Raw genomic sequence first — 406,817 nt, 5'->3', positions numbered from 1 at the left:
GAAGCATCAATAAAAAAAGAGATTTTGTAAATCAGGCAGTTTTCTTCATCCCCGCGCCTCACTACTTCTATAACTTTACTCTATCTTTTCCCCTACATTTCTTTTTTTTAACAATTATTTCTACAGTTATCAAAAAATACCCTTTGGTCGAAATAGGTAGCCATTTTCTCCTTTATTTAATTTTCTAGAAATTGAATTAGGGCCCCGTACGACACCCATTTTCATTCGATTCAAGGTACCTCACTGAGCACCGTTTTCGATACGCTTGCGTGAAAAAGTCAGACCAGGCCCGTCTGGTAACAGCGTACACGTTGTAGTGCCGCACAATTAAGATCTTTGTATTTAATAAATATAAATATTATGTCTAGTTTTGTACAATTCATTCAGGAAAACTTACTTATTGGAATTTTGTCAGTAATATGGCTACTTTTCTCGTGGAAATTTTATTTGTGCCTTCGTCAAGTAAGTTGATCGTAATCTTGAAATTTTCCTACACGTACATCGTTGGATTTGTTAAATCTTTTGCATTATGTTTTCAGCGGGCTTTGATGATGCGTTTGGTCGATTTACCATCCTCTGTGAAAGTTATAATGACAAAGGATATTTATGATAAAGCACGCAACTATGATTTAGATAGATTGAACTTCAACAATTTTAAGGACATTTATTCTAAAGTTTTCACTATGGTATGGAATTTGAATTTGTTTTAGCAATTTAAATAATAAAATTGCAATATCATAGCACAGTGATTTTGTTATGGTGTAGTCATAATTTTAAATATTTATAGGTTATTCTACTAACTTCATGTTTTCATCGTTTCTGGTATTGGAGCATTGATTTAACAAAGTACTTTAATCTCAACCCTGAGAACGAAATTCTTGTGGGTGCTATTTGTATATTCATTATAAATGCTATTTATGATATAACCGATCTACCACTGAAGATCTATGATACATTTGTTGTGGAACAAAAACATGGATTCAATAAAGAGGTAAGGAAGCTAAAATTTTATTTTCAAAATTGTAGTAAAACTTCTTAGTTTCCTACAATTTTTGTAAACATTATATTGAACATTTTTGTATTATTATCAATTGTGTCTGTTACATCAAAACCCACATATTAATTTCAGACACCATTGTTTTTTGTCAAAGACCAACTTCTTAAATTTGTTGTTGCACAAGTGACTACAGTACCTCTTCTTTGTGCTATGATATGGATTATAAAGAATGGAGGAGATTACTTCTTCCTTTATCTTTGGATTTTTGTAATCTTTGTTACTATTATCATGATGATCTTGTATCCAGAATTCATTGCACCTCTGTTTGATAAATATACACCACTCCCAGACGGGGAATTGAAAACAAAAATTGAGGCACTAGCAGCATCTTTCAATTTTCCACTTTATAAACTATTTATTGTTGAAGGATCAAAACGGTCTTCACACAGTAATGCATACTTATACGGGTTTCATAAATATAAGAGAATTGTCCTTTTTGACACTCTGGTGAAAGAGTACTATAAACCAGCAGAAGGTGAAACAGAATTGAAAGGATGTGAAACGGATGAAGTATTGGCAGTATTGACACATGAATTAGGACATTGGAAATATTATCATACACTGAAAGGATTTGTACTTGTTCAGGTATTTACTTTGTTTTTAATTTTTTCCACGATACATAAGCTTTGAAATTGTAATGCCACGTTAATATATTCGAAATTAGAACTTCTTACATTTACATATCGAGAAATATCGCAAAAACTACGCGTTTGGGTGATAGCCAAGTTTCAAGATTAAACGTGATAGTCAAGCGTCGCTACTGAGCCGTCGGTTGTGACGCTCGATTTATACTGTTAGATTTCGTTGTTTTATTTTTTTTCAAAATCCCTAATCTTATATTTTCACAGGTCAGCTTTCTGATAAATATCCTTTTATTTGCAAAGCTTCTTGATTGTAAGCCTATATATGAAGCCTTTGGCTTTTATGACTCACAACCTACATTAATAGGACTCATTATTATTACCACGTATATTTTAATACCTGTAAATACGGTAAGTTCAGGTCATTGACACGTGCGACGTGCGACGGACCACATCTTTTCCATGTACAAAACTTTAAACTACCTTTAACGTTTCTTTTTTAGATAATAAAGTTTATATCGGTATTACAAGGAAGAAAATTTGAATTTGAAGCAGATAAATTTGCTAGAATTCAGGGACACGGAAAATCATTAAAAACAGCATTGATTAAATTACAAAAAGATAATCTTTGTTACCCTCTTTATGACAAACTATATTCTGGTTGGCATCACACCCACCCTCCACTACTTGAAAGACTCGAAGCTATCGATAAAGATGATTAATTATATAATATTTTTTAAATTATACTTGTTTATTTTGTCATACGAATAATTACTAACGATCAATGGGGAAAAAATCATAATATTCAGTCGAATTTTAATTCAAGGTATATCAATTCACTTTCCAAATATTTTTTAAATTTATGAATAAAATTAAAATATTAAAGCAGCTGTTATTGAAAAATGGTAAGTTAAGTTAATTTTGAGAAATCAATTTTTTTTATTTTAAGTGTAATTATGCAATTTAGATATTTTGTAAGATGACTAATCTAAATAGCTCATTGAAAATGAAAGTTCTACGAAATAATTTTTTAAACATACATAATCATTCTGCCACATGCTTAATTAAAATAGTAAATAATTGATAAAAAAAATTTTAATTGTTTAATTGAACCATTAACATAATCTTATAGAATTGTTAATTTAACATTCATCGATTTCATCACAAAGTAATTGTCACAATTATAAATAATGCATGTTTATGATAGTTTGTGAAAACTACCAGTATTTTTTTAAAATACTAATAATGAAAAAATGATGTACAATATTTAGAACATAATAGTTAAAAATAAGTTATGAATTTATTTCATGATCTGTTGTAAACAAAGATGTTTTTCTATAACCTAGTACTTTTATACTTTTTAATATTCTTTATCCTTAATGATAAGAAGTTGGCATTACATAAACTGAGCATTGTATCTTAAAACCAATTGCATACATTCAATGTCACTTATGTAAAGGGTATATAATTATTTATATTACTGTCTAGTGTTAATTGTAACATGTATAGTCTTGTATTAAATACATTGTCTACAAATAAATAATCATTTGGTAAAGTACTTGATGAATAGAATTTTTATCAAACTATTATTTTCTGCTGGTTTATTTAAATCCTAAAGCATGTGTAAAATACTGAATACTTAATCCTCTATAGAAAATATAGTTTCTGTAATATTAACCCAATATGAAATTTTATAGACTTGGTAAAGTTTTATTAAACTCCCATTCGGTAATTCAATAATTATTCATTTGAAGATATGAATTGAATTACATTGTTTTCCCTCGTGCGGCACGAATCTATGTCACATGTTGTTTATTAAAATACATTCGAATAACGTACTTGAAATTCAAAATTTAAAGAACAAAAAAATGTTTAGTTCTATTAGTATAGTATTAGTGACTTTATTTTAAGATTTTTATTAAATATCGTATATCTACAATCAAAGTAACTGTAAATGATGATAGTAGGATTAGTTGCATTGCGTTTTCCCTCCTTTTCAACGATATAAAAATTTGAAGTGGATATTAAAGAAAATAAGCGATTCTGATCTGTGACGTTTGGTTTGTATATTGTTCTACGTATATTAAAATTTCTCAATATTTTTACACGTGTTCGATTTTATTTTAAAATTTATTCCAGTGTTATTTTCTAACCTGTATACTATTTTTAACACGCTCGAAATCGTTGGTGGAAGTTTATGAGAATTTTACTTTTGTAAAAATTAAAAGGATATTATTTTTATACAAACTATTTTTTATTGTTTTGTGCAGTAGTATTCAAACAAACGGTGAGGATGTTTGAAGCACATAGCATTAACGCCGAGCACAAGGATTTGATTCACGACATCGCATACGATTTTTATGGACAGCGAATGGCAACATGTTCCAGTGATCAATTTGTAAAAGTAACTAATTTGTAGTCAATGCTTGTGCAGCTGTATTATCAAAATTTATTGTCATGGTCATATGTGAAGCTTACCAAATTTATGTAGGTCTGGGATGAAGATGAGCATGGAAATTGGCATTTAACTGCATCTTGGAAAGCCCATAGCGGTTCTGTATGGAAAGTTACTTGGGCCCATCCTGAATTTGGTCAGGTTCTTGCAACATGTTCTTTTGATAGGACTGCGGCTGTGTGGGAAGAGATAGGTAAGATTAGAATCGGTTATTACATTTTTTTCCTACACTGTGATTAGTTATTTGATAGCTATGCATGGTATTAACAGTTGGGGAAGGATCGGGTCCTGGAGAACGTGGTATGAGACATTGGCTTAGGAGGACAAATTTGGTAGATTCCCGAAAGTCTGTTACAGATGTAAAATTTGCACCTAAAACACTAGGCCTTTTGTTAGCCACATGTAGCGAAGATGGGGTGATAAGAATATACGAAGCTCCTGATGTTATGAATTTGAGTCAATGGACTCTGCAACATGATATTAGTTGTAAGCTACAATGTAGTTGTCTCTCATGGAATCCTTCTCTTTCAAGGTAAAGAAATAACAATGTCCCATTAAAACATATTTCATTTATGTTTTAAAATTATTCAGTGTTTCATTATTTATCATGTACAATAGGCTACATCCACCAATGCTAGCTGTTGCAAGTGATGATTCAAACCCATCTACCGGAGGAAAAGTTTTTATTTACGAATATTCAGAAAGTAGTAGAAGATGGGCAAAAACAGAAGCATTGCAAATTCAAGACCCTGTCCATGATATTGCATTCTCTCCAAATTTAGGTAGAAGTTTTCATACATTGGCTATTGCAACAAAAGATGTACGAATAATTACGTTGAAACCTATATTGTTGTAAGTATGAGTCATAATTTCGTAAACTTGTACGAATGTTGAACAAGTAACTAAATACAAGACATTGTTACCATTCGTATAGGGACAGTGTACAAAGTGGTTCGGCACGTTTTGAAATTACTGTAGCAGCACAATTTTCTGATCACGACTTTACGGTATGGCGCGTATGTTGGAATATTATGGGAACTATTTTAGCAAGTTCGGGAGATGACGGTTGTGTTCGATTATGGAAAGATAATTATATTAATAATTGGAAGTGTGTTGCTGTTTTGAAAGGAGATGGCACTTCTGCTCAAAGTGCCGAAACTCCTACAGCAGCAACACCACCCAACCATTCTACAGGAACACAACAAACACCCTCCACAACAAGGTACTACAAATTGGGTTCCATTAGCCATCCAAATCAAGTGCCTTGGCATTAGAAAAAGTGGTTTAAGTTTTTACCACAATTAATGGCTTTGTACTCTTTGTTATTTCATACAACTGTGTACTGTTTGTATGAAAACTATTGAATTTATATTTATACAATAAAGGCATTGATTACTCTTATTTTCTAATAAAATTCTGTTTTTAGTTTTTGCTAGCACTAAACCGATTTACAACAATTATAAGTTTGTAGTAACGCACTCTACTATTATTTTAGTAATTTGTATTTTTTGTAAAATAAGATAGGTACAACATGTATGTTTTCTTAGAATTTTTTTATAATAAATCTTGTGTTAATCGATAGTTGTTTAACGATTTAGGCAAAACGATAAATTTACTGTTTCCTAAAAGAGTACTGGTCATTTTAGAATGTAAATTTAAAAAGGGAGACTGCTGGAAAAATTATTAATCGAAAATATTTTATACTTTGTAATATGTGAAATTTATTAAATTGCGAATTGCAGGTATACTAATTGACTAGGTAGTTTTTTTTTTGAGCGTTAAAATAATTGTAAATATTGAATTATCATATACGCACACTTGGATATATTGTCTGATACATACTTTAGAAACTATTTTACAGAAAACATTTCTCAGTCAATTTGTACTACGTTTTCTAATTAATAAATGCTGTATTTATATTATAATACACCTCTTTATTCTTTTCCTACCTCAAAATGCTAAGTAAGTTATCTCACAATTAGGATGCCCATATAATTTATTTCTTTGATCGTCTAAATAGTTTTCATTTTATTTTCAGAAGTGCAACTATAGCAACAGTAACTGCAGAGAAGCCTACGGTTGCAGTTATGTGTATCAATAAATGGCAAGCACCCGTTACAAAGGGTCGTTTCAGTAAATCTGTGTGGTTGGGAAATCCTAGCGAAGCAACTCCACCACCACCCCCCATTTTAGAGTGTTCCAAGACAAAAAAATAACTACAATTAACATAATTATTATTATGTTTTTAAAAGGTTTTTATTGCATTTAGTAATTACGAGTGATAAAAAAACAAGAACTTAAGCAGATTTATGTCAGGTACTATTTTTATGCCATTTAACAGTATTATTTTTATTATACATTATTGAATTTCATAGAAAAAATCTATGAAGAATAAAATTTCCCTGATATGTACTTACTATTGTTAAATGATTGCAATGTATAACAATAGTTAATGAAATCATTGTAATTATAATTTTACGCAGTTATTTTAAGCGCAATATCAGTATTTTGTACATAATTATGTGTAAACCTAATTCAGACGCTTATCATTTTAAATTTCCCTTTGTAATTGTACGTATATTTATTTTTATTGTTGTAGATACCTTTGTATCCAATTTGAATAAATGATTTATGTTCGAAAGTACATTTATAACATTTACTTACGCAATGGCGATCCAAAGTAGAAAAGAACGCTTCCTTTTGAACGCAAACCGAAATCTTAACAAGGAACATCTTGTACTACGCAAGTCAAATTCAAAATTAAAAGATTTTTAATTAAAACTTTAAAATTTTTATTTCAGACTTAATAATTTGAATTATAACCGTATAGTGTGTACTCGAACTCTATCGAGAGATCTATTATTTAATAATAATAATGTAATTTTCTAACAAAATTATTTTAGATTGGATTAGTCGCTAAATCGTAGTTGCACGACTAACGTAGTAACTGTCTCAACCATTGCGCACTTCCGTTACTTGATTCCCACAGGCTTGATCGTTGTGTCCGTTAAATCTGTAATATTGAGGGAATTTTATCGATTGAAACAGTTCTTATTTGTGTCAGTCTTTCAAAATATTCGTAAAGTAAGTGGTAGCTAACTGTTCTTTCTGTAAAAAGTTATATATTATGAAACGTGTGTTTGAACCTGTCAGGAAGAGTATGCTGGACGTGGTGAGAAAAAATCTTCGTGTAGCCGGAAGGGTGAGAACAATTTTATTACATTAATGTTCGCTACTTTATGTTTGATGCTCGATTATATTTATAATTGCATATCGTGGCCTTTCCATTTGTATGAAAAAAGTATTTTTACGTTGTCTTTACTTAAACGTGAAATGCGTATTATGGCGCCACCTACGTTCACCGAGAATACTTTTTGAAATAGTTCGTTCAAATATTTTATTTTAAGACTCGATACAAGGAAATTATTTTTCCTAATGTATATAATGCACGTATGTATTATTTCATAGGTTACGTATATAACACGTATCGTATACATCGGAGAGTATGTTGGTTCACATTCTGACTTAGAAAAGGTATAAATCATAAATGCAAATAATAGATGTATTAACAGTTTGGCAAAATTGGAATTAGTTTAACCTTCAAATTGATGTACCATTTGTAGATTAGTTGTTAACGAATATAATTTACAGGTAATGGAATATGTTATTAACGATTTAAAAGCAGATTGCGTCAATGTTCTTATAAGTGGATTGTTGCTTGTGTATCCGCAATGCTACATTCACGTATTAGAGGTGAATAAAATTGCAATTAAAGCATTTAACTTACATTTAAACAAATCATGATAATCGAAGCTGTTAATGATGCAGTGATTTTACGATTTGATTAATCTGTCCTAATAACATAGGCGTCGGAAGATATTATTTATAAACATTTGAAAGCTCTGGATGATAACCATCGTGATAGTTTCAAACTCGAGAATGCAATATTTCTTCCATCTTATCATCATGTTCATCAAGTAAGTACTACAGTAAAAATAAGAAAGAACTATAAAGATAATATGTACCGATTAGCATATTTTCTGTTTCCTTAAACGTTGATAACTATTAGAGATTCTTTTCGGAATGGTCCTACGTATACACAATTCCACCCACTTTGATAGACAAATTGGAATCGTACGAACTAAGTGAAATTCGGACGCAGGTGTCCAATTGTTTGAGAAAAGTATACACGTTATGCGATAATATCGCGAAGACGGTCCGCGATTTCGTAAGTGTTCTCGTTATATTTGGAACAGAAAATGTTGGTTGCTCAAGGTCATTCCTTGTGTGCTGCTAACTTCTATTTTTATTATATTTGGAGGAGGGAAAAACTGTAGTGAGATAGTTGCAGGGCCCTCTTGTAATATGTAGAAATCGCGAATCGGTTCTGCTTTTCTGTTCCGCGCAAGCGTAGAAGAATTTCCCCCCCTCTATACCTACTATGTAGAGCTGAGACGAGAGACGAGGATTTCTGGGCATTAGTGAGGAACCTGATAGCGAGAGAATCGGTTGAGTGGTAGAGGGGGATTCTTGTGGCGGAGAAGAACTTCGTCCCTCCTGGTTTACGAAGCTGTATAATAGACGAGGCAAATGAGCAACAGGTGAGGGGGCGGAGTGATCAGTGGTATGGTGGGGGGTAGCTACTCAGTGACCTCGAGTGGCCAATGTTTTGTTCCATAACCTAGACGAGCTAAAGTCGATATCGGTGGACAATTAATCACGAAAATATTTCTCGAACAGGCAGTACCAATGAAGGATGTTGTACGTAACATCAGCGACGAGGTTTCACGACTTTTCCCCGAGAGCACAGTGTTACAGTACTTGTTAAATGCGCACAGTCCCGTTCTTTTGACTGCGAAGGAATTTCTCAAAATACATTCCACGGTTCCGTTTGTAAATTTGTACCAAGGTAACTATTTTTCCAAACTCCTGTTGATTATATTTTCTTGAAATATCGTTTGTTAGAAAATTTTCGCAGAGTTCGTTGAACGTCAGAACTTTTTTGACAAATTTTAATCGTTAGCGAAATTATTCGTTATAGAATTTATTTAATTCCTCCTCAACACGAAAATTCCCTTATAAAATAATAAATGTTGAAATAGAGAAATTGATAGATAGTAGGGAGAATGTTGAATAAAAACGATTATTTATTTCAGAGTATTTACAATATCAAAAAAACGTCTCCTTGTATTGGGTACATGAAATTTGTGTCAGATATCGCTAAACTAATTACATATACAAATTTTATTCAAACGGTTCGTTTCCTTTTCGCGAAAGCAGCTGGTCAGACTCGTTCGTTAAGATGTACAGGCGGTATACGGCTGAAACGGTGCTTTCATGTACATACTCTTAATCTAAAAGAGATTTCTTTGGCTCTTAACCCTGGCTACTCTAAGATACGTTAGTAACGAAGCGAATGGTGTGCAAATGCTGGTCGGTCGAGCCGGAATTGCGGTCGTTGCGCGTACTCGTATGAAAATATAAAAGTCATTCACGTAAACGATACAAATTTGTTGTTAGCCGCTTTCAAGAAACAAAATCGGGGGCGTCAATTCACTTAAAAACGGAGTAGCGATTTTAATTACGAATCGAGGCTAACGAATAGCGGGGAAACAGTGAACGATTGCTTTTAAATGTTTGTTCGATGCAATACACAAATTGTAAGGCCGTGGCCACATAGAGAGAAACCTATAGATTTATATGAAATAGGCCATACAGCGTGTGAGCGATGACAGCAATTTTGTTTGTTATTTTAGCGGTTATCTTGGCACACAGATACAGTACTGAAAAATATTAGTCACGTATTTTTATTTATTGCGATCACCGTTTGTGGAAAATGAAATCGTTTATATTTTCCGTATTATGATTTAGAAAAAGTTTGTATTTAGACTATGTTTCCTCGTATTCGATAAATAGGATAGTTTTCACCCTCCGGTAAAAAACTAATACTTTTCGATGCTCCATCCGTGTCCCAAGTTGCATTAGAAAGAAGTGATAAATCGAAAGAAACATTTGGTGATTACTTAGTAGCGGAGTGTCGCGTTTATTTTCGAAATTGCGGATCTATGTCGAGAGCACGGCCAGTTTCAGCGCGCAAAGACCGCAAAGACCGTTTCTCGGACCGACCAAAATGTTCTGCACTACGAGAGTAGCTTCGCGCAAGATCGAGGAACACCTTTGCAGTCACAGTGGAAAGGTTTTCGTAACGGATGGCGATTAACTTGCAGACAGCATTTGGCCGCCGCCCCACGAATTCATGTTCTGCGACGCGTTCGAGAGGGAGAATCGTCGAAGCGTCGGTGGTGATACGAAAAAACGCGTGTCCCGCAGCGGGCAACGCTAGAAACAGCGATCGTTTCTCGAAAAGTTCGACGAAAATCAATTTCATTGGGCACTGGTAACGCGTCCGTGTCGTTTCGCAACGTTGTCGAGCGCGCCAGAGAAGATTGTACGAATAAACTATCAAAAAGATGTTTCGGCAGTTTGTGTTCGAGATTTATTGTGCTGCTGGGCATGAATGGATCGTAGAAACCGTTTTCTCTTTCCTTCGCATTTTCATTTTCTTGCCGCGACTATCCAACCACGGGATAGTCCTCTCAATTGGCGCGAACGCTAATACAAGAAGAAATATAGGCGTTTCCGTTAACGATTATTAAAGTTCCTCTTAGTACACTGGCTATGCACCGACATCAATTCCATCAATGGCAATAATAAATAACGATTCACGCATTTTATTTTTTCTCTTTACGCATCTTTTAAACATTATACAGTCAGACGTATCGTCGCCGTGGATAAAACTTAACGACTAGCGATCGAAAGAACACATTCATCTAGAGGACTCGAAAGAACGACTAAACTTCTTCGATATATTACACGACCAACCCGCCAGAGCGAGCCACTGTTCGCCCGGTTTACTGCAAACGTGTCGCGCGTCCAGTTATCATTCGACCCCTTAAATAAGATCCCTGAGGTGATCAGACACCTCTTTTCTTATTTGCTACTAGCAACATAATCTTTTTGTCACAGAGATTTAGATTTTCAACGATCACGCTCTATATTTCTTTATCCTCGTCACGAGATATAGTTACAGTACAGTCGATTCGATTTGTTGGCAACTTACGAGCTGTGCACAGTAGAGGAAATCTCATAGCTCAGGCCTCTCACTCAGGGATCTTCTTAAAGTTATCGGATGATATCTGCCAAATAAGTATCCGGGTCTTTCCTCGTGTCTTCCGTTTCTTCATTCCTTTCTTCTTTAAACACACAGACGTCTTTATCGCGCACGGAAAGGTAGAGACATTTACAGAGCGAAGCGAAATACAAATACGTTCGTCGATAGAACCGGCGATCCTGCTTCAAGAAAGTTTAATTAGGAAAGCTGTACACGCTCTTCCACGAGATTTCAACGACGATGGGTAGACCATGCTCACGCGATCCATCTTTCTATTATTCATTCGGATACGGTAGCGCAGCCTAGAGCCGGAAAGTTCTGCGACGAATAAAAGGTGTTTTAGATGGAATTCGGTGCAAACTGTATATTATAAACGCGAACGAATCCTGGAATATTAACTATCGTTCTTAGAATAACTACGGTGGTAGCTCGATAAGTACAACTTTGATAATTGAAAACTCTTGTTCGTTGTATCGTGTTGGTAAATGGAAGAGATAGTTGCTCAGCAATTACAGTAAGTTGCTTTCACGCGACAAAATTAGGACCATCCAATTTTGGTCTCTAATTATTGGTCGCTGAAGAAACACAAGCAATGGCGATTTTCTTACATGAATCCGGGGTAGAAGTTGTGACTTGAAAGCGGGGATTACTGTTGCGAAGTTGGATGTGGAAATAACTGATAATTAATAGTAACTATACAGGAAGTATATTTTGTCAGTGGGGCTTCTTATCGGATCGATTACCTCTATACTAGCAAGTATTTTCCACCATTGTTTTTCTGGGATTATCGAGGTTCTACCGTAGCTTTAAATAAAAAGAGTCTTATTTCATGCAAATATAAATTATAGAAAATTTATAGAAGAGTTTATTCCATAAGGGCTGTTTTCAGGTATAAATTACTTCTATTTTGTCTCTCGAAACATTAATATTATAGGAATTCTAAAAAAAAAAACGTTCTGTTTTAATCTTCAAGTTCAGCTACCCCTGCAATTCATTCATTATGTATGCACTTTGGTCTGGGTTAGTACCATTGAAGCCTGGAGACTTTATTGCGGTTATAAACATGCTAGTCCCTTTCAAAGCTGCTTGAAAGATCTCCGAAGGCAGGAAATATCGAGTGGCTAAGGTATTTGTAGAAGGAATCGATTTACATCGGTATTAACTTTGATGCTTTTGTCTGGAACTTTCCGGGCGTAGGTTGCGCAACAGGCGAACGTCGAACGATCTCCGAATGAAATCTCGACTCGAGGCTTTCGTTAAGCATCGAAACAGCAATAGAAGAGCTGTCGCGATTACGTAACCGCGAGCGGGAAACTTTAATCGGTCGTCCCTAAGCGCAAAGACGAGGGTTTCTCTCGTTCGTCTTCGTTAAAACAACGCGCGTTCGTCGATTACTTCGAAGGAAATCTTTTAAATCTTTATACATTATACAGATACTTAATTTTACAATAAAATCCAGAATACTGCATACTGACGAAAGTAATGGGGGATCTCTTTTGTGTTCGTGTGTTCATACTTATTTTTTTTTGTTTTTCTTTTTCTTAATTTCATCTAAATACTTTTACTCCGTTGTGTTCGTTCGTATTGTTTTTCGTTTTTTTTTCTTTTACTCTTTTGTTAATTTCGATTTTCGATGATGGCAAGCTGTACGATATGTCTCTGTGTCCTCGTTTCCCCTCGTTCCCTCCACCCCGATGCACGTCAACATACACACACACACACACACAGACGAAATTCTTGTTCCCATTGACTATATTTTTCTTTTTTGTCTTTTTTTTTTTTTTTTTTTTGTTACTCCGCATCACGATCTCGTTCGTAAATGGCCTTCTCTTCTTCAGTGTACGTTATTCTGGGCTGCTCGACCGACTTTCGCATATACAATGCTCATTTATTTATACTTACATCGACTAGACGAATTGTACAGTGTACCATAGTAAAAGTGGGAATAAACCTTTTTTTCTATCGCTCTCTCTCTCTCTCTCTTTCTCTCTCTCTTTCTCTCTGTTTAATACTAGCGATTTTGTATAAAATATCATCCGTATTCAAGGTATATGTACAGCACGCGCGAACACCCGTGCACATGTATGTATAAGTGTTGCATCAATAATAATTTATTTCCCGTACACACGCAGGTTCACAACGCACGGCTTCTACAGGTTCTTCGTTTTTATCTTTAATTTCTCTCTTTTTTTGTTCTTACATTCACAAACATGGTAGAATCGTCCGTTCAATGTATAAAGGGCACTTTGATCGAACAGAGAAACGTAAACGCGAACGCCGCCGCGGGGTTGGAAAATAAAGGAAGTGAATTCGTTTCGAAACAAAACGGGCTCTCGATTCGCGTTGATTGGATACGCACGCGAGTCAAACTTTTCGAACACGAGCTACGTTCGAGGAATATACGTATAGGCTGTCCAACGATGCAACCGTGGCGCGAACGAGATAACGATTCTTTGTCCAAAAAACGAGCAAAAAGCGTGCAATTCATTTTTTTTTTCGATCGGTCGCACTGCCATCGAGAAAAATTACTTTCGATCGGGGAGTGCTCGACGATCCGTATCCGAATATTCGACTGCTTGAACGCTATTAAAATACTTAACTATTCGAATAATTGAGTGTTCGAATGTTATTAAATATTTCCTGTATATTCGTAGTATTCGAGTAGACGTGAACCGTAAATCAACTTCTTCAACAAATCTCTTTCAAACTCTACCTCCATTTGTGATATTTTATCAACGATACTCTGTTCACATTTGGTCACAAAAGGTAACTTATTCTAATTTTGTCTGTTGGTTTCGATAATACTTGAACAAAGATATTTCTACTCAAATATTCGAGTTACCATTGTTTCACTCGTACTCGTAATTCATAGTGTTCGAACAGTCTTGTGTAAATGAACCAAGACAGAGACACGCTATACTGAAACTACATCGTAATCGACTGTCTAAACAAAGAATAGAATGTTCGAAGTTTACAAGGAACTTAACTACAATTTACACGCTTCCGATGAAGAATTTCCACGATAAGAAATGCATTGCACGCTCTCCACTAATTTTCTCCCCTGCGCCACGATCTACTGCGCACGAATACTCCACGATACTCAACGTTCCAACCGGAACCAACGAAAAGGGTAACAAGAATTTCTTGGAATCCCACGATTCACTCGCATTCGCACAACATAAAGTGAAACGTCTTCGAAACGATCGATCGTTTTATTGGGTGGTACTTCGGTGAGGAGTACCAAAGCACCGATCACGCGACAAATTACGCGAACAAGTGCGTCGAACGATACTTTTATACAGCGCTCGTCTGCGTGCGACAAAAGTGTCACACGGAGCTCTCCCTCTTGGCCATCACGATCGGTGTGGTCATCTTCCCGTCCTTTTGCGACTGGATGCAGCACTGGCCGGGGATCCTCGCCTCCACGTCCTTCGTCAGCAAGCTACCGCTGGGACAGGGTCTGCTGACGACTCCCAAACCGCTGTACAGCATCGGTGGACTCATCGTCATCGACATAGATTGCATACTTTGGCTCGGCCAGTGTTGCCTCGGCAGAGTGCAGACACCAGTCTCGTAGACGTCGCCCACTATCGGCTGAAACTGAAGATCACGTACGGGGAAATGTCCGGTAACTGACTCCGGAAGTCATGCTTCGACTGGTTCGCGTCACAAGAAACAACAGATCCTCCGAATATACGAAAATCAAATGATATGCAAGAAGTGATCGAAAATGAATATTTCCATCGACTAACGACGACTCCATTTTGCAATCTTAGTCCAGCAATATTCGAAAATCAGTAGACAGCGTTTGGGTTATGGGAACAGGATTTAAATCGATTGAACTTACGCTTTTATGTTTCGTTGTCAAATTCGAGAACTCGTGCAGCGGCATGCCGTTGCGGATGGTGCAATAACCGACGCAACTGCCGTGTCCGCTGACGGAGGTGACCGTCGAGTGCTCCAGCAAGCTCCTCGACGGCGATGTCTCGATCGTCGAGACGAGGCGTCGCTTCCTCAAGTACTCGGACGGTTCGTCGCCTGCTTGAAACGGTCGAGAAACAAACAGAAAAAATAAAAAACGGAGAAAACGTTCGACTCGTTCGAAACGTTCGCGATCGAGAAAGCGCGTCACGTTCGAAGAATTAGGGATTACACGAACCAGTGATCTGCTGAGGTATGATGTCCGGGTTCTTCTCGTCGTTTTCGCTTATGTCACCGCTGCTCTCGAGCTTTCTGAACGGGCTGGCGGGATGCTTTTCATCCGAGAGTAGACTGCTACCTTCGCGGAACCTCAGCTCCCGCTGTATGGGAATCGGTTTCATTTGTTTGCCGTGGTCCTCCATCTGCGACTTGCTCTGCTCGTCCACCTGCGTGTGCTGAATTCTTAGCACGACCATCACTATCACCGCGACGATGATCAGGGCGGTCACCACGCCGATCATCACGCTCAACATCGGCATCAATCTGATGTTCGATCGCGGCCTCTCTGAAATAAACGTTCGAAAATTAAATAAGAAACTTGGCAAGTCCTGGCGAACATTATCCTCGTCCAATTAAGTCAATTAATATCAATATGACAAAACCAAGCTTCTTATTGATTTAAGATTCCAAGCTATTTTTCCTATAATTGGTAACCGTGACGAGAGATTCTCCAGCGTTTATTCTGCAACCAGAATAATAGGGAAATTCGTACAATGGTTTCCAAGGTATTCGATTTTCATGTTATTTTCCAGCAGATATCGGAAGTAATTTTATAACGAAGAGTTAAACGGTCGCGTGAAGATAATTGGGATATATATGTTTCAGGAAAGAACGAGGGAACGGTACTCGCGTAATTATGAACAGATAATATTTATTGCCACTTGCACAGGTGTGTCACGCGATCGGAACTATACTTGCTTCTTGTTTCGTTGATGGTAGATTATAAATATAATAATAAGGGAAAGATCTCTACCCTTCGGAGTTACGAGAGTTATTAAGACAATAGGTATCTGTACAATATTTATAACGTTTCAGAAAGACTGAAATTGTTGTTGCATTCTTTAGAATGATTTCAGAACAGAGCGATCGTAAACCACGGAGTTTTAATTTACCGTGTTTTCAACAAAGAATTCCGCAGCTTCCGTGTTTGTACTTTATTTATTCCGATTTCCCGCATTTTAATCTACATCGCGGTTTTTACTGTACTCGCTCATTACCGTTTCATTGTCTTCGGTTTACGCGGTGGTTATATTCTGGGTTATCGTCAACGCAATAAATTTATGCAGCACAATAAGGCCGTTACACCGAACGCACGATGAAAATTCTCGCACAATATTCCGTTTAATTTTATAAATGGACCACCGCGATCGATGTTGGACGAATGGAAGAAAATATCCGTCACGGATGCGAGGTAGCTTGTAATTGAACGAAACGAAGCGAAAGATAGTTATTTCAGAAACCTTAGAATATACTTGTTGGGTTGTAAATAAAATAATGACGAAAGATACTGTTTTCTGTAACCCTGGAGAACAGTGACGTTTAAAGAAAGATTCTAACGTACGGAATAGAAATACACTGGTTGGAAGAAGGTAGAAAAGGATAACTCTTTCATTAGACAGTTTGAATACGCGATGATTACAGAGGGAATAAGTAGAGCGAGGGTCGACACAGAGTAGACAATGGGAACAGGACTGACACTTGTAGCCCAAGTAGAACAAGACTGTCGCCGTACAGACAGGGCTAGTAAAATGTACAACTCTCCAAACATACTAGGGGAGTACCGGATAGTCTCTAGTTGGACAAGTGAAATATAGATCGTCGTTGGCCATACAAGGAGAACAGCGATCTACCTGGTCGCACGGGTAGAATAAGGCAAGCGTCGTGCAGACAAGTACAGTACATTTCTCTAAACAGACACAGCATGGATCTCGAGCTAGAACGAGAGAAATACAGATAGCTGTTAGTCGGATAAGGAGAATAACTTTACTTCTGGTAGTTGTGGATACAATAGTAAAATGTATCCTCTAAAATCAGTGTTTTCTTATCGGGGTTTAAAAACTGTAAAAGTATATGTTTTTGATATTATTTTCACCTCTTCAGGTTTCAATCGCAACGTTGTTATATTATTGGAAAAATGTATGGATATTTTTTGAATTCGCTTCTCTCGCGCAATAAATACGTTTATTTGTCAGTTTTAATAAAACGATACAAATGTGTTGCTCGCGTTCGTTTTATTTTCTATTATTTATCGCGTATTGTAAGCGCTTAATTTGGCCAGAAGCTCCATTTAACGGATCGTTTGCACTCGATGCGAATGAAATATAGGTCGTCACCTATTAGGCAGAGAGAATAGGACAGTTGGTGGCCTCGCAAGTAGAATAAGACTGTCACCGCCAGACAACGTAGGAGTATCTACGACCTTTTAAACAGACGAGAGGGGTACCGGATAGCCCCCGGTTAGCCGGAGTAAAATATAGTCGCAAGATCAGGCAAGGAAATTAGGTTCATACTAGTTATTCTAGAGAAAATTGGAAAATGCGTTTACAATATCGCATTGTTAGACAAATGAAACGTAGATCGGCCAGTAGGATTGTTCCTGGTTCTATAGAATAATACCCTTTACGTAGGTACAGAGAAAATAGGAAACGTATTCTAAACGGATGAGGCCACCAGGAAGTCCTACAGTTAGCCAAGTGAAATATGGGCTCTGGTCAGACTAGGAGAATAGGACTAGGTTAGACTCGTCGTGCAAGTAGAATGCACCTGTAATTGGTCGGACGAGCACATAAATCTCTTCTTTTATTTCAATGGACAATGTTTGTGCAAACCTCTGGTATAGTCTGCAATGTTTCTAAATTTTACGTAAGAATATTATTGTAACAAGGTCAGAGAAGAAAAATAATTTAGACTCGCGATGCAAGTAGAATACATCTAGAATTGGTCACACGAGAACAGAAATCTCTGGTTCCCTTTCAATGGACGAAGTTTGCCCAAACCTCTCGTACAGTCCGTAATTTCAGTAGCTTTTAGGGGCGCGTAGATTATCGATTTGCTCTCACCTGATTCGGACGTTAGTTGTTTCTCGGGCAGCCTGTGCGTACCAGCCTGTACGACCATCGCCTCGCTGCGCCCTTTGTCGTTGTAGGCGTAGACGGAGGCCTGGTAGAGTGCACCAGCCTCCAGGTGAGTGACGCTGAACCTTGGCACCAGAGACGTGACGTTGGCCCTCAGTTCCTGGCTGTTACTCTCTCTCACTTCCAGCAGGAACGACTGCGGCAGCCCGCCGTTGAAACCCTCCGAGCACCGCACGGAGAACGAGTTCGTCGACGTGTTCGAGGTGGTGCAGTTGTGAACCATGTCCGGTCGACCTGGCGGTGCATCGGTGAACGCCACCGCTTAAAATGCATCTCGTGTAACGTCCGTTATCGCCGGGGTTCGTTCGTATGCGAGCCGCGTCGCGACGACAATACGCGGGAACGATCGCGACGGCGCTGCCCGACTTATCTTCGATTTCGACTTTCGTTTCGTTAGTCGTCGGGGCTGGCCGATTTACTCGCGACAATGGTTCCACGGGAAATCTTTGGGGTGTCGGTCATGAATAATACACGATCGTTCGACGTATTCCGACAATTATTAGGGAACAGTTCAGCGATAGGAACCGGGGAGCTGCAATCTTTCTTTTGTCGAACTTTTATACAAAATCTTGGTAAACAGTGAAATAACACTTTTCTAATTTATTTTGTTTCAGGTATCTTGCCCAACCACAATGGTACAACGTCCCCGAAACGAAGGAGGATCACGATCGCGGAATTTTATTCGGCCAGAGAACGCACGGTGGAAGTTTGAGATTTCTTCGATAGTCCGGGTTCCGGCGGTAAGTCGAGAATAGTTTTCATAACGCTGGGAATGTTTCACTTCCGACAGGGCGTCCGAGTAGTTTGAACTTTAATGGGACGCACGTCCATATCGCTTTAAAGATGTCGAAACGCGAAAAGTCGAGGGCAATTCATGACACATCCCGTGCAATTTATGGCCGTTGGAAGGCTATCGATAAGGCAGTGGCAAATTCAACAAAACTTGGACGCGCACGGGCAGCGGGTATCGATCTGCGTTTCCGTTGCTCCTGTCGCTTATAATTTACTCCGAAATTCGCTAAATATTTGCCGTCGTATTTATTCGTCCGACCTGTTTCACGGCGATAAAGATAGAACTGCGAAAACAATAGACAGGACGTTTAAAAGTTAATAACGGCGGGAAGATAAAAGGCGTACGGTTCGGTTTAGTTGCTTTAATACGATGAAACTGCTGGTACGTTAAAAATGCTTAATATCGGTAAGTGGAGCGTAGCAACGGTACAGTGGAGTCTTTTTTAACGGAGAGTAATTGAAAATAAAAGAGACCGGTTCGTTTATCGGCTGCACGATAAAGAGTAATTTCATTTGAATTATTAGTTTACCAAAGACTGTAGCAATTTAAGTTTTGTTCGCTTGAATTGCAATTAGAGGGGGCCTTTCCGTTTTATCGAGGCGCAAATAAGAAGCAGACACTGCTTCTTTTTTAAACTTATTTACCCATAGTGTCTACTATCCTTCTTCGTTTTCAGCGTGTTTTAAAATTCACGAGTAATAGTATCGTTCGCGATAACGAAATCACCGGGAAGTGCGTTCAATTTTTACCGTAGCCGCCTGTGCAGTTGACGTCGTTACTTTCCGGCTAGTTCCAGATTCTCGACCGAACGTTGTTCTGTCGTTGGCGAGGAGCAATTAATAAAAGCGGAAAGAAACGGAATTGCTAATTTCACCGTCGAAGTAGTTGCTCGAAATCAAAACAACCTGAATGGACATTTGCTGCAATGCGTGTTGAGCTTTTCGATACCTCGAAATCCTGAAAGGCTTTTCCTTTGGTCGAGCTCTCTTTCTCTCGCGAAATAGTTAAGTTTCCCTTTGATTTTCGTAAGCATAAAACACGCGAAACTTTTGGAGGGATTATTTAGAATTCCACGTAAATTGCGTGGTGCTCGCGGACCGTCCAACTCGATTATTAAATAATCAAGAATGGCTAACGAAAATTCAGCGTTCTCGAATGTTGGTGGTCGGTTCCGTAGCGATACTTTTTGCGGCTGCAACAATTGGATCGCCTCGATAGATCACCGGGAATGCGCGTCCCAAAAAAGAGCACGGTTACACACACCCGCGTAACGAACTTCCGTTTTAATCCCCGGGCTCCGCTATTGCGCACGGCGGGACCGTCGCTTTTGAAAAGTCAGCATAGCGCGAACAACTCCGGATTAACGTGCTGCCGGAATTTTTTTGCAATTACGCCCGACCGTGAAACGTTTCGTACGTCCGATCGCGGCTGTCGGTATCTCTCGAGGAGACGCCTCGCCGTCCGCGTGGAAATTTAAAAACTTTATCATTCCGTTTCGATCCCGACGATTCGAGCGAAGCCTGTGAAATAAGTCGTTCGTACGAAAAATGGGGCAGTATCGAACCGCAAGAGCGTTTCTGGCCACCGCCAGGTAAATAGAATGCTACACAGGCAGTCGATTGGAACAGAAATCGTCACCGTGCGGACAAGTACGAAGCAGGACCGTTTCCGGGAAGACAAGGGGAATATAGGTCGTCTTTGATCAGACCAGCAATACAGAATCGCGGCTCTGGCCAAACAAACGAAATAGATCTTCCCTCTTTAGCAAAGCAGGTCTTTGTGCAGACTATTTGGATAGGTGGAACACCCAAGATCAAATGAGTAGTATACGGATCTACTGTTCCATTACTGTAAAGTATATATGATTGCAGTGTTGAGGATCCCTGCTTAAAACAGTTGAGGTACGGGTTGATCCCCAGGCTAGACCGGTAAAGTATGGCTCGTCGATGATCAGATTAAGGGATCGTGAGTGTCCTTTCTCCGGGAAGTAGAACAGAAGTGCAACTGGTCGGACGAAAGTAGAGAAAGATAACTCTTTCAGCGGACCGGTAGAAAACGGGTCTCTCTGCGGTCAGATAAGTAGAATGTGGGTCGCCGCTGGTCGGACCAGTAGATAAAACTGACAATTGTCGGGGCAAGTAGAATAGAACTGTTCAGCGAGTCTTCTCCTGTTTGAAATTACTTAATCAAATCATAGATTCTAACGTAAAGTAATTATAATAACCCCCTGGACGTATGATTTAATTTCAAATAATTTTTCAAACGTATACTACTTAATTTCGTTTTTACGAATACCTCGTGAATGTAAAAATTACTCGATGACGTGCGAATAGACACAGCCAACAATTGGGTTACGAGCAAATTTCGTTAATTTTTTTTTTAATGGTAAAGTGGGCGAATTGGGTGTTGGTCGCGCGGGGTAATGTTGTAGGCCGTCGATTACGGATCGAATCAATGAAATATCGTTTGCACCGTCTGAACGGTACGTTTCACGGTTGACGGTGATTTCCATGATCGAATCATCACATAAAGATACCTCACCGGCCGCTATGATGTGATAGACGCAGGGCACTTGTTGATGTCCAATTCGATTGCTCGCCCAGCAGAGCAACGTGCCGTAATCCAATTCGGTCATGGGCGTGTATGAGACGATAGAGGACGTGCCGGCCCGGGCGATATGACTGCCCGCCACGTCGATACTCTCGGCGGAATTGTTGAAGGTCCAGCGGAACTGCACCTCCGGCGGGTTCGCGTCCACTTGGCAGGATATGTTTGCCTTCTCTTGTTTCGCCACCCCGTGGACCTTCGTCTGATTCGGCTTGCAGGTGGGCGCGACTGGAATCACGATCGAAATCGTTCGACTTTATTTCGCGCGATCGTGCCGCGAATAACGTTCAGCCTTTGCGACAGACCGCGCTTACCGCATAGACGCGACGCCATTTTCGCGTTTTATGCGCCCGCTCGCTTCTCATTTTGGTAACTTTAATATAATAATCAGAGAAAACGAACAAATATATCCGTGTAATGATAACGCAGAAAAAAAAGAGTGTATTTCCGGTAAACAATATGAAAAATGATTTTTTCCTTTAAACGTGCTTTGAAATCTTCAATAGTAAATATCAAGTGAACACCCGTGTCTACGCAGGAACGTAGAAAACAAATTTCGTAGATCTTTCCATCAATTTTTCGAGCGGCGACGGCAAACGAACGTCGAGCGCAACAATTTTAGCACGCTGACAATTTCATATTAAATTTCCATTTTATTAAATTTCGTCCCCCTTTTGTTTTGAACCGAACGATTTCGCGTGTTTTGCAACGGGCGAACTTTTCACGCGGAAATTAATAAATTTCGACGAAAATTATTTACGAATGATGTAAAACGCGATAAAACGACGACGCAGGCGGTTATTACAGGCGGGAACGTTTTATTTATAACGTTGAACGCGAAAGATGGACGGCGAACGGTTTTCGACGGGACGATTTATTTTTCGAATTACCGAAATTTTGCGACCGTTCAGCGCGATAGGATTACGCGACGCGTTCCTAATAAAAACAGAACGGTTAATTGTCCCCATTTGAACGTGTCCTGGGAAGAATCTGCGCCCGTACGCAGGAAATTGCTCGCTCGGAAAGCGCCCGAGACTGTTGAGCAAAGAGGCTGATTATTTATTCAGAGCAGCGACACGTACACATTACGTTCAAGTAAAACGGCGAACTCTCGCCGTCTCCTTCCGCGTTGTATCCGACGCAAGTGTAATTGCCTGCGCTTTTACGGTCGACGCCTTGCAGCACCAGGCTCTGATTGCTGATTATGATACCCTGTGTGATGTTGTGATGAAGCGCTTTGCCCTGAAACAAAGGCCGATTTACGGGCGGCTTTAGTACGTTGAATTAGAAGTTATACGCAAACTTTACCAAGCTGGTAAAACTTGTACGAAACGGTAAAATGTTTTTCGTCTTCGTTTCGCGCGAGTCTCGTTTATAATTTATACTAAAGTTTCCTCCTCTCGTCAATTTTCCCACCTGAAACCGTTTCCATAGCGGAACAACGGGTAATGATTTACTTCGGAGGATTTTCTCTTTAAGTATATTCTAATCTTTCACACTTCACAGTCCACGTAATCGCTATCGGTTCGAATCGAGAGATCCTTATTTCCTCGAAACAGGTTCTTCCTCTCGTTCGATCGCAATTTCGTTTATACAGCGGAAAACGTTGCCGCCGCATTCCGCGGCCCATGGGAAATATGCACGCGTGTGCACGCCGTTCCGGTCTGTTCGATGTTGCAGCAAGATAAAGAGACCTCACCTACGCGATCGAACTTATTACGAAACTTTGAATACCTTGTTCGCCCGAAGTTTGTTTCCCTTTTTATACTAATAGACTGGCGGGTTACGCGCGCAAACACGACGCGCGGCCTTGCAACCGGCGAACTTCTTTGGGATCCTGGTACACCTTGGAAACGGGCCATTTTCGAAACTTTTTGATCCTTGGGAAACAGGCTTTCTTTAAATTGGCCTTGGGATGAAAGGACATACTTCTCCGCGCTATCACGGCGGTCCAACGCGAATGAGAAAAATTTTTGTTGAGTTTCCTTTGTTAACGTTTACGGTCCTGATGGAACAAGCTTTGAAATTTCGTCCACGAACCGTTGCATTTTATATTATATATTTCAACTGGCAAGTCAATTGAACGCAAGGCAGACAAAAGAAACTAATGCATTCGAATGCAGAGTAGGTTGAGAGGTCACGAATTTCGAGGAATAGGTGCAATAATGAGAAGGTACCTAGTCAAACGAGGTCCGGAATTAAGAAGTATGGCGAAGAGGAGTAGAAATAAATCACCGTGAACGGGTGGGATGAGAATTAGAGGAACGGCGCGGAGGATTGGCAAAGGAGGTAGAAGAAACCAGTGTTAAAGGTCTTGTAGATGAGGCAGCAAAGATGGAAGATTAATCTCAGTTTCATGCTGAGCCAGCCAAACTTTTCAGAGGGGAGATACAATCAAATTTACGACCATTTGTATGCATATAAACCGGAGACGTAGAATTTGAACGCGTTCTACATAACGAAAACAAAGGAAGAAACACGAGGATTCTGCAACGCTGTTTCGAAAATCGACTCTGAAAGTCATTCGCAATTTTTTGCAATTAGAATGAAACACCACAGATTTTAACCCGACAGGTCTTCTTCCTCGAGCCTCACAGGTGTTTCATTTTTGTCATCTTGGAAGAAAATAATTTTCCATCGAAATCCAGCGATTCGTACATTCGATGTTGATATTAAAATTCTCGAATAAATAGGAAACAGGTGGGATTTTCGATCCCCGAAGAACGCAGGAAGGAATCGATCCACCGTATTGGATTTCAATTCCGAGTTCGTCCGTCGATCTATAAATTTAGTTATCCGATTCGTCGGCAGGGATTTTCCCCGCGCGTGTAGTATAAAATTACGATATATTTACCAAGTGTCGCCATTCCACCTTGTATACAGGCGGCTCGGCGTGGATCAGACAGTCGAAGTAAACGTCGGTGCCTTCGCGTATCGCGTTAGGATTCAGGGACGTACCCAGCTGTATCCTGGTTTCCGGCGTGTCTGTAAATTGAAAACGTCAATAAGTCGTAGCCTGGCGTGATAATCGTAACGGATCGACCAACGCGGGTAACGTTCTCCCAGCCGTGTCTTTAATACGCTTACAGTGTATCTCGAGCGTCCAGCCGTCCTTTATCGGCTCGGTATCCATGATTGGATTTACAGCCCGACACGACAAGTGTCTACCAGCATCTGCCTTAGTCGCCACGAAAGACAAGGTACTGGTGGTCGTGTTCCCATCGCTGGAAGTCTGTAACAACATTATGATAACTTCGCCTTCCGTTCTCCGTGTTTCTTTTCCTTTTATTTTCCACGTCGCGCGTCTGGTACCGTGATATCGAACCTCCGTAATATTCGTCCCAAATTGCCAGGCGATACCGGGGGTTGTTTTCGCGAGCACATGAACACGCTGCGTCAAGAAATACCCGACAATCGGTATTTTCTAATATACTCTTTTTACTCGCGAAACGAACGAACTCCTCTTTGTCGTACGACTCAATCTATAACGACTCTTTCAGAAATCCTTTATGGGCCATGCGAGATTAAGGACAACCAAGGATAAGAAAACTTATTCGTATGGGATCGCCTCGAGATCCTCCAAAGACGCTCGCCGATAAGTTGTATCGCTCCAGTTTAATCCGGTGGTGAGTAATTCGAAATAAAGCGAACCGAACGCCAGATTCCCGGAAGTGGACAAATTGCATCGCTTTCCGTGTAAATTAAATTTAGCCGAAAGCCTTTCCCCGTTTAATTTTGCAACGGAAGGAACGATATCGCGAAAAATGTATTATTTTAATTGCAATCAGCCATTCCTTTCACGGTGTCTTTGCGTTTCTTGTTTATCTCTTTACACTAATTACTTCCGGGGTCGAGGTTCTTGACGTTAATAATAGAATATTCTTGCGAACGCACAAACGGGTTATTTGCCGTCGAGTAAAAACACAGCTTTCGAGGATCGCGCTTTTTGTATTACTAACGAGCTTTTGAGAAGTTTCTGCTCACCGGAGCCGCGATTTGTTCTACATTGTTTCGCGATAGTTATTACAGTCGAGCGACAATAGTTACCCGGTAAAATGGGTTTCTTTTCCCCCGCGTTTCTTTAAAATGATAAGCAGCGGGGCAAAAACAACGTCTTTGACGAACGCTGCCGCGCATTCAATTATTTCTACGCTATTGTCCGCGAAACGATCCACCGGAGACGAAGACGTAGACGAGGAAGAGTATCTCGCGATTTATCGTCGAGCGAAACTGCGAAACTTTCTCGCCGTACTCCGCCATTATCATTCCCGACGATAATACAGCAATATGTTATCGTTAGCCGCGGTTATATCGAAGGTCGAGTTTCAACGGGCGTCCCCGGCGAAATTGCCGTGTTTTTATTAAGACCAGACGACGTTCCACTTTTTATTTACCCCTCGTTTGATGTTTGAATTACGCGGCGTTTCCATCCACTCTCGCGGCGTAAACAAAATGTTAAATTCATCGTTCGCCGTTTACCGTTCGCGTGGGAGGCCGGCGAATTAAAAATTATAATTCTTTCCGGTGAAATTTTCTTTCGCTTCCGCGTATTGTTTAATCGAGGTATAAATATTTGCGACGCGGGGATCGTCGAGAGGCAAAAAAGCAACGCGAAGGGGCGGGAGGGGGGAAGAAGATTGCCGGGCGAGGAAACAGAGAAAATATTGTTCCAAAGTCGATACTTCTCCTTCCGTGAGACTTTGCCCCGCCGCTTATATAAGAAAGTTAAACAAAAGAGGATGAAGGCGCAAGAAGAAATACGGCCGGGAACTATAATCTATAGAACGTCGGAGGAAACAGGATCGTGCTTCTTCTTGTTCTTCTTCTTCTTCCTGTAATCTTGCAGTTTCGAAAGTTCCGTTCCTTCCGGGGGCCGTCTTTGCGCCAACACGCTTAGAACGCGTGTCGTGCTCGACGAGTACTCCCTGTTTTCATTGACAAACATTTCCAATCTTTTAAAACAATATTACTCGTATCAGAGTTTCGAATATCCATTGCTCTATCGTGTATTGCATGCAAATCGACGCATCTCGTGTTCCCGGATGACGAAGTTTACTGTTTTCGGTACTGAAACACGATCTTCTTTTAATTCTCTTAATTAAGTTAGCAAACTTGTATTGAAATAACGTGTAGCTCGAATGAAGTAGTATGGATCGAAATTTAACTAGCAAGTAGTACAGAACTATCGATGGTCGGACACAAAGAGAAAGTGCAACTATCGTCGAGTAAGTAGAATAAGTCAGCGCATAGTCAGACATTCATTTAGTCCAGTGTCTCACTTATTTGAATCATTATTTGTTCAGAACTAATTGGAAAGTACAACAATTTTATTCATCCCCCACTTCGAATACTGTCGAAACTACAAGAAATGACAACTTATTTATTAATTCTCGTTCAATTAATCCAACCAATTCGGTACGTTTCACGATAGACCGACTCCAGGTCTGTGGAAGTTAAAATTTCGAACGAAGACGACGCAGCTCGGACGCTGGTCTAACTGGCGTTTAAATCCCCGGCGAATCCCGTCGATTCGGGCGTCGTTTTTCCGCCGGAAGGACATTCGTCGCCTACTGATTAATCGCTATCGTCGTGTGGCTACGCAGCAATTTGCCTTAATTACGCTCGAGTAACGAGAGCATACACTCGGTAGGAGCAGAGCGTTATCACGTCACTGGCTTACTTTGATTTAAATTATTCGCCGTCTAATGGCGCTTTCAGCGTGGCTTAAGCCGCGAGCCACGGGTCGCGATAACGATATCCTCGCATGCTATCGCGCGGAATACACCACGCGTCGCTCTTTGGTCGCGGTTACGCACCCAATCATCTATTTTACGGTACCTTCGAGGCTGTGTTACAAATTATGCACCGTTATGCGACCACCGAACGGAGTAAACGGAAAAGAATAAATCTTCCAAGCTTCCAACTGTCCATCTCTAACGAGCGTCTCTGGGAAAAGCCACGATAATTCACTGATTTAAGGGAACACCTTTAGATTTACGTTTCGTTTGGGAATAGTCGGACGGATTCTCGCGCTTTACTGTTTCTGGGTGTACTTACGGTCTGCTTGGACTCCTCCAAACGTTGCTCGTTCCTCCACCAGGTCACCGTGGCCGTCGGCCTGGAACCGGATGTCGTGCACTCCAGCTCGTACCTCTTGCCCGCCGACAGCGGCTTGTTCGCCCCGATTATCTTGACGTCCAGCGGGCTGACTGCAAGATTGTTCGTACGCGCGGTATCAGTGTCGTGTTCAAGGAGAAAAATGGACGATAGGGAGTCGCTCGACGCTGAATGATTAACAGTAACGCTGATAAAGGAGCTCCGTTGCAACAGATTGGACTGCGGGTTTTGATGAATGACTGCGTGAAATTAGGAACGTTAGGGAAGGTGCGTGGACGGACAAGGGGAATAGGGCAGTATCTAATCGGACACCTGGGGAGGGATGATTTGTCAGGTTGGCAGACTGGAACATTAGGCGCGGAGTCAAGTAGAATGGAATAGCACGCAAACACGGTCCGTTTTAATAGAATGAATTAGCCAGACCCGTTGAATGAAAATTTTAGTAGCTAACTAGGAGAAGACCATATAAGTTTTTAGAATCACGAGCTACCGAAATTTGAACCCATATATCGATCCCACATATCGCTATATTTATAGTCGCATCTCGTGTTGTTGTTGTTTTCTGCGGTGGATATATTCGCGTTATTAAGCCTCGAACATCGATTTTTCTTTCCCCTCGTTATTCTCCGGTATTTTCATGCCCTACATGTCTCGAGGAGCGTTGATCCGAATAGAGTACGATAATGCAATAACTCAATCAAAACCTCGTCGATCCATATGTCCGCTTCTATACGCATTTTTTGAAAAATTATCCGAGAAAGGAATATTCTCACAATTTAAATAAATAATTCTCCGCCATCGAACGACAATGCCCTGCACATTGCCCTCTAATTATTTTATGCTCCGTTAGGAATGAGATTTCATGCATCGCGAGCAAAGAATGCAATAGTACAACGTTCGAAACAGACGACGGAATTTCGTAATTAATCCTCCATAATCGCTCCATTATGTCTCCATATAATTGAACGATAACGTCACGCCGGTGATAATTAAACGTCTTTGCGTCGTTTTGTTGTTCGTTGCCCAGTTTTCTTCTATTCTTTCCGCTCTCCGGAGCTCCCGCCACGTTTGCAGCGTGGGCGGGGGTCGTGTAGCTACCAGCGCGACAAATTGACATTGATAAATTCTCTTTGTTATAAAGCGATACATCATCGGTGCCAGGTCGCAGACTTCGTCCGTACGGCGAATCGAGTTATTCAGAAAATCGTTCGTCCCGCCATCCCGACAACCTCTCCTCCCTCCGTTGACTCTTCTTTGCGACGTCGAGTCCCGTTTACGCGCGATCTCAAAATTCTCCGTTCACCGTATCGACAATTTCGCCAGTATATGCGACGGCTCGATGAACGGGGGGAAACCGTCTGGTCGCATTTATTCGAGACAATGTGCACGCGCACGCCAGTTTCGCGATTTATACACGCAAAGAGCGACGGTTCTTTGATCCTGCGCCCGCCTATGATCGAACACCGCGAGGAAATGGAATTTTTCGAGCAGAGAGACGCAAAAGCGTCTGGGATCCCCTTGGCAAATGGCGGAAGAATCCACGGGATCGGACACTGGACGATGAACGGCGAACAAAATGCGATGCATTCGAGTTTTATGCAGTTTCGAAACGATGGTCGACGTTCGATAAATAGCTTGGAAAATTCGGAGAATTCTGTCCCGATGTCTGAATTATTTTCAAGCTTCGTCGAAATTGGCACCGAGTGTCTCCGTAGATCTCTGACACACGCCAGGATATATCAGTTTTATTAAGTCGTGACGTTTCGCGTAATACACGAAACGAAATATATTTTTCATACCGCGAGGTACGTTTTAAGGACGTATTTTAGACAGTTGTATGCACGAGCGACGGGATAAAGAATCTTAAACCGTTCCGCTTGTATCCACCGCAGGAGGAGTGCCAAGCGACGTTAATAATTTCAGTATTTATTCGACGTGCCAACTGCTTTCGGTCTAAGAGTCTCGTCGTTTTGCACGATACGGTGACCCAGTTTCTGATAACTTTTTCACTCTGTCGGCCGTGTCGACGGTAGATTATAGACTCGGCGCGATCGCGAGTATATTAATTTCTCATTTGGTCGCCAAACACGTGGACCCCTTAAGCCACCGTTCTTCGACGAGAACGATAAATGTTAGCCTCGGTGAAATATTTGCTCTCGAGTGTCTTTGAACCGTGGTCACGAGTCGCGCAAAAAAAGCACTCTATTTGTTCAACGGGAAAGCTTCAAAGCGGTCCTTTGAAATTATTATCGTATTACTTATTACGTCACTTGAGCGATCAAAGAACGTCCGCGTTAAAAAAAAGAGTGTTGTTCTAACGACGCGAGAGATCCGACCTGCGTTTGGCCGGACGAGTAGAACGCGAGCAGTCGCACAAAGGGAATAGCATTTACCACTGTCTATAGGTGCGGAATAAGCCACTGGTCGGACAAGCTGATTATACGTCATTGTCAGGGCAAATGTAACTCAACTTGACACTTGTCGGACAAGCTAGATTAATAAGCAGGATAAGATTCTAAATAAAACTCGTGGAATTCCACTAAATTTTGAGATTCCATCGTTCACGCTGTTGCAGTTCATTAGCGTTAGAAAGAGGAATTACACGCTTCGCAGCTTACTTCGTTTTCGATCAATCCGGTAGAATATTCATCGTGACTGGACAAGTGAAATATAGACCGTCCAGTGTCAGACTATAACAACAATTTATCGCACGATGAAACTAGCGAAACGTTTAATCCGTGCTAAAATATTTCGTGCAATTTCGACCGTGTACCACGTTTTCTTCCACGTTTCTTCATCTAGATCGGTAACGATATCGATTCAGGTGTTCTGCCATCGTCTAACTAGTAGAACGTTCGACAACAGGAATCTCCGTGTGATTTCTTGCCGCCGTCAGTCTCGCTTCGATCGTCCGCGCGGGCCGTAATCTTGTTCAAACTTCCGACGACGCGGTCGGGGCAATTTCTTGCGACGCGTCGCAAGAAACACCGGAATCGTCAGGAAAAGTTAGCGGCTAGCGAAGTTGGCCGCGAACGGATGCTGGAACGGAACGGTTTTCTGCGTGCACGCGTGTGTCGCGACGCCGCGAAAAGTTCCGTGGCGTCTGGCGTCGTCACAAAAGCTAAAGTTGCGCGCGAAACGTCGCGATGGAGGCCGCGATTGCTCGTAGGAAATTTCCCCCGACTTGGACGACGCCCCTTCGCGGTGGCCGGCAGCAGGGGATCCTCGTTCTTCTGGAACAATAGAACTTTGCGTCCCGATTTCGCCGGACGACGTTATCGTAGGCAGATAGCCCATCTTCGCGGAGAACGTTCTTCGTTCGCTGGTCCCGTATTTTCGAACGTTCAGAGGAAATGTACTTGATATTTCGGTGTTGGAACCTCTTTTCGGACCCTCGTGGTATTCGTTGCTGTGGAATGTTGCATGGAAATCGAGAAATTGTACTGTTTTCGTGACCTCCTTTCGTTAGATCTTTCTCTTTTAATCAAGTTAGTAAAATTACATTGAGACAATGTGTAGATGGAACGAAGTAGTATGCATCGAAATTTAAATAGCTAGTGGTATACGACTATCGATGGTCGGACACAAAGAGAAAGCACATCTATCGTCGAGTAAGTAGAACAAGTCAGCGTGTGGCCAGACAAGTACAATTTGGTTGTCTTTGATGGACGTTTCATTTACTTCAGTGCCTCGCTTACTTATTTGGGTTACTATTTGTTTAGAACTAATTGAAAAGTACAACAATTTTGTTCAATACTTTGCATAGTACGATTGGATAAAAACAAACAGTGTTTTTATCGTCGAGTATTTGATAATTCGCTGTTGGAGACCCCTTCTTGGACCCTCGATCGCGGTATTTCTTAACAAATTGTTCAGATTGAACTTAGTTGTGAGCGTCGAAATCTACCCCCTATGTTATTGTTCATGTTAATCGAAACGCACCAGTCTTGCGTACAGGCAATACTTATCGTTACTTTGTTCTTTTTATTCTTCCTCGTTAATCTTGCCCAATCTAATATTAACGACGAAAATTACCGCCCGTTAGGAGGTTCAATTTGCAGAACGGAAGAGGGAGACAACGACGAAGCGACGGTCTCGCGGCTTTAAAAGAGCCATAAGGTGTCTTCCAAAGCGGCCGGCCGTCGTCGCGGCTTTGTCAATATTGGGTTATCTCGTGATTACGTAATAAAGTAAACGTCGTTTCGGCCCCTTTAGCCGGCGCTATCGACCGCGGCTCGAATTAGCCCCGATGCAAGTCATGTAAATTAGTGTCCCGGCCGCAACTCAGAAGGGACGCGGGCCTAGTCGTCGGCCTGCCGTTGGCAACCGAATGGAATATGCGAAATTATTAGCCTGCTCGATCAGACTGTCCGTTCAGGGGGCTGCTCGGTTAATTAATCCCCTTTTTATCCCCCTCCCTCCCCACCTGGTATCCGTTTTTCCCGGGTTAATGGCCACTCGTCGCAACAAACGCGCTTCTTCGTCCCGCAACGCTCGAAACACGCGCTCCCGGTGCTGTCGCGCGATGTACCAACGCCGCGAAATTTAATCAGTTTTTTTTTTCATCCTGTCGGTCCGGCGATACCGCAGACAGCGTTACGACGACTCCCGGTGTACACTCGCCTGCGGTTTCCGACGAGTTGCGGGACCAAAGTAAATTTAACACCGCAATTTCGGGCACGACTCTCGTCGCGTTAACGCCACCGCGTTTGTTGAAATATAGACGGCGTTTTGCAACAGGAGACAATGTACACTACGCGACGACACTATAAGACGCTATACAGAACCATGGAAATCTTTACTGTTCACGTCCTGGGAGATTTTCGCGCAACTTCCGAATTTTTAAAAGTAACATTGTTCAAGGTACACCGTAGGTAAATGAAATTCTTTCGTGAGCCAGAGATTTGTACGGTTTAAGAGGGATCAACGTAATAGGCATTACAAGATCCAATCACGGTCTATATAGTTATTGGCGCGTTCCATTGCCTCGTAGGATTTCTGTGCCCGTCGAGAAGAGAAAGAGGAATCCGCGGGTCTGTGCGCGAGAACGTACACTCAAGAACTCCGGGACTCGTCGGATACGCCATTACCCTTAATAGCCTTTCGAGCCGCGGCGAGATCGATATATCCCGAGCGGAAAATGACTGAGACACTCGCCGGTCATGGGAGAAGAGAAGAATTTCTGAGGTCGAACGTCGAAGTATAATTTAATTTCCCAATCGAACCTCGCTGGGCGGAGAGAGAGGGGAGGGGGAGTGGAAACGTTGCTGACGCGGTTTGAAAAGCGATACGACGAAAGAAAAATCAGCCACGAGGGTCCGAGGGGTCCCAAGATGGCGGAGACGTCGATCTCGAGGCCTACAATGGGTCCCGCGGGTGTCGGGCGTCGTGCGAGCGAGCACTTCGATTTAAGTGGCGGACGCGAGTCGTGTCGTGGACGGAGCTCTCTTTCGAGACAAGGGGAAATTGGATGAAAGCCGTCGCGGCCAACGATGGCTGGCGGAGTGGCCGAGCCGCGGAGAAAAGTGGAGGAATGAAAACGACGTTTTTCCAAGGACGTATTCTTCCACGGCCGGGCGCGCGTTACGCGAGATTGCGCTGTAACGCGACCACTTATTCCGTCCTTTCGAGGAAATCGAGCTCGGAAGGAGTGTTGGGCGTGCAACGAAGATCGCGATGCATCTCAGGGACGCGCGAGTGTCCATCGAACAAAACGTTCGATCTGAGAAAAAATCGCTCGGCAATTTTTCCTTTATTTATTTCAATCGTGAACGGAACCTATCGATACGCATTGTTCTCGAAATTTTGCACGGAACCTCTTTCTCGTATAGGCGGTACAAAAGATACCAAATAGAACACGTAGGATCACCATTATAGAAAATTTGTTCCACTGAGAATGTTCATTTGACTTTAGGAGGGAGACTCACATAAAATAGAAAAAAAAAATTTCATATCGTTCTGGAAAAAATATTTTCGATTGCGGGGGTTCATTACAATCATTTTTGGTCAATAGACATACCCTCAAAATCCTACGCATTTTCAAGAAAAAAATTGATTACTGAAAATATAATGTCTGACCATACGTACACCTATTCCCCTTAAATTTTTCGGCGAAAAAAAAAATTTTCGAATCGTTCTGAAAAAATTATTTTTGGTTGCAGGGGTCCATTCCAATCATTTTTGGTGAATAGACATACCCTCGAAATCCTACGCACTTTCGAGAAAAAAATTCGAGAAGAAAAGTTTTACACGAGTCTCCACCCTTAAACTCTTGTTGCAATCAGTTCGTGATAATCTTTAGGAGCAATCGACAATCCGTAGTTCATGGAGAGGCTATTTGTAGTCTTGAGGAGCCCTGATTCGGACAATGGCCATCCACAGTAAATATTCAGTGTATTCTGCTTCGCTGGTATCGCCATTCCCCATGCACCTCACGTCGGCTATTTGGGGATTGGTTTAAAAATAAGCCGCGAACCATCGACGCGAATGGAAATTTCGGACCAAAGGATACATCTGTCGAACCGAGATTTATCATCGCGATGCTTAATCACGGATAGCCCTTTGTCCAAGACAGCGTTCTCGTCGATCTCGCCCGGCACATTTTCATTTCCACTTCCGTTAATGCGCTCGCGTTAATAATTTTGGATTTGCAGTGTTTCATCGTCGACGGAATGGTCGACGATAAACAAGCACCAGGATTCCATCGTGCAGCCGGATCGTTCGTTAATCCGCGATCCTGCAACCGGGATTTATCACGTACATTATGCAAACATTAGCACAGGATCCGTGGAAAAAATGCTGCAGGCTTCTGTTGGGGATCTGTTGGTACGCGTAACTGGATTTACTTCATCACGGGCGAAGATACCATCCAACGCGTCACTGGGGGATCAGTCGATGCTCCACGTTTTCTTACGGAAATTCTGACGGGAAAATCCTTCTACGGAGACCCTCTCGATAACGCGTGTACGTATTCTTATTACGAACGTTATATTTCTACACATCAGGTCTCGTTTTACCATCTTTCCCTCGTTGTTTCGTCTAGTTTTTTGAACCTCGAATGCGTAACAAATTACAGCAGTCCTCCGTTTATTCGATCCAATAACGACGAGGGTTGATTCTTTTCATCTTAGAGCAACAGGTAGCTTATAAATTGTGCATAGTTCTTACACGATTCCCAGGACGTGAAACATAGATTACGTAATTAGGATGATTTCCAGATCACGTATTTACATTTTTCTATATAATGAGCCCTTTCTATTATTCACGGGTACAATCTACTGAATTATTTTAGAAACTTCGGATAATTGAGAGTCCACTTATCGCTAAAAATTCTAGCACATCGAAATCAATTTATTGCTTTAGAAGGGGTTAGAAATTCTCGACCAGAACGTTGTTCAAACTTGTCGAAACGAAGTTCATCGACCGCGATGGGTAGCGCAAGAAATAAACAGATTATCTTCCTTTCTTCCACCAGTTTCCTCTCCATTTCCACTCCCATAGAACGCAGAAGCTAGATATACAAATAGTTTCGCTTCAGGTAATGATTTCTTTCACCGAGGCTCGGTTCCCCGTTTCTCTCCAAACACGAAGACTACTTTTCAGGGAGACTCCCAATGGGTGAAAAGGGCCGTCGATAGGTGTGCTGTTGCCCGAGGGTTGCGAGTGTATTTTCGTCCTCGTTCTCGCATCCCCTGCACGCGTGTGTACACTCTCGTCCATGAGTCAGAAGACTCTCGCTATACGCGGAACAAAAACGAATCGACATCGTCTTAATAATTTGCGTTTCGATAACGAAGTCTTAGATTGCAACGTGGAAAAGAAATTTCTACTTTATATTATACGAGGAGTGTTCTTTCAGCTAGGTAGATCTTTTTATTCGACATCATTTGGAAATCACGGTGTTATAGATCGTTGAAATTCGTATCGATATTAAACGTAACACCCTGCAAAATAGAACGTGGCGTTTTCCAACGAGAAGAAGGAAGTGTCCAGTAACTTATGGAAGCTCAGTGCACGTAAGAATATCCGTACAGAGATCAGTTACCCGGAGACGACGGTGCACCGATCTCCAGACCTTCTGTCGCCCGCGGGCAAACGTTCTTTCGCCTCCGTGCGTCTCCGTCGTGGCGTTTACGTCGTGCAAAATTTAGGCCAACGTCGCGGCGACGCGTCTATTCAGCGATTCGTGTATTTCGCCATCGACTTAGTCAGACCTTTGCGCTTTAAAGGACCCCGTGAATCCTCGATGTCTAATAATAAAAGGAAGCGTTCTCTCGCGTGGCGTAAACAGGAATCGATTCCAGCGCGCGACAGAATACAAATAAATTGGACGAAATAGAATCGATTCCACCCTTTGCAACTCCAATATTTACACGCTTCTATTAACTGCAAACCAAACGCAAACCTCTGGACCTTACGACGAAGAAAATGTTTTAGAAGGAAGAAATTCATTGTTAATAATTTACCAAAAACATCAATCTCAAATGCACCATGGCATGTCACGGACGAAATAGTGCAGTGATCCTGGTACACGAACAGTGAAAGAAGAAATAGCTTGGCAGACTGAAGGTACATCCAAACACTCAAGCAAATAGCCTGCTGGACAACGTCTACAAGCAAGGAGGCTTAAAAGACGTCGCATATTGGATCTTCCACATCGTTCTGCCAAACAACATTCCTCCTCTTTTGTATTTCTCTCTGCTCCGCGTATTTTGACAACGAATAGACGACTTCTCCATTTACGATAACTATTTCGCGCAGAGTTGGAATTCTGTGTTTTCATGCCCAGACACAGTAGAGCTTTTCTACGGAATTTGCGCCCGAAGGAATACCTAATGCGACCATGGTGGATGTTCAGGCGCGTTTAGACGCGCGAGCGTCGCCCCATGAAAGCGTTTTGAGGGGGGTTGAAACGACTTCAAATAACGCAGCGTGGATCCGAAAGGATATTTACGCCGAGATGGATGCTCGTAGAGAGAAAAATCGAGGATTCGGAAGCTAGACAGTTTCCAAAAAGTCCCGTCATGGTCTGCTCATTATTTTTGCATCACGGACGAATGTGCTTCCGCGAATTCCTTGGGAAAATTCTGTTCAGGTTAAAGGTAAGCTGCGTGAGTCAATATCGTCTGAGAGAAGCTGTCTCATTGAAGAAGCACTCTAACGTCTTCTCGTCATCAAAGATGCAGAAACCGGTTGTGTTTCGAATGGATTACGCGAACGAGACAGACGTTTTCTTGTACGGAGCCCCTCATCTATGTAGACGTTCCACGATGTACCATCGAACATTAATATCGAGCTCTGAACGAGTCCCCCGATCGCTTATGACATCGTTTCCCCTCGAGTAATCTTTTCATGGAAACGCGAACGTCGTCGTGTATTTGGAACATTGCCTCGAACAAAATTAAATCGCTCGAAACAGATATTCCCGGGAACAGTTTCCAGCTCTGTATGGAATTAGTAAATTCGGCGTTGTTGAGATTGGGATAAGCAACGGATGAGCAGAAATTTTATCGCCCCGCTTTCGGTTTAAGACGCCCATTCACCGAATCGCGAAGCAATTGTCTCGTCGTTGCTTGGAAATTGTGGTTACCGTCGGAGGACACAGAATCCCGCGCAATTAGCATACTCGGGTTCGTTATACCGGGCGTATGACGGCTCGACGGAGCCCCGGAATCATTAATTCGACGCCTCGAGGCGCGAGGATAACCCGAACGGTGTCGCGATCCCGTGCACCAGGCGGTTCTCCGTCGTCGTGGAACGACAACGATCGAGGACGCCGTGAGGGTCGTCGCGACAGACGAGAATATCCCGCGAGATTCGAGGGATTGAATTGCAAAGCGAATGAAAACGAAACGCCACGGATAAGGAGTCGCTGATAGTTGGGAATCGTCGCTACGCGCGATGCTGCGTTCTCGCTATTCCGCCAGTCGTTTCCCTATGCTCGACACTTTTATTTACCAACCCGCGAGGAAGCATCGAAACAAAGTTCCATAGAATCTTTTAACGCGGAGAATCGATTCAGACAAACGTAGATTAATCTTAACGACTTCAGGAGCATTTAGGTATTCTAGAAATAATATTATCGCGACAAAAAAAAATGGGCTTTCGTAGCCCCTGTTAGAGCAATTCCCATTGTTACGAGCAGTTTACACGCGCTTGTTTATCAGTGACACGAGTCGACGCATAAATACGTCTGATAGCTGTTGATGTATCAACAGGAAGGTTTTAATTTTCCATTTACGTGGGGTTGCTCGGAACTTGTCACGCGACAAGCGAGGAATTAATGGCCGTTGGTCAAGCTGCGATGTGTACAGGCGTCCAAGGATCCCAGTTTATTACGTTAACCTATCCTGGAGCGTGATAAAGTGATGCTAAGACGTCGAGATCATACTGTTCTGTTATATTTCATTCGCGTAACGAAATATACCTCGACAGCTCGGATAAGATTCCAAAGGGTCGGCCTGCATAGGCGGATCTTGCTGGGATATTTACTAATTTCTTTTCATTTTTGTCCCATACATATATCATCGATGCTTCGTAGAATTACAATATTGATCTTTGCTAAAATCTCTTTCAATTTTAACAATGGTGGATTAAGTGGATTCTCGATCTCAAATGATTCTTATCAAATTGGTAAATGGAACTCAACTTTCCTTTAAAGCATTTAGAAAATAGTGAATAAATTTTCAAATAATTACGTTAAACTCATTGAATTTAAATTAGAAACGAGATCCCTATAATATTGTCTCAGAAGCCTGATCGATACAGTCGAGTTTCCCGCGTCCACGGTCGCCAGCATGTAAGTAAATTCTTAACTCTCGATCCGAGTGGCTCTAGAAATTTTTTTGCACTCGAGAAGTTCTCGTTTCCAACTCGTTCCGGGTCTCGAAACGCTCTCAGCGTTGCTTTTGTGCACCGAGATCCAACGAGAAACCGGATGCCCGGGCGCAAGATTTTCGACGAACGGGAACGCTAATCGGCCGTGAGAACCATTCCGATTCGGAGTGCTTCGAGGTTCGTTCGTTCGCGAGAACGTTCTCGGATCTCCTCAGCCGGGTAATTGATCGGTGGGATTCAATTTCGCGAGCATAATGATATTCAGCCGAGAAAACGGGACGATTCTCCGTCGTATGATCGCTCTTATCCCATTTTGGTGCGTCTCTTGGAGACACCCCCGTTCCGCGGATCCACGAGAGATGCTCCCTTTGACGAAACGCCACCGGAAATAACTAGACGCATCCGGTAGCTTTTTGGGTCGGTGATTCTGATGACTTCGAGTCATCGTTGAAGGAACAAAGCGTCTTACCCTTATTTCTTGCTTAAAGGAGTTTAGTCGAACGCAATTACTGCTCTCACAAAAATATTGGCCCATTAAAATAATTGTTTCACCCGATCGAAAGGTTTCGAGGCTTCGACGTTTCGTTTATAAACTTGTTCGCCTATAGTTTTTGCTGAGAGAAACGGAGGAGTAAATTCCAGTTGGCTTTGGCGTGGTCCACGATGACCGTTCGAAACGAATGGCAGGCGTATAGGTACGCGTACTCCTGTAAACCGCGATAAATGGGTGTACTTATGTATAGTTTAAGCGTGAATCTATTACGAGTAACCGGACCGGTATAACTGAAAACAAAGAGTCGCATAATTTCTCGGCTGTTGGATATTCAGCCACGACCGGCCGGTACAGTCCATTTACCGTATTACAGGTGGACGAAGGGGGTAGAAGGGGGTGAAAACGACGTGGATTAAATACACTTTTAGTATTTCGCGAGCGTCATTGTCTTCGAATAACGTATGCGCCCGCAGAAAGGCTTTGTCTGCCATTGTATTAGACGCGAGCCGTATCAGATAAATATTTTCAGACGCTGTTCCCTTTGGAATTGCTATCTTTAACGGCGTTCGCGTTAATTAATGGCTCGGTTTACGGACGCCGTTTCTTCCTCCAAATCGGTTTATACGGATGTTACAATTTCGACCATGCAGTTTCGTGCACGAAGTATGTATTAACGTACTGTTAATGTATTAATAACTGTACATTACTACAACATCACTGTTAATATACCAGTGCATTAGTATAACATCGCAGTTAATGTACCAATAACTGTGCATTAGTATAACATCACGGTTAATGTACTTACAACCGCGCATTAGTGTAACGTCGTGTAGCAAGAGGATGATGGAAGACGGTCGAAACGTCAAATTCGAACATACGTTGTTTAGCAGAGAATCGTCGTTAACTTAATGAAGTTGAATAAATGTTATGCTATTAATGAGGCATTCGTAATGTTTATATTCATTTGTTGAGTTCAAATGCGAGGTCTTGGTGTTATGGATCGTCGAATAATTTTAAATATTGTGGCAATCATAGTGTAGCAGTCGTCTACAATACTATGAAGTCGAAAATACCTACCATTTAAAAATATAACAATAACATTAATTTTTTTTATCGAAAATCTGATTAAGTACTGATTAACTTCGATAGGAAACGTTTTTTTTGTCAGACTAAGGGACTGAAAAATCGTGAGGACTCCTGCCTCACCCTGTATATAATTTTTTGTTTAGAGGAACCGATTCCAATAATTTGTCTCTGTTTGAATGCACGAAACGTTGCTCGAGTAAGCAGTGTGACGCGCGGTAAAGAATTATTCGCACGGTGGGATGAAATTAATTCAACGAACGCCTTTGGAGACGGCAACAGAAGGTACACGAGTAGCGTTGGAAACGTTGAAAGAGAAACGTTTCACAGGGTAACGCGAAAAAGAACTCGGACGTCTGTATCATCGAGTCGTGCACGCGTGGCTCGTTACGCCATAAAGAGGGAGAACAAAATAAGCCATCGCGCCTCTTTATGCGCGTTTCTATGCGCGTGCACACAATGGCTCCCCCCGGCCGTGGAAGCGCGTTTCGCGAGCCGTATTCAGGGCAACCTTGGCACCCGCCGAGTTAATAATACGCTTCCGGTGTTCCGCGCGAGGAGCGTATCGCGCCGCGACGCCCGAAACGGCACGCTAAAAGGGATCGTCGCTCTCAGCGGCGCCCAAGAGCATTCTTATTCGCGCTGCGATACGCAAACGCACCCGTTGACACGGATTTCCTGGTGATACGTCTTCCTTTCACGATGTCCACGCCTTTTTCCCCACCGAAGCTCGTTCGATTCCCAGCCACTTTTCAACCAGAGTTCGCGGAACCCGAACAAGCTCGATATTTCAAAATTTCCATCTTTCTTTCGACGTGTTTTTCCTTCTACAAATTCATCGCGCAACAGTGGTCTCGACGAAAATTAATTCCCTCGATATTCCGTGTACGGCGAACCGCGTGTGTCTCGCGTGACACCTGCTATTTCACCGGGAGCGAATCAAGCACCAACGCGCACGAAATCATGAATTAAACGCGAAAAGTCAAACATAAATAACCGTGCCTTAAACAGGCCGTTCTGTTTTCAATATAAAAGTTAATTACGAAGTTATTGTCCCACGAGGTCGGGGAACGCACCGCAAATCAACCAGTTCGTTGTTTCATTGCAGAATAACGTGTACGAAAGTAATCAATTTCTTTACATTTTTAATTATCGAACCCACTTGTAATTTCTCATTTTTTGGGGTTTAGACTCGAGTTGGACGGGCGGTTGTTGTTCCTCAAACAATTTGCTGAACATTGTATGCATACTCGCACGGTGCAAATGCACGTTTCCAAAACAATGCATACGTTTACGAATTAATTATGCGCACAATTACAAGGATACTGTTTTACACCGAAATGTAACTTGAAAGTACAAACCAGAACCGCAGTTTCAGATTAGCGCGGCAGAATAGTTGTTGAATTTAGAACGTATTTACGGATCAACATCGCATGTTTAACCGTGCTGCTAGTAAGTTTCTGTGCTTTGCAATTAGAGGAATAGGTTGCTGGCTGGTCGAATGAGCAATTCAATTCCAGGCACATAGATGCATATTTAGACCGAAAGTTTCAAACAATCTCTGACCCTTTTCAAGGCTAGCACTATAATAGTAATAACGAGTACAGAGAACGATGTAACGTCCATTTATTTGTCTCTGAAGGAAGACGGTACAAAGGCTCATAAAGTACAAAGAGTTCTCAGAGATCAAATGCTTATACAATTCTGTTATCCTTGGTGTTCGAAGAGAGATATTTTCCATACGTTCGGTTCAATGGATGAGAAGATTCAGCCTTTTACCGTAAGCCAACTTTATATTGACTCCCTTATCCTTTCTGCTCGATATTCTTGGGTGGCCAGATGTTTGGATAGGAGCAAAAGTATCAGTCGTACCTTAAGGCGACATCTGAGGATTCCGTTCAGCCAGAAATCCGAAAAAATACTCTACACTACACTTATTCTATTGCAAAAGAATAATATTCGATGTTCTTGCTCCAAATTAATAACTATAAAATAATGCATTCACTCTTATACAATTTAGATTTCTTATAATTTTAATAAATTTATCCAGAGATTGTGAAGTAATATTTTCCAACTGTACCAGGGTCTAAAAACGAAACAGAAACAGAATAGTTGGCAATGTTTTTAATAATGGCGTTGTTTCTTTCGATCGTAGCGTAAACTGCGGCTCGTATTTTTAAGGGAGGCTTTAACAGTTCCGTTCCTGACGACTATTTACGGACGTACGGTACGTCGAGGGACGGACTCGTTTCGAAAACGACCGCACGAAAATTGTTCGAGCCCTTCGCGAGCACGATAACTGTTAAGGACAGTTCTCGTGAACACCGGGGTCTACAGTTTCAGATAGCTCGTTCGAGGATCAGGACCGTAAAGTTACTCCTTTTGGTGGTCCCAGACTTGTAGCATTACGGAATTTTATGTGTCTTATCTTGGTGAAATTTAGAGTGTCTTTGCGGTAGAATGTAACCTTAATTACTCTCGAATCGTTTCGAAGAGCCCGCCACGAAAGAATTCTACGAACGCGGACGGTTTATAGCTTAATAATTCCTTAATTTTTCCGAATCGTAAACCCTTCGCGGTTCAATTTGTTATTTATGCTTCGTGGTAAGTCGCCCGTGGACGTAATTTTAGGAGCGAATCCAGCAAACAAAGGTAATGAGAACAGTTTATGCGAACGTTTATTCTATCTGACCTCGTTCTCCAGTTACAGTCTCTTTTACGTTCCTACAATGTTCCTTGTCTTAGTATTCAAGACACTAGCTGCACTTTGGTATCAATGGGCGGGAATTATTTCTCACCATTAAATAGAGCCCTTCGTCTTTTTCATCTATCGCCGCGAATTTGTTATAAAAAATTTAATTCTTTGGATATTTGTAACGATCAACGAACCCGTAGGAATGTTAAATATTCCCAGCGAACTCGACAGAAAGATCCCGTTAAAAATCATTTCTTTTACATTTACAACGTTACTATTTTAATTTTTATTAAAGTTTCTCGACGAGAACCACGCGTCCCGATGTTCGAGTGAACCCAACAATGTAGCATCGCGTGTACTTTGCGTTTCATCTCGCGTACTTGCACGAGCGATGGAATAAAATCTGAATTTTAATCGCGTAACGATAAAACAGAAATTAAAATGGTAACGGGCAAGGGCGATAATGGTAACTTCCGGCAGTGTTCGCGTTCCTAAAAGGAAAACACAGAAATTATCCGGGAATGTAAATGAAGTTCTCGAGCAACGCGTTCGACGGTGCCTTCTTCGCTTCGTTCCGATCGGAATCGGCGTAATTGAGAACGACCCGAGCGTATTCGGGATCCAATTCGCGCATAGAAACGGTATCCGTGGGTGGCCTTTTTTCCACGATACGCATAATTACTCGATAATTCAGCGTTATCGGGAATAATTACCTATTAACTTGCGTCGCGTGTTACGACGGAATTTACTCTGTAATTTCGAGGTCGCTGGTTCGCGGTTTCGAGCAGATACGTATGAAATATAGAAATCGGTGACCATGTTCGTGCAAGACTCCTTACCACACAATCTTCACAATTAAAATATCATCGTGAATATTCAACGTTCTTTTTTTTTTTATTAAAAAACAAAGCAGCGTTTCGTTTCGAATATAATTTCAAACAGGTACGCTTCTCTGTTTTCCCCGATAAATTTTGGTAATAAATTCTGGAATTCAATAAAAATTCGAATGATCGTCAAAAGCATGCTGCAACGGCGTTCAATTAAAACGTGCTCGCGATCGCGATGCGTCGCGGTGGCAAACTAATAATGCGCTTTATCAGCGCCGTTATGATAATTTAACGACGTGAGCTGGCGCGTTCGAGTCTGCCAGAACTTCCCTCCGGGGACGTTTTAGCTCGTCTTATCTGGCCGGGTCTCCAAAAATCTGATATTTTTCTCTCTTTTTTTTTCTTTCTTTCTTCATTTTTTTTTCTTTTTTTCGTCGCCGGATAAATTTTCAGCTTATCGCGACCGCGCGACCGATCTAACGAGATCGTTTCCGGGAGGCACAGACAAGATTAAAGCCCGGCGGAAGTTTTTATGACTGAATGCGATAAAATACTTGCAAAGACGCTTAAAACGGGATCGTTTAAAGTGAACGGTCAGCTTTTTTCGAACGAATTTAAGTACGTCCCCGGCCGTTATCCGCGCCATAAGATAATCCAGAGACAGATAGTCTTTTCGGTAATAAAAGAAACGAATGCACGTCAGTGTTAGCGATATCAACTCCAATGGACCACTCTATTCTGAACTTTCGTTGGTCCACGCTCTCGAGGACGAACGATCTACGTGCGCAAACGTATGGACAGCGATACGATTCCTTTTTGTCAGCAAGAAAGACCCAGGAGAAAACATTCTTGTAATCGTTACGTAGAGAAATAAATAGTCTCATTCAATTTTGTTTGCTTAATTATAGTTTGTATAATCCAGTTGCCACTCGTTACGTTGATGGTTCGTGGAGTTTACGTTTACGTCCTCTGCATATCTTACAAAATCCAAACGAAGCGATTCAACCAAGGATTACACGCATTAACATGTTAATTAATACCCATTATATCAGCGTGGGTGCATCCTCTGCTACCCGGGGAAGTTGGGAGACACGTAGAGCCGAAAGTCTAAAGACTAAAAACATCGTGTGGAACTTTGTTCCATGGATACTGCGCGGCTCGTCGAATTTTCGATGGGTTCACCGACTTCCGAGTAAATGGCTTTCGCGAAGTCTTCCGACGAGAACTACGACCGATCAAGTTTCCTCGTAAACTCCCTCGCGCCCAGGAGAACCTCTTTGTTGTTCTACGCCCGTAACAGGATATCGCTTTTTTCCTCGTTAGTAACTCCTGAAAATATTGTTTTCAAATTTCACTCGGAAATCGCATTTATCGAGCACAGACCTATCCAACGCGGTAGAAAAATCGTGTTCCAAATGAGTGCTTAAATTTTTACCAGTCACAATAATTTGGTAGAAAGTGAATTCCTCGAATAAAAATCACAATTTTTCAATATCTAAAAGCTCAGTTCAAATTGTTAACTTCGATTCAACTCTGAATTTTTTATTCCATGCATTGGACAAATTGTATTTCGAGCAAGTAAATTTCCACTTTAGTAGTTGCAATGGTTCGATAGAAAATCATAAATATCGCAATTTTCGATTTAACCGCTTCGAGCATCGGAAGCTCCACGAGGACGTAAAAAACGAAACAATTAAAAGCTCGGTTTAAAAACGTGGTAGTGTAATTGTCAAAGGGTCGATTCGTGTTTCGAGGCAATTGCGGCTCGATTCGGTGTTTTTTATTTCGCGCAAATCGGTGTCGCGACGGTGGACAATTGGTAAAAGCAACCGGACGGATGTTTTACGGTTCATTATGACGGGCATAAATCTCGTTGGCGTAAATGCCAGCTCGCAGCCGTCCCCGGAAGTGAACGTGACCGCTGGGATGCGGGGGCCGTGACTCGAAAGATGTCAAGCACTCTCCGGCGCAACGTCCACTCGTGACACCTGTCCCCACTCGACGCACTGAACCTGGTCAGCGCGATCCTCTCGAGTGGCTTCTTGACTGAACTTTAAATAATTTACCCGCGTGTAATTCCCAGAAGTGGCGGTGGAGCGAGAGGGTCGCTCGTATTGTCGCGGATCCGGCTTCGCGGGGACCGGATGTCTCTGTCCCCGCGGGATATCGTTCGCGACATTCGCTACGGCTCGGTCTTCCGTTGGCTGGTTAAAAAACCAGCTCGTAAAAACGAGCTTCCTGTTCGTTCCTTTCCGTCCTCTCCGGGGAGAATATGCCGCCGGTGAGGGTAATAACCTCACTCAGACACGGTGTTTTGTCCCCGGCCCTGTTATTAGGCGGATAGACAACCTTTGTGACACTCTCCACACGATAGACGGTGTTTCTTTATCGATCCTCGTGACTAGAGACAATATCTTCCCACCCTCTTCGCGAAAGAATTCATTCAAATACCAGTTTTCAACGATCAATATTCGTCGATAAGCTAACAAAAACATTTATCATTACATATACATACGTACGATCAGTGTTGTTTCTTTATCGATATTCAAGACTTAGGGGCATTCTAAGTCTTCGTTGATGGTATCACCAGACCTTCAGCCACTTTACAAAGTTCAGAGATGTATCATTTTTGTCATCTTCATTTTACTGATTTTTTAAATTTCAAGTACCCAACAAAATTCAAACACAATTTTTGAAAGATTAATATTATTAACGTATCCTCAGAATTGTTATCAATTACGTAAAAACGAAGGGTCATTTAACAGTCGACCGAATAATAATCAGTCTCAGTGAATACGGAGAAGATTATGGATTTTATTTCGTACGATTGGAAACTGTAAAGATGGCAACGACACGTTCTCCAGCCATAGAAATTCTTATCATCGATTCAGGACCAGCAGTACGGGCACAATCGAGCAGAATGTGTACCGTTTCAGGACGAGACACTTGAGAAAACGACGTCGTAGTACCCATCTGTAAGGGCAGAACTTTGTTTAAGAAATACATGACGCGAAACGAGGCTATCAGACGGAACTTTACTGTTCTACTAAATTGCACGACAATCTTGCGCAACTTCGCGAAAACAAAGACAACCGAGTATCTCTGTAGAATGTGCGACTATCGACGAAGCTACGGAACTGCATCGATTAAGTTACCGGTACTACGATTACGAACAATAATTACTACCACTGTCATTACCATTGGGTGCGTACAAAAGGGATTGCGCTATTGGACGCCAGTCGAGCAGAAGTTTGTTAAACTTCGTGACAGATTTAGCGATCGATTCATCCTTGGCTTGCGAGACACGTAGATAACCAATTGATACGTTTCGAAATTGCTCGTTCGTCGCAGAATTTTCTGAAAAACATCTTTCGTTTCAAACAGACAGTGTAAAAAATGTACCAATACCTATGGTAATTTCATTAATACTATAATTATTCTTATCAGAATAAAAAAAGGTCTCTTTTCAATATTCAACAACTACCTAATGAATTTAATTAGTAGAGTACGCAATAAAGCTCGTCCCCAAATATTTTAGGAGCCGTATATTATAAATTTCAGTTAATATCGATATATTTTCCAGTATTTCACTCTGCTGGATTCATTTTAACGTTAGAATTTGATATATTGCCAGCTATTGATCGAGTTAAATTTTTCAATAACTAGTTCCCATATAGATGACAAATTAAACTTAAATGGCACGTTTCGAATAATTAATTTTAACATTCGAATATAATTTACTAATACCAGATATCATGAATATTTCGGCGGAATTTAATTTCTGATAGATGAGAGTTTAAGTCGCGATCGGGGCTGGGGAGTCGAAACGTCGATAATAACCAGAATTATTAAATTACGTTTGTGCGTGAAAATTAATCGTATGGAACGACCCAATCCAGTCTGACTCGACACCTACGCTAAAAATCATTTCACTGATTTTCTAAGTTTGTTTGAGAATCTTTCCAAACAATGTTACCCAAAAGATTAATAGGAAACAATTTACAAAGCAGAATCCTTTTAATAACAGTTAACTCGGTTTTCCTTTCCCAGGAGATAACCATAATTTTTCTTACTTATTACAAACTTTTTCAAAGTACCTCTGGTTGTCCCCGATTTGTTTGAAAAATACGAGAGAATATTCCCCACGATCTCGTCATCGGCCATCATCCTTTTTAACCGACCCACGAATAGCCTTCGGTGATATAGAGTTATTAAACGGTACATAAGTTCTCGCTTTGTTTCCAAGCGGATGAAATCGAGTCCTCGAATCCACGAGGGACGGCCATTTTCAGATCCGCGAATGTTATCGGGAATATTTTAAATCTCTGTATAGATAATCGAAATCCTTTCTATGGGATAGCACCCCATCAGCGACCCCGTGGACGTTATTCACCCTTTAATGGCCGCATCCGTGTCCGTTCCTCCTCCATTTCTTTCACGCATCGCGGCTGGAAAATGGCTTTCCGTCCTTGCAGGAATATAAGGGAATCCCTCGAGGAAATCCTCGGGCTTTTCGTTGCGTACCTACTCTCAGGAAGATCTTATCGTCCATCTTGATTCCGCTTTGACGTGTATACTTATTATTTGAAGGGCCCGCGGGACGAAAAAGGGACGCCAATTTTAACGAATTTTCAGCTTAACGTTCCTTTCCTCTGTTTTTATCACTGGCTACATCAGCCATTGATTCAATCAAAATACATTGTTAATAATACTGTTTAAAGGCAAATTTCAGAAATTTAAAACCTCGAATACGTACAATGTATTTTAAATAATTTTAAAGTGAAAATAACGCTTGTACAATTTACGTAATATGAATTTAAGGCAGATTGTAGATATACTAGGAGTTATTAAAAACTGTGTTTGTTTTTAAAACGACGCAGCGTTGGAAGCTACATTTAAAAAATGAAACCGTATTGTCGAGAGCTCTCGAACATTTTCGACGCGCATACTCTGTGAAGTGGTACGACGACACAAAATCGAACTAATAGTTCTCGAAATGTTCGAATTATTATTCATCGAAAGGCTTCAACTATAGAGCGATTCAATTTCGAAATAACGGAACTCGAAATTTTGGACGACGTAGTTTAATTACGACCCGGTAGTTTGAAATCATTATTTATGGAAGTTTCGAAAATCGATTGGGATTTCTGTATCGTTCCGGGCAAGATTGAATCAAAGTCGATCGAAAACTTCGTTGTTCAGCGGCTGGAAACTTCATCTCTGCGCCCATCGACAAGGTAGTTTGTTCCAATCCCGCATCATGGCCCGCGAACGGGGCTAGAAAAATGGCTATTGGCTTTTCTATTATCCCGATAAACATCTCGCGGTGATGGCTGGTCAATAACGAAATACTACCGCGAAGACGCAGAAACTTTGTAAAAACTTCCTGAAATATCTGAAAAATGCTAGTAACGTAGAAGAAAATTGTCAACTTTGCGTCATCGAGTAGAAGGAAAGGAAAAGGACAAATTCAAGGAGTAGAAACAGTTTGCGACTCTTTCATCCGTGTAGTTACAAGCTGGAATACAATTTACAGTGTAGTGACAGCCTCTCAGTCGCATATTCAACGTCTCTTCTCACATGTAAATTGGTGTATATTATTTCTAAATTTCTAAATAAAAAAGTACTCTATTTTCCAAAAGAATTCCAGAGCATTTCTACGCAATAATAATTACTTTCTTTTTATTTAAAAAAGGACACACTTTCGTTTAAACCTTTTCTGAAGAAGTTTCGAACGAGTCAGCGGTTATTTTCCTAATTAGATGCATGAAAGGCTGTCACGGGTGTAGAGTTTTATTCAACAAGGTGCATTTTGAATCCGTATTACTTACAATTCATGTTCACGTGAACGGAGGACGATAGCGGTATGGACCTATTGCTATTCGTCGCGTTGCAGGTGAGCGTCGAGCGGACGTCGTCTCGTCCTAAATTTTTCATAACGAGCTCGCTGCGGGTCACGCCGTTCCGCACGGTCAAGGTTTTGTTGCTGACGAGCTTGTCGTTACAGTGCCAGGAGACCGTCGGGACCGGCTTGCCTGCGAAAACGCATCGATTCCGTATTCCGATTCAACCGTTTCAAGGAAAAGAAAGCGCGCGGAACGAATCGAGCTCTCCCAGCGAGCTTTGCGTGCGCGACGGTGCTCGAGCACACATGGATTTTTAACGAAATCCAGGCTCGAGCCGCGCGACAGAGGACCTTTTCGGTCGCGTACTCATTAAATTCTCTGTTCCCGGGCGCACCCAGGCCGCGGAATATTAATTCTTCCGGTTCGATCGCGATCGATTCACGGTGGCCCGATTTTTTCCCTCCCCCCGTATTTGATGAAGGCTTCAGCTCCCAACGAACGAATGTCGCGCGATTGTACGGAACGTATAGGGGAGAGTTGCCTTAATTAGACGCCTACGTTCGACCAGTGTTGGAATTTCAAATTTAAACTGTACGACGACTCGACTCTCAGCAGCGGCGAAAGTAGAACGTTTTAAATTAAAACCGAAACGAGGAACAGTTATAGAATGATAATTAATAGCAATATAACAGGTACGTATCGAATACACGGTCCAATAAGTTTTGCAGCCCGTTCGGTCTTCTTACACTTTTATTAAACATAATTAAAATATTCTCCGACGACCAGAAAGAATTCGATCGTTCGATCGATTAAACGTCAGGAATAAATTACCGGAGGTTCCCGCGGGCAACGATAACGTAAATAAAACGAAACTCTTCGGACTTTTATTTCTTGCGCTTCGAGGAATAAAAATTTTATAAATACCAAAGAGCTGAAATATCACTTGTTTTGCTATCAAGATACAGTCGGTTGTTATCTCGAATAGCTCGTGAAAATTGCAGTTGGCGGGTTCCCAAGAAAAACCGAACGCCGAAAGTTGCGTTTGATATCGTACCTGAATTTTTACGTCGCGTTTGTTCAGAAAATTTGACTCGCTTTTAATCGCGTTATTGGAGGTCAACGAGCTTATCTCTTTCTTCGCGATTCTTTAACAACGTTCAACTATCCACTCACGACCGCGAACGTTACGAAGTCGACCGAATTCGGCGACTCTCCCCCAAGTATTTCCGGAACCGAGGAAACCAGGAACGCCCGAGTTGGACAGTCCAACGCGCGTTTACAATGAAGGCTGCATTGCAGAGAATCGTACAATAGCGAGATGGGAATTAAATGCGAGCGACATAAATGAATTAAAATACACAAGGCGAGGCGTTCCGAAATAGGTCACCGGGGCAATTCCCTTATTTTCAAAGATAGAAAAGAACGCTCGAGGCAGAGATTCTGTCGTTTCCGCTGACACGACGGCCCCGTAAAGCTTGGTAAACGTTCGAAATAATTGCAAAGAAAATACAACGACCGTAGAGAGCCGTACGTTTCCGTGAAAAACGTAACCCTAACGCTTTGCTTCCACGGTAGTTTTAATAACCATGACTTTCCCCGAACACGCGTACCGTAATTTCGTGCAATTTGGTGAAAAACTAGGGACCGTCACAAATAGTTAAAACGACGGAAGCGTCGCACATAGCCAGCATTCTCTGCCAGGCTGCGGAACGCAGCGCGTAAACTCCATTGTAAACGAGCCTTCGACGATCCACGAAAGCTCTGTTCATTTTTGGAATTGCTCGGGACAGCGGGTGCTGCGGCCGTCCTCTGGAACGGACCACGGGGACGTAATATTACGTCGTACTCACCGCCGTACACGTCGCAGTAGAGCCGCAGAGTGTCGCCCTCCATATACGGGCCCACCATCGAATTCCGTGCGATCCCCGAGTCATCGACGATCACGATTTTATGTGGCGGAACTGAAACACGAAAGAAATTCCGCGTTTACTCGTCGACCAGCCTTAGAAAGCCTTCATTTTCTACGCAAGCTGCCTTTAACACTAAATAACCGCGATCGGTCAAACGACCGTTTCTAAAATTTCGTTTAAAATTTTACAATATTCGCTTCCATTCTTATTGTTTGTTTTCTGAGAAAAATAAAAGAATCTTCAGTTTCCGAGAACAGTTTAGTATAGTATAGTTTCTCTTCATTGATGTAACTGATTGTTTTTTCGAATTCCACACTACCAGTAATACACGAAGTGTTTGCATGCTTGTCTCATCTAAACCTGCGGTCCAATTTCGCTGACCTTTATGTACTCCGACTCTGCAAAGTGCCAGACGTGTCAATGGCGTTTTCGGTGGTGCCATCAAAGGACGAGGGTCTCGAACCGTGAGTGTCAAACGAAGAATCTCGATAGTTTGTTCTCCCATCGTTTTTCGACGAGCCATCGAGAACCTCCTGTTTGAGACACACGGTTCGAAATCCTGGTGGATCCTGACCTTTATGGACTCGTGGCACAGTTCATAAAAAGATTCTTATTCTTTTTGGAGTTTCACAGTTCAGGGAGGAAAAATCCTGTCAGAGTTTTCTCAATTACATTTAATGCAAATGTAGTTTAAATATCTCAACTTTTCACTTTTGTGAATTTCCGCTAAAGGGCTGAGAAAATAAATCTAGATAGGTCTGGAATTTTAACAAGGCTGTAAAAATAAGTTCTATGACAATTGAGAATTGAGTGGAGAATTTGAGGGGTTTGGTCAGACAATGAACGCGTTAAAAAATGGTCGTTCTAAAGTAGGAAAAGAGTTTCAGATTAACGTGTCTTCTTTTCTACGTTTCACCGAGAATTAAACTTATTATTTAGTTTGAGTGTTATTTAATTTATGAACGTGTAATCAGGACATATTTTTCTCCTGAAAATTTAATACATGCCTTTGTTGAATCCTAACAGTGGATTCGCTGCATAGCGGTTAAGAATCACTGCCCTACTCTGTGCAGGACTCGTTAACGATATTCAAAGGCACAACTGTAAACGCTCGTCGACATGGTCGTCTCTTAATCACTCAAAGATGCTTTCCAGTCAGCTCGAAGTCCTTTAAGCCTTAAGTAGGTGCACCGAGGTTTCGTAAACCTCCATTGAAATACATTATATGCTCTTGCTCGGCACACATTTACTACTTCTTAATTAAGGTTAAACTATTTACGGAACGACAAGGAAACTGCGGCACTTATTCGTAATTAGAAAAGGAACAGATCGTAAGTTTGGGGAACTTATGTTGTAAATGTGAGTATGGTTAACTCCCGTGTGAATATTATACTCATATTTAACACATTTCTGAGTACCATATTTGGGAATAGGTATGAGAAAACGTGAATTTTATTTTCTCTTAAAATATTATTTTATGAGTGCTCGGGTCTGAAATATATTTGCAATCAAAATTATTTCGTCAGTGTTGTTAATTTGAACTCGAAACCTTTGTAATCCTCGGATATAGATAGTCCAGGTAGCAAGCGACCCTAAATAACTCAGCCAATTCTGGTGAGAAAAAAAAAAGTAAATACCTGCAGGAATGTGCGTCTACGCGTAATAAACAAAGCGGTCGCGGATTGTTTTCCCGGAACGGCAGGTCTGTTGCCAGCGTCGCGAGTCGGAGGTCGGTCGGATCGCGTCGCGTCAGTCGTACCGAGCGTCTCGAGCGTCGTCGTGTCCCTGGCAAGACGGAAGCCGTCGGTAGTCGGCCCGAGGCCGATAACGCGAAATTGGTATTGGAAGATCGTGGCTCGGATACCGCGACGGCATTAAATTGGAATCTGAAATCGATACGGCGCATCGGCGCCGCGCGTCGTCCACCGTCGCTGCATAGAAAAGAGCTAAGGACGAAGAGGACCGAGGAGGGGAAGAAGGGACGGGGGGCTGGATCGACGGTGTCTGCGGGGACGTAATTGAAAAATTACCGTCGCGGGCACGACGTTATGCCTTCTCTCGTAGCCGGGACCGGGTCGTTGGCTTCCCGCGACGCGGAGGACCCCGGTGATCCTGACAAATGGCACGGCCAGAGCCACCATTTATCGGTATTAGCTTTTGTAGTATTTTCCGTATCGTTGCTACGTCGTGTAATGCATCGCGTATCTCCGGTCACGTGGCCGGGAACGGCGGATGTTCTTGGAGGAAATATGACGCAGCGGCGTCGATAACGGGTCCCCGAATCCTGCTGGCGAACGTAACGTATGCGCGACGCCGATAGCGACGACTGGGGACGACTTTTATCGGGACGGTTTTGCTACGACGACGCCGCGAGGATCCCGAACCGACCGCGATTCCATTAATTTTTTCCGATCGGTAACCGCGGTTTTGGTATTTATTCGCGGGCGGAGTCGCTGTTCGGGCACGGTAGTCGGTCGTTGCGAACAAAAGGATTTGCAGCGTCGGTGGAGCGGTAAAATTTCCAAACTGTGAACTTTGTTTTCGCGGAGGAGGCGGAAAATAGCGTGAAATTGTGTTATCGGTTTTCAACTTCGACTTACAATCTTCCGACGTTACCTGTTTTCTGATTGTAATAACGAAATTACAATTTACATGCAAAGTAAACGTATGTTCGTACGTTTATTGCTTCTTTTTCCGTTGCACTGTGTAATATTAAATTTTTTGAACTTTTTATCACCACTTCCAGAGCACGCTACAACTGCTGGATCCCGCGTCCAGGGCGGCGAAATGAAAAATCTGGACGCAGCACGAACATTTTCCACGATTATCAACTAACCGTGTTTCGCAGTGGGAAGTTGCTACGTATCCAGGTAAAACGAACCACGATTAGAACCTAATACGAGAAAATACAAATTAAAATTTTTTGCACGAAGTTAGACCTTCTTCCTAAACTTATTAAGTAGATTGAAATTTTCAAATTGTCCAACCGTTTCAAAATGAGATACTAGTAACGAATAGCACGCAACCTCATTTGGGTTGAAAAGTTTTGCTAGTGTTTTGGGAATAAAATTTCCTAACAAACACGAGACCATATTATTATACTTTCCTAGCGTGTTTCAAAGGCCTGAATTTGAAGAAATTGTAGACGAAAATAGATTTTCTCAATTTCTAGACCCAAAAGACTAGGAGACGGTTGGATAATGTTAGTTTGCTTCACAGCCATACGTCCCTTAATCGACGTAACGTTCACCCCCGCACACTGAAAAGGGGCTCTGATTTAAGGACGGTTTTCCCGAACAAGAGGGCTCTTTATGAAGCGTCCTCAGAGCTCTAGATCACGTGAGAAGGTGTTTCTTAATGAAGAAACCGTCCTTGGAAATCATGATTGGTTTTTCCATTTGCTTCTGCCTTTTCGTTCAGCCCTTCGAGATTGGCTTTGAGAGAGATCTCAGCCACGGATGCTATAGCTTTAGATTTAAGAATCGGCGCAGCCTTCGAACTACTGGAAACATTTAAACCTTTAAAAGAGAAATCACCCTAGCCTTTGAACCCCACGAATCTCAGAAACGGACTCTGAATGATTAATTCACTTCGAACTATCCTATAATCCACACTTTTACCATTCCTTTATTACTTTGCTTTATTATTTCATCGACGATCGTTGCATTATTTTTTACGGTTTATAAATGTAGGAATTCTATTATATCCTCTTAATTAATTATCAGAACGACTAATTTTTCCGTTTAAAGAGCAGCTGTAAAAGCTCTGCGAAGGTCCGACGAAACGAACGCTAGTTTTGTTTCGTTAACGACAGTTCCGAGGAGACTTTAATTTTCTAACGAGCAATCCTGCTACTTTGCGAGGTAACATTAGAGAAATCGATTCCATCTTGTACCTTACACTATTTGAACTGTATCAGCGGTGTTCCATCGACGATCGTCCGACCAGCGAACCAATATTTGGCTGTTTGAGTTTGGTCGAAGAGTATGTTAGATGGCATCGATATTCTCCATGTGAGTACGCGGCGCGAGGTTCTCACGATTTGCATAATTCGCGAGGATAATCTTGTCTCTCGTTGTCCAGGCCCAGCCGTGAAACCGATGCTTTTCTCCCACCCTGACAATCCAACAAATTATCGATCATCGCCTGTAGTTGAAACAATATTTACCAAACAGGAAGAAAATATTTTTTCGAAGGGAAAGGTTCAAAATACCGTGCTTTGTGTCGTATTTGAAAATCATCGAAATCGAACAAGGTGGCCATCGATCGACGCAGGAATATTTCTGGTCCGAGATTGTTTCTTTTTTTGGCGAGTCATTCGTTTGACAAAAAGACGTTAAAATTCAGCTCTCGGTTAATCCGCGAGCTTCTTAGGCCCGTGGCGTCGAACTGCGACGAATCGATATTCGCTCGCGGTCGAGAGTTTGTGCAGGGATTTTCAAAGAACCGCTCGTTGCGGGATTTTTGCCGATGCCGCATCGACGAACGGCCGCGATCCAATTCGTTCCTGGCCCGGGTGTTTGGATCAGAGCCGCGTCCCACATTCCCCGCGCCTTTGCCGTCTATTTTTCGTCGCTTTCTTGCGCGCTCGATGGTTTATTCGGTCCGAACGAAAACGCGCCCGTTAATTTCGCCGTAAAAAGATCTATCTCCGCGACAGATGCACTTCGTAACAACGCGTTGTCGTCGACCGTGTTTTACACCCATCGCGATATTGTGATTCGAGCCAGCCGCGACGCCCGCACGTTGCCCGTTCGTTCTTCCCCCGCGGCAACTCGGAATATTTTTCTTCCCTCGATGAAATCCAGTTAATTTTTGGCGCTGAATTTTTCGTCGAAAGTCCGTGGTCGAGGGGACCCGGGAATTTGATCAAATTCGCCGCGGCATTTCATTTGTCGAAACAATGGGCATTGTGTTTAAATTTTCGAGCTTCGAACGCGGCTTACCGGAACGGTTCGATTTTTTTCACGGCTCTTTGGCCCCTTTGTTCCGTCGCAGGAATAGTTAAAACGCGTTATCCGTTCGAACGTGCGCTCGAAGGAACGGCGAAAGCAATAATGGAACGCACGAAGAAATAAATTATTAAAGTTCGACGAAGTGCGCGGTTTCGAATTTTTGAATTAACAGAGTTACCGTTTCTATCTTCTGTTATGAGCGAAAATATATATGACAACGCGTAACTAGGAAAGGTACGTCGTATGTCCTATTATTTCGTCCCATATAGCAATGTTTTACGTTCCCTTGTACAGAATTTCTCAGAAACGAGCACCACATATAATCTTTGTCAGTAGGTACGCAGAATGTAGCTGATTTTGCAAAAGTGTATATTTTATTACAAATAATTAATATAGCGAACGTTTCCATTCCGTTTTTCTCGTATTATAAGCGAAGGAGGTGGACAAATTTTTCAGCAAAATTAAAGAATTTCAAATCATTCTGGAAAAATTATTTTTAGTTGCAGGGGGCAATTAGAATCATTTTTGGTCATTACACTTACCCTCGAAATCCTACGCAGTTTCGAGAAAAAAATTCCTTACCGAAAATGTACCGTCTGACCATACATTGATATGTTTCCCTGAAATTTTTCGGCGAAATTAAAAAATTTCAAATCGTTCTGAAAAAATTATTTTTACTTGCGGGGGTCGATTACAATCATTTTTGGTGAACAGACATACCCCTGAAATCCTAACCATTTTCGAGAAAAAAAATTGAGTAAGTGGAAATTTTTCGACGAAATTAAAAAATTTCAAATCGTCATAAAAAAATTATGTTTGGCTACAGGGGTCAATTACAATCATTTCTGGTGAATAGACATACTCCCGAATTCCTACCCATTTTCGAGAAAAAAATTCTTAGTTTTCCTAGTTTTCCTGTAAGTGAATTTGCAGAGGACCCACGAAAATTATTAATATTCAAACGTTCGCCCAGTCTCTGTCATTCTGTCCCTGGCAACACACGCAGATATAAAAAGAAGAGAAACGTCTGAAGTTGCAGGACACGCGTAACAAAGCCAATAGCAAACGTAGAAGAAAAGATTCCAGGACGCTTTGGATAATGGCGCTTATTAGTAGTCGCGGTCTCGATCCGAGGAGGCAAACCGCGGCGAACGAATTGCCAGGATCTTCTGTCCCGTCCGCGAGAAGACTTCCCGAAGACGGAAGCTGACTCAGGCCGGGGGACTGTCTCGTTCCCCGACATCCTCTCGCCATCCGACCCGTCGTTTTACCTCGAAGATCTCATTACAATAATTGCTTCGGCAGCTTCCTGCTGTCTCGCCGCGAAACCCGTCCGCTGTATCGTCTTTTCCCGCAATCCCGGCCGCGCCGAACTCTCCTTCCCTGTTCGCAAGAGGGAAAAATTGCGCGGCGCGAATGCCTCGACGGAACGGCGCGGCGCGGTAATATTTGCCCGTGTACAGTGTACATACGGCCGGTACACACGGGGATTTGGTTCGGTACGTGCCCAAGCCGCGATGCATGTACATAGCGTGGATACACATCCGGTATAATCCGAACGGTTACCGGGGAGCAAAACAACCCCCGTCGGTCGAAACGCGTTTCGCCCTTTTCTTTCTTCATCTCCGGTCGACCGTGACCGTATCTTCCGCCCTGCATCTCGAATTAACCTCTAATATTTCTGGTGTATCGTATAAACGAGAAGCCCGGTTATTGTTCTCGCGAAAGAAGAATAGCAGTGAGTTTCTACGGGCATCGTACGTTGAAACGAAAGCCGACTCTTTTTATATTCTATTTGCTAATTCTGTGCAAATCGTATCGTTCAGCGGGAGTTGTCTTAAGCCCCGCAGATTCCACAAAGGTCCTTTGAAGAATCCCCGATCCTCTCGCAGTCTCCCAAAAACGGTTCCATTTCCATTTAAATTTTCCGCTCCTATCCTTCGCGTTACGGGTTCTCGTTTCTTCGTGTTTCTTTCCCCCCGCTGATACGAATGCACGTCCATTCAAACATTATCCAACGCCTCTGTAATCTCTACCGTTTCGATGGACCGTGACAGAGGGTTCCACGGAAGATCCGGGCACGCGATTCTCCTCCTAACGTTGCTCGTTCTCCGTTCGGTTGGCTGCGCTTTAAAAATAGGAGGGACTACGGTCTCGATACCGGGGAACGAGAGATCCTCGTCGAGAGACGATTCGCGTTGGCTCAGACGTCGGACGGGACTCGTGGATTCTTCCATCGTGAAAGGGAAATAGGGTGTGAAGGAATTCACGGCGAAATGGGGCACCTCGGCGAGAAACCTCGCGGCTCTTTGGAGGTTCGAATCGAGGAGAAGTTAATTCGACGCGACGGTGTAAATTCCGTGGAAACCCTTCCTACCCTTTAAACGTCGGGGCTAAAGTCTACTCGGAGGGAAGGAAATTATTCCTGCGGCTCGAATTTTCGGATACGTTAACCGCCGTTCCCTCGCTCGATCGATCAAGACCGGTTTTAAGGGGTTTGCAACGGGTTCGAGGAAGTTTCTTACCCGTTTGACGATTAAACGGAGCAAAGAACGAGATCGAAAGAACACTCGAACGTTTTGTAGCCGAATCTCTTTTTACCTCCAAGTAGGATTTCGATTATTGTCACTGAATCGAAGAATATTCCCATTGTTCCGGAATTCTATCGTTCTGGAATTTTAGTTTCTCTGGTTATTATTCTAATGTTTTTAATCATAAAAGATTCAAATTCAGTCCTTTTCTCGAATTCGATGGAAAATGTTGCATGTTCTAAAAATTAATTTCATCCGTCCAGGAAGCTCTGCAATGTTATAATGCTAATCGACCCGAAGCTGTAGTAAATCAAACCCCGGAAATAATGCGGTATAATTACTACGGCTCCGCGACAATTAGCTGATTACTCGCCCGGTAATAGCCGAATATTCGAAATGGATTAATCTATGAAGAACATTAACGTTTCCCCCGTTTTCGATAGACGTTATATTTTTAATTCGCGGGCAAAAGATTGATTTATTCGCAGTGTTTACGCGTGTATAATACGATGTAAGCCCCGCAAAGTTATTTCATTTAATCAATAGTTTATCGTTCGCCCGCAGAGAGGCACGGCGTCGAATTAATTTATTCGTAAAACGCGACGAACGTCGGTGTCGGTGTTGGTCTCGCGCCACGTTTTTGCTCGTGAATTTCAAACACGCTAAATACGCCACGTAGAATCGCGCCAAAAATTGAGTATTAACAAAAGAGGACATACATCAAATTGATAACAATTGATTCCATGTTGTCTATGTCTTCTTTGTTTATTTTTAAATTCCTATTGACTATTGACAAAACTGTATTATAAATTGTTTGCTCAATTGAAAATGAATTTGTATACAAACGTTTAATGTTAAATTACCCCAAAGATCGCAGAAGGTTCTTAGAAAGAAATTAATTAGGTAATAGTTGTACGCGAATGAGTGATAGTTTGGTTTCGGATCTATTTTTCCGGAGACGTGAAATCGGTGGAGTAGGTCTGTGTGGGTTACGTCAGAGGGTGTTTTTCGTGAATTCGCTTTGACAGCAGAAAATATACTCGTCGTCGCGATGATCTTTTTATGGATTGGACAACTCCCGCGTTCAGAGGCCACGTAGATGTCTTCGTTCTTTCTTCGCGGCCCTGTCGTCGCGATAAGATTGTCCTAGCGTGTCGAGAGACCCACTTTTCGATTCTGTTGGCTCAGATAGAGGACGGGGCTGGATTCCCATCCGTGAAAGGAATACGGGCCGGATTCACGTGTAATAGAATTCTCGGGGAAAAGGGAAGCGGTCGCCTTTGCTCGGCGTGGAAATGCTGGCCGCCCCCTTTTCAAAGGCTATGTTCGACGTACTTTATTGAGATTAAATGGAGAAACGTTATGCACTCGGGACGCTGTGTATCGCGGACGAATTAGCTTCCCGTTTGGCCATTTGTACCGCAGAATTAGGTTAAATTGGCCCAACGTGTCAGACTTTACCATCGATCGAATATTGACCGCAGAATGCCATCGCTCACTCGATATTGACACTGTACAAATTTCTAATCTTTTGCACCAGAAATATGAAAAATATATTTCAACATTTGTCACTATTCAATGATCACATTTTAACGAAAACAAAATTCTAGTACGATTCAGAGTCGTAAATTCTAAGAATAGAAACCCTCTTTCCTTCTCTTCGATAAGAATTATTTAACACCCGAACGACCTATTTATTTTCCATCGCCTTAAGAAAATATTTTCCACGTTTGTTGCGTCGAAGAGAATTTTTCCCTCGAAGAGGATGAAACGCAAGCGAAACGTCAAGTTCGATACGATAAAAAAAAGTTCCTTCTTGTTAGCACCCGCGCCAACTATTCTAATTCTCCCACTCGGCGGGTATTCGTGGAAAGTTAAATACAGATGGTGAAAATGATCGTGAAAAAAGTGCAGTCGTCTCTTTTTTTACTGTCTCGAAACGAACCACCGTTCTCAACGATCGTGTATTCGACTCCGTCGTGGAGTCGCGTTAACGTTCGGCCGTTTTAGGTTTGCATCGCGGGAAAATGACATCGACCGCGAACGTTTCCCGGAGAATTTTCTCCCGCGACAGCGACCAAGATGGTCTCGATTCCTCCGAGGCGGAACGTTAATGCTCGTTATGGATGCTTGTTTATTATCGTCAACGTTACCTTCCCCGATTATTTCCAAAGGAAATTACAAAAACCGTCGTTCGTGTCCCTTTTTATCTACTGCAATCTCCACCGCTTCAATGTCTGCCGAAGAGAAAAATAAAGAACGCAGATACGGTAAATTTGTTTCTTCGTCTTATTGCCCAGGGTCTGATTGCGTACTTTGCACAACAATAATAGTAACAACTTTGTGCATTTATCTGTCTAAACTCTATAAATTTATTTGTCAGTGGTTTTCAATGCTTTTCAGCGTCGAGAAACATTCGAAATATCCCATTTAACGACGACAGAAGCTAGCAAAGCAAGTCAGCTTAATATTTGACGTGGAACACGGCCGCGTGTACGGTCGCTATAGTGCTCGCGAATATGCAAATCGCGGGGCGTGTTACGTAACAGAACGCAGAGTTGAGCGATAAGTCTCATAACCAATCAGCCGGATTAGATTAATCCCTCCTTCGGTATCGTTTAAGTAAATCCAGCCGTTGGTGAATTGGATTTCTCCGTGGGACTGGATGCGTCCTTTGGGATGATACGACCGAGTCGAATCGCGCGAAATTCGTTCACTGTGTTTGCGTAATTCGCTCGAGGAGACGGCGGAAAATAAATCCCGGTCGGTTCGTCGATGCGACACAATTCTATAAAACGGGAGTCCCTTTTTCGGAGCTCCACGGTAATTCGACAGCTTTTCATTTTACTCCTCGACGATTCGAAATTGATACGAATTGTTCGATCACGCGGAGATCTTACTCACATAATTGTATCATCGACTGCTTGCTCGAGGTTCGATAACTACAATTGAATTAAAAAAATAACTTTTAACAAATTGTCGAGTATATTGGAAAACGAAACGGTGTGTTTAAATCAACGCGCGCGCGACCGGCGACAAAGTTACAGGCTGGCCAGAAATTAGGTCGATGAAGGAATCTTATTTGTCGGCGGTTCTTTAAAAATTGTTTGCTCGGAGTTAGAGAAGTTTCGAGTAGTTTCCATGCGCGGCGAGTCCCGGCCAGGCATTGAGACGACTCCGCGCCGACGAAAACGCTTCGAACTTTAAGCAAAATTGCTTTTTCTTCGACCAAAGGGTCCCGGGCTCGCGGAGATTGACTAAAAGTTGTTTACAGTTTATCGCCGGTCGAGTAAGATTTTCCCCGTTGCGCGGTGGAACCCGGATGGAAATTTTCCAACGGATCGAAACAGGAGGCGCAACTTGCGTAATATAACGAGCCACGGTCGGCAGCGCAGTCTCTTTATCAAAGTAATCGAACAAAAGAAACGCTTTGAGAATTTAATTCTGTCGCCTGGAAGTTTGTAATTAACATGAAATTCAAATTGCTCGCTAACGAGGCGAATTTTATTTACAGAACGAGTGAAAAGTTAACGTTGCGAGGTGAACTTCCTCGAGTATTCCAATCTCGAAGGATCTGAATGCTGTTTCGGTGGCGCGGGAAACACTGGCCAGACTTTGTCGCTCGTTTGATACGTTTACTTTTTCGGTAGCTCGACGAATTAAAATTCGCGATATTTTCCGTGGTATTCCAACAATTCGGAGAGGCACGGTAATTGAAACTGTTGACGATGATACAGTTCTCGCGACATTCCGGGGCCTCGAAAGTTTATATAAGGCGAGCCGCTAAAAAGAAAGTTCTTTGACAAAGGAAGCACGATAGGATTGCGGGTTAAAGGTATCTTTGCGCGAGAACTACAAAGGCATTTATGTATTTTCTTGGCGTGTACCGTTGCTCTAATACCGACGGAAGAGTATTGTGTCTACGTACGAAGCTCCCTGGAAACATCTTTTATACATCAGCATCGAGAAAAATATTTTCTATTTCAGGTTTACCCTTCGGTGTCCCGTCGGACGATTCCTTTAACGACGAAGCAATCGATGCGGAATACGGAGCGAAAATGCAAAAGCCACGGTACGCTTTCCGTATTTTTTCTTCCTCCTCTGTTTTCCGTTTTTTTGTCCCGTTCGGAGGGATTTTTTTCGAACAAGTTACAGAAATGAAAAGCTACGGTCCCGTCTGATTAATAGAAGTGGACAATGCCGTGGGAAGTAAAAGTTACGATAAAAACGGTTCTTTGTTTTACTGTACGTTTCGAGCTCGCAATAACCGCGTATTGTAAATTTCGAAGCGGCAACGTTTCCCGCCCTCGGTCGAATATCGTCGTAAAAAGTTATCTGTTTACTATGATATTGCGGTGGTTTATTCTTTCTAGCGCGCGATGTCAAATCGAACCTCCCCGTACGCAATCTGGGCGTCGCGGCGATAAACAAGAATCTCCGTATTTATGATTTCTCATTTTCAACCGTGATCGATACGGCGGGGGAGTTATTTTCGCGTACGATATACTGGAAAAATTCCACCTGTGCGTATCAAATCGTCAAAGATAAACGCGCACTAGGGAAGGAACATTTCGTCCGAGACGCTTCCCCTGAAATTATTTAAAGCTCGTGCATTATGAACGAAGATTCCTTTTCATCGAGAAACTGCTTTTCGAATTTTATAAAACAAATTTATAAGCACAGTAAAGATCAGTGAAACGTTCATTTTGATTTAAATTATTTTCTGAATTGTGATTTTGTTCTTGCAAGCTATCGAGTCTCCTGTGAACAAATAGTACCGAGGTAAATTTGAAAAGGTGTAGTTTAATGAATAGTATCGAACAATATTGGCGGCACGGTTTAAAAAAAGGAATACAAATATTGTGCACACGATGGCGTGTAGGGAGGCGAGGAGAACAGATCGATATGTGGTTAGGCAAGGGAAGTAGGTCATGCTTTGGTCAGACAAGGGTGTATAATCCCGGTATATGGTCAGACAAGTGGAATAACTTGCTGTATGGTCAGATAAGTGGAATAACCCCGGGTACGCGGTCAAAATAAGTAACATGAGCCTGGTATATAGTCGGACGTGTAATACGATTGCGATACAGGGCCAGGAAAACTCGTAGGACTCTGAAATACGTACCGGGTAGCGGAATAACTCCCGCGTATGGTCAGACACAATACCCTCTGTTCAGCGACACGAACCCTGTGCATCGCCAGGGAAGCAGTGTAGCTCGATATGCGTAGTCAGACGATCCGTATACTCGAATACGTTCACAAACACGTAGAAGGAATGTTTAAACAGATTGCGAGAAACAGGTAATTAAAATCACAACAAAAAATACCGTACACTTCTGACGACGTTATAATTAAAGTTTTTTATTCAGCCCGCGAAGGAGGTACGGTTGTTTCCGCTGTGTTTCTCATTCAAAATTTCACTCGACTCTGATTACAGAGATAAATAAAGCCCGAAAGGGGGAAAGAAGGTCGAGGAAAAATTGCTGTAAATAAGGTTTTTTCTTTGCTGTACAATGGGCGCCCGCGAACTCGGGTTCGACCTGACATCCTGCCCACGGTGTCGCCAACAATAAACCAACTTCCAAGAGTCCCCCCGGTGGTCCTCGCTTATTTTCGCGTCGCGACAAAGAGCCTCGTGTGGCTGCGGAGCGAGCGTCACGCCCCAATTTGCGGCCACCGAGGCTTCCCTTTGCGGTCGCTCGCGGACAGACGTCCCGACGCTTGCATCTTTGTCCGCGTCGGACCCGCCAATAGGATCCCGGTCTAGATTCCACGGAACGTCTCGATAGCTTCGTGACCAGGGAAACTCATCAGTCGGTGCAAGTTTCGCGCAAGTTTTGATTGACTCCGCGGCGCAACCGAGTCAAGCGCAACGAATTAATTTTCATCGCCGCCAAAAATTTCCATATTTCTTATTTCCCACGTAACGCAAACTCATTAGACATACATATTCATCCTCCTTATTATTAGATTATTATTAGAAGGTCCTCTGGTTTTCAGAAACGATCAATTAGAATATTAACCCTTGGCGCTCGTGTACATTTTACTATTCTACACATATTTGGTATCTCATTCTAGGGACCCTTGTTACAATGTTTCCTGTTAGTTTCTGCTTAAACGTGAGTGTATATACAAAATGAAATAAACTAGTAAAAGATGAAGGATCTTTCCTCTTTTGGCTTGGCTAATTGGTTTTGTCTTCAAGGTTATTTGTTTATAAAAAAAATCATCAAAGAAGAATACAAAATTGCAGTACAAGATTGTAGTTTCGAGAGGAATATTGAAACTATAATTCACACATAAAGGCTGGTAATAAAAAATATATTGAAGCCTCATATTTTATGTAGTACAGCATTATGTTATGTCCTACGTGTTCCTTCTAATTTAGAAGTCAGTTTTATTTATTTTTTAAATATTTCACTGTTCAAGGGAGTGAGATGACAAGTTAATATGTTCCCATAAAAATCTTTTAGAATACGAGTGCAAAGGGTTAGTTATTAAGAATTTAATGCTGACTTTTGCAATTAGTATTGAGATTCCTAAACCTTCTCGAGACTGAGTAGCGCTGTTTAGAGGGATTGCATCGATCGATACCAAGTTTATTACTTAATTTTAGTGTGGATGAAGAGCGATTTTGCGTGGAGTTTAAATGCTCGGAAACGCATTGGCGGGGACAGGTTTGGGAGGGAGGAAGTCGCGAGCGGTTAGAAACTGAAGCGAACTCGCATCGCGGCGGAAATATTCGCGGGCTACGGGCGACTAGCTGTAATTCGCGAAAGCTGACGCGTTCGGGACGCTTCAAGATTTCTCTTTTGTTAGTCTAACGACGCGGCGGCGTTAACGTTGCCGTTGAACGCCCGGGAACTCGTCAGGCTGGCGAAACTTTCGCGCAAGTTTTGATGGGCCTGTGTTTGCGTAGCTCTTGCACCGTGAATTTGTTTTCCGCGTCGTTCGTCGCTGGAAGGTGTTGTCTACGGTTACGATCACCGTCCCGGGTTTTGATATTTATGCTCCCGGGGCGGCGAGTTCGTCCTGGGTCCTCCATCGAGGGATTAAGCCTGGTATCCGGCTTTGTTTCGAAAAATTCACTCTCTCGCGCTCTTACTTACCCATGTTCTTTAAATTTCTGTTTCTTGAGATTTTGTCTGTTTCCAAAATGTAAGAAAAGTTTCAGTAAATTATAGAAACTAATGAAAATAATTTTTTAGTATTCCATACTTTGACTTTGTTCGACGTCTCGATCGCGTGTACGCGACTCCCTTTAGCGAATACACAATTGAGGTTTAAATATCCATACCGTTTCAGATTATCAGCTTTGCCGTATAAACCGTCCAAATTAACATCAATAATTAATGTTTGTTCAGTGCCGTTCCGTTCACCGCGTGTTTGCTTTCGACCATCGATGACTTTCTCGATTATTGGACAGTTTTGATAAAATTGATAGAATTCAAAATTTAGTTAAACTATAAATTATACAAAAGAATATTATTCGCATCGATATCTTTGCTCTTCTCTATACTGTTAAAAAATGCAGTGTTTTCGATGAGGACGATCGAACGAGTCAGTTTCTAACCATCGAATACTTGGCGATGTTGGAGGAAATCCGTAAGATCGAAGGAAACCTCGTCGCGACAGAATCTGAACGAAGTTCCTAACTGTAACGAAACTTCGGTATCGAAGGCGTAGTTCCCAGAAATCTTCTCCCGTAAAATTATCATCCTCGCCTCGCTCCTCGATGCAGCTTGGTGTCCGCGTTCTTCGATCGCGTCTCCGTCGTCCCCATTACGCGATATTACCGGAAGCTGCTCTAAAAAACACAGAAGACGGAGGATGCGCACAAAGGGTAGCAATTCGAGGCAACAATAATCCGTAATTACGCTAACTGCGTTCCCATCGTGGACTCGGTAACTCATTAACGAGCGCGATTCGGCATTCAGCGCGATAACAGCGTTAAGTCCTTATTTCGTTAATTGCGCGAGCCGTTCCAGCCGGTCCAATAATGCGATTCCTCGAGTTTCGCGTTCTCCTTTCGCGATGCCTTCGTTTCTTTTTAAAATTAACATCGGCCGCGATGGCTGGCGTCCGTTTGATGTCGACTTCGGTTTAATCTTCCTGATAGAGACGGAGGGGGCGAAGTTTAGCGCGTACCGATGAATCCCAGTCGATTCCAATACTCCAGTTTCACTTCACGGGGTTTCGAATTCGAGCCAGAACCGTCGGACCGTTTTATAGGAAAGGCAAACGTGCCAGCCGTCCACGCAATTCTCGACGATCGTTCGTTCTAATTCTTTGTAGTTTGTTTCGACTCAATTTAGTTATTTCCGCTCGTGCCTTTCCATCGATGGTAACTCGATTTATTAATGCATATTAAGCTTATAGCCGCAGTAGTAAAGAAACATATTTTTCATGCACCAGTGAAATTAATTGCATTGAATACCAAGCTTCCATTTAGCGAGGAAGGTTTCATATTTTGTCAATTAACCAACCATGCAGTTGACTGTATAAAAATGAACAAATTTTAATCAACATTAGCGAAAGCATCGGTTCGCTTTGTGAATATTTAGCCAGCTAATCACGTCGAACGTGTAGATACCATTTAGCGTACCAGATATGCGAAGATTATCATTTCCATACGAATTCAACGAGGGTAGAATGAGTCACAAAGCAAGGTACAAAGTCCGATTCAAAATACCTAAAAGCGAGGTAATAAACAAAGTACCAGGACCATATAAACGTTATTATTAAATATTTCATTCTTCAAGTAGCATTAAAAAGCTTTTATATTACGAAAAATATAAAGTCGTTCTGTTGCTATCATTTTACTGTGAAGTAGTATTTATGGGTCCTATTCAGACTTTAATTTAAGTGGATCATTTCGTTATTTATTTATTTGTTTATTATACGGGTAAAAACTATAATAGAAGGTGGAACAATTTTTCGGCAAAATTAAAATATTTCAAATCATTCTGGAAAAATTATTTTTGGTTGCAAGGGTCAATTACAATCATTTTTAGTGAATAGACATACCCCCGAATTCCTACGCGTTTTCAAGAAAAAAATTCATTTCTGAGAATAGAATGTCTGATCAAACGTACACCTATTCTCCTTAAATTTTTCAGCGAAATTAAAATATTTCAAATCGTTCTGGAAAAATTATTTTCGTTTGTGGGGGTCAATTGCAATCATTTTTGGTCATTACATATACCCCGGAAATCCTACGCACTTTCGAGAAAAAAATTCCTCACCGAAAATATAATATCTGATCAGTACTGTAAGGATTCCCTTTGAAACATCGTAACTTCTGAACAGATTGGAGGATTCCAATGTTTCAAAATGCAAACAACGCGTATTTACAGCGTCCAACAAATTTATTAAAATTAAAAAATGTTTCAAATTCGGAGCGTGCTCGGGAGACGCTCGATCCCATCGCTGCGGGGATGTGTCGTTTGGTAGTCGCGCGAAACTCCGTCCAGTAAGTTTCCTGGAATAATCGAGACGACGGTGGAGGAGGAAGCGAGGAACGAGCAGTCGAAACCAATTATTTCCTCCCGTTCGGAACAATTCGACGGGGCCATCGTCACGTTTTCGGGGGGCGTTTCACGGCGATTCGCCACCGGAATCGGCCCGGTCTCCGCAACCGGAAGTCGAAGAGCGAACGGATTAACTCTATCGACGTGGCCAGATACGTGTCTTCGGTCAATGTTTAGAGTGGAACCTGCAATCCCTTTTACGGTACCATCGATTGTTGCCTTTTCCCCGTCCCCCTTCTCAGCCGTCCCATTACTGTTGATTTCACGGCGTTATTGGTTTGGCACGAACTCGTGTGCCGTGCGCCGTGACCGTACCCTGGAAAACCTTATTTGATGGGGGAATCGATCGTGTCCCCGATACCGATCACTGCGTAGACGAACACTCGTAATTTCTGCGTTGTTATTTTTATCCGAGTACCGCGGAAACGAAACGCTTCATCGAGCTTGCTTCTAACGTTTCCATCACTTTTGATAAAGAGTCGTCTATTTCCATCTAAAAATTTCTTTCCCTGTAATCATGGTGTTAGAGTCCAAGGGGAGTAGTGATCTCAGCGTTCCTCACACCATAACTTCCAGGTTTATTTCCAGAAAATCACAGAATATAAGCGTTTTCTTAAGATTCGAAGAGTTCTTTTTCGCGACTGTTTTTTACATCGAAGCCTCCATTCTCCTGGCCACTCTTTGGACGTTTCCGACGATTCTCCGTCAAACGACCGTTGAATAGTAAATTGTTATCGTCTCTGTAACGCTAACCGTTTCCTCCCCTAACGAACCACAGACATCGCATTATTTCGCGAGTTTCTTTTATCGTTTCAATGCACGGGCTCGGGACGGAGCGTCGAACAAACAACCGTCGCTGAATAAACAGCTTCTTCCCGGGGCGTCGTTTTCTTCCGACGGGTTTTCACGCGTCCACAATGCGGACAAAAAGCGTCTTGTAATTGCGGCGGACGTTCCGCGGTACACGCAAGAAGAGCCCGCCGCGATCAAAATTCCAGCCGTCTCCGCGGGGCAAGTCAGCCGGAAACGTTTCAGTTATTGCATTCCATTCCGCGAAATAAATTGTCGCCGGCTAAAACCGAGGGTAATTAACTGTACTTTGTCCTCCTCCCGGTCCGCGTCCTACATTTTCGCGAGTCCGCAGCGCACAAGAACTTGATTACGTTCGGCGATTCTCGTATTATTGTTATTACTATTATCGTCGCCGCCGTGGATTCTCTTTATCGCGCGTATAGATACGGAGCGCATACATTGTCGTATAAAGAATAACTCGAACAATGGCGGGGCGAAGCCAGAGGCTGCTTTTAAACCTAACCTAAATTCGCTCGGGACTCGTACGAAACCAATATGCTTTACTGTACTGAAGTTTGAATACACTGTCGCGAGTGATACTCCGACGATATTTCCTTTTACCGTTCTTCATATCTCCAACGGAGAAATTGAAAGAAGGAGCACAGAGACTCGCGAGCCGGGGTCCCGTTTCATTTTTAACGATGAGATGTGCTACATACGGACTGGGAGATTAGAAAGCCGACGAAAATACTAGAAATTGGCAGATTAGGCTCGGGGAAACGATCAACGATTGAGATGTTTAAATATCCATCTGTGTCTTTTCGTTTGGTTGAAATATCCCACGCAGATGTGGTCTCGAATCGATATCTTTTAGGTAAACACAACGTAAGTGACTAAAATTCACTGTTTCCGTGGAAGACAACCACTCCGAAAGTGAATTTCTTTCGAGTTTATCGAGGCAGTCGCTTCGAAAATGGATTTCTCTCGCTGATCAGGCCGGAAACAGACGGTGGTGTTTGTGCACGTGCACTGCACTCGTGATCGAAGTTCCATGGGTTTTCTCCGCTGGCAATTCCTCGACGGAACGCGAATGTCTCGTCAAAATTTCGTGACAACTTGTTCGAACGTATTGAAAAATAGTAAGACTACCGAAGTGCGCGTCGATTGCTTTGACCACTCAAACAAAATATTTGCCATCCAATTTTGAAACGTACACACGATTTTACTTCAAAGTTTCCAATTTCTGTTAGCTCTGCCACGTATTAAATTGCTCGCATTAACCAAAAACCACCCACCGCAATTATACAATGTTTCCTCGGATTCTCTCCAAATATTTTGCCTGGTTTAAGATCATCGGATAAGTGAACATTTGGCGCACACCCAGTTCCTCGGGAGGAATCGGCGGAAACGTTTAAACAGTTCGCTAGCGGGTAAGAAAAATTCACCGTTACCGTGGAAGACGATCCCCGGGGGAAGTGAATTCCTTTCGAATTTACCGAGGCAGTCGGTTCGAAAATGAATTTCACTCGCTGATCAGGCTGGAAACAGACGGTGGGTGTTTGTGCACGTGCACGGCACTCGTGATCGAAGTTCCATGGGTTCTCCCTGCTGGCAGTTCCTCTCCGGAACGCGGCAATCTCGTCAACTTTCGTACGGGGTCAGCTTTCCTTCGACGACGGGCAGGGAGGAAGGAGTCGTTCGAAATCCGGGATTCGATCAGCTGAATTTCGCGCCAGGGTTGGCTGGGTCGGTGATAGCGAAGGGAAGTGTATTCCCCGAGTAAAATACTATTAAAAGTTCGTGGAAAAAGGCGCGAGAGGGAAAATCCAGATCAATTACCTTTCGAGAGAACAATTCGGTTTTAAGGGTGGGCGGCGAGAAGTTCGACGGTAGCAGAGGGGGGGACTGGATTTCACCCGGGGAAACTTTCGATCGAGCAAATGGAACCTATTCGCTGGCTGCTAGTAGATATTTTATCTTCCGGATTATAATACGTATAAAGCGACGTCGATCGATTCGCTACGGGACTGTTAATCAAACGAACGGTGGCGGCGATTTCGAGAATATAGTATGCTCGACACTTTTCCCGACGAGAACATAGAGGCTTTCCTCTCCAAATTAACCTCTTTGCGAATCGAGCTTTTCCACCGAATTCTGGTAAAAATAAAATCTGGAATTATTACCGGGGAAAAAGTTGGGAACCAGGTCGAAATAAAGGAGGTGCCTGGCGATTGTTATATCGAATGAAATAAATTTTATACAGCTTTACTGTTGTTAACAATTTTAATTTATCGAGACTTTGTTTGCATTCATTATGATTACGAGAACGAGGACGTGGCGAGAAACACTTTGAGCGTCTATTGTTTTCTCGCGAAAAACAGGCTCCCAACGGTGATCCTAATCTCGCTTAATCCCAGAAGCCTCTTCGAACGCGGTAAACTCAAAGGTTGATTGTTTTAGACGAGTGTCGTGCTCGAGGCGATAAAAGACGGAACCGACACCCTTTTTTCTTGCAAAATTATTCTCACGGTAAAATAATCGTGCCTTCGATACAGCGGAACGTTCATTAATAATATTTCACTTAGAAATGTTCTATTAGCGGCAAGAAAAGACGGAAGAACTGTTACAAGACGAGTAGCCATTTTTATGCGAAATTCTGTTCGGTAAAAGTTTCATCAAAGTTTCGCCATTATCTTTCACGTTAACTCGGCGAGTATAAACACAGTGAACTTTGCAAAAAATACAGCGAAACTTCGGTAATGTACGATTTTGATGAAACTTCGTGGGAATCGTGATCAAAAATATTCGATATAGCTTTTTTATTGGCTTGTTTGCACGTTACAAACCGGGTGGACATATATTTGACGTAACGTTTCAGATGCTGTAAATTGAACGATCCCGCATTTTTCTGAAAAATAACACCTGGCTATTTTCACTTTTTGAGCAAAATATCAATTGTTTCGCGGAGGCAAACCGATAAAAAATACGCGCCAAATATTTCTGGCTACTCCACGATCCTGCAAGGTTTCGTCAAAATCGGTTATTATCACTTGGGATATTTCTTTCATCCAAAACTACTTAACACTTTAAGCAATCCTAAAATATTCTAAAAAAACGTGTTTGTATCGTGTAGAGACTGAATTTTCTCTTCGAGGAGAGTAGAATTGGGTGCTATAGCGATCCACCAGCATAGAGCAATTGGCGAGTTAATTCGTCCTCTTCAGTTAACAAGTGAATTTGTTCTGTTCTTAGGGCCTGGCGTCATCTCTCTCGACACTTTTCAAAGGCAGAAAAAACACAGTGTCTTCTTCCGGGACGTTGATTGAACAGCGTCGCCCGGGCGCGGTGATCAAGCACACCCTCGAACGGACACGTTCGATCGTCTCTCTCTTCCGGTCAATTGTAGGGGTTTACCCAGAGCGTCCAATAAAGCGACGGTCCTTCGAGGAGAGATTCGTGGTTGATCTTCTGTTGGATTTACACAGTCGCGAGCGGACCAGAGTCCTCTTGTTGTTCTAACCCCGAAACTCTTTCCCCCGACACCGGCCACGAAGAAGAATCACGCTCTGTCATGTCAATATTGCACGTCGACCGACGCCGTATTTCCAGTCGTTTCGAACTTTAAACACACCTGAGAGCTGGCGACACGGACACCAGACGCTATCTATCCGAGATGGTTCCCCATTCGAAACAATTCGTACGGTCTCGTGGTGGTTTTCACTTGGAAAATTACCACCCTTATTAATCCTGACAAATTTTACAAAGTATATCTTTACATTAAAAAAGAAGAAATTTTACGCATACTTTAAACCAGAGTATTAACTTTATCATTTTATTTACAAAGTTTTTCTGTCGCAGGGTCCAAAGAAAACAGTTGCCAAACTTGCAACGAGAAACGTCGAAGCAATGCTAACATTGTCCATCGTGCTCGTGCCTCTATCAGTTCGAACAACAATTTTCTTTTATTTTCCACGACGGACCACCCTTTCGAAACAAAACAACTACCGTCCCGACACATTCTCTTCAATTCCCCGGAAACGGAAGAATTATTCAGGTGGTGCGTTCCAAGTCCTTTGTACGCGAAAGCGTCGTTCTATTCTTTTCTCTAAAAAACAAAAACACAAAAAAAGTAGAAAAAAAACAGCCCGCCTTTGCGATTGTTTGATTAAATCCTCCGGTCGAACGCATCGCGTGTGTACGACAATTCGCTCGACGGGGCTTTCGTCTGAAAATTTCCCCCAATCTCGTCGGATTCGTCCGGTCACGTTTCATTCTACCGAAAAACTCGTACCTCCCAAGCCTGTTTTCGTTCCTCTCTACCGGGTGGAACCGTTCGAAAAGACAAACGTTGTCTCGAAGCGTCTCCGCGAATTTCTTCGCTGTCTCGAGAAGCGCCGAGCAGCTTCCTCCTCGGGACGTATTTAGCTCGCTTTTCACCTTTTATCGAATTCAAGGCGAATGCCTTCAAAGGCGAGGCTTCCTCGTCTTCGTTATCTCGTGGCTCCTCTACTTTCTCTCTCGATGCTGCCATTAAGGAGATAGCGTGGTCCGGAGAACGAAAGTTCAAACGTCTTTCGCGTATTTCTGGAAAACTAATACCTAATATAAGACTAATTTAATATTTAAGGGTATAGAAGACCCGTGACAGGTCGATGAGAAACGATAGAAAATATTTAAAGATTCACAAGTATTATTCACGGTGATATTAATTCCATCCAGGCAATTGAATTGCTCATAAGGGATAATATCAGTACAGTCGTGGTCGAAATTACGAGGGACTGGGTGTAGAAATTTAAAACACAGTCAATAAGAGGGTTTGTTATCTGCGTTCATGAATTTTAAAAAATGCAATAACGAATAGGGATTTTTTCGAAGATCTAGAGCAGAGTATCCCCTTGACCGCGACATGCACGGTTTTGTACGGGTTCAAAGACCTAGGAAGCGATATCGAATTCCGCTTCAGTTCTGAAGGGAAAGAAACACTCGAAGGCCGCACCCCCCCCGCGTGTTGGCGCCATGGCGAAATTTCTGAATAGAAGGACCTTGCACGGCTTGGCTGTTGTCGAAAAAGCCAGAATAAAATGGTTGCTAGAGGCGATCGTTTAGTGGTGAAACGATAGTGGGGTAACTACGACTAATAATAAATACAATTGCAGATATACTAACAGATCGAATTCACATGTCTCTACTCGAGAGGGTTGTTTTCATTAGCCCAAAATGTAGCTTTTCCATTATACATTTTCCAATAAAATTATTCTCTGGACCAAGCAAGGATAAAAAAAAAACTGCATAGAATAAAAGTTCAAGACCAATAAGGTTTCGATATTCTTTATAAAATGGATTTTGTTCGAACAGCGTTTATTGGAGGGTGGTTCGATCGTGCATTATTGTGAAATATTCCATAGTATCGGGCGTTACGGAGTCCTCGTCGAGCCCTAACACCACAGAAGCACGAACTTCCGCGTAAAATCCTCGACTAGTTCCAGATAACGCGCAGTTTCCCGTAGCTACGCTCCTTCCTTTTTCCTCCGTACGTCCGAAAGTTGGAATAAATTGCGCCATCACGGCGATACTTTGGGGCGAAACGTCGAATCGGGGACCCAGAGGAGATTGTTGGAAACGCTTCCGCGAAGAGCTAAGGAAATTTGCCAAAGCGTCCGTTCCGATCTTTGGCTCTCTAGTTTACTTCTTCCCTTTCGCTAGATCGTTGACTGAGAGTCGACTCGACGCTCGGAGAAGCGACTTTACACTCTTTACGAGGTATATTTGCCCAACGATGGGTAATGAAACCTCTGTTGACGCTGGTAGAGGATTCTGTAATTGCGTTCTACTTTCAACCGTGAATCTTTTTAGTCTACCGTAGACATTGGAGGTTACTATCGATAGAAATACATGAGAAGTAAGATTTCTTTTGGAACTTTTCTCTCGATTTCTACTCTATAAATACGTCGTTTCTATAAGTCACGTTTGTTCCGTGACTCTTGGGACTATGAATTAAATAACAACTCGCAGTTTAAAAAAATATTGAAACTTTCTAATTACCAAGTGTCCCTTAGAAGTATTATAATAAAGACTAGAGAGTAGTTTTTCGAAGTTTCCAGCGACCGATAGCGTCCAGCCATACCATAAACGACCGCGGCCATTTTATCTCTCCCCTAGCCACTATATTCTTTCTCGCGACGACACCGGTCGAACGAAAGTGACAACTCGAAGCGACAAATGGCGCCTTGTAGCGAACTTCCTGGCTACCGTGGCCGCGGGGGCGTGGGTCGGCTTTATAGAATCCCAACTTCCTGTCTCCCTTCGTTTGTGCTCGAGCGAGCGACGCAGAAATTCCGAAGAAATAACTTTAATTCACTCCTCGGGACCGGGAAATCTATTAAAGCGAAATCTGATCGTCTTCCAGGAACATTTGTTCTCGCACCGACAATTCCTTCCGTTTTTTACGTCTCCTCGCTCCTTTGTGTGTCCCGTCGGTTTTACGTTTCTTAGCGACTGCCAGTTTTACGTCCAACGTTCCGAGAAAATAGATTTCGTCCACTTTCGAACGAACGTTGTCGGGGAACGATCATTTTTAGCGATCAGGGGGGAGTACAAAATTTTTATACGATACGGTTTCGCACGTTCGACGGCATCGAGGTAAAATTTTAAAAAATAACTATTATACTGATTCTAGAGGCCAAAATAAGACGAAAATCAAGGATACCAATTTGTTGATTGAGGCTTCGTTAAAAGGTTATTAACGTTCAAAGTTCCAAAATTTTTCGGCGAAATTAAAAAATTTCGAATCATTCTGGAAAAATTATTTTTGGTTGCAAGGGTCTATTTTAATCATTTTCGGTGAATAGACATACCCCCGAATTCCTACGCACTTTCGAGAAAAAAATTCCTTACCGAAAATGTCTGACCATACCGCTGATATGTATCACTGAAATTTCATGCGTATGTTTAAAACATCATAACTTCTGAACGGATTGGACGATTTCAATGTTTAAAAATGCAAACAACGCGTATTTTGGTCAAGAATATGTAGGAGTTAAGAATAATTTTTAACAATAATTTTATTAATAACTTTTTAACGAATCAACAAACTGCTATCTCGATTTTCGTCTTATTTTGGCCTCTAGAATCTCTCATCGAGAATGATACCGAAGAATAAGATGTCCACCATTTGGAAAAAGTTTCCAGCGTCGTTCAGAATTATTTCTTAAAAATCTCGCGAAACTGCGAGTTCGTTACATCGATATCGAAATGAGCGTGGGATTGATCTCTCGCGGCGGCGGTATTCCCAACAGAAATCACGGCTCGAACGGTCTGCGATATTCAGACCGCGTGCACTATGAAAAATTCGTGAAACGTATTCGTATTTCTGTTACGTGTATCCCTCTTCTCGCTCCTTCGCGGCGAAGTAATCTGTATTCGAAAATGAGTCTCGAGACAACATTTCCTTTTACGGCGGAATTTTTTCCTATAAATCTTGATTGCGGAACTGTCGGGTAAAATCAGGGAATTCAGTTCTGATATTTTACGGCGCGAGAACGTGTCCTGATTCGCTTATATTCCACGCGCTATCACACCTCGGGATAACTGAATCATCTTCCACGCTTTCGAAAGACGATCTTCAGAAGCTCACCATGTAATCCTTTAATCTTCAGTCGCTGGTTGCGGCGCGATTTAAAAGACTTGTAAACACATTTCTCCCCATTTTTCTTTATTTACTGGAACCAACGAATCGAAATTTTTCACTCTTTTTTAATTATCGTGCTTAACAGACAAGCAAATTCGAGTTCACATACAGTAGCTCACGAAATTATACTCTACGAAATCTGCATGAGCCACACAGTGTCTCGGAATGGATTGAAGTGTAATGCTTACATTCCATTCATTAGAAATACGCCTCTTGTATGCGTTGTGTGTTTACACTGAATGCCCCGTAAATTCTGTATGCATTAGTGCATTATTGTGTGCATTCTATTTGTTAACGATGTAGATTGGAATCGTTCGTGAGCTAGTGTATAAATTAAAATTCTATTCTTTTTTCCAACGGATGATAGTATAAAAAATTGTATAGCTCCCAGTGTTTTGGTGTCCTCAGGGGTGGCGGTAGGCGAACCGCGAAAAGTTAAGGTTTAATCAAAATTCGTGTCACGATTCCCGGAGAGCGCCTCGCGTTTCCGCGCAAAAATGGTGGCGTTCATCAAAAACCTCTTTGTCGTTCCTTTGGTCGGCTTCTCGTTTGACACGCGCCGGTGTATCGAGCCAGAACGCGTTCCCCGTCCGCATTCCTTCTCGTCCCTATCCGGGCTTCTTTGTTCCCCGGTGGAAACGATCGCCAAAGTCGGCGCGGACAACACAGAGGGACGCGTCGGGGCTAAAGGACTCCTCGATTTGAATTTCTCGCGTTCGTCGTCGAACGTCGCCACCCCGCCCGTCGGTTCTTGCTCGTCCGAGGAGCAGACCGCGCTGTGTGCACGTCCGGGAAGCGTTTGAACTTGGACAAACGGAGGATCACAAAGGGCGAGCGTGCTACAGAGGCAGCCGCACCAGAAGGAGAGTTTGAGAAGTGTTCGCGCAACTTGGATCCCGGCCGGTGTACAAAGGAAGCCTTCGGCTTAAGCACGACGACAAAGGTCAGAAACAACGATAGGAATCTTGGAGGAAATTAATTTAGCATCATCGCGTAATTAGTTTACCGGTTACCCCGGCGAGCGTACCCCCGCGACGCGATAATGGCTCAACTTGAACAACTATTATTAGTTCCCTGGTTTCCGTTTACTTTGGAATTTTTTACCCGTTTTTGCAGACCTCCGTCATCCCCCAAGCTCGCTCGTAAGACTTATTTTTGTTCTTGACGTCTCGAATTATTAGAGTCGCTCGAAACTACCCCATCTGCACTATAATTTTGTGCAGGGAGTTTTAATATTTAGTAAATTAGAATAGGTTCAAGGTGATCAAGTTTTATTCGGAAGAAAACATTTTTAAGTGTCGATGATGAAGCTCGTTATTAATTTCGTGGTTTACTTTGGAATTTTTTACCAGTTTTTGCATACCTCGATCATCCCCCAAGCTCACTCGCTGGTCTCACGAAATATTGTACGAGTGCCCCATCTGCACTATAATTTTGTCTACAGAGTTTTAGAAGAGTAAGTTCCAGCGTTGGGATATTTAATAAATAAAAAATGGCTGATCAAATTTTATTCAAGGGAAAGATTTTTGTACGGAGGTATTTTTTAGCGCCCGACGAAGCTCGTTAAAACGTAGATAAAATCTAGAATCACGTTCGCAAAGACTCTGTGCGAACCTACTTCACACAGTCTACGGTCTCGCGGTGTATAATTCTTTTTCGTTCGCCTCAAATTTCAATTTGCCGGCTCTTCTGGGGCTCGCACGTCCCGCGACGGGGCAGAACCGACCCCGGGATCTAATTATTACCACTCACGTCCGCGTTTTCAGCTAACGCGTCCGACGGAAATTGCCGTGGCCACGCCTCATTGGCCGTCGTTCGAAAAATCCCTGTGGTCGAGCGTCCGGAAACGCCGGTATTGCGGCGTCCGGTCCGAGCGTACGTGAGCTGCAAACGACGCGTCGCGGAGGATGTAACCCACCCTTCGTACGTCCTTCGGGAAAATAACGGGAAAGTGTCTGAGGGTCGCACAACAGTCGGTCCGCGACCCCCGAGGAGCGAGGGAGGCGAGCACGTTAATTGGCGTTCATCTGGAAAAGATTTACCAGCGTTGGTATGCCTGGAACGAACGCGCGAAACACCCAGCCGTGTGTAGGAAATTACTGTCTCTTCTAGGGACCCCTTCGAGGCTGCCACGTTTCTTTAAAAATTCAAACAACATACCAAATCGTTTCTATTAATTTAAATCAAACAATTATCGAGATTTCTCGAGAGAAACCATTCGCTAATAATTACAAAAGTATGAGTGTTTACGCAGCTGTCTTTAAAAAATGGTAAAAACGTCACCGGCGACCTGTTACCGCGAGCGATTAAAATAATGGCCCGAAGTAACTTCCGGAAGAATCGTATCCCGGGTAGTCTCATCAAAAATTTCGGTTCGCCAATCTCCACTCTCTGGACGAGCAACGAAGTAGGGATGGGGGTTGGTTAATTGGCGTTCATCTGGAAAAGGTTTACCAACGCGGGGAGGGATGATCGCGCGAAACGGCCAAGGGGACCGAGGAGGGGGGTTAGCTAATTATCCCGCGGGAAAAATTCCTCGAGAGCGAAGAGAACGACGACCTGCAGGTACCGGCGTCGGCAGGCAGCATCTCCATAACTCCTGAACGGGATTGTTAATTGGATTTTTTTACCCTCCGGACTCGCGTCGTTTCATTATAACGGTACCCTTCCTCCCTGTCCCCCGTACCGTCGCCCACGATCTTTCTCTCTCCTCTCTTTTCGCCCTTTACACGCTTAACCTTTCGCCCTCGGTCTCCTTGGGAATTGTTTTGCCCTATTTGTTCAGCCGTTCTCTCGCCCCGGTGTCTTCTCTCGCTCATTTTTCATTGGTCCGTTTCCTCCCCCCGGTTCTCTTGACCCATTTGTACGCGTCCTTCTTCCTTTTTCCCCTTTTCTTTCTTTTTTTTGTTCTCTTTTAAAGTCCCGGTTCCACTTGATGGTGGTTTTCCCCGACTATTTCCTTTTAACAGCTGCTCCTTTTCGCTCGTTTTATTTATCCTCCGGCCGCCGTTCGACGTCCCTGCTTTCTCCTCGAGCTTCCTGCGCTTTTATTTCCCGGTGTCTCGGGCGTACCGCGGCTTCCCGGGGCGTCGTTATTCCCTCTTCTCGTTCGGCGGTGTCGCGCGGAACCGTTAAGCGGGACGCGATGGCGACGCTCCTACCGGAAACTCCTCTCGGAGGAACCCCGAAGGATATCGACCACGCGCCCGTGAAACTTTTACTGCCGTTTCTCACCTGCCTAGACGCGTTCCATTCCGTTTCGATCGCAGTCAAACCTCGCACGCGCCTCGTAAATAATTTCATTTAATAGATGAAACATTTTCGACTTTTTCGTGCGTACAAGTTTTAACCCTTTGTCGAGTCCTGCTCGATATTTTTTCAAGTTCAAACCAATAGAATTCAATTTCATTTTCGTACATTCCGAAAGAAAGCATAAGGTTTGTGCAGTTTGCTCAAACAGAGAAATACCTGAAGGAAGAAAGGAAATGAATCTTTTTTTGCGAAACAAGTTTCAAGAGATATCCTACATTTGAAAATTACAAAATACAACATCAGTGTAAATTAAGCAGATGTTTAATTGAATTTGTTTGTTCCTCTATTTGTTTAAATTGCTTTATTTTTTAGTTAATGTAAATTTAAAATAAAATACTTAAAAGCGTTTGAAGCTGCTGGTAACAAAATTGAAATATAATTTGGAGTGCAAAGGGCTAACAAAAGCAGAACTTTTGTGCATCCAACAGTACATCGAAATTAAATAAAGTATTTTACAAAGAAGAAATGAAATGGCAAAGATCGTAAAATACGTTTCGTATCAACGAATCGTATCTAGGAAAATGAATATATCTTTGCTTATTGATTAAAAATTTTCGCCGATGCAGATTTAGAAGCGAGCCGCAAAACCACCCTTTATAATTAATTCTTCACGCGGTAGATTGAATCGTTGCTCACGTTTATTTATCTCGCGGATCGGGGAAGTCGTCGAAACACGCGTTAACGAGTCGCGAATTATTTAACTAATAATTCGAGGGGTGATTTAAAGCATCGAGGGAAATGTTACAACGCTTGTAACGACGTTTCGGTCGCTTATCGCGAATGAAATCTCCCGTCGTTCGTGACGATCGCGAGATTTTAATATCCAAACGAACCGGTTTTATAATTCCATTCGCGGTGTCCATAAATAACGCGTCCATTTTAATGGTCATCTAAAAAATAACACGTCGACGACGATCGTCATTTGAAATTTTATTCCCGCCGCTCGGCGTTCCGGTCAAAAATAATCGACGAACAATGTCGTTTGTTGCAGAAACGGTCAGCTGCTTTGTTTACGATTTTCAACGGACGCGAAATCACGGGACGATAAGTAAATATGATTGTTGTTCTCTGTTTGCAATTGCTATCGGAAAAATTGAACGACTCGCACGGCTGCTCGTGAACACTGCTTTTATCGAAACACGATGCGTGTGCATATCGAAAAAAAAATGGAGGAAAATAAAATGATCCACCCTATTTCGACGCAAATTCGGTGATCCACGGATTTAAAAAAAAATCAAGCGCGATTATCGATTTTGTTTTATTTCGAGAGGCTTTTCGATGGAGAAAATATATGAACGATTGTTAGGTAAATTATTTATTAATTCTGATAGAATCGATATAGAATTAATGCAATTAATATTGTCACTGGAGAATCGTAGATATCGGAGAAATATTTCGGGAAAAATACCGACGTTGATTAAATTAAGTTAATCTTGAGTCGAGAATGAATTTCGATACGAAAAAATTATGTTTCTCCTTGAACTATTTTTTAACGAATAATTGAGGAAAGAAACACCAAATTTGAAATACTAACGAGTTAAGGAGAATATCTTAAAGCTTTACGAATATAGTCTGACCAGATATTGATGCCGTCTACTGAATTTTTGAATCACCATAACCACGTACGAATTTAATTTTTCTACTATGTGTCATTGCATTCTGAAACATCGTTAATCATAGAAAAGCAGTCAAGCAACAATAATTAAAAAACTCAATTTGTATTCGTTGAGCATTAACGCGAAAAATCAGTAGTACGTGAACATATATGGTCAGACATCTAGCGTAGAACCTTTGGATGTTTGAATATTACAGTCGTTGAACGAGTGCATTTTAGTCGAGAAAATAATCGTCATTTCTTATTGCCCATACCTTATAGTTTGTTATACCGTGTCTCGTGTTACAAACCATCGGATAAAAAATATTAATAAGTGTACAGAGGATCGTGGACTTTTGAAGCGACAACATTCTTCCCATCCGTAAACATATTTCCATAAATCGGTCTCACAATGCCCCACCGATCCCATTCAATTTTTGTTCAATGCACAACAGTCAATAGAAGCAGAAAACTTTCCGTGCAAAACATGGGTATCCATTAACAGACACTATTAATAGTTTGCTATTCGCGCGCGACGCGGTTCGCGTTCCTCGCTAGAATATCCCGTTTCTCGTTTGCGAATAGAATTCTGTGAAATAAATTTGAACCGAGCACAGAATATAATTGGTCGTACGGAGCGATGCAATATTCAAACGAAACTTTATTTCTTAACGTGCCATTGAATTTGCTTCTTTCGGAGAGAAAATTCTCAAATAGGAAAGAAAGTAATTGTTAAAGGCATTATATTGCTCTTATGTTCGATTTTACTGGCAATTAAAAAATTCACTGAAACCGAAAGCCTGAAAAGAGAAGTTCCTTAAACTATATTTGCATTGTAAAAATTTGTTTCTCATCAACGATCGTCTATTTTATCGAAGCATTAGGTCCACGTAGAACGCGATGGTATGCTAGCGATTCGTACGAGATTTGTACGTAATTTGGTCGCAGCGAGTGTTGAAAAATGGCATCGTACGCAATCGTAGTCGCGACCTTTTGTGAATTCCTTTCGGGTAAATTGTACCAGCGAAGAGAAGCCGTTAAAAACTTCAACCGCAGAGATGCACCGACCAGATAAAACACACGCGGCCCCGCGGGAACCGCTCGGTACGTGCGCGGCATTGTCCGTCGCTTTCCTGCTGGCATAGTTTTCATCTTGATACATTTTCTCATTCTGTGTCATTGCGTGCCGGCCGCAAGAACGCTTAGAAACCGCCACTATACGCTATCCGTGGCCTTGGAGGGCCCGATAGCGGTCAACATTTTTACCAACCATTTCGAAATCCCAGATTGCATCCGAATGGACCAGGTTTGCGTAAATAGCGGGGTTCAGCTTAAATTTTATACGAACGGCGGAAGATATGTTTACGAAATTAACGGGGCACCAATTCCTTGATTCTTCAAATAACAAAATACATGAAAGTTTTGGAGAAAAAATATTACGTCTGTTTAAAGAAGTAGCAGACACTTTCACAGGAGTTTTTGTAAGAGAAGTGTTATTTATTGAGGCGTCATCGTGGGAAACGCGGGTGTTTTACGAATCTGGTCTGGTAAATTCCGGTAACGCTGGATGGAATAGTCTTGCATGGAAACTCTCGGTTAACTCACCTATCACCGTTAAATTGACTTTGGAGTTGCGCGTCTGGCCGATCTGAAAATCGACGCGACACCTGTAGATGCCGGCGTCCTCCTCCTTTATGTGCTCGACGACGAGCTCGGCTGGCTGCTTGTCCGACACGAAGTACGCCCGGTTCGAAAACACCGAGTCGTCCGACCATCGTTCTGCGATACCGAAGTCTCGACCCCTCACATCCACGCTGGAAATAGACACGCGCGACGCAATTAGCACCGCCAACTTAACACGATGAAACTTAAAATGCAACAAAAATACAGTAAAAAATAATTCCTCGCAGATTTTCACGAGAAATTATTTCTTTGTTGGGACCTTACGTTTTGGAGATATCGTAATTTAAATGAAGGTGTAATTTTTTAAATTAACAGATATCGAGAGCAACAAAACTTTCTTCATAATGTAATCACTCTCAGAAGTAGCAAAGCTTCCCCTTTGACATGATTTTTTATTTATTTCAATCTGACTTTTCATTTCTGAGATATCGTCGTGTAAAGGAAAGTGTACCTTTGTAAATTTCACTATCTCCCACGTGCATCGTGCTGACCTAATTAAAAATCGTCACTGAGTAACATAGTATTTCCAAGAATCCACTATTTTACTATTTACATCCGAGCACGTGCGCGGTCAATGACCTCGCGATGTAAACAACGAAAAGTAAACAAACACTTCGAACCCTTATATCTCCGGAACTAATCACGCTATCAACTCGAACGAACACTCATTTTGAAGACTATTACAATCAACGCTGTCTTCTATGTTCATTTTGAAATAAACTTTGTTGTTAATAACTTTTTGTCCGTCTTTTCCGATCGCTCAAGATTCGTTCCAAGACCACGTTTCGTACTTCTCGCGCGAGGGTTCCTGTTTTTCAATTCTCTGGCGCGACGGACTGGTTTAAAAAGCGGTGCCGAATTTTATCATAATTATTTTAATTAACGCCACCGACGTCGTTCCCGCGAGCGACCAGAAGCGTTTCCCCGAGTGCAGCGGTGAATAAATTAAAGTCCCGGGGGAATACGAATGAATCAGGGGGAGGATGGGGCGGTTTAAATGCGAACGTCGGCCAGTTCGCTTGAAGATTCTCGCTAGTTTCGTTGGCAGCACGAACGAGCCTCTCGGCGTGAAAGAAGCCTGTATATGAAAAGCGTTTAAAATGCCAGGCGGGGCTGTGAGCGCCGGAATAAAAATGAATCCGCGAACACTGCTCGCGTCAAAAATACGAGCTCCTTCAACAGAAGAACCGGAATTATGTTTTTTTCCATCTATCTCAGACGTTTTCAGACACGGCTTAACACCTAATCGCGTTTCATCATCCAAAGGAAATCAAATAACAGTCCGACCGTGGAATCGTTTCGGTGAATGTTTATTACGGGGAGCGCGTTTTATCGAAATTACCTTCGCCTCGGAGGCGAGCGAGATCCTTTATCTGAATACGTATTTCCTCGCAACGAGCAAAGGATAAACAATTCTTTGCTCGTCGAATAAAATTTAAAATTTCAATCGTCGAATTAAATATTCAAGACCAGAAATGCTATTTTGCGATCATTAATCCGATATGTCTTCCACGAAAGAACGACAGGGAAAAATAGAGGGATCCCTTCAGGACAAATTTTATCAGCGAAGCGTCTCTTTATCGTGTCTTATCGTTCAACATCGATTTTCCTCCAAAACGAAGTCCCGTACGAGAAAATTCTATTCCGTGTTTCGATTTATTGTACACGTAGGTACACTTCCTTTTTGGTTCTACCTGTCGTGTCATCTGTATGCCAAAACGACACGGGGTTATAACGGGTCAACAGAAAATTTATTACACTATATGTTCACGGTAAGTTCGTTCGTATTTTCTCGATTCAATTACTCGACTGTGACTTAATTAGCTTCATTCAAAATTGACATGTAACAAGTATTAATTGAGACAAAACACGTGTTCGCAGGAGTTACGATAAAATTTCATTTACAAATAATTTATTTCGCCGCAAACGCGAAATCATATTTATTCTCAAGCGAATCATGTATTGTATATATTTCCAATTGTTTCCGCCCCAGTTTCTTAATATTCGCAAGTTTGATACAACAAAGCCGCATTATTATCGTTGTTTATCGAAGGAGACAAGGAACTGCGGTCGAAAACGCAATTATTTTAACCGCGAACACCGGCGCGAAGTAAAATCCGCGGCTGCATCGAAATTATCGCAGTCGTCGTTAATTTTCCGGGGTTCAAAATAGGTCACTAATCTCGTATCGCGTCGACAGTCTGTTTGCCAGGGCTGTCGTTGACCGATAGAGAAACGATCGTCGACAGTTCGCGCGTGCACAGAGACGGGGACGTGCGCCCGCGCACAAATTGATTTGCATCTCACCTGTAAACTGATGTACCGAGATCCTCGCGATACCAGAGCACAAGATGCACCGAGTCCCCTTCGTGGGTGGTTGATATGTCGCAGGGAAGATACGTGGCTTCTCCGACCAGCGCCACGATGTGCGATATAGGTACTGGAACACAGTAACACATGGCCGCGTGAGATTAGGTGCCCCCAAGTACCGTATGGCGTTATCCTGTAACGCTAGTTAATGTTTCATTGGTAACAGGCTGAACGCTAACCAAACTCTTACAATGATAATTGCACACGTAAATAGGCAACCATTTCGATACTCTAGCATTTTTTAATTAATATCTCCTTTATTAAAGGAAAATTAGTAGACGTCGATTATCACGTATTTAACACTTTCACTGGTATATGTGGCTGATAAAATTTACCATTATGATACTAGAAAAATGAATTCTCAAGTTAAGGCGTTGAGGGAAATGATTTTGTATGTTAACAAGGCAAAATCGTTGTAGTCCTCGTTTTATTATTGCGAGGGTTTAAAGATTCGGTAAAATCCGCCTGAAACGCTGCAACACGCGCTGCACCGGTGCATTGGGAGAAAGCCAAGCGAAGGGTGCAGCAACGTTGGCCAAATCCACTGTCGCCAGGGGTCAACCACCTCGGAGGAACTACAACGAAATTCGCGACACTCGTCGAGATTTATTTAATGGACGTTTTAATTGATCCTACGGCGCGGTTAGCGATAAACGATGCACGTTTATTGTGCACATCAACGGTAGTAGAAACGATTGTACGAGTATCGAATTTTCAGATTGGGTCACTGATGATCCAAAGCAAGAAGTCTCGTTTGCCAGTTTTAAGGGACCAGTCAATAAAAATGATTAAAAAATTAATTTTGTATTCCCAAAGGATAGTCAAGTAAACCAAAAAAATAAATTACAGCGTTAGATGTAACGTTTTCTTAAAAAAAAATTAAGATTACACGAGACTGACTCTTCGAGGAAACGAAAATTCTCGATTGCAGGTTTCTTAGACCTATTGATATTTTAGAATTAATAATTAAATCATCGATTGCTGATGGTGTTTGGTTGCAAATTCGTTGGAGGTTCAATGAGAACGGGAAGAGGAATATTTAACTGATCTCGCGAGCACGGTGGGTTTTGTTTCGCTCCCCCTCGAGACTGTAAAACGGTCCTCTCGAGTCGTCCTCGAGCGACCCAGATGCGACCGTACCGAGGTTAAAGACGAACGAACGGAAAAGGGAATCGCTGGCAGTCGAAGGGACAATGCCGGGCGCGTCCGTGACGCCGAAAACATCTTTCTTCCGCGCGCCGTTATCTGGCGAATAAATGGATATTGTGCGCTCGAGCGACGCGAGTACAAGCCGGAGAACAAAGGCTCATTGTCGGCCATCGCTAGGCCCCGAATAGACGTTTGCAGGCTGTTTGTTACTCAAATGGTTTTAAACGCGTCGCGATGCTCCGGGGCCAATTTTCTGATTAACTGGGACGTTGCACCCCCTCCCCCTGGGGGACCACCGCGTCTCCGGGCTCCCAGGTTTAGTTATGGTCGTTATTTCGAGACTACGCTATCGGCTTTGCGAGAAGATTTCATCGATTTACGTTTTAAGTTCTCTCCACGGGAGTTCGTCGACCGTTCGACGTCCGTTTTAAAACCGGACAGTACAGAATTGTGGGTATAATAACGACAAGATGGAGACAAATCCATAATCTTGGCTTCGGGATTTGGAAAATGTCCGGACCTGTTTGCATATAATTCCATGATTTCTATGGACTTTCGAAGTTAAAATTTATTTTATTTTGCAAGGAGGATACTACGGCCCCGTGTTCACTTTAAGTGGATCTAATGTCGCGATTAAGTAGATCGGTATACAATTAACGGGTACATTCGTGTTCATAATAGGACCATTATATAGCGTAAGTCGATAATTAGCGACACGATACGCTATAATGTCGAGATTAAGTAGTACAGATTCGTATCTGTGTAACGAGTCCTTGCATTATCCAGTTAAGTGACATAAGACAGTAATTACTGTCACGACACGTTCGTATCCCCGGTAATTGGATGAAGTAGAATAGATCAATATTTAGCCCGGCCATTAAATTCCAAGGGTTCGGTCGCGTATCGTTTCGCGGCTCCGAGATTCCGGGGGGCCACGATATTAAATATTTGTAGTTAATCTTTAATATTAATCTCGTTTCGCGACACAGTGGTACGAGGCAATATTAAGTCAGACGACAGACGTCTGCGCGGGCGACTAATTGCAAGTAGCGCGGGTCAATAATTCAGCTTCCACGTATACACCCGACTGGCAATTTCGAAATTAGGTATTACGAATCAATATTTATTCTATGCGTTATTCACGGTTGTCAGAGTCGAGGGCAAACTTTGCGCAGTGTACGTGGCGGTTCACCCCCCCAAAACGGATCGAATAATTTTCTTTGCCTCCACTATACAACAACGAAATTGAGCTACAACGTTCGTTTCTTTGTTCTACGAAATCAGAAAATCGCAAATAGCATCAGTTTAGCTTCTAGTTTAATATTTTCTGTTGATTTTTAACTTTGGACACTGAAGGGTAACAAAAGTATATTTTATTTTGTTCCATTCTCTTTCGATTCAGTTTCACCTGGAACTATCAAGGGTTAATAGTAACAACAATAATCCCAGCTAGCCCATTCATCATCCAAATATCCATTAACACTACTTCCACCTATAAAACAAATATTCCCCCAAAGTCCAAAAATTGAATCGAGGCAAATTAACATATTGACTACCACATATGATTTGATGTTAAAGAAAATAAACCTACTCTTCAACTTTAACAAGTCTATAAAACCAAAGTCCAACAACAAATTATCGTTACTCTGGTTTCCAAGTTGTTCGAAAGCAAAGTTTCGTTTTCGTGTACGATTCGAGGGGTTTGGTCGGGCAGCGAACGCGTTAACGACGATGCTTCGTGACGATGAGTGATCTTTAAAAGAAAAAAACCCCGTAGGAAACGGCGCGGCGTAGCCAATAAACTTCTCGAATGGCTGGATCCCTCGTCGGGAATCTCTTCTCGCGAAATTAGATGATCCGACCCCCGTGTCTTACGTGCTTCCCGCGAGTACAGGTGTTCGGGCGCAATTCCAGCCCGGGTAAAAGGAAATTCGAAACATTCGCCGCGGAAATTGGCGCCCGTTCCCTTCCCCCCCGGGCGTCCTCGCGATGCCGTCGACCTTATTTCTCGTCGATTTCTCAGACGACGACGACGACGACGACGGTGCACCGCTGCTCCTTTTCCTATCCATGGCATTCAACCACCCCCGGGGATTCGTCCGGGGGACGCGTCATATCGGGAATATCGGGAAAGAGACGGCATTATCGGACCGACGTCTATCATCTCCGCGATTTTTGTCGGATTTCAGCGCGTAGGAAAATGAATGGGGACTCGCGCGGAGGAGAGGAACGAGAGCGGACTCTCCATTCGAATTCGTTCTTCCCGTCACCGAGTGAAATACGATCGCGGGTACGTCGTTGCTTTATTGATATTCGAACTTGTTCCGAGGTATTTTCATCGTCGCGTGCTTGCCACGTTTTTTAATCCACGCGATAGAACGAACACGGAATTATTAAGTTCTTTCAAAATTTTCTTTTGTCTATTTTTAAATCTCGTTTTGCCTATTGCGCGAGTGCATACAGTTGGGGTTCGTTAGACCCTACGAGAGTGTTTTAGGGTTAATTTCGGAAGCACCTCAAACATTCTTCCGTCCAACTGGGTTAGACCGAGGCCTTTTGATCCTAGTCCGGCGAATTCTCCTCCAAACCAGAGCTCCAAGCAAGCGTTGAAGTCACTCAATTATTATTCGCTCACTTTCATCAAACTTCAATACTCGAATGTAGTTAGAAAATATATTGCAACTTATATTTTCTTTCGTGTCTGATATTCAAGTTTAAGGGATGGATACAATTAATAGTATCCATTTTTTTTTATATTTAGTAATTTTTTTTATCGAATACGGCATTTAATAGTAATTTTACGGTACTTTATCGTACACTAATATTCCAATTAATTTTCGTTGGGCAATTGAAAACTAATCGAAATAAGAATTTCGTATCTGATTTTTTTTTATTATTTAGTAATTTTTTTTTATCGAATACAGCATTTAATAGTAATTTGACTGTACTCGACGTTAAACTAATATTCCAATTAATTTTCGTTGGTATTCTACATAATTATATAACAAAGAATTAATTATTAATATTGTAAATCAAATTCATCGTACGATCTATAATTTTACCTCAATCTTTCCAATTTATATACAATTTCTTTATTTGTCATTAATGTATCGAATACACTTTCAACATGTGAAAATAATTTTCAGAATTTAAAACCGTCGAATTGAAAGCATATCCCCGTACGTGGGATTAGAATTTGAAAAAAGCATAGCCTCTTCGCTGTTACCATGGAACGAACGGCCAACAGATCCGCGAACTGTAGAACTCTGCAGACCAAAATGCAAACTTTAGACGCAACCGTGCAAACATGTAGCACTCGACGAAAAAAACGGGAGACGCTTCATAAAAATCAGCCGCGTAATAATCGCGGGGCTGGCCCGTGAAAAGGCAGACGCATTTACAAAATTACGTGCTTTAATTAATTTTAAGTGCAGCTTCCACGACACTGTTTCACGTTTCAGGTTAAACGTCGCGTCCTGCTTCGTCAATAGCGGTTTTTCTTTTTATAATCTGCTTGCCGGTGGCTTCAATTCAGAGGAAACGGCGACTCGTTTCGATGAATTATAATTACAAGCCGAGACGACGGTTAAACGAATCGCTTCTGTAAACGTTTAAATCGCTGTTGAAATTCCGCCTTGAAACTTTGATGCGTCTCTTTTTTTCCATAAAAGTTGGTACTTCGTTTTAAAATAAATCAAAAACGCGGAATAAAAATTTTTCATACGAGGCTCCCTTTCGGGAAAAAGTTCCTTTCATATTTAACAATATTTTATTTTTTATTACTTTAATGCGAACAATTTTGAAAAATTCCAAACGTGGCTATTTTTATCAAAGAGCAATTAATTCCAGATTCAAGCGAACTTTTACCGATCGTTTTTAGAATATTTTGCGAACCGCGATTTCGTAGAATTGGTAAAATAATTCGACAATGGCAACGACGTAATTATTAGCATTCCCGTTGAATTGCAGATTTGCGGCGCAATGTTCTTGGCGCAAAATAATCTCATTAAAATATCCCACGGTGTATCAGACCTTTTTGAAATCGTCAAATGATTCTCTGGCGTATGAATCGCAACTGCGCAACCGGAGGCACGGGGGAACTCTCCATGCAAAATAATTCCATCGCGACAGCCGCGCACAAACGATCAGCTTCCACCGGTAATACAATCCTCTCAGCGCCCTGAAACTCGCGTTTGCGTATTGCCGTGTGTTTCTCTTTCCGGTACGCGCGCAAACAATCCGAATTAATCTTTTTAGAAGTTACGCGTGGAAAGGAACGAATTTCGATACTGGCACTTTCACGTCGCGACAAAGGTTCGAACCTTGCGTAAACGTTTCCCCGAGAAAACGCGGTGAAGTTGGAACAAAGAGAAAAAACATTAATGTATCGTGCACTCGCGCGAAATGGAACAGAATTTTTTGTCAGACATGGGTTATTCATTCTGGCTAACACTGTGATTCATGTAGTTATTAATATTGATACTATTACGTACTATTAAAGTCTGTTTTAACATTTTGTTAAGAATGGAAAGTTTCAATAGAAAAGATCTCACCTTTAAGAATTCCTTAATTAATTTCTCTGGAATTTTGTGCAACGATTACGTTTCATAGGAGGTGTGCTTTGTTCCAATTCCAAGAATAATTATACTCTATTTTCGACGATGGCCCGTTACAGCAGGTATCCTGACGATTACAGTAGTTCTCGAGAAAGAGTGCACGTAATAAAAAAAAGTCAGTGGAACTCGTAGTCGTAAACCGTCTAGACCCTTGGAGGAATTTATAACCGTGTTAAATTTCTCCGTCCCTTTATCACCGCGCGACCCTTGTTACCTTTAGGTCTGAAATCGAGTTATCGATCACGATTGGCCATTTCCAATTCTGCCCACTCGTTCGACCATGAAACATGGACTCGAACGTGACATGTTTATGACATGTAGTAAACTGCAGACAATATTACGGGGCCATTTTTCTGCAATGTTTAGCAGCGCAAATGCGCGACAAGTCGAATCAAGATTCTATTCGGCAAACTCCAGTGGAGAGTCGATGCTCGAAAATATTTCCAGCGCTTGTTGTACGCAATTTTTGCTCTTTCGTTGCTCGAACAAGATATTTTTGCCACGCATTTTTTTTTGGAAATGATTGGCATATAAAATCAAATAAAAATTAAATAAGTGCCTCGATAAGACCTTCAGATCAGATTCTAATATTGGTAGAAATTGAGTCACTGGTAAAACTCAAACAAGGGTGTGTAATGTTGCTCGTTTCTTTATGATTTAATTTTGCAATATTTCTAGAAGATGGTCATGCTACTTAGATAGATATTTATGTACATTATTTCCCAATCAATAATAATATTTACGGCCACGTAGGGGTAGACTAAGCATTTTATGCACTCGGATCTAGAAATCTCCAAAAAGTAAGAACAATGTCAGTTGTGATAATTTTATTTCAAGCCTGTGGTCATAATAGTTTATTTCAAAAACGGATAGTTTTTCAAATAAAAATATCCTCACTTTTAAACCAAACTCTGTCGAGAAATCAGAGTCCAAATCCATCGCCCGACAATTTCTACCCCATAATCCAAACAACTTCCACCTAAAGCAGCGCAGCAACCCTCTTCGAGGAATAGCCGAGAAACACGTCGAATTGGGAATAATTCGCTCTCGAGGGTTTGAAATTTTCCCTCGTCCAGGGTCGACGAGAGAGGTCAAAATCAGCCGTGATCGTTCGAACTCCGGCCAGGTAGCGGTACGTCGCGGCCGAGATCCTCTTTTCCCGCCAATTCAGCATGTCTGAAATACCACGTCCGGAGAGGTGGCGGAAAATTCGAGCGCTCGGTCGAGAGCCAGACCGTCCTGGGATCTATTTTCCTCCAGGGAGCCACAGTTTTCCGCATGGAGGGGTGTCACGGCGTAATTCTCCGTGGCGTTTCAACCCCTTCCGCGCGGCGACGGTTCCCGACGCGAAAGCCTCGGTGACGTTTCACGGCGTATCAACTCCGCGCGTGCATTATATCGCGGGCACGGTGCACGCGTCGCACGGCGTCATGCTGTTTGTCATATCACGGGAAACGTGTACGTAAACGGCTGTCGCGCGGCAGCCAGGAGCACACCGCGCCGTTTCGAATCGATAACATCGCCGGGAAGAGGGACGAAGAACAAAGACAGGAGGCCCCCCTCCCGGAACCGGGCGTACCGATTTTATCGGGACGAATCGGATGCTGGAACGCGTAATTAACGCGACTCGCCTACGGCCGCACCCCCCAAAACGCGATCTTGACCCCGCGTGAAACATACACTACCACTCGCGAGCATTTGTCCATCGGCGACAGAGGCGTTTGTCATTTCAACGAGCCACGAACCCTGCTGGACAAACAACCCCTCGTGGAAAGATGAAACAGTCGTGTTGGTTTAAATTTTTATTTTCATCCACCGTAGAATCTCGTTCGTTTTTGGTGTGTATCAAATTAACTTTTCGGGAGCTTCGGTGACCTCCATTTTGTAAATACAGTTATTAAATGGTTGAATCCATTGAATGCCATTGAATGGCACAGGTCAAAATAAAACGAAAATCAAGAATATTAATTTCTAGATTGAGGCTTCGTTAAAAAGTTATTAAAAAATTTCAAATCGTTCTGAAAAAATTATTTTCAGTTGCGGGGGTCGATTGCAATCATTTCTGGTGAATAGACACACCCCCGAATTCCTACCCATTTTCTAGAAAAAAATTCGAGTGTGTGAAATTTTTCGACAGAATTAAAAAATTTCAAATCGTTCTGAAAAAAATATTTTTAGGCGTGGGGGTCGATTACAATCATTTCTGGTGAATAGACACACCCCCGAATTCCTACCCATTTTCTAGAAAAAAATTCGAGAAGGTGTGAAATTTTCCGACAAAATTAAAAAATTTCAAATCGTTCTGAAAAAATTATTTTCGGTTGCGGGGGTCAATTACAATAATTTTTCGTGAATAGACACACCCTCGATATCTTGCGCATTTTCGAGAAAAAAATTATTTTAAGAAAATAATCCATGGAATAAAATATTTATTTTTTACGAGTACACCGAAGTCTCATTTTTAGTTTTGATGTGTAATGAATTGACTTTCTGGAGCATCGATGCCCTCCATTTTTTAAATACAGTTATTAAATGGTAAAAATCACAATTTTTCCTACGGTACGAGTTCGAACAAATTCAATCTAAAATTCCCCCATTTCATCTAGAAAAATTGTTGCTCGCGTGTCGTAGTACGTATCACAAACATCGCGAGGTTTTTACAGTTTAGCAACCCCCTATTACCGCTCTGGACATATGTTTAACCCCGTTCAGGGCACCGACTTGGAAATCGATCGAGTCAACAAGTAGAAGCCCGAAAGTTCCCTATCGCGATTTTAGGCTGAAGTTTTAGCAAAGTTGTGGAATTTTTCCCGGTACTGTTTTCGGACGCAGAATGATTACACGGTGAAAATGTCAGAAATTAATGTGACAGAGGTCTTGGAAAGTTGGTGTGCTTCGACGCGCGGATAATAGAGTAGAGTTCTTGGCGATATTATTCGCTACGGCCTTCGCAAAATTCTGCCGGGCATTATATTTTCATAAAGATCGATTACTAGTCTCCTCCATCATCGGTGCTCGAAGTTTCGTTCGCGCCTCGCGCGTTTAAGCGCCGATGGACATTTATGAAACGTCACCCGCGGGAATTTTCACGTGCGTTTCGTCGCGCGAGATTTCAAGAATTCCCGTCGCGTTGTATCAATAGAGCAATCTGTCAGCGATACGTCGACAGACCAAGATGAATTTTTGGAAGCTTTCACGGCCCGTATTCTGTTTAGATTTTATTAAAATCCAGCAGCTTTGTGGACCGGTCGAAGCGACAAGCTCGTTGTTCCACAGCTTACGCGTTTCTGTGCAATATCAAACAGAATAAAACTTTTAACAAGTAAACCGTACAAACGATGTTAAATAGTAAAAAGATCCTTAGGTATCAAACACTAATAAATAATTAAAATTCTTTTTAAGTAACACGAAATGATATAAAGAAGCAATCGAAATAATCTGAGTGAAGGACTTCCAGGAATAGTTTTTAGAATGTATCCTGAAATTCTTTTTTCTTTTCAGGTGGACGCCTGTCGAAAGAGGAAAAGTTTGGAGGCCACCGATCGAACGATTCTTCGACTCTCTTCGATTTCGCGAAGTTCACAGTGGTCGTTGAGTGAGCAGAGTTGGTTGTTTCGGTAAGCACTCGTCGCAACTATGAAATTTATTAAACGACAGCAACCAGACAGTACAGCTGGCCGTTGGGGAAGTTCTCGAACCCAGGAAAGCTCAAAATCCAACAAACTTCCGGTAACTTCGATGAGATCAACAAGTTTTTAAGGTACTAATCTTGGCAAATGGGGAGTAGCCACATTGTAGAATCTGATTCTGGCTCTTCGAAGCAAACAAAGCAGATGTTAGATAACGTTCTTTGGCAATTTTCTGAATTCTGCTCCAGTAAATTTTTTATTTTCGGCGATAAAATCGAGCATAGAAGCAATGGCGTTAAACGAAGATAGAGCAATTAATTTACGTTTTATAGGAATTCGAATTATGAAATTGTTAAAGTGGTATTGCATGTCGAAAGAAAAAAATCGTGGTTTATGGTGATAGCGTTACAAATGATAACCACTGGCACAATTTCAGCGAACTTAAATGCTAAATTCAGAATTATTGGTACAAAATGTTCGGCTGGGAATACTGGCGGTGTAATTTACAAATGGTAGACCGCTCATTGGTGGTTGTAGGTTATGATTGTACGTATTCGTTTTGATATCGTTATCGCGTGCTCAGAACGTGTACGTAATACCGAGAGTGACGGCGGAATATTTAAAAGAAACGTTTCACGATAGTATGAAATTATGGTTAAGGTTAAATTGTAGGGTAGCCTGGGGTCGAAGGTAACAACTAACAAACCATCGCTTTTATCTCATATTATTGAAATCGTAATATTTTAGCTTCCTAACAAATAAAATTACAATAATCAAGTTGGTTGTATTATAATTAAAAGAATAAAAATAACAAATTCTATTAGCCAAAAGAAACTGAAATATTTGTGGCGGTAAATTAAGAAAGTTTCAAAGTATTTCAAACCATCGATAAATTATAAATTTATCTAGCTGTGATTGTGGCTTATAAATTATTTTGGTCGGTGCATCTTTTATACGATCACTTTATTTTACACTACGTGTCACTTTACCAAATGTAAATTATTTATTCGTTATCGTATGACCAACTGGATCTATGATGTGTTTCCAAATATTTGACTTGTTGCTTTTGACCTCATATAATTCAAAGATTTATGGAGTCCACAAACTACAAGATCGTATATTTAAAAAAAACTGACACAGTATCTACACCCACGTTTTACACACACGCTGAATTTTCGTAATCTCTGGCCAAACGACAGTTCGCTAACGATAGTCAAACAGCGACCGGCTAAATAAGCAAAACGCGAGATATTAACGACAAAAATGATAAACGATAATTAATCCGAAAGTGTCACGGTGGATCGGGCCGCTTAATTAAATTGCTAGCTACCGGGGATTCCGAATTCGGCCAGGCTATACGACGTAATTATTAAATATTCATTACATAATGAATATAATAATAGGAACACGCCGTGGTGCATTGCACGGACAATGCGAACGATCGTGTTCGACAACGTATACGTACACCGTCAACGAGAGTATCGATACACGTTTCGAGGCGTAATTTAATAATAATATTAACGCTTTGAAACAAGATATCCAACGCTGCATCCGCCACTGAATAATCGAATCCGCAGTACTTTGAATGCCCCCCGGCATTAATTTTATCTTGCCGAATTAATCGCTGGAAATTTGGATATTCTATTTTTCCTTACATCGTTCCATTCGCGATTTCAATGTGAAACGAAATTAGACAAATTTCGTCTGGGAGCCACGCAAAGATAGACGATCTTTCCGAGAATATTGGCAAAACAGTTTCCAAAAATACCTTGTCTCGAAATACAGGTCGACGCGAATCCCCGGAAGTCCGAATTGGAATCGTCGGACCGAAACAGTCTCGTTCGTCGCGTAAGGAGTTAATTTTTGTCGAACGTTCCCCGTTCACTTTTCCACTGCACGACACGAAGCCAGTAAAATGGTAAACTTACCGTGGTTCACGGGGAACGGTTCATGGAAGCTTATCATCCGGGCTTATCTAGAGCTGAGCCTCGTGTGTCCGCACGGTAGGAATAAAAAAAAAAAGGAGAAAAAACTGAAATAAAGGAAGAATAAGCCGGCGTGTATCGGACACTGGCTCTTCGTACGACGTTGGATCTGATCCTCTTCGAATGATATTTGCGCTTCCGGGCATTTCCTGCTCTGACATGGCCCGCGATACGGCGCAATCGGATTTAAAATGATAGTAAAGCTTCCCGGCTCATGGAAATACGCGGTTATTGCTCATATCCGCGCTAAACCGCCGGGCCGGTTTTCTGCGGCGGTTCGCGTGTCGTGCCTGGCCAGTCGATCCTTGTCAGCAATTTACTTGTCCGTTTCGCGACGAATGGGACAGGTCCTTTGACGCGCGGCAGCTTGAAACAACGAAAGGGATTCTTTCGCGAAACAATAAATAGACGATTAACTTTCGAGACGTTCGCACGATCAGCGTTTTACTCGCCTTTGTCCAACATCGATCCCACAACTCGCTGTTTCTCACGATCTATACAAAAATTGGACGTTATTATTACATTATTGGAAACGAAACAGAGGACTTCGTCCGTTGGTCGGTCGAATACTGAATTAGAATCGATGGTTTTTTTTTTAAGTTAGTTTCCCCAAACCTAACTCGATTATAAAGGTACACTTTCGTCGAGGTTCGGGACGAAGGTTTTACCTCTTTTTCGAGAGAGAGAGACGAAACAATTTCAGGTAGCTTAATCTATTTTTAATTTCTTACCGAAACAAAACTCTCGTCGATATTTCGTCGCCGTGATATATTTGTATGTAATATTTCGTCGCGTGACAGTTTTGCATGCGATATTTTGTCGCGCGATACTTCTTGCGATATTTTCGCCCACGATATTAATGCCCGGTGATATTTTGTCGTACAACCATTAATTCAGTCAATGGCGGGGCAGGTGTCAAGCGCACACTTTATTAAAAATCAATAAGAAACGACGTTTCGACAGGTTTTCGGTGCTCCTCGAACGATCCAGGGTCGAAAGAACAGGGACAATATTAATAAAAGTGTCGATAAAATAGCACGGCGACGGGTTACGTTTTCTTCGTTTACCGGTGCAATTCCAATGGGTTTCCCCGGAAAAATTCGACGGCCCTTCTGGCCCCGTTGAGCGACGCGTAAAAGGCCATCGGAACTTGGAGGGTCTTCAGAGTTCGCGCGAAGCATCGCTATCACGCCGAACGAGTCGGTTGTCTGGCTTCATTTCATTTGACGTATTGTCGGCCCTCTAATTAGGCCGATAATTGAAATGTCGAATATAATACCGGCGTGGAACTGGCCGTTGATTATTTCGGAAATTGCACGGGCTGAAGTTTTAATTGGTCGAACGCGATCCCATCGACCGACGCTTGTCCAGGGAATCGGACTTGCTCTCCTATCGATCCCCATTTTCGCGTTCTTTTTCGATACCTCCGGAGGATGGCGATCATTTTTCTCCAACGAAACTAATTCCGCGGGATGCCTGCGTCTTCGATGCCGAACGATTCCTCCCTCGCCATTTTTCACAACGATCTTGTCTCTGTTCTCTTCATCCTTTCGAACTTACCAGAAAACAGTAATAAATTGAAATAGTAACACTGGAATATTAAAGCAATTATCGTAATATTGCTATTGGCGATGAATGCAATCGTTTGTAAAAGAATATTCAAGAAAATATCTGAGTTTTTGCGAGGTGATCTTTGACCTAATATTGTACACAATGAGTTAATCAGCTTTGCGTTAGCTCGATTATTTCTTCAAATATAAATATATCATTCTAATATGGAAAATGAGTACCTCAGTAAAAATTGTTATTATATTTTAAATTCGACTGTTACCAGTGGAAAGAGTACTTTTTTAATAAAAGTTATGCAAACAAGTGAAGCACATGTTAAAGAAGAGTACATATTCCATATCAGGGCAACTGACTCTTCCAAATACACAGTCTGATTTTGCAAATAAAATTTCGACGCCAGAGTGGAGCAATCTCGAGTCCCTCGTAGCATCTTCCTCCCCGAATCGTTTATATTTTTTATCGGAACACGTTCTCAGCCATTCTTAGACGCAATCCACGGTAAACACAAAGCTCGCTGCGTCGAAACGATATTTCAGCGAAACGTGTCCTACGAGCTCCACTTCCCAATTTTTGATATTTCTCTCTCCCCCTCCGCCGTCGTAACCCGGATTTACTTCTTGCAATATCGACGCGCATTTTTTACGTTATCAGCGCGTTTCGATAACATCGCGGGGGAACGTCTGTTCGCGATATTTTAGACGGATCTCGTCTGGCACTAGTTCTCGGTATCGCGGAATTCACGGAAAGCATTTCGGAATGCTACGTTTCAGGAGTTTGACGTTCCTCTAGTTTTAATCGTATCTGTTTTCCAAGCGGGAACCGCTGAAAGCCGTGCACGCGACACCGGATATTACAATTCATTCGCCCGGTTTCGAAATTATCGCGACCGGCGGGGAGAATTTCAATCTGACTCTGTTTGAATTACTCTGCTCCTCTGTCAACTCCGATAAGACTCGAGATAGTAACCCGTCGATCGCTTCTTTATAGTCTCGAGAAATTATCGTCGACGAGAGCACCGGACGCGGATGGAACGTCGGGCTTTATTAAGGATTTATCGTAGCAAAACAAATTTTTATCGAGGAAAATAACGTCTGTTCTGATACAGTTCTACCATTTTTTAGAGCATTTAAAATAGACTCGAAGATAAAGATTATTTAGGATTTTAAATAATTTGATAACTATATCGATCACTCAAAACTCAGGTGTCCCTTTCATCTGTTCTTCCACATCGACGTCTTAAGCTGTTCTTTTTAACTACTTTATTTATCCAGTTCAGAATAATCAGTATAATCAGAATAATCAGAGTAATCAGCCCCTCCTGAAAGGTGTTCGGAATATTCGCTGGCAAGATCGATCGTAAAACGAAACGATTCGCAATAGGTTACGATCCCCGGGCGTAAGAGAACGCTACGACCGCGCGTCGTCCAATCATCGTCGACTCGATTTGCCCTGATCCACGTTTCGAGACACGGATAAATCCCTTGGACCCGTTCGAAACCCTTGGTCCCGATAGCTCCTTAACCCTTCGAGTAGCTACTTAATACGGGATTGCCAGGGGAATGGCGGTGGCCCGTTTCCCATCGGGACAAAACAGAGCGAGGCGTAAATTAGATTTTACATCCACTTTCGGCGAATGCGGAGTCCCGTGTACTCGCGTTCATAACCTGTCCGCTCCTAAACGAGATCGAGGGCAAAAACGGGAACGCTTGATGCGAGGAGGCAATGATCCACGAGGGACGACCCCGGATATTAGCAAAAACGGAGGATAAATTGCTGGAACTTTGGAACACATCGAGGGAATTTGTGTACGAACGTGCTCGCGATAATTGTCTGTCGCCTTGCCCGGCTTTTTACTCGTTGATAAGGCGGCGAGGGGAGGCGATTATATACGAAATTCGAAACCTTTCTATTTGAAATTCCCCTTCGATCTTTTCTTTCGTTGCGAAGAAAAATATTGGCTGATTTCTGGAAATATTGAATTTGTTATTTCGATCCATGATTCGATTTTGTGCGAATAAATCACAGCACTATTAACCCTTTACACTCCTATGTGACTCGACATTTCTTCAAGTCCGAACCAAAAAGATATACAGTTGAAAATTACAAAATACAACAATATTGTAAATAAAACAGATATTTGATTCAATTTGTTTAGTTGACGTGAATTTCGAATAAAATACCCAGAAGCTTTGCTGGATCCTCTGGTAACAAAATCGAGATATAATTGGGAGCGCAAGAGGTTAAATTATGTACATAAAATTGAGAGTGGTGCAAATGTATGTGGAATCAATCTAGCTGCGAAACCATTGTCGCGAAAAAATACTGTTACATATTTATTTTATATTGATGTGTTCCTGCGTTCGAGGTGCGAAAGGGAATTTCGAAAACGGTGTCGTTGCTCGCGGAGGTCGTAAATCCAGTGGAACCTTAACGGGGAGATTTAAGAATAAGCTCGGGCAGGAAGCGGTGGGGGTCGAAACAACGGGGTCGAATTCGGAAAATTAATGGGAGCCGATGGGAGCATCGAAACCACGGGACGTCGGCGCGTGAAATATAAATTCCATATCAACGGGAAGCCAGGGCCGCCCGGGATGAATCGGAGCGTCTTCACGGCGGAATTATTCCGGGCACAATGAATCGGCCGGGCGAATTGCGAGAATCCCCCTTTTGAACTTCGTTGCATCGCGCGAGCGCCAGAACAAAGGGACATTTCTGCACAAAGGAGCCCGGAGAGAGCAGCCCCGGGAGCACACCGGGCTCTCTCCTCTCCTCCAAGACGGTGTCCTGGGGGGGAAAAACATTTACCCTCGAGCCACTGAACCGACGGAAACATCCGGTCGGTCGGAAGCCGATTAACGCGTTCCCCGCCGATTTTCTCCACGGTAAATCGAGATTCTTTCGGGGACTCGCTCCTGACCGTGACGCGATCGTTACTTCCGTCCATGGCGAGAAATTATGGTCCATGGGAAATCCAGGGTCTGCTCAAAGTCGTTTACGCGATTATTCATCTCCACACGCGTGACTTATATTTCTTTGTTTGGATTCATTGCGGGAGACGATGTATTTTTCATTTTAATTGTGACCTGACGTCGATTTGAAATCAATCTGGGTGAAATTGAATCTTGAAAAGAGAATTTCTCTCTATAAGAGTGTATCTTTATTAATAAAAATTAGTTTGATTATTTTGGGTTAGTTCGACGCTGTTCCCTCGATAGTAATGTAAAAATGTGTCCCCCATATAATTTGACTCGATCACCGTGTGATAGGACCAAGTTAATTATACTTCGTCTGACCAAGCGTAGTTGTTTCTACTTGAATTTCTATTTCTAAACATTACCAGTGATTGTACCTCTTTCAACTTGATATGTCTGTTTATAACACAATAAAGTTGACCTAGAATAACTAATATTATACCTAATATTATATTATGAAGGTACGTAGTCATGGACGCAAGTAGAAATATCTGATAATAGTCAGACGCAGGGAATTTCACACGACCGACAATCTTCCACTTTGGTGGAAATTTGGACACAGATACAGGTCTGACAAATATTTCTGAGCTTCACCCTTATTCAGTGCACATATTTAAGGGGTGAAAACTACCCTTAAAATTGCGAATGAAATACGTATTTAAACAATTTTCTTCTTTTAAGCTACTATCTCTAGTCTCTATGAGAATCTATTTTTAGTTATCGAAGATTAGTTTGTACCACGTATAATTTGGTTTACTCTTTATGTTTATCAATATCCTATCCTATCGTATTATAAAAACACTACTTTTAAATTTATTAAATTAATAAATTGCAAGCCATTGACAACGATGTCGAATAATTATTTAAAATCTTCAACTAACGATCCGAATGATATTCCCCAAATTTTGCTGTGAAATTATACTAACGAAATTCCTGATCAAAGGTTAGCAGAGATCCGTGGGCTCAAGCATCGTCGTTCCAATCTCCCAGTGTTCGAACAAAAGTTGTCGCGCGTCCCGTCAGATTTTCATCCATTAGACAAGACGAGAGACGCGTCCATGCGAGCGGTGAATGTCCGTTACTAATTAGCCGCAGACTTTTTGCTTTGTCAGGCTTCGGGACACGGTTTGACCGCGTATACCCAAGCCAATTCGCATTCGCCCGTGACAAAGCATACGGCTAGGTATGAAAATGCAGCTGGAGAAAAGCCGATCCTAAGCCAATACCGGGTCCCGGTGTCCATGGAAACGCCAGCTTCCTGTTTCGTTCCAGTACGCGTTAAGCCCCATTCGCACGGGACAGTCCATGGGCTACCGTCGCATTAACGAGCGCCGAGTGTAAACACGCGGCATCCGCGACTGGCTCGATGTCGTGTCATCTGTTCTATTCCGGCGACCCGTTATCGCGATCCTCTCGAATGTTATTCAGTGTTATCAGCCGGGCGCAGAGGACAAGAAACGGATGGAAATGGCCGCGCGAGCGACGCGGTATCTTCGTTACGAGTGCAACTCCATTGTTCCAACGACGTTTCTTTCGTCATCTTGACCGAACGCGCGGAATACCTCGATTTAAAATTTAGCACCGAATAGAATTTATGAGAGATTGTACCCGGGCGACGACTATAATAATTAAACTTGCATTCTTTATCAGTTTCATATGTTTAACACTTTGGCTGCCACATCCATATATGGGTGACTGGAAATAGTTAAGTCTCAGGTTGAAATGCTTAAGGAAATAAATTTTAATAGGAAGCATGAATTTTAGCCAGGTTACGACAATAAGTGCTAAGACTAATTTTAATTTATGCGGTTTACAATTGTCTGAAATGAAAATTTTGGTCTGGTGGACTTATAAAAAAAAAATATTGTATGAAGTTACAAGTAAATCGATTTCGATGATAAATAGAAGACAGCTTGAAGGTTTCAAATCCAGTGTTAACTCAAATTCGATGAATACATAATATGAAAAAATATTTTTTTTTGTTAGAAGCTAGTGAGATTAATTGTGGAATTTGCTGGTTGAGGATCCCAAGCCCGTGGAACGAAACATTTCTTTTTGGATCCGAATACTTTTTAGCGCCGTATTGTCCGCAGTCGATGTAACGTATCGAGATTTGCATAATCGACGCAAGTCGCGTTCGCGAAACTATACCCGTGTCATTAGTATTCATTTCAGCCCCCGCGGCGAACAGGGGGGAGGGGAACAGAGAAAAAGGAAGGAACGAGGCTCGCTAGGTCAGCGAAATAACCATTTAATCCGCGAAGAACGAGCCACGCGGGCTCCGGCGCCGCGCTTTGAATATCGCGAGCAAAACACGCACATTCAACCCGTTCGAATGCGGAACGCAGAAAAACCCCGAGACCCGGGGCTCGCTTTAATTATGAAAATTACTTGGGCGAATAAAATAACGAAAGGGGGAAAAAAAGAAAAACACCGAAACGGGAAGGAAAATTCTGCCGGGCTTTTCGCGGTTTCGCGCAGCGGACTCTCGCGCGTCCACATACGTTCGGTTGATTTTATCAAATGGAACACGTTTAATTGTTTGCGCGGCGGTTTATAAGCGTACGCGCGCGCCCCGGGGATAGTTATTCATACCCACGGAGAATTTTAATTTTCTCCTGCGCCCTTCTAGTTTTTTCGCTCGACGGGAACTTTCTGCCTAACATCGTTTCGATCTTCGTCACAAATTTTAGGCCGCTTCCTGGTTAGAGAGTAAACAAAATATGTGGAGTAAAATTTTCCACCGCGGGGCTCCGTTTCCGCGGAAATTAATTTTTTTAATTCTCGTGTCCGATCAATGTCGGGGTTTTCTACTTGAATTTGTATTTCTGGACTTTGACCGATTGTACCTCTTCTAACTTGACTTATTTGTTTGTAATATAGTATAATTGTCCAGGAAGCAGATAATATTATGTGAGAACACAAGTAGAAACAGATAATAATAGTCAGACACGAGGGATTTCGTAGATTCTTTCACTTTGGTGTAAATTTACTGATGTAGCATCGAAGAATATTCCTAAGCTTCTCCCTTGTTCGATTTACATATTCGAGGGGTGAAAACTACCCTCTAAAGAATTTTCTTTTTTTACCTAAGCTACTGATACTTAGTTCCTTGTCATGTTTTTCTCCAACATACTTATATTTCCAAACGAACCACGAATTTCTGGCGTCCTGCGCGAACTCGCGTGACCAGCTACGCTCGGAGGGAAGGGTCGAGGAAAACAGGGGAGGAAATAGTGGTTCGGTTCGATCGTAAAATCCAGGAAAGTCGGTTCGTTCGTCGCAACTGTGCCTGACCACGGCAACGTAGACCGTGTTAAAGTCGTCCAACGCTATAGAAATTCCATGTTTCTCGGGCGCATCCGGCCAATCGCTTCGCCCGCCGAAAGCTAATGACCACTCGCCGCGGTCGCGATTCCGCGAAAAGATGAACGATTCCGTTATTGATTGCGCGTAATAGGCACTTTATGCTATCCCGGCGACGTATTTACGGGTTCCGTTCGGCCATAAAACCGGCTACGCGGACCGTGTCACCGCGGAAACGGCCCCGGCTCTGTAAATTTTATCAGCAAGCCACGAATGCAGCTCGTCGTTTTCGGCAATAACGCGAAACGAAAGTAGCCATACGGAATAAACTTCGTCCACGATGTTTCGCGAACACTCCAGCGCTTCCAAAACGATCTTGCGCACGCGAAACCCGCGAAATTTCAAAGTTTTCCTCCAAATCTCTTCAATTAAAGATCATTCGAGATCGACAACAACCACGATTCGTCAACGTTTTCTCCGGCAACGAGTCGAGAGATCCTTCCGAACGGAACGATTCGTCGTTCATTGTCGGCGATGTTTGCGATTGCACCGACGTTCGGTCGAACGCGAGTCAATATACCCGGTGCACTCGTGAAACACGCGATCCCGCCGATCGTAGACGTTTCGAGGACGTTATTATCGTCGCCCGGGTGACGGTCGTCGAGCAGAAAAATGTCTCGGCAAACTATCGGTCGGCTCGTCGATTCAATATTGACGTTGGCCGTGTAATTCCCTTCGACTTGGCTGTGCACCCCGGAGAGGAACCGGAAGACAAAGGCAGATAAAGACCCGGAGCAAGGTGCAGCGATTCCATCCCCGTGGAATGTGATGACTCGTTCTTAGCTTGGATTCGCTGTTCTTCGCGACGCGACAACTTTGGTAACGCTTTCCTCCGCCATTGCAATTCCTCGCGTAAAGATTACACTGGTGGACAATATTATAAGACACCCCATTTGTTATTTATAAGCCTCGTGTACGTAGCAAGAACGATGAGGGTTTCTTGAACTCTACCGCGATGTAAACAAAGACAAAGCATTGAAGCATTTTATCTTGTTTTGATTCTATGGTAGGACAAAATTATAAGACACTAATGTTGGTCGACTACAGACCAAGTATATGAATTTTATAACAGATATTATAGAAAATGAGTGGGATCAACTATGTAGAAGAGTATTCGAACAATATAATAATCTCAATAATTTGAAGGTAGCAATTCTGAAAGGGTGAACAGACTTGAATCAGAATTTATGAAGATGTTATTAAAAAATAAAGAATATTGATTTGATGAAATGTATTTTCATGTAACTATAATATTAACTACCTAAAATAATAATTTTCAAAGTGTCTAATAATTTCGTGCACATCGAATAATTTTTAATCGTGGATTTGTTTAGGGAGTAAACTTTGGGAACGAAATTTTTTTCCTAAATATGATTTAGGGAGTTGTTTCCTTTGTCCAAAGCTTTCAAAGTGACCTGTAGGTTTTTATAAAGAAATTTTTTCCCCAATCTGAGATTTCAATCTTGGGCAATTCTGCGGTTCAAAGACTACTTTTCGACGTAGAAAGAATCGAGTGTGCGGAGGAATTTTTTTGCTGTTCCGGAAGTAAGAAAGTCGTGTGCAGGGTGCGCCGTGAACTTTTACGGAGTGTATTAAAATAGGTTGGACCAAGGTTTTCCCAGGGTCATCATTCATGCTCGGGACAGGAGCTCAGCTGTGCAGCATCCAGCATACCCTATTCCTCATACTGTAAGTAATATATACGGGCACCGGTGTCACGTAGCCATGCATTCCAAGGTGGATGTCGCGCCGGGGAAGAGGTTGGGTAACACTGCCCTAAACGTCGATGGTTCGCGACGATGCGGCAGACATGCCTTTAGAGACGCTTTCAATATCCGACTGCGTCACCGTGATTCCCAACGCGTGATTGATGAACTTTTTACGAATACCGCAGGTGAGAATCGTCGGATTCAAACCTTCATCGCCAAATACGACTTCCTATAAGATCGTCAAACAGAAAATATCCTCCTTCCGTTCGTAAATTATTAAAACATTACGTGAGACAAGTAGAAAACGATGGTGTCTATAAAAATAGTAAAACTCTGCCAAAACGTTAATTAATTTGAGTCTTTCTCTTACATTTTTTATACATTTATTACATAAATTACTTTAGGAATACTGTCATAGTATTTTTAGAAAAATTATATTTATAAAGATTGCATTCTCCATTTAAATAATTAAGAAAATCTTCCACGATTTTAGTTCCAACCTGTCTGACCATCACTCGTTATTTCTACTTGTGATTTTTTTATTCCTGACGTCTAATTCTGTAACTAGTTACTGTTATAGTATTTTTAGAAAAATCAAATTTATAAAGATTGCAATCTCCATTTAAATAATTAAGAAAATCTTCCACGATTTTAGTTCCAACCTGTCTGACCATCACTCGTTATTTCTACTTGTGATTTTTATGCACGTATCAATGATGGAATTGTTCCTGTCGTGTAATTCTCTAACTAGTTACGATAAAATCATCGAGAATGTCGAAGGACCCCAACGCGAGTAGAAATAACGAGCGATGGTCAGACACGTACTATATCGTACCAAATGGCTCGCGTGCTCTATGAATTTTTAAAATCAATTTTCCCCGGGTCAAAGTGTCGCGCGAAAAAAATCTCTCGAACGGGAATTCAGCACGAAAACAAATTCGTGTTTCTGACAAACCGCACACACCTTGCGTAGAATTTTTCGGAATTTTCCGCCATCGAAGGATCGACACAATCGCGTCCCGGATCGGTTCGATCGATTCCCCCCGTCAAAATTACGAAGTAGATTCTACTTTTTAACGAGTAGATCGAGAAACGTGGTCGGTTAGGAGAACCTGTTGCTGCTTAGGCGCTCGGAATCCCCCAGTCAGTTTTTTGTTCCGCACGGTGATCACTTCATCCCGTCACGCTAATATATGTACCCGTTCACCCGTCCCTGTTACCCTAATTTTTCAAATGATCTCGATTCCGTTGTAAGCCCGCCGGAATCCGGGCCAGAAACGCGGAAACCGCCTCACGGTTCCGGAATACGAACGCAGGATTTGTGGACGTAGAGAAAATCTTCGGAATTCGGACTTCATATCTTCGTCGAAGAACGCCCCATATTCATTGGTATACGCGGAGGTCCATTCTAGTTCCTGCTTCCTATTGAGTGCTCCCGGCCTTACAATATGGCTGGATCCGTGAAAGGAGGAAATCCACTAAGAAAAAGCTTGCACAGCTGCTCCGGGATTCCGAGCCAGCCTCTCTTGATTTACAAACAAGCCAAACGATCAATTTTTTACTTTCGCGTACGCCCCGGGCACCGATCATCAATCTTTTACGCGGGGAAAAAATTATAACGTTAGAAACCTTAATATTGTAACTCTGAACCTCAATTTTTGGGTTTTAATAATTGATGAAAACATAAAATTTGAATTCAAATTAACTTTAGAATTAAGTTTAAAAAGAAATAAGAGGAGAATTTGAACGTCTTCTAGATTCAATCTAAAATCAGAAACGTTAATATTGTAACTCTCGAGCCCAATTTTTGGGCCTTAGTAATTAGTGAAATACATACAATTTGAATTTAGATTAATTTTACCACAGTTCAACTGTGCCACGATTCGGTCAAAAATAAAATTCCAAAAGAAATAAGAGGAGAATTTTATCGTTTTCTAGATTCAATCTAATATCAGAAACGTTAATATTGTAACTGTCGACCCCAATTTTAAGGTCTCAGTAATTGATGAAAACGTACAATTAGAATTCAAATTAATTTTGTACGATTCAACTGTGCCACGGTTTCGGTCGAGAATAAAATTCCAAAAGAAAAAAAAAACAGAATTTCAACTGTGGACCTCAATTTTTAGGTTTCAATGATTGGCGAAAGCATAGAATTTTGTACGATTAAATTGTGCCAAAAAAGAAATTTCCTGAGGCTGAAGCGGTGTAAAAAAATTGTAGAATCTTGAGATCGAAGAGGATGGAGGAACACGGGGAAGATTTCCAGGGGAAAATCGTTCTCGAGTGGTCCGACGGCGGTTTTAATGCGGACGATCAGCGGATCCGTAACGGATTTGCGATCGTTCGCCGAGGCTAAGAACAGAAAGCGATCGGTTGTAACGGGCGAAAAACTTTGGACGGGCATCGGCGTAAGTTCGGATTATCTGGATGGATCCAATTTCAATACAATGGGGTCTTGGCCATTCTTAATGCTCCTTTTCGGGGGTGGGCGAAGTTTCGGCCTCTCCACCGACCGGGAACCGAAACGGAAACTCCGGAGATTATTACCGGCATCTTTTTCCGCTCGAAAATACGAAAGCGATTACCGGATAATCCGTGCTTCCATTTATCGCGGAAAAGCGGTCGAGTTCGACGCTGGAAAGGCGTTCGGGGTCGTTACGAAAATTTTAATGAACGGAATGGCCGTTGAATTAACATTACCACTTGGTAAATATTAATGGGGGTATCCCCGTATCTCCATTATCTAGGCCACACTCGGTAATTTCTTAACGAACGTGCGTACATTTTCGTAGGTTTGTCTTGATCGTTATTTGCCAAGAAATTACTCCTATACGGCGATCGGGGGTCGCCCTCAGCCTCATTATGTCCGTTAATAACTTATTGACCCACTTAGGTTAATACTCGCCATGTTATACTCTCTTTAAAACCCTGATCCTGTTGAATTATTGCACGTTTCTGCGTTTTCTTTAATCGATCGTAATCAAGTAATTCGGTAGATGTGCATGGTTTTAAAATGAACACTGTTCCCTCTTGAAAGATATTATTTTTAATTTTATTTGATAGAAATAAGTCTTGAAAAGAATCTTCTCGAGTCACAGGTTTTTGGGAGTGAATATTCTATGCATAAATCGAGGTTAAATGAATTTGAACGTATCTTTGGAAACGATAATTCATGCATGGCTGAATCTACAGTAGAGGACTTAATCAATGGAAAATAGTGATCACCAGCTGCGTGATGGGGACTGTACAGGTGCTTTGTAGATATGTAACGATCTCTCCTCCATTTGCCAAGATTCACCAGCTGCGACGAAGATGATCTAGTTCCATTCACGCGAAGATTTATTCGATCGATATCATTGTCCGAGATTAATACGGAAAATTATCGAGCAATCCAACCTCCCACTTAGAACTGTTCACGAGTGCTTCGTTTGTAAATTACCAATTAACCATGGTCAAAGGCTAGTCAAAATTTTCATTTGTTTTAAAAATTTCGACTGTAGTTACTCGTAATTAAGAGTTGGATCAAGCTTTTCTCAGTACACTGTATACATGGTCACGAAAACTGACTACTAATTATAATTACACACACACACGAATTAGCAGGATACAGTATAAAATATTCACATTTCTAATTACAGTTACCAGAATAGAATTTTGACCAGTTTCTCCAATTTCGTATTCTGCAGAGATTATAGCACACAATTATAATTAGTGGCGTATAGTCACAACGCGTCTATGCGGATTAAAAATTCGATTATCCGGAAATATCACATCTTTTCCGCGCAATTAAAACATCGCTCCGTTCGTTCTCGATATTAATATTGCAGCTTAATACTGTCGATTTAGCAACACATAAACGTTACCATGCAAATAAAGTACATCATTACTTCATCGCGTTTTACGTTTTTAATTAATTCACGCAAAAATCTCGTAACATTTACATGGAAATTAAAGCGTTCGGTTTAAACGGAGATAAAATTAAATCGAACATAAATTAAATACGTAATCACGATGTCGGTTGAAATGTCAAAATTCTCTTAAATAACGAACTATCGATCTCACCATCGTAACAAATTCAAACCAAAGCAACGATACAAATGTTCGGAATAAAAATACGCAATTTCGAGGATTCATAGTTACCGTGTTTCTTAATTCTTTCGAGTCGATAATTTTCATATTGTACGAACACTTTGAAACGCTCGTGTTCGTGTTCGTGTTCGTGTTAGGAGGGTCTGGAATCGCAAACGGAACAGTTTCGCTTGGCAGTTCGCGAGTGGTTCCGCGCGATGGTAGACAACGCGATGGACGCGAACATATTGCACGCACACGGTCGTCCCTCTCACACGGAGGAATTTCGAGAGCGTTGTAGGCTCTCGTGGCCACCTGCACGTCGTCGTGCTGATCGATCGGGACGAAAGCCCCGGATGTGCTGGTCGGCTGGCCACCCCGTTTCGTTTCGTCGGTGGACGAGCCAGCTGCTGTGGCCGACCACCGGCGTTTAATTTATTTCCGTACCTCCTTTTCTCTACCGCGAACCTCCCCCAGCGTATTTCGAGATCGATGCTCACGCGTTCGTTCCCTCCACACGCGGCGATCTTCGACTTTGGGCCGCCACGCGCGAGAATCGGGGTCTACGCGAGCGAGAATCGGGCCCAAGGCGCGTGGGTTCAAGAATTAGATCGAAGGAACGAACGATCATAGGTTTAGGAATCCGAGAATGGGTGCGAGACTCGCGCTGAAAATATTCGCGTGCAAGAATCGAAACGAGATGCAACGATCGAGGCGAATATGGAAGTAAGAATCGAAGCAGAAAAATAACATTGCAATTCCTAAGGTGACGAATATACCTGCTGACTCTCAAAGCAAAAAAATAAATCGTCATCCTGACCAGCCAGGCCTGACAAACGCGATTAATTCCAGGCAGCGATCCTTTTTTTTTTGGTTAGCGTAAACAGCGTTCGTTCTCCAGAAGTGCCAAGGCCAGTCACGCTCGACAGTCCCCACCAATCGTCATCGAGATCGCGGATACGATCGTCGTGAACAATTTCCAAACACAGTCGGTTCGCAATCGCTCGCGCCAGAGGACGATTTTGTTTTCGTTTCGCGAGAAATATTTCATTCTCTGATCGAAACTAACCGGTTCCAAATTCGTATCGCTCGTTTGGGTGAATTTTAGTGATTCTCTATCGACAATTTTTCATAAAATTGCGAAGTCTAGAATCTCGTAGAGTGCATTTTCGATGGTCCACGATCGCGATCGAAGATAGAGGTAGGTGCACTCGGAGAATCGGCGGGATACTCGTGCAGGAAACGAGGTGAAGTATCGTGCGTGCAAGAATCGAGGCGAAGGAGTATATTCGGGAGAATCGACGCGAAGAAGTATGCATGGAGAAATCGAACCGGAGGAATATGCAAGCGAGAATTGAGGTGAAGTGATACTTGTGCATGAATAGAAGTGATGGGACATGCATATAAGGATTAAAGTAAAGGGGTAGAATCGTAGTCAGTATTGTCGCGTATTTCCGGCGCAAGATTCCGCGAATAATCGAAGTGGGACAAAGTTTGGAGGATTTCTCATTTGCAACTTGGATCACAAGTGAGTAAATATAACGAAACAAGAATTTGGGGCAACGTTAAATTGTCAAACGTCCTGGTCGAAACTTTTATCGATCTATATTGCAATATGAGAAGTGTTCTCGTTTAATAAATGGAAAGAGGAACTTCAAAAAATTTTCGTTGCGTAGAACCTATCCAGAAGTATTTTAAATTCGCATTGTATTTTTAATATGTATATTTCGTTGGCATTTGCATGACGTTGTTTGTTACAAATATTTTTCAACAAAGCAGCGAAGCTTCAGTCTTTCTGAGAGTACATTTTCCTTTCAGCATTAGCCACGCAAAGTATTGAAATTCTCTTCTCGAGCTTCTACAATTTTCCAGTAGTTGTATTATTGCAGCAATCTTGCGAAAGCTGGCAGAGATGATCTTTTGACGTTGGAGCTTTGATATAAGAAAAATTAAGGTACACTCGCGGTCGTAAAGGAATCTGCTTGGCCATAATGAAACTACCTGTTGTTTGTGGCGATAACATCCGGCCACGGTCAGTAAAATATTCCACCAAAGGTATCGGAGTCGCGATAATCGAACGGTACCACGTTTTGCAATAGATACGAATTCTAGCTGTCCGTGTTACTTTAATAACGTGGATTTGAAAAATTGTGCCGATGCAGAGTCCATTAAAACGTGAAAATATTTTAATATACCCGCGCTGCTAATGCACTGCGCTTTCCATCAATTTTTATTTAAGTCTATCGCGATAAATGCACAACATTTTAGCCAATATTTCGCGTTTCGTTCATAAAAGACATTTCCAATACAACGTTATTAATGAGAAATATAAAACAGCGTTATTAAACGGGGTAAAGTTATTTCGATATAATTACAAATATTTGCTCGCCTGAAAATTGCAGAATAAAAATAAACGTGAGTGTATTATGATTAAATTTGGTACGTACGTTTTTTCTTGCTTTATTGTAATATCGTACGGCTTAGTTGCTGATTACAGAATGGATGGGGGTGATAAAACTGAGTATCGTAGTTGTGGACGTAAGGATGGTAGTTTTTGAGTAATGGGGGTAAATAAAAATCTTGAATCGATCGAATCACGGGGACAGTGGTCCACCGATATCAGTTTCATCAATTTCCTGACGAGCAAACGGGCCACTTTTTCGTTCGGTTCTGTTCGCAATTGGCCCGTTATCTGCGCGCAACAACCGAACCCGCTGGCGATTAGACAAACGAGCGTAATATAGCCGGAAACAGCGACAAATCGCTGCCTTTCCGAGCTACCGATTTGTACCGTTCGGAGGGCCATTTCTGCGCGCCATTGCCCGTTCGCGCGGCCAATGCCTTCGAAACACCCTATCTAATAGATCTTCGTACCGAAATATCATCGTTGTGGTTCCATCGGGAATTCCTCGTCAATTCGGAAACAACGTTTTCGGCTTTGGAAACAGAAAAAAGGCCAACCCCCGAAAATGGTCACTTTTTTAACAAATCGCCCATTCGAGTATTCCACGGTAGCAGTTTCCATTTTCCAATCGTTCAAACGATTCATCACATTTTAATTTCAGTCTTCACTCAATTTCAGTTCAAATCAGGAAACCAAATTTATTTTATTTTTATTCTACCGATAAAATATTCTGTTCCCTCATGTTACGTAGCTCTTTATATTTTATTTCGTAGGTTGATCGCTCGAAACGTTCGTGAATTGAATTAAATTTCACAAACGTGGGTCCTGTTTCAAGTGGTTGTTCTCGCCATTCGGTAATTTTATCCTCATACCAAAAAGTAGAATGTAATTTTGTATTAAAATACTAGAATCAATATTGGCAATTGTATCTAGAATGTTTTTCATCGAAAGTGTACGAAACATATCGAAAACGGCCATTTTCGAGCATTGTCTTTCTCCTCGTACAATCCAGCCTCGTTTAGACGTTGTTTTCCGCGGCGACTTTCGTCGAAACTTTTCCCCAGAATATTTCCTCGGGTTTCTTTCATCATCGTCGGCCACAACTTTCCTCGTTTGCGCGACGATCTAAATTTAGAGAAAGAAACCCGTGTTTCGAGTCCGCGGCGACGCCGGAAAAAGGGTTTCTCGTTGAATATGCGCACTTTTTAAAATCATCTAACGAGTTCGCGGTCGGTGTGAATTCTTTTCAACTTTCTAATTAAAATCCACTTTAACCGAGGTATTCGCAGCGTTGCGAGTTCTTCGTTTCTAACTCGCGGGCGCAGTTTTCAAAATGTTGGACTTTTGGAAGAAACAATAATTGCAAGAATATTTACGATACTCAGCGAACAGCGAAATAAAGTTGAAACTACTTAAAAAAATTTTAAACGTAATTGGCCGTTCGCAAATTGGACTAATCGTGATTTCTTTTTATTAACAAATTTAACTTCGATTTCTGTGAATTAAAATGGCAATTTGCCTTCGATCAAATGTCTAAAATCGCGATCGAAAATGGTTGCTTTGTGCTCCCAAGTGTTTCGTTCCGTAGAACCGAATTTCCCGCTATGGAGATGCAGAAGGAAGTTTGTTTAAGATAACGAAACGTCGAGTAAATAACGTTAGTCGTGCGATGGTTTCGAGGGAAAGTACGAAATTAGGACTGGATCGAATCAGCGACCAATATTGCAGCAGAGAATGTCCCAGACACGTCTGTCCTGCTATTAGTAGAGCAGGACCTAATTGTTTCCGTGTGCCTATTACGAGTAACCCAATTAAGAAACGCCCCTACAAACGCTCGATGCACCACGAACACCTAATAATGGCGGTGTGTTTGTACCCAATAAGGATCCAAGCGCAACGCAATCGCATTAAACGCGCGCACGCTGCTAAAGAATTTAAACCGAGAAAACAAAGACTCGCTCGAACGTTATTAAGAGATCATTCCTCTGTGGAAGTTTGCGAAATTTTTTCGAGCCACCTCTACTTCCAACCTTCCAAATCCTTTTTGCAACTTATTCAACTATGGTTTAGCTATACATCTATATTTTTTTATACAGTTTTATGTGTGTAAAACCTTGTCTTTTTTCTAGTTTTTCTTGTTTCTAGCAGAAATATTAATTCATATTCCACTACTTTCATCGATAAATAAATTGTTGCACTCGACGCAGGAATAATACTTATGCTGCTTTAGAGTCGAGAAACTAAATACTTCACGATTTCTATTAAAAGAAAGGTAGACGAGTGCATCAGAAGTTGTCGAAGTAAATAAAGAGGTAACAATGGGAAGGATTTTTCCCCAACTGTCGATGGTTTACGAAATCGCGTCGTTCTCGCGAGTTTCTGCGATTTTCGCCGTCGAGAAATTTTCATATCGCGACGCGGAGGCGGATGTTCGGCGGTGAAATGGCGTCGGGCCGATGGGTGGGCGTTAATTTACGTAAAACGCCGGGAGAAGCCGCGCTGCCTAAACCGAACGGGATTAGCAAATGAGCGTAAAGCCTGGAAACGACGGCTCGTGGCTTTTGAGAGGCATCCGCTTCCGCGATGTCTTCGATTCCACGTTTATCGTATATACACAGCCGTCAGCCGGGTTCGAAGGTTTCATGCAGCCGATATCCAATTGACCCTCTCGATAAATCCGTACTTCTTGTCGTGTTTGTTCAGGAGGAAACGCTGTGCTCCCAGCAACTGGCTGCATCTTTCCCTTTTGGCCCACCGTAAAACCCTTTACCTACACAGTTGCACCTTTCAATACATAATTGGCAAAAAATTATATTCAAACTAATTTCATTAATACCATTTTCAAATCTGAATTTTTAGAAGAAAGTGGAAAATTATTTCATTTGCCCAGATCTTTTCTATATTATTATTTTGAATATTTTTCACCTTTTTAAATGTTTATTCATTTCACGAAGATGAGAATTTTTGAAAACGATGTTCACTACGTTTTCTATTTGACTTCCCTTCGAATATCAATTCATTTGTTTTCTGTGGAAAGAATAAGGTCGAAAGCATTAATATTGAGTTCCGGAAGCTCGTTAAATACTCACAGCAACGCGATTAAAGTTCGAAGATTGTAAGTGTTAAGTCTGTTAGGGAAGTTGAACGCGAGTGGGAAAAGCGTCGAAAAATGAGGGACGCGTGAACGTATTCCGACGTTTAAATACTAATTTAATAGGGAACGAGGCCACGCGGGGAAATTGCGCAACTTGTTTGAGTTTCACTTCTGAACCGGAGGGTTTATTCGTAGCCGAGTTTGAACCGGGGATACACGGACTTAGGTATTATTTAAAGTTACGCGGAGGCAGCTTGAATTCGAACGTCGATCGACAAATTCCACTTTGTTACGCGACGTGGCGTGAACATCAGGTTTGCTCTTACGGTTCTACCGGAGGACTTTGATTCAACCGCCGATCACGGTCCCCAACTTTGCAACAAATCTGCTTCGAAACAGTTGAATCTGCTATTTAGCATCTGTCGGAACCTTTCGATCCTCCAATTATTTACTATTCGTCGTTCAAATTTATTTGTTTCGATTCGAAAGCATACTCAGTATTTTTCAATTAATTTTTGGCTATTTTTTTTTTATTCAAGTTTTCAGTTAGTAATGGTAAATTGATTTTATCAGGTCGAAATAGTTAATTCTGTTATAAAGATAAAATACTCTGTATATTACTGTCAGAATTGTTAATTGATTCGAGTGAATTAAAAGGTTGATATTCAAAGCTTCACGTATTATATATTTTAATACAAATTGAAATGTTTGTTACATATTTATAATCTTCATATTTTGATGGAGTAATTTAGTCTCGTGGTGTTTGTCACAATAGGTCCTGATCAGGATAATTTGTTTCAAAAAACAGCAGTATATTTATTGCTCGATTTAACTGTAAAGTTTAGAAATAAAAATGCAGTTTAAATTTCACTTAATACGCGAGTATAAAAATTGCACGTATGCATTTGAGCAATCCACGCATACATACGATTATAATAGTCTTATAAACGTTGCTCTTCGGTAATGAATGGGTTTGTGGAGACTCATTAAACCGAGAGAGTATATCATTAATTTTAATCATCTTCTCAGCGTTTCTGCCTTAGTTTGCGACCTCAGGAGTAACTATAATATATACCAAACGTACCACGAAATCTCATATAAGAATACTATTGATGCTACGCTATTATAAGGTATACAAAAAAATATAGATATCAATTTTAAAAAACGATATTTCAATAACACTATCGAAAATTTAAAAAACTTTGTCTTTTCAATCATTTCAAAGCCCAGAAATTAATAGAATAAACACCATGGATTCCAAGTTACTCCATTGAAAAGGCTCTGAAACGAAGCCTGAAAAATTGAAAAGATTATTAATCCAAAGTACACATTTTCCAATCGGAGTCTCTGCAAACCACCCCCCTCGTAGGACTGTATCGTTGCAATTAACCCCAGTTTGCTTTACACGGGGTGGTTATCGCGTACACGTGGTTTATTTTCGACCCGTTAATTGCTCGATGAAACAAGATGGCGGGTTCCCTGCGGGCGTTGGAAAAGCCTCGTTGGTCCACGGGAACAGTGTCGATCGGGCATCGCGTGACTTACAGCCGCGTCTAACGCACACTTGGACCCATCGGAGCGTCGACGTTTGGACGTCATCGTCAGCGCGACGTAACGTTAAACGCGCATTGACCGTGCCCGGGCACTGTAACGCGGTGGCAACGCGTAATTCAACCGGACGTTAACCTCTGGACGTTACGTTCGAACAACAGCAACCAAAATGGCAGCGATGCAAAATGATTCCCTCGTTAGGACGACGGGCCGAGAGGGAGCCAAGGATATTAGTAATATTTGAACGGGTCGGTCGGTGATCTCGTTACCGCGGGATTACTGCCGATATTACGAATGTCCATATTACCGTAACGCTGCTCTCGAATGTCGCCGTGGCTAATTGTTACCCGTTACGCGCTCCTACGCGCGATATTGACCATGCTACATCGGTGTAGAACTCTCAGACATTACAACGTTCCACGACGTCATTTTCACCCTCTGCGGCCTCAAAACAGTTTTCAGAATATAAAACCATTCGATAATAATTCGACTATACCGACAAATTGAATATTCGAATTGATCCAATCCTACGCGTTGAGAAAATCTACTTTTAACCCATTGACTTTCAAATAATTTTTTGAACGTATACTATTTAATTTTGTCTAAATTTGTTCGCACAATGGCCTCGAAAAAGGATAGATTTGTTTCACGAATACCTCGTGAATGTAATAAAAATGTATCGATTTTAATATGAGAGACTTGATGATGAGTGAGTAGCATCATGATCGTGAAACTTGACGTCAAGAATTTGTAGCGAATCAGACTCGTTGTTGCGTGGCAAGGGTTAAATTAATTTTCCAATAGAAAATAGAATATTCTTCAAGCATGTCTAGACTACAGTTTGTACAATTTGAAATTGACTTTTTCGGTATCTTCGAGATGACCCTTTGTACAGGTTTTTCTCGCGAGAACCAGGCGGTAGAGGGGCACCGTGGAAGAATTACGGTAGCCACAGGTAGTCGATCGACGCGATTCCCGGGCTCTGTTTGCAGAGTTCGGCCACCGTAGTCTGCGAACGAACCAGAAACGAGCTTCCCACCGCGATCGGGGCGAAACGAAACGATTGAATTTCCTCGCGAACGAGCGAGTTTCGGGGATATCGGTCTGCGGAGACCCCCACGGAACAGACGCCCGCGCGGGACCGACCGAAAGACGCCCTGGGAAGCCGCGATTCCCCGCAATCGTTCTGCGGATTCCGACCCAACGATCGTCTAATCCACGAGCTTACGAACTGCGGGTAAGTCGAAGCCTCCGGGAACCGCGGCGGGCGCGAAAAGTGAAATATTGAACAGGACGCGTTCCGGAGTAGTTAATCGAGGTTGGAGTTGTAGCGCGAACGGCTGTAAAAGATCCCTGGCGCGAGAGAACCTTGGCCCCGCCCCTTATTGCACCAGACTTACTATTCGCTCTATAGCACTCTCGAGACGAACGTGAAATTTGTATCATCGATATCGCTATTATCATTTTCGCATTCTCTTCTTTTCTCGAGGAGGTTCTTTCATCTACGGTTCACTGGCTAGAATTCCCACCGCTCTCGACTAAAATTATCGACCAAATAGTAATTACGCGAGACAATGAGACCTTTTAACGCATCCATTAATCGTAATCGTCCTCCGGGACCTCTAACGCTTCCATCATCCAGTAATCCCAACTTCTCGTCATTTCCTCGCGTCTCGAATAAGCCAGTTAACGGGTAGATTGGTTTTCGCATACCTGTTCACCGTAAAGTTCGCCAAACAATTTAACCGAGCACACGCTCCGAATAATACCACGATTTGCATCGCTGATAGTGCCTTATTTCATTATTCAAAGTATCCGCTGACGTTCGATTCCCTCCAGCGTATCCGTACACGTGTTCTACAGATGTTTCGCCCGCCGAGAATCCCGAATGACAGACGCAGAGCTATTGACGCACGGCCCTGAACCATCCGCGCCCCCGACCCACGGAAAGTTAGGTTCGATTCAATCCCAGAACCAGTCGATCTCCGGAGCCCCATGATTAATTTCCCTCCGGCTACAGCACCAAAATACTTTTTGGAAGTCATCGCCCAAGAAACAGTCGAGGCTTTTCGAGAAAAAGAGCGGCAGGATTAAGATTTAGTACCGAAGGGAGAGACTCTTCAGTTCCCACTGTCTTGGAACAGTCTAACAACGCGTATTAAAAATGGTAAAATTTTAGACGCGTGCAGTTCTGAAACTACTGGAGCTTTATCCATTTTTGAGCGATCGTTGGAAGCGGTGAACCTTCCCCTTCAAAATGGTTTTTGGTTTTTGACGATCGGACTTTCCGTTTTCGAGATATCGTAATTTATGTAAAGGGGTAATTTTTCTTAATTCGACTATCGCTGTCTTCGTCTGACGCGTCGCGCCGAACCTCTCTCTCTCGCACGTGACTCGCGACCGAGTGGCCCAGTGACCTAGTTTCTCCGAGCACGTGCCGGTCAACGACCTTGACAAGGCCGTAGTAAAAAAGTAAACAAACGCTTCGGACCCTCGTATCTCCGAAACTAGCCACCGCATCGACTTGAAACTAAAATCCTCATATCTCCGGAACTAATAAAGCTATCGACTCGTACAAGCGCTCATTTTAAAGGGCATTTCATCCTCTATCCACTGACTATATCATCTACTATAATTTATGCTCCCTTCTATGTTTATTATGTCATTTTCTTCGACGCTACATACTCAAAGACGTTTCAGCAATTCCTACTGAAAATTTATATAAATTTATATATAATAAGAATAGAAATTAGCAATGACTAGATAAAATAGAATATTTATTGAAGCTGTTCGTTGCAATTTTATTCAGAATCAACAAAGAATGAAATATTTAAGGAATTGCAGTTTTCATAGAGTCGCGTGGTGCATTCTATCATCGAACCCTGGGTCTATTCTATACATCGTCTGTGGCCGGGGTCAACCGCCGTGACGCGACGCTAGGCGTCGTCAATACGACCAACAGGTGCCGCGACAACAGAGTTTTTTCTTCCCGAAATATCAAAACCCTCCGTTCCCAATTTATCGTAAAAATATTTGTCCATATTAGGTAAAGAATCGATTTACGGAAATGATTTAACATTTGTATTTTACGATGCAAGTCCTTTTCCTTATCTTTCACTACAGAAAGTTCCTAAATATATATGTTATGTCCATTCACACAATCAAAAAATGGAGATAGTATTGTATAAAATAAACATGTATTACTTCCATGATAAAACAGCAAAATACAACTTTTAAATATACAATATAAGTACATCAAAGTTGCAGTATTCTTCGGGATAAAACGCAAAGCTAATATCCAAATCCCGTGACGCGAATTATTGTCTGCGACTGGTAAACCGTTAATTAAAAGCATTCGTAACGAGATAGAATCTGCACGCGCCATAATTCGTGGATTGACGAGACGGGAACGAAATATGTAAACTCGGGGCAAAATAATCCTTAGAGTTTGGGTAAAATCTGCACTCGTTTTAAACGAAAAATATTGTTGAAAATACATCGCGAGCACGTGCCGCGTGTCGTGAAATGTTACGCGATATTTTGTATTTTAAACGGATGCGGATTTCGCTGAAACTCGAAGGGTTATTTTGTACGAGTTTGTTGATTCCGGTCGGCGATTCTAACTAAAATTCACATTACGCGAACGAGATATCAGCGCGTGCCTGGAAAGAGTCACGCGACAATATTTCGTTCGATGATTTTAAATACATAACGATACTGATATTTCGATGTGGCTTCGTTCACGTGTTTTTAATGTTTCGCGACGAATGAAATCTGCCAACGGTTCTTCGTCGTTTCGAATTTCTTTCGTACCGTTTCCGGTCCCGTTACGCGAATTACGCGAAGGAAGAAAAAGGAAATTTTTCTATCGATTAATTAATTCCTTGATATTCCTGTCGCGATACTCCTGGATATTCTGTCAAGCATCTCGAGCGAGAATTTAATTGAAACGGATTTTATTTCACTCCTCCCTATCAACGATTATATTTACTGACAATTATTGGCAATCTCGTGCCGCGCGGGAAAGTTTTTATTGTATTTTATTTTGACGTTAATTCGGTTAATTTGAAAACGATCGTGCACGAAGAATTCTTCTATTTATTCCCGAAGACTTTTCCACGGTAGAAGCAAGTTTTTCACCAAATATAAAATATTGATTGCACGACTATTTCTATCGTATATCTTGTATTGTTTTGTTTCCCGTAATTTCTCTACGTAGCAATTATTGGATTCCATTCTCGCGTTATAAAAATATGTGCTATTTCCCGGTTAGCAATTATTAGATAGTGGGAATTTAATTGAAACAATTTCTATTTCAGCTTGCCACCGGTTGTATTTGTAGCTAATCATTGGTAATTGTACACAGCGTGAGAAACTTTTTACCACGTTCTATTTCGACGAACGCTTCTCTCGTCCATCTCTAAAGGTTTTTCTTTAAAAAAATTCGATTCTTTCACAATTACTGAATTCTACTCGCGTGTTATGAAATCACTACTTTCCAAGCAATTACTAGAATTCGTTCGCGTGTTATTAAATCAATATTCAGCTGCCTCGAGCCCCTCGATGAGATCTAAGAGTGCTGGAAGCCAGAATTTTATAGCATACATAGCGAATTACATTTTAAAAGAGATACTTGGTTACGAATTTATTCAAGAAAAATATAATGAATATATCGCGTGTATGATTTTGAAATCGGAGAAAACGTGAACTCAAGTCCTCCCGATCACGACATTTACCCCGTTCGAACCAAACGTTTTCCTATGAAATTTCTTTCCGTCGTCGAGAGCGACGCATGGATTTCCAGGTGCTTCAGTTAAGCGGGTCGCTCAGTTTAATGGTTGTGAATAAATCTCTACACTCGGTTCCCGTTCGTCGTTTATTATTCGAATAGAAATACTGGTCGTCTTGTCTGTCTGTGAACATTCGGTTCGCCTCGCAGCGGGCGCCTTTTGTTCAGCTGTGCCATACTCGTGGAAAACGGTCGCGCATTCGCCGGGATTACGTACCGCGAAACTGCCGGTTATACTACAGACGAGGAGGGGCGTAGGCGACGGGGGATCGGGGAACGTAACAGGAGCTCCTTAGCAATGGCGGAACTGTTCGGTAATCTGGTTACAAAACCGTAGCTCGATCATCGCGGATAAATGGATTTGCGGAGAAATTAAGTAGCGCGCTTTCCCGGCTCTGAGCCGTTCCACATTCTCGCGAAACGAATTTCTTGGTCGACGGTGCTCGAGGATGAGGCCGTAGGTAATAATAATCGCGAAAAAAAAAGAGCTCGACGTTCTGTCTTCCGTCGAAGTGGTACTTCGTTTGCTGGTAAACTCGAAACTATTAAAGAACTTCAGATTGGAGTTATTATATAGACATAGAGCTCAGTTATGGAGCGCGATGTCGTATAGAGTTACAATATAGAGCTACGCTGTAGAGTTACAGTAGAGAGCTACAGTGTAGAGTTATTATATAGACATGCACTAGAGACATACAGTATAGAGCTACGCTATAGAGTTACAGTATAGAGTTACAGTATAGAGTTACAGTATAGAGTTACAGTATAGAGTTACAGTATAGAGCTACAGTATAGAGTTACGCTATAGAGTTACAGTATATAGCTACAGTGTAGAGTTACAATATAGACATGCACTAAAGACATACAGTATAGAGTTATAATATATAGCTACAGTGTAGAGTTGTAATATATGGCTACAGTGTAGAGTTGTAATATATAGCTACAGTGTAGAGTTATAATATAGAGATGCACTAGAGACATATAGTATAAAGTTACAATATAGAGCTACAGTATAAAGCTACAATATAGAGTTATAATATAGAGATGCACTAGAAGGATACAGCTTAGAGTTACAATATAGAATTATAATATAGAGATACAGTAGAGCCATACTGTATAGAGTTATAATATAGAGATGCACTAGAAAGATACAATATAGAGTTCCAATATAGAATTATAGTATATAGATGTACTAGAAGGATACAGTATGGAGTTACAATATAGAATTATAATATACAGGTACAGTAGAGCCATACTGTATAGAGTTATAATATAGAGATGCACTAGAGGGATACAATATATAGTTCCAATATAGAATTATAGTATATAGATGTACTAGAGGGATACAGTATGGAGTTCCAATATAAAATTTATAATACAGAGATGCAGTAGAGGGATACAGTATAGAGTATAGACTCACGATATGACGTAATAAAATTCCAGCGTATACCTAATCGCGATATTAAATTATAATATCGGATATCAGTTTGTAGTTAGAGCACGAAGGTGTGTTTGGATCCACCTACGTCTTCGTTCGGCGAATCGAGCGATCGATCGACACACGCAACAGTATCCGTTATACTTTTACTTGTTGGGAACAAATATTTTTGTTGATGATCCATGCCGGTTTTGATGCTCCGCGGTAATTCGAGTACACAGCGTGCTTCGTATAATAACACCAACTTCTACCGTTACAATAATATGGAAGGTGTATTAAATACTGGAAGTTGAAGTGGTTTGCGGGATCTCCAATTTAATGTAAATGTCAGAACCTAGTGGGTACTAGAGTTTACAGATTTGCATTTATAGTAGCCGGTAGAATATAACGAATAACGTACGTGAAAGCACTTATTAATAGCTATTAAATATTCGACGCTGAGAGCATACTTTCCGCCATCTGAAATTGTCTTTGGTATTAATTTATAATCAAAGTTGTGTCTCTGATTTGTACAGGTTCATTCGTTGATCTTTTATAGCTTGAAAAAAGAATGCTCGACAATCCTATCGAATAAATCGAATATTATTTGCAGAGACCACCGAACGTTTGGATCAAGTTTCGAGCAATCTGTTAATCGTTGAATTATCGTCGACAATTAGAATCCGCGCCAAGTTTAAAAATTTGGAGCACCTTCGACGGCCCCCACGGCTTTATATTAACGATCGAAGTTTTTATCACGGTGGAAATGTTGGCCTTCCACCAGCGGGCACACGCCTATTCCGAGCAATCGATACTCGGAGCTGGCCAATTTTCGCCGTAATCGGTTCCTCCAACATTCGGATAGACAACGTTCCCCGTGCATTTCGCGTCGAACGACCGTGGAATTTATTAACAGCTCCCGCTAAATTACAACTCTATCAGTTCTCTCCGGCATCAATCATTCCGCTTCGCTGCTTTCCAATATACCGCCATCTTATCTGGACCCGAAGCAACGTTTCTCCGCGATGAAATTTCTCCGAGACTCCACGGGTTCCCTTTGAGCGTCGATGATATCGAGACAACGATTCTAACGAAGCCACGGTTAACGTCTGTTTTCCAATTAACCGTTTCCCCCTTGGTTCGCGTCGATTACGACACAGACGAGGCAAGATTCTGCGCAAAATCGAAATAAATCTCTTTCAACGTGTTAGATATTTATATCGTCGTCAGAAATCATCGGAATTAATATCTATGTATCTGTCAAGGTAAAAAGTAATTTTCCAATTGTGGAAATGTTATAAAATAGAAATTTGTGTTATCCGATGGTCCATTTTGCTCGCAATTTTTTAATCTCCGCACGGGGCACGAGATATGGGAAAAGAAGCGTCGTTTTAAAAAAGGAATTTCCCGGGATCGCGAGCTCCATTTTTCCCAGCGAAAGAGCCGAGGAAACACGAACGATTTGCATGTCCACTTCCTGCTACCATGACGTTCTCCCTGTATCCTCGATACGCGTGCACGATTTCGCGGGGGATCGGATATCGATTCTTTCGATCGTCGCGCAATTTGGATCGGCACACGGAAATCTCGCATAATTGCCGTATCCGACACGCGAGCCTCTTCCACGCGGCATTATATTTCCATTAATGACGCTTCTTCCGTGCGTTCCTTTTTTCCATCGTTGATGGATCGTTTTTGCGTCACCGGTGCAATCGATGCAACTTGTCGTCGCGGTGAAACGTAAATTCGAATTCGTGTTCTGGAAAAATCCGATTTTTCCCGATTATTAATCGTCGAAATACGAAGCAGGCACGGACGAGCTATAAATATTCAACGCGGGACGACTCGTTGCGGGAAAATGGATAAAAAATGTAGGATGGAACTTTTCGATAGAAGCCTTCGTTCTCGAGATAATTTAAAATAATCACTTGTCCGACCATTCTTAGTAATTTCTACTTGCATTTACTACTTTCGAGCATTAATGGTGATGTTGCTTGTTTCCACTCGATTCATTCGCTCGAAATATAGTAAAATGTACAGATAAGTAGATAATGTATGATCATAAATATCAGATCAAGTAGAAATATCGTGATACAGTCGGACGTGTCGCGAATTTTAAAAATCGATTTTGACGAAGTTATACCACCGTATCGAAACATTTTATCGGCCAGTATCGATTCATTTTTACACAAAGAATCAGCCTGTATCCAATCGTCGCAGCCCATCCTGTGCGTTGGCATTCTATTGTTGTATCTAAACCAGTTCATTTCAATATTGACATTCTATCTCCTATCTGTAACAATTCATTTCTATACTCGTATTCAATCACTGGATCGTTATTGGGTCGTTGCGTATCAGTATTATATTCCGTCGCATTAAACGCGGAAAAACGTAACGTTTCGTCGTGTTTCTTTTCATTCGCAATTACGTGTCGCACCGTCCGCGGAAAAGTACACCGAACGAGTGGACGATCGCGGGTTCGAAATATGCGACGATTAAATCTTACGAGATAACAATCCATTACGTTAACCGCTTAACATTTCAAGCCCTCGAATTGAATCCAGGACGCTCGCAATCGTCGACCCGTTCGAATCGATGTTCCAACCGCAATATCGCCCAAAATTTCGTTCCCTCGCGAGGGTCGAAAGCGCGTATGTAGGCAGAGGCGCGTTTTCTCCTCGTTGACGGAATCTCTCGAATTGTCTCGTCGCGGGACAGCATACCAGCGATACCAGCCAGCATGAATACCAAGGTACGAAGGTTGTAAAATATCAGGCCTCGATCGATACCCCAACACCCACCAGAAAAAACTATATCCACGCGTTTCATTATTTTTAATCGTATTTATTACTTTTGCATCCCCCAAGAGTTGCTTAATTTGAGAAAATATTACGAAGCGGACTAGGTATTCTAAATGTGCAATATGCTGTTTTAATAAAGAAACAACAATTGATGCGAGTAGAAATAGTGAATAATAGAAGAAATTTTATTTTTAACAGTTTCGACTAAAAATTATCCTCATTTTCGTTCGTATCACGATTGCTCCTGCATCCTTTATATTTATTACTTTTCTATCTCCTACGAGTTGCTTAATTTGATAAGGCTAGGGATTCGAAATGTGTGAAATGCTGTTTTAATAAAGAAACAACAATAGAAGCAATTAGAAATAGTGAATAATAGAAGAAATTTTATTTCACAGTTTGCACAGTTTTACTCGAAAAAATCACCCTTATTTTCGATTGCTGCTACATCCTTCATATTTATTACTTTCACATCCCCCAAGAGGACCAAAGTTGTCATAATGAAGCGTGAAATTACAAAAATTCCTATAATTTGTAAGAACGTTCGTCGAGAAAATAAGAATTTTGTTGGTTAGACAGGGGTGGTCGGAAGCATAGATCGGAACGGACGTATAAAATCGAACCCGTGCGTTGAAAAACATCGGGGCTCTCGAGATATTACCGGCGGTGGTGTTTCACCGATCCCCGGCGCAGCTAAAGTGCCTACGAAGAGGGTGTGCATCCCCTTCTTTCCATTCGCCGGGGCCGTGCATGCACAAAAAGCCGGTCGATCGCCGCGGCGGTGTTTGTGTGCCACGAGTGCACGGTATTGAGAGGAAGCCACGAAGAGGAACACGCGGGTAATGCTGCTGACTAGCGAATGCATAGTCTCCCACGGATCTACGGGTCAAGATGGTATCCTCGACACGATCTGCCATGCTTCACCCGCGAACACCCAACCCCCCAAACCCACGAGCCTCGAGCATCTCGTAACCGGTGCTCTTTTGATTAGTGGAGACACCCCGAGAGGCCTCCTATCTTTCGATCCCCTTCCATTTTCATCCCTTTGGAAACTTTTCGGATTAAACTATGGATCAAACTCCGAATTTGGAACAAGAGAATAGAGAACACCCCCCCATTTGATTAAAACCTTCAAAAATTCCTCCCCTTTAATATTTTCAGAAGTAAATATCCAATATCGTACATTCCCAATGTTCACTTCACAGAGTGAGAGAAATGATTGAACGCGAGCTATCCAAATATTAATTTACAATTTAATTTAAATTTTTTAACAGTGAAACTGTGTACAAGGAACGTTTTATATACGCTGTGAAAGTTTAGATAAGACCAACAATGCACGAGCGGTGAATGAGAGGAAATTTTTTTTTTCGCCCCCCCTTGTAAATACGTTCGTTTCTCGTTTCGACGAACAAATTTATTTATCCTGTTTCGTTTGGACGAATTTATTCGCCGTGACCGTGGGAAAAAAGTCGATGCTTAATTGTCGGATTGGATCAATTTCCTTGCCCAGCATCGAGTACTTTTGTGGCCGGTGTCACCGAGCGGCTTTTCGGGCGGGAGGGTTTACCGCGGAACTGCCCCATTTCGGGGCGCCGTTCGTCGGGACACTTTTCGGTAAAAACTATTTGACCGACAGCGCAGGTGCTTCCGACATTTTGGAAAGATATATGAAACTTTGGCGAAACTTTATTTTCACCAGAAACGATTTTATTATCGTATCTACCCTGTCCGGGGACTTTACTGCTTTTTCGGGCGCTAGAGTTTCGCTTCCACCTGTTTTTTAGAATCACGGGTTTATCCACTTTATCGCGACGAGACCCCTGATTCAACAGCGTGCAAATTTTCTGTATAATTTAACCATTCGATAGACTTTTTTATATTAACCTGTATTTATCAGAGATTTGAATTTAATATGGCGAGTTCTATACACGCTAACGTCGATGTTATTAAAGCGAACTAATCAGACCAGAGGGTGGGAGGATGAATTCGCATATTTTATGCCCGCGTATATAGATTGTTGCACCTTTGCTATGTGTATCAAAATTAGTTCATCAGTGGATCATTTGATGTGCTGATTTCTACACGCAGGAAGCCATTAAATGTTTGCAAAATTTATGGAACGAAATTATTATCCAAATAACGATTTTCTTTTCATCGACATGAGATTATTTCTCACCTTTTCGTAAAAGTTTCGACCATTCGATGCGTTTGGAATTAAAGTTGGAAATATTCTTGATAATTTTTCTTCGCCGATTTTGTGTTTTCATTCGCACCAATGGCTTGACAATTTAACGAGGAAACTCTCTGGACACCCTGTAGAGTTGACCGCGTCCGCGAGCCGCGCTTTGCTAATCGCGTCGCCGCGGTCGCAGTTAATACGTCCGAAGGATGTCCGAACGTGTATCTACGATAAAATCCTTGTTTGCGTTCTAAAGCGGATTAAATATTCCTGCAGAACGGCGCGCCTCTGCATTATGCACCGACACCGTACAGAAATATGTTCCGGCTGCTCCGTTCAGACATTTCGTGCGCAATGTATCACGTAGAAAGCTCGTGCAACGGATTAGTCATATCCCGTTCTCTGTACGGTTTCCCATTATATTCGAACAAACTAATCGTCGTCGAGCCATTTGCTCGAAACAATCCGTTATTAATTTCACGTCGTTCCTATCTAGGAATAATTCAACATCGAACAAGAGCAAATTTTTAAAACGAGAAATTCAGATTCTTACATTCGACGTTTTCACCACAAATTTTGGAGTCGTTTAGGAGAAAGAAAATCGAGTAAAATTTCTCTGAATTTACCCCAGGGGTAGAGTCTATGTTTCTCGAAAGTTTTCCGCCATGATTTTCCGAAGGAAGACACGGGAACAGAGTGTCCTCGCAAACAATTCGACGATGCTCGATAAATTCGATTAACGGGGATGGTCGTCGTCTCGTTCCCCGGAAGATGCTGCGATTTTATTAAGAGACCACGTAACTTCGTAGCGCGGGGCGAAACAATCCGTGTCCCTGCCCCCCTGCCGTTCCGAAACTTGCAACTTTCGCGTGGCTCGAGCGACCGCTGTGACAAAAAACCGGGTCCGGGGTGGAGGGCCAGGAAAAAAGAAAACACGGGACCAAAGGAACGAAGTTGGAGCAACTTTCGACGGCCATCCAGGAACTTTCCAATGCAATCGCTCGAGGTGGGGGGGCGAACGAAAACCAGCCAACCACTCGCGACAACTCGATAACGTTTTTCTTTAAAGACGTTCCCGATAATCTTTTTGCAGATACGACGCCTCGATATGTGCGGACTCCTCGTACGATGTTTCGCGATAGCCACGTTACGGTTCAAAGTTCGACAAATCAACGGTGGAGGAAAGAAAAGAGCTTCTTCTTTCTGTTGTCGCTGGTAAAAGCCAAGTGGAATTTGGTATTTGTGACTTGGAAACAGGATCAGATGTTTCTCTTTTCATATAACAGTACATGAAACGTAAAAAATTATCGATAATTTGCTAGAAACAGGTAGTGATGAGGAGACGAAAACTACCCCTTCTCATTAAGATTCCCACTAAAGAATTTTAAGATTATCATTTTCAAGAGCACAGTTTCTTAAGGTCAAGTCGAGTAGTTTCGAGTTTACAATTTACAATAGATTTCTAAACTTTAATGTCAGAGGACAGGATTCAAGACGAAGGGGTGGAAATTTTTGAGAAGTTCGATTCCGTTTCAGTTTCTTTGAAGGGTGAAAGCGAGAAGCGTCAACGAACATCTTTCGCAGGGCAGAAAGTGGCTCCTGAGAGGGTGTACATTAGGGTGGGAGGGTTTAATCGCATAATTGCGTGGCCGTGATTGCGCGGCCGTAATCCAGCCGTCCGCTTAGCAATTCGCCGCGAAAATATAGTGGAACGGCAACGGTGCCAGTGATCTAGATCGCGTCATTAGCAGCTACAAATGACTCGTTTGTCCTGCTTTAAGGATGGCCGTGATTTAACGCCGTTGTTCCCCCGAGCAATTGCCCGGAAGGTTCTCCCGTCCGAAGTATCTTGGAAAAGGACCCGCCGTATCGCAAACGAATATCTCGCGAACCCACTTTGTCTTCAACGTCTCGACGTGGCATCCGGGATCCGGATAGTCCAATCTATCGACAATCGTGACTCTTGCACTCCTTTTTTCTTCTTCTTCCAGTCAAGACGCGTCAGATCCTTCATGTTGCTCCGAATCTCGAATCAAACCGAATATAGGACATTCACTGATTAAAACTGTACCTTAACACTTTGACTGCCACGTCACCCATATATAGGTGACAGGATTTATCATTATGATACTAGAAAAATTTGTGGAGGGAAATAAATTTGGTTACAATTTCTGAATTTTAACAAGATTACGAAGATAAGTGACAACACAAATTGTTGGTTATGTAGCTTACAATGATCTAAAATCAAAATCTTACTTTTGCAGAATATTATACTGTTTTGATCTGGCAGTGAACGTGTTAAAGTGCATCAGAAGCGGGCAGAGATTTATTTGATTTATTTGACGTAAATTGATGGAGAACTTTATTTGCAGAAGCTTCGTCGATATTTATGTAGCTTATGAAATTGTAACGTGTAGGTACATTTTAGAATATTTCTAATGCTCGTGATTTCTCGAATTCAATGCTAGTGTGATCCAGATACCATCGTTTCTTTCACAGTACACCAAAACTGGGCAGAGTCTCGTTCGAACGCCTCCACAGCGATTTATTTGACGTAAATTGATGGAAAAATATTTTATTTTAAGAAGCTTACTATTTCTGTAGCTTAAGAAATTGTAACGTGTAGATTCATTTAGAATCCAATGCTAGTGTGATCCAGAAACCATCGTTTCTTTCAATAAAGCACACTTCCGTGGCAACGAGGCGCGCATAGAAACTGTGACGCATAAAACGTGAATTATGCGTTCGTAAAAGTTATAGGGGAGTTTGGGTAAAGCGTAAAATCTATTGTCCTCCAAACTGTGTTATTTATACGCGGCGTATCTCCGCTTTGGTCATTAAAAAATGTTCGTGCTGTATCCGAAAGGATGCAGGCGATGCAGTAGCCATGAAACTTTATATTCGTTCGCAAGGACGCGTACAAAGGCCGTAATTAAGTTCGCGAGGAGTGTACAGAGCGTCGAACAGAAGGATTCGAGACCGTATTTTAACACTTTGTTGGTAAATTCTGAAACCGTCGGTTCATACAGTTTCGAAAGGATACAGGCGATGGCCGGGCTCGGGTATCGACTGTTTATCGAACAAGGAACAATATAGAAGTATCGACTATCTCGAACAACGCCACCAGATACAAGAACACCAGATTACACGGTCGAACGTGTTGCACCGGAGTTTGGTTGCAACGGCTGGCGACAAAAGTTATAGGGAAAGTTTCCTATCGACCCACGGATTTATACCGGATCGTAAATTTCGAAATATTTCCGCGGCAATATGGAGTAGGTACCCAGAGTCGAGTGTCGTCGTCTTGAGAACGAGTTGCACGACTTCATTCCGTGACTCTGATTGGTCCAGCAACCACCTTGTAATCAAAATACAGTAATTGCTGTCTTTGAGACACGAAATCCGAAACATTGGGGTTCCAGGACAAACGAGCTGTTTTGATAGGATTTTTATCTCACAATTTGTCTATTTCTCGAGACTATACCTGTCTAGGATTTCTTCTATCATAGACAATTGAACGTTCCAGCCGTGTCCAAATGTTATTAAAATTTGTTTAGACACTGTTTACGTTTTCGATTTATTTTAATCGCGACGTCCTGTGTTTTTCCTACCTCACCTGGAGTAACGTATTAAAACAGTTCCCCTACGCCATCGTCCTATTAAATATCCGCTGGTACGCCAAAATCGTGGCCAGGGGGGGCGTATTCACAGCCCCGACGGTGAAATGCGAGGTTTCCAGGGGAATCGCGTCGCGAAAATTCGCGATAAACTCTCCGGTGCATTGGGGTCGCATAATTCCATAGAATTGTCGACAGCGGTTCAAAAATTCTCGCCGCCCCGCGATATCCTTTGAAAGCATTTTCAATTCGTGGCCGAGCATTCGATCGAACCGTTCGACCGGGGGTTACATAAACATCGCTACTTACGCGTTCTCGATCGAAAAAAACTCACCTTTTCAAGCAGAGTGCTCCAAACTCAGTCAAAATGCACTGACTTAATTTTAGCTTGATTTATGGTAACGCAAACATTAAATAAATTTAAAAAATCCCAAAAGTTGAGGTTGCGTTAAAGAGTAGATATTCTGAAACTATAAAGTATTAAGAGAAGCAATATTCAGACAAATATTACAATTTTTAATCTCCTGGTTGAACCATCGAGTTCACAAATATATTCTAAAACATTTGTCACATTTTGTGAATCGTTTCAAAAATTTTTAAGATACTCCAGTTAGTCGAATATCTGAATAAATTCACCTGTCTGGATCGATTTCGCGTCCGGGTGTTATCAATTTTCACCGTCGAACGGCTGTTGGAAACTTTTCGAAACTCTTATCTCGCGAAGCGGCTTCCCTCTCCTGGGGTGTACAGCCATACAATATTCATGTTTCAGTTTGCACGCGAATCAATTAACGCGCGTATGAGACACGGGGAGCTGCCAACCAGAAACTTCTTAGCGCCTTTAATCAACCGAGAGAGGAACGGGCGAGAACCGGGGGGTGGATGTTGGGAAACTTGGATTCCGGGAGCCGCGTTTCGGGCAGCCTTACGCGCGCATTTTCAATCGCGTAACTTTGTACAACGAGTAGAATCCCGAGGTATTACTTTCCAAGTTGAATCAGGCCACTCGGTTCCACCTCGAGTTCCTCCTTGCATAATCTGCGCCCCTTTGAATCGGTACCCGCGTCAATCTTCGCGATTCGAGCTTCCCCTTTGCGGTTTCTCCCTTTCAATTCTACACTCCAACGCGGGAACGACAATAACGACTCTCGAGGGACACTTTTAATCCATCGTCCTAGTGTTTTTATCGAGACATCGAATCTAAAAATAAGTCGATACGATTCGTGATTAGATATAAAAAGGTTTCGAGAAAAGGGAGAAGCTTTTCAGAAAATTAAATTTAAGATAGTTAAAAGAACAGACGTCATTGAAAATTTTTAAACGAGATCCAGACACTTCGAAGTGCTTAAAATCGCCAGTAACGCGTTCGTGCGTCCATTTTGACTCCCCCAAGCGTTTGGAGGCATCGTCCTCGTCGACAGGAATTGTTTTACCATCGAGTTAACTTTATTCGGCCCTCCGCGTCGAGAGTCTCCATCGTTACAAGAGCAATCTTGCTCGTAGCACGCTTTGTCTTTCTCGAGTTATTTAATCCTTGGTCCTTATTGTTTCATTGTTCGGCGCAACTTATCGCCCGGGGAAGCGATGAGTTAATGGAGTATCGCGAAGAGCGGCTTACTCGAAAGTCCTTCGAAAAAAGGAGCGCCTCGAACTCCGCGGATAATCGGCGAAGTGGATCTTTGATCGTCGATAGACTTTCATAAATTTTAACGAGCCACCGTAACGCGAGTCACGATAATGTAAGTGGATTTATGTATTAATATTATTAGTCAACATTGTCGAGCACTCGACTCGAATCGCCTTTGTAATTACATAAAGAATGCACTCTACGAACCATTGGAATTTTACACTATCATTCAAGTTCATTTTTTTATTAAATTAAAGGTATAAAGATACTATTAATGAACAAAAAGTAGAAATGGTAGATGTACCATGAGCCCCCCGTGATTTTCAGTTTTCCGGGCACGAACCTCTCCAAATATCCGGGGAAGAAAAACACACGGTCCCCCATGACGTTTCGCGCTCCCGTGCATATACAACCGATTATTTTCCACGTCGCCACCTTTCCATTAATCTTACCGAACAAAGACGCGACGCGTAATGCCACCGTCTAATGCGCCGCCATTAAAATCTCGCGCCATTTCTGCTTCATATAAATGGGCCTCGAAATGGAACGCAGCGCGCTATTTATTTGAGAGGAATCGCAGGCAATTCCACGCATCCGGCGGAATCGCGACGCGAACCTGCGTGCAGCGCGCGATAAACGGACGAAAGGCGCCGACCATTATAGCTTTCGCGAACCCTAAACGTTGTTCGTTTCGTACCGATGCACGCGACTACGTTCAGAGTTCGGGTGATTTTAGGTATTACGTAATGGAAGCGGAATATTTTGTGCATAAGTGAAAGCTTCTGGCCCCGACCGGTTGTAGTAAAATCTCCTTTGATGGGTTTACGGAAAGTAGATTACACTATAAATGGTCAGACACGGTAACTTTTCATCTCCTCGCAGTATGTAATCGGTGCAGAGAATATTTAATTATATTTCTACTTTGACAAAACTTGGGTAATATGTTTGACAGGTTATAGAATACTACTTTGTTCAATTTATGATACGTGAATGATCAGACATGGCAATTTTTCATCTATTCGCGGTATGCAATCGGTGCAGAGAATATTTTATTACATTTATACTTTGGAAAGTCTTGGGTAATATGTTTGACAAGTCGTTGGATAATTCACTTCCACCTCGACGAGTTTGTAGGAAGGAGATTACCCTATAATTGGTCAGACCTGACAGGTTTTCATCTCTGCACGGTATATAATCGTTGCAGGGAATATTTCATTATATTTCTACGTTGTAAAGAGATGGATAACAGGTTTGACTAGTTGTAGGATAATCCACTTTCATCTTGTTGAGTTTATACGAAGGAGATTATACTGTAACTAGTCAGGCATGATGGCCAATTTTGTCATCCCTGCACAGTCTCTTGATATTCACCTGTTTCAACAGTGTGATTCGACAGAGTATGAATACTTATTTGAATAATAATATTCTATTATAATAGTAATACTTCATTAATTGTATTCATTATCGAGTTCAAGGTCCGTACACGCGTTTGGAATTAAAATTGTTTTAAATCGTGTACTATAATCACTATAATTATCGACAAATATTCTTGCCAAAGAATTTTTCCCTTTGTAAATTTTAAAGCATTACCTAAAATCAGAGTTGAACAAATTCAGAAACTATGTAATTTTAATTAGTATTTATTTTGAATTCTCCTCTTCTCCAACTTGAATGGATGTCATTTTAATTAGTTTCTTTTCCGTTGAGTGTACTTTTACGGTCTCGGTTCTCACGAGCAGTTTCACGTTGGTATATTTCCGCGGATGATCTAAACATAGGCGCTCTAATGAATTCTATACGGCGGGGCGTTGATATCCGCGCTAATGCACAGCCTAATAACTGGAACAAAGTCGCGACCCGATCGATTTCCCAGCAGCAACCGGGCGCAAAGGCGGGTTCTCGGGCTGGTGCTCGTAGCTGGACGAAACTTGGATGTACCCAAGAATCATTTTTGTTTGTTCGATGAATCTCGGCTTACTCGAACGAAGCGAAAAGCCCGCCGGTCCCGCTGCCAGCGAGTCGAGTAGTTCGACGAGCTCTCAGTGGATTAAAGAACGTTCCACGAAAAGCGTTAAGGAGCGTTTCTTTCTCTTCTTTTTTTTTTACTCTTTTACATGCCCCGGAGTTATTCTTGAAAAAAAATTGGGCCTCCAGGTAACAGTTTATCGTCTTTCCTTTAACGAGCCTTTTAATATTTTCCTTTGTTCTTCGGGAACAATCCACAGTGATAACATTTGCACGAAACGTAGCTGGAAACTGGGGTAAATTGAACAATTTCTTTCCGAAGTGAGCTTCGTAAAGGGAATGCTTAATGTCTCGATGATGGCGCGGAGTAGATTAATTTTCTTTAGAAATTTATGCCTATTTAGAATGACGAATAAATCAGAAAGCAGTGACTAGAAATTCATTACTTAATAAATGATACCCATTTGGTTGAAGGAAGGGTTTGCCAAGGAACTGTTACAATAATGTTTTCAGCATTTATAAAGGTCCATTTACGTTTGAGTACTCAGTCACTGTAACCGAGACGCCGTCCGCGAAAACCTCGCAGAGCCATAATTTGCGAGTTTATAGGCAACATCAAAGGTCGACGCGCAAAATTTATTCAGCCACCGTTTTGTAAAACATCCCCTGCAATTATTTCGCCCTGTCGACCTCGAGTTGCTCGCAAATTGCTCGTTCCACGTGTTCGAAAATGAAATTTTACGAATCTTAAAATATGAATTTAATTCGTCGTGTAAAACGAAGAGGCTAATTCTTCGCAGCTTTTTCCATTCAATCGCTTCACAGCCGCGTAAACTGTCGAGAAATACAGGTTAAAAAGGAATAACGAAGCGGAGAACGGCGTACGCGATGAACGCGAAACAATGGGACTTAACGTAACTGTTATTTATGCATCGTTGTAGCTACGCAATCGCGATATATCCGTGTTAGCCTTTCTCCTGATCTATCACGGCGCAGCAACGTGGCAGCCACTAATGCACTCTCGTAACTTAAACATTATTTCCCCTGTTTTTACGCCCGCCAGATTCCTGGCCTTTTACCCGCCCCCGGATTAAAGAACTCCGCCAGGGAATGTTTTTGCTCTCCCGCCGGAGAGGATCGGACCGGTCCAAATGGTTTCTCGTTTCACCGGTCTCAAAATACCCGGAGACGTTCGTCGATTTTACCAATTCTCGAGGACTTTAGGTTCGGGAGATTCGAGTGGAAATTGTTTCCGAGGGAGAAGCATTTTTCCGGTACCTGGAATCTGGAGGAAACGCGAACGGGGAAATCCAGACGAGGCGAATATCATATAAATAACGATAATGGGTCTTCGTTCCACCTGGAGCGTAATTGTATAAAATGTAAATTAAATTAAAGTGGAGATGAATTTGCATTACTGTTTTTAATTTCGTCTTGGGAAACCGTAGAACGAGAATAGAAGAAACGACCTGGCTAGATTATTTACGAAAAAATGCTGCAATTAAATAAAAAATTCATATTCATAATTAAATTTATACTCATAATTAAATTTATAATATAAATTTCTAAATTTGTAGTATAAGTTTATATTAATATAAAAATATTAATTAGTAAAACTTCTTTGGGTGCATAGTGTCAATTTCAAAATAAACATAGAAGACAGCACAAATAATAGTAGTTGATACAGTCATCGAATAGGGGATGAAACACCCTTTAAAACGAGCGTTCGTTCAAGTCGATAGCATAATTAGTTCCGGAGATATAAGGATTTGAAGTGTTTGTTTACTTTTCATTGCTTACGTCGCGAGGTCATTGACCTCACTGAGTCACGTGCCAGAGACAAAAATTACCCCTTCATTAAAATTACGATATCTCCAAAACGGAAAGACAAATCGACAGAAATAAAAAACCACTTTAAAGGGGAGGCCCTGATGCTTCTATCAGATGTTCAATTATAGATAAATCACTAGTAGTTTTGAAACTACACGCATCTAAAGTTGGACTATTTTTAACACGTGTTGTTAAACTGTTTCGAGACAGTGGATTCTCAGAACAATTTATTTACTCGTTTCTGTAATAATTTCTACGATTACGAACAATTTATCTACACCTTTAATCTCTAAAAATCGTAAAAATTATAAAGGTCGAGAGGATTCTTAAATTTCAAAAGCTCCATAAGCCTCGTATCGAACAAATCCCCCGAAAGCACCGTCACGGCGCGTCATATTGAAGCACGTGGGGCGGGGGAGTTTCCATTTTGAAGGACTGAGGGACATTGACGATAAATCGATGCCTACGGGACCTGTGACGTGTTTGAAATCGCGCGATCCGCGGCGGAAGAGCTCATTTCGCCGCGTCGGTTTATTACGAAAATGAAATTCGACCGGTCGGTGCGAATGGACAGTCCCGGAGAAACAAACCGGGCTTTTGCCTATTGTCTAGCGCAGTAACGCACACACGGTGCACAACAGCGCGCTGTAATAGCCGCGGGGGGACCGAAACGCGACGCCCGTAGGCTGAACACAGGATCAGGTAGGAAATTATGGGACACCTGAGTGCCGCTTGGTTACCTACCCCGAGGATCCGCGAGTTAAGACCTTGGAAACTATAGAATGGGAAATGAAAGTCGTAAAATCCGGATAACTGGACTCTTCTTCGTTAACAACTGCATAGGTGGAATCGTTCAATCGGGCTGGGGGCTTTTTATTCGCTAGTTTGCACCATCGTGGGTCGAAAGTGACCCTCGTGATACATTTAACACTTCTATCACTCTCAACCAGTGTTAAAATCGACGAGAAGAAAGTTCATTACATTATAAAAATAGAGAGTCGGTTATATTTTTAAGATTCGCTTATTTATACTTAGAAAACAAATTGATCGTTCCATCGTGAAACACTCCTGTATTATTTATTCGAGCAAACGAGAGATAAAGTAAATGTCACTTTACGTATTTATGAAACATTAAAATTGGTTAACGTGTTGCTCGATATCGTCGAAAGAGACGCGAATATAATTGCGAAGCCCCGCGAATCTATCGGTTTCCGGTATCTGTTTCGCGGATTAAACTCGTCGGGAGTCGGTTTCAAAGAGGTTTCTTCGGAACACTGTCCGTATAATTGAGAAAAGAAGAACTTTGGGGAAATTTGATTCCGCGCGACTGGAAAATACGCGGATGTAATTAGATTAGTCTATCGGCGTGTTCGTGCAGAAAAAGTCACCCCTCAGGGCAACGCTCGTTTCCAACCGTCAGTTAATTGATTTTTCTTTTTTTCTTTTTTTTTTTTTTTTTATTCCGAGGCGAGTTTTCCGCCGGCGAACGCCGTTCGTTTTTTTTTTTTCATCCCGTTAAAGGATTCTCCCCCTTTTACTGTGTTTTCGCTTGTAAGCGAGTCGCGTACCGGGGTCTTCCTCGTTCGCGGTGGCCTTCGCGAACGACTCGTTAACCCCCTAATTTTCTGATCCCTCGAAACGGTTCGAAAGAAATTGAAAATCGTCGGATTTGATTCCGTTCGATCCAATTTCGCAGGCGGGGGAGGGCGGTGCTTAACGTTAAAATTTCGCGCACAGATTCGACGTTCGATAAAAATCAAACCCCGCGACGCGCGCGATGGGGAAACAAATACAACCTTAATTTGTTGAAAATCGAAGGGAAAGTTTCGCGAGAAAAGATCCGCCGGGGTAACGAACGGCGGTGAAACAAATATAAACTTGAATCGCGGAAAGTGAAGGGAAAATTTCGTGAAAAAAAGAACCTGCTCGAACCAATGAACGGGATCGTTGGTGGAGAAATCGAAGGAAAAATTTAGTGAAAAGAACTCGGCAAAGCGCTTTAGCTGAAAAGCCCTGGGCGAAAGGAAATTGACTCAGGATTGGAAATTCGAAATTGGCACGCTCCCGCTCGAGGACGAAATTAGGAAAACTTGCGTGTGAAAACTCCGACTGCACCGTAACTGTGCAATACTTCTTGATAGTTTGATGCACTTACTAAAATACGACGTTACGTACACTTTGTATAAGATACTTACAAGATAGTATGTCATGCTAACAGTAGATTTATTTATTTATCCTTCAGTCCTATTTCATCAACCCTTAAGTGGACTCTCCAATTTCAACTGAATTATTTTACTTAACGTTGATTTTTAGCAAATTGGTAAATGGAGATCAATTTCCCTTCAAAGCAGAAATATATTGAGCAATTATTATAACAGTAATCCACTCAAGGGTTAATTCTAAAGATCCACAGTTTATTAATAATCGTTACTCCTGCAAAATGATTCCAAAAGACGGAACAGAATGATCATAGAATATCAAAGTGGCGTTTTCTTAATTTTCGTAATGCAGAGAGGACGGCGAACAGAACGCAACAATGAACGATGCACCCTCGGTGTCGTTGAGGCGTGCGAGCCGTAGTCGGCGCCTAATTAAAGCTATGCAGCCGTGAAGAGGAACGGGCCACCGACGCGGCGTAGGGCGAAAGTGCAAGCCACGCGTCAGCGAAGTCTCGCGAGGGTGCAGGAGGGGCGCGTAAAACGAGAGGGCAAAGAGGGTCGCTGCCGGTGTTTGAGGGTGCACCTTAAACGGGACAAGGTACCATCGGCGAGAAACAACCGTGATGTTTCGGGGGCGAAAAGTTTTCGGGGCCGCGGGCGTCGCGTCCGTGGTTCTCTGCGGCCATGCGCCCCACCTATCGATCCGCCACCCCCGTCGGTCACCCTTGGCCTCTGCAGCCAGCGGTGGCCGTACGAACAAGAGCTATTTTGTTTCGCGAAACGCTCGTTGAAACGAGCATGGCCTGCTCGAAACGTCCACAGAGCAAAAAGGGCTGTGTGTGAAGGGGGGAGGGGGGGGGGTGTAGGTGGAGAACGAAAAATCGCTCGTGCAGCGAACGGGAGCGAGGGAAGGCACTCGGAATTGCGAGCGTCGCGGACCTCCGATGATTGAACGTTCGTTTCCTTCCCCCCTCCCGCCCCTCGTCTCTGATCACGTGCGCGTTCCTCCGGTCCCTTTTCCGACCCCCTTGGCCCTTTTTCGGGATGATGGAGACCCGGTACGAATGGGTTGCTCGTTTCATGCTGGACACGAAACCGTCGACCGTGTAATGGCAGCCGCGCGAGGGGAGGAACGGTGCGTGCGAGTGGACCAAGGAACCCCTGGAGTTGGGGCTGTGTAAGTGGAAGTGGGAGGCCAAGCGTGACAGGGGCGAGTGAAATTGCGTGGACGTGGTGTGAGAGATCGGGGCGCGGGAATATAGGGGCTCGTTGGATGTCCAGGTATCGAGATTTCTTTGTCAGGAACGATGATTCTTAAAATGAACATAGCTTCGTGCCTAATGCGTTCATATTTCGTACAGTGGAAGCGAATTTCCATACTCAGATGTTCGTTGTCTTATCCTCGAAGTTCCCTCGACTTTATAAAGAAGTGTTCAATTCACGAATCATGCACGAAGTTCACTTTAAGAACCACCTCTGTAATAAAATTTTGGATGACTAAACAGAGGAGCAAATGAATCAAGGTAGTCGTTGAACAGAAAATAAATCAATATAAGTAAACAAATTACTCCGGGGTTGGCATGTTCAATTTACGAATCATGTATGGGGCTCACTTTAAGAACCTCTGTAATAAACTTTTGGATAATTACAGAGGAGCAAATGAATCAAGGTAGTCCTTTAACAAAAAATAAAAAAAAAATAGGTTATCAAATTACTCCAGGCTTGTTCATTTTACGTACAGTGGAGGCGAAATTCGACATTCAGATGTTATTATAGACACCACAGTGATATCATTCAGCCTCAGAATTCCCTCAACTTGTGATAGATAGAATTGTTCAATTTACAAATCATGTAGTAAGCTTTTGAATAATTAAACAGAGTAGCAAACGAGGATAGTTGTCGAGGGCAAAGAAAAATAGACGAGCGAACGAATTACTCGAGAAACTTATTCCGCCCTCGTCGCAGTTTTTATAAAACTTTGCTCGCGATAAAAAAATAAAAAATTCGTGTTTATTTTTTAGTCGACGTAGATGAGGTTTCAGAGGCGAAACTACCCTCCGAAGTTTCAGCTTTCTGATCTTATCTTCGGAGCTATCGAACGCGCGGTGAAGTTTTTTAATCAAATTCTGCGATGTTTTTAGCCGCGTAACGCGGCGAACGCGTCCAACAAAATAATAAATTAATGGACGACATTTCGAAGTAATAACCAAGCGATCGGAATATAAATAATGAATAAAATATTCGAGAGGTAAAGAATCAAGTGAATAAATTAGTAAATAAGAAGCTTTTTAATCACGTGAGCACGAGATCGAGTTATCGAGTGGCTAACAAAGTTAAAGAGGCAAATACACGCTGATCGAGTCCGGAGATGCGCGATCTTTGAAGGCGCAATATTACCTGGATTCATCATCATCTCCCCCTCCACCCTCCTCCTCTAGTTAGATGTATTGCAACGAACGAACGTTGCTTCTGATTGCCGGACGAAACGTGTATCTCCGTCGTAGTCGCGAGTTTCTATCTTTCGGGCGTTAATAGAGTGCTGGATCACGGTGGTACCGATGGAAAATACGATCCATAGAGATCTCGAAGCGCAAATCTCTCGATAGCAATTATTTTTCGTGGAATCCCGCCAGTGTGTTTCCTAATTTTCGAGAACGCCATTACTTCTCTGCTCGTTCGCGGAACTCTCTTTGATTCCCTGACGAATACGCGTTAGCTGGCTTATTTACCTACTTCTGGCGAGCTTTTCCCCGAGCACGGGATCCAGCATTTTCGTTCCACGTTCGGAAAAAACGCGTATTAATTTTCGGAGATCCCCCAGAACTAAATCAAAGATCACAAGTGTGAACAACGCGGAGTGCTTTTAATTAACAACGTTGCAAAATGAAACGAAATTAGCCCAAAGTTCGGGCAAGATCTATTTATCAAACATTGTAAAGAAGAACGTTCGAACTTTGAAACTGCAGCCAACTAAAAACCCATGAAACAGGCTCAATTTAGAACTAATTAAGACGTAAGAAAACTTGTTCGAGATTCTTGGGAATCAACGAAGCGTCGAGGGGATCGTTGATTCGCGTTTTACCAGAAATTATAATCTAAATTAATCGGTGGGAGAGTAATTGTCGATCTCGGGGACGAAATCGTCGTTTCTGATCGTTTAATTTCACCGGGGCGCGTTACTCGTTCTCCTGTCAAGGCTCCTCGGTCAGAATTCCAGCGCTAGCAACGTCCAATTAAATTTCTATCCAATGGCAGACGTTTGTCCGGAGATGAAAAGATGGTCCGCGGGAGTTTAACCGTATTTCTTTTCCCCGAGGATTAATGAGTATTTTATCCGCGACAGTGTATTCTCGACGGAATCGAGCGAAACACCTGGCCACTTTTATTCAAGATAACGTACGACCGGTTTGCAAAAAACCGAACCCGTTTTTGCCCTCCCCGCGAAAGAAAGCTCCGTTTCATCGTTAATTAAGACGCATTTTTGCTGGTCGTGTCTCGCGAAAAGTACGCGGGAACGATAACATCTTGTTATTATCGGAGTTTCTTTCGTTCCCATCGATTCGAATACTTCGTGGAAACCGTGGAAATAATTTTATTCGTTGCTCTGTTTCTCGCGCGTTCGAACCAAGTCGGAAATCGCGAATGGAGTCGATTATCCGGGGGTGGGAGGCGGCTCGTAGATTTAAGCTGCTTGGTAAATTTTAAGCGCTGCCGCGCAGATACTTTGGAAACTATCCGAGTTTCGGGAAAGTTTAAATAGGTTGTCAGCCACTATTTTCGGGGCATATTAACCAGTGGTAAACTCGAGCGTTGGAACTGTCGCGGTTGCAGTCCCGAAAGAACGTTTCCTCCGTCGTGTACCGGTTCTCTAAGTAGTACGAATCAATAGCTGAGGGAACGTAGACTATTGCTGATTCTTTAGATTATTAGCGATCGAAACACGATGTTAAAAAGAGAAGAAAAAATATAGGAGCCTCCAAAAATTATGGAATCGGATTACACTTTCATAAATTTCAGTAAGAATCTATGTTTTTACTGGAAAATTGCTAGAACTCAGAAAACTCGTTTAAAAAAAAATTCTAAATTTCTAGAATTTTTCTGTTCTAATTGTTCGTTCAAAAGTGAATTATTAATATCGTGGATCGGGCACAAATATTGTCCGGTCTCAAGAATCGAGATTAAAATTTGGATATCCGTTACCGCGAAGCTCCCATAACTCCCGAAGTATTTCTTACAGCGTGAAATATCCCTCTTCGGTACATCGAAGAATCTGACCGACGATAAATCACCGGGTTCTTTGGTTATTGGAACGTCCCCCGAAACCCTTTATAGATCTTCCCCTCGCGGAATGCCGGAACAACCTGCCTCCTTAATGTCGCGAGTACCACGATGTTCGCATGACCTACGATCGAAGAACTGCCTCACGGGGATGTTATTAAACGATAAATTGAAATTTCACTCCTGGCGAACGGAGAACGGGTGTAGGACATGCTACAAATTGAACGTAAAAACGTGGCTGGAGGGATCCATTACAGTCGACCGATTTCAGATCCACGGAAAGGGTAGACACCTTTCAACAATAATAAAAGATATATTCTGCAATTATATTCACAATTATTATTTATTATAAAGTGTACCAGAGAGAGAAATCTTGCTGTTTCTTATAAAAATTATCATAGATAATATTCCAACAGCTAAACAATCTCCACAGAAAGTTTAAGTAAAATTAAATGCATTGGAGAGTTTTCAAAGTTCCTAACAAAGCATACTAATTTTTCAATCCAAGCTCAATTCGTGTTATCACCCTAAAAAAAAACTATTTTTTGTACTTCAAAAGCGTGCTGAATAAGTTCTGTAAAGATGCTCGTTTCTCGATCGAAGGAGGCCATTTTGTCCAGCCAGGAAGAGTCGTATCTTCGACAGAATGGCGGCCTCGTTTCTTAGGCGTGCACGCGACGCGTCGTTTTAATGAATGACGCGACGAAGATCGGCGCCGACGCTTGTAAAAATTACCCGATCGGGCGGACAAAAGGCCGAATTAAAGAGGCAGAACAGCGCGGTTAACCGAACGAATCTGTCGAGGATTATCGGGGCAGCGTTCCGAACGAGCGAGTCTTTCCCGCGCGTCGCGATTCTTCCCGGACCGATGAGCTTCATCCGGCTTGGTTCTTCTTTTTTCTTCTCTTCGCCGTTCGCGACGTCCTCGCGATGGCCTGATGTTTCGCGCGAAGGGAAAACGAAACAGAACTGGTTCCTTTTGCAACATTAAATTAGACCCAGAGATATTTGCAAAGTTCTTTTTAAAACATGCACGAGTTCTTGAAGAACATTTATATATGGGAATTTTTGTTAAATATTGACTTGGAAGCAGACGACCTTGACTTTGATATGGAGTGTCAAGGACATTATGAGAAACCTCCAATAGAATTTTGATCATCACCGTTAGTGTTCTCTAAGCATTCGTTACTGTTCTTTATTAAAAATGAAGTGCTAAAGGAAACTGCATTCTGTACCGAAATTAGTATAGATTGTTGTACCTGGTCAATATTTAATGAGAAATTTGTTTACAAATTACAATCGAATATTAATCGCCACTGTTATCGAATTCTATCGACGTAAATAAATTAGTATCGAGGCAAACGGGGTCGGAATCGGCCATTGTTTCAAGCACTGAAATCTCGATGTAAATCGAAAAGTAAATTATACAAGATGTAATTCGTAATTAACCTTTTACTCACGATGAACAGCTTCGCGATAAATGATACTGTTATTGCCAAGTATAAAAAGAATTCTTAACGTTTAATTCTGTGTACCGTATCCAGCGAATTCTTTACAAACGAATGAAAGAATTCGAGCCACGCAGTTAATTAGAAAGAAGACGAGTTTTGATCGTTTCGAGGAGACAGAGAACCGCAAGATTTCGTTGAATTTTCCGATTAATAACAGTGCAGATTGGAGATCGAGGAGCCATCGGCGAGGCTTCCGCTTTTATTTCAATTTGCAATTAATTAAAAAGATGCAAATTGCGAAAGCTTCGCCTCGAGAGAGCTTTACAATTAGAAGACGTTGATCTTCTGGGAATAATGATAACTGTAACTGTTATTGTGGCACGTTGTTGGACAACAGGGAAACCGGAAACACGCGTCTCCATTTTTCTTGGCCTTTGTTTCCATATACAGAACAAATTTAATCACAGTTCGAAACGAAGTTAAACTTTTCTACAGTAGAGAGCAAATTTCCACGATTTAAATATCACACGTGTGTTTATTTTTTATGCATCCGGATATTGCATTTCAGATGGGTCCATTTTCCTTGTTATCGCTAATTCGAGGATACATTTATACGAAAAATAAACACGAAATGTTTCGTATATAAAATTCACGCCACATTAAGAATAATCAAAACTGCGTACAGTGCCATTCTTCACGTTTATTCATTTTCCGAATATTTTCGTGTTATGATGAACAAGATGGATCTGAAGTATAAAATGTCGTGATGAATATTAATTTAATTTAATATGAAAGATTGAGACTTTATTAAATAAATTTTGGTAGGCTCAAATAATTACTCAAAAATCTTTCCTTTCGACGATGGAGAAACATATCAGAGGAAAATATTATTTCCTTGGAAGAGCAAACATTACTATAAATAAATAACTTTTTAAATGATTGCAGGCACCAACGAGCGTTCCATGGCCTAAAATATAGTAACTTTGCGCTATAGTTGTACGCAACGGATATTTTCCAAGCGTTAAAGTTAGCACGGTCCAGTCCGTGTACGAAATACCTGTACGTTCGAGCGGCTCTTTTTCTTGAAAATGCAGTTCGTCGGAGTTCCAGGGAACTCGTTTCGTCTCCTCTCCTTTACTTACCCCGGGACTGCGATTGATTGGGCTTCTTTGTTTTGTTGTTTTCCGCTCGCTCGCGTTCCTTTCTCCGTCGACGTTTCGTTCGAATGCCCTCGAGTACCGATTCGATTCGATTCGAAATTCGACTTCGCCGAGGCGACGGCTGATTTCCGGTATGTTGCTCGATGGACTGTGATTTACTTCCTCCGAGACTGACGTCTGCTCCGATCGATGGGGATTGTTTAAATTATTTTCGCATCTTCCACGGTCTCTCGACCAAACTACCCCCGCAATCGCGTTTTCTCGCGTCCGTATAAAAATTCACACTTTTTTCCAATACCCATTAAACTCCGAGGGAACATCGTTTGTGCAGGTTGTTCCAAATTTTAGCAGCCATTTTGTGTCACTGGCATAAATTTGAAATACGTTTTCTCCGACATATTTTACTGTTCGAAATCGTAACATTTCTCCGTTTCTGAAATGCAATTAAATAATAATTTACCATTAATTCTGTAGACGTTGCGAGAGGCAGAGACGTGGAATATTTTACAAGATGAATAAAAGAGTATCGATCAAGAACCAACCGGTAGGATTTTAAATATTTAAAATTCCACGATTTATTCTCCGACGCGAGATCGGTCGATTATCGATGGCAGGTAACAAGATTCACCGCGAGAAAATTCCATTGAACGGGAAATCGAACAATATTTCGGGCATCAATCTCCCCCAATAATTGCGACAAGAGTTTTCGCGTTCCACAAGAATTCTGTCGCTTATCGGGAAATGGATTTGCGCAAAATCTTTCGCCGTTCTTCTCGAATTATTTTCAGCAATACGACCGACATCGAGTTTCAGAATGTTCGAGGGATATTCCGCCCGTTTTTATTAACCGGATAACAGTAAACCCTTTTTCGTGTCACGGTTAGATCGATCTTCGTTCGACGTTCCGTTTATTTCCTCGCGAGGAAACGGAGTCGTTTCGTTTTTGAATAAATCCAAGTTTCTCGCGTTCCGCGGGCTCCGCGTAAAAATTGCTCGACGATGCAACGGGATCCGCGATCCTCGATCTACGCTCTCGGAGAATTTTTTTTTTATTTTTGTTTGTTTGTTTGTTTTTTTTTCCACCGAAACGGTCTGCTGATTTATAAGAACGCCGAGTAATTTTTATACGGCGGCGCGAGCGTCAAAGCTATCAGTTACGGTCGAAACAGAACGTGAAAAATCATCGGTTATCAAATACCAAAATGTGTGCGTTATCCCGTTGCATTGTTATTTTTTTACCTTCGTGGGATTAGTTGGCGGTAGTTTTTTAAATAAAAATTCGTTCCAGAACGCGGCTGGACGTGGAACGTCGCGTTAAAGTTACATGTGTCCATGTATCACGATTTTTTAACTTGTAAAGTTCAAATTTTATTTTTTTATTACGAGGATGTGATTTTATATTTGAAGTTTCGAGTTTTCGACTCGCATAAACTTCGACAATTTACGATCAATACTTAACCTAAATACGCGTCGTTTGCATTCTGAAACATTGAAATCCTCCAATCCGTTCAGAAGTTACGATGTTTTAAAATTTCAGGGAAACATATCAATGGTATGGTCAAACATTAGATTTTCGGTAAGGAATTTTTTTCTCGAAAGTACGTAGGATTTCGGGGGTATGTTTATTGACAAAAAGTGATTGTAACTGACCCCTGCAACTAAAAATAATTTTTTCAGAACGATTTAAAATTCTTTTTTTGCCAACAAATTTCAGCACCTGCTCGAATTTTTTTCTCGAAAGTGCGTAGGATTTCGGGGGTATGTCTAATGACAAAAAATTATTGTAATTGACCCTTGCAACTAATCATAATTTTTTCAGGACGATTTAAAATTCTTTTTTTTGCCAAAAAATTTCAGCACCTGCTCGAATTTTTTTCTCGAAAGTGCGTAGGATTTCGACGGTATGTTTAATGACACAAAATGATTGTAATTGACCCTTGCAACTAAAAATAATTTTTTTAGAACTATTTGAAAATTTTTTTTTCATCGGAAACTTTTATAAGGTGTGTGGTCTACTCTTCTATCTTTTTTGTGGTTACACGTTTAATAACGATCGAATTTGTGTTTTCGGGTCAAGTTTTACCAAGTCTTTTTGCATTCAGGTACCATCTCCACCTCGTTAGTAATTTCCATGAATTTCCATATTTCGTAATAGTAGAAAATAGAATCTCTTCGTTACCATTCGATTGAATAATTCAGCAAAAAGTATTCCCTTTCTTATTCTCGAATGTAACGATCCAATTTCCACAAAGACTTCTTTGATCTTCGACTCCAAATAGAGCATTGGGAACGTTATTCCGCGGCATTAAATTCCAACGAAATCGTGTTTGCTATAAAATTTGCGTTGAAACTCTAATAATGCTTTATAGTTGTTTCAATCGTTCTCTATTTGTCATTGTGCTTAAAACAATTCTATATATTCAGAAACTGATTTTCTTTTTTTTCCTGTGAATTTCTACAATTGTTTCCTACTTCATATACCAAATACAAACGACTTCTACGGTATAGAGAACATAGTGTATACCATAATATTCAAATATTAAATTGTCAAATACTTATAATTTTGTGTCAGCGTACGGGATAAATCCAAATTCGTAACTCCAATATTTAACGTTTCGGTTCGTGTTTGAAGCTCTCTACGGAATGTCCATTAATTTAATAGACTGCAAGAAATACACGAAGGGTCTGGTGCGTGTAATTTTCTCTGGCAATTTAGTGGCCGAAGTTTACGAATAATTACACTGACTAGACTCGTCATGTATTTGTTGCCTATGAAGTTTCTGAAGGGGGCTCGAAAACAGAACCGAAACGTTATGTACTGGGAGCTATCCCTATAATTTCCTCCTATTCCGCGACCAAACGTTAGTGGACTTTAATGTATTATATTAATTCGTCTTCACAGTCGAAATCATATTTACACAACGTCAAAGCTTTCCTTTGATTTTTTAAAAATTGTCAAAGTTTCATACTATCTCAAACACACAATAGAATTAGCCTGATCGTAGTCCAAAGTGTTCAAACACTCAAATGATACAATTCAAAATTATATTAGATCTATCTGAAAATTTCAGCCATCTTTTAAATACATTTCTCCAGTGTATCTGAATATTTAATTTAAAATGCAGTTTCTATCCAACATATTTCCACTTTGATCGCAAGGTGGGCATTTTTAGTTTCTGATGGACCAAATATTTATTCCCAAATATCAAATATTCGAGAATTCGTGCAGACTCGCGAAGCAGACAATTTTTCGTCATCGACGGTTCGATCCTGGACTTTCGGGGCTCGTTTGATCGGGGATTCTTTTTCTTCTGGCTGATATATCGCGCGACAGGAGCGTATACAGCCGTGAAAAACGCGCACGGCCCCCGGGGGCCGAGGTTCCCTCGACTTTGGCGACCATCCAAGGAGGCCGAAGGCGCGAAACGCTCTTTCTTAAATCATCGTGTACGACGATCGACCTGCGTTTTTCCTCACCAAGTCCCTTCGATTACAAATTTCGAAAATAAATTTAGAAACCAATCTGTCGAGTCTAAAAATTTTCTAGCACCTATCTTTAAAATCAGAAGTAATATTCAATATTTCCTTCACCGAATAAATACAAATTTCCAAACCCTTTAGAGAATATAAACATCGTGTTGTATTTTGCTCCGGTGGCTTTCGAAAATAGTTCATTTCCAATGACTTGCCATGCTCACATGGAATGAAAGATCTCACATCCCATTTTCTTCGTTATTCACCTTTCTCGGACTCTATCGCTCGGCCCATAGTTACGTACGAGTTCCGTAAATGGGAATTTCGCGATGAAAATGGTCAGAGGAGGGAATGCGTTTCTTCCGTTGCCAGGTTGCTTCCTGGCGGTTTCTAAAGGATCCACCGCGCGGGCAGCGTCGTCTTGGAGGTTCCGAGGCCCGCGCGAAGAGGGATGGATATACGTGACCGCCATCCCTCTTCTTGCCATCCGACGCTTCAATTTCAGGGCAATTCTCGTCGGCCGAGTGGCAATTCGCAGCCCAGTGCATCGACCACCGACACGAAACGAGATTTCTATCCGTCGGAATGAGCTAATGCACTGGCAAGTTCGCCCTGGCGATCTCCTGTCCTCGTTTATATCGGCCGAAGACGAATGGCCTTGTTTGGAGCAGCTTGCGGGAATTTGTCCCCGTTACGGGCGGTTTGCGTGATTTTTACGTCTTTCGGTGACAAATGGACGCGGATAAAGAACAGCCACGTTCGTACAGCGTTGAACAACGTCTCGAAGCTACGGAGAAATTTTAATTATCATTGTTATTTCATAGAGAAATTTTTGGAAAATAAAACCCCTGCAATGTCCGCATTTCGACGCGAACAGATTGAAAAAAACGTCGTATGTTTCGACCCTCCGTCGTTTTGGATCCTCTTACCCAAACATGCTAAGAACAAACATCAATCTAGAGGACAGAGACACGGAATTACCATAGAGAAACGTTTTACTTCTTTTCGTGCAATCCCATTCGAGAATTCGCCTTTTCTTTTTCCCAGAAATATCTTTTGGACTTTTTCCCCTTTTTATTCCTCAGATTGATATCTGTCCTCTGTCTTTCTCCGCGTGTCAAGGAGGTCCCGAAATAGAAGGATACGAAACGCGTTGACGTCGAAATTAATGTTGGTTTCGGTTCAATTTATACCGGGAATATGTTAAATTTCGAAGTCGCGATAGAAAAGTTTGGATCGTTTCTCGGTTGGATTCCTCGTTTCCCGCAGACTTTTAATTCGAATCGCATAAGCTGCGAAATGTAAATAGGAAGGAAGTTTGCCAAGTGTTTCGGGAGTTCGTCTAAACAGCGAGGAAAGGGGAAACAGGTAAATAGACGACACGGTCGTGTCAGGTGCTGAAACAAATGTCTCCGAGTTGAATTTTCCGCTACCTCCGCGCAGCAGACGTTTTTCATTCGTCGACGACAGCCGTGCGGAGCGAATTTTACTGCTATCGTCGCCACGGTGTTGCTAATTGATCGACGGCGTGCTCGTCTGATTAAATAATACACCCGTTTCCTTTCCTCTCGTCCAATTAGAACGATTTGCCCGTGAATTTTGTCCCGTAAATGAAGCGTTCGATTCGATTCGAAAGTGTTGACTGAGAAAATATTTAAAAATAATACGGATCTCGCGGACTGTTAACGTTTCATCCTGAAATTGAGACACGTTCCCTGGTCCTGTCCAAGGTTCCGTTTCGATTGAGATAGAGCGTCGCGAGCTAACAGCGCGGATTCCCGCGCAAATCCTCTTGGGGTTGTAAAGCCCGAGATTAATCACCGTGGCACGCCTTAACTCGAACAATCATCCGACAAACTAATATTGGCTGATAAATTTCGAAGCTACAGCAAGTAATGCCGCGCGAAATGTCGGTTACTATAATCCCCGCGCTCGTGGCCGAATTTTTACCCCGGGTTCGAGCACTGGAATTTTCCAATTATCCCCCGACACTTCAAAACTCATTCACCGCTGGCAATTTATCGATCCAACAGATGTGACGATCCTTATTTTCTCCTGGATACTTGTAAACAATTGGACAAAATTGCTACCCTGAATACAAATTGAAAAACTAAAGATTCTCACTTTCGATGGAATAATGAACTCTAACGAACTAAAATGTAGTTGGAAATATTCTCGACCACGTGTTAATTTAACCTGAAATCGTTTTCGTCTCTTTCTAAAAATATTTTTTCCATAATTTTCCTATCAACGTGGAAGTTTGTGACGATCGAAGTTCCAGGGAGTTCGTGACTTTGTTTCGACGAGTCAATTTCCTTTGTAGTCGAGACCCACTGGGAGATTGAATCTCATTTATCATTCACTGGTCCCCGTTGTCGGTGATCACACGTCATCGTCGTTTTCTTTCAGTTTGCTCCAAGTTGCGCCCAACGCAACGCGGAACGCACACAATGAATACGCGACCCAGTTTTCCTCGATGTTCGCCCACTCGACGTGAAATATTATTGCACTTGAAAAATCTCCGACTCGATATATTTATGTGCGCGTTGAGAACGTGCTTCAACAGTCGCGGGTCCGTTTTATACGTACGACATGCAGACCGTAGCAAAATTCGATGATCAAACTTTACCAATATCTTTCAGATTCTGAACGATCAAGTCAGATTTATTGAATCGCGATAGTTTAGTACAATCTTATTAATAAATTTGAAGATTCAGTGTTTATGTACCCTAAATATTTTGGGTTTAAAAAGCTCAATTTGCTCGTATATTATTACTAGACTGCGGATTTTCATGCAAATTCATATATTTATTAATAAAATTAATAAAATAAGAGCTTCAATTCTTAAATTAGAGGGTTCTTTCAACCCCTAAATACAATAATTCTTATCTTACTTGAGTTTTTGTTATATTTTTGCATATTAAATGCATTCTATAGTTTCTTGACAATCTAAATTTCCCATAAATGCATAAATATCCGCAGTCTAATTATTACTGTTCAGAACAAGTTACATCAACTCTACATCAGCTATAGTCGAAATTATATTTTAGAAACAAACACCAATAATGGGGGATGAGAAATTGAGAGATAAATTTCGAGAAACACAAATTTTCAGCCTTGCTATTTTAGAGTGAGGTCTTGTAAAATAATTCTTCATGAGCCCCATACCATTATCGATTAAATTGAAAATAAGTATTCACAAGCATTCAGGTCGAAAATACTTCGATTCGAGAATAATTTCCATGGAATATCTCCATTGTTTTCGTCGCGAATAAAAGAACTCTGAATTCCCGCAGTCGCTTCGACCGTGGCGCTTCCGGTAGTTCCAAGGGAGAGTTGTTTCTGGCCGACGATTAACAAGTTTCGGTTTCGTGCGTGCCTAAGAAAGCCGCGGAACTTTCGCGCGGGCAAGAACGATTATCATCGCGGGGAAGTTGGAGTTTCCGCGAACCGTACGAGAACTTCACGTTCCACCCTCTCCCTTTGGCCTCTCTGTTCTCTTTTTTTTTTTTACACCCTCCGACTCGCGACCGTTGCCCCTTTAATTTTATCGCGCTTTACTTTCGCCTGTTATTTCGCCCCCGGAACCGCGCGCATCGGAGTCCGCCATTGTTATTCCGAGCCGTCGTGTTTGCGATAATTACTCCGCTCCGGGGAATAATTCGTTTCGTTGTTTGGTATTAATTTTCCGTTCCGGGGTCAGGTTTCTTCGACTATTCGAAATGCTTAAATGGCTGGAGTTAGTTTTAAATTAAAATATAGGGTCAGTTACCCTTCTTTTTATACACATGTTTCACTTGCTTGTGGAACTTTTATAAAAAATTTTAATATTTTATGCTCTCTTAACTGGTAACAGTCAGATTCAAAATATAATTACTTTTTTACTGAAGTCTTCATTTTAATAGAACTTAGTTAATAGAATTTAGTAGAACTGTATCATTTTTGGAAGGTTTAACGTGTTCTACGAAATGTTTAAACCAATTAGTAAAGGTATGAATCTGAGGCCAACCAGAAGGGTGTGTTTCGAATATGGTTCCATGAGGACCATTTTCGATTCATGTTTCCCCCCCCCTTAACGTTCATGCCCGAGTCTGACTGCTTTGAAAAACGATATTTGTTTAATCTAATGGTTTAAGGGATGATAATATTTGTTTTCCTTCAAATTATACGTTGGATACAACATTGTAATTAACAGAAACCGCATTTTTAGAAACAAATCCGATAAAGAAAACTGATCGTTCTTGGTTAACCCGAAAAATATAAGCGTTAAGGGGTTAATATTGCTGTGTTCCAAATCAGGAACGTATTCCATATTACTGCAACTGACTCTACTGAAAATTATTATCGCGTCTTTTCTCCTAATTTTGACAATAAAATAAAAAAAAAACACAGAAACGACGCGAACGTCGTCAGAAATTGTCGATACTGTAAAAGGAAGTTGAATGCCAAGAGATTACCCGTTTAAATTTTTATTCGAGGAGTCTCGACCCGTAAATCTCCGTGTTCCTCGATTCCTCGGCGTTCCACCAACATCCCGACGCCATCCTCTCTTTTTCCGTTCGCGATAACGGTCGACGTACGTCGTCGAGAGGCAGAGGATTCGAACGTCAGTTCCTAATTTCGTCCCCGATGCGTCGGGACACGGCGGGGGAGTGCAGGCTAGGCGTAAATCTCGGTTTATATTTATGGGAGCGCCAAGGTGGCCACACTGCGACCCCCATTCATCGTATCAGACGTTACAAGAGAGACGACTTACGATCCGAGTTCCAGTTCGAATCCGAGTTCGTGTTCGAGTTCGAAGGACGAAGGACGATGGTATCGAATTTTTGAAAGAAAGGTCTCTCTGGAACGTCGATGTTTTAAATCCTCCGGCGACGTTTCAATCGTCCCGCGGTCGGAATTCCTTGTAAACATCCGGTTATCGAATCCGTCGGATATCTTTTAGACTCGCCCGTGTTCCGTTTCACTCGATAAAGTGCGCCGTCGTTCGACGGTATTACTTCTCGGGTTTTCTATACCCGGCGAGTTGTTTCCTTTTCGGGTTACGAACGCGACGAACAAGTTCCGCGTAAAACCACGACGATTATTTCGACCGTTCGACGCTGGACGATTCTATGAAATTCCTTCCTTTTCGTGGACGTTGCAGACCAGAGATATGAAGTTCAAAATTAATTGTTTCCAAGGGTGAAACCACTTTCTTGGGTCGTATGACAACGTACGATGTTAAAACGATCGATTTCTATGAGAGTAAATAGTCTATTGGCACTTGTACTTTCAAAATTGATAAAAAGTAGTTTTTACATTTTTATTTCGAATTGATACGTTGCTTGACACTGTTTCGAATCGTTTATTAACTCACATTTATTATTTTGTTAAGTGTAATTTGGAAAATTAATTCACTGTTCATTAAAATGTATAAATAAATGTTACTTATCGAGGTTATCGAAAAAAACCAATATCACCACGTTGGTGTCACCGGACATAAAAGTGTTAAAATCGAGTTACCACGAATAAAAGTATCGGTATTTCTCCCTTATTGTTGTCTGAAATCCACAGGTGATTAAATAAAAATTGTGAGAGGAACATTTCGAGTAAAGTCGTACCCAATTCAGCGGTGTACTACTTGTCTGACTAGGCGCGAGGTTCTTTCCCTCGGTCTGATCAACAAGAATAACATTCTACTTGTTTGCTCAGGCGTAGCGATATTCTCCATGTTTGTTCGGCGGAAGTTACATTATCCAAGGAAAGGGAAGACTGTACGTAGATCCTTTTCCCTCGTTCAAACAGAAAGGAATATACGATTCTTTCTATCCGAGAACAGTTTTATTCTACGATATTTTGACCCACCAAGAACGATCCCATTGCCCTGTCTTGCATTTCTTGCCGCAGTGGACTATAAGCGGATCACATACATTTCGTCCGGTCATAGGTGCATCTTATAACGCTCGCGTGACTATAGTTTACCTTCGTGCAGAGTGCTTTTATGGGGAAAATTTATCGATACTGGCGCGGTTGAAAATAGAAAAATATATACGTTGATTCGCATTAAAGATACAAGAGAATAAATTGTGCAAGGTAAGGCGAAGGTTTTATCACTCCGTTACTATTCCGTTGAGAAATCTTTGCATATATTTTCTGCAAGAAATTGATCTCATTTCATCTACCTGATTACAATTATAGAATTTAATATTTCTGGTCTGACTGTATATGGAATTTCGTTCACTTGATTGGGTATAGATAGTTAAGATCAATTTCTATTAATAAATACGTAAGTTATTTCACTTGTCTGACTATATATCGAATCTATTCTACTTGATGTCTTAAAAAAAGACTCAAATCCAACACCAAGACTCAAAACGGACTCAAATCTTAAAGACTTAATTATAAACATCCATTAATCAAGATACAAGTTATTTTTCTCGTCTGACCATATATCGATTATTCCACTTGCCCAATTACAAATTCAAACTTACTTCAATTTTCTCCCTACAAATGAAACTTATTCCCCTCACATCATAACAAATACTACCTCATCCCCTGTCTGAGCATACTATATTCCCATTGTACGCATAAAAGCAGGCAATTTAATCTTTCAGAGCCTTCGATAAAATTTTGACGAATCGTTCGCGATTTGACGCCGCAATTAAATAAACGCTCATCGTATTTCGTTCGTTCGTCTATCTCGCGCAAATTTGTCGCCTCGCCTGTCGTTCTCCGCTGTCCAAGCGCCATATACTCAAATCGGTAACCCGAGAATGCTACTCGAGCTTCGACGAGTTTCGCCGCAGCGTTTCCAGCGTTCGTGAAAACAAACACCGAAAGTTGGGCGAAACAAGTGTGATTCGCGCGCGTTTTCTCGCGGGCCTGTGATCAGCCAACCCCACCCAGGTTCCCGTTTCCGAAAGGCGGTGTTTCGCGTTTTCGATTTCCGGGGTTCGCATCGGCGGAAGACCGTACGCAAGACGCGCCCGGTAAACGAGGGCGTAACAATGTCTTCCGAAACAATGGACGTTGTAAAGCGACCCTCTGCTAAATGGCGGACCGCGTTTCGAACAGCGGTTTGTTTATGGGCCGCAGGGTAACGCGTTTCCGCGATACTGGCCGAATTTACGGCCGAACGTTGGCTCGGTTCTTCTGATTCGAACAGGTTAATTGCCAGGGAATTGGACCAGCGACGAGGATTCGCGTTCCAGGGGATGATTAGTATCTCCGTGTTACGCCGAAGGGAGGATTCGGTTCACGAGGAACGATCCACGGTTTTTATTACGCTTTTGTCGGGAAATATTGTACCGATATCTCCTATTTCATTGGCTACAACATTTAGGTTTACATATGGAGTCCAACTGAAGACAGAATAGTACAAATTTATTTCGCTATCCCCTTCGATTTGCTTTTTTATAGGTACTTGAAACTTGAGAAATGAATTCGAAAATTACTTTTTTAAATAATTGACTAAATTCTGGGTTGTCTGAGTTAGAAGAAAATGGTACTAAATAGAGATTTTGATGTTCAATTTGACTGGAGTGTATAGATCATTAATTTCCTAATTGACCAAGTCATTCTAAGCGCTCTGATTGGTGGCCAGCGACCTTTATGGCTTCCATCACACGAACACTAATATTAGTGTGCCGTTTGACCCCCGAATAAGCTTGTTGCAACACTTTCCTAACAGGACAGGGTTTACGCTCGAAGCCTCAATCAATATCAACTGTCAGGATCTTAATATAGATTCTGTTTGATTAGGATGGTCCCGTGACTCAATATAAGATCCCCCTCAGGATTAATTCCATTAAATTAACTGGCCAAAGTGCTACAAAATGTCCTCTATACATATTCTCCAAGTTTCCAAAGTAATTTCAAAATGTGGCATCTAAAAAGCTATCTCAAAAGCTTTACTTAGTTTTCCAGTGTTTTTAAAATAAAATAAATATTCCAGAATAACGCGACCATAAATTTTGAAAAATCCAAGAATCTCCCTTTTCCTTTTCCTTTCCGCCGTTCCGAAAGAATTTGTCGCGAGCGCGGGGCGATTTAATCGAAAAAAAGAATAAAGAATAACATCTCACGCTTTATTCGCGCCAGACGTTACGTCTTCGAGCTGCTTTTGCATGAACAATCACCCACTTTCAGGTTGCGCGGCTATCGCGCCGGTGCTCCCTGTGTACCGGTTCGTCGCTGAATTTTTAACGATCCTCTGTATAATTCAGAGGTATTTCAGATGTCCCGAGAAGAAGGAAGACGGAGACTCCCGTGGACCGGTTGCAGATTCGAATCTCGACTCGTTTAACCGCGGCGCGGGATTGTTACCGCTTCCGCGGAAACTTTCGCTCGCTGTTCCTTCCCTGGATCGCGTACCAGGGGTATATTACTCGCGATTCACCGGTTATCCGCGCGAGAACCGTTCCCGATCCCGCGATACGAGCGCAGAATCCGCGAAAGGCGAGGAGAAAATTCGCGGCATCCTCTGGGACTCAAATCTGGTTCCGTTTCATCACTGGTCGGGAACACTGTCCGTTCCACGGGAGCCCCGTTCCCCTATTCTTTCTCCGCCACCCCTATATTTCACTTCCGTTGGTCCATTACCTGCACAGAATGAACTTCCGGGTTGCACGGTTGCGCTCGCGTACGGCAAACAAGAAGGAAAGAAAACTTCAGAAAATTCGAGACTCGACCCGTGCACGGGCAAACTCGTGCGTTGCTTCTCGCGATTTTCCTCTCTCTTTCTCTCTCAGATGCGCGGCGACGGGCCTGAGACGGTGGTTTCCTAACATAAATCCGTTTTTAGAGCCGGGCTGTTCCCGTACAGTCGAGCACTTCGACCGTTACGCCACGCTGTTGGATGACATTCTTAATTGCGGAACGCTTTTAATCGCTCAGACGCACGCTGTTACTTGTATTCGTAATGCTGATTCACTGTAAATGAAAACATACTTTTCGAGGACTTGGAACTGATTATTATTAAAGAATTTAATACTTCTCGTCTGTGTATAGGAATTCTTCCAGTTGCCTGAGGATAGATAGTTTAGATCGACTTCCATTAATGGAGATGTAAGTTATTTCACTTCTTCGACTATATATTGAGTCTATTCTACTTGATGGCTTGTTTGACTATATATGGAGCTTAATTTACTTGTCTGAATATAGTTTTGAAACCTTAATGGACTTCCATTAACCAAGACGTAAGTCATTTCACATGTATGACTATATATCGAGTCTATTCCACTTGATGGCTTGTTTGACTATATATGGAGCTTAATTTACTTGTCTGAATATAGTTTTGAAACCCTAATGGACTTCCATTAACCAAGACGTAAGTTATTTCACATGTCTGACTATATATCGAGTCTATTCTACTTGATGGCCTGTCTGACTACATATGGAGCTTAATTCACTTGTCTGAATATAGTCTTCAAACCTTAATGGACTTCCATTAATTGAGATGTAAATTATTTCACATGTCTGACTATATATCGAGTCTATTCTACTTGATGGCTTGCCTGACTATATATGGAGCTTAATCCACTTGTCTGAATATAGTCTTCAAACCTTAACACTAGAACTATCAAAGCAGTCAAAATGACCTATTCGTAATTTCTAATAAAACTGATCAAAAATTTCCTCGGCTGAATTTTTGAAAATTTACCATAGTTTTCTGTAAGAGTGTGAATGGTACTTATTCCCATTTCATTATACATTTCTTCACGTATCTATTGTATTAATTTCTTTGGTATAAATAAGTATGCTATAACTGTCGGTACTTCTAGTGTTAATGGACTTCCATTAATCAAGACGTAAGTTATTTCACATGTATGACTATATATCGAGTCTATTCTACTTGATGGCTTGTCTGACTATATATGGAGCTTAATTTACTTGTCTGAATATAGTTTTGAAACCTTAATGGACTTCCATTAACCAAGACGTAAGTTATTTCACATGTCTGACTATATATCGAGTCTATTCTACTTGATGTCTTGTCTGACTATATATCGAACATCTTTCACTTGCTTGAATATAGTCTGAATACCTTAATTATAACTTCTATCAATCAAGATACAAGTTATTTCTCTCGTCTGACCATATATCGGTTATTCCACTTGCCCAATTACAAGTTCGAACTTATTTCAATTTTTTTTACTGAAAATGAAACTTATTCCCCTCGTATGATAACAAATACTATCTTGTTCCCTTGTCTGACCATACTCTGTCCCTATTGTACTTTCTCAAAACTTGAAACTGGTACAAGTTCATTTTTACATCGAAATATTTAAGGGTTTAAATTGTAAATAAAACTTCACAATGATCAGTGGGAAAAAAAACATATTCATATTATCTATATATACCTAGCTCATATTATCTAGCTATTATTAAAGCTCTCTATTGGGTTTGTAATCAGACGTGTTACTAGTTCTTTAATATTTAAAATCAAAACTACTTTGCAAATGGAAAATAATGGAAACAAAAAACAATTAGTAAAAATAAACGGAATTAAGTTTCTTCTCCCCTATAATGAATCACAAATACAGTGCACGAATATGAAAAAATTAAATTGAAGAGACTGTAGGCTACAATTTAATTTAAGCAGCCCAAAATTAGCGATCCTTAATTCTGCTTGGAGAATGGTAGAACGACGTTGATCGCGCGGGGATTAATAAATCTATGGTAGATTTGGATTATTCTGGCGACAATTTATCACCGGTAGCTGGGCGTTCTTGGGAACGAGTGATTTTATCGTTCAACAAACCGGAACTCTGGTTTAATGCGTCGCGGCGACGGTGGCTTTAATACGGATATTTCAAGAATCCCCCGGGAGTCGGCAGACACTTCTGAAATACTTGTGCAACTATGCGAACGGCGAAGTTCCGTAACTCGGAGTCGGCGTTAACTTTTTAAGTACGGCATAAAATAGCGTGTAATACACGCGGCGCGTAACCGGGATCTGTTCGGGGTCCGTTGCCGCGAAAAGTTCATTACGTTCTGTGACGAGACCCGATCCGCCCGACATACTCATGAATATCGGATTAGGTTTTATAACAAAATTGCCGCGCCTCGTCGTTTACCCCGTCCGCCGCTCAAACTTTATAGGGAACCATCGATCTTTAAACCGAATATAAGTTATCGTCTACGCGCGAACGTTTTATCGTTTTCAAGGAAATGTTATTAATAAACATCGAAAGTTTACGGGGTCGTTCGATTCATTTATTCGATAGAATAACCACGAAAAATTGAAATCGAACCGCTGCAGAGGATTCGATCCAACGTCTTGGCGCCGAAAAATTCCCAAACACTCCCGGAGCCTAACGCCGCTGGAAAAGTTGAAGGAATTAATTAGTTCGTATTAACGAGCAATTCGTTACAGCTGGCACGAAGCGGTTAAGTTCGCAGCGGTGCATTCAACCCGGCCCCGGCTATGGTAGATTTACGAACTAACCTCGAAAACTTACTCCCGCCCGGAAACGCAAATTTGAATAATATGGTCAGTCTGGTCGCGGCGTTATGATTCTCGGGCGAATTTTAGCAGAATTTCGGCCAAGTTTCAGAAATTCCGCGAACACCATTTGTCGCTACGTTGCATTTACGCAGGAAATCATAGTTACCGTACACATGTGTCTAACAAATTAGATTCCACCCCTTTAAATCCCAAGTGATTTCTCAATTTTTCAAAAGATATTTCAAGATTTTAAAATTCGATTGGTATAATTTTCAGGTGAAAGCATCGAGTAGATCCTATTTGAGGTATTTTATTCTCTTGACTACTTTTAGTGTCTACTTTCGTCCGCTTCTAAACGATTAATAATTTTATTTCGCGTTGCAAAAGGGGCACCACTTCGTAATAATAACACGTTTCCATCGCAACATTGTTGACCTCGTCGAGCCGGTTCCGTTTCAGCCCCACGAACGATCCAATTTCTCCAAAGTCTTTGATCTTCGATATTCGACGTGGAAGTGCGCATCGAAGGGATTCCGCCCTCATAAATTCATCTTCGACTTTCGAGTTCGCCCCGGGGGCGTTTTCTCGCCGGTTTTCGGAAGCCCACGGAATCGAATTTCTCCGTGGAATAGTCGAAAGTGTCCGGTAATCTCGTACTCGCAGTCGTCCTCGTCCGATTCGCGCTATAAATTAGTTTCGAGGTTCCTTGGCCATCGCGTTTCGAGGCTTTCGTCGTCGAGTCTCGATCGTTTCCTCTTTTTTTTCTTTCTTCTCCCATCGTGGACCCTTCAGCGTCGTTTTTTTTTTTTCGCGACCCGTGCCGACTCCGCTCATTTTTCATCCCCGGTTGCTTTCTTCGTTCTGCGGGCTCTCTCGCAGGCCGGGGAAACGAATTCCTGGCTGACGGGAAACCGCGCGCAGATGAGATTTCGCCCCGGAGTCTCGGAGCCCGGAGCGCTAAGGAGCAAGTAATGCGAACCGTTTTATTGCCCGGCTTGGCTTTCGAACTTTCGCGCCGCCTTGGCGAGATTACCGTCCTGGAACGCTCGGAACTCCGACGCTTAGAAGGCTTTGATTCGACCTGCACTCGTCGAACGGTCGGAGATTGCCCTAAGATTGGCAGTCGATTGTGTTTAGACACGAGATTCATGAGCTCGAGATTTCTCTCTAAAATGGAAGTTATACTTTTTCCCGAGCACGAACGAAACGTCGACGAATTGCGTTACAGACGAACGAAGTTTGGGTGAATTTTTTTGTTGGAACGCACTGAATTGGTTTACGCGTCACCCTCCATAATATAATTATTTTCACTCTAAAAAAAATATGAAAAATATTCTGGAAACAGGTTTGCGAACAAACTTAAAAGTCGTATTAAATTTATAAAATATTAATTTAACGATATTGATAGTTTTAATGTCTGAATCGACTTCCATTGATCGAGACGTAAGTTACTTCACTGGGCTGACCATATATCGAATCTGTTCTACTTGATTTTATGTCTGGCTTTACAGGATGCTCAGCCACCCCTGGGAAAAATTTTAATAGGAGATTCCAGAGGCCAAAATAAGACGAAAATCATGAATATCAATTTGTTGATTGAGGCTTCGTTAAAAAGTTATTAAAAAATTAAATTAAAAAATTTCAAATCATTCTGAAAAAATTATTTTTGATTGGGGGGTCCCATTACAATCATTTTTGGTCAATAGACATACCTTCGAAATCCTATCCACTTTCGAGAAAAAAATTCCTTACCGAAATGTCTGACCAGGCGTACATCTCTTCCCCTTAAATTTTTCGGCGAAAAAAAAAGATGTCGAATCATTCTGAAAAAATTATTTTCGGTTGCGGGGGTCGATTACAATCATTTTTGGTGAATAGACAAACCCTCGAAATCCTACGCAATTTCGAGAAAAAAATTCGAGAAGGTTTGAAATTTTTCGAGGGGAAAAAAAATTTCATATCGTTCTGAAAAAATTATTTTTAGTTGCGGGACTCAATTACAATCATTTTTGGTGAATACACATACCCCCGAAATCCTACGCAATTTCGAGAAAAAAATTCGAGAATGTTTGAAATTTTTCGAGGGGAAAAAAAAATTTCATATCGTTCTGAAAAAATTATTTTTATTTGCGGGACTCAATTACAATCATTTTTGGTGAATACACATACCCCCGAAATTCTACGCAATTTCGAGAAAAAAATTCGAGAAGGTTCGCAATTTTTCGACGGGAAAAAAAAATTTCAAAATTTTCAAACAGTTAATAGTAAAGGATTAAACGAGGTTTGTGAACAAATTTAAAAGCAGTATTAAATTTGCAAACGGTACATAAATCATATAAATTGAAATCGTGGTATCCAGGTTCGAAGTCCTTAACATAATTTCTAACTGAGGAATACCTGTGAAAAATACTGTTAATGGTAATCTTGTTTGAGAATTCTCTCTATTTTGAAGTAGAATTTATTAGAAATTTATTACAAGAGAGAACAACTCAAAATGCAATTTTAAATAACATACTGTAGTAATCGGAAGGCATAGACAGTATTACAAAAATAATTAATTGCATCGGTGTACTACAGTATTTCACGTTCTCTCGTGTACCACTTTCCGTCGATGAGAAAAAAATCCCCGGTGTTTTCTACAAATAGTTTTCAATTAATGTTAAAAACCTGCTGAAACATCGCGGTTAACGTCGCGATGTTCACGTTGTACATCCGGCGCGGAGGATCGGGAACGCCTGACCCAGCCCCGAGCCACGAATAAAACCACGGTATCCCTCGAGTGCATCGGTTTTTCACGGCAAAGCTATAGTCGACGAGGGACGATATCGAAGGCAGCCCGTAAAAATCACTGGTCGTGGGAGCCAACAACTGGTATACGGTGAACGCCGTCGTGGAAGAAGCTCGTTAGGAAGGTTGCAGCCTCGTTTCTCTGAATTCTTCCCTTATTAGTATGTCTTAAGGTCAAGCGTCGCCTTCCTCTTTGTTACCATTTAAGAGCTGCCTCAGAAACATTTTTCGAGGAATTACCATCTCTCTCTTTCTTTCTCGTGGAGCTACAGACGCTTTCGCGTTTATTCTCGTTAGAGTCGAAAGAGTTACCCCCAGCGTGAATATTAAATTTTAAACAAATCCTTTCTCGGTAGTTTCTCACGGGTCACCGTGGAATCCGTGTAATCCCTTTCTCGGTGCTCGATCATCGGTCGAGTTCGACACGAGATTGGGGACGATAGAGCAGCGTTGATAACAGGAAGTGCGGGCAAGTCGTGTCCTTTGGTCGTGGGTACCGATGCTCGACAGCGATTATGCGCTCCAGGGTACCTTTCAATCTGCCACGAGGTATGATTCGAGGCGGATGAATTTTGTGAATCGCGATCACGAATCGTATGATGGGGCCACGATTGCCGTCGAGGATGCGTGGGACTGAAATACTGGTCCGTAGATAGTTGACATTCCCCGACTGCCTCGGTCAATGATTCAACTTGCAAGGATCACTGGGAGCCGAGCGTTTGACAGACGCACTGGGAGTTGGATTGCTTGCTTCCGCGATGGAATCTCTGTGTGGCTCGCCAAATTTACTCACTCGTACAAACACGCATAAATATATTTTCATTTACTGAAAGAAAGATTGCAATTTAAGGCAAAGATACGTTTAAAATTTCATCTCGTTCAAACTTTGAATATTTTCGGGTCGATCGAGCACTAGTGAGAAAGCTGCAGGCTTAGCGTAGCCATCTGCTGGCGCTCGAACAAAATTTTTACCTTTCTCTCTACAAACGACATTTCTTTCTCCGAAACAAAGTTGTAAAACCACCCCCAAGGTATTAGAAATGCTCAATACCACCCAGTATATTCTCTAACGAGGCTTGAAACCGGCATCGATCGTCGACCACGCAAAATCGTCGGGTGAATCCGCGTTTCGCAAGAGGAATTTGGCCCCTTTGTCGGGCAAGGTCCTTTCTCCGGCGAGTGGAGGGATAAAGCGCGATCGTTATCCGGGCAATAATTGGGCAGCTTACGATACACGGTAGGACGGGGGGTCGGACGGGGTTCGATCTCTGCTGGAAAAGTTTAATTGGCCGATAACTTTCTCCGCGGAAGTTCGATTATAAATCTCGGACCAGCTGATAAATCATCGTGGCGCATTAGACTTCGCTGGCTCGCCAGGGGTGGCGAAATTGCGGAGATCCGGGCGACGGGGGAGGCGGGGGGGAAGCGGAAGTTCGCTCGTCCGGAGCGAGTTGGATTGTTTCTGGATTGGGTCCGGGTGCTTGAGGCAGGTTATGGTGACGCGGGATTCGATTTCACGACGGATCACGGGCTGCTTGATCCTTGGCTCGTAAAGTTCGACGCCGAGGATTGTTTCATTACGGTCTTTCCAGCCGAAGAGCTTGTCGGACGAAAGGATCGCGGTGATTGTGGTTGGGAGAGGATTTAGGATAATGATGGTAGGACGCGACGGCGGATGGACATTTATAGACACGGGATAATGGTAGAATATGTCCCTTGAGTCTCTTATATTGCTCTCAAAGGACGATAAAATAGTCGAGTGTCCGAATTCTATTTATTATCGTTGGTACTTTCTCGAGGAAGTTAATACTTAATCACGAGTGATCATTCTTTATTGGATTTATTTCTGGACTACCTAACAATGTGATCTAGAATTAAAAAAAAAAAAACAATTTAACGCTGTACTTGTAGATTCATAGTATTTCTAATCGCAGTAGGATTGTTTAAACATTAAAATCCAGCCTGTGTCTCTCAAATTCAAGATTCGTGAACGTTTATTACCCAAATATCGAATTATCGAATGATCTACGCAGCTGTTCTGCGCAGTTGTGTTTCAAAGTTCCTCCGCCAGAGGCGCTACTAGTAGGACCTACTTTTAAGTCCACCATGCTACCTCCAGAAAGCATTTCCCCGACAAACGAGTGAACAAAATCGCTAAAAAATATCGTCGATGAAACATTATCGGTGATTCGGCGGCATCCGTTCACGGTTCGTTAGCTTTTAATCGATCCTAAACAGGTAAAATGTCGCGAGCGGTTCCGGTCACCGGAGTCCCGATCGGAATATTTTTCAAGCTCCGTCGATGCGTAATTGTTCGACGGACAATCGCGGAATGTTTTCCGCGCGACGCGATATTTAAAATGGCGCGACGTTCCGCGTGAATGGTCCCCCCCGGTCGCCGCACGGTGGGACTACATTGTTCATTTCCACCGATTGTCCCAGGACTTGAAAGGTTAACCGTACGCGTCGGTGTTTGTACAGCAATCTGTTCGTTTGCGAAGCGTGTCGCGCGGCGAGTTACGCGATCATATTTCACCCCGATACGAACACGATAATCCGCGTTCGACAAGTATTCATTAACCGAATCAAACGCGCCATTGTCGCCCGGGCCGCATTACTCGTTGTTTTCGCCGCAGAAATATCCAGGCGTCCATCGTCCGCCTGTTACTCCTCCGCTGTTTCGGAGCCCGTAGTTTCCATATTGCTCGCGATATTGTAACAATAACGCGCGACGTTTAATTAATACACCGCCGCGTCTGGAATTCGTCACATTTTACAAAAGATTCTGGACCATTGCAAGTCAGGTAATTCAAAGTTTGTTGTTTTTTGGCATATTTGGAACGTCGAGGCGTTTAAAAATTATTGTAGCAATGCTATCTGGTTGGTAGTTCAAAGAAATAAGGTCGAGTGACTTGTGAATGACGTTTAATTAATCCACCACCATGTCTAGAATTCTAAACATTTTACAAATGCTTCTGGAAGTCAGATAATTGAAAATTTGTGGTGGTTTGGCATATTTGGAACTTCGAAGCGTTTAAAAACTATTATAGTAACGCTATCTGATTTTGGTGACTCCAAACAAATAGAGAGACTTGTCAACGTCATTTGGACATTTTCTTAATTTGCAAAAACTTTTTAAGCCATTCGATCACGGTTAAAATATGTCCGAAATTCGTACCACGATATTTAATAATAATTTTACTACATAAATTATTTATCGTGCTTCTGAAGATAGCAATCGTTCATGCAAATGATCGCAATGTGTATAGTGTCAACAGTTTCAGACGACGTATAATTACGCATGTTTCTCGCGAGCGGTCCGACGGTATCGTCGCCAGAAAGGTGGCACGCGCGACGCCGTTTCTAACTTCCGGTTCCAGAGAGGGTGAAAAAAATTCGCGTCGATCTAATCTCGATAATAATCAATTAGAACGCGCGTACGTAATCTTCCGTTAAGGCTACCTGGTAATTTACCGCTAATGAATGGTAATTTATGGAACGTCGACGACGCGCGATATTTCAGTCCCCCCTCGGGTCGACGCAGGAGGGGGGGACGCGCGTAAAATACTGGGCGTCGCGACCTTAATCATTGGATGAAATTTCTTGCGGTCACGGGACTCCAGGCGAGAACTTCTAACCGATAACGATTTACAAGCGGCCATTCGACGACGGAGAACCGGGGGAACGAGCGATACTTGCCTCGAGTTTCCCCTGAAACATGCACAGGCCACGGCAATCTTCGGCCCCCATTTGTACGGGGGCCGTAACTTCCTCAATTTTAGCGTGGATATTAAACCTGAATGGTCGAAAGACTTCCCAGAAACGATCAATTTTCATCAAATTTATATTCAACCCACTTTCCACAGAAATTTCGTCGTGTGCTTGCAACCGAAGCAATATGGCTCTTCGATAACTTCTTCCTCTATCGGTGTGCCCAAAGCGTGTAATAAATATTCTGTGTAGAATGCTTCGTTTTGGAGATAGTGGAAATAGTCTCACGCGATTTCAAAGTGATTTTTCTTCAAATGGTTTTCCATTTAAAATCAGTCCTTCCTTCTTTGTACTGTGATTAGCGAGACAATGTATTTCAACCCCTCGTGTTACGAGGCCACTCACTTGTCATCAAGTCGTATACATTCACGAGGCATTCGTAAACAAAATTCTCTTTCGTGGTCATTTCTTGTACAAACAAATTTAAACAGAATTAAATAGTCAATTTTTGTTGGAAATACTCGTAAGTGAAGGGGTTAATATAAAACTTTCTTATCGTGCTGATATTTATTAGAAACCTATAGTTGGAATATGTAGTGGGTTCATTTAAATTTGGGATCCCGTTGATCGCGCATCGAAGTTCCCGTCGTCGCGGGACAGAACGTATCTCGAAGCGGTTGGCGCTCACGCTCCAATAACGAGCGCCGCCCTAATCACCCGGAACCGTCTACAATTTTTCACTTGGCTCGGAACTACCGTCACAGTTCCCATCGTGCACGCGATACCGGGCGCTGTAAGCTCGTTAACTTTCCACGCGTCGCCGTAAGAAGCGTTCCATTTGCTCTCGACCGCATTAAAGGATCGTCGGTTTCCGGCGAAACCCTTGACAGCCAACGAAATCCCTCTACACCCCTAACACGTTCATGTTTCGAACCCGTTAACGGGATTTGCCCAGCTGTCTCCGTGCTTTTTCCGCCGACGCGTGTACCGGAAAATGGCGCACCCTCGAATTCCCCTATTTCTCGTCCAAAAGGTCAGTCACGTACTTGTATATTCCCAAATATACGTTCCATGAGAGCTTTATATAATAATGTTTAGATTTAGACATAGAACACCATCGAATACTTTATGATTTCCATAACCCTTATAATCTATTATTGTATAATTATTATATCATACTGGTTGATCATTGATGGTATCATGATTTGATCGATGTTTTTAACCATTCAATTCCATCATTTAAATGTTCTTTACTTGGCATTTCCTTGTAATTATTCACAGTCGATCTCATACTTTTGTATCGTTTAATTTTGAATTTCTGTTTATCTTTGTTATGTAACATATTTAATCCCGTGAATAAATAAATAAATAACTATAGGGAACATATGATACTATTTTTTGTTTTTTGAATAATATTGTTACGAGATATTAAGACGAACTTGAATTTCTTCATGGAATATAAACTCTTTGTATTAGAATTCGAGAAAGCACCGAATTTTGTATAAACTTGCCAATCTAGACTTAACAATAATTTATTTTGAATCACCAACCATAGTAGAAGACGCGAAGAAACTGTATTCTTTTCGTAGACTTTGCAAAAATTCTTTATTTGAAATATAGAAATAAATTGAAATCAAAATAGAAATTGTAATTTTACATATAGTGTTCGAAACTAACAATATATTCGTGCTGCTGAATTATACGGGAGCGTATAAAATGTGTTTTCCGATAACTAGAACCAGCCCCCACGGTTCATAAAATATCAACGCTAAGTGATCGAGGATTAGTATTCGATGTCACGTACATCAATAAAATTCTTAATGGTCAGATTGTTTGTTCCCCCTGTCGTATGGCAGCTGCGCTTAAGTGCACTCCGGAGATCGACATGCAAATTTCCGTTATTTAAACTTGAGCGGCGCACCGCGAGATACAAAAACAGTGAAACATTTGCAATAGTTTGCAACGTTGCTAACAATCACAACAGAATCATCAATGATACGTTAGCTATAATTACGAACAGTCACAGTTTGAAAAATTACAATACGTTAACATTTTATATTGGTATCGATAGTTGGATTAAATTTTCGAACGAACATCCCATGGTCGAGCTCGCGACTATTTATTCCCGCGTGCACAGCATCCCCTGTAGCCTCTTGGAACTCGAGAAACCATCCCGCGAATCGATTCTATCAGCCCTTAGAAATTTGTCGTCGCGTCGACGAAACCTCTGCGCGACCCAGAATTTCGAGCATTGCTCAAACTTTCTCAATAGGATTCCGTGAATTGTATCTTTCGCTATCCCGGACGTGGGAAGGGCGGATTAATATTGAACAGGGCCGTGAACAATAATATTTCCTAGGCTCCCTTGCACGCGAATTTAAAAATAATTATTATTTTCTCCTTCATAGTCGAGTGTAATATATTTGCAACCCCATTTTGTGAATTTAAAAATAGTTACTTTTCCTATTGACCGTACAGTCGAATATAAAATATTTACTACCCCCTTTTTTCCAATCTGGTGAACATAAAACTTGCTACTTCTCCACGTAACGTTGAATGTAATATACCTGTAGGGTTATTAGGATACTTGGAACCATAAATTGGGATCTATACGACACATGAAACTCGATGAGTTACAATAAGGGACACGTGACGTGACCATTAATAATTTTGTTTCAAACTGCCAGATCATCTATAACTTCACGATCTCGCTAGTGTAATCCTATCATTAATGGTTCGCAGTTTCTATATTCTCTACCGATTTTCAATATAACCCCCGACATCGTCGATTAATTTCATTACTCTGCCTCTCAAGAAGTCGTTTTCTTTCAGATTTTAATGAGCATTAAACGGGGGAAAATGGAGATGGTCCCCGCTGAGAAATTTCTAGGTCAGAAACGCAAACTTTCCTCCGCTGAAAGTTTCGAGAGTTCGGTATAGAAACGTTTACGGTGTAAATTGAGACTGTTTAAAGGAAGGCTTTAGATAGGAAAGGTAGATTTCCCCGGATGGAAAATGCTCGAAGCAAAGACTTCTCGAGGATCCTGGCTGGAAGATCGCGCGTGTAACGGGATCGAATTTCCTTTGACCCTCTCGTTTCAACTCGTGCCCCCTTCTTTTTTTTCATCCCCTTTCGCGCGTGTCCGCACGCGTAACTAACCCCCTCCGTGAATAAAAAAGTTCAACGGGGGGCCTCCCCGACGCTCGACGTCGATTTACTAGGCCAGTCGGGTCGATGCATGGCGTCGCTGCTCCATTTTTCGTCCGCGCAACCAGCAGAGATTAAATGGACTCCCATGTTTGCTGGCCGCGAGTAATCCGTGTCTTGTTTCTGGTCTTCGACACCGACTACCGACCCACTTTTTCATGCTAATTGCTTTCAAATATCAGTCTTGTCCTTTTGGCGGGAAACGGATCAAGTTGCGATCCGCTGATGGTCAATTCGAACGTTTCCAGGGACTTTTCGAGGGCAATAGGTTAGGTAGAAAGATGGGGAACCCCCACGTGGAAAGTTTTTAATTCAGAAATTATTGCAAGATAACGGTTGAGTTAGAAATGGCCCTTGAATTTGAGATTTTTGCGAGGAAATTTCTGAATTAAAATGGGAATTTATTGAACAGAGATCTTCAGGTGAAAGGTTTCTGGAGAGAAATAGAGCTCGAAAGCTGGAAATTTTAGGCTAGAAATACAATACATTTTAGAGGAATTATTATTTTAATAACAGACATTTCCTTGCGAATTTTTTAACTAGAAATTCAGGAATTTTAAGAAGCTTTCCATTTCTATGCTATGAAAATTTGAGATTGATTAAATTTATTATTAGATAGAAAATGGAGACTCTTTAAAATTTCTAATTATAAACATAAACCTTTGAAGGAAAAATTCGACTTTAGGCTTCCAATTTTCATCCGAACAGGGTAAATGCTTTGAGAAATTTGATACGAAAAATGAGTCTAGAAAAACAGAAAACTTCGTTTCTGGCCAGTGAAGTGTCGCTCGAAACAAAAGCGCAAAGGACGGCACGGGAAACTGGTTTTTTTACCGAATATTTGTTTAACATGCAAGCCAGCTTTGATTTTATGCGTTACAGGCTCGAATCCCGTTAGGAAACGAAATTCACGGGGGGACGGGACCTCCCGACGTTTTATTATTTCACCGGGAGCGTATATTCATTACGCGATTTCGAAATTTGTAGGACAAACACGCGGCCTCCACTCATTCCGTCGTGTTTATCGCGACTGCGAGCCGATTCATAATTGCGCGAACAAACGAAAAACTCTGGAAAACAAACGCCTGACGCCCACAGTCTTTCTCCCGCCTTGTCTTTGAACCAGCGACGAATTAGTTGTGCAAACAGTCGCGAACTAAATATCGACAAATACAGCCAAGTTATCCTCGAACAGTTGGAAACTTCAGAAAATACATAATAACAGCCTCATTGTTTTATGTTCTTCGCGCGAATCGCTGAATCCTTATTTAAATATCTAAAACAATCGCTGGAGTTTCATAAATCCCAATGTTAGTTACAATTCTGAATATAATCTTTACTTAAATATGTAAAATTGTTATTAGCTCATTTAAATTTCAATATGGAACGCACCTCCCGTGACAATTAATTCGTGTATCTAGTTGCCCTAGTTGAATTCGTCTAAACTTGCAACTGCTGATTTTAATTTCTATTTATAAATCGTGTTCCAAATCAGAGTGATTTTATAGTAGATATATTTCAATTAATTATCGATGAAATAGCGTTCCATTGTTGGAGCATTTTTAGAAAATTGCTTTCCTCCCGTTTCGAGCGATTGGCCCGGCCGCGCGTGGATTCGACGGGGAAAAAGATTTCGTGGGAACGTGGACAGACACGAGCGCGTTTCATGTTAATCAAATTAACAGCGAGCACGGGGTCCACGCGAACCTATGAAATCGAAATCAGCCGATCGGGCGAGTAAAATATTCATCGAGCGTAGCGCGATAACTGCTAACTCGCGAGGTCCCAAAGTAAACGTCGATCCCTCCATTATACGCGTCACGATCGTTCCACGAGAACGTCTTCGCAACACGATGATAAACGTCCACGGAACGAGACTGTCCCCCGTTGCGTTATCAGGCAACGGGTAATTCGATAAAAGAAAATCGAAAGTTCGTGACGAGAAGGCTAACGAAAGATGGGAACTTTGCTGCGACAAGTGTTTAACTACCTTAACAATTTCTCCTTTCCCCCCTCCCAGGCACTTTGTCGATTCCGTTCGAACTGCGAAACGTGACGGAGACTTCATCGAAACACAGAGAAACTCGTAAAAATTGTGTGCTTCGTTGTAGTCGAGAATAGAAATGGATTTTTCAAAGCTTGTTTATTGCAATCGACGTGTATCGAGCAAAGAAAATTAATGGGGGGGTTTTCTTGAGAAAATATATCTTTGTTTTGGAACGTTTCAACATCGATGATGATAAGTTTCAAGTGTAATGGCACTCAAATGGAAGGTTGAAGTGACTTACATGTTGATAATTCTGACTTTAATCACTCGTTAGTCGAGATTGTCAGCGTCAGGGATCTCCAAGTGATAAGTTTGAACTATAATGAGTCCAAAATCGACGATAGAAATGACTCACGAGTCGATAATTTCAACACCAATCACTCCCAAGTCAAGGCTATCGACATTGGGTGCTTTCAAGCTAAGAATTCGAACTTTAACGATACTCAATTCGAACCTTTCAACATCAGTGATGTCCAAGTGATAGGATTCAACTGTAACATTTCTCAAATAGAAGGCAGAAATTACTCACGAGTCGATAGTTTCAATTTCAATCACTCCCAAGTCAAGACTACCAACACTAGGTGCTTCCTAGCTAAAAATTCGAACCTTTCAACATCAGTGATGTCCAAGTGATAAGTTTCAACTCTAATGCCACCGAAATGGAAAGTTGAAATGACTTACATGATGATAATTTTAAATCCAATGACTCTCCAGTCAAGACTGTCAATACCAGCTGCCTGGAAGTTAAGAATTCGAACTTTACCGATTCTCAGTTCCAATATTTCAACATCAATGATGACTCAGTGACAAGTTTCAACTGTAATGTCTCCCAAATAGAAGGTAGAAATGTCTCACGAGTCGATAGTTTCAATTCCAATCACTTCCAAGTCAAGACTACCAACACTAGGTGCTTCCTAGCTAAAAATTCGAACCTTTCAACATCAGTGATGTCCAAGTGATAAGACTCAACTGTAATGGCACCAAAAATGGAAAGTTGAAATGACTTATAAGTTGATAATTCCAACTCCAATCACTCTCAAGTCAAGACTATCAACACTAGGTGCTTCCTAGTTAAAAATTCGAACCTTTCAACATCAGTGATGTCCAAGTGACGTTTCGTTGTAGTCGAGAATATAAATGGACTTTTCAAAGCTTGTTTATTGCAATCTATATGTATCAAGCAAAGAAATTTAATGGGGTTTTTTTTTGAGAAAATATAACTTTGTTTTGGAACGTTTCAACATCAATGATGATAAGTCTCAACTCTAATGCCACCAAAATGGAAAGTTAAAATGACTTACAAGTTCATAATTCCAACTCCAATCACTCCCAAGTCAACACTATCAACATCAACCACACTAAATTCGAATGTTTCAACATCAACTGATAAATTTCAACTGCAACGTCTCCCAAATGAAAGGTGGAAATGTACTCTCACAAAATAATACTCGAAACGGAGTCTGAAAACGTAGCCACGTTTTATTTTTCATCTCGTGGCGCGCGAACATTGCCCGGGCCGATTTTGTCAAATTACCGCGGCCATGTTTTACATTAGGAAGGAGTCCGAAATGAATTGCAGCCATCTTTCAGGGCCCCGTCCGTCGTCCCGGCTGACGAAATCGTTTCCCACGCTCGTAAAGCTCCACGCCGTTGAAATTTCCACGGAGAAGCCGGAATGCGTAGCGGGACGTTCCGCTTCCGCGGCGCTTTCATTGAATCGATCCGGCGTAATAAAAGATACTCAGCCGACGATTTATTATCCCCTCGTCGCGGCGAACACTCATAATACTCGTCGTACCCGCGCTATTAGGTTTTTTTTAGAACGTTTAAAGCGCCCCGTCTTCCCTCGAAATTTTGGTTTATCGCCGACCTGCCACGGGCATTCTTTACGCGACTATAATTGCGTCGTAAGCGCGATTAGGCTCGATGTTACAAGCTTTTTACGCGCACCTGCTTGCCAGATTCTCTGCCCATCCTTCTCCCTTAAATTGCTTCCATCGTCCAGGAATCTCACCCTAAATTAGTCGAACAAATCTAATCGAAGATTAAGGAACTACGTTAGCAATTTAATTTTATTTTCTGTAAAATAGTTTCAACGAATATTTTTGACCAATGAATCCAAAGAATCTGTATTATAATCCCTATCGTGCAAATACATTTAATATTCGGCGACGCTTTGCTCGCGAACAGCGACGTATTTAATTATATTTATCGGCCATTTTAATTCGCGTTTAATCCCTCAAAGCGAATCGCGATGTTGGTTTCTATTCGATTCCGCGCCGTACGAGTCGGAAGAGCAAAACCAGCGAGGGCAGAGGAATTGTATCGCTGCATTTTCGAGGAAACAAACCGCAAACAATCTGCGGGTCGTGTGCTTTTTTTCCGCTCGTTGGGGAAATTAAAGCTCTGTTCCATAACGAACTCTACGGGAAAAAAATAACAGAATTTCACCCCCACCCCCCCTCCCTGCTCTCTTTCTGAAAAAAAAAATATTCTGACTATCCTCCTGTCGATTCGTTTCGAATTCCGAGTTCGCATTAGAACCCGTGCGACAGCGTCGAAGTTAAACGAATTTCCGTGTGAAAAATTAAGCCTTTTGAATCCGCACGGGGGAGTAATTGTCGAGCGTGGATTGTTCTAGAGTTACGCAACGGATATCCTCGAAATCTGGGCCGATTTTTAAATATTTATGACCATCACACGCGAGCCGCACGTCGAGCTGAACAGCTTGCGAGGAAGCGCTGCCGTGAACAATGATGATTTATACACGTACGTTGCCGCGGTCATAAATTGTGCATTACAACATGCACCGACCGTAAGTTATGTGCCCACGGTTATGCGTATAAGACTAGGAAAAATTCGTTGACGCAAGCTGCCGCTGCTTTATTCGGTGATGATATTTACTGGCACACCAGGTTCGAGTTTAAAAGTACTTTAGAGACTGTCACGGTGACGTTGGCGTGACGACTTGCGTATACCGATGCTGTGACTTTTATAACTATGTATTTGTCCTGCGAAACCGCAGTGAAGTAACGTGAAACACTTCGAGGTCGTAATGGTGATTCCAGATTGCGAGAATTTTGTGAGCATCTGAATGCGAGAGTTGATTTCTGAATTGGAAAGATTGGATTCAACGTCAATGATGTCCTGGTGATGAGTTTCAACTGTAATGGTATTCAATTGGAAGGTTGAAATGACTCACAAGTTGATATTTGCAACTCCAATCACTCTCAAGTCAAGACTATCAACACTAGGTGCTTACAAGCTAAGAATTCGAACTTTAATGATACTCAACTCGAAGGTTTCAACATCAGTGATGCCCAAGTGATAAATTTCAACTGTAATGGTATTCAATTGGAAGGTTGAAATGACTCACAAGTTGATTTTTCAACTCCAATCACTCTCAAGTCAAGACTGTTAACACCAGCTGCTTACAAGCTAAGAATTCGAACTTTAACGATACTTAATTCGAACATTTCAACATCAGGGATGACCAAGTGATAAGTTTCAAGTGTAATGACACCAAAATGGAAAGTAGAAATGACTCACGAGTCAACAATTTCAACTCCAATCACTCCCAAGTCAACACCATCAACACCAGCTGCTTCCTAGCTAAGAATTCGAGCTTTAACGATATTCAACTCGAAGGTTTCAACATCGACGATGTCTAAGTGATATGTTTCAAGCATAATGTCTCCAAAATGGAAGGTAGAAATGACTCACGAGTCAACAATTTCAACTCCAATCACTCCCAAGTCAAAACTATGAACACTAAATGCTTGGAAGCTAAATATTCAAACTTTAACAATACTAAACTCGAACGTTTCAACATCGACGATGTCCAAGTAATAAGTTTCAAGCGTAATGTCTCCAAAATGGAAGGTAGAAATGGCTTACAAGTTGATAATTCCAACTCGTTTGGGATATTATTGAATACGCTAACGATGTACAAGACGCCCAAAATTCTACAGACTGCACCGTGAACCGAGTAATTAGTTTTGATTGAATCGCAGCGGATAGGCATGCACTACCCGTGGCGAACTCAATTTTAGCTATGCATTTACGATGCGTCCCGTAACGGTGTGACAAATTGCCATTTATGCGGAACTGTAAAATTCGATTAACTAGTCTGTTTGTTAAGTCGCGTTAAATTGGGGTTTAACGCTCGCTACGATATTGGCCCCTTGTGATGGCGACGGTCTAAAGAAACCTCGACCCAATTCCCAAATTATGAAACATAAATTAAAAGTTGAAAATAAATCTCAGACTTTTCATTCCAAATATTTGTCAGGATACTAATTAAACTTCTACAGGCACATTAGAGTGGTAGAGTTTGTCGAATCGAAGATATTTTTTACAATACAAATACAAATTTTTTTAAGCTTTTTGTCAGAAAGAAGATGACACTTTGTATATCATAAATTGATACCAAAATTCAGAATAAGGTAATTCAAGCACACTTTGCGCACGTCATTTATAATTTTGATACATCGGGGACGTATAAAGCGTCGCGTTTAGTGTTATTAATTTCTAGAATATTTCGGATCCGCCGTGCGTCATAAATTCCAGTTACGTTAATCCGTATTTATTGTAACAAGAAAGTAGAATCTCCGAAAAAAATAAAAACGAGTGTCTTCTTCCGCAGCTGTCAGAATGTTCTTATTGCAAAAAAGGGGGCGAATTTATGGTTACTTTCCATTACTCACCGGCTTTGTTCCAGGACCAATGAGGGCGGGGAAGGGGTCGTTTAATTCCCGAAAAAATTCCAGGAAACTTGTACCGAGATATAACCCCGATCCCAGAGGGATTCTGCGACAGAGTTTATGCGGTCCCATAAACTTCTTTTCGCCCGTGTCTTCTTCGGTGATCGCGCGGGAATCGTCGCATTTCGTTCGTCGAGACGCGTTGATTAGACCACAGACGGGGAACGAAATAAACATTACACGATGCTTTTTCACGCTTTCAAACGAAAAGAAATCTTTTCTAGTATTTTTATACATGTAACGGTAGAATTATTATTTTTTTATGTGCTTCAGAACCATTTTATCAAATATCGATAATTCTAGAAGATACATTTTCATATATATATCGTCACGTTTCGTGCACATATAGTTTGTAGAAATTCCATAGTACTATCATCGCTTTTGACCGAGTAATTACGAAACGTTTTTAATTCACGCGATCGGGAAAATCCCCGGGTCCATCGTAATAACTCGACCCCGGTCGACCCTCGAAAAACAGAACGCGTCGAAGTATCAGTGAAAAATAAACATCGGGACGTCATCGCGAAACGATTGGAAAACCCAACACGCAACCGTTGCACCACAATTAACACCGATTGTTCGGCGCATCATTCGGTCGAAAAAACGCAATTTGTCGACAACAAACTGCCTTCATCATCATCGACGATACGCACGCGTCGATGGGATTTGCATACCGAAATTCGATGTTCATTTTTCCCCTAATTTCCCACCGCCCGTTGCTCTCTTCCGTTACAGGCCGCGATTTCTGTCGCGACCGGTCCGGGCAAAAAATGAACGTCGTACTTCGTTTAATCAGCGAACGAAATCAGCTGAATGTAAACGAAGTAATCAGCGACGATTGAAGTGGCGCGGGCTCGGCCCGTTTACGCGAAATCCAATAACCGCCGTGTATCCGGCGTCATAAATTTCCATTAGACTGTTTGCTGGGTTATTTTCTCCGGGCGGGCATTACGTTTCCGTCGCCCGACGCGGCCGAAATCATTTATGCCAACCGGTTTTCCGCGGCGAAGGAAAATCGGCGGCGCCTGCTTCGACCGCGCCGCCGATCATTTTTTAACGAACCGCATTATTAACGACTTTCAACGCGAACAACGCTCGTCCGTATTATTCCCGAAACGCGAACAACGTCGGTATTCGTTGGAAATTGAATATTACTTCGGTGGTAAATAAATTTCATTTCATTTCGATTGGAGCAACGTCGGGTTATCCTACGGTAACACGATCGTTCGTAATTATTTTAAATGAAGTGAAAATTGTTGAAGATGGGGCATCGATTGAAGCGAGAGATATTTTGTTTGAAAGTGAAATTTAATTCTGTATTATTATTTTGGAATAAATGTATCTGCAATTATTATAGGAGGTTTTTAAATTCGTACTTTAATTCGAGACTTATTACTTTCTCTTTGATAAGTTTGGAGGTATCGATGCATGTGATATTTGAGATATTAAAATCGATGGAAACACATACGTTCGTTGAGTGTTGGATTTAACGAGGTCTGTCGTTAGATATGGAGCGGAAGAAAAAATTGAAAGATCGGGAACCGTTCTGGAAACGTATATTCGCCACTAGTAAAAGGGGAACGAGACGTTTTGACGTTTCGGTGACTGGTTTCGAGCTGTCGTTATACGTCTACGGGTTTTCAATTTTTCCGGTTCGATGTCAGCCGTGGAGACGTAGAATGCATATTTTATGCGCGTTCTCGTAAAGGAGACCGTGCTACGCGGCGACGACTTTTAACCCGGAATTCATAAATATTCGTTTATGAGGCGTGCCTTCCGGTCGCGATCGAGTTACAGTTTGTACATTGACAGAGCCAGGAACGGGTTCCCAGCAAGTATTTGCACGAATGTTCATTGGGGATGAAATTGGTCAATGGAAAACTCGATCATAAGCATATAGAACGATCGAACGTCTATACAAATATATAAACCATCGATTTAGCAAAGAAGAACAAATTGTTTCGATTCTAAAGTCTTTCGTCTGCTTCAAAAAATTGCGAACCTATAAATAAAATTTGAACTGGAAAAATAATACGAAATTTAGGAGTCGATTCATCAAATTTTATATTTGTTAAGTAGTCGAGACAAAGTTCGAAACAACAATGTCCAATTAATTGCGTAGAATGGTTTCTAACAGTCTAACAACACGTATTAAAAATAGTTAAAGTTTACACGCATGCAGTTCCGAAACTACTAGCGCTTTATCCATTTTTGAGCGATCGTTGGAAGCGGTGAACCTTCCTCTTTAAAATGGTTTTTGGTTTTTGACGATCGGACTTTCCGTTTTCGAGATATCGTAATTTATGTAAAGGGGTAATTTTTCCTAATTCGACTATCGCTGTCTCCGTCTGACGCGTCGCGCCGGACCTCTCTCTCTCGCACGTGTCTCGTGACTCGCGTGGCCCAGTGACCTAGTTTCTCCGAGCACGTGCCGGTCAACGACCTTGACAAGGCCGTAGTAAGAATGTAAACAAACACTTCGGACCCTCGTATCTCCGGAACTAGCCACCGCATCGACTTGAAACTAAAGTCCTCATATCTCCGGAACTAATAAAGCTATCGACTCGTACAAACGCTCATTTTAAAGGGCATTTCATCCCCTATCCAATGACTATACCAGCTACTATAATTTTTGCTCTCTTCTATGTTTATTTTGCAATTATCTTTGACTCTATGCACCCAAAAAAGTTTCAGCAATTCCTATCGATTATACGACCGGTCTACGGTAAAACTGAATCATAAATTGTTTCCTTAATTGAGAATGTAAACGAGAAAAAGAGAAACTGCTCGTTTTATCCGCTAGGAATGGACATGCTTGAAACGTCGGCAGGTTTGGTGTTAATAGACGAGTGATATATAGAGACACCGTCTGCTTTGGACAAGTCTAGAGTAGAACAAGGTTATGCTCGAGCAATTAAGTAGAACAGAACATCTTCTGGTCGGACAATGAGCAGAAAATTGCGTATAATCTTGTGAGTAGAACGAGACCGGGTCTCGACTAGCGCTGGAATCCAATTATTATTCAACTTCCTCGTCTCGTTTCTAGTCGCCGTTGTTTTGCGACGAAGCGGGGAACCATAATCTGTGAAATATTTAAATTATTTTTCAAGAAATCTCGGCAAGACGGTAATAACGCGTCCTGCTTGAATTTCCGGAGCTACTTGGCTTGATAAGTAGACGGGGCCCGAGCAGAGCAGGATGTTGTTTAAATAAATACGATATAACGCTGTCTAGTTAATTAAATAGAACCATGTTTTGTCGCTTAAACGATGCGAGACGGCGCGTCTGGTCGGGTAAATATTGAAACACGCGGTTTGGTAGAATAGATTAATATTTAGACGATTAAACAGAACGCAGCGAATGTTTAGATAATGTAGAGCAAACCGAGTCCAATCTTGTAAGTAGAACGAGATCGTGTCTAATCATACATCTGGTCAAATCTTAGCAGAGTTAAGTTTTTGCTTGTTTCTTAACAAATTTTGATATCTTTCTGATATTTTTTCCATTTCTGTAAATTCCAGAAACACGGTACCCAACACGTTTGCCTCGAAATACGGGCGGAAAGCATGCGAACCTGGTGAAATTTATAGGGCGAGTAATTTACACATCAAAGTCATAAACTACCCCATTGCATTCGTTTGGTATTCGGCTGAAGGTCAGCCCCGTTATTCAATAAACGCATCGCTTGCATACGTTCTGTTGTTTCGTGGCAACAATCCCGTGCATTCGACGGTATACACAGTCTCCAGAAACGTTGCCACCGAGCTTGGAAAATTCTAACAGCTCAAGGGTGGCTTAGACAGAAATAATATATTTAATATATTTTACTAGAGTTTGCAGTGCTAGTTTCAATTCTTATCAAGTCCACCTAGAATCCATCGTCTCACACACGAATATTATGGAACGATGGTCGACAGTTAAGGGTTGAATGCTGTAGGAAAGGTGTTCGAACAGTCCCAGAATAGAGGAATTGGAAACACGGTTGCATCCCCGAGCGAAACGAGTCGGGAGACTCGTTATTACCCAGCCAAAATCGGCTCCCACCCTCGGGAAAATAGTAATCGGGAATTATTGGCGCGGTTACAAACGGCGGGGCGTAAAATTTTAATGCCCGATTCCATCTCGACACGGTTGGCCAACGGTTTCGGCCACTTCGGAAGCGATCCGGGAGCGACGTTTCATTAGACGAGTGGAATCCAGATAACCGGGGGGTAGGGTAGATGCGACGAGCGATCAAACCGGCTGGTAACTCCGTCTCCGGGGGTTAATTGTGAACAAAACCCCCGGCGAATGTAAACGAAGTGGCGAGTAAGCGGGGATTGAAATTACCAGGCCGGCCAATTACGCGATATAACGGGATACGGGCGAACGAACGCGGGGATTTACAGGGATCCGTTAATCTTTATCGCGGGGGGCAACGATCGGGCGCTTTCCAACGCGACTAATGAGTTTCTTTTAATTGAAAACCTATCGTGGGCTTCTCCAACCATGAATCTTCGTCTGACTTTTAACCCATTCCCAAACGTAAACATCACGATCCAGGCTCGCGGAGAGCAAATCACAATCGTCATTGTGTGTTAGTTCTTATCAGAACGCCAGAAGAGTTGATCACGATTCTTATAATCTCTGTTGCAAAGCAGTGTTAGCATCAGTTTGGTCTGTTCACCCCACGATGACGCCTATCGTTTCAGTCCGGATAGGTAAGGGGTTAATTCAGTTCTATTTAATTCGAAAGTATAGAATTTTTAACATAAATAATTAAAGATAAATTCAGTACTGAACACTCTATTCTAAGAAGATCAGAAAATTTTTTGTATGCTTATTTCCACAGTTGATCAATTTTTAATTTGTCTGTAATTTCTCGTATCGAATATTTTACATTTTTATATTGCTATTTTCTTCATTTATGTTAGGTTGAAAATGAGTGAAAGTCGAAAGTTCACTTTAAATTTTAAACTTTCTCAAAATTAGATCTCAGTGTTTTGAAATAGAAACTACGGTCGCTTGTATATCAGTGGTGGATTTCAATGAATACGAAACACGGTTTCTCGATTATTGAGTGATCTTCGGTGGTGCAGATGCATGAAAGAGATCGTTGGACGGAAGTTTTGGTTGCCTGGTCTCGGAATAATTGTTACGATGGCGTAACAAATGAACGACAGTTACCTACATCGTTTGTGTTCCTCTGTTCGTTGCCCTCTATTGATTAGCTAATCGCGAATTTCACTTAGAAAATTGCCCGAGGACCGAACAACGCCGTCGATATTTGCGTTACAGCGCGACTGCGCCCGCATTGTTTGTTAACATCGCTCGGGGAAACGTTCGTCGACTCATAAATTAACCTTTGAAATTGCTACCCTGCTTTGATGCACCGTTGTATCGGCAAACAGAACGAATCCAGGTAACCGCAGGACGATCTAAACGTTCCTCGATATCGCTGCGTCGATCACGAAAATTACACAATTGTTCCTACACATTCTCCACCCTCATCGTTTTCAATTTATCTTACTTCTTTCGTTGAAAAGATTCTCTGTTCGCGTACACTTGCAATGTTTACAATATTTTTAGAAAATTTTCTTTGCCTTTATGGGTGTTAAAAAGTTTAAGAACAGTTGCCCCGTTGCAACCTTCGAAAAAATGGCCATTTTTGCGATATTCCACGTCGAGAGAGGAGCGTAAGCTGACAAATAGGGGTAAGCGGAAAGTTTATAATCGTATAAACCGAGCATGTGCCTACAACGCGTACGCGATAAGAACAGAGGCAAGTGGCGATATCGTAAAAGTGGAAACGACATCAAACGTGATCTCCAGTTTCACCGTCAACTTCATATCCCGTTTTACAAACAGGGAAAGCAGGTCTGTTCGCTCGCGTAACAGCAATATGAACAAATGGCGGGACGAAAGGCCCCGCGTTGGTAAAAAAATTACAACGCAATTTCCATCCCATTACCGCTGTTTAAGTTCCTGGATAGCCAGAAATATATTTTAGTACCGCGTAGGATGAAACACACAACCCAACTCTGCAAACACATCTGGTCAAATCGTTAGAAATAAAAGTAAAGAAATCTTCGAACTTTTTGGTCAATCTTTTGGGTAGCCAACCTAATTAATCGTTTGGTTAATTTATTGTCTGTTTGCTTGAACGAACTAACGACAGATTCATAAAAATTACAACTTTCTATCCCATTATCACTGTTCAAGTTCCTAACAAACAACACCAAACGGAACTCCAACAAACACGCTCAAATTGTTGAAAATAAAAGAAAATGGAGTTCAAAACAGTGGCTTCAAGCTTCATAAAATCGTTCGGTTTGGATTAGGTTTCTCGTCGTCGTTCGCGATGCACCGGATCTCTAATTGCAACGGAATAACTTCGCGAGCCCGGTGCCAGTTTCTAACGACTATTTCGCGTCGGGGGAGTTTGTGTTATACAAATAAACGGATCGACGCGAGGAGGCGTGAAAAAAAAACGCGACAGCAATCTCGAAAACCCGGAAATGCCCGGAGTACAATCAACGGGGACCGACAGATCGACGGTGGTCGATTTAATCAATATACTGGCCGACAAGCGAAGGAACATAACCGCGAATAGGCGAAAGGGGTGGAGGGGTGGTACGTTTTCACCCTGGCGCGAATGAAAATAGAAAGACGGGCTCGTAAATTCCGCTCACCTGGCGGGATAAGGTGTATTTAATGAATTAATAAAATTCCACGTCGACACTACCCTCCGCTCCCCTCTCTGGCTGAATTGCCGCGTCCTCCTACGCTATATTACCGCTATTATTTCGAATTTTATTGAGCGACGACGCGCACCGGGGCTGCACTTGAAATTCAAATTAAATTAAACTGGAAGAAGGGGCTCGAGCGTTCATTGCCCGTTCGTTCCGGCGTGAATAAAAATTACCTAAATGTCAAATTCCCTGGCGCGTTTCTCTCTCCCCCCCCCCCCGGGCGGTAAAATCGTGATTATGGCACGGGGGAGATCGATGATCCATCGATTGCATGAACGTGTGGTCTAATTGCTGTCGATGGGGCGTGCAAACCATCTCGATAGATCGATCTTGTTTGATTAGATGTGATCTCATTGTTCTCCTTGTCACCAGGATTAGACGAGTTAATTCATTTGATTCATAACATCGACGAGACGATCTCGATTTTATAACAAAATTTATATTAAAATATCTCCTAAACTGACGACTTTTTTAGGTAAATAGATTAATAGTTTTGTGTAGAGGATATCAAAGAGCATCTGGTGCAATCGAAATATTAAAATCGTGGACTTCTGTTTATGAAACTATCATGTTTGATTCTCATTGTCACCAGGATTCATTTAATTCCTAATATCGACGAGGGTTACGATTTCTTTATATAAATAGATTCATACTTTTCTGTAAACAGTCTCACTTTACAAGACAATCATGTTCGAGTCTGAAACGGTTAAAGATGCAAACAAATATAATGAAACAGAAGCACAAACAGCATCGAACAATATGCAACTCGAATGCAATTTTATTCCCTCTTATGCATCGAGATGCGCTCCATAACTACACCCCCTTTTAAATACAATTAAAGTAAAAATATTTAACTTTGTACCTATCGAACACACTCAAATATCTAAACGATGACCGGGGAAGATTGAAATTAGCGCGGAGCTCTCTCAAATAAACAATGCATGTGTCCCTAGGGGGGAAAACACGACTGGCGAGGGAATCTTTGACGCGTCTGTCTCCCTCTGAAAGTTTGATCTTGGAAGCAGGCGTTACGCAATCCCGGGACGGGCAAAGTTCCCGGGTCGCGGTTAATGCAGCGCGTCATCGTGTGCATGCACCGACGCGGACGGATCCCGCGGGTGCATCGCGGTTCGTACGGTCTACGACGGTTGAAACTTGGATTCGAATCGACGCCGCGCCAGCCATTTCGCCGTTTGTTCGGCCAGCCAGGGAAACGAGCTTGAAACCAGGACCTTCCTGGCGTCCCTTTGACCCCGCGACGTCGAGGGCGTTCGTAGGGCTTATCCCGGAGCAACGTCGAACGTCGTTTGAAAGATTCCCCGACGAGCTCCGCGGGGCTCGAAACGACTGCAACTTTGATGAAGTTCGCCACTTTTGATCGGCCGGCCCCGGGTGACCCGCGGGACCTTTTCCTGCGAGGGGGACGAAGAACCCAGCCCCACTTCGACCGACGCTATTAAATCTCTCTGGCCGAGAGTTATTCGCTCGTCGACGCCCGACCGTGTTCGGTGGTCCAACGAAATATCTTTTTTTTACGACAGTATCCTCGGAATGTTGAAGCCCGAGCATGCAAATTTATGTATCAACGAGGGATTTATTAGAGAATTATACGGCGTGATTGTTATTCAATTTTAAAATATCATTGATGCATTTTAAGTAGGGACTTTAGGATCACTCGATTCTCGAATCTCAATAATGGTGGGATTAGGGTTGGAAGAATATGAAAATCTGGCCTATATAACTACAATGGATGGTTGAGGTCTCTAGATACCTTTTTTATTTAAATTTATAGCGAGGAGCAAAACTGTACCCCATGACCACAAGTTCTGTATAAATCATTATTTATTGCTATATAAAAGCTATATAAAATATAAGAGAATTCATTTTGTGACGCTGCTTCGCTGCTGTGAGAATCGTAGAAGGGCAGAAAAGGAAAGGAGGGTCTGCTAGTGAATTCATCAATATGGCTTTCTAACAGGCCCTGCCTTAGTCGGTCGAGTGCTTGTGAGAGCGCGACCCCTCTGGTGGCGAGCATGGGAGGCAACGCCACAATTTCTATTACAGTTAAAACATAAGAAATGTTATTAGCTTATTATAATTTTATCGTGTAAATTCCCAATAACCAGTACGGTTCATCAATCTTTCCACTTGCAAATTGCAAGAAGCATCCAATTTTTAGTTCTTTCCGTGCTCTGTTTACATTCGAAATAATCTTTTTCGCCCGGAATAACGACGCGTACCGTTTCTGGAAGAAAGTATAATAACAGTGTCTAGCGAATATAAAAGTTTCCTTCCACGCCTTCTGGCTTCCTTCCATTTTGGAATGCTTCTCGTTTTCCGATCTTGCTCCGTGGCAGTTCCCAGTTAATGGAACTTACTTTTCCGGCTCGTTCCGTAGATCGACTTTTTCCCTCCGAGGTTCCTTTCGTTTCTAAAAATTTTCCGCGCCCAGTTTTCGCGCATCGACGGAACCGTGGCTGGATTATTCGTCGTGTTCGTTTTAAATATCGTGTGCAACGAACGAACGACCCCCCGAAGTGATCGACAGCGGATAAAATCTACCGAGCCACGAGGATTCGACGGCGAATTGAAACCCCGGAAACCGGATTAACAACGGAAACGGAATAATTGAGACATTTATTGGTCGAAATATGAACTCGTTAATTAATTATCTGCCCGTTGCGTTGCCGGGGATCCCGTGGCTTGTAATTCCCGGGGTTACTTTTGCCCGATACGCGCCGAGTGTTATTTACAGTAACGATTAATGGAACGGAAATAAAACAATAACGGTGTACGTAAAAGGTTTCCAAATGAAAATGCGTTACGACGAACGGGGGGATAAAACGGTACGATGATACGCGCTCGATAGATTTCTATTTCGGTCTTCCTATTTTTTATTCATACATTTCGACGAAATTAAATTACCGGTTTAATGAAATCTACCCGACACGCGGCAACATTTTTTCATTTGGGAAACGAAGGGATTAAAATATATATTTAACCGCGCTATCGAATAAAATCAATACGGTTTTTATGAAATAATCTGTTCCGTTATCAATTTTATTGCCAACATATCGCTGTCTTTTTATCAAATTTATCGAAGAGTATTCGTAATGCTTTGAACGGAATTTGAACGGTTCTCAGTTCCGCGTGGAAATACTTTACGAATCGTTTCTTCGATTTCGTCCCCCGTCGACCCTAAAGTCCCTTCGAAATTTTCTCTGGGAAAAAAAACACCGTGCAGCACGACAAGCTTTCCCGGTCGACTTCCATTTGCACACTGCGCGGCGATTCTTGGATCGAATAGCTTCCTAAACCGGTTCTCGTAAACATCGTCGCTGCAGCTGCGATTGCGATTTCCGCCAGCCCTTTTTCTGCTCACCGTCGACCCTTTTCCACCGCGCGTTATAAAACGTTCACCTTGTTCCTCATTGTACGCTTCACGATCCGCGAGGAATGAAAAAAATGAAGCTCGAGGCTCTGGGCGTTGAATTTTTCAAAAATAAACTGTCCAGAGCAAATCTATAGAATCATATACGATAAATCGTGGCACTCACAAAGTTGCAACGCTCTGAACAAGCGTGGAAAATGGAGGGAAATTCATTGAAGCGTTACAATAATATCTAATTTAATTATATTGTATATAATCAAAATTTCACAGTTCAACTTATTAATTAAATATTCGATTTGACGAAAGAATACAAAATTATAATAACACGTAAATTGTATAATTTACAAGAATAGTAAACTTTGAGATCTAACTAAAAAATCATTTATGTTTAAAGTCAATAATTTATTTTAGCGAAGACGTAAGAACTTTTTGCAAGATGTATGGATAGCGTGAGATTCTTTCGAGTTCCGGATCCGTCTATCCCGGAATCGAGTCGGACGTCCAGGGAGGCGAGGCAAGAAACTGCATTTTTTATGTAAACTCGTCGTCCCCGGCGTCTCGTCGAGCGTCGAGGCGTGAAGATTTCACGAGAGGTCTCCGGTTCGTTCGAAAGATTTCGCTAGGTTTTTGGAGGCCGGCGAACGTGCTCGGGGTGGAATTAACTTGGCTGCTGGTGGACGCGTCCCGGGTCGTTGGAATCTAATGAATGTTTCTTCGCCGGAAGCTCGCGGAATGCTAATGGCCCTTCGAGTTGTTCGTAAACGTCCGTGGAAACCGTAGAAAACTGTCGGGGATCGCGTTACACGGGGGTTGCAAACAGTAACGGTCACCCTGCAACACGGTTTTCGCATAACCCTTCCCGACAAACTTGCACCACCCTCGAAAATTTTTCATACTGAAATGTATTTTTTAGCGTTGCTAAAATGTCACATTTTTTTGTTTATTTTCAAGCTACGTTAAAAAATTTTCTTTTTCTAGGTGATTTTTTCTCGTGACTTGGGGAAATGCATTTTTTCCATTCCTAAGATTCAAGAAGGTTGATTCTAACAACCCTTTGTACTCGTATTTATATTTGAGAAGGGGACTTCAAAATGAATGCATGAAATATAGTTCCAATATTCTCCATCTTGTATTACGATTTTGTATTCTTCTTTGATAATTTTTTTATAAACAAATTTCCTCAGAAACAAAACCAATACAAAAGAGTTTTATTTATTTATTTTAACTAATAAATAGAAACAGGAACTAACAGAAAACATTGTAACAAGGGTCCCCAGAATGAAACACTAAATACGAGTGCAAAGAGTTAACATTCCCATCTCCCAAACATTAAATTCTGTATTTTCGCTAAATTTTCCAGTCTTTCCATCGCCGAGATTCGCGTGGAAACGAGAATGATCCGCCAAAAAGGACCAAAGCTGCCAGAAATATTCTTGGTCGCGTCAGCACGTTCGTCCCCGATGGGCGGCGAGGGTGTAGCTGGCTCCGCGAGAGGGGGTAAAGAGGGGCGGAGCTAAAAAACGTACGACAGGTTCGCTGCTCGCGAAACAGAAGGGTTTCTCCATTCGGAGCCGCGCGACGCACGAAACGAGTTGGCGTCCGGAGATTAATTACCGAGTTTCAAGGGGGATGGATCCCCCGGAACGTCCTGCGAGCGCTGTAACACCTCGTTAGGGCTCGTCGCGGCTTTGCGTCCCGGGTGCTACTCGTCCAGGAGTGGCTTCAAAGTGCGCCCGTAGGAACGAACGAATCAGGCAACTCGCCGGATTAGGCGGTCTGAACGTGTCGCGGCACTCGACGGGCACTCGGGGATCCCCCGTTCTGGAAAGAGGCTCTCCTTGCATTCTGTCGCCGCTATGTTTGCCCCGAAATATCAACAATTTCATTATCCACCATCTACCAGTGGATTAGTAATCCACGACGAGGGACCAGAGACAGAGACCAGAAGAGCCCACAAGGTGGGAGAGTCTCTGTTGTTCTAGCACGAAACGTCACGATTTTAGAGCATTCTGAGAGATTCGTTGATGAGGGATGCAATTAGGGTGGGAACAGGGGGAAAAGAAATGTCTATTCGTGTCGTTATATATTATTTTTATTTTTCTTGTTATATATTTATTCTCGAATGTCCCAAACCCTCAGAAGACTTTGTTCCAAATGTTGTTCATCTCCTCAGAAATTATATTTTACAAAATGTACCCCAAAGTCTCGTTTGGTCCTCGAAATGTTGGGAGTTCGAAGGAGCTTTCTTCCTCTCGTAGTAAATGGAGGAAATATTTAGACGTTCGAACGCCGCGGTCTGCGTAAACTCCATCGCGATAAACGAAAATTCTTCACCGTAAAAGGGATTCCCGTCCGTCGCCGCGATCCCCCGAAACGTTCAATTTCCCCTTGAAAATCTCGCAGACATCTTCGCGTGGGATTCAAGGAATTCGAGAGCGCCCGTAGATTTGAATATTTCCTTTAAACCCGGGGACACCGATCCTCGTAATTCACGGACCGACACCTCGCGAACGACTTCTGCAGCGCCGGCGTTACCGGCGTTCCCGTTGCGCTCGCACGTGAGAGCGCGCCGGGCGTTCCGGGGCGAACGAAAAAACAGGACCCGCGGGGGATGGGAAAGGGCGCAAAAAAAAAAAAAAAAATTCGTCACGCAGCGAACGTCCCGGGATTTATGCCCGCGTATCTACGAAAAACTTGCACGTTCGTCGGTTGGATTTATACGTTTCCTACGGTTTCGGGTTTTCGGACGCTCGCCACGATCCGGCGATCCGCGCGGATGTTCCGTCGAAAGTTTCAACGATCCGTCCATCTGGACGCACGGGATCGAAATGGAAAATTATTTTGTCCCGCGTCGCTTCCGGAAATAAAAGTAACCCTTTGCGCTCAAAGACGTTTCTTCGATCACTGATTCAAGCACACTTACGATATCTTTATGTATTTTGCCTTGTGTAATCACTTTGAAACAATAGCACATCGAAAGCGACTCATGACCAGTACTATCTTGTACTTGAAAGTGCTCTGCGCAGAATAAAATAGTTCGCGAAAAGATAGCGTTTCGAAGCAGTAATGAAACGACAGAAGCATCCTTTGCTCCGCTGGCCTGGCGGAGTGAGTCCAGGAAGATTAAGTGGCCGCTCAAGGCCGCGGAGGCGCTCTCCCCACCACGCGACTCCCCGTAGCCCCGCCCCCAAGTCTCTCCGCTCCGCCCACGGTCGAGAGTAGGGGCTCGAGCGACTCGCGAAGTCAATTAACCCTATACAAACTCGTCGTTCGAGCAATTTAACCTATTTTCGCAGTCGGTACGTACATCCCTCAGACTCTGTCCACCGAGTGCCGGACACGACGAGGCGAAATACCCTCCCAGAGTCCCGTTTCCCGTCCATTGCGAGTCCGCGGCCGAAAAACATTCAACGGCGGCTCGTTGGAAAAAGCAAAACGACTCGTGCTAGGCGGAGGGGGAGGGGGAAGGAAGGAAGGAGGTCGGCGACAGAGAGGGTCGCAGGATGCGCGAGAGAAATCACCGGTGCAATTTCGGTCGTCGAGCTGCGTCGGGACCGGGAATCTCTCCGACGCTTCACCGGAAAGCTATTCCCCCGAGCTAGCAGGGGGCTCTACGCGGCGGAACAGAAGCCTACCGCGCGGGGGTGGCGGGGCGGGGGGCTGGAAACTTTTGTTTTCGCGGCAGCAGCACAGTCGAGGTCGCGCACAATGCACGGGACATGCTACGTTCCTTTTTCCCTCCGACCTTCTTCGTTTTTCTTTTTTTTTTCTCTCTATTTTTCTACCCTTTGCGCACGCCATTTTTTTCGCCGCGTTCCACGGTGTTCGAAAACGGCGATTCAGACGCGAAAAAGTCAAATTTTTCACCATCTACGACCATTTTACTTTAGCTTGTCGTTAACTTTGTAAATCCTTGAGGATCTTTATTAGAAACATTATTTGTCACGAGAAATTGTTCGAGTAGGTTAATTTTTACTCCATAGCTCGACGTTTCTATTCTTCCTGGAAACTTGCTTTTACAGTTCATAATTCTTCTTCGATATTACAATGATTTCGTACTGTATGAATCTTGAAGGTAGACTCTTTATTTTAGTCGAAGAGAACCAATTTTAGTATGCAGTTATCATAAGTTTTTGGAATAGTTTCTCTGAAAATCAACTACTATTTTCCCCCACATTCTTAACTAAAAATTCTTTATTCTCATTATTCCTATTTTCTATTATTTACATACATTACATAATTAAAAATTTTATGCAGCAGTGAAACTTTTACGATAAATACATTTCTTTTTTTTTTCTTTAATTAAATAATTCAATTTTCACTGAACATCAAATAACGTAAAGATTAATTTTCACAGTTTTAATGATCGTCCATAAGGTTTCAAAGTGTTCTACAATTTTCCGCGTCTAAATCGCCTTTTTCTGCGATCGAATTCGCGATCGAGGATCGTTTCTTTTGTCGCTAGATCGTCTGTTTCAACCCGTGCACGCAACGGGGGGTGATTCGCGCCCGGGAATTGCGGGGGCAGGTAGTTCGAAAGTTGGGCTTTAATGGGTCAGAGAGCTTTCCGGAAGTTCAGACGCGGGTCAGGTTTTTGTCCAGAAATTCCCGTGCAATCGCTGCGCGAGTTCATCCGCTTCAGGTTCCATTTTCCCTTGGCAAGTGCTATTTTAACGACACCGGAGACTCTTTAAATAGTAATAATAATACGCCTTTGTTTTCGATTGCGTGGTATAAGGAGGGAGAATGAAAGGATTCGTCTGAATAATTCTTTGGCTTACGGTTTTGCGCAACGCTTTGAGATCCAGTTATATTCAGCATCGCTGAACAAAGACGTCGACGTAAATTTTAATAAATCATTCGATCGCCAGCCAGTTGGATCGCCGTTTCCATGAATTTTTATATTTTTCCTGTCGGTTCTATCTCTCTGCTTTTGGATTTTATTTCTTATTGTATTGTTCTTTTTATTAAATCTCGCCCCGTGGAACCTTTTGCACCGATTCTTTCGTTCCATTTTTCCTACGGGAGGGGGTCGCGTATCCCGAATTTTTATATTTTACTGCTTATTGCATCGCTCTTTTTATTAACGCAATATTATACTCGCGTAAATATACGATGTTAATTTCGCCGGTGAACTTCGTATTTTAAAGACAAACCCGACAGGAAAAAAATTCGAACGAAAATACGAGTCCGAGGGGCTAAATTTAACAATATATCACGGGGGCTCGTTTCCCGTGCTAAAATAAAATTGTCATCGTTCCCTCTATTATTTCCTTCCTCTTTCCCATTTTATTCGCGACTGGCGTGTGTCTGTGCGCAATAAAAACTTATTACTATCGTAATCATTATTTCTATCATCATTATTTTTAAACGTGGTCGTTAATTTTCACGCATGATTCTGTATCGTTCCATAAATCCAACGAAGGTTTAATATTTCAAAAGTTTCGCGAGAAATAAATATTGAAAACTATGGTACCGACGACGTTCTTTGGAATTGTGTTCTGTAATATGATAAATTTCGATTCGTTTTAGAGTCACGAAGAAGTCTTTAGCAAATATAGATCAGCAATCGTGAATATTTAATCCCGTTGCGCGGGGGTTGGCAAACTGCTGAATATACCGGGCTAAAATACCGTTTCAGTATTCATGGAACAGTATTAACCCTAATTCTACCAGGATGTGATTTTAGGCCACAAACCAGGTTTATGCAACCGTTGGGCCTATAAGCGAATTTATGTACTAATGACGTTTCGCGTATTATTAAGTTGTAAAACGAGTAAAACGGAATTACTCTGTACATTTACTTACAGATACAGCAGTTACTTATACTTGGTGCGCGACCTGAAGTCACATCCCAGGGGGATTAGGGTTAATGCAATGCAGCCATGCTCGTTCGTTTGGCTACTTTCGCGGATACACTTCGCGAACTGTACATATAACACTGCGCCGTGTAACAAACGAGACACTTCTAGTGACAAAATACGAGAAATTTTGTTTGAAAAATAGATCCATCCGACGTGGACTTTGAACATTCACTAAATCCAGTGAGAAATTACGTTTTCTTAACTTGAACGTATGCAATGCAAGTTTCAGGAATAGAATAAACGAAACAGAGTTTTAATCAGTGTAGGGTCAATTGCCCTAATTTGGAATATTATATTTGACACTTTTGACTCTTTTGACTCCTTTGATAGCAGTCAAATTCAAAATATAATAATGGTTTAGGAAATGTTTCTTTATTGAGGTCCTCATTTTCCATATTAGGCTCATAGTGCTCCTAATATGGAATACTATATTTATATTTGAAGAAATAATCGAGCTAACACAAAGCTGATGCTCTTACCTTAATGTTAGATCAAAGATCACCTTGCAAAATCTCAGACTGCGATATTTTCTTCAATCTTCTGTTGCTTTGGGATTCGAGTACATACACGCTAGTTGCAACAAATGCAAATGTTGCTTTAACATTGCAATGTTCCAAATTAGGAACGTGTTCCATATCAAGACAACTGACCTTATAGGTTTGCAACTTAATAAAAAGAAATATTTATAAATTTTTCCAAGAGCTCGTATTTTTGAAATTGTTAGAAGATACAATGTTTATATCGAGTTTCTCTTGATAAGACGAGGGTTAGAAATTAATTTCAGATTGCGAGACCCGTGTTTTCCACAATAATTTCGCCATCCACGGGGTTTATAATGCTGCTGTAGCATAATAGAAGTGGTATGCAAGTTCTGGCGATGGCGAGGCGTCCGCGTCCCGGTTTCGAAGCTTATTTCCCGACGCTCGCGATCCATCTTCCACCGGCGTGAGCGCGTTTCTCGTATTTTCAGATGTCGGGCAGGACACACGGCCGGCGAGCGTCACGTCGGAACTTTATATCGACGTTTTATTTTCCTTTAAACGTTCGTCGGCCGCGGCGACCGGTCGGGGTCCTGGAAACCGATCCGCCGGAAACCGATACGCTATTTTGCAACCCCCGTCGATGGTTTCGAACGCGCTCGACGCTTCCACGAAATTTCCAAAGCGATTCCCGCCGCGAGAGAAGCGACATAACACGTCGAAAATTTTCCCGCGCGAACGCAACCACCCCCTCCTGCTAAACTTATTTACGCGTTTCGATCGTGGAGCGTCTGGTTTTGCAAACCGAGAATTTTAATCTTCGACGCTGGGTACGGTCACAGAACCCTGGAAATATTATTTATACCCATTATTACGTATATTCTGATCAAAGCGTCCAATAACACGTTGAACGAAGCGTAAGTGAGTTTATCGATAATAGAGAAATGATAGCAGAGGCTATTCTAGGATCTAGAACGAAACGCTATAATTGTCGTCGCTATAAATTGTCCGCCCCCGATGTAAACGACCAGAAAATTAAAATAAAGCTAATTTCCAATCTCGTCTGACTGATCAAACCATTGTTCTAACAGAAATTATCTTCATTCATCATGATTTGATCTCGAATGAAACTCCCAAACTTGGGAATCGTTTTCGTTGCAGGTTTCTCAAAGCCTTAAAAATAATTTAATCAAAAAGAAAGAGAAGGGTTGTACGAGTTAAAAATTGAAAAATTGTGTTCATCGATGATCAGGTTGCACTAATTAATGACCACCCTTTCGACGAATGGTGTGTACTAATAATCATCGAGAAGGTAACGGTGGCCAATCGTTAACAGGGACTAAATAACCGGCCCAACCAGATCCCCGATATCTTCGGTCGACACACCCGGGCCATTTGCATGTATTCCCGTTAGCAGAGCGCCTTAGAACAGCCCCGGTAATTTGGATCGCCTCATAGACCCACTGATGAGACAATAAAAATACGTTTCATTAAGGGGAATCGCTTAGTGCTCGACCATTCCCCCGCTAAACGTATCAGTTTCAACTGATTTTCGACTATTTACGACATCATCAGACCGGGATTAGTCGAGTGCTTTAGGGTGGAAAACGATTTCCAGCATCCCCTCTTTTCAACGGAGAAGAGACTATCTTAGATAGACTGGAAACTAGATTTTTTAGAATCGTTCGATTAAAATTTAAATAATTATACTTCCAAAACGTTACAATACCATTTTAGAGTGTTATTGTGCTATCAGAATTCTATAATATAATTCTAGAGGCATCACTGTGACTTTAGAGCTTCATAATAATATTCCAGAGGGTTAAGTCTTCTTGCAAAGCGTTATAATACAATTCTAGAGGTATTATTGTGCTATCAGAATTATAAAATATAATTTTAGAGACACCACTGTGACTTTAGAGGCTTATAATAAAATTGTAAGGGGCTAATTATACATCTGGAGCATTATAATACAATTCTAGAGGTATTATTGTGCTATCAGAATTGTATAATATAATTCTAGAGACGCCACTGTGACTGTAGAGCTTCATAATACAATTGTAGCGGGTTAATTGTACTTCCAAAGCGTTATAATACAATTCTAGTGGCATGATTATGATATCAGAATTCTGTAATATAATATTAGAGTCATCACTGTGACTTCAGAGGCTTATAATAAAATTGTAGGGGACTAGTTATACTTCTGGAGCATTATAATAAAATTCTGGAGGCACGATTACGGTATCAGAATTCTGTAATATAATATTAGAGACATCAGAGATTCATACTAAAATTCTGGTGTTATCTTTTAAAAAATATTCTGAAATTCGAGTATGAATAAATGTATCGTGGATCATCGAACCAGTACAGTAGAGTATTTTCTCCTCGAGTCGAAGATGTTTCTTCCACCAATGCAGTTTGTAGCTTGCCTAGTGCTTGTTCTTGACATTGTTATTACGGTAGAATGTATCGGGATTAAATTGAGATACGTGGTGCAATTTTTCCGGTTCTACTCGCAGTCGATATTCCGTACCCGCGTCTACGTCAATGTCGACCGCTATGGATTCATTTTACTCCGTCCAGTGTGTTTCGTTTTCAGTCGTTCGTCACGCGATAGAATCGTGGTTGCGATCGACTGAACCAATAATGACAACGCGCGAGAGTAGAAGCGTCGTTATTATGCTACAGCCAATCAGTCTGCCTAGACAACAAGTCATCTCTGCACAGTACACTGTCAGCTGCGTTCCAATCACGCGTTTTACATAACCTAACGTTATCGGTTCCATCTCGCTGTTCCGATTTGGGAAAATGATATCGCGACGCGTGTAAAACCAATATGACTGACTGTAATTAAATATATTAATTTTCAATAAATAACGAAAGACTGCTAACAAGACTATTCTTATATTTGATGTAAAATTTAAAGTAACTGATAGAGGGTCTGGGTTCTGAGTAATAAAACACTATTAAAAATCCAATATTATTTACTTCGGTTTAGCAGAACGTCCATTGCAAATGTTTGCAAGTTTCACGTTTGTGGAGTAAACTGCAAACTTACGAACATCGTCGGTTCTCGAACGAAAGGGTAAAGTACAATCAAGACACAATTAATTGAGAAGATTTCATTTTCGCGTAAAACGTCGGCCTCGCAAAGGACCGCTAAGTGACGCTGGAAGCGTAACGCTGGAAAACTGTTGGAAAATTGGTCGACGTAAGATACATGAGAGCCGGCAGCCTTTGAGCCGGGCTCTTCTCGTTTTGCATTGAGGAATCCGGGCACTTTGTAATTCCAGTTTCCAAGCTACCGCGTAATATTCATTATATTGAGTGACAGTGTCTACAAACTCAAAACGATCACGTCCCCTTTCGTTATCTAGAATTTTATAGGGCATTTAAACGATTTTCTCAACGTTTATGGCGTTTAAAAAGTCTATCTGAAGGATATCTATTTCATTTATCCAAAGTCAGCATTATTACACACGTATGATATAGTGGTCCCACTGTGGAATAACTAATTTATTTTTAAGTATCGTTCCAAACTCTTTATATATTCACCAAAAAGAAATTCCATCATCGAAACAAAGTGCTCAATTTTTGGTGTTATAGTTTCTTTTGTGAAGTGAGAATCAAGTGGCTGCTCAAGGTCGCTGGTGGCCTGCCCCCACCACACAGTTCGAACGCCACGCCCCCTCCACCACTTTCCCTTTCGCTCCGCCAATTGTCTCGCGAGTAGACCAAATTTGCAACTATTGTTTCTCTATAATATTATAGGATAACACGACAAAATTACCAATTGTTTTTTGTGGGTCTGTTGGTAAAAGAACGAGAGAAAGGTACACGAAAAACGAGACACTTCCAATTCGCCACAGATTTCATATATCCTGAACTTCTGCTCCAGACTTTTCGCCCCTATCACGAACAGACGCGACGATACGTTGACCCTACCCAGTTACGTAACAAGTACTTCGCCACACGAGTTATGGGTTAATACAGGATTATGGTTATGGCATGAAAACGGCACATCGGCCGCCTACGCGGGACGTCTTCGTTAAAAGAGATTTCAGCGTAACGCGGCAACTCCATTCGCCGCGGGGCAACAATCCAAATAACGAAAATTAAAAGCAATGGTTTATAAGAGCATTATCGTCGGCGGAGAGATTATGCATCCAGAGCACTATCGCTGAATTTATATCAACCCTCCAAAAGTGGACGAATTACACGCTATATGGGGAGTCATGATCGTAACCGTAGAATTTCGTAATAGAATTCTGCGAGAAGCGTTCCTTCAGTACCTTGTAATAGAATTCTAGAGACATGATTGTGCTATCAGAATTCTATAATATAATTTTAGAGGCATCACTGCGACTTCAGAGGCTTATAATAAAATTGTAGAGGGCTAGTTATACTTCTGGAGCATTATAATAGAATTCTAGAGGCACAATTACGCTATTAGAATTCTATAATATAATTCTAGAGGCATGATTGTGTTTTTAGAGGCTTATAATAAAATTGTAGGGGGCTATTTATACTTCTGGAGCATTATAATAGAATTCTAGAGGCACGATTGTGCTATCAGAATTCTATAATTTAATTTTAGAGGCATGATTGTGTTTGTAGAGGCTTATAATAAAATTTTGATGGGCTAATTGTACTTCGAGAGCGTTATAATAATATTCTAGAGGCATGACTGTGCTATCATAATTCTATAATATAATTTTAGAGTCATGACTGTGTTTTTAGAGATTCGTAATCAAATTCTAGTCGCTTGATTGTACTTCCAAGGCGTTATAATAGAATTCTAGAGGCAAGGATGCCCTCCACAATTTTATATTAAAATTCTAGAGGCATGATTGCTATCAGAGATTTATAGTAGAACTCCAGAAGTATAATTGTGCTACAAATAGGGGTGGTATTAGCTGGAATTGTTCCGATATTATTGTAAGGAACGATCGTATAGATGGAATTTTTGGCTAATCCAAATAGACCCATTCTATTGGAAGAAACATCGTCCAGCCCCAAGCATATTTACCCTCGCGTAAAGCGCTGTTGCGTGTAGATTACCGGCCGTATTAACCAATGTCAGCATTGCGGTGATAATTAATTCATCGATCGCTGGGATCGCCGCGACGCGCTTATTTGTACGTTCAATTGACACCGACGCGAATAATTTAAATATGCCCCGACGAGAGAAACGACCGATTAATTAAGTTAGAATAATAGAGGCCCGGCCCGCGATCGCCCGGCTAATTATCCGTCCCGCGATCGCTGGATCGTCCAACGCGTCACCGATTTCGTTATACCTCGTTTCCAACCTATTCTTTCGATCCGTGACGCTTGTTCCGCGAATTTCGCGTCAATTAGAAGAATTTTCCAACCCCTGAATTATTAGCAAACCCAATAATCCACGCGTTCCTTCCCAGGGGAATGATTGCAACAACCGAGTCAATAGATCTCTTACGAGCAAAGATATTTTTTATTTTTAATTCGTATTCTCTGTACAGATTCAGTTTCCTCGAGATCTCGCGTCGAGAATAAATCACAAGGCGTTCTCGTTTCAGATTTCGTTACGTCGGGACGCGTGCCGTCTAAAAACCGTAACCTGAATGGCCATTTCCGGAACGGCCAATCAATCCTCCGGCGACTAGGTGAACGCACGCGTTACAGCCCGACAAAAATGGAGCAAACGTCCAGGAGGAAAAACGGCGGGCGCAACAAACGAGGGAGAAATAAATACCGATCGAACGTATTCAATTTTTGATTCGGTGGAAGACTCGTTTTATTTTTTATTTTTCTCCCGTTTCATCGTTCGTCGACGGCCGAATGAATCGCGTTACACGGCCATCGCGCCGCTAATTCAATCTGGCAACGATATTAACTCCCGCCGCACTTTTGGAAAACCGTTTGCAACGGCGCGTGATGTTTTCCACGGTTCGAAATTTTTATCGGGGTATTCATCGACTCGACGTCTTTTTATTTGGAATCCACGGGGGCCGTTTTGTTCATTGCACTGACTTTCAAGCTTGGAAATAAAAATCGACCATTTTCAAGCACCTCCATGCTTTGGTGATAACAAATTTTGTTGATGGAGTGATCAATTTCTTCCTTAAAGGGCTGGTAGTTATTAAAATCGCATGATCTAGGCCAATATTGATTACCAAAACGAGTAATTACACGACCAGGGAATGCCTCATTATTTTGCCTCCATTTTTAATAACCCTGAACTGTCATCACGCTTTTTTTTCATTGCCTCATAAATGGCGGAAAATTCAAATCTCGCGTGAATCTTGGACCCGCACACGTTGAATAAAAAGAAGCTACTGGAATTAAAGGAATTCATAGCAGATCGCAGACGTTTTGACGCCTCGAGGATTTAACGAGACGAGCAAACGACGAAAGAACGAAAGTTTCGCGAGTCTGAAGGCTTTTTCGAGGGCCATCTGTTCGCGGGAATACCTCATCAAGATTCCCGGAGCCACAGTCGCGCCCGATTCTCCCCCGAAACGGCGAGGAATTGTTCCCGGGCGCGGATCCTCCGCTCGAATTACGTCTCATCAGCGCGAGTAACGCGCAATATTCAAATTATACCGCCGCCTAATGAGACTGTATGCAAATAACACGCGCAACCGGGGACCCGAAGACGCCTGACAGAACCTACGCCAATTATTTACCTTAGCTAATTATTGTTTGGTGGGCTGCGACACCGCCCGGATGTCGAGTAACGAGCGCCGCGACCCTTTCAGCGAGGAGTATCGAGATTTTCGGGTGTATCGGGTCGAACCGTCGAGCATGATTCCGTTTAAGGGCTTTGAAGAAGCCGTGGTCCGGGCGGGGAAGTTGGATTTTCAGTTTGTAACTCGCGCAAGTTCGCGATCGATGGTCCGGAGTCAAAGATTGAAAAGTTTAACGGGTGGATGAAGGGGATTTCGTGATCTGTATAGAGTTCTGATCTCACGGAACACGGTGGAAATGATTAGCAATCCGACTAGGTGCCTGGAGAATTTGGAATTTTTTCGTAATAGTAAATGCAGTGATTTTGTATCGATAAAATTCAACCACATGTATGCGAAATTTCGACGAAAGAGCAATGGAGGCCATTTACATACTGTTCCATACATTAACCTATAGTGTACACCTCGTGAATCAATATTAAATTTACAATTTTTAATTAAAAACCTGAATTTTCTATCAAAATTACTTCCTGCGTGAATTTTGGGTCATTGATAATAATAGATACATTTTTACTCAGGCAAGAGATTGTTCTATCAGCAAAGAAACTTCCCCATAACTCAGAAGATTATTTCTAATAGCACAGATACGCATTTTTCTGAAGGTTGGTCGTTTGTCCTCGCCTAAAATTACAATTACGTGTGAGCCCATCTTCCAGACCCCAGATTGCACACCCCTGTCGAGGTTCGAGTTTTGTTTTCAAGTGAAAAATGCGTGTTTCGGGCGGACGACCGCGTAGCTGACTCTTGGACGAACAATTTCGCGGGTACAAGCGGGCCCGTACATGCGGAACATAATCGAGGAAATAGCCGATCGGTCGAATTTTTCGAGCTCCACGGATCGTTGACCAAACCGTGGACCAGTTTCAGCCGCGTTGTTCGAATGAATTGCGGTTATTCGGACATCCTAACTATCGCGCGCAGTGGGAGCTGACGAGTCCGAGAGTAAACCGCGATGCTGCGGCGATATCTCGGTTACTGCGTCAGCGATTCGGTGTTCATATCGTCGGCGCCCCCGGCAAAATCGTGAAACACATACGTAATAATATACGCTTATTAATGCTCGTCGCTTCATTTGTTTCTCGACTGCGGAAACTGTTGTTTCGGAAGCGATAACCCGGTACACCGGTGCCGGGCAAACGAATATGTTAGCGAATCACGATCCAAGTCCCTATACAAGATCCCTATAGCTTTTCCCACGTCCTTGTAAGCGTGTCAAAAAATTGGACCACTTTCATGAGGGTTTTTCTCATTTTATGGTGCTGGGGAACAACTTCTCGAATATTCTTAGAATTTTCACATATTCTTCGCCAAAATACGCGTCGTTTGCTTCTAGAAACATTAGAATCCTTCAATCCGTTCAGGAGTTATGATTTTTTATACATTCGCATCAAATTTCAGGGAAATGAATCAACGTCTGGTCAGACATTACATTTTCGGTAATGAATTTTTTTCTCGAAAATGTGTAGGAATTCGTGGGTATGTGTGTTGACCAAAAATGGTTGTAATTGGCCCCTGCTACTAGAAATAATTTTTTTAGAACGATTTGGAAAAATTTACTTTCGCCGAAAAATTTCAGGGAAACAAACCAACGTTTGGTCAGACCTCATCGGTTAGGAATTTTTTTCTCGAAAATGGTTAGGATTTCAAGGGTATGTCTATTCACCAAAAATGATTTTAATGGACCCCTGCAACCAAAAATAATTTTTTTAGAAAAATTTGAAAATCTTTTTTTCATCGAAAAATTTCTCCACCTTCCTGAATTTTGTTCTCGAAAATAAGTAGGATTTCGCAGGTATGCATATTCACCAAAAATGATTGTAATTGACCCCTGCAGCAGAAAATAATTTTTCCAGAACGATTTGAAAATCTTTTTTTCATCGAAAAATTTCTCCACCTTCCTGAATTTTTTTCTCGAAAATAAGTAGGATTTCGGAGGTATGTGTATTCACCAAAAATTATTGTAATTGACCCCCGCAGCCGTAAATAATTTTTCCAGAACGATTTAGAATTTTTTTTTTTCGTCGAAAAATTGAAGCGCCTCGTGTCGATTTTTCTTAGAAATTCGTTTCGTATTTTATCCATGAGCTCTACTTCCAAGCTAAATATGGAAGGGAAAGTCCCCTATTCTCTGTCGGGAGACCCCTCGTCCAATATGCTGTCGATAATTCCTCAGCAAACATGTCAGCGGATTACCTAAACATGCTGCTCCGTTTAATACAGTGAAACTTTCCCCGACCCAAAGAGATACAAATGTGACGTTCGAACTGTTACCCTAAGCGTTCCCCAAATTGAACTTCGCCAGTTGGTAGCATCGTTCGTAACCGTTGCCAATCGAATAAGAAGGGAGCCACGAAAAGTACTGGCAATATGTCGAAGAAAGTTTTGGACCGGTTTCCGTCGAAAGGCCGATCCCATCGAATATCCCCGCGGATTTTAATCGCGTAGCCGATTAAAATTTTATGGACGCTGCTGCGTCCGGTTAAATATTTAAGCTTCGACCGACGCTGGGAAACGCGATCGCTCTGATAACGAAACGGCGCGAATCAACAGGGGATAATTCATAAAACTGTCCCATCGTCATCGGCGGGGAACAACGCTATCATTAAAATGGATTTCCAGACAACGAGCAGCCAATATTTTAACTGTACCTTTCGAAACTACGCGAATTTTAGGTTATTTTTGCTGAGGTAATACTGTCGAGTAAAATTAAAATTAAGAAGAGATAATAAAATGAAACGAATCCCAATGCAATTCGAGAGGGTTTCAAAAGGTATTTTAAAATTAAATTCGAAATACGGAATTTACGTGATAACAAAACTGGGTCATCGTGGTGCTGTAAGGATTTAAATTTATTCCAAATATTCCAGAATCGTAGAACCTTCATGAAAGATATCCCCCGAATAAAGCAACTTATTTATCCATGAAAACCTACTAAACTTCCAAGCTATTTTAAGAACATTCAATCGAGAGAATCTCCTGTCGAAGAGGTTAAAACGCTTCGATTGACAACGCGAGAGTCCAGCCACCGTTACACCGTATCTTTCTCCTATTCCCTGCAGATAGCCACTCGTCCAGCTCGAACAACAAACGAATAACACGGCAAAGCCTCCAGGACTATCGAGGGGGAGGAGGTTAACGAGCAATCGACAGGGGTCTGGGTGGTGCGCGCGACAAAAGCATCGAAAACAAAAGTGAACGCCATCAAAGCGGAACGGAATGGCCACAAAACCGAAGAAGGGTGCCAAGAGGGTCGCTAGGTGGCTCGAACTAACTCGTAAATGGAACTGCCAGGGGGACGGGGGGGGGGGTTGGCGAGATTGAATTTTACGTCGAGTGGAACTGTCAATTTTCTGCTCGCGAATACGAGTACGAGTACGAGAGCACCGTCGAAGAGGGTGGTGTCTGCTCGAGAGGGGGTGGGTTGCGTCGAACGACCTTGAGACACGTGACGATATCCAAAAGCTGGGGACCTTTTGACGCGCGGCGAGACGTTTAATTTTCCACTCGAAATTCTGCCACGAATTGAATTGAATTTGCCTGGTGCAAACTTCCGTCCTCCTGGTTCCCCGATCGGAGTATATAAACTGGCGCGGGGGGTCGCGTGCACTTTCGTTCGAAAAACAGACCCGCGATTTTAATCGATGCCTTTGCCTCGTCGAGAGGATTCATCGTTGGGATCTCTCAAATCAAAATTCTTTTTGAGACTACAGCGTTAAATACAGCGAGTATTTTGTAACACTTCTAACGGTAATTGGTTCGTTTAAAATTTTATGTTACAGTAATTGGTCCTTATTATTATTTTGTCGAGAGTAGCTGTAACGATTCGACTTGAGTTTCGCGAGCGTTGCCCTGCGCGGGAGGTAAAAATAATGCAAAAGGAAGAACGATGGAAAGCAGAGGCCAGGTTGAGAAATAAATTGCGACACCGGGAACACAGAGGGACGGTAAAAAGAAGTGAAATATAGAAGCCCCGAGTAGCGGCGGCGGGAGGCAAGGAAGCACGTGAAATATCGAGGAAATTGAAGTGTAAATTTGGAGAAGAAGACCCGGGGACGACGGAGGAACTGAAAAAACCAAGAGAACTGTAAAACAGGGTCTGGAATTAAGGTCACATGGGGGATGAAAGAAAAATAATGGAAAGGATACGGGAGAGCAGAGGGAAGTTGCCGCATTTCGGGAGTAGGAAAGACGAAAATGGACGGTGACTCGGCTAAGCGAGAGCGTAAGATAGCTTGCGGAAACAATAGGAAAGGTAGTAGACTGGACGCGATACAAAGGAAAGAGCCGAAAGCAAGGGGCGAAAGGGTAGCTAGCGCGGCGAAGGACGAAGAATGGCCGCCCAAGAAAAATGGAAGGAGCAAGGGGTGAACGAGAGAGGAGGGAACGAAACAATAGGAACGCCGGAAACGTATGACGTAGAGGGCCAGCGAAGACGCAGGAAAATATGAGAGGGTAATGGAAAAAGAAAACCGCCCACGCGATGGAATGGAACATCCGGGAGAACAGGAATGAAAATATCAAACAAAGTCTAGTCCTACGACTCCTTAACTCTATCTTCTAAGTTATATTAACTTATAAGTCGGCGAAACGAACTAGAAAACATTTTATGATTATATTATCATTCTGTGGAATACCACCCATTTTTCAACATAAATTGCAGCACGAATATCGAAAACACGAAGGCAAGTAGAAACGTCGATATCTGGTCAGGCGCCATTCAATGGCTAATTGATCTTGGAATTAGTTTATTAATGTAGTCATTCTATTTTGCATCGAATACATTTTGCATGATCGAGTTCTCTCTAAGTCCACAAAAATTGCAGTAGAATTATCGAAAGCACGAGTGCAAGTAGAAACGTCGATATATGGACAGACGCCATTCAATGGCCAGTTAATTTCGAAACTAGTTTTTCAATCTACTCATTCTATCTTGCATAGGATACATTTTTCATGGCCAAGTCGTCCAGAAGTTCCCAAAAATTGCAGCACAATTATCGAAAACTCGAACGCAAGTAAAAACATCAATATATGGTCAGACGCCATTCAATGGCCAGTAAATTTCGAAGCTAGTTTTTCAGTCTACCCATTCTATCTTGCATAGGATACATTTTTCATGGTCAAGTCGTCCAGAAGTCGACAGAAATTGCAGTACAATTACCAAAAACTCGAGTGCAAGTAGAAACGTCGATATATGGTCAGACAGGACTAGATGGCCAGTAAATCTCGAAAATCTACTCATGCTATCTTGCATAGGATACATTCTTCATGGCCAAGTCGTCCAGAAGTTCCCAAAAATTGCAGCACAATTATCGAAAACTCGAACGCAAGTAAAAACATCAATATATGGTCAGACACGACTTGATGGCCAGTAAATCTCGAAACTAGTTTTACTACCGAAAGGAAGCGTCGTACGAAAAACGAGTCCCCCTTACTTTCGACTTATTTTTCGTCTTGGAATCACTGGCAATTACACGGCTTCCAGTATTTCTCCGATTAAGCGCGCGAGGAGAGGCAGTAGCGAAAAGTACAAGGCGCGAACGTTGAATCTTCGCAGTTGAGATTCACGCCGTAGAGCGTGGAGAAAGGGCGTCGGGAACGGTTTCGAGCGACGATAGCCCTCGGAGACGACGACCTTCGTTGGAGGCGGGAGAGCTGTCGTTATCCTCGAGGACGAGCCACGGAATTGTAACTACGTGACCGAGCGAAATTAGAGGGTAGCTCGGAACGAAGCAAAAGGACGCGCGCCCGGTTAATAGCGGGGCGGAGATGCCGCCTTCCTAAAAGCTGCGAGTTAATAGCCGTGGAAAAGCTGTCGCGTGAAAATTTATAATGACAGGAGCGCCCTTTATCGTTCGCGAGGCCCTTTTTTTTTTTTTCTTTACGCCCGAGTTTGAGGGACTCGAACGTTGAAACGAGCCGGTTAATCGACGCGGCAAATTCTTGGACGGATGACAGAAATGATTCAGGGGCTTTCAAACTTCTATTTGATTTTGTAAACAAAGAAAATAATTTAGTTAAAGGGTACATTGCTGCGCCTTGAAATAAGAATTGTAATTGCACTACTACTTTCACTTTCACGCGAGCTCCAATTATCTACGGTCAGATTTTTTAATACGTGTTCGTTGAGAGCGAGATAGCAGTGAGAAACAGTTACTTAAAATTAGGATGTAGTTAAGTAAGCTACGAGAAAGAATTGTAACGTTTCTCATGTCTCGCAACTTGCACAAAGGAGCCCCTTACTTAAGGGGTGCAGTGACGAATCGCAGGGTGATCAGTTAGGGGTTGGTAAGTCGAGGAAACGGTAAAGGGGTGCTCGAAAATTGAAAGAGCGAGGTCAGATGCGCGCGACAGCTGTTGAAAACGGTCGCGGCCGTGGTAGTCACGTGTAAGTGACAGCGGCCGTCAACGCGTTAAGGTGTCGTGTAAAATTGATCCGGTCTCCGAGACACCGTGTACGGTTCGCGTGGGGGAGAACAGAGTCGCGTCGAGCGAGCATTTTATTCACGAAGCCACGAATGCCTCGCAATCGGCGCGTAGAATTGATTAACGAGCGGCTTGCCAATGGATTTCCCGGCCCGGCGAACACTCGATCCCCAGAGAGAAATTGCGTAACAGATCGTGTAATTGTTAAGCTCCACCTCCATCGAAATTTTCCGCTCTCGAGGACCCGCACCGCGTGGCAGCCCACCGCGGAACGATACGTGTTTGCAAAACGGAACGACTGTAATTATTGCGCCGCCATCCGATTCCGTTGCCTACGAATATACCTCCGACTTCCATTACCCGCCGTTGGGAACCCTTTTCTTCCGCCGCGGTGGCTCCGGACGGAGCGCAAACAGAAAAAAAAAGAAAAACGGACAGGTAAATACTAACGGGAGGATCCCACCGGCTACGCCCCTGGGAGATCGCGACGATAATTGGAGACACGGACAAAGGGATCAAACGGTGCTTCCTCTGCCATTTTTCTTTCAAGAATTTTACCTGCGCGTATTAACGCGAGAAAAGTTGTATTTGATTAGTTGGACGCAGAAATTGACAGAGTAACATAAAATGGAGGAGATTTAGATGACAAACCAACCGAAAGCAACTTTTTATTTCGTTGAAAAGAGCAGTGACTTCCAACACGACTCTGGAGATGATGATAGTAGCAGCGCTCGCCAGCAGAGGGCCACGCTCAACCTGTCTCTCTCGCAAGTACTCGATCGACCACCTGTTTCTATAGAGTGTGGCTTCGAGTAACGTGTACAAGCGGTCGGGAGGTGATTCCTTATGAAAGAATAAGAATAACAACAAGTATAACATTTTTTATTTGAAAATTCACTCTTCGACTTTTTCTTACATCAACAATCATGCAACAATTACGCTGTTCCCAGCCTTTCGAAGAGTGGCCAATCATTGAAAATGACAGCTCCAAGAAATATTTCAACCCCCTTCTGTCGAATAACCGTCCATCCACGGGCGGGAATTGACATTTTTCTATAGCCAGTTCAGTGCCCTGTGCCCGCGTTAGCAACAATGGCCCCGGTCAATCCACTCTCGAGCGCTATTTTCCAATTGAAAACCCACGGCCGCAGAACCGATCCCGCGGAACAAAAATGCAGCAAGTTCCGCGCGTATTGACAGCAAACATCGCGAGCTTTTTTCCAACGGGTCCGCGCCGCGTCGTTTATTCGTTCGTTTCGTTCCGCGGGTGCGAATGTTTCCACGACGAGACACGCGCCGGGGGTAAAAAACGCGACCCACCGATGTTTTCGCGAAAATACGTTAAACGCTTGTTATCCGTCCTTCGGTCGACGATCGCGTGACACCGGATTTCACCCGCAGCCAACGGTCCCCCGTCGTACCCGGGAACCATCGGCGCGGTTTTGCTTCGCGCTGCTAGCGTCCGGGACACTGTGTCACAGCCGAGCATAATTTTTTTTTTACGCTCGGATTTCCCGCAGTTCGATCGAATTTTCTGTCAACGGGGCCGGTTCCAGGCGGACGCGGATGCTGGAACGGGGTCGCTGCATTTCCAGCGTCACGAATCAATATTCTGTTGTCTGGGGGGGAAAATAAGTTTGGTTTGGGGAAACCCCGAGACTCCTGTCGCGTTGTGTCACTCGCTGGTGGCGGCCATTTTGGTGCACGGCTGGCGATAAGTCGGAACGTTGCACGGTGGTCCATTTTGTTGAAAAACTGATTAAAATATGGAGGTGTCTTTTTGCATTCTAGCCAATTCTCGTACTTGAAATGAGCCACAGATGAGCAATGATACACTGAACAATGTGGATGTGCATTTTAAGAATCGTTGCTGTAGATTAAAGAATATGTGTCTGTGCGATTTAAATGGATTCCATTGAAACGTTTCAAGCGAAAACAGAGTGTCTGTTCGTTGTTCCTGTCGATAGACGGACAGGTTTTCCGTATTTACGCGACGCCTAAATGGAAAGCGAAACAAAACTAGCTGCGCGTTTAACGCGTTAAAAGCCATCGTGTGAGTGTATACTTTGGATCAAAGCAGAATGGGGAGATTCTTTCGTGCTTGGATCCTATTTTCCGTAGGCGGATGTTGCTGCAGAACGTCGCGAATCAATATTCTGTTATTGGTGAAAATAAGTTCGAAGTCCAAATAGTGACAAGGATCGATCGAGTACTGCAAGGTACGAAGTCGAAGAACTTCGTGTTTGGACATTTGAGGCTCGAGTGCATTTATATCGAGAGTTCTTTGGAGAGGTTCAGAGACTTTCGTGCTATCGTACGGTGATAGATGAAGGATATTTCTCGCGACGATTTCACTGCAATCGCCAGTTTCGACATTTAAGAAAATCACAAATAAAATTTAATTTTTCAGAGCTTAAGAACTCGAAGCTTGTTTCAGTTTAAGATTCTGATTCCAGCGAGAAGCAAACGTTAACGTTCGTTTCCAGTAAAGATATAAAGTCGAGGATTATTTTTTATTATTTCGTATAGTATTCTTCGAGGAAATGTTTGGAATATCAATATCAGTCGTTCCGGCCACCATCGACGTAACAGAATGTAATTTTATTTAATAGAATTCCTGAAATTGATTGATAGAAAGGGATAAGGAACAAATAGGAATAGATAAATCCTCGCTGGCTGATGGAACAGGATACAAATTGAAAGAAGCGCGTCCTTCGTGGACGTATATCCAAGTAACCGATCGCCCCAGGGACGTTCAGTTTTTCGTGGTTGTACGTCAGTTCTTTTTTATAGATCGTAAACTGTTTCGGGGAAGTTTTATAGCCGCGTCGGGGGAGTATTGACCAGCAGCCCTCCGTCTTTAACCTGCATGAGACATCCGAGAACGAAATGGTCATACCACGCAAACCTACGTTGACCCCACGTTTGCTTCTTTCCCTCGCAAAATACGATCTTTAAATATCGAGCAACGACTTCTTCCCCTTTCGCGAAAGCTTGTCCAACAAATTAGGTCGAAGCAAGCCCTGGATCTTCTCAACGACAGACGTCAGTTAATATTTATTTCTGGTTTCGAACAGACTCTCAAACTCTTCTGTTGGACTCCAAACTAGGTCCAACCGCTGTCTTTAACTTGTATCAATTTATAAAATAAAAAGGGCACAAAGAATTTTTAGAACCTGCACAAGCCAGTGGAAACTAAATTTATATCTGCTCTTATTCAATTTAGCCAAATTGAGTGACGCATCTTTCAACGGGTGACACTTCGATTCTTCTTTGTTATATTTCTGTGCAGCAACGTGTACAAATTGTAGAAAATTATTAGAAACATTCAAGTTCCGTTCGAGCTTGTTTTCGAGGAGACATCAACTGGCTCCCCAGTTAGACTTTTTTAGGGGTTTTTAAAAAGTAAATTTTATGTCTATAAATCACAAACGATTAACGAGCTAGAAAGCAATATTATAGTCGATTATTAATGAAATAGAACCCCAATTATGTAATAATGTAATAGAAAATTGAATGACATTGTGTTCCACGATTAATGTCACGAAGTGGACTTTCTATTAAAATAAAAAAATTTGTGTTCTATCTCAATTTAAAGGCGTGACACTCAACTTGGTTAACCCTGTATAATTTAATTTAAAATACTAAAAGACCACGAAAGGATAGTTGAGTGTTACCGAGCAAAAAATGAAATCGTTTTTGTTGTTTCTTAATATACGCGAGACGTAGGCGTCGATAGGGTAGCGGGGCTTTTAGGTGGAGAGTTTCGGCGAACCCCTGACACGCCACAACTCGTCCATGATCGACATTTCGGTGAACCATCAAAAGGCATCGCACGTACGTGTTACGGGGTGTGTAGAGGGTTCGAGCGAGGGCTGCGTGTATGTAGAGTGGCTCGAGGCAAATAATGGGGAGGCTCGGAGTAGATTGAATGCAAAACAGTGGAAGCCCGAAGTGATCGTCCCCCGTCCACAATTGGTCGAATTCGAGGGTTCGTTCGACGGTCGATTCGACGAACAGTTCGACGACTCCTCGCGGAAGCGTGAACTATATTCCCTCGACCCTATCGGCTTCGTCAACATTACCCGCGACATTTCTTTATCGATCCCCCACACCAGCATTCAGACCCTGATGGAAGAAAAATCGTTTCCGGAAGAATTTATACGGCGCTCGATTCTTGGCACAGCTTCTTCCGTCTTCGAACTGGTCAACGCCTAATGCACGAATCGTGTACTACATATATACACCGCGAAATTCAATCTTCCCGCGTAACCTCCGCCTTGTCGATCTTCCGGTTCGATGGTCGATCAGGAGGCTGGTCGAAAAAATCGACGAGCTCGCTGAGACAGTTCCAGGTTAAGTGCAAGTATCATCCCATCTGCACCTACTACTCTGTCGATTTTTAATAAATTTATTTGACGCTGTACGGAAACGTTGTTTAATACATTTTTGTAGGTATTCATGAGCTCTATTTCACTATTAAATTTCATTGAAATATATTCACTATTATAGAAGTTATGGTCCTTTGAAGATTGGACCACTTTCATGGGGTTTTTCTCATTTTATGGTGTCAAGGAACAACATTTTGAATATTCTTAGAATTTCTACATATTCTCCACTAAAATACGCGTTGTTTGCCTGTCGAAACATTAAAATCCTCCAATCCGTTCAGAAGTTATGATTTTTTAAAGATATGCATCAAATTTCAGGGGAACATATCAACGGTATGGTCAGACATCATATTTTCGGTAAAGAATTTTTTTCTCGAAAGTGTGTAGGATATCGAGGGTATGTCTATTCACCAAAAATAATTGCAATTGACCATTACAACTAAAAATAATTTTTCCAGAACGATTTGAAATTTTTTTTTCTCCTAAAATTATTGCACCTACTGAATTTTTTTCTCGAAAGTGTGCAGGATTTCGGGGGTATGTCTATTCACCAAAAATGATTGTAATTGACGCCTGCGACTGCGTATAATTTTTTCAAGACGATTTGAAAAATTTAGTCACCTACTCTATCACACATGTAAGTGTGTTTGTTCATATGGACTGTGCTCGACACATTAAACATGCTACAAGCCTCAGAGCGTGAAGACGTATAATATTTTATAAGCTTTTAACATATCAGTATATTTAAAAATTTTATACGGCATCGATGCATTCATATCTATACAATAAATATGTCATACACGCAAGGAGCTTGATTTGCACTTCAAAAATTGCATTTTGGCCAACGTATCCAAAGTTTATTTTTAAAAAAAATTGTAAAAAGTCTCCCAAGATTATAAAGATCAACATGAACAAACAAAAACTTTGGTCTCCTGGAAATACCAGCGAAAGACGTCCGTAATTCCAAAAATTCCAACATATATCGCGCGTACGTCTACGCGGGAGTCCCCAAAGTGGCTCGAGGCGCGCCATATTCCTAATTGTGTTGGAGGTAAACGGGCACGAGCATCGAAATCTCGTGGCAATCGTTCAAAGTGTGGTCTTCGGTATTAAAATCAGCGTAGGTCTCGAGTTACAAAGCCCCCCCCCCCGGAGGACCCTGTGATGTGCACGCCAGACAACAGATTATGGCGTTGCGTCGGATAACTCCGTATCCCTCTCCCCGTTGCTGTTGCATCCCACAAACGTTCCTTTGTTTCGACAGGGCGCTTAAACGCTACACGCGCCCTAACCCGCCCTTGGCACGCCTTGTGAATTCGTTAGCTCACGCACAGTGGTTGCGGCGAGCCAGGGTCCGCCGGATCGAGACCGTTCCAGCGATGAAAAATGCTTCCTGCCGCGCGGAGGAGGCACGGGTAGCAAAAACACGGGCAATTAAATGCGTTACATTCCGCTCTGATCCGCGCCGGACCACGTTCTTTCCGCCGCGACGCCACTTTCGCGTTCTTCATTAAATTAGCAGTTAAAGCGTGTAACGTACGCACTCGAATCTCGCCGCCGCTGAATCTCGTTAACGAACTCGGGCACAAATTTACTCAACTCTTTGGCCAGAGTTTGCTCTAACCTTCTCCCCCCCCCCTGCGTCCTCCCTTTGTTTCGGTTCTCTGACTTTTGCGCCCCAGAAGTTCTGGACCCGCGCGATTAAACGCGCGAACGTTCCGCCACTCGGGTTTCCCCGGGTCCCGAGGATCCGTTTCACGTTTGGAAAAATGTTTTCTCGCGTCCAATTAGACCCCTTTTGCAACTGTACCAGTTCCTCCGTGGGTGAATATGTCGCGTAAAGTTTCCTGTTAAATAATTTGCAGAATTGTATTTCAGCCTCGAGCAACTTCAATGACCAAATTTCGAGCTATCGAGACGAAAATGTAGGGCGTTTCTGTATTCCGTGTTTAACCAGCCTCAGAAGGCGCGTCGAAAACAGAACGAGCACCGAACCGATTTCACGCTTTCATTATTCATAACGTTGCGTTCGTCGTCGAGGACCTGACAGCTTTTCGATTTTATTCGAAATTAATGGAACGTTTCGCCCTACGGCCCCCGCTGTCCCCCGTAACACGCTCGTTATTTCGTCGGAATGTTAATTAGTATTTCGCGAGCGTCCAAATAAATTCTAATTTCCTTACAGCAGAAAAGAGCGACTGCGTATTATCGGGAAAACACGCCTGCAATCGTTACCACCCCTCCCCCTCCCCCCCGGACGAAATTAGTTTCTAGTTTTAATTTTATCCCTTTATTACGGGCCGAGTACCGCGAAAATTGCGGCAGTCAATTTTTGTCAATTAACTTCCAGCTTCGATTCCACCCCGTTCGCAATCACTGTCAGCTAATATCCCCATCGGAGTTCAATAAAACTGCCCTTCATAGCTAAATGAGACCCCATTTAACTGTCTCGTTGCATCGAATCGGAATTTTTTTTTTTTCTTCTTATTGCTTTCGTTCGAATGACGTCGATGGCCTCGGTGCGTTCGAATAATAGAAAAATATATTATTGATCTAAATTGGATCGATGGGGAACGTCGCTGTAAAATGGATAAAATCCTTCCGGAATCTTATGTTTCTAATAGGGTATTAAACGCTTACTTGTTCCCGTACCTTCGTAACGGAAGCTCGAATAAAACGTTTCCTTTGCGGAATCAGAGAACCATTATTTGACGCTCAGTCCCTTTGCCGCCTCTGCTCTGCAATTGTTAACGCCGCTATTCGACGCAAACACTCTGAAATCTTATCGCGCGACCGGGACCGGGGCGAGCTTCAATTAACACGTTAATACGGTTTATAAACCTGCCTGTATCGGCCAGATAAACTTCCGCGTTACGCTTAAGGGCGAAACTTCCTCGAATAAGAAGCTTTGTGTTAATTACTTCCGCAAACCTTCGTTACCGGCGCTTTTTCATCGTTTCGAAATAAAACGAGAGTTACCAACGCGTTACGCGGGATCGAAGTAAGCCGCGGCCTCCATTTCTCACTACTTTCACCCTCCACCCTTGCATCCACAAACCCCTTGGAAGATAACGCCCATGGTCGATGCAGGAGCGTATTTTATTTATATTTGACACGTTTACAGCCTTTATTATTCCAGCACACTTATAAAATTGTCGATATTAATTATCGAGTATAATTGGACAGACGAGTAAGAGGAACGGGGATGTACATATAATTATGAAAGGGTGACAAAAATTAAGATATGGGACCAAATTGATGATATTTTATATTCGAAATTATGTTACCAGTTTAATAATATTTCGATCAAATAGAATTCTGTTTCTATAATAAATCGTATATGTTTGCGTATCAGTTGTTGGTTATTCATACGTGGCTTGCTATTTTACGCGAGGCATGATCGTATTAACGATCCCAAAACATGATCGCGGTTGATATTTAATTACCGAACAACGGGGCTCCCTCCCCCTCCCCCCCTCCATCGTTGCACTTCGCTGTAGGATTTTTATCGCCGCGGTGCGAGTTAATTTAATAAATGAAGTCCCCGTTCGGGCGGGAATTAATAACGCGGGAAATGCGAAATGTAACCTTGGGATTACATTAATTAGCTGCAATTAAAATACGGGCCAGCTGGACGTAGGCGTTTTTACCCGCGACACCCACGCGCCAGCTTGAATCGGAGTTTTTAACGTTTTACGTAGATCTCAAAATTGTCCATGCAACTTCAAGCACGACGAATAAAAAATGTTTTTCTTTCGAGAAGAACAATATTTCACGTCGCTCGAAACGTATGAAATTCGATTGCCGTCGCAGGCGCTTGGAAAACAAGTTGTACGATCAAATTAAAAGTCCCTTCTCTGTCAGGTATAAAATATAATCCCTGTTTTTAAAGTTCCTCTTGAAAGAAAAAAACGTGAAACATTGTAAATGCAAGAAATAACTTTCTACTGGTACAAATTAGACACAAGGGTTGTTTTTTACAATTCGACCATGAATGAACTTTTACTTTCCTGGCGGACTAATATTCGTAATTTATTACGAGGTTATATTATTGTAGGATTTAAAAAAGAGAATTGTATTTGGAACAAATGTACAAATAATATAATTAAATGAACGAATTTGAAATACACCAAGCACACAATCTTATTACACAAATCAAAATCACATTAATTGACCACACAAATTCAAATCACTTCTGTCTTTTCCAATCACTCGTTACTCTCTGCCCGTTGTCTCGCTGCCCCTAGTAACCCCTTCCTTTTTTTAACAAAACACTTTCAACCCTTTCGCACATAAGTTAACATTGAACCAAACTACAGCGTGACACAAATATTCAACACAAATCTCCTACATTATAGTATTCATAGATCCACGTTTCCGTTTGACCTTTCCTCCTTCCCAGAGTACCTTCGTTTGTCAAATATTGAGATCCATGGGAGTAGCTGCAACAGTGTCAACTTCGCGTTTGCTTGTATCTGCTTACGGTTGCTATTAATTCAACGAAAATATTCCTCTCGGTTAATTAATCGGTGTAATGGAAGCTGTTGATTTAGTACATGGCGATGGGATGTACTATCAATACCGATCCATATCAAATCTCGAGCATCATATTGCAGTATCGAATAGCCCTTAGATTACATTATCGTTGGTGCAACGAGTTGTAATAAGTAAAAGTTGGATCGCAGACCATTCCAGGGTTCGTTTCAATGATCAGTCGCATCGATCATTGTCGAGGAAGAATCGATTGGCCGTTCAAGGTCACTTTATTTTTCCAAATTTTTTTTAACCCACAACCAGGTATTTTATTTCAATAATGGACAATCAACAAGACTCGTGTATAACAATTTATTTCGTAACAATTATTTATAAATACAGATCAATTTTATTTGTTCCTTATGATGCATTGGATTTCACAATCGACGTTGGTACTTTTATTTAACGAGTCACCGATGAACAAAATCCAATTCGAAGTCCGTCCTGTCGGATTCGATTTTCCAAATGTTCCGAGTCCCTTTTTCCACGGAGTCCACCATTTTCAACGAAGTTATTCCAGAAACCGGGAGTCATCTTCGGTCTATTAACTCCCGGGAATCCGTCAAACCTCGCGATTGTTTCCGCGCGAGGGAATACCAAAGACTGGATATCGCATCGGCCATATCCTTTTTCCCCCAGACTCAGATCCACTGGAAATATACGACTTTATGCCCGCTGGGACGAACGTCGATGTAACTGCTATTTTTATGAGCCGACAGATGAAATCGCCACTTCCGTTCCCGCAAACACGAATGGCCTCGCAGCAGGGTTACCAAAGTGATTTCGGTAAAGATACCGGCGGAATGGCCGCTCAGAGACCAACAAATCCTACGAAATCGTAACGTCGGATAATTTAAAAAATATCTGGATACAGAACATTTCGATACGGGATAATCCTGTTTCCTTTCCCTTCGTTTTATCGATAGCTTTCGCAGCCCCGAATTCTCTTTATTTTTTCGCTGTTCTGTTTCTCAACTCCCTCGAACTGGTTTCGCCATTTTGAACTCGCCCAGGGATGCCGCGGTCGAATCGAATTCGATCGACGTTCATTCGATTACAGATACATATTAGCGGGAGCATTAATGGAATTTGTTCGTTCCCGTGAGAATACATTTTGTCGGACGGGGTCTCTCTGCTTTCAATCCTTTTCGACCCTCGGTTTCAATCGTCCCGTTGGCAAAGCTTCGCATTACTCGCCACCATTTTCCTTTCCCCTTTCGAAACGCAAGGAATATTTCCATTCGAATCGCAGGAGCAGTGTGAACCAGTTTTGAGCTTCGAAATATTTATTATAGTATCGATTAAAGAATCTTGGAAGTATCTTGAGTCGATGGAACGTTCCTAATTTCGTGATTCGCAACGCTGACCGCAGGACTCGAGGCGCACAATCACGCTGGGGCCTTCGAACTCGATTTCGCGAAACTCGGCGGTAGCATAAACCAAATAATGGGTACGTCAACTCGCAGCGTGCATGCATTTCTACAGCACTGAATAATATTTGACCTAACCCGCGATTGCCAGTGTAAATCGAGCCCCGCGCGTAAACGATCGAGCTTCCGATTACCGGTGCAGCCTCGAAACGCAAACAGTGCCAAGTTCATATCCCGCGAGCTCCCGAGTTCATATTTAAATCAAACGTTCGTCGTTCTAATTGGTTGCATCTAGCGACTCGTACTGCGAGAATAACTCCTCGGTGGCCTTGAGCGGCCAATACATATTCCCTCGACTTCACAGATATGCCATATCGAATTACTCGCGAACTATTGGTGTAATAGAAAAATGTTTCGAACAAAAGTGACTCGATTCAATGAACCACGGTACATTGATCGGTTTTTCGATATTCTGCCCATCTCTCCGGTTGTGTGGGTCGTATTGGGTTCGTTAAACGGGGAAACATTTCGCTCTGGAGTTCGAAAGAGCACCGGACGCTCGGTAAAAGGTGTTTGGAGCTCGTAGAGCGACAAACGAATAGTTGTCGAGGTATATTTGAAATGATTACCGAGCGGTCCACGGAATGTTGGCCCGTTGGAGTCGAAATTCCTTCGCGATTTATTCGCGGAATAACGCGTCGACTGTTCCTGAATCCATCAGATTGTTATAACGTGCCGACGGGCACAGCTTCGTCCACTGTGCAACTGAACATTTGCGGTTACACTGTTCCCGCCCGTACGGCAAAGCGATGATGGTTTCACACGGACACGTTCGCATCGACTGCGAAACGAGATGGCGGAGAGGTTAACGTCATGCTGCATGCATATTCATACGTCATCGAGATAATCATTGGTTCATATTATTCGCGCGCTTGTGTGCGTTTTATATCGGCCGGGCGACGTATAGGTGGCTTGACCGCCATGTCGATAATTTACTTACATTCTGTCCGCCGATCCGTCTCTGTTATTCGAAATCACTGCTTTTCGTTATTTCCTTCGTCATTATTCGATGAACGACTGGCCAGAATTTTTCATCAATATTTCGTGGACCGTGTAACCTACATACACGAAATTTGTATAACTCGAATAATGTGTAATTTCAATTGTCTTTAATGTTTGGTTCCTTCAAAATAATAATTCTTTTACATTACGATATAACGAGTTGTTAAATACTCTTTGGATGAAATAATTGATTACTTCTTGCTACTGCTTGCCTCTGCATGCCTTTGCTGGCCTCTCCTGACCACTTATGATACTTCTGACAACGTACAACTATTCCTACTTGCTACTGCTTGCCTCTGATGACCACTGCTTATATTTCTGACAACGTATAACGATTACTACTGGCCTCTGCTGGCCTCTGCTGGTCTCTGCTTCGCCTCTGCTGGCCTCTGCTGGCCTCTGCTGACCACTACTGACCACCCCTGATGCTTCCGACAACGTATAATGATTACTACTTGTTACTGCTTGCCCCTGCTGGTCTCTGCATCCCCCTGCTGGCCTCTGCTGGCCTCTGCTGACCACTACTGACCACCCCTTATGCTTCCGACAACATATAATGATTACTACTTGTTACTGCTTGCCCCTGCTGGTCTCTGCAACCCTCTCCTGGCCTCTGCTGGCCTCTGCTGGCACCTGCTGACCACTGCTGACCACTGCTGACCACTACTGATCCTTGTTAACAACTTCTGATATGATGTATATGTATTAAAGCCTTGTATAATGTAAATCTATAGCAATAAATGTTATAATTTCAAAGAATTCGATGTGTTCTCGTCATTTTTACCTTTCTTTACCTCTCCAAAGCATTCCCATAGTTATAAGATACGCGCCACCTCTTCCCATATCATGTCCTCTTCATAACAAAGTCTAAAATGAACCTAAAATCGCCACCGCCATATCTACCGTCGATAAACGATACTTATTCATTTAACTTCTTGGAATTTTGGAACCCCTTTGGAAATCCCGAGCCAGCTGGAAAGTCCTGAAACAGCTGGAAAGTCCTGAAACAGCTGGAAAGCCCTGAAACGGCTGGAAAGTCCTGAAACAACGAAAAAGCCCTGAAACACCTTGGAATTTTGGAACGGCTGGAAAGCCCTGAAACAACGAAAAAGCCCCGAAACCACGAGAAAGCCCTGGAACAACGAGAAACCCCTGAAACAGCTGGAAAGTCCTGAAACGACTGGAAAGCCCTGAAACAACGAAAAAGCCCTGAAACACCTTGGAATTTTGGAACGGCTGGAAAGTCCTGAAACAACGAAAAAGCCCTGAACAACGAGAAAGCCCTGGAACAACGAGAACCCCCTGAAACAGCTGGAAAGCCCTGAAACAGCTGGAAAGTCCTGAAACAACTGGAAAGCCCTGAAACAACTGGAAAGTCCTGGAATTTCTTGGAAACGACGAAAATTCTTGGAAACCCTGAATTTTTAGCAAAGTTCCGAGTTTCAGGACTTCCGAGGTGTTTCAGGACTTCCTAGTGGGTTCAGGGAAACCAAGGAGTTTCAGGGAGTCTTATAACTAAGGTAATGATTTGGAGAGGAAAAGAAAGGTAAAAAATGATGAGAACACATAGAATTCTTTGAAATTATATCATTTATTGCAGTAGATTTATATTACACAAAGGTTAATACATATATGTCATGCGAGAAGTTGTCAGGAGTGGTCAGCAGTGGTCAGCAGTGGTCAGCAGCGGTCAGCAGAAGCCAGTGGAGGCCAGCAAAGGGCAGCAGACGTGAGGAGATGCTGGCAGAGGTCAGCGGAGGCCAGCAGTGGCAAGCAGTGGTGTGCAGAGACCAGCAGGGGCAAGCAGTAGCAAGTAGTAAACGTTATACGTTGTCAGAAACATCAGGGGTGGTCAGCAGTGGTCAGCAGAGACCAGCAGAAGTCAGCAGAGGTCAGTGGAGGCCAGCAGTGGCAAGCAGTGGTGTGCAGAGACCAGCAGGGGCAAGCAGTAGCAAGTAGTAAACGTTATACGTTGTCAGAAACATCAGGGGTGGTCAGCAGTGGTCAGCAGAGACCAGCAGAAGTCAGCAGAGGTCAGTGGAGGCCAGCAGTGGCAAGCAGTGGCATGCAGAGACCAGCAGGGGCAAGCAGTAGCATGTAGTAAACGTTATACGTTGTCAGAAACATCAGGGGTGGTCAGCGGAGGCCAGTAGAGGCCAGTAGAGGCATGCAGAGACAAACGGAGACCAGCAGGGGCAAGCAGAGACCAGGAGAGGCAAGCAGAGGGCAGCAAAGAGCAGCAGACGTCAGGAGATGCTGGCAGAGGTCAGCAGAGGCCAGCAGTGGCAAGCAGTGGCATGCAGAGACCAGCAGAGACCAGAGAAATTCGTCGATCCTCGGTCCTTGCATCGACGTCGATCGAAGTTGAAAAGCTTATAGTTAGAAAGAACTACCACCACACACCCGTTTGGTTGTCCAGGCGGCGGGGGAGGTGAACCCCTACGTGGCGCGTCCCCAGGTGACAGATAGGGACAGCCGCTGGGATGGGATGCGGAGATACGCGGACCAAACGCTGGTATTAATGTATATGTGAATGAGTTGGGGCATGGGATATTTGCCGCGAGTTGGCCAGTTGTCCGTGGATGAATCCTATGGCCTACGTGGCCCCAAGGCCGATGGCTTAGTCCCATGTCACGAGGCCGCAAGCGTTGGTGACCAGGCGCCTGCGGTTCACTGGAAATGCGCTGGGAGGAGTGCCTCCCATTGAGAGGGGCCTCTGTGATGGCTCACTAGAGTTCACGGTCCCCCGCCAGGCGACTGTGGATGGTCACCGTGGGGTTTTAGCCGGTAAGAGTCCGGCACTACCCGCCGGCGGGTGTCCATGAGGATTTCCCCACGTAAAAAAAAAAAAAATAGAAATAAAGACCAGTCGAGATTCCAAATCGTATGGCGTTGGCGTGAGGTCGGATTTCAGTTATTCGAGAGCGAGAAGGCAAATGCGAGCCTTCCATTCTCGACTCGAAATTACTTTGGGCAGCTTTGGAGAATCGAACAAGAGGGTATGTGTCAGTTTACCTTTGTCAACTCTCCAAAACTCTACGAGCTGACGGACTCGAACTGATTTGGCTAAATTAAAATTAACTTCACCATCTTTCATGAGAATTTCATTTAATTCGAGACACTTAACGATTAACGCGCTGCTGGAACCGAAATGGATCTTGGCCACTCTCGTTCTCCGTTGTTTCGTGACGTAACGAAGAGAAATGAATAATTTCTACGCGACGTAGATGGCACGGGGGTTCAATTAAGCTTGCACCGAGTCACGGACGATTTATTCGTGTTCCGGGCACGGGTAGAAAAATGAAGGAACGAGGGCCGGGGCGACCACGGTCGGCTACGTGCGCGTTTTCACGAGGAGGGAGAGCACGGGGGTGGAAAAGTGTCGGAAAGGCGCGGAAAAGGCTTTTGTGCCGCGGGTTTCCCGACGCCGTTTAACGAGCTGGAAGTGTCGCGGCACTCGAACTGTGCGTTAATGCTTCCCGCTGCCCTGTAAAAAGTGTCCCCGAAAGAAACGAGCACCGGACGAACCCTACAGTAATTAAACTTTAATTGGAAACAACACCTATACGCATTCCCGGGACCCCAGAAACCTACTTCGATTCGATCCCCATACTTTCTCACTTTATTTAGCCCTCGATATTCCACTCTTCCACATTTATTTAATAATATTTCAATGTAGTTATTTGAAAATGTATGCAATCCCCTGTTAGTTTATTATTTTTTAAATACTTTCAAGGAAAGTCGATTTCCATTTACCAATTTGGTAGAAATCAATATTAAGTAAAATAATTCAGTTGAGATTGAGAGTCCACTTAAGGGTTAAGGGAATTAAATATTTTTTTAAATGAATTTAGATTTGTTATATCAACACGTCGATGGTGGTCACTGGTGACCGTCGTTTCAAGTTTGCAATTTTAGAATAAATGAACCCGAAAACGTCGAGGACGATTCTAAACGAGGACCCCAGAAACTTGGTCCAGACGTCATACGATTAATATGGAACGATAATTATCATTCAGTTGCAGTCTGTGTTTCGTAAAAAAATCGGTACTGGTAATTAGAGCGAGGAGGATGCGGCGCACGTTCCGCCCCGTGGCCGATCGACGCCGCACGAGCTGAATTTATCGGCGTTTTATGAGTGGTAGCGTCGCGCGGTCCGCGTCCCACGGCGTCGCGGCGTCTGTTTACGACGTCACGTTCGAAAACCATTTACGCCGGTGTTGCACACGTCGCCGATCCTCTTAATGGAAAACGTCGCGACCACGGAAGGCCTCGTTTTTCACGACGCCGGGAGACGTTACGGGGTCGAGCGGGCCAATCTAACCCCCGGCCACGGGGTTAAGGGGGATTGCGACTGCATTTTCGTGGCGTCTGGCACCTGGACGGGGATGCACTTGCACGGGAATCGGACGGAAACGAGCCGTGTGCGTGTCTTTCCCGCGGCAAGGGAGTTCACGTCCTTCCGGACAGTCCCGGGGGAAGTTTCGTCCCCGGAATTGGAATTGGTAGACAATAATCTTGGAAATAGTTTCCCGGTCGCTATTTATATCGAAATTAACCTTTTCTCAAACGCTAAACATATCCCTGATTCGAGTACAACGGGAGATAATTTGAGTTGCGTCTATTAATACTCGAAGTGCTTTAATTTTCATCGGATAGAAAGGTTGAACGTCTTTGAGAACGAATTTTGTTTCATAGTTAGTGATGTAGTTAGTTCCGGAGAAAATTATTTATGAAGAAATGCTGGCTAGTAATTGTGCAACTAATTTAAACTAATTTTCAATTAAATGAACAATTTTTAATTCAGTTTTATCAATTGGAATTGCTGAAAGTTCTTTGGGTATGTAGGGTCAAAGTAAATGTTAAAATAAACATAGAAGACAGCATAAATATTAATAGTTGATATACTCATTGGATAGGGGATGAAATGCCCTTTAAAACGAGCGTTCGAACAAGTCGATAGCTTTATTAATTCCGGAGATATGAGGATTTTAGTTTCAAGTCGAATTTGTTTACTTTTTATTGATGACGTCACGGGGTCATTGACCGTAGTAAAGAGTTAACGTGAAAATTGCCTTTTACATAAATTACGATATCTCAAAAACGGGAAGTCGGATCGCAAAAAACCCAAAAGCCATTTTAAAGAGGAAGCTTTGCCACCACTAACGATGGCTCAATAATGAACAAAACACTAGTACTTTCAGAACTGCACGCATGTAAAGTTTAACAATTTTTCTGGACACTGAAACGTCGAGAGTTTGCACGGGTTCGAATGGATCCTCCTTCGAGGTAGACTCACCGATCAGAGGTTCCCGTTCCAAGTCTAACATTGTTAACATCGTGAATGATATTGTTTCCTATGATACCGATTTAAAATACGCAATATGTCGTGATGGATTCGTCTTTCATAAACGCCGGTTTGCGCCAGTCTGGCAGATAGACTCGACAGGCTGCAATATCGGTGCGTTATCGTCGAGCAGCGCGCCAGTCAACGAGCTCTCGCGTAATAATTACGTAATACTGGCAGCCGGTTGATTGATTTCTTCGGGCGAGCGGAAACTGGGCCGCGGCAATTACTCGACCCGCCAGCGGGAAGCTCGACTCGTTTCCTCTCTCTGAATCTGACCGTGTCGCGCTTGCTTTTCCCACCCCGTCGCTCCTTTTCCCGTTACGCCGTCTTCATCTGTTTTCCCCGCTCGTCTCATTTTTCATCCCCGGTGTCGTCCGTTCACTCCCCCCGCGCTTGGGACCGCCGACTAATTCGTATTCATGCGAACGAATGAGAAACAGCGACGCGATCGACTTTGAAATCGTACTTTGGATGTAAAATAATTCGAGGCACAGATATAATTTAATTTTATTTTCAGGGCGTCAGGAAACGGATTTGAAGTGTTTCTCGAAGAATCGAACGTGACTTGGATTATGGACGGCTAACAGAACTCGAGTACAGTGCTTTGTAGCTCGAATACACCGTAATCGGACCATCTTCTCCACGTCTGCGATTAAGTTATAAACGCGACCACATAATTATCAACGTTACGCGAGTTACGAAACTTACTCGTACCGACTAACCGAATTTCCCAATCTTCCCTCGTTGGCCCCTGCTAAATAAACTTACACCCCACGAATATTCCGTCGACAGAAATGGCTCTCGACTCGAATACAGTTTGATACAATCTCGATGAGTAATACGGATAATAGAGATTCTTAGAGACTTATACCCGCTCCTTTCGTTTCCAGAACGATCGAACAAATTGCTCGCTGGCATAATGGCACCTTTGGTCCCCGAATGTAACCGTGATCATAGAAACGACGTATCTCGCGCCAAATACTAATTTCCCCGGGTCGTTGTAAGCAACCGCGACTATAAGTAACTATTACACAATGTTGCTAATGGACACAAACGGCGACTGTAAAGAACGAACGCCGAGGAAACGGCACGAAGACGTTTTCCAGTTGCTACCTGACGTCCCCCCTGCCACGTCTCTAATCTCGTTTCACGTTCCACTGTTTCGCGAACGACCTCATTAACTTTAGAGGTTCATTAACGTAAATCATAGAATAAACAGTCGTTACGGGAGGCTTTCGCGGACCAATTGTGCCCGCGTCGTTCGTCGTCACTAGCCCCCCCTCGCGACGTTTGCATTAATTTTACGACCCTCGACCACTTTCGTTGCGTCGTTTTCGTCCCTTACGAAACCTCCTTGCCCTCCATTTTACGCGTCTTCGATTGCCTCGAGGATACACTGCTCTTGGAACACGGAAACCTCGATTAAAAGTTCAAAAGTCGGTCAGTTTTTGAGGGGGGTTAAGATGTTTCACGTTCTGAAACGATTCATATCATCCAATAGATGAGGATTAGATATTAAAATTAATAGGATAGATACTCAAAGAACGCAGTGTAAATAGATTTGAGAAAATTCAGTGGACTCTTTTTAGTGGGAATTATGAACGAGCTCGATGGCTTCGGCGGAGTTAATTGCATCGAGAATAAGGGAAACACGAATGGTGCAATATGGCGGCGAGGTGGTTCGTCGTTTCGCCAGGGGCCAGGGAACGGATGAAAAGGTGAAGTTTTGTAATATTCGTTGAAAGCCTGACGAGCTGCTAGATGGATGATTCGAGAGGAATGGCCCGGGATAACCGACGCTGAGAAAACCGGGAGACACGTACCGCGAAAGATAGATAGACTCTGGATAGAAGAGGAACGAGGAACCGCGTCGTTTTGTGTCTATTCATTCATCCGCTCCCCCGTTCGGCCGCCATTTGTGCCATTTTTGCCGCACGACGTTGTCTGCATCGTCTCTGCGCGATATTGGCCGGCTGTAATTGTGAAACTGGCGACCGACGATCAAAATTCGGGGCAACTTCCCTCGAAACGTAGTTCAGTCTTCTGTTCGAGCATTGAAACGAGATTCAACGTGGAGCAATATTAATTTACATGTAACAGTATCAGGAACAGTACAAAATTGTTTATAAGGTATATAATATAGGTATATATATTATAAGGTATATATATATAATATATATATTATAAGGTATAGATTTTGAATTTATACAAATTCCCCTAATGAAAAAATTTATAAAATAAATTTTAAATAAATTTTAAATAAATATTTAAACCACCTCTGTTTTTCTCTATAATTAAAAGATGCAATCACTCTATAAATATCATTTAAAACATGTAGAACATAACAAAACTATCATAGCGAATATTGGAACGAGATTCAATGTGGAACAATTTCAATTTATATGTAACAGTATCAGGAACAGTACGAAATTGTTTATGAGGTCTACAAATTTCAAATTTATACAAATTCACTTAATGAAAATAAATTTTAAATAAATATATCAACCACTTCTGTTTCTCTCTATAATTAAGAGATTCACCCTATAAATATCATTTAAAAGATCTAGACCATAACAGAACTATATTAATAACTAAATTAATAAAATTAGTATCAAACAGATGTTTTTCTCGTTTCTTCGTCGATTTCCTAAGCGACGCATCGAGGCGCGTTAATTTTTAGTCGCGGGGGTGTTGGTAAATTCGTGGACGCGGATTAATGCAAATGCCGGGGCGCTTCCTAGGCAGCGCCTGTTCGATTAAGATCTTCAGACACCGTCGGCATAGAGATGCGAACACGGAATCCGGGAAACTTGGAACCGCGTGCAGCTTGTATGATTGATCATTCGAGTTAAATCTAGAGCACCCTCGCGCGCTAATTACCGCCGAGCGTGTCCCGAACGGAATTATTCGATCGTTTAAGTGTTCGACGCCGATTAGCCCTCGCCGTCGTGAATTCGAGATACCGCGGAGTTGGTATATTCGCTAGATTAACGGGAGCCAATCGCCAGCCAGCGAATTCGGCACTGCGAACTTGCGTTCCCGCGGAACGAGACGCGGCCAGACTGTTTCGAAACTGTTGATTTATCGGGTAGATAAACATTGGCTAACAAAATCCACCACGACGAACGAAAATCGCGTCGAACAGCCGGGAGGGGGCGTTTAGTTGTTCTATTTCGATGCTTTCCATGTATGTATTCGTCGCTCGATTGGAAAATCTGCGTCAAAGTAATTGGTACATTTATTAAATATCGATCAATTTTTTTATTCTGGGTCACGGAACTTCTTGGCTTGGAATGTTGATTTATTTATTGAAATAAATGTTAAACTGTGATTTAAAGATGAAATGAATGGATTTTAGAAAAGATATTCTTGCTCAAATTTGTGCTTGTTTGCTTAACACTTTGATCACGTCATCCATATATGGAGTGACAAGACTCTTTATATTGAAACTACAACAATGAAATCTCAAGCTGAGATGTTAAATTTGAATAGTATTCATGAATTTAAATGTGGTTACGAGAATAAATTTTAATTCGTATAGTGTACAATTGTCTAAAATCACAGATTTGATCTCACAAAAAATTGTACAATTTAGGTCTGGCAGTCGACTGTTAAAAGGACAAACGGAGGTAGTAATCCACAAAGGGAAGTGAAATTTTGTTCCAAATCGTTGTCTGCGCGCATCATCCCCAAGAAAATATTTTCCCTCCAAGATTCCAATTTTTCCTGAGAATCGAGGCTCGCGAAGCTTCCCAGCTCTAAACAAGATCGAATCAATTTTGTCAAAACTTTGCTATCGGGCAGGGACACGATCGTTGCCGATAATTCGCGAGTAATTACGTATAATACGTTCCTCGAGGCTAGGGGCTGAAATTGAGCCAGACAGAGGCCAACGGAGCGTTTTTCCCTCCCCATGGGGCGGGGGGAGTCCTTAATCCCGTCGCTGTTTATCTCTGTCGGCGGCGTTTCTGTCTAATTAGGAGCGGCGAATATCCGCGGAGAACGGGACAACCTTCCGCAACGTTGCACCTTTTCTCCGCAATAAAGCAAGTCGAAAGACTACCGGGCTGCTTGGAGATCGCTGGTTCAAGGGCGTACCTTCGACCGTGTTCGTAGCAATTCCGCGAAAATGGTCAAACTACCCCCTCCCAGATTCACCATTAAAATTTCCTCGTTACGGAAAAATCCACGAATATTATTTTATTTACGAACTTGAGTCGCTCGTCGGTTGCCTTAATATGGAATACCTTTCTTCATACACGTATTTCACTTGCAGAACTTTTATGGAAACTTAAATATTTTATGCTCTTTTGACTGGCAACAGTCACATTTAGGAAACGTTTACTTTTTTTACTGAGATCTTCATTTTCCATATTAGGATCACAGTCCTCGTAATATGGAATACTGTATTTATATTTGAAGAAATGATCGAGCTAACACAAAGCTGATGCACTTGAGTTATTATGTGTAATATTAGATCGAAGATCACCTTGCAAAATCTCAGATATTCTATTTACTTTGCTCTGACAAATGACAGTCGTTTTGTATTCATCGTCGATATCAATATTGCGATAATTATCAGGGCAACTGACCCTATCGGGGGAAATTAATTCGCGTCGATGGAAAGGAATAACGTATAATTCGATGGCCAGAATCCGATACGGAGGCGCGATCGAATTCTCGTGTTACGTCTCGATAATTCATCTGGATCGGGATCGACGCGAGGCAAACGGTTCCCATCGTGTTATCGGAGACGTCCAAAGTCCCTGGTAATCCCCGATGCCCGTCGAAATCTCAGATCGAGATCGGGGAATTTCATAGTTTTCCGATAGCTCTCGCGCGACACCGATGGACGAGGAAATATCAAAGCTAGAAGAGTGGGGGGGTGGTTTTTAAAATACGACGCCAAGGGGTCGTTAGTTCGCCGCGGAATTTTACAGGGGCGCATACTTTGCATACGTATCGCGTATTTACGGACGCCAGCCGCCAAGTAGAAGATTTCTCGCGAGGTTATTTCAATTCGATACCCTCGGTGCATCGAGAATTTCGAGTATCGAATGCTGCCCGATAACATATTCCTTGCTCTTCTACTCCATGCCTCAGACCTATCGTCTTTATGCGCGCGATGGGCATGATGTACGAGCTCGACTCCACTTTTCTTCTCGCGGTGTAGATAACCCGTGAACGTGTGTACCTTTACACGGGATTTTCCACCATCGAAACACCCCACGAGTACCTGGAGCATGGATGCGCTCGGATAGTACCCGCCGCTCGCCGAGTCTATCGCCCCGGTCTCCCTGTACTGGATTCCCCGTGAAATATGGGAATAATTTCCAACGCTAAAATGGCAAAGTCAAGTTATTTGTGGTATTTAAACTACCGGGGAAATTTACAGGGTCGGTGACGGCAGTTTCGTTCAACCATCGAGTCCATTTGGACCGTACTTTGTTTCAGAGGTGTTCTGATTTTTGATAAAGTATAAAAATGGTAGTCTACTAGATTATTAGAGTCGAATTATAGAAGCCTACCCTTGTTGGATCGAACTGATTGATCTTTTCATTCGAATATAATAGTAAAAATAGGGGAAGATGTTATATAAAACCAATGATTATATCTATTCTTTGGTTGCAACGAGTGTAATTACGATAAATACCTGTGGTGGGAAATTTCGTTGTAAACTAGTCGTAACATGATTCTCGTGACTTACCTGAAACAGAAAAGAAAAAATCGAGTTAGTAACACGGAATAATAATCTCAAGTGGCATCAAGATTTATTGGAAAATCAATCACAGTCTTCGTATACAATTAACTTTTGTGAAAATTGTGCAGAGATTTTCTTTAGAAACCAATCATCCCGTACAAAAAAGGAAAAATCTTTTATTTATTTATTTTCTATATACACACACATTCGAGCAGAAACTAAAAGAAAACATTGCAACAAGGGTCTCTAAAATAAAATACTAAATATGTGTATAATAGGATGAGTTCTATACGAGTGCAAAGGACTAATAGTGAATCTAATTTTTGCAAAAACCCTCGAAACATTCTAAAAAAAAGGTCCAACTTTTCGCTGAAATATTCTTTCCAATTTGAGGGACCAAACAATTGATCGCCTGTTTAAAATGCCCCGCCCTGTACGGGCGAGGGTAACTTCGTTTGCAACCGAAGGGGTAGTTTCGCCCGACCGCGAGTGTTCTCGATTACGTCGAACGGGGTGGAGGGGTGTGAAACCCTTCTCCGGGTGGCGATTAGTTCCATCGAAGGCTGGATCTCCGATGGTTTCCCTGACCCTTCCCACCGAAAAACAGCGTCCCTTCGGCGAGGAATGCACGTCACGATTTACCGCGGTGCAGCAACACGTGCCTGGCGATCACGCTCGTCTCCTAGTTAACCTGGAAGGTCGTCTTTGTCCACGTTCCGCGATGCTCAGCTCCATCCGCGACCGACGGGAACGTGACGGGATTGCAGAGGCCCCTTGCTCGCGGGTTCGCGCCACGGAAAACCTGCATCTACAGGTTGTTGGTTTCCCGCGAGGCTTCGCCCAGCCACCCCCCCAGACCTAACCCCACCAATCATGCAAAATTAATTTGTTACTTCGCGTTCGGATGGGCGGATCGGTAAACCGACTGGAAGTAATCGCGACCCGTTTCCGAGGGTGGTTTCCGACGAAGTTGTTCAGCGATCTGTCGAATATGACCGAGTTGGATCGAACAATGGGCACACTGTATCGTCAAAGGGGGTTCCATCTCTGTGTTTTATCCGGATACCCTTGGTTAGCTTTTTAAAATCGTCTCTTCCGGGATTCCCACGCCCGTTTCCGACCCATTGACCGCGACGCTTGGCTCGCTACGTCGGAATATAGCGATTCCCGCCGTGAAGCGAAGAAATTGAAGCTGTCGAGTCGCTTGAAAGCGGGGTAGGTGAGGATTCTTCGTAACTGAGATCAACGAGGACCAGAAGAGTGGTTTAATTCGACACTGACTACTTTTCTGTCTCAATACAGTGATTCTAGCTTCGAAGCATCAATATTGAAGCGATTCACTTGAAAGCGGGCTAACTGGAATTACCTTTACTGTGACAGAAAACTAGCCAATGCCAAATTAAACTCTCGTGGTCCTCATTAATCTCAGTTTCGAAGAATCACCACCTACCCCGCTTTCAAGCGAATCGACAGTTTCAATCTTGATGCTTGAAAGCGGGGTAGGTGGCGATTCTTCGAAACTAAGGTCCACGAGGACCACGCGACTGTCTACTTTTCTGTCTCGATACAATAATTCCAGTAAACAAAATTGAAACGACCGATTCACTTGAAAACGACATACCTGGGCGATTTTTATCCGTAACTAAGCTCGTACGTATAATTTAGTTTTGAAAATGGGATAATGCTATGTTTAACGCCAACAAGGAATTTCGTAAGTACAAACAGCGAATATGTAATTCGTTCTCTTGATTCCCGTATAAATATAATCAAATGTAATCAGGTACTGCTATACAGCGAGCAGAGATATTCCAAGTGATGAGACTCCGGGATACTCCGCGCCGATTCTACCTTCTTGAATTATACGTAATGGGTACGAGTGTAGTTGAACAAGTTGAAGAGGGATGATAAGACGAACTCGGAGAATTGCATTAGTCTACCGGTGGAGTTTTCAGGTTGTTCTTGCGTGTTAAGTTGGACGCCAAGTGGATGCAGCTTCATTGAGGTAAGCATTTTGAGTGGGACTGATTGGTTAGATACAACCGGAATTCAGAGAACGCAACACCAACGGCGTTCTTCCTTTGCAATTAGAACAAATCTTGTTGTCGGCGGATTTATTCGCGCGGGATTATTTTGCTCGAGATTTTACTCGGAATCGGAACTCGATGGAACAAACACGGATAACACAGCCCGGAAAGGGGATCAATGGACAAAATATACGAAGTATACTTCAATCGAGAACGTTATGAACAAGAAACTTAACACTGACGTCAAAACGTACGCTATCCAGGGTTTTTTGTCCCGAAGTTCGGTCCCGGTGAATCAACATGTACCCGTGAAAGACACACGTAGTGAAAAGCCCCGACTTTTGAAAGTGGATGAAAGCCAGGTTCTTTGGATCGCGAAACATGTGCCCGGGCCGTGATAGATCGCGATCTATTTATAACGCCAGACGGTTCAGGCCTCCCTGATCGATCGATCTGACCCGATACCGTGTTGGTAAAAAGCACGACAGTAATCAGGCGGTTTCAATCATCGAGCCGACCCGGGGCTCGATGCACTTTCGCGTCCTTCGGTCGATAGTTCTCGACACACCGTATATCTCCAACCATCGGAGATTTAATCAAAAGCTCGTATACATCCTCCGCGTTCAAATGGATATCCGCGATGCACTTCGAGACGTGGAACTCAATAAGGAGCCGACCGTAGAAGCGACATCGCTTTCTGGAGTACGCGCGTGTTTCGTACAGAATCAGATACAATTTCTTATTATCGTATTTTGGACATTCAGAACGTCTGACAAGACACCGCCTAACATCATTTGTAATGGTATAAGTAATTTGTAAAAAGATCTACAACCCTTGGGTGGGTGATAGAAGAACCTGCGGAAGACTTGGAAAGAAAAATTTTCAAATTTTTCTAAAAAAATTATTTTTTATTGCGGGGGTTCATTACAATCATTTTTGGTGAATAGACATACCCTTGAATTCCTAACCATTTTCGAGAAAAAAATTACTAACCAGGAATGTCTGACCAAGCGTTGGTTTGTTTCCCTGAAATTTTTCGGCGAATGAAAATTTTTCCAAATCGTTCTGGAAAAATTATTTTTAGTTCCGAGGGTCTATTATAATGATTTTTGGTGGATAGACATACCCTTGAAATCCTACTTATTTTCGAGAAAAAAATTCAGGAAGGTGGAGAAATTTTTCGATGAAAAAAAGATTTTCAAATCGTTCTGGAAAAATTATTTTCTGCTGCAGGAGTCAATTACAATCATTTTTGGTGAATATGCATACCTGCGAAATCCTACTTATTTTCGAGAAAAAAATTCTTTACCGAAAATATAATGTCTGATGAGTAGTGTAATTCCCTGAAATTTCATGTGTATGTTTAAAACATCATAACTTCTGATACGGCGTTAACGTCAGGTTGAAAAAAGCACCCTCGATAAATATAAAACGTCTCGCGAAGATATTCCTGGCCGCAACCGGCGGGTTACTTTCCATTCCCCGATACAAACAAACACCAGCATTTACACCGATTGAATTTGTTAAGAGCCCGTTGGGGGTAACTGCAGCTCCCTTAATAGGAAGATTACTCGAGTTTTTCTCAAGACGCCCGCCCCTCCTCCATCCCCCTCGGATCCTCCGTCCACAATGGAAGTGGACTTCCGCGTCCATTCCCATTTAATGCGGTTCCACGGCTACTTTGTGTAATTAGCCTTCGATGCGGCGTCCCTTGTTGCACTTCCGTTTCATAAATCGTCGTAATTGAACCCGCGGAATGGAAACCGAAACCGTAAATAAAAACCGACCGCGCTGTCTGGGTGCATTAAATGTTAATTGGATCGGGGATACTTTCGACTAATCAACGCGGCGGCTGAGTGCGCTCGGAAATTAATTACGAGAAGAATTAAAATCGAAGGACCCTATAGATTCCTTGGAATAAAAATTACTCGAACGGTCCCTTTGTTGTGGTTCTTCGTGGGCTGATTGTTAATTAGCAGACTCTTTCTACGGTTAATTGATCGTTAGCGACTGTCACGTGGACTCAACTCTGACGTATGTTACGGTTTGGTAGGAACGTAAATAACAGAAATTACGGAAGATCGAACAAATCGAAGTCCAACTATTCATCGAGGTCTGCGATCGACAGACGTGACCGATCTTCGGGCCGAATAATCTGTATTTAAATAAGGGGAACGTTCTGATACTCGGACAGAGACTGTCAGGCGACGATACTTCATCGAGCAGTGGCCTGGAGAGAAAAATGAGGTCGAACCCTTCTACCCACGCGATGGAACCCAAAGATCGGTGGATTTATAGAATCGTGTGATTAGAAAGTTATGTTATAATACTAGTCAACGCCTGGGTGGACTATTCCGTCACCGGGCGATGTTTAACATCCCGAGTCGTGATTTAACCGGACCGACTACAAACGTAGAGGAGCTAAGAGCGATTAGACTGGAATTAACTGGTCACCTGGACACACCTGTTGACTCCTATTTAGTTAAACAACGATTCAAAGTCTCTGGAAGATCTCCTCCAGGTACCTGAGGTGTATCAGTGTCAGAGGACACTGCAATCTTGTGCTACGGAGTATTGTACACAATCTTATAGATACTCGAACAGGCAAAATATATTGGCTCGCGCTCGGCGAAGCGCGAGGACCCGATAGCGAAGAAAGTAGCATAACTCAAAGAAGTTATACTTACACGGTGTTTCGATAACTGAAAATAAGTGTACTGGAAACGACTAGATACGTATCGATGTGGACTACGTGGACCTGTTGAGTTCTTCAACGTTTCACGAGTGACTTACCTAGCTTTATCAGATGTCTTGTTGATCTCCAACTTTGATTAGAAAAACCTCAACTATATTAATCTAAAGTGGTATGCAATTTTACAAATAATTTTCAACTCTAACAATTACCAATTTCGATGGACTCTCTTGCAAGAACTTTTTCGCACGGAGAAATTCAAATACGTGGTTAAATATTTTTAAAAAAGGGATCTCCAGTCGATACCTCGATACCTCGTTTATTCTTCATGAATTTTAACCATCCGTCTTGACCCCTATCGCGAATATTTAGGGGGGGGAACTGTTACCCTTCGACTTCCTATTTTTAGAACCGTTCGAGAGTGGTCTCGTTGCATTCGATAGCAATTTATATATATCGACGATTCCGCAGAATCGTGAGGAAGCGTTTGCTTAAATAATTCATGGAACCCTGGACAATTCGAACGATCCGCGGACCCCGCGTAATGGCCGGAATGCGTAATTAAAATGGCGCTCGTGCACCGTTTCTTTCGAACAGAGTGACCCGATAATTGTGGAAACTTTCTTCTCGATGCAAATTTTTAACACGAAACCCCCCTCAAATATTCATTATATTTCATTCCGCAAATACGCTTTATTTATTTGCCAAACCATTTTCTCGGTTCCCAGTGTAGAATAAATACACTATTACTGCTGACAAACTTGCCACGATGCATGAATTTGCTCGCGTATTCACCCTCGCGCATTAATGTTTCATAATTCCGAATCTATACTGCTGTTTCTTCCATAAATCATACCGCTGGAGGACCTAAACGTCAGGAACGTTTATGTTAATAGGCCCGTCACTGTCGCGTTCATTTATTTACTTTTCAGACAGGCGATAGGTATCATGCTGGCGAGCGAATTTTTGTTTTTTTATCTATTTTCCCAATATGACGAGCGATACGTATCACGCGTTGGAAATATAGATCGAGGGATGTAACCGTGAAACGGGGGAGGTGGAGACTCGGTAACACGCGACACAAAGATATTCAGAGGGGTGGAAAATACAAGGATGACAACGCCGGAAAGGGACGAAGAAGAGCCCTCGAGGAAGATGGATCGCCTTCTACAAAATAATATTCGCGTAACCGCTCGCTCAGGAATAAGAAAACGTACGGACGCGAAACAATAAATCGTTGCGAAAAAAATCTACCATAACCTATCGACGATCGAAATTTCATTTCCGGCCGTGCATGTTATCGCCTGGGAACCGGACGAGCATAGAAATGGGGATCAATTTCACGGAACAACGGCGAAAATTTTATTCCGGCGCGTCGAGCCGCCCCAACGTCGATTTTTATAAACAATTTCATGCTTAAAAAATTGTTATCGCTTCGAAGATGACGATGAATGCGAATTTTTCTCAACGAAGAGTCACCAGAATTCTTTTATTCTCTTTTCTTTGTTTAATTTATACATTACCAAAATGTGAATTCGAGGCCACTGCTTAAGTATGAATATCAAATCACAACGAACGTATAAAGCGAATAAACTGTATTAATTTTGACACGAGGGCTGTCCAATTAGGGCAACCGTTACCTGTGCCTGTCACTCGAGGCCCCCGTTTCTCGCGTTCAATCGAAACACCCTTCCGCGTGGTTTCTTAATAAATTTTCATGCGAACGGGGGTTTGAAGAGTAACCCGAGCGTTCGTCGCTCGTCGTATCCGTTAATTCGTTTCGCGATGAATATTCAGAATAATTGAGGGCCTCCCCTGTTTTCTCTCGCGTCGTTTCTTTCATCCCCCGATGCCACGGGACAAAGAAAATTCGTGCACGAGCTCCGCGGAGGCATCGTTCTCGGGGGTGTGCTTCAATTAAACAACGAACGGGCGAAACGCGGTATACGGGGTCTTTGGTAATCCGTGCGATGCTCGAACCGAAATGTTTATTGCAGAAGTGCTTTACGAACAAAAAATGTAACTGGAACGCTTTTGCGCGTGGGCGTGGGCGGAGTTTCCGCTTAAACGAGCGCTCCAAAGGTCGGATATAGTCGAGCAGAAGTGATCGTACGCCCAAAAATAAATCGAGAAATCGAGAAATCCGAATACAAATTTCTGGTACACGGTCACGAAACTGTTCTGTGGCAAATGACACTCTATTTGATAGACTCTTCAGCGTACGTGTTCGCGTGGAGTGTTTAGAAACGATGACTACGTTCCTAGATTTCTGTAAAAAGATTTTGTTCCACTTCTGCTTCCATCGAACCGAATAAATATCGAATGTGAAATTATTCGAACGGGGCCCTAACGCTGTTGAAAACAGACGATTAAATTTCATTTTTAGCGAACGCGTGCAAACTTGAGCGCAAACGAGTGCACAAAGGAACCCAAAAACTCGTGACCTCGATTATCGGGTGCGCCGCGACTCTGATAAGTCGGTGCTTCCGAAGCTTTGATCGTCGATACCTCGAAATTTTAATACACCGACATCGCCGAAGCTTCCATTATTGATATCGACGTCTGAATTTTTGACAGATCGACACGGTAAAGCTTTTATTATCGATACCCAAAGATTTCGATTCAAACGACGGTGCTTGCGGATTTAATTATACGTTCACACCGAGGAAAAACTTTATCGAAACTGTTTCCACGCGAGTCAAGTATTAATAAAAAAATATGTAAAGGTGCTCGAGAACATTTGCAGAAATCACGTTCCCCGAGAATTATATTGGATACTTGGGATTATTTATACACATCGATTAATATTGCTTACGCGATTCAAGCGGAACAAATAAAAAATTTTATTCCGTCGTTGAAATCGACGCAGCCTTTAGGATAATTAGACGCCAACAATTATGAAAATTGATCGTGCACCCCGCAAGCTGAATATTTATTACACCTGTATTCGAATCGAAAATTCTCCGTTTAATACCTTACCCAATTACGTCTATAAATCATTATATTATTTATCGCAGGGGACCGAAATTACGGCCAAAAATGTTTGTAATAAATATTAATCTCGGCCGGGACTGCGACGAATTTTCATAATGCTGAATTTAATTATTGTATTTATTATTTAACACGTACGCCGAATACGTCACAGATGCACGCGTGTCAGCGTTAATATTCCATTTTATGTCCGTATAAATGAATGAAGTAAGAACTGTGTTACATCGCATCGGACAAATTATTACGAACAGTAGCATGATAAATTCGATTTTTATTTTTAAAACTCAGAGACAAAATGATGGACCCTCTAATTGAAGTATTACGATTCCTACGAAATATATTCATACCTTGGATGTTAATAAACTGTAAACTATAATTATTTTACGATTTATTTATTTCCAGAGGTGTTCACGGTTTTAGGGATTTTATTTCTTTTTAAATGGCGGTGCTTGTAGCTCTTGTAACGTGGTCCAAGCACGACGAGCGGTCGCAATAAACGCAAGAGTCAAATTTCGAGGGAACCTCGTCGCTACAGTCTGGTAACACCGCGCTGTACAACGTGGTAATCATTTCTGAAGTGAGAAACGCAGCGAGCAATTAAAACTTTACCCGGTGTCAAACTTACTGGCAACAATAGATTGCATCTTTCGGTAGCGTGCTCGCCGGAGCGATGCGCGGCTTCGATGGAGTTCCGATGAAAACGCCCTAGAAACGACAGGTTTCCTTCGGTCGGTATTAAAGCTGCTGGAACTGCGACAGGAATTGCAAATGTCCCGGCTTTAAAGCGGAAACAATATTTAATAAAAGGTATCCGAGCCTAAATTTTCGTTGGAATTTTATTGCGAACGGAAACTACGTTTAAAATTATGAATATAATAGAGAAATCGGTGTCTGTAGCAAAATTTTTAATTATTTCCTAAGAAGTCGTAGAGTTATCCCAACTTTTATTGAGAATCCAGTGATAAAATTTGATGTGACTGAGAACTTGTCACTCCTCGGTCCCGAGTCTGCGACAATTTGACAGGGTGCACTAAGATGAACAATTTTATGCATTTTCGATCGTTAAGAGTCTTCTTAACCGTGACAGAAGATATATAATATTTCGTTTACCTGTCCCTCAAGTTGTCCTCGGAACCGCCATGAATTTCGTGCAGGGTGTTAGGTTCCGAAGAACGCGTCAGTTCGCCTTTCAAAGGCTGCTGAGCAACTCGAACCACATTTTCGACTGCTTTTGAAAATTGACCCTTTTTAGGTGCTTCGAAGATTGCTCTCGACTCAAGGGAACACTTTATCATTCGTACAAAAAATCGATCCTCTTATCTTCACGCTCCCTCGTGGTTTATGGTCTCAAAAATGTCCCGGTAAAATTTTAATTTGTCAGAGTTCCCCGGGAAGTCTGGAGAAGGCGATCCGTCGCGGTAAATAGCTGGCGCCGAAAAGTTTGAGCCCGTTTCTCTAGTAATCACACTTTTCATATTCGCTGGCGCGATATCTAAATAATTAATGGGAACTTTGGACATAAAATTTTAACATCCTATAAAAAACATAGTCGTTCATCCGCGAGAATAGACTTTCAACCTCTCGTATTAACGAAAGAGGAAATTTCTATTTTCTTGGCCAGTGACTTTGACACCTTTAATAATTATTTTCTAAGAAACTGTGAATTCAATCGATATATAAAAATTCACACGTATTCCCGAGTAGTTGGTGAAGGTGCACACAAAATTTTAACAACCTATAAAAAACATAGTCGTTCATCCGCGAGAATAGTCTTTCAACGTCCCGTATTAACGAAAGAGGAAATTTCTATTTTCTTGGCCACTGACTCGACACCTTTAATAATTATTTTTTAATAAACTGTGAAATCAATCGATGTACAAAAATTTACACATATTCTCGAGTAGTCGGTGAAGATGTACGCAAAATCTAAAAGCAATCGGACGTCGCGAAAGATGCCTATAATTCAAGGAATATCGTTGGTTCGAAACTCGCGCAACGATTCGGATATTCAAATCGCGGTCATCGTGGATCGATTGTCGTTCCAGCGGCCCCGTCGGTTGCACAGGAAATAACGAGTCTGTCTCTCGATTGTTAACGCCACTTACGGGTCGAGATGGCCGCGTAATTGCTCGAGATGTTCGACCATGCGAACCGGTCCCGGTCGGACGGACCGTTGGGGGAGATAGCAGGGACAACGCGTGCTGGCGGCACGCTTTTGTTCGATCAAACTGCAGCCCGTGGAAAACTGCCATCGACATCGAGGAAGGGTTTACCCGCCGATAGAGCCCTTTCGGCTGGCGGAATATCGTGTTTGCGCGTGAATGCCTGTAACGTTCGACTGTATGAAAAACGGGCCTCGTGGCGTCCATCGAAACCCTAACTGGCGTGAGAAACTTCACAGCGACGGGACCGAAGGTACAGGAAAAGATCCATCGATCGAAAACGAATCGAAACTGGGAAACACCTTCTTTCTCTGCGAGGCACAGTTTGCTAGGAACTTCGAGATCTTCTTTGGGGGAGGTATGCGCCACATGTTTTGGCAGCTCAAGATCGATTTCATAGAATGGAGGGCAATATTATAGTCATAACCATTGAAGATTGTAGATTATTTGTTTTATAATAGAACCAAAACGCGTTAGATTTTTCTTAAGGTTCAAGTCTATTATATTCATCGTTCCAATCTTAACATTAATATGTGTATCGTTATGATTTTCAAAGTCGAGAGCAACAGGTGGTAGCTGAATAGAGCAGTGGGATTTACCAACCCAGTCACCATGAGCGACCTAAATATTTCGCGCAAACCTTCGCTTAACACGTTATAATAAGACACTGTCCGACAAAATGGAATCGAACAACGCGTTTACTTTCAACTTTCCGCGAACAATCCTGTCCCTTACAATAGCTATTCAAATGTGTCATCGCGCAAACGTTTTCGTTTAATTAAATGAACCATCCAATTATTTGTGCGATTAGTTTCCACGCAAATATCAGCCGCCCGTTGAACGGGACGCGATTCGTCCGAGGCTAGACGAACGAGAAGCGTGTAAAATAAAATTAAATCGCCCCCAGATTTAGAACGACGCGCCCCCTCCCCCCTCCCTATTTTATGGCCTTTTATAAAATGATTACACGTCGCTTACGGTGATGCAATTAAATTATAAGGGTTAAAATGGGTCACTTTGAAAATAGCCGTAATACCCGCGCGTCGTTTTATTCTATAACTCGCAGCGACAACGTTGTTTATTTATTGCCGGCGATTATTTAGCCTTGCTCTGCTTTTTTTTTTTTTTTCTTCTCTCTGCCACGTTGCGTTACAATTCCCCCCCCCCTCCACCCCCCAGGAAATCCTCCAATTAAATTTCCTTCTGCCCGGGCATGTTTCGCGGCCGGACATTTTAAGGGCGCGTTTTTCACGATGTCCCCGGCGCGTCGTCGCAATTATTAATAAAATATCGTACGGAAAACCTTTGGCGAATCGTAGCTCGTGAAATTGTTTAGCGCGACTTTCAGCCAGAGGTGTCGACGACGTACAACGAAGCTCTTTGCATCCAGTCCTTTGTCCGGTTAATTACGTCCGTTGGAGCCACTTACACGTTCGCGTTTCGCGTTTTATGTGTTTCGTGATTTTTCTACGGTTTACGCGGCAATCTCGTGCTCCGTCTCCCGCAAAAATTTAAACGGTTCCGTTGTAAAATTGCACGGCGTATTACAGCACTGTTGCGTCTCGAAGTTGGGGGAAATCTGATATTAACGAAACTTGATATCGACGACGTATTCGTGAAACCTGATACGGACGACCCAGATTTTGTGAAACCTAATATCAACGACCCATGAAACCCGACACCGTCGAGTCTGAACATATGAAACCTTACACCGAACGTCTCGGGAGTGATGAAACCTGATATCGATGACTTTGGACTCGCGAAATCAGAGATCAGTGCCTTTGGAGGACTCTTGGTACCCGGTATGGTTGATTTCAGCCTCGAAAACTGTGATGCATTCGGTTAGGGTGTCACGAATCGTGATTTTAACTCACAGAATTAACTGTAAACGATTCTATGGACACAGGTATCCTAATACTGGGAGAGTTAAACACGTAAAACTCGGTATCGACGATCTGCGGATATCTCTAAGCATCTAGGGGGATATAGAGGATGTTAGCAGCCCTGGGAATCTCAGGAATCTCGGTAATTGAGAAAGATTCCAGGGATCAAGGATATCTCCCTGATCTTACGAATCTCCTGCAGAACTGCTAGATCTCTGGTATCTTTCTGAGTTACCAAAACTTCGTGTGGGACTTCTCCCATAATTTCAACAACTTATACGTTGATTCATTGGTCCAGGAAGATCGATGTCAGATTTCTCAAGTCTTGAGTGTTGGATAGAGTCGTTTGAAGCGAATTTCAAGGATCAGTGTCGTGTTTCTCGATGGTGGAAAGCGTTCAAAATTCGTTCGTAACGCAAGTTACTCGCGGCTGGACGAGTACAGTGTTCCCCCAAAAAAGAGTTAATTTACTAACGCTTCCGCAAACTTTTCCCTCGAAATTCCATTGTTCTAACTTGTCAAATCCAGCGGCATCGACATCCCCGTGCCTTCGATCGACCGTGCACCCGGTCGTGAAACTGACGCGTGTGTTTTGCTAATTCACTTTCATAGTTTGAAAGCCCGTTTAAACGAAAACTCCAGAACCGAACGTGGCAAAGCTGATGCAAAGTTGCTGGTAACGTCGCGCCGGCAGTGTAATCCGACTGAATGGTACCTTGGAGAAGCCACGCCGAGAATTTCGATGAAAACTTCTATATCCGAAGTTTCTGTTTAATTAAGTTCGTTAAAATCGTGTTTAGAGCTCGCCGGTAGCCCGGCCTCGTGTTTTCCATAATTCATCGTATAGAGACCGCGTGTACGTGTCTCCTTTAATTTGCTCGCTCGCCAGAGAACAATAAGAACTTCCGACTTAGCGGAATTGCAAGGAACCTTTTCCAAGGCGACACCGAGACGACAAAAATTAATTGCACGCTCGCCCCTCTGGATTTATGCAACGCTCATTCAATTTACTTCGCCCACTCCGTCCTGTTTCTCGTTTAAGCATTTCCACGTTGCTTTAATAAACCTTGAAATTTCTATCTGGCTCGCGACTCGATCAAACAAGCCATTATTCGGGATTTCTTTTAGGCGAACTAACAAACAAAACTAGTTTTCTTAATGTTCAACGACGTTTAAACGACGTGGGAGACTTTGAAAGATACGAATTTGATTTCGAACGACGGGGGGAACCTTTATTTTACGCGTGGATCAAGTTTGGATCGATCGCCTAGAGAAATGCAATTTTTAAGAGAAACAAGCACAGTGTAAACGTGCTTATGCATTACGAATGAAAGTGAATTTTAAATTACCGTGGGCTAGAAGTTTTCGTCGAGCACGTCAGAGGGTTGTAGCGGCTAACAAGAATCTTTAGCGTCGCGAAACGTAGTTACGTTCTCATTTACAGTTGGAAACTCTGCCCGTTCAATTGCTCGACGATCTCCGCTTTAAAACGTCATCCGACGCTTCCCTCAGACTCGTCATTCTGACAACTTCCGCGTGCAAAAACTTCTCAAAGCTTACGAAGTGCAAAAATAAAAGAATTTGTCTGCTATAAATTTCAATTTAATAAATATTGAACATTGAAGATACAAACTAGAAGACTGACTTTGCGCCAAGAAGAAATCTGTTGGATGGATATTTATGAATATTTCGCTGCAATAATTCACCTGCGTAAGCTGCACCGTCCCATAACTCGCAATTATGCTATTATGACTCAGCTGTTGCTAGCCTCCTCCTCTATCTTCTCGTTTAACCAAACATTCTTCCTCAAGGTTTATTTTCAGATACCGATTTCAGCGAAATTCTAATTATGAAAATTAAATTTCAGAAAAGAGCGACGTATCAGTTAACCGAGACAATATGGAAACTAATATCCTGTGTCCTGCAATTATATTATTATGGCTTAGCTGTTGCTAGCCTCCTCCTCTATCTTCTCGTTTAACCAAACATTCTTCCTCAAGGTTTATTTTCAGATACCGATTTCAGCGAAATTCTAATTATGAAAATTAAATTTCAGAAAAGAGCGACGTATCAGTTCACCGAGACAATATGGAAACTGATATCCTGTGTCCTGCAATTATATTATTATGGCTTAGCTGTTGCTAGCCTCTTCCTCTATCTTCTCGTTTAACCAAACGTTCTTCCTCAAGGTTTATTTTCAGATACCGATTTCAAAGAAATTCTAATTATGAAAATGAAATTCCAGAAAAGAACAACGTGTCAGTTAACCGAGAAATTAATATTATATGGAAACTAATATCCTGTGTCCTGCAATTATACTATTATGACTGTTGCTACCCTCTTTCTCTATCTTCTCGTTTAACCAAACATTCTTCATCAAGGTTTATTTTCAGATACCGACATCAGAGAAATTCTAATTGTCAAAATTAAATTTCAGAAAAGAGCAACGTGTCAGTTAACCGGGACAATATGGAAACTAATATCCTGTGTCCAGCGTTAATTGAAATCGCCATTAACAGAGAAGTCATTGTGCTCCAGTTTCTGTAATAAACCACTGCGTGTGCCAATATCATCGCAGGTTAACAATACCATGCGACTGGGCTGATACTAGAACGTCGGGGCGCGTTATTGAACCACGTCGCTGTTATTAAACCTAACTCGGAACAGTACCTAAATTCTGTCTAAATGTCACCCTACTCTCTGGCAGTTGCGCGCGACTGGTCAGTTTTCGGAATCCCTGACCTTCCCGGGGCTCTGTATTATGCTAGGCATCATCGCGATAATCTAACCGTGGTGCGTGGCCACGGTGCATACGTCCAGCATAATGCAATCGATTAGGCTCGGTTCCGTCGCGGGAACCTCCGGCCTGCAATTTTCAAACGCGAAAATCCCCTTTTTACGTATTATACCGGACACTCAGGATGAAAATTGAGCAATCGACTGAGCAACAGTTGCAAATGTTTGTGGTTTGCACATGTTTGAATACGATATATTACTACACCTTCCCTTTTCTACTGATATGCTAACATTCGAGAGTATTTCTGTGTGCCTTGCACCGACCATTACACATTCCTCGATGTTTGATAATGTTTGTGTACACTTCTGCGTGCTTCCAAATGGTCAAACGCGCTTTACATCGATCGTATATACTTATATTTTGTATACCACGTCGCTATTACAAAGGAATCTACACGTTTGAATATGTTTGCCCTCGTTTGCTCATGTTTGTAGACCCTCTCACCCAATAGTACGTACTCGTACCATTCTTCTACTGTTCCCAGGACTTTGTACACTATGATCCAGGCTTGTTTCTCTCGGAAAACGCGAACAAACGCGCGCGAAATTAATTAACGATTACGGAAGGCGACGTCGAGGATCAGGTTCGGTCAGTTCTCCGTTTCGACCTCGATTTCTCGTCGAAATGAAAATGCTGCGGGAAGAGGAGCGTGTAGCGATGGTTCCTCGTTTGCCCCTTTCAATTTTTTTTATTTCCCTCCCCCCACTCCCACCCATCTCCGACGTCCTCGTCGTAATGAAAAGCGTGGCGTCGAAAATCCCACGGCTTTGCGGATTTTCGGTTCAATATTTCGAAACGAGTGGCATCGATCGCCGAACCCCGGGTTCGTTTACGACCTAAATTTTTTATCTTCCCGCTTTTATTCGCGTCCCGCGGACCCGCGGCGCGTATAAATTCCGTTTTGTTTATAATTCGAGGAAAGTAAACCGCGCGGCCCCGTCATGGTTTTTTAATCGGGGACGCGTTACGCGCGATCGTACGCACGGGAGGATAAAAATCGTCGTTGCATTCGTTAATGCACCGCCCGTACTTCTCGTGCGCCGCATCGGGGCGCGTTCTCGTAAACTCGACTTGCAATTTGCAGATTAAAAGCAACGACGTACAGCCCCGTCGCGGTCGGATCCTCCAAATATCGTCGACGATGCCTTCGGGGGCGTTGCGCGGCGTCGTAAAATCCACGCGTTTTATAAGGGTGGACCAGATGAGACTGTTTATCACCGTTCTTGCCACGGCTTTTACACCCTTTTGCTATCGACTCGTCGATATTCACTTCGAACCGAACGCCGCTCGTTCCCGTTGGACAAAGTGGAAACGCAAACAATGAAACGTTACAGGCTCTCGGGCAAACTTACATTTTGATCGACGAACCACCGAAACGTGTCTGAATTCGTATTCGAGCTCGAAGTACGTCGGTTCGCTTAACATACGCACGATATTATATGCCATTTTATAAATTCGAACGCAAATTCTTTTCGCGCGTACCGTGTGTCACGATTTAAAACTCCGACATCTTGGATATTGATATTTATCTACGTACTCAAAATTCATAATTAAATAATAAATAAACCCTAATAATAATAAGTAAAAACATAATTAATTGGATCGAGTGGAGTATTCCAGTGGAGTTTTCGTTTTCAGGTCGACAGGACGCCACAGTGGACCTAAGGCTAATTGAAATCATGTTTCAAAAAATAAATGAACTCTATTGTGAATTACTGCAATGTACTATAATATATAAACAGGAAAGTAACAACTAATAATTCTATACACATGTAAATATGTTACTATTTCTTTGGTCTGTGTCACTTATAAACCTGTCAATCAATTTCCTCCCTTAAAACAATCGACGACCATTGACTCGTTTTACCATCTAACAATATGTCTATGAATTGCATTATTGCAAGTTGATTTTTTCGCGGCGAAGGAAGTCTGTAAAAAAAAATTGATAACTGAGGCGTACGCGTTCTATCCGGTCGATCTGACGGCGTGCATCGAGCCTCCTCGCGACGATTAAACGAGGTTTCGGCGCCGGAAGGAGTGCCACCCTAGCCCCGATCCATGCGTTCGTGATTGTTTCGAACGAGTGCCACTCGCCAGTAACCGTCGAACGTGACTTTTACTTAACCAGCCGCAGCCCCCTTTTGTTCGAGCAAGGAGTAACCAACGGGCCGAGCGCGCGTCCAAGTGTCGCAGACACCATCTTCCAGCCCACTTACCCCCTCGCGCGACTCCTCGTTTGCCTTGTAACCCACCAGCCCGGGATAGAACGTGATCGCCTCGTAACGAATGAATTCTGAAGATGTAGCTCTTTTCGCGACACTCGAGACTTTCAAACGTTCGCTGCCCGCCATTATTAACCCCTCAACCATCGCGTTTCCCCACCCCCTCAACCCTCTGAAAATCACTTTTCTTTGCTGGTGATTTCTTCCCGGGCAATTTTTTATTAATCGAAGAATATATTCCGTTCTCCCCTAGAACGTTCTGGTTCGCGAGTTAATTAATATATTTGGAGTAGAAAGTTCGTAACGGATCGTTTTATTAGATAAAGATTACTTCCGGGGGCCTGGCTCTGGCTGCCTACAACGGTATTACTCGGGAATCGAATCGATAGTTGGCGAATTTAGGTTAGTTATTCGACGCAATTACGGGGCGATTCGATTTAATGTTACTGGAGCGTGTAACAAAAGAGATTACTGCAATTTATTCAACGTTTATCGCGTTCGTCTGTTAGCTTCGACTCGAAATCTTGAATGTTGCTTGGCAAACTTGGATATTTCACTTTTGTTTTCGATATGTTCGAATTGAATGATCTTATCGTTGACACTGATGGTCTCTTGACACTGACTTGACAGTGATGTTGCTTAGCACACATGAATATTTCACTTTTGTTTTCGACATGTTCGAATCGAACGATCTTGTCGCTGACACTGGACAGAGGATAATTGAAGATCGCTTTTCCCCAGCAGTAAAAAGCGCGTTGAGATTTCTTGCTTTTCCCCGGTGAGTTTCTTCCAATTTCCTTATCTCGCATTTACCAGGCAATTAACGTAATTTGTCGAACTCGGCGCGGAGCAATTAGTTTCCGAGGATTTTTCGAAGTCTTTGAAACTCCTCCCGTAATCCGAGGGGAGGACGGTCCCGATCGTCTCGGATTACGGAGGTTCCGTTGTAAATCGTCGGGAGAGAACAGCGAAACACTGAAAATACGGGATAGAAAAAAACAATGCCCCCCCGGAACGGAGGGAAATTAACTGCCGCTTCGATCCGTTCGCGAAACATCCTGGCAAAATACTAAATTTATCGCCGAGCTGGTACTTTTTATCTTGGAAAGTAACTGGAGACTGCAAGTACCGTTGAAAACTTCGGCGCTGGATTCCCTGATAAACTTTCTAACCAATCCTGTTCGTAACTTGGCGATTTTTCATTAAATCCGATACGGGGTCTTAACAAGCAAGGATGAATTTAAATACTGGAATTTATCTCGATCGCGCCAATTTTCCGGCTTATTTTTGTTTGGATGACTTTATTTTCGCGGCGCACAGTTAAGGTGGAAACGCCAGCTCTGACAGAGCTTTTAGCGATTACGAGCCCTGACTTGGCGATTCTTTTATTAAATCTGATCTAGGATGACCTACAAATGAAACTGGAAGTTGCTTCGACCAGGTATACTCCTGAATCCAGGTTAGTTCAAATAAAAGGAACGACAACAAATCTTCGATGAGGTCGATTTTCGAATCAACGTTGGTCGAACGCTTCGGCCCGATTTTTTCGAAAATTTATCCCGAAACTTTCCGACTCGTTACGCCAGATAGTTGCAAGCAGCCACGTGTACATTTTACGTGAAAAAACATACCAAAAATACGGAATGAAATTGTTTCATACGAGGTTCTATTTTTTACAAAAGCCGATTGCATGTAGGGTGAGTCTAGAAACTGGGTCGAACTATAACTCTGTTTCTATCAAAGGTAGGACAAAATCAATTGACGTGGTCTGCTATTGTGTACCAAAATTCTATACACATTCCCCATCAAAATAATCACACTTTCACGATACCTTCCGTCGTACAGATTCCCTCCACCCTAATCGGAACACGTCCAACGAGAAAATCAAATTTTATTAAAAAGGAAGGAGCGGTTCAAGCTTTGTGAACACGTTCGATTCATTTTTTGGGGCTACTTGCTCCTCTATCGCGAAAGGTGACCCTCCGTTTCGCTCCACCGGCCAGCAAAGTAGTCTGAATAAGCGGTTTCCTAATTGTTTGGAACAATACGTTTGCCAAGGTTGTAGGATTACAACGGATTTGGAGTGTTCCAGGGTAGCGGAAGGTCCGTCGAACAAAGAGCAACCGCGGCTTTCCTGCTGAGCTTTTCCCTCGGTTTCGAGTCGCCCCGAAAGGTCGGGGCTTTCCAACACTTTGATCCAGTTATTTCAGATGAGCAAGTTGCCCGCGGCCGATCGAAAATTCTCACTTTCGCTCTCCTCGCCCCCCTCTCGCTGCAACGGTTACTGGAGATTTCTTTGTGTTCGCGTCGTCGGAGATGCTTTTCCCCGTTTCTGAAACCTCGGGCTGTTAGCGGAGTCGTGGCGGCCGATTAACCCTTTCGCGGATGAAATTTCTTTTAAGCGGCTGGCAAAGTTCGCGGACTTCAATAACCGCCGGGAACCACTTCGGAAGAGGAGATTTATAAGACTGTTTTAACGTCGGCGAGCAAATTTGCCTGGGAAAGTTCGGGGGAACGGGCGGGCAAAGCAAAGTTGTGAGGGAAAAAGATTGGATTTAAAACGGACTGTTTATCGTGCGCCAAAAAGGAGGAATGCCGGGAACTCTCGGGAGTGTTTGCTTCGCTGTAAAATACCACAAACGAACGCTCGACGGTTCTTTCTTTTCGCCGTCTCGTAAATTTCAGTTTCGTATGAATTCCTCGAGCGAAAAGAAATCGAAAAGTCCTTTGCCGTTTCGCGATCGGACGCTTCGTTCTCGAGATACGAACGGTTCGAGTTTACCCGTACGAGTGATTCCCCGTCAGCTGATCGCGCGCATGCGCGGTACGCGAAGAACTTTGCCCGCCCGTATCTCGACAACGGGGACTCGTATCGCGAAACGGTAAAGGACTTTTCGATCCCTTTTCGTCCAAGGAATTCACATACCTCCGTTTGCTCCTTGGTTTTCAAACGCTGAATATATGGTGACTTTAATAAGAGGTCGAAGCGACCCGGAATTAATCGCGAAACCAAGGGAAACTACGCGAGCTGGATCACCCTCGACGGTCGTTCAGAGTTTCCAAACAACGCTTCGTTATCCCTGTACATACGCGGCGATGGCCGTCGGTATACACAGCGCGGAACACGTCGACGAGCGGATAAGTACAGGCATCGTAGACACGCAACCCTATTCAGTAACCGGAAGATAATTAGGCGCGTGCATTAAACGACCATCTATCGCGTCGTCTCGAGGAAGTGGCCCATGAAACCGTTGTCCCGTCCCTTCCGCGGTCGATGACGACAGGGGGATTGAACGGAATTAAAGCGTGGTGTTGCTCGTGGGGGGAGGGGATGGGGAGTGGTTGGTCGGCGAACGGGGGCGGCCAAGTGGCGTGACGAGGCCCCATGAAGAATTTAAGCCGCTTTGCCGCCTTCGCGCCACCGTTGCCCATATAATTAATTTTTCAGACGTTTTGGAATTCCGTTCTCGCGTGCTCGCTTCCGTTGTCTGCAACCCCTTCATCCTTCGACCCTCTCATGCGAAATAATTACTCGCACGGACGTGTTTCGCGGCCCCGGTTGGGTGGCGATTAATTCTTCGGTTGTCTGGTTAATTTTAATGCGTCTGGGAACACGCTAGACGCGGTCGATAGATCGACTGAGGGACGCAGACCCTGCTCGAGGGCTTCCTATTATGGTCAACGAGGATTTGCACCCGTTATTCACCCTCTGTGTTCCACGATCGAACGATTGGGGTAAAAATTGTGGAAAATTTTTGTCGGGCTATTATTATCACGAAACACGCTTTAAAGCAGTCGTTTCTCACCTGGATGTCTAGAGAATCCTCAGCAAAAATATGTTCGTTCAGGAGGAATAGAATTTTTTGATACTCTGATGACTTCGTTTCTGTGAAAATCGAGCTTGAATATTCGAGAGAGAACTGTTAAGTCGGAGCCATGAGACTTTGCTGATGAAGATCACTCCTATTTCTACTTTATTTCACCAGGTTAGTGTGTCTAACATCTTCAGGGGTAAATTACTTCATCCAAAATTATAATTCAATATTGTTCAGATGGCTAGATATTTTAGTGTTTATTTACAATTACAATAGTTGCTTGGATATTGTGCCTAGAAGCTTGCTTTAGAATATATAGACCGACAAGATGGTGGACGATCATCAACAGGGAACTTAGTCCCGTCCAAGAGCACGCTTATTGCTGCAACTTTCTGATTAACGAAACAATGTGTAAAGAACCAAGCTGTGAACTAATAGCCTAGTATCGAATGGAGAATCGACTAGAGTCCAGAGAAAACTTGGCAACTTCCAGTACAGTGTTTCTCATTCCCAGTAAAATTGTTCTACCCAGAACCGTTGGTCTTCCGTGTCCGTAGGTAGAAACGACCACCTGGGTTACTGTTCTCCTAATGATTCGGTGGTCGCACGTGGAAGGATCGGGTCGCTTAGGGTCGGTTGACGAGCAAATTGGTATGTGCAAACCGTACAGGGTCAAAGTGGTCTAGATTAAGAACGACTTGCCACTTGACCTCCTTGTTTGTTAGTCGATCATTTGACACAGATACTCAGACTTTCATGCATCGTTTGACGAGGTTAAAGTCGCTCTTAGTCACAGAAATTCCAGTAAAATAACACTTTTCTCATCGAAATGAAACGTTATCTAACCCCTTGACGTACGACTTTTTAATTTTGTTTAAATTTGTTCGTACAATGGCCACGAAGAGTGATAGATCCGTTTCACGAGTACCTCGTGACTGTAAAAATGTATTGATCTTAATTTATGAGGCTTGGTGGCAAGTGAGTGAATTCAAGAACTTGTCACGAGTCAGACACGTTATTGTGTGGCAAAGGGTTAATAAATAAAAGAGTCACAACTATGTTTGATCTTGTCTCTTGTTGATTCTCAGACATCTGATCACTGAGACACCGAGTACTGTTGTGTTTGGCTAAAATGCGAGATTAATTCGTATAATCGTGGTTAGAAGTGCTGGTGGTTTAGGAAGCAGAGCAAATCGAAGCACGCGACCTCCTCTGGGTGACAGTTGGAGACGCTGTTGCGACCGACGCCGCGACGTTTCGTTTACGAAGAATCGCACGACCGCGAATGCAGGGCTCGCGTAATCTGTGTCGCCGGCACGCGACAAACCGAATCCATAAGCTTGCTTCTCACGTATTCCCTTTCTGCATATCGAATGCTCGTCGACTATAAACGGCGAACCGTCGCGATTCGCGGTTTAAAGTACTCCACGGTTGTGCGAACTTCGTCAATGCCGCATCGATTGTCGATTAATAATTGAGCGTCGCCGTAAACGAAGCTTTGTAGAGGCACGACAGCGCGAATTTTCGTGGCGAAAGAAACCCCTCGGTTGTATCCACGCGCCCCGAACGTCGGGGAAAATTAAATCATTGGACGAACGGGACGAAAAGATCGACGGTCACCGGTGAATTGAAACGCGCACGTTGCGTGTTTGGCTTCGCTCGCGATTGGAATCGATCTATCCATTATCGGAAACGCGTATCCGCAGGAACGAAGGAAAAAGCTTGAGAATTTGTTTATTTTCACGCGATGGAAAACAAAAAATTTCTATTGCATTTACCTTGAATATGAAAGTAATATTCCTAAGAGAAGACAAGAGTACCTAAGCAGGACAATTTCTAATTAATTCTAGAACGTCCAGGACCATACCAAAGACATTCCAAGTATTCGAGATCCTCCGGCTCCATCGATCGAGTCGGCCAACTATGGGAGGACGAGATTCGATCGATAGACTGTTTACAAGGATGATAGTAACAGCACTAATGTTCGCAGGTTTTGAAAGGATTTGCATGCTGGAGGTTAACGAGCCTGACCTAAGTGGATTAGAAGAAGGAGTATGCATTGGCTCAGAACGGGCTGAATGAGCAAACTTCTGTGGACTCTTGAGCAACGATGCGAATAAGATTATCTATGGTTGTTAGCACGGTCGTGTGGAGCTAATTCTTTGGTAAATGCTTCGTACGTTCTTCTGAAGAAGTCTTGGACAATCTGAGACTTCTTTTGATACTCAAGCTACTTGGTCCATCGTCAGTCTTCATCGAACCGTGTTGCATCTACGGTTTGATAAGGTTGATCAAGGTTCAAGAGTTGGTCAATTTGCAAGAACGAGTTGCAAATACACACTACCTAGGATCAATCTGGACACGTGGATATTCCTTTTAGGATGACACTGTATCTGTCTAGAGTCAAACAGACTCTTTATCCAGAAAATAGCCCAGACAGTTGCAAATACAAACTACCTAGAATCACTCTGAACACCTGGATGTTCCTTTTAGGATGACACTGTATTTTTCAGCAGAGTCAAACAGACTCAAAATCTAGAAAATAGCCCAGATACCTGGAAGTTTCATTCCAGAGGTTTCAGCCAGTGCATTTCCAATGATTCTCGTAGCTATTGTTCAGTTTCCATTGAAGATGCTAGGGAATTTAACGTCGAACGATTAAGCCCCGATGCAAGGAGGAGTTCGACAGAAAATTGATATTTTCAGAGCCGTGGTATCCGAGGTACGTTCAACCCGTCGCATACCACGGAGTTGATTTCATAGACCACTTGCTCGATACGACGCCGACGATCTAAGCCCCTTAACTTTCAGCGGTTACCGCGTGGTTACACGTCTCGGTGTGCACCTGTGTAGTCTCCGTGACGGTACGTGCTCAAAGACGAATCGGCGGTTACCCCGTACGCGCGTACATCCCCCCCTTTGCGGTGTCTTGCGTCTACGATGTCTGAAGAAGATCTGCCGTCGAAGCCCCCTATACGCTGCCGGTTCTAACCGAGCCCCAGCCAGCTTCTAACGACTCCAGACTCCAAATTGTACTCTAATTCAAAAAGGAGGGTCGTCTGATGCCTGGGGCCTACGATCCCACCAGCAAATGAAGCAAATTCGTTGCACGTACAGTTTACAACCAAAAGCAATTTCAACGGAAGGTGCTTTTTCTTTAAAAATTCGAAAATTCTGAAACTCAATTTCTACAGACTCCAAATTGTACTCTAATTCGAAAGAAGGGTCATCTGATGCCTAGGGCCTACGATCTTACATGCAAATAAAGCAAATTCATTGTACCTCGAACGTACAGTTTTACACCCAATAGCAATTACGATGGAAGATGCTGACTTTTCCTCTAAAAATTCGAAGATTCTGTAACATGGTTTCGTACACCCGCGAGTGGAATTGTTTCTCGTAAAAGGATATTCCGTGCACGATGCTTTCTCTCCCGTAATAATGGCGAAAGCCATTAACCGATCTTCGGTAGGAACGGTCTGCAACTCTTCCGGAGATAAAATAAGTAGAGGTATCAGCGTAGCCGCGAACGTAGCTGGAATTAGAAAGAGTCACCAGACACCGGAAAGGGTATGTCTGCCGCGCGGAAAATACTTTTCCGCGGCCAGATTACCAGCAGCAGGTGCGACGCGGTTTCGACCGCGTTAAAAGGAAGATTAACGCCGGCGACGGGGCGGGAGTAAAGTCGAAGTTTTAGCGCCGTGGCGGTCGGTACGTGACTGCACGAACCGCGCACGTACACGGGAGCCAGAAGGATATTAAGATGTGATCAACAAGCGACGCTCCGGAACAGAGAGACGGTCGCGGGCGGTCTTTTTCTTTCGAGCCGTTCCCGGCTGGGCTGGTCTGCATTACTTTGAAGTTATTAGCTGCAGGGATGAAATTGCACACACCGGAATCTTCTTGCATCCCGATGTCCTGTACATTATCCAGTTCTCCTTTTTACCCGCGTTTCCTCGTTCTCGGCGACCAGCTTTGTACTTCCGGGCCACTCTTCCAGCAAATCCCGGAGCGGTTTTAAATACTGAAATTTACACCTCACCGGCGACGGATCGGGTAGGTAATTCGAACGGACAGAGGGAAATTGCACGGAAAATTTATGTCTGCTTATTTCAAGAAAATGAGTCACTCGATTTGTAAATAAATAAAATTGTTAGATAGAGTGTTCGTAAAATCGTTGAAGCTAACTTTGGAATCGATTCTCTATGCCAAAATAAATCGAAAAAGTTCTTTTCCATTTTGCAATCGGAGGCTTCCTTACCGAGTTACAGGACGTTAAAGTTTTAAAGCGTAAGCGTGCGTCTGTGCAGGCTCGCACCGAAAGTCACGGAACTTTCACCGTTTATATCTCGGTAACGGAACTTCGAATCGAAAAATCGTAAAAGATTTTTCCATTTCTTTTTGTACAAGGAATTCATCAGCTTTCATTTCAGAAATCTTATAACCCCGTAGCTCATGCTAGCTACTGGTAATAATAGTTACTTTCTGCAATTTAATCGCTCGATTCGATGTTGTTAAAGTCGTAAAGTCTTCAAACGACGCAATAACAACTTTTCTACGCCGCGTAAATTCCTCCTTTTAATTACACTTTTTCTCATCAATTCTCAGCCAAGATTGCGGCGTTAACCAAGTTTCTTTTAACTCTGACTCGGCGTCTGTTGTACAGGAATGTGGATTTTTTTTAATAAGCTTAGTGCCATCTTAAATCCCCGTTTAAGCCAGCGGGGATTTCCCTCTGTGAAAGCGCGGTATTAAAATTTCTATATCACGAACTAATCCGGCGATACAAATCTCGATATCCAAGCTTCGCCGCGCGACGCTAATGACTGTTAAGGCGTAGAAATTACCAATTTTTGTCGTTTATTTTCGCGGGAATCCACGGTTAACGATCCCCCGCGACTGCGAACGGTCGTTTCACGCACGGAACAGAGCCCGCGAGGGGCACCGTAGCAGTTTTACGAACGCGTACCGGAGAGAGCAGCGCCGTGCTTAAACGACTCCGCCGCTGAATTAGGAAGTTAAGCTTAATATGCCGTTAATGAAACATTTAAAATGCTAATTTTCAATGGCACAATGCGCCGGCTTAAGACCCGCACGCGCTACATGCACGGCATTCTTGACGCTCTAGCTTCACGGCAATCTGAATAAATAAGTACCCGGCGCTCTCCATTCAAACGTACTTGAAGCTAGTTCGCCGTGTACCTTACTTCACGGACAGTTTAAGAACCCCGTCGCTGCGCTATAATAATTTCAAAAATGTCTCTTACACGCTGGAACTACGGAATTATTAAACGGCGTAAGTACTCTGTCGTGGAACTTGAAGAAGAGGAACATTTATTGGACCATCGACGTTTCGACTCGAATTTTTAGGTAAACGTGCTAAAGACGGGGTGAATATGAATTCGAAGATTAATTCGATCGTCGGAGCTGCGTCAGGCCGGATTCTGCAGATCCCCGGGGTTTGCATTCGCGCTTTCCCCGAGTCGACGCGCAAGATCAAAAAGCAAACATCGTTAGTTCGAAGGCGCCTGGATCAATTAAACCTTCCAAGATTCCACCTAATTCTCCGAGTCTCTTTCGTCGGTATCGTTATTTACCCTTACTAATTCCCCGTTCCGCGTGCAGAGGCGCGCGCAGCCGTTTGTCTCCGGGCCGCCACGGGTACAATGCAATCCGTTACACAACTTCCTGCGATAATTAAGTTCCTGGAGTCCCCGACAGTTTTATTGAGAAGCGCAGCCGGTAATTTGCATATGGGTGGCGCGTGGCCAGCTACTAAGGTCAACGTCGAAAGGGGGCTTTCGACGCTGGCGCAATCGGACCTCGCCGGGACTTCCACGTTCATCTAAAATACATCTGTTTTCCACAGGCCATTTAAATGGCTGTTAGCGAGCCGGGAGATTTACAATTGCTCCCTGGAAAAGCCTCCTGGCCAGAGAATTTCCCGATATTCCGATAAAATAATCGATTCCTCTACATTTCGGTAAAGAATTTTTTTCGCGAAAGTGCATAGGAATTCAGGGGTATGTCTGTTCACCAAAAATGATTGCAATTGACCCTCGAAACTAAAAATAATTTTTCCAGAACGATTTGGAAAAATTTTCATTCGCCGAAAAATTTCAGGGAAACAACCGAACGTTTGGTCAGACATTATCGGTTAGGAATTTTTTTCTCGAAAATGCGTGTAATTTCGGGGGTATGTGTATTCACCAAAAATGATTGTAATTGGCCACTCTAGCTAAAAATAATTTTTTCAAAAGGATTCAAAATTTTTTTTTTCGTCGAAAAATGTAGGCACCTACACCCTGTTGATTTTTCTTAAAAATTCATTTTTTATTTTTAATAAACACAACTATGAGTAATTCTGGCTATCCGGAATAGAGTCCTACACTTTCTTTCGATAAATACAATTAGATTTATTCGATAATATTTTACCACGTTTATAAGCACAATGCGAACCAAAATGGCGTCCACGCACGCGCAGCACGTCTGCTGCGCACTTCTCCGAGGGGCAGCGAATTGTCGCGTCTAACGCGCGAGAGTCTCGAGCGGTATAATTGCGCTGGCGCGGAATTCCCCGTCGAAGAGGTTCTCGACGTCGGCTGGAACCTCGCGCACGAGCGTCGAAAACGCCAGCAGACCGGAGCTGGATTATCCTGTCGTTTACATTGCACTCAGTCGCCACTTACCCGCAGCGTTCGCAGGTTAAAGTCGACGTCGTTGCGCCGTTAAACGTCAGCAAGATCCTCGAGCGTCGAAGCGCCGTGAATTACGATCGCGGGGAAAACTCCGAAACGCTGTAAATTGGAGGTTTTACGGGGACCGACGGCGACCGTCCCGCGGTATATCGTTCCGCGTATCGGGGGCTGAAGCGGATTAGACTGTCGCGGAATGGGAACCGTGGACGGATCGGGCGCGAGAAGCCTTTTAATTCGTCGTAAAAGACGAACGATGGTGCCCCGGATGCTCGATGAAATTTGGATACCGGGCGAAATTGAATTCGTTTCGCTTTTTACGGTCTCTATGATTTTCGCAGAAAATTGGACAATGAAAACGGAAGGGGGGTTTATTAAAGGACGGCGAACGGCCAGGAATACGAGATTTTGTTTGAATATTACATTTTTTATTCCACGCTGATTGCGCGACGCGTGAGAATAAAATTACTCGACGCTAAATATTTCCACGATTTCCATTATTTTTCTACGCCCCGGTGACTTTCGAGCAGAAAATCCCAGTTAAGGAGTCGTTTTCCCTCCGTGCCGTTCGGAAAAGTTCGCGAAGTGGGAGTACACGAAACGATCGCGCGTCTGCGTCAAAGCGAAGCGCGATAGGGGAGGGCCGCTGAACACCCTTCTCGTTTACATTTCACTCGACAACACTTAACAGGTGTCGTCTCTGCGGCTGGAAGTTGATACCCCTCTGTCGTCCAAACAGCAAAGATAAACTCGAAGATGACACTCCGTCGCGGGAGTGGCAATTTTAACGAGTGTCGCGGCCACCTGACCCCGGCCATGCAAATTCGTCCGCCGCCATTATTGTTCCCGAACAACGTTCCGCGAGGAGGAAAAAAATGCGCCGCCGTCCGTGACGAAATTCCGCCGCGGGCAACAATTCATAATGTTGCCGCGAGTTCCCCAAAAGTAAACTTATTGTCCGGCAAAAATGGCGGGCTAATTTCGTCCGCGTTCGCTGCTAAATCAAAGCACTTTTAACGAACCCTTCGCGCTAAATTAGCATTTTTGTTGGCCGTGTAGCCCCCGGATTACGGACGTTTCAACCCGGGTTTCCGTGAAAACGTTTGATGCGACGAGTTTGGAGGATACAGCGTTCCGAAATGGCCGCCTGGAACGGACGAGGCGAGTCGAGGGAGGGCTAATCGATTTAGAAATCAGTGGATATTGGAATTAGAATGAAAAATTTACAGTAAACACGATCAAAGAGTCGAGATGCTGTAACAAATATAGTTTTAGGTCTGATTGTTCAGATATCGCGACAAATTTCTCTCGAAAGTATCACACGTTGTTTTTAATAACGATTTCTGCACACCGTGGTAAATTCAGTTATAGAACTAGTGGACAAATACAATTTTCAATCATAATCTCTTCTAAATGTATGTAACTGGGGAAAAAAAATTTTTAAAGCAGCGACCATTTAAGCTCCTCGAAGGATTCAAACCTCTATGCATCGCAATTTTCAAGTAACGCTATAATAAAAATGAAACTATAGCTGTGTGGACAAGTTATAATCACAGATGTATTACTTTTCACCCCACTGTAAACGCCAATATTGAACTGTTGAACAATTAGGGGACGAAAGAGTGAATTTCCCAAGGACAATGGGTACACGTTCGCAGAATCACACGGCAGCTTCGCGATTTCGTAAATCCAGTTAGAGTAGCGAGGAACTCGAGCGAGCAGGGCAGCTGGAATATTGGAACTTGTCCGTTCCGGCTAGTTGGCGAGCTAATTCGGTTTGTCATAGAAAACAGAGGCACTCTCTCGTTAGGCGAACGCGTCGGAACTACGCAGCCGCGACGCGGGGCAACTTCGACGACGGCTCGAGAATCCTCGAGCACCGGGCGTCGAGGGTACCCGGGGATCGCGACGCTTCTCGCGAGAAAACCCCCATGGCGTCCCGTGTTTTCTAATTGCACCGGGGATTTCGACCCGTCGAGTGGCCCGCCTTTTGTCGCGGTACCTTCTCGAGCTTACGTTTTAAGCGTCGAGCTAATTGTTTAAGCACCCGGCAAGTGTTTTGCTTCGGGGAAAGCGAAAGCGACGCTGGGAATCGCCCGAATGCCTTCCCGCGTTCAATGGCCCTTGGACCGTCTTTCAAAGAAAGAACTTTCGAGGACGGCGAACGCTTTTATCAATCTTTTATCGCAAAGATTTCATTTTATTTCAGCGATGGGGTCTTTATTATTTCGCGTGCAAACATTTCCAAACTGTGGGTTAACCGACATCTATTGACCATTTTCATGCGCAGGATGTCGATATTTTTCTGTATTTTATTTTGTTTTTACATGAAAACCAAATCAGAGTTTGAACATTTTTTCAACTTTCTAAATAGAATAGATTTAATGAATCATTTATATTTGACAGAATCTTTAGAATCTAGTGATTTTAGTAACTATTTAATTATTTCTCTTTTAAAGTTCGTTCTGTGAAACATACATAGTGTCTAGCATGAGTAACTACGGGTTGCTTGTGCAAGGGTAACCGCGTATCATACTATTGGTCGTTTGAAAGCCACGATTGCCGTATTTCCAAATCCCAACGTTCTCGCGATTCTGGGGGATTCGAGGGGTCAGCGTTCGTTGGTATCGGAAAGTGTTCGATAGAAAAATAACTAAGTACCGGGGGATCGATGGGGCAATTTTTGTTACCCTCAAAGGGACGCGGATCGTTGAAACGGTATGCAAAATCGCGAACAGAGGTTGAGCTCGGTTCCAGCGAACCGTTCACCGACAGTTCGTCAATTTTACGTTGACCGGTTTTCCAAGAGTCGAACCCGATTCGTCGTGAATCGAACTATCGATTCATCGACGCCCTGCACTTTCGGTGGAGTTCGACACGATGGTTTTTACCACTCGGGAAGAAATATGGTTACCGCTTCTTATCTAAACGGACTGGAAACTGCTACGAGCATTGTCGAGAGGGCCGCGTAAGTTATACGATGCTTCGTGACTATTCCGATCGTAAAAAGAGAATGCACTCCTTCCTTGCAATTTGCGTTGCAGAAACGCTATATATCGCAAGAACGGGGCTGTTATTCAACGTTCTTTCGAAACGTTTTAATCGAGAACTAGGTGGCTGGAAAATCTACCGGGAAAGTGATCCCAGAGTGCTCGTACCCGGAGAGTCTTTCGCTAAAAGTGTTTGGACAAACGTGAAATGAAAGACGAAAGACAGAAACTAAAGATTATTAGTTCTCGGATCGAGTCACATTGTTATGGTCTGTTATATAGATTGGAGGCGCCGTTGATTGTAATTTTCGTCACGAATTTTCCAATCCTGAATTAATCAAACTACGTCTGATCCGTGGAAACTGATATCACTCGTGACGTCGATCCGATATTGGCGCAGGGACGTACGCCTCGACGCTGACGAACCCGAGACGTTCTCAGCGATCTCCGGGGGAGGCGAAAAGGACACCGTGTCTGTTCGGTCTGCGACATCCTGCGCGTAATTTATGCTCGTCTAAAGTTCCCGAAGGCCGCCGAGGACACTCGAGAATAACGCGAAACGCGATAGCGTCGTCGAGCCTCTCAGGCTCGAGAACACTCGCAGGATACCATGACCTGTTCTCATCGCTACCCTAGCCCCTAACAATTTATTTTTATTCATCGATGTATCAACCATTGCTTTTCTAGGACCTTTCAATGCTATTTTTTTAAATATTCCACGCATTTATCATCAGTGAGGCTGTGTGGCGCTGCTTTGCTGAGGGTAGGAACTCTGGAAATTCCTTAGAAGGACAAAAAAGGAAAAGAGAGATCAGTAAGGATCAGACTTAAAAGCAGGCGCTGTCTTGGACGACTGGGATATTGGGAAGTCGGTCGAGCGCTTGTGAGAGCGCGATCCCTCTGGTGGCGAGCATGGGAAGCAACGCCACAAGGCTATTCTCCATTTCACTGCAAATATCGATGTTCAAAGAAGATTATACGCTGTTTTGGTCCACTGTACTAGAACTATCATCTAATTTTTCTGCTATTAGAGCCTTTGATGCTTCCACATCGAAAGAAAGGCCAAATTGACAAAGTTGGGAGACACGAGATGTTTCCGTATTACGCATAGCCGTAATGATGACGACGTTTGTACAAAGCAAGACAAGAAACGATATTATTTATGGGGACGATCGAACGTTACCGCCCCATGGAACGAGAGATCGCGTAATTGCAGGGACTAATGAAAAAAACTTGGTAACTGCGCGTCCGAGCGAAGTCGTATCGATATAGTTCGCGAAGGGACGAAGTTATCGCTGCAATATCGGAGGAATCCGATCTCGTTTAAAGGCTCGAGACAAAGAAACGGAATCTCGTTGCAGCTAACTTCCAGTTTCCTCGAACGAGGACGACGCCGTTGATACATTTAATCCCGACGTCTCCGGAAGAGAAATGGCGTCGAGTCGCGAGGAACGTAAGGATAAGGGCATCGTCCCGTAACGCTCGGTCAAAAGTTAGACAAATCTCCGTTTTCACGAAGAATGTACGTTGAGAACAGAACGATTCTTATTACAATTTTTAAAACGCATCGATAAAAATCATTTAAGTAAATTTCGTGTGATGCGAGTGAAATAATTTCGCGCTGAAAATTCGTGGAAAGGGAACGGTTGGGACAACCGGTTCATGAAAACGTGTTAATTATAAGAGACGGAATCGGCGATAAGGACTTTTCGGTAAAGTCGAAATCGGGGTAGGGAGAGGAGGGCCAAGCGCCAGAACCAGGAAATTAGTGTTAATGGAGTGTCGTTAAGGTTCGAGACGCGGCCAAAGCACGTCTGAATAATTTAAATGACCAACGACCTCTCCTCCCCCGGGGGGCAAACCGGGTGAATTTTAAGACGCCATCCTCCTCCAGACGTCGCGTCGGCTCGAAACTGCCTGGTCCGCTGGAACTCTTGCTTAATTTAGAGCCTCGTCGTCGGATATTTTAATTAAACTCCGGCCGCCCCCGATAATTCAGCGAAAGAGTCGATAGGGTCGGTGGACCGGTAACGCGCGTTCAATTATGCATGGTGGAACGTGGCGTAAGATGGAAGACTGTTTCCAGATGGTGGGTCCATCAATGACCCTCGAGAATAGCCAGCCAAGAAAATTCCAGTCCAGAGACACGGCACGGAGTTAATTTTAAATAACCAGCGGACCCTCGATAGGAATTTTACTACCTACGATTGTATCGTCCTCGAATTTCGCGCGATAACTATTAATGGGATCTGATTTATTCCGAAAGCGTAACATTCGAATCTTTTATAATGCTCGACCAAGAAGAGGGTTGCAAAAACGTTGATTTCGATGAATTTAATTTTGCACAGTGTTTTTCTCTGGAAACACAACGTTTGGAGGCGTCGATGACTACGTGTTTACTTGGAGAGTGTGTAGAATTGAAAATTTAAATTTAAAATATTTAGAACTTGATTAAAGCGTAATGCGCTTCCCAGGTTTAATGGGGAAGCTAAAGACTGGTCGGTCGAGCGGTTTCCTGATAAATGGACGGGGCATTGCCTTGCTCGTATGATCCCTGGACCCGTGGACTCGCTCGATTATTCCCAGTGAAAATATGTCTGCCGGTGGTGCTATTAACTAGAGAAATAACTACGTCCCAAACGCCCAGACACCTTATGATTATTCATTTCGACGTTATATTCTTCGTGATTATTAAGACATCAATGTCTATTGTTTAAATGATACTAATTTTCCAGAAACTTCTACTGAAAAGACATCGATGACTTATAATAGAAGGTTTTCATTTTTGTATTTTTAATAACTTTGTTTCACGATGTACAGAATGTTGTCTAATACCTTTTTATAGCTATCCATGAGCTCTACTTCCAGATTAAATTTCATTGAAATCCATTCACTATTGTAGAAGTTATGGACAATTGAAAATTGGACGACCTTTATGGGGTTTTTCTTACTTTACGGGGTTAAGGAAGAACTTCTCGAGCATTTTTAGAATTTCTACATATTCTTCGTCAAAATACGCGTAGTTTGCCTTTTGAAACATCGAAATCCTCCAATCCGTTCAGGAGTTATGATTTTTTAAACATACGCATGAAATTTCAGGGAAACAAACGAATATATGGTCAGACATTGTATTTTCGGTTTGGAATTTTTTTCTCGAATATGCGTAGAATTTCGAGGGTATCTCTGTTCACCAAAAATGATTGCAATTGACCCTCGGAACCAAAAATAATTTTTCCAGAACGATTTGGAAAAATTTTCATTCGCCGAAAAATTTCAGGGAAACAAACCAACGTTTGGTCAGACATTATCGGTTAGGAATTTTTTTCTCGGAAATGGTTAGGAATTCAAGGGTATGTCTATTCACCAAAAATGATTGCAATCGACCCTCGCAACTAAAAATAATTTTTTCAAAACAATTCGAAATTTTTTTTTAAACATTACCTTCAATATTCCAACTCCCTCTAATATTATTAGTTAAAAAGGTATCGATGACTTCTGATAGAACGTTTTTCAAGTGATACTAAGTACGAAAATTCCGTACATTGGAAACGCATGTAAGACGAACTCATCGGAAACCAGGGAACGACGTCGAACTATTCGCTAACCGTTTAGGATGATCTTCGGATTCACGAGCCCGCTAACGAGCAAATTCGTTCCAAGTAACCGCGTGGTGAGAAGCGTCCCGTGTACACACGCAGGTTGAGCGACTTCGAAGCCCGGGCGAAGAATGGATCACCCACACCGCCTGGTGTCTCAGTGACGCCAAAACACAATACCCGATAGCGGGTTTCTCGAAGTACGACACCGTTGTCGGGACGGAAGGTGCATTAAACGCGACGATCCTCGACGTCGACGAGCAGCTCGCGACGATATAGGACGCGCCCTCGAGTACACGAGTTACGCGGAAAGTAGTCGGTGGGGTAACTGGAGTACGCGAATAATGGATAAGGACGAGAAAATGCATGCAAACCATAGTGATATTTTCGAGCGGACAACGATTAAACCGGCCCGTAGTCATCCTTTGACGTTAGAGAAACCCATGAAAGCCCGTAGTCGAGAATTTCGATGCGATTATTAATCGATTTACCCACCTCATTCTTTCACGATACCCGGTTGCTGCTTTTAAGCAACTTCTGATGGTCTAAGTAATGGTATTTCCTCCGACGATGACGTGAAACGCACGACAAACAACGGGGAACGAAGTCACTTTGTCTCTAAACGGGTTAGTGGAAGTGCACGCCAAATGTTTTGGCCACTCAAGGTTGTCGAATCGAGTATTTTTGTTATTTTTTTAAAATTGCCTCAACTCTTCAGTCCTTTAATCAAACATCAGTTTACTCACTTGAGAGAATTCTGAAAGACATCCAAAATTCCTATTTTGTGTTGTAAAAGAGACAGTTTGTGCCCCGCAGGGGGCTCGAAAACGATTGTCTATCGTTCGTGTGATGATAGAAACCCAAAAGTTCACGATGAAATCGTAACGAAGTGGTGGGGGGATGGTGACCTCGAGCAGCCAAACGATTTGGCGCGTACCTCGTCGTTCTCCCTTCGATTCCAGTTGCCGCGCGGGGAATACCGAGCGCCGTTTGCTAATTTCACGAAGCCACGAAGCTGGAGCACGGCCAGGCTAGACGGCGTTAAATTAAGAATGGTAATAATGTTGCCGCGCTAATAATTTAGGCTCCCGGCTCTTACACGCGGGCGCTGGTTAACGGCGCTTTTAGCCGGACCCCGTTTCCCCCTGCACGACCGAGACGAGAAAAACGGAAACGGGGTTTTATGAAAATTGCCAGCGAAGTACGAATGCTTAAATATTCACCGTACGAGAAACGGCATTACGCGCAAAAGGAAAGCCGCGACGTTAACGTTTGCCGTACTACAATTCCCAACGAGCATTGGCCGCATCGGGATGTACTTTATCGGGGAACTAGAAGCTTGAAACGAACGCGAGGCAATTTAAGTGGCTTTGCGCCAAAGGAAAATCGTTGGATCATGGGGACACGGGATCGCCCCTCTTACGGTGACCTTAAGAAGCTAGATGGGGACGAAGTTAGTTGACTCGATGGAATCGATTTTTAGAAATATTGTTATTTATATTCTACTGAAAAATTCGAAACGAACAGCAGTGGAAATCGTTGCTTTTGGATAGGTACAAGTTCGACGTGCATCGAGAGCAACGAATCTGCGAGTAGAATGTTCGGAAGAATCGATTCGCGTAGAAAAAGGAAAAAAAAGAAGAGCTCGATGCATCGTCGCAGTCCAGGAAATAACGAGGTCGCATAAAGATAGACATCCTTATGTCATTCAGCTTTTTCATCCGACGTTCATTTTTATAGTCAACGGTATACGACCCAGGGTGATATACGAACCCTGTGAATTATGGTTAAAAAACTGTACTTGCATCCTGCGGTCGCGACTTCGAAAATATGGCAGATGAATAGACCATCCTAAGCGTCGCAATATCTTTCTTCGACGACCATCTCTATATTTGATCAGAAAAATGACACGTAGGGGCCATTGTTTGAGAAACTGTCGCATGATTAACGATTAACCATTATCATCGCTGTGCAATAAAGTCGGTGATTAATGATTCCAATTACTGACTAGTCAATAATTATGATTAACGAGAAAGGACAATAATGGGAGCGAATGTAACCATAGCACGTGATTAATTCATTCGTCGTTAATTATGGAACGATTACACCTTTCGGTGATGATTCGATCAAGTTATCGTGAAAGTTGTTCATTGATTTTCGTTAAATTACACGAGAATGGGAAGGTGTGAAAAAAGTTTAGAAATATTTTATAGGAAGGTTGTGGTTCGCGTGAATGGCCGCTTAAAAAATTTATATCGTATTTATTGCAACGATTACTTGGTAAATCAACGTTCCCCGCGGAAAGTACCATCATAAACGACGTTAATGCCGTAGCGAAACTCGCGCCTGTGCGACCCTCGGTACTCCGGCGCTGCATTTTCGAACGCATTACAGAGGTAATTCCCCGTGCTCCATTTGCAAAATCTTCTGCAATTAACGTCGCTCGGAGGATCGTGTAAACCCCGCTCGACCGTGAAACTTACGAGCCGGAAGATTTTTCGCTCGCCGCGCGAGGAATTCGCGGCCATCGCGAACAATGGCCGCGTTCGAGTTCACCTTTTCCTCCGCTGACCTGTTGAACCCGAATCCCGTCCGCGATTCTCGAATTTTCTTTTCAAACGATCAAAAACAAACAATTCTGCAAAATTAAGAAACTCGAGCAATCGAATACGTTGGCGCAGACTCTCTGAAACTGTAATTAAAACTTGAATCTTGAGACAAAGCTGGCTCACGTTACGCGTTAAAATTATTATGAAATTTTGCAAAGTTGCTAACTGAAAGACCAGATAATTAATTACGCGGAGGAGAAGCATCGTCGAAATGATTAAAGTTGTACCGTGATCGTTCGATTCGGAACTCCATCCGAGCAGCTCGCTTATTCGGGAAGGGAATAAAATATTGAAGACGGATACTCGAACGTTAACGAGCCCTCTCGATCATCATTCTCATCGACGATAACTGCATTGGCTCGAATCTCGTTGCCTAAATTGCACTTTATCGCCGCAAGATGCCCACGGCTCGCGGTAATTATCCGCCCCGCGCCGGTTTCGATCCGGTCTTTAAACTTTAACCGTGGCTTCGACCCCTGCTCGCGCGATGCGTCTAAGAGCCTCGTAAATTTTCAGGTCGCGGGTCTATCGAGAGCTGTACATTTTTCACGTCCATTAGATGCCAAGCCGCGCTTATAATAAAAGCCGACGTTGAAATCCTATTACTTTCCATCAATGTCGGGGCGGCGACTAGTTTGCGTAGCGACGGGCAAATTCGCCGGGACTTCGACGTTCCTCGCGTTATTATCGCGCCACGGCATCGTGAACGGGGAACGTTTCGTGCAACGAACGATATGAACGAAGGAGAAACAATATGCTGTCTCTCTTTAACAATATTACTCGATCTTTCTCACTGGTTCCCCCGTCAACGTCAAAAGATGCACGATTATTCCTCGGGAATGGTCAACAATACTATCAAAGCCTTTTTCAATTGTTTAATTAACCTATCAGAAGCTGAGAATAGCAAATTATAAATGCTGCATGACCAGGAAATGATAAACGATGGAGAAAGCAAATGGTAAGTAGAAATACATACGGATGGTCAGACATGCTCGTATATTCATGAATAATTATTTAATATTCAAAATTATTTGCAATTATTGAGAAGGTCTAACCATCTTGGAAGCAACAAACGATAAATATCACGCGTGCAAGGAATAATATTCAGTAAATAAAAAGGAAACTTCAAAAGTAAGTAGAAATACCTACGACTGGTCAGACCTGATTTCCAGAATCGATTTTTCTCGAAAACGAACGCACCGATCAAGAAATCTTATACCACACTTTCGATGGACTTTTGGACAAAGAATCAGCCCCCCATATCGAATTTTACAACAAAGCCTCCCCCCATTTTATAACAGTCCATTATTCAATAATGACTAAACAAATAGCCCCAAATTTAATTTACATCTCGCCAACTAAACTCTACACTGAAATTAATAGTAATTGTACGACGTAGAATAGTTTCGAGCGTCTTTATCAAGCGCGAACTCGAAATTTTAACGGTAATATCGAACGGCGTTCCGCCGTGGAAATAAAGCGAAGAGAAATTCATTGGTAAATTAATTATTGATCGAAGGAGGCTGTATCAACGGCGGCGATGATTAACAGGTTTCTCTTAAAATCGGGGAGAAATATCTCACTTCGAACACCGACGCGGATTTATCGCGCGAAAGATACGGTAGAGCGCGAGTGTAAAATTTTGCGGGTATCCTCGACAAAAATTCCAAGCATGAAACCAGACGTAATTTACTGGTTATGAACAACGGGGAGAATATTTCACGCCCGAAGTTGGACGATTAATAAAACCCCCATCGCGATTAAGCGTTTCGAAAAGACAGTTTGGAAATACGCCATTCCTCATGATCGCGATAAATGATGAATTCATGCACCCCCGTCGAAAAGAAATTATTCTGGGATCGAAATAAACGTTCCTTTCGTCGAACGATTTAGATTCGGATATATTTTCTCTGGATTTGTATCTGATTTAAACCGGGAATATTTTCAACGTGAATTCAGACTGGTAACTACATTCCCAATAAATAAACTGTGTTTACCGTGGACCAGAGGGTATTTAAATTTGTCAAATATCTACAGAGTGTATATTTTTAAATTCCAGCAGCTTTCGATCTAGTGAAACGTGCTATTTTTACGAACTTTTTAATAAGAAATTAAGTATGAGTGATTCTGCGGAAATGTTCTTGAAAATCTTGACTAAGGGCTGTTCGTTCCGTTCGGTGGCGATTGTTCCGGCAAAGAAACGAATCGTCGTGGAACGAGGCACGCGGAATCGATGGCGACAAAGGTGGTCAAGCCAATTTGAATAATTATGCATTTTAACGCGCGCCCGATCGGAACGAGCACGTTCGTTCGAACACGGCTCTGACCAGGGCAATTTAAGTCCTTTCAGGCGTCGCGCGACCCAGGAAACGATATTTTCGCTTTACAGCTTTTTCCCCCCGGCGACGACGTCGACGTCGATTAATTGGCTTCGAAGTTTTATACACGTGACGCATCACGCGACTTCGCGCGTCGCGGGCGACCAATCGTTACGCCTCGAAACTCGCAACTCAAATCGGAAAGAAGTCGACTCGGACGTATAACTTCTCGACGCTTTAATTTCTAGCAGCGATTGTTCACAGAAAAGAATATTTTATATCGACTAAAACCTTAGATTTTAGACAATTCTACTGCATAACTTAAAAAGCGTAGAACTTACTTTCGAAACTTGAGAATTAATTGTTTTAGTTACGCTGTTAAAAGTTCTGTCACCCATAAAAGTCAAAGTATCAAAACAGTCGAGTGTGCGACGAAGATTTGATTAAATTTCCTATTTAATTCAAAGAGTATTTAACTCTAAGATTTATTTATACGATTCGTAAAAATTTTGAACAGTGTTATTAATGAGAATGTCTGGTCAGAAAATTCATTTGAACGGAACACGCTCGGAATACGGAGGCCATTTTTTAAACGTAAAATTAATTTCCCCGAAGCATCGACGTAAACTTAAATTGCATTATCGCGGCATGGAAATTGCAGCGCGTGTTTCCAAACAGGATCAACGGTTTGCAATCTGAGTCCAAGTTTACTGGTCAACATTCCACGGCAAGAATAAACTTCGTCCCTCCCGCGAACATTCCTAAACGAATCCCATTTATATTAAACAATCGTGACGTTCTCAACGATAAGAGAAATTGAAAAACCGGGGACCGCGTACGCGAAATTGGGGGAAACAAATTATATTATCGCGGGGCGGAGGAGGACGAGGGGAATGTCGTGTAATTACTTTTTTGTTGAATGCATCTTGCGTGCGTCTAGCTCGTACGTGCTACGTGCTACGGTTAAATATTAAATGCAACTTCAGAATGCCCGGCACAGGTTTATGAGATTAGCCTCTCGTTGAATTGGCTTAAGAATGATGCATGGACTAGGAAGTATGGGAAATCGATAAAGTCTAAGAAGATGAAGATTTAATTAACCTGGCGCTAATGCACTTATCGCGTGAATAGAATTGGAAACGACGTCAACACTGTTGAAGTAGCCATTAATACCGAGCTGTGAGATGAAATTTTTAATTCATTACTACGCGTTAGGAGGATGAAATCGAAAATCTCTGAGTGATGAATTCCTCCTGTTCGCGTGACTTGAAAACCTCCACAGAAAAATATTTAATTTACATGCTATTTTTTAAATTAACAGGGTTATGCAAATTTATATTTTTATTAATTGAATTAACGAAATGGGGGATTTTGAGTCTGTAAAGGGTCGTTACACACCCTCAATATGATAATTCGTTTCTGAGCCTATTTATTGGCACAAAATGGATAATTTGTATTCTTAAAATTAATATGTTTACCAATAAATAAACTCAGAAAACTAAATAGACTCAGAGACACTTAAAGATATAAATTATTACCCTTAAATGGGGGTGTGACCCTTTACAGATTTAAACTCCCATTTCGTTAATTCTATTAATCAAAAATATTAATTTGCCATAAAGATCCACGCGTTTGCTAATGCATATCGTTTGGTAGTCTTTTTCTGGCCAAGTGACGCGAAATTATTCGTCGTGGACAAAGTTCGTGACGAATCTGGCGTGTATGGAGAACCACACGCTAGATTGGTTTCATCGAGTCTTCCTGGTGGCCCGAAGAAAGGACGAGACCCTACAACGCGGTCAGACACCGCGATACGTGAGATATTTGATAACGAGAATGGAACAGAGACGGAGAGTGACATCTCGAATATTCGAACGACGGGACTCGACTGTTCGTATATAACGAGGATCACCGGATATGCGTGCAGTTTGATTATCAGTCGCGCGGGCCAAAGGAATTTCCAAAACGACCGACATCCGTGTTACCCGAATTGACCGAATTATATGCGAACTGTTCGTACCGAGCGCGTAACAAGGACGTCGCGGGAATCCGTGTTACTCTGATAATGCGATAATATGATTACTCGAGACGCTCGCGAGCACTATAGATATCCGTGTTACGAGGAGACGCGAATACCACCCGATGAAATCTTCGATTCGACGTTAATTACTCTTAAAGCGAACGTTCGTTCCTTCTCGAAGGGATTAAAACAATGTTTATTCCCCGGGAAATCTATGTAAATTCTATAAAATTGAAACAAACAGAATAAGCTGTGATCTGGGTTATGAATCATTTTCACTTTCGTTTTGGGAAAGGAAACGGTTTGAGAATCGATTCTAATTATCATTGAGAGGGCTCAACATAAATTTTTTTGTCTCGATACTAAGCATAGTGGGTGCCCCTCTTGAATCATATAATTATGACTTACTTATTAACACTGGTCTTCAAACATTGTATAATAAAAGAAAAATCATAGATATTATGTTTATAAGTAAGCTAATCAAAGGCCATGTTTTATACTCAAGGATTACTCAATCGTTCCCTTTGTATGTGCCATCGAGATATTTAAGAAATTTCTATTTTATTCAGAAAGTTAACGCAGAACGTTTGGAGCTCAGAATTGAGTAAATAGAACGATTAGTCGTGCAAATTTTGTAGACACTAAAACTGATATGAACAAACATTGGAAAGTCTAAAATTATCCTTGTAACGTATTGTAAATTAGTAAGTTAAAATCTTATAAGAGGTAATGTTTAACTATGTAAAATCCAAGTTTGTAGCTCCTTACATATTCGACGAGCAGTAAAGTTTCACTTTATCCACTAAAGAATTAATAATCGACTAGCAATAGACACTTGATGTAAAAATCCCCGGACCCAAGAACGATCAAATAACGAATAAATCCTCCTGGTTGACAATCCAGTATAGTCTCGTTTCATAAATCAGACCGTAACTTTTATGAAACTGACCAAAATCCCTTTTTCACTGGGCGCTAAAAATATTTAAAATTGACAAGAAACGTCAGGATTTTTATAAAAAAAATTCAACGATCGATAATGGTCCATTCGCAAGAGCCCTCGGAATCGAATTTTAAAAATTCACTCGAAGGGAATTCGTAACGACGAAGACTCCTCGACCTTGACCCGATGGGGGGGGGACGGCGGGGGGCCTGAATCCGTGGGCAAATAACGAATGAAGCAATCTTCGGCTGCTAAATTTGCACTGCGATTAGCGGGAGGACGCGGAGCTGAGGTAAGCTCGGCTTAAAATTCGAGGAAAGGGTGGAGGAGTCGACAGATTGGAATGTTTGTCGACAGGATGAACCGACGGGGAGGGTTGTGTAGCTCGACGGTAACGGGCTGACGTGATCTGTCTGTATGATGAGTTGCGAGATGCCTGGCACCACGATGATGAACGTGTAAACGGTGGCGAGACCTGTCAGAACTTTTTGACTTATGGTATGGCCGTCGGAAACCGTTGTCGTTCCTTCGAACTCGAGCGCGATTAAAGGGTGGGATCCTAAATAAACACCAGCTGCCCATTATGCGACGATGTTGCGTCGAAAACGCCGAACGACGGGGTAGTTTACGACCAAAGCGACGCCATATTGGACACAGACGCTTCTTTCTCTCTCGTTGCACAACACGCTCTAAACTGTGTAAATAGTTAGAAATAATTATTATTCTGTTTTTCCCTTACGTATCACTTCCTTTTGCAAATTGAACATAGTCGAATAAGTCTTGTTAATTATAGTAATAAGTATTCTGACTTCTGGTATCGCTTAAGCTGGAATAAAGGGTGGCCACCCCTAAGTAAACAGCTGCTGTCCATTATACCCCTATATTGTACCCAAACGCCAGACGATGGGGAGTTTCTGACAGGGTCGATGAAAGTGTCTATACTATAAAAGAGAAATTTCTTCCTTTCTTTCGAGTCGACGCACATTCGTATTGCATCGTGGAAACTGCGTTGTATAATTAAGAAACAGAGTTACAAAACCTTCATCAAGAAGTCAAATTTTACTTCTCATATCTTAATACAATTTTTTCTCTAATATGATTCTCAACTACAGAATATTAATTTTAAGCAAATTTCTAAACACTCTCCTGCAAATTCCTTTCGAACTATTAATAACATTGAATGCATTTTTACTGATATTTCAATCATTTTTCCATCTACCAAGACATTGTATGGCTATTTAAATTAACGCAATATAAAGTTGATTGCTTTAATTCGTGCAAAACCTTCGTTTTCAAAGAATTATACGCGAGTGTTTGGTTTTAAATTTCTCGATGCCTGATTTTTCTTCTTTCGCCGGTATTCGAGACAAAGTGCACACATTACCAGCAACACGTCGTTTCTAGATAATGGCAATCTCTCGGTTTAATTGAAGCGCCGCTGGGCAAAGTTGGGCGTGTGCACCTGATTTCACGGGACTTGCGCCGCGATAAAAATGCAGCTCGCGCGTATTCAACGTCGCCAGCAATTTTGTGCATCTCTATTCCCGCCGCGAGAGTCACGTGCCTTTTTAACACGGTCGCCGACCAGAAAGTATTGTTCGAGAACCTCCGCGCAAAGATCGTCGAACCGTAAAAGACCCGCATTGAAATATCTCCTCGCACGAAGCCGAATATTCGCATAAATTATTAACAAATTTACCGATTCGCAGTGTCAGCGAATTCAATAGAGTCTCTCGTCTCTCTTACTCTAGCGGGAACATTGTTCTCATTTGCTTGCATTTATTTCCAACGCGAAATCGCTTCGACACCCTCGAGCAAAAGTGTGATTATTTCAAACAAATATAACTCGAAGTTTGAAGAACGCGATTCTCGAAATTTCAATCTGATATCGCAATCGATATTTTTATATTTCCTCCAAGATTTGAGGAATCCAGAAAAAGAGAAATTTGAGAAACTGGCAATATTATAGCGTTCAACTAAAGTTTCTATATAGTGTGATACGCCGAACTTTAAAGTCGTTTTTGTCGAGACGGCGGTTTTCAAGATGTTTGATGTAATATCTTGGAAACCAATAAACCGATCCACTCGAACTCTGACACGCGTATAAAGTAAATATTTCTCTGACAAACTTTTTATGATTCTCAAATTCACGTACGACGTGGAGTTGATTCGTAAATAATGGCTCTGCGAGATAGTGTGGTTCAATTTTTCTTGATTTTCAGATTGTTCGAACTTTTAACTGAGACGTTGAAGCTGTTGAAGACGGAGAATCCTACTTTTGACTTCGAGAAACCTATAAAAACCTATAAAAACCCAAAGATCGAGCAGTGAATCGACTCAGAAGATAAAACACGACCAATCAACACGTGAATTTCAAAACACCGGACGCTTTCGACTAAAAAAAATTCAACGCGAACGCAATTGTCGCCGGTTTGCAATTTCTTTACCGCATTGTCGCTGGCGATGAAAAATGGTGCCATTGCGTCAATATGAAGCAGCGAAAAGAATGGCGCGGGCCAGACAAACGGCAGAAATCTCGCGAGCAGCCTCAGCGGCTTTAGAACCTCGGTTAAAAGCGAAAAGAAAAGGAAACAAAGTCGAAAATGCTCATTTTCGTCGACTCGACGCTCCATCTTAATAATCAACAAAAACTCAAGCAAACGAATAAAAAAAAAATTTTTTCACGAGCTCCTATAAATTCGAGAAGAACTAAAACGCGTTATAAAATAATCTGATTACGTAAATTCGCGTATTAATTTTCCAATTCGAGCTCCGTTTGACTGTTTTTTGCTCGCGAAGAAAAATGTCCTCGCGGAGGTTAAATTCATAACTGCGGCAAGTTTATCGAGCGTACAAAAGGAAAAAAAAATAAATTATTTCAATTCGTAGCCGACCGCGCGTCCCACGGTTTCGCAGCTGGCAATTTCGTTCGCTATTTTTTGTCCCCCTCTCCCCCCAAAAAGAGGGAGTTAAATCTCCGACGAGGAAACGCGACGTTTCCTGCGAGTTCCGGGGCGAATCGTTCGAGGGAACCCGCGAGCAACAGTCCGCAAGTTTGACGAAACTTCGCGAGTTTATCGAACTGCCAAAATAAGGAATACATATTTCTCCTTTGGCGGCAAGAACTCGAGCTCGAGGGGGCGAAACTACCCACCGAAGTTATACTGATACTGTCTAAGATGCCTCTGAAAATGCACCGGGGTCTTTTAAACAAATTCCGGCTGGTGGATTCTGACGGGAAATAACTCGGTGCATACACGAGTGGAACAATTTAATGAAAAAGTCAAATGGCGTTTCCAGAGTCTCTTTTCTTTCAGTTTTGTTCTGACAATTTTATCGTGGTTGCTTCAGACACCTGTGTCTTCGATAAAATTTCCACGTGAAATTTATGTTCCCTGTTTTTGAAGCCCCCATTGGAGACGAGATCGAATCGTTTTCGACGCAGCTTTGCGCACGACGATCGTTCCGCGTCTGTACATCCCCGACGCCAAGAAACGGTCTGAATACCAACTAAGAGAAACCAATCGTCCGGTCCCCGTCTTGTTTCCCGGGTGAAAGCCGCCATAGAGCCGCGACGCGCGGCTTAATACAGCACCCCCGCGTGGAACGTAACGTTCCGTCAAAGTGGAAAGTTGTCTTTGAGCTGACGCAAACACGCGCGACGCGCTGCGTTCGCGATGAATATGCAACGCGAAAGGGAACTTCCGCCGGTTCCATCCGATGATTTCGAACCCACCCAAGTGGCGACTGATCGATTCGCGAGATCTTGATTAACCATCCACGGAGCGGGGTGGAAACCGTGCGTTCTCCGTGTTCGAAACTGCCGCTGGACTTCAAATACGCCAAAATTGTCGTAACTACCAACGAGACATCATTAATCCCGACAGTCTCGACGCCATCTTCTACGACTCAGTTACGAGTTTATTTAAATTTTTTCACAAAAATAATATAGGTTCAGTTGATCTAACATGGAATATGTTCTTAATTTGGAACACAGTGATATTAAAGAATCGTTATTGTCATTTGTTGCAAGTAGTGTGCATATGCTCGAATTCCAAAGCAACATTTGTAAAAGAATATTCAAGAAAACATCTGAGCTTTTGCAAGATGATGTTTGACCTAATATTATACACAATAATTGTATCAGCTTTGTGACAGCTCGATTATTTCATCAAATGTGTGCAAATCTAATATTTGTAAAAACTCAAGGAACAATGAGTTTAATATGATATAGGGACCATATACGTCTGATTTCATTTTGATTACATAAAACGTGTTTTCTGTTCTTTAATCAATACACTAATATACTAATATCCTTCAATACACTTTACCTTTATATTATCAATGAATTATAAATGGAATATTTACTTTGACACACATGTCTGACCATTCCCTGACATTTCTACTGCGTACATTTACACTAAGATACTAACTAGGCTTCCCCTTGTATACATAAATAATACAGAATAAAAATAAAATAGTTTCTCCATGAAACAAATGTGAAAAGCCCTTGCTAGGGACTCCATCAAATATCAAGAGTAACATTCCAGTATTTATCGTGGCCCGAATTCCCAAGAGTGGATTATACGAATCCCAGCTCTATTTAAAAAGGACTTTCAGCCGACTATTTCTTGCACGGTCACTCGGGTCGCTACTTTTTCAAACGCGGCTGCAGAGACGCCGCGGAATAATGTGTTTTAATCTAGCAGAGCTTGATAATCGTGCCTTCCTCTGTTTCCCCGCCGCGTCCACTTTGAATTAACCACGGTGTTGTCGTTCATTATTATTAGTATAGAATTTTTCTCACCGTCGCGGAACAACTGACGGACCCTCTGGCTGTGTGACATGTTTTTTTTATTATTATAGCCTTTCACGCGGGGTGGATCGTAACACGTGGGACCCACTTCAGCCAGCGAATCGAGGGCGTAAAAGCAATGAAAACAGCTCGTATAAACATGTGCTCAATTTGACATTGTTCCCAAGTTATGGCTATTTTTCTACACCGGTACATTGTTAACAGTAAACGGGGAGTAACTGATTCTGGTAAACTGTATACAGTGATTCGATTCGTCGACTTTTCTTTGTACTATTCCAATGAAAAAAAAGAAAAAAACAGGTCAAAGTGCATTATCTTCAGGTTATCCACGCCTGCACGTTTGCAAGAAAATTATTGCTCATTAATTCGTTCTTGGACACTTTGTACGCTCGGGTAGCAATACCGTCTTTACATTTTTCTGGGAAATTATGTGCTTTTATACCAGTGGTCGATATTAAAAGTATCGATTGTGGTCCGGTTTTACTTTCACAGACTTTCAACTTCCACTCGCAGCTAGGCGTATCATTTTTTTCTGTGGTCCTAGTTTATATTCGTTCTCGAACACTGTTTAAAATGTATGTTTATAATACGTTTTATTAATATTATGCAACAGGATATGAATTCTGAATGAAATATTGTACGGAGTATCTACTTTGACAGGCTCGTCTGACCGTTGGTTGATATTTCTACTGCGATTGGGTATTCTTACGTTCTCGTGACTCAAATATTCTTGACAAAGGTCCTTCGGAGCATAGTTTCCACTCTAAAGAATTTACCTTTACATTGCCAATGAATTGTAAATGGAATATTTACTTTGACGGACATGTCTGGCCATTCCTTGGTATTTCTACTGCGATCGGGTATTCCTGTGTTTCGTGAGCTAAATATTGTAACAAAATTTACCTATACATTTCGATAGTCTAGACCATATTTAAACCGTATTTGTCAGTGACAAAACAAAAAGAAATTATCCCTTAATCAGACCACTTTTTAAATAATACTAACATCACTAGTGCTCTGCTTACTTACGTACATTTTATTACAAGTTATTCGAGTCACAGGCCTGTCCTGTCTGCTGTCTACGAATAAAATTGCAATTTATTCTAGTCAAAGGAAACATTATTTTCGAACCATACGGCTCCTTAGAATGTTTCGTCTTAACGAAATGTTTTTTTATTCCCGAATTATGCGAGCTCACGAAGTATAATCCGTGGCCTGACCAGACTCCAAAGGGTTCATTGGTATCTGGCGCGAGGCCAAACGACTAAAACACCCGATGTTAATTAAAAAAAATAACGCTATAGAAACGGATCGCGTTCCACATCGGCAACGGCAGTATGGAAGACGCTGTTGCGTTCGGGGATCGGTCTTTAAATCAACCGACGCAATAAACCCTGTCGGTTCTCGTAACCGTGCCTCCAATAACTTTTCGAAACGTTCAATAAAGCTCCGCGTTGAATTTTAACGAGCGTCTCGTTATTTTCACGTTTCGACGAAGAACGAGTGTCGGTGAGAAACACCAACGGGGAAAAATCCGCCGACCTATCGCAAAACGTTTCGTCGTTACGTGTTAGGCCGCGAAACCGTCGATGGTTGCAGCCGGATCGTCGGGAAATTTAGGCTCTTTTGCTAGCGAGAGCGGAAAGTTTGCGTCGGAGGAACTCCTCGAACGAAAACTTGGCGCGTTCGGTAAATTCATCGACAGCTTCCAAGGGTAGTTTTCACCCCTCGTCGAACGCGAAGCGAATTAAATTTTAAAGCTTTCCGGTCACGGTTTAGTTAGACTTCACGCGGTGTTGAAACAAGCGGAACTTTGATTCGTTCGGAGCGATCGGTGAACGTTTGCGTTGTCGCGACACTTTTCAAATTCTTCTTACTTTCCTTATTCCGGAGTACTCGCGACTCGTTCGGGGAAGCTCTTCCTTTCGACGAGCAATTTCAGGCGAGGTCATCCCGCCAAGCAAACGAGGTCTTACGCGAGAACGGCGAGATTATCGGCGGAAGCCGGAGGAATATCAAGCGGGATGCAACAATCGACCTGACGTTGGAAAATCGTCCGCGGGAACGTTTCATCCTCGAAAATAGGAGAACGAAACACCAGGACACGCTTGTTCGATTACGAAGAATATTCGAGAATTCGTATCGTATTGGCTGGATTAAAATAACAGGACCGGAAACGGTCGCGATATTCTGATGAAAAAGTTGCCCGAGCGTGAGGGGTGATAACGGATCCGGAGGCAAAAATTTTATTTCGAGTTACGGTGAACCAATAGAACCAACTTAGAGCAAATATTCCGGTGATTCCAGTTTTTGGTTTCTCGTTTCTAGGTTCGAGATTTTTATCCCGTAAGAGTTTTGTTTGTTCTTGCGATTTCCTATTTGAAACGTATGGAGCACTATTTTGTAGGGATGCCAGCGATGGTTGCAGATTAAACTTATTTAATATTACGATAAACTATTTGACACAAAGTACGTGTGAAAGACGTGAGCGACTTCTCTCGACCGAAGTTCGATGCAGAGTGTCTTCCTGTCTGTCGACTCTGGGTATCATAAACGAAAGAGTCATCGACGCGGAAAAAACCTAAACATTCGCTCATCGATAGATAATTGATCTTGGCCTAAAAACACTTCCATCATCTAGACCAACGATAACGTTTCCTTCTGGTGTCAATGTTCCTCGTTTAAGACATATAGACTAATATACAATTTATGCAATAGTTTGAACAGGGGTGGTTAAATATCATGAGTTTCGATTTGAGTCTCCAAAAACTATAACGCGAATCGGTGTTTCTTACGTCTCGATGCGACGCTCGGGGGTGAGTCGACGCCTACGCCGCGACCCTTCCGGGCTAAATTCGGCCTGCTCGGACGCAGGGCAGTGAGAAACCCTCGGATGTTTGTAAACAGTGCAACGTCGATCGTAAAAATGACCGTACTCACTGTCTTTCACGCAGAAAGCGCCGATAATCCAGAGTGGGAAGAGCGGCACGATGAACACGTTCCAGTGCCTAGCGTTCGCGTTGCACCGTAGACTCCTCCCGACGTGCAGCCTAAGGTAAATCATGATCGTTCCACGTGAACTCTCCGCGGCTCGATCATAGCAAACCGATCGTAAAGCGGCGTCATTCACCGATCCCCGTAGCGACAGACTGTCCTCACCGCGAGACCGGACCGGTCGACGATCACCACCACGTTCACGGGCACCGTCTTCCCGTGTCCGCGTGCCGCGTGTCCCTCGCGCCCGTCTCACGCATCCTCCACCCGTGTTATATTCGTGCACGCGAAACAATCGACGCACCACAACCGACGATCCAACTGCCAACCTGATGGATCGCGACACGGAAGCTGCCCGGTACGGCCGGATATACGGCTGGGAACCCGCACTTTGAATCACTGTTGCCAGAGCCCCGTCAGGGGCCCCCGCCGTAGCACGCAATTCCCCCTTGGACGAACCAACACGCGACCAATCACTCTGCAACCGAAGGCAACAACATCACTCGATCACGCGATACAACCGCGACACGTTTCTCTCCCACCTCCTTTCTCCCCCTTTTTCTTTTCTTTTCTTTTTCTTTTTTTGGTGGTTTTTCTACGAACTGGTTTCGTTTCGAACACGATCCCGCGACTCCGTCAGATCGAAACCGATTTCTCCGCGGTCGATTTCGACGACCGACGTGCCGAGAGGCTGTGCGACGCGCGCGGACTCGCACTCGTGCGAGATTTCGCTCGCCTCCTACACTGTATCAGCCACCGGGGGCCGTGCGGTGCACACACCGCTGCGCTCAGCTACCGCGGTCGACGTTAGCGTCGCCACTGTCGAGTCCGCTGCCACCACTACCGCCTCCACCCCCACCTCGAGTCGTAACCCCCCACCAGAGAGCGCGGCAATCCCCCCCCCACTCTCGCGACCACGGAACGCCGCCGGTGACATTATAGTCGACGCCGCCGCCGCCGACGCCGACGTCGTGGATCGTCGTCGCCGTCGTCGTCGTCGTCCTCGACGTCGTTGCCGGAGTCGCGGGGGCGCTACGTCGATCGAAAAGAGGACCCGCGTAGTACGCGCCCGCGCAAATGCTCTACCTCGCATGCGTATCGAACGCAACCCTACGACCTCTCCCTCGCGCTACGTAGAACCACCATGGGTATGTCTTTGTCCCACCTGCGGGGAAAACCCTCTCGCCGGTCCACCCGGAGCTTTTATCTCGCTTTTCTTCCTGCGTATGCCTGCAACAGAGATCCGGAGACGGCGAAGGAAGACCCGAGACGTACGGGAAAGGGAGTTTATGTTAATTTTCGAGCGCCGCGATTCGAATGCGAGGTGTGACAATGGACAGAAGTCAAGAAAATCAACTTTGACAAATTAACTTTGACTTGAGTTTTACAAAAAGTACCTCTTTAACTGTTTGCACGCTAATTGGTGGCATATACGAATCATTTTTAACTTCTCTAAGTTGCTCAAACCGAAGAAAATAATATATAATAATATTGTAGACGAATACGATTGAGATGTAAGCATAATATATAACTGATTTAAAAAATTCAAATAAGCCTTAATTTTTTAGCCTTTGACCCTATACTCTATGTACTCCAGTGATTAATTCGATTTTTTCGAGCATCCTCGCTAAACTAACAACAAATTTTCGCAGTGGATGCAGAGATTAACGTGTTATACGAAAAATACTTCTGTGGAGCGTCCAATTTATAAAATTCTAAAACGAATCCAATCTTCCTGTACTCTGAAACGTTAACTATCGAATAGTCGTACGATTTTAAGATTCTAAGCTCCCGAAGGCAGCCCAATATTACTAATCATTCGCCAACGATAAGCCCACCGCATACATAAGCAACACCGAGATTAACGGGAAGCAATAAAAATCTGAACAATCGACGCAATTATCGTCCCATTTGTAACGGTTCGCGCCAAGGGACAGGGTTAATCGAATAAATTACACCTCTCGTTTCCTGTTTGTTGTACACCCCTTCCGTGCCTCTTCACCGGTCGTCGTTTTTCCACTCCGTTTCCTATTTCGCCGTATTCTCCGCGGCCACCCCCGTTGGCTTTCTTTCGCGAAACTCATTCGGTGTCGTGTCTGGCGTAGTCTCGAGGTAACGGGGGGAGGTAGACGGGGAGTCCCGTGTAAGAATGCGAACGGAAAACAGCGGCAAAAGGAGGAAAAGCCGAAGCTCCCCGGGTCGGACGGAATTCCTATTAATTCGAAATAAAGCGACATTTTCCCGGTGACGTTTGAATAGGGGCGCGAATCGAACCGGTCAATTATACCTGGAATCGAATGCAGGATCCGTCCCCGCAGTTTTCTCCGTTCTCCCCCTTCTCGCGTCCCTCTGGATTCTTTTTCCCCCTCTTCCTCTCCTTTTTAACGACGGAACCGTCCCCGTTCCGTCGTCGACGTCGTCCGCGCGCGCTTGTTTCCATCCCGTTGTACCTACTTTCGCCTGTTTTTTTCTCCGTTCCCTATCTCCGCGTCCTCTCTCCCTCCCCCTCCCCCCCCCACTCTCTCTCTCTCTCCGCGTTTCCTCTTCCTTTATCGCGGCGCCGGAAGCCCGGGGAGCTTTGTGCCCGACGCTCTCGCTCGAATGCAAAAATTTCCCAGAGAGAGAAAGACGGGGAGAGAGACCGGGCGAAGTTATTGAAGAATCATGAATGGAAATGACAAAGGTTCGCGTTTATATTAATGCCAGATACAGCGGCGTGTAGCCACACACACTCTCTGTCCCCCGCTGGCAACCGCGGGGGCGGCTGAATAGAGGCACGGTCGAGGATGTTTAATTAAAGAGAGAATTACAGAGTGAAACAAATTCACCTGTTCTCCCTCTGATCTCGCGGCTCTTGGTAGCCCGGCAGCGCGAACGCTTTTTTTCTCCCCCCATTGTCCCGATTCCCTCGCGCTCCCCTAGCCACGTTAATCGTATCTCTGACCCACCCTTCTGCTCCCCCCCGCAAGTCTTTTATTTCATTTTTTTCTTCTTGTCTTTTTCTATAAATTAGTTTGCTTAATCCGTTCGCTTTGCCTCGCCTCGTTTCCCGCGGCCTCGCCTTTAAACCTCGCCCTCCACGCAACGAAGTTTCCTCGTGAAAACTCTTCCCGGATACTCTTCCGTATCCTCCCCCCTCTTCCACCTTCCTTTGCTCCGTTTCGAGCCTTTTTTACCGCCGTCGAACTTATCGGAGAATAAAACGACGAGGCTCTCGAGAAGAAGTTACCGATAGAAATTAGACAGGACGACGAGACGTTCGATGGAAAAAAGGAACGTAAACGATCTTAATTACAAAAGGACCCCCCAGATATTATTCGTCCGGGTTTCCCTCGTTTCTCGTGGTTTTGCGGGCTTCTGCTTTCGCCAGGGACTTCGCGGTCGCGCGCTCTTTTCCTCCCCGGGTCCTTTGACCATCATTCTTTCACGCTTTTTGCTTTGTTTACGGCGAGGTTTCGTTGTTGCCCGTTTTCCAGCACTCGGCGTTTATCTCCGCCCCGCGGTATGAATTATTAGAAACTGTTTCGTCCGCGCGACGCCGCCGGTTCGAAGCTCTGGAAATTTTCCGCGGGCAACTGATTCGCACGATAAAATAAGTAGTTTTCTGTTTCTTTAAAATCGAGAAAACTCTTCTAATAATTCGAGCAAAAGATTAAATATACAGGGTGCTCGGCAATCCCTGGGAAATATTTTAATGGGAGATTCTAGGGGCCAAAATAAGACGAAAATCAAGAATATTAATTTCTCGATTGAGGCATCGTTAAAAAGTTATAGAAACTTTTCCGGCCACAGAGTATATTTTTAGTAAAGAATTTTTTTCTCGAAAACGCGTAGGAATTCGGGGGTATGTCTATTCACCAAACATGATTGTAATTGACCCCCTCAACCGAAAATAATTTTTCCAGAACGATCTGAAATATTTTAATTTTATCGAAAAAGTGATCCACTTAATGAATTTTTTTCTCGAAACAGGTTAGGATTTTGAGGGTGAGTCTATCCACCAAAAATGATTGCAATTGATCCCTGCAACTGAAAATAATTTTTGTAGACCGGTTTGAAAATATTTTTTTTCGCCAAAAAATTTCAGGGAAACAGGTCAACGTATGGTCAGACATTTTCGGTTAGGAATTTTTTTCTCCAAAATGCGTAGGATTTCGGTGATATGTCTAACCACCAAAAATGATTGTAATGGACCCTTGCAACTAAAAATAATTTTTTTAGAACGATTTGAAATTTTTTAATTTCACCGAAAAATTTCAGCACCTACACGAATTTTTTTCTCGAAAGCGCGTAAGATTTCGGAGATATGTCTATCCATCAAAAATGATTGTAATGGACCCCTGCAACTAAAAATAATTTTTTTAGAACGATTTGAAATTTTTTAATAACTTTTCAACGAAGCCTCTATCAACAAATTGACATTCTTGATTTTCGTCTTATTTTGGCCTCAAGATTTAGTAGAACATCCGGAAAGCTTAAAGGCAACGGCCTCGATAATCCACTTAGGGGTTACTAAACACAGTCCAGGGTGGGATTCGGTCCTCGCGAGCATTTACAAAGAAAATTTGTAATTTCACCGAGATTCCTTTCCTGCAACTTTAATCTACGAATTTAATTCCGGCCCGAGGTCGGTCCGGAAACGATAGTCGACGCCACGGGGGTTGGAAATGGAAGGGGTTGCTCGAAGGGGAACGAAAGAAGTCGAAATTTGCGTTAATGCGGAGTATCGCGTGCGCCGCGGTCTGCAGCCTCGTTGTTCCCGTAGCCGACCATCCGCGTTTCCGGTCACGTTCCGCAGCGTTTACCGTCGCGTTGATTCACTGGCTCCGTCTTTCCCGACTCTTCTTAGTATTTTTATCGCCCTCGCCTCGCTTCATTGTTTCTCGATACCCTTTTCTCGCTGCAGGTGCCGCCCTTCTTTCATCTCCGAAATGCTTTTCTTGTACATGCGCTCGCGCGTTCGCGTTTATTTTCGTAAATAAACGCACTCGCGCGGAACGGCGTCGACGAGACGGACTTCGGGAATTGAAAAGGCGAGTGCATCGAAACGTCTCCTCGACCGAAAAAACTCTGAGAGCCGGGGAAAAGAAGATCCGTCGACGGTTACGAAGCATTAAGCGCCGATGAAACTTTTCCTCGCGACTGGTAAACGCGTTTCGATTCACCAAATTGAATTGATATCGCATAAATTTGACTGTTCAAAATACAATTTGTAAGATAGCAGAATTTGTTGGGAAGGAAGCTGTATACTTAAATTTTAGATCACTTTGTACAATGAACTCGTAAAAAGAATTTCTGACTTCCTTTTATTACCATTTAATCGAGTAAATGAATTCCACGAAACGAAAACACTGTTTCTAATTATTGAATCGTCGTATATGAAAGAGTGTTTATAAATCTCGTATGTAGCAGATTTATAGAAGTCACTGCACGAAAGAAGAAAGTTGTGCAAACATAAACTGTTCAGGATTTTGGTGCGTAGAGTAAATGTTCGAAACATCGTGGATGTATTGGCACACTCGTTGTTCAGCATTTACCTGTTGTTACTGTGCTCGTTATACGTGACGTTAATAGGGACCCCTAATGGCAGGTGACATTAACGACGACGGCAGATCAAGTGAGCAGAGTCGAACGAGTCCGCTGCACGTTACGCTTACGAAGTACGCGAATTTAGTTTTTAACTAAATAAAATTCCAATGCCTCTGAAACGATTAATCAAATAGCAATCGAGACTTACGAGTACAAACATCAAGTATCCACGAAAATAAAAGTATTTACACCTTTAACCGAGAAATGAAAATTTTATTTGTATCATGATTAAAACATAAAGTTCCTCCATCGCTAAATATGATACTCGAATCGTTTCCAGCCCCCGGAGCGTTGGATTAAAGTGCGCCGCGTTGAAGCGAGCAAAGTTCCAAAAGAACAAATCAATGTTTATTTTATCCCGCGGAACTTTGAGAAATTTACAAGATTGCATCCGTTTCCGAATGCCAGCACGCGGAGCCACGTAGAAAGGATTTGCTTTAATTTTGACTATAGCCACATTTGCATTACGATCCCCGCGGAGCTACAGGGCGAAGCTGTCCAATTACCGAGAGTGAAACACACCAATTCTCTTCTATTTTTCCTGGGTCCGCCCGACGTTTCCTTCCGTTGCTCCTATTTTTTCTTGTCCCTAGGATCCTCTAATTATCATACCTTTCTGGATTTATATCCCGTTCTGGACAAAAATTGAACGCACCTCTAGCGGCGATAAATTATTCTCGATCCTTGCATATAATTTCCATGTATATTTAACGGAATAGTCGTTTTATAACACCGCGTATTTGATCGATTTCTAATAATTTTGTTTCCCCCGATTCGCCAACGCGAAAACAAACAAAAAAAATTGTCCATCCGACCGGTTTTTCGATTTCCATCGCGCCACTCTGACCTTGTCCCGTTCGTTCTTTTTTCCCACGGTCCGCCATCAATTTCGAAACGAGTTGCACGAACGAAAAGAGTCCCACCGGCGGAACGGAAATATACCGGACACGTTCGAGTATCAACGAGGAGGGGGGGAAAAAAACGGGAATTCGCGTGAGTTTTGAATTTCCATGCGTACGAGCCGCGACTCCGAATACCGGACGCGTATAAAAGCGTTAGAGGAAAAAAAAGGCCGAGCGGCGGTTTAAACATGACATGTGTTTTTGTTCGATCGCCTTTCCCTTTCTGAATTTTTATAAGATCGTTTCACCCGTATCCCTTTATCGAGCTCCGAGTTTTTTTACATACATTTTGCATCGAGCTTCACCCCCATCGACGAAAGAATTTTATTCCGATCGGAGGAGACACTCGAGCCGGGGAACAAAAAGAGTAAACTGTAAATTCTTTACGACGCGGGGCAGTAACAAATTAATGCAAGAATTTTCGTGTCGAAATAATTGGGATTACATTCTGCAAATTTTGAGAATTTATATTTTCATATTAATATCACCACTTCGTTGTTTCTCACACACAATTGCCTTTCCTCGAGGTTCTCCATTTTTTTTCCAATGATTCAATTTCTTATTTTGATTCCCCCATTTTTAGACTTTATCGACATACAAATAAGAAAAATTCAATGATGGACGAATTTTCCCTCGAATTAAATTCCATAGACTCTCGATGGTGAGAAACAATGGTTTCCAGAATTTCATGAGATCTAATATTCTTTTAGTCTTCCAACGTTCTGACGTTTCCACGATGATGCGTGTTGCAAATTTGTTTCTTGTGCGAAGCGCCGCCACAGGCGTCGAATCGTATCGACTGACGACACGAATATTTACTCCCGTTATGTTTTAAACATCCGTCTTCGCGGTGTCGCGTCTTTATTCCCCCCTCGGTTCCATTTCACCGACGCGACGCCCTACGCGCTAAACTTGAACCGTAACTCGTGCATGCGAAAAGTGTCGCGCCGGCGAAAAAACAGCTTCATTTCCGGTATTCCCGCGTTCGCGTCTCGCTATTATTTCAAAGTCAACGGAATTAATGGCCGGGACCGCTTAAAAGCAGCGTGTAAATAAAACTAATTCCTTCAGGAGCGCGAATTTTTCAACGCGCTGGACGAAACGAGTCAGAAGGGAGTTTCCAACCTGAAAACAAGTGGACTCTTCTGGCGTTTTCACCGTTCGACTCGTCGGTTTCAAAGAGTCAAACGCACGGAACGAACCCCCCACCCCCCTGTTTCGACACTTCTGAACAACTGCTTCTCGGAATGAAGAGGAATCGTCGAAACTTGCACGAGATCCATCTCCGTGTTCCATCAGTTTTAATATTATATAGAATAAACTACGGAAAGAACGTGTTTTTAAAGTCTCGACTAGTTTTAACTGCTATCGTTTCAGTTCCAAGAAAACGGTAATGAAACAGAATGTACAGGATGGAAAATTTCGCCCGATAAACTTTAAACGAGGAATTTTACTTTCAAGGATACGGTACAGTTATCGGATAAAAGAAGATCAAATACAATTATTCTTGAAACAAAACTCTTCGATCTTCCTCTCGCTATTAAAATAATTCAGCGATCGTGAAACTTTAAAATGTTAGATAGTTAGAGGGGGATAGTTTTCACCCTCTATTATAATTTAAAATACATTTTTAACCCGTTGGCGTACGATTTAATGCAATTTTTCAAACGTATTGTGGCGTTGCCTCTCATGCTCGCCACCAGAGGGGGTCGCGCTCTCACAAGCGCTCGACCAACTTTCCAATATTCTAGTCGTCTAAGCAAGGCCTGCTAGAAAGCCTTACTGATGGCTGGGACTACTATACTATTTAATTTTGTTTGAATTCGTTTGTGCAATGGGGCACGAAAAAATTTGTTTCATGAATATCTCGTAAATGTAAAAGTGTGTTATTTTGATGACATCAAGACACTTGAAACTTGACATCAAGACACGTCGTTGTATGTCAAGGGATTAAAAAAGTCTAATCTAAGATTGTATTTGAGAATTAGAAGTGTCAGATTCGAAGGGAGTGCTTGTGAAATAGTTTTTAAGTCGTGGAAAGAGAAATGATTCAACTTACGAAGAAACAATTCTGTATCGCGTGTGGGTGCAACGTTTTACGAGGCATCTAAGGTTGGACGATAGCGTGAGTTAAGGTTCGAGGACACACACGATCGTTACAAAAGTTCGACGGGAACGTGAGCGCAATACAGTGTACCGCGGTCGTCGGGTCGCTTCTCTTTTGTCGTCGCGGCGACTCCGTCGAGAAACGACGCTGGGGCGTTTCACGATCGCTGGACGACGACCAGGATGATCCAAACGACGAAATTGGTCTTTCCAGCGCGTACACGGACGGGCCCACGTGTCCGATTCGAAACCCTTTCTGGCAGTCTCGCGTAAGATCGTGGAAAAGCTCGAGCAGTCGTGGGAAACAAGTCGACGTCGAATTCCAGTCTCGTTGGGGAATTATTTGTCGCGCACCTTCCCGAATTTTGTGCATTTCCGTCAGGATCCTGCCATCGACGCGAAAAAAATGAAAATTTAACTTTCACGCTCGCCTCGGTAAACGTTACGAATTATTCTCCATTCGCGAGCAGAATTTTCGAAAGGCACAGAAGGAAACGAAGTGTCGTAAGTCACTTGGTCGCGCGATTCGAAATGGAGCGGTAAAAATGTGCATACGAAATGCACGCGAGTTCGGGTAAGATAATTTCGCGTTGACGTTTTTATGAAATACGTTTCTAAATTATGTTCGATGAACGAGTTGCACACGGGGTGAATAACGAGTAAGATAAATGCTTTTTGCAAGGTACGATGTATGTATAATTATAGAGGAGAATAATAGGGTTTCCAGGGACTAGATGTTTTTCTATTAGCTTGAAACTCGTCTGGAAACGTGCACGCGGTATGTCCTTTCAGCATTTATCTTCCCCTATCCCTTTTCTTTCCTCAAATTTCTTTCCCACTAACATATTGCTTTCCACCATTCGTCTTCCGCTCCGTTTGCGTTAGAAACTTTATTCCGATTGTTTTACCCCGTAACGAAATTGTCGAAGGAAACATTTCCATGTATTAAATTTATATTTTAAAATTAATCCGTGGAATATCGAAGCGAGCTCGCCCCAGCTATTATTGTTTCGTATAAAAATATTGCGACAAAGTTTATTCTTTGAATTCAAGGCGGCACTAGGATTTCTGTATTTGAGTTTAGCTCTGCAAACAACGCTTCAGCTCCGTGCATATCGTTTCTAGCAATAAACGAACGTCTCGCTGCAAAAATTCGCTGAATAAAAATTAATTCGAGCCGGTTCGCCGTTTGATTGTTCCCGAGTTTTCGATAACGACGCGCGTTTCTTGCCGCGTTTTCCCCTAAACCGGTAAAAATTAACGAGTCCCTTTCGACGAATCGCGACGCCAGAGGGAATTATTACTGTGTCATTTATTTATTCACAACGAAATCGCGGAGCGAAATAAACTATTCGAACGTTTGATGTAACGTTAAGTTTTAATGAATGGCGCGGAACGTTCGCCAAGCCGGTTGCTTTCCGCGAAGCGGAGCTCGAATCTTCTATCTTTAAACGTCGTTATTTGCATACCATTGCCCAACATTAAATTCGAAAAGAAATACAAACTATAACGTTGCCCGGGTCATCGAAACCATCGATTTATTCCATTAATAAATTGGCGATATTATTATGTTATTTATTATAAATATCGAGTGTCCTATTTCATTAGATGGGGTACAATTTCGAACCATAACATGGTCGCCATCGCGTTTCAACTTCGGTTGTATATTCTGCGTTTCTAGCTCGGTGTTTCGTTTCCTCCAAACAAACTTTTTCCCGTCAAAGTCACGAACGTCAGCGTACACTCTCATTCGGGGGAAAACGATGTCTTTTTAAACCTCCATCGGTTTATTTTTACACATCTCCACGCTGTAAACAATTTTCGTTTCTATAAATGTACAGAAACGTCTTTAAAATATAAATAGGAAGACGCTGCAAATATTGACGCTGCGTTCGAAATTAGGGGCTGCGAAATTAAAATGACCTATCGCGTCTGTAACTCGATGAATATAGAAACGATACTGTTCGTTAAAATCAACATTTACAGGGTCGCATGTAAAGCGTATATATCGTAGAGAACGTTCAAATAAATTCGTTCGTCGATCGAACGAAAATACTCCAATTTTAATAACACGTACCCGGGAATGTATGAAAACTCGGACAACCAAGTGCTTGATTCAATATAGAATTTCGATACAAAATGGCCACGGCGAAATTTGCGGCCACCACGGGCGCACGGTAAATATATATATACGCCTGCGTTCCGTTCAAATGAAACGCAAAGTGAAATGTTTACGTTGCAACTAAGAAAAATAACAGTTCCCTAGAAATCTCGGTAAAACCACCGAATTTATTTCATTCGATTCGATGCTCTTTGGGAATTTATAAATAATAATTCTCTCTCGAAATTTGAATCAAACATTGCGATGTTTGTGGCCCCCTTGAATCGAAAAATTAATAGACTAAAAGTCTCTTTCGTTGCAAGAGGATTATTCAATTGTTCAAATACACCAGAAAGTTATATTATACCGTGGAAGACCCCGATCGTAAGCTCGAAAGATTTAATAAACTAAACAATGGCCGTGTAACTTCCCCCGTATATCGAGGAATTAAATTCAACGCGATATCAAGAAGCAATAGAACCGGAAGCCGTACGATCGAGTGGTTCCCCGAAGCAGGAGAGTGAATTGATGAGTCCACTCTTGGAGCTGAAAGCTTTCGAAAACTGTGTGGGGTGCAGTTTCGACTGTTTCGAGATTCAGAGACGCTCGAGTAGGCGAAAAACTCACAAGATGCGGTCGTCAAGGGGGTGAAACATGCTCGTAGCTGGTCACAGTGGTGTCCTGGCATTCCTCGAGGAGATTCGCGCCTCGTCACGGAATTCTTGACGGATCTGCATCCGTATTTCGGCCAGAGACGGAACCGGGGGACACGTGCTTCTCCGCGATTAACTCCCCGACCGTGGAATTGCAAGCTTCCATAGTAAATTCGGCCCCGTAAATTCTCCGTCGCGTTCGAATCGGAATGCATTAGCGCCGCTTTTAATTTCCGGGACACGAACGCTGCAATATTAATACCAACACCCCCTCTCTCTCTCTCTCACTCTCTCTTTCTCTGTTTACCGCTCTGCTGTGAATTTTTACCGACGCTACGATCCCCCGAAATTCCGCTCAATCGACGCGATTGTGCTCTCTCCATATTTATAAGCTACGAAAATAAAAATAACTTTAATGGTCTTTTGATCCCGGCGGGCGTCGATCGTCCATTAACGATCGAAAGTATTTGACATTTATTTTCATTTGAAAGAACACGGTCTTCGCTTGCATTGCTCGTGGAAATATATTTGCATCGACCGGGAACCGTAATATTAGATGCGTTTCGTCGGTCGGGGCTTTAAAAATATCAATTTATATTAATCGAGGATTATTTTAAACATTGATGGACAGAAACTCTGCACGTTGCACTTTTAATGGAATTTTTAAAAATAAAAATATTTATGGACTATGAATTATTACATAATAGACGGAATAAATCAGTTAAAAATAGTACACGAAAAGAAGAATGCTTGGGGGTTGAATTGTAAATAAAATGGAGTTGGACATTCTACTATTAATCGAATTGTATGAGAATAAAAATATAAATCGACTAAGAATTATTACATAATAGACGGAATAAATCAGTGAAAAATAGTACACGATAAGAAGAATGCTTAGGGTTTGAATTGATAGTAAAATGGAGGTGGACATTCTACTGTTAATCGAATTTTTTGAAAATAAAAATCGACTAAGAATTGTTACATAATAGACGGAATAAATCATTTAGAAATAGTATGTTATAAGAAAAATGCAAGATGGTTGAATTGATGGTAAAATGAAGGTGGACGGGAAGCTCTGAACATTTAATCGAATTTTTAAAAATAGAAATATGTATTGATTAAGGGTCATTATAACGGACGAAATAAATCGTTCGAAAATAGTATCACGATAAGAAAAATGCGTGGGGGGGTTGAATTGATGGTCTTTTAGGTGGCCAGCGAGTCTGGGGACTCTGTTAATCGAGTTTCGTGAATTTTTGCGGGACATTCGAGCCAACGAGCTGTGGGATCGTTCCTCCAAACGAAAGAAAATTGCCCGGTGTTTAGCCGTTATTATGCCATCGCGAACGCGTGTAGCTGACCAGCTCATTACCCTCGGAAACATGACAAATTGCCGTACGTGGGGTAATTACCATCGTGTTATGAATCATTGCCTCAGTCGCTTTCGGTGGCACCGTTCCGATTAGCGCACGCGTCACAGTTAATAACGATTCTTAATGCGTAAGAAATATTGGTCTCCGTTTTGGAACGAGCTCCCCGCGAAACGTAATTGTTAATTCGACGAAACAATTTCGCCGACTAGGCGTTAATCGCCGACTCCGCGATGCTCGGCGCCCCGTTTGAATTATTGTGCTATAAATCTCGGGGAATAAGTTGTTACGCGGAAAAGTGCCTCGCCTTCTCGGTAAACGGCGTAATGGTGGATGAGAAAAAAAGAAGGAAAAATCGAAACTGGAATTGTTGGAAACGGTCGAACGTTTCGAGCGATTGATACGAGCGGAAGCGTACGCCGCGAAGGAAACGCGTTACGATTCCGTGAAAAATGACGCAACGCGACGTCAGAACTAACAATAAATCTCGAGAGATATTACGTAAATGCGCGCCGTATCGCTGGAACGGTACCGAAAAACGATATATTCGGTCCCTCGGAAAGTAGCTTGCGCGCGAACGCTCAACGGAGCCATTTTTTATCGACCGATTCCATGCACTCCCGTAATTATCAGAAGCTCGTCTGTACCCGTATTTTTCAGATCGTAACGGGCTTCAACCTTTCCTTTTCTTATCATTTCATTTCTCCGTACGTCCATCGGTTCTGTATGTTTAAAAGAATCTGTGTGTTGAAACGATTCGTGTTAGTCGTATATCGCGACTGCCATCGGTCGTTCATCATTCGTCAAGTGGGAATTATACGCGCGTGTTTTAACAACGATCAATTCCTTCGAATGTTATACCACGGACGAGGTATTCGAGTAGACTGTACACCAATCTGACTGTCAAATCGACCTGAAAATTCGGAGATGACTTTAGCGTTCAAGAAAGAAATAGTTGATTCTAATGGTGTATGTATTTCATTGAAATTTATTTACGAATTAGAGCTCATGGATACCGACAAAAAAGTATTACACAACTTTTCTATAGGGCGTCAAAAATTCAAGATCGAAAATATAATATCTGCCTATACATTGATTTGTTTCCCTGAAATTGAACATTTTTTTAATCGTTCTGAAAAAATTATTTTTAGTTGCGAGGGTGAATTGCAGTCATTTTTGGTCAATAGACATACCCCCGAAATCCTACGCGTTTTCGAGAAAAAAATTCCAAACCGAAAATGTGATGTCTGACTATGCGTTGATATGTTTCCCTGAAATATGTCGGCGAAAAAAATTTGTCCAAATCGTCCTGAAAAAATTATTTTCGGTTGTGGGGGTCAACTACAATCACTTTCGGTGAATAGACGCACCCTCGAAATCCTAACCTGTTTCGAGAAAAAAATTCAATAAGTGGATAACTTTTTCGATAAAATTAAATAATTTCAAATCGTCCTGAAAAAATTATTTTTAGTTGCGAGGCAGAATTGCAATCATTTTTGGTGAATAAACATACCCTCGAAATCCTACGCACTTTCGAGAAAAAAATTCCTTACCGAAAATATAATGTCTGACCAAACGTTGGTTTGTTTCGCTGAAATTTGATGCGACTGTATAAAAAATCATAACTTCTGAACGGATTGGAGGATTCTAATGTTTCAAGATGCTAACGACGCGTATTTTGATGAAGAATGTGTAAAAGTAGATGTTTGTTGGAGAATTAGTTGCGCTTAGAGCCACGCGGTGTCGTCTGTTAGAGGGACACGTGCGCGCTGTATTCCGTGCCTAAGCGATAACAACACGCGTCGCACATGCACCTCGGGAGACGTTTCGAGCCGATGCATACGCCATGAAACGCCCGTAAACAGACAATACGCATCGTTGCCGGCGTCGATGAGACTCGCGGAATCTCGTTAGTCCGTTGTGTTTTCGAGCAACCACCCTGCAAACCCGGCGGCGTGGCGCGCGTATACAATAGGCCAGCTGCTTTCCTCCCTCTTTTTCCCCCCCTTTAAATTACGCTACAGTCATTAGCGAAACCTTTAACGGCGAACCTTGGATACAGGCACTTCGTTAGTATGCCTTTCGACATTATTTCAAGTTCGTTCCTCTTAAAGCGAAATTTATGTAATTATAAGTAGCATTGTACGGAGTGGCTTTGACTGGAAAATATCGTGCTTTTTTAATTGCGTCGCGTGTTTGGAATATTCCGAGCGCGCGGGCATTTTAAATATTGAAATTTCTTGTCAATTATGAAACTCGTCGGGCGGCGCGAAAACCTGCTGTATTTTATTTATCCGTACCTCGTTCCCTTCGAATCGCTGAATTATTGTTTATTGTACGAAATGCTCCCCATGTACGATATAAAAATTATTGTAAATATCGCGCGGGAAACATTTGAATTGTGCTGTAGAATTAAAGTAGGAAGTAGAAAAGAGGTTCTGCAATTCTGATTGTTAGTTAAACATGAATTATGTCAATTTTTTAATGGAAATGCAATAGAGCCTTCCATCAAATAATTTAAAATATCATCTCACCTTTGTAAAACTTATTTTAAACACTTCAAACACTGTATTTCTATAATTCACTATTGCTAACAATAATGTGTAAATTTTACACAACCAATACTCAATTTCGATATTTCTATACGAGCAGAAATCATTTGCAACAGCCTATACGCAAGTAGAAACTCCAAATATTGGTCAGACGCGATTTCCAAGTAGTAAGAAGCACGACAAGCGCGACCACAAAACCAAAACATTGTCGATTTTCTCCCAAACCGAGGCTCCAGCGAAAAAATTATATAACACATTTTCTATGTATTTTCGCGCAACGAACAACCCCACGCCCGTTTCTATCATCTATTTCGCGGAATGACGGTTTCACGAATAATTGCAATTAATTTTCGCCCGGGAATCGTTACTAGTCGCCTAGATGGCACCGGGGCCCGTGAATTTTAGAAATTTCATGAATTACATATTACAACGCGGCACGCGGCGCCGCCCGCGCGCTAAATATTTATGCAATTAAAATCGTTGCGTAACCGCGGGATCGCGTAAATAATAAAAGATTAGCACGTCGCTGGAATTGTGATGGAATTCTGCATAATTCACACGCATAAATGGCTGGTTCCTCCCGTACCGGCGTACAAAGGGCGAGTTATTTCGGCGATGTCGCCTAGAAATCTCGCGCGGCGACTGCGCACCGGGCGATATTAAATAGTTTCGCGGAACGGTAGAAAATCGTTCTCGTTCCTCCGCGACTTTCAGCGAACTCGAAGGTCGGAGGGGGGGAGGAGAGAAAAAGCTGGCCAAATTCGCCCGACTTTCCCGCCGTTATTAACCGGCTGGTCCATTCCGCGTTCCTTTTTTTTCTACCCCCTCCACGTTTTAATAGGCACGCGCTACGAGAAACTTTTAATTATACTTTCGCCAAGATTCCAAGTAAATCTGCGTTCCGCCGCGTTCCAGCGTGAACTTTCCACGCCTTCTTGCAACAACGCGCCGCTCGCATTCAAACGTTTGTCCGTGAAACTCTTCCGGGTTTCGCGGGTACCTCCCGAGCCACGGAAATCTGAATTTCTATGCGAGAAATTATGAATATGTGCGTCGAAACGCCTGGACGCTGGGAGGCTTCACGGGTCGAAACCAGGCAACGTCAATAAGTTCGCGCGGAATTAATATATTTCTTACGACTCGTGTTCAAATTTATTCCACCGAGCAATGATACCCATTTTTTAAATTTCTCGCGCGAAAGTTCAATGGTAATTTCGATATTGTATGTTTCGATCGAGCTACTTTTTAGTCGGAACGGTTGTGGAACTTTTTCAATAGATCCTGTCGCGGAAGTTGAAACGGAACTTTCATAATAAAATTTCTCGCGTTATAAGTTCCCGATGAGGACAGGTAAATGGAAGTTCTCGTCCAAGAAATAAAAATACAGCTTCTCGCGAAAGAATTTCTGAGCTGGTCTTTATTGAAAATTATCAATTTCATTTCGATGAACCGCGAATCCTACTGGTTAGATGGTCGATCTCGAAACGATTCGCGGAACATTAGCAGTTAGGTTTCCGGCGATCGAGGGAAAGGGCGAATGTTATTTTCATGGGCAAGATTGTCGTTCGCGCAAAAATATCGTTTCCCAGGGCGGAGCGCGCAACAGAAGGAAACTCTACGAGGAAAGAATGTTTTATGGATGGAGAAACGATCGCTCTTTGTGGGAAATTAGGTTTCGAAGGCAGTAAATATGAATGCGAAAGGTGAGTGTATTGTGCCGCACAAAAGAAGTGATCACCTTTCGCAACACATTGTCGAGTTCCCTATGCAACACCTCGTGCATTATTCGACGCTTCCACCTAGTTCGCGACAATACAAATTTTACGATAACAACCCGCAATAATATACGTTAAAAAGCGTCCAACGTCGCGGCTTAGTGCGGGGATTCCGTCAAGTGAAACGTTTGCAAAAACCGGGGCCGCAGTCACACGATATTCGCGGAAAGACTCATTAGCGTGGCATTCCATTCACGTACCTCGTCTTCGTTTAATTCCTCTGGATGCAAGAAACGCGTTGCGTAGGCGTGCAAAGAGCTCTAAATTTATATATATTCCGCGCGAACACCGGTCGAGGAAAAACGAATCCTGAATACGCATTAAATTTGTTTAGGTCCACGACTCGACGTCTAATTATCTCGTTCCTTTCGCGATCAACTCCAAAGTGACGTTTGCGTTTGCGAAACAGAGTTAAAACTAATGCCTCTTTGCCCGTCGAGATTTCCAGCGCTTCTCGGACCGTTCTAAACGATCCGATCGAAGATTTTATTACTGCACAGTTGCGTGAACGTTAAGTACTTGAGCCCCCTTTCCGAGTGTTCCTTAGAAGTTCTTGGACCTTTTAAGCCGATCCTCGGAGGACTCGACTGCGATGCAATTAAAGAAATTATCATCTCATAGTTGACTCGACGTCCGGGGCTCTTTCTCTCGCCTAATAAGAAATTGTCGATTTAAACACAGTTTGTTTCATTTATGCCTTTTTCCCACTTGAAGAAATTTATTGAAATACGATTATGAAAATTATCGATACAATAAACATGAATATACTATCTTTTTAGGTCTTTCTTTCACCTAATAACAAATCACTGATTTAAAGAGTGTATACATGGTTTAAGCCCTTCTTCCACTTGAAGAAATCGACTGCAACACGATTATGAATACATAAAACCTGAAGATAATATCTTTTTAAGTCTTTCTTCCACCTAATAAAAAATTGTCGATTTAAAGATAGTCTACAGATCCTTTAAGCCCCTCTTCCACTTGAAGAAAATGATCCACAATACGATTATGAAAATTACGAATACACGAAACCTGACCATCCTGAAGTCTTTCATCCACCTAATAGAAATAATCGCCTCGACCTTATATCTAAAGTTTAAGCCTTTCTCCCACTTGAAAAAATTGACCCACAACACGATTATGAAAATTATGAATACACAAAACCTGACCATCCTGAAGTCTTTCATCCACCTAATAGAAATAATCGCCTCGACCTTATATCTAAAGTTTAAGCCTTTCTCCCACTTGAAAAAATTGACCCACAACACGATTATGAAAATTATGAATACACAAAACTTGAACATACTTTTAGGTCTTTCTACCACCCAATAACAAATCACCGATTTAAAGTCAGTGTACACATCCTTTAAGCCCTTCTTCCACTTGAAGAATTTAACCCACAATACGATTATGAAAATTACGAATACACAAAACCTGACCATCCTGAAGTCTTTCATCCACCTAACAAAAATAATCGCCTCAATCTTATATTTAAAGTTTAAGCCGTTCTTCCACTTGACGGGCGAGCGCGTGGATTTTATAGTAGGCGTTTCGTGGGCTTTATTTAAAAATCAGAGTGCTCGTCGCAGTCGATGCACCGGCGCGGATCTCGAGCGTTGGATTCTCTCGCAATGCGTCGCGACGCCGATTTCCGGGGGAATAAGATCGGGGGAACGTGACGTCGGGAGCCGCGGACCGTAATGCTCGTTTGAAATTCAAAGGCGAGGCATGAGCCGCGCGCGGACACGCGCGATCGATCGCGGAATCAAAGAAACGTCGCAGACGATATCGGACGCGTTGCCAAGGGAATTATGGCGCTGGTATTGTGCCGTGGGCAATCGGCAGCGTACATGGCGCGACAGCAATCGCGATGCAAACGCCAACGGACACGATACCGCGTGAAAAACAAGGCTAACGTTCCTTTCTACGCTCGATCGTTTCGTTCGGGATTTGCGTTATGGTTCTGGGGAATTTGTAAGCGTTGAAAAACGTTATCGAGCGATACTGTACAACGTATCCAATTGTTTCCGATCTATGACGAGCTTTTTCGTGGTATCGCGAATGATGGAGACACTAGAGACAAGGTTTTTTCATGTAATTATGAAAAATATGAGATGAAATCGAAATTTTTCTTATTAAAGAAAATGTTAACGATGGTACGACGAACGTTTATTCGGATAATAGTCTATCGGTGGCACGCTTTTTCCACGGATTAAAGCACGATGATGTAGTGGCGTCGCAGACGGTAGCGTGAAATGCAAAACTAGACTACGCACTGTATTTAATAAAGTGCCGTGAGTTACTTCGTTGCGCCGGGTACGTATCAGCCAGCGCAACAATGCGAGTCTCGCCCCTCTAATTCAACGGAACGAGAAAAAATTACAATCGCGTCGGCGGTAAGCTCGCAAAAACTGCTATAATTCCGTGCAGTGACGTTTCTCGCCGACGAACTTCCGAAACTCCCGGCTCGTCCTCGTTTGTAACGCCAGCCGGGGACCGTGAACAGGGGCGGAGTAACGATTTCTGACGGCAGTCGAAGGGAGGAAAGCACCGGGGGATGCGAACGATACGTTTCGCCAAACTCTTCGACGAGCATAAACATTTACGGACACCGTCGCGCGATCCACGTACCCGGGACGATTCATCCAGCGAAACTAAATCGAACTTTCGCTCCTGTTTGACTTCGTCCCGATGAAGCACAACTTCGAACTTCCAGAAAGAAACACGCTTGGAACTCGCGGCTTATTTATTCCGAGGTGAATTCGCTCCAAGAGCAACGAAAGAACAGTATTTCTTGAGTACGGTAAATCCACCCATACGTTTCGTTATCGAATACGCAAATTCTACGGGCGAAAAGGAATCGAAAAGTCCTTTACCGTTTCTCGATTCGAGGCTTCGTTTTCAAGATACGAGCGTTCGAAGCTTTTGGACGCCATGTTTGTCGAGGGAGTGCGCGCGCATGTGGCGCCACGCGATCAACTGACTGGGACCTAAACTTTAATTGCTTGTATCTCGAAAATGAAGGCTCGCATTGCAAAATGGTAAAGGACTTCTTGATTTGTTTTTTCACGAGGAATCCATTTGCTTCGAGTTATTCTATTATTCGAAATACACTAAATGGGTATATGGACAAATTTCACCACAGCGTCGAAGATAGAACTCCAGAGTATAGACACAAAGATTTAGGTATCATTTCAAAAGACACTTCGCACAGTTACGAAATAGGCCGCGTTCGTGCGTGGACTGGATCGCCGGTTCCGCGGAAGTTTGTGTGCTGCCACGACCAGGACTACAATTGTTTGTAATTGGGCAGAAAGCCAATAACATTCCGCCACTGAAATGGAGTGAACTTTCGACGGGTTTAGGATTTCAATTGGAGGATGCTCTCCCATGCCCGCGGAGGCGGCGAATAAGTACGAAACAATACAATTGTTAGGTTGTTGTTTCCCTGCTTCTCGTCGAGCAATCCACGAAACCCACTTTCGAATTCATATTCGCCAATTCTGTTGAAGTTATTAAGCAATCCTTTGATCTGGTTCTTTCGAGTAAATCGTATTGCTATTTATTAAGCACAGTGTGCCAATATTGGAACGATTAAAATTTCCAATTTTCAATCGTTTCGTTCTGTTGTAACTAATTGTAATTTATCGATTAATAGGGGCTCCAATCGTGCAATCCTATGATTTGATACGTTTTCAATCGTTAACAGAAGTCTGTTATCGCGAAGAATAAGATCTCGGGAAACGAGGAATTTCAATATATTCAACGTGTCTCGTTCTACGTTACACTCTTGGATTTTATGCTCGGAGAAGTTTCCCTTTGGCTGCACTAAATACCTCGATGGGGAAATCTTTACGTTTCCATTTTACATTGCTATATTCTTGTCGTTCATTGCTTAATACCCCTGTCTACTTGTGTTCCGCCTCTCGAAGCAGCTGTGATATTAACGAAGAACGTTCCTTTGAGCTTTATGTTTTGCTGCATAAACGTTCGCCTGCAAGAACATCCGAGACGAAACGAAGGTACAGGACAATGATCGTGTAAATGCTGAGTCTCGTTGCACGAAACCCCGCAGTTACACTATACGTACAGCGAGGAGCTTTCGGCTCTTCTTCCGGCTGCAACCTGCAATTGGGATCAATTGTATCCAAATTAACGCTTTCTACTTCCTTCGCACCGAATAACTATTCCACGATAACGACTTTCTCCGCGCCGATATCGAATTCACCCCCGTTCAAATAGTTCTCTACGGATCATTCAATTTTTAAGCAATCTGGGTATCGAAAAATTCAGAGCCTTTTCGATCTGAAGTTACAATCGTAATAAAATCTATTAAACGCATGATTTTATTTACTTTCTTCCATGTTTTCTTCCCTATTATTGAAAATAATGCAATTGTGCGCTGTCGATCGCGTGTTCTTTTCGATATCGTTGAATTTATTTTCTCGATCGTTCGTGGATCGCGTTACGGGCAATGTTTTATTACGTTCCCTCGCGTGCGTAGCTATTTCTGTTTCTGTGGTGACAAAGCACGATTAATAACGATGATTGGCCGTAGTCAAATTACGGAGTTCACTTGCTGCTGCAATTCCTCTGACGAATATATAGCGAATCGCAACCGTGTGATTGTCCATCGAGGCGAAAATTGACCCAGTTCCTGCAGCGCAATTATCCGTATCTCCGTTACTTTGTGCGAGGTCCGCTGATCGCAATAAAACGCTTCATTATAGCCGGAAGTACAGAACAGACGCAACAACTGAATAACGTTAATAATTTGCCCACGAAACCGAGAATAAACAATAATAATATTTCCCGTGCGTCTTGGCAGCGACGAGAATCGTCGAACGTTGCAACTATATCGCCCGGGAACAACAATAACTAGACGTACCAATATTTAAAAATCATTACGACGAAATTGCATCGTCACCTGAATAAACAGCGAAGGATATTATTTATTCCCACCGCGAAATAATACTCGTTTAATCTGCTGTAACGAATAATTAATTTTCCATATAAAAATATTCGTCGTCTCTGCGGCAGAATAATATTTATTTAAGCCCTCGTAGCGAAAAAGTAACTCTGGACGTAAAAATACGTGGAAAATGTAGAGCGACTATTTTTCCTACGGCATTCCGTTTTTGAGATATTTCATTTTGAAAGATCGTGGGGCACGCGCCCGAATTTAAACACGGACGACACTCAAATGGGTTCGATGGCGATTTCCGCAACATGGCGGCCTCCTACGACGAAACGCTATTCCACGTTTACGATTCGGTTTATCATACAGAATCAGAATCCAAGGGTAGTTCACCCCTCCAGATGCTCGACCCGTTAAAGATTCATGGGACAAGTTGACGAAATTCAGACGTTTTCCGGCATACCGTCGTGTCCTAAGCAGTTAAACCTTTCCCCCAAAACTCTGGCAAACTTCGCCTCTCGGGAGACGCGTTAATTTGCCAAAGAATCCCTCGCGTAACCCACGACACACGCGGCTCGTTCAATTTCCCTTTTAGTGCGAAGAAATCCTCCCTGATACGAACTATCTACGCACGTACCAACCCTGTCCTCCATCAAGCGTCAAACGACTTGTAAAGCGCAAGATTACGCTGGGGATATAAAATGTCGTTTAATACTTTGCCACCCTCTAGTAGTTTCTTCCTCCTATACTTTGCGTTAAGTCCCTGGGAAATAATTTCGCGGCAAAAGTTAACGAGGAAAGGCCAAACTTCGCGCCACGAATGGGGGGCAATTTAATGAAACGAGCGGAATTGACTCGACGAACTAATCGTCCGCGTAAAAATGAATCGAAAACGTGGGGGAAGACTATTTCGATAAAGTCATCGTTGCTTCAGAAAATGCGTTTCAAAGTGCGCGGGGCACGCTCCGTGAGTCTCGGAGCGCCCGTCACCCGAACGGGTTCGAACTCAATTTACTCGAGAACGCTAGCTCCTATGAGAAAATACTACGTAATGTTTTAGATTCGATTTTTCATCCAGAATCCGAATCCAGAGCTCAATTATCGATATTTTCGGAAGAACTCCTGACTCGATTCACCGCGAGTCGCGTTAATTTGGCAAAGAATCCCTAGTAGAAACCTCTCCGAGCTCTGGGGCCATTCAATTTCCCTCCGAGCGACAAAATACCTTCCCTGATACGGGCTTTTTTACGCGGGCTCCAGACCCCCTCGGCCCCATCAAGCGTCGGACGAGTCGCAGAACGGAAGAGTACGCACGAAACATAGGGGAAGAAGTGTCGTCGGGGACGCTAACAGCGAGATATCCGCGAGACGGTCCCCGGATGCGATGTTCCTGAAATGAGCTTTTTACGACGCCCCGGATAGATGGGGGCAAACCGTGGACGGGGCGAGACGGACAAAGAACGGGCACGAGAAACTTCTCAAAGGCGGACGGGAAGCTTCCGGCGGACGAAGGAAAATATTAGTAGTCTAGTATGCCGGGGCTGGCCGAGGCTGCCCCCCTCCCTCTTCTTTCCTCCTTCGTTTTTCCTACAGCCCCTAGCCTACTCGTATTTCCTTCATTTTTGCCTGCATCTTGACCTCCCTGCGTTGCCCTCGCCGATGCCGACCCGTTGTTCCCCGACTTTCCCTTATTTTCCTTCCGCATTTACCGCCGGGTCTCATTTCTCTAACCCCCCTCCGCGCGTTATTCCATTCTTCCTCGCAGTGTTTTGTCTACCCCGGTCATTTTCGCCCCCCTTTTTTTTTCCTTCCGCGTCGTCTTTTTTCCACGTTTCCGCGCCCGACTTCTCGTTTCGTTCCGCACTTCTTCCGCGCGCTCGTATCGCGTTCCGGTTATTAACGCTAGACGCTAACCCGCCGCGTTTCGCGCGAGCAATTGTGCAGACAAAATGGAACGCCCGTCATTGGCAGCCACTACGCGTTTTACGCTCGATTATCGACCCTCGGACCCTCGGATCGCGCAAATTAAATATTTCAAACGCTTCGACCACTGCATTTCTGTAATTAACTGTTGCTAACAACAATGTGTAATTTCACACAACCAATAATTAATTTAAATATTTTTATACGTGCAGGAATCATTTATAATAGCCTGCAGGAGTCTCGATGAGTTTCAAGTAGAAACGCCAAATATTGGTCGGACGAGATTTCCAAGTAGTAAGAAGTACGAAAAGCGTGACCACGAAACTTTCGATGTCGATTTTCTCGAAAAGCAAGGCTCTTGCTAAGAAATAATATAATACATTTTCGACGTATTTTCGCGGAATGAACAATTGGAACCAGAGATTACGATTTTGATTTTCAGAATTTCGAATCTTTCAAAAAAAAAAGAGAAGAAAAGCTGCAGTGTCTGATAAACACGAAGGCCCCATTAGTCTTCGTATCAAATAATCAAAGGACCTACTCCGATCAGAAAATATTGGACGATCGTGCAAAGTTCCCTCGTTGCTCCCATCTCGAGTCTTTATTAAACAAACATATTAAACACTCGTGTCTAGGTACTACCGAGTGGAAACTGTATGTTTAAAACAACAGACGAGGACGGAACTTATTTTTCTTTCCGGGAGCCAAAATGGCGGTGGCGATGCTTTCCACTCCAGCTCTCGAAGAACCGTGCACTGGGAATTGCAAGTAAAACAGTTGATAATCCAGTCCAATCTATTATATTCCGGTACTAAACTTTCAATTTATTTTATTCGCGCGTAAAAACGTTTCGAGCCCCAGAGAATGCATTCTTAATTCTAAAAAATTAAAGCACGCAATTTCAGCCGCGATAAAAATATCTCCTTTCGAGCGTAAATTGTTTGGTTCGAATGCTTTCTTGCGCCCGCGTTTCTTCCACGCGTTCCTAAATGACCGCCAACGAAGAGAATCTAACGCGCCCCGGTTCGATAAGCAATCTCGATGGTAAAAACACGTAGAAAACAGAGGACGAGGTTGGACACCCTGGTAATTAGATGTTGCGCTCGACGTGGCCGCGATAATTACCGCGAATTGTTTTCCACCCTGCGGCAATTATCGATGTTCGTCCGACGTTCCTTCGCCGGTGCAAGAAAAATCTAACTCGGAAAGATTACGTACACCCGTTTCCTTTATATCGAATGATATCGTTGGATTTTCGTAAAAATCGCGATTTTTCTTATAAAAATCACGACCAAAGTGGTATGTTTCGCGATAGAACGACGCTGGCTGGTTCGTTAACTCGCGGCCAAGATGGAGTTCGTAATTTCTTGGGTAACAAAGGCTGACAGTGGGGATCGCTCGATCGACTCGAGCTTTTTCCCTCCCCGGTGCGTTAGGGTAGTTCGAAAGTCGTCGATGCTGTTATTTAAGTTTCAAATTGCCTCTCTGCCCCATCCACGACTCGTACATTTAATTCTACGGGAAGTTTTTCGATTACGCCGAGTCGCCAATCGACGTAACACATTACGCTCGCTGGGGGGATGGGGAGGGGGGTTGGGAAGAACGGAGCTTTACACGCCGCCCCCCGAGTGTCCTGAAACGGCGATAAAAGCGGAAAGCTCTCTTCTCAGTCGGGCGAAATAATATTGTTCCTGGCCCCTGCCCGTTAGCGTGATCGCCGTTAAGTGTATATACTTCCTTCGCGTAATCGAACACAGCATTCCACTCGCGACTGCGTGGAAAAATCACGCCGTTGCCATCTGAATAAACGTCAACGATCCACGGGATCAAAATGTAAGAAATATATTTGTAGCCCGATCGATCGACGAATAATTATGAGTATTGTTAACAACGTCACGACGAGACAAGTTTACACGGAAATGATTATTAAACGCGTGAAGTCAAGTTGCGGCTCATAGTAAAGTTCGAGGACAAAATGACCAAAGTAAATTCGAGAAGCGTTAGCGAATCTCGCGTAGGTTCCCAAAGCTCTTTGAATCCTTAAATTAAGGAGAGGCGGACTTACATCCGTGTAAATATTAATTTCTGTTACCTTTGAAGTTTCCCATTTTTACCCGAGTATCCAGAAAAGCTTACGGCGGGCGAGCAGAGGTACTCGGAACTTGGGAAAGTCTCGAATTAGGTTCCTTAAGCATACGTCGCCGAACGAAGCTTCTGTTTAATTTCCTTTGAACCGCCATTCGTTTCGCGAGCAATCGTTTCCGCGGGATTCCGCTAACTTATTTACGCGAATAATAATCTCTATGATTTGGAATGCAAATTTGATAGGAAAATTATATTTTTCTTTAGCGATTATAAGTAGAAAGATGATTCGTGTCGATAGATTGTCAATTGACACGCTCCGACGACTTTGGATTTTCTCGACCATCGAGTGGGATAACCCGATAAAAGTAAACGACTGTAAGCCAAGGGAAGGGTCGACGATGTATAGTAATTGCACATCGGATCGCGGTAGTTTGATTGGATCAGGAACTTAATCCCCCGGATAAGCCAACACGTCAATCGTGCATTCCAGTAACAAGTTGGATGAAAAAGTCAATAGCTATTCACTTTATGTTATAAAATAACATCGCAACACAAGCGTCTTCCAAGTACTTGCAATGATGTATTATTACAGGAAGTTTCAAAGTATTGAGGTCCCAATATCCAGGGAGCTTTCGAGCCTTAAGCCTCTTAATTGCTGAAATATTAATGTCTGGCTTTGAGAATTTTCGATTTCATGTTTCAAATTTCCCTGTTGTTTAATTCTATTCTTATTAATATATTTATGTAGTTGTTAATTATATTTAACAATCTACCACGTGTCATTGAGAACAGTCCACTCCACGTTTCAAGTCTTTCCAGAAAACTCCCTACGTTGTTTTTCCATTAAAATTTCTTTCGAGCCTCATCATCTATAATACTCCACATTATACAAAATATCAGCTCCCCCCAAGATTGATGTTCCAAGAACACGCTTAACCTTCGAGTCACGTATCCCAAACTTTCACCAAAGCAACCGGCAACAATGAACTTCGCTTTCGTGCAAGCACCGATCCACTTTCCCTGCCAATTTCCGTGCCGAATAACAGCTTTCTTTTCCCAGCGATCTTGCAAGAAAACTCGACACGAGTCCTCGAATATTTTTCAAAATGAATCGACCACCGCGGAGGACGCGAGGGGATTCCCGTTCATTCAATTAAGCCGTTCCGCGAACGAATTACGCCTCCGTCCTTGCAATTTATAGCGTGCGACCGACTCGTAAGCCCGCGGGAAATGATTACAAGGACCCAGGCGCGAGAAACTTCCGGCGTAGCACGTGCCTGCTTTTTCCTCCGGCCCTGTGAGCGTGAGCGGCAGCAGTAAAAGCTCCCGGAGTGGCGTTGTTTAGCAATCGTGCGATCCGGCGCCACCGTGATCGGATCAAGAGGTCTGAACTTTTAAATCCTCCGAGCTCGTGGCTTTCACACGACGTCTGAGAGAGGTCGCGAACCCTGTATATCGTTTCCTCGCTTCTTAGCCAGTGTCTTCCACCCTCGCGGACTCGCTGAAACCCTCCAACGCCACCAAACGAAACGTACCTTTTTGTAAAGTAGGGACCCACATCAGAAATTCAACGCGATTCCACTGTGGATAGTTACTGACTTTTTATAACTTGGCCTGATGTACTACGTAACGCTGAGCTTCTGAGTCTTGAGTCTTCAATCACTGAGCATTTGAGTCTTGGGTCTTGAGTCTTGAGTCTTGAATCTTGAGTCTTCAATCACTGAGCATTTGAGTCTTGTGTCTTGAGTCTTGAGTCTTCAATCACTGAGCATTTGAGTCTTGAGTCTTGAGTATTGAATCGTTGAGCTTTTGAGACTCGAGACTTGAGTCTTGAGTCTTCAATCACTAAGCATTTGAGTCTTGAGTCTTCAGCCTTGAATCTCTGAGCTTTGACACTCGAGACTTGAGTATTGAATCGTTGAGCTTTTGAGACTCGAGACTTGAGTCTTGAATCGTTGAACTTTTGAATCTTGTGTCTTGAGTCTTGAGTCTTGAATCGTTGAACTCTTGAGACTCCAGACTTGAATCGTCATGCTTTTAAGACTTGATTCGAGTCTTCAGTGGCGCTTTCATCGAAATCAGGGACGAATCGACAGGCGACCGATTACGTACGCGAACGACAGAGTTGATTTTCAAAGAGTAACGAATTAATACGGGGACCAGGACGCGACGAGATCGTCGTGACGGTAGGTTCCGGCGCCATTCATCCGGCAACGGGTCGAATGTGCCGGTAAGTGACCGAGCGCGGACGAGTGACCGTTTTCACACAAACAGGTAATTAAACTCGGGTAAGTTCGGTCGACGAGCGTGACAGAAATCGACGCGATACCCGTCGGAAGCGATTAAACGCCAGAAGCATTCAAAATTACGTAACGAGGCGTAGGAAAGATAGAAAGAGAGGTAGATGAAGCAGAGAAAGAGGAGGTATGGCGGGTGAAAATGGAGGAAAAACGAGCGTTTCGGCGAGCGGCAAATGCGAAATCGATGGTCGCCGTTATCAGACAACTCGACCTGCAAATATTCGATTGAAAGGCAGTCTCGAACAAAAGGACGAATATTCGTTCGCGACCTCGGGGAATCCCAGCGGAGTCATGCGTGCGTTCGCGCCGCCAGGACGAGAGTCTGTGTTATCACGCTCCGTTGCACTCTCCTCGAACATGGAACTCGTGGAAAAGCTTGAGATCTGACTCGTGAAAATCGATAGTCGTCCCTAGCTACGGGACCCATCCAACACCGTATCCGCTAACTCTACCGAGCGTAACGAGTTAACTAATCCCGGTTATTGCAATGGCTTTCCTTTGTAGTGGGTCGATCGAAAAGCCCCTTTTCAAATTGCAAGCAACTCAACGATCGCAACGCGCAGAGTCAACGAACGAAAATTAAGTGCTGGGAAACTCGCGAGGGATCGTGAGCCTCCTTTGTTTCTAACTTTTTTAAAGGTATTCGGTAAATAGAAATGCACCTAAAATTTGGAAACGTTGAAAATTATTCTGCTCAGAAGAGAATTGTGTGCATCGTGTTTAATTTAATTACTCGCGTTTGCAGGATATTCGATTCGATTAAAAAGTATATATGGACAGTGATTTGTTACATGTTTGTCATACAGATTGAATATTTCATATTTTCGTGAATCGGAGAAATGAAGTAAACCATTTCGAAACACGCATATTTTTCGTGTTTTTTCGCTGCGCTTCGTATTGGCAAATTCATGCAAACATGGAATAACAATTTGCAAGACAAATATGTACGGGTATAATTCTTTTTTAGTGTTATATAAAAAAAAAAACTGACGCTCTGAAATGTTGCGTTACTGAATTTCTCATTAAAAGATATTTTTTTTTTACGGTGAATAATTATTAATCACAATATGTTTCTCATTTCGAACGTGACACTTAAGCAATAATTGATTACTTTCGCAACTAACTGATAGAAGTAATTGCGTCCATCGCAGTTACCTATTAATTAGGCTCATTTTGCAGCTTCTTTATTATTAACATATTAATTCGTTCGTAAACAACGCTTACAGATGAACGACGATGAATTATTTCCTGATGTTTGGCGATCGCACTCGCGTTAATTATGTGTGTTATTTGTTATTCGTGATTAATGATTACACGGTAATCGTAATCCTTCATTAGTGAATTGATTGCACGGTAATCGCACTGGCTAATCACTAATCAAATTCCGACTCTTCTCTGCCCCCGTACGTTCTAATGAAACAGATATCAAACGAAGCAATTAACCCAGATGTAATTTATACTTATCGATACTAAAGTCACGCAGCGCCGGACAAACTCTAATTTGCAATAGTTTTACTCGTTGTACCACTGTCATAAAATAAATCAGTAAATGATACGTATGTAGGTCTCGGTACATTTAATTATCTTCTGTAATACTCCGCTGATACAGTAATAATATTCTCCTTCCCTCAAATTATATATGGGACAGTCTATACGTCACCATAAATAAGCAATTTGTATGCTGTTTGTTTGATCAAAGAAAAAAAAAAATTGAGAAACGCTGGTCGGTTCTATGCACAAATATGCACATATTCTTGATATTGCTTCTCGCCCCGCGATGCCAAACGTTTATGTTATTCGTCCCTTCTGAAAGAATGTCGAATCCTGCTCCAGACCACGCGATCCCATTAAAAAGACATTTCCGTAAACATTTTGAGCGAACCAGCCGCGCGAATTCTTTGTCGATTCAGACCCTGGCCGTGCTTACTTGTTGCATTCGCTATTCCCGTAGCCTGGTAATGTGTAGCGGGGGTTCACTTCCATAACTTATGAGGAAGAATGTAATATGCATATTGCGGAGATAGACTATCGTGTTTCCCTCCTCCGTGGAACGCGGTGTCCTTTTTTTAACGCGCCGCGGAATATTGAATACCGCGAATGGCAAGAGGGCTCTCGCGGCCCGTACGTATCGCGAACTATTTAAACGGAGAAATGGAATTACTTATCTATCGTGGAAACCGATGGGCAACAAAGCAGCCAGTCGATTTGTTCCGGAAACGATCGCACGATAACGGGGGATTTGAATTGAACGCTTAAAAATGAAAGTTTGCTATTTAGATTCTTCCATTTTGGGAAAGTGGCGCAATTAACTGTTATTTTGGCGTAATACGCTCAATTATGTAAGCTAAATAGCAATAATTCGCTGGGCCATTGACGGAAGATTGCTATTTTCACATTCTCCAAATACGTACTTTAAATGACGTACACGCAAGTATGTTAAACATGTTGAATGGAGTGCATCGTATTATACGAAATGTACAGAATTCAGCGGAACGTGAAAGGGCATGGAATTTACGCAAAATTCTGTATACTCGAGTTTATTAAATATGTGTAATATATTTATGTGCACGGCGTTTATAATCTATGCAAAATATTAGTTATGTATACCGTGCTTCATCCTCCAAACGGGATGATACGTATTTAATAAATATTAATCCGTTAATTTGGTTCAGGATCTGTCATAAATTTCTGAATAACGTGTGCACGAATTATTGTCAACTCGCGTTTACACATATGTACGACTCGCTGGGAATAGGTTATAAGTCCTGCTACCGCGCATTCGCATTGCGCAGCTGTTCCGTGGCGCCATCTGACGTTTGAATCAGCACGATACGAAGTTCCCCTTTCTCCGTGGATTTATTAAAGTACGTCGTTTACGATGACTTTGAAATCTCAAGAAGTGTGAGCTCCGGATAAAAGATTTTGGCTTATCAAACATTTCTCTTCTGTGATACGAATTCCTATGGTTAGAAGCACGGGAGGAAAAATATAACGCTTAGACGACTCGGCCTGCATATCGATTCCCTTATTACATTACGCAACATCAAACGATGCTACACAGGAACAGTATCAACTGGACGCTCAAAGTCGTCGAGGAGTTATCCTATCATCCTGCGCTCTTGTTTCATCTGCTTCAAAGTAGAAGTCATATCTGGCGTGACTAACAATCGTGAAATTGGATTTCGGAAGCCCACCACGTATCGATCGAGTCAAAGTCCTGCGAGAATGTTGCCAGAGCGAATTAACTGTTTTTACCGAGGTTCGTTTAACCGGGCCGCGATGCAAACAAGAAACGAGTGGATGCTTTCTAAAAAAAATCCCAGCCCCAAGAATATATTAAGTTACAGCGCGTAAATTCATCCCTTGAAATCCGAACGTTTTAAGAGTTATAAGAGGTTTATGAATTTTGATATTTCATACGTCACGTAATAGAAGATAATTACCGCGCTTCGAATTTCTCTTCTTCCAGTTCGATTAATGCCTCGTTGGGCCGTACGATTCCCTTCAGGATCCAGCGGTCGTTATCGCCCCAAACCAGACTATTAAATGACCGGGACACTTTCTTCCTCGGTTTCATATCGCCCCGGAGACGGGACGTTAAATTAATTAATCAGCGAATTATGCCATTAACGAGTTTATCTAATCGCTGGACCGTGCCGACCCCGGAGCCCATTTCCATCTGTTCGGGCTCAAACGCCGCGCTGGATAATCCCTCCCGGGAAGGGGTAGGTTTGGCTCGAGGACAATTTTTGCATCGAGGATTCTTTGAAACGGAATTTCCTCGTTTCCTTTGCCCGTCGCTCGAAAATTACTCCTTAAGGGGGTCTTCTGCTGTAAAACGCGATTCTGTTATGTTCCCTTTGATATTTTTTTATGCAGAAACTACGCAACTTCTTGCATTAACGTTTCACATATGTATTTATTACTCTTTCAGTAGTATTCACAAATTTTTACAACGAGAAATAGTCGAAAGTAGTGACAGTGTTCTAATGACTTCCATGATTCCAATCGTTCTGTAAGTCAAACAAATGGAAAAGATTCTTAATTAGGATACATTTCATTGAAACTCTTGAGTTACGTTTCTAATGATCTGTTCAAATTCTATACCAAAGTTTAACCAAAGTTCCAGTTAACTATTTAACTATTTTTAACTATTGTTGAATTAGAAATGAAACAGTATAGAAGGCATAAAATATTATATTTTTTTAATGATTTAAAAAAGACTTTAAGTGCCCAATACTAGAGGAACTCCTCCTATATCTTCGTCAATTCTAAGAATTCGATGATATTATACATTTCTAAGACTATAAGCTTTAAGAAAATTCCAATCGAATTTTTTGGCGTTTTACAGTAGAAGACACCCTTAACTCGTCGAAAAGGTAATCATTTCCATCGTCCTTTTTCTCGCCCTTCTTGTTCTACCTGGTGACCCACGGAAATTCGTCCCGCCGGAAGTCCTTGTACCGGATCCGCGGACAAACTGCGCGAAAGAATGAAATCGTGTACCCGTCGTCTGGAATCGAGCCGCGAGTCGTCTATTTTTTTCTTCCCCTCCATCTGTCTGTTTTCGACATTCCACCGTCGCAAATTGAATTTTCGAATCGACGACGCGATCGATTAACGTTACGAATCGATCGGAGGAGAAAACGGACGCCGCGGCGGCCGATTGTTCGCGCGCCTGTAACTTCGTTCGCGGCGCAGATTCGCGCGATGGAATAATTTCGCGTAACAGTTACGACGCCGCGTAATCATATTTCATCGGTTAATCATATTATGATTTCGCGGCACGGAACGAAATTTGCGGGCCGCGCTCGAAAGTTCGAACCGGCGGGAACGCGGTTTTCGATAGTTTCCCGTGTATTGAACATTTTTTTCGCGCAACGGTATGCAGTGCATTCCGCGGTTAATAACACCGCCTTCCGACTCTGGTAAACCGGGAATATCTGAAAATACAATTATCAGAAGCGAATCGCCCAAATAGCCAACGAGGCCAGTATTTATTAAAATACCACGATCGTTATAAGGCAGCTTTCGAAGGAAGTTTGTAAGATTTTGTGTTTTCTGCGAGCCCCAGGACCTCTATATTGAAGTTTCGTACTTTGCATTTACGTTATAACGCGATTCCTCTGTGAATAATTATCGCTGTGCTTTTGAATCTGGAGTCTGGAGTCTTGAGTCTTGAGTCTTGAATCGCTGAGCTTTTGAGTCTTGAGTCCTGAGTCTTAAGTCCTGAGTCCTGAGTCTTGAGCCCTGAATCTTGAGCCCTGAGTCTCGAGTAGCTGAGCTTTTGAGTCTTGAGTCTTAAGTCTTGCGTCCTGAGTCCCCAGTCGCTGAGCTTTTGAGTCTTAAGTCTTGAATCGCTGAGTATTTGAGACTCCAAACTTGAGTCTTAAGTCGCTGAGCTTTTGAGACTTGATTCGAGTCTTCACTGTAGCTTTCGTCAAAAGCAGAAACCTTCGCGCCAATATCTATTAAAACACCACTCTCGTTATAAAGTCAGCTTTCGAAGAAAGTTAGCAAGATTTTGAATTCTGTTCGAGCCCCAGTGCTTCTCTATTGAACTTTCGCGGGCACAACAGGCTGAGCTTGCAGAAAATCTTCGCTCCTTGGCCCGAGCCGTGCAGGATTTAAAAACTTTTTGTCCGTTACAACCGCGCGACCGTTACACGCAGAGCTTTTAGAAAATCTTGATTTCCAGTGTCGAGTTTGCTGGACTAAACTTTCTTTTTTCATCTCATTGCCCGCCTGCTAAAGCGTCCTTAATTCCTTCACCGGAGCTCGGAGCTTTCTTTCATTCTATTACGCGTAGCACCTGCGTCTGTACATTATACACGAGTTATCGCTCGAGATTGCAGAGTATATTGTTTCCTTAGCCCGATTACTCAAGATTTCTCGGGTCGTTTCCCCTGATTCATGTGAAGTTCTCTTCGAACACGGAGAATCGCTATTCCCTGCTTTTTCCCACGGTCGTTTCGTACGCTTGGCGATTCGTTTTCACGCGTTGGATGAGGGAGAAATGCGTTTCGATAGTAAATTTAACTCCTAGCATTCTCACGGCATCTGTACGACACCCGAGAATAGGGAGGAATCATCGTCACGCCTATCTCATACAAAATCGTTCTTCCACCGCACCGTTCGACGGGTTTTAATTGCTGCTGACACTGTTAGCCGATAAATCGGCTAAACGGATTAATCGGTGCTCATTGAACAATCGATTTAGCCGACTGACACGTTCTTGATCGTTAAATTAATGACTCGAAGCGTTGCGCATTCGCGCCGCTGTTCATTAAAACTGTGAATATATGGTTATTACAATATTCTGGGGAACTGACGCGAGCCGTTTTCGAATTGGAAATTCAATCCACTTGGCCGAACGAATGCGAATATATTGTGTCAAACGGACACCTGTGCTTTGCAAAAATAAGAAACAATTCATTTCCAACGAATCCGTTCGAAATTTGAGCTTGAACGATTTTTACTCTTTTCGGCGTACATTTTGACCCTGAATTTCTTTGTGTGTACACGCTACGAGTTCGTGGCGACGGCACACAGGCGATAAATCCCTATTCCCGCGCGTTCGAGGAGTAAATTTCGTCAGGATTCTAGGGAGAAGCGAATCTCTGGCGGCGATCTTAAAACGCGGCTTTACTACGCGATACGACTTGCAAATTACTTTTTCGTAGAGTGCATGGGTGGATATCAGATGACACGAATTCGTGCTGAACGAAAGTCTAATGCCTGATGTCCACTCAACCAGTGACTCTTGACTCTCTTAGAATAATTAAATATTAAATCGATGCTTCTCAAACAATATCGGGATTCTACTTTCGACAAATTTGTTAATTTAACCGAGAAAGGAACAAGCTCATTAACACATTGATTGCCACTCTAAAACGGTAAAATTGTTTACTAGATCGAAGCTTTCATTTTAGAGAATTGTAAACTACATAACTATAAAACTTCGTCTATTCATTTACGTAACTTCAGTAAAATTTACGAAGCCTGTTAAAATTTATTTTCCTTAACATTTCGAATTGAGAATTCTTTTAGTTCAAAGTGTTAACAAAGTTGTTTTCTATCTACTATTTAGGAGCACTTGACAAACATTAAGAAACTTTCCTAGTTTTATGTATACCCCTTTGAGGGCGGATTTTAACCCCTGGACACTCGCCAAAGTATATCAAAGATTTAAAAAGTGGGATGGAATCGATACATAACGGTTTAAATATTAAACGAATTTTAAAATAGTTTCGAAAACCATTGGAGTGGACGATCGGTTTTTCGGTTTTTCGCTTTGAATAAATAAACAAATAAACTTCGAGCGTTGCACGCGCGTATTTGGCATTGAGTTCGTACACCGTTGTCGCGAGAACCACGTTTTGCAAACGAGCACCCTTCTCGCCTCCAGACGCACCCCCGAGAACGCTCTTGCTTCAACCCTCGCGTCGGTTCGTTTCTCCGTCGCGTACGTTTTGCTCGTCGAAACGTCCTTAAGCATCGTTGTCGGCCATTAAGATCTAACGACATCGTTGCATCAACGAGTGGCTGCTGGCTGTTCGTGCAACCCTTGCCGCGAGACTTCGACCTGCGCCACCCCTAAGGCTCGCTTTGCCATTTTCCACGGTTTCGTGTTTCATACCCCCCCGGTCTCGCGTAGGGTGGCGTGGTATCCGAGTGTAGCGCGCATTGTTCGGTTAACGAGGTTATGATTGATGATATTGTAGCCGCGATGGGTTCGACTTCTGGGGTGAGGGGGATGAAAGGATAGAGGGGGCGAAAGATAGTCGCAGAATTCGGCGAATCTTCCCGGCTATAGAATTCTATTTTCCTAGTAATTCGAAGGCGGAGAGACGCTACTCTTTTATTTATTTCTTGTATCGTGGTTGATTGCACGGGGGGGGGGATGTAAAAATGAACGAGGGGTGGAAATTTGTTACGAACGATGGTATACATCTGTCGACGTATTTTGTTGATTACCGTTTGTGTGGAATTGCGAGGGTTGAAATAATTTAGAAAATGACGGAGTCCCTTTTGGCGATTGCGTGAAATTCGATTTCGAGGTGGGCTGGGGGGGTGGTGACAAGCAGAGAAGGTTGGATCGTAGGTCGTAATGGGTAGGTAATGAGAGGTGTAATGGGAGGATCGACGTTGCAGGTTCATTAAAGCGATTTGTGGTGTTGTTAGCTTGCACGCGTTTATGGTTACCATCCGGAAACTGCGTACAATTGTGGTCTCGCTTTGCGTGCCAACGGTTTAAAAACCATAGGCGGACCCGGTGGATTAATATTATTTAATGCGTACTACGCTGTACCCTTCGACGGTCCCGCGCGTTTCGCGGGGAAAGCGATTGTGCATCCGTTTGACGAATCGAACGAATATCAAACAAAAGCTCCATTACGCGGAACAATATTTGCTGTTCGGGTATGGAATAATTATAACACCATGGAACGTTTGTGTATCAAAATGTTTTCGTTGCACGATCGATGGAATTGCTGAGAAACAAATCGATAAACAAGCCCAGCTTTCGAATGACGAGGGATTGATTCTTCGTCCAAAAATAAGTCGAAAATATGGAACAACATTTTTCCATACCGGGCTCCGTTCTCGAAATATTCCGGTTTTACGATATATGGGGCACGTGAGCCCTTATTTTATAGACTTTAATTCTGTTTTCTAATTACATACTTTTGTAAATTACTATCATTACACGCCATGTATAGGCACGACTATCAAACACTGTTTAAATTGGCGTCAGCCCCAAATATTTTCAAAATTAATTATCTCCGAGAGGAAGCGTTTTACGGAAAAACTGTACTCCACATTTTCGGTTCACTATTATATTAAAAATCGCCCTACGAATTTACTATAACAAAAAAAGCAGAAAGATTTTCTAGTTTATTTGGAGTTTATATAGATTCGTTGTCAGGTAAAAAATGGCCATCATCGTAGACACGTCGTTATTAAAACTGTTCTCGCCCGTTCCCCGTGAACGTGCTTGGCCGTTCGCGCCGGCAATTCCAAAGTCACATTCTTCGACGCAAAGTATGCGCGACATTAAACAAACATGGTCGCGCGCAGCCGAGTAATTTGTTTAGCCGAAGCCCCGTGGACTGTAATACGTTACGGGGTAAACGCCGCGAAACGATATCGTAAAATTGCTGTTTAAAGGGGATCCATATTGCGCTAGGGGTGGGCGAATCCACGTTCGTTCCTTCCGCGTCGTTCGCGAACGACCATAACTGCCAATGCAAATTTTTAACGCGAGCCGCGTTCGTTTGGCGCTCGCTTCGCCCTTGAATCTCCACCCCCGACCACTTCGTTCGTCCTTAAAATTGATATTATCCCGTCGTATTATCTTCTACGAAGGGTGGAAACGTTTGGGGTTGTTCCACGTTCCACGAGTTTAAAATTCAGACTTCCAAAACGATTTCAACGCGGTGTCGCTTATCGCGCGAGGATCCCCAAACGGTTACAAATCCGCTTGCCTCTCGCATAAAATATAAACCGAGTCGGAAATGACGGCACTTTCTGGTCAGCCCTCTTTCATCCCCCAACTTCGCTGCCCCGCTATTTTCCAATTGTCCTCTCTAGCGGGCTCTTCATTGCGCGAACTTTGTCGGTCTGCCCTCTTTATCCTCCCTTATTCCCTCTTCTCCAACCCTTCCCTCCTCCCCATCTCTATACACATACAGGGTGTTCAGAGTTTTCCTCCTTAAATTCGTGACCATATTCCACAAGTGGAAATAACAGAATATGAATTTAAAATACTATTTAAAAGAACATCAAACTTATCTCGACTAAGGGGGTAGTTTTCATCGTGAATCCTTGGAATTTATTATAGAAAAGTAATTAAAGGTATCGATTTGAATGAATTCTAAATACTTTTTAAGAGAACATCGAACCAACCTCAACTAACGGGGTAGTTTTCATCATGAATCCTTGCAATTTACTGTAGAAAAAGTATTCAAGGTATCGATTTGAATGAATTCTAAATACTTTTTAAGAGAACATCAAACCTATCTCGATTGAAGGGGTAGTTTTCATCGTGAATCCTTGGAATTTATTATAGAAAAGGAATTAAAGGTATCGATTTGAATGAATTCTAAATACTTTTTAAGAGAACATCGAACCAACCTCGACTAAAGGGGTAGTTTTCATCATGAATCCTTGCAATTTACTGTAGAAAAAGTACTCAAGGTATCGATTTGAATGAATTCTAAATACTTTTTAGGAGAACATCGAACCTATCTCAACTGAGGGGGTAGTTTTCATCGTGAATGTTTGGAATTTTATCACAGAAGAAGTATTCAAGGTATCGATTTGATATTTTCTACCATCAAGCTACATAAATTTCTCCCCATCAAAGTATCTAATGGTTACCAAGATATGTAGCGAAATAAAGCATCACTGGAGTGCTTCACAGTTTCTGGAATCACCTTGTATCTGTCTATCCGTCTGTCCATCGTTCCGACTCCCTTCCATGTTCCGTTATTCCGTCGTCGACGAGGGACGAGGACGCTGGTAACCGCTTTGGGAACCGATTCAAAGAAGCGGACGCGTTTGACGCGATGAAACGTTTCGCGCCACACCCCTCCGCGACCCTCCTCCGCGACCCGTGGCTTCCGTTCTCCCCGTCGACTTTGGTGTACAGGGACGATCGAGCCGGCGGGAACAACGAAATCAAAAAGGCCGAGCACCGCGGCCGCAATTTCGATTCTTCGGGGTAATTTCTCTCCATTCAGACGTCGCCGCCTACGACACCCCCCTCGTACGACTGCTCGTTCCGTCTCCGTTCGCGGCCAATCCCACTTGCAGACAGAAACGACGGTTTGCTCGCTCTCCGCTGGTAATCCCTCCAAATTGGAATTTTATTAAGCTCTGTCTTTTCCTTCCTCTCGGTAACCCCCCACCCCTACAACGATCTCTTTCGTTTCGTTTGCCTGTTCTCGTTCCATCGATGCCTCCGCCGCGGGAACACCCGTAAGGGTGACTTTTCGACGATTTCCCGACGCGAGGAACACCCTCGAAACGATCCCACACACCCGATTCTAACCAAACTTCGCGAGTTTCTAACCCCTTCGAGCGAACATTGTTTGCGCCGGGTTCAAAATTTTATGAAAATTTGTTGAAAGTTTCTTGCTCGTTTCTTCCACGGTGCAGAATTCAAAGGAAAAATGTGTAGATCGAGGAGGCGAAAGGGTTGATGTTACCCTCCAATATTTCAGTCTTCTTCGAAATTATTGGATATGCGAGAAATGCTTGGCAAATATGGTTTTCGAATAACGTTCTGCACACGCTGAAACAGAAATCAATAGGGGTGTTAGATTTATTGGGAAATAGCTTCCTTTTTAAATGTTTTTAGACTATATGTGACTAGTGACAGTAGGGGGTAGTTTCACCCCTTAAATTTGAACTACTGTAGAATAGTAATTTAATTTAACATAGTAAAATAAAGCATTTTCTTCGAGTATGAAAACATTTAAAATTCTTTCCTTTCCTTTCGGTGCTTTGTGTCGGAGTGAAAACAATTTTGATGCAATATTAAAGTCGAGATATTTCCCCCAATAATAGAATTATGTTTATGTTCCTCTCGCGATAATTTAATTATTTACAGATTTTAGTATTATATATTCTATGCTTCCACCGAACTATTATAATTAAATTTCAAAACAACTAGGTTTCAAACAATAAACTATTGTATCAAAGCTTTGCATTCATCCAAAACACTGTGTCAGTATTATAATATTAATTCGTAGAACATGCTCTGCATACGTTTTCCATATTAATAAAATACCATGAATGCATGAAATTCGCAGCCTAATTATAATACTCAAGTATGACCAAAAAATGCACCGGAATGCATTTACAATCAAATTATGATACGGACCATCGTTTGCAAATGTATGTCCTTCTGCGCCACAAAAGTGCCAATTGCGGTGAATCTTATTATATCATAATGATACCGGCCATCGAATATTTTTTCCCAAATTAGGGAGGTACAATAACCGTAACGATACTCGCTCGTTATCGCGGTTAATCCCTTTTTCGTAATTATCCCCGGCCGCGAGTATCATTATGCACTTAGCTTAATGCTCTAACCTTCTGCAGAAAAGGGTAAATCATTGCTCGGAATTAGAGCGCGCGAGTACATTTTTAAAAGATTAAAAACCACTCTGCGAGAAAATAGGAACGTTCAATGGTCACCCGTGAAAATTCAAAATCAATCCAACAACTTTTCATACTATTTCGTACGGTAATACATAGCAGCGATACGGCCTCGTAAAAATGAAGATTAATACAAATATTTAAACGCCCACGTAGATATATTTTTATTCATATTTCTCGTCATCCTCATTTTCACATATTTGCAACGGTCGCGAGTAATTTATGGTACGACATTAATTTTATTCGCTCGACCAGTACCCGAAATAAAAAGGTCGAAACAACTTTGGATATACAATTCACGATGAGTAAAATTTTTATACATTTTTTAACGCGAAATTTAGAGACTCAAAGTTGGTTTACTAAAAAAAAAACAAAGAAATTCGTCTGAAACGAAACGAACCGAGCAAATCAAAAACGCATAAATTCCATCGATTTACAGGGGACAAAATGTAATTTTACGAAGCATATTATACGTACACACGTGTGAATTATACAGGGTGTTCGGCCAAAATAGGACGAAAATTTCGAGAAAATTAAAAAATTTCAAATCGTTCTAAAAAAATTATTTTTGGTTGCAGGGGTCAATTACAATCAGTTTTGGTCGATAGACATACCACCGAAATCCTACGTACTTTGGAGAAAAAAATTCCTAACCGAAAATGTCTGACCATACGTTGACCTGTTTCCCTGAAATTTTTCGGCGAAAATTAAAAAATTTCAAATCGTTCTAAAAAAATTATTTTTACTTGCAGGGGTCAATGGCAATCATTTTTGGTGGATAGACTCACCCTCAAATTCCTAACCTGTTTCGAGAAAAAAATTCAATAAGTAGATATATTTTTATTCATATTTCTCGTCATCCTCATTTTCACATATTTGCAACGGTCGCGAGTAATTTATGGTACGACATTAATTTTATTCGAAACAACTTTGGATATATCATTCACGATGGTAAAATTTTTATACATTTTTTAACGCGAAAAAGAGACTCAGAGTTGGTTTGCTAAAAAAACCAAAAAGAAATTCGTCTGTAACGAAACGAACCGAGCAAATCAGAAACGCATAAATTCCATCGATTTACAGGGGACAAAATGTTTCGATTTTCCGACCCAGAAACACCGTCCCTCGTCCCCGTAATAAAATTTCATGGCGGCCTCCGCGGGAAAGCCAGACAAATTCGGTGGACGGGAACGCATTAAAACAGAAGTTCACGAGTGGCCGGGTGGCCTTTTCCCGTTCGTTCGATTCAAAATTTACGAACGCCCCGGCGCTCAAATCCAGACCTTCCCTTTTACCACGCCAGTTATTTTTTCCCCCCCGGCCCTTCCGGACGTCCGCGTTAGAAAATAAAACCCCGTCTAGCGCGCGCGCGGCTCGATTAATAGTTCCCGGGGCCGCGTCGATAATTAAATCCAACGATCGGTCTGGCACGCGGAATTGTTCATAATTCAGCGGGCAACGTTAACCGAGTTTCGCCCGGGACAACATTCATCAACTACGTCCTCTATTTTCGCACGGGCACCTCCTAATTCGCGAACACGGGGAACCCCCGGCGCCCGGAAATCCATTATTCGTTTCGCGCGGAACAAAAGGCCTCGAACAACCCGCGACGGAACCCCGAAACCGCTCCGCCGTTCGCCGTCCGGGTTGCGTCTGTCTTCGGCGTCCCGACGCCGCGGGTATTTAATGAAGAGGACCGCCCGGACGTTTACGCAATTTAGTATCGCCCAAAGGAAGCATTACCATACGTTACATATTCAGCCCGAGTAGCCGGAAATTCTCTCGACGAGGTTCAAGGACAACTGTTTTAACTCGAAGTTCAAGTGCCACAGTTTCCTCGACTGGCTGCCTTCAACACGTCGATGGGCTGATTAGATCGTATTCAGGCGAAAGTATTCGAACGACGATATATTACTAATTGAAACACAAACCGTACGATATACTGAATATTTTGAAATCGTTTATGGAATATGTGAGAACAACGTGTAAAAATTTTATTGAAATTGAGTGTTACATATTCGAGTTAGAAAGACTTGATTAGATTTAATAGCATATCAGAGGTCACAAAAGTATTCGAACTGTGTATTTAACATTGGTTAATGGAGCAACGTTAATTGGACTAATCAAACATTTACTCATTTAGTTTTACGTGATATTGTGTTTCTCTTTGACCAACCACGCAATGTTTGTTTACATTTGCTGTTAGCCCTTACAGTTCGACTACTCTTGTCACCTACGATATGTATATATTCTCACTCGAATATGTGTAATTTGATTTCAATGAAATTTTTATAATACGTACAGAACAATTCTAGAGACTCTGTCTATTATTTTCTAAGTCGAAACACAGAGAATTCGTAGAGGAAAAATTTCCTCCAGTTTGCTTCCAAAATGTTCGGTCCGCAAGGGCTGTTTTGCCTCATCCGAGAGGGTTGTTTCCCCAAACCAGATTCGCGACGGACTGTTAGAAATAAATAATTCCATCGGTAAAATTGAACGCTCTGTCCCGAAGTTTAATCTCGACGATATCGAACGTTCCAACAACCCCCGTGTAACCGGTTTCCTTTCACGCGTCCGACGTTTCTCAGCGTCTACGGGAACTGACAAGAGAGGGCGGGGAGGGAGAGGGGGAGTGGTAACACAGCGACGAGGGGGGTGACTCTCTAAACACGTCGTTTGTATGCGCCACGGATGCATAAGAAATTCGCGCGAGTGTTCGTCTTCGACGTTAACGCGAGAGTCGGACGGAAGGGTTGGCGAAGCGGGGGACCCGGGGAAGATGGCGTCGGGGGGGTAGAGAAAACGAGAACGAAACGATGCAGAAAAGGACGATCGAGTCGACGAGGAGAAGAATGACCCGCAGATACTACTCTGCGGCGGTAGGGGGTTGAAGATTAATGAAGTTTCGATCTTCCACGGGCTCGCGCGTACCTACCGTGAAGGGGTGCATGTGTCGATGCATAGATACGGAAGGAAATAATGATCGGGAATGGGGGTACCTAGCCGGGGGTTGGTTTAACCTTTGAATACGAAATGGTAGCAAATGACAAGTGTGAATTTATAGGGGATACTTCGGTGTTGGAATTGGATTCAATTGGGGTTGTTGAGGAGGGTAGTTTACGGAAATAGAACGCAGTTGTGATTCAAAAATCAGTCTCGAGGACTGTTCCATTAAAAGGTCTCTGCGAAAGAATTCTTTTTAGAGTCTCACAAATATTGTATCGTTGTAAATTCAACACGTATCCACATGAAGCAAATTTAATATAACTAGAAAAATGTTTGAAATTGAAACAAAAGTTTTGGAAACTTTTGTATCCAGCACATATTGTCGCTAAACTTTAGATATTTAATGAAAGAGTTGAATAATAGATATAAAATTGAAAGCATTTCATAAAACATAGTCTCGTTTAGATCGCGATTTGTTAACTGTTTGCAGGAAACTTTCTGGATTATTTCATTCCAGTGATCAAAAGGCAGTATATACGTTTCACTTTACTCGTTCGTATTACACGTAGCGAAACGAAAAGATGAATTCCAAACGATAAATATACAGTGTGCTTTTTAAAATGTTTGTCGATCCGTGGATGCAATAAATTCGAACCGACTGAAAGTAAATAACGATATTATTTTAAAGTATCGCTATCGAACGAAACGGGATGGATTGTCTGCACTTTGTCAGCTTCGTAAAATGATCCACGATCGAGAGATCGACGGGAAACCGTGAGTAAGATGTTTTCAACTTTATTACGTCGAATATCTTTTCGATCGATACGCACGAGACACCCCGGAAGAAGGAAGTAGCTGGGATTAATAAGATCCCGTAAAAGGGGAAAGAGGGAAATCACTTTTGTCGATAATGGAAACACAATATTTAAGAAACCAAGTCGCTTCCTTCGTGAAACCGTCGATCTTAAAAAAATTGGTGAAGTATCGAAAATTTCGAAGCCGTATAAGAATAATAAACAGAATTATATCTGGAAAATTTATATGGATATTTCTTAATACAATTCTACGTACTTACAACCAAAAAATATTCGATAAAATGTATGTAATATCAATGAATTCTACACGAAGCTCGCGAGTCGTTTTATTCGAAAATATTGGCAAAGAAACCATTAATTGATGAATGACGTCGATTAATGAAATATTACGTACAACGTTGTTCCCACGAATCTATTCTTCGCTCCTTCAGTCCCTTTCGAACGTTCGCAGCAATTAAAAAAATCTTCTATTCTGTAAATTGCAACCAGCCCCGTCGTTAAATATAAATAACAATCACCGTGCACCGTATTCATTTATAAAACAGTAGTTCATTCAAAAACTAATTGGGCGTTATTATCACGGCCGTTTGAGTTCACTTTTTCGAGCCAACGGGACCGTAACGAACGCGAAATTGCGATTCGTGCCGAAAAACGTTTGGATTCACGATTTTTATTTAGAGATAAAAAAAAAAAAACAAAAAAAAATCCCGTACGCACGTGGTCGAACTGTACGCATTCATCCAGCGTGAAATCGATCTTTATTTGCGCCGGTCGGTCTTAAAGCTCTGTCGCGCTAAAAACTTCGTATTAGGCGTCCGATGGCCACACGCTTCCCGGCCGGATATTCCGCCATTGAAATCCCGCGCGATCGAAATATGACCTCGCTCTACTGTATCAATTAGCTGCTCCATCGGTCAGAACGACGCAGACTTTTTTCATCCCCGCATGTTCGTTGCAAATTGGACCGACTATCCATAAAAATGGTTAGAAATGGATAAAAATCTAATCCAAATTATAATATATCTTAATGAATTTTAAAAAATATATTGTCCTTAATTTTTGAATACTTTGAAAATTTAACATGGGAATATTCTCAAGTATAAGAAGAAAATTGAGATAGTAGAGGCCATGAAAATACATCGAAGATGCTTTCTCGAAAGATTGAAGTTTCTTGAATTCTTCGCACTCGAATCCATCACTATCCGCGCTCAAACAATTATCGATTTTAGGGAAAAATGAAACCCCCGTTTGACGGTTCGCGGGTCGTTAAAAATGGCTGAATGCGCGCCACAAAAATATCTGGAAAATTTCAATCCACGATCCGCTATTTCCCCGGCTCTCTCTCTTTTTTTTTCAGCGACTTTAATCCCTTCATATCCGTGCAGCTAAAATTCTTCGCCCTTTGCGTCACAGCACGTGAGGTTTCGCGTTCGATTCTGTATTTTTTTTTTGAAAAGTTCTGATCATCACTTTTTTAACCGTAGAGAGCTTTTCGATACAGCGACTAGAAAAAATTTAATTGGCAGTATCGGGGAAAAATTTTAGCGAAGAATGGAATCACGGAGTCACGGTTACAGATTCTTTGGATTAAGCGATACACGTTTTCTCCATTTTTTTAATTATTCACTCTCGATCGAATACGTTCCATTATCATTCGTTTTATTTGCAATCTTGGTTTCTGCGTAACAAACAATACAGAACATTCAAATTAATTGAGTTAATCCTAGCTCAGTTTTATTAAACATTAAACATCGATACTTAATTTTGTTAAATATTCCCAAATTAATACGCGCTGAATATTCGAGCGGAGGGTGCAACGAATTCAACATTAACTTTATTAATTTGGCTTCGGAGAAATTCAGTAATAAATTCTATTCGAATGCCCATCAAATTAGTGTATCGATTCCATCCTAGCTCAGCGTTACTAAATATTCCCCCCAGTTATTGATAATATTATACCCGTACGAAAAAAAATACAAAATTAATTCAGAGACGAAAATACTCGAGGGTCCGCTAATAAATTTCATTCGAGCGTCGACGGAACCTCGGCTCGATTGATTCAACGAAGCGCCCCGAATTTTCGAGCCCCGCGACACTTTCGCCCCTTTGAAAGCTTTTTTTTTTATTTGTCGAACCCCTCGTCTTGTTTTCCATCGAGCCGTGTAACGCTACAGTTTCGTTCGCGCCCTTCGCTGTTTCCGCTAAATATTTTCCAACGGAAGAGCGCCGCGTCAATAATCGGCTTAAAAAATATTTATTCTCGCGCGGAATCCCGCGCCCGTGTTGGCCGTCGTTCGTTCCTGGAGGATAAAATAACTCGTTGATGACTCGTGGCGATTATACCTTTTGTTCGAAGATCGCAGAGGACCCCGTTTACAGGGCAGCGAGCGGACGGGCTCGCGATAACGCTTCGACGTAACGAATAAAAAAACTTCCGAGAGGCAACAGCATCGCGGAAATTCAGTTAACTCGCTTTACAAAATCGCTTAAACTTAATAAAGTTTCGACTCCGTTTATCGGGAGTTCGCCGCGATAACGAAGCACGGTTCGGAAACGCCTCGCACCGGGAACAGCCCCAGACGAATATTCCGCCGCTGGATCATCGACTGCCACGCGGAGTTGGACAAAGTTTCCCACCGAAGACACTCGAAAAAGGAAACACCGTCGAGACCCACCACGGGATCGTCAACATCGAGAGACGCTCGACAAGTTCTTTCCTCGTACCCCCCGTCGTTCTCAATTCCGAACAACGACGAGGACCTCGGTTCGCGGAAACTTGATCCTCGGAGGAACGCGTCTTCGAATTCACCTAAAATCCTACTCTTTCTCCTTACAAAAATAATTTTACGAAGCATATTATACCTACACACCCAGGGGTGTTTATTCATCCCTGAAAAAAATTTTAATGAGAGATTCTAGGGGCCAAAATAGGACGAAAATTTCGACAAAATTAAAAAATTTCAAATCGTTCTAAAAAAATTATTTTTAGTTGCAGGGGTCAATTAGAATCATTTTTGGTCAATAGACATATCGCCGAAATCTTACGCACTTTGGAGAAAAAAATTCCTAAGCGAAAATGTCTGACCATACGTTGACCTGTTTCCCTGAAATTTTTCGGCGAAATTAAAAAATTTCAAATCGTTCTAAAAAAATTATTTTTACTTGCAGGGGTAAATTGCAATCATTTTTGGTGGATAGACTCACCCTCGAAATCCTAACCTGTTTCGAGAAAAAAATTCAATAAGTGGATAAATTTTTCAATAAAATTAAAACATTTCAAATCGTTCTGGAAAAATTATTTTCGGTTGAGGGGGTCACTTACAATCATTTTTGGTGAATAGACATATCCACGAATTTCTACGCGTTTTCGAGAAAAAAATTCTTTACTGAAAATATACTGTGTGGCCGGAAAAGTTTCTATAACTTTTTAACGAAGCCTCAATCGAGAAATTAATATTCTTCATTTTCGTCTTATTTTGGCCCCTAGAATCTCCCATTAAAATATTTCCCAGGGATGGCCGATCATCCTGTATATTTGAAACTTTAAATTAAAATGTGTCAACCGATGGCTCGATTTCTCTAATTATCGCGGGGTTACTTTCGTTTTGTTCTCAACGATCAGCAACCCTTGTCGCATTAAGCCTCTTCGTTCGCGGCGATCAAAGCTGAAGAGTTCTTTCAATGTCGCGTAGTTGGAGAACAGACCTCATTAAACCATACAACTTTCTTCGTGCTTGGGAATGGACTATAGCTTGACCCAGTTTCTTCTACCACCCTCTATAGCCGTACTCCTTAGTAGGATTACCTAGCAGATCCTGCCTCGGATACAAGGGGATTCGGTGTTAGGGCGAAGGATCTATTCGGAGGTATCGAGGGTCGGTCGAGAACTTACACGTACAGGGATTGATTGAAAATCCCGTGGATAGCGATTGTCTCTCGAACGATCTCTCATCTTTGTTGCATAGGTTGAACAACTACGAAATTGTAAATCGACTCCCCCGCTAATTAACCGTAAACTTATAAAATACCAAAACTTATTTATTAAATATATTTGTTATATTCGATTCTAGAACTAGAAATCGTATCCGGGACAACGAGACTCAAGTTTTCGGTTCGTAGATCACCGGAGCAGTGGAAACAGCTGTGAGCATCGAGCGTGAATTTTTAATTGATCTCGCCTGGCGATCGATGCTCGTTTATCGTGAATTTCTGCCTGAAAAGACGGCCGTACAAAATGAAAGCAACTTCGAAGAATCGAACGAGCATCAATCCCTGCTAGATGAAGTTTGAGATTCAATTTGAAATCGACGAGCGACGAAACCTGGTAATTCGTTGAAACGGAAACGTTCGGTGTTCGATATCTTTTTTATTAAATCCGATATTCTGTCTCGAGGCAGGAATGAACGTCGTTGATGTTAGGGGCACGATAAATTACGAGGGACAATCGAGGTACAGAATCGCCGAGTGGATCGATTAATAGAGCGCGTAGCTATGAAATGATAATTCGCTCGGGCGGCCGGCGATAAATTCGAAAATTATAAGTCGCTGGGTAAATGGATATTAAATTATAGTATTATAACTCTCCTAGATAAAGGATAATGGATGGTGCAGATGTAGAGCCGCGGTTCACAGGGATCGAGAGAAACGCTTATCATTTTTAAATAAATCGTCCGAGCTAAACGCGAAGACTCACGACACTTGGACGTCTACGATGATCTAACGCTACCTTAACGCTAGAAACGATCGTACGTTTGTTAACAGACAGTCAATCCCTGGGTGGAGTCTATCACAAATAATTAGAAATTATTATATGAAAGAAAACACATAGTGTTTGGAGGACTTGCATTTCATTTCCACTTCTCAAATCTATCCTTTAACAATTTTAATTTCTATATCTCGTCCCTTGGACCTATTCAATTCCCATCTCTTGTCCCTTATATCTATTTAATTTCCTCCGCAGTTATAGCCAACCTTTCGTCTTTAATTTCCATTTCCCTTTCTCTCCCGCGTCTCTTTTATATTCTACTCGCGCCCATTGTGATCCAATCTCGTCCCTTACCGCTCTTAATTAAATGTTTAGTGCGAGTATTAATGAATTCGTGGCCGCGCAAATAACCCAGAAATAATTTTTACTAGACTAAAGCATTTCAGAATGTTATTCATTCAACGTTTCGAATTAGAATTCTTTCTAGGTGATATAAAAATTGCACTATAAATTTGTACCTGGTTGAAACTCGAAAAGATTTTTTGATATATAATTAACTGAATAAATTTCTCTGTGTTCGACGTGTAGAAGATGATCGTTAAGATAGGGAACGTTAATGGAACAAAATTTTGGCGATGAAATCGATAAGCTTGTTTCGCTTAAAATATTGGCGAATATAAAAAGGTAATCGATGGAGCTTCTATTGAATTAACCGAGCAAAATAATGCGACAAGTTAATTGAATTACGACTGGTAGGTTGCAGCAGGAACAACAATTATTTTCGGAACGGCAGCTGCCCAACTCGCCGCGGCGATAATTTATCCCCTGTTAATACACTATCGTTTAATCCTCGTTTTCCTCGTCCTCCGCTACTCAACGCGCACCTGTTCATCGTAGAACAATATTAGGAAGTTGCTCCAACAATACCAGTAGTGGTCGCTATCGAAAAATCAAATCAATCGAACGATATTGATCGACGTAAACTCTCGAGACACAAATTAAAGAAAAATAATGGTGATTTATAATAATATTCAGAAAAGTTCCTTGAATCACAAAGAAAATTATTTCTCTTTATAGCACGAATAAAAAAGGGGATGGAAATGTTAAAGCAACAATAAATATTTTCGTTTCGCTCGCAAAGTATCGAAACGTTTCATTCGCGGGACGAAATTTCAATGCTCGACCGCAAATAATATGTGGAATCGACGCCTCGGCGTGTCGAATTTGCAACAGGAACATGTGTGGAAGTTAAAATATTATTTTCCCCCGTAGTAAACGCGTGTAGATAGACACAGTTTGATTTCTATAATATTTGGAACGATTAAACATGTATTTCTGAATTTTACGAACGAACGACAATATTTATCACTCGTTTAATATCGAGTTCGAGCGAAATAAACGTTTCCATTTCTTTCACCGATCGTATAAATATTCATAATCCGTGGTATTAAAATGATTTTCATATGTAGGTAACTTTCATCGTGTTTTTTGGATCGTTAAACATTTTTCTTAACGTTGGATATGGTTGTTAATTAATTGTCAGAATTATCTAAATTGGTGCATCGCCTTAATTGGGGTATATTTAAATATACAAACAAACATGTTTTATTATTTGAAATTTCGAGATATTGATTCAATATGCCCGGCTGTGTCATACGTATCAAATTCTGGGGTGTTTGAACCGACATAGTCGTGCACACGTACAGGGTGTCCCTTCAATTGATAACTATTCTCGAAATAAAAGAAACAAGAAGGATATTTTAAATACTAGACACAGAATTTATAATTCAGAAAGCGAAATATACGACATCTCGTCATCATTGGCAATCCAAATGGCGTGCAATCTCTATAAACGTAATTAATTAGCCGTTAGAGCAAAATCGAAAATTCTGTTACGGTAATTGCCTCAGCATCGATTACGCATTTACATTTCAATCGCCTCGTGGGCGTTTCCATGCGAGATAGAAGATATTTTTATGGTTTGGCGATTTGGAAAGTTGTGGGGAAACCTACGAAACGTTTCACAGAGCCACCCGGTAGTTCCTAGCCCGGACCAACCAGACGGAAATCACCGAAACGCTTCAAAGTTCCCTCGAAAATGATACCGTTGAAAATTCGTCGCCGAACCGAATCGAAGTCAACTCCGTGACGTCGGTCCCTCAAATGGATATATAAATCGGAGCGCGAATTAAGCGCTGAATTTTTTACCACCCGCGCGGGGTGAGAAGCAAATATCGCGTCTGCTCGCGTGTAACTCTTCTCCGATATTTCGCGACCACTCTCTTTCGCGGCGAAAGAGCGATGCACAGATTAAAAAACACACCGTCGCCCATATTCTAGAGCACTTTTTCCCCCCCGGCGATAACGACGTAATTTCTATTCATGATTCGGCTGATGAAAATGTAATCGAGTGGTCTGGGTGCGTTTCTACGTTGAATTCCGCCTTCTCGAACCAATCTGTTTCTGTGCTCAACCGTCGTCGGTGCATATAGACGATCCACCAAATCACTCAACGCGCGTTATCCAGTCTTTTTCAGAGCCGTGAACGCCTATGGGAGTTTCAGAGACACGCGTACTTCAAACGCGCGAAATTGCCATCTTCTAATTTCAGAGAAACTTACAAATTTTAAGAAATTAGTATATTTTTGGGGGGCTTGTAATAAACAAAGTTTGTACGAGAGGACAAAGGGTCGCTTAATCAGGGAATTCCGGATGGCGAATAATTTCGTTCAACTGCCAGAAAATGAAAGGCAACGACCTCCCGCGAAATTATACGCGGATTTACCGTGTGCCAAACACTCTAAGTCTCATTATAATATATTACTACTGTAAATTGCGGCCATCGCGGCGGCACGGCGTCCGCGTCCCGTCACATAAATAATATGTTTCGCATAGATTTCCGAATTCATGAATATGAAACGCTGCACGCGGATAGGACGACGCGGGAAAACGTGCTCCCGTACGGCCAGAGACGAAGTTTTTGAAATTAAACGGATACCCGGCGAACGGTTCGTGTTTACACGTTGCTACCAATTACCGTAAACGCGGCGAAACGCGTAAGTTCTGTACGTCGATAACAATAATTGCTCGATACCGCCCCTTTTCGATTTCGGGGGAGGCTGAAAATTTTATGGACAACGGACGAAACACTCCACTCGAAATAACTGCGGAGCCAAACGTTTGGAACAAAGAAAATTATTTTCCCATTATCCGTGATTTCGAGGGTTTAGACAGTTTTTAATTATGTATAAATAAAAATTAGAAAACGAGAACGAATCTCACTCTAGTACAAACAGATTTATAAGTATTGATGTATACACTCTACTCGAAATAACTGTAGAGGCAAACGTTTGGAACAAAGAAAATTATTTTTCCATTATTCGTCATTTCGAGGGTCCAGAAATTTTTTAATTGTGTATAAGTAAAAATTAGAAAACGAGAACAGATTTAGAAATATTAATGTATACACTCTACTCGAAATAACTGTGGAGGCAAACGTTTGTAACAAAGAAAATTATTTTCCCATTATCCATGTCATTTCAAGGGTCCAGAAATTTTTTAATTGTGTAAAAATTAGAAAACAAGAACGAATCACTCGAGTCTAAACGGAACTATCGAGGTATCGTACCGAAAGGAATGATCCAGTAATTTTTATTTAAATAATAGAACGCGTCGAGTATCCGTAAGAACGCTGTGAAACGATAATGGGGTAAACGCGGAAATTACTCCGCGGAATTAAATCCGCGACGGCTGGACGCAGTTTCATAAAGGGAAAAAAAAGGAAATCGGGCGCGTTGCAATGGATTTACATATGCAAAGAAGTTACCGAACTCATGTTTTGCAAAGCGTTCTTTTCCGTAAGCGCGATTACGCGCGCGGGGGTATTCGAGGAAAGGCGGTCCCGGAGTTACGGAAAGCGGTAATCCGCTTCTTGCTCGAAGCCATTAGATTAAACGGGATACATCAAAAGCCGAACGTTCGTGATACTTTTGAACGCCACCCCGCCTGCCTCGCGGTTCGGCGAGATTAATAAGTAACGCTGGTCGCGAATAAATTACAGCGTGTTACGGGCCGCCCGTAGAATTTGCCGCCAGAAACGATGCTCGATGGTCTTCCATTAATCTCGTTAAATGAGAAAAACGTGTCCCAAGGAGAGAAACAGATTATACCGTTCACCGTAACTTCCATTTGCGGCATTAAAGAGGACACGACGGGGGCGGCCCGGGGAGACCAAGAAACTGCCTTTGATAACGTTTACGTGACACGCCTACATTTAGATGGTAATCGGAATGCATTATGTACAATTTGCGGCTTTTACGCCCTTCGCGACAACGCTCGAGTCTCCGTGGAACCGAAAGAACGATAAAACTCCGTCTTACGTACGAGCATTAAGCATTATCCGCACATTTAACAACAAAAAGCCAAACGCATACGTCGTTGACATTCGACTACCTTTGAACATGAATGGAATTTTATTTACAGGGACGGAAATTATGTTATAAATATTTGTCAGTCTTTGTGGAGGAAAAGAGCTTTTGAAGTTTCTAAAATTGCTAGATTATATATATTTAATTTTAATCGTGGAATAAGATGTAATTCTAATCTTGAGGGTTACGATTATATTTATTTAATTTTCAGTATGAAATAAAATGGAATTCTAACCATGAGATATGGTTCCAGAGAACGCTGTCGTCTCGTGTTGACCCAGACTGGACAGCCTGGACAGAAAATGGCTGATCTCTGGAAGGTGTAGGATCTCCCAAAACTCGGATACACTTAACACTGACTGGTCCTTGACGGACGAAGGAACGGAATCGAATGAACGCAGGTTTGTCGAGGCAGGTAGCTCTCATCCCCACTCCAGTGGCCTACGCGAGTTCGTCTAGGTGACTTTTTCAATTTCCTTCGTGCTCCGTTTATTTACAACAGGCTCGAGCAAGGTGAAAATAGTTTAGAGCCTGTTTAATTATTATCGAATGGAAAAATACCGTTCCTAAATTCCTCTACTGTAGAATATTACCAAGTATCGCGGTAAATATTACGAACTATGATTCTCCAAGAGTTTTTATACATAAAACATGTGCTGAAACAATTTACAAATAGTACAAAAAAGCTTGTATATTTTATTCGTTGAAAGATTCAGCTCGAATTGTTCTCTACTTTCAGTAGAACTACCATGACTATAGAATTCAATTTTGAACAAGCTCCAATGCTGTGACAAATTGTTTCATCGTGTGACAGAATATTTACTTTCCCCCATCCCCAGAGGCACTGTTACAACCAAAGTAGAACATAGCAATTATTTTCTGAATGAAAATGTTTTTAACTATAAATGATCGAGATTTACCAACGAGGAAAATTTGCTCGCGGGTAACAGTTGCAATAGAGTTTTCCCCCGTGATTCGTTCCGCGTCATCGATACCGGTTATCAGCAATTCAAAGCAAAAGTTGCACTATTGGTAACGGCGTAACATAAACCACAACGCGGAGCAAAGGGTTTGATTGGTCGAACGCAAACCCGGAAAAATATTTTCGTCATCGATAACGGACATATGAGCGACTGAAAAATATTTCTTCCATCGATAACTGTTGCGGACGATAATAAAGTTTCGAGCATGAATAATGCTTATTGCGTGACCGAACATTTCAAAAATCGACGCTCTCTGATCCCGTTGTTCTGTGAAAAATCTGTCTCAGGCTTTTGGTTTCTCATATTAAGCACGCACTTGTATCGTATCACTGATTATATCCAATAAATCTGTTAAAATAGGACTATGGTTGATGTCAATTTCCTGCAACCTTTGCTCTACAAAATCCTGGACTCCATCAACTTCCGGTACAAACATCGAGCACGCGACTCCTCCACTCGCTAAATTAAAATCGGTCAAATCCTACGCGCTATTGTGGAAATAAACCTCTCGGTTGTAACGACCCACTAAAAACGTTCTGAAATTGCATCGAAATCGTACCGGGCGTTTTAATTAAACTAAATTGACGTCCTTTAAATTTTCCAGCGATCGCGTGCTCTAGCCAGAACGCTTCTCCGACGAGATTGCCCCGAAACTGAATATCGAATTCAAAAAGCGTAACCTCCCCCCGCTGTTGGACAACGAAACATTATCCCCCCCCCGTTCCACGATAGGTCCCTCTCGTGTTTGTTCATCGATCATCGTGCCAAACGTTCCTCCAGAGCAAATTTATAGCACCAATTTACCTCTCTGTCCATTTCGTTCCCGTTCCAACGATTTTCCTTCGCCCTGTCCCGTCGTCCAGCGACCTTCGGGGAAAGCGATCCTCGAGTGTCGTCACTTTTCACAAAGCCCTACGTCCTTGATCACCGGGTGATCGTTTCGCCGCGCGATAATGGAGTATGGCTGTAAACCGATCGGTCCTCGATGTATAATCCCGGTAGGCGGTCGTATCCGCGGGCTGCTGCGTAACTGTTTCAAATATTCAGCTTTCGCGGCACCGACCGCGCGCAAATGGGATTTTTCGACCCTCCCCACCTCCAGCAGCGTGTCGTTTGATCGCGCTGTAATTGCACTCGAAAATTACCGGACGTGCGCGTACGTATACCGTTGATGCTCCAGCCGTCTGGAAAATGAGAGTCTGATCCTGTCTGGCTGCGAGTATTATCATACAGAATTTTAAATCGCCGTGATTGTGCAGCGTCCTGTCCGGTCTCTGTGACAGGAAATTGGTACGCTCTTTACCGCGTTCCAGTTGCACGCGGACGTTTTTACACACCCCTCGACGAGCGCCGCGCCGTGAGAGAATTTTCGAGGAATTTTCATTCGAACGATCTCTTGATGCTCGCGACGTTTCTGTTCTTCTTTTGTGGTTTACGTGTTTCGGGAATGTACGAGTCTCTTACCGCTGATAGCTTCGAGAAGCGAGGACGTCGGATCGCCCTAAAAACGGTCAAACATTTGCAGAGAGCCCAACACTTGGTTTTCTCGTATAGATCAGCGCGAGCGATTTCCGAACCCTTGGCTGTCCCGTGGGTCTATCGATTCCTCCGGTCAGTCGACTGCATATCCATCGTCCGGCGACCATTGTCCGCTCTAACGACGAAGTAGAATCAGCCTGGACGATAATGGAGCGTCGATGTAAACGGATCAAGCTGTTCGATAATCCGTCGTTCACGGAAGAACTCCAGCTGGCGCGAGTGCCAAAATGTGGGCCAGTACGTTCTGGGGCTGCGACCCGATTACGTATGTGTGTTCAGATCCCTGATAAAGCGGATGTTATCGCCGCGAGACATCTTGTTCCGTTGGATGATGGCGGCCCGATCTTCCTTGGGGTCGTCCGACAGAAGGTGAGACCCACCGTTTCGCAGATTCTCTATCGCCTCCATTCTCTCTGCGTGGAAATGAAGCGATCCCCATCGACGAAAGGGAAGCAGTTATCCTCTTTGGTCGTGACACGATCCATTCCCCGTTCGATCAATTCGAACGTGGTCATCTTAAAATATTTTTAAGGTATCGGAATATTTCATCCCCTAAATGACAGTTTCGTTTACGAAACTCCAACCTCGAAATGGGCATACAGTCCCGCGCGAATAAAATTTGTTTTGCAGCGTAATTCGAAGCGTAAATTCCGCCCTTAAAGTGCCGCCCACGCGACTCGTAGCGAGGCAACAAGCTGACGCCTGAAAATCGATAGTTCGCGGTAGAATTTTGAAACAGTGAACGACTTAAGCACGGCTCTGTAATTGGTGAACCGAGAAGATCGAACCAGATGTCCCATTGCCACGGTTTCCCACCCTTCTCCCTCGTCATCTTCAGCGATTATCGCCATTGTGGCTAAACGAAATAAATCGAATCTTTCGTTCGCCCCGATCCTCCATTCGCACGCGATGCTTCCATTTCCTCTCGCAAATGGAAAAGTTATTCGTGCATCGAGCCTCTTATAAATCATCCACCCCTTTTAAAAATTAAGGGATAATAAATACACTAAGATATTTATGGCGAACGTTTTATAAATACGCAACGAATAAGATTTATCTCCTTTGCGTAGAACTTAGTTCTTCTTGCGATATTTTAACAAACGATAAATACACAAAATCTATTGATATTAAATATACGACGTTAAATTTGATTTAGATTATTTAGAATATCTCTAAGTCTGTTATTAAATAATCGTTTGTGAAAGTAAACGTTTGTAAAAGCTATGATCACCGAATTCGAGGTCCATCTAGGATCTTTCGAGCTGTTCGGTGTACTTGTTGTAACCGATGCTGGGTGAAAACTTCTCTCGAAACGACTCGCGATATCGCGCCAAGCTAAATTCGCCGTAAACTCGTTATTTTCTGCCTTCATAATTTTCTTGGTCGCCCCTTATCTTTGCCTCTGTGCAAGCAGAAAAGCGTCCCTAGCAGTTTAAGCGTTCTTAAGGGCACGGTTGCTCGGTACCAGACGTCTGAGACGTTCGTAAACGATTTCCACGCGTTTCGTCCGCGACGGAGCTTCCTCCCAGTATTTGCATCGCGCATCAATGGCGCCGTCAGGAACAACGTTGCCTTTGTTCCCGCTGAAAAATTCCTTCAATTTGCACGACGAACTCGTTACAAAGAACGTCCAACGATATTTACGCGAAAGGGGGAAATTAATTTCGACGGTATTACATTTCCATACGAAATTAATAACGAAATATTCGAATGGAAGACGAATGGTTGTCCTTTCTTTAAGGAATATGTACAAATATGTGCATGCATCATTTTCTAATTTTGAGAAACAAAAATAAAGCAGAAATGAGAATCTTAGAAAAATAATTAGAACGTGAATATTGATGTAGATTTAATCTCCAGTAGTCTATTTTTAGAGTCTCGAGCTCTCTCTACGAAACATCAAAGAATTACCGTTGTGGTTCTATTAATATTCTGAGGAGAAGTCGGTGAATATTACGAAACGAAGGAGATTTTTAAGAATATTGGAACGTCCTGGGTGGAGGCTCCGAGAGGTAAATACGACTACACAAGGCGTAAATCGGGATTGTTTCATTTTCCATGCTGTCCATCCGCTGCACAGCCACCGTTCCCCGAGATGAAAGCGCAAAGACGTCACTTTCCTTCCTCGTGTTTCTTTATTTCGCCGGGGCTGACTTGGTCGCCGTTGGAGAAAAAAGGGAGATTTAAAGCGACCGAAATTAAATCTTGCTTCTGCCGCGTCGAGAATAAAGATCCACCGGCGAAAGAAGAGGGCCCAACCGTCTACTTAATCACCGGGTATCCGTTACGAAGGTGTTCCTCTAATTATGTGCGCGACATTTTTATCTCCCTGTCCGCCAATTTGCATAGCGATTCCTTGGGTAAATCAGTCTTGGGGTGGAATTTCCTCTAATTACATTCTTCGTTTATCCATAGCTCAACGTCGGTTCCCTCGTAAACTGACGTGACAGTCGCCGCGGGGACGACGGCTTGAAACTAAGCACGCGGTTTTACAATGCATAATGCGATCCGGAAGCCCGGCTTCTAACAGTCGTCCCGATGATACCTTCCGGTTTCCTCTTGGCACGTCGGCTTTTAATTATCTTACCAATCGGATAACGCGAACTGTCGTCCCCTTTGATTTCCTTTCACCCGCCCTCCTTTGTCCACGAGTCCCCTTTTCTTCCTACGGCCGATCTCACTGGCGAATTTGATCCTGAGATTTTGTCAAATGTAAAGTAGAACCGATGATTAAATGAATTAAAATTATTCTCTCGCCACTTGCCAACGGTTTTCTTTTTTCTGACCCCCACAAATAACGAGGTACATTTTTCACGCGGTACTCTGTCCCTTTCGAATTCAATATCATCCAAGATGGAGCGCGAGCAGCGACAAAGTTCGATCGGTCCCTGGATGCAGCTCGAGACGAATCAATCGTGGGCAATTTGGGCCGATCGAGCGGTCGCGAAAGAATTCCAGGACGTTCCAGCCGGGCCGGGATCCCCGTAAAGCAAAATCCAATGGCCCACGGGGGCGCGATACGTCGCATCTTCGGTGTTATCGTTTCGGGATATCCTGTCCACCGCGGGACACGCTCTCCATTGTCGTCGTTGTTCTGCCACGCGGGCACAAAAGCAACGGATTCCATGAATTTCCACCGCCCAATCTTTTTTTCCAATCTCGCGCGACCTTCGAACCGTGGAACGGATACGCTGCCTGACGGAACTACGGTACGAAAACTTTCTGAAAAACCGTGTAATACTCGATGAGAACGCGGATCATCTTCGATGGGTGCTTTCACAAACGCAAGTTTTTACGATCTTCATTTCGATCCGAGTTTAGTTAAAAAAAAACGTGGAATAAATTCACGTAATATTGTACAATCAAATTACAACCTTTTGAGCTTCGATAGAAATTCGCCATCGAAGAGGAAATTATTTTTAAGATCAACGAATTAAGGAAAATCGATGTTTTTAAACTCGTGCGCTGCTTTAAATAATTCCACGCGACTGGAATACTGAATCAAACATGTAATTCTCGAAGTGACAATCGTAAATAGAACGTATGATCCTCTAAAGAGTACAAGATTCCCTCTGTAACATCGTTTCATCCCCCCAACAGTCTGGATCTCGTTTTATTACTGGCGTCGTTAGCAGACGCCGAGGACCCATATATCAGTGGCCTCTCGTAACTCCCCCCCTCCGCGTTTCTATTCGACCAGGGGGAAGGGGGGGTTAAATTAAGTACACTTGCGAACTAATACCATCGAACAAGACAACTTGAAACTTGCTAGAAAATATAATTTCACCGCGTAAGCCGCCGTCCCCGATGCAATCTCAGGCCGCCTGCTTGTCTTCCGCGTCTTTTTCTCCCTTGTTCGCATCTGAAAATTGAATGACGAAGTATAACGCGTTCGCCCTTCCGTTCGTCCAACTTCCTTTTACCCGTAGGCATTCCAAGTTATCGAATTTTCCTCGTAGATTGTTCAAATATTACGTTAAGTTCGCTCATAAGATTGCAACCCCCGCTCTCGAAATAAAACAGTCTGCTCTTACATAACTTCGGTGTTTCGTGTTTCGTGTTTCGAGCGCACAGCGTATCAATCACAAACAACCGGGGTAATGTTTACGTTAGACAGGTGACACGGAATAAATTCACTGCTCAAGGCCACCGAGTGATCCTCCCCCACACGCTCCAGACATCGTTTTAACGCGTGAACTTTTACGTTGGCGATTTTTTGTCCCGTTCTCTCGGAGGGTTTTTAACCAAATAACGTAAAATACCTTTTAGAGGAGTAATTCTATGGGAAGGAATGGTTTTACGAAAATTGTTTCGGCACGGTGGGGAACGTTACGAGGAATAATGCCGCCATATCAAACTTTAAGTTTTATGGAGGGATAGGGTGGAGGATTTTACTGCCATCTACCCAGTTACTTTCACCCCAAGTTGTTTGACCTAAAACACCGAATAACCCTTACAAAGTTGACTGAAAGGGGAACGCTTAATTTTTTTACGTAGCCATGAAAAATTTTAAGTCGATCGAAGGAGTGAAAACGACGATTCTAGTAACAATGAAAAACCAGACATCGAAGAAAAGTCTGTTACCGTGATACTCGAGTTTTAATTGTGTTTTAAATAAGCAAATAAAGAAATAATAGATTAGAAGATTAGAGGGCCATGCGAGTGCTTATTATGTCATTTCTACGGTTGTAATTTTTCATGTAATGATATTCCTAGTATCCTCAGACCTCATTTTGATCTATTCAATACAAAAACACAAGTTCGTATCAAACGAGTCGCAGGAAATTTTTAATTATAAAGAAACATACGGACACGATATTTACGACGATTCTGATGATCTATGCATATATTAAAATAAAGATTTGAATATTCAACGCGCGGTCGCGAATGTGTGAAAAAGATGGTCGTTTGGAGGTTGCGCGACAAGTTTCGTCGAACAATGAAATTACCTTGGAATCACTCTCCCAGGCAATCAGTCGTCCGCAAAAGGAACCAGATAGACAAGATCACCAAGACGTCAGCGAAGATCCCTATGAAGCAGAGTCCGACAGCGAGCGCCGTAATCCACATCAGATCCAACGTTATCGCATCAAGGCAGCCCGGCCGCCGCGCGATCTTCTCCCCGCTGTTATCGTCTTCGTCGTAGCTAAGTACAGAGGGAACATTCGACGAAGTGAAGGAGGGACCCATCCACCCGCTTTTCATCCCTATCTTTCCCTCTTCCACTTCACGGGACGGAGAGGCAGTGGCGTAGCCCCGCCAAAACACAACGCGCGAACTTCCCTTTCGAAACTGTATCAAGTACTCCTATCATGTAATTCCCTTTACGTCCCGTTCGATTCGTTCGCGAGATCGATACTCGGCAAAAGAAAACGAAATTTTTACAACCAAAACAGAGAAGTTAACCGAATAATTTTTTTTAAGAGGAAAGGGTTCAAAGTTACAATAATTTAAAGTGCCATTTGAGTTTCGATTAATTTCTCACGGTATTATATCTCGATTACTTGGAAAGCGTAAATTAATTAATACGAGAGCTAAACAGCCAGGGGCTGAACATTTGAATAGAGAGTTAAACCCTGTATAACCAGCTGTAACTTTGTGATAACATATCTTATATGATTAAGGTCAAGTCGGAGTATTAAGTCGATGATGCAATAAAGTTATGTAAAATGCGTATTTGTTGGAATTGGGCACTGCAATTTGGGAAGATACGATTTTTAAAGATCAGAATATGAATTTTATTAGAAATTCACGATTCTCGATTGTAGAATCTTGATGTATGCTGGTCTTACGCGAATTGTTATAACCGTAAGAAGCGATTATCACTTACGCGCAACCAATTCGGTTGATTATATGTACTAACAACTCCCTTGTCGTAGGGAAAACGCTATAATAATACAGGCACGATTGTTGTGACACTGCGAATCACTGGCTCGAAATCTAACCGTAACTAAACAAAAACACAGAACTAAGTAAACTTCTCGAATTGAATTGCTGGCTACGTCACTGGGGGACCGGGGGGTGGATGGGAAAGAGGGGAAACTGGTGAATGTGAAGTGGCGCTGGCGTGGCTCCTCTACGGTGTAACCCTCTCTCGGTGCCGCACTAATGAGACGCAAAAGCTTTTGCGCTTAAAGGGTGACGACGCCGCAGCGTCGATTAAAGAATGTCGCCTGTTTCGTGCCTCGTGTCCCCCCGCCGTTATCAACGCGATAACGGGCCCGTGTCTCGCCCCCTAACTTCCGTTCTCCGGCTTCCCAGACCTTCCTAGTCACTTCCTTCCGTTTTCGCTCAGAAAAAAAGCCACCGAACGCGAGATCAAGATTCTGGCTCACCGGACGACGAAATTAGAAACTACTGGGAAAAAATCTCACGATTTATTAACGTTAAATCACCCCTCAACACCGTATAGGCGAAGAAAAGAGCCTGAGTTGAGGGCGTTTCATGTATACCCATTCCTACCAGTCTTTCTTTCTCTCGTTTACATTCTCAATTAAATAAACCGGTTGTATAATCAATAGGAATTGCTGAAACTTCGTTGGGTATGTAATGTCAAAGTAAATGTCAAAATAAACATAGAAGAGAGCAAAAATTATAGTAGGTGGTATAGTCATTAGATAGGGGATGAAATGCCCTTTAAAATGAGCGTTTGTACGAGTCGATAGCTTTATTAGTTCCGGAGATATAGCGATTTTAGTTTCAAGTCGACGCGGTGGCTAGTTCCGGAGATACGAGGGTCCGAAGCGTTTGTTTACATTCTTACTGCGGCCTTGTCAAGGTCGTTGACCGGCACGTGACTCGGAGAAACTAGGTCACTAGGCCACGCGAGTCACGAGTCACGTGCGAGAGAGAGAGGTCCAGCGCGACGCGTCAGACGGAGACAGCGATAGTCGAATTAAGAAAAATTACACCTTTACATAAATTACGATATCTCGAAAACGGAAAGTCGGATCGTCAAAAACCAAAAACCATTTTAAAGGGGAGGCTTTACCGCCTCTAACAATGGCTCAATAATTAATAAAACATTAGTAGTTTCGAAACTGCGGGTGTCCAAAGTTGAACTTTTTTCTCAAGGTATATTCGCTCGCAAGGACTCTTTCTCTCGGTTCATTCTTTCCAAAATCGAGTCCATTTTTCCCCGCGGAAAGCTCATCCAGATTTCCCAGTCGTTGCCAGAGTCCCCGTGCTCCGAACAATGCTCAAACAAACGTCCCGCTCTCATAATTAATTAAAACGCCCTGTCGTTGTTTTCCCTCGACATTGTTGTCCCGCCCACGCAACTCGCGACGCGTTTTACGGTTCGTTTTCATTTTCGTTTTCCCCCGTCCCCTGTCCCGAAACGTTCTCGTTGTCCGTCGCGCGAGACGTCTTTGCCTCGTCGCGTTCCCTGTCGTCTTAATTGCCCCATTGTTCGCGACGCTCGTCGTCGACCGTCTTCCGCGCGACGCTCTCCTACGACGTCTGCACGCGAGCGCAAAGACGACTGCAAGGGGGAAAAGGGAGAAAAAGGGCATCCGGAGACTTCTGTCCCTCCTCAAACTCCAACCCCTCCCCGTTCCGCCCTTCGGTCGCGTTCATCTTCGCCTCTTCGCCCCGGCGTTTTCACCGACACGTTGCACTTTTTCATTGGCACGCGTGCTGGTTTACTTTTTCGAGTTTCCGGGATTTTTCTGTTGTTCGCCGCGCCCATTGTGCCTCGAGTGCGGCTGCAAATGCGCCTCGGTGATGCAATTTTAGCGTCAACGACTTCTGAGGCGCGACATCGTCGCCGAACTTGCTCCTCCGACGAATTAAATGGCGACGCCATTGATATTTCGAATCGACGAAAAGCGATTGGAAGAGGTGGATTAGGTCTCGAGTACTTGGAAAATTTTATTTTAACGTAAACACCGTAGACCATGCGTAAAAGTTGTGGAAAATATTCAAATTTTAAAAATTCGTTCGACAAATTAAATCCTTTAAAATTCTTCGAATTCCTATTTTAAGTTAAATACTCCGAGCGTGAAATTTATTCGTTAAATTTAATTCCCAGCGTTTACTCGTTAAAGTTAGTACCTCGAGTTTATTTATCGAATTATGTCCACGAGATTTCTGTGTTCCGTCGAAGGAATAGTTCATCAAGTTTTTAAGTTAATATTGGTCAACATTTCTGATTTCCTGGGTATACCAAGAAAAATAATATATATTTTGCCCGGTAGCTAAACGAACTCCTGCTTAACGAATTCTAAATATTGACGTTCGCGAAAACCAAACCGCGTACAAGCAGAACGGTACCTTACAATTTCGCGTTACTTTTGCACGTGTTAGGATCTCATACGTTTGCGCTATGATTATCGGCGCTCTCTGTATGTTGAACTATGATCTTCTCACGGTAGGGCTATATTTGTGTAACCGAAACTTCATTATGCAGCAATCATACATAATTCCTGAGCACATATAGGTTGTTTGTTGCAACGATTGCCACGGTTTAGAGAGAAAATATTACCAAAAGAAAATTCCACAGCATTCAGGATCGATTGCAAAACGTAAAATCAATGTTTAAAAATTGCTTTTTAAAATGAAACTCTGAGATTCTGGTAATTAAACATAAACAACAGTCTTGTAAAAACATTGTACATCTTTTCCCCCCCCGCAAATATCCCACGTCTCATTCGAACCTACGTCTTGTTCGATCGTGTTTTCGTTTCATCGTAAGAACGGCAATTAGGGAAAGGGCTGCGAAAGCTTCGTTCGTACCTCGTGATACCCGACCGAGATTAGGAAAGCTATACGCCCACGTAAGGGATACCAACAGCGTAATCGAGGGGAAGAAGCACGATATATGTGCGCCAGATATCCCGCGATAAGAAAGATCGAGGCGATCTTTATCAGAGCCCGGGACGTGAAAGTTGTTAGAACGCGAGCACCGGCGCTAGAGCGAAAAATGATCGTCGTTCAACTTTCGAACGTCAACATTATAGTTTCTCGGCTATCTCGAAACTTTTCACGTCGTCCACAATTTATCCGAGCCACGGTGCAGTTACTCCCGCGTACGCGCGCGTGTGTTTTTCAAAAAGAGAACGGATAAAATTTTAGAAAATGTTGGGTACATTCCAAGCAGGAACGCGCGATCGAAGGGATTTATTCTCCGATTGAATAGCTTTCTCGTAAATCTTTATTTCGAATAATTACGGTATTGGGGTAATGGATATATTTGAGGATTGAAAAAACAGCCCTTGTTTGAAGTTTGTTTCGTTGTTTCTCGTAAATCCTAATTTGGTAATCGATCGCAATTTTCTATTGAATTTATAGACCACGAACTAGTAATTGCAATAGAGGGGTGGTGAAATATGGCTGGATGGAATTCCGAGTGATATTTTTGGAGAAGGTTACCGCGCTGGTTAAGATTTTATATCGTGTAAAATAAAGATTAATAGCAATTCCGTAAATGTGTTTTATGGGGGAAAAAATGGATTTCTCCAACGTCGTGGACACAGCTCGGGGGAAATCTTTATAGCTCCGTGCAGTGCAGTATTTTTATGAATCTCCCGGGTATGGGTAGACATGTCCATTTTCCTCGCGTCACGAAAAACCCCCTATGCACGACTTCACTCTCGCCGAATTCAGCCGCCGACGCCTGGCAATAGTTATTTTCAATTTCGTTTCTGGCGCAAAGATTTACCCGCGCCGATGAGACTGCACGAAACAGCACGCAAATAATTAGAAACAACGTCTGAAAAGGATATACGGTACCTACGCGAACGTGTTCCCTCCATCGACAAGGGGGTGGCTTTTAAAAGAGCCAAAGCGACAAAAACATTTACGCTCGCCGAGTTATTCAGCGACCATTCGCAGTTTCGCGACGAGCACAAACCGTCGACGACGCTTTCAAGCGCCTCCTTTGTGCCATACGGTTTTCTCCGTACACATCTAATTATGAATTAAATTCAACCCCTGCGCGCTCTCGCCCTGCCATCCGCGCCATATTTCCCTCCGTCCTCTCTCCGTTCTCCCCCGTCCACGAAAACACTCGCGTACGCTCGACCATATTTTTCCCACTTCCCCAACCCCCTCCACCCCCGTTCTTTCACCCCTCTCGCCAGTTTTATGAGCCGTTTGTTCCGCGACTCTTCCGGCCGTGAAGCGTTTCCGTTATCGGGCGTGCTGCTTTTCCATGTACCCGCCGCGTTAATCGCCCTATTGTTCGTCGCGTCGGACGCCACTGTCTTGGTCGTCTTCGGTAAGCCTCCTACGAATGTACGCGCCTAAGCCACCCGGTCGTACATGCACGGGAACAATACAGGGACGAGACCAAGCCGATAGACACGGGCGTCGTCGTGTATCGGGGACGAGCCAGCAGCCAGGCCTCTTCAAGGCGCCTCTGTATATTCACCCTCCACCCCCGTACAATGTGTGACACGCGAGTGGACCACCTGGGAAGGAGCTTAAAGGGGAATTACCAGACCCGGGGGGACCGTCCGGATACCACGCAACGGGACATCTACAGTAATTCCCGCCGTTTCGATACTATTTTTGCCCCCCGGATTCAGGATTCAGGATTCAAGCAAACGAAACCGTTCGATACCACCACTTGCGTTCGTTCGACGATCCGGGTGCAATTTTTCATCCCCCTGGGGGTGGTTTATTCGTAAACATTTTTAAACAGAGAGATTATTAAGTACAAAGACGATAAGATTCGTTTGAATAAATAAATAACAAAGTTTGTATTCCACGGAGTCTCTTCCTCTTTCTTCGATTTGATTCTTGGATCTTGAGGGAACGGTAATTCAAAATAGCAATTTAGGTCGCCGCGCTGTTGGTGCATTCGTTGCAAATATTGGACGCTGTTGTTGCTCTTTTGTGTCGCGTTCGCGGGGATACAATAGCAGTTACGAGTGTGCTCGTACGCATCGAGAACCCCCCTTTCTATTACAGAAACCATCCCCGTCGATGAAAGGAGAAACTCTCCTCAATCTTCGTTTCAGCTTTTATCGCAAGATAAGCTCTGATTACGATTGAAGACTCCTCATACGCTGGAACTCCATTTATCCGGCCCGTGGGGGATGGCCTCGAACAATAGAAACCGACGTCCGTGAAAATGGACTCGAATTTCGTACGACGACGGTAATAAATGTTACTTGATCATCTTTGTCGCGGATGTTGCTCGCGAATCCCTCGACCGGGTGAAAATTTCCGTCACCGATAATTCCTAATTTTCTCTGTCCTCCACTGTCGCGATTTAACAACCTCCTCGTATTGAGGAGCTCCAAAGTTGGACCAAATATTAGTAATGAATTAATAAATGGTGTCCAATTGCTCGTGCAGGTCCCAGTAGTTAATTTCTGCCCGGCAAATGAAACTTTCCGCCGGACTAACTAGCGGGTAGAAATTCATCTCGAGAAGGTATCAACGCGGGACGTGGAGCATATCGAGGCCGTTCCTCCGCAACGTTTCACGGATTCATCGTGGCCGGGTTTCTCAGAAAACAACCCCGATAAGAAGAAACGCTCGAGTAGTCGGCTATACGAGGGATGTGTACCGAACGGTAATACTCGCGAACTCGCGTCCGGACTTTCAATAAGCGTCGCGTCAACAATACCCCGTGTGTATCGTTCGCTTTTTACGGTCGCGGGAACAGCTGGCGTCACCAGCAACATCTCGAACGGCACAATTAAGGGGATTTCTCGCGGCGCGAGCAACAAAAACGGTCGACCCTTCTCGCGCGTTTTTCGATCACCCTTAATCGTCGTTTTCTTTTTAACGCGTGTAATATACGAAAGTTGCGTGCAATATTGCTTTAGTAGGGTTGTATCGCTTGAACTAATAATTAAAATAACAGAAACGACGAGAAATTGTATTATAAATAAATGCATTCGAATGCTGTTATCGGCCTAACCTTGGGAGTAGCGAGAATAGAATGTTATAAAAGGTTCTGTCCTTTTGTAGGAGGAAAAGAAAAAATATATCAAATAATAAAGTACGCTGAAGGCGAGAGGAGTGAAATGAAATAAAGTGCACTGAAGGTGAGATAAATAAAATAAACCGAATAGAGTCCAGAGACGAAGTTGTAAAAAGAAAACAGACTAACAAAGAGTTGTTACCGAGGCGCTAAAGATCGCCAAGGTGAGCGGGAGGAGATGAGTTATAATAAGAGGATCTGTAGGAGAAAGAACCGTGATATTTGGATGTATGATAAAGGAAGTGTGATAATGGGTCGTCGTCTCGCTGATGATCACGGTTTGCAAGGAGAAAATCAGGTAAATAAGAAGACGTTGCTGTGGAAAGACTTTGTACATCGGGAGCAGAAATGGAGTACCATTAGCGGCGCATTTAACCAACGGGATTTTATTTCAGCCGCGTGGAACACGTTTTGATTTTTTTTTGTCGAGTCGACAACGAACGAAATAAATTTGCGAAACTTCGTCAATCAATTTGGGAACGCACCGTGCACGATTAGAAATCCACGCATGGATAGGGGGCTTGACGAACGTTGTTCGACGATAACGATCCGCGCGACGTTATCGATGATAAGAAATTAATGGGTCCATTTATTTCGACCAACGCAAGCAACGTTGAAAAATGTACAGAGCGAAACAAACGAAGGCAGATATATTTTTTAGAAACGAACGAGCGGTTCGACGAATAGAATATTGATGAAAAATGTGGTCAAAGTTTTTAATAATTTCCATGTCGGTCTGACCGTGTATAAATAAATGGTAAAAAATGTGTTTAACCTGTTTATTAAGGTTTCGTGTCGATTGAACGTTTGTTTGTTTTATAATACGGTAATTTAGTTGGCGAAAACGGTGGTTAAAAATGGTAGCAAAAATCAAGGTACAGTCGAACTGTTTGTCTTGATTTTCGTGGCTTTCTTTGTACAAAACAACGGATGAGAAATGTTTCGTTTTCGACGCTCGATTAACTGACGCAGTGAATTCTTAACAAAATGAAACGAACGTGAAACGCGTTTAACGAATCGGTTAATATTTCTGTATCCCGCGAGGGAAAAACCATTTCGAAATTAATGTTTCCGTCGTACCGGCAGAAATTTTGACATTTATAAAATCCTATAAAGTATTCGGCTAGTGGCAGCTTTGGTCTGAAACCTATCAATTACCCCCGTGAAATTGGGAGATACAGAATTACGCGATTCGATTTCAATATCGCTGCAACGACGAGGACGTATAAATTTTATAGGAGATTTGGCCAACGAAATAGCTTGTTTAATAACGAGGGAACAGCAGTCGCGGTACGTCTCCGAAAACGTCGGAACGAAAAGTACAGAGAGCGTACGAACGCTCTTTATCGCATTTCCGGATTTAACGGAGAAATCCGATTTTCCGGTAACGACGACGCTAACTGGAAATTCGCGAGAAAATCATTAGCAACTATTCTCTACGCGGAATCAAACGTTTCCAGAACTCCGCATACAAGCTTAACAATAACGCGAAACGAGATTATCAGTTTCCTGTATAAGTGTAGCAAACCGAATAGCTTTTGGGCACGATTAATTAGAATCCAACCAATTAATAATTAAATCAGTCGTTTCGATCTAATTTGGATACGTAAATTTCTAAACATTTTGATACTCCCATGTTCTAGTTTTCGTTCAGATATAGTCGTCGATACAAAAATGTAAAAAGTATTTTAATAAAAAAAAATTCTAATTTTATATCTCCAGATGTTGCGAGATGCAATTGCAAACGGAATATCGATTTCGCCTTAAACGCGATCGTTCTGGTCAATCGTGTCTCAATCAACGGAAATCAAAACGAAGCGGCTGGGAAAAAAAGGAGGAAGAAGGGGGAGCATTTCAGCCGTGACGATCGTCGAACGAACTATTCTGGAAAAAAAAGAACAGGGGAAAAAAGGGAGTGAAAAAAAAAAAGAAAAAAATGGAAAATGGAGGAAAGAGGCCGGTCGTAGATTTTTTCCGCGACACGAGCTACTCGACGGCACACGAGGAGAGTTCTCTTCGTGATGAATTCGTAGCGGAGCTTTTCCGCGCTTCCTCGTCACTAGTTTAACTTTCGAATCAATTTCGCCGCGTCGACGGACCGCCACCTGACGCGTGTCCTCATTGCTCCAAAAAATCGTTGGATCAACGTGACGAACAATCCGACTAACTCGACTGGCGCGAACGCTATCGGCCGATCCTCCACCGAGATGGTCAAAATTCTCGTCCGGATAACAATTTCGAACAAAAACGGGCAGAAAAAATAAGCAACTCTTTCTACGTCAAACCAAACGAAACATTTCAATTACGACGCCGAACGAACAAGTTTTAGAAAACATTTGTTAATCTCCCTCGATTTTTATCCCAAAGTGAATTTCCTCGAAAGCAAAGGACCCTGCGAAAAAATGTTATTCCACGTTTCCAATTCATTTTAACTCCGCTGATGGCGAATATTACTGCTCGCGACGTTTAATACTTTTTAATTAACAAAAAATAAATTCTAAATATTCCACGTTTGTGACTCCCGGACGTAAGGGAGCTCGCTTAATTTCTCGCGCAATTAGGCAACCGGAATGACAATATTTCTAGCTGCCGGTCCGTAATGGCAGCGCGTAACAGGCGACCCCGTAATATAAACTCAGGTTTGGAGTCCCGCGGAACGAAAGGGGACACGTAGGAGCGAAGAGGACTTGAAATTGCAATCCGTATCGCCCGTGCACGGTGTTTTCGAGACATTTTTCATCGCTCGATTTTTTGTTTTTTTCCTTGTTTTTTTGGACACCGTCCGCGCACGCACGAGCGAAGTTGCGTGACGTTTCGCCCCGGAGAGCGGCATCGATCTACTCGTTTCCAGGCCGTTTCCAGCCTCGTTTGTCCGTTGGACGAACCCTCCCGTGCACTCTTTCACGGCATCCTCTTTGTACACGGCGGATAAAAATAATTTACCCATAATCGCGAGCCCGCCCCCTCGGTCGCGCCTCGCCTGACAGGAAATGGCAAACGAGACGGGGACACGGCCAGTCGCGTGACGACCGTGTGTAGAATTTAGAATCGTGAAGTTCGAGGAGAATCCGACGTGTACTCGCGTGGGCGTCGATAGAATTTCGTAGATCGTATTGGAAGCTTTAATTGACAGTCGGAGGCACAATGGCCGGTCCTACCGTGTACAGCTTTGCACGGGTGATTGGTCAATTCGGGCCACCGTAAGCTCTACTTTCGACCTGTCGAATTTCCCCCATGGAATTAAATTCACTTTTACTTGCATTTCATTTTCTAAGGAGATCGTTTCTATTTTACAGTAGTTAGAACAACGTGGAAATTAATCGTGCACCTTATTGTTAGCTTGTCACGAACTTGGCAAATTTTACGGTGAAACATCCCGTCTATGGCGTTCTCGATTGTATTTAATAAAGGGAACTTCTGAAGACAGGCCTCATCTGGCTGGAAACGTCAAATCCACATCGATTTAACGCACACCTGCTTCGCCCGACGAAACTTCTCTCGTATCAACTAAGCTAAACGGTATTTCGGAACGGCACCCGTGTATCCAGACAAATATTTCACCTCACCAGTTGGACGGTTAATCCGAACAGAACCACATCAACGATGATAAACGTACGTTAAGCTGATCGATATTTCGTTACAGTGGCGTTCCTAAATACCTATTTACACGCATGCTATTTCTACCTCTCTCAGAGTTATACGATTCAAGCTTGTAGAAACACCCTTGTACAACCACGCGGAAGCCATTGTTCTATTGTTCCGTTCCACGGGGGCGCGATTGTTCGTCATCGACATCGGTTTCGCGGTTCTCCTGATTCGGTAAATAACGACGCGTTGTTCCAATCGCGCGAACCGAACGCGCTGGAGTTTGGGCGTAGATCCAAGATATCTCGCAACACGCGACCCAACGAAAAACCAGTCGATTCTACGTGCAAAATCGAGTCGAAAATATGGTACGAGATTTTTTTGTCGGGGGACTCGGGTTCCAGCAAAATTGACTTCGAAAATTCTTGGCGCACGGGCCTGATTGGTAAACCTCGACTCATAGGTGTCTCTAAATATTTTATTATAATGGAATATATATAATTAGTCCAATTACTTATTATTGTCCTCATATGTCATACGCGGGAACGATCGATGAAAACTTTTGCAGGTGCACCAAACATTTTCAAGCTTGATTTTCTCGAAAACGAAACGTAGTACAAAAAAAGTCTACTCTACATTTTCAACTTATTTTTTGACATCGAATCGCGTACGCTTCGTGAATTTTTCAGAATTTTATACCAAACAGTCCACGTACCTTTTACCCGGTATATCGCGCTCCCTTTGTCACGTGACTCATATTTCCTTCCTCCGCCAATAAAATTAGCATCGAATCGCGTTGTTATCGCGTCGTCGTTGCGTCGAATCAACGACAACACCTCGGTAAAAAGCGCTCGTAGGAAACGGAGGGTCGCAAGTACGCGAGAGATCGCCGTCGTTCCTTTTTCTTGCATCGTCGCGACGAACTCGCGCTGGCTCGAACACGATAAGCACCCGATTATGCAGAGCTCATAATTCAACCGGAAAGTAATTCTTCTTTTTCCCGTGCGCGCCACCAGCTCGTAAATTTCATAACCCATCGGGCAAAAAGCACTCCGGTTGACCTTAGCCATCAGAACCACCTTTCGCGCTCCGCCGAATTACACTTTTTTCCCCAGCCCCACTCCGTGATTTGTGACGTCTGTTGCAACGTTGCGTTATTTTTTGCGACTACATCGTTCTCGATCGTATTATTCGCGGATCGTCGAGTTTCAACATCGTTCCAGGGGGGGGAGGGCACGGTCGAACAATAAACGCGGGATCCGCGAGGTCGCGCGATTGTTAAGATTATTCGAAATTTTCCAACCCCCTCCGGGGACGTACGCGACCGTGATACGGTAGTAATAATTATTACATCGTGGTTGTTGCAACGACCCTTCTTTTTGCACCCTGGCGTACACCGCGGGGGAATGTTCTCATTAAATTTTATCCTTTCGCGGTTCGACTTTTCGCTGGTATTTACTGTAATGCACAGAATGTGTCCGTAACGTCTGAGCACCGCTTCCATGGTGCAATGGACACCGCGGGATCTCGCGAACCCGTATTCCGCTCGTCAGTCCGACCATTTGGTATCTCGCGTGACTTTGGCGGCGAAACGTGTTCCACGCGATCGATCGCAAATTTGCTACTAATCGAGAAAAAGCAAATTTTCGAACACAAAATTACGCTGGTCGCGAAATAAATCATATCGAAATACCGATTTGACAGAAACCGAATCCTCGGTAACGACGTTTACAAGACCGGCGGGTTTACTTTTGTATTCACGTGCGTTTAATTGCAAAACCGGTGCTCGCAATTTCGCCGATGCAACCGGAAACTGTCAGTTTAACTTTAATCGCGGCAACATGGCTGTTTGCCTCGATTTTACTTCGACGAATTCGGGAATTACCGCAGTCGCGTGCACCCGTTGCTTTAATTACTCCAGGAAAGAGATTAACCTATTACCTCGCGGCGAAAATTCTGGAAAATTTAGGGCAACCGTGCCCGAATCCGTTCGGATACCAAAAAAATAAGGATTGGTTTTTTTAAGCCCGTGAAAAGAATCGAGGTTCAACTTCCAAGAACCAAGTCGGTCGAAAACAACTCGATTTAATTTATAATTGGGGTCGGAGGAAGGCTACTTCGCTCCCCGTGAAGATTGGATACAAATTAATTTCTTCGCGAGGAAGGAACCGATGCGAATTAAATTCGCTTTAAAGGAAGCTTCGAGGTTCAAGTTAATTTTACGCCGCAATTCCGAACTCCTGGATTCTTCAAAACACGCGTCCGCGCAAAGTTTGCTCCCTTTTCGGAACGAGGTTTTATCTTCACCTCGTCCTCACGGAATTCTCCGTTCGAGGTTGCCTTCTGGATTCTAGAACATTTCTAGAACCACCTCTGACCGCTCAGGAAAAACTTTAGAATTAAAAAAGGCGATGTAGACGGAGATAGAAGGGAAGAAACATAATCCATCTCGTTATATCATCTCGTTATACTTTTATAAATAAATGAATATGTTAATTTAACGTTTATATCTTCGGTAATAGATGATTGAATCTATTTAGACTTAAACTAGGATTAGTTTATGTTTACTACTGTTTCGAAGTATAACTGCTTTGGCTATTATCAATTTATACTAAATACGACGAGCAATATTTATAAAATAAAGGCAAATTTATGGTAGAAACTGATGACGTATAAAACTCAATCGAAAATGTAGAATAGAATTTTTTGATAGGAGCCTTCGTTTTCGAGAAAATTAATTCCAAGTGTTATTCTCAATGAGTCTGACCATATCTTGATATTTCTACTTAGAATGATGCTTATTATCATTAATAATTATGCAGTGTCTCCTGTTTGAACTTATGTTAAACTAGTTAAATGACAGTAAAGCTAAATACCATGTCACTATTCATTATCAATGTGTAATCACAAATGCAAGTAGAAATAACTTATATTGGTCAGACATATCAGCCAAGTAGTAATTCTTATGAATTACTCGAAAAGGAAACCTGGTATCAAGAAATGTTACTCCACCTTTTTTATTTACTATTGCACGTAAAATAGCTCTGTATAAGTATGTGTATAAAATCTTAAAGACCAGGTTGACCTAGCTAGCGAGAAACTATCATAATCGAATGCTACACCATCATTAATTACCAACGTTCCCACCCACCAAACCAAGTAGAAACAACAAATAATGGTCAGACATATCAGTCGAGTCATGCTCGCAACGAATTTTCAATATTAATTTCCTCAAAAATCGTACGTCGTATCAGAAAATTTTGTTCCACATTTTCGACTCATTTTCGCACAATAAATCTCTCTGAACCATTTTCCTCTATTCTCCGGGTAAAATATTCATACAAACAAATGAGAAAACAGCAAAGTAAGTAGAAATACGAAGACATGGTTGGACAGACGAATTTTCAATATGAATTTTCTCGAAAAACACACTCCGTACGAAAAACTATTGTTCCACGTTTTCCACGACGAGTCTGTCGAATTTATTTTCACGTAATTCAGCGGACGATAAATATAAGATTTAAGACGCGCCAAGGGAATTGAGACCCTAAATAGTTAATTCCTGATAAAATACGGTAGTTGTTTGATTAGTCGCGCGGCTTGTAAACCGTTCTCACGGGCCTCTTGGCGAGACGACGCTGGGGCGCCGACGTCCTACACTCGTGCCCTAAAAGCCGGCTGGGATCGATTAAGTGGCACCGAGAGGGTTTCTTTAAAGAGGAGCCTGGACGCTTAGCGGGCTTGTTGGATTCTCATCTGCGACGAGTCCTCGGGGCAACTTGCTACTAAATCTCAAACTTATGTCGTCGTCGTCTCGAGCACTCGAGGCTGTTTCGAGGGTGCAACGGACCTGGCGGTGTAGCAGGACCAACGGGGCGCGGGGATGGTCGAGTTGCTGACCCAGTCGACGACGCCGTTCACGCCGCAACATCGTAAACGCTCCTTGGCAATAAGCAATCGAAAACGTTTTACGACCCGGGTCCATGGATTGTTTCGGCCGGGAAAACCGTTGTTCACTGTGTGCTTCCAAACTTTCGCTCGAAACTTTACAATCGATTATCGGTTTGGTATATTTCACGTGAATTTACGACGAGTATTTTCTGGACCTTTATCTGTTAACTCCGGCCACTCCGGTCTAAATGTACGATCAAAATAACGTAGCTAAAAAAAATGAATTCTTTTCTCCGATAATTAATTAAGAGACTAGGAAAGGGTGCACGGAGCACTCGGAGAAGAAGAGAAAAGATTTATTATCTGCCACGACGTTTCGGCCTAACCCTCGTCAGCGGAATCGTGGAATTAGACAAAAAAATTTTTTTCATAAATCTTCTAGTAACTTTTTACCAAAAGAGATAAATTTTTCTACTGATTTCGTCTACGATTCTACGTTAAACGAAATAAACTTTCCTCGAATTTCAAAAATTTCTCCTCCCCTCTTTTACGCTAGGCTGCTGACGCAAGGAGGACGTGCGTCATTCGGCGTGCTCGAGACACGGCCGAGAAGGGTTAAAAATTAATGACGGAATCATTAAATTTTATTCGCGCCGGTATCTCGAGGCTCTCGCCTGAATATACGAAGGCGAAGATTACGAGACCGATTTAATTGACGCGACAACGCGCCCGCGAGTGTCTGTTCCTATCGGGAGGCGCCTTCGAGCGTCACCCGTTTCGACGAGAGAAATTCATTTTCCCGCGGAGTTTGATTCGAGGAAACGCGCCGTGAAAGGGAACCTCGCCGCGTAGAGATCCGTGTTTTTCCGCGGCATGACTTCGGGGTTTGGCAACGCGGTCGGGGACAATCTTTCGACGAAATTTCAACGGCACCGTGCCAGCTAGCTTGTTGACGGGCCTCTCCGCGCTTTTTTCCACGCCGGGGGACGATTTATTTCGCACAACGCGCCGACGGAGACTGCTCGGAGTACACTGACCCCTCGCGACCAACTTCCGCCCAGAAGTTTCGGGAAATAAAATTTAAAAAAACAGTTTCGCCCTTCTCTACGTTTTTGATAACCGGTGGAAACTGAAAAACTAGTTTATTTTACTATTCGAGGCATTAATAAAAAAAAGTTTGGAAAAATTATTGTTGGGAATGTTCAAGAGACTTGTACTCAAACACACGAATACTTCATGTTCCAATGCTAGAGCATTCGAATCCCGGTATCCACGACTCAAATAATGGACGTTGATTCGTAGAGTACCTGCGAGATATTCGAATAGACGCGGTCCTAATTTCGGTAGAGGCTAGACGACACTGTTCTTGGAGGTTCGTCTGTTTCAGGACGAAGCTTTCGCGAACACGAGCGCCGCGATGAAAATTACGGAGTCACTGATACGACTCGAGCACGTGAAGATTAAATTATCCATTCGACGGAGCTGTATTTGCTTCGTTCTTAAAGCGAAGCGTACCGTTGATAAACGGGACACGTTCCGAGATTCGTCGAGCAACTAATGCAAATAGAGAGAGCGGCATTGTCTATCGTGGGAGTATTTCGTCCAATAATCTGCGACTTTAGCGACGATAATGAAGAATCTATGAGACGAGAAGAGTTACGTTTTTAACGAAACATTTATTTCTGAAGTAGAGCTCATTAGTACCTAGAAAAAAGTATTACACAACATTTCCGTAGATCGTCAATCAAAATGACCAAAAATCAAAAACGAATTTTTAAGAAAAATCGATGGAAGTGCTGAAATTTTTTAACGAAAATCAAAAATTTCAAATCGTTCTAAAAAAATTATTTTTAGTTGCGAGGGTCGATTTCAATCATTTTTGGTGAACAGACATACCCTTGAAATCCTAACCATTTTCGAGAAAAAAATTCATCATCGAAAATATCATGTCTGACCATACATTGATCTGTTTCCCTGAAATTTAAAAATTTCAAATCGTTCTGGAAAAAATTATTTTCGGTTGCAAGGATCAATTCCAATCATTTTTAGTGAATAGACATACCCTTGAAATCCTAACCATTTTCAAGAAAAAAATTCCTTACCGAAGATATAATGTCCGACCAGGAAGGAATATTCTACTGAAACTTCATCCGTATGTTTAAGAAATCATAAATGTTTTGAAATGTGGAAATACATTAAAAAAATTATTACTTCGGTTCCGTTTTCGCTACCCCAATTCACTCGTTAATATTTACCCGTCCCTAATATTCGTCTTACATCCCTTACTCTTTTTCCTTCTTCAGTCACCTTCTTGACCCCATTTTAGAATCCCTTGCTCCTCAACCGTCGCTCGCACTCTCGTTACCTCTCCCTTTCAACCCACCCCCGTTTCCAACTTCCACCCTCTCGCACTCGCTTCTCATCCTCTTTCTTCCCCTAGACCTCTAGTCACCTTTCGCCCCCTTTTCTTCAATTACCTCTCTTTCGCTCTATCAGTTCCTCATCTACCTCCGTCTCTTGCAGTCTTTACAACTCATCTTCTTACTTTTTCCACCCCCCTGTTCCACCCCATGCTCGCTACTCTTCTTGATTTCTTCTATTTTCGTCTCCTTCTCCCCTGTTACTTTCATCTCTAGCACCACCCCCGTTCTCTCCTCCGACTTATCCTCTTGTTTTCCTGTCCACCGTCCCTTTCATCCTATTTCACGTTCCCCCCCGTTCCACCCTTTCCTCCTTCCCCGATCCCTTAACCTGGGGCCAGGGTTTCTTCCCAAGCCTCCTTGACCTTCTCTTCAACTCCTCCCCTTTAACAACCTCTCTTTAGCCATACGTCACGTTCTTTTGATCTCCTCCTCTGGTATTATTATTATTACCCTCTTCTACATCCCTTCTTACTTTCTCTCCCTTTGGGATCCCTTTAGTGTCTAGTGATTCCAGCTACCTGTCGCGAGAAAGACCTTACACCGAATAACTCTCGACAATAATTCCTAACTCCAAACCCGAGGCTAATCCTACAACGTATACAAACTACTGCATAGACAATAAACAATATTACTCCGAACCAAGTAACAGAAATGACTATGAGCAATCTTCGTTACGTCTTCCTACAAATTCTAGGTCGTTTCTGCCCCCCTCTCCCCGGGAACACCGACCAAGAATCCGCAAGAACATCCATAAACGAAACGTAAGCAGATATCCGAGTAGTAGGGGGGGGGGCACTCGTGCAAGGGTGAACGGCCTTGGAAAACCTAGTTCGCGGCGTCGACATCCTCCATCGCCAACACTGTTCTATCTTCCGGTTCAACCATTCTATCCGACGCTAGGTTACGTACCTGCATTAGATCCCAGGCGGACGAGTAGTTCTGGTAAGCTCGTAAACGAGAAGTAAGCGCGGCGTTAATCCGGCCGCGCAGCGTTCCGAACAGGAGTGCGGCCCGCCCGGGTCGCCGCGATATTAATAAACCCCTCTCCTGCCGGAAAATGGCGAAGTTGGAGTAATCCGGAAGCCGGGGCCGCGTTGTTGTCGCCCGGCAGTCCCTCTTCGCGCGAACTTTCGACCGCGCTGAAACTGACTCGAACGGTGTTCGCCCTGTCCCTCCTCGTCAACCCTCTACGCGTTCGCTGCTCTACACGCTAATAAACTGTTTATCGGGAGCAGAAGGCGCGAGACGCGTCGGCAAACTTGCCGCAAATCGCGCGATCCCGACCGGGTTTCGACCAGTGGTCGTCGTTCTTCGATAGTTATAGAGCCACGAGGGTTGTTCGAAAAGTTTCGCAAAGGGGACGGTGTCGAACGAGCTGGGAAAAAGGCGAAGTTTGCAGGGTTCCAATCGATGGAACCCTCGAGAGAAACCGTCTCTGCCAAGTTTTAGCACGGTACTTATATTGGAAGGGTAGATGGAGGGTGAGACGTAATTTACAATTTATCTTCTGTTCCGGGCGATAGAAATTTGCGGAAAAAAATTTAGGAACACAGGATACGTGTCTTGTGAGTGTTTTGAGAATTTTTCTGCGGGTTAAAGATGTCGATTTTTACTCGAATTTCCGAGGTACCGTATCAATTATACTGAATTAAACTTAATATATCGATGGTAGGAATTATTCTCTCGTATACAAAATTAATGTTCATAAAGACCCTTGACCAATGAAATATCTATATTTGTTCAGTGATTCCGGTATTTTCGCGTGTACTTTGGATGCAACGGAAGAGGGGCGATATTAATTTCCATCTCGTAATTTGCCAAAGGGCGTAAAACTTTGGTCGCCGGGGTTGACACGGGGTTGTTTGCCTGTACCGCGTTGTTACGCTTCCCGGTGTACAAGTTGATAGACTGTTTATCGGACGCGAACGCGCGAGGCATCGGGAAAGTTGCTGGGAATTACGTCGACGTCGACTTTGTGTCTTCGAGTGCGGTCGAAGTGGGTGTCGGGATCAAGTTAAGTCCAAGGTTTGGATATAGTAATCGAACCCCGATATCTAGGATTTATTAGTCACGAGATATGCCAATCGAATGGACCAACTATGTAACATTTGTAACATTTTCCTAACTAGTAACAAATTTCGATATAATTAAGGGGTTAAAATTCTAACTTTGAATATTCGATGAAAAGTGATGAATAACTCTGATAGAAGACGTCGAGACCCTAGGATTTGCTACCCCTAATGGAAAAATAGTGCTGTGGGAGGGTTGTTTTTCCCCTAAATAAGAATGATCCCCTTCGGTCGGACATCTCGAGTCAATCCTTCGTGTTCGACGACCGGTCGCGACGGTTCTTGCACGCCCGACGAGCCGATTACTCGGACGTTAAGGGATCGAAGGACAAACGAGAACCGAAAAGGGGTAGTAGAATCGGTTTCGGCGGTCTTCAGGATCGGTCGACGGAGTCGTTCTCACCGGGAAGAATTTACGAGCCAACGTGACCGGCCAGACTGAACGGATACGCGGACGGGGCTAATCCGGAAATCCGAAATGTCCGGCGATTTACGGAGAGCCGGCGATTTTTATGGGCCGCACGCGGAAATCCGACGGAATCTGTGCTCGAGATTCAAACGACTCCTCGTCGGCGGTCTCTGATCTATTCCTCCTTCGTGTTTCGAGAGATCTTCGCGAGATGACACCGAAGATCGTTCTGTTTCGAAATTTATTTAATGGCCATTTTTTTATCAGATGGATAAAAATGTTAGACGCACTCGAGGTTGCACTCTTTTGCGACCGCGTAAAATTAAACTGTTTTTGGTTTTCACGAGCTATAAATAATTTCTGTAAATGGATCTTCGTAGTTGCAGTGTTTATATTTTGCAGGAATGTTGTTTCCGCGGTCGTGTTTGGGTTAATATATATTTACCATTGCATTGGTCAGTGTGGATATCGTCAACGAGGAAATAGATTTTCCTTTGTGAGACCGTGTTGTCAGTGTCATCGTCGATCAATACTAACGGCGACCGGTTCAATTATTGTCGCGGGCGATGATCAGTTAATAGCCGGAATTATTATTCATGAGTTTGCTGTAATACCGAATTGTTAGTTATGGAAGTTGGATGTAGTGAAACGCGGTAATTGTTGTTCTAAATCAGGCCTCCGAAACTTTCGATGTTCTATTGTGATTGGAGATGACTCGCGAAGATTCCACAATATTACAATTTAGAAAATTTCAAAAAATTGTAAAATTCTCTCCGTTTATCAATCCTACAGATTTGGTGGCTTCTTTTAAATTTTTATATAATTTTCATTGGAACCGCGAGTAAAGCGCCACTTTAAATCCTGCATTTGGGTCAATTTTATTTTAAACTGAGGCGAATCCTCGTGCCAAATCGATTATAAACGTTCAAAAGCGAACTCCATAGTCTACATTTGATCCCAATTTGAGCGGCGTTCGCTACTCGGTTCGGTTTTTACGGTTGACTGAAGCTGTTGGTACGAATCTCTCTTGAATGGTAAATAGCATGGTCAAATAATCGATCAATAGATAAATTAAAGAAGAATGATTGCACTTGCAAACGATAGAACCCGATGCACTTTTCGAAAATTACACGAAAACCAGTTAGGTCGACTGATTTCAAAGTCCTATAGAATCGCGAGCAATGAATACACGTCCAATTCAATCGAATGGATTTTGCAGGAAATTACAGTCTATCGAATTTTGTTTATCTTTCGCCAAAAATATAGCGATCCTCTAATGTTTTCATTGGAAATTTGCATATATCGTTTACCGAGGCATTGCGTAAAAATAAATTGAAAAAACTTTGACAAGCATTCGTCTTTTCAGGACGGGGAATAATTCTGAACAAATAAAACCAAATATTCGATGGTCAATCTGGAGTCGAATTTTTAAAAACTGTTCGCGGAAGTACCCGATTCACAGATTTGAACAGCCAGATGGCAATAATATTTCATTCGATGATATTAAATCTGTAGAATTAATGGAGGGGATGTCACCGCGATCGCATGCTAATACCAGGGACAAAAGTAAAACTTAGGCGAGGAAGAATGGCTCGAAGACGCGCGGTAGAAAGACGCGGACGGCACGACCCGGAAGTTCTATATTGCGCTTCTCCATTTTGAAGACTTCCCTCGCGATCCGGCGCTAAAGTTCGCGCCAACTGAAGCCTCGACTTCCGGAAACGTATTTACGTCGTATTGTAGCGGCCGCGGTTACGTCGTGACGCGGTTCCGCTTTCCAAAGAATTTAATTGCACTCGGCGTGGGAAGGTTGACGACCCGCTCGGAGCCCGTATAAAAGAATTTGAAGAGGAACTTGGATTTACAATACGAACGGCGGAAAGTTTCGCGCGGCACGGACCACCCACTGACAGATAGAACCCGAACGTTATTCGCATTTAGTTCGAGAACCTTAACAACGTTCTCGTTTCGTCGGGAAGAATTTTCTTGCCTGGGAGGGAAGCAAGAAAACGAAAGTCAGCTTCGCCCGGAAGATAAATGGAACAGAAAGACATCTACAAGTAGTTAGGGATGCTTAAAATTGAACAATTTCGAAACTTTTAAGCGTGCATCTTGAATGTTCGGGGAAAGAATGAAGCAACAGCCCGAGAAATTATTTCCGAGTTAAGGGACGAAGTTAAATCCGACGGAAGTTTTCCACGGGGTGGGGGGAAATTGAAGCACCATTTTATGTTTTTGTCCGGAGTGTTTAATATTTTACGATACTCTCGAAGCATCGTCGAAGAACCCAGCATATTTTTTACGGTTATAAAAGGACGCTTAGCGAACGAATTTCGTCTCAGAATTTTTCAACGGGTTCGTTTATTAACAGTTTCGAAACAAAGTGCCATTTTTATGCGCTCGTCCCTTGAAATACTACTCAGATACGAACGAATCAATTTTTACCACCGATGGTGATTCGTTTTGCTCGAAAATGCCACGAGGAAAGGTCACCATTTTACGAATTACGATGTCACTCCGAAATGTAAAGTCGATAAAGCGTTTCTACCTGACCGGAAACGCAAGAACGGTTAACCGGTAGGAAAGACAAAACTTCCCCCGTCGACCCGACAGAAGCTGGCGTGATAAGTCGAATCGAGCTCGCGCAAGCTGTATCGTGATTCATAACGATATCGCGGAGCAAAACGAAAGGAAAGAACTTCCCTTTTTGCCCGGCACTTTCGCCGGGTTACGATTTTCGCGACGTCGCGCAATTGCATGACGGCTCCCACGTAACGAAAGTGAATCGTCATCCTCGTTGCAATTTTTATAACAACCACGCTTTCAACGCTCGAATTTTTTTATACTCCATTCGACGATTCGAACAACCGGAATATTATTTTATTTCGAATAATTGCCCGATCGAATCTTGTTCCGCGAAGAGCCCCAAGTTCTGGTTCGAGCAAAAACACTTTCCCCCGCCGCGGAGGCTGTAAATCTTAACGAAAATCCTCTCGGTTGTTCAAAGGCACCGTGTACGAGCGTTTTCGCTGAGAATCGAGAAACCGAGTAGCAGCCACTAGGCCAGAGACCACCGACGGGGTCCGGTTTCCGGTGTCTGCCGAGGGAATATAAATTTCGTCCGGGCCGCGAGAAGATTTCTGAAACGAACGGAACTTTCTCGGTGGTTGAAGATGCAGCGTAGAGACATTACGCGGGCGCCCTTTCCCCCCTCCCCCCCGTGCAGCCCCTGTCCGCGACTTTTCTTTTGTTTGTTAAATTCCTTTTGCGCGGCTCCGGCACCGCGTCTGCAGGCAGGAAACGATGTCAACGATACTCATCTTAATGCCTGTTGAACCGGAAGTGCAAGGATAAGAGCCCTACGGCCTCTCGAGTCTCTGGCAAGCAAGCGTAATGAAAACGCGCGCCCGAGAAAACAAGAGCTCGCCCCGGTAATTCGTGTGTTTTCCTTCGTTCCGCTTTCTCCCTTCCTTCACCGGCGTTTCTCTTTACTCTATGACCCTACGCGCGAGCCCTTTCGCGCCCCCTGATCGCGATCGATCGAAGAATCCGAAATTGCTAATAATAGTCAACGGTGGACAGAACAGATTTGTTTAAATATTCGGTAGTATGGAAATTCCGGATGGCTTCGAAAGTGATTAAAAATTGAAAGCTCTCGAAAGGGGGCAAAATGTTGAAAATGTTCGAGAAAGTAAGGATCGTGGAAACTTTAAACTGTAATAGGAATATTGATAATTTTGAGAATTTTTTAGATATATTAAAATTGCTGAAGGTGTGCGTAGGAAATTATGATAGATCATCCGGCGACTATCGATGATGTTTAATCGCTAGTTCTAACTCGAAATCCCGGATCGGTGAAATGATGTTTCGCGGGCGCCGCAAATTACTCGATCTCGCATCGCAGTCAGGTGTGCAAACAGTTTCGAGTCAGTTTCATAGAAAGGGAATTTGGATTTATACTTGCGGATGATGCCACTGAGTCCTCGAGATCGGAGTAGGCGGATTTGCGATAAACGATTGCGTGGCTGGCGCAGGAGACCAGCAGCACCGTGCATATGAAGAGTAGTGCGATCGCCTGGAATGCAAATTGATTTATCCGTTACGTGGCGTCACTATCTCACCGAACGGTGGATTAATTTGTTAGATTAACGCCCCGAATCCAGCTTTGCCGTACTAACGTTAACCACGCGGATCTATATATCTCGGTAACATATATATTCCTGTAATAAAATATTTCAATACATTAAAAGACTATAATGTAGCGACAATAGTGTTGAAATTGAAAAATTTTAAATAAACCATTTATACGAAGAGTTAAATAAAATAATGTGTTCATCAAATTACGGTATGGAGAAACGTATCAGACAAGCCACCCGGAAATGCAAGGATTTATGTGCCATTCCATTTAATAAAATGAAGAATGGCGTCCTCCCACTGTCTCCGGGTTAACCAATTGCAATATCTCGTATGTCACGTGCATTGCCTTCGAAGCAGCGTTTTTCAAGCTTTTTACCTAATGGGCCAATATATTTATTTGAAATAGTATTTATAACGTAAAAATTTTAAAAAGTTGTGCATCGATCCCGTGCGCCAAATACTAGGGAAAAAGAATTTGGTCAGCATCGCGAATTATTTTTAAAGCAAACAAGCGAAAATAGAGGAAACCGATATTTCATTTTAAATACACAAACCAGCATGTTTTCGGGAAGGGGCGGTTGATTAGTCGGAAAAGTTAGCGAACTCTGCGTAAATATAACAAACTCGCGGAATACATAACGTTAGCAAGAGCCCGGTGTACCACCGGAGGATTCAGGATTGAGTAAACTCCAAAAGTTTTAAACGAATCCCATTCTTTATTGGCGCGGCATTCTGGAGGCTCAATATTTAACTGGTAACTGGAACGGGTCTGGCCAGCCAAAAGAAGTTTCGCTTGTATCGGTGCCACGTTGCGGGCTAATAAATTCTTACGTTTTCTTAATTCCCCAAAAACCCTTTCGCGATAACGTCTAAATTATTTCTATGCGTGCTCGGTTCGGAAAAAAAATGTTGAAACCAGTCGAGTAACCTTGGGTCACGATCGCCGGTAAGCCCCGGTTAAATTATGGGGACAATATTCTTTTCTGTCGTTGTAAATCATTGTTAATTACTATCGGTATCATCGCGGATCTCTCCAACAATGCACGGACCGTGTTCGAAGTAAAATAACCCGACGCGGGGATTAATTTGTTTAAAACTAGGGGAAAGAAGAATGGCTCGAAGTGTGTTACTCGGTTGTAATAATACTGAGAGCAGAGGATTTTATTTTTATCTTCTTTTATGCAAAAGTCTTGTCAAAGTTAGTAAGAAAGAAATAATAAAGATAAAATTTAATAAAGAATAAAATTTCTACTTGGCGCGTCTGACCATTACTCGCTCATTCTACTTGCGCTGATATCGCGCTCGAGTTCCATGGCACGCGTGTCCTATAAATTTTCGAACTCCATTTTCTCGACAACAAAACTTGTAAAAAAAATTATATTCCACATCTTCCACTCACTGTTTCATACAATATTTTTTGTGTTAACAAACAGAAATGAATACTGAACAAGTATCTTTCGTTGATAGAGCAAATGATTAAGAGTCACATTTTCTGCCAGTAAATCGTTCCGAAAAAACGAATAAAACATCAGTCGATCGTTGAGTTGTCCGTGAACAAACTAAATGAGCACACAAATAATAAATTCCGCCGAGAGTGTACGTTTTTAGCTTGGAAACGTTGAAGAGGCCCGAGCACCTGAGCACATAAAAAGAAAGGAATTAAAAATACGCGTCTATCAATGAAATTTACTAGAAAAAGTCTCCCGTTTTGCATTACTAATGCGTTCAATAAAAAGTTACGACCCGCGCTATACCTCATTCGTAATATCCTCCATCTTCATACTACTAGAATGGCCCATAAGTTTTATCGTTCCTCTTTAGTGCCACTTTTGAGCGATATTTTTAAATGACAATAGTTATTCTATTTCTATGAATAAAACATCGTCTCTGAGGGCATTGAAATTCCTTCTTATATTCTACGCTATCGTTTTCATTTAATTACAAATTGATCGCGGGGCTCGGCGACGTCGCGGTTGAAAGAACCCCCGAAGAGTAAACCGAATCGACAAATATTTTCGGGACCGTCTCGCTTCGTCGCGTCAGGAAGAAAGTAGGCCACCGATGCGACACATGCGCGACTTCGCTACATTTTTTACGCGCTGAAAAGAACGGAACTCCCGTCGAAACGGTCGTCGGACCGCGTCGCCCTGGAAAATGTACGGCGTCGACCGTGCAAAACAACGGGGATGAAATTGTTATTTCGCTTGATTCCTGGCCCGCCGGGGGTCGTTGAAACGACGATCCTCTTCGTCATCCGGCCGCTCGAGGACCACGGAATCGAAAAATTCCGGTTCCAAAATTCATCAGGCCCCGATTCTACGATTTTTCTTCGCGATTTAGTCCCGTTTCGCGCGAACGAATTTCGAAAAAAAGGGGAGAATTAACGCAGCTCGCGAAGCTAAACGGCGATTTCGACGATGAGGGAAGACGATAAATAAACAACGCGAAACGCTCGGTCACGCGATGCCGCGCGCAGTAATTATAAATCGCCGATTTCGCCGGACGTTCCCGCGCGAATATTGGTTTTATTTGCCCCGTATGTTGGTATCAATGGGGCAGAAAGAGACCTTTTTTTTCGCTGCTGAATTCGCTTTTCCCGTTATATTTAGTACAAATTCGTTGCATCGTCGATTTTTCTTCCCCGTAAATCCCCATCGAACGATATTCGATACTGAGATTATAAACTCGGACGACCATCCCAAGTTTCCCTCCTCAAACCTGTTCCAGAATTTTATTAAAAACGCCGCGTATAATACATGTTCCCAAAGAATTTTAATATAAAACTGTTGTTATAAAAGTAGTCGAGAATAGCGTACCCTGAGTTATCTGAATTTTCTATTGCCATTCGACAACAATTATCGAGCACCGAGAATTTGCCTCGTTTGCAGAATTAGGGGGACAAGGCGGTACTGATAAATTCAGGACACGCGAAGATTCCCCGGTTCCTGTGATCTAAAATTCATTACGCTATAGCCATAAAGGTATATCATCTTCGAACGGCGCTTGAGAGACACGCAACTCGTCCGTGGTCGCCGCTAAGCACATTTCCCAAACAAACAACTGCAACGGACACCCTCGTTCCGTGCCCGTTCCCATAAATACGCTTCGTAGCTACGGGTAGCCGGCGACGACCCCGATAAAACGTCAATTTTTATTAACACGCCGCTTCGGCGCAAATTTACACGGGCAAACAGGAAAAGACTATCCCGCAAAGTTTCGCGTGCGCGCCTTCGTGATGTATATTTCGCAACGGCGGCGAAGATCGATGCGGCATAACACACGTAACATCTGTTACACGGTTCGTTCTTTCGAAATGTAACGCACACGAGCGTACGGACAGGTGTCACACTATTCACAGTTACTGCGAAAAGTTTCTCTCAACGGCGTGTATCGAACACGTTGAATTTCCGCGGGTTTCTTATCCTGCGCCGTTATTCATCCGCTCGCTGGGGCTACTCGAATATCTACCAGATACTCGGATGCTCGGGGGAAAAAAAAATTCCAACGTGCTGGTACTCGAATATCAGCGTTTGAAAATTAATAGCCCAACGTCTATATTTTAATATTACTGCTCGAATGTCATCGTTCGAATATTATTGTCCGAAAATTGGATAGTTCGAATTGAACTCCAAATACATAGAAAACGAATCGCTAACACTAAAATAACATCGATGCAGCGATGGCTGGGTTGGTAAGACGCTTGACTAGCACTCCGAAGGTCGTGGGTTCGAATCCCGGTACTTATGTTCCTCTCATTTTTCCCAAATATTGAAAAATTCTAAACATTGTTGTTTAAATGACCAAGACTTTGAATACTACTCGAATTCGACTACGTTACAAAATTATAACACACAGGTATTAGAATATTACTTAAATGGTATTTGATTTATTCAAATTTCGGAACAGTATTGGAGTACTATTAGTTCTGTAATTGAAGGAGTAAAATACCCTCGTTATCGATTCGAACGGTATCCGAATATTTGAATCGCCGAAACGCCAGAAAAAAGTCGACGAGTGGTCTCCAGTCACGGATTTCGCGCGTGAAACACGTCGCCGCAGAAATTTCGCGAGCGTAGGCCATTAACGCGAGTCGCCAGGAAATTCGAGGGCGGCTGTATAAACGCTGGTTGAAATTAGTTTGCGGTTTTAAGGGCGGCGCGGCGCGATATGTTCTTTAAAGCAGCCCCCGCGCCCCGGCGATAAAATAAAACGGCCCCGCTAATTTATCAGTCGCGACCCAGGTTATTTACGAGACGACGAAACTCGCGATCGCGACGAAAAAAAAATGACGAAAATTTGATGCACGATGCGCGTTCCATATTTCAAGCAGCAAAATCTGAACGAGAAATTTTGTCTAAAGGATGACGATCGAATAAAGATTCAAGATACTGTTATATTGCGACTATTCGACGATATTTACTTATTCGAACATAAAATGATTTTATCCGCGAAGATATAATTCTATTGTCAAAGCTGACAGAAACTTTGTCGGCGATAATACAAGTGACCCAGTTGGTACACTTCCGAGGTCTGTTAGCAATTTCAACAACACCATTACTGCCAGCTCCATTTACACTGTTTGTACCTTCCCATTTTGGTTGCTGATACCGTATACCATTATTTATACTAGTATAATTTGCAGCGTTCATCGTGTAACTATGCGTTGCTTTGGAAAATTTCGACCAAACGATACGTTTGCCCGATGTTTGGCTTCGTGCAATTACGTTGGATCGAGTTTGTTATAGAGGTGAAAATAAATTGGAGGGTTCCGATATACTTGGAAAATCGCTGAAGCGAAAGAAATACACGCCGTCGATATTCGAATCGTGATATAATATTATATTTGCCTATTTGGTATTTTCAATCAGCCAGCAACTTAAATGGATGCGGTGCACTACGGTAAATGAGAAGCATGACCCCCGTCTGGTTATTAAAATTATTTCAAATGGGATAAAATACTTTCTATTAATTCAGAAAAGTAAGTACATCGAATTTTTCTCTACTCAAACATAATTCGAATACCGTTTAAATACGTAAGGTCGATAAGAATTTGTTTCTAATTCTGTTGATATATTTTAAACTAAGTAAGTGAAAAATCCAGCGATCGAATAAATTATCGCCTAAATGGAAAGATAAACTTAATTTTGCTCACGGCCGTTGGCTAGCGATCCGATGAATTTTTCCACCAGCACGTTTGTATTGTTTACGCAATACCAGGAGCAGAAACGAAGTTTTCCGTGACGCCCGTCACGGTGTCCGCGCTAATACATCGAGTTTGTAATTTGCGGATATCGGACGTTTAGTTTAGACTCGTTGGCAATTATTCGCGGACCAATTTTCTGCGTGAATATTCCCGCCGAATTTTCACGCTCACAATTTATCCCTCGTTCGCGAAACGATTGCACGTTTTCCCTGCATCCGATACACGTGTTTCAAAACATATTTCCTTCGATAATCGCGTAACTGAAATTTCCATGAAATAAGAATTATCGTAATTATCATATTTGGGTTCTAAGACAATAATTTTACATACAATTCGCGCACGTTTCGTAAAACTTGGGCTGCGATATGCGCGACGGAAACAGCAATTTATAAATTTAATCCCACGAGGCATTCGGGTAATATATTCTCCTTTAAAATTTTTACAAATATATTTAAATGTCGCTGCTGTTTTATAATATATAACAGCACTAGCTTCTGACAGATGTTTCTCTGTCATATTTGTATTGTACTTCAAAAAATTCAACGTTCGTCCATGAATTTTTTTTAGTTCCTGTCCTGAAACCAAAAATGTACCCTGAGGTCTAAGCAAAGCGTTGTAAATTAATTTTTCTAGTAACAGATACATTATTATCGTTGTTTGCGTTACTATCGTTAATGAAATGTCATAATTGTGCCCGTAAGTGCAGCGCAACGCGATTCGATATCACAATAATTTGCACAATGGCGTACTGCAACCGGAGACTGTATTTCAATCTAACCTTAAGTATATTTGCGTGCCAGTGCAAATTTGCGCCCGTGCCAACGCTTCGTCGAGCAGCGAAATTTCGCGAGTGTTTATCGCGCGCGAAACACGGCGAGGTACGCGCGGAACGGATTTGTTTAATATCGAAAAAACGACCGACGGGGATAATTGATACTTGCGAAATGAATTTACGGCCACGGCCGAGGGATGCGCCGCGGATTTATGGCGCTGCGATTGATTAAAATCTGTCTTCGTCTATTTGGCGGAAAAGAGCACCGAGGAATTTATGCGCGGAGGAACCGGCTCGAAAAAAACAAAAAAAAGAAAAAAAACGGGAGCCCGCGCGACGCGAAACGACAGTGTTTGCGTTTGGCTCCGGGCGCGGAACAATATTATTTATGGATCGAAAGTAAATAAGACAATTTGCGCCGTAGTATACGAGCTTGTTAAAACTGGAACGGCTTTTATTTATTTTTTGGCAAGTAGCAGCTATATTTGCGTCACGAGGCGCGATCCTCTGCGACGTACGCGCTACCGGTCGATATCTTGCTCGCTAAAGAGGGTGGAAACATATTTCGCGCGATCGAAAATAAAACTTTGTTTTGCCGAGACAAAAACATAACCGTTTCTATGTTATTCGTTTTACAAGTCAATATTTCAATACTCATCCCTCTCTGTGACAAACGAATAAATGCTCGACCCGTTCTTGGATCCCCTAAAATTCCATTCGATCGTTACAATAAACCTTTGCTACTTTAATTTTACTAAAGTTCCAAGAGTTGGATAATAAGAGAACCGCGATTTTCACCTTTGTCCCTCGAGTTCTCGCGAACTAGCCCCGCGAACGATTAAAACCGACCCCCGCCTCTGGAGAAAAGAAACGCGAGCAAGTTATTAACGGAGACCTTAACGGGGGGATGCACCGAAGTAATTTCGAGGGTGTTTATCGCGTCGTATGGGGGAAAAGGCGTGCGTGCAGCGTGGGTGGAGCGGTTGGTTTTATATCCAACGGGTTGGCCGTTTTATTAGCCACTCGTCACCGACTGCAAACGAGCTTTTCAGCCGCCGGTCCGTCGAAGAAAGAAATAGAGCGAACCCATTGGAAACTAGGATCGATCGCGCGACCAGCTTGCGGATTTCTGGCTAACGAAAGCCCCGCGCGGCGGTTTCGGCCATTAAACGCGAGAATTCCGTGGCCTTTCCGCAGTCGAACGTCGGGCAACGTTCGATTTACAAACGGAAATTTACACCTTCCACCGTGCTTCGCGGTCTGGCTCGCCGAGATTTAATCCGGAATACCTTTTGCGGACGTGTGGGCGGTCGGATATCATCGGTGCTCGGTTGCGTTTAAGTAGAACTGGTAAACGCTCGGTCGGACCCGACTAATTGATTTAGCTTCCCGGCCGATCGTGTGTTTTTTGTTCATTTGTGATCCAGCGAGGCGATTCTCCCACAATATGCTTCCACATTCACCGTGTTTGCATCGGTTTATTTAAAAAATCGAATTTGTTTGAACGAACACGTTCGTAAGTAATCGATCGTTTCAAAATAATCGTATCGATTTATGTCGAGATAGGAATTCCACTCTTTTCTTTTCAAATTTATACATACTGGCTTCGATAATATTTTATCAATGAGAGGGAGAATAATTTTCTACAGCAAAATTCAGAACGATTTTCTGGCTACAATATTAGCATATAAATTTCACAAGTCTAAAGATATTAATCGATTTAGATTTTAAGAAAGAGATGCAATTAAAAAATGTAATGTACTAATTTTAACAATGGCTTCTTCTAAGTTTGAGAAGATTGTTCAAAATTGACAGTCCTTTGAAATAATAAATTCTTCCGTCAGGGGGATGCAAGGAGGACTAATCGTTCATCGTTATTTCGTTATTTATACTTTGCGCGACCCAACCTGCATATTTCGCCAATTTTCATAAACCCCCGCGTGCACGGAACCCCTGACATTCGAGATGGAATCAAAGGCTCCGGGAGGATATTAAACCGGCAGAAATTCCTGATCCCTTGCACGGCTTTAATTCATAAATTATTCGCTAGGCTCTGTGTCACCGCGAAGCTTGAATTCCCGTCGGAGCAACGCCGCTAAAAGAAATTTCCAAAGCTTCGAGACGCTCGAATTGGACATTGGACGAATACTCGAACTTTATTGCACAACATAGTCTAATCAAAACTAAATAACAAACTGCATTCCGATTAAATCATTAGATAAATTGCAAGGAAAAAAGGAATCGTTAAAATTTGTGAAGTATCGACAAGTTGACTCTGCGATTGAAATTAATATTTGTCTTGCAAAATTCCAAATATATTTTTGTTCACTTTCTGAAAAGTGCAAACGGACCGAAAGATGCACGAAGCGAGTGTCGCCGCGAGCAACAGGAGCCCAGGTCCGAGTTAGGATACACGAACAGACATAACTCTCGAACTCGACGGATTTACGCAAGAACCTTAGCGAACTGGGAAGAACTACCCCCGAGGGGATCGAATATGCAAAAGTTCAACGACGGAGGACTATCGACAGGCAAATTTATTGAGTTAATAAGCGCGTAATAATAACGTTTTCGTTGGCGCGATCGTTCGATTTATCGACAGGAATCGATTAGAGGAAAGGATTGGTACGCCGGGCGATGGTACGATTGCTAAAAGATTTATTCGATTTACTTACTTCCGATCGGGAAACTTCAATACGACGGCATAATGATTTTCTTACAAAGTTTGTCGAACGTACCCCGCGATCCGAAAGATTAATTCTCCCGATTATGAGTTAACGTTCGTCTCTATCGACCTCGTATTTATTATTATTTCGATCGAATGATAAATCAAATCGTGATAAACGGATATAAGAAATTCAAGATCAATTTGCAACACGGAGATGGAAAATAACTGGAAAATTCGGTTCTATCAAATCATCAAAGGGAATCGAGTTTTCCAGTGGTATATTCTGTAAGTTACGGGTCGAGAAAAATTTCTTTAATTCCCGGGATGTATAGCGTTCGTTCGTAAGCGATTGTAATTCCGATGTAGAGGGAAACGCGTTCAGCGGGTCATGTTTTAACGTCCGCGTGACGTTGGATTTATTTTTCTCGCCGTGAAACGGGAACGAAATAGACAAACAATAAAATGCCGCCATTCGAACGGTGAAAAATTGCGAGGTGAAATGAAGCGAGGTCGAAATAAATCCGTTCGCGAATTGAAAATTCATTAATTTCGCCGCGAGCTGATTTAAAAAATATTAGACGCACGTTTCCCGGGAACCTTCGCGATTGAAATAAAACACGTAACTCGCTCTGGGAAACTGATAAACTTCGACGCAAGCCATTCGAGAGTAAACTCGAGATTCGTGTTTTTGACGAGTCTCCATAATCAGGTGCTCGGTATCAAGCATCTTCCGTAAGGAGGACAGTGAGGACTTTCACTGTCTCTCTATAGAATAATGGACCTCGTCACCTATTTACGAATAAGGGAAACGGGGCGTACACGAGCTGCATTATGTATACGCTAAAAGCATCCCCTTCACTGTCATGTCGCCTTGAATAAATAATTATCCCCATCCACTTAACATTCCTCCATTCGACGAGGCATGTTTTACTATACAGAAGCCAAACTACCTTTACCGAACGTACGTTCCTACTTCGTGTTTCTACTTAAGCTCTGCTCTACGTTATGAACGAGGCTCCGGGAGCATATGTGTATAAGATGAAGATGAGACGACGGGACGTCAAACTCTGAGGACGCGCTAATAACGATTCCGGGAATTAAGTGAAATTACACTGTCACGAAGCTACAAGGCGAGACTCAATGCAATATTAATGCAAATTTTTCTGAGTTGGAGGGCTTAAAACTTCTTAAAAATCCAACTATCCGTAGGTATAACTACTGTTGTCTGGATCTTCAAAAAATCTTAAGAAACTACTCTGGAGACACCTGTTAAGTCTCGTTGCTTTCAGAAACGTTCTAAAGAATCTAATAGCCCATATGATGTCTAATATTATTCAAATCTTCAGAAAATCTTCCAAACTGATGATTTCTAGAGACACCTACGACCATGGAAACTTCCAAAGACGTTTTAAACTATGACAATCTCTAAAGATACGTACCACTCAGAGAACCAAAATTGGTGGTTTCTGCATTGTTAAAAATTTCGTAATCTACAGACAATGAAACGTCCAATCTACCGTTTCGGTAGCAATTCGAACGCGAGTGAACGCGGTACGATTTTTCAGTGCTCCATCCGATAATACATCGATGATTCATGCCCACTACTAATAACGCCAAAAACGATATCAATCTCTATCGTTCAATATCAGCGCGAGAGACGGAGGTTCAATTTATGGCTGCCTTTTGTGGTTGCCATCAGTTGGATTGTCGGACGAGGCTGGGTTCCTTTGTTTCGGCGTTAAACCATCGATCGAACCAGTGGTTCGACGGAACCGGGATCCTATCGGCCATCGATTTCACCAAGATGTAATTTCGCCCGACGTTCGTAGATCGCGTCGATTAACACGCCGATGGGCGGTGCAGACGTGGCCAACGACCGAAACTTAAAAATTAAAAAATTTTCGTCGCTTCGACGGGACACGTTTGTTCCGCGCCGGATCGATGGAAAATAGGAAATGGAAGAACACGGAGGAGCGAACGATTCGCCGACACTTCCGGCGCGTTCCGTGCACGTTATAAACCGGAGTATTTCCCGCGAATCAATGGCTCGGAAAAAAATGAATTCTCTGTCGTCTCGTTTCACGCCGGGCTGACGGCCTTTTTTTCACCCGAATGTTCGCGAAATTGCCCTCGAGTATGAACCTCCCCCCACCCGCCCCCGGTCCCAAACGTGATCTCTGGCTTTCCACTTTCCCTCCATCTGTCTCCCTTTTCTTTCTAACGTGACTGCCTTTCTGCCAAGTGACCTTCGTTTCCAGTTTCCTCTTTTCGCGTTATTTCTGCCCCACCTATTTCCATTCTACCCCCTGTATCGTCCTATTTTCCTGCTTCCACTTTACTCTTTTTCTCCACTCTCGTTCCCTTTGGACTCGCGTTATTTCCGCCCCTGCCTCTGTCTTTTTTCGTCCGCGTTTTATCTCGACGGGGCTTCGTACTTTTACCAGGCAATGTTTTCTCTTTCACGCTCCCCGTACCGATCACGCAGGATGCTCGTCAGGAAATCCTTGCCACGATTTGTTCCCGACTTCGCTACGCGTACACTGACACGAGAACGATTGCTCCTTTCTAGTAAATAATTCATAATCTCGAAAGCAAAACAACATTTATTTGCTATTCCTAAATAACTACAGGCACGAGGAAAATATTGAAAAGAGAATTCAGGTTGTTATTCGTTTGATATTCAGGCTTTTATTAGTCGTTCAGGCTGAAAATACTAATAAAAGCGGTTCGTATCGGAAATTCTCGATTTTCCCAAAGTCCGAAGGCCCGAACAATTATGAATGGAGCGTCCTAAGTGCCCGGTGGAGCTATTCGCTTTCACGCCAATGAGGCAACGAACGAATGAGAGGAAGTGGGCGGGGCATAGTTGAGCAGAGAGGTGGGGATGGGCTCTCAGTGACACTGACAGGCCAATTTATTCTGCTTCGAACGCACCGGTTATTAAAGACAAAGCACGTACAATAACCCCGTGGCCAATGAAAGGCTGATGGCCGTTGGACGATCAAAAATTGATGCCTTTCTGTATCCTTTTTCCTGCGAATACGCGTAAAACGAGGCGGTCGTTAAGTAATCGTTGCCCTCCATCAAATCCACTCGCGACGAAAGCGAAGACGGGAGACGCTGTAACAACGCTCTCGCGCTTTTCACGTCGCAGGTAAAATTAAGGACGGCATAAAACGAGGGATAAACGTTAATGGATAACAGAATTCTCTTAATAAAACGTCGGAGGAGCAACCAAGTGCTTGATGAAATTTTTTAAGAGTAAACTGCGGAATTTTACGCCGAATTACGTCGGCGTCGTTCTCCGTGAAACAAGCAGTATAAAATAACGGCGCAATATTGATCTTAACGAGCCAATTGAAATTTACATTGATTACGTTATCGGAGGCAACGTTCCCCGTTTTACCCCCACAGCTTCAATAATTAGTCACGTTGATTGGATTCCGTAGAACGTGTTTTTCCATCGTCGGCGATCGCAAGTAAAAGTTTGATCGATCGCTTAATCTGTTGATCCCGTTGATTTAATAGCGAAAGGGGCATTGAAATTCGAATAGTTCCGTGCGAATAGTCGCTTTTCAACCCAAACGAAACGATCTAATCGAGGCCAAGTCGACGGTCGCGTTCGGCTGATTTATAACAGAGGGTAATATTGACATGGTTGCTTCGATCAATCTATGCTTAGATTCCTGCAGCATGATACGTTCAGGTAATCCACTACGTGATCCATAATAGCAATACATGCATACTGATGAATATTTGCTGTACGTACACGGATTGAGCGAATGAACTCGTTGTCTGTAGAAGTATGCGAATCGAGGGCATGCTCTACACGGGAGATATACATCGAGAAGCAACGCGGGAAAACGAGAGCCTTTCGATGGAAAACAGGATTTTAAAACAGTGAAGGAAAGCTTATGAAATCGAACGAAATCTCAAAAAATGTCATAAATTATTTAAAGTGTAAATTATAAAAAGTTTAATTAATAAATATGCAATGTTTTATAACGAATATACTTCGTAGAGGATTCACAATCTGATCACGGACGAATTTATTCTACCGACGGCACAAGCAACTACAACACACTCACGGTCTGGCCAATTGTTTCGAAGAGTTGTTTGAGTAAGAACGTAATGCTACTTGCCCCCATACTAAATCAAATGTGAACCAGCATTAACCGTCCAGCGAAATTCCCTTAATTATTGAAAGTTAAATATTGGACCAAACCGGGAGTTCCACCCTAGAGTTTCACGACCCATTATTTTATTCCCGCCGTCCGACCATACAGTGACTCGTTCCCCTTACCGAACGTCCGACTATATTCGGATCAGTTTCACTTGAAAATTTATTGCTTCGGTCTACTTCTCCGAGAATAAGAATTTTATTTTTACGCGTATGCATTCGCCTTCTCGGGTCGTACAATTTTATTTTTATATTTTATTTTCCCCGTTTATTGTAATGTAATTCGGCGTATCGAAAAATTCTTGCCTTTATACGTTTCCATTTCTATTTTTATTTTCTAGCGCGTTATTTCTGTAGACGATTTCTTTCCCCCGTGTATTACTTTTCTAGAAGACACTTTGTCACGTGTCTTTCCCCGTGTAATATTTTTCTGGACCATAGATCGTCGTGTTATTTAGTCGTTCCGCCATAAACCTCGGCAATCTCGACACGATTCGAAGCGTGTCGGTGATTTCCCATGGAAACTGGATTCCGGGGTCCCCGTCAACGGTCGTCGTGCGCTATTTTGCAAATGCTCCGCAGCCTCGACCGCGACGTTTTAATAAACTCGGAAAAGCGCGACTTGGTCCGCGACAGGCGGCAGTTTTACACCGCGCCCCCGGACGATTTGCAAACAGATTAAATCTGCCGCGGCCGTTCCGACCGATTCGCGGCCAAAAAGCTCGCGCGCGTTGGATACAGTTCGCGCGGACGACGCAAACATCGGTTCAGGGGGGGGTATCGTTGCACAGTTTCGCGCGGAAAACTGGGTTTACCAGCGTGGCAGGTGTAATTTAGCGCGCGTCCCCCGGACGACAAAGCAGGACGCGACGATGCGGTCGCGCGCGATTCGCGTGACGTCTCTTTCCCGGAATTATCAAATATTGAAAAATAGCTGAAAGCTTATGCCACCTCCCCTTAAACGCCCGCTTTTTCCATGCCTCCGAAACGAAGCGGCGGTGAAAAATGGTTTTGAAACGCGGCAACGTTCGTCTCGACGCCATTAAATCACTACCCCGGGTCCGTGAAACAACTCGTATTTTCTATGCAACCGGATGACGAGAGAACGCTCGCGTAGAAAATGTGTCCAAGTTAATGTTTCGCGAGCCCCATCGATTCGGATTGATTTGGAAAAATGTATTTTCACTCGAATTAAGTGGAAAAGTAATGTCAGTTCTGCAGCTATAGTTCTGTCATCGAACTGCCTCAAAGGATGGACTAACGAAACCAATGGTCATCGAATGGACACGACCGTGGACCGTGTAAATACCGAATTCAGATATTACGAGACTTCAGCGATGCGTGTTTTAGCAATGGGAATCGTCAGTTCGTTATTACGGGGCGAAATTAACATCACGGATAGTAATTCAATAACGAGAATTTTAATTAACCCATAAACACGCGAAAAGCTAGTTATTAAATAATGAGGCCAAAATTTCCAGTTCCCTGCATTCAATGTTTAGGGATTATTACAAAATATTCTAGCGAAATCGAAACACCGCGGGACTGTGCGATTTTCTGGTTGGAAAAACACATTTTCAAGAGGACGCAACGGAGACAACGGCGTCGGTAAAATATTAAAAATTTTTAATTAATTAACGGTCTAGATACTACGCGACGCAGAAAAACAATATTCCGTGGGAACAGAGACCCGGGAATTTTCGATAGTTTCATTAGCGTTATCCTTAATTTTGCAATTTACCGAATACTCGAGTAAATTGGTGGACGGCGTTGAAATGAAATTACAAATGTTCTTTGGCTTTTGGAATCCACGATTTCCCCGCTGCATTTCAAACGTCGAAATTGTTAACCGACGGGATCAAGCAAAACGAAACAACAAAGTTCCCGGAACAGTCATTAAAAGTCAATCAACTTCAATCGTCGACAGTGTGAAAATTCGTAATTCTTGCGCCGCAATTCAATGCTGGAACGTGATTAAATTTCAATCACTCGTGTCAAGAATTTTTGTGCCCGTTTTCAAGGAACCTTCCACAGCAATTTCGAGACGATCGATACAACCAATATTAGGAAAATAACGATATCGTAGAAAATTATATAAATGCAAATAGAACTTATGGATACATTCTTTAGAAAATGTATTATCTACAATTTCTTGATTGAATAAAATTCCCTTTGATATGTCGACGTTTGTTTTCACATCCAGGAAGAAATTGAACAACCAATCGTTCGTTTTAAGAATCGAAACGAAGAAATCGATTCCTTTATGCTCGACCTCTGGGTTGCTTTGCTTTCTTTGAACGCGGAGCTCTTTCTCTATAACAATAATTATAAAAGATGGTACGGCGTGCACTCGCGCGCGATGAAAAATGGCCGACCCTCGAAGCGCACAATTAATCTTCGTTCGATGCCGTAATTGACCGAGGGAACAACTGCAGAGAACAACAACACCGACGTCTCAAGTATGATGTATTAACAAACGCGAAATGCATTAATAATCGTGCGTTTCGAGGTCAATAGTACGCCCTTACGTTTCCTGGACTTCCGTTCCCGCGACCACTTCCGTTAAAACCGAGTATATTCGACAGAGATCCATCTCCTCCATTTTGGATGGCCCTACGTTATCTCAATAACTAAATATCTGTATTCCTATGCGATTAATAAACCGATCTTAATTTTTAGGAACTTTGAAACTGACATTTTCAAATTAATAACCCTAATGTAAGTAAAAGCTTAGATGTGATTCGCGAACGAAGGGAATGAGGGTCGAAGCGTCGGAACAAGATGGATTTCCCGACAAAGTATTCCCGCGGAATTCGTAAGTTGGTCAGTAAAAGGAATGCTCGGCCGGATGCGGTCTCGAGGAATTCGCCATGAGATTTCCCGTCTCCGGGCGCATTTGACGGTGAAATGACGAATGTTATTCGAATCGCGCAGGAATGCCGTGCGCCCATTGTACGCAGACCTTTTTAACGTTCCGTGCCAGAAGAAAATACACGACGATATTCCGCATAATATGGCTGCGAAAATACTTCGATCGACTCCTGCCTCCGTGGACCACCATTTTATCGAGCGAAAACCACGTGGAAATTGAGGTTAGTCGTTAATAACAACGTATCGGGTGCACCTTTCATTGATTTATGTGCTCGAAACCACATTTTTTGGGAACAAGAAAAATATTAAATCGCAAGAAAATAAATAGTTAAATTCCTGCCAGAGATCAAGTAAAAATATTGATATCTCTGTGACCACTACTACTAAAGTGGTGAGTTTTATTTCAAGATCAGTAATCTTTACGTTTAAAAAATCGTAGTCGATTTGGAGGCCGGGCGGAGATTTCGGTGAACCGTGTAACAAGTTTGTTACGCCACGCACATTACTCTAACGAAGTTTCCCTCGTCCCAGTTATGCGCATTACAGAAAGTTCGTGTGTGCGGTTCGCGCGTGTAGGCGTCGGACTGCTTCCGTCCGTGGCGGTAAGTTTCGTTAAACTACCGTATAATGGTCTGTATTATCGGGGAGAACGACGGCGCGGGTAAGAAAATACGCGTGGACGATGCACGGGGAACCGTAACGGCGTATAAAATTCCGTAATTTTTGAACACGCGGTGCATATACCGGCGCACCGGAAAGCTTTCGCGGAGAGTACGCCGGAGGAATAATACGGGGGAAAAATAGAAAATGAAAAGATGCGAATTCTCCGAGATCCACTCAGTGATATTGCACGCAGAAATAGAGATCGGATGGATTAAAGGAAATGGTGATTACTGCGGGCGAAAGTAACCGCGGACGGTGTCGATCAATTTTTGCTCAAGAGGGATCATTACTTAATTGACGATCTCAGAATTCGAAAACTAACGAAGATGGAATAAAAATAAAACCGAAGAGTATGAAGACGTATCGTGATAACGTGGATATCGACTCGACGTAATTCCGGTGGACCGCGGTGAATCTTCGCGGACGATTTCATAGTGATCTATGACGGACAGGTCGCAGCGGAAATAAATTTCCCTGGGGCTGTCGCCGGGCATCCCCGGAGAGCTTGCTCGTCCTATTAACCCCCTGACGGTTTATGGTGTTTCCTTTCTGGCTGATCTGGCAGCCAGCCGGATCAGTCCGCTGAGACTCTTGCGGCGGGGAATGGCAAATGGCTGGTCCATCCCCCTCGACTCCTAGAAAGTTTATTTAGATCGCGGTTTTCGCTTGCCGTTGCGTCTCGCGCTCCTGAGATTTCCTCGAGTATTTTTTTAAATTAAAAAGATAGGGAACGAACTGCTAACTATTTATCGAAGCACTACAAAACCCTTCTCTATCGCGACGCTAAATAAAAAAGCGTGAAATCACGTGGCTGAATGTTTAATTCTTTTCCACGATCCTCGACCCTCCGAAACGTCACGCGACGACCTTGTTCGCGATCGATCCACGATGGAGTCGTTATCTCTCGCGGAAAGAAGACGAAGCACAGGCCTAAACGGCCACAGGGTCGACCTTAGTCCGAGGAGACGTCGAACCTGCGAGCTTTCATTGATTTTATCAGGCCAGGAAGTCCGTGAAGGAGCTCGATGGTACAAACTGGATTTTCGTCGTAACCGTTCGAATTTATCTTTACGGTTCGGGAATGCCACCCGGAATAAGATCTTTCGACGCGATCCCTTCGCCGGGGTTAACGTATTTCCCTTTTTCCTCGGGGTTCTCCACGGTTGCGCGCCTAGCTGCTGGAATGACATCGACTCGCGGGGATCGACGAGGAATCGTTCGCCGCGATCGATGATTTAGGTAATGATAGGATCCGAGGGACGTCCCTTCGCCGACAGGGGAAATAGGTAACCGGTTTCCCGCGGCGAATTCGGCAACGATGGCAGCCATGCTCTCCGATCTCGGTCGTGAAAACTTTTTTTGGCGGAATGAACGCTCGACAAAGATTTTCTGACGTTTTCTATTATTTTCTGGCATCGAAACGTCATCTTTTAAAAATATAATCGCAAGAAAGTCCTGTTTATTTTTTAAAAGTAACTGAAACTGCCATCGTCGCCGGTATCAATAATACGAAGCGACGAAACAAGTTCGTCCCGCGACTCCATTCGCGCGAAAACTATCGAGTGCATTCATCTATGAAATCGTGCACGCAGACAACGAAACCGGAAACGCCGCAGCGTACCGTCCAGTCGGTTCCAAGCCCATTCGCGGCAGCTGTTCCGAACGATGTCCAGGAATAGTGAAACAAACAGCCCCGAAAGGGCACGTTTCCCGCAGAGTTTCCAGGCACGACACGGCGCCACGTCTTTTACGACGTCGACGTAATCCGTTCCAAGATGAACTATAGCGAAGGACCAGGTCCTCGAGTACGTCGTTTACGCCACCTATCATACACTGCCTCGATGGCCGTCCAATTACCAATAGCGTTGCACACCGACGCAGTCTAAGCTAGCGATGGAAATATCTACGGACCCCCGAGTGTCGGTAAAGGAAGACATTGTGATTTTAACGTTCTCCGGCGGATAATAAGAGATATACTACCAACCATAAGCGACGACGCGTTATACCGAACGAGTCGCGAGACTTGTTCGTTTCAAGTTCGTCGAGCAAATTTGTCAAAAAAATAAAACGCTCTCGTATCTTTAAAATCGAAAACTAATCGAGTCAAAGTAAAGTACAGTTATTCACGAAAGATATTCTAACATATTTCAGGATTCTCTTGTTAGCCAGTCAATTCGTTCCGAATATCACGAAATATTTCATTCGGATGACGCTTCAATTTGAATCGCAGAACTCGGTACAATCTGGTTCAAGTCTGCCGACAATGATAACAAAACTGAAATTTTAGTGGAAAAAGTTGCACGCTTGTTACGCGATAAAATGGTGAGATAAAGGAAACCGTATTTTATTCGTCCGATGACGAATAGTAGATGGTGATTGCTACCGGTACCGACAATGGAAATTTCACGTTCTACGATGATGCATATTTACTGTCGGATCCTCTACGAGCTATAAACTTTTATTAGTTTTTTGCGTAAGCGTCGAGATGACTGAAATCCGTAAAATATATTTGTTCTATGCATTTCGAATGTACAAATTCGTCGCTATGAACGTTTAGAAAGTACTTCGCTTTCGAGCGACCCAACTTGTCTCGATTTCGTTAAAAGGAAACGGAAATCACCGTGAATGGCGAAAATGGCTCGGTCACTGCGAGAACCCGTCTATCTAAATGTTTCTGCCGTTACGAAACGTCGTCCAATCACGGCGTAGGCGTCTCGTCGAACAATAAACTGGCCGGAAGCCCTTCAATTATCTCGTACTCTTACGCAATCGTGGTGTTTCCTTAATTACCCGAGGGAGAGACAGCGCAAACCTTACCGGGAGCAAAGAGCGGCGAGATCGGGTCACGTTGTGCACGCGGTACAAGATGCATGAGGCTGGAAACGTGAGGGAACCGACGATGACGACATAACTGCTCAGGGTCACGATGATCCTCGTGGGATCGCCCACTAGAAGGATCATGGGCAGCCGTACCAGGAACCACCAGACACCGGTGGACAGCAACGTGCACGCCATAGTAAAGAGAAACGTGCCGCAGAAGAAGAGATAGCAGCCGATGAAGGAAGCGATTGCTTGGCCGTCCTGCAAACGAGAGTATTTTTATTAGACCAGAATGCAATGTGCATTTGGATTCATTGTGCGATTACGAATCGAAAAGTCCTTCACCATTTTGCAGTACGAGGCTTCGTTGTCGAGATACACGCGGTTAAAGTCTTTGCGCGTGAATCGTGTACGCGCAGGCGCGCGATCAGTTGACTGAAATGCAAATGGCGTGCACCGGGAGTCCCGGTAAGTTCAAACTCGCCGTATCTCGGTAACGAAACTATAGATTTCGAAACGACAGAGGACTTTTCGGTTCTATTTCTCGCAAGGAATCTTTTCCATAGAAATTTTCTTTCCAACCTTATATTATTTAGATTTCTAATAGCCATTTTGAGATAGTATTTGGTGCAAAGTCCATAGTCGATAGAGAACGCGTCCTTGAGCAGCCAATTAAGTCTGACTGTGCTTGGGAGACGCCGGTCGAACAATAGAGGAGGAAGACGGAACGCGTTTCTGATCGGACGAGCCGACGAGACAGATTTAGGATCGTTTAATGCGAGTTTGGTTGCCAATACTCGATCGCGTGTTAGTTGCTTCGGGGTCGGTGGTGGTGCATGATGAATGTTACTTCGAAAGTGTAATGTTGTGTAATTAATGAAAACCGGATGAAAGCACGTATCGTATTCGAAACTATAACCCGGAGATATTAACGAGGAAGATATTGCGTTTCTTACCGATGCTAACATTAATTCGCTGTAACGTTGGAAACCAACCTCTGCCTAAATTATTATAATTTCAAACGCACTGAATATTTTCCTCCGTTAGAATAAGAGCAATCAAGCGGGTAGCGTGCAATTCAGAATTGACCACGGAGGACCTTAGCCGCGTACTCCCGGCCATAAAGCTTTTTCATGCAATTCAAAACAGGGAAATTGATCGACCAGATGCAGATGAGTCCGATCTTTCCAGCTGGTACTTTAACGAACTCATAATAACCCCGGAGACTCGCGTAAGAATAAAGAGTGGCGTAGAGGGATGGTTCGGGGGGATTGGGACGGGGTTGGAGGCTCGCGGGAAATTTTCATTTCGTCGGAAAGTTTTCGCGGCCCATTGAAACTTTAAGGAGCTTTCGCGGAACGGCGACTCCACGGTGGCGTATGTTAATTTATGTGCGAACTGCATTACGCGGGTAATGTATTCAGTATTCACCTGGCGGAGAGCTCCGGATTTCGGTCTATCTATCTGCGAATCTACGATCCTTCCCCGTTGAATTCCCATTCAACTCGGTGTATTATACACCCTCCGACCCCGACGATGGAACCGTCGACGATTTAAAATCGACGCGGACACGTCCCCGTCGCGGCCGAATTTCAAACGAAAACTGATTAAAAAGCCGCGGTCCGGAAATAAGCTGGATCAGGTTATCGTTCCGCCTAGCGCGCAAAAATTACTAATCCCCGTTATTGATTTTGCCTATCGAACGAAGAAACTTCGAAACAAGGAGAAAAACAAAGAATTATTTTCACGAACGCTTTAACTTTGACCCGTACTGTTTGTTTTTTTTTTTTTATTTATCACGTATCCATAAGCAGCGTAGAATATTTCGTGGTTCAAATTTAAATAGAACATCCCGTGTATTTGTTCTCTCTGACCCCGTTTCCCTGAGTTGCAACCGCTTTTAGTGTTCCGATAATTCTCGTTTCAAACTGAGCCGACGCTACTGATTCCACTCAGCTATTTACAACCCCGCGTTTCAGTTTATTTCTTCGATAAAAGCAGTGTACGTCGAAAATTTCTAATAGCACTCTCCGCGAAAACAACCGATGCAACTGAAAACTGCTGCAACTCCGAAACAAGGTCGTACGAGACAAATTTAGGTACACGGCAACTTTTTCCGTCATTTTTGCAGTCCCTCCGTTCATTCGCGAATGCGTGCCCGCGATTTACGAAGCAATCCGTAGAAGCGTCGTTAAATTACATCTATTCATAAACGATGCTCGTCGAAGCTCTGGCAATTTACGTTTGCAAATACGATGATCAAGCGCCCGTTACAATTTTTCCTCCGCGGGATCTTCGGGATCATTATCATGATAATGGCGCGGACGCGAACTCCGCAGCGCAAAGAATATAGTTATTACCGAAATGAAAAAGAAATAGCACCGATATAATGTAACTAGAAGTTATTTGTCTAGCCCCGTTTTCCCGAGAATTTTAACGATTCTCGTTCTCGCTCCCGGAACAGTATTCGACGGAAACTGTATTTCGAGTTTCCGGCCGCTTTTTACACTCGCATTATCGCGTCGTAATCCAGGTCAAATACTGACATTAAGGCTTGCGGAAAGTTTACGATCCACCTGTTCCACCGCTTCGAAGGGTCGACCAGCGTTTCCTATTTTTCGGTTACCCCTTCGTTACTCTTTGTCCCGACCACACCATTTTTCTAACACTTTTTCCACGTACAATGTACAAAGTGTTCCACCCGAATATCTTCGATTTAATCTGGATGTGCACGATGGATAGAATTATTGGCACTATTTAACCCTTAAGTTATGGTTTTTGTCCCACTGTGCCAGCGACCCCAATTAAGGGTTGAGGGATGAAAGGAAGTTTGTTAAACCAAAATAGCTTTAATTAAAATCTCGATTGACGAAACAGCAGATTTAAAGATGACCGAACAGTATTAACGCTGGAGGCAATTCCACGGAAACCGTTGAGCGAACATCTCGGGTTGATTGATTTCCGGGCAACTGTTTTCGATCCATCGCACAGCGCCGTGTTACAAATTCTATCGTATCGATCGTAGGAGGAACAACAGGCCACGGCGTGTTCGCTGCGAGCCGTTATGTCGCGTTTATGGGTATTTGACATTGATTTCGATTCGGTCGAATTAGATTAGCGGAGAGCAGCGTGAGAATCAGCCGCGTTTCCGCGCCTATGCGCTTCCACGGGCCGCCATAAGCCGTGGAACCGTACGTGCGTCCTCCCCCGGTAGCTATATTCAGCCTACTTGTCAAATATTTACAGGACGTTAACTATAAGGTTTACGTTCCACCTGTTACCAGTCGTACTTACCGCCGCGCACGATAAAACCAATCGATTTGAATCGGCAACGGACGTGATTTCCGGCGCGAGTCACGGTAATCGCGCGACTATAGACTTCTTCCGACGTTTCGAGATTCTGAAACGGGACTGTAACGATTCGCGGGAGTCGAGAAGCTCGAAAACGATGGTATCGAGGTCTCGACGCGACAAAGCCGGCGCTGGGGGACTCAGAAATCTGACGGGAATGCACCGCGACGCGGGAAATCCGACGCCAATTACCTACAAATCGAGAAATCCGATACCGGGACGAGTCGCGACTTTCGAACTTCGGTACCGATGACCCGTGACGCGAAAGATCCGACGGCCGTGGTGACCTTCACCTCGAGGAACACGACGTCAATGGCCTCCAAACGCGGGAAATCCGATACCGAGGACTCTCAACTTCGGAACTTCGGTACCAATGAACCACGACGCGAGAAATCCGATCCCAACGACTCCTGAAATACGTGAAATTTGACGCGAGCAACGTCCAGCCATAGAGGTCCGAAATTTATGACACGCGAGCGCGAGCATCGACTTTAAACTCGAGATACTCGATAGCGATCCAGAAACTCGACACTGGAAATTTGATACTAACGACCCCTGAACCAAGAAATCGTGCATAGAGCACTTTCGACTCGAGTTTTGATACTGCTTCGAACTTCTGATGCATGCGACCTTCGTCTGACAAGATCCGATATCGACTCTCAACTTCGGAGCTTCGATACCGAGTGACCTGTGACACGCGAAATCTGACGAGGGCGACAACGGATGGGGAACCAGGTACCAGTAGTTCCTGACGCGAGAAATCTGATTCTAACGACTCGGGGAATCGATACCAATGACCCCTGACTATAGAAATCCAATAATTACGACACCCGGAGCTAGAGACGTTTGAGTGTTGACGACCCGGTACTCGAGAAATCCGATAGCAATCGCTTGTAACATGGGTATTTTGATTCATGCAACATCCACTGTGAAAATCTAATACTAATGGACTCTTGGCGCTAGGAATTTTCTACCGACACTTTTCAAATACCTAAAACTACCCCAACTTAAGCTAAACTTGCCTTGCAAGTACAGTACGTGATATGCAATATATTTTAGCGTATATCTCGCAAACTAAAACCGATCGACGAATGGACGTGTGGTTAAAAGTTGTTCAGAATGTTGACCTTGAAATCGTGTATCGAGGTCATTGAACTCGTAATGGCGGATCCGTAATTACAGCATTCCTGTTCCATCAAACCACCGATAACTTCCGCGAGCGCGGAAGGATGATCGACACGGCTAAATGATTTTTCCCGAAAACCACGGCCCCCGCGGGAGTTCTGTCTAACGAGGCAAATTGATAAGCCCGTTTTACGGGCGAACGATCAAGTGCCGGAACCCCTTTAGCGATGCTAGCGCAGACTGCACGCAGTATCCAATTATAGTACGCGCGCGGCGTGTCTGTTGTTCGACGGATAGGCTTTGTCGCGTCGCGCAGATTCAACGGAGGAACGGCCACGTCGTTAATTATTAATTACGGAGAAGTTATTGAACGCTAATGACTAAGCCCGGGCAGCGTACGACGCCGTGGAAAGGAGAAAAAAAAAACGGGAACGGAACGGGCGGAGAGGACCCGCGACCGTGACTTTTTGTCGCGACGGAAAAAATTGCGGGCTCGGAGTGCTGATAACACGAAGCTTCTTGCGCATGTCGGAAGTTCTGACGACGGAATAATGCCGGTAAAAATGTCCAGGGCGAAGCATTAAAACAGGAACAACGGAAAACGATGGCGGATAAAGTTCCGACGACGACGTTAATTTCGTAACGCGTGCAGCTTTGACGTTAATAATGATACTTGTGCCCTAAGTACTGCAGGCAAGGATCGTTTAATACTAAATTTTGGAGGGTTCGACGATTCTGTTGAAAATTCAGAAATTCGAGAAAATAGAATTTTTTTATCTATTGAAATTTTGATATTGTTAGTTTTATCGAGGCTACGGTTTTCTAACTACTTTTTATGTAAAGAGCTAATTAAACAGACGCGACGATCAACAGAATTTCAGTGAACAACCGAGTAATAATTTCTGTAATTATGTACATATTTGAAAGAAAAAGGGACTAACGAACTTGGGGAATATAATGATCGAACCAACTCGACGCGGCGTGAAAACGTTGGCGCTCGTCGTCGGGCGTTTCATACCAATTAATAATTGTCAGCGTTACACGGCGTTCCCGTTATTATATTCCCGTTCTCGCCTGCATCTTCGCCGCTGATGTTATTGTTATCGCTGCCGCTGTATAACCACACGATATTATCCCATCCCCGTAAATGTGTATATACATATATCACGGAGTATTAAGCGCGCGGCGTCGCATCCGAGTTCGGCCGGGAAAACGCATTATTCGGGGACGACGCTACCTCAGACGCTCCCGAAATTCCGACGAGCCGAGAAAACCCACAGGATGTTGTCTTCAATTACGAAAGCTCGTTGCATTATTTTTTTTATTCGCCCCTCGCGCCGCGACGCTTGCGAAATTGCCGGCCCTGGGAGCTTGTTTACGCGAAGTTCTCGGTGATATCCGAACTGCTGGATCCGTTTGCAGTCAACATCGAGGACTTAAGCGTCCTGGATTCTGTATTAGCTATACCCAACAGCACCGCAAACTCGACGCCTATTTGTGCAGTGCCCTGGCATCGACCTATAAGGGAATATATAGGGTAAAGCGTCAGTTGCGTCAATTATTGTTTAATTCCACTTTAAGGAGTAGAAAGATCAGATTTTAATCAGGGGTGTGCAAGGTCTCGAAAATATCGAGATCTCGACGTTCGAGACAAGACGATTCCTCGATAGAAATCTCGAAAATTCAAAGAGTTATTAGTAAAATTTGTCCACCTACACGAATTTTTTTCTCGAAAGTGGTCACCGGTGTAATTTCGATTCCTTATTAAGATTCTTGAGGGGTCCAGATGGAGAATGATCCAGAAACAGTTCCAGTCCCTCGAAGGTAGTTTAACGACAATTTCGGTCGGTTGAGGTCGTTTCAACTTAGGGCAATCTCGATGAAGCAACATTCTTAGTGCATTCTTAGTGCATCGTTGTCTTCGGACAAACGGGTTCCCAGCGACGTTTATAATTTTCCAGTGGCGTGAAAGGCCGCGTCGTTCGTCATGTACGTTACGGAAACGGGACCGCTGACGCAACCCGTTTCGCAGACGAGGACCAAGACACCCCCGCGCGGAGGGACGAAACGCCCAATGTCGCGAACTAATGGGAACATTGACGAGACCGCGTTACACGGCTCGGATTTCGACGCACGTGAGGATAAGTAACAACCCTAATACACGCCGTCCATGTTCGCGTTTAAACGGTTACGCGCGGAGTATTCGGTACCGTTGCCCTAACTGTCGCGACCACGGAACGATTAGGGAGGGTAACGTTCCAGAAATTAAGGGCTGTTGTCTTCGATTTGCTTCTGAGCATGTCAGAATAGAAAACGAGATAGCAATAATTACGTCAACCTTTAGAGGGCTTACTTATTTTATGCATCTATTCTGTGTTTTCTCTGCGTATTTAATTTGCGAAATAAATAAATAAAATTGATGAAATCTGTCCGTAGGAAGAGTCGATGATGTGATCGAGCAATAAAAGCAACGAACGGTTCCATTGGAAACGGTCTCATGCGCCGCGAGAATAACCAATAAAAATAATTTCAAACTGAAACGCGTATCCGCGTACTCACGCGACTTCCTTTTACAGAAAACGTGTGACGCGGAATTCTGAAGCCCTTTAGATTGAAATTGTAACGGTGCCACTTCATTTTTTATCGTTTTTCCTTTAACACTTGATTAAATCGCCGACGAGAGCTGAAAACGCGTTCCCACGTTCGTTTATTTTCTGTATTTTTCCTGTTTTAACGGATATCGAGTGTCGCGCGATGGCGAAACGGCCCGGAAAGACGGAAGTGACGCCAATTCCTCGCACGCATTGATCGACCATGGTTTTTGGGCGGCGCTGAATTTTCAATAATTGATAATTGAACGCAACGACGAATAATATTACGATACATACTGTTAGTACAAATTTTCGATGCTCCCGATCAGGCTCAGGAACGGGGTCGAATATTGTTCGAAGCTCATACAGTTAATTAAAATTATAATAACCGTGCATCGTCAACACCAAGATATTAAAATATATACTCTATGTACAATACCGGTAAAATTCTTAAGAACAAATAATAAACAGATATTAAGATTAAGTTTTATTTAAAATTTTCCAAATCAATTATCTTCGAAAAGGAGGCGTCTGATGAAAAAATTTTACTTTAATACGACCAATATTGGCCGTTGTCAGCGTTACATTCTCCATTAACGTTCATTATTATAAAACTAGCATCTTCGTCGGGACGAATTCCCTCCGTCTCTCTGACAAACATTTGCTCGACGATGTCTCCGCCTTTATTAAAAGAGTACACTCATAAGACCCCGTTAACGAATTTATTTTAATAATCTAATTTCTTGGAGCGTGTCCAGAGAAGACTGCGAGCATCGTGCTCGATTATCTCCAACGAGGCCAACGAAAACACGCCCCTCGTCTAAAAACTATTACCGAACAGACGGTGGAATTTGTTTCGCGCGGCAACGCGAACAAAACACGAACACGCTCGATATATCGCCATTAAATATCGGCAATTGATTAAAAAGATATAACAAAATCAACAACTTTGCCGTTTATTCGCGATCGGTCGAAATTGCCGCGCGTCCAGATATTGTTATTAACGGAATAAAAGGGGGAACACGCGTATATCACTCTTAATGCATAAATCGTGTTGTCGCGGACGGAGTGCAATGATTACGAAAAAGAGCTCGATGCACGAATCGACGCGAATTCGCGAAATAAGACAGTGATTAATCTTTCAGGAACCACCCTCTTTATAAAAGGTTTCGGACATCAAGATCAATTGCGGTTTTCAAATAACAGATAAATTTATATTCGACGCCAAGTGAAATCAAAGTAAACAAGTAACAAGAAAAAATGGAAAAGTAATATTTATTTACGCGTGAAATGTCCCAAGCGTACCAAGAAACGGGGATCCGTTGGCCCAAATAAATAAACCCCCGTCCACCCCTGTGGCGCGCGTATCCATCGTGGCAATAAAGAATCGGGCCGCGCGTCTCGTTCGCGCGCGAAACGTCCGCAATCAAGGGAAACCGGGACGCACGAACGGTCATTCAGCGAACCCATTACCATCCATCAGCGAAGACAAACTCGAAAACGTCTAAATACCATCCGCGCGTCGTTTGTAACAGATAAGATCGCGGCCGTTGGAGGCTGCGGCGTCCCCAGGCGGGACGACGCGGGGGTGGATGGTGGTGGTGGATGTTCGAATGACGAACGAGGGGCGGGTCGGTGGGTGACGATTAACGAACGATTATTAAAGCAGCCCCTTATCGCGGTAATTGCGTGGAATAAATCCAGGTAGCGAACGAACGAGGACGACGACGACAACGACGACGTCGTCGCGGCAATTTTCTGGCTCGACGAGCGTCCGGATGACGATACCCTCTTTCCCTTCTCCCTTGCTCTTTCCTACGACCCGTCGCCCACCCTTTCTAACCGCTATCTCGTAGCCAGCACGCGATACGATAATCTTTTTACCGGGTACCGTCGTTAATCGTCGATCGATTTTGCACCCTCGATACGCGATTGTTGCGCGACGTTCTGGGACGAGGACCGTTTTAAGGGTGGGCGGTGGAAATTGGCGACAGTCACGTGGCCGGGCCACCGAGAGGGTTGTAAGTAGATCCGACAAGCTCCTCCTTTGGTTTTATAGCTGATCGATGCTCGCCGGGGCTGTTACGCTTTTTATTGTCCGGCGTACACCTGGTTCTTTTCATCCAATGATTCAATACTTTTTCACTTCGTTCGTGTACAGTTTCTGAACGTTGGTACACTTTCAGCGGTCTTAGGTGCTCATTGGTAATTTGCAGTAGGGGATTTATTTCGCTGTTTACCGCGTTTTTACGCAATGAGAACCGAGAGAATTTATATTTTTATCCAGCTCTGTGCACGCATAAACCTTTTTTCGCACCTTCCACGTATCCATTTTTTTCTTTTCCGTGGACCTTGTTTAGCACTCAGGCTTCTAATATTTCTTCCCCCTTTGTACCTCTATCTTCTTTCTCTATTATCCTTGTTATCTCGTCTCTGCATCGCTCATTCTTGCCATACAACTTTCCAATTTTCTTGTATCTGCATATACAACCCCGCCCTTTCTCCTACCCTCACTTTATGGTTTTTCATCCATTCCCCCTTCCCACATCTATCCTTCTATTTTATTCTCTTGCCCGATATATTTCTCCCGTGCACGTTTTTCTAATTTCTTCTGCGCCTCCGCGCTCTCCCTCTGTGCCTAAATTATACGAAAATTTTGTTCGCTGTTCTGATTAGTTTCTGACTCAGTTTCCCCCCGATCCAAGCTCTAATTAGAACTGGGACCAGATTTATTTAATATTCGAATATTTTATAGGTACTCGAACGACTAAACTTGAAATATCCATTTGAAATATCCGTTGAATAAAAATGAATTTGAACTTAATGAAAGAGGTCGATTTATACGGAATATTCTGCGTGTGACTCGTGTAATTCCCTGCGAATATAAAAAATTATCACCCAACAAAGGATCCCCCGCGTCATCAATTCGGTGTATCGATGCTTTCGCGCCGAGCGACGAAAAAATTAATTAACGCTCATGAAGTGATTCGCGCCCATTAGATTGTATTTTTCGTCCTCACCTGCGGGAACAATGCAGCCCCCAGCGTCGATAACAATGGCCGATCGTTCACGAGTTCAGCGTACCGTTCGTGGCAACAATCAATCTTGTCAGATGGCTCGTCTCATTGTCTAATAACAATCATTTACGCCGTTGACGCGATTAATCAGCAGCTTAATAATCCCGCAAACACGACTACATTGATCCGAAATCATTAGCGGAGCGTTTACAGCCCGGAGTATTCATTCGTCCCGAGCAAATGAACTAATATACGGGGTGGTTCTGGTATGGCGCGCGAAAATGCAGTAATACGTTCTACGGTTACAGTAAAGTATCTATTTACTGGTCACATGCTCCAGAATTAGTGATCCACCAAATTACTCGCGATATCGTCGAGTTGGCGCCGTTTCGATCCAAGTGACGCCAAATTAATGCCATCACAGTGGTAAATATTCCGGGCCAGGAATTCGATAATAATATTTAAACCCTTGGAGCACCTTGTATATTGTAAAAATGTTAAAGTTTAAGAAGAAGGTCTAAGAGAACATTTTCTCACGTTCGGTGAATATTCCGCGGTTCAGGTTTCACGAACACCCGTTACAGTCGATTTCACGATAATTTCGCTCGCGAAACATTTTCATTTTCGCATCTTTCGAGACAACACGTGTCGCGATAATGTTTCCAGCCCGCGCGCGCTAATGGCCGATCGATTTTCCGATTCTTCGCAATACATAAATCATTGCATCGACTCCGCGAGATATATCGGCCCAAAATGGACTCTTTTTCTTCTTTAACCTGTCGATGGTGTTTTCCATCGGCGCTCGCCGGGCTAATCGACCATTGTTGCTACAATTTATTCGCGTCGTTTCTCGCGCGTACGATTCCCCTCCGAGCGGTTCGCCAAGCAGCCCCGATTTTATCAAAAACGAAACGGCGAACGAAAAAACGTCGCTCCGCTTTTTCGGTTAATTTTTGCATGCAAAATGCACCGTCGTCGCGGCGAGTCAGCTTGTAAAATTCGGGACGAAACGTGCCTCGTGAAACTTCGATTCAATTTATTCGGTGATTAATGGCGAAGGATAAGATAGCGTCGCGTACGATTCACAGAACAGACTTTTATTATTTTTTATGAGACAATAATTGAGCACCCGATGGATTTTATTATTGTTCTACGAAATAGCCGCGTAGAATTTAATTTTGTCAAGTTTCTGTGGTATTCGTTGTGCAGGCACGCTAAATGCCAGGAAATAAAGACCTGACGCGCAGTCAATCTCGATTCCCCGTCGAATCCCGCGTGACTGACAGTATAATTATTTTAATTGTGTTTGGTTAACGACCTCGCACTATCCTCGTCCCTCCGCTTCCGGTCGTTGCTATCGTTACACCGGTTCCCTCGGTACTCTTTGCCCCGAGAAAACATTGACCTTCATTTTCATCGTGCCTATTTAATTAACAAAAATTGAGGAAGATGTCCTTAATCGGCACCGTCGAATCCTGGCAGCTCGAACCTTCCCGAATGTTTATTTATCTTCCAAAATGTATATTTAAGTGATATATGCAGGATCTATAACTCAATTAATATATCTCTTTAAAAACCGGGTTTCTGAAATATTTGAAATATTTAACCTGATAGCGTTACGATTCTATTTTAAAAGTGTATGAAACTTCAATGTGCTCCTTTAATTTCTAAGGATGATATCAAATTTTCCAGTTGTCCAGGTTGCCTTCCAGCGACCTTTCACGTAATTACCGACAATAACCAACGAGCATCGTTAATTTTCCGATGCGCGGTATTCTTCCGAAGCAAAAAACGATCGAGCAGCAGTAAACATAACTGCACGGTTTAATAATTACCCCGGCAAGCTCCGCGCTGCCCCAACAGCGACGCTATCAACGTTCATGTAATTATTTATCGATAACAAGGTATTATTATCTCGAACGACACTCGTTGGGAGTGATTATTCCGCGAGCTAACGACCGTTTCGCGAAACAACGTCTAGCGATTGTTTCTTCGTCGATCTCCGCGTTCTAATTAACGACGTTCGTTAGAGGCTCTTTTCGCGCGTCGCTTTATCGCCGACTGCCTCCAACGAGAGTTCAAACCAAATATCGACGAATGAAAAGGATCACTCGGTACACTGTATAAAACTGTGAATGTATCGGTGACTGGCGTCGCGTCGCCGAGTACGCGACGGCCTCCATTTTCGATTATCGTCGCGGTTGAAAAACGCACGGAACCCGGAAGCATCGAATCGGTATTTTGCCAATTATTAGGAAAGGGGGGAACGGTGGAGTGGGCTTAAGTAAAATTAACGAGTCGATAAGTTTTCGAGAAGCCCGACCGACGCGATTCGTTCTCGTTAATCACGCGCGAGTCGCGAGCACGCGGAATTCTCGCGCGAGCGATAGGCGCCTCTTAATCGTTAGCGGGACCCTGGCTGTCGCTAATGATCATCGAATTCCGCGATGGTGATCCCGGAAATGGGTGCTCGAAACCGATGATTTAGCTATGCAAATTAGAGGCGAAACGCATCCGGCTCGACGCCGAGTCCTTATCGAGTAAAATGTGACAAATTGTTTCCTAAGTGGAGGGTAGTTTTAATTATACCTCCAAGATCTCATCGAGGGAAACATTCGCTATGTCTGAGAAACGTCTATACGAACCGAAATAAAATTTAAACCAATGTTTAACCATCCGAGATTAGACGCTGTGGTCGTCGATAGAAGCTATTTTTGAAACGTGGAATTTGAGTTTCAGCGGTGTGTAGAGTTCTAAATCTTTCGTGGGATTCGGTGTTGATAATCGATCGAATTTACAACTGTGACGCGCAGGAATAGAATGGAGGCAGGAAGGAAGGAAGGAAGGAAACGAGACAGGTTCGGTGTCATTTCCGGAACGAGTACACGAGGGGACAGTGCGGCGTATGCCACTGATAATTGTCCCTCCTACACAGCTTAAAAACGTGCGAAGTCGTCGCGCCAGCGACGATTAATTCGTTCGTTGGTCGAAATCAAATAATGGGTCACGAACGTAACGCAGATGGTTACAGCTTCGGTTCGTGCGAGGATATTTTAATAAATTACACGCCCGAACGACCCCTCCAAACGAGCTATTCCGTTGGCCGTATTTGCTTTTACAGATAATCATCGCCATTCGGACCTCATTTCCGAATAGTTACTTCATCCGCGGCGGAAGATATTCTGAAACGGGGCTCGTTAACGCGTGGAAATTATTTAATGCTGATTCTTTGCAGAGACAACACGGTTAACGCGTTTCGAGAACACCGGGGCATGTACGTTTACATGTAATTTTCGCGTTGTTATCGCTAATTAACATTTTTTACGCTGTAATACAATTCCGTAACAAGATTGGTACATTTATCGCGGGTCAATAATTATTTTCGTCGAACAGGAATAATTCCTACGTAAGGAGGTAAATTTGAACCGTGTAACTAATTATACAGTATTGTTATCGAACAATTTCTATCATTGGATAAGGTGAATTCGAATATATTTTAAGTGTCGAACATTTTGAAATACTTGTTAATTATTTTATTCGTCGTTTTATTTTTCGATTTCAATACTGTAATTTAAGTTATAGCAACGCGAATCCTTCTTCGATTCACTAGGTTGAACGTTTATCGTATCCTTGTCTTTGTTCGAATTCAGCTTTATTTCCCAAACTTGTACAAATTGTTCTGAAATAAATTTTCTTTATACGCGTTCGCGTTTCCATCGGATTCAACTTCATTTCGCAAAACTTCCACGATATTGTTGTCGAACAATTTTTCTTCATTCGTGCGTATTCCCTTTGACTTGAACTTCGTTATGCACGTTTCCATACAAACAATCCTAACAATCGAATGCCTTTGAAGACCGCCTCGAACGTAATATCGGAAACATTTAACCGGAATAATTTGCTTGTCAGTACCAACGGCGTATTTAACGTACTCCCTGCAGCGAGCATAAGTTCCCGTAAGACGTAGAAATTATTCCGGAACACCCGTGGACTTCGCAAAGACGCCGTTTTATCGGATCGCGGGATTAACAATCCTGTCCGGAAAACGTGCGAGCCGGGTGGTTCGAATTATTATTTTTTTTCCAGGTCGCGAAATTTACGCGAGCCGCGAGACTAACTTTTTAATTAATCCCCGGCGCTGTTTACCGTTATTTCATCCGGCGGGACGCGGGGTCGACGAACCCGGGACGAAAACGGCTCGATCATCGAACGAAACCCGCGAATCGATTCCGCCTAACAATGCCGGAAACCCCGCGAAACCCATTTCCGGGGCAGGTTACACTGAATTTCGGCCGCTCGATCTAACGAACATTGGTCGACAAAAACCCGACTGGCCTTGCAAGATTACCCCTTCGCGAAGCGAATCAATTTCACAATCAAACGGTAATTAGTAAATTAAAATTATTAATTCTACCTATTCGATGGCCTGAAACGACAGATATAGGAATATAACAAATCTTTCAATGACTCGAAGTTGATATTGTGTCATATATCGAGGGATTACAATCTTTCGCTAAACGGAGTGTATGAAAGTATTAGAAAACAAATTTCTAATTAAGATGCAGCAACATTTTGATAGGACATTAAGTAAATAATTGTTTCGAACATAGTCTTCGATGAGTGTCATCGAGTGGAGACAAGAAGATGGCGATTTGAAACTTTTGTCGATCACTGTACCCCCGCGAACGTAGTTTGCCGTTTCCATTGTCCGGAGATCGATCTGGGGCCTGGCGGCTATTTTTTCGTCGAATTCGAGCCTATAGATTGGTAGCAGTTAGGACGACGAAAGGAAAATTGATTTCAAGGGGTAATCTACCCCCTCGCGCGGATTTAGGAGATACTCTTGGGAAGGGGAAGGAAAGGAAAAAGAAGAATAGGGGGTTCGTGAGATTCTGGCGCTGTGTTATCTGAGCGTTAAGTAGCGACCCTCGCGGGCCTGTAAAACCGGAGGTAAAACGATAAGGGACTTCATTTCCTCGTTGGCTGTATCACGGACGGAAATCTTTGATGGTCTTATTCTGACTGGCGGTTAATTATACGCAACGGTAAAAATTGCAGGACGACTCCTCCGGAGGTGTACATTCGGCAAGAAACCAGACTTGCTGGATCATTCGGTATTAACATGATCGTATTGGGGAAGATTAAAAAACTGGAAGAGCATTTTATGCGACCATAAATTAGGCGAATCTGACGACGGCGAGTAAACTGGCCTGCGCTAGGTTAATTTTAACACAAAAGTCGAGACTCTCAAAATCAATTTCCTCGTGATATTTAGTATTCGCAAGTCAGTATAAGCTGTCGGAGTCTCAAGGTCCCTAAGCACCTCAAATCTTACCAACTCAAGATCTATACCCTCCTAGGACCACCGAAACTTCTTAGACCCAAAGTCCTACAAAATTAAATAGAACATCAGAATTTTGAAGTTCTCAAAATTCCTGGGTTACTCGAGATGCAGAAGGCTTCCGAAAATTCGGTACATCTCGAGGACTCTGGGCCCAAAAGTCATCCAATACTATCAGAAGGCTAGGGATCATCAAAACGCTGAAGATTTCTGAAAAATACTGAAACCTACAAGATTCTCCGTAGTCGAAACATTTCAATGACACGTTTCACAGTTCCAGAACCGTCGATTCTGGATGAATGTCGTTTATTCGGAAGCAGAAACGCATCGGTTCCGGGACTGTCGATTCGCGAATCTCGTTAAAATTCCCTATGGCTCTATTTCAGTATCGCGAAAGCAGCCTGGGCTCGAGCAAACATCGAAGATTGCCCGTTCATGCCCCGAACACGCGACGGTTCTTTCGCATTAATTTCTCGGCCGCGCAAACAGCGAGCCGCACGAGCGTTCGCAAAGCGCCGATTACGCGATTATTAATGCGATTATTTATCCGCCGCGGGATCGATGGCTATGAATAACGCCGTGGTATCTTGCCAGAAAATCTGCCCGGTGTCGTGACGATTCGTCGCGCGACGGAAAACGCACGCGAAACGAAGCGACCAGGAAGAAAGGCGATCAATTACGCGTTCGAAAATGCGCTGTCGCGCGAAAGCTCGTCGGAAATTGTTTGGAAGCTGAACCGAGCTCATTTCAATAATCCCTGGATTGCTCGATTTATCGTAACTCGGACGTGATTCCATCGGTCGCAATTAATTGTCAAGCCCGATCGATACTCGTATCAGGTTTTGATGTTTTTCGACGCTGTCGCCGCGTTTAAATTATTATCCGTCCGTCGTCTGTTTAATTTGTTTTTATTTTAAACTAGAAACGACGGACTCGTGACACATAATTTAAGAACAAATATTAACCAGCGGTTGAATATAAGGAAACGTTCGTAGAATTACGCGAGCCATCGCGCCAAGCAGTTTTCCATTCGATGCCGCCTCGCGAAACAATCCTCCCCCGTGGATCGAAATTTTTTACGTCCCCGAGGAAACCGTAGAAAATCAGTTTGCGTGTCGCAGGCTGTCGACCCCGGTCTTGTGCCGACGTATTAACCCCGAAACTTTTGCATCGACGAGCAACCCTCGAGGAAGACTGCCGCTGTTCTCGCGCGGAATAAAATTCGAAACGGAACGAGAGAGGAGAAAAGAAAAAAAAGAAACGCTCAGCCGTGGAACGTTCGTTATTCGATGAAAAATACGTTCACGTTTCGAGGCATCTGGAGAATCCGTTTCCACGGGCGAAAGAAATCCACGAAACTTCATAACTGTCCGATGGATTTGCGTTTCATGCACGGGCCACATAAATCCCATCCGAGAATGACAACCGTGCTTCGAGCGCGGATGAAAGAAATGTATTCGTGCGCAGTCGAGCGTCCTATGGGCGTGAAAAATATTTCACGAATATACAGGCTGTCCCAAATACGAGCTATCGAACTTCAGATACTACTTTTTCGGAGGGAAAATTTTTGTAATCGACGAGGATTGGTTTTAGCCACGAATTAATAAATTGTAGAGGGGACTGTGCGTGGCAACGACTGTAAAATTTATGATATTTCGTTTATCGTGGAAGACAAGTGATTGAAAATCAAATGAATGATTTTTAAAAATTCACCAGTTTCAGTGAGTTCCATTTTTGTTCGAATAATAAAATAAAAGGCAAAGCGAAATGTAACAATGCATGAACATGTAAAACCGTAGTAATCTTATTCGGGTTAATTAAAGTCGGGCTGCACAATAAATTTATGTTTAATTAAGCGAAAGAGTGAAATCGAGGTGAAAAGCGTACTGTAATTATTTTACCATTAATATTTCAAACCGTCGTTCAACGTAATTATTAAATTTGTACATTACGTCAGAGTTATAAAATAAATGACACGATCGAAGCAAGGAATGATATTATGGACACCTATTTCATCGTAAAATAATTTTATTCGCGTGTGACAAACAACGGTGGATCGAACGTTAATAAATTCGGGCAGTTTTTAGAAATATTTCAATCACGAGCCTCGAAAATCTGTAATAATACAAAAGCGTTTCGAACAATGAAGCCGACCGAATGAATATTGAACGTACGAGAAGTCCAAATCACGTTTGTACGCGTTAGTACACGTCGCTTGATTTAGGATTGTTAATTAGAACCCTCGGATCACACCGAACGATCAAATCTGACCCGACTGTTTATTCAATCCCGCTTATTTCCCTTAGAAAGCGGTTGTAACCGACGCGAGGGCTTGTTTATCGTCAACATTTACTCAGACAAATTACACAGTAATTTCGAATGACTTCTCATATTTCCACGCTGTCAGAATTATCATCGTCGCTCTGCTAAACTTCGCAATTAATTTCGGAAATTCGGGAAAACGCGAAAGCTCGCCCATTAACATAGAGAAACTCCGAAAGCTTCTGTCTGTCGGAAGTAAAAACCACCTACACCGAAATTTATCACATTTCCAAGTGCCTTCCTATATCGTGCTTTCCAAAAATTTCAGAAAATTATATTTGACTGTTTCCAAAGGCTCTTGATAAGCAAGAAAAATCCAAATGTTCGTGAAATTAAATTTAACATTGAATTTGACAGAAAATTAAAAAATTGCAGAAAAACAATGTACAATTTTCCTTTGATTCGTAGCTCGTGTAGAGACTGAAAAATAGTTTAATATTCCCCTTTTCTCTCGGAATTTTGAATCAAATGCTCTGTTAATATTTTGAAAAGCGTCGTCTCGCGAATGGCGGAGTCTAGTGTCCCGAAATCGCCGCAAAATGGAGAACGGACGGCAGGAAACTTGTAAATTTATGCTAACGCCGTGCCACGCACGGTTTAATAGATACGTATACACAAATTTTTCGGCAAAGTTGCAAAGTGAGTGCACTCGAGGGTCTCATACGCCCCCATCCCTCGTCAACAACTTAGAGCCCGACCTTTCTATCTCCCAGCCACCCTTCTTCGAGGGGATTCACTTTCTCGAAGTACAGCTTTCCTAAACCGTGATGCGTCTCTTCAACCGACATCACGCTCGAGGAGATTCCGACGATCTGAATTATGCACTAAATTTAATGGAACACGAACTTCACCCTTGTTTAATTTACAATTACGCGATGTCGGGTATCCCCAGCTGCCGGCGCTGAAAGCGACACCATGCTTCTATAATATTTTGGAAAATGGATTTCCGATGTATGCAGCGCTTACCTGATCTCGCGAAATTTTTAATGTACCCTCAAACTGGATCCCCGTAACGTTTCCGGACGTTAACAAAGCCACTTGGCTGTCGCGAGCGTCTCTTCTAAAGTAAATTTGACACTAACAATACCAAACTTTCTTCTTTTTAATGGACTATCCAAAAGGAGTAGCGGATTTAAAATGAAGTTTGAAAATTCATTAAAGATTTCATCGACTCGAGAGATAAGGTCTTCTTTTGAAAAATAACGTATCAATTAATACGTTAAATCGCGCGAGGTTCCGCGTGGAAAATAGAAATTATAGCGCGAGCGTGGAATAAAAGTATCGTTGCAATAGAATACGAAATAGAGCGGTTCATTTTTGAACAATTCATACGGAAAACGACGACGAAAGCCGTATAGCACGAGGCTGTTATCACATTCTCGGCGCAGGGTGGATAAGAATGGCGCGGAAGGTGGGCGGTATTCCTTAACCTCTAACCGGTTGAACCGCAATGTAAAATGCATTCGCGAGCATGTTGCGCCGCGAGTACGTAAAGCGTATTCATGAATGACCCGATGTCTCGTACGATCGTGCCGGATATCCCTAGGACAACGCGGATATCGCGTAATGGCGCGTGAATTATAGTAACCGGGCCTCTATCTTCGAAAAATACACGGCAACTACCGCCCGGGACGCTGTATTTTCGACCACATTAACGGAACTTCCGTTATCGTGGCCGTGCAGAATCGCGATTATCTCGAGCGTGTATTACGGCCCTGTACTTTCGACGATTCGTATTTCCCGCGCCTGGGAACGAAAATGGCGAGAAACGGAGGACTTTAGAACGAGCTTCGCGAAATTGCTACCTGCACGAGGTGTTCCGCGAAACACTTTCGCGCCAGATAATATTCGACGCTCGGTTCTCGGGAATAATAGGAACGGAAAAAATGGCGAAATCGAAGTTTTTCCTCGTCTGGTACTGGAATTAAATTGCACTCGTCTCTGCAGCAGAGATCGATATTGAATAAAAGATAAACGTTCGTTGCTTGTTGAATAAAAATTTACACGCCGCCTTTAGCGCGTCAAATTATTGTTTGGAAATCAAGTATCGCAGCCGATAATTATTTGGAATAGCGCAAATGGAGTTCGTTTAAATCTATTTCGAACGGAATCGTTGCAGTTGTCAGGGGTCGTAATTGTTTGATCTCAGGCCAGGAATAACGTTAACGATGTGCAGTATCGCGTGCAGGAATTTACGGTCGCAATGATATTAGCGCGAAATTGACGCAATTAAAATGCAAAGCACATTTCGCAAGAGTAAATGAGGTACAAATAAACGATTACGAACGAAAAAGGGAAGGGCAGAAGAACGGAAAAGGGAATTGCATTCATCATTTGGCCGGCTGCTGGCAAATATAAATTCCCGGGCTCGCCGGGAAGCTTTCGCCGGTTGAGAAATTAAAAAAAAAAGGCATATGTCATGAATATTCATACGTTAATGCAGCATGCGTAATGATGAGAAAGTTGTTCCCTCTCGTAACCGTAAAATATACAGGGTGTACCAATAAAAACTATATGGACGTATCAGAATTTCAGAAATGAAATTAATCGTTATCAAATCCGCGAGTCTTTAAAAACTATTAACGTTTATGAAACTCGGTTGCTCGTATTTCATACACCGCGAATTAATCGAACCGAGCAAAATACGAAATTTTCATCGTCGACGAGAGATCGGTGCTCGATAAATTAAGTAGAAAAGAACCAATTAAGGGGTGGGGAAAAAAATAAAAATCGTTGATCACGCGACGAGATGAACAATCGGTCTTGCGTACGATGCAATCGGCTCGCGTACTTCGAACGCTCGCGACTTTCGCGGCGTTAAAGTAATCCTTGCAGCACGCGACCGCGATCGAACGAAAGCTCACGCGATGCTTCCCTTTCCGATTTTCTTTCTTTTTTCTCGTTTTTTTTTTTTTTTTTGCTCCTAACCTGTTTCGCTCCGACGATTAGCTGGCTTCGTGGCTGGCCCGATAGGACGCAATTTGCCGCCGACCGCGTGATTCCGTCGCGACCTCGGCTTCCCACTTCCTCCGCGGAGCTTTTTGCACCACCGACGCTGCGATCGACCTCCGTCGAGCTTTTGGAATCTGAGTCCACGTCCATTTCAGAACGTTAAAGCTAACTCGACGTTTACAGAGAATTCGGAGGAGTTGTAAATAAATATTTTCTTTGCGAAGAGAAGCTTTGCGTTCGCGTGGATTAGGGTTATGGGATCGATTGCATCGCATGAACTATGCAACACAAAGTTGCAACGAGAAAAAAAAAAACTGTAGCGAAAGGAGGGATTTTCCGTGGAGGTTATTTGGTTTTTCAATCTCGAAAATCAATATTTTCGTTGCTATCAGATTGCATATTTTTATCTACGTTCAAAATTTTTTATTTTTCGAACAAAATGGAAAATCAAATTCCAGGTTAATTGAATTTCTTCACCGACGATCCACCCATATTTCCGTAAACAATGAAAATATTTGCACGCTTCGAAATCGACGCAACAAAAATATAACTGAGGAGGAATCTCCTTTCGTAGAGACTCCTCCGTTGAACAATGATTCATCGTTTTAATATGTTTTTCCTCCTGTGCTCGTGATAAAGGGCGCCGTCCGGGCGCGAAAGCTTCAAAAAGTGTTGCCCCGTTGCATCATTTTTCAATGGCCAGTGTGGCGGTTGCCGGTCAAAAATTTTGACGCGATAAAAGTGACGAGGCGCACAGATTCATACATATATTCAAGCAAAACGAGTTACGAGCAATGTCACTCCCGTTTTGCAAAAACACGCTCCCCGCTTCTCATAATTTATGGCTTGAATTTCAAAATAGCGCATCTACATTTTTCAGCCGCGGTTGCCGCGGTTTTTGCGCGCACGATCGCCCCGAGAACGATGAAAATAACGTGGAAGGGGCATTGGTAATGTTTTCTGACGATGCGACGCTCGGATGCATTGTAGCATCGATATAACGACGCCGGCATTTGTCTAGGATATGCGTTTTCGCGAAAACAAACTTGGGAAAACAGCACTCCCAAGAATTTATGGGAAACTGTCTCTGCATAAAAAAAAGCACGTTAACAACGAGAAAATCTCTAAACTTGAATGGTAATGGCAAGCTCAAACTAAAAAATGCATAATAGTTTTATTCAATCCATCACTTTCTTTAAGCAGGCAAAGATTAACGAGAAATTAACTAGCGAAAAAAAATAAGAATCCGAGAACTCGAATGTTAATGAGCAAGGAATCTGAAAGCTCGATTGTTACCGGACGAAGACATTGTTCAACCAGACTTGCCACCGTTTTTACGCCCAAGATCGTTACGGGAGTACTAAAAACAAACGCGGAAATAGCGTCGGTAACGTTTCGTGAAGCTGCAGCAACGCTCCATTGAATTCTCTGGGTCGATGAACCCATTTGATAGTGGGTGTAGCTGCAACCTCGGTTGTCTATCATAATCATTTTCACGGAATCAGACTTGAAAGGGTAAACTAAGCAGGTACAAGAAATAATAATCATCACCCGCCGTTCTTGGCAAATCAAAACACATTCTACGTATAGGAATTAATAAGACATTGTCTGCTTATTTTTCAATATGCAAAAGAAATGTATTTCTTCGTCGAGTTTATCTTTGGAACTGCTACCGGATACTTAATGCCTCGTTACAGGCGTTTCTATACACTTTATAAAACTTAACCTCGATCTAGGAGACCTAGACTTCGTCAACAGAAATTCAACACGAGATTTGTCGTTAACACATACTTGTTTAGCTCCTTAAGTACTTATTCGTCTATCGAGTTCCTAATGGAGAATCAACTGGTCCACTCGAGACTACTCTCGAATCAACTTTTATTTCTTTTTTGGTTCAATTTGTGCCGCAGAAACGTTTAAACAAAATAATGTTTACGAAGAGAACTTTGCTATTGTAAACAACAATATTCGGACGCTATAGCGAGAGTATCGCATGTACCTTTCGCGATACGGAAATCCTTTACGCATTGCATTTCTTCCCACGTTTAACCAAACACTCTTACGCTTACGCTATCTAGCCTTAATCGTTTCTATCAATACGACGCTCTTATAAAAATACTCAATGAAAGAACTAACTCTAACCTCCAAATAATAATAGAACGAAACAGAACTTTTATTCTCGCTCGTAGGAAAGGGCGT

General features: G+C 42.7%; 4 protein-coding genes across 5 annotated transcripts; 3 read left to right on the top strand and 1 right to left on the bottom strand.

Annotated features, from left to right (window-relative positions):
* The first annotated feature begins 290 nt into the window (after positions 1 to 290).
* On the top strand, positions 291 to 2,427 carry LOC122398793 (CAAX prenyl protease 1 homolog). The gene is made up of 6 exons (XM_043398988.1): positions 291 to 462; positions 540 to 686; positions 788 to 991; positions 1,130 to 1,642; positions 1,906 to 2,049; positions 2,142 to 2,427. Exons 1-6 carry the CDS (start codon positions 361 to 363, stop codon positions 2,358 to 2,360), a joined length of 1,329 nt encoding a protein of 442 aa, XP_043254923.1. The 5' UTR covers positions 291 to 360; the 3' UTR covers positions 2,361 to 2,427.
* Positions 2,428 to 3,571: 1,144 nt separating this feature from the next.
* On the top strand, positions 3,572 to 5,749 carry LOC122398749 (nucleoporin SEH1). Of its 2 annotated transcripts, none has more exons than XM_043398908.1 (6): positions 3,572 to 3,698; positions 3,909 to 4,042; positions 4,130 to 4,286; positions 4,364 to 4,625; positions 4,712 to 4,942; positions 5,028 to 5,749. In XM_043398908.1, the coding sequence occupies exons 2-6, from the start codon at positions 3,932 to 3,934 to the stop codon at positions 5,365 to 5,367; spliced, it is 1,101 nt and encodes a 366-aa protein (XP_043254843.1). In that variant the 5' UTR covers positions 3,572 to 3,698; positions 3,909 to 3,931; the 3' UTR covers positions 5,368 to 5,749. The 2 variants fall into 2 exon arrangements, with proteins under 2 accessions (XP_043254843.1, XP_043254842.1); XM_043398907.1 differs by having other exon boundaries at positions 4,712 to 4,945; positions 5,028 to 5,746.
* Positions 5,750 to 7,220: 1,471 nt separating this feature from the next.
* LOC122399055 (testis-expressed protein 47-like) lies at positions 7,221 to 9,317 on the top strand. The gene is made up of 7 exons (XM_043399398.1): positions 7,221 to 7,295; positions 7,562 to 7,627; positions 7,745 to 7,846; positions 7,960 to 8,070; positions 8,163 to 8,321; positions 8,834 to 9,002; positions 9,250 to 9,317. Exons 1-7 carry the CDS (start codon positions 7,221 to 7,223, stop codon positions 9,315 to 9,317), a joined length of 750 nt encoding a protein of 249 aa, XP_043255333.1.
* A 5,274-nt stretch (positions 9,318 to 14,591) lies between these two features.
* On the bottom strand, positions 14,592 to 280,506 carry LOC122398942 (protein turtle-like). The gene is made up of 14 exons (XM_043399212.1): positions 280,383 to 280,506; positions 85,978 to 86,110; positions 83,593 to 83,801; positions 51,527 to 51,637; positions 49,662 to 49,865; positions 27,837 to 27,988; positions 24,867 to 25,011; positions 24,634 to 24,764; positions 22,862 to 23,021; positions 21,714 to 22,007; positions 18,305 to 18,613; positions 15,424 to 15,750; positions 15,112 to 15,302; positions 14,592 to 14,864 (listed from the first exon to the last, which is right to left on the bottom strand). Exons 1-14 carry the CDS (start codon positions 280,504 to 280,506, stop codon positions 14,592 to 14,594), a joined length of 2,763 nt encoding a protein of 920 aa, XP_043255147.1.
* Positions 280,507 to 406,817: the final 126,311 nt, after the last annotated feature.

Source organism: Colletes gigas, unplaced genomic scaffold, assembly GCF_013123115.1.
Source record: "Colletes gigas isolate AHSC1104 unplaced genomic scaffold, ASM1312311v1 Colletes_gigas_Sc00012, whole genome shotgun sequence".
Lineage (NCBI taxonomy): Eukaryota > Metazoa > Arthropoda > Insecta > Hymenoptera > Colletidae > Colletes > Colletes gigas.
The sequence above is the reverse complement of the archived record's forward strand: the minus strand, read 5'-3'. Positions and strand labels throughout refer to the sequence as shown.

Bases quoted from the DNA above. Each gene is read 5' to 3' on its own strand.
- LOC122399055 (XM_043399398.1), top strand. From the start codon at position 7,221: ATGAAACGTGTGTTTGAACCTGTCAGGAAGAGTATGCTGGACGTGGTG. The intron at 8,322-8,833 runs GTAAGTGTTCTC...TTTCTCGAACAG, and splicing joins CGAAGACGGTCCGCGATTTC to GCAGTACCAATGAAGGATGT. The intron at 9,003-9,249 runs GTAACTATTTTT...TATTTATTTCAG, and splicing joins GTTTGTAAATTTGTACCAAG to AGTATTTACAATATCAAAAA.
- LOC122398942 (XM_043399212.1), bottom strand. From the start codon at position 280,506: ATGATTTACCTTAGGCTGCACGTCGGGAGGAGTCTACGGTGCAACGCG. The intron at 86,111-280,382 runs GTGAGTACGGTC...ACTGTGTTCCAG, and splicing joins CGCTTTCTGCGTGAAAGACA to TACCTATATCGCACATCGTG. The intron at 15,751-18,304 runs GTGAGAGCAAAT...CGTTTATTTCAG, and splicing joins ACAACTAACGTCCGAATCAG to AGAGGCCGCGATCGAACATC.
- LOC122398793 (XM_043398988.1), top strand. From the start codon at position 361: ATGTCTAGTTTTGTACAATTCATTCAGGAAAACTTACTTATTGGAATT. The intron at 463-539 runs GTAAGTTGATCG...TTATGTTTTCAG, and splicing joins TTTATTTGTGCCTTCGTCAA to CGGGCTTTGATGATGCGTTT. The intron at 1,643-1,905 runs GTATTTACTTTG...ATATTTTCACAG, and splicing joins AAGGATTTGTACTTGTTCAG to GTCAGCTTTCTGATAAATAT.
- LOC122398749 (XM_043398907.1), top strand. From the start codon at position 3,932: ATGTTTGAAGCACATAGCATTAACGCCGAGCACAAGGATTTGATTCAC. The intron at 4,043-4,129 runs GTAACTAATTTG...AAATTTATGTAG, and splicing joins CCAGTGATCAATTTGTAAAA to GTCTGGGATGAAGATGAGCA. The intron at 4,626-4,711 runs GTAAAGAAATAA...CATGTACAATAG, and splicing joins TGGAATCCTTCTCTTTCAAG to GCTACATCCACCAATGCTAG.